General features: G+C 39.7%; 5 protein-coding genes and 1 long non-coding RNA gene across 10 annotated transcripts; 3 read left to right on the top strand and 3 right to left on the bottom strand.

Moving 5' to 3' along the window:
• Positions 1-59,014: 59,014 nt before the first annotated feature.
• Positions 59,015-193,604, top strand: RFX3 (regulatory factor X3). 2 transcript variants are annotated; one of them, XM_074812181.1, is made up of 17 exons: positions 59,015-59,432; positions 129,064-129,188; positions 134,677-134,774; positions 146,368-146,626; positions 158,911-158,985; positions 163,730-163,911; positions 164,479-164,598; positions 172,381-172,502; positions 173,726-173,838; positions 174,619-174,734; positions 175,214-175,368; positions 180,487-180,584; positions 180,891-181,040; positions 182,525-182,733; positions 183,713-183,866; positions 185,772-185,814; positions 186,747-193,604. In XM_074812181.1, exons 2-17 carry the CDS (start codon positions 129,072-129,074, stop codon positions 186,983-186,985), a joined length of 2,250 nt encoding a protein of 749 aa, XP_074668282.1. In that variant the 5' UTR covers positions 59,015-59,432; positions 129,064-129,071; the 3' UTR covers positions 186,986-193,604. The 2 variants fall into 2 exon arrangements, with proteins under 2 accessions (XP_074668282.1, XP_074668283.1); XM_074812182.1 differs by lacking the exon at positions 158,911-158,985.
• Positions 193,605-200,029: 6,425 nt separating this feature from the next.
• On the top strand, positions 200,030-269,789 carry LOC141918775 (histone-arginine methyltransferase CARM1-like). Its single transcript, XM_074813640.1, has 13 exons — positions 200,030-200,198; positions 225,335-225,460; positions 239,133-239,236; positions 239,434-239,538; positions 249,313-249,423; positions 252,734-252,911; positions 255,298-255,388; positions 261,266-261,347; positions 262,289-262,374; positions 263,759-263,848; positions 265,380-265,517; positions 267,347-267,436; positions 269,780-269,789. The coding sequence occupies exons 1-13, from the start codon at positions 200,030-200,032 to the stop codon at positions 269,787-269,789; spliced, it is 1,380 nt and encodes a 459-aa protein (XP_074669741.1).
• Positions 269,790-274,388: 4,599 nt separating this feature from the next.
• Positions 274,389-281,453, bottom strand: LOC141918689 (uncharacterized). Its single transcript, XR_012621773.1, has 2 exons — positions 279,765-281,453; positions 274,389-274,608 (listed from the first exon to the last, which is right to left on the bottom strand). It is a non-coding gene; the product is annotated as an uncharacterized LOC141918689 (long non-coding RNA).
• PUM3 (pumilio RNA binding family member 3) lies at positions 280,592-306,933 on the top strand. Of its 2 annotated transcripts, none has more exons than XM_074813482.1 (18): positions 280,592-280,674; positions 281,209-281,315; positions 283,211-283,387; positions 285,146-285,281; positions 286,023-286,098; positions 286,894-286,987; positions 287,206-287,272; positions 287,821-287,995; positions 289,746-289,849; positions 290,340-290,418; positions 291,991-292,089; positions 293,192-293,245; positions 294,810-294,890; positions 297,780-297,922; positions 298,691-298,913; positions 299,970-300,057; positions 301,993-302,083; positions 306,681-306,933. In XM_074813482.1, the coding sequence occupies exons 2-18, from the start codon at positions 281,219-281,221 to the stop codon at positions 306,808-306,810; spliced, it is 1,914 nt and encodes a 637-aa protein (XP_074669583.1). In that variant the 5' UTR covers positions 280,592-280,674; positions 281,209-281,218; the 3' UTR covers positions 306,811-306,933. The 2 variants fall into 2 exon arrangements, with proteins under 2 accessions (XP_074669583.1, XP_074669582.1); XM_074813481.1 differs by lacking the exon at positions 280,592-280,674 and adding an exon at positions 280,727-280,803.
• A 7,958-nt stretch (positions 306,934-314,891) lies between these two features.
• On the bottom strand, positions 314,892-325,600 carry KCNV2 (potassium voltage-gated channel modifier subfamily V member 2). Its single transcript, XM_074812777.1, has 2 exons — positions 323,984-325,600; positions 314,892-319,572 (listed from the first exon to the last, which is right to left on the bottom strand). Exons 1-2 carry the CDS (start codon positions 325,421-325,423, stop codon positions 319,297-319,299), a joined length of 1,716 nt encoding a protein of 571 aa, XP_074668878.1. The 5' UTR covers positions 325,424-325,600; the 3' UTR covers positions 314,892-319,296.
• A 43,665-nt stretch (positions 325,601-369,265) lies between these two features.
• On the bottom strand, positions 369,266-384,308 carry VLDLR (very low density lipoprotein receptor). 3 transcript variants are annotated; one of them, XM_074812889.1, is made up of 19 exons: positions 383,859-384,307; positions 379,567-379,686; positions 378,483-378,605; positions 377,514-377,636; positions 375,802-376,173; positions 375,573-375,695; positions 375,367-375,489; positions 374,815-374,934; positions 374,617-374,742; positions 374,094-374,265; positions 373,537-373,761; positions 373,265-373,383; positions 372,744-372,883; positions 372,485-372,626; positions 372,046-372,192; positions 371,029-371,118; positions 370,551-370,628; positions 370,268-370,437; positions 369,266-369,919 (listed from the first exon to the last, which is right to left on the bottom strand). In XM_074812889.1, the coding sequence occupies exons 1-19, from the start codon at positions 383,992-383,994 to the stop codon at positions 369,884-369,886; spliced, it is 2,685 nt and encodes an 894-aa protein (XP_074668990.1). In that variant the 5' UTR covers positions 383,995-384,307; the 3' UTR covers positions 369,266-369,883. The 3 variants fall into 3 exon arrangements, with proteins under 3 accessions (XP_074668990.1, XP_074668991.1, XP_074668992.1); XM_074812890.1 differs by lacking the exon at positions 383,859-384,307 and adding an exon at positions 382,231-382,317; XM_074812891.1 differs by lacking the exon at positions 371,029-371,118 and having other exon boundaries at positions 383,859-384,308.
• Between the last annotated feature and the right edge of the window lie 124,987 nt (positions 384,309-509,295).

The raw sequence follows: 509,295 nt of genomic DNA, 5'->3' as shown, positions 1-509,295 counted from the left end.
CTTGGTGGTTTTGATTTTTCTACTCCATGTCAGGCTTTGGACCTCGAATTTAGTCCAGAATGCAAGCAAATGAGGTTGCTTTTCATGAAAGGTACAAGGGTATGAGTTAAAAACAGTATTTTGCAGTGGAGATGTGTCATCACTGTGGTCCTGTATACCTTGGGAGCAACTCTTACATTATGGAAGACTGAGTTTTTAAGTTACTAATCCCTGTTCATACATTTTTGGACTTCTTAGTGTGTATCTTAATATTCTCATGTCCTGATTTAATAAGGACAAAATCCAAAGTTCATTCCTACAGGCTAGACCATAACTATGCTTCTGAAATCACTCGTCTAGAAAGATGAGTTTTAAAAAATGTTTATACAAACATTTTTTTATCCTGAGAAGCTTTTGAGAGTTGTTGAATGCAGTTTGGGTCAAATTCATAATTTAATTTGCCATTATGTTGCATAGATGAATTTATGTCCAGATGTTTATAAACATTGGCAATCTTTTGAAGTTTATATTCATGAAGTATATTCTTATATACAGGCCTATGTGCTTATATATTTATTGGGGAGATTTTCATTGAATAAATGCAAAGAACATATGAATCATAGAATCATAGAATCATTCAGGTTGGAAAAGACCCTTTGGATCATTGAGTCCAACCATCAGCCCTACTCTACAAAGTTCTCCCCTACACCAAATCCCCCAGCATCTCATCTAAACAACCCTTAAACACATCCAGGGATGGTGACTCCACCACCTCCCTGGGCAGCCTATTCCACTGTCCAACCACTCTTTCTGTGAAAAATTTTTTCCTAATGTCCAGTTGAATAAACCATGCACACAAATGATGTACAGTAATATGGCTTAAATACAGATAATTCTGTACTAAATTCTTCCCTCATTTATTTTGCTTCTCACATCACAAGTGAATGTGTCCCTCTTCTTCAGCTTGCAATAATACGTCTAGTTGCTACTACATGTGGTTTGCATTGGCTTAAATGACATCAGGCTTCCTTACACAGCTATACATACACAGGCAAAAACACAGTCCTTTTGCATTAATGTATGATCTGGCCCAGTGCATTGACAGCAAGTTTCGCTTTTTAATAAAGCTTTAATTTTGTGCTATCTTAAAGCCCATTCCGTGGTCACTGCACATGCATAACTTGGTTCAGCAGGAGTAATTAGGCATGCTGAATATTTCATTTTCAAATGTGTAGGACTATGTTTTGTTCCACTGAAGTCAGTAAGGGCAGGATCAGGCCATTGTGTGTGTACATTGTGTATATGTACATCCATACTTTTGTATATATAAATCCTTCAAGGTTCTTTTAACCACATGGTTGTTGGGAATTTTTCAGTTGCTGTGTACAAAACTGAAATACTGATGCTGACTTCAGATCTATAACACCTTGACTTTTAAATCTTTTGAAATATTTTTCCTAGTATGTGTGAGCTGTCTGGTAGAGAGAGGGCTTATGCATCATGAAAGATCTTGACCAAAGGGAAAGTGGGAATACAGAATTCAAAAGGGTATTTGTAATTTGAATGTTCATCAGTTACATTTAAAAAAGGAAACTTTTGCAAGACATTCATTCTTTTATATATATATAAAATATATATATTTACAGCTTTCTGTGAGCCTCAGTCTTAAAAAGAAGAAGCTAGAATACAGTTAAATTAAGCACATGAGAGTGGGCTACCAGTCTGTAAAAAGGTATGCCTTTGTTTACCTCTGTATCAAAGACAAAGGATTCTTCATGATTATTTCATCATAATCTTTGCAGTCAGACTGACTTTGGGGGATCAGCTTATATCACTGAGGGCAATTGTATTAAAAAGAACTATTTTATCTCATGCATTTTGGATATTTAAATAGGGAATTGTGTTTGTCACATGTTACAGTGAAAAATGGTGCTTGTGAAAATACATAGCATAATGCCAGTTACTAACTTATGTGCAAATACTTGTGCCTCAGTGATTTTTGTGTTGTTATTCTACTTGCTGGATTGTTAACTTTCTAAAGGGATTCATATCTAAGAGATGAAGTTATTTTAGACTGTGGACATTAAACAATATTCTAATGAAATTATTTACAATCGTTCTTTTATACAATTCTCTTGTTTTCAGACTCAAATGGTCTATTTATATCTGCCTTAGAAATGCATCTACACTGGAGTTTAAAATATAGTTTCAAAATGCATGTGTACATATGTGAGTGTATGAGAGTGCATGTGTGTATTTGGATCACCCTTTCTATGTATATATATATGAATATATACATGCATACATATAGTCTTTATGGTTTACTAATACTAAATGCTGAAGTATTGCAGTGCTAAGGCCATCTGTCACATTGCATTTTGTTTTCAACTTTCTTTGAAAAGGTGTGAAAGAGTATAAAAACTACATTTTAACTGTTTATTCCCTGTTTTCCCTGTGTAATTTTATAGCAGATCTTTTTAAACAGCACTTTTTTGTTGTTTGTGTGAAATTTTGTTGGTTTTTTTAATATATATTTCCTAGGAACAGATAAAGAAGATGACCACAATTTAAAATTAGCTGAGGGTTATATTTAAGAAAAAAATCCATTTATTCTGTACAGAAAGCAGCATCTTGTGTAATATTTTTTACACAAAGCACTTTTGTGAGAAGAGAAAGTGGGAGCATGTTTTTCCTGAACATTACAGAATGTTCTATGTATTTATACATGCTTACATATACACAAGTGAACTCCATTTGCCACACTGTATATCTGGCTGACATTTGCTCTAAATACATATCTTTTGCATACCATGAAATAAAATTTTCAAAAGAATGTTACACTTTTTTCTCTACTAGTATGTATAATTTTGTGATTTGTTACAGTTATTTTCATATAATCATAAGGGGGTTTTGTCCTGTTTCATAAAATTCTTTTTTATGTAAAAGGTAAAATTGAAAGGTGTATGTTCATGGTACAAAATAAATCTGGAAAATTATAACTCAATAACATGACCAGTAGAACGTCGTATTGTGAGATGCCTTTAAAGAAGACTGCTCCAGCCGTTGTCCTTCACTATAAAACTACTAGTATTTGTATGGATTAGTATAATTAGAAGCAGAAATAGAAAAAAAAATCTCAGAGATTTCTTCTAAGAAACATTTGGGTCAGGGTTCTAAGTCTGGATTTAATTATTGTTTTAGTGAGGCTGGAGATTTGTAGAGATAAATGAATGCCTCAGTATGTGTTTACACCCTGGGTGGAGACACAAATAAAAGAAGAACATTTAATTACATTTTTGTGCTGTGATAATTTTTATTGGTTTCTTTGTTCTTGTGGATCTACAACATGTAAAGGGATTTTGCTTTTCTGTCTGGTTATTGTTTCTAACATACTCAAGCAATTAAGATATGTCGGAACTTTTAATGTGAGGAAAAGAACATCTATTTTTACTGTGCACGAAGCAAAATGATAACAAAAGATAGAGACAGAAGTTGATGCATGCTAATGTCCATATTGTCCAAAACACATCCTAAGAATCCATCATGCTTGGGAAATAAGAGGTTACCTTTTACCACACCCATAAATTAGACTAGAAATCTAAAGACAAAATGCAAACTAATAAATTAAAAAGTGTAAAAAAATCCTGTTATATGTTTGCAAAGAGACCTTTGAAAATAATGGTCCAAGCTGATTTTACTATGAAATTATTAGCAAGATTGTCTCTGAGTCAACCACGAGCAGAATAAAAACTAATAAGCTGAAATTCACTGACTGATATACATATGATCTTAGTAGAGCTTTACTGAAAATGAACTTTGCCCAGTGCATTCTTATTTACACTGCATCTTAATTTAATGTGGGAAATTTGCCCCATGGTTTGGCAAATATTGTTAGTGAATCCTGCAAGCTACCATGAAGAAATAAGAGCTGCTGAATTCAAGTGTTTCAGAATTCAATTTTTCTTTTTGATGAAGAGAGAGCATTTAAAATGAGAAGTATACAAGTTCCCTATTGCAGTGGGGAGTAACATGACTTGAAATACCTCAAAACCATGTGCTTTTGTGTGGGTGCCTTGCGCTAGGTAAGTTTTTCATGATGCCCTACAAACCCTCCTATAGCAAAATGGTGAAGTATAGTAAAGAAATTATGTGACTATATTCCTCCAGAGAACATAATTTCTGAATGAAAGTTGCCTGAGCTTTTTATTCTATAAAGTGTTGGTGTTCAATTTTTTCCTATTTCAGAACAAAAGATCAGAATTTCTCACAAGATGGAAATTCAGGGGCAGGGAGGCTGGTTATTATTTTGTTGCTTGCATGTCATTATAGGAATTCTCCCATGCACCTGTGCCATAGCCAGTCTATTCCTGAATTTATACCAACTCTGTCCTGGTAGAAAATAGTTCAATAAAGCTCTGTTTGCTATACAACTACGTCCTTCAATAAGAGGGGAAAAAAACAAATCAAATTCTTCCATTCTGAATATCAATCTATTCGGATTTACTGCACCTCATTACAGCTTAGCTTGTATTTGAAGTTAGAGTGACTGTGTCTGTATGGAAACACAGCTGTCCCTTTTCCTAGGCCATGATCCTCAGGAAAATGCTTCTTCACATTCAGCCTTGGTGTTTCCTACCTTGGATTGCTTTATCACCCCAAATAACATCAAATGCATTTTGAATTACCTGATTTTTAAACTCTGTCTGTAAACTGCTGTAAATAAGACTCCTTAAGAAGCCACTTAAAAAAGCTTCTCCCATAATGGACAGTCTTAAAGTGGAAAACTTCTGCATGACTGTGTATACTCACTCCCTGCAATATATAGCTACAGGAAACAGAATGGTAAAATTAGTATTACTGAACAAAAAAATGCTAGCTTTTTAAGACTGCTGTGTCTCCTTCCAAAATGTTAATTTATATTTTTCCTCTACCTTCCCTGAAATGACAATGTTCTCATTTAAAAAGCTAAGTATGAAAAATCATTCTACCACATCTTCCCATGCCATTTATAGATTTACAACCAAAATAAATTTACCCAGCAGTCAGTATCATTAATGATTCACAAGTGAGATGGGCTAGTTCAGTGAACTGTAACAAAGAACACCTTTCTATGGGTCTAGTTAAAAGTTCCAACAGACCTTTGTTATACCTAGAAAATGCAAACCTCATGCATGGTCACAACTAGGTACACAGGATAAAGCATTACAAGTACATGTAGGTAGACAGAAGGAAATACAACCACTTCCTCAATATCATGCATTTTTCCCTTTTGACCGAAAATGTACCTGAACCTGCCAATCAGTGGGCACACTGCAGGCTTGGCTACATATGTAAATCACCCAACTTCAGCTATTCTAGGAATGGACACGGTGAGGTTGGTTAAGCTCCTGAAAACCAGGGTGACTTGGCCTCCTCATTCCCTGAAAATGCTCTAAAATTTCCAGCATGAATCTGTTGGATAAACACAAACCAAAGTTGCTGCTGGAACTGTGACTGACATATTTACAATCACAATAACAAGACTGACAGCATTGTGATTTCACTTAGCCCATTGGTTTGCATAGCACACAGTTGTACTTATGCTGTATCTATCTTTGGTTGGAGAAGAGGAAGGATGCTTTGCTTTAATGGCAGTTAAATTACTAGTGCTTGAGTGATGATCCTAGGCAAAAGTTAAAATAGTAATACTGGACCAGTTTATCCATCAAGGAATTGGGAATAGTGTTAGATGGCACCATTATTGCGCTAAACGTTTCATCATGACTAATGTGACTTTTACCCAATGAGAAGTCAAAACATTTCTGCAAAATGGAGACTTTTTTTTACCCTGGAAGCTTAAAATCTGTGAAAACTGCATTCTATCATACACATTTTTTTCAATTCTTCTTTAGAAGCCAAAGAATGCTGGGTAAGCATTATCTAGTTTCAATGACAATTTTCTCTTTTTGAGTTTGTTAAGATAGCCCACAAAGCATTAAACATGGTAGTAATTTTGTGATCCAGATACATATTGAATAGAAACTGTATTAAAATTATTAAACTAATTTTAGGGAACCTGCTGAAACAGAATCTGCACAATACTAGTAATTTCTATTCTATTTACTCAAACCAAAGCTGAACCAACATTTACAATAAAGTGAGGTTACCTAACTAATGGAAATAATGCTTAAAGGTTGAACCAGAAAGAGAAGAGTGGCACTCAAATCCGCTGTGGTACTCTTACTTGTTGCTACACTTTTTCTACTACTTGCTGTTGTGTGTCTCAATTACTGAAGAGTCCTGTTTCACTCTATGGATGGTAGATGCAGAATTTGTCCCGAGTTGAGCTTTTTAGCTTGGTGGGTCTTCTTCATGGAAACTGCATGCTATATACATTGCTGAGCAAATCTTTGAATAAAGATGGGGGCAGTTTTTTGGTTTTAGCTAAAAGGGACTTATGTAGTAGTAGCTTCATTGCATTTACTTTATACTTTCTTCTTCGATCCCCAACATGACAGTCAATGAGGCTATGCTCAAAGGACAAAAAGAATTGAACTTGCCAATCCTACTGTTCCTCATTTTACATTCACATCACTGTGCAACCTCCAAGAGGACATTTAACATACAGGAACAAGCTGAAGGCAAATTGCTTGGTCTGACCAGATTTTCATGCCTTACTGATGGAGTTGTTTCACCGTATGAATTATGGCTTTATGCAAGGCTATTGTTCAAGTCACCACACACATTGAAGGCTGTTAGCAGAGAAACAAGGGCCTTAAGGGAAATTATGACTAAAAGTGATCTTCATGCTCTTTTGGACCAAGGGATTGATGGTGCTGCGTCTGCTGTTCATGCAGACTGGAGCACTCTTAACAGCAAAAGGTTTTCTGAAGCATCTGGAGACCAGTGTGGTCTAGGGCTGACCGCAACCTGTGCCTCTCCCAAACATGCTCTCTGCACAGATCAGTGGCTTTGGTGACTCTGTGTCATCTAAGAATCCCACCACAGAAAGGATCCTCAGGAATCTGACCAGCTGGGTTTTATACTGGACTTCAGAGGATCATGGTTATTGAGCAAAGCCAAAGCTGCTGGATATAATTCTGACCACCTGTACTAGCAAAACACTGTAAGAGAAGCCTAGTACCTGTTTTTTGACCAATGAATGCAACAGATTGCATCAAATTAATTCCCACTGGACAGTCTAATATTTATTATTATTACTGTTGTTTCTTTGTGTTTAATGGCTTTAGGATATTCTTTTAAACTAAAATCAATACTAAGAAAGGAGAGAAAAAAATCTTTTCCTATAGTATCTTTTTGTTCCTGAAAAAGCACACTAAACATTTTACTCATTTTGGGGCTGCACAAATGTGAATGAGGGTAAATTTACCTCTCTCTGTTTGCATAGAAACAGAAGTAGGAAAACTGATGTTGCCCTAAGTTTTATGTGCTGCTTGAGAATCATACTCAAGTTTAAATTTGAGTTGAAGTTTGGATTAAACCTAAAATCAAAAAGAAGTCACCGACATGTTCAGATGCTTTTTGCCAATTTCCTCAAAACATACAACTAAATCACCTGAAGGCGGACATTGAATTTCTATCCAATTACTTCGTACAGCTTAAGCTAATCATGGAAGCAAGCTCAGAGTGCTGTTAGAAAACCCGAAACACAATGAGTAGTGTTATGCTGCTCTTCCTAAGATCTACTGGGAAACAGTGGTCCTGTGAAAGGAGAAACTACATCTCCTTGCTTATTTAGTATGTGAAGTGTGGCCTGCTGTGTCACCGAAGGAATCATTGCTCTGGGGAGGGAGGTGTGTTGTAAACACATAGGTCTTTAAAGAATGAAAGGGCAAAGGAGATGATAGATACAAAACCTAGCCCTCCACTTAAAAGCAGTAACAAACATTTAGTCTGCAATGAAAGGATCCTAATAACCTGGTTTCAATGGCAAATGGAAGTATCATTATAGCAAGCTAGTGGTAGCAGGGAACTGATCACAGGCAACTGAAACTCATTTTAAATGTTGAGTCAAGAGGCTCATGAGCATTAATTTTTCAGGAAAAAATGGTGAAGGAAAAAATAAAAACAGTTATAGTTTGTATATATATTGTATATATTTGTATATGTATTGTATATACCTATAAGCTCTATATGTAAAGAGACAAAGGAAGGACATGCAGGAATCGATAAAAACTTTTTCCTTTCAAAGCTCTCGAGGCTCTTTCCTAGAACAAGAGAATACATCATTAACCTTAATTTGGAATTGTAATTATCAGTAACATTTATAAAACTATCAGTTATATAGTTTCGGTGCAGGTCAAGCCATTGCAAACATCATCAAAATGAGAAATTACCACTTATTGGAAGATATAGGTTGCTTATAATCTGGAAGACCTTCCAGTGGTGGTTTGCTGCCTTCTAAATTTGTCTTACTTACCTTGATTTTATGCTTACAGCACTTGAGAGCCTTGTTCCAATTCCATGTAAACCCTTGAGCAGATTCTCAATGGCATGGTACCATATGTATGTGTTAATACAGGTTGCCATGGTCACGAAGTACTACCATTTTGGCATGGCAGACTTGTACATCGATTCTTCCCTGGCATGACTGACTGTATAAACTATACAGCAAAGGAGAATTTTGCATTCACCGGTTCACTTTTATTCCTCTCTAATCTTTGTCTCACAGTTTTTGAGACAGAAATGATACCAGGTACACAGTCTTCCTTGGTATTGCCGTGGCAGTTTCTGAATACCCTAAGATTCACTGTCAAGCTCACCCTACACAGGAAGTAGGGAAAATCTCACCCCAAAATCAGGAAGAACATCTGTCATCATCTCTTCCAATTCTTTTCTGGAGTGGGGGCTAATAGAAAAGTCTATAAAAGAGTGACATAGACATGTTACCTTTAATTCAGGCCCTGTTTGCACTGAAGTGAACAAGGAATGATTCTGCTAAATTCTAGAGAGAGAGAGCATGTCATGAGCATGAATACCGAATCAGGCCAGTAAGTGCTACAGTAAAAGCTCATCTAAATTTCATGTACTTGGGTTTGGTGGAAAGGAGAGAAAAAGTGAGCAATATACTTTTTTTTGCCTCTCTAGACTGTTCCCTGCTAGACTATGTGAGGGTCTGTAAAATGTTGTAATTAATCCTATAGCCTTACCTCATCTTGCAGGCATTTAACAAAGGCAGTATTCTTGAATGCTGAGTTTCAACTAATTATCACAAATGAGTGAGAGAAAAAGGGGACAAAGAGCGCCTGACATGATGCCATGTTAATAATTTACCCAGACATATAGGATAACATAAGCTTTCTCTGAGACAACATTCCATGAGCTCCTGAAATAGGCTTTTCTCAGCAAAGGAGATGAAGCACTTGATGAAAAATGGCAGCTAACAAGTGTGTTAGAAGAGTTTCACCTGTTTGTACATCATTTAACCTGGGTAAGTGTGTAAAGCCCTGTTGCTGCAGGGTTGTATTTTACATGCAAGAGATCTTCGTTGCTTTGCTGAGTCTCCTTACAGCCTCCAGTGATTAATCCTGGAAATTGTACCTGGGAATTCCAAACATGCATCTTTGCACAGTGACAAAATGTAATGGGGTGCAAGGGTACTCTAGAAACAACAGAGTAAAAAAGGATGCGAGATCACACTTCTCCAAGAGGTCATATTCTTAATAAATTCTTTGCGTAGCATAAATGTGATGGGTCCCCAAAATATATGCATGCCTTAGCTTGAAAAAAAATTGAAAAGCAAAATCAAGTTATGCTCCAGACCTGATTCAGTGCAAAGATGACTCTCATTTGTGAGTCTGCATTTACTAAGTGAGGATACATTGGAAAAACACATTGCCTAGGTTATTTTCTGGACTCAGTGTCTTTATACAAGGTCATCACCATCAAGCAGTTCTAAAAATAAAGCCATCTTTTATGAGCTACTCATGTTACTACAAGGTTAGAAGCTGAGGAAAACTTGGGATATTGGTGAGCATATCAACTATTGTTCAGTGAAAGTAAATATGTTCTGTTACAGAATCACATCTTAAAACAGTAAGACCTGCTGTCTAAAATGCAGGAGTTCAGTGAAACAACCTTGAGGCTTTATCCTCTCCATCTGGCTGCAGCAAGAAGAGACCACTGAAAAAAGTAACAGCAGGTTCTGCCTAGGCTTTGCATTTGCTGAGGAGGGATCCAGGCCCCCCACCTGCCTGTTCACTTGGGGTCATGTGTTTCTAGAATACTCTTGGGAATGCCAGGAAAAGCTCTTCACAGCTTTTTGAACTCCAGGGACTCTCTTTGTTCTGTAAAACAACTTAAAAAGCATCCACAACAAAGAGAAGGAAAGCCCCCTCTGAGCTGATATTGGCCACTGAGTCACTTCAATATCTGCTGAAAACAAAAAGTGAAATTGTTTCTAACAGCAGATCAACTGCTAGCATTTGTTTGTTCTACTATTCAAGGGATTTTATTACTTCACATAAAAACAAGAAAAAAGATGTACACATCAACAAAACAGGGGACAGGATCCCTATCCGTTCAGAGCAACAGCCCTGATAACACATGTGGCAGTTGCTCAAGATATGTCAAAATATACAAATTCTTAAAAGAATTCAATCTTATGCCAACCCAAATAACCTTGCTGAGTCATAGGATTCTAAGAAATTGTGCCATCACTCCTGAAACTGTTGATGTGCATCGTCTAATTGGTATGTGATCTTTCTAAATTTGCTGACCCTCTCAGTCCTGACTACTGCTCAGCAATGCTGATTTTGTTTGCTGACTTCCTCTCTTCATGTTTGTTGGTCCTGGTTTTGAGCTAGGTTACCCTAATTTTGAAGTGGTGTCACTCTATCCGTTTCCATGGAATTAATTCTATGCTTACACTGGACAGACATCGACTGCTTGTATTTAGCAGAAACATGCTGTGTGCTTCATTGATGTTTGGAACATTGCACTGATAAAAAGATTTGGAAAATTAATATGGTACCTATGTATATTGATAGGCTGAAAGATCAGTTTTGGTTTTCCTCAGAAATAAAAATAAATTGGAGCAGTACAAGGAAAAGTACAGTCAAACTTTAGGAGATATCTTAAAATGAGTTCACAGTATATTTTTTCCTTTCCGTGTTAAGCTGGTATTGATCATGTATGTACTTGCTTAATGAGGGCAGTTATCATCCCACAGCAGCTTCTCTGAAGTCCCTGGAACTAGGTTGATATAAACCAGTATTAACAGAGTCAGAATCAGGCATTCAGCCTCAGAAGGTGACTGTGCTGGAAAGTGTGTGCAGATCCACTCCCTTGGAGCACTGACTCTAAGGACTTAAAGATTAAAGAACACTCTTCCTACTGTAAAAATATGTAGATTAATTCTGGTCTTTAAGATGGCTTTAAGATGGTAGCAGTTATACTTTGCTTTGAGAATCTTCTCTGTGATGTTATGTATAACAAGATAGAGAGAGAATAAAGAAACTTCAAACTATCTGCAAGCAGATGCATAGAAATTTGTCACCGATGTCGTTTTCTTTACTTTCCAAAAGCAAACCTGCCACAGAACACGTGGCAGTGTAAGGTGACCTAAAAGTGAATGAAGTGAGAAATTTATTGCTTAGCAGTCTCAAAAAGTGAGATGAAGTGGCGATAAAATGGCTTATTTCCACAGTGAAATTGTGTTTCTAAATTCAGTTGAGAAAGAGAGCACATAGCAAAACTGTTAGCAATTTCTTAGGGATATGGTAATTGCTTAGGGATATGGTGTAGTTGGGAACTGTCAGTGTTAGGTTAGTGGTTGGACTAGATGATCTTCAGGGTCTTTTCCAACCTAGATGATTCTGTGATTCTTCTCAGAGACAAAGACCTCTCTTACTGGTCCTTTTTTTTTTTTTTTTTTTTTTTTCCCTTAAATTAGATCCTTAGATAGAGATTCCTTACCTTATATTTCTTCTCATATGTTACACCAATGGAAAACAGCCTCTGAAGTAAGCACCAGAAGAAAGTCTTGTGACTCATATACTTCATGGCTAATCATTAATCCCATTTTTGAGATCACTGTATGATAATAATGCTGTCTAAGTAATTCTCTTGGAAATGCTGAGAGAAACTATTTGCATTGGGCGTCTTTCATCTCTGTCAACTATCCATTAACTGTAAGCTAAAAGGATTTGAAAATGCAGATGTCATATCTGATGAGTTCTTTTTGTGCTAAAATCACTGTAAGGAAGATTCATAGATGCTGATGAATATTAGAGTCACGCATCTTGGAGCAAAATTTTACACAATTATTTTTCTAGGAGTTGTTTAGATTTAATTCCAGGCATATTCTTGTACAGTTTGTACTGTACAGGAGTACAAACTGGCTGCATGTATTTGTAGGATTGCTGCAATTGGAAGAGAATGCAGAGATAAAAATCTTCAATATGACAAGTGATGGGAAAATTATAATTTTTTTCCTGAAATTTCTGGCTGATTTGAGTCATGATCAGCTGTAGTAAAACTGGGCCCAGATTTCACAGTTCTTTCATTATGCATTCTGATCCCACTCCAAAACTTCCAAGAAATGTTGGAGTTTTATTTTATCCTATTATCAAAACAATAAAGCCTATTATTTTTCTTCTCTGTTGTAGTTTTTGAACAGTTGTAACTATTCCTGAGCACATTTTTGCAAATGTTGACCAAGCACAATTAATTTATTTTTCTCAACCATAAAGGATATCATTCAAGTTATAATGAAACATTTTTATTTTTCACTGGCAAAAGCCTCACAGAAACTTCTGAGGTACTTTACTACCATTGGTCTGTAAGCATAACTCATGCTGGCTAAGCTCCAAGACTAAATCCTACCCTAAACTTGTTCTAGTTTAATTGCAATGGCCTTTCCCTAATGATAGTTGCTTTCTATTCTGTTTCCTCCACCATTTATGATTTTTTAATGTTTAGTCATTTAAACCACTTGAATGTAATTGCATCAGTTCACTATTTCTCTTAAGTAATTTTTCTTGGTGCAAAACCCAAATCTTAATTCTTTCCCGTATTTACAGTTTCCAACAGAAGAACAAGACTATTGAAATCACCAAGAGTTTGTGGAATAATGGATCTTTGGATCAAACTTTTATACTCTGTTCTTTCACTCTTCTCTTAAACCTTTTAACACCTGCTCTTTGTGATCTGTTCTTATTACACCAGACTGCTCAATTTCCTTGTGAGAAGAGGACAACATTTTTATTTGGGAAAGAAGAGATTTAAAAAGAAACAAACTCCCCCACTTTTGAGGAAACATCACAAAGGAAAAAAAAAACCCAACACCACCACCCCCCACCCCCCCACCCCCCCAAATTATTAATGCTGAGATTTAAAATCCCTAAACAATTTAGTACTGGAATGCATTTAAATATTAACTAAAAATTCTGTCCAGTTTTTGATGTTCAGAATCTTTTACCTCATGCCAGAAGATTGCAGCACATCAATGGTTGCTCAAGAAGCTATTTATTAATACACGTACTGTCATTTTTTGGTGGTGGTTGACTTTACACAAAGGAGAAAAATATGAGAAAGCAATAAAATTTCATCTTTTCATGTAAGACTTATTTATTGATATATTTTTCTGGTATAATTTATGCCTTCCAGAATGGCAACACCCTATGGTTTGATTTATGGTTAAGATGCCAAAACTCACTGGTACAGATTGGACTGGTACAGTTTAGTGTGTGAAGAGCTTCAGAAGGAATTCAAGGTGCCTTAAAGCTGTGTAGGCTGGAGGTGTTTATACCATTTTGTTGTAAGTGGAAAACGTCTAGTTTTTCCTTTAAAAAATAAAACAAACCATCAGCTCACTTAGTATAGCTCTGCTCTAATATCGTTGCAACCAAAATAGGCCCAAACAGCCTTCCAAACATGCTGCTTCCTGCTAATGTGTTCTTCCAGCTGCTGTAGAGCACCTTGGAGAGTGGCTTTGGACAACTTCTTCAGAGCAGAGCCCAGGGTGGACCTACTTTCTGTCACTGAAACTCTGTGCTTGGACCACTTGTCAACCCCATGATATCAAGTGACCAGTGGCAGGCAGATACCACATCTCAAGGTCTTTCCTGGACAATCTCTGAAATGCATGACCCGTGGCAGATAGGTTTTGTCAGGATGCCCCAGTCAGACCATATTCAAGCTGCATCAGTATTCAGAATTATTAATTATAATTCTGTATCCTAAAAATATAATGCTATTAAAATATGGACTAAAACCTGAGAAGTGCCCTGGGCTTCAGGACATGCTCAAAAGAAGGCAGGGTAGATCCAGTGCAGTCAGAAGCAGATGTCAAAGTAAGGACTTTTCTGGTTGGGTAAACTGGAAGCAGGCAGCAGTGACAGAAAACACAAGTACAACTTCTGGATGGAGAGGCAAACGATGTGGCTAGCACACTCTGATAAAGGTACAAAGACCTGTTTTTTTTCTGTGACTTATAACTCAGCATGCTGGGATGCTCCTTCCCCTTCCATGAAATAAAACTCGATGACAGTTTTCAGGCAAGCAGGCAGCTTTCTCCTACTGAACAACTTTACAAGTTTGACTCCTGATTGTGACCCGGTGACTCCAGCTACAAAGTGTTCATCTTTAATCTCATTCTCCAGAAGCTCAAGTTTATCACATTTTTCCTCCATTTTATCAATCAGGGAAACATCTTTTAACTTTTTCTTAACTTTAGTTTTCTCTTTGTTTGCTGAATGGAACATCTGGAGGCACATTTCTGTATCAGAGACCAATAAATCATATTCCCAGGGTGTAGAAGAGATTACTGAAAATTTTAGCTGTGAAACTCTAAAATCTTTCTCAGCAAGTTTTTAATGGGTAAGCTTGCCCTGTGTACCACAATACGGAAGTCTGGAAAGACCTTAAACAAGAAAGCAACAGACAGATTTTTCAAGTACTAGCAAATGCGCAATGTAAAAAAACCAAAACACCCTAACACCCCGTGATCCTTCTGTAAAAGATTTTGAACATCCAGAAGAAAGAAGCGCATTGTTTCAAGTCACAAGGAAGTAAAAATAGGATTAGAAAGTTAAAATCTGGGAAAGCTGAAGGTGAAGACCAAGATAAAAAATTGGGAAGCATTGAGAGATTTGACAATAAGAACAGGAAAATCACTCATTTCTTATAAGTATAGCACCAGGAAAACTCTTTAAAGCAGAATAAAGGAAGTACCTGAGGTGGAGAGTGGGCTAGATTTTTGACCCAGAACATCTTCATACTAGCAATATTAATAACAGAGAGCACTAAATAGCAAAGATCTCTCACCATAGACATTTTAGTTTGAAGAAAGCATTTGAGAACCTTTATCAAATTTCTGAAGATCATATCCCTGGAACAACTTGAAATGTTATTAGATGCTAGCAAAACCAATTAACAATGTCAAGGCTTTACATACAGGTACAGCAAGTACTTTTAAAGTAAACACAATGAGCTTCAGTGTAGCGTTTGGTATCAAACTTCCAGTCTCTCACTTCTCACTTTTGCCATTGGTTTTATTACGAAAAACTTGCTCAGACAGAGTTAACACAAACAGTGCTTGGCATAATAACAACAAATTAGGAAAGACATTTTGAGTTTCCTGATTAATGTTTTTTTAAAATACAGACTCTGTCAGCTCGTAAGCAAATAACAAAAAATCCTGCAGTGTTGTAAACAGCAGAACTAATAATTGCTTATGAAAAAAAAGTAAATCTAATGGAAACTCCAGCAGATTCTAACTGAAGCACTATTTAAAAGCAAAGCAATACATTTGCCATACCTTAACAGTAAACTATCAGTCAAACAGGACATTTGGGAGGGAACAACATCACAAGCTGGAAAGGTACCAGCTGCACTGACTATCTTAAATTACAACTTAATGAATAAACTGCTAATCTTCAATTCTAAATGCATTTCTGCCTTGGAAGTCAACTCAAGAAGCAGATAGGAGCCTAGATGCTTTTGAAAGCAAATGCCTCACAAAATTGCTTTTGAACACATTATGAAAACCCAAGATTTGTCAGAGTTGAACAAAGTTATCTGGAAAGGAAGGTAAGGATATGTGATGCATGTAAAAATGTGCTGTTGCATGTTTGCCAGGTATTAGCAGTTAGCTGAAGGAATTCCAGTACTGTATAGCACTTAATGAGGGGAATTATATGGCACTTCAAGTAAAAGACATGCAAAAGATAGAGGGCAGAATCCAGTGCTAAAAATCTTCTCACTGTTCCTCTTTCTTTAAAACTTAAGAAGAAACTTTCAAACCAAAGTTATGGATTCTTAATGCATGAAACGAACAGATTTTACAAGTATCTCAGAGAACCTTATAAATTTTTCTACAAATAAAATAGGAAAAAAACAACCAAGCAACAAAAACCTAGAGGGATTTTCTTTAAGGGTCAGCAAAGATTGTGAATGGGAAGTGGTACTATGACTACTCACTGTGTTGTGCTATGATACTTTCTAGTGTTATTGCTTGCTTCTTACGAGTAATTTTATCTGTTTTGTTCTCCTGTAAACTTTAAAAGATTTAGCATTGGTATATTTACCTGTTCCTCATATAATCTATCCATTTACAGGGATAAGAGTCTACTGAGTTAATTACTTTTAAAAAGGAAACTTAGTCTTTTGCTGAATCTGGCTTCTACATTTGTCCAAAGAAAACCCTCCAAATCTTTTTCTACTCCTTTGCATGGAATTACAGCAATGAATTTAGAGACTGCTTTTAGCCTAATTCCTTGCACTTATGGTTACATTGTTTCCCCCAGTTAAAAAAAAAAAAAAAAAAAAGTACTTGTATGAAAGGTAGTTGAATAATTTTAAGCTAGGAGTTTTCTAAAGACAATCAAGGAAAACTGCAATCTTAAAATCAGTATACTAATTGCTTTCCAAATGGAGCTTCACCTCAGAAAGCTGTAAGATCTTTATTAAACAAAACAAATAAAAGCATGTAAACATGTCCTGGTCTCATAGCATTGTTCTTCCTACAGAGCAGTTTCAATTGCAATATTGCTCTTCTGCAAGGCATGGCAAGGTATTGTGAAACACTTGTTTAGTCAGGGAGAGCCATTTCATCATAGCAGGTATTATTCTGTGTTACTATCATAATTTTCTTTCCACTTTTTTTCCTGCTCCATCACAAAAACAGTTTTTACTCTGGGGAGTGCGCAGACAATTACATACTAGTATGCACATTTGTGAAAGGACATAGATGTTCCTCAACTTCTGTAACAGTCTTCTAAATAGATTGAAGAAAGATTTGAATACTGAATCACTACATCCATTCCAAAGAAGGCAAGGGATGGTAAAGCCCGAAACTGAAGCATTCTCATGCCTCAAATTGTCAACTTCAGTATTATTGCGCTCCAGATTTAATGGATAATTCAAAATTTAGGACACATTGTCTGCAACATATCCCATTATTACAATGATATAGGTAACTGAGCCAATAACACTGATAGTGAATCAGTGTGCTACTTTTGACTTTTTTACATTTTCATAAATGAAAGTCAAGTAAAGACAAACTGCCTGTCAGGAAACAAATTTTAAAAAAACAGCAAAAGAAAAGCAAAGTCCCCCCTGTCTCACACACCAAAACCCAAATTACTCGTGTGTTTGTAAATTAGGAAGGTTTTGTAAATGTCTATACGCAGGTTAATGATATTTTGCCTTGAGACCCTCCTAGGTCAGAGATCAAATTTCTTGTTCCAAATTAGCTGTCTCAGAGATGGTTCCAAGGACTAATACAAAATTCTCCCTTTGCTAAAAGAAATTTCTCTTGACTGGTTGTCATTCTTCACTAAATTTGAATATAAAAGGAGGTGAGAAGGGATTATTTCATTGAAAATGACTGTCAAGAATATTGTGCAGCTAGACTTGGAGAAAAAGGATTTTTGGTCATTCATTATGTTTCTGATTCTGAGACATGTTTTTCCACAACATGTATGTGAAAGAATTCAGTATAAGCTTTGTTAAGTCTAATGGAAGCAGCCAGACAGTGTAACCAAAGTTTGACAGACTTATCTGTTAAATGATGCAATACAGCTTTGGTTTTGCTGGAGACTGACACTATGGTAAACTCAGTGAGCCTGATTTTGCATCCTGGCACACATGTATATCCTTGTCTGTTGAAGTTCTTCAGGTATGAAATGAGGCAAGCTGAGATCTGAGCTGAGTGCAGATATACCAATAGCTTGTGGTCTTCTCCCTATCCACAACTTTTGCAACTCAAGGTTGCAAAAAACTAAATTTATAAACAGTGACTTTTCATAGCTGAGTTGAGCAAGGCCTGCCTACAAAAGATTAGACTAGCAGAGTTTTCAGATATCTAATTGCGGCCACTATTCTTCAAGAGGCAAAACTGCTTCACAAGTCTATAAGGAGTACTGACACCACTTGAGCTTTTTCCTTAGTGTTGTCAAGTAACTATTCTGAGATTTGTGAGATAAACCGAGGTAAAAAACTGCTGGCAAAACATTTTTTTCTGGGTGCAGTTTTGGAGTATTCCAGTGGTCTTCTCTCAGGGTTACTGTGGAAAACACTTAACCTTACAAAGACGCCATTGTCTATCAACAGCATCAAAGAAGGTGACTACAAATGCTACACCACTGAAGGCATTAAAAGTACTTTAATTAGTGTTTTCCTGTTTGGGATCAAAAGACTGTATTGCTACCTTTTGTAGATATAAATATAGATACAGATATAAAGCACAAGAGGGGGATTCTGAGCAGGTAAAGATCAGAGCAGATGGGAAAAACTGACAGGAAATTCTTAGGGGTTTCTTACGCACATTCAGTGTATTTCATGACATCTACTCAGTCACAGAGACTGTATTTGCTGAACTGTTTCTTGCTTATTTCATACTAAGACAAATCAAATTAGAATCAGGCAATCTCTAAAATTTTATTTAAATTATCTTTCATTACCTTTCCAAGAAAGTGGATTATCTGTTGGAAAATGCATTGAAATTAGTCTCAAAAGAGAGGTGTAACAGTATATCAGTGCTGGTATCTCACTCACTGCTGTATCCAGCTTCAGTTTTCTTACTCTTTGTCTAGCTCATTAAATAAATGCTTTTCTCTTGAAAACTACTAACACACTGTCCAGAAGCAAGCAGTTAATATTAATTAAACAGACCTAAGAATCCTTTACTTATTTAGGAATGGTTAATCAGCTGGACTAAATCAATGCTGCTGCACTGATCTCAGACACTGTTTGTAAGTTTTCTGTCTGGCTACCTTGAGCCTGTTGTGATCATCTTGGTAAATCAGATATAAGAGTATGTCATCTTTTAGAGTCTTTAAAAAAAGCCATACGGTAACTTATGGAACATACAGAACATAAGAAAACTGTGTTCAACAGGAAGATTTTAGTTGTTTTTTCATTATTTTATTTTTCTCTCCTATCAACTTCTCATAAAAGCATTTGAAAATTTTAGTGACATATGTACAGAAAAGTATATATAAAAAGCTAGATAAGGACAGAAAGCTAAAGTGATGGATAGTATTTATACAGTAATTGTCATGAATGTGTTATAAATGAGATAACAAAAGTGCAAAACAGATGAGCATAAAAATTCCCTCTCAGGTAATGGCGTAACTGAGTTTGATGTCTCTTTCTTAAGGCTTCTTTCTGGGAGTAATGGCAACATTAAGTTTTCCTTTTCTAACTTAGCTATCTGTATTTTCCTTTTCTAACTTAGCTGTCTGTAAATGTTTCTGTCAGTTCCTGAACATTTCTGAACTCCTCTGGTCAATTTCAAACAAATGTGACATAGGTGACAATGATAAAAGCTCTTGCAGATACACTTAAAATAGGGCAAAGAAGAGAAAGCATACCAGTGCTCCAGTTCTGACATAAACCCAGTTTGTCTTTAGAAACTAAATATCTACAAAGGAGAGAAAAATTCTCCTTATAGGGCAAGTTTTAATGTGAGTGCATCTCTTTCAAGATACATGATAATGCAAGCATGAAACTTAAGCCATAGGAAATAATGATTTACTGCTCATGGAACTGGAAAACATGCGGAAATTTTGAAAGTGGCTGATGTCTCAGGAGGAAGGTAAGATTTACAGATTCACAGGTCCTGTGAAAAGAGACTAATCCATGTGACACAGGTTAGGTATTTAGTCTAATAGAAGTGAGGTGATCAGTAAATATAATGGGAAACACTGAGAAAGTTTAGAGCAGCCAGTAGATTAACTCAGACTTTTAGCCACGACAGAGTAATGGCAGGACATTTATTACCCTCTGAACAATGGTCTGACAAGATTATTGAATATTCAACATGGTTTATCTACCTGATATCTTAATATGCATCCTTTAATTACACTACCTGACTATCTCAGTCTTTTAGAAATAATTTTCTCTACAATAGACTCTGAGGTACGCAGTTGCCGTTATTCACTGGCAGAAACAAGGAGAGAAAAGCACCTTAGAATCAGTGGCTGAAGTTGCTTTTGCTGTTGCTGCCCAGCACTAACTTCTCACTGACTCCCTTGTCTGGCTCAGATTTCGGAAGCAGATCCTGAAGTCCCTGGCAAAGTAAGATAAACTGGTTTTAGTTCATGTCCAAAAGTCTTTGAAGTTGATGGAAAGCATACTTGACCTGGTATTTCAGCATCAATAAGTTTTGTCCAGGACAATATGCACTTCTGATAGTGTTTTAGTGAGTTATACACGTTATACTGCATCTTCTATCCCCAGCAGTATGCATTCTAACCAATGCTGAAAAAATAGTTACTAGAAGTGCTTTATTAGGAAAATTCATACCTGCTCTCTTCACTGTTGCTGCCTTTGTGAGAGGCTATAATGTAGGCAGGTCTGAAAAGTCTGATTTCTCTGCTGTCTACATAGTCCAGAACTCATAGGAAAACCAGATTTGTACGTAATGGAAGTTTTGTCACTTTCTCCTGTATTTGTTTTTACAAAGATCTGCAAGGAAAAAATAGCTGTTATTGCTCCTGCATTTGCTAATATTTTCATATAAATATCACACAAGGGAAATTTAAACTGACAGAAAAATAATACTGTGTAAAAAAGTGACTCTAAGTTGTCTGCCAAAACAACCACTGTGGTCTTAAGTATTTGAAATAAGTCTTCAGAGTGCATGTAAGAGGGTACACGACCATTTCCAAATGCCAGGTCCTGGAGAAAGCTGTGAAATGTCATCATTCAGTTCATCTCAGTAGACAAAGAAAATCCAGACCTTTGATGACCCCTGGTGAATAAACTAAGCACTGCAGTGAAATGATAACTGAAGATGTACTTGGAAGAATACTCAGGTCAATTCTCACTATAACCAAAAAACAAAGAAAAATTATTCCCGTAAAAAGCAGAAAGAAAAGGACAAAGCTCTTTTATGGCATGTCAAAGAAAACAGCTCTTCTGCAGCTGGACTATCACCAGACCTGAGAGATGTACATATTAGGCTATCTTAAGCAGATCTAAAGCTAATGAACTACATTCCTGCATCCCTATTAAAAAAATGGGTCAACTTATCAGATGAAAATTTACTGTACAAATACCCTATTTGTTTTACAACACACAGAAGGGGAAGCTTTAAATGGTACAGCAATCACAAGGAGTTTTGTGAATCCAGACACTTCCTGCCCTGTTGAACATTGCTTAGGGCACTGAGAACGCTCCCCATCTATCCCAGCTCTTTCTGTGTACGCTCTGTGCTAAGCCTGTGTTAAATTCACCTTTTTTGAGTAGTGTGTTAGTGATGGGAAGTCCTTCACCAGGCAGACTCGGTGACTGTAAATAAGTCTGTGCATTAGTCTGCAGAATCGTTAAGTGAAATGTAGAGTTACAGAATTATTTATGTCTCATTTTTCCTTAAATATACCAATTTCTACAATGACTAAAATAACACAGAATATAAACTCCTCTTTAAAAGGACAGCATCATGTAGGTTCTTGCCTCACATAGGCTGTAGTAAACAAAGGCATTCCCATTTGGAATTTTTTTACACTATGAATGAAAAGTTAATTTTTTTTTTTTAAGAAAGAAGCTGAAATTTGAGAATTAATAGCATGCAGGAGTAATTTTATCAGTAAATGCATATAAAGTAGAAAGTGTTCAACCTACACCTACTCATAAAAATCAAAATTATGTCTGTCTTATAACTAAGATAAATAATTTATTATGTGTAAGCAATATATTTCATTTCTGACAAGTCCCAGACTCAAGTAGTTGATGTACAATACAGACCAGACATAGACATTTTTCATCCATTCATGGTCTTTTGGCAATGAAATCTAGCACATGTGTAGAAGACACAAGATTAACTTCTAACTTAAAGCTGAAGTGGAAGACTACTTTTGCACCAGAATAAAAGGAGAAGCACTAAAACACCAGAGTTTAGACATAACAGTTCTATTTACCAGTTGTATGATATATCAACAACATTCAAACAATTTGCAGGCAATTCTGAGTTTTCCACATGGTTTTCAATTCCCCCTCTATCTCTTCTCCATCATCTTAGGCTCCAGTTTAACAAAGCCAGGCAAATTTTTTTCTGACCAGGACTTTCAGAAGTCTTAAAGGAATCTAAGGAACAAGCCACGGGATTAATCAATTTATTTAGGAAGGCAGGAACTGGTAAAGGTGAAGGATTGCTGCAACTCCAGCAAATGTTGTGAAAAGCATGGAAGATCCTGTTACCTTCTGCTCAGCAGCTCCTTTCAGGAGAAGGTATGCAAGTGAATCTGGGAAAGAAAGCATCCCTGAAATGGCAGGGGAAAAGCATATTCCCTTTTGGTTCTGCTGAACTGTGGAAAGGAGTGTCAGGGCATGAGTTTCCCACGTTTCTTGAGGAAGCTAGGCTTGCCTTGCACCTTTCTTCTAGGTGAGCACCAATTCAGAAAGAACACCTCTAGAGAACATTTAGATTAGATAAGCATTGCAGCCCAATGCCATGAAATAAGGCCCTAAAGACTGGGTAATCTTCAACAATAAAAACTTACATGTTTTTTAGATTTGTATCTGTCCACGCATAAATTTTCTTTCATGCATCAAACACATCGTGATTTTATATTTATACACACTGTTTTATATTTATAAACACCAAACACTGATTTCAGTTACTCTGATAAACAATTTGATGCTTCTAGCAATAGGAATTAATATTATCTGATTGGTCAATAAGGCAGTCATTACCCTGCCTCTCTAACAGCTAGAAAGAGTTTTTCTGTTGTAATTTGACAGTAAGTTTATTGAATTAAGCATGTCTAAGATACAAGCTATTTGTATGACTTCTATATGACTTGTGTAGATCAGTTTTACTTTTTGTCTTTACAGCCCACTGTGAAAAGAACAACAGCGGTCTCTCTCAATTACTTTTATAGTGCACTCTACTTGGTGAAGAAAAGTAAAGTGTACTATTTCAATCATTAGACAATTCCTTTCTCTGAAACTTCAGTGGAAGTGGAAAAAACATTATTTTTGCAAATGGAAATCTACCTATCTCACCAATTGCCATCCTTCAGAGCAGTGTAATTTGTGCTGATACTTATAAGGATGTGTAGATGTAAGAAGTTTTTTTGCCTGATCTCACACACTGAAAAGGACACTGTTAGACTAAAACCTCTATTTTAAAAAAATCCTTTGCAAAAACTTCCATAATAAAAATACCTTTTATTTGCACTACTTTTGCTGGCTCTCTCTTTTTCTTTTTCATTCAATTTGAACAATAAAAGCAGACCAGGCAGCCTCATTTTTGTGTGTATTCATTTTAACATGCTGTCTTATATGTGGTAATACAATACTGTCGTATTTGAGCTGAAATCCCCTGCAGGAATATGTTTACTTTCAATACGCTGTAGTGTTACAAATTGGTTTTTGAACATTTTAAAACTTTAAATACAAATTGTAATTAATCCTCAAATGCTAATGCATTTCTGTTGCAAGTATCATTGAATATCCTTTAAACTAGCAAAGTATGAAAGACCCTTTTTCACTATTGTGATATATTTTATCCTACATTATTTCCTTGTTTCCCTCATTATTGATTTCAGTTTCCCCCGTTGATTGTATGGAATTTGTACAGAGTACTTAAAAAGGATCAGATATTGTTATTGTAAAGCTACAAGAATTAGTGGTGTGTTTCAGTAGCTGCTTGGAGTACCCAAAAATACCTCATGGTTTTTCCCCTTTTTTCCCCCTCTTTTAAAAGCTATCTCTCTCATGTCCTTCTTAATGTATCATCTGGAATGTTTTTACATACTACTTAAGCAACAGGAAGTTTTTGACAAGACGGACAACCAATGCTATTTAACAAATTTTGAGATACAGTAATAAAGTGATGATAAATTTTTTATTCGAATGTCAGCTGCAACATTCTACTTGCAGCTCCAGGACAAAATGAAAAGTCATTTGTAAGTCATTCCACAGTGATCAGTACACTTGCAATTGCCAAGCTATATGGTCTCCTATTATGAGGCCATTGTTCATACAGAAGGCACCTTAATACTCACCCACAATATTCCTGGAATACAGATAATAAATGGTCTTGTAGCTCTCTGGGACATTGTTATTATATACCCTCAGGAAGAGAACATCAAATATGTGTTTTCATGTGATGCATGCCGAATTCCAAGGCAGGATTTCTATGTGTTATCTCATGTATTTCAGCAATCAACTTCAAAATTCGAAGGGATTTTTTCCTGAAGCAAGAACATTCCAGAGATGCAGAACACTGTTCCAGATAGATGTTTACTATTTAGAAAAAAGATCTGGGTTCAACCTTAAACCTGCATAAATCTTCCAATATGTATAACAATACTTTTAAAAGCTTTGCTTTTTCCCTATCAGTTTCTATCGTTCAGTTCTGTTTTCATGATGTTTAACCTCAAAATATATGGCAGACTGTATGCCTAGTTTGAGAATTCAGCACGGGCTACATACTGCAGAATGACTCAGGTGCTATAAGTATAATCTACCGGTGTCACTGATGTACATTGCATTTAACAGTATTAATTTGCATAAAGTGTAACTGTAAAAGGATCATGCCATGATAACAGACCGGGAGGATCTGAAGACTGAAGGTACATCTGATGGGTGGGGCTAAACCTATTATTTGAACTACTGGGAAATTCTGCCCCATATCAAAAATCTTTATTAATGAAAAATTAACATGTCTTAGATTCTAGAGGGGAAAAAACCCCAAAACCAAACCAAACCAGAAAACAAGGCACCCACCCCCAAACCCCAGATTTCAGATTATGATGAAAAATTTAAATTTCTGTGGAAAAAAAAGATCCCTTCCCTTCCCTTCCCTTCCCTTCCCTTCCCTTCCCTTCCCTTCCCTTCCCTTCCCTTCCCTTCCCTTCCCTTCCCTTCCCTTCCCTTCCCTTCCCTTCCCTTCCCTTCCCTTCCCTTCCCTTCCCTTCCCTTCCCTTCCCTTCCCTTCCCTTCCCTTCCCTTCCCTTCCCTTCCCTTCCCTTCCCTTCCCTTCCCTTCCCTTCCCTTCCCTTCCCTTCCCTTCCCTTCCCTTCCCTTCTGTCAAATCTCTTTTTATCAGATTTGGTTGTTGGAATCCCCTCATCCTGAGTTTCTATCATAAAGCTTTTATGAAAATTTTTTAAATCATCCAGACTACTAACTGTCATCAAGCTACTGTTGTTCTGTGTGCTACGTGGAGTTTTATCATCTTTAACATTAAATCTTTATTTCAAAAGATGTACTTTAATTTTAAGTGAGCTAAGACAAATTAGCTGCCTCAATGTAAACTCCTGCAGGAAACTTAACACAGGCCGCCTTTATCACAGTTTAGATAGTAGGTTAAAAATGCTTTGTCTCAAGCAGGATTTACATTTAGATGGTCAACTTGTGGTGCTTCTTTTTTACACAAAATGCACCCTTTTTTCAGTGAAGACAGTCTCACTCATCAGAGATTGCACTACCAAACTTGTATATATGTTTTATATATATTTTTATATATACAAAATATATCAGTTGATAATTTACTGTTATGAGAGGTGACAGACTGTACTCTGAAAGCTGAAATATTTCTGTCTTCAATCTTAACAGCTTTCCTACACACAGCCTTTCCTGTGTGCATCAGCCCTGACTTGGATGGGTTGATCCTCACTACAAGACAACTTAACTGTTGTTTGTCTGGACTGCTAGCTCTTAGATATAGGACCCAGAGCAAAACTGGGTTTGTTTACTGAAAAGATTGATACTACTGGATTTAAACCAAATGTCACCTAAACTGCAGGTGTTAGATTTAGGATCAGCAGCTGGTTCAACACATGTGTTGCAACTGACTGAGATCGCATCCCTGCCTGTTATTTCTAAAACAGTGTAGAGGTAAGTGAGTTTCTGTCATCCTGTAACAAAAGACTCAATGGCATCTAGACGATAATCAACTGTTCTCCTGTTTCAGGTCAACAGAATAAAGACGGAGAGGTCTAAGGAAGACACTTACACAGGAGGTCCAGTGTCTAATTTAGTGAGGTCTGTGTCTTCTGAAGTAAAGTGAGCAATGAAATAATAGTACAATTGCTTTATTTCACCCTACAGAGAATATGTCCAGATTCCAAACCCCTCCACCATTTTGCCTATGAAAAGAATGAAAAATAAATTCTACATACTTGTTCCTCTTTCCTCTGGTGTCCCTTGAAGGAAAAGATAGTATTTCCTACTTTATCATACCTTTAAATCTAGACATTCTTATAATTGCCTTTTCGCTTGTATTTTCCAAAACAACTGTTTAACAGTTTTATTTAAATGGCTGGAGCAATGGGCCAAAAGGAACCTCATGCAGTTTAGCAAAGGGAAATGTCAAATGCCAAACCTAGGAAGGAATAACCCCATGTGCCAACATGTGGGCCAATTGGACAGAGAGCAGCTTGGCAGAGAAGGCCCTGGGGTTCCTGGGGAACACCAAAATGCCAAAAGAACCAGCAGTGTGCCCCTTTGCCTGTGGCAAAGAAGGCCAACAGTGTCCCAGTCTGCATTAGAAGGAATGCTGTGAGCAAGTTGAGGAAGATGATCCTTGCCCTCTCCTCAGCACTGGTGAGGCCACACCTGGAGTGCTGTGTTCAGTTCTGGACTCCCTAGTACAAGAGAGACATGGCCGTACTGGATAGAGACCAGCCGAGGGCCAGTAAAATGCTGAAGGGACTGGAGCACTCCTATGAGGAAAGTCTGAGAGAGCTGGAACTGCTCAGCCTAGGGAGAAGGCACAGGGCCACCAGCCTCTCACCTCAGGACTTCACAAGATTGTAGTTAAACTGAGGGGGTTTAAGGCCACCAAAAGATGGCCAACATTCCATGAAGCAGGGGCCTTCCCCCTTTGGGGTGTTTGCCATCCTTGCTAGGCAGCAGTTGGGGCGCAGCCCCAGAGACTCCTGTGATGCCACCGGGAGACATTTGTGATGGCCCCAACCTCACCGCTCTTCAGTAACCACAGGCTCTGTCCCACCACATTTGCTCCAGACTTCCTGCAAGTGCACACACACGGCGTGCAACCTCCAGCAGGACTGCGGAACTCCACTTGGAGCACTGCCTTTGTGCAGAGACTTGGCTGGAGGGCGTGCTGTGGGTCCCACATGGTGGCTGTCCCAGATCAGAGAGCTTGAGGAGGGTGAAGGGGCCATTGGCACCACTGAAGGCTCCCAGACACTTCCTATGCCTTCCCTGACCACCTCCTGCGGGTACCCTGTGCTAGCTCGAGTCATGCTGGCTGTCTGGGGGGGGATTGCAGAGGGTAGGGGGTCCTAGACTGTAGGGCATCATGCTGTGGGAGACAAGGAGGGCAGGCACATGTGAGAGGGCAGCCTGTGGGGCTGGCTGGCCACTTCCCAGCCTGCAAAGAGACCCTTTGGGAGGCCCTTACCTCCCCTCTCTCACCACTTTCTGGGGCTTTCTTTGCTGTTCAGTTCCTTGGTGCCAGAAAAGCTCAGGCACTTTGCATGTCTCTTGGCAGGACATGGCGTCGGGTGCCGAGGAAGCTCTGCAGGACAGTGGCTCTGCCACGACAGCCAGCACAAGCCAGCTGCAGCAGGCAGGGCAGTGGGAGGCAGAGGCAGATGGCCTGTGCCCCATCTGCCTGAAGGGCATGTACAATGCAGCCTACATCAACACCTGCTTCCACACCTTCTGCTTTGGCTGCATCCGACGGTGGGCTGCCATGACAGCTGTGTGCCCACTCTGCAGGCAGCCTTTCAGCCGCATCCTGCACACGGTGAGGGCGGACGACAACTACCAGGAGTACATGGTCACCTCATCCACCCACCGGCAGATGACTGCAGCCAGGCAGAGGGTGCGCAGCAGATCCCCGCAGCAGCGCTACCACCTGCGCCCAAGGCCCACCAACAATCAACCCACTGCTGGGAGCAGCGGACCTGCAGGGAGCAACCAAGTAGTGTTGGGGGACCCAGCTCCAAGGACCTCTGACACCTCCACCCAACAGTCTTCAGGGGAGCGCCTGAACAGCCCTGCCACTGATGGACCTGTTCTCCGCTTGCATGTACTGTCACTGCAAGGTCAGATTATTGACTTTGTGGACGTTGAATAAAGATCCAGAAGCTTTTTAAACTGTGTTTCTTTCAAAATAAAAGCACAAGCCACTGCAGGCAATGCTGTCTAGCAGGGTCTCAGCGGTGTAGGAAAGCAAAAGGGGAGAATGTCTTGGAATGTGCCATGAACTTCTTCAATGTAAATGCTGCATCAGAGTCCCTTCCACCCACACCCTCCTAGCATCCCCCTTCCAAGCACCAGAGCAAGTCTGTCCTAGCCCCTTGGCCATCAGCTGGGCCTCCTGTACTGAAGCAAAGATGGGTGTCATGGACGGAGGCTGTGTTGACAGCCCTCTCCCCACTGGTACCTCTGCACCCAAATGGCTCCTGTAATCCTCCAGTCACAGCCCTCTGAGCCTTTCTCCGACACTTCTCTACAGCAGCAGCCTGACTTCTGCAGCCCCAAACTCTGTGGCCATGCCTGGGAGGCAGAAGGAGTTTACTATTCTCTTCTGGGGACAGGCTGCCTGTTTCACAGAAGACATCACAGGTGAATGAGGCCCATCTGTTCATCTGCACCCCTTGGCTTGGTCTCTGTCAGGACAGCAAAGCTCTAAACCCCAAGCATTCCGGGATTTCAGAAGTAATCCAGAAGCAGACTGACATTCAATCAAAGCACATTTGTGCCATGGGCTGAAATGTGCTGCTTTCATCGTCATCTTGCCAGACCCATGCCAGTCTCCCACTTTTAAGCCTTTCCCCAGGCAGTGCACCAGCCTTGCACAATTCCACAAGCCCCTCAACAACATCCTCTCGTAACATCTGGGCAGCCCCATACACTCTTGCCTCACATCCTGCAAGGACTGCTACCAGAGACCTCCTGCTGCCTGCAAGGCCCCTGTGCAGCATTTCTTCAGGTGATTCATATCAGCTTTGCAGAAAAGGACATGGGGGTTTCTGGGGGACACCAAAATGCAAAATGCACCAGCAGCGTGCCCCTGTGGCAAAGGTGGCCAACAGTCTCCTGGCCTGCATTAGAAGAAGTGCTGCCCGCAGGTTGAGGGAGGTGATCCTTATCCTCTCCTCAGCACTGGTGAGGGCACAGGTGCAGTCCAGCTCTGGGGTCCCCAGTACAAGAGGCAAAAGGAGATACTGGAGAGAGTCCAGCACAGGACCAGTAAGATGTTGAAGGGACTGGAGCATCTCTCCTATGAGGAAAGGCTGAAAGAGCTGAGACTGTTCAGCCTGAACAAGAGAAGGTTTAGGGGGATTTCATCACTGTTTGTAAATACCAGATGCAGGAAGTAAAGAAGAGGGAACTGAACTCCTCTCAATGGTGACCAGTAACAGAACAGGAAAAAATGGGGACACATTTGTGCAGTGTAATGCACAAAATTCCATTTAAGCATAAGACGAAACATTTTGACTGTGAGGGTGGTCTTGGACTGGGAAATTGTTGAATAAACTTCTATACATTTAATCATCATATCTAGCCTTCAGTATCATGGAAGAAAATGGCAAGCAGAAGGCAATCTTCTTCCCTCTACCATCTCACTACGTACACGGTTGTGAAAAGTTTGCCTGTCAAAATAAGCCAGGAACCAAGTATTGGGCCCCTTATGCTTCTAACAACAGCGTTGATGAAGTTATCACTGATTACACATTACTATTATAAAATATGAGGGAAAAATGCACTAAAACATAGAATGAAGCCAATTTACAGTTCTTGGATGGTGTGTTGGCTCTAAGCCAATGTTGCTGAACCAATGCATCTAATACTGTGTGCGACTCAGCACCAGTTCATGTCTTCACTCCTCAGATACATTTAGAGAATCACCCATACAAAACTATCTTCCAAAGTCAGTTTAATGATGCTATGTCTTGGCAGAAAACCTATGTATACAACTTAACACAGGAAAGTAATAGAATTACCATTTTGTACTTTGGGCAAGTTGAAAAATATTTTTGCTTTGAATTCAGGAACTCTTATGCAATGACATAATTAGGTACTATTTTCAAGTTTAAAATAGCCAGTGATCTTCTCTGTATGAAGATTCAAAACTAATTTTCTTCAAGAGAATTTTATGAAGCTTCAGAAGAGAAATGAAACTTCAAAAGTGCCCAGAATTTGTTTGAAGAGATATGTTTTTTAAAAATGGCAAGGCCCCCCCTATAGTTACAAGATCAGGAGAAAGCATGAAAGATTAAGCTGCAGATGAGATAATAGACAAGATAATTACAGAGCATTAAAGCCTCAGATTTATTTTTAAGACATTCAAGCTCTATTTAGAAAAGCCCTTTGCTAACTTCTATGAATCTAAAAAGAATTATCCTCACATATTGAACAATAATGTGACTAATGGTGTTAAAGCTTCATCATTCCCTATTCTAAACCAGTCCATACAATAACTGGCCACAGAGTGTTTCTGCAGCACAAGATAACAAGACTAGAGTGGTCGTAGTGTAGCAAAACATCAATATAACACAAAAAAAGATTTGTTGTGCTCTGTGCTCTCAGTGTGGGAAGTGACAAGGGAGTCCTGAATTTTCTCAGTGAGTTAGCATGCACAAGCAAGTTAACCACACTTCCCCTCACAAGCTGCTCACAAGCCACCATTTTGGTGCTGTGGCACAAGAGACGTAAGGACGAGAGACGCGGATATGAAAGCCAGGTAGTCAGTTTTCTGAAATGGAGCTGCACCAGTCTGATAACACATATAAATGTGTGTTGATCGGTTTGGAGGCAAGCAAAGCATGTCGCTTAGCAAAGAGACAGAGAACTGGCTTCTGTATAGGTTTGGTTTTGAGTCTGAAGAGCTGTCTTGAGACTTCACCTTTCTGAGACAATGAATAAAGAAAAAACTGTTGCCTATTGTCAAAGCCATCTGCACACCTTCTGGTGCTAGTACACTACTGCAATTATCACCTCTTTTCAACAAACTTCTAGGCTCTTCTGTTTAAGAATCCTGCTCTATTCTTTGTATTTTTACAGAAAAAGATAAGAAAAATAACACCTTTCTCCTATATTTTTCCTCCCTTTAGATAAAAAAATTTAAATGTATACTTAAAAAAATTAAAAATAAACATATAGAGATACATTTTAGATATATACTTATATACACGTATATCAGTAGATACATATATGTGTGTGTATACGTTATGCAGAGCTAGAATGCTTGTGCTTGACTAACCACAATAGATTGCAAAGTGTGGACACAGCACAACACATGAGATGTTCTGTTTTCCTTCTGTTATTTGATGCCTGAAAGAATACCAAAACAAAAACATTCACATTTAATTGCATGTTTGAAACCATGAATGACAAAGGACAATTCTACAGAGGTTTTTGCCAAGATGTCCTTAGTTTTATCATTACATTTGCATTGAAAATTAGCCTTCAATGTTTACTGAAAGTTCTTTCCAAGCATAACTAAGTATTTGAAAATGTTTATTTGTATGTGTAAATAACAGACAACAACGTCTACTACTATGGGCAGATTAGAGGAAGGAGCTGAATTTGTGAGGGTGAAGAAGTAAACATGGGAGGTAAGACTGGAAGGAGCCATAAAAGTGAAAATTGGTATTTTATGGTTGGTGAAAGAGAGAGAAATTTCCAGGGCACAGGTAGGTGGTTAGAACCGCAAGTTAGGAAAAGTGTGTTTGCATTAGCATGCTGAAGAGATATTAGTAGAAGCAACATTTGCTTTGCTCAGAGAGAAAAGAGTGTTGACATAAGTACAGTTGAAAATGAGGATGGCTCTGAGTCCCCAAAAGACACTTCTTACCTGTGTGGATAGATAAGAAAGACCTTACCTCAGAGATTATTCAGGAAGTATATGCAGGGCTTAGTTGCAACAAGAATTTGGGGATCTAGAGAAAAGACTATGTTGAAGATGGTGCCACATTATGGACCTGAATAGCAGTCGGTATGATCATTTGTTCTACAGTAATTAAAATGGGTATAAAGAAGGGCTTCTCTTCTGAAAGACTGCAAAAATGGTAAAAAGAAATCAGTTAGAATTACCATGGCAACAACCAACAATCTTATGTGCAAAAATGGAAAAAAATAGGGAAACAAAACAGAAAGTCAAATGAGAATTTAAACAACGATAGAGTACACACTTTAGAGTGTGTATACGCTTTAGAGTGTGATTCTCACCTATTTCAAATATGATTTCAGATTAAACAAACTATTTGCATGTTGTTGGTAGTTTAAAGATTCTTAAGAAACTGAGACCTGGCAAAGTAGGAGTATAAAATAAAACCATAAAATCTTATGTCTTTTGGGGGGCTGAAAGGAAGAGAGAATAGAAGTAATGGATTTTTACAAACCTATGTAGAAATAATTTTTACACCTTCATTTTCTTGACATGTCATACAATAACCCACAGAAAGTAAATTTACTTAAGAGTTTTAGTTTTTATTATTTCTCTGCATCGAATTCCCACCAACTTCAGGAATTCTTCAATAGCTAATGATGTAATGGTGTACTTTCCTGAGCCTTTCTGAAATTGTTAAATCAAATTCCAGTGGACAGTAGAATACTGTCCTCATTTTCATTACAGTCCCTAGCAATGTCTCCAAACTTTCTTCTGGGTCAGTATCATCTGGGGCTCAGTGGACCTGCAGTAACTAAGCTATCTCACACTGTGACTTAACAATAACAGAACATGAGCCAGCAGCAAAATTCAGGTTCTTGGCTCTCTTACTAAGACAGAAGAGGAAATAACATTGCACAAGAGAGGAAAAGGATAAAGAACTGGAAGAGATATAAGAGACAGAAACTGAATGAGAAATATGAGGGCATTCATTACATCTGATTTTTCTAAAGTTAGTACGTCTCAAAAAGCATTTGCTAATATTCATATCCTTTATTCACGTAGAGATCTGCAGGAGAGTTTTCTGGTTTGATCAAAAACTAGTGACACAGTTTGGTAAGCCTTGGTGGAAAATATTAATAAAACATACAAAAATCCTATTTTGTTAAGCAGTGGTGTTAGCAGACTACACAGATGACTCCTCTAGGGGGGAGTCAATTTTTTTTTTTACCTCTAGCTCTATGTTTTTACATCATTTTGCATAATCTGCCTGTCTATTATCAAGCTCTGACTTCCTTTTTAGCACCCGCATTTAATCTCTTGTTTCCTGACTTGGATCCATTCTGAAATTATTCTGAACATTATCCTTGCTTCTGTGAAACTGCTTTAAAAAGCGGAAAAAAAGCCAATGCTGCCTTATCCCTCTGAAAATGAAAGGTTTAACTCAGTTAATCAATTGAATGCATTTATTGCACCATGACACAACTTCATTACAGAGGAGTTGCAACATGGTTGTGTTCAATCACCTAACAAACAGCGGACAAAGTTGTTTTGCCTTTGGGAGCTCACATACATATCTCCCAAAGCTTTAAACTTGCATCATGTGTAATCTGTGTCCTAGAAAAGAGATGGAACCACATCTGCATAACAAATTGTAACAGTAAATTGCTAAGTGTTAATTTTCTGTTGTTGCAATGCTTCTGACCTTGGACTACAATGATCTTATGCAGTAAATTGTATTCCAGTGCAATGATGAACTAATGTAAATAAAGATACTCAGCAAACAAACATCAGCCCTGGTGAATTGGAGTCCTATGTCTCTGAGGCACAGAAACAGGAGGTCTCTTCCAAACTTTGCTTTCAACAGCAGCATAGTTGGACCATGTGCACACTAACCCTACAACAGTTGTGATATCCCTCTGGTAAAAGCGCTGGCACATTTACCTTTTCAGTGTTAAAATTAGCACTTCTTCAACTGCCACTGAAATGCTACTAAATGTAGCCAACACAGGCAGTGGCAGTGGCCTGGCTCATGCAGGAGCTGTGCATAGCTAGTCATCCTGCAGTGCTACCCTGGCAGGGCTGGGTACCTATGACCCTGTTTCCAGGAGGGTGAGACAGACAGAAACAGCCCCCTAGAGCCTGCTGCTCACCCAGCATCTGCCATACTCTTCCACTGTTGCCCTTCTCCTCCCCTCTCCCTCTCCCACAGTGGGAGCAGCCAGGACCTTGTCATCCCATCCTTAGGATGACAAGATTCAGCTGTGCTGGTGGTGGTGCCAATCTCGTGCCAGCTCTGTCAGGTGGCATTCCCTCTGCTCACTGGCTTAGGTCACCAGCAGCATTTTCAGTGAAAATGAAGGAAGAGCCCCTTCCTCCCTCCAGTGGGTTTGTACTCAGCATAGAGTCCTCACTAGATTACTGATAGCTGTAACCTGTTCTCTTAAACAGTTTTATTTCTGTTTAGTGAGTTATTACCTTTAACCTGTTTCCCTGAATTCACTCACAGTTGCTCTAAATCTGGAATGCCAGATTAGTTCCCTAGATCTAGCCTCCCGTTACTTTATTACTCTTTATCCCTTCTTTTTTCCCAACCTCTCCTCACCTGTGACTGGCAGCACCATTTTCTTTCTCCCTCTGAAAATTCTGCAACTTTCAGTAACTGCAACTTCAGATATCCCCAGCTAGACATGTACTGCTCTGTCATTTCTCAGATAGTGGTGCTTCTGTAGTAAAATTTTGCGCTGCTAGTGAAGTTCTCAGGCACCTGCCCTCAATCTATAGAACTGTTTGCAGTCTTGATCTTTATATCTAGATTCAATCTGAGAACTTTGTTTCTGCATGGACAATATCCTAATGGAAAGCACACTCACAGCTCCAGATCATTTTTTATGGTCTGTCAGGCACTATTGTTTTTCCAGCTAATACTTCCAACACCATATTTGGCACTAGGATACTCTCTTGTTTTTGCCTTTGCAGCTCTTTATCATAGCAAGCAAGGTTCTAACTCTTGCAAATTGTGATCAATATGTCACCACTAATTGCCTCATGTAGCTGAATAGCCATCTACCTGATATTTTATGGGACTGACCACTAATGCTGGATAAACTAATTTTCACCTTTGTAAGTGTGAATCAGACTCTGAAAAAGACTGAATTAATGAAAGGGAGTGCAGAGGGAACAAAAATCAACAAGGCAAGCTTGTTTTGACTTAGAAGTTATTTTTTTCAAAGTGAGTGATCTAAGCCAAACTATTCAAAATTCTGTGAAATCTGGGGGCATGGTGTGTCATATAGAATTTTAAAAATTAATTTATTTTTTTTTAAGAATCAGATATTTGTGTGTATTTGATATCTTCCCCACCCTCCCACAGAAAAAGGAGAGTAAAGGCTGTGTAAGTGCATTTCCTATCCACTCAGTCAGTAGAAATCAGGTCAACGCTACTTACGGCTACATTAGCATTCAGATCAAGCTCAGTTAACTCTCATTCCAACCCAAACATCTTATTACAGCAGTCAGTCTAGGCTCTTCACAGCACAACAGATTTTCTCATCCTTTCCACATTGGGCCACTTGAAAGGTGTGCTTTCAGTTCCTCTGACTCACAGTACAGCAGCCAGAAGCAGTCCTCATGAGGTCGTGGACCAAGTTTTGCTCAGAAGTTGTGAGTCTTCCACATCCAAATCCTGATTCCAACCAAGTAGAGTGTTATTTGCCTCAATGGGGTTGAGCATGCATTAGGTATCATCTCAAAAAAATACCCAATGAACCAAGTGCAGTTATGTTGCATCGGAAACAAATGTGACAAATTTAGCAGATTCTAGAAAAATCTTTTGAAAGACACAATGCAGATTCTGGAAAACTCTTCTGAAAGACACAATATGCTTCAGGTTACAAAGATAAATATTTGAGCACCTGCATCACAGAAAAATATGGCTTGATTAAAAGTGAACAGATAGACATACTATTTCAGGACACAGCAAGGCTAAAATCAAATCAATAGCTCATTTTAAATGTACTAAGGTACTGGTTTTTCATGTTTTAAGAAATTGTGAATCTACAGAATGACTGAGATTCTAAGACAGAAAATACACCCTAATGTGGACCTCTAGCTTTAAAGCTTAGGAATACCTTCTCAGTGTTTCTGGGATCAGCATTTCCACTGGGAAATGAGACTAGGTACCACTTCTGAGTAACTCCTCCACCCTTTAAAGAGCAGACAGACAGAAATGTTAGTAGGTGGAGCTGCCTTTCCTGCAGCTGATAGAGAAGTTTCTGCAGAAGAAAGTTGCATTTGCAGGCACTCAGTCAGCTCTTCCAGCTACCTGGCAGATGGTCCTCGAACAAAACATGAACATGCAAGAATGCGTCTTTTACATCATGTTACCAAAGTGCACAAGGCAGAAGAAGACAGAATACGGAATTGACAGTGTTTGTCAGCACAAGCTGTTTGTTTCTTCTCCCCCCACTTCCCCCCCTACCCCCAGTCGTGAGGAACAGTATCATTTAAAGTGATATGCTTAGCTCCAGAGAATCTTGTACTCAATAGTAAAGCACCCTGTTATTCATGCTGGACTGAAGGTGGTGCTAATGTAAATATGTCTATTTTCATCATCTTCAGTGCTGAGATACATGAAGTACATCTTTGCAGATGACAACCAGGCTGACAGTTTTTTCTTTCATTATTGTTCTGGTGAAATAAATATGCAGATCATCTATTTATTACTAAAGAGTACTTCTGCTTTGTCTCTCAACTTGAAGTTGTACAGCATATAAGGGTTGTGATCAATCTATTGTCTTTATTTTAAAAGGGACATTCATGAATTAGATTAACTGAAAGAATCCATGTGGTATGAAAGATTCTGAGAATCACTCATGTCAGGTGAAGAATAATCATGGCAAGAATTTATGACACTTGTCTGAACAGCAGTTTATTTCGTATGAAGAATTTCATGTCTGTTTTATTTCTGAGGCCTTGAATAAGAACTCCAAGGAAGCTTCTCTGACTGCCATCTTCAAGTCTGACTGTGGCTGAGTGACTACAGTTCAGTATTTTTCATATAGCAGGCCACACCCCAAAGCTTTAATATTAAAATGAGAAATTCTGACTATGAGTCAAGAGCTGATCCTGCCCTGGGAGTCATGGATATCACAGTAAAATCAGCTCCTCTGCGTGTTTACAAGGCACATAGAACATACATCACCTTCTGATTTTATGTATCTCCATATGGCTTTCTCCAGCATCCTAATTTCTACAATATCCCTAAAAAACTCAGAGAGGCTTATTACCACGTATATGTCCATCTGATATGGAACTAACAAAGTTAGCCAGTCAAAATCTCTGAAGACTTTTTATTGTTCCATGGAAAGGGCAGAATGCAAAGAAGTGTTTAATTTGTGGCTATGTTGAGCAAAAATATGCACAGAATGCTACTTGATTTCACTATGGTGGCTACATGTGCAGTTCCTTTGCTCTCAAGTTGTCAGATACCTCTTTCATTCCATCATTTCTAAAATAACCAAGAAAGACACTTTTAATGAGGACCTGGCATACACATCCCTGTGACAACAGGTGGTGTTTGAAAGCAGCTCTGAGCAGTAAGGCACTGCAGCGTTCAATAGACTGTGGAGGTGCAGGGTTGATGTATCCTCAGAGTGCCATTCAGCCATTCATCTGCTCGGGCATAGGAAATGTGGTAAGCCACCTTCCATTTGTTTCGCTGAAATGAACATTAATGTGCAGCACTCCACAGAGGACAGGAAATAGGAGGTGCCTGTGCCAGTCACTGCAGGACAAAACTGAAAAGCACAACAGGCAGCGAGAGCCCATAGGTCCAGCAACGCAGTGCATGACTGCAAGACCTTCGGGTAATACAACTCCCCATCCTCAAACTCTGGTCTTGTTAAGATCAGAAGGTGGGGACAACAACGAAAAATATGCAGCTTCATTATTTTTTCCTATAGCTAGCCTCAGTGAAAGGAAAATTCATGGTCCTGAGCTGCAGTTCCAGATATCTTATCACAGCTACCGAGCACTGTTTTTAGACTGTCTTCACTGTCTCTTTTAATCATACCAGGTTTTGGCTTCTCTTACGAATGCCTCAGAGCTGAGGCACCTGATTCTATCAGCAAAGAGTCTCTAGCCAGCAATGATTTCACTAAACATCAAGATCAGTAGTTATAAGGCTAAATCATTCCTTCCAGTCCAGGATATAAAATTTTATTATTGTTTTGGTGAATACACCAAGAGTTACACACTTTTGGGAAGTAACTTCTATTCCACATTTAACTTTGATCCAACTAGTAGTTACTAGAAAAGAATCAAGAGGACAAGGTTACTGGTCAAGACTACTCTTTGAGGCTACTGGTTTACCACCTTCAGTTTGTTTAGTTGGTTATTTAATTTACATGGATAACCTGTAAGTAATACTTATTTTCAGTTCCAGATGTTGCTTGGCTATTGGTTAAGTGTACCCCTGTGAACTGAGTATCCTTCAGTAAGGTCCTTGCAGCTACTATCCAAACTTTGGCAGCAATTTAGGAGTAAAACACAGAGGATATTTTTCTGCATCTCTCTGTTTCTTCTTCTGCCAGGAAGAAGCTGGATCTGGCACCACATCTCAGCAGCTGACATCAGGATCTTTGTGGCACATGGCCCAATCACCTCCATTATGCCGTGATAATAGAAAGGCACAGGCCTTGTTTAAGCTTGTGTCAAACAGTACCGCTATTGATGCTCTACTGGTCTAATCAAGACCAATCTCAAGAGAATAAAGTTTGCAGGATGGCATCAGCACTGAGGGAGATTTCTGATAAAGAAATTTTAACTTAATGATTCCAAAAACATTTGTTGCAAGGACCAATGTTATGTAAAATAATATTTTCATTCCCATTCAGATTTGTTATTTTTATTTTAACAATTGCAAAATTAGATGGGGAAATGTGTGGAGCTCTTTATTCTTTACTGCTCAATAGCCAAGTTTCCTTTGTAGAACTGCTGCCTTGCCAAAAATCAATTTTAAATGTGTAAATGAAATGCTTCAGTTTTGTAATGACAAATAGGGTGATATTCCTCAATACTTATTTGGTTTCCTTTTATGAGAGTTTTAGGTATGATAGGAATGCAAGATCAAAATCAGTATACCATCATACCAGAAAACTTCAGAGAAATTTTATGTTGAGATCAGATATTTTGAGCAGCAAGGATGGCCAGAAGACAATAGTCCCATGGGGTTTCCATTTTAGTTGGCTAGGTTAACTACATTAACATAGAAACCTAATTTCTTAACTTATTGTTATCTAATTATGTCCCAGTTTATATCAAAAGCTCTACTACTACTACTATTTCTTAACATAAAAGGAACAGAGTTTCCAGCTCTACTGAATGCTTTTATTCTGAACATATCCATTGGGGTTTCTTACCCCAGTATGATATATGATACGAGATATGGCAGATAGGAAAAATAACATTTACTCTTAATGAATAATCCTTTACCTTAAAGTCCTAAAAAACATTGTGTTTCCAACCATAGCCATACTTTACCTTTTTTTTTTTTTTTTTACCCCCAATTCATTCATTAACTTGTGTCAGGAATTTACTTTGTTCTAATGTGGTTTTACCTTCATTTTCTAAATCTTAATGTCCCATGTAGAAGATAGATACAAATGTGCATTTCCTCCTCCACTTGTGAGCATGATCTGTGAAAGGTCTGAATGATTTCAGCTGGTATGTGTGATACAGTAATTTTCATGAAGGTGTAAGCAGATTTCATCTAGTCCTTTTGTGTAGTTAAGGAATAATTTGCACTAATGACAAAGCTACTAGTTAATTTCTCAAAACAGTTTTAGACTGCAGTTTGGTATATATACATCCTTCAAAATGCTAAGGAAATTCCTTAAAGTCTTGTTATCTATGGATATGTTCTGAGATAGCTTCTTTATTTACTGCAGAGTATCTTTGGTAACTTTACCATTAGAAAAGTGTAATATGTTTCAATAACCTCATCACCGGTCTTCAAAGAGGTGAGAATAAAGCATGATAAACAGAAATGACAGCATAGATTTTACCTAAACAGCCAAATTCCCAGTAGAGTCAGATTTAACTATTCCTTGTTCTACAGACTACACTTTAGAAATTATACCTGTCTCTGTACATTAAATGCACAAGAGACTATCACTTTATCTTTACGTCCTTTGTAATTAAGCTCAGAAGTATTACAATGTCTTACATGCAAACCTAATCCACGTAAATTTGGTTGGTTTTTAAATTTCAGTTGTCTAGATTTCTACTGAGGATTTTTGCACTTTATAATACTATCTTTTTTCAGACATGCCTGTGTCTAGTGTGGGTTACTGTAACAGGTAACTCCCATATTTAGACTTGTTTGTGGATGGGTGCATGAAGTAGGAATAACAGCTCTAATGGTATGCTGTGCTGTGAACACTTTTGATAAATATGACACTATAAATTTAGAGTAGAATTAAAATTATAAATATTTTAAGGATAATTCTAGAATCAATTACAGATGTCCACCAACGAAAGGAATTGTACTAGGTATATTTAATGACTGAGACTGAAATACAGTCTAATTTAGCTTTTTTACACAGGAGAGATGCATCTTTGTGTTACAAATAAACAAGAAATCCCATGAGAAGGTGAAGGTGCTGTCAGGACAAACAAGAAGATTAGTAAAGGTTAAAGGAGGTATTCCTTCACTTAAACTGGTGAAGATCCCACTGACTTGAAAAGGGGAAACATAACTCCCATTTTTAAAAAGGGAAAAAAGGAAGACCAAGGGAACTACAGGCCAGTCAGTCTCACCTCTGTGTCCAGCAAGATCATGGAGCAGATCCTCCTGGAAACTATGCTAGGGCACATGGGGAATAAGGAGGTGATTAGTGACAGCCAAAATGGCTTCACTAAGGGCTAATTGTGCCTGACAAATTGGGTGGCCTTCTATGACGGAATTACAGCGTTGGTAGATACGGGAAGAGTGACTGATGTCATGTACCTGGATTTACGCAAAGCATTTGACACTGTCCCACATGACATTCTTGTCTCTAAATTGGAGAGACATGGATTTGACTGGTGGACCACTCAGTGGATAGGGAATTGGCTGGATGGTCTTACTCAAAGAGTTGCAGTCAATGGCTTAACATCTGAGTGGAGACCAGTGATGAGTGGCATTCCTCAGGGGTCAGTATTGAGACCAGCATTATTAACATCTCTGTTGATGACATGGAGAGTGGCATTGAGTGCACCCTTGGCAAGTTCGGCAATGACACCAAGCTGTGTGGTGCAGTCGACACGCTGGAGGGAAGGGATGTGCCATCCAGAGGGACCTGGACAGGCTTAAGAGGTGGGCCTGTGAGAACCTCATGAAGTTCAACAAGGCCAAGTGCAAGGTCCTGCACATGGGTCAGGGCAATCCCAAGCATGGTTGCAGGGCAAAGAGTGGATTGAGAGCAGCCCTGTGGAGGACTTGGAGGTAGTGGATGGAAAACTGACTATGAGCCAGCAACATGTGCTTGCAGCCCAGAAAGCCAACTGTGTCCTGGGTTGCATCAAGAGAAGTGTTGCCAGTGGGTAGAGGGAGGTAATTCTCCCCCTCTACTCAGCTCTCATGAGACCCCACCTGCAGTGCTGTGTTCAGCTCTGGGGCCCCCAACATAAAAAGGACGTGGACCTGCTCGAGCGGGTCCAGAGGAGGCCACGAAGATGATCAGGGGGCTGGAGCACCTCCCCTGTGAGGACAGGCTCAGAGAGTTGGGGTTGTCCAGCCTAGAGAAGAGAAGGCTCCAGGGAGACCTTATAGCGGCCTTCTAGTACTTAAAGGGGGCTACAGGAAAGATGTGGAGGGACTCTATCAGGGAGTGTCATGGTAGGTTGAGGGGTAATGATTTTAAACTGAAAGAGGGTAGATTTAGATTAGGTATTAGGAAGAAATTCTTTCCTCTGAGGATGATGAGACACTGGAACAGGTTGCCCAGAGAAGTTGTGACTGCCCTCTCCCTGGCAGTGTTCAAGACCAGGTTGGACGGGGCTTTGAGCAACCTGATCCAGTGGAAGGTGTCCCTACCTACAGCAGGAGGGTCGGAGCTAGATGATCTTTATGGTCCCTTCCAACCCAAACCATTTCATGATTCTCTAAGTGTTGAAAGAAAATTTTATTTTATTTTATTTTATTTTATTTTATTTTATTTTATTTTATTTTATTTTTTACTCTAAATACAAATATCATTCTACTGGGTTTAGTTGAACTATTCTTTTTCTTTAAAATATGCATGTCTGAAGTTTTGCAGAATTAATGACAGTTTTGTCATGAAGCTCTTCTGCCATGTGAGCTCACTAGGTGTGATGCTCACTAGTTCACAGGTCTCCATATAAGACTGCAGAGGTCAGGCTCCTGGTGACAGCTAGTGCTTAATTCAACTAGTTTGCCACTCTCCATTTTAATATCAAAGCATGGCCTTTACTCTCAAACACTGAACTAACATTAATTTTAATACTGTGAAGAAAATGTAATCATGTCTCTGCTAATTATTTCATTATTAATTTCACATCTGTGGTCAAAGAGTTTCCTAGCACAATAAATTCAATATTAACTGTAACACAGAAGTAATTGGAAAAGATCAGACTTGGGCTGCAGGGACTAAACAAGAGCACCAGGGCTCAAGGCCTCTTGCCTCAGGTGCCCCACAGGAAACAGCAGGAGCTACTTGAAAAGAGGTCTTTTGGCTGCCCTGGGAAGATTCTCAGCTCGTTTTGGGCACTCAGGCCCAGTGCAGACAGACCGCAAACGCTGTAAATTATAGCTTCAGCTGCCCCCTCCTCCCTGTTCTCCAACACCTCCACCAGAGTCCCTTGCTATAAAAAATTGACACTTTGAGTTTTCCTGATTGTACTAAGATCTCAACTACCTTTCTCCACCCTTCTTCGCTCCTTCAGTCATTTCATATCACTATCTCCTCTATTGCCACAGAAGGAGAAAAATAAACATGCTTAAATTAAAATTTAAAGGAAAAAAAGCCTAATTATATTTGTGTATCGGAAGGGTAATAAAATGACAGTATTCCCACTGTTATCTGATTTTTCTTTGGCTATTTCTCCTCTCATTTTTTGGTCATGATTTTGCTTTTTTAGATCTTTGTGCCAAAGGGACTCTTCTAAGTGCTACGGAAGAACTGTGGTTGAGTATTACTGCAGTAACAGTAATAAACCTGGTAGATGGTTTTGTTCCACTGAATCCAAATACTCTTATTCATTTCTTGGGAGCTAGTGGCATTTAAACTAGTTAGAAGTGAACAGCATGCTCCAAAGCAACTTGTCAGGCCACAAGTCAGGCTCAGCTGATGAACCATTCCCTTTACACATTACAGCTGGTAATGGATGACATAAATCAAGTGCTAAGGTAACCACTTAAACCATAGTGAGTCCTAGCAGGACCTCCTCCAATGTCAATTTGTATAGTCTTTTAATATGTAGAAAATGCTTTGTAATTTTTTTCTGCTCTGAACTATTTTAACTATTTCAGTGCTGTCCTTAGGCCTATGCTCTCATTTGTCTCATCCTTCAGCCAATTTACATAATCCTCTTTGAGGAGAAGTGGTTAAATGCTTCTTAGTTCCACCTTGGCTTGAATTTAAAGTTCTATTATGATGATGATGATGCACAAGATTTGTTCCTGGACAGGCTCTAGCTTTTCCCAGGGCATTCTAGCTCTTTACCTCCATTTGTTCATATATTTATTTTAATGCTAATGGCAAACCTTGGCGTGTGCATTTTGCAATGCAACAGATAATGCTCGGCAGTCTCCTTTTTTCCCCAAAAATGTCTATGCATTGCCATTACTTTCTGCAGGGCTGAAGTCAACTGGAGGGACACTATTTCTACACGTTTCTATAAAACTGGTGCTTGTTTTCTGTTTAAGTCATGTAATCTAGTAAAGCTCAGCTGAAAATTCAGACAGCAAAAAAGCATGTAGGTTACATATATAAATTGAACTGAAAACTATCCCAAGTCCAACTGCTGCACTACGTCAGCAACCTTTGAGCTTTGATGTCCTGATATTGCTCTGCTAGCTTAAAAGCAAAGCATTGCTCACCCTGAGCCAGAGAATTTTCATATGGACACTTATGTGTGCTAAATCAGTGCAGAGTTGAATTTGCAGTAAACAGGTATTCTTAGAAGTTAAGTTCTAAATCTTAAGATGCTCGCTACAGGTTTTTGTTTTTAATGAAATGAGGACTGTAATTACCAGCACTGACTGTCATTCTGTGCATGGGGGAGAATAGGGAATATAAACAGGGGGCTGTGAAATGCTGCTGAGAGATATGAAGTGTGAGGAGCAAAAAAGATGTTGGAAAATGTACAGTGGGAGCCTAAAGTGAGAAGAGGGGGTGAGTAAATGAGGTACAGGAGAAAGAGACACACAAAGAAGACTCCAAAGTTATTAGAAGCAAGACCAAGTAAAATGTTGCAAGAAACTAACCATGTTAGGAGGATGGAAAGGCAGCTCCTTTGTCTTGAAAAGGCTGGGGATTAGAAGAGTTGTCCTTCAGCAACAATAGGAAATATCTCACATGTATTAAAGGCTGTATTTTGACCTTTAAAAGTTACTTCATTTTAGGGAGCATGTGGTTCAGGAATAATATCTGCAAAGGTAAACTGAAGCTGCACAAGCATAGCCTCTATAATCTATAGATTTCAAAACCAGTCTTTTTCGGGAATGCTGACTAGTTTTTTTCACTTGGCTAGGTTGGTAATATTATTTTTTTGAAATCTGCACCCATGAATTCCATTATAGGGACAAGTAGCGTGTAAAAGATCTGAAAAAGCATTTTCTTATCATCTGTTTCTTTCATTTAACTTTTTCTCTGTGGTTTGTGCCATGTTGTTACTCCTGTGAAAGTGGAAATATTACTACTAAATTAATGTACTCCTATAGCACACACCTTCTAGCTGATAAACCTGTTAAGACAAACATGATGATATGCTGCTAAATATTTTTTCCTACCTTAGCTTTCCAAAGACAAAAATAGATAAAATTGTTCTAGCGGCATCAGGACTGCTGAAGTTTATGTAGTTTTGTATGTAGTTTCCTACATAGTTTTGCTGGAAGTCTCTTAAACACTCTGCCACTAGTAATTTTCACCCCACAAGGCTGGCATATATTTTTTTTTTTTTACTCTAGCTTCTGTAAATGCTGCTATTAGGTGCAACCAGGGGGCTGGCGGGCTATACGAACACTGACCTGCCAGGCAGCTGGTGCCTCATGGCTGGTGGCCTTGCCAAATGGGAAGGAACAGGACTGAGTTTCCCCCAGTTTTTCCCAGCAGGGGACACACTAGAATCTGTACATCCATTTTCAGAGGCTCTAAGAACCATTGGCAACCTACTTGTTTTGATTTGTTCCCTACTCTGTCATTTGATGGTGCTGATCCTGGATACTGTGGCAGTAATTTTTGTCCAGCCATAAAACTGGTGTTGATTACATCTCATATAAATTCCTGGTAGCTTTTTGCATGAAACTGACACCTTGGCAAAACTGCAACTACAGTAACTCAAAATGCTTCCTTACACCCTCCCTGCATTTTCGGCACTAGCTGGTGTTCAGCACTGCCATTTCCTTAATGTCTGTATAGTATTGATACTTGCTAGTTATATACACATAAGTATACCTTTAGGTATTTTAAAATACCAGAAAATGAGATGCATTATTTCCTTCTTAACCTGCACAGAGAAGTTACAAGATGAGTTTTAAGGGGGGTGAAAAAAGGCTTTTCAATGTTTTAGACACAGCAGAAGCAGGACTGGCAGAAACCACCTGTGTCCTTAAGGGTGGTTTTCCATTATTAAAATTTCACATGCTATGGAAGCTTGGTGCAAAAGGCTTGACAGTTTTATGCTTAGTTTGCTTTGGACTAATCTAAGACCTCCAATTTTCTTATATTTGCAAATCCACTCTCAGATCTCAGAATGACTTTGAGACAATATTGAAGTCCTCTGGGGAGGCTTCCTGAAAGTGCAGAGCTGACTTCCCTGTTCTCCCTTTACTATTCTAACAACTACTGATTAGAAAAGGATTTGTGTGCCAGGTTGCAGTCACTGTCTGTAGAGATTTACTCACACAAGCACACCTTACAGAAGAATAATATTCAGGTTACTTGCAGCATTATGCATTCAAGATTTCAGTGAAACTTTTTTATTGTCAGGCACTGCTAAGCAGACTTACTGGGGCAATAGACAGGGCTAACAGGATGGTGCCTTCCCTAATACAGCAATCTGCAATGATAGCAGCATGCTACCATCCACAGTGCACCTGCTCAGCCCTACAGCATCACACAGGTACTTTCCTCTTCTGCTTTTAATTATTTCTGATAGCTCTTTAGTTATTTCTGATTATACTCAGCCTCTGCCTTCCTACCACTGCAGTCACTCATGCTTTAGTTGTCATTGTCAAAATGTTTCCTAAGAAGGCATAAACACATGCCAGTAAGGACAGAAAGCCAAGGAGCACTGGAGAAAGTCAGTGCTGGCACGGTATTTTCTGCAATGGCTAAATACACCCAGAGCTGGCCCCAAGCCATTTGCTTCCTCTTGAAGCATAAAAACAAGCTAACTGCAAAACCTCAGGCTCTCTAATCCTTTTCTCTTTTGGGGCAACAACTGCTAGGCTCTTCTCTCAGTAAAAGGATGGGAACTCCTGCAGTGCTTACATGCACCTGTGAAGGCTAGTTTTTCCTCCTCTCTCATATAGTTCTTTCCCTGTCTCTTATACTGCTTATGAGATCTCCAGAGTTCACACTGCATCTGTGTCTTGTCAGTACACACAGAGTCCTCTTCTAATAAAAAAGGTGCCATATTATGTAGTCACTTTTCAGATAGGGTTGTACTTTAATTATTAGTACAAACTGGAATTTTATTTGGAGTACAGTGAAAAGATCATACTTTGAAATTAACTATGGTGCTAAGTAAACTAATAACTTCATAGATTTCCTACGAATGAAGCCTAGAAACTTAATCAAAAGGATCAACACCAGAGAAATTACTTTTTACATTTTGATTCCAGACAAGGAAAATACAATATATATTGAGGGAAGAATCCAATAGAATAACATTGATTTTGCATCATATATTAAAATAAAAAATAGAAAATATGGAAAAATATATTTTCAGCTGAAATTGGATGAAGAGCAATAATCCTGAGATCTCCAAGGAATTCATCCCCCACACACCCAAAAAAGATAGGAAAAAAGAGAGAAGGTAAAAAAAGCAAAGTAATTATAAAAGAAGCATTATTGTGTGAGAACATGTAAAAAGAAAGCCTTCTAAGTACTGAAAACATGATGCCTTATATTCATAAGAAAGTACATAATAGAATTAATATATATTTTTACAGTAGTTACATTCTAGAATCCCATTTTTAAGTATTTCTCTCAACTACTGAGAAAGTACATAAACATGTAAACTAAATTTTTCTGAAACTATCCTCCTGGCTCTTTGGGTTTGCAGACAGAGAAGTACATATAATCATATGTGAGTAATCTAAAAGTCAAAGAGAGCCTAATGGTCTATGAATATACATGACAACAAAATTATCTCTAATGCTTATTCTTCTGACATTCCCTACAAAAAACAGATTGAAATAATATTGTTTGTGAAGTTATGCTTGCAACTCCCAAAATTCCAGAATCAAACTTTATTTTTAAATGTAGAGCTGCCTCAGTAGCTCATCTACTATGCCAAAATCTTTACATACAAAAGGTGGGGCTAGGAATAGAGGGACACCCCCGCACCCCATTATTTATAGTCACCATAAAATCTTCGCTGTTGACATCAACAGCAACATGCAGTGTCAGCATCCTGCAACTAAGGGTAACACACAGCAAAATAGTACCGTGTACCAAAATTTGATATTTCTCTTCTTTTACTATCCCTGACATTACACCTGCTACAAAATTGTTTGCCAAGATCCTGACTCTCATTAGACCTGCTGCTGCTGAGACAATTTATTTCTTCTTGTCTGCTTTTAGGCTTTGCTTTAGGACATATTCTCCCCCTCCTCTTACAGGCCTCTTCATTTTGATTTGCAGAAACTGGTATCTTCATGCTGCTTTTTCTCCCCTTTGCAGGATTTTGTTCTCAAATACCCAGTGAGTAATGGTGAGCAGGGGGAATCAGTCAAACGCCTCATGGCTCTGCTACGTTGTTGCGTTACCAGGATGAAAGGCTTAAGTGCACAGCACTGTGAACCGTGCGTAGGTTGAGAGCTGTGTAGGTTTCAGCCTTGAGGAGGGACAGTGAATCCCTCCTGTGGCAACTAAATCTTCCTGTGAGCTGCATGGTCACCCCCCAATATGCAAGCCAGGACTGTAGCTTCTGCTTTTGGTAGATATTGCATACTTGTTTTTGTAACACTTATGTTCCTGTGTGGATCTAACTGAAAATGTCTTTCCTTCCACCACGAATCCCTTTCCATTGCCTGGACAAGGGCTACCCACAATTTCAGCCAAATTCCTTCCCTTCTGTCCACAGTGAGACTCTGTATGTATATACTTGTAAAAGTTGTGGGCTTCTGAACTGCATGCTAAAATTGTGTCTTGTCTCTCTGCAGCCACTGAACACAACTTTCAAGTTGTGCTCTGTGATTTGGCATAGAGATAATAGCAGCACCTGATCCTTGATATTGTGAAACTCAGAGAGGAACTTTGCCATGAGATTTCTGCTTTTAAGTAGTGCCTTATAAATTTGTGTAATAATTATCCAGTTACAGATGAACTTAAATATTCTTACCAAGGTGCAGAAAATGAGGATCCAAATTTCTTGATCTTCTGTCAGCTCAGTGTGTGATCCTGGAAAAATCATTACACTTCCTCATGCTTCTGTTCTCCTGTCTTCAAAAACTGTGTTCATTCTCCTTTGGATGGTAACATTGTATTTGAATAGACACTGAAGTTGGCAGTGAGCAACTTGCACAATGTAGATCTTACTGTTCCCCCTACATCTTGCCAAAAATAAAAGATAAAACATGCTACAGTTACTTGAAATAACTTCTAATTTATGATACCTCCACTTAATCACGGTCATTTTAAAATGTGTTCATCTAAAACCTTACATGAAATACTGTAGAAGGGATGTCTAAATTCAGAAATTATATCCCTGTTTTTCTTAAAAATGATGGAAAGTAAGACTACATTCTTATCACATATATTGCATTTAATATCTTGTGAAATATGGTCCAAGTACTGAAGTACAATAGGATTTCTGCAATTCACAGATTAAGAAAATACCTCAGTCATCATGAGACTGCCAGTTACTTCATGTTCAAAAGCACCAATATGCAATAAATATAAGGCCTGAAACAACAATTGGTGATCAGAGAGAATGTTGGGGTAGCTCACACAACTGGAGTGCTGCAATGAGCAAATGCAGGGCCTGTAGGAAGGACAGGCTGGGAAGGTGAGGAAGGGACATCATCATTTATGTGAAAGAGCGATGGGGATGCATGGATCCCTGCCTTGGGATGGATGAGGTGGCTGGGAGCTGATGGGTAAGGGCTAGTGGGAAGACCCTAGTGTTAGGAAAAGTATTTACGAGGGGTTAGGAAAGTTTACTCTGATGCAGGGAGAAAAATAAAGATTTCTACAGGTACATCTGCAGAAAAAGGAAGACTAGGGAAAATGGGGGCTGACATTGACCCATTGGTCAGGGATCTAGAAGTAAAGGACAAGGGAAAGGCCAAGGTAGTCAATGTCTTCTTCACCTCAGTCACCTCAGAGGTAAAGCAATCCCAGGTCACTAAGGCCAGCTGGAAAGACCAGGGCAAGGAATACTTATCCTTGTGGAGGAGGATCAGATTAGAGAACAGAGACTGGATATGCATACATCCACGGGACCTGACAAGATGCACCCATGAGTGCTGAGGGAGCTGGCCCATGTCAATGCGAGGTCACTCTCACTGCAACTGAGAGAGGTTCCTGAAGACTGGGAAAAAGCAAATGTCAGCCCTATCTTCAAGAAGGGCCCGAAGGAGGATCCAGAAAACTACAGACTGATTATCCTCACCTCAATCCTGGAGAAGGTGACTGGGAGCACATAATCCAGGACACCATTTCCAGACATTTTGAGGAAAAGAAGGTGACTAGTAGTCAGCATGGATTTATGAAGGGTAAATCATTTGTGACCAACCTGATAACCTTCTATAATGAAATGACTGCCTTGGTGGATGAGTGGGAAGTAGTGGTTGTGTTTATCTCAACTTCAGAAAAGGTTTTGACACTGTAATCTGTAACATTCTCAGACAAACAGATGAAGCATGGACTACAAAAATGGAGGTGGACTGAAAACTGGCTGAACTGCCAGGCCCAAAGGGTTGTGGTCACTGACACAAAGTCCAGCTGGTGTGGAGTGGTCACTACTGGTATGCTACAGGGATTGAGACTGAGTCCAGTACAGTTAAACAATTTCATTAATGGCCAAGAGATGGTGGGACAAGACTGCAACCTTAGCAAATGTGCACATGATACAAAACTGAGATGAGTGCTGCTATTCAGAGGGACCTGGACAGGCTGGAGAAATGGGCCACCAGAAACATCATGACATTCAAGAAAAGAAAATACCAAGTCCTGCACTCAGGGAGAAATAACCTCCCACACCAGCACAGGTTGACCTCCAACCAGCTGGAAATCAGCTTTAACAAAAGAAGCCTGGAGGTCCTGGAGGATGACTAGACCATGAGTCAGCAATGTGCCCTTGAAGCAAAAGCCAACAGCCTCCTGGGTTGCATTACAGAGTGTTGCCAGTAAGTGGGGGAATGTCATCCTTCCTCTTTGCTCAGCCCTGTGAGAGATATCTGGAGTACTGTGTGCAGTCCTGGGCTCTCCAGTGCAAGAGAGACATGGACATACTGGAGTGAGTCAAGCAAAGAACCACAAAGATGGTTAAGAGACTGAAGCATCTCTCATACAAGGAAAGGCTGAGAGAGCTGGGAGTCTTTAGCCTGGATAAAAGAAGGCTCAGGGAGATCTTCTCACTGCATATAAATACCTGATGGGCAGAGTAAAGAAGACAGACCCAAACTCCTGTCAGTGGTCCCCAATGATAGGAGAAGCAGAAATGGGCACAAATCAAAATACATAAAATTCCATCTAAACAGATTAAGAAAGTTTTTTTACTGTGAGGATGGTTGAACACTGGAACAGGCTGCTCAGAGAAGCTGTGAAGTCTCCATCCCTGGAAATACTTAAACTTGACTGGACACAGCCTTGAGCAACCTGCTGTGGCTGATCTGTCCTGCACAGGGGTGAGACTGGGCACTCTCCAGAGGTGCCAGCCAGCCTTGATGCTTCTGCCATTCTTGTGCTTGGAACTTCAGTGAGACCCAATAGTAGCAGAGTACAGTTTCAGGAACAAGAATTAGCCAAACTGTGCTGCTGCCAATATGGTCTCAGCAAAGAGGAACAGGATCTGAAATTTGTATTTAGAAAATATCAGAAGCATGTGGAATACAGATCTGTAGTCTTTCATTTTATTCGTCATGTGCTTTGAGCAAACTCAGATAGCACTTGGGGGAAAAAAAGGGTTTAGCCTGAAGAGGAGTGAGACCAAAATTTATTTCTGCCTCTGTTTTCTAATGACAGTCTGAGCCACTTTTCTTGACTGTTCAATTTTTGCCTTGAGTTTTGGCCTTTGCCTTTCCTACTTGCTGTGGCAGTGGACATAGTGCCCAGGCCTCCCCTGTGCTGGCTTGCCTTCTGTGTTGCCACTTCATGCTCCTGTCCGGCATTCCCATGGCCAGCAGCCTGGTGAGGGGGCTTTGCACACCCAGGATGTCCCTACTTACCTTGGCCCACAGGTACCCACATGGCTGGTCCCACACTGCTGGGGTCCCTTGCTGAAGATGCTCACGCAATGCTCTCAGCAGGAAAGGAGCTCATACCCATGTTTGTGAAAGCACTGGAGCCTGCTTCACCCCTAGGGTGATGAGCCAAGGTTACAGAGCAGGCTGCTGGCAACACTGCATTTGCCCTGTTATCAAACTCTTGGAAATATCACTTCTGCTCTTCCTGCCTCCTCCTGCTTTAAACAAGCACCAGGTTTGTCACAGTCCATCAGCCCAAGTACCCCAGTCAGCCTCCTGGGACAGCCCTTTAGGGCAGTCACAGCCCACCTTGCTTGATCACTGCTGCTGGTACAGACACATCTGCCTCTAATTCACAGCCCTGCAGCTACTACCAATGAGAACAGTCAGCATCTTCACCTACCTGCTCCCCACCTACACAAGCAAACCCATGCCTGTCTTGGTGGGGTGCAGCTCAGAGCCAGCAAGGAGCAGCAAGGGCTCCTGCAAAGACTGATGTGCCCAAAGCCACCCCCATCTCAGGCAGGGTGTTGTAACCTACGTATTTGCAAGGCAGCCCACAAGCCTGTGATTTGGACACAAAACAGTCCTGCTAGCTCTGAGTACCACGTAGCATCAGCCTCCAGGAGAGGTATCATAGGACAGTGAAAATGAGCTGAGGAACCCCTCAGAACCACAGTCAAGTAAGTGGGACTCTGCCTGCATGGAAGGGGCCATGCACTTTTGAGCCTTTTTGCATGCTTGTAATTTTGGATGCTACCAAAAAGAAAAATTAAATCTCAAAATAGCAACAGATTTTAAGCTTTAGTATGTAACAGGTTTTCAGTTTGACAGATTTGATTGTACAAATTAGGAAAGAAATGAAAATACACATAAGAGGCTTGAATAAATGTTTTCTCTAGGCTTGCTGCAATGGGGGGGAAAAGTGTCATGCAGAACGTACATATTTATACCAAAAGCAGGCCACAACACCCTTGATTGTATACCACAACTCCCACTGCAAATTTGTATTTTCATAACATTGTATGTGTTTGGCTAACTGACTCAATATACAAAGCATTATATTACAAACAAAGGCTGTTGTTTACAAATGCGAAGCCTACCAAAAGACCCTAGACTGGTCTACTCTAGCCCAGCCTAATGATGAAGTATCCCCATTTGACTTCACTAAAGAAGCCAAGTCTATGTAAACAAGTGGATGATTTGATTTATAATTGTATGCTGAATTTAAATTAAGATCTATTAGGCATATGTTCTTGAGGCTGGATAGTTGTATTAGAGAAGTTCTCTATTAGATTTTTAAAATTCATCTGCAAATTTACTCACTTATGGAGTAGGTAGTACCGTTCTCACAAGGAGTACTGTGTGTTGCATTCTCAAGAAACATTAATTTACTACTTCAGCTATCTGAACTTTCTTTTCTAGAAAGGGCAATGCTCACTTGGTTTTCACAGCAGTTACGAAGTCCAGATGCAGTCTGGTGAAGGCAAGGACTTGTACTAACTCTGTGGGACAACAGAGTGCAGAAAGTGACAGTTAGTTACTTTATCCTGTATCACTGTCTGGAGTGGATTGATTTAATCACTACAGATCAAGGGATAATTCCATCCAACCCACAGACTTTTCTGCCATGGTCTTTGAGCATAAGAGAGAAATTTTAAAGCCTAATGTGTGGCCACACAGCTGAACACCTTCTCTGGTGTCTGTAGAAAAGCCAATGCCTAGACTCAGGAACCTATGGCATTGCCACATGTACAAAGGTCATCAATTTGGCAGCATTCCCTGATAACAGGAAGTTGGAGCAAAATGATTTTTGTTGAAATTGTTTAAATGACTATTCAAACTCCGGTTAAACAACTACAAACCCTGCATTCAATAATCCAAATAATTTCTTTCAGGATTTGGGCTGGAGATTTTAGTCATTTTCCTAAAGAAATGTGGATTCTCAGTGTCTGGTATAATCTCAGATTTCACCAACCAAACAAATCTGTATTTGTCTATTTAAAATACAGTGTGGCTTAACATATGCCTACTTGGTGTTTTTTACATTTGTTACATCAGATACTGGGAATGATGAATCCCTGTTATACGGGATTATTTTTACTCATTATACAGGTAAAGCTGCTCTAGCCTTATTTTAAAAATTGTTACTGATACTTCTGTGTGTGTTACTGGTTTACTACAAACTCAGTGTAACCAAACTATAAGAGACTTAAATAGTGTCAAGCTTCTAAACTAACTACGGATATGCCTACTACAGCATTTTAGTTCATATCAACAGTGCATTGTCAAGGCAAATCTTTTATCACCGCCACTTACGTGCTTTCTCTTCATGATACAGTCTTGGTGCCTGCAAACTCTGTGTGCCTTTTCAAGGCACCTTTTCAATGCAACCAAATTGCAATTCCAATTGCAATGCAATTCCATGAGTGTCCATAATGTTTCAGTTGCTTATGTGGATGCAAGAGCCTCAACTCAGTGAGTGGGCCACACCCCTTAAGTCCTCCAGTGTATAGTAAACTCAGATGTAGCAGCAAAAAGCTCTCAGTATGTACAGCTTATGGCAACATCCTGGAGTGCTTTTCATGTCAGGTGTCACCAGCTTTACATTTGCTCTTTACATTCAGTTGTTGCCATCTTATTCCTTCCTCATCCCTGCAAATGATGGTATTGTCCATGTCTTCTATGTCTTGGAATTGTCAACAGCGTGCCACATGGGAAACTACAAGGAGTCCAGGAAAGTGTGTTTCTTGTAAAACTGTGTGAACAGCAAGCTCGCAGTATCAGGAGGATACCAAACTGATGGTCTGCCAGTGATCACCTCATCAACCACTGATGAGAGGACCTGCACCTAGGGTAAAATATAATTTAGGAAGATTAAGTAATTTCTTTGTGGAAGATACATCAGAACCCAGGACTTCCAGAGCAGCGTGGCAGTACTGTCCACATAACAGAGGGCATAGGCAAATGTGAGTTGGGCACCCTACTGAGCCTCCTGCCCAGAAAAGCAGTGTGGCCATGTGTTCCCACCCCCAAGGTAAAACATGCAAGCTGCACTGGTAGCTGAGTCAGTAGAGAAAAAGGAGTCTCAGTTCCTCAACTATCTGGTACAGACTGATAAGAGGAATTTGGGTGTTCCTGAATGAACAGCCAGGACACATAGCCAGCAGGTTGAGTGAGGTGATTCTCCCCCTCTACTCTGCTCTAGTGAGACCCCACCTGGAGTACTGTGTTCTGCTCTGGAGTCCTCAGTACAGAAAAGACATGGACCTGCTGGAGCAGAGGAGGGCCACAAAAATGATCAGAGGGATGGAACAGCTCTCCTATGAGGCCAGGCTGAGAGAGTTGGGGCTCTTCAGCCAGGAGAAGAGAAGGCTCTGGGGAACCCTTATTGCAGGCTTTCAATGCTTACAAGGGGGCTTATAAGAAAGATGTGGGCAGAGATTTTAGTAGGACCTGTAGTGATAGGACAAGGGGTAATGGGAACATTCAAGTTCAGGCTGGACTGGGCTCTGAGCAACCTGATCTAGTTGAACATGTCTGTGCCTATTGCAGGGGGGTCCCTTCCAACCCAAAACATTCTATGATTCTGTGATACTATGACACTCCAGGATGCTAACTGAAGAAGAAAAGCCAGCATAAAAAATCACTTACTGTTCATGCAAACAGCAAGGGATCGACCCTATGGTCCAAGCCAACCTCACCTAACCCTATCAAAAATCAACATATTAGTAGGCATTTGGAGGAACATTCATCACACATAACTGGACTACAGGTATGCAGATCGCCATGCAAGAGTAATATATACTAACTGTGTATTACATTAACTGTGCCAATAAGACTTCTGGATTAGATGTACCCATGGTCTGAATCAGTTTGATTGCTCTTACACACTTTACTTTAGTATTTTGTATTGTCTTTATATTGTTTCATAAGATACATAGATAATGTGTTCTGCACAACATGGCTGATAGGAGTGCCTTATAGTACAAATGACTGTATCTGAAAACCATTTGGAAACGTATGAAGTGGACTTAATAAAAAAAGGGTTATGTGGTATGAGATTACTAGACAGGTTAATTATGACCCTATAAGAAATATTCAAACTCTATAAAATTCTGTATTTTTGAAAGTCCTGAGGGATGGCAGTGTAATTCTGTTGAAGATCAAAAACTTAAAGCATTACAAATCTAGTATCAGAAAAAAAGCAGTTAATAGGAATAGCCTTTCTTCCATTATCATTCTCAGCAAAAGAAATTGCAGTATAAATTCCTGCATATGAAACTAATTCTTTTTCAGAGCTGTTAAAGTTTTGATTCTGAGAACAGTAAGTGATACTTTTCAAAGTACATGAGCAACTTCTGTCCAACCCTGTGTAACTTCACTGGTGAAAAACTTTGATTATATTCTGTTTAATCCTTATCCACATAAGAAGGCATAAAATTATTCTGAGATATAGAGTATATTCTGCGTCCAAATGTAAAACACAAGGCTTTTAACGATACACTTTTAATCAATAGTGCTCTCATATTTCAGTTTGGCAGGTTGTTTAATACTGTCATTAGTTACAGAAGTTCTATGAAGTGATTGAATGTTTTTATTGATTATCTTGCAATGAGTAACTGTTGACAAGTTCAAAAAAAAGAGATCATCTCTTCAAAAATTAAGATGTGTTCTTTGATAAAGATAAAATTGATGAAATTTCAAGATAAAAATTTGTAGAAATACATTTGAAATTATTTGAAACAGAACTTCAGCTTCCGTTAGGCCCTGACTGATCCAAGTAGGTATCTCTGCAAATTAATTTTATAGATGGAAGCATCAAAACATTGAAGTGATTAAATAATTTCCCTGTAACAAAAGTAGCTGCTACTCTCTCTCTGACACCACAAATGATCATGTATTTATAGACTGAAATGCTGGTATAGATTAAAATATTCTGCAAATACACTGGCTCAAGGAAAGAAGTGTAGTGATATTTATATGTGTATATTGTAAATTTCTGCCAAGGCCTGAATTAGGTTTGATTTATTCTTTCCACACAGACAGACACATAAAATTCTATGATTTGAGAACGCAAATCAACAGCCCAGTGCTTTTATCCTTCAACTTTAAAACATTTACCACAGCTCACCCTGTTCATCTTGCAAGCAAATAAGCATGCAAATGACAACACAATAGAAAACACAGTACAGTACCAAGAAGTAAAAACTTAACGGCACCACTTTCTTTAGCAACAAGGATGAGATGAATGTTGCTAAAGCTTTACCATGGAATTGAGTCACATTGCTCTGGCAACAATTTTCTCATAAAACTACTCAGTGTCCAACACCTCTTTTTGTCCTTTACATTGTTCACATGAAATCTAAAATTCAATGACAACACAAATCCTCACACCTTTCAATGTACTACCAGCTAAATAAAACTACCTGTATTTGCTGGATAGGTAGAGTGTAAGATGCTTATCAAAATATCTTTTACCTTCAAATGAATTGACTGCTTAAACGCATTGCTATATATTCTTATTAAATTAGATTGCTTATGGTTGTGTCTCATCTTAGTGTTTCTGATTGACAAGGCTACTGTTGCAAGCGAGCGAGTGTGAGTTTTTAACACACCCAGACATCCACTGAGGTTGAAGATCTCAACAGAGCAGTTACTAGTTTAGCATCTCAGGAAGGTAAGGTTCCACAGAAGGAAGTAGCTTCAGCTGTAAAAGTGCAGTTTTATCAATTCAAGACTCTTCTGTTATAGACTTAAAGCTCTGTCAGTTAAAGTTTTATTTTTATATACTTATGGATTTTTCAGTATTTTTTTGTAAACAGTTGTTAGGGCTATGACAGTTACATGGAGCCCTGAAAATCGCAGTAAATCTTTCAGAATGCTTCTGCGGTATGTAAGAGCAATTTCAATCTGTTCCTGTAGGGACAGGTGTAGTGAAGTGATTGTAGGGTATGTGAGGCAAATGTCAAGTGCTTATAGCAACAGGTATGAGAAAGATGTCAAGATTGTTAAACCATGTGTTGGTAACAGAACATGTGAGCGTGCAAGGCAGTACATAGGAAACCGTCATGAGAGAATTATGTGGTTTACATAGACTACGGACAAGCATTACTGGCTACACAGGCAGTAGCAGCTGTGTATAGAGCTGCAGACGTACTTTGCAGAGCTGCACATAGTGATGCACTGGGACTACACACACACCATAGCGGCCATTAAATGTGTGGGTATCGTGTGGGTATCGTACATAGCCAGAGAACACCTACACCTCCATGTCACCCGTCCCCCAAGTACACACCTAGAATGAACGGAGACACACACTGTCAGGAAACCAGCCGGTTTTCACAGCTGTGCGTCAGCACCACAGCTGTGGCCTCCACATCCCCACCGCCTGCAAAGGGGCGGAGGCCCGCCGGCGCGCCAAGGCTAAGTAGACCCGGGGCGGCCACCGGGCGCCCCAGGGCCTTGTTTCGGCCACGGCGCGGCCTTGTGCCTCCCCGCTGGAGGAGCCCAGGGTGGGCAGGGCCACCGCCGAGCCACAGCGCTGCGGGCCCTGCCGCCGCCGACCCTCCCGCCTTAAAATGGCGGCAGCCAGACGGCTCCCCCACGACCATCGGCTCCTCGCTGCCATTTTCCGAGGGAAGGAGGCGTGGGGCGCCTCTGACAGGCGGCCGTAGGAGGGGAGGCGCAGCCGCCACCGGGCCTGACTTCCTGCCCGTCCCGCCTGGCGGCAGCTCCCGCACCCACCGGCGGACGTTGGGCGACCCCCGCGGCGGGCAGCGCGCCGCAGCCCGGCCCGCTCCTCCCCGCCCGCCGGAAGTGGCGTCAGGCGGCCGCGGGCCCGGCCCAGGCAACACCGGCGCGGCCACGCCCCTCGCCGCGGGCCCCTCGCCGCCACCCGCCGCCGCCGTCGCCGCTCCGCTGCCTCTCCGCGCGCCCGCTCGTGCTGGCGGCCCTGACGCGGCACACCAGCCGAGGCGGTGTCCGGTCTGCGCTGAGGGAGCGGTCCCTGCCCGCCCCGGCGCCGTCCGTTAGGGCAGGCCCCGCCTCTTCCGGGCCTCTCCGGCTGGGCCGCCGCCTCCTCCTCCTTCGCTCGCTCTCCCTTTTGTGAGTTATAGCAACCGTTGCCTTGTGAATCAAGCGCCATAGTCACCGTAGTCCTGGCGACTGTTACCCATCAACAACAACCGCTCCGCTCCTGCTCCTCCTCCTCCTCCTGCTGCTGCTCCTCACCCCCTTCCTCATCGTCACCCACAACAACAACAACAACAACAGCTTCCAGCAGCAACGACAGCGGGAACCCCACCACAGCCCGCCTCAGCTCAGGTGAATATGCTTGTCGGGCGCACGCCGGCCCTCCCTCCGCTCTCCCTCCCCCAGCCGCTGCCTCCCCCCTCCTCGCAGCATCCGGGCTGGGGCTGCTCCCTTGGGCTGCGCGGTTGGATGCGGTGCAGCGAGGGGGACGTGGGTCGCCCTCTCGGCTCCCCCGCTTTCTCCCGCCGCCTCCCCCTCTCCGTCCCTTTTCCTTATCCTTCTCCCTTCGCTGCGCCCCCCGCCCCGGTCCCTCTCCCCCTGGGTGTACTTTGCGGTTGGGTGGGGAGCGCGAGAGGAGAGGTTGGGATGGGGGTGTCAGTTGGGTGGGGAGGGCAGCTGGCCGTGGTGCGAAGTGAGGAAGAAGAGAGGCTTGACGATGATGGGGACGGAGGCACGCTTCTGGGACCTCCAGGATAATTGTTTGGATGCGGTGCGTACGCATATTACTTGGTCTTTCGTTTGCACGGGTGAGGGAACGTAGAAATCGGGGAACGAGGCTCCGGCCACAGTCTGAGGTTACTTACTTTAAACCCGAAAAAAAACCATGGGGAGGGCAGGAAAGATGCAGCCAGGGACAGATCCTGTAGCACACCGAGAGCAGGGGCTGTTTTTCCCCTTTCACTTATAGGGGCCTTGTTCTGATTTGATGCGACTGATAAATGTTGCAGGTTTTTGTGAACTTGGTATATCTTTTAATGATGCTCTCGTGCTGTCGATCATATCAATCACTTTTCTATGCTTTATGTAGCCATATATTTTTTCTTTTATTCATAATTAATGTTGTTGCTTATTTTAGTGCAAGCTGTATTTTCTTTGTATTGTTTTGTTTTTTTTTTATTCAGTACCCCCACCCATAAATACACAGAGTAACAGGGTTTTTTTTCTTCTTGCACTCCTTCTGCAGGGGATTATTTTTTAAATGGTGTTTTCATGCTGCTAGTGTAGTATGGAACAGTACATGTGTAGATCTAGTTTATGCACAGTGAGTTATGCTCATGTGGAGAGAATCCATTTCAGTTTCCTTAAACTCTCCACAATGAAGGAGATTCAAGATACTGAGTGCAAATTTGTGTGCTGAGCTGCAAAGAAAGGAGAGAACAAGAAATAGTATTAAAAAAAAGCCCTTGTGATTCTGTCATTACTATTGTATTTCAAGAGTACATTTGGGAAAGAGGGAAGAGGCAGCTTTTTTCTCTGAAGGAGCTGTAGTAGAAACTGTGTTACTAACGGGGATGTTTTGCCTTTTATTTTCATTCCAAAATGCTTGTTTTCTTCATCCTCTTTGTGATTGCTTGCTAAAGATCTATGTTGTCGGTGGTATCAAATCATACTTTATTTTTTTTAATTCTTTCAGATAAAGTGAATTTTTGGCATCTATTATGGCAATGAAGTTCTCTTTTTAACATCTCCATATCCAGTTGCACTTTCCACTTTGACTTGTCAAATTATGTGTCGTTGTGGCAAGCCTTTTTCTTTTTGAAGTGAAAACTTACTTATGTCCTTACTGATTTATTCAGTAAAATATTTAGGAAAAAGGATGTTCTTGGTTTTAATCTAGAACATACATTTTAATTGTATATAGACTTTTTCTGTTTTTATGTCTGTAGAACCCTGTGTAAAATGCAGGGTTTCTTCTTTCAATAACAACATACTCGTTTGTCTCACATTGGAACTACCAATGACTGTGACAGGCAGTTTTTCCAAGCGGCTATCAACTACAAAACGTGCTAAGTAGTTAGTGCATTGTTGATATTAATATTTCTTGAGCTAAGACATATTGAATCTGTCTTTTAATGGGCCAGCAAAAACGTAGAAAATACATTATTTTGAGTAGTGACCAAAGGTCTCTATGTTGTCATCTTTTTTTATGATTTTACTCAAGATGAAACCACTGAGTGCCAGTTTTCTAGGTCCTGCTGTCAAATAAGTTCTAAAGACATCAAGAATTTTCAGTGTGAGTTATAGTACTGTATCAGTTATATAGCACATTTAAATCTGAATGTATTAGTTTTATCGGGTAGTTTGTGTGATTCATAGGTTGTGAAATCATTCCTGGCATCTACTCTTGTTGAAAAGGGAAGATGTCAGTTCTGCACCATGCCTTTCTTGAGTAGCCCTCTTCCAGTGGGACAGAGTACTACTTGGGATGGAATTCTTCCTGGATGTTGAAATCTGTCTTTGCAGAACATGTATCTAGACGCCTTGTAGCGAAGAAAAGTAGGCTACAAGACAGACTTTCTGTTTTAACTCTGTGAGCAGACATAGAGATGCTTCTTAAAAATCAGATTAAAAGTACATGAATTTGTCTAAAATCAAAGACCTTTTTAGTACTATTTAGCCACATTTTCTTTAGGCAGTGACTGCAATTTGTAAGATAATAATGAAGCCATAATCACCTCTTAATATTATGGACTTTACTGAGAAAAGTATTGACTCTTTATTCTTTCTGAAATACTGTAATGATCATAGATGAGATCTTCATTGTGCATTCTGATTCCCTAATGTCTGCAGCTATCAAAATAGTTGGTGTTTGTGATACTAACCAATGTTTGAAAATGAGATGGCCTGTGATTTTTTTTTTTTAATTTTTTTTTTATTCATTGGTTTTCATGACTTAGAATGTATAGCTATCTAATGTGTTTCAGCATATCCTAATGAGCCTATCTGGATCATATGCTCTGTTGTGTTGTTAGTGAGCTAACCTATATTGTGCTACTGTGGAGAAACCCTTTCAGTCATCGTTCAGGGAATCAAAGGTACAATGCTGTTAAAGAGTTTCAAGGCAGGGTGCTTTATTTGATGATTAGGTTTGACTTTGCTAGCACTACCCCATTTCTTGTTCCTGCCTGATACTGTAGTTTGTTAATTACAAAACTCTACAAAAATAAATATCGCTGTAACATAAATAAAAATTTTCATTTACTAAACTTTACATTGAGAGGGAAGGCTGTTACAGTTTTCCTCTCGTACTTGAAACGTAAGCAAGTATCTAAAATGCAATAATCTTTTATCATTGCAGTTTCTTTTAGTGTTCTAGATAGTGTTTCTGGTTTCCATGCTTTATTTGCCCACTTATGAAAGGCTTTCTTCCATCTTAAAATATTCCGTATTAGTTGTATTTTTACCTGCAGTCTCCAAAAGCTTACCAGCTGCAGGTGTTGTCATGTGGAATACTTAAGTCATGAATAAGCTTTTAAAAATATCAGATATATGACTCTTAAAGTCCTTTTTAAAAATTATTTTCAGTTGAAATGACATATTGTGAATGCATCACAAATATAGGCAGAGGAAAAAATAAGCTTTCAGTGGTCCTGTAGTGTCCTTGTAGTTGGAGTTCTATTTCAAAATCAAACTCTCTGTCAAATGAATGTATTCGAATAGCAGAAGTAGTATGTTTTTAAATTATGAATGAAACTACTTATTTTTTACTAAGAATGAGGCTGAAAAATTAATGAAGCTTTTAAAATGAATAGGCTTATGTTTTTCTGTTAACCACAAGTTTATTATTTGTGTATTTCTGGTAAAGTTGGTTGTCAATCATAACAATACTTCTCTTTTCTCACAGATTATATGTATACCTGTATTTTTGAAATTTAAGAACCAGTACATATACTGATTTGGCTAAATCTGGTTTGTTAGGGACAGATGGCTGATTTGAACAGGTGTCACTTTCATTTCTTGTGCATTGGGTTGAGACTTCCAGAGGTTTACAAAAGAGATGCCTAAAGCAGGTGGTGATCTCTGCTTTGGTAACTAGCAAAATGTACTTTTGTGGGGTATTATTTTCCCAGTGACTAGGTGTGTTTTAATAGTTAACATGTCATATCAGAGTTTGAAGTGTTCCATATAGTATGATCATGTTATTTTTAATTCTTTTCTCATTGGACTTTTAAAGGAGATATGTCTATTTGGGTGTGGAATTTAGCAGTTTATGACTGTGTAGGACTAGCTGTAGTGCTAATAGTTTTCATTCTTGCAAGACCAAGAGCAGATATATTGCTTGATGCAACATTTTGTTTCACTAGATTTCTTACCTTTGCATTTTTTCTTAAAGAATATTTCACTTAAGAATATTTTCATAGAAATGGCATATTATTAAGAACACAGGATTAATTTCAAACTTTTGTCTTTCTTTTTCTGGTAAACTTCTATATTAGCACACCTGCAGTTTTCTTTTTAAAATTTATCTTTCAATAATTACAATTTCCTCAGTTATAAAAGATTTTAATACAAAAGAATGAAATTGAAATTTGATTTCTAACAATTCTTAGGCATTTTTTGTTTCTAAGGGTTCCTTTTTTATATAACAATGACTGGTATTTATTAGTAGTTATTTTCTTTCTAGTAGATGCACCAGAGGGTGCTATGCTATTTGAAATACAAGAAGGAAAGAAAATAATAAAAATTCTTTAATTGAAATACACTGATAATGTATATGGGATTTGAATTAATCTTACAGAAATTTTTCTACTTTTTTCTGTGTATTGCAATATATAACAAATTTACTGGTTTGGCGATATTATGCTAAAAGTTATTGAAGAAATTGGCTGTTGCATATCTAAGTACATCTATGTGTGTGTCTATGTGTGTACATAGACACACACTTAAAATACAATCACTGTTCACTGAAAGAGAACAAATATTTATATGTAAATTATGTCTGTAAAAGGTATAGCTGGAACCGTTTATACTTACTGAAGTAAATTATTGCTCATCTGAAAAGCTAAGTGAACTTACCCTGAGAGACATGTGCATTTTAGTGGCACTTATTGTATGTTATATTTTTCATTTATAAGTCTATATTCACGTTTTATGTAACTTACTCATTTATAGCTGTATTATTTTTAAAAAATGCATTTCTGTATATAGTGGCTTTTTTTTTTCTTTCTTTCTTGCTGCAACTCTTCCTAGATGAAACTGAGTTTGAATCTTACCTGTTTATTTCTGAATTGCAAAAGAGACAGGAGCTTTAGTTGATTAGGATAGGTATCCTTCTCCATCAATCATTAGTTTTGAGAAACGAAAAAAACCCACCCCTGAAGAAGAAAAAAAACCTAAACTGCGCAAAACAAAAAAACCCCATATAAAAGTAGCATCGTCTACATATTTGTGAGTACCACTATCTTTCATTTCAAAAACTTCTCTATGGATATATGAACCTGACAGATTAGAATTTCATTGTTGTAACTTCTGTAGTTTAATAATATCTATATTGTATCTGTACTGTAAGATTAATAAGGCAGTGCTTTTTTATGTATGTGAATGGGTAATGGTGTCTAGTTCAGTGTAATTTCCCTTTTGAAATGTGAAAAAGTGCAGGCTGGAGCTGGGATACTACATCTCAGATTGATTGGTTTTGCACACTACCTTTTAGTTGTTTTTCCTGTTCCACCATGGTAAGTTGTTTGTCTTTGGTCTCCTAACTTCGGATTTAGTGGCCCAAAATTGAGAGGTGGTGGATGGACTATATTATAAGTTGTATTTAATAAAGGAATTTCCTGTTCTACAACACAGATTTTAATGAGGCTTGGAAACTTACATTTTAGCAATTCAGACTTCCTCTGTAGATTCCTTCTAATCTGTTTCAGTTGTTTAAATTCTTACATGACATCCACAACACTATGGGAACACCAAGGATTGTATATTAATCACTAAATTTGAGTGTACTTGTAACATCTGTGACTCTTATTCATGCATTAATGAGAGGAAAAAATTACGTAGCACTATTTTTAAGGGTCATTTCATCCACCCATGGACCCAGTACATTGAGTATATCCCAGCTTCTTAGACCTTCTCTAAGTAAACAATTCCTTTAGTTATTTCATTTTCTTCTTATTGAAGTCTTATTTCAAATAAGTTTATAAGGTCTTTAAGGAAGGAACTGTGTCTTTAGATTTTGTTCAGGCTTTGGATGCTGCCACTACAACGACTCAAAGCTGTGTTTACTGTTAAGCTGCCAAGTAAATGGCTTCTCTCTTCTGTTTTATTACCTCATAATAATTAATCTAACTGTGTTTTCTCTTACGTAACACCTCAGGGATGTTTTCTAAACACTTAAAGTGTAGTTAAATCATGCAGCATTGCAAAGGAGAAACAGAAACAAGCAAATCTGTTAAAAGGTGCAGTATGTCACTTTGCAGGTGCCATTGAGTCAGTTTATTCTACCTCAGTTAGGTGTTCTGTGTCCTTGTCTGATTACTTCTTTTTTCTGTATTGTTTACTTTACTTCCCTTACAAAGAATTGAAAAAGTTTAAGTAGTTCTGGTTCAGAATCCTATTACAATGCAGTTACTAAGGTTATAGATAGCTATTTATTATGCTTCTGTGGAGCTAAAATTTGAAAATACATTTTTCATTCCAGTGAGCTAGTTCATGTCTGCTGAATTTTCAGGTGATGCGTTGTATATTGTTTCTGGAGTGCCTTTGGTCTGATTTTCTCCTCCCACCAAAGTACCTAAATCTGAGGAGGGGGAGAATGGAGAGCAGTCTTGCTTATCTAGCTCCCTTAATCTGACAACAACATTAAATGTTTACAGGCTATCTGAAGGGTTTAGTTGCTAGTGGATTAGGTGACCGGGATTGTGAATCTGCGCTCATGTCTTTCAGTGTGACCTGTTGCACATTATCCACAAAGCATTTGGAAAAGTTGCTCTTGGTCTGTGTAGCCTCATCTAAACAAAAAGACACTGTCACCTGAGCTGTTTCTTTCTTATCTCTTGGTAGTGTTCTGCACTGCGAATGGCTGAGAGTGGAGTTTGACAGTGCAAGTCTTAGATGGGTTAAACTACAAAAAGTAAATAGTGTTTACTCAAGAGGACTAAGTCTACTCATTATAGGTAGGTGAAAGCAAAAGTAAAAAAAATTGTAGTTCTCTTGCTGTTGGAATGAGTGGTGAATGTCAGGATTTCTGTCTTAGGTTAAATGTCTGATAAATATGAAGGTTCACCTTCTATATAACTGCTGCAAAAAGTTTTCAGAATTCTCCATCTAGAGCCCTAACTTATTTTTTTTTCTAATAAGATGTGTGCTGTATTCTTACCTCTTTGTTGTTCTGTAGCTTAACATAAGGGGGAGAGACAATAGAGTTACAGATTCAGTGAAGGAAGAATATTTCTCGCTCCACATTCCTGTTGATGAGATACATTGTCATTTTTCTGTTAGGAAGGATGTGTGGCTTTACACAAAGGATTGTTAATTTGTATTACCAGTTAAGTTTTTACATAGTATGTTTATTATTGGGATTCAATGTTAATTGCTTTGGGCCTCTTGCAGAATTTGAAAAGATGCAGTAAAGAAAAAAACCTTGCCTTCAATCTACTTGCCTTAATTAAAAATCCATGCTTGCTTATCGAAGTGTTTTTTAGGAAAAGAGTTGTTCTATAATCACCATTTTTAAACTAAGTTCACTCAAAATTTCTGATTAAAAAGTCTGAAATAATTTAATGAGCAGATCATACACATTTTAGAGTTGGTTAAGTTATAGAAAGTTAATGTTTAAATATCTGTAGCTCTACAGACTGTTACACCCATTTATAAAACTAATATATGATTTATGAAAACTATTCTGCAGAAAGGTCTGGCTGTATTCAAAGTTACATTTGCCTTGACTAGTGAGGAGCAGTTGAACTACCTGCGTACCTGACTTATCAAATTAACTGTTAGTCAGGAGGTGAAATTGACATGCTAGCTTTTGAGCATGTGGTAGTTTAGGTCATGTCAACATGATGGTTTCTGTTTAGTATTCAGTTCACTCCTATTTTATTTGGTCCACTCTGTGTTAAACCACTTCAGCTGAGTTGCAATTTGCAAAAAAGTTGATAAATAACTCTTCCATACTCATTTTATTGTTTTCTATCAGATTTAGTAAATGGAGAAACATAGAATCCTGTATGTTTTTAACTCCTCAGAGTTGATTCTGTGTAATAAATAGCAATTCCCTGTAACTTCTAGGAAGACTTATTTGGACTTTATGAAAGGCATGAAAGCTCTTCTGTGAGCTATACCATCCTTACGGTTGTTTTAGGGAGTAAAACATGTTTAACTTTAGAATGGAGATATGTAGCACAGAAATATGGCTCCATTCCCTTATTTTGTAGAAAGCCTTTTGTGCTCAGGTTCTGGGTTTTGAAGTGAGGCAAGTGTGATTAAGCTAAGATGAAAGCACAACTCTTCATGGTATTGTCTCTTTCCAGGTGCTTTCTGACTAAAGGTTGTCCCGAGTTGCTCTGTTTTTCTGCAAGGCTCTGAAACTCCTTTGTACTATAAGAAGCATAGTCCTGACAGGATATTTCAAGGAACAGTGGTGGGCAGGTAAATTTGTAGAGGTTTTGGTGCACTGGTCTGTAGTTATGTGGAGATGAGAGAAGCTTACAGTTTCCCAAACCTCATGCTGGTTCACGGAATTTGGGTTTTGTGACTAAAACTCACTTCACTAGCAAACTTATGTCAAACCAAGGAAAGGTTTGTTTGCAATGGACTGAGAATTAGGGTTCATCCTACAAAGCAATAGCATAATTTACCATGCGAGTAGTGATTCTGGTTTATGGAACAGAGCTTCTCCTAGTATTTTAAAGGTTGTGTTTTATGCTGGTTCAATTGCAGCTGTTTGGTGTGGGTTTTTTTAATGCTGTTGTTTCAAGTCATCCAGATAGTCAGTAGTCAAACAGTATAACCTTATGAACTTGTGCGGTCTAGGATATTCAGATTTCAGTTATCATCTTATATCAATAGTTTGGGGAGGCAGGTCCTACTAAGATTTAGACTTCAGATACTAAAATTACCTCCCATGATCCTGATACAAGCCACTAAGTCAAGTTTCCTATCCTTTAATGGGGCTTGAAGGTGTTTAGTCTATTCACTGCTTGTCCTTCTTTAGTATTTTCTCCTGATTGAATTCTGAAGAAACTGACATTTCTTGACTTAAGGGAAGAGCTAGACACAGGATCATGATTTCACTGCAGTGACCAACTTTCATGCCCTAATGAAGATATATTCTTCATGTGGCCTCGAGTCACAAGTTGTGTATCACAAGCATATTTCAGGCAACTGAGATGAAGGAGTTTTAGGATTACTTCACATGTAGAAGACTGCCTTCTAAGGGTTCCCACTGCTTGATTTCAGGATGACATACTAGGTTATATGGTTGGGACCTGGAACAGCTCAGTGCTGTAAATCTCAGCAGCTCTTAATGGCTTGTGTCGTCAGCGTAGTCATTAGTTTGAGATACTGAAAAGTTTTTGTGCCAGCATAGTTGTGGTTTTGGTTGCATATGGTGATCCAGAAATGGTAACTCTTCAGACACAGTTGAATTTCTTGAGAGCTCAACACCAACAGGTTGATTAACTGTAACCTTCTGAAACAAGCTTAAGCTGGAGCCAGCAGCTCATAATTTTTTTTTTTCCTGTACTGAAAATAAGTAATATTTTCAGTAAAGTATAATAGTCTCGCATTTTATTATATGAGAAAAGGTATAATGTCCAAGGCAGAAAACCAGGTGTATCTGGCAGATAGAAAACTGGAAGTTATGTTTTGGTCATCTATAATAAAGGAAGATTTGTGTAGGAAGGTTTGATCAGAAATGCTAAAATATTTGTTCCAGAGTTTGTTGTATAGGAAGGGCAGCATAGCAGGGTTTGGCCGTTAAAAATGGCTTGAACGTGTAATTGGGTGTTAATAGTGGGGATTGAGATGTTGATTGATATGTTAAATCCTCTAATAAAATTAACTGTCATCTCCATAAACCAAGCTGCCTGGTCACAAGTGTAACTTTGTTTTATAGCTATGCTTCTGAACTCCCAATGATCTGCTCTCATTGGCTAATAAATTTTGTTTTTAAAAATGTATTTATTCTACATGAAGTACTTATGTCTTTCATGTACTGATTCAAAAGCTTTTTACATACTCTGGTTACAGCATTTAATCTGCTAGTATGGAAATGGTTAAGTTTGCCACAAAGCCAGAGGAACAGAAGACGCTTAGGGCACTTAGTGCTGTGTGGTGTCCTTGCTGTGTGGTGTCTGGGGTTTTTTTTGTTGCTTTTTCTTCCCCTTGAAGAGTTAAAGAAATGTGGCAGATAATTTCATAGGAATAAGAATCATCTAGCAGGACATCACTTTAATCTAAGTGGTCCAGCCTTGTCAAATGGAGTTACTTGCGTTTACGGCAATGAATAAAACTGGTGGTTTTTGCATCACTGACTGTTAGCATACCGTTTCTGTATTAAGTGTATTCTCTCAAATACTCTGTTAACTGTCCTTCACAGGGTGTTAGAAAGTGCATCTTTTCTTACAACAAACATAGATTATCTGTTATGAACATGGTATTTTTGTTACTTAGGAAAATCTAGTACAAAAGTGGTCACTGAAAAAAAGGACTCTCTTTTAACCTACTTCTACAGTAATATACTGGCCAAAAGGGAGAGCAATACCAATCCTATGCAGCTGTCTAGGTCTTCACAGACCCTCACCCAATAGTCTGTAGACTGTGGGCTGGGGACAGAGTCTCTGGGAAGCAGTGATGTGGTGGAGGCCCTGGGGTGCCTGGTTGACAAGTGAGCTGAACATGAGCCAGCAGTGTGCCTTGGCAGTAGGAAAGATCAACAGTATCTTTTGGGCTCTATGAAGCAGGGTATAGGCAGGAAATCGAGGGAAATGGTTATCCCACCCCTCTCTGCACACAGTAGGCAACATCTACATCCATGTCTAGTTTTGCCCTCACCCTCCCACTGTTAGGGGAAAGGTGTTGGTAAACTGGAGTAAGTTCAGCAAAGGGCCACCAAGACAGTCAGGAGCTGGAGGACACATGTCTGTGAGGAGATGCTGAGGGACCTGAGCTTGTTCAGTCTGGAGAAGAGGATAATTTCAGGGGTCCTAACAGCAGCCTTCCCTAATACCTACAAGGAGGTAATCAAGAAGGTGGAGCCAGGCTTTTCACAGCAGGGCATGGGGAAAGGATGAGAGACAATGTTCATCAGTTGAAACAAGAGAGGTTTAGATTGGATATAAGGAAAATATTTTTCCCCGTGAAGACCAGCAATGCATCTGGGGCGAAGCAAGGTTTTGCCATCTCTGTCCTTTGAGATTTTTCAAGTCCTGACTGGATAAAGCCTTGAGAAGCTGGTCTGATATGAAGTCTGAGCCTGCTTTTGGTAGGAAGTTGGACTTGAGAGCTCCTGAAAATCATGGCAGCCTGAACTACACCTGGTTTTACTTGTGATTCTTACTCTACAGTGGAAGTTCCTAGACTGTGGTCTAGTTTGTGTTCTTGTTAGCCAGTTCCATTTATTTGGACTTCAACTGAATCTTCACTTCTGGAGCTAAAGAGGAGGGATAGTGTCTAGAGCTAAAATAACAAAATAGTTGTCTTGAGATATATCACAAAGATAAAGGGTGCCCAAGAGACAATCTCCTAACAACACAGAACTCTTCTGTTACTTTTTCTTTTATTGCATTACTACAGTTATGTTATTTTGGTCCAATACTTTATTCTCTGGATTTCCCAAATTTAGGACTGTGCATAGACTAGATTCTGTGAATTTATTTATAAAATATTTTGCAATGAAACCTTGAGAATTTTCACTGGAGCCCTGCAGAGGCAAAAATAATAGCAGTATAGAAATCTGCAATAAAAGAAAACAAATTTGTTAGTTCTCTTCAGGAGAACTATGAACAAAGGGATTTAAAAAACAAGAAGGAAAGACCTTGGTTAAACATCTGGCGAAAACCAAACCCCAGTGGTTGATTCCTGCAGAATTTTATTTGTGTGTATTTATTAGGGTCTTAACTTATAGCTCTTAATTCTTTTGTTGCAGTGAAAGAGGAAAATAAAGAAAAAGTGGAAAACCAGCAAACTTAAAATTTTTATTGAAAATTATTTAAAATTTTAAAATAATCTGGATAACTTCCTTGCTTTGTTGAGACCCATTGGTGAAACATTCTATATTTGGCTAACTGCCTGATGATTTATAAGTGATATTCAACAAATATAATGGCCAGGAATCTGAAGAGGGTTGTGATTTATTTTTTCTGTGATGAGGATATCTAAAATATTTTCTTATAACTTGTCTGTATTCCTGTTAATTTTGAGAAGAACTGGATTGTGTCCAAAAAAGGATTTGGGAAGCAAGGGTGATCATTTGAGTGTCTGTAAAGAGGTGTTTGTTTTAAAAAAATGTTTGCTTTATCATTTAGCTGCAAATATAAAATGAATAGCAATGATGAAGAGCAGTAGTCTAAGGAAGTGTGTATAGCAGTAACTACTACTGGTGAAATCAGAAAAATAGTTTCAGAATCAATGCTTCTATTGATTGAAGTGGTTCTGTTTGGTGTTTTGTTTGTTTGTTTTGGCTGGGGTTTGATCATTGTGGGGCATTCAGATGCTGAAGTCCATAGCAGAATTAATGTATCTCTTATTCTTGTTCAACACTGCTTGAGGGATAATCAAAGACATATGTACATATTACTAATTGTGATAAATATAGTCTCGATAATCAAGGCAGTATTAGAAAGTAATACCTTTATTTAAAGGCAGATGGTTCATTGTTAGCTGAATCGAATTTGGTGATTAAGGCATAAACAAGCAGATACATTATTCAGAACCTGCATTTTGATTTTAGTCATAACTTGTTAAACTTACCTCCTTCAAACTCAAGAATTTCAGTGGAAGAGGGACATAAGCATTCCATGAAGTGTTTGCAGTGCATTTTTTCCTGGGAAAAATATTTTTTCTGATTGAACTAACTAACTGAATGCACAGTAAAACTTGAAATGTCCTAAAAGATTGAACACCATAACATAGTCAGTACTTTTTTCAAGTACTTCTGTTCTACTGTGCTTGTCTTTAAGAACATTCCTATCAAGTAAGGCTACATGTCGGGCTTTTACAAGTCAGTGATTAAAACAAATACCAAGAAAATCAAAGTGATATAAATCTTGCTGAGCTAAACAAAGAGCTTCAATAAGAAAAACAAATCAAATAATCTTTAGCATATCTCAGAAATTACCTAAGTAGTATTCAGTGTTGATGTTGTATGTGTCATAGTTTAGATTTTTATGTTCCCATATTATAAATGAGATAGCTAATGGTATCTATTTGATAATGTTACTTTGCTGTAGTTTGGTAATTATGAAAAACAGCGAAATGATACGTTACATAGTCTTATGTCTTAAAATAAAGACTTAGAAGTCAAATTCAATTTCTGCTGTTCATGACATATACCTTTAATAAACATTGTCACTGAATGTTCTTTATACTTGAATTGTGTTCTGATACATGTGCAGTAGGATGAAGCCTAATGAAACAAATCTTACTAAACAATTGTAAAAATCAGTTAACATTGCCTTTCATTAAATCATCTTTTGAAAGCATAGTATTTACATTACCTGAGCATCAAGCTTTTTGTGGGATAATATGAAAATTTCTTTTATGAATGTTCTGTAAACTCAGAAGCCAGAACACAAACATACATGCATGCTTTGGAACCAAATGTGCAATTCTTGATATTCTATTTGTATGGTAAGTACAACTACTGTAAACATAGAGATTTGTTAGCTATTTGCTGTTGTACAGTACTAGCTTGATTAATAACATTCTTTTCTATATTTAATGGGTTTTCCCCTGTTTTTTTAATTTAATTTTATTTTTTTATTTCTGTGTGCCAGTATATTGTTCAGTATTCATTACTTCATTTGGGTTTTACGCTGTACTTCCTATTTTTTTTCTCAGTGGTTTTTCTTTTGAGGGGAGAAAAGGCATGCTAGTTAATTCTAGCTATAAGAACCATTATGCATGTGTTTTCCACAATTTCATGTTTTCATATGCTTTCTAGAGTCAATCTTGGCTAAGAGCTTAGAGAACTGTTTCTCTGAGAGAAGTGCAGTGATAAGTAAGGAGGATTTAATCATTTTAGAATATTGTTTATAAATATATGCCTGTAATCTAAAAACAAACATCGAAGTGGTTGGTTTTCAGTCCCACATGGAACAAAAATAAAAATACTGATATCTATCCAGGAAATAGAAGCTGAGACTTGTCCAAATCACTGTCTTTTAAGGTGCTGACTACTGTTAGGTTGGAAAACCAGAACAGAATGCAGTTTGGAACTGAGTGTCTTTTACTGCAAGGTTGACAAAAAGCCATGTGGGAGTTTTTTGACGTGTTTGGTTTATGGAGATTTTTGGCTTATTTCTGTGTGCATGAATTTCTGTATATTTTTACCTTAAAAATATTTCATCATTTCATGAGACACCAAAATCAAGCTTTTTTTGAAACATTTATGGCAATAACAGTGTCTTGTGAATAAATACATGCTTATGAAAGCTAACATTGCGAAAAGTCACATGAGAAAGTAAACAAGGTTGAAATTAGTATCTTAAATAATGTCCTGTGTGATACTGAATTTCAAGCATGATTGGTAAAATAATATTCTTAAAGTGAGAGTATTGTTTTGTCATTGATTCCAACGTAATACATTTTTTGTGTATTTCCTGTAGAATTGCTGTCGCTGGATTTGCTCTTAACTTGAATATATATTTCTTAAAGTAAAAGAAAGAACATGATAAACATGGTGAAATATTAGTCGCCTCATACAACTATACTCAGATGGCAAAGGACATGGATATGATCGGTTACCATCTGTCTCTGTTTTTTTCATATTCTTTTACCAAGTCAGAATGAAATTGTTTGATTTCCTTTTGAGCTAACTTTAATACATTATTAGGAAAATGATAATTTAGTTTTACAATTACTGTACTCTAAATGTATGGATACGGAACAAAGTGATAGATTTTTAAATAGATACTTAAAATTCAGATGATGGGGCAGGGTGAAAGATATCTTCAGGACATAAAGCAGTATTTTAAAATAAGGTAGCTTTTTCTAAATGTGTACCCAATTTTGTAATTTGTCTGTAAATACTTGTTTAAAAGTTTTCTTTGTACATATACTTAAAGATTAATTGTTAATTTTATTTTCTTTCTTCTTCTTTTTTCCTAGACAGGAAATTAAAGTATATACCACTCTTTAAATCTTCCCTTATGTCAGTATTTTTTTCTTCCTCTGCAGTTTATGATTTAGTCCTTTTTTGCTGCTTTAATATATTGTCATTGATGGCAGTGATATCTGTTTATTTTGTAATTACAATTATATTTTCAGTATTTTTTTGGTACTCATTTTTATTTATTAAGCTCTGTAGTTCAGTAGCCACTGTTTTTTCCTATTCCTTCTTGGATGCCTGGCTTGCATGTGGTTTAATATTTAACAGTTTACCTGAGATAGTGGGGTGTGACAAGGCTGCTAAGCATCATATGTTGCTGACATATATCCGGCTGGGTTGTAGGGATAGCCTACAGCTACTGATCTCTGCTTCCAGGGACTGCATGATTCTTTCTTTGCCAGCAGCCACTTCTCTTTCTTGTTTGCTAATCTGTAGCTTTCTCTCAGGGTGCTTTAGCCTGCTTCATGTCAATGTACACAAAATTGACACTTAAAAAGTAGATTCTGAGGAACATTCTTTTAGCCAATTTTATATAATAGGGAAGTATTGAGAAGTTCACAATCTGTTTCTTTTACCAGCAACCTGACAATAGGTAAATACCCAGACTTTGAGGAAAAAAATAATATTGAGGAGTGGGAAGCTCAGAGGATATCTTAAAATAAGATCTTGAGTTGTTTGGGTGGTTTGTTGTTTTTTTTCTTTGTTTGTTTATTTTGTTTAGTTTTTGTTCTTTTTAAATCACTTTGAATTTATGGAAATGTGCTTACTTGATACCTATGAAGATTTTCTGCAGAGCCTAATGATACCTGCCACCATTGTGGAATGACAAAGTCAATCTAACTTTTGAAAAATTTGTGTGACTAATCCCAAGGTATTATTGTTTATTATACTCTTCACAGCCATACTTTTCTACCCTTCTTTCCACACATAGTTGTTTCTTGGTCAAAGTTTTGACAGTTCATCCACAGTAGTTTTTAAATATTTAAGTAAGTCTAACCATATTGATCAGCTTTAAGATGTTGCTTAGTTCAGGAAAAATGGAGCTTTAGGATTTAAAATGTTCAGATTGGCTAATTCTGTTTGTTTGGAACTCTTTTATAATGGGATGAGAAGTTATGAGTGTTTAGAGATCCAGGTTTGTTTAAGAGTTGTTCCAGATTTTCCCAGTCCTTTATATTCCTGTAGTCATATACATATTCATTATCCTTTATATGTGATAAATTCTAACCTATGTTTTCGTATTTGAGTGCATTTTCCGTACACAGAGGTATAGAGATTTTTTTTTATGATTTACAATCATTTTCATTTCACATCAGAGTATATTATTTTGATAACGTTATGTTGATAATTTAGACTATGACTTTCATTACTGGAGTGACAAATTCAACTTTTCAGTGGAACTATAACAGATCAAAATTAGCTTTCTTTGTTATTGATCATTTATAGAGTATGCAAGTCTTATTTAAGGCCATCCTTTTATGTTTGGAGATGTGAAAATAATACCGTCTCCTTTCATATAGTTGATTATAATATTGAAAAACCTTTGTAATTCAAATTTTGCCAAAATTTTTAGTTACAGATATATTGTTTTTCCAGCTCCATGTATGTACAAGGTGAAAAGGGCATAGTTTTTACTTCACTGTGGCCACTGTTCCTGTAGCACTTGGTTTTGTGTCCTCCCAAGTCTGTTATTTCCGAATATGAAATTTTTATGTCTGAAAAATTTTTTTTAGTCCTGAAAATTTAATATCTGTTGCAAATGGTACGTGATGTGATTGAACACAGTAATGTAGTTTTGATAAATGAAGATACTAAGAATGTATTACACTCCAGTGAGCATTATAAACAGTTTACTGAAACGTATCTAGTCTTGTTTATTTTTAAGTGAAATATCATTTTATTATTGTAAATTTTGTTCACTTCTGACCTCTCTGTATGGTCATTGTATCCTCTATAGTAGGGATAATCAAACTTGTGCTTTCAATGTGTCTGCTTTTTTTTCTGGGTACAGTACACCAATTTTACAATCATTCTGAGGGTACATAGACAGTGTCTTTTAAAGTGTTTTTGCTTCCTTTTAACTTTAAAGCAGGAAAGGTGAGATTTTCAGAAAGCTGAGAGTCATTGATTTATATGCATTAATTCCAACTATATTCTCTGCTTTTCACTACTAGCTTTCACTCATGTCTCAGCTAATGGCTGTTCCCCTACATATACTTTACATCTCTTCCCCTGATCAGTCTCTTAGGTGCTTGGCATTTTACAATTACTCATCCTGTCTTTGTTCTTTGTCTTCGACTTCTCCTTCATGCTGCTTCTGTATTAGCTGTGGGAGTGTTGGGGGTACAGGAGCAACAATGTCTTAATCATTGACTTTAGGGCTAAACACCTTAATAAATTTGTAGGGAAGCAGTTTGGGAGAAGATCATAGCTTCAGCTAGTGGCTTGTTCACTGATATGAGGGTATGGGTCAGTAGTCTGTATGTGGAAGATGATTATGTGAGCAATTTGTGCATTGTTAAACGGTGTCTCCAGAGAAATTTAGCAGTTTAGTTGAGTCACAGCTAAAAGCCTCACATTGCCAGTTTCTGGTAATGAAGTTTCATGGCTAAATTACTATTGGAGTGTGTGCATTTGCTAAAACGTAGTGTGCAGTAGCAGGGTTTTACGTATTATAAAATATGTATGTATTTAAATACATACACGCAAATAAGTTTCTTCCTTGTACTTTGTTCTCAGTATTGCTAAGAACTTTAATCTTCTGAAGCTACTTATGTATGATTTTTTTTTTTTAAAGATACAATGAAATGGAAACAATAGTAAAATGGTTAATGTTCAAAAACATGAAGTATGGGTAACAGCGTATGTGCCACTTAGCTTGGATGACTGGGTGTATGTGTATTATACGCATGAAGCAGCTGGTTTTTATGTATAGATATGTGTATGTTTATATATATTTGCACATATGCGGAGTGACAGTGTATATGTATATATCTCTTGTTTATGTATATAGACAGTATGTAGAACCAAATGTCCATCTACATTAAGTGATTTGACATGTAGAAGAAACTACTGGAAAAGACTTTCTGCAGGATCACTACCCCCACGCACTATCTCTGAAGGCTGAAACAACTTCTCCAAGCACCTTAAATGATTGTTTTTTTTCTTGTAGCAGTAGCCACAGCTTATCAATATCATGCTATTCATTAATTTTTTTTCCTTCTGAACAGGAAACATAGGGGAGCAGTTCTGTGTGCAGTTTCTGTGGTATAATTGTGGTGGTAGTGAATTATATCCTAAGAATAGGGGTTCCAGAGTTATGGGAAACAACATTAACTTCTTAAATCAGCTTGGTAATGTGGAACTGTCTCCTAGACCTAATTTGCTACATGCCGAGGGAACATTCAGCTTGCACAGCTTCTTTGAATGGCCAGTCCTACAGGTGAGATATCTTCTATAATAAGGGATGAAGGAAGGCTAGACCTTAAGCTCATTATGGCCAGATTCTGGTCAAATTTCTTCTACTGAGCTGTCAGTGAGGATGACCAGGGTGTCTCACCAGATTTAATAAATTAATGTGTATCATATTCTCTTCTGTGTAAACAAAACCTTGATGTTTGCGAGCTTCATTTGTTTCAGTGACATTGAAGGAAGTATCATACTTATGAAAGGTCATTAAAGGAAAAAATGGTAGATGGACATAGCTTTGGATCTCTACTCTCTTTATCAATGTCCTTCCTGTCTGTAATAAATCTTTGGGCAACACAGAAGTGCTTAATATGTTGACTGTAAAACTTAGTTGGGATATCAATATCTACTTTTTAATTACAAACCAGTAGGTAGTTTTATACCATAACATGCTTAGATTCTTCTAGCTACACCTCTGTTGATGTTTTCAAAGTTGCCTGTCATCTTTGAGGTCATGACCACTAGGATAACTTAACATTACAGCGATTGTTTCTTTATAAAATTATGAAAAGTAAACTAGCAACGGTGATCATACCCAGTAAGTCTTTAGATTTATGGTTTTGGCTGTAGAAATTGATCGAATGTGTTTGATTTTGGTATTTGGTTGTGGACTCTTGTAGAGTAGTCCCTGTCAACTTTACTAGGCTAAATCCCCCAAATATAGGGGATAGGACAACTTGCTTGTGGTTTGGGTCTTATCCTAACATAGAAGTTTGGCTTTACTTTAGCAAAAGATTCTACAAGCTTACAATTTCTAGAGAAGTAACGTTCTGGTTGCAAGAGTTGTATTCATTAATGCATTCTGATTATGTTTGCTGTCTTACCCCCAACCCTCTGAGATTTTTATCTTCAGAACAGTCTTCATATTTGCTACTGTTTTCAAGGTTCCTCTAGAAAACCTCAACCAATAAGTAGTATGAAGCATTTCTGGAAGGGCAAATCCTAGCATTTCCTCATCTGACTTCTGGAATCCATTTTGTGGAGCTAACTGTTAAGGCTATTGTATAGACAATTAATATTAGCATTTCCAATAACTTTTGTGACAGTGTGTATGTTTCTTAGCTTTGTACTCTCAAGGAAATGAGTTTTTTTCTGATGTGGCTGTCCATCTTATTCAAAAGAGGGATAGAAATTCCAGAGAAAGAGATAACAGCAGAATAATTAGTTTGAGAGTGTAAGCAAAAGTCTATGCTACCACTGAAGAAGAGGCAGTTACAACTCATGTTATGCTCCCAGCATCCTGTTGGGTCAGTCAGCAGACACAACCTGTGCTAGCATGTTGGTCGTATGGATCCATTTAAAGGACCAAACTGCTTAATTCTGGTGCTGAAGAACAACTGTTGTTTGGTGCAGGCTGGAACAACTTCAGGTTATTAGAAAGAGTGGAGAAAATCATAATATTTAGCTCTTCTGCATGTCACTTCTTTAGCCATTCTTCAGCAGATTTGCAAAAATATTGCCAAAAGAAATGCATCTGCAGAGATGTACACAGATGTCTAATTTGGCTTGCATAATCTATAAAGGTGACAAAGACACACAAAGGCAGAATTCAGTTTGACTGTAAAGTCTTAAAACCAATTTACAGGACTGTTGGACATCTTTTGATATAGAAGATAAATACTAAGTATTATTTTGAAGTAATTTTTAAGGCTTTATTTTTTTTAAAGTCCCACTTTGTGATACAGAGTATGAAACTTAATGTATTGCTTGGTTGAAGTTTATTATAAAATATCTGTGCAGAGCATGTTGTGCAACTCCATTCAACTAGTTGTTGAAAGTTAAACTTTCAAGGGTTTTGAAGTTTATGGATTTTAACTTCCCTAACTTAAATGATGAATTAGAGGAAATATTGCTGTTTAATTAGCTGTAGCATGCAGCAGAGATCAGATACTGCTTTTGTGTAATTTTTCTGCTTTTGTTTGTTTACATTGTTAAAATCTGTCATTGTAACTTGTTATTAAGGACATGCCTGAAGTTGGGGGTTGACTGGGGAGAGTGCTAATCTATTTAAATAAACTGGTTAGAGCCATAGGAGGAGGCCTGTGGTGTTTTCAACGGTTCTCAGCCTGAAAGTGCTGCATAACCCTTTTAGGTTGCATAGCAACAGGCTCCTAGCAACAATAATAGATTGAATTTCCAATAGTGACCAGGCCGGATGTAATAATAAAGCAAGAGTACAAACAGTTGTCATGGTTTTCTTTTCATAATAAACTAGTCTAAATTTAGGGAGATTCTGTTTCTCAAAGTGGCGAACCTCTTTGCAAAATGAAGGTACTTTTGAAAAGTTGTGGTACAGAAACCCTGACAAAGCTGATTAGACTTCAAAGCCACTCATTCTAGTAGTTTGAAACATAGGAGAAAACAAAGAAACATTGAATGAGTTATCAAGGAAAGAGGGTATTTAATACCCACTTTAAATGGCTTGTAAATCTCAACTTCTTTTATAAATTGGTCTGTACCAGAACTTCATAGAAGTCCCTAGACGTATACTATGGAAGGAATATGGTCAGTCACACTTGAATTAATGAAGTTGGAAAGAGACTTCCCCGAAGGAGGTTATTCTGTAACTGCCTACTATTTGGATTTCACAGTGTCTATCTTTGGAGCATGTTGTATCAGATACCACTGGAGAGTAGTTGCTATTCATAGTCAGGCTTTTCTGAAGTTAGTATTTGCTTTGTCATCTTCTTTTGATTCAGCTATCAGATACTATGCAGCAGTTCTCATTTTTTGGGACACATGTTGATATAAAAGTCCATATACAAATACTTTGTTTTGTAAGATACACAGTAAAATAGGTTATTTTAAATCATTAGAACTCTAACGTTGTTTAGAAAAGTTTGGAAATGTTTTGTGAAGATACTGTAAAAAGGCATAGTGAATAAAACTGAGTAACTGCCACAGAAATTTATTTTATGTCGTACCAATCTGTCAGTATTTCATGTTTTCAAGATCTATTGTGTGTGAAAAGTAGAAATATGTGGGCAAGCAGGTGATTTGGGATGAGACAGAAATTGTTTCACAAAATAGTAATAGATGTAATTCTGGATGATTACATTTGAGTTTAAATGTTTTGACCTGGCCAACTGAGTTGAAGATGGAAACACTGGTTGTTGAGTAAAGGTGTAGATCTACACTAGATAAACATCCATCTTCAGTTTCTGTGTCTGCTTTTCAGAATTGTAGTTGAAGTGTCACTATGGTAAAGGCCAGTTAATTTACTAGAAAGCCCAAATTAGTTATTTGTAACCTGTTCTATTCCATTAAAATGGCACCATTTTCTTCTGTACAGGTGAAAGCTGTTCTAAGAGCGTAAAACTTCTTTAGTTACTGATAAAAGGGGCAACTCTAGGGTCTACACAGTGTAGAAGAAGAAAATTATAGAATGTAAACTGCTAGATGTTGCAGACTTGACTTGGGATGTTTCACTGGGTTCTGCTGTTTCAATAGATTCAGATGTTGATCCATAGTGTTTTCTTTTATCACAGGAATTTAAAAAACTGAATTCTGAAGAAAGCTTTTCTTTTTTATATATGTATATAGTTTTTCTTTTATATATAGTCAGACCTCTTAGGTCTGACTGTGTAGATAGTATCCTCCAGCTTATCTGTTCATCTCAGAATGTTTTTTTTTCTCTACATCATTTAACACTAGAACCCTCAGTGCAAAGGGTATTAGTCTGGTGACAGAGATATATTTTGGATATATTCAATGAAACAAGATGGTTTTATATGATTGTATTTAAAAATATATTAAAATGTGGCATATAAAAATCCAAATCTAGAAAAATATCTTAAAAAGGTAGTCTTTAGGCCAAACTGCTTAGCTGGTGCTAATTTTCAGGTATATGAGTTCTATTAGTTTAAATGTGAGTTAGGTGTTAGTTGGAACAACATTCAGAATTTGTATGATGTCTTGATTTAGAGTATCAATCATATAAACTCCGGAATGTTAAGATTTTAAAAAACTGATTTAGCAGTGTGATCTAGTTTGACTATAATGTCTACTTAAAAGCATTTGAGTAACATTTGTGGATTGCTGACTAATTTTGTGCATTCCAGAGGTATTTATGTGGTCAAATAATTACTTCTGCCACAGCTGGAGAACTAGGAGAGTTTGAAAGGTTTAGGAAAACTAGAGGTTTATAATTTAGAAAGAGGTTAAAATCTGATGAAATTTTAGCTGGTATATAAAAAGCAGAAATTAAAAAAAAGAGAACATACGTTTCACAGTGTTCAGATTCATAGATAATACCCTTCTAAAGGTGTTTTCACTAAGAGTTGTTTTATATAGTACAGCTGTGATGTTTTCAGAGGAACCTGAAGTGTTTTAACCTTACATTATAAGAAATAGTATCTAGTATTTATTATGGCAAATACATATTCCCAAATCATGTAGTTTCAGAATTTCTGTAAGGATTGAATTTATTTTACAGAACTGCAGTGATTATCTTTCTTCAACTCCCTATGCCCCTTCTCCCAAATAGCTGGATTTCTATACCTTTTATTGGTTCTTATTTCTAGACCAGAAGATGTTGCTTAGAATAGCTACTTCCTAATATTTTTCTTATTGGACAAACCTGAATAACTGGATTTGCAGGTTAATGCTTTCATTGCATCCAGACCTAACCTATGGGGCTGCTTGCTTCATGATTTAAAAAGAAAACAAAACCACAAAACAACCAAACAACAAAAACCTTCCCATTCAGAACAAAAAAGCAGAGGTTAGGTAATGCGCTGTGCCAGGTAGGATAGTAATGAGTGTTTCATTGCTTCCTGTGTTTTCAGTGGAGTTTAAGAGAAAATTGCATCTGAAAGGCTACTTCACATTTCTAAGAACTTCACCATTTTGATAAAAGTAAAATTAATAGCTCAGTATTTAAGATAATAACTAAAAATTGAGAGGTCAGAAAAAGTTGTATGTAGAATATTGTAGCATGTGACAGTGGAAAATCTTGGGGACTGAGGAACAAAAAGGAACATAGGCAAAAGAGAAAATAGGCTTATTCCTGGTTTTATTTACTTGTTTTTAAATATAATAATATTAAGTCTAGGAAATTAAATGTTTGGAAATGTATAAAAACAGGCTGGGGGCAAGTAGACTACTGAAGTTCAAAGGACAACAGAAAACAACAGAAGGATTTTTTTTGCAAAAAAATCTCTATAGTCTGTTTGCCTGTGCATCTATTTCTCCAACTAAATTTCCATGCAGTTTAATGTGTTCTGCCATCATCTTATGTGCTTACTCCTAACTTATATTTTAATTACTGCTGGTGATATGCAAATTTATTTCCAGAATTTTCCATTTCATGTAAACATGTTTTATTCTCATATTGATTTAGTATGAGAACAGTTGTATTGAAATTATTATTTATCTTTTGTATTTAATGTCTATATGTTGAAAAGCATAGCTTGAAATAATCAGACACCAGTTCTGAAAAGAACTTTTGATCTGCTTTCTGTTTAATTTTTGTAGTTATATCTTCCTTTGTTCAATACACTAACCATGACTAAAATAACAAATAAAACCAATAATGTTAGTTTATCTAGTGTTAGTGAAATGCGTGTAAAATTACAAGATGTTTAAAAAGACAGGGGTTTTTTAATGGGTAAAGAAAGAGTTTTAAATAGTTACTGTTTTCAAGCAAAAACCTATATTGGCATTAAATGTACTACTTGTATAAATGACTACAAGATGTAATTAATTTTCTGGGATCTAACTACTATTTATATGCTACTGGAACATGTATGATATTCTTCTTGAATGAATTTACCAATATATAATATTCACTGTGGGATCATATACTGTATTTATGACACAATTATCTGCCAAGAAGAGTGAAGAACATCAATGAGCTGTTTTTCTGCTTAATTAAATACTTAAAAACCAACTTAATGGGCCTACATCACATAAACATAGCATTTAATCAGGTATAAGTACAGAGCGGTGTTTCTGTATTGAAACTATATTTGTGTATGTCAGTATCTCTCTTCTTGATGTGCCCTTGAAGATTTTAAAGTCTGGAGAACAAGGTTTCTAGCTTCTCAATTGCTAAGAGGTGACCACATATTTCAAAGACTAATGGAGCCAAAAAGTTCTGTTGGATTATGATATACATAAAAAAGTATAAAGAATCTTCAAGTATTTAACATTGTGTATTTATAGTACTGACCTTGGAAGGGATCTGGCAGTTTTGTATGTCACTTGTATTATCTGAAATAGCAATTATAACAGTGGCCTCACAAGGATTTGACTATGTGTACAAGTAGAAATTAGAATAGAGATGGGTAAGAGTTCAAAGGCATGAGTGCAGATTGACATGTACCCAAAGGTTGTAGGCTTTCATTTGACTTTCCTTTAGGTTGAGAAACTTATGTTCAACTTTGAGTAAGCATTGTAAAGTTTGATTGTGAATGGTATTTATTCAGATATTTAAACTCTTTTTGCAAACAGTGTTTGGTGTGTATGTTGTACTGGAAACAACAAAAACTTAACAATTCTTGGCAAGCTTTTTCTGGGCACTAAAAATGGTGTGGTCTATTGTGTAGTGCCTCATTGGATATACTGACCTCCATGGAGTGCATTGCAATTACTGGAAGGGATTGTGGCTTCTGTCAGATGAATAGTCCTCCTTTGGGCCTTTGGCAGTGTAAATCTAAAGTAGATGAGAGCAGATGTTTTAAAGGAGTAGTTGCTATCTTAATCCAACTGTTTCCTTGAGTTTTTGTGCTGAGGATGGGTATCTGTGTTTATGTGCACATGTGCTTGTGTTCATTCTTTCCTGCTCTCTGCTCACTCATCATTCAGGTACTTTGGCAGTGCTCCCCAGTGAGCTAGTGTAAGATCTACTGCTCATATTACATTATTGTTGTTGGATTTACTTCCTTTAAATTCCTGTGTTTTGAAAGGCATCACAGTGGAATTTCTGGAAACCAACTCTTCAGAATGTGCATGTTTAATTACATGGGTTCTCAGTACTGGAAAATTCTGAGGTGCCCAAGCTGTACAGATTTTCTTTGGTGTTTTCCCACATTTCTGGCAATTGAGAATCTCTCAGATTTCCTTGGGATTCAAAGAAGGAAAATATTAAAGGATTTTGGAAGCAAAATAGCAAAAGAAACTGTAATAGATAGGAGGATATCTAAATACAGTGCTAAATATTTCATATAGCTTCACGTGCATACTTTCTTGTACTAATTGTGTTTAATTTTGATTATTTTTTTTTTAATGGAATTTTTGACTATTCTGAAAGTGATGACTATGGTGACACAATGTTAAATGTAACTCTCAGGACAAAATATTTTTTGCTGCTATGTGTTTGTATTAGTTTATTGATGAGAAAGTTGGTGTTAAGGAGTTATGTTTCAAGAATTTTCTAGATATAGTGTGTGAATTGCTGTCTTGCAGGATTTGATTTTTGAAGCATACTAGAACAAAAAGTGCTGTGTTTGGAACTTGAGTAATTAGTATATCTTTTTAGAAGCATGGAAATTTCCTGTTACAGTGATTGAAGGTGCTGACGTATAAGGCAAACTTTATTTAAATTTTCTCTTAGTTGATCATAGAATGTAACTACCAAGCCAAAGCCATGGTCAGTAACACAAGGTTATTCATGCCTTCAGAAAATATGCCATTCAATTCTTATATGTGCATGAGAAATAGCAGTGATACTGCCTTACAGTCATTTGCATGGTTGAAATAAATAAAGAAAAGCAACCTGAAATCATTAGATAAATAATACTGTAATTAATTGAAGTGTCAGTAGCTAGGGCTGTTTTTTCCTTTTCTATAGAAGACACAGTCTCTTGAACTTGAAGGTTGCATTGCCATGACAAATGTGACATTACAATCAGTGTAGTTCCTTTGAATAAGTTGGCATGACAGTGTTCTTATAAAAGGTGGTGAACATAGGAAGTATATGCTGTTATTATTTCAAAATAATGTTATTTTATAACTGCAGTAATGCTCAGTTAAAAAAAAAAAAAAATCACTGTTGTAGGTTCAGACATATACCAGTCCTTTTAAACTGCTTCTGCTTTCTTAAATTGTTTAGCTAAGTTACTGTATCAAAATTTATTAACATGTCAATTGTACCTCAATTGTACCATGTGTTTGGGGTTTTTTTTCCAAAGAATTTCCACTACTGTTTCAGCTTTCTTTGTTATTGCTATTCTTAATTTCTGAAATGAAAGCATTGTAGTGTTGAAAAAGTATCTTTTACTGGGTAACAATGCCCTAAATGTTTAGTGTTTGGCTCCCAAATTGTACTGTTAGTCACTTCTGGCTACACACTACAGTTCTTTACCACACTTGTCACTTTCATTCTGTATTTTTTCTTCAGTATGTGATACAAATGTATAATGGGTAAAGTTATTTGTTTAACTTTGAGTTGAATAAGCAAAATATCATTCAAACTGTAGCTGTATAACTAGAACAATGGTGATGTCCCAATCCTACATACCCTGCAATGAGTTTGATCACAAGGGAACAGCAGATCATTATAAGAAATAAGTTGCTTTAAACACCCTATTTAGGGACTACTTCAATACTGAAATGTCCAGACAGTTATTGAAGATAAGATCAGTGGGTACAATTTAAGGCAGATCTGATGGAAAAGCACATGGAAAAAGCCAAGCTACCCAATGCATTCCTCACCTTGGTCTTTATTGGTAAGACCTGCCTTCAGGAGTTGCAGGTACAGGAGACTAGTGGGAAAGCATGGATGAAGGAAGGTTTGCCCTCTGTGGAGGAAGTTCAAATTACAACCATTTAAACAAACAAGACATACACAAGTCCATTGGACCTGATAGAATGCACACACGAATGCTGAGGGAGCTGGCCAATGTCACTGGGAGGTCACTTTTGATTGTGTTTGAAAGGTTGTGGTGATCAGGAGAGCTTCCTGAGGATTGGATGAAAACAAAGGTCTCCCATCTGCAAGAGGAAGATCCAGGGAACTACAGACAGAGCTTCCTTACCTTAATCACAGAGAAGGTGATGGAGCAAATAGTCCTGGAAGCAATTTCCGAACAGTATAAAGGAAAAGGTCGCTGGGAAGTAGTCATATCTAACCAACCTGATAGACACCTACAGTGGGATTACTGACGTGGTGGATTAGGGGAGAGCAGAGGATCTTGTTTGTTTTGACTTTAGCAAGGCTTTTGACACTGTCCCATATATCCTCATAGACAAGCTGATGAAGTAGAGTTAGGTAAGTGGACACTGAGGAGAACTGGAAACTGGCTGAACTGCCAGGCTCAAAGAGTTGGCCAGCTTTGAAGCCAGTCACCAACAGTGTGCCACAGGGATTGATACTTGGTCCAGTATTCTTAAACATCTTCATTAATAACCTAGAGATGGTGGGACGGAGTGCATGCTCAGCAAATTTTTGGGCAATACAGAACTGAGAGAAGGGGTTGATAGATGAGATGGGTACATTGCCATTCACAGGGACCTTGGCAGGCTGGAGAAATGGGCTGACAGGAATGTTACGAAGTTCAACAAAAAGAAATGCCAAGTCCAGCACCTGGGAAGGAATAACCCTATGTAGAGGGATGTGCTGGGGACTGATGGGCTGGAAAGCAACATTGCCAAAAGGACCTGGCAGTCCTAGTGCACAATGAGTTGACCACAAGCCAGCAATGTGCTTTTGTAGCAAAGAAGTCCAGCAGCCTTCTAGACTGCGTTAGGAAAAGCATTGCCACTGGGTGGAAGGAGGTGATCCTTCCTTTTTCCTTAGATCTGGTGAGAGACATACATTGTGCCCAGTGCAGTTCTTGGCTCTCCAGTACAAGAGACACATGGACATACTGGAGTGAGTCTAGCAAAGGGCCATGAAGATGGTGAAGGGACTGGAGCATCTCTACTACAAAAGACTGAAAGAGCTGGTACTGCTCAGCCTGGGGAAGAGAAGGCTCAGGACTGCGCATAAATACTTGATGGGAGTGAGTAAAGAAGAGGAAGCCAGACTCTTTTCAGTGGTGTACAGTGACACAGAATTTGCCATGAAAATTTGAAATGCAGGAATTCAAATACAGGAAATCCCATCTGAACATAAGAAAAAACAGTTTTCTTACTGCAAAGGTGATAGAATGCTGGAACAGGTTGTGCAGAGAGATTGTAAAGTCTCTATCCTTGGAGATGTATTCAAAACCTGCCTGAATGTGGTCACAGGCAATCTGCTCTAGTTGACTCTGCTATTTGCAGAGGGCTTGGACTGGGTGAACTCCAGAGGCTTGTGATTCTCTGAGTTGCTCTTTTGAAGAGAGAGGAAAGAGTACATGGAGATTGAAATCTGCTGGTAGCTCTTGTATTTTCTCCCGTGATGTAATTTTCTGACATTATTCAGAGACAGCATATCCAGAGCTGGTGTTTGTATCAGCCATTTTCTTTTTGGACTGTTGTCTTCCCATAGGTAGTCTGGTTTTGGCTGTTTCCATATATGACAGGGGTGGAATGAGATGGAGAGAGCGAAAGAAGGAGAGAGGGGGAGGGAGAGAGAGAGAGAGAAATAATAACTTAGAATAGGATAGCCAACTGTCCCTTTCCTTGCATTTCACTCTAGCCAGAAATGAAGGAATATATATAACCTTAAGCTAGATGTGACCATTCTTTTGAAAATGGATCTTTCCTGTAGTTAGTTACTGACATAGTTCATTGTTGTGTAAGGATAAATAAATTTTTTTCTATTTTAAAATTAGAAAATTTTGAGGAATTTTAGGCCTTCTTATGCAGAAAGCTATTATTTATGTCTGTGTCCATTTGTAATACATATGGAAAGTAATTTGTCTTTAAAATATTTTCATTTCCTCAGTTTGTTTCCTCTGAAGGTGTGCTAGGCTCTACAGGTCCACTGTCATTTGGCAGACAGTACTGACTCCTGGACCTGCAAAAAGTCTTACTGCTCCATGAAAGAGAGTGAAAGCTTTTTTTTTTCTTTTTTTTTTTTTTTTTTTTTTGGTAGTAAATCGAGAATAGAATAATTCATTTTTCTTGAAACTGTACTGAGTTTTCTAGTAAAGTTTCCTGAAGCTAATACACATATTAATATTCTCATGAATGAACACTTTGTGATACCAAGATTGTGGTATGCTCTCCAAAATTTGTATTTGTTGTCTTCATCAGTACAGTCTGTTACCAGCAGTGTCAGTGTTGAGTTACTCAGCCCAGAGACACTTTGTATTTTAACTTCATTCCAATCCAGAATGTTTTTCAGCAGTGGTGTCTCTTAACAGTTTTTTAGCATTTTCATGCTTGTCAGGATCTTTTAGCAAGGCAGTAATGTTTAATATTTTTACTTACTTTGAAGGTTTTTAGCAGTTTTTGCCTCGTGACACAAACTCTGTATTAGTTTCTTATGGATTATTTAGTATCTTCCTGCAAATACTTCTGTGTTTGTAGCTGTAACTTCTTAATTGGAGATGACCTGATGTTCTAATGGAAGGGTAATACTGTATTTTTTTCAGAGGTAAATGTCTTTCAGACAGTTTTGAATGTATATGGGTTGTATAAGGAAAGAATTAAAGGGAAAACTTGGTTGAATCTTGTCAGGCTGTGGTTCCAGAAGACTTGGAGGCCTCTTAGAAATGTAACAGTCTGGAAGATGTGTAGATCTGCTACTTAACTTTCAGGCTTTTGTCCATAAACAGCACTCTATAGACAAAATTCTAGACCAGATGCTGTCCTTGAATTTTCAGTGATTTGAGACTTCATGTTGATCTTTTCAGTAGAAGCACTTTTGAGGCTTGTGAATGAGTAAAATACAGTGATCTGAAGAAAAAAACCTACTTACTTTCCAGTAAGTTGTTCTTGGGGATGTGTTGTTTATATAATTCCATAATCTTATCAGTCTCCACTACAGTCTTGAAGTACTTGAATTTCAGTTGGCAAAAGGATGGAGGGGACTCTTGGTTCATTATGTGAAATGCATAGGGTTGCACGTGAGGGTATTTACAGTAATCAAAAGGCATAATTTACTCATCCGTTACAGTTAAGTTAATGCTACAGTTTGGAGATTGGCTCCTTGAGATGTAGGTGTCATGTTGTTCTTCTGTTTCTACTACTTCTACAGATCTCCAGACAGTCCTTGCCCATTGGTGAAAATACATTGTAACAAACTATTAATCTTTGGTTATTTTTAGTAGTTTCTTTTAGATACTGTTTCCCCTCTAGATGTTCTCCTGGTAGCTTCTACCTTGGATGTATTGTTGCAGCTAGCTCAGTATATTCTGCCTTTTGTATACAACAGAAAATGAGAATTTCTAGTAAATTCTATTGCCTGTTCTGACTGATTCTTGAATCAGTCAAGATCAGCAAAAATTTATGCTTTTTGTTTACCTGCTTCCTGACAGTAAGTTTGAATATAGTGGTTTTCTTGCAGTCTGGACTTCCCTAATGTCTGGGCAGTTGAACAGCACAGCACATCCCATCACCACCCCGTGGGAAAGCATAAGGCATTTGGAAGAAATCTTGGTATGGCCTGAAGACTGGGGAGTGAGCTGGGGAGTGAAGACAAGCATATAGTCACAGCAAAATGATAAATTCATCTGGGAAACTGTTGAACTGGATGCTAACATTTCAAATCTCTGTCAAACTCTGCATGTCATCTCTGATTAATTTCCAGTTTTTCACATTGCAAAATTACCTTAATAATGTTGAAAACGAGAAGATACTTTTATGTGCTGTCTTTGTGTTTGAGGCAGGGGATTTTGGTAACAGGGGAGGGGGCTCCCTGTGAGAAGCTTCCCAAGGCTCCCCCAGCTCTAAGTTGGACCCACCTTTGCACCAAGGCCAAGACAATTAGCGATGGTGGCTGCACCTCTGTGATAACGTATTTAAGAAGGGGAACCTGGGAGGAGGAGTTGTGAGGAGGACATCTGTGTGAACACCGCAGTCAGTGGAAGGTAGGAGGAAGAAGTGGGGGGAGTTGTGCCAGTGCAGAGACTCGCCTCAATCTGTGTGAGAGGGCAGGGCCGCCTGCTGCCCACCACCCATGGAGGTCCACAGTGGAGCAGATGCCCACTTGCAACCTGTGGAGGACCCCACACCAGAGCAGATGACTGTGCCTGAAGAAGGCTGGGACTTTGTGGGAAGAAGCCCCCGCTGTTGTAGTTCGGTGCTAGGAGGACTGCAGCACGTGGGGGGGACCCACACTGGAACATCTCAGGAAGAATGCATCCTGTGGGAAGGACTTGGGCCAGAGAAAGTTCATGGAGGACTGTCTCCTATGAGAGGGACACCATGCTGAAGCAGGGGAGAATGCAAGGAGTCCTCTCCCCTGAGGAGGAAGAAGCGGTGGACTGACCATAACCCCCATTCCCTCCCACCCTGCACCTCTAGGGGGCAGGAAGTAGAGAAATTGGGAGCAAAACTAAGCCCTGGAAGAAGGGAGGGGTCGAATGAAGGTGTCTTTAAGACGTGGTAATGCTTCTCATTGTCCTACTCTGTTTGTTAAGTGACAGTGGTGGTGGCGTTTGAATTAAATTGATGTTCTTCCCCAACAGTCAGTCTTTTGCCCATGACTATAATGGTTGAGTCATCCCTCTCTGTCCTTACCTTGTTTCCCAAGCCTTTTTGCTTTATTTTCTCATTCCCATTCCTGAGGGGGAAGGAGTGAGAGAGGGCCTGCATGGTGCTCAGTTTCACTCTGGGCTCAAACCCCCCACATTTTATAAATGAAAACTATAGTTTTGGAGCATACTCAGTACTGAATTTAAGAGTTCTGCCTAAGTGATTGATTTAGGTATGTGATGTCAGACAGCTGCAGCTAGTATGAAACACTAACTTGCCATTTTGCCTGCATCTTCAGGTTGGTCAGTTCACAAAACGTGCAATGTGGGGATGGGGATATATGTGTTAACTACATTTTTGATCTGTGCTGCTGTTCGTATTCAGTTATCACAGACATAGGTGTGTATATTCTCATTTAAAATAATTACACCTTCAAGTCTTACTCCATTTTATTATATTTTTTTCCTGTATTAATAGATATCTATCTAGTGTTCACTTTTGCTTAGGATCATATTTACTTTTCTGGTACCATACTGACTGAAGGGAGGTATTGGTAATCTTGGCTGTTTCTCTGTTTCATTTTCTTCCATGCTGTTCTAGCATTGGATAATTGACCTGTTCAGTTATCAGAGTTTCAGAAAATTGAGGTTCATTTTGAATGCAACGTGATATGATTTAGTTAGAATGCTTTCAAAGCTGTTTTACTATTTGATTCTGGTTTATTAAAGCTGCTTTATGGGAGTTTAGACTCTGCTAGTAAAAGTAATATAAGGAAGTAAACAAAGCAACACATTTGTCCACAGTGGGTTGGATTTCATTAATTTAGTCAGTTAAATGACTAAATCAATTTTAAAACCTATTGTGCTAAATCTGGTTAAAAGCCAGAGTCAAAGCAGAGCACAGTAATAGTCTAGATAAAACTTGTATAGAACAATGTCTTGCTTTTTATTTGTACTGTTTTGATGAAAAAGATAGCTAAACTTGTCAACATACTTTGAGTCTTTGTCACTGCATATCTTACTAAGTGATCTACTGTTCAGCAATGAGCTTATTCCTGTTACTGATTTGCTTTTAAATTGGAAATCAAAGTTTTACAGATTGTATAATTGCTAACAGTGTCTTGTATCCATCTGGGGCTATTTGAATTTAAATGACATGGTACTTAGGAATTGATTTACTGGTCATAAGCATTAACCAGAGCATATTTTGATAGGAAATATCTGTCAGGACTCAATTGGTCCAGTAAACAGTTTCAGTCCTAGAAATCTGAGAATAATCTACTTTGTGCTGTATACTTCCTTTTCTTTACTACTGGATCTCAGTGGATCAGAGATGTCAGTGTATTTCTTATTCTGTCATGTCTGTAAGACAGCAAAATAGAGCTCTACATTTCAGAGGTGGGAAGGTTGAAACTTGGGCAGGCAAAGTGACATGCCGAAGATCATGAAGGGGAATGTGGTAAGGCAGGATACTGAATTTAAAGATGCCAACTCTTGGGCAAGGATCCTCACTGCATGGACTGAGTGTCTCCTGAGAGTTATTTTCGTCTTTCTAGCCTAGAGGCTACATAGAGAATGAAATATGTTGTCTATTGGATATATTTAGAATTCCTTTTTACACTTAAATCAGTGAAATATATAACATTATGTAAACCATTAAATGAGTTATGGAGATAGATGGTCATTGTTGTCTGTATTATTAGAGTCTAGAGCTGAAGAGACTCCCTTCTGCACTTAGTTCAGAATTCAACCCTCTAATAACATGAATATATTCTCTTTTGTATCACCTATTAAAGGCTGAATTCTACACTGTCTAAAAAGTGATGAGGAATGCAGGTGGGTTAGTACAACAGTTACATTCTAAAGAAAATGGTTAAAATAATATAAATTTTAATGATTTAGGTATTTGTTTTTATCATGTTGCATGGTGCACCCCTTCTGAAATAATCTTGCAGTTGTCTAAAGCAGTGAATCTACTGAAACAGCATAATAAACCACCACAGCTTGTCCTAAATTGAAATCAGTAAGCAGGCAAAATACAGTTTCCATGAACTAGAATTTTCAGGATTAGCTGCAGCTTAGCTACATTCTCAGTGTATTTAGGTCTGTGTAATTCACATGTTCATAATTAAATTTCAGAAGCTAACATAATTAATGAAATTTTTGAAATGTATCTTTGTCCATGATCATGACATAATATAGGAAGAGCTAAATCAGTTTATCAGCTTGTCTTCAGTAATACTATTGGAGTTGACCTATTAACATTTTCATTAACCAGATTTTAAGAAGTAAGTTTCACATGCTTAGTCACCGTAGGGGAACATTTAATGTAATTGTTTTTCTTGATGGCCAGATAACTGATTTATCAGTGTGATCTCATCTGAGAGAGATACCTACTCAAAAACGTTTAAAATGACATGTAGATAAGAAAAAGCATAAAAATTATTATTATCCTTTTTAATTAGTCTTCCATCATATTTCATTAATATAAAATGTTTCATGTTTTAAAGAAATTTCTACATACTGCCACAAGACAAATCAATAAAACAATGAAAAAAAAAATTTGTTGTATGGCTTCAAATTCTGTATAGGTATCAATCTGTCTCAGTAATCATGAGCAGGTGGGAAAGAAATTAGTTGTTTGGTAGCTTTCATACAGGCATTCGTTTGGAATTAAAAACTACTAGGTGTGTGTGGTATTTCTTAACAGATGCTAGCCTTAGAAATAAGGATTGCTGTATCATGTTATTCTCAAGTGAAATATCTCTCCACTAGCCTATTGTATTTTTATTCACTTGGTGTTTAAGGTTTCAGGGAGTTTAAAGACTTCTTTTGTGCTATTATGCTGTAAACTGTTTAGGGATGCTTGTTTGAATAACTGTTTTGCGTTCTTTGTGCTGCTTCTGTAGTTATATCATTTAGATACTATGAGGATAGTGGTGATGGGCATTTTATTTAGGAAATGTTAAGTTCTATCTTGGTTTTTTGTTTGGATTTGTTTTTTTTTTTTTGACTTTGCTTGCAAATGTTTAGATCCCAGTCCTGATAATTTTTTCTAGGCTGAACTGGAATACAGCTATACCAGTGCTAAAACTAGAACTAAAAGTATACAGCCTCATTGTAAAGAAGATTTATTAGAAACACTGGCATTTAGGAATGAGTGTTTTTATTTTATGGGCAAGACAGAACACACTTCTGGAAACACTTGTGCTTACTAAACTGCATGTACTACTCTGTGTAGAAACTGTGTAGGAAGTATTCTTAAATTGTGTGGTTGCTGTGTTATAATATAGTACCCTATATAGTTTTCCACACTAGAATGAATGTGTAAGTAAGCCATATGAATAAATTGTTACCTTACCTACTCTTTATCCCTAATCATCTTTTTTGTCAGACTACTAGATGAAGTGCTACTAAAGCTAGGTATTTTTCTTGAAATACAATTCAGGAATTTTTCTTGGATTTTTTTTGTGTGTGTGTGTCTCTTCTGCCACCCTGTGGGCCAATTTATTTTATTTCTAGAAAAGATCCTTCATCTGTTTCCTGGAAAAGAATTTTTTTTTTTCTTGCATGGATTTTCCTGCAGTTGTTTTCTACTCATTTCTGTTTTCAGAACTAAGTTTAACATAAAACCCCCTAGTATTTAACATAAAACCCCCTGGTATTTTAAATCTTGCATTAACTGTCTGGGGAAGCTGATCAATTCAATTTCTGTTAATGGCCTTATCTCTATCCTTTTTTTTTTTTTCTGAAATTTTTTGTAAGCAGTGCAACGAGAGGAAAAGACATAATTTGTACTTACTGTTCTTACATTCTGCTGTCTTGAAGTATATATTCTATGTAGTTCAATTAATAATAATAAAGTTAGTTTAGCTTCTTCTCATAAAGCAAACAAAGCAGAAATCTTTGAACAAGGTATACAAGTTTCACCAGAAGAATGTGTAGACATAATACAGGAATTAATTTTGACTTCTGACTGGAAATATTCTATAGTCATAAAATTCTTGCGTAAGAAAAAAAACAGAGTTTGTTCATACCATTTGCCTCTATTTCATTCCATGTAGAATTAAATATTTTAGTATGGGTTCCTCTTGATTCCCATGAAGACTTGAGTGTTCCAGCAGGAATTAACTACTACCCTCTCTTGTTTTTTCAGGTAGGTACCGACAATATTACCAGGAGAAGTCCTAAATCGATGAAGAGAGATTTCAGGGCCTTGGGGAAACTGGTTAAGTGGTCGGGGGCACAAATTGTGTTCTCCTTCATCCCTTCAGTTGGGGGATGGATGAAGATGATTACAGGAAAACTCAACAGATGAACTTGTGGCTCCAAGACTGGTGTTACCGTCAGGGCTTTGGATTGTTCAGTCATGGATTGGTATACAGGACACCAGGCCTTTTGGCATCAGATGGGATGCACCTGTCCCAGAGGGTAAAAAGGATCTTGGGGCAGGAATTAGATGGTCTTATTGAGAGAACTTTAAACTAGATTTGAAGGGGGAAGGGAACAAAACTGGAACTACCAGACATAAGCCCCAGGGTAGATCATCAGAGTTTGTGGGCTGTTGTGCCAGCGACGACCCCCGCCCTGCTATCCCAGTGGAGGCAAGGGATGGAGACATGCAGCACAACAAAGATACAAGGGATATTGGTGGATCAGTAACCATGGCAACACCTGTGAAAGCTCAGGCCAGACTTAGGACCTCTAAATGCAAAAAAGGTGCTGGGGACATCAGCCCATCTGAAGTGCATGTATACCAATGCACACAACATGGGTAACAAACAGGAGGAGCTTGAAGCCATGATGCAGCAGGAAAATCATGATGTAGTGGCTATTACAGAAACATGGTGGGATGTCTCCCATGACTGGAGTGCACCAATTGATAGCTACAAGCTCTTTAGGAGGGACAGACAAGGAAGGAGAGATGGTGGGGTGGTGCTGTATGTTAGGGACTGTTATGATTGCTTTGAGCACAACTGTAGTGAAGACAGGGTGGAGTGTCTTTGCATTAGAACCAGGGGGAAGGCCAACAGGGTAGATGTCGTAGTGGGAGTCTACTATAGGCCACCAACCCAGGACAGAGAGGTGGATGAAATATTCTGTAGGTACTTAGGAGAAATCTCACAATCACTTGCCCTTGTTCTTGTGGGAGACTTTAACTTCACAGAAATCTGCTGGAAATACAACACAGCAGAGCGGGACCAGTCCTGGAGATTCCTGGATTGTGTGGGAGATAACTTCCTAACACAGCTGGTGAGTGAACCGACCAGAGAAGGTGCCCTGCTGGATCTCCTCTTTGTGGACAGAGAAGGACTGGTGGATGACTGGTGGTTGGAGGCAGACTAGGGCACAGGGATCATGAAATAATAGAGTTCTCTATTCTTAGAGAGGCCAGGAGAGGGGGCAGCAGAACTGACATCCTGCACTTCCAGAGGGCTGACTTTGTCTTGTTTAGGCACCTGTTTGACAGGATCCCTTGGGATATGATCCTGAAGGGTTTAGGGGTCCAGGAAGGCTGGGCACTCTTTAAGAAGAAAGTCTTAATGGCACAGGAGCAGGTGACCCCCAGGTGCTGTAAGAGAAGCTGTTGGCAGAGAAGACCACCGTGGCTAAACAGGGAGTTTTGGCTGCAACTCAGGGAGGAAAGGAGAGTTTACAGCCTTTGGAAGAAGGGGCTAGCCACTCACAGTGATTACAAAGATGCTGTAAGGCTGTGCAGGGTGGAAATCAGGAGCTCTAAAGCCCAGCTAGAAATTACTCTGGCTTCAACCCTCAAGGATAACAAGAAATGTTTCTATAAGTATGTCAACAGCAAAAGAAAGACCAGGGAGAGCCTCCATCCCCTGCTAGATGCAGGAGGAAATGAGGATGAGTGATGAGGAAAAGGCTGAGGTGCTTAATGCCTTCTTTGCCTCAGTCTTTAATAACAAGACTAGTTGTGCTGAGGGAATCCAGCCTCCTCAGCCAGAAGACAGAAACTGGGAGAATGACCCCCCCCCACATTCCGGGAGGAGATAGTCAGTGACCTGCTGCATCACATAGATGTACACCAGTCTATGGGACCGGATGGGATACACCCGAGGGTGCTGAAGGATCTGGCTGGGGTGCTGGGCAAGCCACGTTCCATCATTTACCAGCAGTCCTGGCTGACCGGGGAGGTCCCGATGGATTGGAAACTGGCCAATGTGACGCCCATAAATAAGAAGGGTCAGAAGGATGATCTGGGAAATTACAGGCCTGTCAGCTTGACTTTGGTGCCCGGGAAGCTGATGGAGCAGCTCATCCAGAGTACCATCACACAACACGTGCAGGACAACCAGATGATCAGGCCCAGTCAGCATGGGTTTATGAAAGGCTGGTCCTACTTGACAAACCTGGTCTCCTTCTACGACAGGGCGACCTGCTTATTGGATGAGGGAGAGGCTGTGGATGTTGTCTACCTTGACTTTAGTAAGGCCTTTGACACCGTTTCCCACAGCATTCTCCTGGTGAAACAGGCTGCTCATGGCTTGGATGGGCACACGCTTTGCTGGATAAAAAACTGTCCGGATGGCCAGGCCCAAAGAGTTGTGGTGAATGGAGTTAAATGCGGTTGGTGGCCGGTCACGAGTGGTGTCTCCCAGGGCTCGGTTTTGGGGCCACTCCTGTTTAACGTCTTTATTGATGATCTGGACGAGGGGATCGAGTGCACCCTCAGTAAGTTTGCAGATGACACCAAGTTGAGTGGGAGTGTTGGTCTGCTCGAGGGTAGGGAGGCTCTGCAGAGAGATCTGGACAGAGAGATCTGAAGTGATGGGCTAAGGCCAACTGTAGGAGTTTCAATAAGGCCAAATGCCAGGTGCTGCACTTGGGCCACAACAACACCCAGCAGTGCTACAGGCTTGGGGAGGAGTGTCTGGAGAGCTGCCAGTCAGAGAGGGACCTAGGGGTGTTGATTGACAGCCGGCTGAACAAGAGCCAGCAGTGTGCCCAAGAGGCCAAGAAGGCCAATGGCATCCTGGCTTGTATCAGCAATAGCGTGGCCATCAGGGACAGGGAAGTGATCTTACCCCTGTACTGGGCACTGGTGAGGCCACACCTCGATTCCTGTGTTCAGTTTTGGGCCCCTCACTACAAAAAGGACATTGAATTACTCGAGCGTGTCCAGAGAAGGGCAACGAAGCTGGTGCAGGGTCTGGAGCACAGGTCGTACGAGGAGCGGAGGGAACTGGGGGTTGTTTAGTCTGGAGAAGAGGAGGCTGAGGGGAGACCTCATCGCCCTCTACAACTCCCTGAAAGGAGGTTGCAGAGAGCTGGGGATGAGTCTCTTTAACCAAGTAATAAGCGATAGGACAGAAGTAATGGCCTCAAATTGCACCAGGGAAGGTTTAGACTGGATATTAGGAAGCATTTCTTTCCAGAAGGGGTTGTTAGGCATTGGAATGGGCTGTCCAGGGCTGTGGTGGAGTCCCCATCCCTGGAGGTGTTTTAAGAGTTGGGTTGACATAACGCTGAGGGATATGGTGTAGTTGGGAACTGTCAGTGTTAGGTTAATGGTTGGACTGGATGATCTTCAAGGTCTTCCCAACCTAGATGATTCTGTAATCCAGTCAGTTTAAATTATGTATGTAATTTTAGAAGGTGAAAAAGCATGTGTGTTTATTTTCAGCTATCTGTTCTGGAATCAAGTTACTGTCCTGTGGAAGCATTGATGTTTTATTCCAGCGGGACTCCTGAGTATTACGTTTGCATTTGATGCAAGTTGACCTGCTCTCTATCTACTAACATAAGCTGATGTACAAGATATATACTAACCATCTAGTTAATTTTTGGTCCTCTTAATTTCTTTTTTTCTCTGGATACATCAGGATTTTAATTAACTTTCTCCATTTATGAAATTCAGAAGTTTAAGAATGCTTCACATACTCAGTGTTTAAAATAGCTTTGAATTTGATGTCTAAATGTGTATACCATTGGAAGGACTGTTCCCTGTAATCTAACTGTGAGGTTTCTGGACTGTGTTGCTGATGAGCTGCAGAAAAAATGTCTAGAAGTAAATTATGACTATTTTAGCACAGAAGTGCCAAACGAAAGACCTTTAGGAAACATTCTTTGACTGTGGTAAGACACACGATTGCCAGAAGGGGTCGTTTTAAAGATGGAATTGAGGAAGATTGCTGTGTTTTTTTTATTCATCCCATGGTTGTCTACTTCTGAAATAATATGAAAGAATGAATACCTGGAATTTCAAAGGATTCTAGCAATATGTTTCTTTTTCAGCTAATTTAGTGGCAAATGGTGTCAATTTAAGAACAAAGGTTTAAAAGGGGCCAAGTGTTTGAATTTTCAGAAGATTACCTGACAAAGTGGTTCATTCAATTTGTTGTCCTGTACTTGGACAACTTCCTCTCTAGATGGCTGACTGACTGTGACAGCTGTTTGAAAAGGGAAGATCTTGTTGGAAAATCAAGTTTTGTACAGGGGAAACAGTGGGTTTGTGGAAGCAGACGTGAGGGAAAGCAAGGCTGATCAGACTTCAAATACAGTTTGGAGAATTGAGAAATCTCATTTTGATGAGTACATGCTATAGATGAAAGTGGGAAAGGATCAAGATATTCAGTATAACAGTAGGGAAGGAAAAGTTTAAGAACTGTTATAGCATAGATGGATTCTTACAAAACATAGTAATTCTTTAGTTTTGACAAAGATGTAGGAAAAAATAAGATTTCCTGAAAGCTCTAGGTGCAGCAACTTCTGTAATATAACCAGTTAGAAAAGTGAGAAGAAAAAGTATACTTTTCCCCCCTTCCTTTCTCCCCTTTCCTGCTTTTTTCCCCTTCTTTGCTTTGACAAGAAACTGTGATAGAAGACAGTAAAACAAAAGAGTTTTAAAAGTTCACGCTTTGGGTGACTGTCCTTAAAACTTTGTAAAGAAAGTATTCTACATATATTTCATAGTTTAACAAGACTTTAGGTTTTTCTTTGAAGTTTGAATTGAAATATACATAGTAATATTTTCCATTTTTGTGAGTTACCCAACCTTTCTAGTCTAAGAATTGAACAGTGCCATGGAAAGTTTAAATTTGCAACCTTGAATCTTTCTGTGATTTTTAGATTAATTTTTTTTATACATGGAGATTCTTTGCAACTGTCAAAATTTGAGGTGTGATAATGAAAAAATGAGTATTCTCATTCTATATGGCATATGCCTCTTCAAAATAATATACGAACTTGTTCATGAAAAAATAAATCCTTATAGTTTTTATGCCTGATCTGTCTTTGTTCACTCTTGTGTAGATACTTATAGTTTTATAATAAAATCCTGCTTTCCACAAGGAGGGGGAAAAATGGAGTTCAAATGTGAAAATTATTTTAGCTTGTCCAAGGCTTATGTTGACTTAAATAGGTCTAGGTCTTCATGGTTGACAGCTGCAAATAATGAGCTTTTTCTTCCTTAACAAAGAAAGCAAATGGAGCTGCAAGACATTCATTGCCTTTTCTGTCATCATAATACTAATTTATGTATTTAACTTCTACAGTTTCTTAAATTGTTTTAGTGCTAAGCTGCCTACATTGCATGTAATGGGAGTGACAAGTAAAAGCTGCAAAGCATATTTGTGTTGCAAGAGAAGGAATGATTGACAGCTACCTTCCTCTCTAGAAGAAAAAGCTGTGTTGCAGAACCTAAAAAATGTCCTAAATGTATTATCCTTAACACTTCAGACTTCAGAAGTTAATTTTGAAAAGTGATTACCACTTTGGTTCCTTTTAGCATTGAAACAACAATGGTTAAAATGTTACTTTGAAAATGAATTCTTTCTAGGAATCTGTCAGCACTACCAGTAATGGAAATTACAGAGAAAAAAATACTTTTTTTATACTCTGAAATTACATTTTTGCCCCATTTAAAACAAACCAAATAAAAATGTCAGAACTAATCCAAATATATGCTCTGGAAGTCACAAGGACATAAATTGATACACTGAAAACGTACCATTTTGATATGAAATAATTTAGGACTTGTGGTTTTATTTTGTGAGAGATGGTTATGAATTACATTAATGTATCTTTGTAAATTGTAAACTTAGCTCTAGTATGTGTCATGTTTTGTTGAAGACAAAGAAGATCTAGAAATAGGGATGTTAGTCTAGAAACTTGCAGTCTGTTCCCTGTGTTGCTGATGTTCTCTGTTGTTGAGAACAAATTGTTTAGACCTACGTACCCAAAGGTATTAAGGAATCTTAATTCCTTTTAGCTAATCCTTAGTCAGAGTTTTTAAGTATTAGGGATTTTTTTTTTCCCAAAAAGTGTGGGGTTTTTTTAATTTGTCAATACACTTGCTAAATCACAATATGAAATTATGTCATCTTGCATATGTTGCTGAATTTAGAAGGAAATGGATAGGATTTAACAGATATGAGTCTTGGCTCACCATCTTTTCTTTCTTTACTATTTATCCCATGGGTTTTTTTCCAATCAGATTGAAGAGCTTCTATTTGGGGAAGATAATATATTGGTACAAATTGACAGTGTCCTAATCAACAGAGAAGAAATGAGGCTAAACTGAAGGTTAAAATTGTTTAGCATATATCAGTCTCCAAAAATGTTTTGGAACTTGAGTATCCATATTCTTTTTTTTTTTTTTAAATCTTAACCATTTATTTCATGAAGATTGAGCATTAGCATTGTTTGTCAATGCAAGAGTGTAGATTTTAAAAGTTATTCAAAAGCAGATTGATTGTATCATGGGTTTTTAGTCACTATCAACCCCTATCTATAAACCAGTCCTCACAGTTTTGTATCATCTGCAAGCTTTCTGAGGTGTGCTCTGTTCCATCATCTAGATCATTAATGAAGATGTTAAACAGTACTCTATCCAGTAACAATCCTTGCAGGTACCTAACTAATGACTGGCCTCCAGCTGGACTTGGTACCACCAGTGATAACCCTCTCTTGTTGTTAAAATCCATTCAGAGCTCTTCTGAAATATGTGTGCCACCAAATACATCTTTCAGAACTTTGCAGGCTTGAAGATGCACCCTTTCTAGTTGTAAGAGGTCATTAGCGGTGCAGGATTCTCTCTCTGGCCTTACTGTTGCACCTGTATGCTTACACAAAATGCCTGTCACTCACAGGAGATACTTGAAGGTGTGTATACCCTGGTTCAGTGACTGGTTCGTAGGGATTGTATGACAGGCATCTCTATCAAATTCATACAACATATTTTTGGCTGACTCTGGTAACGAAATCCTTTTAGTCTCCAGTGGCATAAAACAGTATACTGCACCACCATTAGGGATTGTAGCAAGAGATGCTTCTAGCAGATTTAGGACTACTTAGTAAAGAAATGTGACAGTTATGATATCCCTGAATATCTGAACCTTACCTGTAATTTGTAAGGAAAGTTTGAACTACAATTCAAAAATTAGTCTCCTCTTCCCATAATCTTCTCCAGTAATACTGTCTCTCTTAAATGCTGCAGATTTGTTTATTCATACCAATTCTTAACCTGTCGTGCTTTTGATCCAAACGCAATTTTTTTGGTCTATGCAACACAGTTGTTGAAACAGCTTTATAACCTTCATTGCTCTCTTTTAGCAAATCTCATATTGTAGCACTTGGGTTTTTTTCTTTTCCTGAAATGATGGCTATGCTATTGTGTTTCTGATGACATGGTTGTATCAAGTTTCAGGTGTTGCACCAAATTAACTCTATTTCCTTTTGGGACAGGAAAGGACGGGAGGGTCTTAAATCTTTGAATTTTTGGCACAAAGGATTGTAATTATTCAAATCCATTTCCTAATCAGATTAGATACAAGACTTTCACTAACTTTCACTTTCCTTGCTTATGCTCTCAATAGTAGAAGTATTTTCCCTTTGCTTTTTATTGTTTTATTAATTAGCTAACTTTCTCATTTACTTAAAAATCACAGTGGAATTATATAAATCTTTCTCAACCATCTTTTTTCTTAATTTGAAGCTCTGCATCATGTTGGAGTGAATCACAAATTCAGATGGGATCTAAGCTTTGAGGCCACCCTTGTCTCCCCTAGGCACACTGCCCCCTGGTCCAAGACCCCCTACCCTCTGCACTCCCCCCCCAGACAGCCAGCATGACTCGAGCTAGCACAGGGTACCCGCAGGAGGTGGTCAGGGAAGGCATAGGAAGTGTCTGGGAGCCTTCAGTGGTGCCAATGGCCCCTTCACCCTCCTCAAGCTCTCTGATCTGGGACAGCCACCATGTGGGACCCACAGCACGCCCTCCAGCCAAGTCTCTGCACAAAGGCAGTGCTCCAAGTGGAGTTCCGCAGTCCTGCTGGAGGTTGCACGCCGTGTGTGTGCACTCGCAGGAAGTCTGGAGCAAATGTGGTGGGACAGAGCCTGTGGTTACTGAAGAGCGGTGAGGTTGGGGCCGTCACAAATGTCTCCCGGTGGCATCACAGGAGTCTCTGGGGCTGCGCTCCAACTGCTGCCTAGCGAGGATGGTGAACACCCCAAAGGGGGAAGGCTCCTGCTTCATGGAATGTTGGCCATCTTTTGGTGACCTTTTGGGCAGGGATTAACCTCAGGCTCATTAGATCCTGTGATGAGAGGCTGGTGTCCCTGAGCACAGGGGCCCAACATTGGGCAGCACAGCAATGCAGGCAAGGAATTCTGGTGACCTCCTTGGTGTCACTGGAGCACCCTGACTTGGCTCCTCCAAGAGCTGTCAGAGGAGAATGACTTGCCCTTGTCTGGGGTGGAAAAACCCCAGAGGTGGGAAGGGACCTCTAGAGGCCATCTCTTTCAAGCCCCTTGCTCAAACAGGGCCACCTAGAGTCAGTTGCCCAGGACCATGTCCAGATAGCTTTTAAAGCATCTCCAAGGATGGGGATGCCACAAGGCGTGCCAGTGGTTTTTCACCTTCGCAGTAGAAAAATTGTTTCCTCATGTTCAATGAGAACCTCCGTTGTTTCAGTCGTGGGCTTCAGAATGGATATCTGCTCCACTGTGGACCGCCATGAGCTTTGGGGGGACAGTCTGCATCACCATGGTCTTTACCACAGACTGCAGAGGAATCTGTGCTCTGGCACCTATAGCACCTTCTCCCTCTCCTTCTTCACTGGTCTTGGTGTCTGCAGTTGTTTTTCTCACAGTTTTTCACTCCTTTCTCTCATCTGCTGTTGCATAGCTTTGTTCACCCTTTCTCGTGTATGTTATCACAGAGGTGCTGCCACCATTGCTGATTAACTCAGCTTTGGCCAGTGGTGGATCTATCTTGCAGCCAACTGGAAGTGACTCTGACATGGGGGGGGCAGCTTGTGGCATCTTCCCACAAAAGCCACCCTGTAGCTACTCCAGTACCAAAACCTTGCCATGTAAATCCAATACAGGAGCCCAGGACTGAACACAGCACAGCAAGCATGGCCTCACCAGTGCTGAGTAGAGGGCAAGGATTGCCTCCTTTGACCTGTCTTCAATACCTATGTAATGCAGCCGAGGATTATGTTACAAGATACAAGCTGGTTTCTTTCGAGAGAGCTTGCACTGGGGATGTTTCATAAATTTAGGGTGGAATCTGCGGTGTGTATACACATGCATGTCAATACTTTAAACAAGGAAGTGTTTCCTTTGCACAGTAAGAGCCCAGGTTATGTGGTGTCCAAGTCTACCAATGTTAAGTTTATTCAGTGTTCTATAGATGGAGATAGTTCTATTGGGAATATCTGGATTATGTGAGAATTTGTTTTAAGTTAGTTGGAGGAGGCAACTTCTAATTTATAAAAATAATAAATAGTAACTTCTAATTTATAAAAATAATTTATAAAAAATTATAATTTTTTATAATTTTTTTTAGGTTATATGCTAACATGTGTGTATATATGTTCCTATTTTTTTTTCTGTCCTATAATTCAGGAACACAGAACTTCCGGTTGTTTTTAAATATTTTAGCATTCTGTGGAACTAATTGTATTTATGATATGTAAAATAGATGCAATTTATTTATATTTTAAAGCAAGTTTCTGGTCCTACAGCAAAGCCTGAGAGAAAGGTTTTAACTTTGTCACATACACCTTGCACTGAGTACTTCAGACACCTTCTTTCATCTTGATGTGCTGTATCTGGTTAGGTATTAATTGTATAATAGTTTCTTTTGTGTGTTCATTTTTCTAGGCATGATGTAGTCAGTGTGCTACCTGTCAATTGATCTCAGATATTAAAATGTAAATATAATAGCTGCATTGGTGTGTATGCTGTGAGCAGTAACACTTCAGCAAACTTCTTTAAAACGCATAGCTAATTTTGTGAGGTCTGACAGTTAGGCAAGTTTTTGTTTGCAGTCAAGGAACTCCCCATATAATGATTTTGCATGTTTTTTTGAACTTTAGTAGAACTGCCTGTAGTGTTTATCTCTCTGTAGGCTAAATGAATGAACAGTTGAGAGCAGTTGGGACTTTCAGCTCTTCATGTTACAGTTGTTCTCCTAAAGTTACAAAAAAAATTTCCATGTTGATTTGTGTTGCAGGTAAAGTAAGAACTATTTGGTATTTCTAGGAGAGGAAAGTTGTTTGCTCTCTGAAATAGAGGTGTAATTGGAGAGTTGGAATATTAGCTCTATAACAATAAAACTGTTTTTGTACTGAAAGTCCATACATATTCATTTTATACAGTGCAAGTGCCAAATGTTGGCATAAGGCTGTTTGCTTCCTTTCTGTGTGAAATCAGTGTAATAGCGTCAGTGTCATTTTTGGAAAGTAAGGACGACTCAAAATAAGGGATAAAGCCTTCTTGTGGAACAAAAGCTCTGAGAAAAATTGCAGTAGGAATCAAACAGTTGTTTTCAGCAAGGACAACAGGCCTGCTGCTGTAGTGCTGCAAGGTTCTGAGCAATGAAAGAACAAATAATTCTTGGGTCTCTTTTAGCTAGAGACAGGAAGGTATCATCTTATAACACAAGCAAGGTGAATGAAAATGTAGTGGATGTTGAACTTTATTATTAATAAGGCAAAGTTACATGAACTGGGAAGTATGCTGTTATTTCTTACCCCTTACCAACTGTTTTTGAAGTAGCTCTTAGTATTTCAACCTGTCAGATGGTGGAGAAATTTGAGACATCTTTCTGTTTTTAAGAGCTTTCTTTTAATCCATTTTTGAAGATGATGTACAGATCCAAACTCACTTTTTATTGGAAATTTTCTTACCTTAAAAATTTACATCTTTTTCTTATGTGTTTCAAACTTGACCCTTCAGTCTACTTGCATCATTTTTGTGTTCCGCTATTCTTTTGTGTATGACCACAGTGCATCAGATGCAGACAAACTGTTTTCATTCTTAAAGCCCAGTAAAATCTGGAACCAAACTCTCAGTAACTTCTGTTAGTTTGATCTTTTTGAGTGCATTCTCTCCTTATCCAATTTTGTCAGCTGCTGCAGCCAGTCAGTATGTTTCTTCACTTCCTGTGTACAGAGTTCTTAAATGTAAATGAAGCTATGTATAACAAACTAAAACATTCCAGATTTTCTGATAAAATTTCTACTCTTTTGATGCCTAGAAAATAGCAATGGCTAAGCATCAGAGTGGCTAGTTAACCTGAATATAGGCTAATGTATTATTCAGTAGCTACTGATTTACTTGGTATTTTTCCCCAAGTTGTTAGATGAATTGAGAGCTGAGTGAGTTATGGAAAGAATGTTAGCATTTTTTAGGTTGGATTAAGAAATCTAGGCACTCTGCTTAAGTGTCTCTAGCTTTATTCAATCAAGGTCTAGGTTGTTTTAGCAAAACTACTGGATTACTGCTGTATTTGAGAATTGGACTCACTGTGCTACAGCATAAGCATCGTCTTTAGAGTTTAGAAAACATGTCATCTAGAAATTGGTAACTTTTAAGACTGAACATATGGGGAGTCTATCTCGGAGAAACTGATAACTAGAAAATAGTCTTATTTACCACTAAAAGGACTTTGCGCCTTTTCTGAAGTTGTAAAGACATGTCCTCAAACTTAGGAGGCAAGCAATTTGTCTGTGCATCTTTTCTTCTGGAAATTGTATATATGTAGACTTCTTTTCTCAAGGCTAAACAAATCCAGGTTGGTCAGCCTTTCCTCTCACATCAAATATTCTTGGTCCTTGACCATCTTGGTGACCCTTGGCTAGACTTAATTGCATATTTTATTTTATTTTCTTTACTGGGGAGTACAAAACTTGACAGATCATTCCAGATGTGGTCTCAGCTGTGCAACTGAGGCACTTGCTGGCTGCACCCTTCCTAATATAGTCAAGGCTGCTGGTGGTGGTCTTTGCTGTAAGGGTATATCTATCTTTTAACTTCCCATTTTCTTTACAGAGTGTCAGTTGTGTCTAAATACTTAGCAGTTTTTAACATGTCAACACTTAATACATGCAATGAAGTTGTTTAGGGAGATCAGAAGGACTTCAATGTGTATGTGTTTCAGTGAAGCAAGTTAATGTCATGCATAATTACAACTACCAGCACAAATAAAGCATATGAGAATCTTTTTTTTATGATTTTTGTTAGAATAGGCATCACATAATATGCTGAGATTTGTACCTTTTTAAATTTCACAGAAGTAAATTAATAGATATTCCACTGTCAATCCATTAAGCAGTTCAGTCCTTGCAAATTGTCTTTGCAATATAAAATAAAGTGTTCAAAATATCTTGAGACAGAAATGTTATACTATAATAAATGCTCTCAAGCCGGGGACAAATGGTCTAGTTCTACTATAGGAAATGCTGTCAAGTCAGGGACAGGCTTAAATAGTCTTAAGAAGAGAGGGGGACACTGTCCATTGATACATAAAGTATATCAGGTTATGGCTTAAAAACACAAGCCTCCTCTAAGTAAGAAGTCCTAAGCCACCAATTTGTGGTTGGTTTAGAACATGAAGACATTCAAAATACTAATTTTTTAAAATTATTCCATTGTAAGTTTCATACTTTCAAGTTCCACACCTTCATATGAATTATCTCGTCAGCTGTGTACACCAGAAAGTTTTAGTTTCCTTGAAATAGTTCTAAAAAAGCTTTTCAGTTAACGGTCATTCAGGATACATCTACATGATACAGCGCAGACAGAGATGAGCAAGCTGTGCCAGTGTTCAGAGCTGACTGAAGCCAAGACTGACTTAATTATTCTAGTGTCAAGGAGGAGTTCATGTGCCCTGCCCAGAGCATTCCAGATAATTCATGTCTGAATGTGATCAGTAACGAAGCTTTGCACTGAAGTGATTTCAATTCACAAAACTTCACGTCATTCTGTACCTTATCCAAGGTAATTTCTACCTTGTTTCTGGTGCTTTCTATTATTTCTAGTCAGTGCTTCTGAGCAGAATGCACTTCTACCCTTTGGAATATTTTTTTATTTTAAGTATTGCATAACTTTAGCTGCTGCTTCTTTTTTTTCATATGCTGTTTCAGCACAAACATAAGCAAGGGTAAGTTAGGATGTAAGGGTAAGTTAGGAGGAAGGCATAAGGATAAGTAAGGTTTGTTTGGCTAGACAGCTGCCAGGTACAGAATGACAGAAGATGTAGATAAGTATGATAAAGTTGTGTCTGGACACAACTATGTGTCCTTGTCCCCTTCCACATTCCCTGCCTGTTGACATCTTAAGTCTGTTTTAGTTGCATAGTAGTTTCAGAATTATCTTGTGTTCCCAGTGCTTTCCTCTCTGTTTTGCAGTGAGTTTGCACCATACCAAGCAGATTTCCAGATGCAGCTATGGTTTGAATTTTACAGCTGTTATTGCTGGGTAATTGGGGGCCTGTAATGAGAATATTCTGAGAGACACCAGTCAAATCTCCGTTATTTCAGGCAAGCATTTATTTATGCTCAACTACTGCCAATTAGTCTGGTAAAAGCTAAGAATCAAGTATTAATCAAATATATTAGTTAAGCCATAGATTTACAGTACCATAAGTCTGATGGTTATTTTTGGCTCCGATGGCCGTAGGTTTTGATGGTTCTTAGTCTCTTAGGTCAAGATGACCAGGCTTGTGAGCTCTTTGACATGGAAAGCTAGAATAAAACTGAGCACTTTTTTCTCAGGTAGCCTCATAGGTGTTGGTCTATTCTGGTTTCTTCCGAGGGATATTGCCTATTTGCAGACTGCTTTCCAGTCATCTGTTTCCTTCAAATAGTTGCAGACTATGCCAAGCAAGGAAATATCACAAAATGCTGTACTTCCACTTCTAATTCAGCCTTTTTAGGTGTCTGGGTATAAAGCAAAGATTTTTTTCATTTTTCTGTTTTAAAGCAAGCTGTGTTACATCTGGGAGCAAGAATAAAAGAATATGTTTCCCAAATAGGCCTTCACACTACAAGGAAGGAAATCTCCAGTGAAAGATATATCCAGTCACTCCATCTTTAGCAGGGTACAGTAATCACTAACTCATCTGATGACCCACATCACATATATCCTTCTCTTGCAAAATAACATTGCAGATTGAGAAAGATAGGAAACGGAAAAACTGGTGAGATTTTAACCAGTCCATTCATTGCTTAAGCAGATTACATATAGTTATCCCTGCAGTAAGACTACAGATACCCCAGTTGTAAGCCTATTTGCATGTCTCCTACCCCAACAGAGAAAGGATTTGCTTTAGCTGTCTTGTTTGTTTTAAGCCAATATTTGTATTTATTGGTGTCAGAGTTACTGCATTCTTGTTGAAATCTCGCTTCTTGATATTCCATAGATAAAGACAACTGTAACTTCTGTATTCAGTAACTGAATGAATTTTGCATAATTCTTCATATTTTCTGTTACATGTTTTCCAGACCCTAACCCTGATGTGTTTAGAACGTTTTTCTCCAAATAACTATCAGTGTGTTAACAGTGTTTTAAACTAAGATTCTCAAATCTCAGAGCAGTATTCTATATCTTGGTAAGTCAGGAAGAGAGTATCATGTAGTAGAAAAAAGAGCAGTGAAGAGTAAGTGTCCGAAAGCTAGCATAAAACTGTCAGAAGATGTGATACTTTTTTTTAAGCACTCCTATTTCACATAGACATACTAGTATAATTTTCTAGCATAGACTTAGTTTTGTTGGTTGCTATTAACTACTGAAACACGTAATTTTTTTAAGAATATAAAATTTTCATTGTACTGTAATGCAATTCTTCCAGCAAAGATGGCAAAAATGGCATATAGAATTTACTTTGAAGGTATTGCATACATAGGGTGCCATCACATAGTTCTCCAGTTGCTGAAGTACATACACTAGGTAGTCCAATTAAATGTTGTATGGATTAGGATTATAATATCAATGCTGTTTGCACAAAAATCATGAGAACTATGTGTGAGCCTGTAACACTAATTCCAATCTTTTTAACTGCTTTAACTTCTCAGAAAATTAAGAAGTATTGAGATTTATGCATCCCTAATTAAAACAACTCAAAGCTTTAGCCATTTGGAATCTGATAATTTTATGATGGATGGACTTTGAAGTAATCTTTACGTAGTTCAGAACAAAGGGAAAGGTGTCTCTCTTCCTTTTGTTTTCCCCTCAGATGCAGAATTTCATATTAGGACTGTTCTCTAATTTGGTGTAGCATAGCAGGAACATGATGTTTTTTACTTTTAGCTGTTTAGCCTTTCATTCTGTAGATGTTCCTAAATTTAAAGGAAATGTTTTTGTATTAGACCACTTTTAGTCTTTCAAGCTCTAAATAGCTGTACTTAGAGCCCGTTAAGGGCTTTCATCAGTTTTTATCCTTCTAAGCCCTCTTTACTATCCAGTGATTATAAATTCTAGTTTAGCAAATGGTATCGATGAAAGCCTGAATCTGGTAGGGTGAGGTCATTAGTGGGTGAAACCTATGTTTCTCTCTATACTGGTACCATTCTGATTTCTTTATTTTGACTTCCCCCATCCCTACTCATAGGGGAACCCTGGATTGTCACCTGTCCCATCATCTGGTTTTTTTACTAACTGTTGAAGTGATGGGCAAAGGAAAAAAGTTAGCAACACAGTCACTGGGGCAATAATCCAAGAATGAAGTGTTTCCTTCTCTAAGTGAAGCATTGGGAGAATGTCACAGTGTATTAGTAATTTCATAACTTAAAAGCGTGAAGTATTAGGTGGTCTTTGGGGGTAATCACAAGATAAGTAATCAATAAGAATAATGGCAGTTTATTTAATAACTGTCATAGTGTATCTGCGGTTAGTTAGGACTAAAGCTGAGCTGACTGTATTCAGTGGTGCCCAGTGACAGGACAAGAGGCAACAAGAAGCACAGGAGGTTACCTCTGAATATGAGAAAAAAATAGTTTTACTGTGAGGGTGACCGAGGATGGGCACAGATTGTCCAGAGGTGTTGTGGAGTCCCAGTTCTTGGCTATATTCAAAAGCCATCTAAACATGGTCCTGGGCAGAAAGCTGTAGGTAGCCTTGCTGGAGCAAGTTGCTTCCAACCTCTGGGGCCATACTGTGATTCAGTGAAAGTAACACAGGAAGCATCACAAACAGAAAATTTGTAACATGGAGGTAACACACAGAGAACAGAATCCATTTCTTATAAATATTGCTTATTTTGTTAATAAAGTAGATGTCTTGAGCGATAATGTTTTGACTTTTTCATTTTATGTTTTGATCTATTGAGTGACGAAAACCAATAACACCTCCATTTCACATCAATTTTTCTCCCTTTGTTTCATTAGTATCAGGTTCACGCTCACTCCTATGATGAAAGGACTGCAGCACAATATCATATTAGAGGGAAAAAAAACCCTAAAAACCAGAACTCACTTCTGAAGCAAAATCTAAATCTACTTTCAGAATCATATAATTGATGCAGATGTGACAAACTGTTTTGTACAGTTGGTGCTTCTGCTTTCACATTCTTCCTCAGAAAGCACTGGCTGTTGAGCAAAGAGCCTTGGGTGGTGATCGTCAGTGCTTGAAGTATCACATCATGTCCTGTTCCCACCCTGCCGAGGACCAACAAACAAAAACAAGGGTGAAATTTCATAAAACTTATTTTGTTGCCAAGTAGTTTGAAAGGTGTGAAGAAGTAGCATTATACATATTAGACTCTATAATTAATTCTGCTGATGTCAGTGGTGCAGCAGAGTAAGATCTTGGCTTAAGCTAGAAATTCCATTGATATTGTAACTATCATTCTTCATAGAAGCTTTTTTTGGGAGATGGTTAACATGCTTATCCTAGCCCATCAAAGTTATGTTAGTATATTAAAGACAGGTGCCTCGGTATATGAAAAGTACCCGAATACTATAACTGTGACTTAAAAGCCATTCCTGAAATGTGTGGGAGATAACTTCCTAACACAGCTGGTGAGTGAACCAACCAGAGAAGGTGCCCTGCTGGATCTTCTCTTTGTGGACAGAGAAGGACTGGTGGATGACTGGTGGTTGGAGGCAGACTAGGGCACAGGGATCATGAAATAATAGAGTTCTCTATTCTTAGAGGGGACAGCAGAACTGACATCCTGCACTTCCAGAGGGCTGACTTTGTCTTGTTTAGGCACCTGTTTGACAGGATCCCTTGGGATATGATCCTGAAGGGTTTAGGGGTCCAGGAAGGCTGGGCACTCTTTAAGAAGAAAGTCTTAATGGCACAGGAGCAGGTGACCCCCAGGTGCTGTAAGAGAAGCTGTTGGCAGAGAAGACCACCCTGGCTAAACAGGGAGTTTTGGCTGCAACTCAGGGAGGAAAGGAGAGTTTACAGCCTTTGGAAGAAGGGGCTAGCCACTCACAGTGATTACAAAGATGCTGTAAGGCTGTGCAGGGTGGAAATCAGGAGCACTAAAGCCCAGCTAGAAATTACTCTGGCTTCAACCCTCAAGGATAACAAGAAATGTTTCTATAAGTATGTCAACAGCAAAAGAAAGACCAGGGAGAGCCTCCATCCCCTGCTAGATGCAGGAGGAAATGAGGATGAGTGATGAGGAAAAGGCTGAGGTGCTTAATGCCTTCTTTGCCTCAGTCTTTAATAACAAGACTAGTTGTACTGAGGGAATCCAGCCTCCTCAGCCAGAAGACAGAAACTGGGAGAATGACCCCCCCACACATTCCGGGAGGAGATAGTCAGTGACCTGCTGCATCACATAGATGTACACCAGTCTATGGGACCTGATGGAATACACCCGAGGGTGCTGAAGGATCTGGCTGGGGTGCTGGGCAAGCCGCTTTCCATCATTTACCAGCAGTCCTGGCTGACCGGGGAGGTCCCGACGGATTGGAAACTGGCCAGTGTGACGCCCATAAATAAGAAGGGTCAGAAGGATGATCTGGGAAATTACAGGCCTGTCAGCTTGACTTTGGTGCCCGGGAAGCTGATGGAGCAGCTCATCCTGAGTACCATCACACAACACGTGCAGGACAACCAGATGATCAGGCCCAGTCAGCATGGGTTTATGAAAGGCAGGTCCTACTTGACAAACCTGGTCTCCTTCTATGACAGGGCGACCTGCTTATTGGATGAGGGAGAGGCTGTGGATGTTGTCTACCTTGACTTTAGTAAGGCCTTTGACACCGTTTCCCACAGCATTCTCCAGGTGAAACAGGCTGCTCATGGCTTGGATGGGCACACGCTTTGCTGGATAAAAATCTGTCCGGATGGCCAGGCCCAAAGAGTTGTGGTGAATGGAGTTAAATGCGGTTGGTGGCCGGTCACGAGTGGTGTCCCCCAGGGCTCGGTTTTGGGGCCACTCCTGTTTAACGTCTTTATTGATGATCTGGACGAGGGGATCGAGTGCACCCTCAGTAAGTTTGCAGATGACACCAAGTTGGGTGGGAGTGTTGATCTGCTCGAGGGTAGGGAGGCTCTGCAGAGAGATCTGGACAGGCTGGAGCGATGGGCTAAGGCCAACTGTAGGAGTTTCAATAAGGCCAAATGCCGGGTGCTGCACTTGGGCCACAACAACCCCCAGCAGTGCTACAGGCTTGGGGAGGAGTGTCTGGAGAGCTGCCAGTCAGAGAGGGACCTGGGGGTGTTGATTGACAGCCGGCTGAACAGGAGCCAGCAGTGTGCCCAGGTGGCCAAGGCGGCCAATGGCATCCTGGCTTGTGTCAGCAATAGCGTGGCCATCAGGGACAGGGAAGTGATCTTACCCCTGTACTGGGCACTGGTGAGGCCACACCTCGATTCCTGTGTTCAGTTTTGGGCCCCTCACTACAAAAAGGACATTGAATTACTCGAGCGTGTCCAGAGAAGGGCAACGAAGCTGGTGCAGGGTCTGGAGCACATGTCGTACGAGGAGCGGCTGAGGGAACTGGGGTTGTTTAGTTTGGAGAAGAGGAGGCTGAGGGGAGACCTCATCGCCCTCTACAACTCCCTGAAAGGAGGTTGCAGAGAACTGGGGATGAGTCTCTTTAACCAAGTAACAAGCGATAGGACAAGAGGTAATGGCCTCAAGTTGCACCAGGGAAGGTTTAGACTGGATATTAGGAAGCATTTCTTTCCAGAAGGGGTTGTTAGGCGTTGGAATGGGCTGCCCAGGGCAGTGGTGGAGTCCCCATCCCTGGAGGTGTTTTAAGAGTTGGGTTGACATAACGCTGAGGGATATGGTGTAGTTGGGAACTGTCAGTGTTAGGTTAATGGTTGGACTGGATGATCTTCAAGGTCTCTTCCAACCTAGATGATTCTGTGATTCCGCATACTGATTTCCCAGAGAGCGTCCAGATCACTTCCTTACAAAGATGCCTTGTAGCCACTTCCTCGCTTACTGAGGTGACCCTGCTTAAGCCTCACTTTGTTAATTATGTGTTCCCTTACATTCACATCACCTGAGGTCCTTTGCTTGTCAGTCCTGTCCACCACTCTTTCATACGGCTGCTGGTAACTCTTTCCCTCCCAATATCATTCCTCATTTAAGTCCCTTCTTACCAGGTCAGCCATGCTACTGGCAAAGATACCTCTGCCCCACTTAATGATGTGGATCCCATATCTCCTAAGCCGATGTATTCAAAGAGGCTCCTATGGTCTTAGAAACCAAAGCCCTGTTGCCAGTGCCAATTCCACAACCGATTGTTGACAAGCAGTGTCAGTGCCCTCCTCCTCACACCCTTTCATCCAGGATGAAGGAGAACATCACCTGGAGTTTTCCACTCACAGAATCTCCAGTGGACAAACTAGTGCTATAGAATACCATAAATGTAATTGTTTGATGATTTGCTAGTTTTGTTACTTATAACAGTGTTCCTGCTAGTCTTGTGACAACAAAAACTCTTCAGAAGTTTTGTTTTGTCCTGTTGTTTGTGAATGTAGTCTTGTTGCTGATGTGTATTGATATATATAGGGTTGATGTGTAATATTGCTGTATTGTCTACCAAGAGTAAATAAAATTCTGAAGTTCTTGTGGGTAAAATTAGTAGGTAGATTAAAGTGAGAGAGTCATGAAGTAGTCACTCAGCCTAAGTATCCATGTGATCTGTCTGTGATCTGCTAGAAATATGGAATTTCATTGTGACAATTATTGACTAGTACTGTTCTTGGGTACTTAATAATCTGACTGTCAAGACAGTGCTTTTTGATTTTACGAACTTTCTTTGTAGGGGTTACCAGGAGTTACGACTTGCATTGGTTGCTTCCAGTGCGTATCCCTCCGTACTTCCCTCTTTTGTTATTCTGCTACTGGAAATTATATGGGAATTCAGAGAATCCGCTTATATACTTTATTCTGTGCCATTCAGTTAACTATTATTCTTCCCATAAATCTGTGAAAAGCTGAAAAAAGAGTAATGAAATTCACGTTGCTAACTGAAATATTTAGCAACTAGTCCTTATATCAGCAGAGTCCACCTGCCTACTTTGTTATCCCTAAGAACCCTGGGACAGGGCAAACAATCAAATAGTGTTTAATAAGAAACTGGTGTTCTAACATTAGTATACATTAGATACATTAGTATCTAAAAATTACTTAGAGTACTCTCTAGGTATAGATGGGTATAGACTCTTAAGAAAAGATAGACAGGGAAGCAGAGCAGGGGGTGTTGCCCCTTTATGTTAATGACCAGCTGGAATTCATGGAGCTTGGCCTGGGGATGAATGAGGAACAAACTGAGAGCTTATGGGTCAAGTTTAAAGGAAAGGGCGGGGAAGGTGATATCATAGTGGGGGTCTGCTACAGGCCACCCTACCAGAATGACTGAGCAGATGAGGCCCTCTATAGATAGGTAGGAGAGGCTTCACATTCACAAGCCCTGGTCCTTATGGGAGACTTCAGTCACCCGGATATCTGTTGGAAGGACAGCACAGCAGGGCGCCAGCAGTCCAGGAGGTTCCTGGAATGCATTGATGACAACTTCCTTCTCTGGGTGGTAGAGGAGCCGAAGAGAAGGGGTGCCATGCTGGACCTTGTTCTCACCAACAAGGAGGGGCTGATGGATAATGTGAAGCTGAAGGGAAGGCTTGGCTGCAGTGACCATGAAATGTTAGAATTCATGATCCTCAGGGCATCAAGGAGAGTGCGTAGTAAGCTCACCACCCTGGACTTCAAGAGAGCAGACTTTGACCTTTTCAGGGATCTGCTTAGTGAAGCCCTGAAGGGGAGAGGGGCCTGAGAATGCTGGTCCGTATTCAAGGACGACCACCTCCAAGCCCAGGAACAACACATTCCAAAAAGAGGAAGGCAGGTAAGAATGCTAGGAGACCTGCGTGGATGGACAGTAAGCTCCTGGACAAGCTTAGAGATAAAAAGAAAATTTACAGAAAGTGGAAGGATGAGCAGTCAGATTGGGAAGAATATAAAGAAGTTGTCCAAGTAGCTAGGCATCAGGTTAGGAAAGCAAAAGCCCAGATAGAATTCAATCTAGCCCGGGACATCAAGGGGAGTAAGAAACTTTTTTAGGCATGTAAATGATAAAAGGAAGGCTAGGGAAGATGTGGGCCCTCTCGGGAAGGGAACAGGAGAACTGGTCATGGAGGATATGGAGAAGGCTGAAGTTCTCAATGAATTCTTTGCCCCAGTCTTTACTGGCAAGGGCTTCAGCCACACTGCCCAAGATGTAGAAGGTGAAGGTGGGGAGGACTGGGAGAAGGATAATCCGCCCACTGTCAGTGAAGATCAGGTTCAAGAACATCTAAAGAACCTGAAGGTGTACAAGTCTATGGGGCCTGATGAGATCCATCCACAGATCCTGAAGGAACTGGCAGATGAAGTTTCTAGGCCACTCTCCATCATATTTGATAGGTCATGGCAGTCTAGTGGAATGCCCACTGACTGGAAAAGGGGAAACATTGCCCCCATTTTTAAAAAAGGAAAAAAGGAAGATTTGGGCAACTACAGGCCAGTCAGTCTTATCTCCGTGCCTGGCAAGATCATGGAGCAGATCCTCCTGAAGGCTCTCTAGGGCACATGGATAATATGGAGGTGATTGGTGGCAACCAACATGGCCACACCAAGGGAAAACCCTGCCTGACAAATTTGGTGACCTTTTATGATGGAGTGACACCATCAATAGATAAGGGGAGAGCAACTGATGTCATTTACCTGGACTTGTGCAAGGCCTTTGACACTGTCCCACATGACATCCTGGTCTCCAAGTTGGAAAGACATAGATTTGATGGATGGACCACTCGGTGGATGAGGACTTGGTTGGAAGGCTGCACTCAAAGGGTTGCGGTCAATGGTTCAATGTCCAAAACCGATGGAGACTGGTGACAAGTGGTGTCCCTCAAGGATCGGTACTGGGACTGGTACTGTTTAATATCTTTGTTGGCGATATGGATGGTGGGGTGGAGTGCACCCTCAGCAAGTTCATTGATGACACCAAGCTGTGTGGTATGGTTGACATGCTGGAGGGAAGGGATGACATCCAGAGGGACCTGGACAGGCTGGAGAGGTGGGCCTAGGCCAACCTCGTGAAGTTCAACAAGGCCAAGTGTAAGGTTCTGCAACTGGGCTGGGGCAATCCCAAGCACAGATACAGGCTGGGTAATGATGAGTGGATTGAAAACAGTCCTGGGGAGAAGGACTTGGGCGTGTTGGTGGATGATAAGATCAACATGAGCCAACAGTGTGTGTTTGCAGCCCAAAAAGCCAACCAGATTCTGGGCTGTATCAGAAGAATTGCAGTCAGTAGGTTGAGGGAGGTGATTCTGCCCCTCTGCTCTGCCCTTGTGAGACCCCACCTGGAATACTGTGTCCAGCTCTGGAGTCCCCAACACAAGAAAGATATCAAACTGTTAGAACGAGTCTGGAGGAGGGCTACCAAGATGATCAGAGGGCTGGAACACCTCTCCTATGAGGACAGGCTGGAAAAGAGAAGGCTTTGGGGAGACCTCATAGTGGCCTTCCAGTACTTGAAGGGTGTCTACAAGAAGGCTGGGGAGGGACTTTTTACAAGGGACTGTAATGACAGGATGAAGGGTAATGGGTGGAAGCTGAGAGAGGGGAGGTTTAGACTAAATATAAGGAAGAAATTTTTTATTGTGAGGGTGGTGAGACACTGGAACAGGTTGCCCAAGGAGGTTGTGGATGCTCCATCCCTGGAAGTGTTCAGAGCCAGGTCAGATGGAGCCTTGAGCAATCTGATCTAGTGGGAGGTGTCCCTGCCATAGCAGGGGGGTTGGAACTACATGATCTTTGAGGTCCCTTCCAACCCAAACCATTCTATGATTCTTTTTTTTTTTTCCTGTGACTAGCACGTATAAACTGCCTTCTGCTTTACTGCTAACACATATAAATGGCTCCTTCAAACTCATAACACTGCTTGTTTGAAGGCAATTATTCATAAAATTTTTGTTTATACAAAAATTGGAAAAGAATGCTTATCTAAAATTCTAGTGTATTATTGAAACTTGTTTCCATTTATTCTGGAACCAAGCATTCTGTGTTGTTGAAACTTGATGTTCTGAGATATTTCCCTTTATTGTGAAACATTATGTTGCCAGAAATTCTTAATGAGTATATTGGTGATTTATCATTATAAATAGATAAGATCTTAAGATTAGCCTTTTATTCTGACCATTAAAAGCCTGCCATTACTGGATGTGATTACGAGATCTAGTTCACTTTTTACCTTCTGTGATGTTTTATTTAGACTTCTAGAAGAGAAAAAAGGAATTTCCTGCCACACTTGAAAGTAAATTACAGGCTTTAATTTTCTGCATTGAATTAAAGCCTGCTACATTATTTGATCTAGACAATAAAGCATATGTAGCTGAACAAAACTTTGCAAACTCTGGTAGTTTAAAAAAAGTAAATTAGTTCAGGGTGCAGAAGTCCAGGAACAAAATAAACTAATCATTAATCTGACACATTTTAACAGTTTCATTTGATAAGTAATTGATCAAGTTAGACTCTTAAACCACTCAGTCTTGATATTTCAAGTCTAGAAAACAGAAGGATTCCAACTGATAATTTGAGTATATTAAAAAATCTTTAGGAAACTTAACAGAAAACATGAAATTGAACAGAATATTCAGGAAAGGAGTAGTTTTCAGCATAGTAGCTTTGCCTGAGTTCTGCCTATTGGACTGAAGAAATACTAATCTTGTCACATTTAGCAGCTGGGCTTGGCAAGACCTTTTTCCCCACTTGGAGGGATTAATTAGCCTTCTTTCGGAATGTCGCCCCTTTAGTTTACCTTCACATGATGTAACAAGCACTGGCTATACAGAGCAAAACCATTAACGGATGGGTGTGTCTAACTGCTTAATTAGCCAGAATAAAAAGGATCTTTGTCATTCATTCATCTGCTGCTTGTGATCTGACAATCCTGTTAGGGGAAGATGACATCTTTTCTGCTGTAATATGCAGTTCTTTTACTTATATGCAGTATCAGTGAAAAATTGAGAGACTTCATTTAGATCATAAAAATGTGTTCATGTAAGTGCTCAATATTGATGCAATGTGAAAGAATTACACTGACTGCCTCACTAACACAGTGCTAGAAAAACTTCCAGTGAATAGGAAGATGATAAAGGTTAACTGTCAAACATTGTATGGCATCTACAAAGAAAATTCTATGCTGTGTAGTGAACTATAGTAAAGAATTGCATTTAGGATAGAGACTTAGAGCAGAATAATGGAAGCAACCTAAACACTTTTGAATAAATTGATATTAAGTCATTAGGTTTATTTCTGCTTAGGCAAAAGTGATGTCAAGGTTTATATTCCATGATCATGCTTTAGCTATCCTAGTTTACCTACTGATAGATCAGTCTCTAGAGCAACCAGTTAACTTGTATATCAGATTATCTAAAAAACTGTGTTTCAGTTCTGAGGTAGAGAAGCACATCAGATTGTATGCTTAAATATAGGACTGTCACCAAATTGATAGTGTGGAGATAAAACGTTGTCCTGGTTTAAAGCCCAGAGGGCAATTGAGCACCACACAGCATCTCACTCCTTGCCCCTCAGGAATGGAAAGGAGAGGCAAAGGACTAGGACATCAAGGTAAGGACAAGGAGGGATGACTCACCCATTATGGTCATGGGCAAAAGACAGACTCGGGGAATTAAAAAAACCCCATCAATTTAATTCAAACACCACCACTGACATCAACAAACAGAATAAAACACTGAGAAGTATAACCACATCTTAAAAACACCTTCCCCCACCTCTTCCTTATTCCAGGGCTCAGCTTTGCTCCTGATTCTCTACCTCCTCCCCACCAGCAGCACAAGAGGGGGCAGGGGATGGGGGTTGCAGTCAGTCCCTCCACTCCTTCCCCCTCAGGGGGAGGATGACTCGCACTATTTCCCTGCTCCAGCATGGAATTCCTTTCATGGGAGACAGTCCTCCATGAATTTTCTAGGAAATGAATCATTCCTACAGGCTGCAGCTCTTCAGGAACTGCTTAAGTGTGGGTCCCTCTCGCGTGTTGCTGTTGTCCCAACACCGAACTGCAACAGCAGGGGCTTCCCTCAGAGTCCTGTCCTTCTTCAGGCACCACCGCCTGCTCCGGCATGGGGTCCTCCACAGGCTGCAGGTGGGCATCTGCTCCACTGGTGACCTCCATGGGCTGCAGGGGCACAGCCTGCCCTCTCACCATGGGCTGCAGCGGGGTCTCTGCTCTGGCATACCACCCCCCTCCCCTCCTTCACCTTTCTTCCCCTGACCTTGGTGTTTGCATAGGTGTGTCCCTCACAATGCTTCCTCACAATTCCTGCTCCTTCTCCTGGGATCCACTTCTTAACGGCCACCGTTGCTAATTGGCTCAGCCTTGGCCAGAGGTGGGTCTGACTGGGAGCCAGGGGAGCTTGGAGAAGCTTCTTACACGGTCCACTGCTGTAGCCCCCTCCCCCAATACCAAAAACCCCCGCCACATACACAAATCTAACACAAATGGACTCAGTCACCAAAACACTTCAATCAAAAATATCAACGGGGTTCACAAATTACACAGCTTCCCTGTCCTGTGGATGGAAGAAGTGTGGTAGGTCAGTGTAGGCAGTGCCAGCTGTATGGTGTCTGTCCTAGACTGGGCCAAGGGGCCCTCTGGGGTGTCTCCAGTTCTATATGGAGGTTCTTTCCCACCTAACCCTGGATTCTCTCTCATGTCTCCCGATACATCTCTGGACATGGTCACTTCCAGAACTGAGCAGAGAATACCCAATTCCTGACTATTACTGTACGGCTTCCCTCAGTGCCTAACAGCAGACTGTCAGCTGTCACTGGTGCTTGTAGTCTGCCCATCTCAAAGCTTCTTAGTGGTGACTGACAGCTGCTTTACAACCAGAGTATCCTATGTTCTTAAAATGAAGCTGTTCCCTTTTCCTAAATGATTAACTCTTATTTCAGGCACAGTCCACAACAAGTGCTGCAAGGAAATGAACACATTATGTTCCTCACTTAGATGAGAGTACCTGGCTCTGATTTCTTGAGCATCTTGAATTGCAGCTGCAATGATCAAGTACTGCACGAGATGTGACATATCAATTAACAGATATACGGTGGTATGGAACAGTCTCTCACCAGTCAAAACTGATTTGACTATAGTAGCATTCCTTCTCCCTTGCAATGATTGACATGTTTGTATACTATAACCATGAAAACAACATATAGTCAAGTAAAGCTAAGGGCTGGTATAAAACAATGTCTTCTTTTTAACTGTTCACTTTTACTTCCCATTGGAGCTGCAGTATCTTAAATGATTGTTTCTTGGAACTGGTGGCTTGAACTGACCCATTTAATTGTGATTTGAAACTGACTAGAAATGCTTTTATAGAACAGAGGTGGTTTAGGAAGTTACTCAGTGTTTAGCTTTTGATTCCCACTATTCTGCCAGCTTGTCGATGTTCTGGTCTGGGTTACGTATAAGAGTGGATACAGGCTTAGTTAGATAAGCTGGCTCTTTTTTCAGTTCAATTTCAAAGGAATTTTCCAAGTTATAGGTAATGGGCTGAGAAAAAAGTACAGATGATTAATGAGTGAAGATACATTCCTAAGTGAGTAGACATATTCATAGGATTATTCTGATGCTTTTGAAAAATTTTAAATTCTTAATTGACAGAACTTTTTTTTTGACCAAATAGCACTGTGTTTATACTACACTTTTTTTTTCAATATTTATGCATAAAACATTGCCCAGTGACTTTTATGTATGACTGTGCAAAACAGCAATTGCAAAAAGACATTGTTATCTAAATAATTTCAATATAAAGAAATTAGGCTTGTTAAATGGTTTTTTGGTTGGACTAGATGATCTTCAAGGTCTTTTCCAACCTAGATGATTCTGTGATTTTGTGAAATAAGTTGTCTTTACTTTCTGAGTAGAATATTTATTTATTAAAAACACTGACTTCATTAAGTGAAATATAATTTACAAGTCAGTTAAATGTAGTTTGAAGTTTCCCTTAAAAGCCAGCTTCATTGCATTTCTTCCTTTAAGAATGTTGATCTTATTACAACTTAGGTTCTTTTATGTTAGTGGTGACTTTGTGCTGCACAAGGACTGAGTAAAACATGAGTTACTCAATTTTAGGAAAAGGTTATAGTGTATCATAGAATCCATTGTGTTGGAAGGGACCTTAAAGATCATCTAGATCAACCCCTCTGCCATGGACAGGGACACCTTCCACTAGACCAGGTTGCTCAAAGCCCCGTCCAACCTGGCCTTGAACACTGCCAGGGAGGGGGCAGCCACAGCTTCTCTGGGCAACCTGTTCCAGTGTCTCACCCCCTTCACAGGAAGGAATTTCTTCCTTATATCTAATCTAAATCTACCCCCTTTCAGTTTAAAACCATTAGCCCTCATCCTATCACTACACTCCCTGATAAAGAGTCCCTCCCGATCTTTCCTGTAGGCCCCCTTTAAGTACTGGAAGGCTGCTATAGGGGCTTCCTGGGGCCTTCTCTTCTCTAGGCTGGACAACCCCAACTCCCTCAGCCTGTCCTCACAGGGGATGTGTTCCAGCCCCCTGATCATCTATGTGGCCTCCTCTGGACCCACTCAAGTTTAAGTATAAAACTAACATACTCTACTCACTAGTATTCCGTTGGGAATGTTGCCATTGTCTATGTCATTTGTTATGTTCTGGAAGCCCCAGGAAGTACTTGGTATCCTGTTCTGCTGTGCTGTGCCTGTTTTCTAAAGGTATAATAATTACTGCTGTGGTTATTATTTCCATATATGTGTTTATACATATGTATATATAGCATATGTATATAAAACATAAGTTCTCTTTTTGCCTTTGCAGAAAATAGTTTCCTAAATCTCTGACTGAGTTTATTTAAGCTTTTATGTTTACATTGTGGATGAGATTGGTCTAGTGCATGTAGGGATGTCTTATATGGCACAATATCTTGTTAATTTATCTGCAAAAACTTTAAGATTATTGCATGTTGGAAAGTAAAGAAAATGTTCTTTCTGGATGTTATTACTGGAAATTGAATGTTCTAATTAATATTGGAATTAAGAGAAAAACTATTGATTTTCAGTTAGGGTGGACTGATACTGGAGCTGTGGCACTGATTTTAGCATTAAGTAACGTTATTCTGGATCCAATACAGCATTTTCTTTGGCAAAGAAAGATGAAATTTACTATTTTACAGTAAACATAAAATCACAAAATAGTTTGGGTTGGAAGGGACCTTTAAAGGTCATGTAGTCCAACCCCCCTGCAATGAGCAGGGACATCAACTAGATCAAGTTGCTCAGAGCCCTGTCCAGCCTGAACTTGAATGTTTCCAGGGAGGGGGCATCTACCACCTCTCAGGGCAACCTGTTCCAGAATTTCACCACCCTCACCGTAAAAAATGTCTTCCTTATATCTAGAGTCTGCACCTACCCTCTTTTAGTTTAAAACCATTACCCCTCTTCCTATGACTACAGGCCCTACTAAATAATCTGTCCCTATCTTTCTTGTAAGCCTTCTTGAAGTATTGAAAGGCTGCAATAAGGTCTTCCCAGAGCCTTCTCTTCTCCTAGCTGAAGAGCCCCAGCTCTCTCAGCCTGTCCTCATATGACAGGTGTTCCATCTTCTGATCATTTTTGTGATCCTCCTCTGGACCCGCTCCAACAGGTCCATGTCTTTTCTGTACTAATGACTTCAGAGCTGGACACAGTACTCCAGGTGGGGTCTTACCAGAGTGGCGTGGAATCACCTCCCTTGACCTGCTGACCATGTTTCTTTCTATGCAACTCAGAATAAGGTTGGCTTTGTGGTCTGTGAGTGCACACTACTGGCTCATGTCCAGGTCTTCATCCACCAGGACCCTCAAGTCCATCTCCACGGGACTTCTCTCAATGCCTTCATCCTCCAGCTTTTATTGGTACCGGGGGTTGCCCCAACCCTGGTGCAGGACCTTGCACTTGGCCTCGTGGAACCTCATGAGTTTCACATCGGTCTACTTTTCAAGCTTGTCCAGGTCCCTCTGGATGGCATGCCGTCCCTCAGGTGTGTCAACCACATCACTCAGGTTGGTGTCATCTGCAAACTTGCTGAGGGTGCACTCGATCCCACTGTCTCTGTTGTTGATGAAGATATTAAACAGTACTGGTCCCAGTACGGGCCCTGAGGGACACCACTTGTCACTGATCTCCATTCGGACATTGAGCCATTGACCATTACTCACTGGGTGCATCCATGTAGCCAATGCCTTATCCACTGAATGGGCCGTCCATGAAATCATCTCTCTTCAGTTTAGAGAGAAGGATGTTGTGGGGGACCGTGTCAAGGCCTTACAGAAATCCAGATAGATGACTTCCATAGCTCTTCCCTTGTCCACTGATGTAGTCACTCTATCATAGAAGGCTACTATATTGTTCAGGCAAGACTTGCCCTTGATGAAGCCATGCTGGCTGTCTTGAATCACCTCCCTGTCTTCCATGTACCTTAGCATAGCTTCTAGGATGATCTGTTCCATCATCTTCCCAGGCACAGAGGTGAGGCTGACAGGTCAGTAGTTCCCAGGGTCCTCCTTCCTACCCTTTTAAAAAATGGGTGCAATGTTTCCCTTTTTCCAGTCTCCAGGGACTTCACCTGACTGCCATGACTTTTCAAATATGATGGAGAGTGGCTTGGCAACTACATCAGCCAGTTCCCTCAGGACGCTGGGATGCATCTCGTCAGGTCCCATAGACTTATGTACGTTTGGGTTCCTCGGGTGGTCTCAAACATGTTCTTCTCTTACAGTGGGAGGGACTTTGCTCCCCCAGTTCCTACCCTGTGGTCCATCCACTCGAGAGGTGTGGGAAGAGGGGTTGCCAGTGAAGACTGAGGCAAAAAGGTTGCTGAGTACCTCAGCCTTCTCCTCATCCGTTGTTACCAGTTTGCCAGTCACGTTCATTGGGGTGGGTACGCTTTCTTTGCCCTTCCTTTTCTGGCTGACAGAGCTATAGAAGCCTTTGTTATGATTCTTTGAGTCCCTTGCGAAGTTCAGCTCCAGCCGCACCCTGGCCTTCCTGATCTCATCCCCAGACAACTAGGCAGCATCCCTATACTCTTCCCAGGACACCTGTCCCTGCTTTCACTGCCTGTGCATTTCCTTCTTGCCCTTCAGTTTGACCAGCAGGTCTTGCTGACTCAGCCACGCCTATCTCTTGCCTTCCTTTCTTGATTTCTTACACTTGGGGATCAAGAGATCTGGGGCTCTGTGGAAAGCATCATTGCCAGCTCTGCTCTGCTCTGCTCTGCTCCCTTGTCCCTGAGGGCAGTTTTCCAGGGGGTCCCATTGACTAACTCCTTGAACAGTTGGAATTTTGCTTTCCTAAAATTCAGGGTCCTGACTTCACTCTTCACCTGGCCCATATCCCTCAGGACTGTGAACTCCACCAGTGCATGATCACGGCAGCCCAGGCTACCCCTAATCTTGACATCACCGATTAGCTCACTTGCGTTGGTGATCAACAGGTCCAGTAATGCATCCCCTCTGGTAGGGCTGTCTATTACCTGGCTTAAGAAGTTATCCTCAATACACTCCAGGAATCTCCCAGATTGTCTACAGCTCGCCGTGCTACTTTTCCAGCAGATGTCGAGGTGGTTGAAGTCCCCCAGCAGTGTGACAGCCTGCGAGCACAATGCATCCTGTAGCTGGAGTAAGAATGCTTCATGAATAGGCTCCCCTTGATCAGGTGGCTTGTAGTGAACACCAACCACAAGGTTCCCTTTGTTGTCTTGGTCTCTAATTCTTACCCATAAGCTTTCAACCTGCTCATAGGTATTCTTTAGAGACAGCTCTTCACAGTCAGTCTATTACTTGATGTAGAGGGCAAACCCTTTACCCCTCCTTCCTCACCTGTTCCTTCTGAACAGCTGGTAGCCATTGGTACCCATGCTCCAGTCATGGGATTCATCCCACCAACTTTCTGTAATGGCAACTAGGTTTTTAGCAGCACAGTGGCTTCCAACTTCTCTGTATTTATCCTGTGGACATCCATTTTCACTCTTAGGATTTTTAACATTGCTATAGTCATCTTTGAAGTTTTATTCCTTTTTTATTTTCATTTTTTATCCTGATTTTTGTCAAGCATGCTGGAAAGAAGTAGAGGGTTCAATCAACACTGTAAGTCTGAGAATCTATTGATTAATCTCAAATAGGTTTGATCAACAATCTTTCTGAATCTTTCTGAATACTTTAGAAGGAGTTAAACCGACAATCAAAAAAAATTGAAAAGGGGGATTGGGAAGGTTGTGGAGGCATGGTTCCATGGAGTTTAAGCCAATGATGGTCATGGTCCCAGTTGGCAAGGTCCTGCCCCTATCCACTGCTGCCATCTGAAATTTTTATGCCTGTTTCCTGCTTTGCACTGACTACATTTGAAGGCAAAGTGAATCATAGGTAGTTGGAGGGCGGGACTGCAGAAACCCAACTTTAAATCAGGTTAAACTGCTGTGGGTCCCAGCCTTGAAAGGAAGGTCTCTTCTTGCAGCTTGGTTCAGTTGTCAAGTGAAGAGAACGCTAATTTTCTGAGAGGCTCTGAGGTCTCTTGGTACAGTAATTAATTTCTCCAACTATATATTGCTATGCACCTGAATAGACACATTTTTTATTATGTTTTTCTCTCAAAAAATTTTGTAGGTTTTTTTGAGGGGAGGTTGTTACTTGGGGGGAAGGGGTTGTTTCTTCCTAGTTTCTTCCCTGTTAGCCATCTGGGTCTGTTCAGTTAATCTAAAAAATCACCTGTATAGGGCATTCTAAATATTTGTAGACTTTTTCATATAAAACTCTTTTATTATGCATGATAATGCTACTCATTTTTAGTGACATTGGCCTTCAGGTTGCCAAAGTATTCTGTAGCTAATATAGATTAATAGAGATTAAGGGCAGTAAAATTTTTAGATGACAGGACATTTGGTTTGCAGATTAGTAATTTGTATTTGTTTACTGCAGTTCTTCACAGTAGCGTACAGTCTTCTCTTTTGAAGGTACCAGGTGAAGAACAACCTGCCTTATCTGATTATTATTTTCACAAGTTAATCATGCACTGCTTAAAAGGAATTAAAAAAAAAAAAGTCTAATTCCTGAGTTTGAATTAATTTTGGTTTGTCACCCAATCACAATTGTATTGTCATTTCTGCTGTGCAAAATTGAGGAATCCTGTGGTTCCCAGTCTGTTTCCTATGAAGGCATAAGTCATCCTCAGTTGTCTTTCTGTAAGTTTTCTTTATAAGGCATTTTCCTTGATTCTCAAACCATTTCTGTATTCTATCCAAATTTCCCTTTAAATGTCAGGGCCACAATCTTAGGCAGTTCTCTGCCATGTATGTATTTCTATATGGTTTTATTGTCAAAAAGTATCTTCTTGGATTTTAACTATGGTGGTTGCTTTAATGCTTTCTGCTGAAGAAGCTTATTTGTGTTGCTTTTTCACTGTGACTCATTAAATGCTCTTCAGTGTATACTTTCCAGATTACAGCCCTTCATTGTGTGGCCAGCAAGAAGTTTGACTTTGATTTTGAATGTATAGAGGTTTTAGTGTAATTCAGTAAACCAGAGAAGAAAACAATTTTGAATGATGACCAGTTGTTTATAAGCTGAGAGAAGATTTGCTGCTGATTTTTCTGACTTATTCCTAAATTGACGAAACTCAGAGAAGTGATATATGTTTCTGCACGTGTAAATAAAAGATATTTTGGATATAAATAAGATAAAAGTAAGATAAAAGTCCATTTGTATTAACTCATATGCTAGTAGGGGGAAGAACCTTTTGGCTCATACCAAGATTGGTATTAGCTAATTTTAAGATCCAAATAGAGATAAGCAATAAATTAGTGTGCTAATATAAGTGACAAAATAAAAAAATTAATGCACTAACCTTTAATTTTACATCTTAATTTTATTCAGACATCACGATGCAGACATCAGAGACTGGGTCGGATACAGGTTCAACTGTGACTTTACAGACATCTGTGGCTGGCCAGGCAGCAGTGCCTACACAGGTAGTACAGCAAGTACCAGTTCAGCAACAGGTAGGTGGCTGTTAGTTTTGGGAAGAAATAAAAAAAAATAAATTCAGGAAGGATAATTCTTCACAGTGTAGTGAAGAACTTGATTTTGTACAAGGCTGCTAAATGAACTCTTTTGCTCTGCTTTTACCAATTTTATTTTGCTGGAATCAAAATAACCAGGGAAGGGCAAGATTTTTTCAGGATCTGTTCCTTTAACTAGAGCATCTGGCAAGCACCGGTAATACACTTACATGATTCTAACTGTAAGTTATTGTGGAGTTCATGTAATAGCTCATAGAAATTTACTTTAATTTATGTTACTGAATATTTAGATTTTTTCCTTTAAATAATGAATATGTTTCTGATATTATTGCCTATGTAATTTCTTTTTTCATTTGCATGTCCAAGTAAGTGCAGTACAGATGTAAAAATGAAAAGGACTGTCCTTTGCATTGCTAGGCTTGACTCTCTGCAGATCTTCACACAATGTCATGAAAGTATTTGTGTATGACAATAGGTAGTTCATGATGTGCATTTGGCAGAGAAGTAAGAAGGCTTACGTAGCAGCCAGCACAGTGCACACACAGTGCATTGTCACTCACCTATGCAGCACCCACAGGCTTTGGAAGGAGTGGTGGCAGAAGAAAATGGGGAGGAAAAAGGGAAACGTATGGAGGTAGAAAACAGGGACTGAATGTAAAAGCCATGACAGCTGTCCAAGACTTTTCTGGAATACAGAAATTAGCTGTATGTGACGGGTTCTCTAGGTGACATCTGATGGTTCTTTTGCATCAACAACTGACTTCACAGTTTCAGAATCAATAGTATGAGAACTGGATGTAGTTTATTAAATAGTGTAATTTTTTTCTGTGCCAGTGAAGCACTTTTCCCTAAATTCTTCAGCATTTGTTTAGTTCTAAAATTTCAGGTGTTACATTTTTATGCATATGTTCCATAGTCTCCTACATTTCACTAACAATTTTTTCCTGATGTACAGACTCAATTTATAATGACTCATAGTTCCCTTACTGTAGTTTCTACTTATATATTCATGTATCTTTCAGGATGCAAGCTTGTTTTTAAAAAAACTGATTCAGAAAAGCATTGAATACAGACTTATAAAATTTAAATGATTGTCTTTGTGTATTTGCTCAGAATTCACCACTAGTGAATCAAGAACTGCTTGAAATATTTTCTCCGTAGTTCAGACTGTTAAATAGCTCACTCACTCTAACTTGAATATTGATTAGGATAGAGGCTTTTGAATACTGTTAGGTTTTAATTGAAACTTCCATGATGCTTGAACTTAGCTAACCTTTGTGGAAGATTTTGTCTGGTTAACTCTTCTGTAAGGTTTTTGAAGTGCAAGACTTTTTTTATTTATGAAATACAATCTGGATAATTCGTCCAATTTTAATGTTCTTTCATGATGATAGATGTATAATAGATGTAGTTTATGTGATTTATTCTTTGTTATTCCTGTATTTCATCTTTTCAGATAAAAGTCGGCAATTTGATTAGCGGTACAAAGTTGCTTGTTTTAAACGCATAGGGTAGACATATGATGGTCCAATATTTTATACTGAATTTTATCTGTGTGAAGTACTGATCAGTGTGAAGGATTGAAGACTGGTGACCAGATAGTGGCATATAGGATACTTATTGTATTGTAGTTCTAATAATTGGATTAATTGAACTATAAGGATAGGAACATCTACGCATTTCTGTTCTGTTTTTGTCACAAGCAAATAAAGAATGGGCAGGGCTTTGGTGTTTATAAACTTTGCGCAAAATTTCCACCTTTCTGAAAACTTCTGTGATAGAATTGGTTCCTTATTTTCCCACATAAATAATGCATTAATTTTTGTCAGTGACTGTCTGTATCTTTTCTGAAGTTATGCTAGTTGTCCTTTATTAGTTTAATACTCATGTCAAAACACAGAAGCCCAGGAGTAGATTGTTTTTTTCCTGCTTGATTATAATTTAATGAGAACAGGAAACTGATTTTTTTTATTGTTGCATTATCTGAGTATGTAAACTGTCCCTGCTCAACCTTACGTACATCTCCTTTAGTATTGCTGCTTCTGAGTATTCCCTTTCATTGAATACTCCATCATTACTCTGAATTATTTTTCCCTGTGGGGATATTAGATTATATTTTTCCAGTTGACTCTTAACACTGACCATAGGAATCAGCATAATGTTTCAAAAAAGAAATTGAGGGGATCAAACCAGCCAAGGAGGAGAAGTTTCTTCAAAATTTTGCAGGGATTGAAGATGCAAGAATGTTGGGAGATCCAATGCAGACAGTACTGCAGTGATTAAAACACAGTATGTATGGGAGATGCATGGAGAGAGAGAAGATAGATTACGGAAGTGGATGTGTGGTGAGGAGAAGAGTGGAAATGTGAATGTGGTATGCCCACAGGAAATGGTATGAAGAATGTAGGTGGGATAGGTAATTTCAGTTGTGGCATTAAAAAAAAAAAAGGAATATCAAACATTGAAACAATCAGTGTTGAGGAAATTGTACGTGTGTTCTTCCCTGAGGAATTATCTGTATATAGGTGTCATACTTTCATTACACAAGACAATATTCAGAAACTTCAGTTACATCAGCACAAAACCAAAAAAGAAAACAAAAATCTTCCACACACTAAAATAAAAATAACGTAGTCACAATACTGAAACACTATCCGCACAATCTGCCCCTTGTCCCTCCACACAATTACAACAGAAATTCCCATGATTATTCCACTAATAGGGGTCAGTCCATGTTTTACCTGTTGCCTCTCCCACTTACTATCCTTATCTTGCATTCCTCTGTCTCACTTTGGGTGCCAAAAAGGATTGTCGTGGTTTGAGCCCAGAGGGGAGCTGAGCACCACTGACCAACTGAGCAGCCAGTCTCTCACCCCTTCCCCCTCAGGAGTGGGGAGGAGAAAATAATGCAAAAGGCTTGGACATCAAGGTAAGGACAGAGAGGGATGATTCACCCATTATGGTCACGGGCAAAAGACTGACTCCTTAGGGGAAGAAAAACAACATCAGTTTAATTCGAACACCACCACCACTTAACAGAGTAGGACAGTGAGAATTATAAACACATTTTAGGAACACCTTTGCCCCACACCTCCTTTATTCCTGGGCTCAGTTTTGCTCCTAATTTCTCTACCTCCTCCCGCCAGTGGTGCAGAGGATGGGGGTTGTGGTCAGTCCCGTCACTCCTTCCACTTCAGGGGGAGGATGCCTTACACTCTTGCCCTTATTCAGCATGGGGTCTCTTGGGAAGCAGTCCTCCACAAACTGTCTCTGACATGAATCCCTCCCATGGGCTGCAGTTCTTTGGGAACTGCTCCAGCATGGGTCCCTGCTGCAGGCTGCAGCTGTTCGCAAACTGCTGCAGTGTGGGTCCCTCCCACGGGTTGCAGTTGTCTCAACGCCGAATTGCAACAGCAGGGACTTCCCACAGAGTGCTGGCTTTCGGGTGCAACCACCTGCTCCAGCGTGGGGTCCTCCACAGGCTGCAGGTGGGCATCTGCTCCACTGGTGACCTCCATGGGCTGCAGGGGCACAGCCTGCCCTCTCGCCGTGGGCTGCAGCGGGGTCTCTGCTCTGGCACACCTCCCCCTCCCCTCCTCCTCCTTTCTTCCCCTGACCTTGGTGTTTGCATAGGTCTGTCCCTCACAACTCCCACTACTCCTAACAGGTTCTGCTTCTTAAATATGTCATTGCAGAGGCACGGCCACCGTTGCCAATTGGCTCAGCCTTGGCCAGAGGCGGGTCTGACTGGGAGCCAGGGGAGCTTGGAGAAGCTTCTGACAGGGGCCACCGCTGTAGCCCCCTCCCCCAATACCAAAAACCCCCGCCACACACACACAAATCCAACACATGTGCGTAATTGGATCACATCTTTTTGTGTTGACTTTGAGAACTGAATCTTTCTGTTAAATAACTATTATTAGGATAGGAAATATACACAACTGTACCTTACTTTTATAACTGGAAAACATCTTTAAAGTGTATTCTTTGAAGTGAGAAATTGTATTTGAGGTATATTTGTCAATTTATGTAATGATTCTTGTGGGAAATGAGAAAAATTTGGATTTTAAGAAATATTTTAACTTTTATGTTGTGTCTCATTGCTGTTAATGGGCAGAAACATCCGGTTTTCTATCATGCTAGTACAGCTGTGTTCAAAACCTTGGGTGTTTTGTTTTTTTCAGAATTCAGGTTTTAATGTCAACCTAAGGGAAGGTTTCTGTGAAAATCCGGATTTTCCTTTCACAGTCTGAGTTAATACTATAAAAGATGAGGAAAAATATGCTTATTTACAGAACTTCTTAGAGTACAGCAGAGTTAAATATATTAAACTAGGGATCATAAAAACAAAGAGTTCTTGGAGACAATCCGTCAAATGCATGAAACCTAGATTCTTGTGGGGTTATGGTGTTTGCAATCCTTAGGACCAACTGGATCAGGCTGAAGTAGCGTCATAACAAAATGTCTGAGAAAACAGTCACTTAAAAGTAGTTTATGTTAAATCTGTTTACTAAATATGTGCATTGTCATTTTCTTGATACAATTCCTTGGGTAAAATTGTGCCAGTCTATGAAGTCTCTAAGTCTTTTTGCATCTTTTAGATTCTGAACTGCTTTTGAACCAAAATATGGCTTCTCTAAATGATGGCAGGTATAAAATATGGCATTCTTAATCTTTACTGTGGCAGAGGAGGAAAAATTAAGACTAAAGAAGAAATTTACATAACCTGGAGCTTCCCTACATAGTATATGAATCAAAGAAATTGATTGGTGACTATGTGTGCTTTTACAAAACAGTCATGCCATCTGAGCAATATATGTGAAGATAATCCATGCCTTACTGCCTTTTGTTGTTTATCTCATTGATGAAAAAACAGGTTTTATCTGAGTTTGTTATAACTGATGGTATTCTGGGAAAGAGGTTGCTCAGATTGGGGGTTTGATCTATAATTGTACTTTGGGTCAAAGTGTTTCTGGGAAATCAGCATGTGTCACTGTACTTCAACTCCAGTTAAACAAGAGCTAAACCATTTAATGTGAAACTTTATTTCTAAACACTGTGACATGTTTGAGCTGTGATTTTAGGGCTTGTACTACGGAGGACTGAAATGGAGTAAGAAAAGGCATATGTGGCTAAATGATACTTTTTTCCATAGTAAATGTAATTCTTCAGCTTGGTACAAAGCATAGTTACACTTAATTTCATCCTTGTTATGCTTTCCAGTTCTGTCTTTGGCACTGAAGGTACGTATATGCTCCATGAGCATGCATCTTCAATGTTAGGACTCCATTTACCAGACTACAGCACAAATATTGTGTAAGAACAGTAACTTTCTTTGCTATTGCTGTGACATACCTTTAATAATTATGAGAACAGAGATATTCCATATTGTTTAGAAATCATTAGGTGCACTGAAGCATTGGTCCTTCTTTACAGTAATCCAAACTTCTGGTGTTCTCATTTTCAGGTACAGCAAGTGCAGACTGTGCAACAGGTACAGCATGTGTACCCAGCGCAAGTTCAGTATGTGGAGGGAAGTGACACAGTCTACACTAACGGAGCTATGTAAGTTGGCAAATGATGAGAATTTAAATGTTTATTAAAATGTGAAGTTAAATACGTATATTTAGTTAGATTCTACCAACTAGTATATTTTAAATTGGAAAGAAAAATGATTCAATCAAAGCTTTTTTATTGTGAAAATACTTTTTTGAATGAAAAGCTGAATTCATGCTGTTTGTTTTAATAATTTTTTTGCCTAAGTAGAATTCTTGTGGTTATTTTAGGTGGACTTACATGAAATTTCATATACAGCGTAGTGTTGTTTGAAAAAGTACCTTTCAGTTTATGGGTAGGTCCTGTCCATAGGATGTACTGTGCAACTTCTGTCCCTAGGACAGAAGGCAGGGCCTTCCGTCTTCCTGGCTGCAATCCTAATGGTAAATGCATAAAAAGGTGCAGCAGCTGTAGTTATTATTTAAAGAAAGTAGTAATGTAATTTTAGTCTTCTGTTTAATAAGTTTTCTCCCAAAGAGATGAGGAGAGGCAGAGGAAGGTGAATAACATTGTCTCCTTTTGTTGCTTCATTAGCCTCTTTTCTGCACATTATTGTGCATTTCCTTCTTCCCTGAACATGCTTTTCCATCATCCTTTCTCCAATAGACAAGTTTAGAAACTTAGAACAATCTAGGGTTGATGGGACTTCTGGAGTTTACCTAGTCTAATCCCTGATTTGGAGCAGCACCAGCTTTGAAGTTGGTAACAAACATCAAAGTAGGATTGTGTTGCTTGGGAAGGCGCTTTTCTACCTCTTTGTTTCATTTACCTACCTTTTGCTATTTTTGCTGTGTTATGGGCTTTAAGAAGAAATATGATTTAGGAAGCTGCTTTATGGTCTGCAGGTAGTTATTGATGGTAATCCAAAAGTGATTCAAAGAGCAGCATTATTTGCATCAGAAACTTCTGAAGTTAACACTGGTAGCATTCTTGGGCGATTTCTACTAGCATATTTTGCTTAATTAATTTTTCGCGTACTATCTTGTTTGTTTTCTTCTCATTTGTAAATCCTAAACAATGTATCTTAAATATGCATTAGATTTCCCTATTGTACTGGTTTTGGCTGGAATAGAGTTCATTTTCTTCTTAGTACCTGGTCTGGTGCTATGTGTTGGACTTGTGCTTCAAACAGTGTTGATAACACAGGGATGTTTTGGTTCTTGCTGAGCAGTGCTTACACAGCGTCAAGGCCTTTTCTGCTTCTCACACCACCCCACCAGTGAGTAGGCTGGAGGTGCACAGGAAATTGGGAGGGAACACAGCTGGGACAGCTGACCCCAACTGACCAAAGGGATATCTGAGACCATATGACATTATGCTCAGCAATGAAAGCTCAGGGAAGAATAAGGAAGAGGGGGGTACGTTTGGAGGTAGGGCGTATGTCTTCCCGAGTAGCCATTGTGCATGATGAAGCCCTGCTGTCCTGGAGATGGGTGAACACCTGCCTGCCGATGGGAGGTGGTGTATGAATTCCTTATTTTGCTTTGCTTGCATGCACAGCTTTTGTTTACTTACTAAACTGTCTTTATTTCAACACACGTGTTTGCTCACTTTTACCCTTCTGATTCTTCCTCCAATCCCACCGAGTGGAGCAAGCATGCGGCTGTGAGGGGCTTAGTTGCCGTCTGGGGTTAAACCACAACAGTACTTTTTGGCACCCAGCATGGGATTATGGTTCCTGGCTGTGGTGTAAAACATATTTTTTAACATCTTGTCCTCTTCAGACTGGCCCAAGTGCAATGGCACGAGCTATCTCCCATGGGGCTGATGTGCCAGGCCATCAAACCCATGCAGTCCAGTAAACCCCATTGTCCCTTTCCTCCACCTGGCCAGAGGCAGGGCCCCTTTGTTCCTCGTCAGAGTATTCATTACTTGATTTTTGTACCTGCAAAAGCTAAAACTGATCTTTAATGTGTACAGCAAAAAAGGGGGCATATTAGGGATAGGAGCAATATTAGGGATGTGTTTCCACCCCTGGAGCAGTTGATTCCAGGTGTACTGAATACTACTTCAAGTGAAAGCAAACTGTGGCTCAAGTGAAAGCAAACTGTGGCTGGACTCTACTGCCAAAGGGGTCAAGAAGAATGCATTAGGGCTATCAATTGTAGCATACCACTTGGCTGCCTTTGACTCCCAACTTCACACTGGAGTTCTAGCGTGTCCGGTACAGCAGCACTCAGTGGCAGCGTGACTTCATTGCAACCGTGATAGTCAATGTTAACCTTCAAAAGAGGTCATTCTTAAATAGCCTATTATACAAGTTTATCTTTTCATTTATCACTTGTAAGTTCTTATGTGAGCTGTTGACACATGTACTTTTGGCAGCGTATGAGATGTGTACTACATGACTGCTTACAGTCCTTGGAAAAAACAGAACCAGATGTTGTTGTCATGAAACCTTCAGGTTTCCATGATTTTATTGTGTTTGTCTATCTGAATCCCTTTGTCAGTTTCTGCTAAATCAGTCAGTGGGATATAAAAGACTTCCTTAACACAGTAAGAAAGCTGTCCTTAGCAGGTGAGCCTGTTCCAGATTGTCTTTCCCTCCTATAGAAGAAGAATTTACCCATGTTTTTGTGAACAACATTGTGAACAGCCGGTTTGCTGTTCAATACTTTTAGGAATATTAACCTTTCTAAAGATTATGATTTCATTTATGGAGAATGAGACCAGCCTGTGTTTCTACTCAGAATTTTTAAAGACTATATATCGTGAAACACATTTTCCCATATACTTCTATACTCCATATTAAGAATGGAAAAATGTCATTTATGTAAATTAAAGTTATTGAATATATGTATTTTATATTTTATATTTATTTGATAAGTGAAGGGGAATGAGGCTCCAGGTTGCTGATGGCTGGCTTCCTTCAGAGAATAAAGAATTGTTTCTCTCTTTGCTGTTTTTATTGTTGTCTGAGTTCTGTGGTTTAAAAATAATTGTATTTGTTACTCCTCTTCTTGTTTTGCCACTGGATTACCTTGTTCAGAGCTATCTCAATGAGGGAATGACATTTTAGAATTTTTGGAAGTGAATAAAAAGCTTAACCATATCCCTAAACAAAGCTAGCACAGACTGTGTCAAGTTCTGCTGTGACAGAAAACACAGAAGCAAGCCACTCTTGTGCTGAAATATTTAGGCAAGTCTTCAGATTGCAGTTCATCTTTTTTTCTATTCTTCATACTGAAATCTGTGAAAGATGAGCCTTGTGGATCCTGACAGATTCACAAAGTGTGTTACAGACAGTTTGTCCAGTTACTCCCACTCTAGAAATTGTTTCACTTTCAGAAAATAGGATTAGGTGTGTAAATTATGCAATTGACTGGAGTGATCAGTGGTTTATCTTTTGGGTTGTCTTCCTATGATTATATGCCTGATTTATTTTATAACCATGCTAAATCAAAATCTTAATTCTAACTCAAAATCAGATATAGGATGCTTCCGTAATCTATCAAGTGACAGTACTGCTCTAGCAATGGAATAAGAAATCTCCAACCCATAGTTAGGGTAAAGACATTAATTCAGTGTACAAGCATCTCTGGAGTAAATGTTACACCATATCTGATGAAAGAATTAGTTTTTATTTCAAAATAAAGCACTTGCAGACTAGCACTGATTTAAGTTCATATATGATAGCAGCAACAGATACAGTTAGAATATATATGATGAGTTACCTGATTCTTTTGATTTTAAAAGTGAGAAGTTTGTCAGTTTTCACAGTCTTTGGCAAGTGTAGCTGTTGTATTCTTATAACACAGTTCTTCCCACACATTTTACATCCTGATTTGTCTATGCTTAAAAGTTATTTGGTATCACTATAATTGGAGACATAATGATAATAGAAGGGGTGTAACCTACAACTTGTCACATACATTGTATAATATGAGAATATTAGAATTATGTTCTCTCCATTTGTGTCTGGTTAGTAACAATTTTGCTTGTCAAGCATGTCACTCTATCCTGAAACAAAAATGCATTGTTGTTGCAATGACATGTACAGTCTTACCTGGCAGTTTAAAATAAAGAATATTATGGCTGCACCTATATTAAGAAGCTAAGTGAATCCTCTACACTAGACACAAACTTTCTTCTTACAAAAACGGTAATGTATTAATCAAATGAGCCATTTACCTGATAATTCTGGTGTGGCAAAAAGGTTTTTAAATGCTGGAATTGTCCAAGAATTGCTATTGCTGTTGCCTCCAAACTGCATTCTTCACCAATTTGTTGTACCACAATTTGTATGGTTTATGTGAGCAAAACACACCTTGTATGCAAAACCAAGAATTTACTATTACTCTAATTGAAATCTTACCTGTCAAATCAAAGAAGAATTATCAATACAGTTAAAGTTGTTATCTTCCTAGTACTTCCTAGTGTTACCGAAAATCCGGAATAAAGAACTTATCAACACCAATTTGATGCAGATAAGCAGACACTTCTTCATTGACGGCCGGACGCACAGGGGAGTGTTCTCACCAACAGCGCGTACCAAGCACTAAAATCATACATCTTATATAGAACTTATTCATACATATTCATTAAGTGTTCATACACAAATATACAATTTCCAAAAAATCATTAACATACTATCCGCCTACTTCCGATTCTGCGCAGTAAAGATTAGAAATGTCTAGAAATGAGTCTGGGGTGTAATGTGAGTAGGTGGTCCATGGGTCGGTGGTCGCAATCTTCCCCTGCCAGAATTATCCTTTGCTTAAGGACACAGTTTTCTTGGCAGGTACTTGTAAGCTGTTAAGGTTGTTTCCCCCAGTTCCCATTAATCCTAGACTTTGACAACTACTTGCATTCTCCTGGTCCTGTATATGTATTATAAATCAACTTACAAATCAGTTTGTGTTTGGTTACCTAGGTTCCAAACATTCCTACTAGATAATTATAACCAATCTCTTCGGCCTTGGTATGGAGCTGTATAGGGGATTTTAAAGTAGCAGTCGGTTGCTGGTATAAATGACAACAAATAAAATTTTTACTAAATATTTCTTATGATTCTATATTTCTATTAAATCAAACACAATTACTTCTACTTATTGGTAAATCAATAACACTAGTATCCATCCCTTTTTCTATGGCATTATGCTTACCCTTTTACTACCCTTCTGCATACTAAGTCAATGCCTTCCATCTGAGAAAAGTTCACAGCAAGCTACCACCATCACGGGTGTTATGCCTGAAGAAGTATGATGGGTGGTGGGGGGCTCTCTACTCACACTGGATCCACTTGCAGCTATTTTTAATATGTTTTCTAGCACAATCTACACGTTATTCATTCTTTATTGGTTTCCATTTCTGTATTACATCTGAATTTACTGTATATGGTGTGTTTTACATTTGCTGGATACTTCTTGAATACTGTCATCCCACACTCATGATCCTCTTTGCTACGTTTTTAATCTGGAGCCATGGATTGTTTATTCTACACAGAATAGCTCTTTGATACTACTGTCTCATTAGCATTTTAACAATAGGTTTTATACCACACAATCGTAGAAAGCTAAGCTAAAATGGAAACAGATTAAGTAACATTTATCTGATTGACAATTACTGTTACAGCTAAGCTAGAACAAAGTTTTAGGCTAGCACAGACAAGTCTAGACAAATGAAGCCTGACAAGTCCAAGCCTTGAGGTCTTGCAGATTTAGTACAAACCCTGTGACATGTTCCTAACAGTGACAATACTATGTTTCTTGGACTATAGGTCTGCAATACTTCATCAGAATTTTTAGAGGTCTGTAACTAAGGTTCCTTTCTCTGTCTAAGTTACAGGTCTTGAGAATATAAGATTTCTCCTCTGTTTTCATTTCCTTTGTTCCGTGGTTTACAGGGTTTTACTGCAGTTGTGCATTGTGTATGCTTTTACTGCTTTATTTCCGATTAGAAAAAGATGTTGAACTGAGTGTTGAAGATCTCAGATTCTTTTTTAATGATAATGAATGCCTATCAGTAACATATTTGCTTGAATTTTTGAATGTGATAAATAAGAATTTCTTTATATGGAATAATGCAACTCTGTTTTAGATAAATTTTATAAAGCTTTATCTGCCTGATCTATTTTAAGATGGTGTAGAGAAAATGTATGTGCATAAAGCGGGTCAACTATTTACTCTTACAGAGGAAAATTCTTTGAATTTTTCTTCTCTGGTTATAGATGCATTAATTGCCCTTAGTGTAGGTTTTGATCTTTGTTTTTAGCAGTTTTGTTTGATAAAGGGGGATTGGTGAAAGGAGTCTTATCAGTTTTTCCATCTCTGTCTTTAGATCAGTTGAGAAAGCTTTTGTGGAAGAAGGTTACTGCTTCATTGGGATTCGATCTGTTATTAAAAAGCCTTGAATCAATATTCTGGTTAGAGGAGTAGATTTCTTTGTGGGGAAGCAGGAGGTGTATGAGACAGATGATTTAGCCCTCTTCATTATCATTCAACTACTATATCATGTTCAATTGTGTCAGTGTTAAGAGTATATAGTACTTCCCCTTCTGCCCAGTGCTTATGATACACCACCCCACAGGCTGCAGCAATGCATTGGCTGTGATAAGGCCTTCCCTCAGTGTTAGACAAAGGATGCTGTTCTCTCTAGTTTCTGTGAAACTCACTATCAGCTTTAGGACGACAGGATTATACTAAAATCTTAAAGGAATTTGAGGATATTATTCTGTCATAAAAGACTTTCTTGGCTTTTATGCATGGAGTTTTTCTACAATATTGCAATACCATAGCATTACCATGCACATTAGCTGCTCTGCATATAAAGAATAGTGTATCTTGAAATATTTATTTTCATCTAGTGTTTATCATATTTATATCCCAGGAAATAATACCTTAGTTAATTAAGTACCATAAAAGGCCAGCTTTCATTACAGAGATGACAGTGAAAAAATACTTACATGCTTACCTGTTAAGTTACGTAGGTAATCCATACCAAAACCTGCGAGGGTAATTCTGAGGTTATTACTTGATGAATAAGATAATTATTATGTTACTTGTTTGTCTGAATTGGAATTACAGCAAAATAAAAAAATTGACACTGAATGGTTTTCTTGTTTGAATTAAGATGCTGTTCTTGTACAACCACTGTGAAGGTAGGCTGGTATTTCAAGTCATAGTATAACAGGTATACATCTTCAAGTAAAAAAAAAAAAAATTATGTGCATTTTACCCAAGACTTGAATTTTCCAAATTGGTGTCTACAGCTAGTGATAAGTATTCAGTAGTTAATTACTTATTTTTCAAGACACAGAAGTTACTGGAATATATTTTCAAGTCAAAACCTAATTTGAAACAAACACCAACTGCACTTGAGTTAACTTGTCTGGACGTCTAACCTGATTTGAGAATTTTTATTTAAAGGCACTCTGCATTTCTCAGTCCCTGGTAAAGAAAATGAATCTGTTTGGTTTTTTTACTAAAACACAGAGTGATGGAAAAACCTTTCAACAAGACAGACATTTCTAAGACATGGGTAAAACCAACATAAGTCTGTAGGTGATGTTTTCTAGGCAAATAAGGGAAAGGTAAGTCTGTCCCATCAACTACTTGCTCAGAGAAAATATGGGGACGTGATCAGCCTATGTAAATTACTGAGACATGGTGGGATGGCAGGAACACTGATTTGTAGTAGTCAATAGATCAAATTCTTGACATTTACATAGAACCAAATCATAGGTGCAGCAAGGAGCAAATGATTTCCCGTATATGTGTGTGCACACTGAAAAGTAAGGGAGGACAATAGCAAGGTTTACTCTTTCTGTGCCATTGTTTTTATTTGTCTCCTTTCTTCAGAGTGTCAGTGTCTTTGAAGAGACGAAAGTGCCTCTAAAAGTTAAGCTCAGTATCATTATGTTAGTGTCCGTAATACAGCACAAGACATTGCACTTAATTTGTGTGGTAATGTTGGGGCTTACTGAACTTAGAAATCAGTTATCTTCTGTTTTCATGTGCCAAAAATATAATTTTATTAACAACTTTATACCACAACTCTATGTGTTTTATTTCTAGCATATTTTGCAAATCATTATAAAATGAATGGAAACAATGAGGCATAATAGGTGATGCCTTGAACTATTGTACCTTGCAATCCTAGTTCGACTCATGCTGGTCTCAGTAATTTCCAGTGTGGAATCTTAACGTTGGTCACATGTTCTAGGCTTGCTTAATCTAAATTGAATTCACGCAGTGTCTGACTTTGTGTGACTTGCTCTCAGGGTAAACGTCTAGTTTGCACAGCCTTCTGGAAACTAGGATTCTGCAGCCTAACTGCTTAAGATGTCAAACTTCTTAGTAACCGTGATGAACTTTATAATTTTACATTCTAGTAAACACTGAATTTCACAGTGTTTTGATAGGAGGAACTATTAGATTCTGTTGCGTACCTTGTATCTGAAGCCACAGTGTATCACCAAGGTGTTCTCATAAAGAGCCAGAAGACTATAGTTACAGTGAGGTTAGTCCCTAGATGATCTTGATATGCAGCTGTTGAAGAAAAGAAGAGCTAGGAGTGCTTTTGCAATGGGAAAGAACTGACTGTGTGATATATGTCAGATTGAGAAAATATTGCACGTTTGTGCTACAAGGGCTATGGAGAAGTAGAAGATCACTTCCTTATTTCAGGTTATCCCTCCTGTGTGTCTAAAGGATGTAACAACATATTTTGCTGTTTGCTGCAGTTTTATATAGAGGGATTGTGTTATCTAATGCAGTGACCTTAAAACCTTTGAGTCACTGCTTTCCAAAATATCATCTCATCCAACTGCATTTTTAATTTGCAGGTGAATTAGTTTGTGTTTTGGTTAAGTTAAAAGGCTCTTTGCTAAGTTGCAGTTATTATTGCATGTAATAATAACAGATTTATCTCACTTTTAATGACTCTGTTGATCTCTACTGCTAAAGGTTTACTTAATCATTTCCAGTAATCAGGTGTTCTAGAAGTACCTGCTGGTTGTTGGAACAAAGGAAAGAGTGTGTTTATCATGGACTGTGACTCATTGGTGTACCCCAATGATTGCTCTTGATCCATTGATACGGAGTACTGCTATAAGGTGATATAGATGTTCTGATACAATCAGTCCTTAGAGACTATATATCATATCTCAACAAGGTAAAAGCAAACAAGCACTTCCTTTTCTCTCCCTGTTCCAGACTAGTCCATGACTTAATTTTCTTGTAAAAGTTTGAGCGTTCTCTAGGGTTTGCATGGCTTCAAAGAACTGCCTCTTTAATTCCACTTCTGCAAGGTAGATTTGTTCTACTCGCATCTTTTGGACAGTCTTTTTCCTCTAGTCATGTCTACATTTTATTGTCAGCAATGGCCTTATCCTTTCATTCCTTTCCTTAGAGATACCTGATACTGATACCAAGTTTTTCTTGCCTCTGTGGGAGAAATTACAGAGGTCAGGCCCTCGATCATTTGCATGAACTGTTTTCTGTGAGCTTCCATCATTACGTTTTCCTAAATTGTCCTCTGCTCCATAGAACTCTTCACATTCTGTTAATATTCTGAGACAGGTGTCAGCTCTGCTAGTGGTTATCTTGGTTATCACAATGGTATCACAGCGTATCACAATGATACCTTGGCCTGATAAAACAGATTAATGGGGATCTACATGGTACCTAAACACATACATAGGTTATTACAAGGCAAAAATCAACTGATTTTAACTCTCCAAAAGAAATGTTAATAGATTAACTGTTTGCTTGAGCATTAATCCCTAAAAGAACTATTTTGCTTTGTTTTCAGTAGACTGCAAGGCATTTCTTTTAGATTAACTTCAAGTTTCTTGCAGCTGATCTTGAAGGTTTTGGAATACTCAAAATAAAAAGGAAAATGTTTAGGTAGCTTAAGGAGGGGTGAGCGCAAATAATGTAGTATGAGGCTTATGAAACATTTAGGATTTTAAAACTGAAGTTCTGAAGTTTCTGAAAGTCTCTGAACATAAACAGAGCAACTGTTGTGGCATAGTTAATACAACAAAAGTTCTGACTGGTTGTTGATAAGGTGTTGTATGTTCTTCAGTTATTTAAAAATAATGATTTTCTGAAGCTAAAGAAGGAATCATTATCTCTTAGTCCGTTCTTTACTAATTAATTAATCTTGTGTAAGTTTTCATAATTAAAAAAACATAGCAACAAACAGTAAATTGCTATGACCTTTTCTAGGTACTGATAAGAAGCTAATCTCTGTCTAGATAAAGGGGAATAGATGTATTAATCACCAGTTTACTTCGTAAAACGTGAATGCTGCTTACTCTTGTGTTTTTGGACAAAAGTGAATTTTTTTGTTGAATTTGTTTAGTTGCATGGTGGTGCATGATAATAGTGTTTTGTTTGAAATTTCTAAACGAGTTGGAGACATGCAGAGATTGACCATCTCTGTTTCTCTGAATCATAATACTCTACAATTTACTTGGACTAAGTGCACTTCAGCATATGCAACTCCAAGTTAATAGAAAACTTTGGATTTCAAAATGGTGTTGCGTGTTGATTACAAACAATACTAAATATTTTTATGCTTAAATAAGAAAATTAATGGTTGAGTAAAATGACTGGTTTTTACCTTTTGACCTTTCTGTCATGATGCTTGCCAAGATACAAAACTTAGCAGTCATGAAACAGGATAAAATTTCCAAATAGACTTTTCCAAAATGAGGAATCTGGCCTTTGAAATAATGAATGCTATTTACTTAACAATTTTTAAGTACATTGATTTGAAGATCATGGGAACAAATGCATTCAAAAACTATAAATAGATTATAACCTATGAAGAATAAAGATTTGAGATGAGTGACTAAAAACATGAAACATATGATGGGTTTCAGTAGCTGAACAGTTTGTTAGGGTAAACTGGTTAATGAGGCATGAATGTTTCATAATTGAAAGTGATTTTAAAAATGTTACTGTTGCATACCTTTAACTTCTTTCATCTTTGTGACCTTTTTACAAGTCATAGCTCTGTTTTGGCCTGTTTCTTAAATGCAGTTTTTTATCACAACATGAATGCATGTCCAATTTTTAATTTTCCATGTAAAAATAACTGCATTTCCCAAAATACAGTGAACTCAGAGTTTCAAGCTTCAGCTAAGAGCCTTAATGAATTTAAAAACAATAGGTAGCACAGGATTCTTGAACATTGGACTCACTTGGCTGACATTTGTATGAATTGTTTGTAGTTTTGGAATGTGCACAGTATGCACAATATATAACATCTGACTAACATTCAAAATTTTATTGTCAGATTGAAAAAAAACAGATGGAGTTTTATAAATTGCTTTGCAATATATTAATAATTGGATGAGCTCTTTCTGCCTGTCTCCTCAATTTTTGTCATACTTTCGTTCTCTCCTCTTCAGGTAAGAATGGCAAATTTTTCTGTAAGGTTTGGTGGATAATTGATTTAACATTGTCACTGAATTAGTTATTTAGTGCTTTGACTTGATTAAATGTTACTCTCAGAGGAGGTAAGAATTGTTTGCCAATCTTACTTAATTTTTTTATAGCTATTGTACATACATTTCTAGAATTATAACATTTCCCTCTGCTAAATGAGTAATACAAATAATTTCTTCTCTTTTTGTTTTGTTTTCTTGAAGCCGATCAACATCTTATCCTTACACAGAAACCCAGATGTACAGTCAAAACACTGGAGGAAATTATTTTGATACTCAAGGAAGTTCTGCACAGGTGACAACAGTGGTCTCGTCCCATAGCATGGTGGGCACTGGAGGGATTCAGATGGGTGTCACAGGAGGACAACTCATTAGCAGCTCAGGAGGGACCTATCTGATTGGCAACTCAATGGAAAATTCTGGTCATTCAGTGACTCATACAACGCGGGCCTCCCCAGCAACAGTAAGTATTTCAGACTGATGAAAAATCTTTGAGACTTCTTTCTTAGTCACTCAGATGTTCTTGCAGACTGACACGGTTGTGACAATGTATAGCAATATTAGGTTATCGGAATAAGTACTACATAGTACTTTTTGTAAAATAAGTAATATATATATAAGTAAGATACAGGAGTGAGAATACTGTGAGAACTTAAACATGAGGGCAGACTACATTAGATGTAAATGTTAAATAATGTAACTTACAGATAGGTATCTTTAACTTCCCTGCATTTGCAATTTGTTTGCTCAATATTTGTGTAGGTTTGGTGGCTTATTTCAAAGTATTTCCAATTGTTCAGAACACTGAGATACTACCTTTTGACACTGTCCTTATTTATCTCTGGTATGTCTCCAAAGTCTGTTCCAGATTAAAAGCTGATTGTGGAAGTGTCTCGCAATGCTATGAGAAGACACATTCTGTTACAACTGTGATAGATGATATTGTGGACACTTAAACAGAGATCTTTCCCTTAAGAGCTTACTCAATCAGCCCTTACTTCAATTATGAAAATAGGTTTATATTTAGTCTAGCTTTGAAGCATAGTCCTAATGAATACTTTTACCTAATTCATCTGGGTATTCTGGTTTGGATGTAGAGATTTGGAAGTAATGGGGAAGAGAACTCTAGGAAGATGTGTTGTTTAAAGCCCAGAGGGCAGCTGAATACCATGCAGCAGCTTGCTCACTCCTTCTCCCCATGAATGGGAAGGATAAATAAATAAAAAGGCTCAGGAATCAAGACAAGCACAGGGAGGGATTGACTCACCTGTTATGGTCACAGGCAAAAGACAGACTCAGTTGGGGAAGAAAGAGAACATCAATTTAATTCAAACACTACCACCACTTAACAAACAGAGTAGGACAGTGAGAAGTATAAACACATTTTAGGAACCCGTTCACCCTACCCCTCCCTTCTGGGCTCAGCATTGCTCCCAGTTTCTCTACTTCCTTCCTGCCAGTGGTGCAGTGGGGCAGGGGATGGGGGTTGCAGTCGGTCCTGCCATTCCTGCCTCCTCAGGTGGAGCACTCCTCACACTCTTTCCCCTGCTCCAGCATGGGGTCCCTCTCATGGGAGACAGTCCTCCACAAACTTTCTCCAACATGAGTTCTTCCCATGGAAGCTCTTCAGGAACTGCTCCCTCCCATGGGCTGCAGCTATTTACAAACTGCTCCAGCATGTCCCTCCTGCACGTGATAGTCCTCCCAGCAACAGACTGCTCCAGCACCGACTTTCCTCAGAGTGCTGGCCTTCAGGTGCAGCCAGCTGCTCCAGCGTGGGGTGCTTCACAGGCTACAGGTGGGCATCTGCTCCACTGGTGACCCTCATGGGCTGCAGGGGGACAGCCTGCCCTCTCACCATGGGCTGCAGGGGGGTCTATGCTCAGGTGAACCTCTCCCTCCCCTCTTCCTCCTTTCTTCCACTAACCTGGAAGTGTTTGTGTAGATGTGTCCCATCTCCCCAACTCTTCCTCACAACTCATGCTTCTCCTCCCAGGTTCCCCTTCTTAAATTGTCTCAGCCTTGGCCAGAGGCAGGTCTGACTTGGAGCCAGGGGAGCTTGGAGAAGCTTCTCACAGGTCCACTGCTGTAGCCCCTTTTCCCGCTACCAAAAAAACCCACCACACACACAAACCCAGCACAGAAGAGTTGAAAATTATGGTAAAGAAGATAACGCATCATTAATAATACAGAATCATCAGTACTCAAAAGGGCAATGAAATTAGGGGGCTTTATTTTAGGAACCAATGTAATGAGTAAAAATCTAATACTCTTCTATTTAGAATTATGATGAAAGATTAGGATAGCATTGGATAATTCAGATGATATGATAAAATCTATTTTGATTCTTAAGGTGGTTGGTATGGATAAATATAACATTTTTGTACAATATAAAGAATTATTTAATTCAAAAACTGTGTAGTAGTATTTTCCAAGAATAAAAATTGTAGAGTCATAATTCATGAATAGTATAGGTATCAGTAACATAGTGGGAGCTTTCAACTAGCAACAGAGAATTTTATATTTGAGTTACAAAATAAAAAAGAGTGTATATTAACATTTGCCTGTATTTTATGTGACTTTAATAGAAAAACAGTTTCTGAAAAAAAAGAAGCAGTCCTCTTTTGGATTCATTTCATTAAAATCAAGACTTTAACTTGACATAGCGCTGAGAGATATGGTGTAGTTCAGAACTGTCAGTGTTAGGTTAATGGTTGGACTGGGTGATCTTCAAGGTCTTTTCCAACCTAGATGATTCTGTGATTCTGTGAACTTGACTGTTCTCTTTTTTCCTTTAAAATACTCTCTCATTTTACTTATTTGGAAGATATTTCATAGAGTTTTTCACCTGACTTTATGATTCCTAAGCACAGTCAAAACACAGTTTTCTGTAGGCCTATTATGTAAGGAATAGAATGTCTAGATGGAATGAAATTTGAAAGTGATATTTCTTTAAATACTTAAATGTCAATGATATTCCTGTGTTCTCTTTGTTGTTTTAAATTGTTCTACAGTTGAAGACAAATATTGCCTCTTTTAGAGATCATGCTAGTCTTCTCCTTAATCAAATAAGAACAAATGCATTTTTGTATTTTGCATATCATGCTGTAAGCTTTATTTTATTCACTGACAACAGAATTCAGTCAGTGGAAATGCTTAACTGAATGTGAAATCAAGTGAGGCTTTAATGCATCCAGTAAGCACAAATGAGTAGTAGACTTACTCTGAAGTTGGTTATCCTAGAATTATTTGAATAATATCAAAACTCAATGCATATTTTGCAAATTAAAAACGGTTCTAATGTTTTGCCAAAGTTAGAAGTAAAATTTGCCAAAATTGAACAAAATCTAAGGTTTGTACCTTCAGCAACATCTTTCTCTTGCTTTGTATGTCAATAAAACAGCCTGTTTTAGTTGCTCCGAGTAACTCCTATACTGTTATATCAACTTGCCTTTAAGAATAGAAAAATATACTGCTAATTAAATTACAATTACTAAATTGCACTTTTAACACTAAAATTGTTTCCTCTGGTTTTTAAGGTGCTGTTTATTTTTTCTAATGTAGTTCTGCAAGTATGAGACATCAGAATATATTAGAAGTAAGTTTATTGCTAAGGTAGTGGGACAGAACATGATTTTAGATTTTTAAGTTTTAGGCTCTTGGTGTGTATGGTTCAACTGAAATATTCAAGAGTCAATTGAAACACAAAAGTTTCAGCTTAAACTGTAATTTTAAAGCACCGTTTGTTTTAATTTTACTAGAGGGCATAATTAAACTATGCAAAATAGAGCATTGTAATATTTCATTTGGATTGCACCTTAGATAGGTAGAGCTTGTTTCACTTGTGGTCCTCATCTGATCTTTACCATCATAACTTTTTAATTCTTGTATAGAGAATTTATTGGAGTCATCAAAATAACATGTATCCAGGCTGGTTTGCTAGTATAATACTGAGAAAATACTTCCAAATGTTGAATTAGTTTGGATAATTTTCATATGGAGACAAAGGATGTAGAAATTAGTAAGAATTTACTTACACATGTGGTCATCACAAGCTCTCTTTACTTTTACCAGAGTTACTAGTTCTGTTCACTCTTTTCATCTGATAACTTCATTTGTTTTGTTGTTATTCACCCTCACTAATCAAATCATTACCTTCTGTAACAAGCAAATTAACTGTATCATTGATGTTATCTATTTCAGATACATCTAGCTTAAGTTAAAAGAAACAAAACTGTTTCAGGTTAAAATTCAAATGTATAAAACAAGTCCATCTTGTTAACTGTGTCTTAGATAAATAAAATTTAAAAATCTAATTTGCTTTTCACCAGGTATGCTATTTAGTTTATACAGAATTCAATAAAAGAGACTCAGAGCCTTCTTACTTTAAGTCTGCCTTCACTTTATTTTCTTGATGGTTTAATGTAATTCTGAGATCTACTTCAGGTTTAATAAAGAGCTAATATTTTGTTTGTAACATTTAATTTGTTTTAATTTCTGTCAAACATAGATACAAGAAAGCTGTCCTACTTAAGCTATATCAGGCAATAGCAGTGATTTTGTTGCCAAAGTATTAAGAATTGTGCACTACTAAAACTATTCCAACATATATACAGTAGTGGTTTATGTTAGTATGCATGAAAAACATTTGTTAGCATTTTCTTTACTCATTTCATTTCCATTGATTTCATTGCTTCTTCCCATTATACCCTTTGCTGGCCTATTAAACAACTTATCTGCTTACTAAAAAGGGTTTTTTCACTAAAACAGAAAGGCATTCAGATTATAAGACCTTCTATATAAGATATTAAGTAGATAAATAGCTTTCCAAAATGACCATTTTCACATGAATATATGTGGATTGGGCAAGAATAAATTGCATTGAACAAGAAGGGATTTACCCTAGCTGGATGTCTATTTGAAGTAAATTTGCATGTTGAAACCTGTGTGAAAGAGTCGTCTGTTTGGTTTGTTGGCAGCTATCATTAAAGAAGGGGCAGCTATTTTTAAGAGACTGACTAGAAAATTGGATTGTCTTGTTAATAATGAAATCTAAATCACCTTACAATTTTTTTTTCCATATGTAAATGTCTAAAGACTGTTCTTGTGATAAAACAGGATGATCTAATCAACATATTTCATAATATCACAAGGTTAAAAATTCATGTAGTTTCTAGTAATAAATGTGTTGTTATGCTTGTCAGCCAGTGAGAGGCTCACATCTATCAGTTTTGTTTTCTAACAAGCTTTATGACTGATCTGCAGTTACAGTTGTCATTCTTCAGTCATCATCAACCATAGGAGGTATCCACTCATGCTGTTGCAGAAATTTATCCTATTTCAGTGCAAATCTAAATGGCATGGAAATGAAAGCAAAATTAGTATGGATATGATGTATCACTACAAATTATTATTTCTGGTAGTAAGCACAGCATGCAAAATTTGATCTTAAGTTTAAAGGAGGGATGGTGCCTACCCAAAATATGTTGTAATTAATGGAGGGAATAGAATGACAGGAAAGAAGAAGGCCCAGTGTAAATGTCATATCCTGATAATATCATTTTAGTGGAAGTATTATAATTATTTCAAGAACAAAAAGTAACAAATGTTTAAATGTTGAGGAGTTATAATTTGGAAAACAGTTTGAGATGAGATATTATTTATTAATCTCTTTCTTGGTACAGGAACTTTTTGCTCCTCCATTCCCCAGCTTTTCTGGTAATTTTTATTTTAGCTGGATCCATCTTAGCATAAAACTAACCATTTCTGATCAACTTCAAGATTTTTATGCTACAAAGGATTGTTAGATCATTTGGTCTGACCTCTTATACTGGCAAGACATTCACTTATGACTTCCTGAACTGAGCACAGTGACATCTTTTGTGAAAAATGGCATCCATTTCCAGCTACAGGAAGGCAGATAGTCTTTTTTTTTTTTTGTCTTTTAAATGAGTCATAAGAATGATTAATCACTACTACTGCTAAAAAAACATTTATGTGGTATGAATTAACTGGAGGGGTGGGAAGTTTAGAGGATTTGTGGCTCTTGTGCCTTTATAAACCTCTAGCTACAAGACTTTTCCTCCTGCTTTGGTTTCTTCTTCAGAGCTGTAGAGCATCATGGCTTCTCCGTCTCTCTTCCAGAGGTTTAAGTCTAGCAATGTGGCCAAACTAACTTATGTCTTTCTCTGCCCCTTTGAGTCCCTTGCTGCTCCACTGTAATGTCTTCAGTTGAGACTGTGCCCTTTTCACAAGACAAGGAATGTTGGGGAAAAGGGATAATGACCCTACTAAGGTCAGCCACACCTACCCTGTCTGCGTTCTGACAGCACCTGCCTATGCTCCTTGTTTCTTTTCCAATACAGTCTGGCTCTAGCTTTCAGTCATTGGCTTTCGGTGTGTTTTCTGCATAAAAGCCCTGTAGCACCTCCATAGGTTGTTTCTAGTTTTGGCAATTGAATATTTATTCTGGTATTTGTGTATCAAAAATCAAAATGTAGTGCTGTTGGAAACCCAGTTTATTCCAATGTAGCATTTCAATTACTGATTAAAAAATGTTGCAAGAAACACAATTTTTTAAAAATCAAGGTATCTTTGAATCAGTGAGAAGAATTTCTGTTAATTCCTTTTATTTGAAAATGCATAAACTGGATGCAAGATGAGTGCCACTGATGTTCTCATAACAATCTGATTATCAGTGACATGGAGACATCACCTTTCTAAAGAACTGAATTTTTAAATTTCTGATTAAATACACGTTTGTTCTAAAAAGGCCATTCTACCTCTCTCTAAAGCTCTCTTGCCATAAATGTTTGCAGATTTGGTTCTAATAATAATCAGAACTAAACTTTCCTTTTAGTTTCTCAATTCTGATTTTCTGGTGCGAGTAATTCCAGTGTGCTTACATGTGTTTTTCAGTGTTAGGTGGAATGTATATGTTCTAGAAGTCCTTATAATCAGCTTGACAAGGAATTTTTTTTTTCCTTTAAGTGTTTGTGCTAAGTTTGAGGAAAATGACCACAAAGAAAAAAGTTTAGAATCTCTTTGAAGATGTATATAGTGGGTATGAGGTATACGAATAACTGGATGATCCAGGGGAGAGAGGGTGAATTGTTCAGTTTGACCATATGTTTGAGAACTTTCATCAAGGAATATAAACATGGGCAGCAATGTTTCATTTGAAAATTTGGGGAGGAGAAAGTAATCTGACATAAATTCCAAACATCTCATTTTTCCAGTCTATGGCTGTTGGGTGTTCTTTTCACCCTACCTTGACTCCATATATTCTTTTGTAATCACTAGAGAACATATTATATTCATTAGTCAGTATGCATGCCTTATGTAGACTACTGGAGGTGTGCATTTGCAGCAGGTATTTTAACCAGTATCTGTTATGTATGTTAAACTTGGATGTTATATTTATACATTAATCAATTTTAGGGAAAAAAAGCTTTTTTCTAAGTTTTTAAGGTCTATCAGCATTCTTTTAAGGTCAGCATCTGTAAAATACCATGCTTATTTTACATCTTTTTGTGTTCTTCTCTTTCTGCATATTTACATTTCTCTCATTCCAGCAGACTTTAAAAAGTATCTTTCTATCTTCCTAGTACTGTTTCATTTTTTAGGCAAAATTTCTTAGAACCTATTTACAGGCGCTCCTAAAGCTTTGTGTATTGTGAGGAATGCAAATCTTTTAGATTTAATTCTTCCAACTGTAAAGGCTATGCCTGAGTTCTCTTAATGTGGTCAATACTATTTCATTTTCAAGCTTCTTTTCCCTGGACAGGATTGTCTGCCTAACACAACCCTCTAGCATAAGTTTCAGAAAATAGTATGGCATACATAAATACTGTATCCTGAAACAGAATTGAAAGCCGCCTTAAATAATGCATGTTTGTGGCATCCTAAAAAAGCGTCACATTTTCAAAAGCCCTGTGTCCCTTTATTCTGTAGCTTCAGGTTAGTTCATGATGTGTATACACCTTATTTAGGTAAGCACAGTTGACACAAGTACCCAGGACTTGGCTAGCTGTACCAAATTTATCTTTCTTGTACATGTATGATAAATTGGTGATTTGTTTATAATGGAGAACGTGATAAAAGCACCTTTAGAATTTCACTTCCTTTAAAACCTAAGTGGGCAAACGATTGGAAGTGGTTAAAAGACATTGTGAATGCGAGGTGCCTGTGGAGATAGAGACAGAAGCTATCTCTTTTGAACATGATGCAACAATGTATTGAATTTTAATACCACCTAAAGTTGCCTGCTTTGCTGCTGGTGGAGTGTGGTTTGCAGATTCAAGCAGATACAGAAAATAAATTATAGGATATCCAGATTAATTACAAAACCTCAGATCTTAAACTTCTGCAAATTGTTTTATTTATGTCCTGACCTCCTCAGAACAACTTACTCTAAATACTTTGTGTTAATTAGTTGAATTGTTAATTAGTTGAATCATGAAAAAGTACTATTTCTTTCTTCTTCCTAAGAGGAAGACAGTTTTTTTCAAAGTAGGTTTTGGATAGGTATTTGCTATGTCTATGCTATACACATCTGAGACTATTATGTATAATTTATCTGGTAATATATTAATGAATGCTAAGACATAAACTAACAAGAACAGTTAATAACTTCCAAATCAGTAGATCACATAAAAACTGAACATTGTAGGATTCTGGATGCATATGCTGGGAACAAACTGTTGAATTTTTTAACCCTGCAGAAATACCCTTAATCATTAACAACTGTGTCAGAGTATAAGGCAGGAATTTAGTTGGCAAACAAAGGACAAGACTACAATCATAGTTTTCATAGCTATCATGCTGTAATTTAGTGTCCACCCTTGTTTATGTTATTATAAAAACTGATTATCTTTCCTACCAGTAGTGTAATATTTAACATGGTTTAGTTGGAGTTGCAGTGGAAGTGATAGTGTACATTTCAGTTATCAGGCAGAACATTTTAATAAATAATGGTTTTAGTCTTGTTAACAGAAGAATAGGAGAAGTATATGACTGATCACATATTCAAATAAATGAATGTGTAATTCTTGTTGTCATTTAGTATTTCAGATGTATATGTAATTAGTTGTGCCTGGAATATCTCACTGCTTATTATTAAAAATGCAAGGATATTAGTCTTCCTTTTGTATTTATGCAGAACATAATTTTAAATCTTTAAATTATTTTTATATTCTATCCACAAAACATCATAGTAAAACTCACTTCATTACCTATGTAATTAATGTGTGTATGTACTTAAATACTGTTTTGAATAGAGATGAAATGATGTTCAGTTTTTCTGGAACCTAAATAAAAGTCCCTGTCTAAAACATAGAACTTAAGAGCTTGAAGGAACAGATCCTTCATATAACTTTTTACTCATGTAGCTATTACTCCCTATATGCACTCTGTGTCACATAGATCATCCTGAAAACCCAAAAGCTTGGAATAAGAGAATAGAATAAAACAGAGTATTTCATTTGGAAGGGACCTACAATGATGACTTAGCCTAATTGCCTGACCACTTCAGGGCTGACCACAAGTTAAAGCATGTTGTTAAGGACCTTGTCCAAATGCCTCTTAAACACTGACAGGCTTGAGTCATCGACCACCTCTCCGGTGGTCCGTTCCAGGGTTTGACCACCCTCTCAGTAAAGAAATGTTTCCTAACGTCAAGTCTGAACCTCCCCTGGTGCACCGTTGAACCATTCCCACATGTCTTATCACTGGATCCCAGAAGAGATCAGCACCTCCCGCTCCACTTCCCCTCCTCAGGAAGCTGCAGAGAGCAATGAGGTGACCCCTCAGCCTCCTTTTCTCCAAACTAGACAAACCCAGAGTCCTCAGCCACTCCTCACAGGACATTCCTTCCAGCCCTTTCACGAGCTCTGTTGCCCTCCTCCAGATGCATTCAAGGAGCTTCACATCCTTCTTAAGTTGTGGAGCCCAGAGCTGCACACAGAACTCAAGGTGAGGCCACACCAACGCTGAATGCAGCGGGATAATCCCCTCCTTTGACTGGCTGGTTATGCTGTGTTTGATGCACCCCAGGATGCAGTTTGCCCTCTTGTCTGCCAAGGCACACTGCTGGCTCACATTGAGCCTGCTGTCAGCCAGCACCCCCAGATCCCTTCCTGCAGAGCGGCTCTACAGCCATTCCTCTCCTAATTTATACTTGTGCCCAGCATTACTATTTCCCAGGTGCAGAATCTGGCATTTTGACTTGTCGCTTTCATTGTCACTGATGATTGTCCAATGCTCCAGTCTATCCAGATCCCTCTGTGAAGCTTCTCATCCCTCAAGAGAGTCAACAGCACCTCCCTGTTTGCTATCATCAGTGAACTTGATAGTGGTGCATTCAACTCCTGCATCCAGATCACTGATAAATACATTGAACAGAACTGGCCCTAGAATTGAGCTCTGAGGAACACCAATAGAGGGAAACACAAAGTAGCTGGAAATTTTCAGAAAGGGCAAGATGAATGATTTAGTGTCTGGAATATCTGTCTTCAAATCAAAGATATTTTATGGTCAAAAATAGTTACGTGATTGTATGGCCTACATAGGAGGGTTTCTGTGATTAAAGAGATACGTATGTCAGGAAAAGCTGAAAGCTCATTGTATCAAAATTTGAACTAGAAATAATGAACAAAATAATTAGTAGTGAGAACAATTTCTCATAAAGCTTGCCCTAGTAGAATATGATGAAGACTCATTTTAAATATAGATCACATATCTTTCTGAGCCTGATTAAGTAATTAACATTTTAGTGGTGACCAACACTGCTTGGCTTATGCTATGCAGTAAACATGAACACAATTCATTGTCTTCAGTGGCTATACTGGTGAAATCTACTTCTAAAAGAAACTCCAGAAAAAAACCCCAAACAATTAAAAAATAAACCGTTTCTTTATTTGGCTCATTGCATAGCACCAAAAGGCATTGAAGCAATATGGCAGTGAGGAATGAGTCATCTGTAATACCACTTTTGTTTTTAAGTGCAATTGCTACTACTTTTTAACAGATTAGTTCTCTGAACTAACAAGGCCACAAGTTGCAGCAACAAAATGAGAGTAGTGCAGTAGTAGGAATGAGCAGCAGGAGGTGTAACTTCAGTGCTGTAGCACTGCTGTGGACTAACCATTGTGGAACAAGAAACCTAAGGTTCAGAATTAGGATTTAAATGTGTATACGGTCTTCATTGTTTGGTTGCATTATGTTAAGAAGGGAAATTCTGTGGCTATGGTATGTAGTAAGTTGACCTTACTATGATGATGTTTCAAGCTTGTAGTTTTTATCATGTGGCATGCTATTAAAATTTGATCTTTCCTGTGTGATTGAATACTTTGACCTCATAGTATTTTCCACTGAGGAAGAAAACGGAATATTAAAAAAAGGCCACATTATTACCATGTAAGAGTATGTTTTCTTACGAAGTAGTTGCATATTTTTAATAATGTACTTTATATGAAAAGGCTTGTATAGCTAATATTAAACAGTTGTAAGAGAGAAACAAATTATTCCTCACAGTTATTACAATAAAATACTTGTCAGTTGTCCTTTAAAGAAAGGGAGAAGCTAATTTATATGTGCAGTAAATTCAAATGTAGTATTTTTCAGTTTCTGTTAACACAGAGAGTGAATTCCACCAATATTGGTAAATCATGCTGCTGAAATTGTAGATAGTACTGTGATACTTGAAGTAGGATAGTGAGGGCTTATATAAAATATCTACATGGAAAATTGTAAGTGTTATTAAAAGTGCAAGTGATGGTTTCCATTGCTTTCATTTTGGTCATTTAATGTAGCTAATTAATTGCATGCCTTTTCTTACTGCGCATCCCGTTGTCTCTGTCATTTTCATTGTTGGTTTTGCTCTTCCAGTTCCCCAGTTAAATTACAGTTAGGTTCTAATTTTTTTATTTAATGCTGCTGTTATCGAACTGATCGAAATATCCGTTGATACTAAAATAGAAAAGAATGGGAATAGATGTGAGAGTATTTGAACATTTGCATTTGAAGAAATACTACTTTGTATTTTAGTAGTGCTGTGTTTTCTTTTCTTTTTAAAAGTCAAAATTATTGTGAACAAATCTGCATTTCTAAAGGCTGGATCCTTCAGTCTGTATAACTCCTGACTTTCCATTTACTTTGGCAGCTGGGGATATTGAAAGGGTGCTGGCAGAAGTAAGGGTGATGTCTTGTCCCGGTGAACCTAATGGTGGAAAACCGTTTGAATTATTTGGGTTTGGGATTTGATTCTGCGATTCCAGAAAGCTGAAGTTTTGTTTCTAATTCAGTTCTTATTGCAAGCTGTGCATGTCTCTTTCTGATATAGTTAGAGGGAAAACATATGGAGGCCTTTCTTAAAATTCTGTTTAGGGATTTTTTTTTTATTTTTTTATTTTTTAATTTAAGACATTTTTGTTCAATCAGGGTTATTTTTTATTTCAGTGCAGCTCACCAGTAAATCTACTAATTTAATTTCCTGAGCATGTTGGAAGGTAAAATGGACTTCGAGGCTGTGATCCTGAAGTATATATGCAAGCGAAATGCCTTTCTGACCTCACTGGGGAGGTTTGTGTTCACTGGGACTCTGGAATGAGGCCTTTTAGTAGAACATATGCCCTAGCCAGGAATAAAACAGACATTTCTATTGATCTGTAAGCATCTGTCAAAACTTCTCTGATCAGGCTTTTTTACTATCTCGTCTTGAGTCCTTTTTTTAATGACATCTATTATCAGATTGAAATGGCGATTGAGACACTGCAAAAGTCTGATGGTCTGTCCACTCACAGAAGCTCTCTTCTCAACAGCCATGTAAGTTGTCTCTTCTTCACATACACTCTCTCTTGCTTGTTCTGCATGCTTAGCCTGCTTCTAAATGTTTGTTTTATTTTATTACTACTTTTGCTCTTAATCTTTTCATCTTAGTTGCTTGTAATCTTCTACTACATCTCCCATGGCTTTATATTGTCAGATGAAATGTCTTTATGGTATATTGCAGAGTGTTATCTGTTTCTTATGCTCTACACCTGTGTTAAGACAAGTTAATACATTTGACAGTTTTGGGGATTAAAGTGTAAATGTCAAGATAAAGTTCAAATAATTCTACATTAGCTGGCTTTTGACATTTTAAATAAAGTCATCTACAAAGCAAAGTCTGTGTTCCCTATATAAATTTCAGGGCATGTGAAGATGAAGAAAAGAAACAAACAGTATGCCTAAATAATATCTTTAGGTTATTTTTAGGTGTTTTTTCGTTTATTCTGAATAGAGAGTTTATTATGAAATGACTTATCTAAGAATCCTAAAGATTCTTATGATGACCTGGAAAAAAAGTGAAAGCATTATCTTAATTTGAAGTACACAAAAATGTCTTACTCAGCTGCCTTTTGCATAGTTCTTACTCTGCAAATCTTACAGTTAAGAACTTTCCATATATAAAACTAAAAGATATGTGGGTGAAAACATGATGTCTAAATATAGTGATAAATCCATTCTATGTAACTTTAAAATAAAGGAAGACAGCCCAAAGTTAATTTTAAACTTATTATATAAATAATAATGCTTTGTAAGTTGCTAGTCTTTCTTGAATTTTTTTTTCTGTTGGTGTTTGTGGTTTTGTATTTTGTATTTTTGCCATGTTGATTACTTTGTATTCATCTTACCTCTTTTTCCTTCTCAGCTTTACTGATTATATAAATTCAAATTCCTTTATTGTTTTACAGAGGAAAGTTAAATTTGGTTTGTGGTCTCAATATAGGAATATGGTGGTAGAGGCTGTCCCTCAGAAATCAAATTTAAAAAGTATGTTTTGGCAGGTTTGGGTTTGGGTTTTGGATTTTTTCTGCATGGGTCTGGTTGTGTCAAAGTCAAAACTAGAATTGTTTTATGGAAATTTTAAGCAAACTTTTTTTCTTTAGAAAATGCCAAAATTGAAAGAGGAAAATTGTATTACAAAAAGTTATACAGAAGGACTTTTAGATTCCACCTTGGATATTTACAAAATAACTGTTTTGAAGATAAGACAATACCAAAATTATTACGTAAATAATAATAGATAGTATTAGACAGATAATATCAAAATTACTATATAAATGTAACTTTTTAAAGGGACCATAACTTTTCTTGGAGAAGTGTCAGAAGTTTATGTTAAGGCATGGAACACTTGAACTGTTAATAAGTTTGTGTTTAATCCTGTTATGAAGTCTGGAATCTTGGTATAAAACCAAGAAGAATTACAAGACAAGCCCCAGCTTACTTTGTGCCCCAGCAAACTCTGTTCCACTCGTTCCTGGAACTATGCACAATGTGTTCCAAATAATCAGAGTCACATCCAACTGTGAGGTCTTATCATGGTATTTCTTTCTGACTGTTAAGGCTTTTTCAAAATTATTCTGGTAGTGATATATCTTTGACGCTGTGAAAAAAAAATAAATCCCTGTATATATTTTTCTTTCCTAAGCTTGGTCATTTTGGAAGAAGTTAACCGTCTAGATAAAACTTACTGGATGTTTTGCCTATTTTTAAAGCAATGCTTATTGTCTTTAAACTCAAGTAAGGAAGGTATGGAGGAAGTTTAAGTAAGGTTTAGTTTTTGTCTATTTAACTTGTTCTTGATTTTGACTGCTAATGGTTTGTTTTGGCATTTATTAAATTAATTGAGTTTAATAGGTTTTAAAATAGAATTCTAAATTGTGTGTTTAATTAACTTTCACTTTGCAGGTGATATATTAATTTGTGGTAAAATACTAGGTTTGGGATTTGGATTTTTGCCTTATGATTCATTTATGAGGTTTTCTAGGATTTTTTTTTTTTTCCTAAATTCATGTGTGCTCATTTTAAGGACTTTGTAATTTCTCCTCTGTTTTCTTTTCTTCCTTGATTTATTTCTGCATGAGTTTGACTTAATTGGTAGTTGAATGTTTTATTAACAGCTTAATTGGAGTCACAGTCAATTTAACAGGTTTGACTCTGTAAATATTTCATACCTTTACCCATCTTACCCATACAATATGGTCAGTATTAAAAATTCAAGTCAGAATTAAAAAGTCAGGATTCAAACCTGAACAGCTCAGTTTTAGAAGTATATTTCTTCTTGGTAGAAAAAAGGTTTTTTAAAAGTTGTTTACAATAGTTTTATAATGTTTGGAGATTTCCTTGTAGAATAATACATTAACTGCACTTTTTCCTCCAGCCTATAGTCTAGCAAGTAATGACTTCAAGTTTTTGCTACTAAGTAACTCCACCCAGGAGCAAAGTTCTTATCATGCACTTATATTTTTGGGTTTTATGGTGTTGAATAATAAAAGTTATGGTTGAAGTAACATGTTAGAAATCCTTACCATTAATGAAGTGCACTTAAAGTGATCCATAATAGGTTAGAAGCCATCTGGAGGAAAATATCTTTAATGCTACATACAGAACTTAATTGGAAAATAATTTTTTGTTTGTTTGTTAGTCTTTTGGGATTGACAGAGTTTTTCCCTTTGGGGAAAACAAAAATACTCCACCTTCCATATCTCTCCTAATTAAATTATAGATTTAGTAATGTATGATAAATGTTATATAAATAAAGGTAGATGTAATAATAGATTTTAAATATAGGTAAAATACAACAGTTGAAAGATATAATTAATTACCTTTGTTTCTAAGCCCAGACAGGCTTATGTCAGGGCATTAGTGAAATATGTTTAATACATTCAGGTGAAATTTAATGATTATGATTATGCTTTTTCTTCAGCTTTATTTCAAAATGACTGATGCTCAATTTAGAAGCACTTGTGAATATCAAGACTTTTAAAATTATTATATGATAACTGATACAAAGATGATGAACTGTACTTTTTCATTTTGTGTATTTGAAATGCAAAATTAACTGCAAACTGAGCTAAAAATTTTATGTCTTGGAAGCATTTACATCTTCTGTATATTTTTCTAGAGCTTATGTTTAAGAAGCATGGAAGAGTTATGGGCATGTTTTCAATAAAAAGCAAATAAGGAAATGGTGTTTGAATGGTCTAGAGTAAATTTTGTAGTAATGTTTTTGCATTTATATTGGTGAATTTCTCACTGTGACTAAAACATAGCTATAAATTCAATATATTTTTTACCACCTGTACTTCAGTACATAACAGTGTTGTGATAAAAGTTTAAGACTGAAACATTTCATGGCTATTGCACGCTAAAATATTAATGTTCTTTGAATGATAAGTTACTGTGAACATTGATGGAACAGAATTTGTGCACTGCTCTAACAGAAGATAATTCTGCAAAGGAATAAATAACACATAAACCATGTATATCTTTTATTGTTGCTTAATAATTTGTGATTTGTTTATACTAGCTTTGCTGGACTAAATTGAAAATTATTACACATTTATGTGAATATCTAGCTCATCAGAGTAATAGTTTGTAGCAAGTCTTGAAGACATAATGTCCTCAGTTTGCATTTTCACTGGATGATCAAGTTAAATCCAGAGTTTTGGTAAGATCTCTAATCCTAGCAAGTTTGAATAGTCACACTATATTATTTTGGTAGAAATACTTAGGAAAACAGAGAAGTAAAATTCAAACAGAAAATGACATTTGTGACCCATTCAAGCTAGATCTAAAGGAAAATTTCAGGGAACTGAAACCATAGCAAATTCTGGGGAAAGATAAGGAAAATATTAGCATATCAAAAAACTAAAACCATGGAATTTAAATGCGTCCTCAACCTGTATTATTTTTGATCTATTTTGTCATTCCTCTATAATGTTAAATGTAGGAGTATTAAATTGTCCTTTTTGCTTTTTTGTATGTTAGTGACAGCTAGAGGTGTTTCATGAGTGTGCACTGCTTTGAAAGTCCAATGATGTTATGTAAAAGGCCTTTTCTTGCATGTGGCTAAAATTACCTACCACAGTTACATGAAAAGATTAATATTTTTCCAAGAATCTCATTCTGTTCCTCCTGGAAGTCAAAGGCAAACAAGCTACAGCTGGAAGGGATTGTACCCCTAATGCTTTATAGATGTATCAGTTATTGTCAATGTTATCTAGGTTGCTCTTTGAATTATACGCAATAGCTTTTTTCATATATGTATCTGAGAGTAAAAACATCCTATTCAGTTAAGTGTTGTAATGTTTTTTAACATCAGGCAGATTAAAACACTGTAATATTTCAGCTTTATAAATACATTAACCATTGTTAGTCCAAGGAGTTTGTTTTCTGCAATTTATGTGAATCACATTCATGATTATTTCTTTGCAATACTAACAGTTTTTCTCCAAAGCATAGATACCTTTATCAAGTATTGGTGTGGTACTGAATCAAAAATATTTTAAGAAGTGGACACTTACCTGAGGTCACAAGTGCAATGAGTTTTGCTATTGCCTGGTAATTCTGAAGATCCTAAAGCACTATGGTATATCTAGCATTTAAAGAGTCTCTGAAGAAGGAAGTAATTATTTAATAGACCTGAAGAGTGGTTTCAAAACTGTCATAAGTAATGTTGTATGGCTAAGATATTTTTAATAAAGTAATAATGATTTTTTTTTCTATTTTGTATGTGATATAGCTTCAGTGGCTTTTAGACAACTATGAAACTGCAGAAGGAGTGAGCCTTCCAAGAAGTACCCTTTACAACCATTACTTACGACATTGTCAGGAACACAAGTTGGATCCAGTCAATGCTGCCTCCTTTGGAAAACTCATACGGTCAATCTTCATGGGATTAAGGACCAGAAGACTTGGAACTAGGTTTGTGTTAATGAAATCCTGAACTGTATAATAGAAAACACAAATAAAAATTATGAGTAAAAAACTTGTCTGCCAGTCAAAAAATAAATAAAACTTGTATTTAAATATTATGGTGGGTTTCTGTCAGTTCTGTCTCTTAATGTTAAACAGTTTTATGCTTTTCCAGATGTTATTATACTTTTACTTCTCCTGGTTTTGACTGTTTATATGTTTACATTTTGATAAATACACTGCAGATTTTTATTAGTGCAAATAAAATGTATCCTGTTGTTTGGAAATTACTAAGAATTATGTTTCTTCCTAACTGGATATGTTATATTTATTTGCATTTTGGTTTTCTTACTCAAGTTTAATACAAGTTAAAGTGCTGGATAATATTTGCTTAAGAGAATGAATTAATTTCCCAAAGGTGGTAAAATGATACCCAGGCAAAACTGGTATGACAGTAAATCAGTCAGGCCTGATTTGTGGGTATTATTTTCCAGTCAGTGTAAATTGTAAAGTAAATGTAATGTAGATGCACAGAACTAGTGTTACTGTTCTTTTAATTCTTGCTCTTTCATGAAGGGGGAATTCCAAATATCATTACTATGGAATTCGTGTCAAGCCAGACTCTCCTCTTAATCGACTACAGGAGGACATGCAATATATGGCTATGAGACAACAGCCCATGCAGCAGAAACAGAGGTAAAGTGTGAAGTTAACATAGGTACTTATTAATATTGTTAGTTCATAAAGCCTTACTTTTCCTTACATGAAAAAGTTGAAATTCTAACATAACTTTTGTTCATCTTCTCTGCTGTGAAAAATAAAAGTTTGCTGAATATCCAATTGACGTCACTGTAGTTAGGTATCAGTCAACATGAAAGAATATCTACCTAGAAATTGTGATCAATTTGCAAAAAGTAATAATAATAAAGCAAAACATGATATGAACAGTCTTCTTAACTATCTTGAGTTCTTATTCCACAAGCTGAATCAAAGCAGTAAGAGCTTGAATTTAGAATTTTGATGTTTGTTTTCATTACTATATCATTTTATGTATAAGCTGCTTATAAAAGAGCTTATGATTAAGTTCAGTTTGGTGTTTATTTCCTCTCCGTGCAAAGAATTAATGTGTCCATAATGGTTTGCCTGTAAGTTGATCTAAGTATTTTCCCTCAGCATCTGCTGTTGCTGAGGAACCTTGTGTAAGCTCAGAAGTACTTGAAAGCAGTGTCACAGTGACCACAAAGAGCTATGTTGGTGGTGAAAGAATGTGTGAATATGCATATGAAAAACTATCTTGAACAGAAAATTTTAGGAAAAAAAATGGAAGTCAGTAAATATCTTTGAAATCAGTTTTTATTTGACTGATGTCACTAGTCCCCCATGTTACCTTAAAGTGAAATATCTAAAATGTGTAATGTCATGAAACTCATATGTAGAACAGCAGCATGTCAAGTAAGACATCTCTAGAGCTATTACCTCCCAAAAAATGTAATTGAATGAACAGTTTGGTATAGTGTGCTAAGCCTATTTTGTGGCCTTGGACACAAATGGAGTATGGAAAACACAACTTCAAACTTTAATTCAAACACAGATAAATTCTTCTTACAAAACTCATTGCAGGATTATATGGTAAGAAAAGGTTATAGATATTTACAAAATCTCCAAGTAGGCTTATTTTATCACTCAAGCTCATTCACTTAGATATTTCATTCACTCGCACTCAAAATCACATGTATGCAGCAAGACATACACCACAATGATCTAACTAGAATTGTTTCTATGAAATTGTTCCTGGAGAAATTGTGCCAGTTACATAATCATCGTCACCTCTCTCTTATTCTTGTTTCACAATGACAAAGTGACTTTGAACTTGCATTATTTAACTGTTAGGAGTTATTTACTTTTTTAATCATTTGTTTTATTATTTCGTTTAACACCACCATATATCTTATGTAGTTCCCTTATTTTCCTTACCTACGTATGTTTGGTGGCATTTTCTTAACGTGATCTTTATGTCAATTCGTTCCCTGATTATATTTGAATGAAATCACACGTATAGCATTGTGTAGCAGTTAGTGCATACCTTTCCTTTAACCCATGTTTTGCGTGTGCACACATATACATGGACAAGCATGCTCCCATTCATGCTCAATTCATAACAATCTTAAGCTCTGCTGTGAGAATCTGTAAAGATGTTGATGAAGGATGGAAACTACAAGGCACTGGATAATTATACTGAATAGGTAGCTGTTACATGAAAAATACTGTGCGGTAGTAGAAAAGTTGGTTATGCATTATCTTCAGTTGAGGCTAGCAACAAGACGGAGGAGAACAGGAAAAGGAGAGAAGTGGAAGCCTCTATCACCTATCTGCAATACTGACTGCAGAAAAGAACACCATGTTATAACTTAACAACAATGGCTTTGTTATTAAATCCTTAAAAGCAGCTATCCCAATGTACCTTCTTACATGAAGCTTCATCTCTTTGCTCAGGAGTTTGCAATACTTCTTGTCTTTTAAGACAGAAGACAGGCTGATCTCTTTAGGCTTGAAATCTTGTCATGTCCAGTTAGGTACCCTAGAAATAGAAGCATTGTTCACATAGTCCTACCGGTGTACTATTCATACAAAGTAGTTCTGAGGGTCTTTGTTCATCCCTCAGTTCAGGGTGCATAGATCTCAGTAAAATGTTTTCTGCTTTTCAAAAATCCCAGCGTCCTAAATAAATAAAATGTAGAGATCAAGGAGCTAGCCAGACTTTGACAGCTGCACTGTGAAAAATTTACATTGTTTCTGCTCTGCATACTAGCATCAAACATACTAGCAATACTGAATAGGATATAGACTTTTTAAGGTGAAGATTTTTATCCACAAAATATAGGAAGTTTTCATTGAAAAATGGAAACTCATGAGCCATTATAATTTATTCATACTTATCTAAACCAGAAAACTGCAAATGTTTCTAATAGAAACAGGGATTTTTAAAGCCAAGTGTGATGAATCCAGAACATTTTTTTCTGATTGGAATGTGCTGATTATAATAGTAATTTTAGAAAAAAAAATAACAATTAAATTATTCAACAATCTTCATTACAGCCACTCTCTAGCATGCAGCAATCATGAGCTTTGGTTCATTCTTCTCTCTTTGCAACCTTACTTCTTAATTTTAGGGTAGTCTTTGGTCATACACTGTCAAGCTTTATTTCACATTCTTGAAATAAAAATGTATATTTTGCTTGATTAATTTTAATGGTGTCCTGGTTTTGACTGGGGTAGAGTTAATTTTCTTCCCAGTAGCTGGTACAGTGCTGTGTTTTGGATTCAGCGTGAGAATAATGTTGATAACACGCTGATGTTTTAGGTGTTGCTAAGTAGCGCTTATCCTAAGTTAAGGATCTGGCAGTGTTCTGCCAGCGAGCAGGTGCACAAGAAGCTGGGAGGGAGCGTGGCCAGGACAGGTGACCCGAACTAGCCAGAGGGCTATTCCATACCATAGGACGTCATGCTCAGTACATAAACTGGGGGGAGTTGGCCGGGAGGTGTTGATCTCTGCTCCGGGACTGGCTGAGCATCAGTCAGTGGGTGGTGAGCAATTGCATTGTGCATCACTTGTCTTTTCCTGGGTTTTATTTCTCTCTCTTTTTGTTATATTCCTTTTCATTATAATTGTTATTATATTTTATTGATGTTATTATTTAATTTTATTTTAGTTAGTAAACTAAACTATTAACAACTAATATTGGCTGGAACATAATAACTAACACCCTGCCTTTCAGCTGGACCTGCTGTATGGCTCAGACTTGCAAGGGAAGGCACTGGCTTGCCTCTGTCATCCTGCTTCTGGATGTTTTCCAGGGTAGGAAAAACCAGGATATTTAAATGGTTATATTATCCATCAGCCCTGGATCAAACACTGGCCTGACTAACAGTGGATGGACATCAGACAAAAATTGTTAGGAAGAAGTAAAGTAATATCCAAACCAAGTATTATGCCAAATTTATTTGTACAGTTTTAAGTCTAAAACTTTAAAGTACAATCTTACTATGAAATCTCTTTCCCAGAAGCATTTCTTGCCAGATCATTTAAGGGAAATGTATCATGAGATACAATTCCTAAAGTCAAGTTCCATTTTTAGTCTGTTTTAGAAGCTTGTGGCTCAGAAGCTGAATTATCTTTATGGCTTAGTCTAGGGAAATTGATACAGGTATGCTTGTCTTTTCTTCAGGGCAGTCATAACAATGTATGTTTTAAATTCTATTTCCAGAAGTAAACCTCCAACTTTCCAAGTTCATTGCAAATATATCTTTCAGTTCTTGCACTATTATACCTTTTTGCTTTCATTTATGGGAGCTGAACATTCAGCTAAGATATTTTGTAATAAATAAAATAGCCGTATTGTTATTTACTGTATATTACAATATTCAGGTAACACATATATTATTGTTCTAACCAGAAATCATTAATCACTACTGCCTATAGATGTTGTTTACCCTATGTATTTATTTTAGGTAGAAACTAATCTGTATTTTTCTACTGTTTTCTTCCCTGTATTCTCATGTTTCCTGGATATACTATTCAGTCAAACATTACCTTTAAACTAAGCCTCCGGGGGTCCAAAGCATCAAGTATTTATAGATCTTTTTAAAAGGGGCATGGTTTTATGGACAACAGAGGAATTACGCATTTTTATAGTGGTATTCTTTTTGAAGATAGAGAGCAAGGTATCATAGTCCAACAAATAATGATATCTGTGAGACTGGGCTACAAGTTTGTTAAGACACAATATCCTAAAATTATAATAGGAGAATTTATATAATAAACTGCTAATCAACTTCCTAATGGAGCAGTTCAGAAAAAAATCAGTCTTTCTCCTGAACAAGCACAAATACTTTTTGTATAGTATGGTTCCAATGCTGAGGTGATTGTGACTTAAAAACTTAGGAAGTTCTACTTAGGCTTCTAGATTAGATGTATCTCAACAATGCTTATTGGACCAAGGAGAGATGTTTTAAAAGCATACAGATAAAATTTGCATTCCTTAAATTTCTTTACAGTTTTACCATATTTGATTTCAGATAACCATGCTTTTATTGGAAAGCCTCTGCATTATTTTTGAGGCTTTATGATACAAACACAACACTATACTTGGAAGTGTTTTTATTTTCTTCAAACACTAGGAGGCAACTAGTAAAACTTGATCTATACATCAGAACTTTCTGATAGCATCCAAATGCTGCTCAGATATTTCTTTGTTACTTGCAGGTTTTGCATCTTCAATAATATTTTTAATTATTTGAGTTTCTTTGATTTTCCTATAGTTAGCAGCTTTACTGTGTGCTCTTGGTGTTGCAAGCCCTTTGAATCTCAACTTTTGCTTTCTGCTAATTTTAAAAGCTGATTTTTTTCCCCTAGTAGCATCAATAGCAACATTTTATTTGCATACAGTAATAAAATATTTTAACATACTTTACACATTGTTATGCATAAGATCACCATCTTGTCACATAGTTTGGTACTTTAACTCACTTCTCACAGATGTCAGTAAACCCCTAGTGATAAATCACAATAGTAGATTTAAAATAAAAATAAAAATTAAAAATAAAAATAGAAGTGAATCCTTAGAGCTTAGTTCTGTTTCTTTCTAGAATCCCTATGGTTTGTTTTTAGTAAGCCAGAAGGATAGAAACCTTAGTTTTTAAGAAAAATAGAGAATATTATAAATTGCATAGCAGCATGCATTGGATTTTTCAGAAAAATACTAAATTTTAAGACAGAGTAAAATCCAAATAGTGGCAGCATGGCAACAGTACAAGCAAACAACAAAATATGCAGAAAATTTAACTGAAAAAGCTAGTATCTGTTTTTTGTCTGTCTTGTGACTTAGTCAATCCGTTTTGGCTTCTCATGGTTCTGATAGTTTTGACCTTGTTTATTTTCCCTACCAATTTCATATGTGCATTTCAAACCAAGCAGGGATTTTATTATACTTCCACTTTCTGCTTTACCTTATTAATGAATATGGATTGTTCGCTGCACATAAATTTTAGACAGGAAGTTATTAATCTGTTCTGCAGTGAGAGAGTAAGTTTCTATTAATGAAGTTATGTCACAGTTAGACTATGGAAGTCAATGAAGTTGTATTCTAAATTAACTGCTAAGTGAGACCAGTGTATCATGCAGTGTCATTTCTGAATTACCTGATTCCATGTTCCAATTTCAGTGGTTTAGGGGCTTTTTTATTTTTATAGCTTTGCACAAACTGAAAAAATGTCTGTTTTTAACTAAAGACTTTGCAAAGTTTTACCGTGTTTATGCTAGCAAATATAAAATTCACATGGTGTCCTTTCTGGGTCAAGTATCATTAGAAAGCTATAATATTCGTATAAGTTTAGTTATTATTTTAGTTATTATTTGCTACTCCCAGTCTTCTGGCACCTAGTAATTCAAAAGAAAAGAAGAGGGTAGAAGATGAAATAAGGTATAGGTTTGTGGTGAGTAAAATAGGGAAACAGAGTAAAAGTCTGGATAATTTTAGAAAATGTAGCTTTTACTAGTTAGGAAATTGTAACTATTTTTTCCACACATCAAAAAATGGCCTGAATTAAACTAAAGAATTCTGGAGAGCTGTTTGATGTCTGAACTGCCAAAGCTCCACTTGTATGTAAAAGACAGCAGATCTAAAATTGTTAACCACTGTCTGCTTATGTTTCATCTGAAGCTCCTGAAAAAGATTTTTTTGTTGTTCTTTGGTTTCAAGTTACAAGTGATTTTCTAATGCTGTTGAAACTGGTTAACTCCTGTGACAAGTTATCTGTCACAGTGCCAGAATTAAGAATTTTGCCCAGAGTATTTTAAAGCACAGGGGAGTAAGTAGGTGGATAATTCTGATTCCTAACACCAAAGAATTAAGTTGGCTTTTATACTTTAATTAAAAGTTTTTTTGCATAACTGAAAAACTTAGAGGAGTGTTATTTTTATGTATTCAAAACACTTTAAATCCTATTTCAGGAGCTGAAGGGTCAGTAAAATAATAATATTTTGCAGAAAGTAATGGAACTATCTTAAAGTATATATTTAGATTTACAAATGTTTCCAGAAGTTGATCTTTTGCCTGGTATTTGTAATTATAATGTATAATGAGAGAGAAGTTAAGAATTCTTCCCAGATGAACTGCCTGGATTTCAGGTGGATTTATCAAGTAGTAACAAGCTCATCCAGAAGAGTTCAGTGGTACTGTGATGCCAGAGATGAAATTTTATTCTTTATTACAGTTGATTAGTTTTACTGTTGTCTTTAACAGGCATAGTATTTTACACTAAGCCATTACAGAAAGTAAAACTTGATATAAATGTCCTAGAGACAGGATAGGTATAGGTGTCTTTTTTTTCCCCAAACACTGAAATCCCTAAAGTTATAAAACTATTTGTTATTCAGGCCAAGAGTCTTTCTGTTGAAAAGTGCACTTTCTGTCTGTCTTTTGTTATTGTATATTTATATTCATGTCATGAATGCCTAGAATATTGAACGGATGTTTTTTATGGGATCTTCCTTCTAAAGTAAAATCTCAGTAATTACATGAGGCAATGCTGGTTTAAGTTTACTGGAAACAAAATTAAATATTCACAACTGATTAAACTGCTTCTCAAAGTAATGCATCAAGTGGAATTTTTTGTTACATTTCTGAAGTTAACATAGAGTTTTACAGTCTGCACAACAATTCCAATTTGAGTGATAGTTAAACCACACTTTATTTAGCTTTGGGGTTTCTCTTTCCTGTTCTAGTGGCTACAATTCTTTTTCAAAAGTGCAAAGCAACCAAGATGTTGCCATTAAGACCTAGGACAGAGTAAACTCTCAGTTGTGTTGGAAGTGACAGGCATGATCTTCAACCTGTCAGACTGATTGTTGAGACAACACTTGACCATCCAAACCAGCATTCCCATTTTTATCATTATGGTTTTTGTCCTTCTATAAAGATTCTGAGAATTGACTAGTGAAGAGTTTAGGTTTCCAAGCAGCTTTCTCAGGCCTTCTATGCTTATGAGAGAAGTTTGTTGGATTTGAAAAGTCTTTCACTATCCTCAAACAGTAATGTTGTTTTTTCTTAAGGTAATGAAACATTATTTTTTAATTACATAATTATTGGGAAGTCAAGCTATTTAGAAACGGAAGGATTTGGTTCTTTTGGTGTAAATTAGCTGATCTTATGGTATGCTGTTCCTAAGCTAAATTCCACAAGAAATGGGTAGTGTGCTGTAATACCACCTTTATGAATTCTGTAATGAATTGTTAATCCTCTAGCTTCCCTTAGTAATTGTTTCTTCTGTTATTTACAAAATAAAAATGTGTAAGTTCTTTTGTTACTTTTCATCAAAATTTTGTTTTGAGATGGAGAAATCGGAGTGAACATAGATTGTATGATCTTATTTACGAAGAATTGAACAGAAAGGATAATTTTGTACTTGCTATTTTTGTAGGTATAAGCCTATGCAGAAAGTGGATGGAGTTGCAGATGGCTTCACAGGAAGTGGCCAACAGACAGGCACGTCTGTTGAACAAACTGTAATTGCCCAAAGTCAACATCATCAACAGTTTTTAGGTATATACTGCTGTATAAATAAGTACAATGAACTTCATTGTCACTGTGAATATCAAGTCACACAAGTACAGTAGTTGCTTCTGAAGTTATCGTGCCCTCTTTAAAATTCTTACAACAGAACAAAAAAGCACTTAAATTACATGTTCTGTGTTGTGAGCTTTATGTAATATTTAGTATGCATGATGTAAGTATAAAAGGAAAAAATATGCAAATTCTGTATTTGTGTGATACATTACATAAATCACAATCCAGTTGCTGTGCAACGTTATATTAGACATGCATATTGAAATTCTTGCGATGAAACTTGTTTCCTGCATGTGCATTAGAGTGCATTTTATTCATAAAAGTGAGGGCAGTGGCTTTGCATTATTATTGCAGGTTAGCCATCCAGTTTTGAAAGTGTGCTGCAGTTTTAAAAGTGGAAAGAGCCAAATAGTTTCAACTATAACCCCAAAGTTCATGTTTAAAAATGTCCAGGTTGTGGATTCATTGATCCAATTAAGCATGTATTCTCAGTAATGGAAACAAATGGTGATTTAGTTATCTGTTTAAGTAGGAAGACTTTTTGGCTGTGTTACTGCAGAAGGCGTAGGCTTATTTGATCGAGATTTTCAAGCATCAAATCCTTTGGCCTAATTTTGCTGGTTTTGAAATCAATGGGAACATAAGCGTAGCATTAAAATTTTTTGAATCATCCTTTTCAGGTACCTTTCAATCCAGCATTTTTCTCTTACATCAGCTGGTCTCTTGAAAACGTTTGTGACAAATAGTAAAAGCATACATTGGCTCTAATTGAAAGTCTAGTAAACTTCAAATATATATGTATATTGAGTCTACTAAGCCCCATCATATTTGGCTACATAGAAACACTTCAGTTGAACAAGAAAAAAACTATTCAAGGGTTAATCTTTCATAGACTGACATAGATATTTTCCTTCATCCTGTAATATTCTGAAAACGTGTGTGTTCGCTTTTCTATATAGGTGTAGTATGTACTTGACATTTTTTTGATGCCTTCAAGAATATATTTTTATTTAAATTAAAAAATGCTGGCTGAATTTGTTTACAATTCTAATATAAAACAGGTATGAAAAACTTTTCTGTTTGAACATTATGACCTTTTGGAATTTATTTCTTTGTATCATCCTTAAATTTTTTCTTAATCATACCGTAACTGACACTGTTCACAATAGCACTCTGTCATTATGTTGTCATGGAAACAGATGCCTCTCGAGTACTTCCAGAGTTTGGAGAAGTTGAAATCAGTTCTCTACCAGATGGTACTACCTTTGAGGACATCAAATCACTGCAGAGTCTTTATCGAGAGCACTGTGAGGTATTTCCTATAAACCGTATCTTTTTTAAGTTCATGACTTCTAGTGAAGCTCAGTACAAGCCAGTAATGCCAAATACATTCCAGCCATGTTAGTGGTATGTGACTTTCCCCCAGGATATCTTGCTTATTTCATTGGAAAAGACATTAGTAAAAAGGTTTTACTTGGAGGGGCCCCTTTACAGGGGAAAAAAGTAATACATAGTAGACGCTGGGAGTGCAATGTTTTCAGAATGTTAGAGAAACTAGACTTCAGATTGTACATGCAGATATTTGGTTTAGTCAATAGGAAATGTAAATAAGGTTAAATTATAATTTCTTTTTTTCACATTAAAAGCGGTAATATTTTTCTCATTTTAAAGAAACATTGAGATGTTTAAACCACATTTGATATTGAACAGTATGTCTTTTATTTTTGAAGGTGCTTTCAAACTGAGTTATGAAAATGAATAAAATGGCAGGTTTCCCTTGTGTTTGCAGTAGCATTAAATATTTTCTTTGGGTGAATTCCTCTGATGTATTTACATAGGCCATGCTCTTTTCTGGAGGCTTCCGTGGATGTGCACTTGGCCTTACTCAAGTCTCCGTGCACACCAGTTTATAGTGCTGGATAATTTATGGATATCAAAGGTATAAAGCCAGATATTATTTATAACTTGAGAAATGTACAGTTTGCCTTTGCTCCACTATGTGATGAAGGAAACAAACTATAATTCTAGTTGAAGTTGGGAGTAGGGGGAAGCTGGGTGGAAGACAATCTGTACTTGTGTTTTATTTTCTCAGGCAATACTGGATGTGGTTGTGAATCTTCAATTCAGCCTGATAGAAAAATTGTGGCAAACTTTCTGGCGCTATTCTCCCTCTGCTCCACCTGATGGCACTACTATTACTGAACCAAGGTCAGTAAATATTTCTCTTCATTACTGCTTCTCATAATAATATAATACGAGTGGCAAATTGATTTTACCTGCAGTGTAATAATTTCTTTTTATATGCTAATTTTTTCAAATTAAATTTATGTTGTCTGGCATTTTTGTGTAGGCTAGGTATATGCTAAAGTGCAGTCTTGAAATGATTGTCATCTATTTTTTAATTTGCTTGGACAATTGCAGTAAATGTGTCTTTTCCCAGTACTCTATCCAGTTCTTTTAAGCCAAAGGGATCATTTATACATCTGCATAATTTATGAACTGTAGCAGAGCTATGGAGGCATTTTTAAAATTCATTTCCATGTGACATAACGTGTTAAGAAGTGCTGTTGGGTGTAGTTGAGACATCTATGACATATTTATAAAATAATATGTTTTAACATCAATTGCAGGTTTTTCTGCTGTAAATGCATTATCATTTATTTGTTTGCTACATTTTTTCACACTAGCAATCTGAGTGAAATAGAAAGTCGACTTCCAAAAGCAAAGCTGATTACTCTGTGCAAGAGTGAGTCTATTCTGAAATGGATGTGTAACTGTGACCATGTGATGTACCAGGCTTTGGTGGAGATTCTCATTCCTGACGTCCTTAGACCTATTCCTAGTAAGTTGAACACCTGAAACATTTTGTAAGGATTTTTGTGCATTCATGTGTGTGGTGGTCTTATGCCTCACAGGGCAGCTTTAGGGATAAGTTTGAAAGTTAGGAAAGTATTGTGTATCATTTATCCATATATTTTTTGTGTAGGAAGTTGTGCTGAGAGTTGATGGATGCTTTGTGTTTTAAAAGTAACTGAGGATTTTAGTGCAGTTGGAAGATGTAGTTTTCAAGATACAGTTTCATATTAAAGGTACTTCTTTCTCTGTGTGTTATATTTTCAGATAAAAACATCTTCCTTTTACGCTGGCTCTAGACTTAGACATAACTCCTGTGGCCCTGAGCCAATGTGCACTAATGCCAGTCAGTTCTTTCACTAAATACAGTAATTTTCAGTTTAAACATTGCATATTAATTTTTGATTAGTCTGAAAAAAATGTGTATGGTCTTTGTGATTCCATTTTTGGACAGTTAATCTTTTGTTCCTTATCAGTGGCTGCTGAAATCAATTTTATTGACTGTTAAGGCAATAAAAAGTTAACTCTGAAATTTTTAGTCCAATTTATTTTAACGTGAGGGTGGTGAGCCACTGGAACAGGTTGCCCAGAGAAGTTGTGGCTGCCTCCTCCCTGGCAGTGTTCAAGACCAGGTTGGACGGGGCTTTGAGCAACCTGGTCTAGTGGAAGATGTCCCTGCCCATGGCAGGGGTGTTGGACTTTAAGGTCCCTCTGACCCAAACCATTATGTGATTATATAGTTATTCCAATCTACTGTTCTTCCTGTCATATATCCTGCATGAAAGAGTCAGTAACTGTCCGGCCAGTCAACCGTTACCGGGAGTGCAGTTTTCTTTTCAAAGTTAATTTTAGTAGACTCCGTCGTTACTTCAGCAGTGTATTTTTATGGCTATTTTTGGTAGAAAATAAATTTATGTGAAGTTGAACTTCTTTATAAAGCATTTATTGTCTCACATATGCTGTGCTAAATATTATAAAGAAAGCATGTCAGCAACCCACTATAAACCTCATAACTCCTACGTACTATATCCTTTACATGAAAAAACAGTAGTCACTTTATAAAGTTGGATTAACATTTTTTTAAAAATTAGGACTTAAGTAGCTTTGAAGCTAACAAATCTATTTTGTCATGCTGTGAACACCTCTTCTGCTATAGTGACTCCAGCAGTAATAAGTACTCCATAAGAATATTTGCAGGTACTGTCTTGCAGAAATGTTTTATTGACTTTTTGCTTGTCAGTGACATAAAACTACGTTTTAGTAATTTGCGTATGATACAAAAAAAATTTTGGAACTGGAAATGTATAAAATCTGAAGGTCACCCATTTACAAAGACAGTTTTACCTTTTTTTTAAATGTAAGAGTAAGTTTGTGGTAGAGATTGATGTAATTTATCTTTTCATCTATGTAGCAGAATAAAAATGTTTTCTCAAAACCATGCAATTATTGACAACCATTACTTGGCTAAATTATTTTGCATTGGTATTTATTTGACGTTTTACTTTTCTATCTAATAACAATGCAAGTAGGTAGGATATTAATTTTAGAATAATATAGTCTGTCACAAGCAAATAGGCAATGATAAAAAGCCCCACAAATTTCATTAGAACATTTAATAAGTTGAATTAAAACTCTCTTCCAAAAACATTACTTTCTGAATAAAAAGGTGGTGCAGACATGGTTTTTCACTAAACCTGCTTTTTGCCTTGCATTTCACTTGCTTCTCCGGCACAGCCTGGCAGTCTCCAAAGAAGTTTTTATATGATAGCTCCTCAGCTTGTGGCATCTTTCTGCCTTGTTTTATAAGATGCATTGGGCATTGCCAGTACAGGGTTTCAAGAAAATGGACACAATCATTTAATATCAATAACTACAGGCATCAGGTCCTTTTCATGCTATTTCTTTCTTTCTAGAATTACCAGTCATATTTGAATAGTTGATACCTACTGTGTTTGACATTCCTGGTTTTGGGATGATTATCGGACTTCTTGATGCAAACACATCATCTGATCCCAGGACAAATTCATCCCAAGAGACTTCTGCCTCTATTTTGTGAACAGTCCAGTGGTTTTCTGCTCAGAAGTCCACCCACTGAGCTACCTTTGGAAGACAGCTAATGTATTTTCTTATTTTATCTTTAGGACCAGCTAACTAAATGGCTTTTTCTAGTCAGCTTTCCTGTAGTGATGGTCCATACAAGTTCCCTTTTCACTGTTAAATATTTAAAATATTATTAGTTTTTTAACTTCTGCATTTGAATTAAAGTATCTCCAGCCATTAGGAGAGACCAAGAGGAAGGCTTAAGGTTGTACTTAATGGTTGACTATGACAATAATGAAGCTGGCTGAAGTAGACAAATTCACCATCTTCTGTGAGAAAATAGCGGTTTATAGGGAAGTTTGGCCTCTGTAGATGAAAGGGGACTGTAAATGCTTCATATAAGGCATGTTTATGATTTTTTTCCTGAATAAATGGAAAGATACAGAGAGCAGCTGCTTAAAATAGTAAAAAATATTAGTTTGGAAAGTGTTTGAAGTAAGCATATGATTTTTTAAGGTTTATCTTTTTTCGTGTCTAGATTTTCATTGTTTTTCTTTTAGAAAAGCCTTACTGTGCTGCTCAGCGGTGTGATACATATTACTGGAGAAGAAAAATTTACCATTGAAGAAAAAATTGCTTATTTTTCAACCTCTATGTTAAATTTGTCAGCTGAAATGTTAAGCACCCACAGAATGAATGAAGAATCACTGTGCATAAAACAGAAAATTCCTTTTCCCAAGAAGAGTGAAATGCTGTCCATTTGAGTCAGGAATAAAGACATAATTGTCTAATGTCTTTGGCAATAGACCAGAGCTATTATGTTTAAAATGGGCATCTTGGACCTTCACAAGTGACAGAAGGGACAGTAACAAACTTGCCTGTGAGTTAGTTTCTATCATAGGTGGAAAATTTATGCTAAACATATTTCCACACCATGTTACACAATTCCAGGTACAGAAAAATTTATAGTACTGGAAAGACCGTAAAGCCTTGTTTTTATGAGATTTGCATGTCAGAGAGTTTTCAGCTGAGAACTCAAGCTTTTTAGGGGCTTATCCAAATCAAATTTTTTATTGGTAACTGCCATTGTAATACCATTTAGTGTGTGTCTAGTAACAGTTAACTCTCAGTCCATTTATTTTGCACCGTACTCATCATGTGATTCTTTGAAAGGGTTTTCTTGTTTTCCTATGGTAGCCAGATGAACTTAAAAGAAGGCTTTGAGGATGTAAGTACTTAAGTTTTTGGTAGTGACTGGATGTGTACTTAAGGATGGAGTATGAGAAGAATTCTGTATTTAATATGATATCTCCAAAGCTCATTAGAAATTCATAGTTGTTCCATACAATACTGATGCCTGATTATCTACTTCATTGATTTTATTTCTTCAGAACTTAGAATTCCTTTCATTTGCTCCTCTTCCTAGTTAAAGGCCTTTCTTAAGGCCTGAGCTGCTTTTCCATATTTATTTTTAAAGGAGATCAGCATCACAGTGATGCAAATAATTTTGTAATATATAGTTTGGTGAAAAAGCAGTAATATTTTCTTTAAATGTCTAAGTTTCACTCATACAGTATTTACATTATTCTTTCCATTTTGCATTTTCTTGTTCTATAGGTAAGAAAATGTGAGTGAATACATAAATACTAAACGCACAGAAATAATTTACAAAGCAGCACAAGTGAGCTAGGTGACTGACAGAATTGAAGAAAAAAGTTTGTTCTTCATGTGGAAACCTCAAGGGGGAAAAAACTCTGTTACAATAGAATGTTCAGCTAATACAGATGCTTTGTAAGATCAAATTGTGTTCAGCTAAACATCCAAATGTGTGGTCAGTTATATAAATTACTGATCTGGATTCTATGCTTATCACTGCAAATTTGAAGATATGTGGAAAATATGTCATGAAGTATATACATTTTTTCTTTTAGTAAATCAACTTTGCTACTAGAAAGCTTTATTACTAAAGGGATCATCAATAATTCAAACAGTGAAAGAACATTTCTCAAAGACAAGTTCTATCAGCATTAATTTCTTACTCTACCAGAGTATTCAACCTTATAAACAGAATCAAGTCAGTCTTTACTTGGACTGTTTCCTGTCACATGTAGCTAAAATAGTTTGCAAATAAATATTATTTCCTCTTTCTAGTTTTTTCCTCTTCACTTCTGTAGTTGCATTCATCCTCTACTAGTCTTTAGAAACCTGTAATTTTTTCTTTTTGTCTCCTTCTTTTTGCAAACGTTTGAGTGGATGCTATTATGTCAATAAGCAAGTGGTAGGTATGGGAGAGCAAGGTTTCTACTACTCAGGAGATACAATTTTCTTTTTTCCAGGTGCAGTTCCTTGGGAAAATGCTTCCTGTCCTCCTCCTTTGAAAAATTAAAACTTGTATTTTGAGTAGTGCAGATTGCTGTAAGGGCTTCTTCAGTTTCTCTGTAAATCTGTCAGTCACTCAGCAGTTCTCTGGGTGCTATAGTAAAGAAACAAAAATGCACACAGATTCTACAGCCATTTGAATAATCTCACTTTCTGTCAGTGAAACACACTCTTCTGTCTTGCTTATTGATGATATCCTTAAGCACTGCATGTTGGATTTTGTTCTTTAAAACTGAAGTAAGCAGCATCATGACATGGCTTAAGGTTACTTTGGGCTTATTTGAGGAAACTGCAGTATTTCAATAACTGGAATTTTTTCCAGAGTTTTTCTCTTTAAAAGAGGTGCTTAGTTGAAGTGAAAAGCTGAAAGCTGTTGGAAATTTCATTCAGCACAGTTGCTGCAATTACTGATGTTCTTCTATAGAAGTGCTCAAAACAATACTGCTGGTCACAAACTTCTTGAAAGGTTGTTAGGTGAGAAAGCTGGAACTGCTTATTAAACCAAAACTAAAATCATTACTGCATACTCTATATCTGAATGAGGCATTTTAAACCTAGACTGGATTTGTCTTTTAGTAAGTAAAAGCAGCGGACCTGAACACTGAGTACGTAAGTACTGAAGATGCAAAACATTTCAAGACAGGTACATTGCTTTCTTTTCATTATGTTTTTATTCTTTAATGCACAGGTGCCTTGACCCAAGCCATCCGCAATTTTGCAAAAAGCCTTGAAGGTTGGCTTTCAAATGCCATGAATAATATTCCACAGAGGATGATACAAACCAAGGTAGACAAGACGGTTGCAGTATTATTCTTGCAATGGCAAGTCAAGTGGGCAGTAGCATCTGAAAGCAGTAGCATTTTAACTTTAATGCTAAATTTCATGTTTAGCATCAAACATCAAATAATGGGAGAGGAAATAACTTAGTTTTGTCAAAAAATTACAAGGAAGACATTATTTGATCTACTGTGTGGACATAATTCACATAAGAGGACTCATTAATATAGAATACCAAAATGAAAGTAAAGACTTAATCTGTGGAATTAACCTACATATAAAGAGTACAATATTTAAAAATAAATTTCTTCATAGGTTGCCGCTGTAAGTGCCTTTGCCCAGACTCTGCGAAGATACACATCTCTTAATCACCTGGCTCAAGCAGCTCGTGCTGTGCTTCAAAATACTTCTCAAATCAACCAGATGCTCAATGATCTTAACCGTGTTGATTTTGCCAATGTTCAGGTAAAATGTATCTTTAAATAACAGGCTTTTTTTTGAAAAAAAAAAGTGTTTTTTCCTCAATGATTTTGAACTTCATTGTTAGCTGTCACTGTTCTATCAAGAAAGTGAAGTGAAAACATTGTGCTGATTCATATATTCAGTGATTCAGTCCAAACGTGACAGCTTGCACTTTAGGAAAGTAAACTCAGAACCATTATATGTTTCCATTTACTGTCTTGAAGTGCAGATACTCTTCCAACTTCTATGCAAATATAGAGCAAATACATTCTTAGAATGGGTACCGTGAATGATGTCTTAGTCACAGCATAAATGATATCTTAGAATTAGATCCCAGATAGTAGCTTAGCTTCTGAATGTTTCTAAAAGTCATTACATGCACATCATTTTTAGTAGAGAGTGTTTCATTATTTCAAAGACAATACCGTTAGTTTATCTAAGTGCCTATGCTTAAATTTGCAAGATCTCCTGAATAAGTAGTTAGATAATACAGATTAGAACTAGTTTCTAGTTAGTTAAAGAATGTAAGTTTATATTGTCACTAAGCTTAATTACTCCACATGTTTCTGCTACTCTGAGGAAAATTATTTTTTTCCTTTTCCCCGGCAAAGTTCCAGATTACTGGTAGTTCTATGCATGTTTCTTTTCCTTGTAAATGAGTATTTTAATGTACTTGTTAATAATCTTGACAGAAGTCAGTCAATAGTACTTGTCCAAAGATACAGTATATTAAGTATTTTAATATATTAACATGGATATAGAGTGTGTGAATGAGGTGTTAGCTTGGCACATGATAGCTAGCGTTTTAAGGACATGGCTTGCAGTTAGTGAGTCTTAATTTTTGTCTCTTAGTTTCTGGACTGACCAGCTAGCCCTATTTAAACTTGGTAACAGTGACTAAATTGCTTGTTATTGTATGTAGAGTGTGTTTCCCTATTTAATGTATGATCTATTACTGCCTGTAGTCAACAAACAGAATGATCTTTGTTTACATACAAAGCTTTTCTTTATAAGATGATATAACAGAAATTGTCTTTAAGCTTAACTTCTTCAGAACAAATGGAACCTTGCACTTGATTTCTTGGTACTTCTTTCATTACTTTAGGCCCCCATTTAACTGTTCTTCCTTCTTGCCCTGCCTATAGTCTCAGAAAAGACTGACAAGTTCTGAATATTTCAGTAGAAAAATTATGAAGAGGAAAGTAGAAGCGTTTTTTGAAAACGAATGTGGAAAACTACAACATACCTGTGTTGTTTCCATTGTTTGTTCTCAATTCTTTATTTGATGTCTGCTCTTATATGTTATGCTTTTTGCACCCATTTGCTTTCAACAAAATTATGATAAACATAAAAACTGCTTCTTAGTTTGTCTAGTAAGTGGGTTTTGTCCTTTTCATTCATTGAGTTGCTTAATCTTTGAGAGAGAATTACAGTCTGTGCTTTGGCTTATGTATTGTTAATTTAAGAGTTGCCATGTGCTGTAACAGGAGCAGGCTTCCTGGGTGTGCCAGTGTGATGACAACATGGTTCAGAGACTAGAAACAGATTTCAAGATGACTCTTCAACAGCAGAGCACTCTGGAGCAGTGGGCTGCCTGGCTTGATAATGTAATGATGCAAGCGTTGAAACCATATGAAGGAAGACCCAGCTTTCCTAAAGCAGCACGGCAGTTTCTGTTAAAATGGTCTTTCTACAGGTAGTATTTAATAAATTCTAACTATTCTATTATTTGCTGAATTGTTCACTGTAGTAAAGTTGACAGTTGTGATATCAAACAGTGGCTCGCTAAGTCATGAAGAACATGTGGGGCTTTTTCAGAAAATTGTTGTTAACCATGAACTCAGGGCTACTTGTAAATTGACAGGGACTTAAATGATCCTTGTTTATTGTTTTAAGTGCCATGTGCAAATGAAGGCAGGTGGAATTTTGTCCTGAGTTAGAAACATAATATGAAATGTTTGGCTTGAATAACTACACAATTAAGTCACTATTTTTAATATTATTTATTAAAACACTGTGGTATCTATCTTTATGAAATAAGGAAGACAAAACCTGTCTTTAGTGTGTGAAAAGAACGTTAAGACATGCATTCCATGTTAGCTGCTTATTGAAACAGTTATCAGAGTAAACCTGGTTCTTTGAAAATTACTGTAGCAGCTACTTGCTGAAGATATCAGAATTTGTCAATATAATATGTACACACAAGCCTATCTTTTTCTGATTTTAAGTTTTTAAATGATGGCAGTTAAAACCTTTGTACTGGGAAGGTGGACAAAACAGACTGTTTAAGCATTAGTTTGTTTAAAATCGAATAGTTTTCTTACCATTTTAGTTGTTTTCAATGAAATTTTCTTTCAAGTCAGTAGTTATGGATATATCAAAATTTTTCTTTCAAGTTGGTAGATATGCATATATCAAAACAAAGAAAAACTGAAAACAAAACAATCTGCTTATTTCTTATGTAATGTGGTGCCCAACAATACCTTCAGAGAAGGGAGAGAAGCAAATGATTGCCTTTCCTGACATCTCTTTCCAAAGACACCATAAGTCAGACATTTGAGGATAACGTTACTTTTGAGAATATTGGTTTTGAGGTGAAATGTCTGCATGGATAAGTGTTGAAATGACTATGACATATAATACATAAATATATATTTTTTTCTATTTTGAAATAGCTCAATGGTGATTCGAGATTTAACCTTGCGCAGTGCTGCTAGCTTTGGCTCATTTCATCTGATCCGCTTGCTTTACGATGAATACATGTTTTACTTAGTAGAACATCGTGTTGCTCAGGCAACAGGAGAGACACCTATTGCAGTTATGGGAGAGGTAAGATAATATATAAGAGACTGGACTGATAGATTTAGTGATGAATTTGGGTATGTATCTTTGCACATTTCTTAAACATTATGTGGAGGATGTTCTGCAATATAACAATAGATTGGGTTTCAGATACATGCAACAGTTTCAAACTTGTTTCATTGGTTGATTGTCAGAGTACGAAAATCACATTGAATTCTAACAACTAATTATTTCCAAATGAGCTTGCTCCTTCACAAATCTGCATAGATTCATGTGCACAGTTTGAAAAATGTTGATCAACATACAACCTTTTTCCAGTTTTTGAACTGAACATTTTATGTGAAAACAAAAAAAAAAGAACAGAGTAATAGGAAATTCTTGCTTACATGGATCTGTTTAGATGTATTTGCACACATTTTGATTTCCCACACAAATGTTAGCACAAGTGAGCTGAGTACCCCCACTGACTTGAGAAAGATGGCTTACATGCAGAATTTTGGCTTGTACAGTACTGTTCACATACAGTAATAAAGCCAGCACAGACACACAACAGCTGAATTTCATAGAAGTGTTTCAAAGATTATTGGTTTAAAAAACAGAACAAGAGTTTCAATTCATATCCATTTTTTTATGCTCATCTATGGCATCTGCAAGGAAAAGTTTCTCTCATCCCTCTTTTTTCCAGTTCATCTAACCTTTTATTTTGGGTGTGGAATGCATTAATTGTCATAAAAGAATTGCACTTCAATTCTTTTCAATGAATAGATGCTTTACTTTCAAGAGAAATTGGAAATGTCTCAGCTTTATTTGTCAAATGATTTTATATCATGTGTGTTTCTGCTTAGTGACCCACCAAGGGTATATTTGTTTAATCTCTGCCTTATATTTGTAGTATGGTCCTACACGAGTATACAGTTACGACATTCTTGTCTTCTTAACAGACATTGTGTATTTTAGACATAAATGTAGTGTAGGGTCTTCTAAAAAGTTTATGTAGATTGACGATGGAGATATTATGAGGAAGTAAGTAACCCAAAACTTTTGGAGGTGAGAGGGGCAGAATAGAAGTAGTAAATAGTGATTAAATTCATGTCTTTATATGTTTCTGTGTATTTGATGACTGTGACTGAAATAAAATGGGGAAGTCTAAGACTATGGTATGACAAACACCATAAGACAGTATCAACTGGTGTTGCAGCTGAGAAAAGCATTCTCATTTTTCTTTCTCTTCTCCCAGCTTTGGACACAGGTATTGGCAAAATTCTTCTGAAAAAGACTGGTATCATTTATGGTTAGAAATATATTTATGTAAATAATGTACTCCTTTGATTTGAGATTCATTGATGGCATTTTGCTCTGCCAATTCTTATTTAAGAGAAACTTAGAGGATTCAGGGAAGAAAGTTGTGAGCGACTTTTTTGAAAAGGTCTCTCTTTGATGTAAGTAAACTGGTTACCAGATTGTAAACCCTTTCTCAGCAGTGCCTTTCATTTACCTTACAAGTAATTTCCAACACTGTGACACGTGTTCATTTTTGTTCCAGCACAATTAAAGTTGTCTCTGGGAAATTTTAAAGAGCTTTTTGTTAAAACACTGGCAGTTCAGAATGGATATCCATTGTAATTTATGGCTTTATACAACACAGAAATAGCTCACTTCAAGCAACAAAGGCCCAGATGAAGTAATCTTAAAAAAGTTTGTACTTGCCATTTTAATTTTTGAGGGTTTACTTAGTGATACTTGTCTTAATAAGCACAAGACTAGGATGGAATGGAAAATGAATTGCTGTACTATGGATGTGGCAGCAGCCAAGGTCATGCATTTGAATGCTAGCCTCAAACTGGTAGAGCACAGGTCTGCTCTATCACAGATACTCTTTAAGTTTGCATTTGCTTAAGACTGTGTCCAGTTTATTTATTGTTTCTTTTGCAGTTTGGTGATTTAAATGCTGTCTCCCCTGGAAATATGGATAAAGGTAAGCATTTTAATATCTCTACTGTGTAACTCTGTATGAAGCTTATATGTCTGAACAAAATAAGTCCTTATGTTTTAAAAATACAGTAAAACAGAATTTAGAGCTGTATCATGCTTTAAAGTGCAGGTATATGTTATGCAGATACATTAATATATAGATACAATAAGCTAGCTCTGTAATATGCAGCATATAATAATGACTAGAATATTATAGGTTTGTTTTAAAATAAGAATACATTTAAAAGATGTTTATTATAGAATAAATATTCCAATTTTTATGCAGAATTTAGGTGTATGTGACAGGACAGAGGAGGGTAACAGCTGTAGGAAGAGACAGGACTATGCTTATGTTGTAATAAATGTTTTGCTAAGTGGAGAAGGCAGAATTACATGCAAGTAGTTGTCAGATAACTTGTCAGTGAAGAGGACAGAAAGAAATTAGTTCCTTATAATCTCTTCATGCCATATTTTGTCATACATTCTTATACTGACTAATTGAGTGATTTGGGGTCACTTGACCCCAAGTGTAAGAATGTATGTCAGAATTTGGGGTGAAGTCACCCCAGATCTCTTCACCTCAGTTTCCCTATCTGTAACTAAAAGTAACCAACTTTTTTGTCAATCATGTCTTAGAGGTGAGAGGCATTTTACAATACAAAGTTAACATTGTTTGTTAGAGATTGTTTTTGAGATTGAAGTTGTTTTTTCCACATACTGTATCAACAGTGTGAACTCAAGTGATCAAAGCTGAGTCTGTTTACCTGTTTGAGATAATAATTGACTTTTTCCATTAAAATTCTAAATTTTCAGTTTGTGCTTTATCAGATAGCTAGTCTTCCCTGTATTTTTGTATTTCAACTATTTGCAAAATAAAGGCCCTTGTATTAGAATTTCTTCCCTTTATGCTAGTTTCATGGTGGTTTGTTTGTGCAGATGAGGGCAGCGAAGTTGAAAGTGAAATAGATGAAGAGCTGGATGAAAATGGAGAGCCACAAGCTAAGAGGGAGAAAACAGAGCTAAACCAGTCATTCCAGGTGGGCTGCATGCAGCCAGTGCTTGAGAGTGGAGTACAGCAGAACCTCCTGAACCCAATTCATAATGAGCACATTGTTGCAACTACTCAGACTATCAGACAATGCAGTGCTACTGGAAATACATATACTGCAGTCTAATATGAAACCTCTACCCCCCAACACACACCCCATTACATTAGCCCTTTGGGTTTAATATGAAAATAAAATAATTAAGTCTGAAGGCTGACTGTTGTCAAATTTTAGCTGTGCTGAACATTATTTTATTGGAGTTGTTAAATGGAATGGGTGTATGTATTTTGCCAGATCTGTTTTAAAAAAAAGATTTTTTTTGTAGACAGAATCATTTTACATTGGCCGCTCAATAGGAAGAGTTTTCTTAGTATCAAATGCAAGGAAGATTTTTGCAAAGCTTAATGTTTTTGTCCTGTTATAATAATTTAAATTTTTCATAGTTTTTTATAAATATTTTAATGTTAATTATTAGTTATGATGATGATTTCATATAGATAGGTTTTTAATTAGATGCACTTCTGTGAAATATCAAAAGAACTATTTTCTTTGATTTACGCTGGAGGCAAACTTATTTGACAGCAGATGTATCAAATTTGTTACAAAAGGTGCTTTTCATTAGACAACGAGAAGACACTATTTTGATAAAATTGTGACCATTCAGGGGGAATTTTTGTAATAATGCTGGAGGGTTGGGAAGATCTCCTAGTTTCTTTCTGTGAGGAAGAAGCAAGTTTAAATGACAGAATTGTAACAGAACGTGGTAACGTCATAAACGTACCTAATTATTTGACCATCATGTAAACAGTGCAAGCTTCCTTTAAAATCAACAGTTCCAGATATTATTTGCATACCAGTTCCTCTGTTTTGAAGACTACTGATTCTATATGTGAGGCCACTGAACACATGCTTTTGGCTGTTGAGTGGTACTGTAGTTGTTAGAAACTGAAGCTAAAAAAGAAGTGACTTGATTATTATTATTAATATTAAGTGTACGTGCTACTTATGCTGAACTGGACATACAGGAAAACATTCCATTTGGATGACTTCCTTCTATTCCAGGTCTTTTCCTACTAGTGGTTCAATCTGCTGCTCTTAGAAAAGATGTTTTATAGAATGCAAGGAATGTAGCAACCTGCATCATTTTCCTTTCAAAAATATTTCCTTGTTGTTAAAGTGGAATTAAATTTTTACAAAAATTAGATAAGGCAGTGTAACTGGCACACCTCACTTGTACTTATTCCCAATTGTGTAGAATTTGAATAGGTGGCTAGATGGACCATTGCCATTTTAAGAATGTACATCAGGGATCATTGTACCTCGGCTATTACATGGTGCCTTAAACAGAACTGAAGCTAAGACTTAGTACTTTTTGTTATTCTTAACTCTTAAATTAATTCAACAAGGTGTGCCTGTCATTTTCAAATTCCCTAAGAAGTAAGGACAGGTTACATAGCCTTCAAAAGAATAAAAGGATTTTTTTATTATTAAATGATGTTAATATCCCTCTTGGAATGACAATAAACCTATTTTTTCTCATTTCTAGCTGGATTTCACTTTATTACAAATAAAATTTGCTTGGGAATTTGGAAAGGAAAACTAGCTTTAATACCAACTTCAAATGTCAAAATAGATTGACCATAGTCCCAAGCATGATTATATATTTTCTAAACCCTTGCCTACTTTTAATTTAAAAACTAAAAAGAAATAAATGAGCAGGTACATAATGCAGTGCATGTTTTCAATTTCTATATTTTGTGGGGTATCAGCCAGATATACATTTTAATGATTAAATAATGACAGTTTATAGAGACCATATTAATTGACATTAAACAACTCAAATTTTTCTTCTTAAGCATTTCATTTTGCAGACACATGAATTTGCTACACTAAAATAGTAGAATTAAATAAGCAAAAAAGCCAAAAACTGAAGGAGAGCACAAAAAGATCAACTTTACAGAAAAGACTGTGTAAGAAAATTAGGGATGCTTTTATTTTGGTTTATCTGGTGTGTCTGAAAATTACTTCAAAGTCATAAATACCAAATGGGAGAAGAGCGTGTAACATGAACAGTGTCTTTATAGCAAACAAGTTGGTTGCTAGAGTTTACATATGCTCCAAATACAGCTGCACATCAACTAAAATGTCCTAACATTATTGCGGTACAAAATTAAATTTTAATTCCTTTGAAGAATTGGGAGGTGAACCCATCCTGCTCATTCTATGTAGGCATAATTCCTACTAATGTCAGTAGATGGCTTTTGCCTCAGTAAAAAGTGGAAGTGAGGTTTATATTCATTATTTCTAAACTCATAAATGCACTGAATCTCATTATAGATTTTCTTCTCCCATATATCACTCAGTGTGACCTGATTTTTCCATAGAAATCAGCACATCTGTACCCTTCACCAAAAATGCTAAAACTAAGCTGTGATATTTACTCCCTTTCATTGTGCATTATAAGATGTTTACAAGTAAAATAAAGTGAAATAATTCAACATTTTTTTCATTTTCAGCTTTTTTCAATACTGTAGTACTTGTTTCAATTTTTGTGTTGACAGACCTATAATGTTTTCTTATTATTGTCCTTTATTGGTTTAATGTTGGATTTGTTGTTGCTGAGAAAAGAGTACGATTGTAATAGGTAAATCTAGATTGCTAAAAAAGGTGGGACCTGAGTATCTTTCATTATTTAGCTCCCTACTCCACTCAGTTGTACACTGTTCACAAAGTGCAAAACAAAACTGAACAAAAATCTGAATGCAAAAATGGAATGTATTTCATAGCTTCTAAAAACAATGAGTTCTCAAAACAAATTGGAACTATCTCAGATTCAGAAAACTGAATGGAGTCTGTATTCCCATGCTTAAATTCTGAAGATTTTACCAGATTTTTTTAGAAGAGATATGTTACTGTAAGCTGTGTTTTATACTTACAGGTTTGGGGGTCTTCTGTTTCGTTTTTACATTTACTGAAATTTTAATCAAACAGCTAGATAAAACATTTTGCACACTCTCGGTATTTGATAGTTGGGTTTTAGTAATCATTAAACTACAGAGATACGAATACCTCAGTCCATATTCTATAATGTGTAGCATGCGGTTGCATTGCCACACCAGCTCTGAAGTCTATTAATGCTCTGGAGAGGTGTAGCATGTATCCACAGGGTAGACATTATGAGAGTAGACATGGTTTATGTGTTTTATCTAATCTTGACATGGCATCCAAAATAATTATTTTAGAGGCATTTCCCCCATTAGCACAAATAGCACAGTGAACAGTGTGGGGGAATGGGTATTGTTGAACTACCTTTTCAAAACACAGGGCCCAATTTTCAAAAGTTTTATATTTATTAAAATTTATTGATACATTTTCATCTTTTTCATGGTAAATCAGTTTTAAAGCTGGGGTTTTTTTTTTCTGTTTTCAAATACTATTTCTGTGTTTTGATCTTGTACTGTAGCATGCTGTAAGCACCTTCTTTTAAGAAAAGTTCTGTAAAAATTTGGAAAATGGATTTTAAATTATTTAACTATAAAAAGATTATTTACAGCATCACTGCCTTTAGTTCAAAAATAAGAAAATAGGTAATGTTCTGTCGTTCAGGAATGTATAGGTCTATATACAAATTTCATTTAAAGCGAGGTATTTTTAAATATCTAAAACACCTTTTTTGTTCAGCTTGTTTTCCCTAGGACAAATGCTCTGATGTCTTTGTCATTCTCATCAATTGACATCTGCACTGTTTAGAAAAAATTTTATATTAGAGATGCACTGCAATCCAATTTAATTCAGAATGTTTTTACAAAATAAAAACAACCATTGATAGCCATAAAAGTGCTGATCAAAAATAGATTTATTAGTAATATAAGTATACACCAATAATTTCAGAGTTTTTTAGACTCGTTCATTTGAGAGAACAGTATGAATTTCTGAAAATTGGGCCCTTGTCTCTCTTAAGAGGACATCCTCTTTGTATATGGTTTAAAACAAATCAATAAATGGAATTCCAGTATCTCTGCTAATTTGTTTGGTGATTTAAAGACAAACAAACAATAAAAACTGGAATAGAAGCATAAACACACAGTGCTTAGTTCTAGTATTAGAAAATTAATTTCATATAATGCCTTGCATTAACCCTTTGAGCATTGTAAGTAACATGATGGGAACAAAGCTTTTTAGATAATTTAATTAGTCCATTGAGCATATCCTTTGAAATAGCTGATAGTGTTGTAGAATTTTTTTAATTATGTCTAAAGTAAATACTTGCATACTACACAAGAGTGGTTTTGTTATAGGTGGCTCAATAGATGTAGGCAAAATATTCACTGCCATTGATGTGTACTGCCTAATAGAAAACAGTACTTCAGCTCCCTTGTTTTCATAATTGCATAAATATATAAAGAAAATCAAACATCCATTTCTTCAGATAATGAAGTTGTCTGCTTTAAAATGCCTTTAGAAGATAAAGGTTTAGAAAATATATTCAGACTATTTTGAAAATCTCCTGAGGTAGGTTAGTATTGGAATACTCTAGTACCGTAAAAGAGACTCTTAAGGATTAAAAGAAGGCTTAGTGAAGAATATTTGGTATGTTTGCATTGAATTTTTTGGCAGTGTTTTTGATAAACAACAAAAAGTGCACAATTATATTGATACTCCTTTTAAACTCAGTCACTGCAATAATGACTAGCTAAAAGATGAAGATATTTTATTCATCGTCATCTAAAGGAGTACAGTTTGGATGGCCCTTATTTGAATGTCAGAATTTTAAAAGCAACCTAGAAATTGCACAAGCCTTTTGCCATTTTAAAAAGCCCCTTTGTTCTTACAAATGCTGCTTACAAGAACAAGGGAACAAGTGTAGTAGCAAGTAGAGATTCTTTGAATTTACAGATAGAAACACCACCTTACTAAGTGGGAGTACAATACATTTTCTACTGGTTTCTTGCAATATCAGTCAGTCAGCAAACACTAAGTGCAGCTGTACTTATTTAAGTCTAGCTGAGGGTAAAAAAAGGGTCTCGTTTTAAGTTATTTAACAGAATTACGTCAGTAGTATAGTGCAAGTAAGTTGTAAACATTTTTAGTCAGTTAATGCAAATTCATGCATAATTAATTAACATAAATGCAATACTCAAAGGGTTTTAATTTAACTTTTTTTATTCATAATTTACTGTAAATGCTTCTGAGTTTGCATGCCTTGATCATTGCTGCTAGTGATTTTATGTGCCAGTAGACCTGAGTTTAATTTACCAGTTTAACTAAGAAATAGTAAAAGCCACTTACAAAGTGACTGCCTAGTGTTTGTTTGAAGTAAAATATGCCTTAGTTTGAAAATTATTTTAACTCTTGTTCCGATTTTTTTTCCTTTTCCTGTTGAAAAAATAAATTAGCATTTTGGGATTGGAAGCCCTGAGTAGTTAAATATTTGGTAAGAATTGTTCTTGTAGATTGCACATTAAGGCTGAAATTCACTGTAGAGAAGAAGGCCCAGAACAAGCCTATGAGCATCAAATGAGCCTCACTTCAATCTAAATCAGGAAAATGTTCTTTGTATGTTCTTAAGCACTTTCTTGATTATGGTGCAAACATCTTACAGGAGTTTTCAGTTCTGGATTAACTTTACTCTGAAATAGCAAATGTCTTTGTAAGAGGAATTTAGACTTTGGAGGAACAACCTCACATGGATTGGTATTTACCAGGAACTCAGTTCAATTCTCTTTGACTCACTGATACCAGCAAGAAGTTTTAACACAAAGAATACTTAAAGGGTTCCCCAAGTAAAGTTTCCTTCAATACAACATTAAAGTGATTGCCTTGTATTTAAACATTAAATATCCATCTCAAAGTAACCCAATTAAGCAATTTAATGCTAGGAAAATATCACTTTGTACCAAAGCAAGTTGCCCATCTCCACTCATCTTCACTGAAAATTTGGATTTACAGTTAATAACCAATGAGGCTGTTAAAGAAACTTTTGAGTGCCTTTCAAAACCTTGGAAAATTGTGCCTGAGGTGGTAAACTTTAATTAGGTTAATTCTAGAGCTACCAATCAGTAATTTTATCATCACTCAGGGCTTTCTTACCTTCTAGAAAACTTCCTTTGTTGCATTTATTTTATACTGGGTTTTTTTTTAAGTGCCATCATTTAAATTTCACTTAGTAAGTGGCAGATTACATTATTCAGTCCCACAGCACAGAAACATCATAACACTAGGACATAGTCCAACTTTATTTTCCAGTTGACTGAATATATTATGTAAATGAGGTAAGCAACTTTTTGTAGATTGTATGTGTGAGATAATGTAATGTTCTTTTCCAGTTTTTGGACTACAGTTGAATATACTTTTTAATTATTTAAAGAAGACATCTTTACAGAATAATGTGATGTTTTTTTTTGTATAATGTATTTGATTTTGTAAATACGTATTTCCTGATGTGATTTTTGTGAGAAATGCTAAATCTTTTAGTATATCATGTCCTCTCAAAACTGGCAGGAGCTAAATAATAGTTTGTGGGCAATTTGTATTGTGTACTGTACAATAACTGGGGAACTTTTATAATTATAAAAATATATATTAACTTTTAGTGTGTTGTTTAAAAAAATGACTGGAACATACTAAAGACAGTAGGATTTTTCTGAATATTTCAGACTTGAACTCAGGCTAGCTTTCTTGTGTTTTTTCAAAACGAAATTGTGTCTTGTCTTTTAAAATCAATAAATTTGTTTTCTTGTTACAAACATACCAGAATTGCTTCAGTTTTTATATAGCCAGATATTTCGGATTGTGGTACTATTGATTTTGAGAGAAAAATTACTTCAACTTACACCTTTTAAATGAGACAGCAGTTTTTTATTTAGCAGCAACAGGACTAAGTAGTGAGTGTGTCTCAGACTGCAAAAGGAACAAATATTTTGAAGTGTCAGTTCAGTTAAGTAGCTGTCACATTCCCAGTAAATACAGATAGTAATTTACTTACTAATTTCAATATTAACAATAATTTCCCATTACAGATTTAGCTAGTTAACAGCTGTCAGTGAGGGGGTGTGCAGACTTTGGCCTCCAGGAATTAGTGGTGTCAATTCATTGCCAGCAATTCATTGTGCAAGTTTTGCTCTAAATGTTCTGCAGTATGCTAATGCATTGGATGTTCTGACAGTTTCACAAAACATAGACAAAGGCCTAGTCTTGTCAGGTCGTATATCTTACGTGTCTCTGGTACGTGTTTGCAGGCCCTGTTTCATATAAAGAAATGTTATTTTAACTGGAGAGGACCCACTGAGTAATAGATGCTAGAATATCAAAATGACTATTGGATACCAAGATTAGAACAGGTATTTCACACAAAACTGTGGTAAAGATAGAAAAGCTGCATACTAAAGCTTATTTTTCTCAGGAAGTTCAGCTGTAGGTTATGGTCCAGTCATTGCCTATTTTTTAATTTCAAATAAAGGCCAAAAACCTGTAGAGTACAGTACTGGTTCCTACAATGCATCCTACCAAACAGGACTATAAATTTTCTACACCAGTGACTATCCACACCTATGTTTACAGAATACTCCTAATTGGTTTGCTAATCAAGACTAAGACATTAATTCCTAGCTGGTGCCTTGCTGAGACGAAAACACCTCTTGCTCCAGCACACATGCACAAGAAAATCTGTAGAGGGACGTCTCCCTCTAGAGGGATCTCTCATCAACTACAGTTGATAGAGCCAACAGGTGACATTACTCAGTATCAAGTTACTTTAAATGTATTTAATTTCATTTATCTGAAGCGTTCACTTCAATTATGAAAAATGTCATACAACCTGAAGCAATCCAACGTGCATCAGTTGTTTAGTTCCATATCAAGGTCTATCCCAAAAGCCACCTGAAGGATAAGACAGTTATTTTTCCACAAAGGTGTCTGACCAAGGCAAGGAAGAAACCTTGATCCATTTTTGACACTGTTAACAGTATGCTAGAGAGAGTTTTTATTGACTTCATTCTGCAGATCTCATTCCAAATTTTGTTAAATCCCCTTGTATATGTTCTTCCCCAATACCTGAATTAACCTAACCAGTAGGACTTTTCTATTCAAAAAACAAAACAACCCCTCCTTGACCACAATGTACTGCTGATGACAGTTTATTCTGAGCAGAACCATTCTATTAAGAATCACTCTGCATATAGACATTTTTCACTGGCACACTGCACACAAAATCTGCTGCTGCTTTCATTATCAGAGTTTAAGGCATTGTCAGTCAGTGCTTATTTAGTAACTAGTAGTTAATAAATCAAGACATACTTTTGGAGATCTAGCTGGAAGTGATATCAAAAAATTGCTGCCTCAAGCTGTTCTCTCTTTGCAGCTGGATGTTATCTTTCCCCACAATGGAGTCACACTAACAGATGGTGTCCTGGCACAGTTCTGGTTTAGCCACCTTTGCTCAAACTGTTGCCAGAAGTGGTCTGTGCTAATGTCTCTGCTGCTGGAGACACTTATTGGTTAGAAAGTCCTGACAACTTGCTGAAAGCACAAGGGTGCTCAGATTCTTCTTTCATAAAGTATTACTGGCAGAAGCATATTTACAATACACGAGTTGTTAAAGCACACTGGGAGAATACCGTTTAGTATGCACTTTAGAAGAAGAGTTCATGAACTGGTCCTTTGCAGAAGCTGTAATCTGAGGTTGTATTGTCTTCCACCAATACTGAAAGACTGCAGAAACAACTGAAGAAGCTGCTATAACAACACATTGATTTAAGTTAGGGTCACAAAGAACTGTGTAGTTGCAACACAGGCATTGAATTTACTGGCCCGTGTGAGTGACAAGGTGACTTTTGCTTCGGACAGTAGCAATCACTTTATCCTTTTACTTCCCTGGTTTTCAAAAATTTCTGATGCCTAAGAAAAGTTTAGACTCCTCTTCTTCCTCCAGTTTCACCCAAGAAAGGCAACCAGCCAAAATCAAAAGCTGTGGTAAGTAACATAGCAAGGAAACAGGACGGCCCTAGCCTGGAAAGCCCACTTTCACCAACAAAGGGAGGCTTGCAGCTGAAGCAGCATGGCGTGCTCCCCAGGTTCTTGATGGATCTTTCCACTGGCTTCAGGGTCACAAAAGCAAGATTTCTGTCTGTGATCCACCAGTGACCAACATGATATCAAAGTCATTTCAGGTTGATAGCATGAGATAGTAAGTAGGAAAGCTGTCACTTTGACGTTGCTCAACTGTTAGAATAATGCTCCCACCTAACTCGTGGATCTCATGTCTGCATGAAAGAGAAATCCCCAAACACTGCTAGTTTTAGAGCTCAGACAGAACTGTCTGATGCTTTCTCTCACATTTGTTAGGTGCAGCTGTCTCCTTGCTATGGGGTCAAGGCAGACTGCTCTGAAAGGATTTTGAAAGTGTGTAACTGTTGTGGTCACAGATGTGACACACAATAGCTTTTGCAACCATACTTACCCTCAGAGCTTTCAAATGTGCATTTTTTCCAAAGGAAGCAAACACTGAAGAGTTCTGAAGTTACTTTGGCTGTATGTGTGAAATACAAAAATGTTTTATCCATAAATATGGCTAATCATCACCACATAAAAGTTATCATTCCCTCCCTGTGGACTTCTGGTAGAGGGTCCATTTTGAGTGTCTTTGGAAACCATGATCCTTCTATCTGTACACTTTACCTCCATCCACTTATTTTGGGAAATCCAAATCAAATTCATGCTTCTACTGCACCAACTGCATTACAGGTAGGCAAGAAAATGTCTTGTAGGATGTTTCTGCTGACAAAATTGCCAAAATACCTAGCAATATCTATGCTGGATAATGTACCACAGCTAAGCTTTTTTATCCTTTTCCTATTAAGGGGAATTTAGTTGATTTAAAATTCCTGAAAGTTTGGGTGGACTTTTTAAAAAAAATTAAAAAGTGGTCAAGTAGCAAATTCATTATAGACAAAACTTACTGCTATGTCTGGAAGAGAAAGAACTTTTCTCATTTAACACCACCAGATCCTGTATCTTTAAACCCACTAAGCAGGATCATAATTGTAGTTGCTCTTTACTTTAAAAGCAATGGGGCTCTGCAGACCCAGCAGTCCAACTGGAAATTCAAACCTAGTTCTGTGTTACAGCACTTGTCCCATTCTGAGGGGTTTTTTGTAATGAGCAGTTCATGTAGCTGGCAAATGGACAGGACATGCCAGTGGAACGAATGCTCGTTGATCTGTTAGATCTAGCCTTCAATGTCAAAGGAGAAGCTTAACAATATTATTTAATAGAATATATTGGTGCACCACTAGACTTAAATTTGGTTCACATTTCTAAATATAAAATACTTGGTTTAGCAAGAGATACTGAAAACTTAGTGTTTATACTATTAGTGAAGAACTAGTTGGTAGCATTAATTTCATGTGTTCTGATATGGCTGCCTTTGCTGATAGACAATGAAAGAAAAAACTGGATTAAAAATTATTTTCCTATTACTTCCACAGATCAATTTTGAAACAAAAATGGTGCATTCTACACAATAAAGCATTTGCAGTGAGGTGAGGAACATTGTGAATAGCATTTCCAGTCAAATTTTGGTGGAATTCACTATATGAGGGATACAGTAGTACAGAGTTTGAGCAATAACCCTTGAAGTTATTTCCTCAGATTCTTGAATAATACCATAGTTTGAAGAGACTGATGGAAATCTGGATAGGAAAATAATCAGAAAGTACAAAAGCAGAACATAAATAGATAGTCAGTTGAAAGTTTTTTCTTTGCTGGTGCATGTAACAATTTAAGATGTACATTAAAGGCTAAAAGGCATAGTCAAAATTCCCTATCTTCTGTAATCCCAGCTCACACTAGTTGTTATTACTCAAACTTCTAGGAATATGGATTTTTTTTTCCAGATACATTGTCCTCTTGTTGGACTTGATAATTAAATTACTTTATTTGCCCTGTATATGAGCAAATACAGCAAAGGGCTGTAAAGCAGAAATTATCTCAGACCTCTTCCACCCATGCCCCCCACCCCACCCCCTCCCACCCCTGAAAAAAAAAGCACATGTATTTGGTTCAGGAAGCAACCTTGCTACATCACTCTCACTGTTTCAGACAAGAACTACTGTACTGGAGCCACAGCCATGTAGCAGTTTAATGGTTTAGTGGTGGTGCCTGAAGCCAAACAGGGAGCAAGGCTGGAAGTTGAAACTCAGGTGGTAAAAGCAGCAATAACTATTGCCTGAAGTGGACAGGCCTCTTCTGTGGGACACTGTTTACCCTTTATGGGTGTGAGAAGTAGTATTGCTGCTGAGGACTAGGTGATCAGTGGCACACTTCTACTGAGGTGAGGTAGTCATCCAGTAAAGATACTAGTCTAAAATGATACTCTACTGTCTGCTTGTACGTATGAAAAAAATTCACCTCTCCAAACTACCCTTGCCACCTTTTTCAGGGCATTGTGAACAACAGCAACCTCCTGCCAGTTGCTCCATTTTGGCTGGTATGTTATCAGGCTCTCATATCTAGGAGAGGCAGAATCCATCTGCATGACTTATCCACTGAACTTCTACAACTCTTACTCCAGCATTTGCCCTGTATTCAGCTACCTATAAATACTTTATTCTGGGCTCAACAGATGCAGTCTTGCCTTACTTATATTTATTCAACCTTTCACTGCAGTGATGAATTTGACAGCACAGAAATCCCCATTCTTTGCCGTAGAGGTTAGTTAAGTGATTGTGGAATTGGGTTTGGGTATAAGCAATCCAGCTGGGCACCAAAGCACGCACTGTGTGCGGTAAGCTACGCACGAACACCAGATGGCATATGCAGACTGCCTTATTCCTCCTTCATACAGGGGTAAATAACATCAAAGTTCTTCACAGAAGAATCAAGAGGTGATACCTCATTTTCATTCTCAGAAGGGGGAATTAAATCCAGGCAGAAAACAGTCCTATTGCAGAATTGTGTTGTCTTTGCAGACAAGCCATCCCAGTCATTAGTGTGTATACAGGCTCAATAACATGTGTGCCACTTCGGTACGTTTTGTGGGTTAAGTGGCTCAGAGGAACAAGTCTCTGTGTAGTTGGGAGATCATCTTGTACAACAGGATAGTCCTTTTAACTCTGTCGGGGTGGGTACATTTGCTTCCTTTCCAGCCAGCTAGACAGGATAGCCCAAGTCACCATTTGGATCCAAAGACCATTACTGACGTAGCTAAGACAATAAAGCCTGGAAACTCAATGAGATGAGGCCCGTTTAAACTTCATACAGTACTTTTAAGCTCAGAGCTCTTCTCAGATATTCATTAATTTACCTTCACGGTGTCTCTTTCACACTGGGGCATACAAACAGAAGTAACCGGCAGGGCTTTTTTTCCTTTTACGAGGACGAGGCAGGGATGGACACACACACACACACACACACACACACACTGACACAGACACCAACAAAAAATCAACCAACCAACCAACCAAACTCAACAGCGAAAACTTCTATAGCAAAATAGCGTCACCTACTGCAATATTACCATTACACCCTTACACTCTTCAAAAACAGGTCCGAAGGGGAAACACCAGGGAGGGAAAAGCCAAATTATCTGGGGTTCAGTGAACCTTCTCCTCAAGTCACTGCTACGGGCTTCTAGTGACGATGCTAACACGGCAGCTCCTGCAAAAACGGGCGCAGGCCTCTCCCCACCAGCTGTGTCAGGGCTGCGGGCGCTGACCAGGAGCCGCCGCCCGCCCGGGCCGCTGCCGACACCGGCGGGAGGGTGTCACGGCGGTGTCTGTCACGGCGGTGTCACCGCCTCACGCCACTCGCGCCCGGCAGCGGGGCTGCGCCGCGGCCACCGCCAGGGAGGCGCCGCTGCCCGCCGGCAGGTGTCGCTGCTCGCCGGCAGGTGTCGCTGCCCGCGGGCAGGTGTCGCTGCCCGCCGGTAGGTGTCGCTGCCCGCCCGGCGCTCAGGCGCGTTAAGCGGCCGGGGCGCGCTCCGGGGGCGGGAGTGATGCCCTGGGAGGTGTCTGAGGCGTGGAAGCCGTCTGCCGGCGAAGCCTCCGCAGCGGGTTTCCCTCCGCCGCATCCGCCTTGCCCTGGGCTGGCAGGAGGACGTGGGAGCGGCAGTCGCGCCGCCGGAGCCTGTGACTCGCCGGGCGGCAGCCGCCGTTGGCAGAAGGGGTCGGCGGGATCATGGCCGCTCCGTCTCCGCACGCACAGCAGCCGCTGCGGTGCAGCGTGGAGCTGTTCTTCGCCAGGGAGGAGCTGCCGGCGGGGCTGCAGCTCGCCAGCCCCAGCCGTAAAGCCCTGCAGCTGGAGGTCCGGCCGGGAGAGGAGGACGCGGACGTGACTGTGATAGACGGTTAAGTACCGAGCCGCGCCGCTGCCGGCCGGCCGGCAGCGCCCCTCGGCTTCCCCCTCGCGGGGGGGGGGCTCCGGCTTCGCCGCCCAGGGCGGCCCCCGCTCTCCCTCTCCGCCGACTGGCCCCGGAGGGGGCCGGGCACTTACGCTCGCTGACGGCTCCGGGAGGGGGAAGAGGCCCCGTGGCCCGCCGGGCTGTCAGCGCCGAAAGCGACCCCGGCGCGGTGCGGGGGGGGCTGCCGCCGCCTTCCCTCAGCACCGCCGGCGCCCTCGGGCCAGGTGCCGGTAGCGGCCGGGCGGCGCGTCCCGGGCTGTCAGCGGCCGGTAGCGGCCGAGCTGCGGTGCGGCCGCTGTGCGGGCTGGGGGCGGCGGCGCTGCGTCTCTCCCGGTGCGGGTCGGCGGGGGGGCTCGGCGCCCGCGCCCCTGGGCGCTGGTCTCGGTAGCGGGAGCCCTGGCCCCGCCGGGGTCAGTTCGGCTCTCAGCGCAGGTGGCCATTCCAGACGCTTTCCTGGGGCTTGCCGGGCCCTGGGGTGGACGTGGGCATGGAATAGTAGTAAAGTCATGGTGGGGAGCCAGCCCGAGCTCCAGACGAGCGGCACGCACGCAGCTGGCGAGAACTGGTCTCGTCTGCACGGACCCGCAAAGCGCTGCCCCGAGGAACGGCTTTCCCTGCTGGTACAACCTTGTCGGTGGCAAACTGCCTCTCGGCAAGAAATTGCTTTATCGGGGAAAGGTACAGACTCGCACGTCAGGGTCGTTTTTCTTCTCCGTTCTTGAGCGTTGTTGAGTCTGTAACTTTGACCAAGGATGGTCAGAAGAGGTCCTTCCCCCTTATCTCAAGGGCAGGGTCTTGATATCTTTCTATGGCGCCAAGTGGAAAAGGCAAAATAACGGAACTAGAAAGGGAAGGAGGTAAAGAAGCCACTCATAGTTTTACGAACAGTAGTACTATGTTTGTTTCTCTGCTGCTGCTGCCGATTGGGCAGCTGTGCTGAGAGGGCAGCAGAACATAGCAAGAGTCTCGGGATGCGCTGTGCAGTGTGGGGAATCCAAACCGCTCCAGCAGGGCAGCGCTTGGCCCTCACATAATCCTCTCTGACTCTGCTGCTTGTAGATAGGCTGTTTTAAGATGCACAGATGATGTCTGCATGCACGCGCTTTACTGACTTTCTCAAAGCAATCATTTTTTCGGATTTGTGTCTTTACAGCATAGTAGTAGAGCTGACATTTTAAAATAAAACAAACTTCTTGAATCTGGGCGGTGGGAAGACTAGGAAAAAACTGAAATCGCTGTATATGTAGAAAGTAGTTAGAAATACTGTCAGTGAGGTGTGTGAATATGAGACCAATCCTGAGCAGGTCTAGACATGTGATACCTGTTGTGGCTTTGATTTTTTTCAAAAGTGATCTCGGTAACTTCTGAAAGGATGCTGGAATAGATGGATTACAGTCATGTTTGGTTTTCGGTCAGCAGTGTAAATAAATCAGTCCATATGTCAGTTGATACTGGATATTTGCTTGTGCAGTCAGTCATTTAACATGTCATTTAAGAAAGCATGAGTGACAAAAACTGACCAGTAATCACAATTGAGACGTGCTTCTGTCTTGCATTGTATTAATTTGAAGGCTGGTCTGTAGTTACTGTTCTCTTGGTCTTTCATTTTATACTCCCTCATTCTTGCATGCATGTGAATGAAAGACACGCTGGAAGTAGAATGAAGTTCAAAGTTACCAAGTTGGTTTTTTTTTTATTGGAAGGGCTCACATGGTCACAACTGAGAACTTCAAAGATATAGAGGGGATGTATATATATATATTTTTTTTTTTTTTTTTTTTATGCCCAACAACACTGGAGTGTAGTTCACTAAAGACTTGTTTGGTAAGTTTTGGATGAGGGTGCATTAGTGTATTGTTGTTGCTAAGAGCGGGGAACTTTGCAAAACTGTTTTGAGGTGCAAGCTGCTTCTTTCATCTTTTTCCTTTCATAGGAAGATGTTCAAGCTGTGCCCTGTCAGACCCTATGAGTAACACAAATCTTCTTAGTGCTATCTGGGAGTTCAGTAACTTGATGCTTGAATAGTTTGTGTGTTAGACGAGGGAAAAAGTCTGCAAACAGCTAGATGACATACCCTATTATTAGTACTGCCAATGTAGTATGTTTTTATGCTCATTAGAATGATCTTCCTGTTATTTATGTCTTCTCATCTAGGGTGGACAATTTTGCTGTGAAAAGACAAACTGTTTTCTTGCAAATCTTGAATAGATTTGGATAGAATTGATCATACTGTGGTGCCTTGTGGTGGAGAGACATGTTATGTAAGCAATAAAGGAAATTGGCATAATTTGAAATGTTAATTTTTTTTTCCTCCATACTTCACATTAAAGTGATAAACATTACTTTCTTTTCAAAGTTTCTACCTGAATATGTCTCCCAAAGCTATGTATTGGCTATGTTTGGAAAAAATAATTTGGTTGTAGTTACTGTGATTCTTTAAACACATCTTTTCTGATTCTTTAAAAAAACCCAAAACCCAAACACCAAAACAAACAAAAAAAAAAACCCAGTAAACAACCAACCAACAGTTCTAGTTTAAGATACCATCTACTGTTTTTGGCAGTAAGGGAGTGTTTGTCCAGAAGTATATTTGTGGAGAACAGAACGTGCAATTTTTATGTGTATTTTAAAGTGGTAACATACCCCTGGTCAAACTCTCTGGTCAAAAATGACTCTGACTGCAGATCTGTGATTAGACTGTCCATCAGGACTGCGTTCTTATCCTTGTTATAGCATTCAGTGTATCTGTAGTTTTTATGCTTCACCTATCGCTGCTGTATTTGTCTGAAGCTGTTCTGTTATTGTCTGTAATAATGGTAATTGAGTTTAGAGCTAAGCAAGAATGTAGCTACATTGCATAGTATATAGTATACTGCTGGTACTCAGACTGATTTTTAAAGGCAAATGTGTGAGCCGGTTCTTCTGTGGTGATCAGCTGCTGCAATTTGCACTCCTTACTGTCAGTGACAGTAAGAATTGCACCAGTTCAAGACTTATCATTTCCCTTTCATGTGGATGCACATTGGGGCAATACAGTGTCTAAAGTCAAGGGATATCAATATAACGACTCTGTTCCCCAGAAAGGAGCCTGAAGCAGTAGAATTTCCCCGTAAGTAGAACAACTGGTTATGATCCTGAGAGATGCAGAATCTGATGAATAAATACAGGATGTTAAAACAAGGAATAATGAAGGATTATGCTTTATCAGGCAGTAGGTTGGTTTCAGCTGTGAGACAGGAGAAATCAAGAATCTTCACAATGCAATATTAATGTATGTAGAGAGGGAAGAAACACTGGACTTTAAAGTACAGGGACCAAAGGCAGAAGGTGGGTATACTTCTGAGTGCTTTGCCATTTGAGAGAAGTGTCCGTCAGGGAGACAGTGGTTTCTGGTGAGCTGTGAACCTGAGGAGAGCTGGAGACTAATGCCTCTTGTGGAGCAAAGGTTTTGTCAAGGAAATATTGACAACAAAGGTGTTGTCAATAAAATAGATCATCACCTGGTCCTACTCATTTTCTGTGACAGTTCTTCACCACTGATTTGGTACTGAAGATGTAGTCTGCAAAACTGCTCTTAAAAGGTAGCCTGCTGCTGCTGAGAGAACTCTGACCTTGGATCAAAATATTTTTGAGGGTGCTGAGCAGAAATCCTGTTGGCTGACATACTGCATTGCTTTGGGAAGATGGGATATTTAAAATGTAATTTATAGCTGTTTTATGGAATGATCATCACAGAATTGCACAAGTTCTGGTATAAATAGTGAGAACTTCTGAAAAGAAAGAAAATTGGTATCTGGGAAGTGTTCCCAGAAGACCCAAAAGAAAATCCAGGGCTGCAAACTACTTGGATCAAAGGAGGTTTTAGAGCAGATGGCGGAATCTTATAGGATGCAAATGTAGCAGTGTGGTGGCTTCCCCAGGGCTGGGAGACCTTTTGGATTCCATTTCCAGTGATAACTGGTATGTAAGCAGGTGGTGATCTTAAACAGAGGCCAGTGAAGTTCTAATTGAAGGCTTCAAAATTTGCAATGTCTGGAGGTTTCTCCTAGCCACAGCAACTCTGCTTTAATTCTGTTGAGTTGCTCTGAAAGACTATTAGCTACTGTTTCTCTGGAGTATTTTATCCTCACTTTGTGGACTTTAGACAATCAAAAGAAGCTTCCTTGAATACTTTTAAAAACATACTGTAAAATCCTTGGAATCTTGTACTGATTCGGGTTCTTTCTGTTCATGTATTACTGTATTTTTTTGTCCCTTGCAAGTATCAAGGATATAAACAGAGACATGATTTAAGCTTCCAAAGAACAAAATACATCCAACTCCTCCTTACCTAACAGAAGTACATAACATTGTTTCATATTAAACGCACCATAACAGAGCACAAGGTTCAGAGTTCTTGAAGCTGAGAGCAAGAAACTGACAGGTAGCAGCTGCAGCATCCATGGATTTCTGCATTAAAGTGCAAGTTCCATAGAAGAGGATATTACACCAGCTCTTCACTAATTAATTTGTTTTGCCTGAGGTTACCAGGAAAAACAAAATCCCAGTATCATTTAGGAAAGAGTTATTGGGTGTACCTTATAGTTTGGAGCAAGTGAGGGAGAGAGAGAGGAGTATTTTTTTTCTGATTCAGTGGATACTTTGACAAAATTCAACAGCAGCTTAGCAAATATGTAATTTTTCTCTCCAGTTATATGCAGAATAAACTCAGTGATATCTAAGTAGGCTGTCTTGCAAGCTGTCTTTTTATTCAAAGGACCTGGATAGGAGCTCGATGAAACTGGAAGAGTAGTGCTTTTTTTTTGTTTTGAAAAATGAATAAAGTTTTTTTTAAAAAAATTCTGATTTATTTCCCTCCCTCACCCCTCACCTTCCATGTTCCAGTAGCCACAATAACCTTGTTAGTTTAAATGACAGACATAAAAATTGTGAGGCTGGCAGGTTATTTTCTCTCTATCTATTTACAGTTGAAAGAAGAATAGTAAATCTGTAACAAATTTGTGTTTTGTTCTTTACATGTGTTAGGTCAAGTCAAAAAAGAAGCAAAACTTGGGAATTACATGTACAGGAAAGACTACTGGACAAATGCTATCCTTTAGGTTGTTGTTACAGTGTCTTCAGTAATGCTTAATTTTTTTAAATACTGTTTAATTATTGCTGTTCAGAAAGTATGAGCTTCTATGGATGGCCATGAATTTTGGAAGAATTAGTACAATAAGAGAAAGCCCCAAGGAAAGTCTACTGTATTTTACCACGTTTTTACATCATTACTTTTGCTTAAGGTCCTTCACATCTTCCTTAAGAATTGCCTCTCAGTTCTAACTTTTGAACTCTAGGAGAAATGATACCCAATGTTTCAATAAGTTTATTAGTAATGTTATATTTTTTTGTTTAAAGATGTCACTTACTCTTCAGGAGGTAGTTCTGTGCCCCTAGAAGCAGATGGAAAATTCATATTGACTTCAGATAATGCTGATTGTGTTCCAGCTGTGGCAGAAGACAAACTGCAGGCAAGTTGGATGGGCATCAGGGAGTACTGACCCTCACAGAGTAGCTGTAGAGAAGCCCTGCTGCCTTTGTCTTAATAAGCACTGTTATTATAGGCCATATATTTAGCTTTTTAAAAATTACATAAAAGGGAAAGTATGCAGCATTGTTTGACTTAAGGAGAATGTGTTCTATTTGTGCTCTAGAACAAGGGTGCTAACTAAAACTTCACAGCTTGGAAAATTCATCACTGCTAGTCCAGTTCCATCAACTTAGTGGTAACAAAAGATTCATGGTAGTGAGCTTCAGACCCTGTTGAACTGAACTGAATACAAACCATTAACCACAAGAAAGAAACTCCACATTTTTTTTTACTTGTTCCTTGCTTAGATCTCCCCTTTTAGTATCTTGCAATCAAATATATTGCATAATTTTTTTTCTATTCCATACTGAAGCAGTTTTAAATCCTAAAACATTAGGAGATTAAAAAGTAAAATAAGTCATGTACTAGCTGAAATTCAGAAGTATCAAGTTTGGATATGGTGGAAAATGTATTAATAGTATGAATTCTTATGTTCTAATACTATACATTCACGTGCATTGCATGGATTGCAGCTGCGGCGTGCTGGTAGAGGGCAATCACTGCCAGTAGTTCTAAAGAGAAGAACTGATGTCATTTGCTGTTGCCTTTTCCACTGTGAAAATCTTCATTTTGCTAATGGGGAAAAATAAGTTGCTAGAGGAAGTCTGACCAGACAACATAGTTAATATTATATATAATTTTAATTAATGTAGCCTCTGACATGCAGGTCACATGCAGGCTTTTAATTGTCCTTTCCCACTTCTCTCTACATCTTTAGGGCAGCACAGAGGATTTCAGGGGGGAATAAATTAAGCACTTAAAATTTCTTTTTCTTATTTTATTCTGAGGGGAAATTGCAGGTCAGATAATACTTAAAGCAGAATAGTTTGTGTGAAGGAATAGTAATGTGGTTGCAGGAGGTACGATTGGAAACAGTAATCCCGAAATGTTCTGTTAACTGTTTCATATCATAGTACTAAGTATTCCAGTGGTTAGTAGAGTAGATAAATTCTTAAACTTATGTTTCACAAGGGTCTCTTTTTATTTTGTCTCAAGTGCTAGTTTTTTTCTTCCATGCAAAACTTTTGCAATATGTAAGTAGTTTGCTAATCAGTCGTGGCCCTGTTTTTTGTCCTGGAAGAGCAAGCAAGTAAAGCAAGAAGTGGAAGTTTTGCAGGAGGAGTATGCCTCACCCTTACTGTTTGGCAATTAGAATTCATTTTTTAATTATATTGATATAGATGTTTAAATATATATACACACAGGTGTGCTTATATAGGCAGGTAGATTAATATAGAGAGAGATAGTAAATTAAAGACTGAATCAGGTAGTTCAGCAACTGACCTGAAAGACTGCAGTGTATACTAGATAGCTTGGTTTTGGTGGCAGTGGTGGTGGTTTAGAGGTTTTGCTTATGGTTTCTTGTATGCTATCTAACTCTCCTTGTGCTCTTATCTTCTACCATCCGATTGCACGTACTGCGTAACAAATGTGGTGCTCTAGCTATGGATACAGGTATGGGATTTGAGAGACCTGGACTCAGTTCTGTGTTCTCCAATGAAGTGTCTGCATCAATAATACAGCTAATCCTTCTGTAAAATGCAGTGATACCACTTCTCGGCTCATCAGCCATACAGTAAAGCTAAATATTTTAAAGTTGTGAGGTGCTTGGTACCTATGATGACACCATTTATAGATGTAGTGAAGTAACTTTATAGTGACTGGTGTTAGTATTTGAAGCATTAGAGCTGAGTTTACAGTAAATAGTGTTGCCTATAATGCATTCTGCTGAGAAGCCACTGTATATTCAACCACCCTGACATCACGGGAAAAATAGCACGGCGAGCTGTAGACAATCTGGGAGATTCCTGGAGTGCATTGAGGATAACTTCTTAAGCCAGGTAATAGACAGCCCTACCAGAGGGGATGCATTACTGGACCTGTTGATCACCAACGCAAGTGAGCTAATCGGTGATGTCAAGATTAGGGGTAGCCTGGGCTGCCGTGATCATGCACTGGTGGAGTTCACAGTCCTGAGGGATATGGGCCAGGTGAAGAGTGAAGTCAGGACCCTGAATTTTAGGAAAGCAAAATTCCAACTGTTCAAGGAGTTAGTCAATGGGACCCCCTGGAAAACTGCCCTCAGGGACAAGGGAGCAGAGCAGAGCAGAGCAGAGCTGGCAATGATGCTTTCCACAGAGCCCCAGATCTCTTGATCCCCAAGTGTAAGAAATCAAGAAAGGAAGGCAAGAGATAGGCGTGGCTGAGTCAGCAAGACCTGCTGGTCAAACTGAAGGGCAAGAAGGAAATGCACAGGCAGTGAAAGCAGGGACAGGTGTCCTGGGAAGAGTATAGGGATGCTGCCTAGTTGTCTGGGGATGAGATCAGGAAGGCCAGGGTGCGGCTGGAGCTGAACTTCGCAAGGGACTCAAAGAATCATAACAAAGGCTTCTATAGCTCTGTCAGCCAGAAAAGGAAGGGCAAAGAAAGCGTACCCACCCCAATGAACGTGACTGGCAAACTGGTAACAACGGATGAGGAGAAGGCTGAGGTACTCAGCAACCTTTTTGCCTCAGTCTTCACTGGCAACCCCTCTTCCCACACCTCTCGAGTGGATGGACCACAGGGTAGGAACTGGGGGAGCAAAGTCCCTCCCACTGTAAGAGAAGATCATGTTTGAGACCACCCGAGGAACCCAAACGTACATAAGTCTATGGGACCTGACGAGATGCATCCCAGCGTCCTGAGGGAACTGGCTGATGTAGTTGCCAAGCCACTCTCCATCATATTTGAAAAGTCATGGCAGTCAGGTGAAGTCCCTGGAGACTGGAAAAAGGGAAACATTGCACCCATTTTTTAAAAGGGTAGGAAGGAGGACCCTGGGAACTACTGACCTGTCAGCCTCACCTCTGTGCCTGGGAAGATGATGGAACAGATCATCCTAGAAGCTATGCTAAGGTACATGGAAGACAGGGAGGTGATTCAAGACAGCCAGCATGGCTTCATCAAGGTTGCAGAGGGTCTTAAAATAAACAAGCAATAGTTAAAATAAAATTTATTTTAGATACAATCAACTGGCACTTTAGCAATTATTCGTTTATGGCAGATCTGAATGTCCATGTTAGGAAAAAAACTATTGCTGTACAAAATTCAATAAATTCCTGGGATCTAATGATAATCCAAAACACTTATTCAGTCACCTAAAATGTGAGGGCTGTCAACCTCAAGGAGTTTCCTTGGGAATCATCCCAACCCAAGGGGAGAACCTCATTGAGTTTCCTTGGGTGGCATCCCAACCCAAGGGGAGAGTCCCCAACAACAGCATGCTGCTCCAGGGGAGACTCGCTCAAAATGGCTCCCCCAGAGGACTCCATTTATACCCAGATGAATCTGATCTGTGGTCAATATCAGCCCTTATTGGCTGAGGGCCCCAATTACCGTAAAAACCTGAGCACAAAAAAAACCTCAGCAGCTAGGAAGCCCTATCTTCATCAGGGTGGGTGCACCTGCCACAGCAAGTCTTGCCTGACCAACCTATTGGCCTTCTATGATGGAATGAGTGGACATCAGTGGACAAGGCAAGAGCTACAGATGTCATCTATCTGGACTGCTGTAAGGCGTTTGACATGGTCCCCCACAACATCCTTCTCTCTAACTGGAGAGATATGGATTTGATGGATGGCCTATTCGATGGATAAGAAATTGGCTGGATGGTCACATACAGTGAGTAATGGCCAATGGCTCAATGTCCAGGTGGAGACCAGTGATGAGTGGTGTTCCTCAGGGAACTGTTTTGTATTTTGTACTGGGACCAGTACTGTTTAATATCTTCATCAATGACAGACAGATGGGATTGAGTGCACCCTCAGCAAGTTTGCACATGACACCAACCTGAGTGATGTGGTTGACACGCCTGAGGGTTGGGATGCCATCCAGAGGGACCTGGACAAGCTTGAGAAGTGGACCCATGTGAACCTCATGAGGTTCAACAAGGTCAGGTGCAAGGTCCCTGCATCAGGGTTGGGCCAACCCCTGGTATCAGTACAGGATGGGGGAATGAATGGATTGAGAGCAGCCCTGTGGAGAAGGACTTGAGGGTCCTGGTGGATGAAGAGCTGGACATGAGCCAGTAGTGTGCACTCACAGACCAGAAAGCCAACCTTATTCTGAGCTGCATAGAAAGAAGCATGGCCAGCAGGTCAAGGGAGTTGATTCTGCTCAGCTCTGGTGAGACCCCACCTAGAATAGTGTATCCAGTTCTGGAGTCCTCAGTACAGGAAAGACATGGACATGTTGGAGCGGGTCCAGAGGAGGATCACAAATGTTCAGAGGGATGGAACACCTCTCCTCGGAGGAAAGGCTGAGAGTGTTGGGGTGATAGAGCAGGAAGAGAAGACTCCAGGGAGACAGTCTGTCAGTGCTTAAAGGCGTCTTATAAGAAAGATGGGGACAGAATTTTTAGTAGGACCTGTAGTGATAGGACAAGGGGTAATAGTTTTAAACTAGAGGAGGATAGATTCAGACTAGGTATAAGGAAGAAATTTTTTATGAGGGTGGTGGGACACTGGAACAGTTTGCCCTGAGAGGTGGTAGATGCCCCCTCTGGAAATATTCAAGGTCAGGCTGGACAGGGCTCTGAGCAACCTGATCTAGTTGAAGATGTCCCTGCTCATTGCAGGGGGGTTGGAACTAGATGATCTTTTAAGGTCCCTTCCAACCCAAAATGTTTTATGATTCTATGATTTGCCTGGGCTTATCATACTTTCCCTGTGCTTGTCCTGTGAACCAATTCCTTCTCTTGTACTAATTAACTTGCAGTTCTAAGGTGCAGTTTGATGCCCCTTAAACTATTACTGATAATACAGCTTTCTTGGAAGAATTTCAGACAATTTTCTTTGGCTGATTTGCAAAAGTTTAAAGATTACTTGAGTGAATTTCTGAGATGACTCCAGCTCTTTCTGAACTTAAACTTTGAATAAGGACCTTGAAGAAAGAGTGTAAAAATTCTCAAGCCTAAGTATGTGCTAGTAAAATTAAACTGCTGGAAATTTCCTTTTCACAGCAATAAACTAAGAATCCTAAATGAACCAGAAGATATGAAATGCCTTGCTGAATAACAGTACTTTGGGATTTTGTTACTTCTGCTGCAGCTTGATCTGAACTAAATGAGGACTTTAAACATTCAGTGCTTATGTCAAGAAAAGATAGTGTTTATGGAAATAGGTATGATGGAAAACTATTCGTGATATTCCATCTTTGTATGCTTTTTCCTTTTTTTTTTCCCCCGTACTTTCTAGGTGGGCAACACACATCAATGAAAATACCTGCTTAAGCTTGTACGTGTTGGCTTTTAAATGTTGTGTGGTGTTGTCCATATATTTTTAATAAAAGCAGTTGTTTCTTAAGGAGTTCCCAGTCTAACTGGAGCATTAAGATGAATGAGAGAAGAAAGAAGGAAGAACCATCTTTGGTTTTTAGATCACGAAGCTAAGGAAGAGGATACTACCAGACAGTTTTTTAAATCTAGGAGTCAGCAAGGAAGTGCCACAGTAAATATTTAGATTGAGTTTAGGATATGTTTTTAATTGAAGGAGGAGAAAGTACTGCCCTATGAAATAGGTTTACTTTTCTGGGTTTGTTTTGGGGGAGAGGAGAAAGGTTATTCAGGTTTGTAGGGACATGGATTTATTTTGCCAAATTACCCAAATTGTATGCGCAGAGAAAATGACTGGATAGATGCCAAGAGCATTTCATTTAATGGCCACTGATATTAGTGGAAAGGTTCTTACTGACTTCAAGGGAGCCTGGATCAGTGCCTGCCTGTCTCTTTTCTCCAACCAAAGCCAATTAAAGGGATCAGTGTATTCTAACAGCAACAAAATGGCAACTGAAAACTTCACTGAGATGTTTTCATAGCTGACAGAAGTAATGCAGCAATACATTTAGTGCAGTGGACCTGTATTTCTATCTCATGTATCTCCAAAGCCACTACTGTTTTGTTCTGTGTATTACAGATGAGTGAATTATATTTTTTTAAACATGGAAGGATTTCTATATAGTAGTATTGTTATAATCCTACTCTCACAGGACACTTGCACATGTTTGTGTTGGTATAGTAAGAGTCCCATTGCTAGCTCTGTTGGTTTTATGATCTTTTCCTGTTCTATCTTGAATCTGCTGTGGTGAATTTTAATTTATTTAATCTGCAGGGAAACTGAAGCTGTGTGTAAATATATTTGGATCTTGAGATAAGTAAATCTAAATGTAAATTATTTTCTCCTTTCAATAATCTCACGTTATCTATAAATTAATTAAGGTGACCGCATCTGAAAGTGTAACTTTGAAAATCTTGCATCCATTTGTGTTTAGCTATATAGTTTTCAGTGAGTCAGGCACAAATCCTTAACCTGCAAAAATGTGTACTAGTAATTTGGCCTCTGTGGTTTATTACCACTGAATTCAGTTGGCAGTATTCCTGGAAGTAGCATGGGTGGCATTACGTCTGCATGTGTGTGTAGGATCAGGTTCTTTTTATCCAGAAAACAAATTGCAACTGTTTAATAATAGACATCTGGAAAGCAAACCATCTGCACTGAGGTCATGATGACCTGATCATTTCAGTGCCAGCTGCTTGTATGCCAGGTTCTTCTGGCAGCTAAATAGTGTGCACTAGAGAGAGGCTTTCCATTCATTTCACACTGTCACATGTACAGAATGTTCCAAATATGCTCTGGATCCTACAATGGCTTCCAAAACTGTGTCAGAAATGCTTTTATTAAGAACTTAGTTTTCCTGAAGGCAGGTCTGCTAATTTGATTTCCAAAGTAGCATGATATAAAATGAGTGCAAGGCAGTGTTGGTGCAGACAGAGTGATGGTAGGTTCAAACATATGCAGGGAATATTTAATGGGAAGATATTCCCAATTTTTTTTGTCCAGATCTAGAATTCTTTAATCTTTATTATTAGTTACTGTGTTCTGGTTTGGCACTTAACCATGCACAGTGGCTGTGTAATTCTGAGTAGAAAGGAAGTAAGACTCTAATGTTTAACAAAGAATATGCCTTTTTTGCTTCACAAATGTTTTTAACATTCCTGAAGCAGGAAAATGACTTCAAATGTATCTGATAAAATATAATAAAGCAGTAAAAGAAGATATTTCTGTTGTTTTGGAAGCAGCAAGATGGCTGAAAATTACAGGCTGTTTGGCTAACTATAGGGCAGTGAGGTAAGGCAGTAAAGATTAGGGATGACTGAAGATTTGTCTGCATCTTTTGTTTCTTTCTTCCCTGCTCCCTCTGACCACCGCTTAAAAAGGTAAAATACATCTGGGTTGTTGATTAAAATGTAACAAATCTTATATATGTATTGGACAGTGACTACAATTTCTTAATTTCCCTATTTTAAAATTGTCACTCATAAATAGAAGGCCAGTTTCTTTAGATATCCATGGATAAGACATTCTTAATTTACTGCTCTCTTTTTCTTTCTCATTATTAAAAAAAATGAAGTTTTCGGGAAGCAAACTTTATTTTTTAAATTTACATTTGATGATGCTTTGCATTAGCTGCTAAATATTTAGACATGAGATTTAACTCGTTAGTTTAGTCCTCAGTGCAAAATGAAAAAAGCATGTATCTCAAAGTGATACAAATTAGTTGCTGCTAGCATTTTTTGCTGTGTGGCACCCACCAATTCTTTAAAAAAATACTGGTGCTGAGTATATTGGGCTTTTCGATTCAAAGGATATAGTGGTTTTCAGTCCATGTTTTTTTGTTATAATTTCAATACAAATGGTCAAAGGTAATGTATCATCACAACTTTTTCTTGATAGTTTTATGATAGCTTATTCTTTTTAAGATTTATTTATGTAAAACTATATTTGAAATACAATGATGCTTTCAGAAATGTGTGGACATAAAATTAGCAAAAATAAGGTAAAAGTAAATATATACTGTAACTAGAAAAGAAAAGGAGTTGCAAAGTGAGAATACAGATGTCGCTGCCTCTTTCTGCAGATCTGGTAACTTTACACCAGGCCCTTCCCCTCCAAGATGTTTTTGTATAAAGAAGGAGATGCACTGACTCATTAAATGTCAAGCTGAGTAGACACCAGCAGTGTGAAATCATTTTATGACTAGCGGTATGAGGTATTATGAAATGCTATTCTTGATTTTCTTACTCTAAGTCCTTTAAAAGTACAAGGAAGTAGCTTATACACCACCATTGTATTCTTTGTATCCGATCTTACTTACGAGCCCAGTGCTTTATTGCTGCAGTGTTCCTAAGCTGCAGTGATTTAGCACAGTAGTCTGAGATTAATACTTGCTGATTTGAAGTTAATAAAACTGCGTGTTTATAGTAAAAAAGAAATTCTTTAATACTTTTAGAGATACTAGTGTATAATTGAGAAATAAAATTCTCAGACTCAAACCACTTCTAGTTTATTATGTATCTAAATAAATACTATTTTTTTTTAAAGTATATGATTTCTCTAATGGTTGCTGTAGCACAATTAAAGTAGGTCTCCTGTGCCTCAAACCACACTCCCACGATAGTTATTTCAGAACATTTGCTTGACCTCTGACTGACTCTCTTCCAAACTGCATCCAAGACAGTCAGGACACCAAGAGGGCAGTTGTCCTAAATCATCATCATTGTGAGTCCATGTCATAGAGATTCTTTACACCTTCTGGGTGCCAGTTTTAGTCACGTATGAAGCTTTAAATGGTGCAGTTAATACTTAGAGAAGGTATCACTAGTGAGATTACAGGCATGGGTGGGTATTTGGATGAGGTGGCTTGCATGTCAGAAAAATATTAGAGCCCATGATTCTAAATACCAACTAGTCCTCCTGTCTCAAGCTTTTTTTATAAACCAAGTTACGCTTTTGAAACCTAGATGCGTCAGCTACACCAGTAAGTAGAAGTACGAACTTGTTATAGTCTCTTGTTATTACAACATGACACTTAAATCTTCTTGAGGCTGACCACATAAATAGGAATACTCTTTTAAAATTGGCACTAATATTTTTGTACCACAGTATTCTTTTTATACTGCTTGCAATCAGTGACTCTTGATCTACTTGTGATTACATGTTTTATTTGTTAAGCTGCGTAAGTGCAGATAAAGGCAGAGCTCTGTTTTGAGGTTGACAGACCAGCACCATGACAGGTGCATGGTAAAAACCAGCTATGCCTTCAAAGGCCAGGTTATGCATTAACTCAAGACCGTAATGCCTGTAGGTAGCTTTAAGACTCAAGTCAGTGTCTTTGGAAGATGTTGTTTGTTTGTGAGTCTACCAGCTTCGGTTAACTGCTACTGAGGAATGTCTACATTGGACTTAGTTGTGTGGGGTAAAAACATTCTTTGTTGTATTTGGTGTTTTAAAGGGTGTAATGAATCAGCTGAACAAACAGGGGGTGTGATATAGATAATTAGTAAGCAGTATTTGAGTCCCACTATTGGTGAGGCAGTATTTCTTTCATTTTCTATTTGCATTAATGGCAAAAGACAAGATGATGTTGAGGAATGAGACTGCTTGGAAATTTGTTTTTGGCATTAGCCTTCTGCATGCAGTAGATGCTGATCTGTTTTTCAAAATGGGATACAGTTGTAGGGAGCAATAAAAAAACCAAGGCATATAGGAGTAGATAACTGCCAGGTTATCTTTGTTCTAAAGCTGATTAGCAGTAATTGTTAAATTAATGTAAACATCTTCCTCTTAACCACAAAGGCCAGGAAAATCTTAAAGGAAAAATATTTTGTCATGGGGGACAGGACAATGAGAACTGGCAGGGAAACACTCACAAACTGTTAAATCTTACATTCCCTGAAGGAGTTTTTACACCTAGAAAAAGTCATTCTGTGAGGCAAATGCCTTTTTTGGTGATGAAAGGTTTTAGCTCAATAACAGTTTCAAGAAGGGTGTACCTGTAAAGTATATAAAAACCACTTTGATGTGTTTTAAATAGTTCTCAATAGTTCACCTAAGGTCTTAAATGGAGAAAGAGCACTACAAAAGTAAATGTTTAGTCCTCAATTCTTTAGAAGGCATCTGTAGGTAGGTACAGGTATCTGCAAGGTAGATTTATTTTCCAACAGCTTAGACATTTTTCCAGCAAGAGGATAAGGGGTTTTCATTTCAGTTGTCACTGAGCACTGAGCTGTGAGAGTGAAATTTTACAGAGCTTGTTCCTTTGTTTTCTTTTTATTTAGGTTCATCCAAGCCCCTCTGCCTCATTTCCAGGTTTTGAGGTATTTCTTAATCTTCTTAAAAGATTACTGCTAACTCTTTTTTGTTGTTGTTGTTGTTATTAATATAATGAATAAGGAAAACATTTTAAATAACTAATAGTTGTTAGTTTTCTGTCTAGAAATCATTTAGCAGGCAGTGATTTTTAAAGGATTATATTTAATCAGATCTGCTAATGATTTGTCTTGTTTGTTGTTTGTGAAGTAGGTAGGGGATAATTCTATGAAATACATAGTTCCCCTTGAAATCTGCACTTATTAAATTTTTTTTTTTAATTGACTGTCGTTGTGGGGTAATTTTCCTCTCCTTTTGCAAGAAAATGGTAGTCATTTGTTACCTAACAGGGCAGGTGTTTATTCTGACCTTGAAAGAGCCTAGACGTCCATGTAGTAACACACCTGTGCTTAAATTACACATTCAGGCTTGTACTCCTCATTGAGGTTGCAGCTAGTTCATATGCTGTTGTCAGTTTTATGCTGTTGCCATCAAAACAGTGTCTTAGGACTTTTTGTCTACGGTGATAGTAATGTTAAAGCTCTGAACAAGAGAAGTGTTAAAGTAATACAATGACTAACTGGGTGAGACTCCAAGGTTAAATCTTAGAAGACTTTTTTCTTTTTCCTTGCTTTATGTGAAAGAGCACATTTTTTGGACATTTTGAGTGTGGTTGTTCTTGATAAAAGACGTACAACACTTCTCTCTTTTTATTAGAAGAGTAGGTATAGTGCGGTATTTGTATTTTAAACTGCCCATTGACTGGTCACATTGTGCTACACTATCATGTTACTACACTACAGTCACTGTGTACAATCATCTAACAACATCAGGGAAAGTTGTGGACTTATGAAGAGATTGTTTCAAATGAGTATGTAAGTTTATCATATGAATCTTTGTTCCTCTTTGTTCCTAATTTAATGTCCTCTTATTTCTGAGCGTTTCTTGCATTTACTCACTATGTTTCATAAATTTAAGAAATTAGTTATAATTTGTATGTAACATTCTTTCAGCTGTTGTAATTTAGTTTAAACAAGCATATGTCTGATTCTTGAAGGATTTTTGCTGTTGAAATAATAGTAGTCTAAGACAAAGAAATTCCACAGTGTGGGTTTTTTTTCCTGATGTGAACCCAATAACTTCTTAAACTTTTAAGCTTTTAATTAGTAGTATTTCAAAGCTTGTAAAGTAAATACCATAAATCACACATGGAAAATAATTTTCTTTCCATGTAGAGGAGAGAAGAAGCTTTGCACACTTTTGTGAGAAAAGATGATCTAATAATGCTCTCTGTCTCTGGTTTTTTACAATATCATTGTTGAGCTTTCTTGGAAATCTAGGTGCCCTGTATTTGTTTTCCACTGTAAAGTCTAGGCTGATAAGAAGAGAGATGCCGGGGAAGGGGAGGATGCACCGAAACAGAGAAAACTCTTGTAATCAAAATCTGGCCTAGTGAAAAGTTTTTGCAGCTTTTGCCCTGCTAGACTGTTTTCTCTTTCTGGAAACAAAGTGGGAAGAGTCTGAGTATGAACATGTCGTTCTGGCAGTGGGTCTTCTGCAGCTAGCCAATCTCCAAGACAGACTTTCCTTGCCTGGGCTTCCTCTCTGCATCCATCATGCACCTGGCTCAGTGGAGAGCGGCTTCCCACCTGGTGCTAAGCCACACAGTGGTGCATAGTGGCATCAAACAACTTAAAACAAAAAAGTCACAAAAACTAAAAATGACTGTGTATGTAGGAGGAATAAAGTGAGAGGGAAAAGCAAAGTCAACTCCCTTAAGTCTGGGTGGGAGTAATGGGCTCTGTCCAGGGTATTCCTTCTAGTTCCCTTTAGTATTTGAGAGACTCCTGCTTATGTCACCTTTATACCATGTAAGTTTTATGTGTCCTTTAAAAGAAAAAGACATGCTGTTCTGAAATGCTGAATTTTCCCCCTGAAGCTTAACTTTAAGTTGCTGTGCTATTCTGTAGATGTTCCAGTACCTAGGATGTGTGGGGTTTTCTTCAATGGTTTTGTTTCTCCTATTTATAATAAAATTATAAATCCTTTTACAAACTGTTTTTTTAATATAGTGGTGTATCCTAAGAGTATTCTGAAATGTATGTAACAAGAGAGTGAACATAGGGCCCATGGGGGAAGTAGGTCTAATATTTTCAGTGGTGCATAGACCTTGGGGATGTGCTCCACCCAAAATGGATATGAAATTATTTTAAAGGTCAGGCTGAGGAAATGGAGGTTATCACAGAGAATCTCTGCCATCTGCAAGTAGAAAAGCAGTGCTATCAGCATTGTCCTTGTCCACCTCAATGCAGTAACAACCTACTAGTCCTATTGAAGTCTTCTGTAGTTGTTGACTGTTGCACCTGTGCAGTGAGCTGTCGTATTCAGTGTGATGCAAAAGCAACAAATTGAAACGGTATTGATTTTGTGTACTGAGTTTGAAGTATGTTATTTTCTTTTTCCATTTTAACTGAGGAGGGGAAAGAAAAGTATTTCCTTCTCCTTTGAAATACTTCTGCAGGGTATGACATTGGCCACCATCTTTATTACTTTGAGTCTTGATACCAAAATACAGAATCTGGTGCTTTTCTGTCTTTCGTTGTTGTTCTGAAATAACACAGCATTATGCTGCCTGTCTGTCAAGGCGAAGAAAGATCTGTGCAGATCTGTACATGGCAAGTATGTTTTTACTGATGCTGTGTACTGTATAGTTTACAGGCTGGTAGGATGAAAGATCCCAGCATCTGAGTGTTTGCCCTCTGGTCCCTGCAGATCGGAAAATATGGTGAACATCTCCAGGAGCTCCAATGAACATGTAGAATATTGCAAGTTAGCAGGCAATTGATTTCACTGTACTTAGGGCTTAATCATGATATATTATTTGTAATTGGCAACTGATACATGGCAGAAGACACGATGAGCGAGACACTTTGGAATCAACTGTTCATTGAGTTGATTCCAAAATGGCCATTAGCTCAGTCAGTGTGAATGTGGGTTGTAGGAATATTTGACAGCTGGAAGTGAAAATTTGAGTGCCATATTCCATTATCTTAACGTGCCCTTAAAACTGGAGTAAAACTTCTTTTTTTGCCTAATACTTCTATGAGTAGTACTTCAATATTAATCACTGTTAAAAGTACAGGCATGTTTTTGTAACTACTTTGAGATACGCTTAGGTTTGAACTTTAGACCAATACTATTATAGTCTTTCCACAACAGTCACTTATTAGTCAGGATTTGAACTCTCCTTATCTAGTTACCCTCACATTGCTGCATTTGAGAAAAATATAAATGTTTATCCCAAAATTTGATCTGGAAAAATAATATTTTAAGCAACTTTTTGAGAAAATGTCTGCTGAATTACAGCCCTCAGTAAATTCTGTTGCAGAATTTCTGTGGGGGACCAGGAAGGTTTTGGGCTCTCTTCATGGCATAACATCACCTGACATAATGAATGCAGAGGAGCATCATGAGACTTAGTTCACACATTATTATAAAGCCTGTTGAGAGCCTCACTTGGCTAGCATCTCTAAATAAAACAAATTAATCAATGAATGGCAGAACTAATGAAGCTTGGTTTTCCTTCAACTGATTTACTTTGTTCATATCTACCCTAGTGTCTTCCTCACCCTTTCCCACTGTCACTTCAGAGCTTCCTCCTTCTCTTTGTCCCAATCCTTTCTGAGATTGCTTCAAGTTACTCCACTGCTATGCATGATTATGAATCCTCCATTTCCTGCTCATGTAGCACCATCAGTGGTTCACTCTGGAGTTGACTCATGAATGAGCTGAGAACTAAATGTAGCTAATAAGCATGTCTTATCATTTCCTTCAGTAAGAATGGCACACTGGGCCTCTCATGTTTATTCAGCCACCCTTCTTATGCAACTTGCAGGAACACAATGGTTTTGGCATGTTGGCCAAATTTGATTTTAATCAGCTGATGAACTCAAAAATGAGGAGAGATGGGATTTCTGATCAGCCCAGCTCCATAAACCATGCTTCCCCAGAAATGGGACTCAAGTAGGGGCTGTCTAGGAAAGCCAGGTGTGAATCTATTTAAGTGAATGCTGCTGTATTCTTTGAGAAATGCCATACCATACTGCCTGAGTTTTGTAGTTTTTAAAGCCTTTTCCTTGATTATTGGTTAAACAGAGTATCCATTGGTTAGTAAAATTAAGTGAAAGAAGACAATTTCTGCCCGTCAGGATATGGCTGACCTTTCACTCTCTTGTATTCTTGTTTGTGAATGGATTTCTTGCAAACTTCAGTCATTTAGGTTTGTCATGTTTAGATTTTGATGGAGTCACTTTAGGCTATGTCCACTAAGTCTTGTTCTGCTTAGATGAATAACTTCAAATTTTCTCTTTATTGTTAGTATCTATCAGATGAAATGTTAGCCATGTGCTTAGTTTTCTTCTGAGCAACTATTCTTGATTTTTGTAAAGTGCTTTGTAGTTCCACAGGAGAGCTGCTGTATGCAGTAGACCATGACATAGTTAGGACAAGACATTCCTGCTTGATCTTTAGATGTGGTAACCTTGTTTTTCATTGAGAGGAATTGTTCAGAAACGTTTCTCCCCATGAGCACTAGGTAGTCAAAATTGCAAAAGCTGTGATGGGTTTATTATCTGGTTTTGAATATTTGTTATTATGAGAACTTTTTTAAAAAAAAAAACAACCACAACCCAACCCAAAACATGCCAAGAGGCTTTTAGTTTTTTCTGAATGCAATGCAGTTTTTCTTTTTCCATTTCATTTTCTTAAATTCTCTCTTAAACCCTGCAAAAACAACCTGTATGATTCCATGGATTTTGAAAGTACATATGTTTGTGACATACTTCTCAAAAATCCATTTCAGTTGTAAGGTTATATCTATATACATGACAGCATAGTAGGAAGAAGCAAAAGGAGAGTCCTTGTAGTAAACTCTGGTAAAATCTGTTTCACATATTGAATAAAGACTAATGGAAAGGAACTCATTCTCTCACCAATAGAGAAGGTACTCTATGTGACCTGTTCCTATAGGCTTAGTAGAGAATAATTTTTATTTTTTTTTAAATTCTGATTTTTGGAACAAGGGTAAAGGAGATCCTTGGGACCCTGCAGTAGTAGCCTGTTTGTATTGTAAATAAAATAAAATAAACACTGGGCCATGGAATTCATGGTCTGGGGTCTTATTTTGAGGAGCTGAATTGAAGAATAGAGTGTTACTGCCTTATGTTTGAGGCCACTGTACCACTGTCCTGGGTATAAACAATGCATATTGTAGTTTATTAATTTCATCTTTGTTTATAAATTGAAATCTTTTGGCTTACCCCCAGCTCTCTTACAAAATAGTTGTTTGGGTTTTTTGTAAAGATAATGTAGTAGCAGAAGCTCTTCTTGTTGTCCTTGGCATTCCTTCCTAGTTTCAAGGCTGTCTAGCTTTTCAAATACCAGCCCTTCATGGCTGGATAGATAGATTTGTTATTCATGTTTTTGCTTCTTTGGCAATAAATATGAAATGAGTGCACAAGATGTCTGTAGAGATTCTGAATTGTATATGATGGCTGTGGCTTTAGGGGTGTCAAGCAAGCAGCAAAACTTGAAGTACTTAATACTCGTATGATATGACCCATTTGGTATGATATTAGTGTGATCACTGTAACTGTACATTGGGAAATTAAAGTAGAAGAAATTTATAATTACAACCCATACAGGTAGTAAAAATTGTGTGTATATATAATATTTTATGTATATGCACAATAGATACACATTTCTAGAAGGTCATAAGTAGAAATAAAAGTTAAAGAATTTTAGTATGTCTATCTGCATGTTTAAGAACAACTCCCAATTGTTTTGGTTTTTTCCCCTCTAAGATATTCCCAGTTACTCATTTCTCAAGAAACTTCCCAATGATACATCTGATGTCCTTCAGCAAACTCTGTGTACCTAGGTTTCTTTACCAGTGAAGGAGCCAAACTCAGATTGCATGTTTCTTTTAATACAGGCATCCATTTTTAGGATTCTGTTTAACTTCAGATCAACCTCATCTCCAGAAGTTAGTGATCATTCACTTAAAGAAGAAGCAACCTTGAGGCTCTTGCTAGACTTTTAACTACTTTACATCTCTTTGGAAGTGCTGCTTTTCCTGGGCTTGGCTGGGTGCCATTATCTTTGCCCTTTATTAAATGTAACCTGTGAACGTCTACCCTACGGTTTGACTGTCCTGAGAACAAATTAATATCCATTGTGAGATAAAGTTTTACATGCTCTGCAGGATGGTATTTGACTCTCATGTGGTGATAATCAGTTTGCTTTAGGACAGCCAGCTTTAACATAGCTATTGAGCAATACTGTGCTAACTGTTGAAGGATTTGTTTAGTCTGAGATAATCACCATAAAGATAACACGTATTTTTGTTGAGTTCAGAGGAGATTAATCTTCATTCTTCTAATGCAGCAAACTTTTGAAACTTCTTTTAATGAATACCTTTATAATGGGGATTTATCAATGTTCTGTAAATGTGTAATCTTATTAAAATGTTGGACTGTTTAATGGGTGGAAAAAAAAACCCACTCTAAATTAAGACCTGAGTAGGAAAAAAGAAAAGATCAACATACTTTTATCCTGCTCTATACAGACTTCTTTCATGTTATGTATTCTGAGTGTAAAATGTAATCTGAAGATGAATATACAGATATTTTTGAAGATTTTATTATATCTGTGTTGAATTTTGTCAGGCAGGACTCATTCCAACACTGTCTTCTGTGCAGTTTTCTGAATAACAATCATGGTGTTTGGACCTCACATGTGAAATGAGGCAAAAATTCAAACAAAATGTCAAATATTTAAAAATAATTCCCATGTGTGTGTATGTGTATATATATATGACAAAAAGCCTTGCACAGTCTGCATTAGGCCTGTAGCCTGTTCCTGCCAAAGGCAATACTGTTTTTTACAGGACCACTGCATACAAAAATGCTTATATGCTATATCAACGTGCTTACGTCCAGGTTCAAAACAAGTCTGTATCTGTTTAGTGTGCTTCTGCTTTAATGGGATAATAGGCCCTACCTTAGCTACACGTACACTGTCTCACATTCTCCTACTGGCTGCCTCAGGAAAGAGACCTGGATCTATCTTCTCAAAGAACTCTCCACATAGATGTTATGTCCCCCCCAAAGCCATCTCCAGGCTGAATGAGCATACCATTTTGGGCCTCCAGTACAATAAAAAGCACTGATACAGTCACAGAATCACAGAATGGTTTGGGTTGGAAGGGACCTTAAAGACCACCTAGTTCCAACCCCCCTGCCATGGGCAGGGACACCTTCCACTAGCCCAGGTTGCTCAAAGCCCCGTCCAACCTGGCCTTGAACACTGCCAGGGAGGGGGCAGCCACAGCTTCTCTGGGCAACCTGTTCCAGTGTCTCAGCACCCTCACAGGAAAGAATTTCTTCCTAATACCTAATTTAAATCTACCCTCTTTCAGTTTAAAACCATTACCCCTCATCCTATCACTGCATTCCCCGGTAAACAGTCCCTCCCCATCTTTCCCATATGCCCCCTTTAAGGACTGGAAGGACAGTATAAGGTCTCCCTGGAGCCTTCTTCAGGCTGAACAACCCCAACTCTCTCAGCCTGTCCTCACAGGAGAGGTGCTCCAGCCCCCCAGTCGTCTTCATGGCCTCCTCTGAACCTGCTTTAACAGGTCCATGTCTGTCTTGTCCTGGGGGTCCCAGAGCTGGACACAGCACTGCAGGTGGGGTCTCACGAGAGCAGAGTAGAGCGGGAGAATCCCCTCCCTCGACCTGCTCGCCACACTTGTCTTGATGCATCCCAGGATACGGTTGGCTTTCTGGGCTGCAAGTGCACATTGCTGGGTCATATCCAGTTTTTCATCCACCAGTACCCTAAAGTCCTCCTCCACAGGGCTCAATCCACTCATTGCTCTCAATTCATTCATTGCCCAGCTTGGATCCATGTTTAGGATTGCCCCAATCCAGGTGCAGATCAGTATGAATAAACCGAGACACAAGTGAAAAGACAATTTCATGTATGTGCTGAGAGACAGTATGAGCTAGAAATGGGTTGATACACTCCTGTATTGCTGTACATTGAGAGTATTTTGCTTTTACAAGTAGCTTAAGTGGTTTTTTAGTACTGATTAGTAGCTGATGCAGTATATATACATTTTTTAAAGTTCATGTGGAAGATGGCATTGATGATTATGGGTGGAAGAAAAGCTTGCCTTTCAGTTTTTCTGGTTCTGGTGGGGTTTTTGTTTTGTTTTATCATTTATCTCCAGAAGGATAAAATGTGCGTGAATAACATAGAAGCATAATAAACACTTCTTGTCAGCAAAGTAGAATAAAATGCATGGAAGAATGGCCCAGGGATATTAAGTCCTGGAGTTTTGCTGCTTGAGTGATGAAGATATATATAACACAAAACCCCCATAATTTAAAAGCTTTACTTACTGTCCCCCATGTCCATAGCTGCCATTTGCATGAAGTTCCCTTTTAGACCTCTTTCAGGTTTCTGAAGGTGAGAATGTGCATCTCGCTTGATATGCTCACACAGCTGCCTCCTGACAGCTGCGAGGCTGATAGTGACTGCATATTGATGTACTGCATCACTTAAGCCTCTGATATTGGATCCCCCTCCCCAAGGAGCACAGTACACAGACTTGCCCACTGCTGCTCCTTTTCTTAACTCTGAAGTACTTACATGTTCTTCATTGTCTGAAAAATTGCATTATTTTTTCTCACGTGGTATGTTTATTGATAGTTGTCATACATGGTGTGGTACGTAGTATGTGTTTACTGGAAAAAGCTAGTTTACTTCTCGTTTAGTCAATGTAATTGGTCCCTGACTCTTCACCCTGCCATTTCATCTGCCAGAGCAGCATCTCTAGAGGTTATCAGGGCATCAGTGCATAGGATTACGGAAGCAAAAGAAGTAGAAAAAATGTTAATTTAAGACCTTGTTAGGATCCAGGTAAAAATTAATCTAGTCAGCTCTCTTTCTTTCTTCTGAGGCCAGGGCAGCTTCAAGAAACTGTGGATAATAGGTGGGATGGAAACTGTAGGTCACTGGAAAATTGGAGGTCACTGGAAAATTGGGTTAAGAAACAACACGTTAGAGAAAGTGTATTTTTGCCAAGTAGTATACTTAAGATATATGCTTATGTGTATTGTTAATCAAAAGATACATATAGTTCTTTATATGTTTTTGTTGTTAACTGCTATAAGTCTTCTAAAGTATTTTTTTCCCTTCAGCTGATGGAGTCTGTGTGTTTAAATGCTTGGTTAACAGAGACACTGAATACTGTCGTGTGGGAAAACAGTCTGTATTAATTACACTGGGGTACAACAGTGCCTTGCTTCAGTTCAAGTCACAAGTTGGTAAGTACACCTTGCATTTGTGAGTATCTTCTCCTTCCTGTCATGCTACTATATTGGTAAAGTTCTCTCTAAAATATGCAGTCTTCTACTTCTGTTTCATGTTGGCTATTTAAATATTACACTTTGTTATGATGATTGTTCAACTTCCTTTGCCTCTAACCTGTGCCAGCTGCCTTTTGTGGTGTATGGACCATTTGCATAAGTGGACATAACATTTTTGCAAATCAACTGCAGATTAATTTTCTGAAGAAAGCAAATGCAGATAATACATTCATATGACTTCGTAACTCTAGTAACTGGTAAATGTATTGATTTGTGTGGGCAATCTGCCACTTGTTGATCCCCATTCAGAAATGTCTTGCAGATCGGTTTGTCTGTATAGTTAATTCTGGTAGTTTAACATACACCTGCAGTTCTTAGATATTTCACATGGAGTGATGCTGAAAAAGAAACACCCTCTGTTGTAGAAACATGACTCTATTTTTGTAGAATGTTGCAATCTGTATTTTTATACTTCCACCTGACTTGTGTTTTTGTAAACCTAACAGCTGAAACTTGTGCTATCCTCATGTCCTCACATTGGCTTTTGGAAAAGCATTCTTAGGTTTTAGGCAGGGAAATTCAAAAGACTGCCTATTTATTCTGAGTAGTGTGCAGCATGGCCACAACTCATTTTAAAATTGCATAACTATAGGTAATATACAGCTTCCTCTTTAGCAATAACCAGGAGTTCTTATACAGCAGCCTACATCAGTAGGCCTGGTGATTTCCAGGAGGCCATTATAGTTATTTCCATTTTATATTGTGTGGAAACTGAGGCACAGAGCAATTAGATTTGATTTTTGGCAGCTTACTTAAAGACACATACATGTTCCAAAGCATCAAGGGCTGAAAATTTAGATGTTGATGGGTTGGGTTGTGCAATGAGTTGCTAGTCCTGTGTCACGTAGACACAGTATGTGAACTCTTGAGTCCCACTCTACTAGAAAACACAGATTTATTTACTAACCTTATTTTTTCAGCAGGGTGCCAAATCTTGGTGGCCTTTGAAGTACTGTCTGGTTACAGCCTTTCATCTGTATCCATCAAGAAAAAATATTCACATTTTCAACCTCTTACCTTACTAAAACACTGTGAATGTAAGCTAAGAATGACTGCGAGTGTCTGTTGGTTTTTTTAAATCTTTGTATCTAATTCAGTATTGTGCTTCCATTAAGTTATTTCTCTTGAGACTGCAAGACAGTATTGTCTTTTACAGAGACCCACATCATAACTGAAATGATAATTGAGATCAGGTTGTTCAGTGATTTATTAGCTCACTGCTGAGATAATTAGTAACTAATAATTAAGGAGTCAGGCAAGTTTTTCTGTAGTCTCTGGGCTGAAATCTCACCATGTCTTGCCTATCTAGGAAGGTTCTGATTCCAAAAGGTACTGATAGTTTGGGATCCCAAGGCAAAAGAAGTTTCTTTTAGCTCTCTTGCACACATTTACAAACAAATATTTGAAAAAAAATCCAGCTAACTTCAGTACAATTTCTTCTAAGAGGAGTGCCTTGAAGATTAAGTGGTAAATTCAGTTCCCTCTATCTATATTCCTTGGTGATTAGTTTATTTATATAGCTCTGTTTATTTATATAGCTACATATTGTGAAATAGGTAAGAACAGTACAGAAAATTCTCTTATTACTTCTGCTTGCTTGTTAACATGACAAATTAGAGTGTTTTCTATGTTTCTTCCATCTTTAAAACTCAAGGGGAAAAAAATTGAAATGACCTGTTAGTCCATGCAACAACTCATTGATAAAATGACAGGAATGTAATGAATTGGTCAAAGTCAAGTCTGTTCAGATTAAATGACAGATTAAATGTTGATATCAAATGGAATGTGTTGGGTACTACATTAAGCTGGAAGTTACTTGTAGGATATTATTTGCCCATGCCATAGGAATAGCTTGCTAGTACCTTCTTCTACATGTTGAGTATATCAAATAGCACCTAGTCTTGAGGAAGTTATATGTTTCTACGAAGAAGTCAAGGCTATAAAGCAGAAGCTAAGCTTTTGTTGTTTGCTTTGTACAAGTGTAGTAGGTATTACTCTGTTGTAATGTGTATGTGTGTATAATAGGTAAAAATAATGCTGTTACTAAAAAATGGATTGAAAACTCTTTTTTCCTGCATTTAAAGTGTTAGTTATGAAAATGCAGGTTTTTTTAAGACATCTGTCTTTTAGGAAGGTAGAGGAAGATGAGGAATGGGGGGAGAGGGAAATTCATGCCCTGCTTGTGCCCACACAGAGAATTGCTGTTCTGGTTCCAGCATTTAGACAGTCATAAATCACAGACTGTATTTTTTATTTCCTGCTGAACATATGTTAAACATCTGAGTAGGATCAAACAGGCAATCAAAATGAAAGTTAGTAGCCTACAGGCTTTTCTTTCAAAAACAAAGATCATTTATCTGTAACAGACCAACCAACCAGTCTGTAACTCATCTGTGGCAGACTTGGTATGTAGTCCTCTACTCCTTGGTGGAAACAGCCTGCTTAATTTAGCACAGAATTAGTTTGTGAGCATAGGATGAATTGTTCTTTTGGGGTTGTGGTAGAATGCAGGTTCCTTTCTTCTCTTGCAAACCTCATAACCCTGGTCTCCAGCTACTTTCACAGTGCATCCGGGCATTGGACATGCCAATAGTTAGTGTCTGTAGATGGTGTTTTACTAGGACAACTCACCTTGAAAGTTGTCTGCCAGCTCTAATAGCTGTGCCACTTACATAGGAGCACAATACAGGTGGAAAAAGAAGGTGTTATTTACAGTTTTCAGTGATTTATAGTATATAGTACTTGTAGTAGATCTCCAAATAGAAGACTGAGCTAGAGACATATGAGTGTGTGTGTCTGTGTATATATATATATATATGTGAAATATATTAAAGGCATACATTGAATTTTATATGTGTAAACATACCTACTGTTACTGCTGTATAATTCAAGCAGAGGAACATAGTATGTCTTATTATGATATTTTTTCCCAAAAATTATTATTTCATGTAATGGCATATGGATCTAATGAGCTATGATTCTCTGAGCAAGTCATACAGTCCAGAAAGAACAAGTTTGTAGAACAGAATAATTGGTGCTAGGGCCTTGGTATGCAAACTATACTCATTTGGGAAGGAGGCAAGAATGGAGGGTGTGTTTACTTTGAACTAGATCTACTCTGGTGACAGACTAAAGGACCATTGAAGCTTGTTCCCGGAGTGCATATTTTGGTTTAATTTCATCCAGAAGGATTTCATTTAGTGTGTATGAGACCACTTAATCATGCAATCCAAAGCACTGTAAGTGGGGACAACTAATCGGTATGCCTCAAGACCCACAAGTTGCAAAGAAGCTGTTCAGTTTAAACTGAAGAACTGGTGTCAAGTAATAAATTCTATGAAGAAAAAGGGCCAAATGATTCTGTGGTTGCTTGCTAGTTTTTGTTTAAAGTAGTGATTCTGCTTTTCAGAAAAGCATAAAAGGAGGTGTTTGGTTACCTGAATGCTGTTTTATTAGAGTTAATTTATAAAGCAGTTAAATTCACCAGTGTATTTAATCTTGCAGCTTGAAACACTTGTGGAGTTTTATTGCATAAACAATGAGGTGGAACTTGTTGAGAACTTACTCAATGCATTGACTGTAGTTGCACCTCTGCAATTCACAGTGATTGGGAAGTCCAGCGTTTGCGGGTCTCAGAAGAGTGGTGGGAGGTTCTACTACTGGAATGACTTAAAAAATAGAAAGGTTTTGACTTTTAAGCCATACTACATGAACAATCATAATCCCCGATTTCTCATCTCTGGGACGGAAACTTTGGTTGTGTATCATACTCCAGTTTCTAAATTACTCCGCTGTCACTAAGTGGTTCTAAGCTTTGTAGGTGATTTCCCTGGTTATTTCATTTATGTAACTGTCCCAAACACTGGGTGGGCTTTGGGAGTATGCAGCAATCAGTTTGATGTGTTCAGCTTGCACGGAATTAAGTGTCTGATAATAATTTTCCAGGTTGTATTTGGAACTGGGGACTGTGGTGTACAAGAACAAATACCCATGAAGTGATTGTTTAGACTGCTGGTCTATTTGCGAATCTTAACAGAGAAGGCTGCCACCGACCATGCCTTCTGCTGTGTCTGTATCCATTAGTCTTGCAGTTCAAACCTCTGGGTTTGCCATCGTCTCACTCTGTGTTTATCTATGCCATTGCTTTTCCTGATCCAGTTAGAAGCAGCCATTCACAAGTTTTGTGGTGTTTTGAGCTGACTCACTGAGCGTGTTCAAGGTGGTAGGATCTAAAGGGAAGTTCAAGACCTATCACTTATGGCACTATTTTCCATACCTTTTGTTTCTCCAGGCTTTGAACATTTCTATGAGAATGATTTTAACATTAGCATTTTAAAGTATTGATTGATTCTGATTCCTGGGAGGACAAAATAAAGGGATTGGAAGAAAGTCTGTTGCTTCTGCCTGGTTTTTGAGTAACTCATACCGTTCCGCTTTTTTCATTGCAATTATTCTGGGCTGTTTTCTTGCTAGTTAATATTAGTGTTTGGCTTTGCAGATATGATCTGATGTTTTTTTCCCTTTTATAGACAAGTAATTTAGCATAATTTTCCCACAGTTTTAGAAAAAATTACAGTATGAGGATTTTAAATGCCTAGATTTTTTTACTCCTGTTTGCTAGATCTGAGTACTGCTAGATCTGCCTGCCTGTAAGTTACAATATTGCAGTACCAATTCTGTGTTGAAGATGGCAATGTGCTTGTATTGGGAATTTGTTCAATCATTTAGAGAGTTTAAAAAACCATTTAGTTCTAATGTCTTGTGTTCTGGTAGGAGTGGAAGAGGTTGTGGGTAGGTGGATAATTAGACAGTACTTCATTCCAGTGAGGCAAAGTATGTCTTAGAAAATGTTGACAGTATTTTGAAAATTAATAGCAACTAGTTCAAGTGCTACCAGGTAGAGCTTTCATGTGAGGCGTGTCTGTGGCCACCAGTTCAGAAGAGGCTCTCGCTAAGCACTGCTGGACTTTTTATGTACCGAGACTTTCAGCATTCTTGCTATTTAAAACTAGAAGACACAGTGAACCCCCTGCATCAACCATATCTCTCTCAATATTTCCATTTCATCCAATTATACTGTACTGAGCCAAATCTTCCTTCATTAAAATGTAATTTGTATTCTGAAGAAGCTTGTTTACATAAATATCATCCATTCTTTTAAGGAAGAAAAAAAGAAAGGATCTAATGCTTCTTAGTTTAATAGTTCCCAAAGTATAGTTTAACTTCAAAAGTTTTGCAAAATCACAATAATTTTATACAACCTTTATGTAAATTTGACTACAACTTGAAAACCCATTTCTCTCTCTGTTAACTAATACAGCTAGAATGACTGTTCTAAAGAAAGTGAAACATTTATATTTAGATACTTTGTAATGCCATTCTACAAATCAGGATTATTTTGGTAACATTTTCAGTGGGAGGTTGACACAGTGGAGGAAGTTTTCACATCTGCTAGTTTATGTTGCTTTGGAGTGTGGTTGCAGCTTGAAATTAAAGGTACTCCTTTAATATTCTTCTTGATGATAACCGACTTTTATCAATTTGGCTTTATTTTTGTTTTATATCAATGCGAATCACTTACTAATGGGTGGAATGTTCTATTAGAAGAAAATCAATTTTAGTTAGGATGTTTAGTTTCAAAGTGGTTCAGTATTTTGCTTTCTGCTTACCAAAGAAAGCATATCATACTGCTAAAAATAGAAAGGGTTTTTGATTTGGGAGAAGTATGACTTAAGAAATTTAATAATGAGATTTGGAACATGTGGCATCCAGTTCCTGATGTGGGATGACACAAGGCCATCAGTTATGTTTCCTGTAAAAATGCGCAACTGACTGAGTCCCGTGTGTGCTGCTGAAGTGCTTACTGACTGAATTTCTAAGCAACTAGTTCTCCTGTGCTGACACTTGAAATGATTCGCTTACCTAGTGTGTTTGGCACAAAGTCATTCCCGTTGCACAAATCCAGACTCATAAAAAAGGTTTGAAAGAAGGCTGCAGAAATCCACGTACAAAGTAACATTGTGGTAAGTGACCTAGTCTGCAAATTGTGATTTAATATTCAGTAAAGGTCACAACAAAATGATCTAGTGCTGATTGAAATATTAACAAGTGAGTTGTTAAAATGAACAGAATCCCATTAGTCCAATCTGCTGTGTTTGTGGTAATGAAAAGCTGTATAATTGGTTGGAAGTTATAGAAAGAGAAATATTTTGGATAAATACTGTCAAACTGATGTAAACTCAAGGATTTCTGGGAACTTTTTCTTTTGAGTCTGTGTGGCGAATGCTGTTGGAGTTTTACTAGTGTACTTGTAGTAAGTGTCACTGTGAATTTCTGAAGTCTAATACTTACATCTAAATGGAAGCAAAAAGATTTCTTCCTCATTTGGAAATCATACTCTAACCTCAGACACCTTGAATAGTAATCTGCCCTTGATAAGCATACTATATTTTTAGTGCATATTTCACTTTTCTGCAAAGCAGGCATTTTGTTTTTAGGGTATTCTGCAGTTCTGTTGTTCCAAGTGGAAGACTGTGTCCCACTTGTTAACAGGAAACAGCCTGACCTGTCTGATTATTTGATATTGTCTTGTGGTAAGTTGCAGACTTACTTCCATTCATTTTTTCAAACATGGTCAAAGTTAAGACTGTACACCTCTCATCAGTTAGAGGCCAAATTTACCTCCTTAATGTAGGTACTGCATTTTAATAGTAGCCTGCAGCAGATAGTGCAAAATAAGGTGGGATTAGTGCTTTTCCATGGCGATTACGCTAATCTCCTTAGATCAGAAGATCTAACAGCTGTTGGTAAAATATGTTTATTTAATGATTTATTGCAAGTAGCATTATTTTGGACTGCTGCTGCATGGAGTTTGTGCGGGTTTATTCCCCATTGAGTTTTCTTTCCTTTATTCTGCGTATGTTTGGGGTTTTTTTCTCCTTTTCCCCCAACAATCAACCAGGTTTTGGGTTTTTTGGTTTTGTTTTTGGTTTTTTTTGTTCCTTCTCCACCCTCTTTCTCTTTGGAGTAGTGAGAGACTCCATCTGTTTTGAGCAGATGGGTGAGGTGCACTATGTTCATAGCTTGTGTCTGTGTCTTCTGCTGTGAGGATAAGCATTTTGTGAAGAGAAATCAGTCCAGCAGTTCTGCTTATGCAGAGTGCAGCCATTTGAGTGACAGTTTACCAGGAAAGGAGTATGAATGTGCCTATGAGAAGTGATACAGGGTCCTGGGGCTTCCGCTCTCCTTTTTGGGAAGGGAGTAGTACAAAAGAGACATAGCAGAAGCACAGCTCTTTGAAAGGATGTTCCTGTTATCTTTGATCACGGGAATCAGTTTTAGCTGGCCTTTATTCCATTTCTACACAGTTCAGTTTTTCAGCTATCAGTAGAGTAATATCTGCAGAGTATCTTTGTCAAGTTATCAAACTGTCAAATTAAACAGCAAATGTTTGATAATAAAATATCAAACAGCAAATGTTAGTTAGCTGAGGTGCATAGCTAGTCAAAACTTTACAGCCGAATGCCTCAATTTTTCAGCAAGATACAGCTTTCTGTGAAGGTAAAAGTTTTCAAATTAATTTCTGTTTTGTGATTTTAATTGAGGGGGAAAAGGGAGAAATAAATAAAAATCCTAAAAAGCTTGGCTTTCAAATAAAATATAACTCTCAGACTTTTTTTTTTTCTTTGAAATTATTTGCAGGGAAATTTTTTAATTTCCTCAAGATCCTTGTGAAAACACTTCAGCCCACAGGAGTGGGAGTTTTCCTTGTCTTCTCAATGGCTAAGAAAAAAGGAGAAACTGACACTTCTCTTATGAAAGTGAATAATTCATTCTGTAAGATGAGTTTTGCTCCAAAGAAGCATTTATTATGAGGTACACTAGAATATGAACCTGGCTTTTTTTCCTGTTTCCTCATACCTGCCTGCATTAATGTTTTTGTTGCATGATATGCAATAAATGTGAGAAAGTGTACCCCTTACTGGAAGGAGATTTAGCTGTTGTGAAGTAAGAGCTTGCACATAGGCAGTTACAGAAGCGTGTTTAATGAATTTAAATAATTTTCCAAGTTTCTTTTTGAGTTTTAAAATAGACACAGTTTGACTTGCTGGATTTAATTTTTTTCTGTGTTAACGGACCATAGGATACAGGCTTCAATTCACATCGGAGAGTTTAAGGAGGACTTTTAATCCAGTTAAAAATACAGGTTTGTTAAAAAATTTATTTCAGCAGGTAAAATGCACAGATTTAAGTGCTGTGTTGTACTTACTGCAGTGACTGCAGGTTTTTCAGATGCACCCAGCACTTGGGCAAGTTTTGCAGCCTGTTCCACTGTGCTGAAATAAATGAGTGTCTGGATTAGCTAATACAAACTAGATCAAGCTGTGATAGTGGTCTTTGTTCCGATATTTTCCATTATTTTCAGAACAACATCCGGATGAGGGTCCCTGAAAGAGAAACATCTGTGGGTTTAGGGGGAGTTTTGAGTTGGGTGGGGGTTTGAGATACTGAAAATGTATAGATGAAAAGGCAATAAATATGTCAGTTTACCTCTATCTTCAAGAACATGAGGTCATTCTTGTTGGAGTAGTTATTGGAGGTCTTACAATGCATGGGAAAGAGTAAATGCACTGTAAGAGCTACACTTTAATGCCTTGATTCATTACTTTGTCACTCCTGGAATGTGGCTATAACACTTGCAAAGTTTTGAAGGTTTTTTCAACCTGCTAGTGGAAAACTTTAGATTGATTTAAGTGGTTGGGGTGGTAGGAACACAAGGACTTGTTTTTCAGTCAGTGAAAATTGTAAGTTATTTCTCTGAAGACAGCCAAAACCGTTCAAGAAGAGTCACGGCTATCTTCCCAATTTGCAATTTTTTCAGAGAATAAAGCAAAAGAAAGAGTTTTAAAGGTGAAAAAAGATGGCGTGCATAGCATAAAAAAGCACTTCATCAAGAAGCACTTGTGCCCTTCCTCCCTCCCAAGCACATTAATTTTGAATTTTACAGGATAGATTAACTTTTGTTTAAGTATAACCCCTGATAACCCAGAAAGTTTTGTAAGCAAGCAGGACCTTTTTCTTTATAGATGAACAGACAGGCAAAAAATCTGTATGATTTGTTTGAGATAATAGAAGGAATCTCTCAGGACTGGATAGAAGACTCTTGAAGGGGTGACATTTGGAACACTACATTCAGATTACTAGGTAACACCTTTCAGTAAAAAAGCATTATACTTGAGTTTGCTTTTAAAAAGGTAATAGAAGATCTGAAGAGCCTACCTGAGATGAGAAAATCAATTCCTTACAGCATCAAAGGAAAAGATATATAGAGTGCTAGAACCTTGATGAAGAATATGAACAAAAATATTTTTTGGCTGGTCTTGAAAAATGCTTTACTGACTTTCAGTTCTGTATGGCTGACTCCTGGTTGCAAAATAAAGAGTTCCAAAATATGTGACCAACCAGTATTCTAGCCTGTCAGTGAGCCAACCTGGTTTTGGTGTAGATCCTTTTCTGGTCCCCTTACTTTAAATAAAGAAGAAAATCCAGTTTTCATAAAAGCCAAGATCAGTTATGGATATATTTCTACATATGACAGATTAAGTTCCCAGATTCTTAGGAAGATCAGAACTAAATTTAATTTAAAGGACCTTCACCAGTATGCAGGTAAAGCCATATTTCATATCACAAGCAGCATGGGTTATTGGCTAATAAGAAGTTCCTTTACAGGAAATATAGGAAGAAAACTGCATTTGCATGAAGAAGCAAATGGAGAGAAGACAGGCTATAGCAAATTGTTGTTGGGTATAGAAAATAGACTTGTCGGATATAGAAAATAGACTTGAGATAAATTCCTTTCTTCTGGGACAGTCCACAAAAGAAAGAAACATGTTGTTCCTTGTTCATACTAAAGAAGGAAAACCTCTTTCTCTTCTCTATAATATGGGGTCTTTATCTGGGTGAATTTCTTAAAGCTTCAACATGTCTTATTTAGAATTAATTTCTTGCATCTGTACATGTACAGCGTGTTCACAATAATTCCAGATTTCTATATTACATGCTAAAGGTTTATTATTTGGCATTTTGCCTTGTCATATAAATGAATGTGTATCTGAACTCTCAGACAGTATTTGAAACAGGTTGCAATTGTTATGAATAATTCCTAGGCAATTTGTGTTCCCAAAGAGATTTCCCTTGAGAATCCTTTGACTGCATTCAAAAGAAAAACAAAATCCCAAATTCACATGTGCAACAGTTCTTCCTTCCTTACAACCTGATCTTTAGTTTGTAGCTATTAGCTATAATTTCCCTCAAATAGTAAGTAGAAGCAACTAAAAGATTTTGGGTGAACATTTTATTTGTAATGCAGCAACTAAATATGTATTTCTATTTTTATGCTCCGATGTTTTTTTCTCACAGTATTAGCCACTGATGAATGTGTAAAATGTGGAGTTGGGGTTTCAAGTTTGTGAAAGCATTGAGATGTATTAGATCTAATGCTGTTCCTATTTTTATTGCTGAATCTTTACTGCCACCTAATAGAAAAGATATTAACTCTGTGTTTTTTCTTGAGGTTGATGAATGAAATGAGACAATTTTCTCCTCTATAGTGTGCCATAGCCTCTTGTGATCTTGCAGGTACTCTTAGGAAAACTTTAAGAACATCTGAGGTCCATTATGAAAGATTGTGGAGAAACTCCATGAACTTCTTGTTCTTTCTTTCTATTTTGATGTACCCTTCAACTCAGTGAGTACTAGTTTTGTAATTTGCCAGCACTCTGGAGAGTTCTGGCAACAAATGTCTTTCTTGTATATAAAGAAGTACTGTATCACAAGGAAATCATACTTTTTTTTTTTTTTTCACAGAATCAAAGAATAATTCAGTTGGAAGAGAACTCATGGTCATTTGGTTAAATCTCCTTTGCAAAGCAGATTCAGTCCCAGGTTGCTCAGAGCTTTTGAAAACTTCCAAGGATAGAAACTTCTATGGCATAACCTCTCTAGGCTAGCTTTTCCAGTTTTTCCTACAGTATTGTGGTTTTGAAGTCCATTCTCATTCCTGGATGTCAAAGACACCAAAGATATTGTTCTGAGCTAACAAAAAGCCTCTGCAGAGGTGTGAAAATATTGTGTGAAAGGTGACTAGAAAAGAGAGGATTCAAGCATGTCACTGAATCTGTAGCATCATCTCTTACCTTCACATAGAAAAAAAAAAAAGAAAAACAAATGGGAGAAGCTTAAGACAGTGGGTGATTGCCTGGAAAAAAATCCTCACTGTCCAGTGTCAGACTTTTTTCTGGTGTTGTCTCTTCATGCAGAGAAAGAACAGATGGACTAATCTGTTTTAAGCTGATTTCTGCATCTTCCAGCAGAAAATAGGCATTCTCTGTAATTTGGGCCACTCTTCATTGTCATGATCCAGTCACTTACTGTTTCATTCTGACTGTCATCCCTGTGTGAGTGTGAAAAGGGCATGTTGATGGCATTTGTACATTTTCATGGTAATTTCCAATTACTTCTGGAACAATTTAATTTTGAGACCCTCATATCACCCCAAATTCAGATGTTGAACGTAACATCTTCCCACTGGAGCTGACAGGCCAGAAGTAACAAATAGGACTTTCTCCCACCTGGAAATTACATGGGAATATTCTGCAGAGTGGCAACAGATCAGCTCTCTAGCAGATTTCCTCAGCAGGTGAAGTGCATTTGAATAAGCTGGTGAGTTGTTTTTTACAATTTCTGCCACCCTTACAGCCTTCTACTAGAGTGAGGTTAAACTGATGTGTTTGTTCACAGCAAACTAATGCTGATGATTCTTAGAACTATTGTTCCAGATTTTCAACAAAATTATTTCATTGCATACATTAGACTGTTCATAATTTCAGCTGAGAGAAATGGCTTGAACACTGGACATGTACAAGTGAACTTTGTTATGTGGGGTCGCCCAGAGGTTCGAGGACCCTTAATTGATTTGGACTTCTCTGAGGAAGTATGGCTGGCTGTCACATTTTTGGTGTGAAATTATTATGGTGAAACAATATATGGCTGCCCCAAAGATGGAGCTTTTCCATGCAGTTTTCCAGTTTTAGTGATTTCTAACTGTAAAAAGACTGAAAAGCTTGGATAACAATAATAGCAATTTGTGATGCTCTTGCTGAATTCTGTGCTGTCTTTATTACACACTTTTTCCTAGAACTTAAAATTTTCTAGTAAGGGTCTCTATCTGAAGACCCTACTCAAAAATGCTTTCTTGGCCCTTAAAGATAACTTTACAGCAACCACGCTTTTATTAGGTTGTATAAACATGGGTCGTTCCCAAACAGCCTGACATTGAGCTTGTCCTGATTTTGAAAGCTAAAGGGAAAGTCACTTGCTCTTTTATGTCTCTTCCCTTTTGGATATGCCAGCTTTCTGCAGTGGAAAAGGATCAGTGCAACCAAATCTCTGTTTTGAGGATTTCAAAATTTCCTGAAATGATGAGGGAAATTCTCCTTGGTTACTGTATTGAGAAGTTTATTAATTATTTGTTTATATTATCCTCAGACCTTTTGTTTCAAAGGCCGTTCAAAGTATTGAATTATCTCCAAATGATTAGAGCACTTAGCATGTACTTCTAAGTGCACAGTGACATGTTTCAGGCAATTGCTATTTTTATTTGAAAATCTATGAACTGTTTTAGGAATTTCCTGTCTCTCTGGATTAGCAAATTATGAATGTAGTGTGGTCTGATTTCTCTATCATCTCTTGTCTTTGTATGAGCAGAAGATGCAAGACTTCCATCCCTGATTTTATTGTTGTCATCCATGTTTCTCCCCTTACAACTTTCCCTTACAGTGCTTTTTCTAGATAGTTTCTCCACTTACTGGCATGTGCCTTTCTTTTGGACATCAGGGAATTACTTTATGTTTGAGGGGTTGGTTTGATCTCAAAGATGGAGACAAAAGCCCTTGTGTGAACTGGTTATTTGTTTTTTAGGTCCACATGATCTTTTGCTGTTACCTAATGTCAGAAGTGATCTTGTCCACAGAAGCCAAAGGGCTATAACTCTGAAGCTTTTTAGCTACATTGCTTCTAAAAGAAGAGATATGGTCCTCAGCCTGGCTTTTTAGGCCAATTAAATTTGACTGGTTTATTCTAGGTTGTAAACCTCCTCACTCAAATCCATGCATTTCACAATAACTCACAATGGCTCTGTGTGGAGCCTGGGTTAGCGTAGGTTAACCTGAAATAGTAGTTGAGGCTTACGTTCAGCCACTCCTTTGTTAGAGTTCACGATCACAGATACTTACAGGAGTTAGCAAACCTGAATGGTGAATCCTTGACAACAATGCTGCATGCAGCCAGGTGCTTCTTAAAACCTTTCAATGCTGACCAGATATTTGCAACACCCCTTGTGTGTTTAATGACATTTGAAACTGTTTAATGTGTATTTATGAACACCAGAAGCCAAATGAAGCATTCCTCTCAAGAGTGACGGAATGTGTTCTTACCTTGTCATTGGATGTTTATCTTAATTTGCTATCCTTTTGGTTTTTGCTATGTTTGTGTCTTTTCTGTTTTTTTCCAGAATGTAACACATTTTCAAATGCATTGAAGAGATGCCGTAGCCAAAAGAAGAACTCTGTGTTCAGTGAGAGAACAGATGAAGCATCTGCTGCTCAGTATTTTCAGGTAATGACACTTCGGTGACAGTTTGTGAAATCTGAGTTACTGTTGTTTTCTTGACCTTAGTCACCAGGTCAGTTAGAAAGATAACTTAGGTTGAGGGTGGTCAGGACCTTGGTAATTTAAGTACCAAGTAATCTGAGGTAAGATTGATAGAAGAAGGGCTTTATCTTTTTTCTGTTTTTCCTCTCTTTTCCTTTTAGTTTTATGGCTGTCTGTCTCAGCAACAGAATATGATGCAGGATTTTGTGAGAACAGCTACTTATCACAGAGCTATCCTACAGAATCACGTAGATTTTACAGACAAGGTAAGCTCTGTTAAGTGTCTTAAATGTTCCAGTATGCTGCTTAGGCTTTAAACTTCAACTTGTCCTGTAGAGCAACACTGATCAGACTGGAGCCTTTTCCTACCTGGGACTTTGTGCATGAATATACTAATTGTCATGGTGTAAACCCAGCCAGCAGCCAAACACCACATAGCCGCTTGCTCACCCTCACCTGCCTGGGGGCTAGGGGACAGAATTGGAGGAGTAAAAGTAGGGAGAGTCATAGGTTGAGATAAAACCAGTTTAATAATTGAAATTGAATAAAACAATAACAATAATAGAAAGTACAAACGGGTAATGCCCAACGCGATTGCTCACCACCCTGCTGACTGATACCTGGCCTGTTCCTGGCTAGCAGTCCCAGAGAAGCCATGATCCTGAAACCACAATCCCGGAAGCAAGAGAGAGCCTCCCTTTCCCAGCCAACCCTCCTCTATGTACTGAACATGACATTACATGATATTTAATATTCCATTGACCAATTTGGGTCAGGTGCCATGCTCCCTCCCAGTGTCTTGCACACCTGCACACTGGCAGGACATGGGAAGTTGGGAAGTCCTTGGTTTTTAGCAACAACTGAAAACATCAGTGTATTATCAACATTTTTCTTATACCACAGTTCATCCTGAATCTAAATCACTGCATTGTTCTAGCTACTAGGAAGAAAACTCAGCTCTGTCCCAGCTGAAACCAGGACAGTATCTACCCCTTATTCCATGCCATTTGTGTTACACTCAGGTTCCACATTGCCCAATATATTCCAAGTAATCACCATCCCTTTTCCTGGTTTTTGATGTATACACACAGATATCATTCCCTTAGTCTTAGTCTGTGGGCCATCCCTCCAAAATTTATAGGGAGTTTATTTAGTCCATAACTTTGGGTTCCATCTGTCATGACAGTCTTTTAAGGCAGAAAAGGTGTGGTGGAGTTGGCTCAGTCGGTGGAGCAGATGACCTTGGATGCAGCTGGGAAATGGCATGTAGTCTCTGCTACATTTGGAGCTCATAGCTGATGTATTCGGCATGGTCCATGCTCAAGGTCTGCAGCCTGAAGATGTCAACCTCGAGGATGTTGCTGGGCACCGATTGCTGAAATCAGTCCTGACTCTATCAAAGTTCATTTTTTATTAATGTGATGCCATTAGTATAATACATATCAACCATAGCAATGATGATATGCAATAACAGGGTTATTTAGTAATTAACGTCATACAGTTACGTTCATGGGCTATTTTCCCCCCAAATCAAATCCCATTGAGGTAGACATCAGACTTCCCTGTCCTTCTGCATTACCTGCCAAGTGCACCCAAGTCCTTGGGCAAAAGTAATCCCACACAAGGGTTTAGCTTTACTTGAGGCAGGAATAACCCCAGCATATTTTTAATGCACCCTACAGGGACTTTGTCCCCATCTACAGTACGTAGAAGGTTTGACTGAGCAGGGCCAGCCTGGTTGGCAGATCCTCTAATATAAACTAACCAGGTGGCTTTTACTAAATGCATATCCCAGTGTTTGAAATTTCCACCACTTATTGCTCTCAGTGTAGTTTTTAACAAGCTGTTGTATCGCTTAGTTTCCTAGAGGCTGATGCGTGATAGCAGATGGGATACACCCAGTCAATGCCATGTTCTTTGGCCCAGGTATCTATGAGATTATTTCAGAAATGAGTCCCATTATCTGACCCAAGTCTTTCTGTGCTACCATGCTGCCACAAGACTTGCTTTTCAAGGCCCAGGATAGTGTTCCGTGCAGTGGCATGGGGCACAGCATATGTTTCCAACCATCCAGTGGCTGCTTACACCATTCTGAGAATGGTGCATTTGCTGTGCTGAGTTTGTGGGAGCATAATATAATCAATCTGCCAGGCCTCAGCATATCTGTACTTTAGCCATTATCCTGCATACCACAGAGGTTTTAACTCACCCTTATGTTGCCAGTCCAGATCCACTCAAGCCACCTTAATCTCAGCATAGCGATTTGATCCACCTGTTGATTGTTCTGATGTTCTTCAGTGGCCCGGCTCTTGGGTACATGAGCATCTACATGAGATACTTTCACAACCAGGTTCTCTACCTGAGCAGCAATATCTTGCCATAATTCAGCAGCCCAGACGGGTTTGACTCTGCACTGCCAGTTGCTCTGTTTCCACTGCTGTAACCACCCCCACAGAGCATTTGCCACCATCCATGAGTCAGTGTAGAGACAGAGCACTGGCCACCTTTCTCGCTCAGCGATATCCAAGGCCAGCTGGATGGCTTTCACCTCTGTAAACTGATTCCATTCACCTTATTCTTCAGCAGCTTCTGTGACCCGTCATGTGGGGCTCCACACAGCCGCCTCCCACCTTTGATGTTTCCCTACAGTGCGACAGGACCCATCGGTAAACAGGACATATCGCTTCTCATTATCCAGTAGTTTATTATATGGTGGGGCCTCTTCAGCATGCATCAACTCTTCCTCTGGTGGCATTCCAAAATCTTTGCTTTCTGGCCAAGTTGTGATCACTTACAGTATTCTTGGGTGACTTGGGCTCCCTATTTGAGCTTGCTGTGTGATTGGTGCGACCCACTTAACTCCGCATGGTGTCAGTTGCATGATGTGTAGAGGGGACACTCCCTTTGAACACCCAGCCCAGCACTGGCAGACAGGAAGAGCTGTGCTTCACTACCAATCGCTTCCGAAGCAGCTCGAACCCCTTCATGCGCTGCCAATATCTCTTTTTCAGGTGGAATATAGGAGACTTCAGATCCTCTATATCCCCGACTACAAAACCTCAGGGTTTGACCCCAAGTCTCCCCTGGTGCTCTCTGCCAGAGACTCCAGGTAGGGCCATTCTTCCTGGCTGCAGTGTAAAGCACATTTTTAACATCTTGTCCTGCCCGGACTGACCCAAGGGCTACTGCATGAACTATTTCCTGTTTAATTTGTTCAAAAGTTTGTCGTTGCTAAGGGCCCCAATAAAATCATTCTTCTTCCAGGGCACTTGATAGAGAGGGCTGACAATCTGACTGTAACTTGGAATGTGCGATATCCAGAAACCCACAACACCCAAGAAAGCTTGTGTTTCCTTTCTGTTAGTCGGTGGGGACATAGCTGTTATTTTATTGATGACCTCCATCGGAATCTGACCACGTCCGTCTTGCCATTTTATTCCTAAAAACTGAATCTCCTATGTGGGTCCCTTGACTTCATCTTATGGCAAAACCGGCCTTCAGAAGGATTTGGATTATTTTCTCCCCTTTCTCAAAAATTTCTTCTGCTGTATTACCCCATATGATGATGTCATCAATGTATTGCAGGTGTTCCAGGGCTTCACCCTGTTCCAGTGCAGTCTGGATCAGTCCATGGCAAATGGTGGGGCTGTGTTTCCATCCCTGGGGCAGTTGATTCCAGGTGTATTGTATTGGACACACCTCCAGGTGAAAACAAACTGTGGCCTGCACTCTGTTGCCAAAGCAATTGAGAATAATGCATTAGCAATACAACCGTGGCGTACCACTTGATTGCCTCTGACTCCAGTTCATATTGAAGCTCTAGCATGTGTGGCACAGAGGCACTCAGCAGTGGGGTGATTTCATTCAGGCCACAATAGTCTACTGTCAATCTCCATTCTTCATTAGACTTTCACACTGGCCATATGGAGCTGTTAAAGGGTGAGCGAGTCTTGCTGATCATTCCTTTGGTCTCTAGTTGACGAATCAGTTTATGGATAGGAATTATGGAGTCTCGGTGCAATATTGCTATCATTGCACTGTTGAGGTAGCAATTGGCATGCATTGTTCTTCAACCCTCAGCAACCCCATAACAGAAGGGTCCTCTGGGAGACTGGGCAGTGCAGACAGCTGTTTGATTTCCTCTGTCTCCAAGTTGGCTGTACTGAAAGCCCACTGGTACCCTTTTGGGTCCTTGAAATACCCCCTCCTGAGATTATACCATGGAGACTGCATGGAGCTTCTGGGCCAGTCACAATGTGGTGCTTTTACCACTCATTCCCAGTTAGGCTCATCTCAGCCTCCAACAGAGTCAGCTGTTGAGAACCTGCTGTCACTCCTGAAATGCAAATGAAATGCACTGGGCACCAGTGTCCACTAGAGCCTTATACTCCCAGGGGTCCAATGGTAAACTTGGTTGTCCCTGTCCTCCACCTGGCTGGAGGCAGGGTCCCTCTGATGTTCATTATAGTATCTGCTATTGATGAATGGGTTAGTGTGGTATGTGTGGGTATCAGTCTCATCTTGGTTATACACTTTTTGTGAATATGAATCAAAAGTTATGCTCCTAAGATCAGGAGCAAAGTCAACCCTTCTGCTCTGTTTGGGCAAGTGGTTACTGGAAACTGGAGCAGCAGTATTACTCCTGAAGGAACCCCTAGTTCCTTCTTTAAAACTCACGTACCTGTTCTTCTAAGTGGTAGGTAGGTTTTCCATCCCATTTTCTCATGTCTTTTCCATGGTCATGCAGGCAATACCACAGCTTCCCCTGTGGTGTATACCGGTTCTCCTGAGTAGGAGAATGCTTGCTTCTAATAGCTGAGATATTAGTCTGTACAGGTGGGGGACAAAATTTACCCTCAAATCGCTGGAACTCTGGGAACAGTTTCTCCATGTGTTTCTCTAGGATGTCAGTTAGTTTCTCCACAGCTGAGATGCAGGCCCATAGGAAGGAAGAGAGATTCTCTTCACACTGTGGAGTTGGGTAGCCACTTCTTTCACGGTTGGTGCCTCATTGTCTCCTCCTAAATCTAGTACTGCCAGTGAGTTGGCATATGATGACGGCATGCCCTGTACAACGTTCTGCCACATGTCCCATCCACACTGGACATTATCTGGGTATTCAGGTATTCAGGTAACTGCATGTCACCTCCTGCACAGCTAGTTCCCTCAGGTACTGGATACCTCTCTCTATATTGTCCCTCTTGACTAGATTACGTGCAATCTCTTCGTTGTAGGGATACCTTTCCTTCACACTTGACAAGAGCTGCCTCCAGAGGCTGTAGGTGTTTTCCGCTTTTCCAGTTGCTTTATCAATGCCCCCTTCCCTATCAAGGGACCCCTGTTGCCTGGCTTCTTTACCCTCTAAATGCAAGCTACTGGCCCCATTATCCTAATATCTGAGCAGCCAAGTGACAATGTGCTTACCTGAATGACAGCTGAAATCTTTTCATATGTCTGGCATCTTGCTCAGGGATAGAGATGGGGTGGAGGTTGTCTTCTCCTCCCCCCTCCTCCTCCTCCTCCTCCTTTTCCTCCTTAGGAGGAGTGTCTTCATCCTTCTCTAAACATGATGACTTTTGTGTCCATTTCCTCTTCCATATTGGGGTGACTGGTCCTTTGGTTCAGCTGCAGCGCCTGTCGCAGGGGTTGGAGTGGCTGCAGCACCTGTCATTTTATTATGATCCAGAGACCTTCTGTTCCCCTGGAGGGTACTGAATAGTGTTGAACAGGGCTCAGTTATGCATGAGCCCTAGCACATTGCAGTGATTTGTGTCTCTCTGGAATTGCCAAGGTGACAGCATACTTTTTCCAAATATTTTACTAGTTTTTCAGGATTCTGCACTTGTTCAGAGGTGGAGTTCCAAAACTCTGGAGGTGCCCGCTGTCTTAGAGTTGCTCATGGTGTCCTACACTCCCTGCTACACTGGTAACTCTCCAGCCTTGGTGTAGATCTCCGGGTGATACTCTACTTGCTTAACCCTGAACAAAACCCGAACCACATGCAGGGACACACTGGCTCCCAGCAATAAGACGATCATGTCAGTGTCAACATTCCAAGGATATTCAAAATTCTCGAAATTCTCAAACGCTATTTTAAGTAGCCTGGAAGAGAAGGGGGAGGTGAAGGAAGGTGTTTCCCCCGTGGATTCGCTCTCGGAGGAGAAAATGTTAAGGGTGTAATTGTTAATCCTTTCCGCTAGATGGCTCCCCAGGTACAACGATGACGACAGTGCTTAGTACAGGTACCAGACTAGTCTCAGAACCGATAACTTTATCGTGCCATAAACCAGTGTTACATAGTACAGCAAAGCGAAAATTTTAATCCACCTCCCATGGGTGACGAGCAGCAGCATAGGGACTATATATGGCAAGTGATCTTTTTGATCAAATGGTCTATAACAGATGCTCTACCTCAGTAATATCTGTATCCCTACCCTTTGTCTTATCTCTCTCTACCCATAAGATCTCAGCTAGCTCATTGTCTAGTCCCAAAGCTCCATGCACTTGAGTCATTATTGAGTACAACCCCTTCTCCTGACCTTCCCAGCCTATCTTTTCTGACAGCCTGTAGCCATCCGTTGCAGCCTTAGATGTGCAAGCTATCCCACCATATCTCTGTAATCTCTATGAGATGAAAGCTGTGCATTTGTGCATGGACTTCAGATTCCTGATGTTTGTTTTCCATGCCACATGTGCTTGTGTACATGCATCTCAGGTGGCTCCCCTGTCATGCTGCTTTTACAAAGGGTGCATGAGGACCCTTGATTGTGCTTTCTCCTGACATTTCCCCTCATGCCTTCACTTCTCTCCAGGCTATGATGACCTCCAACAACATGTACCTAGTTTTTCAGCCCTCCTTGTTAGGTTGGCAAAGATACTCTCACCCCGCTTTTTTAGATGGTCATGTCTCTCCTCGTCAGTCTTCATTCCTCAGGAAGGTACTGTGCTCATAAAAGCTGAATTTCTGTCTGTGATACCAGCTGCACAACCATGTGTTGATGCTCAGAGCTTTTGCTTCTAAAAAGCAGGATCATACCTCCTGTTCAACCTCCCCAGTGGTTCACAGTCTGCTCCTCTCCAGCCATTGCTTCATACCAGCTCACCAGCCAGTGCCCACCTCCCCCACAGGTCACCATGGATCCCAGCCTCTGGGAGAGCCATCAGCCATTCCATGCAGCCCAGCACCCACATCTTCCCTCACAAATTCTGTCCTGGGTCAAGGTCTCTGGTGTGCCAAGGGCTGTTGATCTAGCAAATCTTACAGGGTATGCCTATACCTTCTTGTGCAGCCTCCAGCAGTTCCCAAACTGTGTCACACATGATTTCTGGGCCCCTTTTCCCCTTGCTTCACTAATTGCTGGACAAATGCTACATCTGTGTCAGCTGCTTCAGTCTGCTGTGCTCATTTGTGTCTTCATTAGTCTTAATATGGGTCAGGAGTGAGCTTCTGAAGTGAATTTCTATCATGGCCACTCAGGGTGCCTCAAATCACATTGTGAAGTGGTCTCAGAGTAAGCAAGCTGGATTAATTTTAGTTGAAACTGAACTGGACTGAGCTAGAAGAAAATCAGACTAGAGTTAGTCTTTGTAAATAATCCAGAAAAAAAAGTGTTCCAATACAGCTGTACCACCTGCTGATGGTGGCATAGGTATAGGGTATGAAAATTAGGTCTGGTGTAAAAAGCCATTGGATTTTTTATGTTGAATTTCTACAATTTACTCTTCCTTTTATTTTCCACATACGCAGAGAGAAATAGTTACTGTATTTGTGGTTCCCATGGAGTATTGAGAAATAGCCTATCAAACCTTCTGTCAGACCTAGGGTTCAATGTAATTGGCCTTGACTTGTCATTGTCTCCCTCCCTATGTAGGTAACTGATACTTACTGTCACTTGCTGTACTGAAGTGGTTCTGGGTATAGGAGCATATTCTAACACCTGCCAAAGCATAGAAACAAAACTGGATCTGTAACAACCTGGCACCTGTGACATAAAAATGAGTTTAATAAAATTATTCACTAGGAAAGAAAATTATTAAAGACAAGGTTCTGGCTTCTACACTTGAGACTATGTGCAGTATCAGAAGAACTGTTAATTTATTTTGCAGTGGAGTACTTCTGTAACACAGATTCATATTATCTACAATAGATTAGGCCATGTGTGTTAGACTCATTCTTTAATACATAACGTAAATGTCATGTAGAGTAACTTTTGGGGAGTGGAATGTGCCCTTTATTCTAAGAGGTTATTTCTCTGTCAAAACTATTCTGTTTGAATACAAAAAAATTTCTCTTTCTGTTTTTAAAGGCTGGTAAGCAATGTGCATCGTATGGGAAGTTGAGGCAAAGAAGCAATAAAGAACAGGGGTAGCTGATGGTATACTAAGCTGCAGTATTACTCTGAATCTGTATTATATTTGAGCTTCTCTGCTCTTGACTCTTGAGATTGGATCAGGGCTGTAACTCAGTTTCATGGTTGAAGTGCTTTGAAATCTTAGGAGGTTCCACTTCTAGATGCCTTGAATCACCTAACAGGCTTGTGAATTTAGTATCTTGGCTTAAAATTTAATGAGAATTTCAGCCACAGGGACAGGAAAACTGTTGCTCCTTGTTTTCAGTCAAGCACAAACCCATAGGAGGAAACTGAATGGTGAGCTGTTATGTGAGATTTTTCTCAAAGCTGGTATTAAAATTTTGGAGAAGCAAGGTACTGGTGTTAGCCTAATTCTGTTGGGCTTTGCATCAAAGATCAAATCAGTCTCATCATCTTAACCATTTCTCCAGCAATTAGCTTCTCATTCCATGTAGTTATGCCTCTGCAGCAGTGTTGAGTGACCTGTTGTCCTGGTTTGAACTTGGCTGGCAGCCAAACACCATGCAGATGGTTGCTCACCCTTCCCCTGCCTGGAAAATGGGTGAGGAAACTGTAGGGGCAAATGGAAACTCCTAGGTTGAGATAAAATAAACAGTTTAGTGATTGTAATAAAACAATAACAATAATAGAAAGTACAAACGGATAATGCACAATGCGATTACTCACCACCTGCCGAACAATACCCAGCCTGCTCCCAGCCAGTGATCCCGAAAGAACAAAGATCTCGCCATCGCAAAACCCAGAAGCGAGAGAGAACCCGCCCCATTTATATACATAATGTCACGTGATATGGAATACTCCAAGGGCCAGTCCAGGTCCAGCACTCCAGCTGTGCCCCCTCCCAGCCTAAGAAAAGTTAACTATATCCCCGCTCAAATCTGGGTCCAGCGCTCCAGCTATGCCCCCTCTTATCTCCGGAAAAATGAACTCTATTCCAGCTGAAACCAGGCTACCTGTACAACAGAACAAAGCTAGGAACAAGAGGCTTGTGTGGACTGTTGTGGCAGTAGCTGGCTTTGCATTACACTATACATTGAAACAAAAATTTTCACCCTTCACATTTCAGTCATTTTGGCTTGCAACAAGTGAGCCACCTGACTGATGGAGAAAATGAGGCTTTGGGATTTATGTTTAACTGAGGGCCTTTGAGAGACACCTCATAAAGCAGTGCAGTTGAAGGTCTATTAGTAACGTCAGCAAGCAGAACCAATATTTGAACATTACGTAATTTGGTTTTGTCCAAGATACTTCCACATCACATAGTGATTTTTCATGCAGAAAGACATGATTTTGTAGTCCTTCAAAGAATTATCATTGTCATGGCTTCCTTCCCTCCCCAGTGTATTCAGACTATACTTGTTTTTTGAATTTTTTTCCTAAAGAAACTAAAAAAGGTCTATTTCCTCCAAACCATAACTATGTATTTACACATGAAAACAATCCACAGGCTTTTAAAAATATGCTTTTGCTGCTGAAATAAAAATTAAGGTCATTAAAACTCTTCATTAACAAGTCTTTTTACTTTTTCAAGTGAAATTAGTAATATTTTTGCATAATGCCAGGCTTACTAAATGCAGGGTACAGCAATGAAAATTAGTTACTTAAAAGAGGTATCAGAAGTGACTTTTTAATTATTTTGTTTCTTTTGATCTGCCTTTTCTTTTCAAGGTGGTCCTAGATGTTGGCTGTGGATCAGGAATCCTTTCATTTTTTGCAGTGCAGGTTGGAGCTAGAAAAGTCTATGCAGTCGAAGCCAGTTCAATGGCAAAATATGCGGAGGTAAGTGTTTTTCACATGAGCCAAGTGTTAGAGTGGTGTAGAGTGAAAATGTTAAAAGATTAAAACTTGCCTCAAAAAGGCTTATGCTGTTAAACTTATGTTAAACTGTGCCTCGAAAAGGCTGATGCTGAAGGCATCAGTGTCATTTTTCTAAAAAGTCAGGTCTCTAAAGGCCGTGCTTTTTGGAAGGTAATTTTTGAAGGTGTTCTAAATGTTCTAATGTATCATAGAAATAAACCACATGATTGTTGTTTCTGTGAGAAACAGTGAACAGTTATAACTGTGATTTAACTTCTTACTTGTAGAAGGGAAAAAAAAAATTAAACCCGATGTTGTTTTCAGGGGTTCAGTGCAGGAGCATTGGGCTGTTTTTTTCCTAAGACTCTTGGACAACTGTGTGATCAGACAGCTGAGTTAGTTTCCTGCTAAATGTGATTGGTTAGGTCTTTCAACCTTATGAAACTGTGTTCCTAGGGTTTACAAAGGACATGTCCAAAAATGCACTTAGTTTTAAAATATATTTTTCAGGCTAATCCTAAACAGCAGCAACAGCAAAAAACTCCATGTTTCTTCTCAGTCTCTGCTTGTTTAGGTGAACATCAGAATGTGTGGGGAGAAGTGTGAGAATTATCATTACAAATTTTGTCAACACTGATCACCTCTAGCTGAGTTTTAAAAATAGTTTTAACATGGAAGAAGGTAAAAAGTGGTGAGTGGAGGATTTTTCATCCCATACCTAGAAAAATTTTGTAGTATCTAGATGTTAATTTTTCTTTTTGCTTTGCTGATCTGGAATATAAATGTTCATGAGCAACATTAGGAGTCCATAGTTGCTCTAAGTCCACACAGTGAGCATCTGGTTGTTCAGTGGAAGTTCCTCCTGTATGTCCTGATGCAGCCAGCCAGCCTTGCTCTTGATGAAGGCTGGTGAACACAGGTTGTCAGCTGTAACACTGTGAAGGAGATGCATTGCTACTGGAAATTGAGATAATCTGTTTAGGTCTTAAAGAAGAAAATGTAGATATTAGACATTTATATTTCTCTCCAGATAGAAGTAGTTATTAATGAATAAGTTCTTTGTATTTTTCATTCCAGCTTAAATACAGGACTCCGTATCTCCCCATATATATTTTGTATTAATTTATATGTTGAAGAAAAGTGTTGTTTCATACAATCATTTTCTACTTCTGCCTTATTTGTGTTGCTATTGACAAATGCTTTCTTATTATGTGTGTGTTACTTTTGGAATTGGTGAGGATGTACTATCCTAACGTAGCATATCTGTACTGAAAGAACATTTCTATTTTGTTGTTATAATTTGAATAATTAGAAAGACTCTTCATAATTAAAGGAATTAATTAGGATTAGTACTGACAGTGTTTCTTTGAATTTTGTTTGTGCTGTATCTAAGTGTAGGAAAGCAAATAAACATTGATGAATTTTTTTTAAGTTGTATAATAATTATAATATGGAATAGCAATGAAAAAGCCTTTTTTATTTGTCTCTGTGCTACTATTTCCAGTAAAAGTAAAAATTGTCATAATATGAACATCTCCACTGCATGTGATAAAGATATTGTAATATTCTGCTGCCCTCTAACCAACTATGTGAGTTGTGTCACAGTCTGTAGATTCTGAAATGATTTAGGTTTCTTGCTTTTGTACATTCATGCTGCTTGCTGAGCTGTTACCTGACAGTTATTTTTAGATTCAGAATTCACCTGTGAGCAAAATGGTAATTTCATTCCAAAGTGAAATCACATCATATGTCTGCTCACGTAGTCTCTGGTCTAAAGAACTTTTCAAATCTGTCAACCTGTTCTTAGAAATCAATACAAACACTTGCCAGTAAAAGAAGCAGTCATGTTATTTACCTAGTTGATAGCATGTTAGTGTACAATGATTTTTGTTTTGTTTACTAGTTTTATTATCATATTGGCATGTAGTTTATATTAGCAGGTTATGGCTGAAAGTCATTAATTGTGTCATTCAAGTGACACAATCCTTCACACAGATGTTGTATTTATTAGGTTAGCTATAAGCAAACAAGGCGCTATAATTCCACTGATGAGTGTTGAGAAGGTATTTAATAGCTGGCATTTCACTTCATTTGAAGGAAGCTAAATAATCAGAATATTTGATATAGGGCCATAAAATTATTAGGACTTTATGAAGTATTCTGCTCTGTTCTGTAAATTGTTCTGGATTGGGTTTTTTACTAACTGCTTCTGCATATTCACATTTCAGTGAATCAGCTAATAACAACATTAGTCTCTCTAGCTAGAATGCATCGTAAGTTTCATTGCTGTTACCTAATGCCCAGTCTGTTTTGGAAGAGGTTTGCTGAAGTAATTATGCACTCCTGTTGATGTTACAATTACACCAGTGCAAGTACATCTGTGAGGAAGTGTTTTCTATTACTTACTGGATTGTGTGTATTTGTTTTTCCTGATATCTCTGAACATCAATACAAATATCCTACCGTGCTGTTGCAAAGGATGCTCCATTTTATACAATCTCCCAGCAGATGCCCCAGATTAGTGTGAAATAATTGCTTCTTCATAAGTTTGTGCCAGATTCTACTCATTATTTAAACATAAGAGGTTTAGATACTTCCCAGTATGTCTGAGTACAGTATCCTAAATAGGATATACCTCTGTGTAGAGATACAGAGACTTTGAAAAGGTTGTTTTTACCTTAATAACTTGCTGTATCAAGCATAAAATGTTATGTCTGTTTCTTCTGTTCATTAAACGTTTTGCTCTGACATTCACTATGCACATAGAAGTGGATAAATCTCCCGTATCCTCGCTCTTGAGTACTGGCCCATAGGTTTATGTGACTATAGTGCTATGCTTAGAAATTATTCACCATCAACTTTTCAGCTCTTGAGTTTCTTCATCCTTTATGGCTATTTAACTACTCAAGAACAGTATTTTTAAAAATTTGGAGAATTATGAAGATCCTTTCTTTGTAATCTTCTACATTGATTTAAAATATCCACCTTTTTCTGGTAGGTGTTTTTTCTTGTAGATAATAATTACAGTTATCTCTTAGAGCACAACAGTACTTGTATTGTCACATGGTGATTCCACACAATGCATTTCTTTGAGTTTGTTCCAGTGAGCCCCTGTCTTTAGAAATTTTAGTTTAGCAAGGAAAAATATATTACCTTTGTATTTTATTCTGATTAACAGACTGAGGTAGTTGGTTTACACTATAGGGGATTTAATGCTAATTAAAGGTCTCTGATATAAATTTTGCTAATCAAAGGAGTCAACACTTTCTGTGTGCTTTTGTTTTTCTTCCAGCTCCTGGTGAGAAGCAACAACCTTTCTGACAAGATCACAGTTCTGTTTGGAAAAATTGAGGAGATCTCCCTGCCTGAGAGTGTTGATGTGGTAATTTCTGAACCAATGGGTTATATGCTGTTCAATGAAAGGATGTTGGAAAGTTACCTCCATTCCAAAAAATGGTTGAAGTCAAATGGTGAGTGTGTCACCACAGTTACTCCTTGCATAGAGGAAGGAAGATAAAAAGCTTCTGAAAGAAGAAAAAAAAGACTTGAATTGGTAGTTCAGGATTGTCTGGTTTTATACCCTCATTCTAGCTGTACCACCAACATCTAGGGGGCCCAGGGGAGTTAATATAATGATGCAGCCACTATTGCTATTGTACTGTGCTGTGGCTTGTTGCTGTTTCACAGTGGAAATAGCTTTTGAGTAAGTATGCTGCTGTTGCACTGCTGAGCTCTGCTTGCTTTTTAATCTTAACCTGCTGCTGCATACACTATGATTGCATCTCTGTTGCAACATAACATAATAGATGATGGCACACTAGCCTCAACTGCCAAACAGTGGAATGTAGATGACAGCAGAATAGTCAAATAGGATGAGCTTTTTTTAATGGAAAAACTCTAATATATTGTCTTTGGGAAAACTGTGAAGTTAAATTGTTTTGACATCCTTTCATTGGGCTTTGTCCAAATACCTTATTCTAATACTTGGATGTTGCCTTTTGAGTGATGTGAGATATTCATAGGGTTCAGTGCTCTGTACTTCATCCCTCCTATGTTCGGAGGAGTTTTGAAGGCAATCTGTAAGTTCCAGGGCCTCATGGGAATCTTCTTTGAGAGGCAAATCTCAGCATCCAATTGCTGAATGATAAATCTTTCTACATGAACTGCTGAAAATGAACTATAAAGTCTCTCCTTAAAAGACTTCTTTAAAAGAGACCTTTCTCAAGTAAAATTACTGCAGCGTGGAAGTTTTTGAAGCATGGGCTGAATCTGTGCCTCAATGCAGGGAGCTAATGACTTTGCTGTTGTTTCAAACTTGCCAAGCACATTTGGGTACTATTTTTCAGGTCAGCCACTGGTCTTGAGTCTCCCATTTAGATTCTTATGGCCCAGTTTCAGAGGAGGGCTTCTGAAAACTGATCAGTAGGCAGCTCATTTTCAGTCTTAAATGAGAGAATCCTTTTAAAGATACGTGCTTAACTTTCTGATTGCTTACTTGTACAGTGGGGATGAATCACCCTACCTGGTGATTATTGAACTTAATGATTGTCTAAGAAGTGAGCTGAAATTGTGACATTTTGAGTAAGTTGCTAATTTAGTACCAGTTAGGTTTGGAAACTTTCTGTCTCAAATACTTTGCAAACTTGTTAATATTCTCCCCATGGCCAGTTTTAAAAAGCATGTATATTTTGTGAGTGGGTGATGTTCTTTATTTAAATTCCTGTGGACTCTTCCTACATGATGTGCTTTAAAAAGTAAAGCTGTTTCCTTTTCCGTCTCCTCCTTTACCTGTCCTCCCTTTCAATTACGCATTGTATTTTATACAAGATTAAAAAAGGGTGAAGAAGTGTAGTTCAAAAATGACCAGGCTTTATTTCCTGCTTTCATTGACACGTGCACAGTAGAATAAAGGACTTTCATTTTAGCTGCTAGGCAGTCTGATGCACTGTCCATAGAAAATAATGGAAGGTAATTCCTCTGGTTTCCCAAGCCATTAGAGTACAAGATCCTAATGAGAATGCATTCTTGCAAACTAGTAGATCAGAATTTCATTCCCTGCTCTGTCACTGATTTGCCACTTCATGCAAATAAAATTATGTTTCTCAACTTCAGCATCTGTTAAATTAAAAAAAAAAAAAAGGTATAATAGTAAATTTTTGTGTTTTTCAGTTTTCAGTATTTACTCTGAAGTGCTGTGAGTTTCTTGGATAAAAGTCTTAAGAGTGAAGTGCATATAACTACTTCATTCATTAACAGCAGTTCTTCCAAATTCGACCAAAACCATACCCAGCAGTTTAATTCAAGATCAAGTCTGAGCTTTAATACAAATCATTCACACAGATGTTATACTTATTAGGTTAGTTATAAGCAAAGAAGGTTCTATAATTCCACTGAAGAGTGTTGAGAAGGTATTTAATAGCTAGCATTTCACTTTATTTGAAGGAACCTAAATCATTCAGATATTTGATATATGACCACAAAATTATTAGGACTTTGTGAAGTATTCTGGTATGTTCTGTAAGTTGTTCTGGGTTGGGTTTTTTACTAACTGCTTTAGCATATTCACATTTCAGTAAACACCTATATTAATGAAACTAAATGTTAAGATATCTGAAGTGTATAACAGTTGCTTCTTCTGAACTGGTGGTTTCTCACTAGTGAAGACATTCCCGTAGAGATGTCTGTGGGACTATAGAATCACAGAATATCCTGAGTTGGAAGGGACTCACAGGGATTGAGTCCAACTCCTTACTCCACACAGGGCAACCTTAACATTAAATCATGTATTTTAAGAGCATTGTCCAAAAGCTTCTTGAGCACTTACCTTACTACTTTATATTGTCTTTTGTTTACTAGGAATGATGTTTCCAACATACAGTGACATTCATTTGGCTCCTTTTTCTGATGAGCAGCTCTACATGGAACACTACTCCAGAGCCAGTTTTTGGTAATGATTATTTATGTTATTTTATATTTATCAAAGATTCAGTAGAGGTTAAAGATTAAATCAGTTCTTTAATTCAGCATAAACTATCTGTCAACACAGGAAGAGAATGCTTTTATGGTTTTGATGTTCACTTCTGCTCTGGCCTACAGTTATACTTTTTATTGTGCAAGTCTGAAGGATCTCTCAGGAAGTGCTAGACCTGAGTGGGTCTCTTTTTGAAAGAGAAATTGACTCCATGGAGCATTCATTGTGAGAAAAAGAGTTGACTGTGAATCAGGCGCTAGTGTTCCCTTTGCTACACCAAAGCATAGTATGCTGCGGATGGTGATCACTGTATTGCCTGATGTCCTGGGTGCTTAAGCACACGAAAGATTCCTTGGTAGTCTTCACAGAGAATAAGTATTAATTCCCATGTCCTGAACAATTTCCAATTTGCTAGTTATTTTCTGTCCACTAAAATTTTTCATGCAGTTTTAATTAGAAGTTGTACTCCTTTTGCCTTGGAGCATCCTACTGATACTGTCCACTGTTAGGCTGTTGCTGTGCTGTATCTAAGAGGAAATATTTACAGTGATATTCTAATGAGGAGAAGTTGAGATGATTCTGTTTTGGCAAAGGGCAGGTTTATTTTTAAACATCTTCAGTCCTTCATGTGATACAGGTCAGTTAATTTATAAATTAGCCATCTACATTTAAAGGTTTTGGATAAAAGGTACTGTGGAACTCATGGGTTAACTATTTTTAAATCTTCTGGAAGATTATAAATGCAGTATTTCAACTGCTCTTTCAGCTTGCAGTGTGGAATGTGAACATTAAGTGGTCCTCATCAATCCTATTTGTTGGTTTCTTAGATTAAAGACAAAGTTTTCTTCCATGCCCAGGTTACAGTATAACTGCTTATACATAGAAGGTTTCTTCTGGCTGTCTCTGAAGTAGAACTATGACAAAATCTTACTATTTCTACAGCTATTAAAGGAGTGAGAGAAATTTGAGTGATTTACATGTGGAATCCTTTGCTGGCGATGTTAACTCTATTCAGCCAGTGCGTCTTCTTTTGTCTCACTGTGTAGGCTGAGGCAGTTATGAAATGTTTGCATTGTGTGTTTAGAATCACAAAAACTGCAACAATATTCTTCTATGTTCAGAGACTGAAAAAAGAAGGTAGAAGTAACTTCTGATAAGTTTTTGCATCTCAGCTGTCATTCTGGTCCCTGTTCCAGAAGGTCCTGTTATTTTTGCTTATATACATGACATGTCAATGATATATATTAGACTACAAATTACAAGACCGAAGCACAATGTTGTACCACGATGCATATTATACATACATACTATACAGATTATAGATAAAATAGATACATACTTTTAGATACATACTACAGTTTGAAGCAGAAATACAGCTTTTTTTTCCAGGTCTATACAGGATTGACTGTTACTGCCAGTATGAAAGCATTTCATTTCAGACTGCTTGGGATGCTTCACCTTCATTTGCAATAAATATAAGGCCTCTGTGGAATACCTGTGGGGTAGATACATTGTATGTCCATTAACACTGATGTATGTGGTAATGTTATTGGTGGTGGAAAGAAATCTGCTGCCTTTTGTTGTTTAAGAATTATACAGTTGGGACTGAATAGTCCAGCTTGATTAGTTTCTTATCGTTTGTTAACAGAAACACAGCATCTGCATTCTAAAAAAAAAAAAAAAAGACAACTTCATCTGTATCTGGGTGTCATGATTTGATTCCAGATATTCTACATGCATGCATTTAATAAGCTGAATTACCTGTCAATCACTGTAAGACTTTCAGAGAACTATGTAAAAGGGATAAGCAGATTTTTCAAGTCTGCTTTAGTAACTAATTTCTCTTTGCACCAAGAGTGTTTTTGTCACTGACATTATTATCACAGACTGTAGTAATACTTTGTAATTATGATAGTGGTCAGGTTGTTACCTAAATTGCAAGATACTGCAGTTTTTCTTCCACTCATCTTTGCAAAAGGATGTCTCCCATTTTTGACATCTTTTTATTGCCTGCTTTTAATTTTTTTTATGAGAATGTTTCAACCAAACTAACCACAGGAAAGTTCTGAGTGAGAGTGCAGTAGTTCTGCTTCTGCATCACTCTAGGTCTGGATATCCTTGATAGATTCAGAGCTATAAAAGTCCTGTTTCAGACAAAGCACTTTCTCAGGGCTTTCTTGGATGTTTCGACTAAACCATGAGGAACTAGTTGGTGACAGCCTGTGATTTGCTAAGCTTCAAACTCCAGGCCTCAAGAAACAGCTTTTATTCATTGTCCAGCTCTGTTGGAACAGAAGATGTGTTTTACGTGTAGTAAATCCTTTCCTATTTAGCTAAATCTATGTCCTCTGTCTTAGAGATTGGATACGGTTTTGGATCCAGTTGGATGATAGTACTTGAGCAAAAGACTGGAACAAATACATAGATTTGCAATTTGAATTTTCATCTGATAAAGGAACAGCATTTTAAAAAAACCTTCAAAATCCTATGAAAAAATCATGCTGTGTGTTCTAACATTAGATGCAGCAGTTAGCATAGCCTGTTTACTATACAAAGGAAAGACTACAAGTTTCTCATACACTTAGAATTATTGTCTTGGATCTGTACAGTAATAATAATTATGGGATTGTGTAAGTTTTGTTTCTCTTCAGGCCTATAGATTGGCTTACTGTTGTGCTTCAGTTGTGTATTAATTTGTATTTACCAGTAATCATTCAGAAGTGTGATAATTATAGTCTACCACAGAAGAGCAGACTGCTCTCTTTGTTGGTGAAAATCTTGCAAAGATAGAAAGATACAAAACATAAACATATGGCAAGTGGTTAAAAATAGTGTGCATTTTGTCTGTGTTTCTCATCAGTGATAAATAAGCAATTCAATTATACAGTACAGCAAACATATGGAAAAGGGTAAAAAATCACTTGCAGTTAGTTACTGGTGTCAGCTGATTTCCTCTGTTGTGCTTATTTGAGTTCTTTCCTTAAAAATATCTTTTAAGATATCTTTTAAGACATCTTTGAGGCATACAGTCACCTAGGCATCTTCCCTTTATGCAATTAGCCCAGAACTAGTAGTACAGAATTTATCAGTATTAAAGGGATATTCCCATATTGGTTGAGTTAGTCTAAACTCATCCTCTTCAAAAAAAGTTATGATAGTTTAGGAGTTGTATGATGTAACAATGAGAACAAGCATTTAAATTTTCCCCTTTTAAATGCTCCTGAAGACTTGGAAGGTCATGGTTTTATACCTAGGTGACACTTCCATCAGAAGGATTTGAGCTTCCTTACTGTTTCCCTCTTCCATCCCCTTTTGTTGATGTTATCTGAAAGTAAAGATACTTATTGAACTTCTCAATGAGTTGATAAGTTATACACAGGTGTTGCAGATGAAAGTATTAACACGGTATGATTTAGCAGCAAATCGGGGTTTATTAATGACTAGCAGCACTTAATCATTAACCAATTTAAATATTTACAAAATAATTCAGTAAAAATGTTATAATTAAAATAGTGATTTAACTACAGATTCGAAGATGACAAGATTCACACTAACTTACTATACGGTACCTTAAATCAATACATATATACATGCATATTCACAAACACAAGATGTACAAACACACAGACAGAAAAAAGTATTTGGATCCAGTGTATAAGTGTATACCCACACTCGTGAAAATAGTTGTGTATACCCAAACACATCGGTAAGCAGAGAGAGTGGGTGAAAGAGAATCTAGCTCAAAGTTAAAATTGCCCTCTTCTGGAGTTTAGGGTAAATATTCACCATGCATCAACGTTCCTCAGTGGACAGTAATTGAGACTCACAGAATCACAGAATCATCTAGGTTGGAAAAGACCTTGAAGATCATCTAGTCCAACCATTAACCTAACATTGACAGTTCCCAACTACACCATATCCCTCAGCGCTATGTCAACCCGACTCTTAAACACCTCCAGGGATGGGGACTCCACCACCTCCCTGGGCAGCCCATTCCAACGCCTAACAACCCCTTCTGGAAAGAAATGCTTCCTAATATCTAGTCTAAACCTTCCCTGGTGCAACTTGAGGCCATTCCCTCTTGTCCTGTCACTTACTACTTGGTTAAAGAGACTCATCCCCAGCTCTCTGCAACCTCCTTTCAGGGAGTTGTAGAGGGCGATGAGGTCTCCCCTCAGCCTCCTCTTCTCCAGACTAAACAACCCCAGTTCCCTCAGCCACTCCTCGTACGACATGTGCTCCAGACCCTTCACCAGCTTCGTTGCCCTTCTCTGGACACGCTCAAGTAATTCAATGACCTTTTTGTAGTGAGGGGCCCAAAACTGAACACACTAATTGAGGTGCAGCCTCACCAGTGCCGAGTACAGGGGTAAGATCACTTCCCTGTCCCTGCTGGCCACGCTATTTCTGATACAAGCCAGGATGCCATTGGCCTTCTTGGCCACCTGGGCACACTGCTGGCTCCTGTTCAGCCGGCTGTCAATCAACACCTCCAGGTCCCTCTCTGACTGGCAGCTCTCCAGACACTCCTCCCCAAGCCTGTAGCACTGCTGGGGGTTGTTGTGGCCCAAGTGCAGCACCCGGCATTTGGCCTCATTGAAACTCCTACAGTTGGCCTTAGCCCATCGCTCCAGCCTGTCCAGATCTCTCTGCAGAGCCTCCCTACTCTCAAGCAGATCAACACTCCCACCCAACTTGGTGTCATCTGCAAACTTACTGAGGGTGCACTCGATCCCCTCGTCTAGGTCATCAATAAAGACATTAAACAGGTCTCAACTCGAGCAGGTCAACTTCAGCCTGGCCTTCTGACAGCTCTAACAGACCATACCTTAAGGTTTTTGGTACCTGAGAGACGTCCCAGCTCAGGGGAGATGCTGGTCACAGGCCGACTGCAGCCCAGGAGGGTTCAAAGGGTCTCACTTGGGGGCTCCAAGATAATTGACTTTCGTCAGCTAATTTTCACTCTGGCCCAGCTCAAACAATGAACTATTCTAGTGTCTTACACCAGTTGCACAAGAACTTGATGGATGTGCAATTCTGTTACTGTTCTCCCTGGACCACATCCCAGGTACAAGTGTACCAGGCTGTCAGGAGATGATGGGCTGTTATAACCGTTCCCAAGCCAGGCTCGTCAAAGGGGCACCTTAATGCTCTGTTTACTGCTATTAGTAGTACTTAACTCCCCAGGTTGGTATGTGACCCAGGAGGGTGGTTGGAATCACACGAAGCACCAAGCAGCCCAGCAAGGAGAGGGAGGGGGCAGAATTGCACCACCACAGCAGGAGGAAGATTACTGCAAGCATGTATATTTTCATTTAAAATTTCACACTGGAAATAATCTGAATATACATTATATGCACATTTGCATAAATTGGTAAGATAAAAATACTACTTTTTTCCCCTTTCTGTTGGTATAGAATGACCTTTATTTCCTGTTTAACATCAATAAAAAGGAACAGATCTGTAATGCAAGTGTCCTCATCACTGTTTTGATTTTATACACGATCCATCCCCAGTTCTGGAATAGTTTAAGATTACAAAAGCAGCTTAAGAGTGCCTCAGCCCTTCTCTCTATTCTCTGCTTGCTGTGTAGATTCTTTCAGAACCATAGTGTGAAATGTCTCTGTATGTCCATTTGAGGGGATCATGTAACATCAATGCTGTATAGGATGTCTGTGGGGAAGGTAAAGTAAGCTAAGGAGAGCTGCAATTTGGCCTCTCGGCAGACAGGAAAAAGGGAAAGAGGTGCTTAGCCACACTTCACCTGCCATTTACAATTATATTGTGCCTGTGTCTAGTTGGAACCCAGAAAAAACATTTTTCCCTAAACATTTTATGTGTTACTGTTTCTAGGTACCAAGAATTCTTTTATGGGGTCAGCCTGTCCAATCTGCACAGTGCAGCCGTGGATGAGTATTTCAGACAACCTGTTGTGGTAGGTTTGTATGTCTGGGGGTTATTTTTTGTGGTTTTCCCTCTCGCTATCTTGTCCCTTCCACAAAATCCTACAGGTACAGTAGCCTCCTTGTTTAACAGAGCTCTGAGACTGTTGAGTAGAGAGCCAGGAACTAGCCCTGTCAGTGTGAATAGAGCTGCTGTCAAAGGTTAACTGCTATAATATTTCTGGTAATATTTCTGGTTTTGCTCTGAATAACAGATGTCTAGAGATATGCACACGTCAGGAAGCCACAGCTTGTGAACAACTATCTTATGAACATGAAACTAGCTTCCCTCAGTCTTTCCACTTGTTGGATGTGATACACTTGTTGGATGTGATACACTTGTTGGATGTGATACAAGCCTTTATATTGTTTGCTTCACTTATGAAAGAGTTTGTGAACAGTGATAGATTAGGATTAGTACATGTGATTAAAGAAAGAAAAATGAAGGGAAAAGTTTTAATTTGCTCACTGACTACTACTTTTTTTCTAGGCAGCAACCTGTATTAAGTAGTTTTGCTCCCTATACTTCATAATTTAATTTTCAATTATTTGCATGCTGTCTTAGTTTGGCTTTCCCAACTGTGCAGTGCAGAAGAGCACATTAGAATGTGTGTAGTTTAAAAAAAAAACCAAAAACCCAAACATTTTTTCACAAGTGATCAATTTCTGGACGAATTTTATTGTTTCTAGGTTGAATAAAACAGGTTTTGATACGTATATAAGCTATCAAATATATTAAAACCTGATAATATTTTAAAATCTAATAGTGTTTTAAGGGATGCTAACAAAATGAAACATTTAAAATAAGTTTTTTGGGGTGAAGATTGATTTTTGTCTTTTTTCCCATTTTTTTAACAGAAAACAAGTTTATATGCTGACAAGGCAGAATGATAACACTTGCAACTCTTTTTGTTGTTGTTGTTTACCCCCACAGGATACTTTTGATGCGAGAATTCTGGTGGCCCGGACAGTGAAGTACACTGTTAACTTCCTGGAAGCCGCTGAGGAAGATTTGCATAGGTCAGCAGACACCAGCAACCTACTCTCAATCTATCATTTTTGTAACTGGCTCTAGATTGGTGCTCAGAGATGGAGGAAGCTTTGTGGTGGATGCGGAAGAGGGAAGGTGGCATGCCAGAATGACTAGTACACCACTTGTAATGGACTGGAGTATTCACCTGCATGACAATTTCTCTAGTATGAGCAGAGAAGCCTGTTGGTGAGCCTGTGAAACACCAGAGACCAGTTCACAAAATTTTCCTACTGAAAGGGATAAAATGGACTCTGGAGGACAGTGTTTACTTCTTAGCATTATATGTGGGGACACATTTAAATCTAGTTACACAGCAATTTTTGTTTTTCTCTGTAGACATCCTAAAAGACCTTGTCACATGGTGTCATCACAAGCTGCCTTGCTGAACTCTTGTGTATCTTTTTTGTTTTTAAACATTTTCCAGTCTAACAGGAGTCAGCTGTACCTCTTTACTTCCCTCCTGAACTCCTTCAAATCATTAGTTGGAAAGTCTTCTATATAACCCAGCCTGCATCCCTGGTGTCCCAGCATGACAGCAGAGAAGCCTTCTCAGTACATCTGTGAAATAAAATGTACCATATGGGAGAATTTGAGGGAGTACTTCAAGTCCTTGCAAGACCCTGTCATGAGGGGAAAGTATCACAGACTGTCTGAAACTCTGAACCCTTGTTTCAACATGACTCACAACTAATTGTATAAATGACATGGTCTAGTGAGAAAGAATTTCTCTCAGAGAGGGGGAAACAGCTGGAGAATTGCTTTTCAGTTTCAGCTGGCTAGAGTTTACTTCCTTCAGTGGTTCTCAGAACTAATATGTTCATACGTGAATGATAATTTTAGGATATGTTTCTGCAGGAGTGGGTGAGATTTGGGTTCAACTACATATCCAGTAATAGTTCTTTTGGAAGGGAAAATATTTCAGCTCTTGCTCAAGCAGTTCAAGTTTTCCTTCTGGTTCTGTTAGTAGTTCTATTTGTCAAATCTATAGTGGATCATTTTCCTGTTCAAAATAGTATTTAAACTAAATCCAAGTCCTTCACTAGGAATGGGAAATTTTCCACTGGAAACACTGAACCCCTGTATTTATAACAGTCTGCTGTGTTGCCACAAATGATGCACTTGTGTGCACTAACACTTGTGTAGTGGTGTATTTGATTCTACTATCGAATAAGGCACACAAAAAACTAACATCTAAATCAGTGCCACTGGTTAATTCTATTGACACAGAGAAAAAGAGCATATACTTTTAAATATATGGAAAATTGATGAATAAGAATGGAAATATATAAATTAGTAGAAGATAAGTTTCTAGTGGAATTTCCAGTACTTTTGGGAAATTACTTTGGCAGCGTATTATTTTTTCTCTTGCAGAGTGGAAATCCCTTTTGTTTTCCACATTATGCAGTCTGGACTAATCCACGGCCTGGCCTTCTGGTTTGATGTGGCATTTGTAGGATCACTGTAAGTACTTTTTCCTTCTTCCTATGAAATACTAACTACACGGGGAAAAAAATGCATCTTTCATGAAAAGTGTGCCAGAATTAGACCTTTATCTGGTGCTGACCTTGTTTGTAATGAAATTCCTTCATATTAAAGAAATTATGCCTTCTAGGTGTAAGAAGAAGTGTGATAACCTAGTGCTAGCAATGTGACTAGATGGTGGTGATCTTGCTTCCCATTGATTGGGGTGCACGTTATCTATGGTAGACCACATCCAGTAGTTGTTGAGGGTCTAAATGCACTGTTGCACACAATACCGATTCTTTGTAATATTATATACCTTTCTGTTTTCATTGTAACTAAAGCAGCAGCATTTGAACATAAGCTGGATTTTCCCATTTGGGCTGGCCTTGTTTGTGGGCAAAAAGGAGAGCAGGTTGCATGTTCCAGCTAACAACATGGAAATGAAGAAATTTTCACCAGACTTGGGAAATTTTTTTCACTGCAGCACCAGGCATTTATTTCAAAAGGGGGATATTCATTTGGTATAGTAAGTAGGTGAAAATTAGATAAACTAGCTCAGGTAGTCAATACATAGATTTCAACTGTCTGTATTTAGCTCTTAGATAAGATTTGTTGATTTCACAGTTAAATTGATTTAGTTTTAGATGAGGTGATTTTTTTCAATAAATTGTAAAATGCAATTCTATTTATTTGTGTTGATAAATGCCTTTTATTAGCCTTTGAAATGAGGATTGTCAAGAATTCAGAATAGTATATCCATTAAAAGAAAATGGACATATGTGCATTTGTATTTATGTTAACAGCTGATAGTAAAATTTTTAATCTTAAAAAAGGAACCAGAAACTCCACATCAGTTAAAAAAGCAGAGAAAATTGCAGACTTGTAGAAACCAACTGAAATCCTCTGCTGAGAAAGCCTCCATTTTGGAGTAGGCAATTGCTTAATCAGCAGCTCTTTCATGCTTCTACAACTCTGGAAGTTCTTTGTCTTAGCACTTGAAATCTCAGTGGATCAGGCTCATGGTATTACCTTTGTTATCCCTTTCTTTGCACCTACAGTTCGTTTCAATATATTATTGAAATATCTCTTGCAACTGAAAACTAGGTATGGGACCTTTTGGGGATGCAACTACCATTGTGAAGAATCGCATTGCCACATTCAGGACAAACTTTCATTTTCTGTAATTTGTTGAAATTGTCTGAGTGGTAAGAAGAGCTAAATTAGTATTTGTTGTCCTGGCAGTGTGGAAAGAAGAGAAAACATTTTCTGAAGAGTCTCTTTTTTCAGTCTCCGTAATTGGCTTAGGCACACAGATCTGGTGGTCACAGGCACAGTATAAAGAAAGAAAATGAGGTATAATGTATTGGTTTCCCAGCATAAGGTAGAATCACTCTCCCAGTTTAAGGAAGGCAGTTTAAAGTTTATTATAAGCAGCTGAGGCCTCACATATATAAAAGTCTTAACAAAATTTTTTCTGAAAGCAGAAGACAGGAGAGAAAGTCTAGATAGTTTTTCTTGTTTGTTTTAGGGTAACTGTTTGGTTGTCCACTGCACCAACAGAACCTCTTACTCATTGGTATCAAGTACGCTGCCTTCTTCAGACACCCCTCTTTGCTAAAGAGGGGGAAACTCTCTCAGGGAAAGTCCTACTTGTTGCCAATAAGCGGTAAGTGTAAAAGCTTCCCAAGCAGATTTTGTAGTGCGGCTTTTCTTGTTAGAGGTACCCAAAAGACACCAGTTAATTATGGGTATGCCTGTACCCACATTTTATTTCTGGTACCACTAGCAATTTATATGGTATCACTGGTACAGTTACGTAGGCAGTGTTGACCTTGTGATCTCTGCTCACCAAAAGGTCTCCATGTTCCACTCCAGCTACCTATGATGTTCCTTCTCACATATCTTCTCTTTCACCTGTCACATCCTGCCTTCCCTCACAGTGCTACTTGCAGCTTTTGTTGGCTTTCCACTCCACTTTCACACACAGCAATTTTCGCAGGTCATGTCCAGTCATTTTCCACACCTTGTTCTGGTAGTGTAACCTCTGGCCATGTCTTCAGCAGCAGCCTAGTTGTTTGCCTGAAGCCCCAACATCCCATGTCTCTCAGCAAGTCCTGTGCAGAGACAAGGAGAAGTGGGGTTGATCCCAGATACATTACATTTTTGATTCTGAAAAAAATTCCTTATGGACATGCTCCCCTGTTTAAGAATAGCACTTTTCATGTGTTGTTTGTCCTTCCACCAAGGCTAATGAAGATGGCTGCTTTTGGAAGGGCATATTTCCTCACCAGACTTCTTTGCTGTTCCTGCTGTCAGTCAAATGTTTGGTAAATCTACTCCTATGCTTTGCTTTGAAAACAATCCTCCAGTGACTGGGTCACACAAGTTGCAGCCTGGTTTGCTTACGTGTATGTATAGTTTTAACAGAAAACAAAGCCTCCTCTGTGTAGGAAGGTGAATTTTTTTTTTTTTTTTTGGGGGGGGGGGGGTGGGGGTGGGGCCGGGGGAACATGCTGACCAATCATGTGATTCCAGTGACGTCAAAGCTGTCAGTAAGATTTCCAGGGCTTTTTAATCACATCAGGAACAAATACTTCATTTGGGACTTAACAGATTTCTAGATCTTCTGCTGAGAAACTCATCATGGAGAAAATAAATAATACAGATCTTGATATGTCTCTTTCAAACGTAAAATGTATTCATATTTTAATATATAAAAGAAACACTATATGCCACAATGTGATCACACAGCCACTGTTGTAAATATGTCAATACATAAGGCATATCTACAATGGAGCATGGCTCAGAGATGCCTGAGCTGGTGACCTTGCCAGACAGAATGAGAAGCGCTTTAACCATGTGTTAGCACTGAGCTAACAAGCGCTGCCGCAAAGCTAATCTGCTTTTGGGATCAACGTAGTACCTCTGTGTAACTCTGCAGTTGCTGTTACTTGTGGGAGGACCAGCTTTGGTCAGCTTCAGCATTTTGGTTTTACTCTCAGTTGCTCAGTTCGTCCTCTTTACTTTTCTGTGTGTAAACTCATTTTCTTGCAAAAAGTCCTGTGAAAAATATCCTTCCTGGTGAAATCTAGGATTATGACAAGAGTGAACCTAATGCTCTTTGGCCAGTCAGGTTATTTTTGATCATGAAATAATACTCTGATTGTACTTGCTAATGCTGAAATTTAAATTATTTCTGCCAGAGAGGGGGAAAAAAGACCTTTCACTGTTGAATACTATCAGTGCAAAATTATGTTTTTCAGATCCAAACTCTTAAAATCACTTAAGCATCTTGTAAATTTTACTTCTTTAGAGCTGATTAAATAATCACGCCCTTGCACTGATACCACTGATACCACTGCAAATAAATTTATTTTGCTTGTTATACTAAGTGGTTATTATTCAGACAGTAACTACACTGGTATTTTTTCATACAAGATGTTATAGTTGTTTTAGTTCCATTACTTCTTTTTTATACTTCTCTTTCTGATGCAGACAAAGTTATGATATTCAGATTGTGGCTATGGTGGACCAGACAGGATTTAAATCTGGTAACGTTCTTGATTTAAAGAATCCATTTTTTAGGTAAGAAATGTTTTTGACTAAAGTACACCATTGTAGAGTGGTAACATCATGTATGACAGGAAGCAAAGGACACCTGTGGAAGAACAAGTTTCTGACCTCTTACAGTTTATTTCTACAGGTATGAGGGCACCATTGTTTAGTATTGGCAGTAGTTACTTATATAAGCCAATACTCTATTTAGGCTGTGTGATAAAGAGCAAAAAAGCTTTATTTAAGATCTGTAATGATTTAGTGCTGTGACAAAATCATAGACGTTTACTTACTTGAACTCATGTATACATAAAATCTTTTGCTCTTTCCTGTTTTGTGATGTGAATCATTGTGACTTGAGGAATCGGCAATATGCCAAGATGCACTCTGCCTAGTACATCAATTAATACTGCTATTTGACATGAAGGACCTGTCCTTTCTGTATGAAACATGAGGGGAGGAAAAAATCTACCTGCTGCAGTCCTTTCCAACCAAGCAGGGGCCTTGATTAGGTGTTGTTACAGCCCTGTATTTTGGGAAAAGCTATCAATTACAGATCAAAACAAGCAGGAGGAAGGAGCCATCAATTATTCCAAGAGAAAAAAAGATTTTTGAGAAAAACAGGCTGGCTGTGTTTTGTTCTCATTCTTATGCTGTATTTGGCATTAAAATAGGCAAATACAGCTGGTGGAATTAATTTTTTCCCAGAGGTACACATGGAAAATGCTTCCTTCATTCATTATGTGTTTCCCATTTCCTATTTTTTGACTCAGACCTATATGACAATTCCACACTAATCCTTTAAAACAAAATACCCATTGTGTCTGATGAAAATTAATTAATTTTCATCTGTACATTAAACGTGCAGCACATCGGTCATTTTGGCTTTAGAGTGGGGCCCTTTTGATTCAATTCATAAAGATGCCTTTGTAATAAAGACTGTTCATGGAAGACTTGCAATAACTATAAATAAAATCACGTACTGGAAAAGATTAATTCCTTGGATTTGACTTGTGTCATGGACAGTGTCTAGCTTATGGTTTTGGTTTGGCTAATAACATATTCAAATCTAAAAGCTTTTTGTGAGGATGACTACAAGTAAGTTTACTGGTCTTCTAAAATCTCCATACTTACTCTCAGCACCCATTGTGTAAGTGTGAGTGACTTTTCAAAGATGATACAAGTCTACTCATTTAGAAGCAAAATAAGCTTTTGTTAAAAGTTTTTAACTTACATAAAATGTAGAAATCACTTTCAGAATACTATCACTCATTTGCAAGAAAGCAGGGGAGAAAATGTCAAGTTATATGTTACATATAGAAATACTTTTAAGTTATATGAAGTGGTATTCTAGTTTGAAAATTGGATGTAAAAATATCACTGTATGATTTCATGGTTGCTAGCCAATTAACTATATTGAGTAATTCAGACTGCTGTTCTTTTATACATTGATTCTTAGAGTGCTTGGTTGTGAAATCCTGCCATAACACGCTAACGGTCACTCCCCTGTGAGGCTCCATTCAGTTTTTTTGTTGATTGATCCTTCTCCATTCTGCCCCTGCCCTCCCATAGCAATTACCAGAACTCTGAAAGAGTTGAATAAACAAAGGCAAAGAAGACTTGCCAAAAGAAAAAGCTTATTTATAAACATGAGGTAACCTTCAAAGCATTTGTAAGGTTTTTAAAAATTAAAATATAATCCAGATTTTGAACTAGGACCTGCAAATTACTGTGCATGGTGGGACATTATGCCAACGCATACAGCCTAGCTCTCTTCTACGTCACTGCTTCATAGTGTCCCTGATACAAATATTTCTCTCTGTACCACAGGTATGGATAGTAGGGTAGGGGCAATTCTGGACATTTTTCACTCATTTAAAACAACTCCATACTAATTCTATAGTATAAGGTAAAAATAAAAGACTGGACTGGGAAGCCTTTCATTTCTGTGAAGGCAATGGCCTGAGCTGCTATACATAAGACCAAAAGAAAGCCTACACCTTTGTAAAATAAGCTACAGTGGATCTGGTAGCATTTCACACTTGCTTGCACAGCTGAAAATCTAGATAAAAAGACTTAAAATTTAAATTTGAAATCACACTGCATTTAATAAATCCAGTGAGGGCATAGGGGACTAATTTTCTAGCTTTATTCCCAAGACTTACCTGACATACATTGGCTGAATATTGTGCTCACAACACTTTCAATTTCATGAAAGTCCTTATTAATTATGAAAAAGCTGTCAATAGTTTTTACTAGAGAGCAAAATAAAAGCTAATTAGAATTTAAGTTTGCTTAGTTTAGCTAGTGCTGTAAGTGATCAAAGAATTGTATATTTTATTATAACTATTTTATTCTTTCATCCATTTTTAGGTATGCATAGAATATATCGTAATATGGCATCTGAAAACAGAAGTGAGATTCTCACCAAGCTGAGTAACCAGTGAGACTGAAATCAGTTCAGTTCTTAGTAGGCCTGCTGATGCTTGTGTAAAATCAGTTTGTAACTGTAGATATCTGTAATTGTATGCAAGTCACATGAGAAGGGAATATTGTGGTTCCATCCCTTTTTTTGTTTAATTGAAATTTAGCCTGCTTTCATATTTACAGACTTGAATTGCAGCAGACTCAATTTTATTCCAGAAAGTTCATTTGGTATAGAACAAGAACTATCTCTCTGTGTTTATTTCTGTTTTACAGTAAGCTCACATAGGTCTTTTTTTTTTTCTTTAAATATTCTTACAAGTATTCTAGGTTATTGAAGAAAACCTACCTCATGTTTATATATCTCTAACACATCAAAAGATCTTTGAGCAGTATGTAGTGTCCATGCTTTAAACATTCAGCACTTATTTCCACATATTTCAACATTTGGTGTTAATCTTCTAGCTTACCAGGGCAATGTGTTAAATACTTCAATTTTCTCTCAATTTGCTTCATTTTTGAGACATGAACCTGAAGTCATCATGCATATATACTTTGTAAGTATTCTGAGTTTTCCTTATGCCTACACAAGTGTAACAGGACACACTTGTAAACTACCCCCAGCATAGTGTGATACAAAGTGGTATGACAGGATATGTGTGACTTTCACTTTTTCCGTAGCTCTGGGAGAAGTATTGATGGTCGAAGCTATACCAAGATGTATTTTTGGCTGGTGTACCTAGCAAATCATAGAATCATAGAATGGTTTGGGTTGGAAGGGACCTTAAAGATCATCTAGTCCCAACCCCCCTGCTATAGGCAGGGACACCTTCCACTGGATCAGGTTGCTCAAAGCCCCGTCCAACCTGGCCTTGAACACTGCCAGGGAGGGGGCAGCCACAGCTTCTCTGGGCAACCTGTTCCAGTGTCTCACCACCCTCACAGGAAAGAATTTCTGCCTTGTATCTAATGTAAATCTACCCTCTTTCAGTTTAAACCATTACTGCTCCTCCTACCACTACACTCCCCTGATAAAGAGTCCCTCCCCACCTTTCCCATAGGCCCCCTTTAAGTACTGGAAGGCCTCTATAAGGTCTCCCCAGAGCCTTCTCTTCTCCAGGCTGAACAACCCCAACTCTCTGAGCCTGTCCTCATAGGCGAGGTGCTCCAGCCCCTGATCATCTTCGTGGCCTCCTCTGGACCCACTCTAGCAAGTCCACATCCTTCTTATGTTGAGGGCCCCATAGCTGGACACAGTACTGCAGGTGGGGTCTCATGAGAGCTGAGTAGAGGAGAAGAATCACCTCCCTTGACCTGCTGGCCACACTTCTCTTGATGCAACCCAGGACACAGTTGGCTTTCTGGGCTGCAAGCACACATTTCTGGCTCATGTTCAGTTTTCCATCCATCCTTCTCTGCAGGGCTGCTCTCAATCCACTCATTGCCCAGCCTGTATTTGTGCTTGGAATTGCCCTGACCCATGTGCAGGACCTTGCACTTGGCCTTGTTGAAGTCCATGAGGTTTGCACGGGCCCACCTCTCCAGCCTGTCCAGGTCCCTCTGGATGGCACATCCCTTCCCTCCAGCGTGTCGACCGCACCACACAGCTTGGTGTCATTGTTGAACTTGCTGAGGGTGCACTCAATGCCACTGTCCATGTCACCAGCAAAGATGTTAAACAGGGCCGGTCCCAATACCAACCCCTGAGGAAGATCACTCGTCACTGCTCTCCACTCGGGTATCAAGACGTTGACTGCAACTCTTTGAGTGTGACCACCCAGCCAATTCTTATCCAGCAAGTGGTCCATCTGGCAAATACATTTAGAGACAAAGATTTTGTGTGGGACAGTGTCAAATGCTTTGCACAAGTCCAGGTAGATGACTTCAGTTGCTCTTTCCTTACCCACTGTGATGGTTTAGGCCCTGCCGGGACCTGAGACCACACTGCTGCTGCCCCTCCCCCACCCTCAGACCGGACAGGGCAGGGAGTGAAATACAAACCCCGGGGTTGAGATAAAGAGAGGTTTAATACAGCAGTGTAACAGCAACAAACCGAACAACAACAATAACAGTAATAACAATGAACAGAACAAGGGATATACCGCACGGATACAGCAGTGAGGGGACCGACCCAGAAAAAAGCTGTCCCTGCTCTTCCTGCACTTGGGTGCCCGGACCTGAAGTCAGCATGGTATCGAATAACCCGGCTAGAGCTCCCTCCCCACTGCTGAGGAAACTTAACCCTATCCTAGCTGAACCAGGACACCTACCAACACTGTAACCCCATTGTAGAAAGCCACCCAATTTGTCAGGCACGATTTGCCCTTAGTGAAGCCATTTTGGCTGCCACCAATCACCTCCTTGTTTTCCATGTGCCCTAGCTCCAAGAGGATCTGTTCCATGATCTTGCCAGGCACAGAGGTGAGACTGACTGGCCTGTAGTTCCCTGGGTCGTCCTTGTTTTCCCTTTTGCAGTCTGGGAACTTCACTGGACTGCCACAACTTCTCAAATATGATAGATAGTGGCTTAGCCAGTTCATCCACCTGTTCCCTCAGGACCCACAGATGCATCTCATCAGGTCCCATGGACTTGCGCACCTTCAGGTTCTTTACATGGTCTCAAATCTGATCTTCTCCTAGTGGGTGGTTCTTCGTTCTCCCAGTCCCCACCTTCGCCTTCTGCATCTTGGGCAGTGTGGCTAGAGCACTTGCTGGTGAAGACTGAGGCAAAAAAGTCATTGAGTACCTCAGCCTTCTCCATATCCTGGGTAACCAGGTCTCCCATGTCTTTCCAGAGTGCCCACATTCTCTCTAGTCTTCCTTTTATCACCAGTGCACGTATAGAAGCTTTTCTTGTTGCCCTTGATGTTCCTGGCCTGATTTAATTCTGTCAGGGCTTTGGTCTTCCTAACCCGATCCCTGGCTGCTCAGACAGTTTCTCTGTACTCCTCCCAGGCTATCTGTCCTTGCTTCCACCCTCTGTGGGTTTCCTTTTTGTGTCTAGCTTATCCAGGAGCTCCTTGTTCATCCCTGCAGGCCTCCTGGCAGTCTTACCTGAATTCCTCTTTGTCAGGATGCATCACTCCTGAGCTGGGAGGAGATGATCCTTGAATATTAACCAGCTTTCTTGGGGCCCTCTTCCCTCCAGGACTTTATCCCATGCTACTCTGCCAAGCAGATCCCTGAAGAGGTCAAAGCCTGCTCTCCTGAAGTCCAGGGTCGTGAGCTTGCTGTGCACCCTCCTCACTGCCCTAAGGATCCTGAACTCCACCATTTCATTGTCACTGCAGCCAAGGCTGTCCTTGAGCTTCACGTTCCCCAGCAGCCCCTCCTTGTTGGTGAGAACAAGGTCCAGCATAGCACCTCTCCTCATTGGCTCCTCTATGACTTGGAGAAGGAAGTTATCATCAACACATTCCAGGAGAACTATATAATACAGATTTTAATGATATCTCCCTCCAGACAATGTTATCCATAAAAAGCACATAGTGACTTTTATAGAATGTGTTTCTGTTGTTCAAAGTATATGCCTTAGGCAGAATTAATGAGCTGGAGTCAAATCAGAAATGTGTATGTTATTTTACTACCAAAAACATAACTGCAGTGATACCTCTAGCAAGATGCAATCAGCCTTTAGCCTTCCATGCACTGTTGGAAAGCTAGTTTGAATGAAAAGGCCCACAAAAACTCACAAAAACTGACCCTTCTCTCAGGAAGTTACCTGCCGCATTTGATCAAAAGACCAGCTGAAGACGCCTGCTGGGAGTAACTATGAAACAGCTGTAGTTTCAGAGGTTTTTCTCCACATCAACAGCCATTTGCAGCTATTTAAGGATAGTTTATGAGATTATGGAAAGTAGTCCCTGGAACTGTGAAACTTGTGAAAGTAACATGAACTTCATGGCTGAGGCCATAAAACCATTGAAGTTAGTGTCAGAAAATGATTGCCTTGTTATTTCCAGTAGCATTTAATACAGCAAGTGAGAGACTTCTAGTACGAAAATGTAGTTTGCACAATAAAAGACTCTCTTGCTACACAAATATATTTCATATGTTTTAAAAAATAGTATTTAATGTGGGTTGCTGCCTCAGAATGCTACAGGTTAGAAAGAAAATTTCTGTTACAAGCAGTGTAATGAGATTTCTGATGCAATGTCTGATGGCTGGGTATCTACCCTTCCTAAATTTAGTCTGTACAGTGGTTGGTGGTTTTATGCTTATACGAGAGAAGGAAATAAATACAGGAATGTCCAAATCCAAATACAAGGCAGCTGTCGTTCAGTTTTCTAGAGTATGGCAGTTTTTCCTCAGCAATTATGAAAGGAATATATGAAATTTGAATCTGAATTCAGATTTGTAATGTCTCGTATTGATCAGCATGTCTGTCTGGATCTCACATTTCAGTCTCAAACCTCTTCTAAAAAGTATCTGTATATCAAAGACTTCTGTTTTCTATAAGGAAGAACCTTACATTGTGAATTTCATGTGGCGACTTCAATTCTTTTTAAGGAAGAAAGTAAATAAAGGGGAGTAAAAGCAACAGCAGCAGACAGCAATGTCAGGCAGTGTATCTTTATTTAATTTCAGAGCAAAAGGTTTATGTATCTAATAACTGCATCTTCAATATGTAGAGAAAATATTGTTTGCTTACACACTTAACAATTACAAAGAATATTTCACAGTGATTCCTACTTTGAAGTGATTTGGATAATCCAGGACTGGTGTTTGTATTTCTCTCTACTTCATGGATTCACTTTATTCCAGATTGTATGCTAAAACTGAAGATAAGATTGACATCAGATACTGTACCATTTGCAGTTTGAAATAACATCCTGTGGCTGTCTTTGTTTCCTTATCATTTAACATTTTCTTCCTTCCTGCTCTGAAGTGTTGGCGATTTTGAAGTATATGGAAGCCTACCTTCAAGGACTACAATGTACTGTTTTCACCTTACAGGACTTTCTGGGTATAAACATGAGAATATATTTGTAAACTATTTTTGAAGCAACACATTAATGAAAACATTTCATTGATACAAATTATGGTGTTCTGTTTTGATATTTATAAGGGCAACATTAACGAATGCTAGAGAATGTAGGGAAACCAAAGCAGAACTATGGGGACACTGGAGCAGACAGTGATGATGTAGTTCTACAACAGATTTGACCACATTGTGAAATACAGTGTTTCCTCATTGAAACAGTCTATATTAATCCTGTTGAAAAATGACGTATTATCTTGCATCCCATAGACTCAAAAAGCACAAAAGGAAAGACACTGAATATCATATTAAGGAGCTATAAATTTTCATGCTCTGTTGGATCCATGACCATCTAGAAGGTTCATCTTCAAGAAATTACAGCAGTAAGAAGTGCTTTTAAAAGCTTATTTTTCAACAATTGCATATGGTTATTTTCTCTTACCTTCAGCCCAGAGAGATACATTTAAAGTTTTGTAAACAGTCATACACACATAGCAATTCATGATAAATTGCATTTTCAGTAGTCATGACTTTCATTTTGAATGTCTATCTATATGAGTTGTCTCATCTGAACTGATGATTAGAATATTCTGTCCTTAGGAATAGTATAGGAATCCAACGTGGTTACCATTATTATAGGTTGCTAACAGAAGTAGTGATTTACTGCATATTGTGTGCACCAGACCCACAGAAGTCTTTGTGATAATATTCTTTATAATAATTATGACAACTATGATGTCCAAAAGCAGTCTTGATGCATCTGGATCTAAGTGCAGTGAAACACAATGGAATTGGTGTTAATTTGCTTAGCTAAGTTTCTATGAGTTGTGCTTTTTTCTCAAGATGCAAAAAAGAAAAAAAGAGTCAGGGGTGGGAGGAAGACATTTAGAGGTTGGAAAACAAATCTCCAGACAGCATGCATTTTGTTCTTCCTTAAGTCCTGGCATGAGGTATACAGATTTTCACTCTTCTTGATTAGACAACACACATACTTATTGCTCTGCACTGATCCAAGTTGAGAGCTAAAACTGGGAAAAGATACCCTGTCAAGATGCAGCTAGAGTCAGCAGAATGGACGACAGCAGTTCAACAGGAGACTTCATGCAGAAAAATTAATTTCTTCCTGGAAGCACCCAAGAGGGTATCAAATACCTGACATTAACTATTCAGGTTCAGCTCAGCAGGTTTGACCTGCACTGATTTTAGTGATATTCAGATGCACATATTTACAGAAGAAAAAAAACCCACCTAACATAAAGTAAAGAAGACCAAAGACAAACGAGTGGGAAGTATAAAAATGTCTTTCTTGAAGTGGCTGCCCCTCCCTAGGTTGGCCAGTTATCAGGCATGACATCTTGCAACACAGAACTGAGACTTCAGCCTGATTTTGCTGGGACTTCAGGCTAATTACAGGAATCTTTAGATGTCCCTTAGCTAACCGGTCAGTCCGTAATCAGATATCCAGTGGATCATGATTCAAAACTACTGTGAACAAAGCATTGCTCAACAGTACTGGAACTTACCACAATAATTCTTATGCTTAAAGGCCTATGAACAACAGCCAGTGTTCAATTTTCACTGAACACTGAATCACTCACTGCCTTTCATTTGAATTTGGTCTACAATAAACATTTCTGAGTATCTGTGAAGAAATCCCAAGCAATCTTCACTCTAGCACTTCTTCACTAACACACACTTCTTCAGTGGTGGAAGGGGAAGCAGAAACTGGTTTTCAGTTTTATGGGTGGTTTTCTGTGCTGAGGTGCCACAGCTAACGTGACAGAGATCCTCAAATATACATCCAGTAACACTCATATAAGCAGTAATGAAAGAGGATGGTACTACAGAATATGAAACACACTTGAGTTCAGGAAATAGCACAATTCAGGAAATAGCACAGAACTGAACATGGTACTTCCTTTAAAATAAATCACCACCATCCAAAATCCCGACAGAACAGGTTTTCCTTTTCCAATATATGAGATAATTGGTAAGTGCATACTGAGAGCAGGAACATGGATCCAGTTTTGCTCGAATTCAGGTGGAACATTCAAAGAATCTGAAGTGAATAGTGTCTTCCCAAGATCTGTTAGGAATGCATGGCTTGGTCTGGCAAACCTTGCAGATTAAAGAGCATTCATGGTCTTTACATGGAAAACAGTACAAGAGAAAAAGGCCAGCCTTCACTTGGAACATTCAACTATAATGCTGATTTCAGAGGATCTCAGAAATTCTCCCAGGAACACTGATGCCAGGACATGCATATTAAGAATCTTGTTCTTTGCCACTTGCCATCTGCCCTCGAAATAGTGAGCTGAGAAATAAGAACAAATGACTCTGCAGCTGAGTGTACTGAGCGAACTTGGGGGAAAAGGGAAATATAATTCACTTAAGTTGTCATGTGGATGAAACTCTTAGCTGGTATATTTAATTAGAAACAACAGCAAGTGCTCAAGATGCGCAGGACGTGCAGGAAGCCTGCCCTCTACTGTTCTGAATAGGTGACTAAATCAATTTCACTTCTACCAGGTCTCCATAGTCTGGGAAATGATCAAAAGTTGAGTCCTCTCTCACACAGTCTAAGTGAGGAAATGAAACAAGGAAACTGCAAATTCATTTGTGATTCTCAATGTAACCAGGTATCTCACAGTAAGATGCTGCAGTGAATTCACCATTTCTTTACAGTTGTATCTCATCTTTTCCAACACAGCTGCCTTTTAACAAACATTGCACTGAACTCTAAGTCACTCATAAGGTTAAACATCATGATCCAAGAAGCTTACAGGCAGCTATAAGCAAAAACAAATGGGGAACAGACAGTAGGGGAAAGTGAAACACCTGTGGCTCTGCTGCCTCCTTGGCTATGGTGTAGTCCAGGAAATGGATGGTCACTCATAAAAACATTGCATGCTGTCACTACCCTTTCCAACTTCAGCATGGCATCAGGAGTAACTGTCCTCTCCTCTGCTCATCACTCAGGAGTGACCAGTTCCAAGGCTGTCTTTAGATCTGGATCTTCGGGGATCCTTTCGGGCAGCAAAGTTCAGTTATGTCTACGTATCAACTGATGGTAAAAAAAGGATTTTTTTTTTTTTTTTTTGCATTATGAAAGGGTTGGATATACTTAGTCAGAGCAAAGTATACCCAGTGTGGCTGGCTAACTTAATGACCATCTTTCCTGCACTACCTGAAACGTGATACAGAGAAGAGGTTTTTGGCACACTGCAACTGGAGCAGCAGAGACACAAATGGTTTGGGCTGTGTCTGTAGGTCAGAGGTCTGCACTGTGATGACAAGAAAGATTAAAAAATTAAGTTTTCTATTCTACTAGGAACTGTAGAGGGAGATACTGACTTGAAAGGCTGTGCAAGAATGGTGCTTTCTCCAGAGAGGATACCAGCTGAAAGGCATGGTCATCAATCCCTTTACAATGACAGCAGAACTGTCTGCTTCCCCACAAATAATGTCTTAGACAAGGTGCATGTAGCTGTCTTCAGAAACCAAGAAAGTATCTGCAGTTTTACCTGACTTCTGTGGTAGTTATTCTCCTGCTACCTTGGTAGTGGGAACAGTCAGGTTATGGCTGTGGTTACACTCCATTTTCTTACAGGTTTGCATTTTGAGATGTTTTGTCGAAGGAGGCTCACTGAAGCGAGCAGGCAGTAGACAGCACTCCATTGTTGCAGTCTTCACTACAATTGCCTTAATACAAAGTCCAGATATTGTCTCACAGAGCTAAAATATTTTTTTAGATGTGAAAAGGGTCAGATAAATGTGCTATTAAATGCACAAATAAAAACCAGCCTTTTTTTAAAAAAGAAATTTCATTGACTACTACAGACACTACAAGGATTCTTGTTTTGGCTAGCACAAATAAGCAGACATACTGTCACACTTTTGTGAATCTCTATGTAAAATGTGGGACATGCCATTTTTAAACTTCCTGTTTTATTTACCACAGCTCTTATTTCTTCAAAGTCTGCTAAGAAATGAACACTACTGAATTCACCATAGCTCTCCTTGAGCTGGAAGCCAGTGCCAGAAAAGTGCCTCATGCGGGACTGGCCCTAAATGCAAGTATGCTAGCACTGCTTCTGGTACTTCTGTAACAAATCTACTTCACAGACAAATCAGAATGGATGTGGATGCACTGTGTGAAAGAACAAAAGGCTGTAGACACTTCATGATGATCTTATCCAGCCTATGACTATTCAGTGAAACATACTTCTTGTTCTTGGAATTATTACTGCTCATTTTTGCTGTCCAAAGAGCATGATCCTTCTTTCTGTTTAAAAAGCCTGTTGTCAGAACCACATTTTCAAGGGTATCCAAAAACATGCTTGGGATATCAAGCTGGAAACCTCATGAGGAAGGAGTAATGCACAATTATGTGCGTTAAACACAATTTTAGAAGAATCTGAATGTAAACCTGGATCTTGAGATGAGGCTTTCGATAGAGAGACAGACTGGTAATACCAAATTTCAACATTACAGATCCTGCTCACAAGCTACAGATTCACTTTTCTTAATTTTTATCTTTTGATTTCTTTAATAATTTTCATCTCCAGAGAATCAAAACAGCGTCCAGAAGAGATAAAATAGACATAAAATACAGACATTAAAACAACTGTGCTGATACATGACTCTGACCACACTTGGGAATATCCATGATTAAGTCAAGAGCTATCTTCTACAATTACAGCCTGTGTTAAGGTACCTGAAGATCTTTAAGGAACCCTTAATTATTTTTTATGAAAGACAGATGCTTGAACCTGTAAGCTGGTTGACTTGAAATCTCTGGCTGACATTCAGAAATTTCATTGGTTTATTCTCTGGGAGATGTTTGTATTATAGCAACATGTTTTCTAATGTCTTAATTGATCATGATCTTAATTCTTGAAAAGAAACTACTAAAAAACTGGAAAATGTAATTAGTGTGGAGAAGAGACTTACCTCAAATATCTACAGAGGTTGTTCCAAACACTGAAGCAAAGCATCTGGGCTGTGGGAGCCTGCAAACTTGTGATCGTATGCCCCTTGACTTAAGCCAAGCTTCAAAACACACTCTTTCCCCCCTGCCCCCTTTAAAACACACAGGCATTATGTTAACAATTCAAGGAGTGGGAAAATTAAACACCATAATCCTGCCTATGCCCATTTCATTTTGCAAGCCACTGCCAAGTGCTTCCCAGGAGACAAATAAAAGAAAAATAGTACTACCACCAACTGTACTGAAGAGGCTTTACACCACGAAATAATTTCTCTCTACATCACTTCTTTAGTCAAATGTACTATGGGTGGTATTACAGAAGTATTTACTATGCTCTGACTTCCTGTCATAGCTATCGTAATCACGCAAGTGTAATAGTTACCTCATTTATGTATACAGATCCCCTTTCCATTCGGAAGCGATGACTTTACTGAACACCCGAATATAAAAAAACCACAGTGACGTTTCACGCGACTAGTCACATCTGCATCGTTTTGAAGTAACAGCTCCACCTCGTGTTCTCCAACATCATCGCTACTTAATCTGTACTGTGGCAACATGACCTAATTTTTAAATCAGGATCTTATCTATGCCGGGCACTGGCCAAGCTCTGCCCCAGAAGATGGCGGCACGCCCGCTGGCCTAGCTGCAGGGCCGACGGAGGGCCAGGCAGAAGACAAAGACAAGAGCGCAGGGAAGGGGACAGGGCCTTTCCTCACAGCGGCCCACCCTCTCCAGGGTGAGTCTACACAAACGGAAACTGCTACTGAGAATGCCGAGGTGGACAGAGGCGACTTCGACACGACACGCCACATCACACGCCTCCAAGGGCCGGCGACAGGACGCTGCGATAAAAGCGCGTAGCGCTTTACGGTACGCTGTTTCGGCATTGTCGCGCGGCAGCGGCCAGGCGGACCAATGGGGAGCCGCGCCGGCGGAGGGGGCCGCAAGGCGCGGGTGGGGCGGCACGTGTGAGGCGAGCGGCAGGGCCGGCGGCGCGAGGTGGGAGTCGCAGGGCGGCGGTGGCGGCAGGGGAGGGGGGGCTTTCCCGCGGAGCACTCCTGCCTCACGGCCCCCCGCTGCGGGCCGGCAGCGTGCCGCGTCCTCCCGGGCGCGGTCACTGGGCCTGGTCTGGGAATAATCCCTGGGGAGCGGGGCTGGGGCCGCGGCCGCCCAGGTCCGGTGAAATGCGGTCTTTCCTAGCTGAGCCTTCGTGCTGACCGGCCTGTGGGCGACCTCTTCTGGTCCTGCATTGCCCACCTAGGGACGGGCGACCGCCGCTGGGAAGGGTTTAACTCCGTCAAGTGTGTTAGCCGGTGCTGAGGGAAGCGCAGGCTGTCTTTTCCTTACATCGTTGGCGAGGGAGCCACGGTGGTCCGGTAATGCTGTCTCTTGCTCCCTTTGCAGTGTTGTCACAATGGAAACTAAGGGTAAAAAGAAGTTCATGGGGAAGAGTGGAAAAGCACCTCGAGGAAAAGTGCCACACGGGAAAAGGAAGTTTAAAAAAGATAATGGTAAGAAGACAAAGGCTCCCTAATAGGAGCCCTGGCTGAGTGATTATTTTTGTGCACAGGCATGCTTGAACTTCACTATCTTGGCAAACTTATGTTATGAAATGACTAGCTTGGTAGATGAGTGAGGAGGTGGATGTTGTCTGCCTGGACTTCAGTAAGGCTTTTGACAGTGTCTCCCATAAGATTCTGGCAGAGGTGCTGATGAATTACAGGCTGGATGAGCAGATGGTAAAATAGTTTGAAAACTGGCTGAATGGCTGGGCCCAGTGTGTTAATCAGTGACACAAAATCTAGTTGGAGATCAGTAACTAGCAGTGTACCCCAGGAGTCAATACTGTGCCCAGTCCTGTTTAGCAGCTTCATTAATGATTGGGATGATGGGGCAGAGTGTACATCAGCATGTTTACCAGTGACATAGAACTGGGAGAATCGGCTGATGCACCAGAGGTTGTGCTGCTCTCCAGAGGGATCTCAGCTTGCTGAAGAAATGGACTGATAGGAACCTTATGAAGTAGAGCGAGGAGTAAAGTGCAGAGTCCTGCCCCTGGCAGGGAACAACGCCATGCACCACTACATGCTGGGGGAAAGTAGCTTTGCAGAAAAGGCCCTGGGGCTCCTAGTGATCACAAAATGGAACATGAGCCAGCAATGTGCCCTTGTGGCAAAGGCAGCTAATTGGATCCTGGTCTGTATTAGGAGTGCTGCCAGCAGGTTGAGGGAGATGATCCTTACGCTCTTCTCGGCACTGGTGAGAGCGCAGTTGGAGTGCTGTGACCAGTTCTGGGCTCCCCAGTACAAGAGAGACATGGCCATACTGGAGAGAGCCCAGCAAAGGGTCAAAAATGATGAAGGGTCTGGAGCATCTCTCCTGTGACAAAAGACCAAGAGAGCTGGGACAGTTCGGCCTGGAATAGAGAGGGCCAAGGTGGGTCTTGTCAATGTATACAAATAGCTGAAGAGGGAGTTGCAAAGACAGAGCCAGACTGTTTCCAGTAATGCCCAGTGACAGGACCAGAGGCGATGGGCACAAACTGAAACACGGGAGGTGCCCTCTGAACACCAGGAAAGATTTCTTTACTGTGAGGGTGACTGAGCACTGGCACAGGTTGCCCAGGGAGATGGTGGAGTCTCCCACCTTGGAGACAGTCAAAAGCTGCCCGAACACAGTCCTGGGCAACCAGCTTTGGATGGCCCTGCGGGAGCAGGAGGGTTGGACCAGATGACCTCCAGAAGTCCCTTCCAACCTCAGTCAGTTTATGATTCTATCTTGCATTCAAAACTATACTGACTGTATGATGAAATAACCTGGAAAAAGTAAACCTGAAATGCTTTAGATTGCATTGCAAGCCCTTCAACTCTATTTGATCAACCCAAAGTACTCTTTAATTAAAGATTTGAAGATGATAACATTGATTCTAGACTTTTCTTTCTCACATGAAGAAAAAGTTTTATTTGAGAGTTGAAGCTAGGGTGTGTGAGTGCTGTGGGTTAGGATTGAGAACATACCTTTCAGTGTTTGCCTGCTTCTGCTTAAAACAGATGATGTCGAAACAGCTCTGACAATGAACTGTGAAGTGATAATGATTTGGGGATTGATGACTGATGTCAAGGGTGGTGAAATTCTTGATTTAGAATAATCCTTTTTATGCCTGGGCTATTATACTGCTGCCTGGAAAATAATGCCTGGGCAAAACTTCCCTAGGGAAGACTGGGACACCCAGGGACTGCAGTGAAAACATCAGCTTTGAGAAGCAAGTAAGAATTACTGTTATGTATATAATTTTTACTTCAAAGTAGTTTAATTCTTCTTACAGTGTAAATCTGTTTTGAAGCAACATCAGCATTTATCTCTAGGATAACATTTTAGTTTCTGTTTTGTTGCTTAATACATTCAGGTCCACCAAAGAAACTTACTAACAAAGGAGATGAGGAGGGAAAGCCTAAATCCGTTTCCAAGAAATTTGTGAAAGGACAGTTAAGACCTGGAAGAGCTAGTGTCAAACAATTCAAGAATAAACAACAATCAGGAAAGCTTGCAAACAAGAGGAAGCTCCAGGATGGTGAAGAGGGAGGTGAGCAGATTTTTAAGCCTGGATATCAATGGAAACTAGGTTTTGGGAAACACTTTGTTCACCTAGGTCTTCCTCTTTCCCCAAGTTTACTTCATGTTTAATTTTTGCTGTGGAAACAATTACTTCACCTAACTAAGCTTGAGACCAAAGTCATGAGAATCAACAGTTAGGAATTTTCTTGGAAGTCAAAAATAAAGATGCAGTAGCAAATTTAAATAATTGGTGTGCCATCATAAAGTTGTGATTATTTTAATAACGGTATTAAGTGGATAGCTTGAAACTAGATGTTTTCACGCAAATTCGGAAAACAGATTTTTTCGTAGACCATTTTAGAAATTTAATTCTCTGTTCTAAAGGTATCGACTATAGAATTTGGAACACAAAAATTCATGAAACAAAGTTGATTATCCCTTATATTATTTTTTTCTGTGGTCCAAACTATCTTGTCACTTCTTTAAAAAAAAAAAAAGACATTATTGGTGTTATCACTGCTTTTTACAATTTACAGCTTATGTTTATACAGAGAAGCTAAATAAATGTCTGGTTTTATCACTGTTTAAATGGATTTCTTTTTTAACTTTGTTTCTGGTCATGAGAACTTCATGTTGTTTCTTCCTTTCCTGTGAAGCAAAGCTCTACTGGGACAATTAAACAGCACTGTAAAATGAGAAGTGGAATTTTATGTGAGGGATTCTGAAGTTCTGCAGAAAAATGTTAGTTGTTTGAAGGACAGTAGGAGGTGTTGAGTATTTTATTGTTGCTGTTGTTGCATGTTTGCAGAATGGCTTCACATGGAATATGCACTAGATGTGTGAAAACTAATAGCAACAGAACGTTCATATTAAGTTGCTTTCAAAAAAAACCCACAACCACAAACAAACCTTTAAAAATTGTTTTTAAGAATAACTGAAATCTGTTGTGTATTGCACAGTGGCACTGCTCTCAAAGCGAAGTGTTACCATTTTTGCTTGTCGCTATTACTTTAGCAGAATGATAGAAAAAGTTGATAATATGTTTCGTGAAAAGAGAACATGGTTTTTATATGGATAAGACAGTTAAGTGCATGCTGCTAAATACCAACAAGTGGTGCTTTAAGGTCTTCAAATTTAAAGCTGTGTCTTTAATGTTTCATCTAGCAGTAATAGCATGACTTGCTTCTGTGAAACTATGTAATACAAGATGATGATCTTCGTCAATATGTGACTAAAACTAAAATGGTATACTTGAAGTTTTTCCAAAACTCATTTGTGGCTGTTTCTATAGTTACCTTAACTGAGTTTGTTGTGTGGCAGTGTATAGCTGTTGTCCCGTGCTTAAGGAATTTGACTGAATAAAAAGATTAAGCATGTAAAAAGGCTTTAATTTTTCATTTCTCTGAGATTTCAGATATGTATCTTTGAGTTAGTATTCTTCTTCTGTGGGGGGGAAAGGTGTGAGTACAGAATGAACTAAAAAGGGAGAATTACCTGAGGCAGTCATAGGCTGCTAGGTGCATTTTAAATCAGTTTTCAAGCTATTATAAGGTTTGTGATGCATCCTTTGACAGAGCTTTGCCTTGTTCTTCCAGTATTCTAGAAGTGAAAATTACTATCTTAGCATGCTTATTAAATATTTCACTTTCATATTAGCTAGCTGGGTAACTGCAGGCAAAGCTCCTGAAGTGATTCAAGTCACAGAGCTGCCACAATTTATACTGATAAAGTATTCCATTGCTCCTCTTTTATTGACTCTAGAAAATGTCTTTACTTTTGTCTTCAGGGTCAGAGTCTAAGAAGCCAAAGTGGAATGACTTCAAAAAGAAAAGGAAGGAGTTAAAGCAAACCAGACAACTTAATGATAAAAGTAATTATGACATAATTGTAAAATCAAAGCAAATATGGGAAAGTATGAGAAGGTAATAATAATTTTTTTTTTCATTCATTTGACTTTCAGTCATAAGTTGCAAGAAGACCTTCTTTCTCCTCTTGTAAATCTATGAAACTATATTTCCACAGTGAAACTCCATGGGTGATTGATAACATTATAGGCAATTCTGTAGATGGTTCAGACAGAGTGTGGTGACCCATGGTGCTAGAAATGTCTGGATTGAGCTTACTTGTATTTTAGGCTAAAATTTATGAATAAATGCTTAAGGAGTTGTCTTCTTTTTTGAATCATGAAGCACAGGGCATGTACTGATTTGGCCTGATCTTGCAGTGGGATCACTGCATGAGTTTTTTGTGGAGGCTTTATGCTCTCTCTGGACAGCAGTAATTCCAGGACCGGGGCACCACTTCAGGAGGAGTTAATTTTACTTGCTCTAAGTGTCTGTCCTTTGCAGTTTTGACTGTAAGATGCTTCCTGATCTTTGGATCTGTAAGCAACTCTGGCTGCAGATTTGAGTTTATGTTATTTTTAATAGTAATTGTTACTCAGAAAAAAATAATTTTCGAGTGTGGAAATCTGGTTTTGTTTCTAGGAATTGAAACTGCTTAATTTCATCTATACAGTTTTAATGAATGACAATGCAAATTTGGGTTAGCGTAAGCTAACTTTATTTTGTACTGTCTTGCTTCTTAATTTATAGAGATAAATGAAATATACTACAAAAGGCTGCTTCCTGTGTTAATACTGTTTTACTGGTTTTCGCTTGTAGGAAGAAATGCGATAAAGAGAAGCGAGAAAAGCTAATGAATGAACTACAGAAGCTTCTTCATGGAAAAATTAAAAGTGTAAGAAAAACTAATGCCATAGTTCACAAATTCACAAAAACTTCTTTAAGGAGTGGTGAAATATAAATGAACTTTTAATAATATACTATTAACCTGTTCTTCCAAAAGCTATAGGGAATTTTTTTAAACTGTGAGTAAAAAAGAACAAAACCAGAGTTGAAAGACTGTGTTTGGTACCTAGATTTCAGGGGAGAGCTTTGTCTATCAGCTGGCTATTATAAGGCTGTCTGTTTTGCCAAGCAGCTTCAGTCCAGTGAAATTCTGTGTTATCTGAAGTTCAAAAACAGCCATTTAGAGTTTTGATTAATTACAATTGTTGCTTTGCCACATTCTTTTAGAGGAGTCCTGATAATGTCCTGATACTTAATGATACTAAACAGTCTTTCCGCTTAATTCTTGAAATATATAAATTTACAGTGAAGTACATGTTGCATTTTAAAGTGATTCTTGGTATTCCGTGCCAAAGTGGAACTATATCGCTCTCTCTCTGAAATTACAAAGAATGAGAGAAAATGAGATACCATTTAATAATTCTCTTCCAGTATTAAAACCCTGATGCATTGTCTTAATTGTCAGCAACTGCAAGTGTTGTCTATGTTTTGTTCAATGAAGTACTTATAGAGCAGTAAAAAAACCTTAAAACTTAATTTGTTATAAACAGGTAACTACTTTTAAAGTTGCCATTACATACTGCATGTGGCATAAAACTATATCAGAGGGCAAGTACATTAAAATAAATTTGGTGTATAATGTTGTTTGAATGGTCTAGAATAATGAAATATGTCTGTCATGTAGCTGGCATTTGCACATGATTCAACCCGAGTGATCCAGTGCTTTATTCAGTATGGCAATGAGAAGCAAAGGCAGGAGACATTTGAAGAACTGAAAGGTATTTTCTTCCCATTTATGTTTCAACTATGTGCTTCTGTATTGTTGTTAGGATGCATTAAAACAATACATATTGTTTTCTCTGGAATTTTTTTAACTTTCTGCTGAACTGATGCATCATTCTTATTGAGCTCTTAACACTTATTTAAATAATGGCATCTTGTTTTGTAGAGTTAATGGAGTGAAAAATCAAACTGGCTGAATGTTTTTCCCTTCTAGATAGCCTAGTAGAGTTGAGCAAGTCAAAATATTCCAGAAATATTGTGAAGAAGTTTCTTATGTATGGGTGAGTTTGAAGTGAATTTGTTTAGCTGTGTTGCACTGTTTCATTACCAGTGTGAATGTTGCTCTTCTTCTATAGTGCATTGATTATGAATAAAAAATGTATCTCTGGAAACATCTTTATAATACTGACAAGACAGGAGTGTCTGGTATTGCTAACAACAGTTTTCCTTTTGCAAAAAATAAAGCTAAAGCTGTACGCATTGAGGAGAACACACACCTAAAAAAGCTCAAATATATGCTCAAAGTTGATCTTTGCCTTATACAAAAAACTGGCTTTTAAAAATTTTCTCTGCTTAGTGTCTCAGGAAGGCATCATTTATTCTGTAGAATTTATCCGCTGATGTCTTTCCCTCAAAATGCCTCATGATTTCTCCAAATTCCTGTTATTCTCGCCATATTTCCATAAATGCCATGAGGCTGATCCAGATGTATATATTTCCTGGTTTCTGTGCTAAAACTTATCACCTAAATGTGCTTCCAAAAATAAAACGTAGGTCAGTTTATCCCTAAAGCTTTAACTCTTGCTATCTATCTTTTCCTGTGAAACAGGACAAAACCACAAGTTGCAGAAATAATAAAAAGTTTTAAAGGCCATGTGAAAAAAATGCTCCGTCATGCCGAAGCATCTGCTGTAGTGGAATATGCATATAATGACAAAGCCATTCTGGAGCAGAGGAATATGCTGACAGAAGAACTGTATGGGAACACTTTCCAGGTTTACAAGGTGACGTTTCAGTACTTCCTAGTCTAAGGTGGTTTAGCATCTAAGGTATTACGTTAGTAACACTTTATCTATCTTACTATTTCTTTTGATTACATTTTTTTCTGGTAGCTGTCCAAATGTAGTCTAGTTTAGCCTGTTTAAATGTTATGTTTACTTGCACGTTTCTATTCCAGGTTAAATTGTTGCATTTCTTCAGTTTGAACTATGTGAAGTGTTGTGTTCATGTATGAGCTTGCTCTGCTCATCAAAGTCAGTCTCATATCATATAGTTGCAGTTATCGTAGTGCCATAGTGTCTAGCCTGAAGTGCTCATCCTTGCTGAGATAAGATTTAGGCTTAATTCCCCATTAATGCTGTAGATGGCTTTTGTGTCGGAACTGCCTTATGTCTGCAAGAACTGGGTGTGAGCAGAACATGTCTGTATCTATATACAGTGTGTAATTTCAGCTTAATTTCTGCCTTTGTTTTCTTTTCCCATGGAGACTATAGGACTTGAGTCCAAACACTCTTGAAACGATTTAGGTGTAGATCCTCACCAGGCAGTGGGAACGTTTTAAAAAAGTACAACCTCCTTCCATTTTTTCTTTCTTGCTAACTTGGAATGCTGGTTGCCATTGAGGCACAGATAGTTTTATTTGCTACAAAGTACAAAACTGTTTTATGCAATTACTAAATACACTAAGGTGACTTTTGCAATCCGGTGTACAACATAACATACTTTTACCCAAGTTCTCTGTTAAAGTTCTATAAGAAATTAACAGCTCATTTCTGAACCATATTGCTAATTTATCTTTACAGGTTATTATAAGTTTTAGTAAAGCATTTTGCAATGCAGTAGAAAGGCATGTTTGCTGTATTTATGGGCTATGATTTGTACTGGGAGTAAAACCGCCTCTGACATCTAGTGCAGTGTTAACGTCCATCATTCTAGTATTCCTGGCATGAGTGCTTCAAGTAGTCTTCCATTGCAATGCAAGCCTGAGACTCAACATGTGAGTTTGTAAGAAACTACGATGTAATCCTTAACAAGACCTGGAATTTCTTGGAGTTTTGAAATGTGTGGTTTGCTTTCCCCCCGCTGCCTCCAACTCTCCACCCTCCTCTCCCCCCACCAGCCCAACAAGGATGGTTAGAAATACATTTCTTCTAATTTTCTATCTAGTCAGACTGTTCTTCTAACAACAGATTCTTTTACAAGAGTTACCAGTGTCATTGTTTAGATGAGATACCAGGAAGTACTTCTGTATTTAGGTTACATGGTATATATTCTTCCTCTCTGCTGTTCTTGAACTGGAATTTCCTGGGCCTTGGTTACTTCTCAGTCCACTTATTGCTGTGTTGCCCTCTAACATATGCATACTGTCATGCAAGCTTTTTGCTTAGCTCAGGAGTCCCTTCTTAGCTCAGGAATCTCTTAAGACGATGTCATTTTGTTGTATTTTACCTTGTATCTGACAGTTTCATGAAGAACTGACCATAATTGGCAAAAAATAGTTCCGACCACAAAAGTAGCTTTTGTTTGCTAATGAAGAATATTCAGTTTGTAGAAACTTAAGTATACAGCTTCTGACATACTCAAAGTAGATAAACTTTTTATTTTTAAAACTGTAAAAACTGTTAGTTTTGCAGAAAATTAATTTAGTTTGTGATATTATTCATGAATTTTGATTGAAAATGGACTAAAGATTGTAATTTTCTGTGAACTCTTACACTTACTGGGAACAATTGAACCTCTGTGCATTCATTTCAGACACCAGTTTCCCCAACACTGGATAAAGTGTTAGAAGCTCAGCCTGAAAAGAGAGAGGCCATCTTGGATGAAATGAAACAGATTCTTACACCAATGGCACAAAAGTAAGGACAAAAATTGATTTAAGGTGTGACAGTATGGCGTGAACCGGTTTGTTTCTGACATACAAACAGACAGTGATATTGATACTCCTTTAAGCTGTAATATTGCTGTGTTCTATAGTAAGTAACTGGTTTTGTCCAAAGTGTCATAATGCATATCTTCTCTTAATTTTGAACTCCACTTTGATAAATGAAAGTGTTCCTGACCCAGTCAAACAATTGTTCGAAATACCACAGTGTGGTGTGCTTCCAGAATGCATTATTAGATAAGCTTCTCCAGTGGTCTTTAGGAGAAAACATTTTGCTAGGTTTTAGAATTTGTGAGTTTTGGTAGAATCTTCCACTTATTGTAAATGCTAAACATCTAATCCAGAATGACTTATGTGTTTTCTGCACACCACACTGCCTAACTTTTTTAAATACAAATGAAATATTGCTTGTTTACCATTACTTGTGGGGGACTTCTTGCTTATTTTCCTCTTCCCAAATACAGAGAGGCTGTGATAAAGCACTCACTGGTACATAAAGTATTTTTGGACTTTTTCACTTACTCTGTTCCGAAACAAAGATCCGTAAGTATGTTTTGTTTGGTTTTTGTCTTCTTTTTCCTTTCGGTGGGAATGTTTTTAATCTTGTCATGAAAGTGTTGTAAGGTAACTAGACACAAATACACATCTTACATTTATAAAGTTATACACATCTAACGATTCCAGATGGATGATTGGGAAGTAGTGTTGTATGGAGATTTACAGTAATAGTGAACTTTCTCATTAAAGCAGTAGTGTGTGATATTTGAAATAAAAAAAAAAATCTGATGGAATGACTTTGGTATTTTGTCTCTCCCTGCTAAATGGTCCTTCCTAATAGTTGTGGAATAGTTAAAGCCAGGGGTGTTGCTTCCAGTAGTTTAGTTTTCCAGTGTGTAGTTTCTTAACCACTTGTAGCCATTGTCCAAAAAATTATTGACCAAAATACAATCAGAACTTTGTATTCTGCCTCCTCCTGACCAAGCATATGGCTTTTACACCGTGTCTGTATTAAATTCCAGTTTTAAGCATACCTCAGCCATTTTTGCAAAAACTAGGCCTACATCCATCTGTGTGATGTGACATTGTATAAGCTGGTGTCCTGGTTGACTTCACCTGTCTTCAAGCTGTGTCCATCAGCCTCACCCAGGTTCTGCAGTTCAGCACCATCTCGCTCCATGCCAAGTGGAGCCTTCTAGACTTGCTCTGTCTTACCTACTTCTGCTGGACTGAACTCCTGAACTCTTTTCTTTGTTACTGTTAACAAACCCAGCACTAAGGGTAGTCAGGTAGGCTATTTGTGGCCTGTTCTGAGTCCAGATCTTACCTAATTAAATGTTTCTGTGCATGGTTTCATGTAATGCTTTGTCAGGGAGTGCTTGTAGATTCAGAGTCTTGTGTGAATCAGGGGAATGAAGGCATATCTTTTCCTCCTTGACTGGCTTTTTCTGCAGACATGGTAGCATATGGATATACTCTTCGGGGTTTGGAAGCTGCAATTGTAGATCTGTTCCTGCCTGTGCATATAGCTAGTGACTACAGAAGTGGTATCTAGTAACATGGGAGGAGGTTTTTTGGTTTGGTTTTATTTTTATTTTTTGGCTGATGGTATTATTTGTCAGATGGCTTCAGAACCTCATTCTTTTCATATGAAGACTAACTTTTGGCTCAGTGTTCTCATAGCTGATTTATAACATCACCTGGTGCTTAAATGACCTTTTAGTTCTTGCCTGTATGTATAAATAAATTGCATCGCCTTCAGAGATTTTCTTCCTAAACAAATGGTTGTCCTTGTCTCCTCTAATGCCTGTCTTAGTTCTGAGTACCCTTCCCTGAATTTTCTGTAATCGGACAACTTCAGTACAGTTCTGTTTTCATAGGATGATTGTGATGAACAGTGTCATTTTGAAGGGAGAAAGCTTATGTAATTTACAGTCTTTTGGACTCCTTTTGAGGCCTCTGTTTCATAGATCAAGGTAACGAGAGGGGGTTCTGTAGAGCCAGTGATGCTCTCTATAGTGTTGCGGGCAGACAAAAAATCCTTTCATGCCCTTGCTCACCCGCCTTGAGATATCTCAGGCCTTTCACCTTTTTGATTTATCACCTTTTCTTCCCCAGGAAATGATAGAAGCTATCAGAGAGGCTGTCATCTACCTGGCACACACTCATGATGGAGCCCGAGTAGCAATGCACTGCTTATGGCATGGTACTCCCAAGGTATTGTTTGGTTTCTGTCTACCCAGTCATCTTTAATAATAGTCTGATCTGAGACTGAGTATGATTGCTCACATGGGTCCTTCTGCCAGTGCACCTTTTGATGCAGTTAATTACTTGAGAGCAAGGTTAAAAAGGTCCCACTTTACCTGTTGGCAAATATAAGCAGAAGTTTTTCATGGATCAAATGCTTTCACTAGAACTTTTATAGTGAAAGCATCTCCTTTTATTTTTAGCAGAGTTCTTGGAGATGACACATAAAGGTTTTCTATTGTAAGATTATTGGCCATTCATTCATCCTCTAGATATGTTAATGCAGGTGAAATTGGCGGTAGGGAGAGGACAGTAAAAAAGTCATAATGTGGAATGATGGTTGGCTTTGGAATACCAAAACGTAGAAGATGTTATAGGAGCTGTGTTTTAGTTTCTTCTGCTGATACAGTATCCTGAAATACTTGAAGTGTAACATGTGCCATCACCTCTCAGAAATATTATAATGCCTCCCATCGTTTTCTGTATTACAAAAAAAGACAACTTTGAAAAATAATCTGCTTGATAAAGAGTGCAGAAAAAATATGAAGTTGCTGGGATCTAGGGGCAGTAATGGGTCTAAAGAAGACTGAGCAGTGATTGCAAGAGCCAAAAGTGCAAGCACTGAGGAAATGTTTTGCCAAAAAAATCCTGCTAGTAAAGAGGTTTTGCAGCAGACTAGAGTCCTTGCTACTTTAAAGTTTCAAGTCCTGTCGAATACATTTCTTTCCAAATGGAGAACATTCTTCTGTAAGTAATAAACAAGATATAGGTGAAGATGTGTGGGTGGTTTGGTTGTTTTTTTTTCAAGTTGCCCTTTTTGGCATCTACTGTTGGTGGGCTGGACTTGAAGACATATCACAGAACCTCCCTGGGATTCTTTCAGAGTTCAGGTTTAATTCTTCACACTGTTTCTAGGGGTTGACTAATAGTGCAAATGTGAGATGTTGGTAAATAGCCTTTGCTTTAGTAAGCAAATTGAAGGTTATATTTTTTAAGATGTAAGTAACAACTTAGTTATTAAGAGTCATTGGCGTTATAGGCTCATTCAAGTTTCTTGTTTCTTTTTGGATAGGACAGAAAAGTCATTGTGAAAACTATGAAGACATATATTGAAAAAATAGCAATGGTGAGTGTTCATTAACCATTTATTTCATAGTCTCTGAAACAGAAGTGATTTGATAGTGGCTAATTTGAATGTGCTTTGGTACAGGAAACAACTGCAAGATCTTAATGAAACGAGGTTTAGAATAATGGTGATGCATTAGATAATACGAAATGTATTGAACTTTATGGAATATTTAGAGGCATACTGAGAAGCTTCATTGTAGGCACTACATGTAGTACTATCCTCCTTTAAAGTAGCTGAGTTAATTATAAGTCCTAAATTTTATGTCTACAATTTTTTTTTTGAGCCTGACTTTATATTGCATCTTCATATGGCTCATTGTTTAATTCTCCTTGGTTGGGAGCAAAATAACATGTATACAGAAGAGGAACAAAAATTAAGATGTGTTGAGGATGTCATTGGAAAGGCCATTTGAATGTGCATATTTCTTAGAAGATGCTTAATAAATTTTAAGTCAGGAAGCTTCAAGACAAATTAATGCTGAAGTGACATACAGTGTAAGAAGTCTGTATTTACCTTTTTTCCAAGTAACATATATGTTTGGAGGCTGCAGCACCAATAGAGTAACAGTTGCAACCAGATTTTGTAGTGCTGGGCAAAACTGCAACTGTGAAGAAGAGCTCTTTAAACTTCTTCCCTTCCTGGTTGCTGTATTGTTCTGTTTACTAATAGTTGAGTGGTCTCAATCAGTGGTCTCCAAAAGTTTTTGATCACACAATCATGAGTGTGCACCCCTAATATACGTATATTTATGTACAAATTATGTACATGTACTACTGTGCTAGTATATAAAACAAACACATAAATAGAAGTTGAAAAAGGATGAGATGAAGGTAACCAGTAATTATATATTTATTAATGGTACAAAAAAAATTTTCTTCATACACCACAATGGACTGTCTTGAGAATCCCATTTTGGAGGCCACTGGTCTTATGTTTCTCTCCATAATTTTCTAGTACCAAAATAAGTTGTTATATTTTATAAAATACATATTTTATAGAAATGTGAGACAGTGGGTAAATAATAGCTAAAACAACACTGGAGCACTGAAGGTCTAACTTTAACATAGAGTCTCGTTGACATGAATTGGGTTGTGCCATGTGAGTATGCTAGAGACTTGCTCTCCAACAGTGCAGTAGAGACTGCATGGCTCATTGCAGAGACGTGATCTCCAAAAACACTGTGATTTATCTCAGCTTTAAGCAGATCCACCATAGAAATAAAGTCTGTATGTAATGTTCCTGCAAGGCAAATCCTACAATTTCAAATGATGATTATACAATGGGATTAGGTTAATAGCTTGGATGTGATAAAGCCATGTATCAACTTATAATGGCTGATCAATTTAATCTAACTTTGTTTTAACAACCTATTTCTTTTAACAAGCCTTGCTTTCAGGGAGAGCCTAAATGTTGGGCTTCTCTCATTCTATGACAGTGGGCAGAATTTGCTTGTGGTTCATGTTGTGTCATGTTTGAGAAAACTCAGAAATGTTGATTCTAAGTCAACTAGTATATTCATAGAACTTGACTGCATGTGGTTTGGGATGTCTCATCTTTACAGGGTGAATTTTCTCATCTGGTCTTGCTGGCAGCATTTGATTGCATCGATGACACTAAACTTGTGAAACAGTTAATTATATCAGTAAGTAATGGGATTTTTCCTAAAATAGTATGCTAAATTGTGTCAGTGTGTTTGTCAGTGTATAAGAGGATGAGAGTAGGAATCCATCTGCTTTTTTCAAACAACTTAATTTCTTTCCACCCTTTCTGTTTTGTTATGTGTCATGATTATTTTTTTCTTTTCATAGAAGACCTCAGTACTTTCATATGTTCTCTTTAGTTATTTATTGGAATTAGTTTTTAAGCTGGATTCAGTACTTGCTGAAAATTACCCTTTTTGTACATGTTCATTCTGGCAAATGGATGACTGGAATCTCTTTGAAGTCAGTGCCTTTGTGATACAGTGTTTCAGGAGATTAAATTGGTGGAAAACTTTAGAATGAGGATGTTACCTTATCCATTTTACAGGCAAGCCTAAAATGTCAAGAATGTCTGTGCCTAGATTGTACTTACTGTGCAAACTTGTAAAAAAGGTTGTTCAGCACATTTAGCTCTTTTCTTTCGCAGAAGTAGTGTCTTGGAAAGTGATACTTCAAGAGAAACTGTAGTAAACTTTCAGGAACATAGCAACAGGCCTGAATATAGTATACCATGACTTCAAACAAGAAAAAGTACTTGCGTACTTTTGGCTGGATGCTGAAACCATTAACTCACATTAATTATCAAAACTTGAAATTTTAATTAACATGTTGATAGTTAAGTGACAACTAACATTCTGGATAAAATCCATGTAATATTTTTATCTTGTTTCAGACATTTGTCTGTATCCATTTTGGAAGCATGAGAGCACTCTAACTGTTCTGCTTCACCTACATGGAATTGCAGAATGAACAGTAAGGATAGTATGATCTAGTCTGCATCTGCTTCGTCTTGGAATGCCTCATTTCCCCACCTTTCTACCAGAAATTACTTAATAGGGTTTCATAAAGTATTTATACTTAAGATTATGTTTACATGCAAATTTTATCACTTTTAAGATATTTTAATCTGTAAATTACCATGAAGTTATGTTTTCACACCAACAAAAGAGACTTCATAGTGCACAACTAGTTTTCATGCAGGCAGGATTATTAACGTGCAGGTTGTAATGTGCTTATAGCAGAGCTCAGCTTTTAGGACTGACAGGTAGAGAGGCAGTGGCAGGGAGGTAAAGATGAGGCAAATACGCTGCACGTGGAGGAGGAATATGAGGAGAAAGTGGTTATGATGAGGCTTGCTTTAAAAAATATGAGCAGTTCTTCCATTGAGCAACTTTGTATAGGAAAGAATTGGTTTTCTGTACCCTAGCATGGAGATTTGGCCCTAAGTCTGTGCCTCTGATGGGTGTGGAGAGATGAAAGCATCCCAGCGTGGAGATGCCTTTTGTTTCTCAGGTATATTAGCTGTAATCACAGCTGGGTTTTGTTTCCAGAGTCCAGTCTGCAATGTAACAACTTCTGGGCAAGTTCCAAGCAAATAAGCCCTGACAGATCAGAGCTGACTTGTTATGAGATCATTGAGGCGTTCCTGTAGTATGTTACAAGCACTGTGCTTTCTGGAGGATTTCTTAGTTCTGATACTGTGTTTGGCTTTAACTGAGCTTCCAAGGTGTCATCTAATTCCTGAATCATTGTGTTTTTCCACCATCTGAGATCAAAGATAATGGAGTGTTTACTGTTTGGTCATCCTATCACATCAATCTGGACGGAAGAGTAAAGGAGAATAATGAGGAGTGGCCTTTACACATACAGAATTGGCCCATCTGGGTTTATATGAGGTCAGAAACAGGGAAAGGATGTCAGGGAAAAGGAAAAAAAAAATCAGATAAGATCTAAACCAGTTCTTCAGATGGTAAATGAAAACTAGTAACAGAGGATGATGTGGAAGCATCTAGAAATCAAGCATTGAAGCATATTCTAATAGAAGAATCCAACCCTTAAAATTATCTTAAAGAGTAGTTAGACTTCTAAAACACCTTATGCCAATTATCATTCTGTCCATACTAAAATTTAGCTTAAGGAATGTCAGGAAAGTAATAAAGATTGGGTGGAAGAAAAAGCAGTGTTTGTGCAAGTCTCTTTTTTTTTTTTTTTTTTTTTTCTTTCAAGTATTATAAAACTTATCACTTATGTGCATAGGCAGAATGGCTGGGAATTTGTTTTAAACTCTAAATCCTTTGAGGAAAGTCTCCCCTTCTCATCATCTCTCAGCTCCGTGGAGTCTTAATTCAGGACCAAAGAACATGTGTGCTGCTTTAAACCTTCATATGTGATTGGAACTATACATTGTGAGCTTGGCATGTGTCAAGATTCAGGCAGATTTTAGTGGGAAATCCATCTCTTTCATGAGGATTCCAAGCAGGCAGTGCTAGGGAGACATTACCAACAAGAGACAGCATGCCTGTGTTATTTTGAGTTTCTTCTGGTAGTTTTTCACAGTTCTGTCACTGAAAGTGACCAAATCCTGTAATTCATTGGAATCAGTGGGGGAAATAAACTTTTGGAGGGTTTACAGAAAAATGTGTTTATTATCCTGTATGCAAAATGGCTATGTTAGAGGTTGATTTTGAAGTGCAGATGATTTTTGTGGTTTTCTCCTAAACTAAGTATATTCTTTACCTGTTTTAAGTTTTGAAATATTTCAGCACTTTTGTCATCCATTTAATTGATAAATGAACTTCACGTACGTCTGAATCTGAATGCACATGCCAAGAAGACAGAATGTGGTTTTGGTTTTTCTATTACTGAAATTTAATTTTTCTTGGTGAATGTTCTGTGATCAGTTTAAGATGGACTTTTCCTTCACATGGACTGTCGTTGCTATATGCAGTTTTCCTTTCCTAAGCTTTGCATTTGAAAGGTAATCAGTAATTACTGATGCCTCAAAACTATTATTTCGTTAATGTTTTGTTGCTGTTTCTTTACTTTTACAGGAAATAAATGCTTCTTTGCCTGATATAATAAACAACAAATATGGAAAGAAGGTCTTGTTGTACTTGCTAAGTCCTAGAGACCCTGCACATTTTGTTCCAGAAATCATCACACTTCTGCAACAGGGAGATGGAAATGCCTATAGGTAACTCTGATATGAAGACTGTTTTCCCTAGAGTCCAGAAGAGTTCATACAACTTTGTCATAATTGATTAAATTTCAACTTTTTGTCGTAATATATCTAAGTAGTGTAAATATATATAAATAATACATATTATTAGATATGTTAATCTGTAGTCCTTATTTTTGCATTTTTGGTTTAAAGTTTGTATATGATGATTGGTGACCAGCAGTATTGATGATCAGCAGTTTACCAGCTTCGTAAAGGGCAAAAATTATGATGTGTTCTTTGTTTAAACTCATGTCTCACATTTGGTGTAGCAGAAATTTTTTAATATGCATTAATGGTGTTTTGAATTGCGTAAAATTGTATCTCAAAATCTAACGATAAAATTGGAAATTCTAAATTTGAATTCAGTCTCTGGTATTGACATTGATGCTTATCAGCTTTTGAAGAAGGAGCAATATTAGATTAGTGAGTTGTTTAAAATACATGTCAGTAGTTGAGATAACAAAATGAATAGAAAATAAACAGGTTACATTATTGTTAAAAAACTATGAGGTTTACTGGCAGTAAGCTTTAAACACTATAAACTTTCTCACTCTCTATGTTCTTAAAATGTGTGTGCAGCATGTGTTTAATTGTAAGTGAAACAGAGGGAAGAGTAGTGCTTTATTTTGATCTTCCAATAATTTATAGCTGTCTCAAATAGCATACATGTTCTGAATTTTTTGTTGCTTGATGTGCACACAGATCAAGTCTTCTACAGTAATGTGTTGTCTCTTTCATCAGTAAGAAGAATACTGAACTCCGACGCCGTGAACTTCTGGAAGCCATTTCCTCACCTTTGCTAGAATATTTGCAAGAACATACCCAAGAAGTAGTGATAGACAAAGCTACCTTTGTCTTGGTTGCTGACATCTTAAGAACAGCTCTTGGTGACATCCAGCCTGCACTAGATGCAATTGCTAACTTAGCAGCAGAAGAGTTGGTTCCAGGTGGCCGTGATGGGCAGGTAATGTAACAGAGGACAAAGTGCTGAGATCTTGCAGAGCGTTTGCTTATTTTGTATTACTAAAATGAAGCCTGCCTACTTTTTCCTTTATGTAAGACATCAGTGTACTGCCCTGGTAGCACTCGTACATTAGACATGAACTCTGTTTTCTGACACCTTCCTTTCATATTTTATTATTATTGCAACTGGAGTGATGAAGGTTTGAGCCAGCATTTCATCTGAGTTGTAGAGCAAAATACTTCATGATCTTGAATCTTCAGAACTGCTTTAAACACTTTGTGGGAAGATAGCTGACAATCATGTTACACAGTCCCTCTTTTAATGTTAGCACTCTGCAATCAAGCAGTAAGTAAATTTTTATAGTTCCTTTGACTGTTTACACTGAGAATGATAGGGTCTCTTAACTTTCAGGTATGCATATCTCCATGCAGGGAAAGATCTTAGATAATAGCTGCTTGTCTTTACAGTATGACCTTCTCTTCAAAGTGTGCCCCTCCCTTATTTTGTTGAGTTAAGCTCAGTCACATGTGTCCATAGACACTGTATTTAAGATAGATGCCCTCCAGATCTTCATAGTTGTGCTGAATTTGCTTTCTTTCCCCTTCTTGAAGAAAAGCATTTTACAGAATTTTACATGAACTACTCGTGTTTTGTGCCATTTTCTGTGAACCATACTATAGTGAATTTTCAAGTCTGAAAATGTGGGAAGTCTGGAAGTTCTTGTAGAGGCAGCCAGACCAAGAGATTCCGCTCAGTAAGCATGAATTCCTTGGAGGGATGGATGAAACACTGGTTGATACAGTTTATATTACTGAAAGTCAGATGTTGCAGGGAAGGTGGTAAAAAATAAACTGTTCAATTTAAGTGAGTATTCAGATACTTGCATCAAACTTGTTGATATTTGCATAGGTGATGACTAAATGGATCTGTGTGATGTGGTGTCTGAGAGCAGAGTGGATAAAGCAAGGAATATTTATGGACAGATATGTTACTGCATTTTGAAACATCATCATTAAATAATTTGGTTTTGGTTTGGTTTGTTTTTTCCCATTAAAGCTTCACATTGCAGAGCATCCAGCAGGCCATCTAGTTTTGAAGTGGTTAATAGAGCAAGATGAAAAAATGAGAGAGAGTGGAAAAGAAGGTATGTTGGAAATTCAGCTTTGTTTGATCAAATTATGACTTCAGAGTAATCAGTTATCTGACCTAAAATAGGATTGCTGCATTTATTTCTTGAAATGTAGTAATATATGGAAAATTTAACATACCCTCTAAGATTATTGCTTCTGTCTTTTTGCTGTTGTGACCTGTTGTATGAACAGAATGTGAAGGATGTGTTTGCTTTTTCTGCAAAGCAAGTACAGGTCTGGTTTTTTTCTCAGGGATTTACTGTGGTTTTGAGACAGGGTTCATTTCTGTGCTTAAAATGTCTTGATAGCTTTGCTAAATTACACAGCAATTTAAAGGATAATAATAGAAAAAGTAAAGTCTTTCTAACAGGAAGACTTGTTTCATTGGTGCTTGTGAGCCAAACTGTAATCTTTACTGTCTTCAGTAGTGCTGCTGGGTTAGTGCTTTATAACTGTTATTACAATAATTTATGCACAAAAATATCTTTGCTAGTTTATATCCCAGAAGGCAGAGGTTGGACACAGAAGTTCTCATGTTAATTTTGATTTTAAACTTACTTTATTACATAACTGTAAAATATTGTTGTGTGACTCACTATATCCTAATAGATGCTACCTTTTTCTCATTAAAAAAAAGGCAAAAAATGAAAGGAGATGGGCGTGGCATAGTACAATCTGGAGGGAACTTTTCTATGTATAGGGGGCTTTTTTCTTTGTAGAATTATCAGACCTTGTTAAACTTTTTTTTTTCTTTTTCTTTCTTTTCTTCTTACTACGTTCAGGTATCCACTGTTTACTTTTAAAATAAGAGTTAGTTGGGCTTTATTAAATGTTTCTGAAAGGAGGCTGTTTTGCTACTTCTCAAGTAGATGATTAAAAATGTTCGATGGGAAAGTTTTATATGAGTGTCTTTCAGAGACTAGCCTAACTGAGATGATGATAGTTATTTGGATTTATTTCTGCTAACATTGTGCAATTTCCATTTTAAACACAAGTTGTTCCTTTTGATTTCTTCGTTTTCCTCCAAAGAGTGCACCATTCAGAATTGTTGCTCTGAATTTATGGAATTGGCATTAAAAAAACAACCAAACCGTTATCTTATAGGGAACAAGTTGAATAAAAGCTGTTCTTCAGATGGAATTCTGATCTGAAGTGACAGTGAAAAATAGCTTCAGTGTTTGTTTGGAGGTTGGAGTTTGTAGGCTTTGGGTGGGTTTTTTTAGGTTGCTTACTGATAAGTTTGCTCAGCATACAAGTTGTAAGAGCAGCTTTCCTGAAGTTCAGTTCTTCACATTCAGCTGGGGACTTGAGGTCAGCTTAGGTTCTTTCTTTTGCATATGTCATTAGAATAATGAATCTGCAAGTCAACTTGGGCTTTCAAAGCTACTGAGGAAAGAGAGCCCTATAGAATCAGTACAGCTGAAACAGACAAGGTTCCTAGTGGTTTTCATGCATCAATAAAGGATTAGCTCTAAAGTTTTAAGTAACTTCATCTGTGCAAATTCTGTTTCTTCAGTAGTAGAGTCAGATGCTTAAAAACTAATATTTTTCAGCAGAGATGTGTATGTATTAGTATATTGGATATAATTATCTCTTGTGTTGGTGTCATTCTTACCAAGTTCTTTCTTTGGAGTGGGTGCCTTCTTCAAGACATGAATAGTCTTTGACACCCTTTTTAAAAAAGAAACAACAAGTTTGCCTTTTTAATACTAGTCACACAGTGCTGATACTGTCTAAATAATTTCAAGCAATGGAAGTAGTCAAACATCTGTAAAGGTATTCATTGCACTGAATAATCAATTATGTTGAGAGAGCAAAACTTTGTGACTACTTGGTGGCTAAAAACTATTTAATTAAAATACAGCTGCAGAGAACTTTTAACAGGCTTCTTTGTATAAAGATACTATTTTTTTTTTTTCTTCTCCCCACCCCTTTCTGACATTTTACAGTTTGCTTTGGAAGAACATTGGTGGAACGTGTTGGTATTGAGAATATGAAGACCTGGGCAGAAGTAAATCGAGGTGCCATTATTCTTTGTTGGTATGTAAGGCATATGACTATTTCTGATTAGATTCCAGTGTTAATTTCTTCAACAGCTAAGAGAACATCAGTTGAAATTTCTACCAGCAAAATGACCCTTTTGCACAATGTGTGTGGACTTTCATGCCACTGATAAGACTGCAAGGGAACAGGGTACTGGAAAAATTCTAACCAGAGTTTCCATAGATTGTTCCTTGAGATCAGGCTTTTGAAGTACTAGGAAGTAGCTCAATCTTGGAAAATCTTAAGATTAAAAATTAAATTTATTTTAAAAATTGTGCCTACCATATCTTGCTTTACAAGCACAATATTCTCAAAAGAGCAGTCCGCAAATACCTACATTAAAATAATTAGCTCTGAAATACCTGTGACTGGCGACAGCATAGAAGAATCCAGATTTTTTTTTTTTTTGTAATTTACTGCTTTGTGTTGATATCTTAATTATGGAGCCTAAGTGTGTCTCATACTAAAGCAGAAAAGTGTTTCAAGTAGACCGTGCAAAAGAATAGACGATGCAGAGGCTTATGATGAGCTAACTGGCTCACAACTTCAAAGCAATGACCCATGCAACTAGTGAGATAAAGACCCCACAGGAATCAGACTAAGTTTAACATTTTGTTTTAACAAATGCGAACAGCTGTGCTAATCATCATTGTTTTCACTTTGTAACAATCTGTCAGTGTCAGGTCATAGAAACCCAAGGTTTTGTCTTTAGCCCAAAGTGTGTGGTCTGTGTTCTGGAACTGCTGGGTCAGCATTGCATTGCTGCTGAGCCAAAATCAACAAACAATTCAAACGGACAATATGAGTTTGAAAAGTAAAAACCTTTTTTCCACCCCACTTCTCCCTCTCTTAAAGTTACTTTTGACTCCTTGCTCTTTGCTTTCCATCTCTGCTTTCTATGACTAGAGTGAGACTATTTTGACGTTCATGCTCTTTTGCAAGGTGAATGAAAAGCTGTTTTCCCTAATAGGACTTCAGTTAGTTAATCCAAGTGTAATTCTAACTTTGTTTAGTCATTATCATTCAGATCACTAGTGAGAAGAATTGGTACTAGAACAGTAGTTTCAATCCAGTACAAAACCAGTTTACACAACATGATAATAGTCATATGGATCTGGCTGTTAAGATTGTTCAGCTGCTAAAATGGTAATACCTTTTCTTTGCCTCTCATAACAGCCCTTTAGAATTCAGTAAATGCATCTAATGCGTCTAAGTTATCTGATCTTGTACACAGATGTTCAGTAGAGATTTATTAGAAAGTCTTGTTCACTGACAGTGTATTAATGCTTTGACTGTTTTCCCCTAACTAACTCAAGCCTGAGGAGTTTCATTTAAGATGTGGTGTTGCTGGTTTATGTACTAAGCTATTTCAATTGTCCAAATAAAGTTGCAAAGTAAATTAGTGGAATTTTTTCCATGTGTAACACTTTAATAACTATTTGGCTGTAGCCATGACAACAGTCTCTTAATAGGTTTTGAAGACTTACAAAAAAACCAGGAAACTAGTAATTGCTTATTAGCAAAAAACAGCACAGGAGTGGTGTATTTTATGGAAAAGTCTGTGAGGAATGTCAGTCTTTCCCTTTCTCTGCTATTACTCATGGCACTACAGGGTGGGGCTTCATCAAGTGTACAGGGGAGCTTATCTTCCAGATTGGCAGACAAACATTTTTTACCAATACTGAAACTCATATAACAGGAAAGACAAATAAAAGTACGGTGGAGGAGTGTGTGTTTGCTTGCTGGAATTTTGTTTTTAGTTTTTTTTTTTTTTAATTTTAATTAAATCTGAATCCTCTGTAGTTTGAACTTCCCTGGATGACTCTTTAGGCATGACGACCTTTAGTTTAGGCAACTGAGAACACACTAACATAACCAGCTGTTTTTGTTCCATTTCATGTGACACCAGTTTACTTTGCTAACACATAGTAATTAATCTCATCTTTGTCTTAACTGCATGCATTGAAGTGGAAAGGTTACCTAAATCATAGAACAATGATAAATTTGGTCTGGTATAGACAATAACTGCAACATTTTTTTTTGATAAAACAATTGTTGAGTTTTAAAAAGCCTTCTCATTTAAAAAAAATAAAATTCAGATAGTTCTTTTGTTATAAAGAAGCTCAGATCCCTCAGACAGAGGTAATTTTCAGGTGCTGCCATTTGTCCCTGAAGCTGTAATAGATTTTTGTTTTGTTGTTGGCTTTTGGAAGCCATCTGTCACTTATGTGCAGATATGAAACTCAGAGTTACCCAGTCAGTCCACTTGAAGATTTTTGGCTTTCTAGTCCTTCACCAGTTACGAGCAGTTCACTGCATGTGCTTGATTGGCTTAGTTACCTGGTATCCTCTCGACCCTCTCCTTTCATTGCCCCACTTGCTTTTAATTTGATTCTTAGAAAAAAATCTGGGGCCTGGTTCTGATCTAGTACAAGCATGAAGAGTCATCAGGTAATGAGAGGACTTTTTGCAGACATTACAATTCAGCTTAGTGTAAATAAAAGTGCTGTAAGTACTTGAATGTCATGGATGCTGGTCTGTTTGTGTTTCTACATCTGACCTCTCTGTATTTTTTAATTTGTCAGTGATGTGTTACATCAGCGTCGAAAATGGATAAAAACATTCTTCACCAAATGACTGATTTCCATGTAATTTCTGTAACCTGTAAAAGTTATATTTTATATCAACAAAATACATAGGTGCCTGCTTACCAGATCTTAGAATACTTTCAGAATAACAATTTTTAAAAAACCCAAACTACTATGTTGGTGTTTTGGCTGCATTATCAGACATACAATTGTTCTTTATTAAAAATATGGTGTCTTGAAATATCTGTGGATACCAAGAATTTGAAAGCAGCTTTACATGTATAGCTGTTGATGAATGAAGTTCATTTTTAGCAATATATAAAATGCAGTCCAGAGTGATTTGCTGCCTTGTATGCTCTTTGTTCCTGGTGGTGAACCATGTGAATCTGTCAATTTAAGTATGAATGTGTTCAGCACATCCTTTGTCAGTACTCTTGACTTTCTCACTGTTATCGGGGTACATGACTCACAGAAAAGCTGAAAAAGTATCACCCTCACCTGGCTGAGTTCAGTTTTAAAGAAGGTCTCTTGATGAATTAGTACTGTCATAGCTAAAAGTGTAACAGAATTTGCTAGTCATAGTCACAGAAATAAATCTTAGGAATAAAGTAGATGAAAATAGTGTTGTTGTCAGATGGGCATCCCATGCTTTACTACCTATAGTGTTGCCATCCTGCACAGAATTCAGAGTCCTAAGGAGACAAAATTTAAATCTTACCTTAAGCTACATTAATTACTTTTGTGTTTTACTCAGTTCAGCTTGCCATGTCTAATCCTTGTTTAAAAAGTAGGCAAGAAACAAGCTTTTAGGTATCTGCAAATTTGGGAGACATTTGAAAGAATCCTAGGGATTGTAAAGGCTTGTATTATCATGCAGCCTGTTGGGTACCATTACATAGGTGTTACAGTTTCTTTCCAATCTTAGTTTATTTGTATGCTAGTGCAACTTGTAATTCTGTTCTGTATTGCTCACATTGGTCATAGAAGACTAAATTTTTTAGACAGTGTTCACTTATCGTTTTGAAGTAGCAAATTAGGTGGGCCATTACCTCTACTGATTTTGTAATACAATTCAAGAACATTTCACTATTACCTGAAAGAAGGTGGGAAGGACAATCACTGTCTAGGTTAATCTGAATAGTGCAGAAGCTTCTTGTTTTCTTATATTATTTAAAGCTGATGATGAATTTCCTTGTTTCTGAGGAAGAAAAGTTACCTGGGAAGCTGGTTTGTTTTTCAAAAGTAGTATCTGAAACAGAACAGAACTGGTAAGGCTCTGTAGTCTTGCACTAAACAAAGCATGGAAGTACAATAGTGAAAGTACTTGATGTGTATTAGATGTACTTCATTGTATCCAGTTTTAGGACCCCTGTTACAAGACAGGTATCAACAACTGGAGCGAGTTTGACCAACATAGTTGTGGGCTGGATCCCTTAGCCTGGGAGGAGAGGCTGTGGGACCAGGGCTGGTCAGTTGGGAGAAGGAATGGCTTTGGGCGCATTCAGCGTCATCCCTGGCATCAACAGGAGGGAATGGAGGAGAGCTGGACTCTTCACAGCAGTGCGTGCATGGCTGGAGGGCGAGAGGCAGCAGCACAAGCTGAAACAAGAAGCTCAGGCTGGAGATAAGGAGAAGCCTTCTCCCCATGAGGACAGCCCAGCGGTGGGGCTGGGGCCCAGGGAGGTTGGGCTGTCTCCTGCATTGGGGGGTTTCAAGCCCGGACTGGGTGAAGCTCTGAGCAGCCTGATCTGACCTAATGTTTGAACCTGCTTTGAGTAGGGATCTGTAGTTCCTTCCAGTCTGATCTGTCCTGTGTTGGTTGTGTTCTCACTTGGTGTGTTATGCTTTCTGGAAAGTTCTTCATCTTTTTCTAATAGGAGGTGACAGAATCTGCCCTGAACTGTATTCTTCCTAAATAGTTATTGTTTCTTTACATGGACAGCTTCTTTTCCTATGACCTACATGCTGACCTTTCACATCCTTGTTTTGTTCACTGTTTCTTGTAGCCTTCTTCGGAGTGCCGATCAAAAAGTGGCAAATACAGTCAAAAAAGGACTGAAAAAGCTTGTCCCAAAGTTGAAGCTGAATAAAAATGTAAAAGGAATAGAAGCATTACTGGAGAAATTGACTTCTTAGTGTAAATGAAACTAAAAAGACAGTTTACATCAATGAAGCCAACTGAGAGTTGATACGATTTTGCACCATGATTGTTTCAAGAAGCAGTGTATGCATTTGTAAATTAAATGATTTCTAAAACAACTTGTCTGTTGTACTCATTCTGTTGCGTGCGGTAAATAGTTCTTTCAGAGATTTAAATCTCAAGAAGGTTTAAGAGCTAATGGAAACTTCTGAACGTGTAATCAAGAAGTTAAATCTTTCCTGATAACTTCCACAGAAATGTTTTGTGTCCTGTTAGAATTTGCGTGCATTTTCTCATAGTTACCATAGAAACAAGCATCTGTTCTGGAGATACTGTGTACTGGGCAAATACACTTGTTCTTAATCCCATTGCCTCCTGGTTTCCTCAAAAAACAAAGCAGAAAAACAATTCAAGTCCCATTCTTACCCTGTGAAGGAGTGATGAAGGCTTCAGGAACTAATAAGAATAGAATGAAAATAATGCCTAACTTTTTTCAAAGAAGGTTCTGAAGGAGAGGCTGACTATTTCAATGGACCACAGTTTGGTTTTGTTTTAAGTCTTCCAAAAAGTACAGACTTTTAAGCCCTAATAAACGAGAGGGATTTGGGGTTTCTTTGGTGTCTTCCTTGTAATAGGGGAGGGATGAATTTACTTCTGCATGATATCAAATAAGTGTCCTATTGATTTCTACTGTACTCTATTTTGATATAGAAAAACCAAGCCAATATTTTATTTTCTCATCTTAAGCAAAGAAGAAAAAATCCCCAAACTTTCTTGGTAAGGCATTCATACAACAGACTGGTGGTATTTAATGCCATGCTGATAGACTGATCCAGATGACCAAATTAATTAAATCTTCATCTGTATGAGTCACTTTTTACTCTTACTTAGCCTGATAGGATGTGGCTCTGTTTTTAATAGCAGTTAGCCAGCCATTATTTCTCCTAAGATACAGCTTCAACATAAAGTACAATGTAACTGTTTGGAAGTTGCCAGTAGTTAAGTAAACTGACTTAAGTTTCCATATTTTACATACTTTGAATCAAAAGTAAAATACTCTGGTTCTTTAGGGAGCACCTGTATGTATACAAGTGCTGGAATTGTTAAGTACATTTTCTAGATGTGTATGTTTAAGTATAAACAGTTTATCTAAAGCGATGAAATACCTTTTTTCATCTTAATAAGTAATCTCTTGCTTCTCACTGGTCCTGTCTAGGGGGAACATTTTTTAGTATAAAAAAATGACAAGATACCTGGATGGGCAAATTTTTAAAAAATCCTAAACCTAATTGTAATTACTTAGGTTAATTTAAGCAGTACATGAATGTTATAGTTGGAAGTGTTTTTAACATTGTTTGCGTCTGTTGATTTACTGATACTTTGCTGACTGTGCTTCCCTCTAATTCCATTTAAGTTTATGAGTAGTAGTAAATACTTAAAGGTTAATCCCAAACAGACCTGATTGGCACTGGCATTAAGTGTTCACACTTGCAAACATATCCGCTGAGATACTGAAGGTTGCAGCTCATTACTTTCTGTAACAGGATTTTCTTTTGTAACAATAAAACAGATCATTTTAATTAGCAACAGATAATGAACTTGAACTTTAGTGAACTGTTTCTAAACAAGTCTCAGTTACTGCCAAAAATCCCAACCTAAATGAAATATGCAAGAGATTTGTGACTGAATAATAAGTGGTAGAGTAAAACAGTAGAGGAAAAATTTTCAGGTTGTTGAGGGGAATAAACTAATGCTTAGAATCTGGCACTTCTCAATTTTCAGGTTATTGAGGGGAATAAACTAATGCTTAGAATCTGGCACAGGCATATTTCCAATCAAGAGAATTAAAGAGGACAGTGAAAGTAAGTCATAGCTAAAGATAGATGTTGTTAAACTGAATAGCAAAAAGCTGCTTACATGAATCTGATTTGATGCTTTGATTGTGTGCTTTAATTCCAGTTGCTTTAACTGAATGTCTAGCAGACAGTTTGCATTTTTGAGACTGTGTATAGGATTTACTTTAAATTATGTGTAGTAATTTGGAGTGACAGACTACTGATTTTCCTTACCACAATTTGAGAAATGCCGCTCTTGATTAAGTAAATTTCAGTTAAGGTTATACGAAAGGTGCCACTATTTTCCTACCAGGGATAGAACATAAATTTTACTGTCAAGGTATCAGTTGAAACTAAGTTCTGAAATAGCCTGATGGAAGGAGAGGAAAAGGAGGTTATGCGGGGATACTAAAAACTGTTTCAGTGACTTAAGGTACTTTCAGAGTGGACTCATTTTTCCCACTGAAGTAGCTGGTCAGATGCAGTGCCATTTCTGTCCCAGTCTACTGCAGGTCTCTCTGTGACTGTGTGAAGGCTGAGATAAATTGTTTGAAAGACTCTGAAGCAAAAGTATTTTTTTCAGTGTGTCCTTTTAATTTTGTTTGAAATGTACTTGGCAAGGGATTCTGCCTACTTTAGATTATCCAAACTGCTCAAATTATTGCCAGCATCTTAATATAGCTAGCTGTATTTTTTTTATTGCCAAATAGACAATGGAAGTATATGTGCAGCAAATAAGTGTCTGTGCTACTCACCCCATGAATTATGGGGCTCTTGTTTTAAAGCCATTGTCCAGACATGAAGTGACTGTTTCCTTGGCCATCCAGAGCCCACACCTGTCTCTTTCACTTTATGTAGCAGAAGTTGGAGGGTGAACTGCCAATGTTTAGTCATTGTAAATGCTAGGGCAGTCTAGGACAGGAAAGGTGGTAATGATTATTTTAATTTTGATTCTTAGCAGACAGAGGACCCCTTACCTTAGTAATGGTGTATATTAGTATGTAATAGTGTATTTCCCATTACCTTGGAAATAGGGGTATACGGATAGTTACTGTTGCATCTTAATACCTCTTGGTTTAAGGTACAAAAGGACTGGCTTTCCCCTTTGCTGCTGACAGCAGGATCTACCAAGAACAAGCAGTGTTTCACTTTTCCACTGACTCTACACCAACTTACTTTGCTTCAAAAGCAGAAAATGTACACAGTGACTGAGTTTGTTTCTGAGTGCAGAACTGAGGACAAAGTGGGGTTGACAGAAAATGCAGAATGATTGAAGTAGCTGGGAAAAAAGGGGGAGTGTTCAGGCACGATATACACATTGCAGGCAGACTGTGACCCATAAGCTGTGAGATTTTCTTTCTTACTCCTGTCCATCTCGGCTAGCTGGATTTTAGACTTGTCAGAATGGACACAAGGTCATATGCACACATATATGCAGACCTCTCAGTACTTAAGGGTTTCTACATAAATGTTCTCACTGCTCCTGTGGTATGTCTAAAAAAATTCAAAATGGTACTAATCAAATATTAAAAGTAATTTTTTTCATTTCTTACATCTTTAAAACACACTAATGTAAATGTTCATTGCATTAATCAAGGCACATTTCCTTCTGACTTCTTGGAAGAAACATGTAGTGTCCATTAGATGGGTTGCATTATCAAGTTCAAGGTTGTTGTCAAAACCCATCCCTTTTGCCTCACTAGTGTGCAGCATTCCTCAGCTACTTTGTGAAAACACAAAAGTTCATTTACTCTAACCGTATTATTTCAACACTTTTCCCCTGTTTTCTGCTTGGGGTTTAAAGCTCTTGTGTGGCACTTTTTTTCACTGTTAATAGTCTTGTTATTTAAAGCCCCTTGCTGTGTTTTCTGTGTCTTGCTTTGAGACCCTGGACTTTTAGGATATATAACATTTTTCAAGTTCCATTAATGGTAGATACCATTGTACTAACCATCTAATAAAGAGAAACAGGCATTACTGAGAAGGGTTGCTGTTTAAGAAATATGAACCTATTCTCCACCTTTTATCCACATTGCAAATTTCAGCAGTACTAGCTTTCCTTGACATGATTTTTTCTTTTAAGTGTATGCAAAGGCCCTAAACCAGTTTGCTGTAGCATCCAAAGTAGCAAGTATCATTCACAAGCTGTACTAGGGGGAGGGACTGAGAGAAGAGAAAGCCACTGATGGCTGAAAAACTGGAAAATATGCCAGGTAACTCAATCTTAGTTTTCAGCAGTAATTCCTTACACGTGCCCAATTTAACATTATATATCTTTGTGATTTTCTCTTGCAATAGCCATGTATTTAAAGTTTTTTCAAGGGCCATACTAGTTGAAGTGAGTTTAGTCATCTTGTCATCTGCTGTCATGGAAAATGGTTTTGAGTGTTGAATTTTTATGCTCTTTTCAATCAGAATGTGTCTTACACTTACGTTTTACAAAATATAAGAATCTTACAGTTTCTCTAATTTGCTTCGTCTTCCCTACAGCTACCTCTGCCTGTCATTGCTATAGCCTGTCGATCTGTGCTAACTAGAGTGTGTCTACATGGATTATGTCTTTTATTAGAATAGTGGGACAGTCATAAGAAGCATACAGGAGGGAGCTGACAGGAGCTCTGGATATACAGGCATATATGAACAGGTGCTAGAAGCATGGAACTAAGAATTTATCGGAAGGTTTTTCTCTGTTTGTAAAACAGATGCAAACAAGATACTCATGGGACAAAAAAAAATACCAGGGGTTTTAATTTTAAAGATGCACTGATTTATAAGCATTCCTGATAAAACATTTTTTGTGGAAAAAGGTAATAAAGGAATATGAGAATTGGTTCAATATGTTACATTGGTTAAAGTTTCTGCTCCCAGTGGGTGGTTAGATGAAGATTGGATGCCCCAACATGACGTGTTGATAGCACCAGTTTTCATGACAGTCAAAATCATTCTTGTGATTGAAATGCTTTCAGAGGCTGTTTTACAAATCGGTTTCACCAGTTTTTCAACTGATGCATTTTTTTTCTGTTTTTTCTCTGTTTATCTGAAAAGGTAAAATATTTAGAGCCTGTTTCAAATTCCAAGTCTTTTGATAGTGGGCAGTGAAAGGAACAGGCAGTACCAATTTAAAGACATGTTTGAGAAATGTCTGAATGATTTATCTTCAAAAGAATTAAAAATTATTGAACTTTCAATTTAACATGTCAGATTTCATGGTATTTTATCAGCCAAGGCCCAGGCACAGTGAGCTACTGGGGTCTGCCTTCTAGAATCGGTGCTGCTCAGCAGCCTCCATGCAGCTCCAGTGATTTCCCTTTAAAATGTCCTCATCAATGACAGATGCCAAACATGATGTTGTAATTCCTATTTTACACAACAGCATGTGCAAGTTGGAGGACTTTTGCTTTCACAGATGATGATTCAACTTTGCACTCTGTAGGCATTTACCTCTTTAGTTTGCTGCTTGGGCGTTACAAAGTGCACGTTGGAACCAGCCCTTGAGATGAGCAGAGTTACTGTTGATCAGCCCCTCAGCTGATCTAATAAATGTGATCTTGGATCCTGCAGCTTGCCTGCTGCAATGTGAGTCAGTGGTGTTTTTTCATCTGTCCTTGAACAGAAGATGCCGTATCCCTCTCCTTACAGCAGCTCTGGCATTTGTCAGGCTATTCACTAAGCTGATTCAGTTCACAAACCAGTTAAGAGATTTGTGTGTGGTGGTGTTGAATTATTTTCTGTTAGTGAGCTGGTAAGATTCACTAAACAAAGAGGAATGTGTTTGTACACCAGAGCACAAGCTAAGCAGCAGCACTGCATGGTAAGACAGTGAGAAGTCTGACATTATCGAGGAGCAGACCTTCCCTTTGCAGGGGATCAAATTGATCTTTTAGGTTGGCTAAACTGCATGATCAAATTTGTGCTTCAGATTTGTGTATAAAATGGCACCATTCTCTCTTCAGTGCATGGAGATTTAGAAGAACATGTACTTCAGAAGAACATTGTACTTCATCGAAAAATACACCCAGAAAACCAGCATTATTTTTAAGGCCGTCATGCCTCAAAGGGGAATGACAATTGGTTGAGACCTGCGTTTTGATTGCTTATGTTAAATCTGGTCAATAAAAGCCTGGACAATACTTCCTATTGATCTAAACCAATCTATTCAACCTACAGTTAAGGTAACTTTATCTTGAACATTTATGTTCCCTGACTAATTTTCTGGTGTTAAGTGACGATACTTTTTTTTGCTTAAAGTGTTCTAGAAATATGCAGACTGAGTGTTAAACATACCCTGACATCATTCATATCTGCCTGGAATCACTTCTTCGTTTTTGTCATGACTTTTGGGGAACATTTTAGACGTTGGAGCCATCTTTTAGAAACAAAAGGAATGGGGAAATTAATCGCCAGTGTAATTAATGCAGAATTAGATTGAATATTCATTTAGTCCATAAGTGATGATAATACAGATTTTGCAGTCAGATTAAATTTTACGTTATTGTAAACACCCTTGCTGACATGACTGCAAGCTTTTGGTACACTCTGCCCGAAGAAGATGCAGCAGAGATAGCTAAAATAGCGGGTAGCAGGCACTAGATATTTTTCAGGAAAAGGGGAATCTGGCAGCCTGTAACCTCTGGGCGGCAGCAGTGAAGAATTTTCCGTGCAAGGGATTGTACTTTCCACAGGGAGACCGGGCTGCCTTGGCCTCATTCTTAGAGGGCGTTGCGCCCCCCATCACAGCCGGACGTGCTGTCGCAACCTGTGTGTAATTTCCTGAATTTTTCTGAATTTCTGGAACTTGTCAGTTTGTTGTTTTTTTTTTTTTTTTCCTGTTTGTTTACCCAAATGAAGTATTTGGATGTTAATATACTGGAAAGTCAGACCAGCCTGACCCTCAAGACTTGGCTGGAGCAGACTTGAGAAGCATGAAGTCCCTCCCTTTGATGTCAGTGTGGATCCGATTTATGCCAGGACTTGATCACAACGACTCGACCTCAGAGCCCAGCCTTTCTGTTGTGGGTGGGCTGTTGCACTCATCTGCAGTCCATGCCTTCGCCTCCATACATAGTTTTTGGTAAGGAAAAAAAAAGTGTCCTACTGAGTAAGGCTGTTCTTATATGGGTTTTGAAAAGTTCCTCTGCAGACAGACATTTTCAGTGGCAGTGCTAGCTGGTTTTAGCCATGTAGAGCTATGTTAGCTCTGCAGCTGAAGCAGGTTCTGCCTTCTCTTTGCCAGCTGGTAGTAGAAGTGCTTTTCAGGCAGTTTCCTCTGCCAGAACTGGCGAAGGGGATGATAGTGTTGCATGGGTACATGGTGGCCTGACAAACAGTTATTAGTAGTAGTGAAAGACTGACTTTAAGTATGGTACTTGTTTATCTGGTTATTAATAGAGGGAAAATGCTTTTGCTTATAAATGGAGGAAATCTGCTTCAGAAGTTAGAATGACAGTACGGAGTCATTTTATAGAGTAGAATTGCTCTGACAAGTTTTATTTAAAAATCTTGATAATCTCTATCTCAGAAGCTACCTGTAGAATGCTTTAATTTTTCTCAGCAAATTTCCATTAAATTACCTAAGTACATAAAAAGCTAGTACCTCTGACCTTTCCCTTTTTTAATCCAAGATAAAGAGCTGGATTACAGTCAAATGCCATGTAATTTCTCTACTACTGAATAAAGACATTAATAAAGGTTTTGTAAATATCAGATATACATGAATCAAATATTTTTACATAACATAAAACCATAATGTTCTAAACAGTTGAAGCTGTTTTTTAAGCCACGTGGCAATTTCTCCTTCCTAGGTTTATTGATAGCCATTATTTTTCTCCAAAAACTTTGATGTATGCCTAGTTTATAATCTTTAAAATTACACATATTTAAAGACTGAATATTACTATTTGCCTTAGAAGCATGGGAATAGCACCAGATGCCTATTAATCTGTGACTTACTGTAGCTACCCCTTTAAGTGCTATCTTTCTGAATGAGAAAAGCAAACAGCTGCTGAATTGCATTAAAAATGTTACGTTCTTCTAAGACAAGGATTTGTGCAAAAGTATATTCTAATTGGAATTCTTTCCACTGTTTCATGTAGGGAGACTCTAGATTTCTACCACCCCCACCCCTGGTTTTCTTTTTGTTTTTTCCTTTATTTTTCCTTTTTTCCTTCTTTTTTATTTTCTTCTTTTATTTTTTTCTTCCCCCCCCCCCCCCCCCCCTCCATTTTTCTAAAGTAATTCCCAGGCCTAAAATGAATAGAAGAAGCAACACTTAGTTGTCCTAAAATGAAGCCAGGCCATCCAGATAAACAGACTGTTTCTTTGCGTACCAGAGACACCATGTTTGCTAAATCTGTAGTGAAACATAATGATAGAACATTTTTTCCTTCTCGCTCTGGGGCTCATTGATATCTGCAATTAGTTAAAACAGAAGACTTTAGCATGGCCACATTCAGAGAGGTTTCTAATTTCTCAGTGGTTTGGAATCCTTTACCCTGTTTCCCCAAACCCTTACCTGTGCCAAAATTACATCTCATGAAACAAACCCTATCTACTTTAACTTTATTAGTATTGCCCATCTTCTTTGTGTTTAAGCATATTTTCCCTTGATGTGGTTATTCTGAAATCTTTTGATTGTTGAAGCCCCATGGCATTCAAGTAACTAAGACAATCATGTCTCTCGCATTGTTTTTAGATCTCATCATGTGTACGATTTGACTGTTTCATTTGAGTAAACGAGGGACAGTGATGATACCACCAAAAGTCTTAGTGGATGTGGCAAAATAAATCAACTGAGAGTCCTTCTCAGAAGGAACCATTGTGTCAACAAAGAAATGTTAATAGTGCTGCATCCTATTTCAAAACCAGCTGATACAGTTTTTGGCCAGCCTTCTGCAGGTTGTCAGAAGTGTGCTCTGTGGGAATATGAACTCTTTCCTTCCTCTGAGATGGGTAGAGGTCCTCTTTGTATGGTATGAGACTCAGACAGGCTCTTGCAGGGGGAGAGGACCTTGTGGGAGGACCTTGCTAGTAGCCATCCACAGAACATGCTGGTACTGGCAGAGCTTTGGGCATGCAGGACAGTGTCTGGCTGTATAGTGGTGCCTCAACTTTAGGCATACACTTTCCTATTGAAATGCACAGACCTATGCTTCTCACCCCTAAAATAAGATTAGTTAAGACACAAGGCAGAAAGCTGCATAATGTATTCCAGAGAAGCAAATGATGGGTCTTTAATTGAAAAAAAAAAAACCTAAACACTAACTTCCAGTTTGCTGGAAAATGCCCTACTCCACTAAGAACCCATTCACCTGCTGGATGCAACAGGGAATGTGAGCCAGATACTACAAAACAGAAAAACAGAAACTTTGTGTATTCTTCCGCTTAATATTTCATGTGGCAATTGCCAGAGGTCTGTCCTCCAGATTGCACAATTCTACCATATGTCTTGTGTTGGCTCTAACATTAGTCAGAGCTCTCTAAACTGAGCTAGGTCATGAATCAATCAAGGATCTAAACCTGCTCCCCCAGACTGTCACATCTGTGTGCTGAGTCAGTGCATAGAGGAATCAAAAAAGTGCCAAAGCTGCCATCAGTGAGATGGTGGGATGGGGTGGCAGAGGGATGAGGGGGCAAAGTGCATTAAGTGAGTGAGGCAGTCACTAGGTAAGCTGAGCTGCCCAAGGTGTGATGGCCTTGGTGTTCAGAGCACCCAGATGGGACTTGGTGGTACTGCTTTTAATGTCATCTTCTCCTGAGGGCACAAAAACTGATCTTCTCCATGTCAAGAAGTGTTTTGACCCATGGCCAGTAGCTTGTTGGGTAGTCTGAGTAAGAGTTTTACTTTTGGCTGGCTGCAGTGTGCAGGAACTGATTCTGGAGTCCTTCTGGACTAAATCCTTCAACCAAAGATTTCTTGAACCAGAGGACAGTGAGTGAGTGGGAGAATTTTAGTGCTTGGTCAGGGTACTTTCACAGCTCTTTATTGAAGCAGGGCCTGTGACCCACACCTTTCCACCCAGCCAAGTGCTGCAAACATCAAGCTGTACAGTCTTACTTTTACTATCACCCAGTGGGTCAATATTTACTCAGTGCAAAGTGGAGCAGCTTCAGCTAGAGGGGTGGGAGACGCCCACTCCAAGCTGTTAGAGAAGTAGTATGGGGCTTGTGTATTAAAATCTTGTTGGACAGATAAGAAAGCACTCACTGAGGACATTCGATTTTGACTCTTGATTAACAGAAAACAGTCCTTTTTCTCCTGCCCATGTTTTATGTGGAAAGCCTATTCCCTTATATGTCTTGAAGAACATCTACTTGAATGATGGTGAGGTGAGGCAAGTGAGGTGGAAAATGAGGCTGGTGGTTTGTACCAAGTCTGAGACTATGAGGAAGTCCCGCCTCAGCAGAGTAAGTGCTCAGGCTCTGGATTTCTCTAGGTGGTAAGAAGCTGCTGAGCTTGCCATGCAAGCCTGGGCATCTGCATCACATCTGCATGGTAAGTGCAAGTACTGATTCCCTCAGACAAGGAAATTAATTTAGGGTCTCCCATATCTTGGAAAGTTGGCTAATCACCAATATTGATGTCCTTTTAATGGATCTAACCCAAGCTGCATGTTGAAAAGAAAGCCCAGTTGTGTTTTTGCATGCTTGTAACCTGCCACCTCACTGAACTGTAATGGAGCTCTAAGAGAGAAGCTTCCTGTGGTTTCAGGAAGGTCCTCATCCTGTTGCTGTGCAGAAGGACCATGCAAATTTGTGCCATCCCTAGAGCCAAAGTAAAGCAGCTATTCTTCTCAGTGAGTGCCAGGATTGTGTCTGCTGCATTGTGTGCAGTCCAGAACAGTAAACATCTATCACATTCATCTCCCAGGACTCAGCTGTGCCTTAAAGACATGGTTGAGCTTTTAACAGAGCTGATCAGCACACAATGTGCTGACTGTCATTCCTAAAGAACAAAATGACAGATGGGCCTATGATACGTTTGTCTGGAGGTAGAGAATGAGAAGAGCAACTTGGTTACTAATTACCTTCTCACCATTGAAAGGAGAAATGTCCCTACGCTTGACACAATTTGCATGGATGTGGCAAAATTAATGAACTTTTTCACCCTCAGCTGTCCCAAGAGTGAGCTTCACATCATTGTCTCAAGTGTGGCTCTGAGATTTGAATGCGGCCATTTGTATTCAGCAGAGTAGCACAGACACAACGTGAGAGTTCAAGAATTTTAAAATGCACCTCTACTATTAGGCTGGTTTGCAGCGAGAGTGCTGCTGAATAACAGCCATGGGCCCTATCAGTGACTGTTACTATTGTTTCTTTTTTTTAAATGTTTTTGTATCTAGGTACCGATAAAGTAACTATTTTTTCAGATCTGTTTTTCAGGTTACTATTTCTAAACTGGTATGACTGCTCTTACCTGAAAAGAATACTTCTGATATGCTGTGAACTAATTCATGAAACTCTGATTTCATTTAATTGCCGTTGTTGTGGTTGTTATTTGTTTCATAGGTTTTGGGGTGAGTTTCTGATGCATGAAAAATTGCATCCAGCTGTGCAAAAAGGCTTGGTAATCTTAGGAAGCAAGGTACTACTGGGAGTGAGCTAAGGTGTCAGAATTGTGTCCTTAATGACTGTATGTACCAAAGTATCTTGATGCTAAATTAAATTTAAAATTGGTTACAGATAAGTGTTGATAAGATCCTTTGTATGAAAAGTCTTTATGAGGTATTATCCATTACATGTTTCATTTGATAATTTTTTTAAAATGCTGCTTTAACACTTATGTCCCATGACAGGCCTATTATTCTAACAATTCAATAAGTAGATACATTAAATCCTGTGAAATAAATTTAGTTTATCACTTAATCCTATATCTAAAGAAGGTTTTGGTTTGGAAATGTTTTCAAAATTGATCAATGACATTTATCAACTTAGACTCCAGACTTCTTCACTAGTTCTTGGCATAGTGAAAGATTAATGTGGAGGTGGTGGTGGTGAGGAATACTAAAAGCAGTGTGTTGCTTGCCTAGGTATGAAAATGGGAATCATGTGCAGGACTGCATTTGAAAAATAAATTGAAACAATGAAGCATAGCTATCTGACAGTGGAAATAACAGATGAAATCTTAAGCAGTATAAATGCAGGTAACCACTTCAGGCTGTTTTCCTGGTTTTGAAAGCTGGTGCAAAACCAATTTCAGCAATGCAGTCAGTATATTGGGCATTCTATTTGTTTAATTTTTGAGACTGCCTTGACAACAGTGTGGTGGCTGACCCTTAATGGCAGCAATTTGTTTTCTTTTAGTTTGATTATGATGGGTCTTTATTGTGGGTCTAATCAGTAGCAGGGCATTACATCTTCATGTGGGTCTAATTCAGAATTTCTGGGTGGTTAATCTGAAGAATGTGATTCAAGATAGTTGATGAGCACATAAAAGTGCTGCTCACAGCCTACCAAAGCCCCCCCCAAAATCTGTTGCTGTAATCTGAACCTTTTTTCTTTTCAAAGCAACTCCCTTCAAAACTGATTTCATCATCTACTTTTGTTACTTTTGGCCTTTTCACTTTATCTTCAGTTAGCTTGGCTGATCTGTTTTTCTTCTTTCTCCTTCAGCTTCTCTGTTCCCTCCCAATATCCAAAGCACAAACTGTATCAGTGCTGTGACAAAGGGTGGGTTGCACCTTCTCCACAGCATTCAGATATTTTCTTCATGGCCCTCCGTGTGAAGTCCACCTTCCCCCTTTCTTTCTTGAGAGCTGTGTACTCATAGGCCTTCAGCTTGCTGTAATAGTCTGAGAATTTGTTGTAGAGAATGGAGATGGGCATGCCATTCAGAATTATTCCAAACGCAATGCAAAGAAAAGCAAACAGGCGGCCAAGGTGAGTTTCTGGATACATGTCTCCGTATCCCACTGTAGAGATGCTGACCTATAGGCAAACCAACATTCAGCTTATTAGCTGAGAAGAAACATGCAAACAGATATGTTCAGGGATCAGGGACAATTTTAAAGGTGGTGTTTTTGCACTTGGCATCATATATCTGATGCCTTTTTTTCTGTACCCTCCATTTTATGCAAAAATCCCTAATTAAAAAAAAATTCCTCTCATGCAGTAAAGAAAGACAACAGTGCAGTTTGACACCATTCAGGAGAGTTTTTAAAAGCTTTGTCCTTCAGAAGAGATTTCCAAACAATTTTCACACCAGCCTGTCCAGCAGGCTGTAGTGAGCGGATAGAAATGAATCCCTGACCACACAAATCCAGCGCTAACTGTAGCCCGGCTCCCTCATCGTGTCACTTGGAACAGATGCCCTATGTCTAAATCCAGTGTGCTTATAAAGCCCAGTATTTTGGGACTTATTCTGTGGGCTGCATTTTGAGTACTACCTTTGTTTACCATATATATTTTAGGAACTAATGAAAAACACATGAAAAGCTTCAGCTAATTGTGAAATATATTTTTATAATGTTGCACTATAGGAGGAAGTGACCCAGGGTTTGAAGTTTCTAGATAAAATCCGCTTTAATGGTTACATACCTACAAGGAGCTCTGGAAAAAACACAGATCTTTCTCTGTTGCCTGAAAGTTTTTGCTCACAGTCTATGCTCACAACATCTATATTTATAGTGCTAAATTGTTTGATCTTCTTGCTCAGCTGTATGTCAGAGATTACAAAAGTAAGGTCTATGTGTGCCTTCAGTAGGGAATATTCCTGTTTGTTTTAGCTGACAGGTACACAGGTGGGAAATTTTTGCTGAATACCCTTTGAAGAAGAGTTTGGGGGTTGGTTAAACTGTTCTGGATTTTTTTTTGTGGGAGTGATAGTATTTAGTATATTCGCTTTATATGAATAGGTATATTTTGCCACCACTGTCTACATAGTTTCACAGACGTTTTTATTCTCAGCCATCAGCACTTCTTCTTTTTAGCCTATGAATGTATTAAGGAACTGTGTTTTATGTGGACCTGGTATTATATCAAGTACTGCAACATTTTTTTTGTAAAACTGAGTTTCAAAAATTCATGTATGTTTGCTTGTGGGGATGTTACATATGAATGTTGTACTCCCAAACAGTGAGCATAAATCCTAATTTATATACTTGCACTGCACATATCTTGATTTTTTATAATTTTTGTATTTAGTAAATATAACTTATTTTTGTCTGGCAGGTAAAACTTGCAGGCTTCTGCCTTCTGGCACTTCCTAGTCTGTGCAAGGGGTCTTTTTCAGCCAATTAATTTTAGTTAATTTTTTTCACAGTATCTCAACACACTGTGTGTATCTATGAAATAGTAATCTAAAACTTTGTCAGAAATAAACCACAGGCAGTAGGACTTTCAATGTAATGCCCTTGTGGCTTTAGCACTGAAATAAGTCTTTGGAAGGTCACAGGGTGCAACCTGCCATCCCCTAACATGCTAAATAAAATGTTATTTCAAATGAAGAAAGCATTAGGGTACATGAGACAGCACTGCATAAGCACGTTTGTAGGATGCACCTGGTGTTTCCTGTGGAATAAAAAGGATTAGCCACTTGGTTTAGTGGAAATTAAGTCACTGGATTTGAATGATAATACAGGATAAATATCTCTAAAAATAAATACTGAGATGAAGGCAAGATGTTTATCTCTACCAGCCAGGACAAAACCATTATCCTGTGATAAGGTTCTGTTCCACTGGCATAGTCTTTTACATTGCCTGTTACAGTTTGGGAGCGATACTTTTGTGTGTGTGAGACTGTGAATGCTGTTGGATTTTAAGGAAATCTGAGTGATTCAGATATCTTAATTTTCACTCTTAAAAAATGAATAGACTTTTAAAAGAGTTTTGTGCCTTGGAATAGCAATATGTATGCTACAGCTTCTCTTTTGGAGACACTTGCTCAACTAAATAGGCCTTTTTCATGTACTCATAGTCATATAGGTTTCTTAGCAGTATCTAAATGATTATGGTGTCACCAGCTTGCAAAAATGAGCTCTAAAGATTTTACATATATCCTGCACATTCAGAAAACAGAATATAAGGGTAATGTCCTTATTCTAGTAATGTATGAAGCCTGAATTTTTTGTTAATCTGTGTATACCACTTAAAGATTACCTGTGAAGGTCATGTTACAGGACCCTTTCCTTTATTCGCTGATTTTTTCCTCCTTCCCATGTCCCAGCTTAGAGGATATATGGAGGTACATACATAAATATCTATGTGTGTCTGTAGGGCCTGTTTTTCTGCCATGCACTGAATCACTACAAACATATGTGTGGGAAAACACCACATCTCATCAGCTATCACTGAACTAGAAGTGCAGGCCATGGGCTCCCAGGGCTGCTGTCCAGGAGAAATAACCTTGGATGGGTTGGGGTTGCTGTCCTGTGGGCCCCATATGCAGCTGGGTGCATTCAGTGCCTATGCTGATCAACCAGCGTGAGATCTCCCGATTCCTTTCCAGTCCATTTGCATGGGCTTCCTTCCTTGGGGAAGCTACTGGGACATAGCCAACCCTATAGCCAGGACCAGGAGTCAGAAGTGTTCCCGGGGCCTTACCATAAAAACGGATTATGGAGGCCAGCATCAGCTGCTGCAAAACGGAATGTACTTGATGCCAGATTAGAACAAGCCTTAGAGTTATGGGCAGCCAAGGTATGGGCCCTTTCCCTTCTCTCAACATCTGCAACATCTAGCTACCCTCTGATTTGGTCCAAGCTGCTATAGATACATACAACTTCTGCAGCATAACAGAGCTGTTGTTTTCTGGCTCTGAAATGCTGCAGGCAGCAGCACAGGCAGGGATCAACTTCCCCCTCTCCCCAAAGCCCTTGATAAAATCACCCTTCCCCCTGCCAAAACATTGCTGTAAAAATGATAACTCTGAAACTGCCATACTTGCACATGAAGATTACCTGTTAGGCATTTACTTATAGCTTGCACCTCCCTCTCCATTGATGTTAGTCTTGATAAACCCAGAAGAGTTTCTTTTGTCTTCACAGCTCACCTTGAAGGATATAACTATAAGTTTGATCTCACAACAGTTTGAGAAGTATTGGTTAGCATCCTGTAAGTGAATGTATGTCCAACCTCGTGTGTTAATATAATTCAAGTCTGGAGTTGAATGGCTTCCCGAACCCTTTAGATGTGAATTCTGAGTTTGGGTTGATGTGATATTTCTATCAGGACATTGCCTGAGCCAGAAGGCATTTAAGCAAGGTGGAGGACTTTAAACTCTGGCAACATTGTATTCCCAGCTAAATCTTCATGCCCCTCAAAGATATGAACACAACATCCTGGAAAATGCTGCCTCAAAAACATCCCTCCACATAACACAGTATAGTACAGGTCAGTGATAGTTCAGACCTCTCAAGGAGACAAGCCCAAATGCCTTAGAGCACTAATCCAGTGGCAGTCTCTAGAAACTAGGTCATTCTCTTCATTTCTGAGGCTTGTCAGCTGAAACTCAGCCAGTTACCCTCACTCCAAGTGCTTGGGATGGGACTAAAATCACACTCTTTCTGGCAGAGGTTGCAAAAAAAGATTCAAGGTGACATGAACCAGCTCCCAGTACTGACTGATGTGGGATTCAAACCAGTGACCTAGATGTAGAAGGCAGTTTATCCCCTTATCAACCCCTTGAGCCATTCTACTTTTTGTATTTATTCCTCTGCAAGTCTGTCACAGTATAAATAACTGCCAATGTTTTGTGTGTGTGTGCAAACATGGCGCCTTAGATGTGCCACCTAAGAGGCACATTTTTTTGTGATTTTACACAATCTCTTGTGTAAAACAACTGTTCATCCTAATTCATTTTTAATGGCCAGAGCTCTGGGACAGCTTCAGCTTTGCAGGTTTTAGTGACCAGACTATAGTTAATAAACTATGTTTTATCATCTTGCAGTTGTATGATGAGTCACAGTAGATCTGCAAAAAGAACAAAAATGAAAATCCTGTGTCCACCTGCAACCAGCTAGTCTGATGAAAGCTGTGGGGTTTTTGACTGGTTTTTTTTTTTTTTTTTTTTGGCAACACTGATAATGGGATTAGATGGGGAAATGTTTTTCCTTCCTGTCTTTTTGCCCACTTCTTCTTTAAAAGTGCAAGTACTATCTGCATTTGGTTGGATGGAAATTTCAGCACTGCCTGATTAAGCCTTGATTCAAGCTTACAACAGAGGTGAATGAGAGTGTGTGTGTGTGCGTGAGTGAGTGCATATGTCCTGTAAGCTCAGGATTCAGAGCAGATGTTCACTGATCTGAGCCTGCTATTTTCAAGACTGTCAGCAATTCTAGTAAGGAAGGGGAGGGGAGGGAGGGTCTATGGCTACTCAGTAAGGTGAGACGTGTTTACTTACGGCAGCCCACCACCAAGCATGGGGGATGCTGGTGAAGTTGGTACTGGAGACATCGTGCTCCACTGTGTAGACCATGGCAGAGAAGGCGAAGATGCCCATGGCAATGAAGAGCAAAAGGCAGCCCACCTGCTGGTAGCATTGGCGCAACGTAAAGCCGAAGGCACGCAGCCCAGTGGAATGGCGGGCCAGCTTGAGTATGCGGAAGATGCGCATGAGGCGCATGATGCGAAGCACTTGTCCCACCTTGCCCACTCGTCCCACCTTCTCGATATCATGTTCGTGCTGAGAGCCCCGACCTCGGGGCTGGTCGTCATCAGCAAAGCATTCGAGCAGCAGCTGCAGGTAGAGGGGCAGGATGGCAATGAGGTCTACTGCATTGAGGACGCTGCTGGCAAAGCGGCGCAGATCTGGGGTAGAGACCAAGCGCAGCAGGTACTCCAGTGTGAAGAATGCGATGCACAGGGTCTCAAGGTGCTCCAAGACAGGTCGGCTCTCCCCACTCTTCCGGTCTACCTGCTGCATCTCCTCCACTGTATTGAGTGCCAGGGCCACCACGGAGATGAGCACAAAGAAGCTGGAGGCAACTGCCATCACCTTGGCAGTGACAGAGGAGAAGGGCTTCTCCATAAGGTTCCAGAGGCGCCAGCGCTGGGGACCATAGTAGCGCATGTGGTGGAAGAGCTGCTCATTCTCCTGAGCCTCTGCCTGGGAGCGCAGCTCACGCTGGACCTTCAGCTGCTCGCTCAGCTCGTCACGGCGCTCCTCAAAGCAGATGCGGCAACAGCGAGGGGTGTATTTAAGCCGCACACCCCAGTAGCTCAACTCCTCCAAGAAGCTACGGGGGCACAGCTCGTCCCGCACACGCAGCACCCCTGAGGCATAGAAGTTGTACACCAGCTGGAAGACAGCCGGGTCCCTGTCAAAGAAATACTCATCTACCTGGGCAGTGTAGTCATCACACAGGCCCAGCTGGCAGCGACGGTCAGTGGAGGTAGCCAGGCGGCCCAGGCGGGTCTTGGGATAGATGGCCACTGCCTGATAGGTGAGGCGGTAGCTTTGGCCGCCGACGTTGATGTTCAGCACGGATGAAGTGGAAGCTGTGGTCGGGGCTCCAGAGGAAAAGGCAGGGGAGCAAGGAATGGATGATGAGGGCTTGTTTTCTCCCTCAAATGGGTCTCCACTTGGCCATTTTCCTTGTTCTTTCTCTTCCTCTTCCTCATCTTCATCATCCACATAATAGTTGTAATTCCCCTCAGGTCCCAGGAGCAGTAGAGGCTGGGAGTTCAATGGAGCGGTAGCAGAAAAGTCACTCTGTTTGTCTACATGCATGCCTTCATTATCCTTCCCCTTGTCAGGCTGCTGGAGGACATTTGGTGTTTCTGTCTCTTTGTCTTTATGTTTTAGGAAAGGAAACTGTCGCTGCATGTTAAACTGCAACATACTATTTTTCCTTACTCCTCTCCCCTCTTTGCATTCACCTAATCAAGGAATTAACAGCAGTCCTTTCCAACACTACAAAGTCTGACAATCCTGTTTTCTCCTCTCTTTATCTCAGTAGTATCATGCACAATAGCGATTCTGCATTTTTCTCCCTGCCAGCCACCACTCCTGTGGTTGTGAAAGCTCCGTGTGGGATATAGACACATGAAGACTGCTGGTTGACTGTTTTAATCTTGCTGACAGGGAAGATCTGAGTGCTTAGAGAAGGGGATTTAGGGGCTATTATCCTGTTCCAGCCTCAGGTCCCTCAGGCTGTGACGTGAATGATTATGGATCCATAAATCTATGAAAAAATCTGTAGGGGAAAAAAATTTTTATTGCTAATAAAAAAATCTACATTTTCCTAATTCAAAGATACATGGATTAAGAATAATCTCAAAATGAAAATGTATGAGGGGCAGAGGGGACAAGAGAGAGGGGGAGAGAGAGAGAACATTACAGATTTTTTTCATCTACGTGAGTATAGCATGTCTTGGTTTTCATTAGTGAAAATAATGAATAATTTATACACAGATAATTGGTAGGAATTCACTACAGGAGCTCTTAAAATGTTCGAGCAAATAAAAATTGTACCTTTTTATTCCCAGTTAGAATACCTCTATCTGGTTAACGGCTGAGGAAAGTAGCAGTCTGTGCCTGAAGCTTTGGCTGTGCTCTAGAAGCACAGGTCTCATGCTTCTCTGGACACAGTGGAAGTGAAGGGCAGGGCTGTGAAGGGGTTTCCAGCATGCTACTTAGCTTCAAACTCTTCATTAACTGCTGAGAAACAGAATAAAGCCACTCTTGTTTCTCTTGCAGGGCATGTTTAATAGCATAAAGCCACACAAGGCACCTAGCAGGACAGGAGAGATGTTTTCTCTTTGTTTTGATGGAGGTTTCATCCTCAGCTTTGGTTGAGGTGGTGCAAGCATCTCCAGTAACAATGAGCATCCTGAAAGCCGGCTTACTTCCCTTTGTCACTGGGAACACTTCATCTGAGCTAGAGCTCCTGTAAAGCAGAGGATACACACAATAAAGGGATGGCTCCTTTGGCATGCTCTTAGTCCCTGAGTTACAGCTTCTTAACACCAGCTTGTTATTCCACCTGTATCCAGGCTGGTGCAGGAAGGAACAAGGCACTAGAAAAGTGCTAGCTTTGGCAACGCTTTTGCTGGTCTGGAGGACTTTACATCTGCAATCCTGTAGCATGCCTTCCACTTGCAGCTCCCTACCCCTTCAGACAAGCTGTTCGGGCAGTGTATCCCAGATCCTCTGCAGCAGTATTTTTCCTTTTTTGTCCTCAACAAAGGAAATGTTCTTCTATCATTAATCTCATGGTCTTGCATCTGCAGACCCCAATACTTTTGTTTTGGTGGTGTCCCATGTGAAGCGATTGCCATTGTTATGAGAATAACCCTTCTTTTTCCTTTTTTTCCCTATCCCCAGCTTTTATATTTACTAGGTCTTGACAAACAGGATGACATCATAGCTGAGCATTTTGCAATATTTTTTTTCTCAGGCTGCATCCTAATGGGTGTGTCACATTGAATAGCTCAAAGTTTCTTCAGGTCACACTGTGACCAGGCCTGGATTATTGGCAATAGGTATCTAGCTGTGCTTGAAAGTGGTTTGCTTCATGAATTTGTCTCCACTGCCCATTCTCTTTCTTGATGCAAAAAAGGCAAGGCCCCTATTAATAAGGATTATCTGTGCCTTACTACAGATATCAATCTGCTTTGAAGTTTACTTTGAACATCAAACCATGCCATGGTGAGTCCTTTGTTAGCAACCTTAATGCAAATTAATGTCCAAGGCTGTTTCTTTCTTCTAAGCAAACTAATTCAGACATAATAAAAAAAGTCTGCAATGCCATCATTTTACTAAAAATTCTTGAATGTTTCTTAATCAAGAGTCAGGCTAGACTATAACCATATTCCTCTTGTCAGCCTCCACTGTAGCATTTCATTTTGCTTTTTGTCAGGCTCCCTGGTCTCACTTTTGAGGAATATCCAGTAAGGCATATTGCTCACTACTCAGAAGATCATTTCTCATACCATACTGCAGTAACAAGAGCTTCTACAGGGTGAAGTTCATGACTGTCAGATGCCAGCACCTCATGCACCTGGACTAAGGTCTTGGACATCACTACTAAGCAAAGCAAGAAAGATCGTTAGCTTCACTTCTCCTCAAACTAATCTCTTTGACCCAGATATTCTCGGGAACATAACTCTTAGGCACCTGGTATACTCTGCTCAAACTTGCCTCTAACTGACAAAACAGGTAAAATAAAATTGCTTTATTTATGTTCTTCATTGTGAGACTTGGTTCTGTGCTGCTAGACTCTCAACCTAGATAGATAAGAAAATGAAATGACCAGAAAATACTTTCCCCACTGCCTTTTTTTTTTTTCCTTAGCTACCTTATTAAGTGTGCTGCTTATCTTCATAAATGTCTTTAATAAGAATTGCATAACATCTTGTATGGGTAAGAGCAGATTTCAGGCTGCTGAAGGAGCTAGTTAGTAAGGTCCCCTCGGAATCTGCTTTTGAAGGTATTGGGGTCCATGAATGTTCACTTTTAAGAGCCATCTCTTAAGAGTACAGGAGCAGGCAATTCCAAAGTGTCAGAAGTCAAGCAAGTGGGGCAGAAGGCCATATTGGCTGAGCAGGGACTTCCTCTAGAACTCAGGCAGAAAATGAAAATGTATGGATATTGGAAGCAAGGACAGGTGACATGAGAGGACAACAGAGATGTTGTTCACCGCTGTATGGAGAAAATTCGTGTGGCCAAAGCTCGGTTAGAGTTCAAGATGGCTAGCACTGTGAAGGACAATAAAAAGGGCTTTTTAAAATTCGTTAACAGCAAAAGGAGGATCAGAGATAACATTGGTCCATTACTTGATGAGGTCGGTCACCTCACAAATAGGTACGTAGAAAAAGCAGAGAATTTTAATGCCTTCTTTGACTCTGTTTTCAACATTGATGATGGGCCCTGGGATCCCTGGAGCCCTGTGTTGGAAGATCATCACTGGGGAGTGATAAACTGCCAGCTGACCCTGAACTTGTTCAAGGCTTGCTGTTCCAGATGAATGCACGTAAGTCTATGGAGCCTGATGGAATTCATCTCAGGGTGCTGAAAGAGCTAGCTGATGCTATTGTGGGAACTCTTTCCATTATTTTCCAATGGTCTTGGAAGTCTGGAGAGGTCCCAGTTGACTGGAAGCTGGCAAATGTCCCAATTTTCAAGAAGGGGAAGAAGGAAGGCCCTGGTAATTACAGACCTGTCAGTCTCATTTCAGTGCCTGTTAAAATTATGGAGAAGGTTATTCTGGGAGTTACTGAAAAACACTTGAGACACCATGCAGTCACTGGTCACAGCCAGCATGGGTTCATGAGGGGAAAGTCCTGCTTAACCAAATTAATTTCCTTTTATGACAAGGTCACCCATCTAGTTGACTGAAGAAAGCCAGTAGATGTGGGGATTTTTTATTTTAGCAAAGCTTTTGATACTGTCTCCCACAGTATCTTTCTGGACAAAATGTCCAGCACACAGCTAGACAAGTCCATAATATATTGGGTGAGCAACTGGCTGATGGGTCAAGCTCAAAGAATTTTAGTAAATGGGGTTACATGAGCCTGGGGGCCAATCACCAGTGAGGTTTTCCAGGACTCGATTCTAGGGTCAGTGCTCTTTAATGTTTTTATAAATGATCTGGACACAGGAATCAAATGTATGTTAAGTAAGTTTGCTGATGATGCGAAACTAGGGAGAGCTGTGGAATCCCTCAAGGGTAGAGAAGCCTTACAGAGAAATCTGAATAGACCAGAAATCTGGGCAGTCACCAACCATGTGAAATTTAACAAAAGCAAGTTCAGGATTTTCCTGGGATGGATTAATCCTGGTTGTATGTACAAACTTGGGGACAAGAGGCTGGAGAGCAGCCCCATGGAAACAGATCTGGGCTTTAGGTTGATGGCAAGTTGAATATGAGTCAGCAGTGTGCCCTGGCAGCCAAAAGGGCCAACGGTGTCCTGGGGTGCATTAAGCACAGCATAGCCAGCTGGTCAAGGGAGGTGACTGTCCCCCTCTACACTGCACTGGTGAGGCCCAGCCTCAAGTACTGCATTCAGTTGTGGGTGCCTCAATATAAGAAGGACATCAAACTGTTAGAGTGTGTCCAGAGGAGGGTAACCAAGATGGTGAAAGACCTCAAAGGCAAGACTTATAAGGAGTGGATGAGGTCACTTGTTTTGCTCAGCTTGGAGAAGGCTGAGGGGTGACTTCATCTTAGTCTACAAGTTCCTCAAGGGGGGCAGTGGAGGGAGAGGTGTTGCTCTCCTCTCTCTGGTGGCCAGCAATAGGACACAAGGAAATGGAATGAAGCTGCATCAGGTGGAGTTCAGAGTGGACATCAGGAAAAGGTTCTTCACTGAGAGGGTGATTGGTCACTGAAACAGGTTCCCCAGGGAAGTCGTCACAGCAGCAAGCCTGTCAGAGTTCAAGGATCATCTGGACAATGCTCTTAGTCATATAGTTTAGTTTTAGGTAGTCCTGAGAGAGCAGAGAGTTGGACTCAATGATCTTTATGGGCTCCTTCTAACTTGAGATATTCTATGATTCTATGGGTAGAATAAGAAACATGAAAACCTGGCAGTCAGTAACAGTGGAGAATGCTGTCCAGTCAATCAGACAGTGCTCTGGATACCGGCTTCCTGAGAACCGTATTTTCACAAGAGAAAACTGTAGTTAAAATGGAAGAGGGTTATGAGAAGATGAGTCTTTGCAAGTCTTCATCTTAAGGAGCGCTGCCTTTTCCCAGGATAGGGGACCATATAACTGCAATGCTTTTTCACTGAGCAAATCAGCCTCAGAGTTGAGTTTGCTTGTTTTGTTTTGGTTAAAAAAATGAGAGCTTTTTAATTAAAACTACCTTAAAGAATTTATATGGCTCTGTAAGGCCTCAGGGGATTAGTTCCCACCTCACTAGAGGAACTGTTCATAGATTAGTAGTTTTTTAAGGTCAAGAAAGGCCTGTAAGATCATCTATTCTGACCTACTTGAAAAATGACCCTAGAACTTCGCTCAGTAATTCTGCCATTGTGCTAAAAAGTGGGGCTTAAACTGTTTTAACATCTTGGAGACCTGAAATAACATGCCTAGCGATCCATAGGGAATTGCACCGAAAAATTACATGGGGGTTTGTTTCAAGGATACAGCCAGGCTCTTTCATTAACTTCCAGTGACCTCTCAACCTATGTTGACAATGTGGAAAATACTGCTAATGGTGATCATTAATAACATAATAATTACTAATATCCTGGTTATCATATTAGGGCACTCAAAAGGCATAATAGGGCTGAAGGTAGACTGACTGGCTGCAGTGTCTGCTAAAACTGTGAGGGGTGACTCAGGGAGTAGGAAAATTAGGATTCTCTTCTGTATGCCTCTGTACGCATCAATTCTTTATAAAGAGTGACCATCAAAAAAAAAGAAAATGAAAAAAAAAAACCCAAACCCAAACACCCCAGAGTTAGAGCTTTGCCAAAATACCAGATCTGCTCAGAGCTGAAGCAACCTTCACTCTACCTTTCATCTTCACCCAGCTCAGTTAGTTAGACTCAAATGCAAACATCAGTGATCAAGAGGATCCTTCCTGCTCTGTGATTTCAGGCATCTTTGTAACCTACCACCCTGGCAGATTTTCTCAGCCCTCAGAGTGCCATGCTGCTTCTGAACAAATGTTTCCCTGCTTGTTGCTTTCTCTATTTCTGTTGGTTTTTTTTTTTTTTTTTTCCACCTGCAAATCCCGCTGCTGCAGCTACCCAGAGGATGCTTAGAAAGGGCAGGCAGTAGGAGGAGAGGATGGCTGAAGGGTGGACTAATCAGCATCACTCAGCCACTCATGTCTCTTTCTATTCACATGTTGTGGTGGAGCTCATGTGCCTGTGCAATCCCCTGCCTCCATGCATCAGTTTTGCCTGCACCTACAAGGAAAGAGAACACAGAGAGAAACAACTCCAGATGTAGGCAAGAGGCAGAGGGACAGGCTGCAAAACCTGACTGGGGTTAAGTTGGCAGCTTGGTACCTGAGCAGCTAGGCTGTGTCAACCAGGGCAACAGCAGTGATGTATGTCCAAAGGGTGTACCTGATGGCTGCAGCAATGTACCTGAGCCCAGGGACCTAGGACAATCTACATGAGCTACCCTTGCTGACTGTGTGTCAGCATGTCCTTGTCAGTACCTCTTTCCACCTCTGCCACTCCATGTTATCTCTTCCCTCTCCCAGTGAACTTCTACTGATTGTTGTAAATTGCACCTTTTTAAACAGATAAACCCACAATGTTTACTGTAGCTGGTCCCTAGATGTTTTTGCATTTTTGCATATTTATCCCTGTCATGATGTCACCTAAAAGCATACACAGACCGAATTACCCCCAAAGAACACAGCAGGGGCTATTCAGACAAAGTCCAGAGCATCTTATCCCAGCTCTTAAACCTACGTCATGTGAAGTGCATTGGCATCTGTGTATGTGCCAGCTCTTACCAGGCACTAGTCATGTTCAAGGTATGATTCTGGCTACAAAGCTGAAAACTCTTGGAATTCTGCCCTAAACTGCACATCTGAAAACATCAGAAGACTGCAAGGAGTATACAGATGTGTTATAGAATACCAGAATAAAACAGTTCTTTTGATAAATAGGGAAGTATTGTAACTAGCAGGGGCTAGGAAGAGCCCAAATCTCTGGGCAGCAAACAATAAATGATACTGTAATGGATTGATGCCTGTTCCATAAAATCTTGAGCCCAACCATTTGTTGTTTGAGGGGTATGGTTTGGCTGAGATCTTGCAATGAACTGAGAGAGGAAAAGCCAACAAATATTGATTCACCATTTTGAAGAAGCCATGCTGTAACAAGAGATGAAGTGAAGCATAGGAGACGTGTGGAGAATCAGACAGAGAAAGCAAGCCCGTTTTCCCTGTGTTTTGACTCTATGTGTAATCCAAGGAGTTTAGCCCATACAGTCCCTGGGAGGTGAAAAGGGACCAAGACCCAGGATTCTGGATTGTTTTGTCTTAATTTGGATCTGCTTCAGGCAATTGCTATACAGCAGCCACTACATGAAAGAAGAAAGAGAAGGGTCTTCAGAAGAAGACATGCACATGCAAACTAGCTTTTCTCTGGAATCACAGCAAGCAGCAAGCCAGCCTTTGCATAGGCATGGACAGCAATAAGAGAGCATCATGAGTATCTGTGCAAGCAACGGGTCACCTCACACACATATACAGACACCAACACAATGAGGAGAGAGATACCATAATCAGAGGCTGCCCGTGACAGGACATAGGGGCATAAAGCACGCTTAAACTTAGGAAAAGAAAGCAGGAATTGCCTCTCTGCATACCAGGTATCTCCCAACACATGCAAGAGCTGGGTAGCCCCACAGTGGACAGGTCAGAGCTAATATAGAAAACAGGATAGCATAGACACTAAATAGGATGAAATCATATTGCAAAGACACTCTCCAAACAGTCTTGGATGTACTTTTTATGATCTGAAGGCACATGAGCCTGAGGGTGCACACACAGCCAATGTTACTAAGGTATATGAGACCAATGGGCACCAGCTGAGCCATGAAGGCTGTCTGTACACAAGCTCTGAACCCACAGCTAAGGCAAAATAATGCAAATTTCACTTATCCTTCTTGCATTGTAAACTTAAATAAATTGAATGCCTTGTGTTTGCTACATGCTATGGGGATGGACAAAGATACCACAGCTCTGCTTACGTGGCATGACTTGCTAAACTGGAGGGATCTGCCTATGAGCCTGAGTCTTAACATGGTCAACAGTGATAGCTGTGATATTCAGCAGGCTACATATCCAGAAATAGCTATGTGTCAGGTGGCTCATGTGAGTAGAAAAACTGTGGGAAAATAGATATGTCTAGTACGTGTTTCAGGAAGTGAATGCAGTAAGGCAACAAACACATATGAAAAAAAAAACACATAAAAAAAGAACAGTACCATATTCCTCTAGCTTAATGTGTTCATAACCCTTTTTTACAGGTGCAATGATGAAGAACAAAGTGATTTAACCTGGAAACAAGCCACAGAAGAACCAACCAGTATTTTCTGTATTGTGTATTGCTGCGCTTTCCACTTGGCCTTGCCTATTGTATGCAGGGGCTCATTCATAAACGTTAGCTCTTCAGACACAGGCAGCTGGTCCCAGCCCTGCAGTGAACACAAACAAATATTAAAAAGCACACACAAGCAGCAGCAAGAGCAAATTTTACTTAATGAGTGGGAATGAATATCAGCTGTATGTAGAGAGGCTGGAAATATGCTGGAAACAGAGACCCAGCCATGATAGTAACATACCTCTAAGGGTGTGGGAGGGATGGCCTGCGGAACTGACAGTCATTATGTTTTCTGAGCATTACAACTTTATGGGAATAAGCACTTTTCTTGCTGACAGAGTTCGGCTGCCGGTGTTGCTTTGAGAATTTGTTTTGTACTGCCAAAAGAGAGAAAGTATGGACATGCTTATACAAAATGTTTGCACTTCCTTTTTCTCCCAGGAATTTACTTTTGTGTTTTTTTCATGTTTTACTATTTTCTTAAGTATGAAAAAGGCACTTCTGACTGGCAGCATGCAGTGCTTTTTTTTTAATGTGGAAGGACACTGCACAAACAATAATTGCTACTACACCTAGTGAAAACCATCTAAACCTCAGCAGTGATAAAGTCACAAAGTGGAAGCCATAGATAAAAGTCTGTCCTGAAGAACAGCAGTCCCTCAGTCTACACGGCCATTCCTGGCCTGCTGAGTAGGCCTTTTCAGACTTCAGGATCCTGCAGTGGGCTGGACACCAACATGTCCCATGAAACACAAAGAGCCTCCTGAGTCTGTAAGCTGCATCATCCTGGTACCGTTCCAGTCAACACTTCTTCCCTTTTCCCAGTGTGCATCCCATCCCTAGCAAGGACCAGCCAGCCAGGTCACAAATCTCAACTTGAACATAGTTTATGATGATCCATATGTCAGGATCTTGAAAAAATAGATAGTGACAAAGAGCTACATTCAACCTTGGATTCCTTTTGGTGGTGTAATGGTGAGTTGTGGTGGACTCAGTTACACGGCAATCTGATAGATAGATGTGCTATGGCCTCTGGATAGACATTTCTTCTGATTTATGCATTCTGTTACACACTGTGCTGAGAACTGCTGAGTCATTATGTAGACTTTGTTGAAACCAGCTAACAACATGAAAAAAGACAACTCATTCATGCACATTGCATGCACAGGGCCACACAGACTTGGAAAGGGCTTAACACGAGGCATGTATCCAGGAATATTTTTCAAGACTACTGACAGTCTTCTCCAAGTTCTGTCCCTTGACAAACACATCCATTGTAGTAACTTTTTTCCATAATTCCTTCTTCTTATTTCCTTGGGTGTGACTGCCCCTCTTGCGCCTTTCCTATTCCAGCACTCCAAGGAATAGTAAATTAGCACAGCTCACCTGTCTTCTGAACCCTTGCTTTCTGCTTTGCAGCTGAATTACGCTCATGTGCAGGTCTCATGCTATGCTACATCCCGAATCTGAAAGAACAGCCTGGCATCTGCCAGGTCCATAGGGAATAAGATGTACCTCCTCCACCTCAGTGTACTTGCAGGCATATCCAGATTCACACCAGAGCCTGAGTATTACCTTTGAGGAGGGAAGAAGGGGTGCCACGCTCCTTGAAGTGAATTTTCTGACCCCATACTTCTAAATCCGTAATCCATGGTGGATTTTCTAATGCTGTGCTGTTGTGAAATTTTGTTTGCTTCATGCATATGCATATCACACCTCTCCCTGTCAGTTTGCGACTGCAGCTACATGACCTCTGCTTTTCTGATGTTTATTTCTAGATCTGGTTCTTGCTTCCCATATTGTATCTGCATTGTATTCCCTTGGTCCTGTCTGTCTGCCTGCTTCACAGCAGCAGCTCTATAAAATCAGTGACACCAGCACTCTTCAGCTTTGAGTCAGGTGTATATATACCTCATGAAGACTCTTATATCCATGTTATGCTGGAGAGCTCCTCTCAATTTCATTATGAGAGCTTAATATGCTCTGTCACTGTGAATTCCACAGCGTTCCAGTGTTAGCACACAAATTGAAATATTTAGCTGCAAAATTATCAGTTTCCTTACACACAGGAAAGATTGGTTAGAAATAAATAAACTACTCCTTGGACTTTTCAGAGAAAATTAAATAACATTGTGTTTGGAAAATATCTCCTGGAATTTAAAATCACAACTGGGTCTGAATGAAACATCTTAGTAAGGAGTGAAATATTTTCTACTGCACAAACACAGATTTATAATAAAGCTTTCTATCTACAAAGTTGCACACCAAAGAACACATCAGTTCAGGGGCAGAAAAAACTTTTGCACCCTGGATTTTAGCCACATTTTGTGTGTGTTTATGAGTTTCTACACACACATATTTATGCATATGCATGAAAATCTGCCAGCAAGATTGCTATCCTTATCCCAACTATGTGCCATTTGTAAATCACTTTAATACAGTGAGCTGGTCAGGTATTTCATGAATATAGAGTTGAGTGGTTTTAACAGGTTATCTTTTATTCTCCCACTCTCATGACACACTGCACAGTACTAGCTTGATTTAGAGGCTAAACTTTCCTAGAGGAGAAGAATTCCATTTCTGACTCTGTACTCCTCTGCTCAATGCAATGCAATACCCCAAACATCTTTTTCTTTAGTGTTCTCAGAAATTGTCATTGTTTGGAGAATAAACAAGACACAGAAAAGATCTTTTGCTGATATTGCCTCTGAAAAAATAATGAATATACCTTTGAAAATCTTCTTTTGAATTTGACTTCTAGCAAAAAAGAAGTTGTTTCCTTCTGCTCCCCTACCCTTTAATGCTGGCAAGAGAAATAAACAGGTAGAGCTGCTTGACTACAAAAGGTTTTTGAATGTGACAGAGTACCAAGTGACTGTTTAACCTAATCACTACCTTTGTCAAATACTATTTAGAAAATCATCCTGAAAATTGGTTCTTTGAGAAAACACACAGTGTTCTGCTGTTATGAAAACAGGTCACAAATCCATGTTTAGCAACTATGAATGCTAATTTTGCTATAATAACAGGTTAAGCACATGATGCAGTATGTCAAACTGAAGTTGCCGTGTGATCTAAGACCTCTGCACACAAGAAGATTGTTTTCAGATTTGCTTGGAAGACGGTATTTAGCAAATATTCTGCAGAAACATGATGTCTTTGCTATTGTAGATAACCATGGATTAGATCACTGAATCCACAGGTAGGGGAAAAACAAAACTTGGTGTAGCTACTTGAGGAGAGTTCTCCATCTTTTTTTCATCAAAGACTGATGTTTGTCCCCATTGCTCTTTGTGCCTGTTTAGAGACAGAAACCCTGATGAGAACCATGCTGCAGTGGTTTCTCTCCACCTGCTCCATGGGCAGCATCCCCAAAGGACTGCTTTTACAGCTACATGCAAAAGTCCATGTGGTGCCTTACTGTACCAAAACAGACTTCTGCTGAATGATAGTGTCTCAGCCTGCTCCTCTCTTACTTGTCTGAGCTTGGTTTCCTACATATCCCTATGCACTGTTTGTGTCAGGTGAGATATTGGTATTGCAATGGCATTGCAGCAGCTTACTTCAGTCTATAATCATGCCTAATGCTTCTGAAGCCCTAAAGTCTCATTCCCACAAGGCAGTGTAGTAGCTCAAACATGATGTTAATATTAAGGTTCAGGAAAATGTTCAGGGGAGAGAGAAGAGATCCTTGGGATGTTTTATTCTTCACTGTGATTTTGCTTCTCTCTTGTTTCCACTGAAAATCAGTCCATACTGATATCAGGATGGCATAATATCTAAAAAATGCAGCAGCTACCTGTGAAACTGAAGTTCTATGAGAGTTCTTCAGAGTCACCATATTAGCCTGATGTATACTGCTTCACTGTGACAGGGGATTGCAGAAATAAAGGATCTAGATAGCTTAAAAAGCACTGTCAACAGACTTGCAGTTTACCTCTGTAAGTAGCCTTAGAAGAGTAAAAGATAGTAAAGAAAGGTGATTCACTGTAACATCAATATGATCAGGAGTGAACTAACTAACTGATAATAGCTAATGTAGGATCTTGGCAGTGTAGCAAACAGTGATTTGCCTGAGCTGTCAGCACCCCTGTTTGAAATCTACTTGAGAAGCTGGAAGGCAAAGAAAAAGTGTAATTATGCTGCATGTTAAATTTCTTGGTGTGGATTTTGGTGATGCTTACAGGATCAAGGGCCTGGAGTTAATGGCCAGGAGGTCTCTTCCAGCACAATACTTGGCTTATGATTATTCAGTCATGTGTGATGGGTCAGGCACTTTCCAGAACACATGCCTGTGATATTTTCCTGCCTCAGAGACCATATGGTCCAATAGACATTTTCATGTCCTGTTGCTCAGTGATTTCCATAATACGTACAAACCAGATTTCTTTCTCAGTAACTTGCTAAAATCCTCTGCTACAACAAGTGGATCCTAAAGGACAGTTCTCTGTCACCATTCTGCTTTACCAACTGTGTTATATTATGTCTTACTTCATTAACTGTCCTCCATCCAACATTTTACTTTGTTACCAACTTAATTCTCCACTGGTTTATCAGTGTAGTCATCAGTGTAGTTCCTATATGTGTGTATGGCTCATCACCACAAAACTTGGCTCTGTGAGGGTCAAGGAGTTCAGTAATCTTCCAGGCATAATTTAGCTATGAAAAGTGTGGGATGTCAAGCTTTAGGTAATTTCAGAGGGAGTTAAGTGTGGAGAAATTATAGGGAACAGTGGCTGCAGATCAGAAGGGCCAGAGAAGCAGGGAAAGAGAAGACCTGAGGTAAGCCAGCACACATTGTTACATAGGTGTATTCATCTTTAATCATTTAGTGGGGAGACAGGCAGGCAAGGCAACAGGGGGAGATCATGCTGAATTGCTCTAAGACTCAGGAGAGTGATAAAGAGGGTGTTTAAGCACAGCACTCTCTTTCTTATACTTTTCTTCATTTGCTGAAAGAGGAAATGATCCATTCTGTGATTCTTTACTGTTCTATGATATAAAGACAACTTGTAGGCAGGATTTTAGCTACTCTGGGGGACAGCATAAGCAAGCATGTCACCACTAACACAAACACATCACCATGAATGGCAGCCTTAATATTTTTGATGTAGAGGAAAAAACCAGGGAAGCCTTCTTGGGTTGCTCTCTTTCCTGGTTGAAAGCAGTAAGGAAGCCTAGACCTGGTGAAGCTGCTCAGACTGTGCCCTGGGGGCGCAGCAGTGGAAGGCAGCAGGCAGCACAGGAGTGATAATTTTCAGCCAAGGGATACTGATGGACTGAAAACTGAAGAACAGGGAAGGTGATGAAGAAGCACCGAAATCCATCCTCACAGAACCACAGGAAATACAAAAAGCAACGTGGTTCATCCAAAATTAATTAAGATTGATTGGAGTTTACAGCAAGAGATGAGGTAAATAATGCACACATGTGGGAGTGAAATGCTTGTGATCCCTATGATAAGCAGTAGTCACAGCTCATCAGTTACCTCACATTTGCTGGGACTGTGACGGGTTTTGTAGGCCTTGGGAAGAAAATTTTATTTTAAAAGCATGGGAGATGTTTAAAGAGAAAGTTGCTCTCTGAACTGTTTTCCTAGACTTTTTTTTCTGAACTTTCACACAGGTGACTTCCAGAGCTATTATTCTGTCCTGACTCTTCCTCCACATCTCCCCATTGAGATGAACTAGCATGTTCACACAGAGTCTGCTGGAGGCAAAACAACACATGGTAGTCATAAAGCATCACAAGGCAGCTCTAAACTTGCTGCACACACACTGCACCAACATGCTTGACTTCAAATAAAGTATTTTTCTTAGAATTAGATCATTGTTTGGCACTGGTGGTTGAGGCTGTGGCAGTTCAAATGTACCCACTACTTTGCCACATTCTCATCTTCTTGCTCTTGTCTGTCACTGGTGTCCACAGCCTCTACTGAAGCCTGTGCTGCTCCATTACAAACAGCGACTTGCATACTGCTTGTCTAATCTGGAGAATAAGAGGGGACCTGGGCATACATTACAGTGTCCTGGCTTGCCATTTTCCTTGTGCTCAGAGTTATAAACTGCAGTTTGTTTTGTTTTCCTGCTTGACAAAGCTGATCTCCTTCTATGACAGGACGACCTGCTTATTGGATGGGGGAAAGGCTGTGGATGTTGTCTACCTTGACTTTAGTAAGGCCTTTGACACCATTTCCCACAGCATTCTCCTGGTGAAACTGACTGCTTGTGGCTTGGATGGGCACACGCTTTGGTGGGTAAAAAACTGTCTGCCTGGCCGGGCCCAAAGAGTTGTGGTGAACGGAGTTAAATCCCGTTGGTGGCCAGTCACGAGTGGTGTCCCACAGGGCTCGGTTTTGGGGCCACTCCTGTTTAACATCTTTACTGATGATCTGGATGAGGGGATCGAGTGCACCCTCAGTAAGTTTGCAGATGACACCAAGTTGGGTGGGAGTGTTGATCTGCTCGAGGGTAGGGAGGCTCTGCAGAGAGATCTGGGCAGGCTGGAGCAATGGGCTAAGGCCAACTGTAGGAGTTTCAATAAGGCCAAATACCAGGTGCTGCACTTGGGCCACAACAACCCCCAGCAGTGCTACAGGCTTGGGGAGGAGTGGCTGGAGAGCTGCCAGTCAGAGAGGGACCTGGGGGTGTTGATTGACAGCTGGCTGAACAGGAGCCAGCAGTGTGCCCAGGTGGCCAAAAAGGCCAATGGCATCCTGGCTTGTATCAGCAATAGTGTGGCCATCAGGGGCAGGGAAGTGATCTTACCCCTGTACTCAGCACTGGTGAGGCCGCACCTTGATTACTGTGTTCAGTTTTGGGCCCCTCACTACAAAAAGGACATTGAATTACTCGAGCGTGTCCAGAGAAGGGCAACGAAGCTGGTGCAGGGTCTGGAGCACATGTTGTACGAGGAGCGGCTGAGGGAACTGGGGTTGTTTAGTTTGGAGAAGAGGAGGCTGAGGGGAGACCTCATCGCCCTCTACAGCTACCTGAAAGGAGGTTGCAGAGAACTGGGGATGAGTCTTTTTAACCAAGTAATAAGTGATAGGACAAGAGGGAATGGCCTCAAGTTGCGCCAGGGAAGGTTTAGACTGGATATTAGGAAGTATTTCTTTCCAGAAGGGGTTGTTGGGCATTGGAATGGGCTGCCCAGGGCAGTGGTGGAGTCCCCATCCCTGGAGGTGTTTAAGAGTCAGGTTGACATAGCACTGAGGGATATGGTGTAGTTGGGAACTGTCAATGTTAGGTTAATGGTTGGACTAGATGATCTTCAAGGTCCTTTCCAACCTGGATGATTCTGTGTTCTGTGATTCTGTGACTATGAACTATGCTATAAGCTAAACCTTGATCTTAAATTAACCCAGCAATACATGTTTAGCTCAGGGATTTTTTGCTTAATCAGTCTCCTTAATTTAAGTGTCCAAGTTACAAGGCACTAGGGAGGGAGTTTAGGTGCCAGGGGCTACAGAGTGAGCACAGGGGGACCTGCCTCATCAGCTGCACCACCACCACCATGTCCCTCTAGCAGCAACAGTGCAGGACCCACAGCCTACTGTTCCCCAGGGACCAGCACCATTGTGGCCCCAACACACATCCTGCGCAGATGGCCGCTCTCAGGTGTCTCTGGGAGGCTGTCACCAAGTTTGGATGGCTGTTCCTGTATCACTGAGTACCCCCCAGGCAGGGAGTAGCTCAGTCCCTAACCCAGGGTGCAAGGAGAGGACCAGCAACATGAGTCAGGTTAACATGGGGGGAATCAGCTAATAATTTAGGTACTGTGTTAGGTAGTAATGGAAAAGGGATGGGTTAGACTGCTTCCTGAGTCTCAGCTGAATTTTAAGCACACAGAGTACATCCTTGATTTGATTTAGGCAAGCTAAAGCTACCTGCCCTACTCAGCTGTCATAGCAGAAGCAAGCCTTCTGCAAACTTGATCATCTATCCAAATAAATCAATGTAAATCAATATGGTATGTGCATACTAGAAGGGAATGCAGCTTTAGCTGCAGCTCTAACAAGTTATACTGATGGAGAATCTGGGATGATGGATTTTTAGTTCATTTAAGATTAATTGAAGCATTGATACTCAGACAGTGTAAGATATGTAGTAATATTTGTTAATGGGTCACTTAAAGACAACCCCTTTTTAGCCTTTCGCCTATACAAGTTCCCAGTGGAGCTCTACCTTAAAAACCAATGATAAAAAAAAAAATGCAGTGGAGGAAGGATTTAAAGATTCAGCATTGCATGTTGTCTCTAGTTTGAAGTGAGTACTACACATTCAGACTACAGATTCAGCACCCTGGGAGTTGTAGAGGTTACTTGCATGAGCAATGCAAACAGGATCTGATGGCTCATACATACTGATAATGATGTGTTTTTTTTGCTGTTGTTGTGACTGGATGCCATGGTGACTGGAGGTATAAATAGGCAGATGGTTTAGATTGATAGAAACATTGGCTCTTTATGGCATAAAATGTCAGTTTAGCTGAAGAATTCTCTGCATTTCAGCATAATGTTTGCACAGCACATTTATCTAACCACAAGATCAAAATTTTATTTTTAATGAACCAGAATTGGTCTCCTGAGGAAGAGCAATACCTTGTGGGTTTTAGAGCATTTTCAGGGACAACCCTATAATGTCAGAACCCCAATATATTTTAGGGGGAAAGGAGTTTCAAGCTCTCTTGAAAATCTCCCTCAGAGTACTTTGGAACTGCACAGTTTGGGGGTTTGCTGACAGAATCTCAGCAAAGTGCTAGATAGAAATATTACACTTGTCATTTTTCATCAGTAATGCCCTAAAGGGAAATTCCATTTATCAGGCCTGCTCACAAGAGAGTTTATGTCCTGTCTAATGAACTGAAAAAATGGATTTGTCTCTGTATTTTAATTTGCTGTGTTAGCTGTAGAGTTAAATTATATTAATTGTTTACTGTGTTTTCTGAGAGCTGGAGTACCTTAGGTAATTAATCACCCTGGAGTTATTGCTGCTCTCTGTGCGATAAGTGTAATACTTAGTATGATGATGAGACCAGACACAGCCTCATTCCCTGCCTTAGTGAATTCAGTGAGATGGTTAAAAAGCAAGACCTTGCATTTTCCCCAGCTGTGAGCAGGACATGAAAACAAGAGTGTACATGTGGATAGATGGGAAACAGTCAGCTTTGGACATGACTTGGCATGGCTGAGTTGTGGGGCAAGTCTTTGTCTTGGCAACGTGACTGAGCAAAGACTGAGTCGGGTCGTTGGGTGCGAGGCTGAGGGTGTCCTGGCACACCAAGCTGAGAAATTCAAATTGCTTTGTTGCTAATCCCCTTCTCTCAGCTTCTCTGGAGAAATTCACTTCAGTGCCAGACTCCACTAAAAGCCTTGTTCACATCTGACCCCAAACCCCTGTTGTCCACCGAGTGCCGATGCAGCTCTGGATTGTGCTGTCAGTCATCATGGATGAGCTTCATGGGCATGGTCTTGCCTCTGCCCACAGTTGCTGTAACCCACCCCGTGTGTTATTCCTGGGGGATAATCTGCTCTGAGTGCAAGGTCCAGCATGCTGCAGTCTTTGTGGAGTAGCTCCTTCACACATGCATGCAACAGCATCTACATGTGTGCGTGTGTGTGGAATGGATGGGAACAGACAGAGCCAAGGGTTCACACCTGCCCCAGCTGATGTAGTAAATCAGCCCAGATGATGAAGTAAATCAGCCTAATATTTCCCAGGCAGTCTAAACTTGGAGTGAGGCAGCTGATGTGCTCTTATGTGGACCATATTCCACATGAAGGAATTATGCATTTCTTGTTCCTTAGGAGTGGCTAAATCAGCAACAGCTCTCAGCCTGGGGAGGAGATGGCTGAGGTGGTGGGGTGATGACAAGATCGTGCACATATTAAGTGTGGGATGCTCAGAGATTTTTCCAAAGTTATGGGCAACAAATGAAACTGCAGAGGTTCTCCTTTGCACAACAGTTTGTAAGGCTGTTGTTGTGGTTTAACCCCAGCCAGCAACTAAGCACCACACAACCACTTGCTCACTCCCTGCCCCTAGCAGGATGAGGGGAAGAGAACTGGAAGGGTAAAAGTGAGAAAACTTGTGAGTTGAGACAAGATCAGTTTAATAATTGAAATAAAATAGAATAATAATAACAGCAACAATAATAAATCATAATGAAAGTGATGCAAATGAAAACAATTGCTCATCACCAACCAACCAATGCCCAGCCAATCCCTGAGCAGCAGCACCCCCCCCCCTGCTGCCAACCTTCCCCCTAGTTTTATTGCTGAGCATGATGTCATATGGTCTCGGACATCCCTTTGGTCACTTAGGGTCAGCTGTCCCATCTGTGTCCCCTCACAACTTCTTGTGCACCCCCAGCCTACTCACTGGTGGGGTGGTGTGAGAAGCAGAAAAGGCCTTGATGCTGTGTAAGCACTGCTCAGCAATAACAAATCCATCCCTGTATTATCAACACTGTTTTCAGCACAAATCCAAAACACAGCCCCGTATCAGCTGCTACAAAGAAAATTAACTACCTCAGCCAAAACCAACACAGCTGTGAAGCCCCTCAACCAAAGCCACTGTCGATGCTAAAATTTTCATGATCCACAAATGAGAGGAGATGAATTCTTAGAATAAAACATGAAGGAGAGTTATAAAGGAAGACACTACATTTAAGTGAGAAAGTCCTTGACCTAGTAATCAGTAACGATTGGTTGAGTATTCTGGCAAAGTATTGCTATATGATGGCCTTAAATTCTCCCTAGACACCCAGAGATGATCACTGCCAGGGACCACACAGAGGGTTAGATGGATCTCTGATGTGCCCTGGCATCTCCTCACGTGATGATCTTGTCCATCTACTATACCTGTGGTCTGTAATCTGCCCATAGAAAGGATGCTATGAGGGCAGAAACAGTCTTGCTGTCCTGTATTTATAAAATAAAGGGGATTTGGGTAAAAGTTTGGGGTTCCTTGGTATGACACAATACAAATATCAATGTTGAGAGAAATGATAAGTAGCTAAGTGTTGCAATTCACATGTTCTTCTGTAGTTGGTAGTCATGAAGTGGTGTCAACTCCATTTCTGTCCTAATGAGTTCTGAATATATAGTATGCTGCAATCCCATACTTAGCAACAGTGTCATGTGAAGGGTTATAAAGTTAGTTTAAACAGAAAGCAGAGCATATTCCTCTGTTAAGCAAACATTTTATAGCCTGCACAACTTAAAATTGTCCTAAGGCTACCAGCCTACAGCTGCTACTGATTGAGAAATGGGAAGGTAAGGGAACTCCTTTGCCTTTGCCTTTGCCTTTGCCTTTGCCTTTGCCTTTGCCTTTGCCTTTGCCTTTGCCTTTGCCTTTGCCTTTGCTTTTGCCTTTGCCTTTGCCTTTGCCTTTGCCTTTGCCTTTGCCTGGTAAAGTTGATTTATGCCTGAGGGTTTCTCTGTGGGTCAGAGGGGATGTTTTAGAGGCATGTCTGGAATAACAACTACAGAATGTAATTGTGAGAACGCAACTTGTCTTTGTTATGGCATATTTCACTTGTTGCACTGAGAACACAGTTCTCCCAAATGGTTTTAAAACACATGATTAGGTAAAACATCTGCAGGTGTGTAAAACCTAAGCCATGCAGCAGTCCAGAAAAATGAAGCACAATGTCTTACATTATCCTAGTGTGCCATCTTGTCATTTACTATGTGTACCAACGATTCAACAGCCAAGATGAAGTACTCTCATAGGAGCTGGCTATCATGAGACTCCAGATGGCCCTTCCGCCTTCTTGCAGCACATAACCTAAATATGTAACAATTCATTCACCATCACACTGAGAATCTGTTACTAGAATGACACAACGAAATGAACTGCTGGAGAAACAAAAGACAGTTTGGGGACTTTTGCATAATGTTCCCCTCTGAATTTCAGGCTTTTTTTAAAAAAAAGTGTTTTATTTCAGCATGCCTCATGGTATGAAATAAATAATTCACAGGAGAATGTGCCTTCATCGCTCTACACCTGAAAAATAACAGAGGCCAGTGCCCAGGAATAAAATTTGCTCTCAAGCAAAGAGCCAGTTTATCAGCCCACACTCCCACCATAAAGTCATCTTTATCCACCTAACTCTATTCAGATTATGGCTTAAAGAGCAAAACAAACTTCAGATTTTTTGACTGATGAGATATGGGAGAAAAGGCAGAAGATATTTCAAAAAGCAAAACTGAAAAAAGTAGAGCACTAAGTGTCTCCCATCGCAGGTGCACACTTGTCATTTGTGTGCCTCAGGGTAAGAGGGAATCAGAAGTGTTTTCGATTTACTGTATTTGATTTCACTTCTGAGAGTAACAATCTGTTCAGGGACTGAAACTGTGACAGTGGATGTATGTCTGATTTTGGTTTTACATTCATGAAGGAGTTGGAGAAGAGAACAATACAGTACTCACCCTAGCAGTCTATTCACAATATCTTGCTACAATTATCTGCTTGACACAGGATTGCAAGTGCAGTAATTCTTGAGGTAAAATGTTTCCCAATCATAACTCATGTCTGCTTGGGCCAAAATGTGAAATTCCTCAATGTAATTTGAAATCAGGAGAGTGAATACTGACAGGGCATGTTGGGCATAAGATAACCTGAAGAACCTTTACGGCTCATATAGCACTGAGCAATCTTTGGGTAAATCATCAAAAATGAGTAATAAACTGGATGAAGAGAATAAGGATTCCATTAAATGTTGATGTATCAGCCAGAGAAGCTCAGCTGACATCTTTTCGTCAACTGTCCTGTCCTCTGAGAAAGGAGTTTTTTGACTGTGAATAGTGTAGTGGAGAGTCTTTGAATGTGTGTACAATTTTTTTAGCTACCTTGAGAACTGGATGGATGTACAAAATTTGACATTACCAGGCTTTCTTCACTTGCAGTACCAAAGTCTGAATCAACAGTTCCATAGATGAGAGGTTAGTACAGGAATTACAGCACGTTTTATAGCCCTTTTTCTCTCAGGGCAGCTAAATGACTGTGAGTCGTTCGAATCTGGTTTCTGTGAGGTACAAAAATATGATGCCATTAGACCTCATTAATGAACTGCTGAGAGCCACACTCCACAGTAACCAACATCTCCATTTTTCCAGGGAGTAAATCAGCACTACTCCGTTAAGTTTAATGGGCTTACACTAATTTACACCAGCTGAGGATATCATCCAGTAAATTCAGGCTCCCACAGTGTATGGATTGTTTCATTCATCACAGAATCACAGCTGTCTCCAGCTGGCAGAGAGCATCTATTCAGCTCCTTAACACTGCCCAATAAAGCAGAGTAAAGCAGGAAATGAATAAGAATATGAGGCCCTTGTGGGACTGTATGGTGCATGTACATTTTCTGAACATCATATGGAGTTTGGCCGGGGTGCTCATGATTCAGCCATTGCTCTTGGGGATGGGGGAAAACAGTTTAAAATCTCTGTAGTACCTAAAGCTATATATAATGCAATGGTATATCTAACACAATTATAGGACAATGTAGCAATGGGGTTAGTCCATTTGTGCAGTCTTTGAAATCTGACACAAATTTAGCATAGATCATAAGAGATTTTTAAATGCAGTATTGCAACTTTTCTGTCAGTTACAAACCTGAAATGAAGGCTAAAGATAAAACTCCAGCTGAATGAGGCAGGCAATTCTCATTGGGCTTTTTGTTCTCTTGTAGCTTTTTCACAGTTTTCTTAGTGGTGACTCTAATTTAGAAATACTCAGAAGAGAAACAAGGAGAAATATAAAATTTTTATAAGCAGTAATTATTTCTACTGAATTAGGGTATTTCTACCTTAGCTAGCAAATATTTCTACTTCTAGCCCTGTAGTGGGACTCCTGCTTTAAATATCAGCAGCACTAACCTGAAGGAGAAAGTCTTAATAGAATTCAGAGGCCTTTGTATAGACCATCTAAACATTTGTGAAAAAAATACAAATATAAACATTGGTCAACCAAAAATTTGCCTTATTCTTCCACTCTGCATAAATTCCAGAAACCAGATCCTAACAGAGCTGTCAATACTTCTGTACCCAATCTCACCTTTCCAGGACAGCTGATACCCACTGCTTTGCATATCTGCGGTAACAGGAAGATATTACCTGGTGTGTTGGCACCCTCAGCGGGCAAAAATGGGCAAACTTAGTCTCCTCAGCCATGTCCTTAGTATTGATTTCGTAGAATACATATGAGCTAACACTTGGGAAGTTAATGTAAGAGAATAATGAAAGGCTCAGGATATGGGGAGGAAAGAACTGGTTTTTCTTTCCCTCAGTTAAAAAAAAAAAAAAAAAAAAAAAAAAAAGTCTAATGTTGGAAGAGTTTTGAAGGCTGAGATTTTCGAGTAGAAAAAAAGGGTGAAAGGGGTGGGGTGGACATAAGACATGTCCATCTGCAGAGTTTCCTACTAGGCGGTTCTTGGGACAAAGAGTGAAGAGTTGGAGCAGTTGGTACCTATAAAATCAAGCTTGTCAAAGGAGGATCTAAAGGAACTTTACAGATGGAAGTAGCAGGGGAGACAGAAAATGTACAAGGAATAATGCAATAAAAATAATCCATTAAGAAAATACTATGTGGTATGCAGCATCTGTGACCTTAGTATATCCCCAGAAAGCTTAACAACTAATCTTATGTTCTTAAGTCTAAGTAACACCAGTAGGCGGCCAGTCCTCAAGGGGCAAATCCATTCTAAGCTCCAGAGACTCCATCACAAACGGCAAGAGAGGATTTTGCTGCACCTGCAGGTAGGATTCTCAGCTTGAACAGCAGATGATTGTGAGACGTATTCTCAAACAAGTAACCATCTTATTACCAGTTCTGTTCATTAAAATACAGCTGCATCAATCCAAATATGGCAAATCCATTATATGATTGTGCTCTGGACTTATCTGGCCTGGAGCTAAAAAATGTTTTTCCAAGTTTTGTTTCTTCTGCCTCCTTCTATGCCATGTATGCTTCGGTTCCCATTTTCCCTGTTACATTTTACCAAACATATGTTAGCTTATGCCTATGGACTCTAAAAATTACCAGGAATCTCCAAAACATCAGGGGCACTATAGTCATCACCATGTTTTTACTGGGTGAAGGCAGGTTGGGGAAATCCTAACACAGATACCCATTTTTCTCCCTCTCCCCTGTTCTGAGAGGAAGTCTTGTAGTACTGCTCAGGGCTCTGTTTTTTGGAATTATGTCTGAAAGTTTAGCTTAGTGGGTCTAAGGATTGTGATATGCAGTCCAGTTATTAGATCTAGTCCTGAGTATGGAAAGCATGGCTCTTATGATAATAAAACAAGCATTTTTTTCAAGAGTGTTATGATTGTACATGTTGCCTGAATGTTATTTATTGAATTACACTCTGTTCCCAATGGACTGGAAATTCTTTAGGGTAGAATAATTTTTCCTGTTCCTATCCATTACTTAGTACAATGCAGGCCTTACTTTTATGGCAGCTTTGGCCTATGCTAAAATATCAATAACATCAAAATAAAAATGACATTCTTGTATTGACTTTCCCTGCTAATGTGCAATAGGTACTATGTTGTCAACCTGTCCTAACTACCTAATTGTTCTGCCTTGGAGAGAGCCACTTCAAATTTACAGACTTCAGACATGCCCCATATAAAATCATACAATGGCCACACAGGCCACACAGCAGCATTAAAGAGACAGGATGTGACTACAGCCAATTAAATACGAATAATTTTTATCAAGGAGGATTGTAATGATAAATGTTGAATTGGATAGCAAAAGCATCTGTGCCATGCTACAAAGTGCCCAGGGATATAACTTCATTTTCTATTAACAGGAATTTCAATGTGATTTCTCAGCTCAGACTGAAATTTCCTCTACTTGCTGTGGGTGTAAAAGTTGAATTCTGACCCTGGTCGCTGGGATGGAAATTCCTTGCTGTCTTACCTTCTACATGCCTTTCTCAAATGTGAATTTCTCATGTGAGCTCTCCCATTCAGGGGCTGTTTGGACATATTATTGAAACTAATTAAAACATAAAAGGACTGGCAAGACAGGGAAATAAAAGATTGGAAAAAGTGCATGCTGTATTTTCCAGTTCTCTGTTAGATGTTAGTGGGAATGGAAATCCACCAGTTGCTCAGTGATTAGACAGTACCCCAGTCAGACAGATTTTACAACCCACAAGTTCTGGTTTAGGTTGCATCACTAAAGCAGATCTAGACTGGACTCATGACAGCCTTGCAGACAGCCACCAGTGTGTGAAGACACTGGGCCTTGCCTCGCCAAGGCTACATGTGCTGGAGATGTGACAGATTTCCAATCATTATTTATTATTATTTTTACACAGCAGCAAAAGGCTGAACACGCAATGCTACACAAAAAGTCTAATAGATATATAGATAAGTTGGATTGATAGATTGATTCTGGCAAGAAAGATAGGTATTGACTTTAGTGGCTATATAAATATGTAGTAAGCAATACTGCACAGTAACTTTAAAAATAGATCTATATAATTACTCTATAGTATTTCTTTGCTTTCTTTGGCAGCCACAGACTGTGAGCTTATACTAAGAGTCAACCATAATCATTCATTGGGTCCCTAGATGATCTTGCAGGTGATGCATCCATAAAACTATGTTTCAAGATCGGAACAGTTGTTATTCATCAGCTTTTATACCATGGTAGCACCTAAAAGAAACTCAGCTAAAGAATAGGGGCTCACTGCTTTCTTAACATCGATGAAACTTTAACTAGGGATTTCAATTCTCTATGCAAATAGCTGTAAAACTATGATCTGCAGAGGAGGATGAACAGTTTAGAGGACTCATTATAAGCTTTGGAAATCTCTGTTCCATTTTTCTGATCCAGTTTTCAATATGGTCAAACAAAAAATATTATTATTGTTACTATTGTGGTTTGGCCGTCTTTGTGAAAATAAGTTAGAGGTCTCATTTCTTTTATTTGTGAATGTGCTTCAACACTCCAGCATTCATCAGAAGGCACACTAATGGGCACTCACACAGACACCCCAAAGGTCTGCCTTCAAAATCACATCATTGGAGCAATGAGATTAAGTTCATAACAGAGGTAGTTTTTATAGCTACCACTTGACTTTTGATCAGCCTTAAATTCTCTTCTAAGGAAAATGTCTTTTTAGACAAGAAATTATAGCCTGCAGAAAGCATCTGCTAGTAAGTTGATTAATCAAAGACTACATTTTCTGAAAGCAACTGTTTTGTCGGTCAGACTGGAAATGAGAGACTATGGAAAGTATGGCTGAAAGGCTGGGTGAGAGTAGAAGTAATTAATGGTAGTAAAAGTTTTTGAGAGGTCTGGACTTACATGGACAAGCCATGGTTTAGCAATAGGCTGAAAAATTCAGAGGCTCATCATTGTTAGTAACCTGAAGAAGTTTAGTTCATTAAGACACAAACACCTTAAAAGCTGTCCTAGGTGTATAAGCATGTCAGACTTGGTGTAATTTTCCTCAGTCAATTACCTGACAGACAGCAAGACAGAAGGCCAAACAGCCACTGAGGGTAGGTTTATTACCTGCCCACTAAGTGTAATTTTCCTTGGGTCTAATTGAAAGAGCCATGGCAAAGGTTTTAAATCTCACCCCTTGCACTGGGCTTTCTCAGGTAACCCCTGGGAACAGCTGGTTTCCCCTGTGCAGCTGTGGGTAACAGAAGTGCCTCTCCCAGGTCCCCTGCCTGCAGAAGGAAACAGCATGGAGAGCCCTAAGTCCTGCAGCTGCACCCGCAGGGGAGTCACCCAGGTGTTGACATTTCTTGCCTCTGCGTAGTGGTGTGCCAAGCTCCAAGCCCTTCACTGCTCTCTGTGACTTTCCAGGGTTGTTTTAAAGGAACCTAATGAAGTCACCTGAAATTACACTTGTTGTGTGGAGTCAGTCATGGAAATCTGTATTTCATACCCTCTTGGGTGCCACATCATTGAGTGTGATGTTAACACAACCAACACTGCCATCATGTTTGTGTTTTCAGTGGCATGCTTGTCTGGTTGTTCAGGAATTGGTCTTTTTCACCAGGTATCTTAGTAATTGAAAAATAATCATGCTGGAAGATCTGTGGCTCATAAGGTCGATAACAGTTGTAATCACTGGTTCAGACATTTCTCAGACTGGTGCTGACAGGCTGAGGGCCACTGAAGCCCCAAAGATGAGGTTGTGTGTAGCCATACTGTGATGAGCCAAAGATCTATGTTCTCTCTAACATTGCCCTCGTGATGGGTTTATTTAGTTCTTTCTGTCTGTAGTGTAATTAGGTGGATCAATCAATCTGGACATATGTATTTCAGGTTTAAATTAGGCTTATTTTGGTTGAACATATTTATTAGTTCAGCCAGTTCGGGGCAGGTTTAAACACAACTAAAATAAATAGCAACACCAGGGACCACAAAGAGTTTTGTACCAGTTTAGCTGAACTGGCATGATTTGGTATGTGTAATCACATTTACCCACCTGTCAGAGGACACTTACCCTGCTCCATGAGGAGGAGAAGACAGCCACAGCCTACCTGAGGGATTCAGCTTTGCAGTAGCAAAAGTTCATCGACTTTCTGCTTCAATGTTCTATTTGCAATCTTTGAATTATTTGAGCAAGTAACTGCCTGAAGAGGCTGTTTTTTATTCAACCTTGTGGCACAATGCTTGCCCTCAGTCATTACCAGTTACAGGACTCAAAAACTTTCTGCTAAACAAGTAAAATCTCAGTTTTGTGACATGATCCCCTTTCAGATTGTCTAAGAAAGACATATAATCACAGGAGAATTGTGCGGGCACAGAACAAGCACTCAGATAAAAATCTACAAGTATAGGAACAGTGGTCCTATTCTAATTAGATAAAACAATCATTTAATGCCTTTAAAACATATTCTATAATTAAACCAGTAGAAAGTGAAATAAGATTGCCTCCTTATTGCAATTAGCTGTTGGGATTCCTATGCCATAGAAACAGAAATGTTTATTTCAGTCACAGGAAAGAAACCCTATATATTAATTTCTATATAGATAAAATATTTTTGAAACTATGGTCAAAAAAGAGTTGAAAATAGCCTAATAAGGATCTATCATCTGATGCAGACTTAGGTCTACAGCTTAATATTCAAGCATAAGAGCTAGTTGTTCAGAGGGATTATTATAGGTTGCCCTGTAGCATAAGGTGCAACCATGAGCCTGGGAAAAGACATTAACATGAAAGACAATGGAAATGCTAAACTGAGAACTTATTATCTCCTGATTTTCTTTCCTCTCTTTCTTAAGGAGGAAAAGAGGACATTAATGCAATATAAAAGAACAAATTAAAAAGGGCCAGACTGAGAAAAACCTAGTTCCAACTGATCTAGCAACACTAATTCATTCACTTGTATATTTGGCTCCCCTTAAATGGAAAACTCAGCATTATTTCTGAGCGTGACATAATCACTCTGTGTGTGTGCGCACATGGAGAGGCCACATAGTTAACGTTTTGGAAGAAGCATCAAACTGCAATTTCTTGATTTTTTGGGCAGCTGGAACATAACATTGCCTTTTAAGTACATTTTCTTGCATTTAATTTGTTGGATTAACATAACTAAAATGGTGGTCACAGGCCAGAAAAACATTGTCTCTCTGTCTTTATTTCTTTATTGACTTTCTCTCTGACCATATTATATTTCATTGTCTGACAGCTGGGTGACAGACTGCCTGATTGAGCTTTATCATGTTGCCTGCTGTGGTGGACACAACGACCCGTCATAAGCAAAGCATCCATGATGTCATAGTTTTAGCCTCTGGTGGATGTACAGTACAGAAAATAAAAGCTGTAAAACAGCTGTTTGTCAGTGCAAATTTCCTTGCTCCTACTGGTGGCTTATGTTCTTATATTTATTATTTTTCTTCCATTAAATATTTGTATTGTGTTACATAACAAAAATTAAATCATATCCTTTCTTTAAACCAATCACATGATCTTCTGTTTCTCAGGTCTTAGTATTCAGGTATAGGGTTTTTTTGGAAGCCTTGAACTAACATGATTCTTTCTGCTTATTTAGCTGACATATCCTGAAAATCAGCTCATGTCTCACAACAATACTGAATGGACAACAGTGTGTCTGAATACGTCAGAAAATAAAATGTTGCTTCCAATGACTTTTTGATTTTTAAAAATTTTTTAAAGTAACATGGATAATTCTACACAAATATTTCAAACAATGAAGATGTCCTCTTTCATTCAAGGCAGGTTGAATTTTAGAATGTCACTATTTAAGTATGTCATATGTGTTTTCTTTGCATAATTTCAGGTAAGAGAATCGTTTCTGGCATTCAACACTGTGTGCTAACAATAGATTGCTCAGCCCAAAAAAGAGGAAAACTGTTTTTCGTTTCTTAAAGACAGGTGGAAATTTCCCTCAAAGCTGAGGGATATTCTAAACTCAGAGTGTGACCTTAAAGTTTCACTGGTTTCTTAAACTGATACAACCATGGCAAAGACCATCAAAACAAGAAGATTAAATGAATATGCAATAAATATACACCCCAGACCTTTACAGCGTCATAGACATTTCCCACTTGTGCAAAGACAAAGTTGTATCCTGCAGAGAGTACTCAACAAGCTACACGGAAATTGAGTAAGATAAAAAATATTTGCTGTAAAATTTAATCAATCTTAATAATCTCCTCATAACCATTTAGACTATTCTGACCCTGGAGACTTGAATTCTGTAAAATGTGTCCTGTTGAATTTCGTTGACTGTTCTTTCAGGCTATTACTGCGGCTGTAAAGCTGCTACTTTAAGGAAAACAGCTTCCAGCCCCAGAGTTCCAGGTTTTCTGCTATGTTTGAGGCTGTGCTCCAGACTTCAGGCAAACATATCACACGTGTAGGGTCTCACACATGGGAAATGATATTCTTATGCTGTTATGTCAGTATAATGGAAATGACATCTGATTCTGAAGTAGGATCCACAAAAAAATCCATTTTCCTAATACATCATATTTCTTTTTGTAATCTGTGACATTCCATTTTCCCCTTTATCCAAAGCAAATAACTTTGCTTTAATTTTGTTGAAAACAGTGCAAACTTTCATGAACATTCAGAAAAAAAATTTTTTGTTCCACCTAAAATGTACACAATGCTACACAGAAAGTTGATGGTTATGCCTGGGTATAATCATGCATATACATTAGTATGTGCCTCTCCTTTTTGAGTTGCCAGAAGTGAATTTTAATTAATTGTAGCTAGGAAGGAAATGACAATAATATGGCAAAATCTGCAGCTTGTTTTACATCAAGCAAGCTATTCTGTTTTGCCTCTTGTTCACAAAAGTGTCTGTACACAAAAGATAGAAAAAGTTGGTCAGGGTTTAGTGCTGTTTGACTACCATTTGGCATGCCCATTAAATTACCGCACAAAGCAGACAACAATGCAGATTCAAGCCCTGAGTCCTGTGTTAACTTGAATGCATAAATGAGTCTCTGAGTTGAACAAAAGAGCCACCATGGAGTGATTAAGATTTATTTGGGTGCTAGAGTGCACAGCTGCTGCAGGGAGGAGGGATGGAGACAGCACACATCCTCAGGGCTTGCCTGTGCTGGGCATGGATCCCAGCTGTGAGGGAAGCAACTGAGCAACTGTACAATCTTTGTGCGTCTCCACTTCCTCAGGGCTGGCCTAATCTCCCCAGCACACACCGGATCAGCCCCACACTCAGCACAGAGTTTGCCAGGCTGCAGCAGTGCTCTGGTTAAGTGCTGTCTCCTGCCACACCACCCTCCAAATTTGTTCACTTCTCCTGCAGGCAGATTTGTGGTCCTTTTGCATTACTGCAGCAGGACAAAGGGGTAGAAGGTAGGTGAGGAGTGGACTCCCAGCTTTCCGGTGAGTTTTATTTCTTCAGCACAACTTGAATGCTCAGCCCTGTTTTCCAAAGTGAAAAAAAGCCTTTGATGGCTTTGCAGTCAACAATTTGACCTAGCCTCCAGCAGAAGGTTGATTATCCCAGACTGCTCATGTTTGCTAATGACCTAAGAAGCCTGTTGAGAAGGCAGAGTAACACTGGAGAAATTAAAAATGAAAGCATCGTGAGGGCAATATTGACATAGAAGCAAAACACTTCATTGTGACTGTTTTAAAAATGACCAACTGTGGTGGGGATGTGCCTAATTTCAGGGAGTAGGCAGTGCAGGATTTGAATTAAGATAGGCAGAATGAAAATAATTACCTTCCAAGTCAGGGAGCCATTCACATGTTCAGCAGTATAGCTTTAGCAAAGAGCTAGCAAATTGCTGATTTATTTTTCTTTTTTAACACCATCAGTTTTTTGATAGCAGATTTTATTCAATTGTCCACTTTTAACTCAGCAACAGATGGGCAGGCAAGTACAGTACATCCAGCTTCTACACAGGTGTTCTTTGTCCTTAAGACACAATGGCATAATGATACAAGTTGCATTAATTTGAGTTTTACTTTTTGTCTTTGGGTTGAATAACCTAATCAGCCTGAGACAATTTCTTTTTTTTTCCTTCAACTTACACTTTTGATAAAATCTCTAATCCATTTGGACAAAGATGGTTAGAACTATAATAATGTAAAGGTCATGATCACAGCAATATATCATGATTTTTTTAAATTTAAGAGGAATCTTTATTTTTCAAAATGTTCTTAGTGGCGTAGTCCTATAAAACTGAACAGAAACCTCTGAAGGTCGGCAATGTTGCATCGTTAAGGCCTTTGCTCACACTATTAGCTTGCAACTTTTGAAAATGTACTTACGCTGAGTACGTTAATCCATGACAAATACAGGAGGCATGTATATGAGACTTCCAAACAACTTAAGAAAATCCAGACTATTCTTGAATTTCCCATGTAACCTGAACAGATTAACAGATCAGTCTTGGAGCTACTGACTGAGACTGTGAATTAACAGAAAACTTAAGTTTTAAGCATGTAAACATATACACAGAAGCCTTACTGAAGCAGGTCCTGAAGTACATTTACTTTCATTAAAAACATTATGTTAGTTGTGCCAAAGAATAACACTTTCTTACTCACTTTTGTGGCTGACATCTGCATTTGGGTCCATTATTGTTTTCAAAGAGCAATGCCTTGTTTTGTGGCCCTGTACCAGAAAGCCTTATGGACTCATTGCTAAAAGAAGCTAACATCTTAATGATACGTTGATCAAGAACTGAGTAATAAAGTCTGATCTAAGTTGCAAACAATAAGATATATAAAAAAATCTTCAAAATTCTTGAGGGTGTGAGTGATGAGAGGTGGTGGGGTGGCGCTGTATGTTAGGGACTGTTATGATTGCTTTGAGCACAAGTATAGTGAAAACAGGGTGGCGTGTCTTTGCGTTAGAATCAGGGGGAAGGCCAACAGGGCAGATCTTGTAGTAGGAGTCTACTATAGACCACCCACCCAGGACAGAGAGGTGGATGAAATATTCTATAGGCATTTAGGAGAAATCTCATGATCACTTGCCCTTGTTCTTGTGGGAGACTTCAACTTCCCAGACATCTGCTGGGAATATAACACAGCAGAGCAGGACCAGTCCCAGAGATTCCTGGAATGTGTGGGAGACAACTTCCTGATGCAGCTGGTGAGTGAACCAACCAGAGAAGGTGCCCTGCTGGATCTCCTCTTTGTGAACAGAGAAGGACTGGTGGATGATGTGGCAGTTGGAGGCCAACTAGGGCACAGCGATCATGAAATAATAGAGTTCTCTATTCTTAGAGAGGCCAGGAGAGGGGGCAGCAGAACTGACATCCTGCACTTCCAGAGGGCTGACTCTGTCTTGTTTAGGCACCTGCTTGAAAGGATCCCTTGGGAGATGATCCTGAAGGGTATAGGGGTCCAGGAAGGCTGGACACTCTTTAAGAAGGAAGTCTTAATGGCTCAGGAGCAGGCGGTCCCCGGGTGCTGTAAGAGAAGCTGGTGAGAGAGAAGACCACCCTGGCTGAACAGGGAGCTTTGACTGCAACTCAGGGAGAAAAGGAGAGTTTACAGCCTTTGGAAGAAGGGGCTAGCCACTCATAGAAAGAAGTTGTGAGGCTGTGAAGGGTGGAAATCGGGAGGTCTAAAGTCCAGCTAGAAATTACTCTGGCTTCGGCAATCAAGGATAACAAGAAATGTTTCTATAAGTATGTCAACAGCAAAAGAAAGACCAGGGAGATTATACATCCCCTGCTAGATGCAAGAGGAAACATGGTAACAAGTGATGAGGAGAAGGCTGAAGTGCTTAATGCCTTCTTTGCCTCAGTCTTTCATAACAAGACTGGTTGCGCTGAGGGAATCCAGCCTCCTCAGCCAGAAGACAGAGACTGGGAGAACGACCCCCCCACAATCCAGGAGGAGACAGTCAATGACCTACTGCATCACATAGATGTACACCAGTCTATGGGACCTGATGGAATACACCCGAGGGTGCTGAAGGAGCTGGCTGGGGTGCTCGCCAAGCCGCTTTCCATCATTTACCAGCAGTCCTGGCTGACCGGGGAGGTGCCAACAGATTGAAAACTGGCCAGTGTGATGCCCATCTATAAGAAGGGTTGGAAGGATGATCCAGGAAATTACAGGCCTGTCAGCTTGACGTCGGTGCCCAGGAAGCTGATGGAGCAGCTCATCCTGAGTACCATCACACAGCACATGCGGGACAACCAGATGATCAGGCCTAGTCAGCATGGGTTTATGAAAGGCAGGTCCTGCTTGACAAACCTGATCTCTTTCTACGACTTATTAGATGAGGGAAAGGCTGTGGATGTAGTTTACCTTGACTTGAGTAAGGCCTTTGACACCATTTCCCACAGCATTCTCCTGGTGAAACTGGCTGCTCGAGGATTGGATGGGCACACGCTTCACTGGGTAAAAAACTGTCTGACTGACCGGGCCCAAAGAGTTGTGGTGAATGGAGTCAAATCCGGTTGGTGGCCGGTCACGAGTGGTGTCTCCCAGGGCTCGGTTTTGGCGCCACTCCTGTTTAATGTCTTTATTGAGGATCTAGACAAGGGGATCGAGTGCACCCTCAGTAAGTTTGCAGACGACACCAAGTTGGGTGGGAGTGTTGATCGGCTCGAGGGTAGGGAGGCTCTGCAGAGAGATCTGGACAGGCTGGAGCGATGGGCTAAGGCCAACTGTAGGAGTTTCAATATGGCCAAATGCCGGGTGCTGCACTTGGGCCACAACAACCCCCAGCAGTGCTACAGGCTTGGAGAGGAGTGTCTGGAGAGCTGCCAGTCAGAGAGGGACCTGAGGGTGTTGATTGACAGCCAGCTGAACAGGAGCCAGCAGTGTGCCCAGGTGGCCAAGAAGGCCAATGGCATCCTGGCTTGTATCAGCAATAGCGTGGCCAGCAGGGACAGGGAAGTGATCTTACCCCTGTACTCGGCACTGGTGAGGCCGCACCTTGATTACTGTGTTCAGTTTTAGGCCCCTCACTACAAAAAGGACATTGAATTACTCGAGCGTGTCCAGAGAAGGGCAACGAAGCTGGTGCAGGGTCTGGAGCACATGTCGTACGAGGAGCGGCTGAGGGAACTGGGGTTGTTTAGTTTGGAGAATAGGAGGCTGAGGGGAGACCTCATTGCCCTCTACAACTCCCTGAAAGGAGGTTGCAGAGAGCTGGGGATGAGCCTCCTTAACCAATTAATAAGCGACAGGACAAGAGGGAATGGCCTCAAGTTGCACCAGGGAAGGTTTAGACTAGATATTAGGAAGTATTTCTTTCCAGAATGGTTGTTAGGCGTTGGAATGGGCTGCCCAGGGAGGTGGTGGAGACCCCATCCCTGGAGGTGTTTAAGAGTCGGGTTGACATAGCGCTGAGGGATCTGGTGTAGTTGGGAACTGTCAGTGTAAGGTCAATGGTTGGACTAGATGATCTTCAAGGTCCTTTCCAACCTGGATGATTCTGTGATTCTATGCAGCCTGGCAGCAGACTACCCTGAGGTCATGGCAGCTCCATCCTCTAGATCTTCAAAACTTGCCTAAAAAATGGCCTGAGCAACCTGATCTAGCTTTGAAACAAACCCTGATCTGAGCAGGAGGCTGTACTAGGTGACCTCCAAGAATTTTACTGTGCTTCTGTATTTGAAATCCAGTAAATGACACAATATTTTCCGTTTACTCTTCTTGTTACTTTCGGACTTGCTGCTTGGATCTCAGACTAGTATAGTACATCATGTGGAAAGAACATATACACAATTTACGTGGTTGGATTAAACTTCATATCTATGTAGTTTCTGTTTTCTCTCTCTTTAAGCACAATGTGCTTACTGCAAAAATCTTACAAATAAGAGTGAAGTAAATGTCCTCATGGTGCATGTCACCTACACTGCCTGGTGGAAAAACCACAGCAGCCAAACACTAGAACTCCTCACCTCAGATCTGTGCTAAAATTTGATTAAATGATGGCATTGGACATCTTTAGGTGAAATCTGATTATACATGTGTGCTTGTGTGTATGAGTGCATATAAGTGCATGCACCCACACTCCCCTAGAGCTTTACAAGCTCTAGTTAATATTCACAATGGCCCTGTGACTTGTTTTATGTAGAAAAACTGAGGCATAGAAAAGAGATTTGCCCTAAATGAAACATGAAACAAATAGGAGAATGAGTCGAATATGTTTTCCACTTAATACAGGATTATTTAATAGTCTTCCATACATACCTAATCTGAAGGCAGCTGTGACTCCTTACGAAGCACGGGACTGTATTGTCTAGTCATACCTCTAAAGTCCATGAAGTTTAAACATTCAGACATGATGGACTGGAGCACAGAAACTGTGGAGTGCCAGGGGATCCTGTGACAATATCTCTTTGTAGCTAACTGTGTCAGCTTGTGCGCTTAAAAAGATAAATTGCTGAGCAAGGTATTTTCCTCAGCCTGTGACAGGCTGAGGATTTCTGTGACTTTTGCACATTTGTTTCCTCTCTCAGGAACATTGTACAGAGCAAATTGGACTGTTTATGGGTATGCTTGTCTATGTACTTCTTTTGAAAGCAAACTGTAAATTCCAAGCAAGTCAAGCTATAAATTTGTCAAGCTGAAAACAGACATTGATTTGGTTTCCTGCTTATTTGTACCAAATAAAAAGCATCAAAATTAATTAAAGCATTGGTAATGTATATGCCCTGCTGCTGACTGGTTATGGCCATCTTAATCCTCATCATTTTAGTAGCTGAGTTGTGCCTAGCTTGTCTTCTGGACGTTCATTCATAGTCAAACTAGAGAACAGCAATCCTTTGTTCCTCTCTATGTACTTAATTCATAAGTACTCATAAAGTAACAGCCTATACTGAGAAGGATCCCCTGCAAGACAAGTTAATGTGGCAACTTCACCTTGCACTTAAACAGATTTTATGCTCTAGTCTGTAATGTAATGGTCCATTTTTAATATTAATTTCTGAAAATCTTAAATAATACAGGATGTCTTTCTGCCTGCTTACTACTCCTTGTTCCTTTGTTTCAACAGATGGATGAGGCATCATATGCTGCCCTCAGAAGAGGGCTGGAGCCTTTCCATAAGCCCCAGAATCTCTGGCAGGGACTCATACTCAAAGAGCATCTAAGGATGCTGCTGTAGGCCTTATGGAGGCCTCCCAGACTTTTTGTGCTTTTTTTGGTTGCCCTACCTTTTGCAACATGAGCAGTGGGATTTTTGCATGTCTTGCTTGTGTTTAGCCATGAAATTGCTTCTGATCACTACGGATTTGGGTCAGGTTCCTTCCTGTGATCTATGGTCAACACAAAAGAGATTGAAAGTTTATCTAAGGGATGACAAAACCAAAACTGGGATATAGTCCAGACTACCCCCTCACAGTGCATTCACCACTCTGTGGATACTGCCTACAACAGGCTCTTCAACACTGGGGCACTCAGGGCTGCTCATCCTGCTTTGGTTACCCACCTCGTACTCCTTTGTCCTACAGACCTTATTTCACAGCATCAAGAGTCTTCCAAAAAACCTAACAGGGGTAGTGCAGGAAAAAAGGGAAGGTGTCATGTGTCTAGGTGCACCAGAGGCACTAGAATATTCTCTACTGATGATTAACTTCCCCATGCCAGACCCATGGCTCAGCCCTGTCTCCTGAGGCAAAGCGCAAAGCTTCACTTCCTCCCTACAGGGAGAACAGAACTGGCTCACTGAAAAGAATTAATTGACTTACACAAGTTGTGGTTATTTCAATTCTTCACCAATTTATTTATATGATCGTTAAGCTCTAAATGATGAGGCTGTCTGCTTGACTTCCTCCCATTCTAAAATAATTTAAAGGCAGATTCATTTTCTTGGTTGTCCCTACAGTACCATGTAAAAAAGTGCCACATAGTGTTTCTTAAATTAACTAACTGCTACTCAAGTGTCAGACAATGAGGAGAACAAAATAAATGTCAGGTCTAATAATTAATGCTGATTTATTTCACAACCACTTGCAGAGGCCATACTCTGAAGTGGATCCTTTCAAGTGCTGAATGCTAAAATGAAAGTGTTGGGGTAGCTCCTAGTGAAAGTCATGTCAGAGTAAACTATGTTTATACATGGAACACTAAACGGTCTCCTGCTAGAGATTCTTGCTGGTCAACAAGAGACCTTCAGGTGGTGTCATATAACTGGGAATGCCTGTTGCTCACATATGACCTTTGAATTACTGAAGACAGCTGACAAAATGTTAGTCTTCAGCAGCTCATGACTATTTGTATCTGGCACCTAAGATGGTGAAAAATGTCTTTTTTGAATGTTTTTTCTTTCTCAAGTGGATGCACTGTATCAAATATTGAAATGCAGTTCTCATAACACCATTTGAATTATGCTCTCTGTAAGAAGCTTTACAGCTTTTCCTTCTCTGTGTTCACTTACAGAAGTTACAGCAGCAGTAGAGGCTGCCAAAGAAGAAAAAGGGCTAGGAAGAGCTAGCTATTTCTCTGTGTGTAGGTCTGTTATAATGTGTCAGCTATCCACTTCCATCCAAGCAATTGTTCAAACTCTGTTTCTGAGGCAAGATAGTAAGTATATTATAATTACAAAATGACTAGGTTTTACCTGGTAGCAGGAACTTTATAATGTGAAGGGATCACAACCTACAACTTAGAGATAAATTCTGTGGACACCACCTCACCCCCTCCAATTACTTTGTCCTATTCTTCAATGAAAAAAAGTTGAGGGGAGTGGGTTAAATGTTATTTAAGTAAAGAATAACCAGTGTGTCTTCTTGGAAAACCAGAATGACCAAGTTGTCTCTGCATCAACAATTGCACATTTAATTTGAATTTTTGTACTGAGGCTTTATTAAGTGTCATTATTTGAAAAAGGTTTATGGGGTGAACTTCTTTTACTACTAGAGGCACAAGCTGAACGTTAGAAACTCACAGTATTTGTCACTTACACAGTGGAAATGCTTTCACCAGGGAGTAAACAAGTTTCAAGTTTCATTTAACTTGCAGACTGCAAGAGCCTGAAGCAGAACTACATGCTGAAATACAAAGTTCTTGAGCTATTCATTTCAGCTAGAATTGGAGAAAAATGTTTTGCTATTCATCTGATTCTTCTAATCCTCTACAGAGATTATACTTTCAAGTGACACTGCACTGGGCAACATCATTGCCACCTTAGGATGACAAACCAAGTTCCTCGAGCATCAGGTCTTTTAGCCATTGAAAAGCCATGCTTCCACCTTGGTAAAGTTTTCTTTACCTGGCCACTTAGAGTTGAAAAAATAGAATTGAAGGATCACAAGGAAAACCCCACTGACACAAGTGGTCTAGTGTCAACCAAATAGATAACCAAGAGGTGGAAAACTGCATCATGTAATAGGCATGAACTTAAACTTGCTTCTAATGCTTGGGGTGCTCAAATGACTGGGCCTAGACCGTTCCCTGGAAAGGTCGTATGAATGTTTGCTACTGCCTGCCCTCCCTTTTACCCACCACAGGAACTCTCATCTACAGGGATAATATTTACCTCCATTCTGAGAAAAAAGTATATTTATCATCAAAAGAGCAATATTTTGCAAGGTTGATCAATTCCTTTTTTTCCTCAATATTCAAACAAATCACAGAATCATAGGATCCTGTTCAGACTGGTGGGGACCTGAGGAGGTCTCCAGTCACAGCCCCTGTCCAGCCAGAGCAGGCTCAGCCATGGGCTCAGACCCAGGCTGCTCAGGGCTTCACCCAGTTAGGGCTTGAAAATCCCCAGGCTGGAGAAGGCCCAACCTCCCTGGGTCCCCTCCCCACTGCTGGGCTGTCCTTGTGGGGAAAAGGCTTCTCCTTATCTCTAAACTGAGCTTCTCGTGTTTCAACTTGTGTCACTGCCTCTCACCCTTGCAGCACGCACTGCTGTGAAAAGTCCAGCTGCGTCTCCTCCATCCCCTCCTGTTGATGCCAGGGATGCTGGTGAGTGCCCCCAAAGCTGTGTCTCCTCCCAGCTGAACTAGCCCTGGTTCCACAGCCTTTCCTCTCAGGCCAAGCACTCCAGCCCAGGACTGTTTTGCTGGCTGTTTGTTGAACTTGGCCATGTTTATCAACATCCTTCCTCTGTTGGAGGCCCAAAACTAGATGCAGTGCCCAGATGTAGTCTGATGACCATTGAGCAGAGGGGACAGTCCCTGCTGTCCTCTGTCTTTCAGGGCCATGTCCTGCTCAACCACTACCACAGGCACTGCTGACCGTTCTTGCTGCCTGGCCTCAGCCTCTATCCCTGCAAGGTTCTGCTTTACCAGGGCAGAGCTTGGCCTTTGTCCTTGCTGAATTTCACTGGGTTCCTGCCAGCCCCTTCCTCGCACCTGTGCAAGTCCCCCCAAGGCAGCAGCTCTGTCTGAGTGTATTTGGTGGTTCTGCCCCCACCACCTATTTGGTGTCCTCTACAAACTTCATCACCATGTTCTCTATCTGCTTCTCAGGGTTCCTGATAAAGATGTTGAACAGAACTCATCCCAGGATAGACCCTGTGGTACCCCACTTGCTACCCACTTCCAGGTAGAGCACAACCCCTTGACCACAACTCTCAGACTCCAAGTATCTGACCAGCTTTTACCCATCTAGCTGTCATCCCATGCAGGCTGTAATGTTCCAATTTGGACAGAAGAATATTGTGAAAGACACTGTTGAAAGTCTAAAGGCAAGCAGGTTAGTAGAGCATGATCAACCCCTGGTAACTCTATACAGACTGTTTCTAATGTGTCCATCAGTGTGCGTGGAGTTCCTTCATATGAGTGAATACATCCATCAGATTTTAACACAGTACTATCAGTACCTTGGCATAGGGGGATAAGTAGCTAAAGTCCAAATTAAGAACACCAAAACTTTTCCTTAACGACCCCTTCACCAACTACCACAATACATTATGTAACTACCAAATCACAGATTAACTTTCTTGAATTAGAAAGTCTAAGTCCTAATTTAAATGGACAGGTGTTTTTGTATATTTAAGGACCAGTAAAAGGAATAAGCATTAAGTTGTCCAAACAAAACCACCACTTCTCGCTTGCACACATCCACAAAAGGGACTTTATAGCAGGCAGCACTGCTTCTAGATTGTAATGGCATTTGCTGTATTCAATGATCAGCCTTTCCAAGAGACCTTTCAACAACAAATACTTTCCACTGGAGGGAAACAACTGCCCTGAATATTAAATTAATCCTTTCACATTGCTATTCAACTCTTTGAGCTTTAATTCTATGCACTGACAGTACAGTAAAACATTTCCATGTATTTTAAAGTTTGACTCCAAGAACACATGTGTAGGGAAAGTAGGGAAAAAAGACCTGAAAACTGTTTAGTTTTTCTATAGAGAACTCCACAGGGAAAAAAAAAAAAAAAAAAAGTATTTCTACTAAATATTTGTTTTACCAGTCATTTGTCTTGATTTCATGCTTACTGTTTCCTATGTTCAAGCAGTTCATTATAGACCAAAGAGTGTGTTAGTTAAGTTAGCCTTTAGTAGTCTGTTCAGGTTGTGGTGCTTGGTTTTTTCCATGTATGATATGAAGCATTTTCCACTGCTTGACAGAGATGTGTTAGTGTCCTGACCAGGGCTGTGCAAGGGAGAATTAAGACCATCATCCCTTCCACAATCAGTCTTTATTCTGATGTTCAATGGCCTAGATATTCAGCAACATAACTGATTTCAGTCTCTCTGTCCCTCCCCTGCTCTTAGGGCTTTTTCATTTGATATGGGGCAAATTGTGAAGCTTTTTCAGGAAGAAAAAAGTGAAAACCAGAAAGCCAGGAATGTGTTAAGTTGGCTTCTGCACTTCAACAGAGCAGACCTCTTCAAGTACTTTCTTCCAGTAAGTGACAATAGCAACCATTGTTGTGAGCCAGCTCTAAGGATGAATAGGAGCATGTTTCTTCACAGACATGCTGTGACATATCTACATAAAGTACTGACACTTGCATCCAGGGTTAGGGAGTGAAGAGTACTTCTGTAGCTGTAAGATTTTTCCTTTATTTGAGGTCTCCCATCCTGTTTCTTCCAGCCTGAGTCCTTGGCTCTGTTCCTTTTCCCTAGTCTAGCAAGATTCAGCACTTACATAAAAATAGATAAATGGATCTTCACTGTTTCAGCAAAGACATGATGGGCCAAAAAAAAGGTATGTACATTAAAAATGTAAGCAAATAGAAGTTGGATTGGGAAGAGGCACACTACAGCTATCTGTAGAGGAATGAGGTGCAGAAGGGGAAGAAGTGAATCATTTTAATACCTTCAACTCCCTTTATATTTATTTTCCTCTGTTTTTGCTGGCATAGTAGATATTTTACATTATTGCTCAAAGGCAGATCAAATAGGAGGCAGACAGTATTAAGAGAAATTTTAATAGTTGTAGGGGAGAGAAAAAGCCAGTTTCAAAACTAGGTTTGCACTCACACTGGCTAGCAGACACTACATAGAAATAGGCAGTATTTAGAACCAGAGGGCTTTGCCTTCAGCTGGGAAACAAAAATTATGGCATTACGTTGACTACTATTTCAATAACAACTAAAGCTGTATTTATGTATCTATTAGCAGCAAGTTCAAGACAAATACAAATCCAACTTAACAGTGAAACCTGACCAAACGGGTTATTAATGTCACATTGCTCTGCGAGACCATGAGAATGCAGCAGAGAAGCTGAGAAAAGGATGATGTCTTAGAATTCTTTTAGTGGCCACCAGCACAACCACAAGCTGCTGCTGCAGGAGTGCTTAGTACAGCTGTACCACCTTCATTAGATGCCAAGAGTCACATGACAGAGCAATAAAACAAAGTCAAACACTTGCAGATGGCAGGGGAAAAAAATTGTTCAAAGATAGTAAGGCATTTGTCTATGCAAGTTGGATCTGTTTTTACAGAAGTAATCCCTGACTACTCTTCAAGACTGCTGTGGAAGTAAACAACGATTTCATAACACAAGAATGAGAGGGGTAGGACAGAATAAACCTAGTGAGATTAAAGAGTCAGACAACATCTGCAACTAAGTATAGGCCATTTTACATTATCTCCTGCTACTGCCTGATATTCCTCACTCCTCCTCCCTCCTGCTATTTGAAGGCATAGAAGTTTTATCTGGTAAAGTGTTAAGTCTCCTATAGACTACGGAAACTACTTTTGTGTGTCAAGGTACTTTTCTGACAACTTTGTTCAGCACATTGGGCTAAAGTCAGAAAACAAGTTTCCAGAGTCCACAGTTTCTGTAAGAACTAACTTAGGTTCCCAAAATAGATTTAAGTTGCTACTTCAACTGAGTGTTAACCTCAGGAAGAAGTATCTTTATTGGTCCTATTCAATATGCCATTTGGTATGATACTGGTGACAGCAAGGAACTTTAGAAAAAAAAAAGAGTAGAGCTGTTCATCTTCTGTATGAAGATTAAAAAGGCAGAGCATTGTGCCTGTATTTAGCTGCCATGCAAATGTATAACTAACAAGCTGACTGAGAATTTTGGTTTAGATTTTGTCACATTTCAACACAAATGCTTTGTAGTACCCCAAGTTAGACATCTAACTAAAAGAGCTGAATTCTATCCAATAACTAATAATCTTTACATATTAGGCTGATATGAAAGGCATTTTACTCCAAAAAGTACTCAGCAGAATAGCTGTAGTATTCTTGGCCAGAAACTTCAGAGGTCTCCTTACATCCTAATCGTTGCAAGCCATTTTAGTCCACGTGCATTCCAGATACTGAAAATGTCTACAGACAAGAGTTGCCAGGGATAGCTGGCTAGAAGTTTCAACTCTCCAAAGAGTAGTGAGCTTGCTAGAAACAACTTATTTTAAATCTGCAGAAGTTGGCAGCTGTCCTCATCTGTCAGGAAAGGAGTCCACAGTACACAGAAGACCATTAAGAGAGCAGACCCCAGCTGTAACTGCAATGAGAACAGGCACTAGAACCAAGCCCAGGAACTGATCCAAGTTCTGACTCAATGATTTTTATTGTTACTATTTTGGAGACATGATTGATTGAGAACGATTTAACAAGTCATCACTAAAGCACAGCCAGGATATTTTTGCTTCTTCTAAACTATATCTTAGCCTTGAACCTGCATCCAATCAGAAGTAATTTCTTCAACTTGAAGAGGAAAGGATTAGCAACAGTGAAGTAGCACCTCCTGCTACAGTAGTTGGAGTGGCATTTCAAGGCCAAGATCCTGCAGTGTCAGGGGAGAAACCCTGACTTTATCCCAGAAAAATAATTTGGCATTAAGAAAACTACTAGTGGCTAAGGAAGCTACCTCTTACTCAGTTGGAGACTACCAAGTAGTTATGCCATAAAGATCAAAAGCTGCTTCTTTTACTCCAAACTTGATCAGAGCAAAATGGCTGAAGACCACAGAACCTACAAGTTATTTCAGTCTTACTTGCATGAACTACACATGTACAGTGGATAAGGAATATACCTGGTGCTACTAAAATTAGCACTCAAGTAGTATGGTACTACACAGTTAAAGACAAGTATCACCTTTCTGGATGCAGAACAGTTGTACAATTTATTTTTCACTCCTATGGTCACCCAAGAGAAAGGCTCCAGCACTTCAAATGATCAGTATCTTAGAGCCATTTCAATGAATTGAATTCCCACAGGGAAGGGGACACTAGCTCACTGATGCTCACTGCAGTGGACTTCTGTCATTACACATGTAGCAACAGGGGCTTTTCAGCACCAAGACTCCAGGAGCAGGCTGCCATGATTAGCTGCCAAGTCACAGCTCTGCTATTCCTTTGTACAGGTGTAGGAGCCACCAAGATCCAACTTGCAGCGGCATTGCCATGAGGACTAACTGCTAATAACTTGACACCACTGTGAGTTTGTACGTAACATTGTTTGCAAGAACCTTAAACTTACCTGGTAGACAATGCTTTGACCTGTCTCCACACAGCATCTCTGTCAATGCTACCTCTTAAAAGCTTGCAAAAGTAGTTGAGTATTTTTAGCCACTGTCAATCCTAACCAGATTCCACCTGGACTCCTACAAAAGGAGACTCATTCAGCCCAGTACCCTGTAGAGTATTAGTCTCAAGTACGAACGACAGTCACATAGCAGGTCAGTACTGTCTTAGCAGTCTGAGGTACTGCTGAAATAACCTAAGAAATACTTCATGTTCTGGCTGGTAGTAGTAGTGTAGCCCACTAAAGCTTGCAACTTAGAAGATACTCTATTTTACTTTAGTGCTAACATAATAATGGAGAACAACGCCTTAAATGCTTTATTTTTTTATTATTTTTTCCCCTTTCTCTGCATTTAAGATTTACAGTCGTTTCTTAAAGAGCATTCATACCTGTATACCTGTAAGAGGTAACAGACAAGATTGTTTCAATCATACATATAAAATTACTTATGTTTACAAATTTTTGGCAATCACAGTAACCCGTTTTTTCCTATTGCCATTGCCCCAATCATTGAAAAAGACAGTGTACAGTAATTTACATTTGAAGTATTTCAAAGTGCTTGATAGTGATTTTCCAAGAATAATATTTACAAGTGGCCTATACACATATGTACAGGTGTTACAAGTTGTGGCTGGAACATGGCTTTCTATGGAAAGTGCTTTATATTCGGTCAGTGGTGTTACTGACTGACCAATCCAAGGGTTACTGATAAAACAGTAACCACTAAAAGCTGAATTGTTGTGGACAGGTATTTACAGAGTTTGTTGTTAAGCTGTATAAAATAGCTATTTACATAAGTGTTCCATACATACAGAAAGTAACTTCTTTCTTCCAAGAATGGAGGAACTCTTTCAGCCACAAACCTGGTTACTATCCCCAAAGAGTGTAAAACACAAGTAAACCGGAAGTGATTGCTGCTCCAGCGCTCACACCGTATCATCATCTGTGCTTACAACAGATATCTGTACAAAATAAGTACAAGTTAGCTACAATTGTACTAATAAAAAGATGAAAAACAATGCATATCATCACTACACAGCAATCTGAAATAGGGGCTAATTCTGCAGGCTAGTGACCACATTCAGCACTGATTACTCCATCCCAGGTATAGGATGGTAGTTGCCTACTACAACTTTAACATTGATAAAAGGAACAAGTTGTCAGCTGATTCAGCCCAGTGGTTTTGCTAGAGTCAGAAGCTTTCAAGAGTAGAGAGCTCTCCTAAACTCAAGTCAGGTATCATTTGGCCATCTCTATGTCTACTCTGAGGATTAATCTAGAGCCTTAGACATGTCAGGAGGTTTACTTACCGCAGGGTAGGTGTGTCCTACTGAACCGCTGTGTCTTCCAATATCAATTGTGAGTTCTTCTTCTGTAGTTTTCAGGTAGACAGGATTATCAAAATTCATGCTTTTCATGTTCCTTTGCTGCCAGTTATGCCACATTAAGCAGCCCACCACTGCTGCCATCACCAGCAATACTTAAGGGAAAGAAAGAGATTGCAAGGATGGAGTAGGGTCAAGTCAAGCTTGTGACTAAGAGTGGCTTGTCCCAGTACAAGGGGTTACAAAGGCTAGTGAATACTTTACTCACAGGCAGGAAGAATAGTCCAAGCTGCTGATGTTCCTCCAGCTGTAGCTACTTCAGATGTTGTACCACTGATGTTGAATCCTGCATGAGAATTTGAAGTAGTGAGCTTGCTTACTGACAGGCTGGCAGACTTGGTCAGATGCAAGCACGTCCCAAGCCCAGAAGGTGCTGTCATATATTAGCTTCTCTGTAACACGCTACAAGAACAGCCTAACAGGCTTTATTCTATATTAGTAGAAAGTTTTTTATTGCTTGCCTTCTCTGAGAACTCCTGGGATTTCATGGAACCTGTAGGTTCCACACTGTCATAACTGAACTAACTCTGTTTATCACATGCTCCAGCTGTTGTACTTGTACAACACACTTGACCTGGCCTGTGTTCTCTACTTGCATGCAGAGGAAAAAACTTCAGGTAGGTTAGTGGGTGAGTTTGCATTTAATTTCTCTAATGTTCAGCAGTCTGAGTTAGTTGGACCAGTACCTCCAGGAACAAGTCCAACAGTTGGAGATTTTTCTGTTGTGCTGGTATCTTTAGCCTCAGTGTAAGCCACAGTTGTTCCAGTACCTGAAACTAATTATAGATCAAGAACCCAGTTAATCCTAAAGTTCTGCAATGGCTTAGTTACAAGAGCCATGGTAGTGAATGTTTAGCAGATGGCAGAATGATCATGCAGCTTGTAAGCTTTATTGGAAACACCAACATTAGCTGTTTCACTAGCACACCCTCAGCTAAGGATTTCTGATAAAAAGTAATTCCAAGAACAAGGCTAGACAGTTAATCTGTCATGGATTACAGGTATTGAGAGTCACAACAACAGTAAGCCACCTCATCCCTGACTTTAGGTTTCCCAAGTGAGACTTCAGTTCCACAAATTTACTGGTTAGGCACAGTCGTTGACACCTATATCAACCCTTTAGAGCTGCCAATTGAGGACAGCGTAACTGCATTCAGTGCTCCAAGTGAATCAACATGCAATATAGTAAGTGGCACCTTGGAGTTTCTAGTTCCACTCCACTGGACAAACAAGTCTGCCATATAGTCAATGCTCAGCACGTTTGTTTGGACCACAAAAGAAGTCCAAACAAACCTCCTTGACCAGCAAGATTAGCTTGTCAGCTTTTCAACACTGCCTATTTATACACTGTAGAGCCATGTTAGTTTATACCTCTTGTTTTGTGAGAAAGGGTCTCACTATGTTTCATGCATGTGCTCGCTGTCTGCAAAAGCCATGGAGGTACAAGGTCTTGTTGCAAGTGATGATGATGCAAAAGCCAAGCATGGACTTTGAACACTGTACTGTTCAAAGTACTGTTCAAAGCTAGCAGACTTTGAGGGCTATCTTTATGCATGCTAGAAGACCACCCCCTCCAAGATGAATTACATCAGATTAACTCATGCAAAGCTGTCGGATTCTACTGCCATATTTGCCTCCAATGGGTTCAGTACCCCTTCTCCTTTCCCATCCATCCTGGAAAAGATTCAGTCATGTTACCATACCTGCACATCTCAGACCATCCTCCTGCAAGAAGTATCCAACAGGACATGCACACGTGTACTTTGGAGAGTGTTCATTTATCTGAGGAGCAGGCAGGCACAGGTAGCTACAGCCTCCATTTGCCATGTTCTCTTCACACCAGTTTCTGCCTGTTGGTACAACAACTGACAGGAATGAGCCTTCATACTCCAGGTGTATAGCATAATTACTCGAGTAGAGTTACTTGTTTCTGCAGGTTATTGATTTGTACCTGCTCAGCCTAAGAAAGAGCAATTGCAACTAGATCTTCTCTCAACCCCAGTGCAGGTGCCTATGTTAGAAACTCTAAGTAGAAGTGAAGCAGACAGCTATAGAGGGGCGGGATACCATTTGTCACCACCCAAGCAGGGCAGGCTTCTTACAAGTATACACTGACATAACTATAAACTTTATTAGAGTTACCTGAAGGCTGAACAAGTTCATGATACACAATGATGTCCTGTGCATCATTGAGGTTGTTCACTAGGGTAACCAATTCAGCTCCAGTAAATTTGTTGGCACCATAGACTGCCTCATTCTCTCCGTCAATCCAGTACACACGGTCCTAGAAGACAGAGTCATTACATCCCATTACCTCTGTGTTGCTATCAGCATCATAATTGCTAGCCACATACTAGCAAGAAGATGATCTTTGGCAGTTACTACAGGAAGTCATTCTTACCTCAAATATTGTTAGAGCAAGAGGATGAGGAAGGAACATATGAGACTTCAACACAATTCTGCGGTCCTGGCCATTCAAGTCCACACTTGACAGCATATGTAGTTTAGAATCAAGCCAGTACAGGCGGCTTTTTACAAGATCTAAGAGGGAAAAATACCCAGACATATTTACTATCTACATGGAGAAAAACCTTCAAAGCCTCCTGCAAGAGCTAGAACACCCACAGGTTCAAGAATAGTTGCAGTGTTGCCCTGGTTTCTTACTTCACTGGGATGCAGAAGGGTGCTGCATTGTTGCCTAAGCATCCTGTGCCTCAACTATAATATAGAGCAGTGCAAGAGAAGTTACCATTTCAGTATCTGAGAAGTGTTATCTGTGCATCCTGCAGCATCTCCACACATGCAGGAACTTCCCATTCTTAGAAGTTGAAAATAGTTCTCTGAAGGATGAGCTTGGCTTTTGCAGCAAACAAACTGCTCGAGCTCCAGAACAGCTCTGGCACAAAGACAAGTTCAACATACCTAGAGCAATTCCATTAGGCCATTGGATTTCTGTTGTCACAAGCTGCTGTCTGTCAAATCCATTCATTCCTGCTTTTTCAATTTTTGCTGGCTCACCCCAGTCTGACCAGTACATAAAGCTGTGAAGCAGAATTTATGTTGTATGATGTACTACAGTACTGTGTAGTATCACTATTATGACCAATAACTAACAAAGGCTACCTAAGTCAGTTATCAGGACATGAAGTAGCTGTTAGGTCCACACTTTTAAGAGAGCCAGGACAAATACTCACCCAGAGAGAGGATCTACAGCAATAGAAGCTGGCTCTCTCAGCTCAGAACGAAACAAAACCTTTCTTTTTGTGCCATCCAGGCTAGCCACTGAAATGGTCTTCGCAGTTGAGTCAGACCAGTAGATGTTCTTATAAACCCAGTCAACAGCAATTCCTGCAGGGCTGTGTATGTTGTCCAGAATTCTGACATGTGTCCCAACTTTATCACGGGTATCAATAGAGGCACTGGAAGACAAGAATTACTTCCTTTCAACCCGTTCCTCCACAGATACTATCACTGGGCATGCCTCAACAAATACTGCACACAGATCTCAGGCAGACAATATAGAAAATGCACTTGTAACTTTCCAGAGCACCTTTTGTACAATTGTAGCAGCAGTTACTAGGAAGTGGAACAGGCATACACACTGCTAATTGTGGGGACTTGCATCTGCTGTACTTTGTCCTTAGGACATCAGGAATCTAGTTCTCATCATCAGAGCCTAAAGAAGTATCTTGGGTAAAACACGAGATGGTTTAGGGGAGCACACTAGGGTTCATAAGCTAAGTCCATTTACCTGAAGATTGCTTTTTGGCCGAAGTCAGCCCAGTAAAGCTTTTGCTCAGCAATATCAGCATCTAGAGCTACAGTGTTTCTTAGCTGCTCTACTAGCTGAATGTATTCTTTCCTCTCAAGGCCGATCTTCCTAATATCCCGGCGGTTGGTGAAAATTAGACATGGCTCTTTCCCTGTGAAAAGAATGTGTTATCTGTACATCTAGACACATAGTCACATACTATTCTTATGTCAAATTTTAAGAGGCATCATATTTGGTATATGCCATTCCACACTTGCTGACAAAGGTCTTGGCTGTACCATACCTCATCCTTTTCCCAGGTAGCAGACACAAGCAGTTTACATCAGGCAGCTTTAATCACTGTTTAAATGGCACCATTCAAAGTGTTAGGAGTGTTCAGGTCTGTACAAGTTATATTGATAGCAGCACAGCAACTCGTGCCAAAACTACAACAGCATAAACAGTACAACACTTGCTACCTCATTTTAAAATGGGAATATAGAAGTCTTATGCCAATACTCACCCACTGCCTTGCACACCCCAGTGGCAAGATCCATCTGATAGCCACGGCTACATTCACATTTGTAGCCCCCTTTCAGGTTGATACAGATTTGACTACAGATACCAGGGTTCTGGCATTCATCGATATCTGTAAAGACAACAATGTAATTTGTTCTCTAATACCATCAGTAGTATCCATGTTAACCTACTTGATACTTGCCTCCACAGGTTCTCCTGTCTATAAGCTCAAACCCAGCTGGACAGTCACATTCATAGCCAATAACGAGATCTCTGCAGATATGAGAGCATCCACCATTGTTCACCAGACATTCATTTATGTCTAGAAGAGAAGAATCATCCACTTATGAGACAGTACATAGATTTAGTCTTAAACATCTTAGTCATGGAGTGCTTCACCAGATAGCCATCCATTCTCTAATGATGCCTGCTACATTTGATAAACCACTCCGGCACTTAAGTCACATGCAAGAGACCCTTCTCAAATTCTTATTTGCTCCTCTATCAGCATGTTACTTGTGCTACAAGTTGGCAGCAGCAGAGAAATTCCCTCAACTGTCTTCTGGCCATGAAGAAGTCATCCCAATAGCCAGTTTGGCTAGGATAAAACTAGCTTATTGACTAGGTTGCTCTTGGTTGGTTGTTTGCCACCAAGGAAGTACAGGTGGGCATTCCAGACTGACATCTGACAGCTCAGAGGCTGTAGCCAAGTATGTCTAGTGGTCAGCATTGTGTAATGAGTTTGTTCACTTACTACATTCCTTGAGGGGCTCATCACTCCAGTCCTTGCAGTCTCTCTGCTGGTTGCACACTTTATTGATGTCTATGCATTCTCCACTTCTGCACTTGAATTTGCCAGGTCCAGAGCACTGAATAACTGAGATAATGAAGATTGTGAGGGCAATTACCAGCTTGAACACATATTCTTCAAAGACGTGATTCTTGCTTAGTTCCACTTACCACTGTTACAACTTGCTTCATCAGAGCCATCCAGACAGTCTCTCACACCATTGCACTGCCTACTCCCATGGATGCAGTTCCCATCTTCACATCTGAACTGGTCTGGTCTGCAGGTCCGAGAAGCTGAGGACACAGCCATTACAGACTTAAACTCCTGAGGTCTGCTGAAGGAAAGAAAATAAAACAGGAGCCAACCAGCACCTCCTAAAGACAGAGCAAGTTAACTTACGGCAGTTGACTTCATCACTTCCATCCTTGCAGTCAGGATCTCCATCACAGCGCCACTTTTTGTGGATACATTCACCTGAGCTGCATTGCACCTCACTGGTAGAGCACTTCACAGGAGGTGCAGGCTGTCGGCCACATTGCTCTAGAGATTCATCTGAGTAGTCAGAGCAGTCAGCATCATCATCACACACCCAGCTGATGGGGATGCAAGTGGAGGTCTTGCACTGGAACTCATGAACTCCACAGGTAGGAGGTGCACACTCCAGTTCATCACTGCCATCACTGCAGTCATCTTGACCGTTGCAGAAAAAGCTCCTGGAAATACACTGCCCACTGCTGCATGTGTACTCTGCTGGACTACAAGTCACATTGCCTGGAGTAACAGGAGTAAGAGAGATTAGCAGATTATCACAAGAAGGCAGACTTTTGTATGAAGGTGTTCTGCTTTGCACATTCTTCATCAGCTGTTAGCTGACATAAGATCAGCATCTCCTATATAAGGCTCTAGGAGAGCCTAACTGACCACCTACAGGACACATTGAGTTAAGTGAGAGGCAACAGTTTTGAGCTACTGAGTGAAAACAATCTCATTCTGAAGCAGCTAGGCTGTTCTGCTTCAGAGTGCAAGCCTTTTGGAAAACAGGCTCAAACTCTGTGAACCAGGGACAGAAGGTAAGAGAATTGCTAAATCTAGAGTACAGACTAAGTTTAAGGCAGCCAGATGGTCAGCATGCACTGTAGTTTGAAATTGAAGTGTTTTGTGCTGGTCCCCAGGACAGCAGCAGCCCATTTGCCTGGACCACTGGGGATAACAGATCAAGATCTTGCACCAGTCGATCCTGTGGTATTAAGTACACCCACACAACTTACACCAGTACAAATTATGCTGGTTTAATAGCAGTGTAGCTAGCAGCTCAGTATGCCTAGGCTGATAGTTTTATCAGCTTCATTAGAAATGCTGTCTGTAGATTTACTTGTCAGATTAAGGCATTTGCTTGCTGAGTATGACAGCAACTCCACAGACACATAGCAGAATTCTGAAGATCTATGTCTCATTAGCCCATCCAGGAAGGTAGCTCTGATGGAAGCCAGCCCTGTGGCTTTGGTTACAGCAAATTTGTCTCAGGTCACCTCAGACAACTCATATGTACACAAGTTCATTAGGACAAGACAGGAATGCTGCACTCTAATGCTGGCAGCAGCATCTTCACTTGCGTACCAGTCTGAAGTTGTCCCCCTGAACACCTGAAACAGCTTCCCTAGCCTGCACTTTCAGACAAGCACACAGAATACTCCAGGGTATGACTATAAAGCAGATCAGCTGTGCCCCTGGCTACAAGTCACTACTACATTTTTAGGAGATTATTTGTTAATGTAAGCAGCAACTAGAGTTACCTGTTGAGAAACTCTGCAGAGAACAAGTTCTGATGGTTTGCCTGACACGTGACTAAGCCTATGGCTATTGCCAAAGTTAGCCAGAGACCAAAGACAGATGTTGAATAGCTTATATTGCTGTAGTTCTTAACTTAGCAGGATAGAGGAGTGTAGGAACAAGTCCACTTTGTTAAGCAGGCTGCAATACAAGATGAATGTAGGTTTAAGGAGATATAGATACTATGGGAAATTTATCTTCCCAGGTATACTGCCCAGCTAGCTCCTTTCCAGACAAGTCAATTTCAAATAGAGTTATGCAGCCACTGTTTCTTCCCTTACCACAATTCTCTTCATCTTCTCCACTGTCACAGTCTTTTTCACCATCACATTTCCAGGACACTGGGATACACTGGGTTGACTGAGGACCACAGCTGATTTCATTTACCCGGCATGTTCTCATATCTATTGAAAAAAGTTTAAGTTCAATTTAGGAGTTCTGAAATTTAAGAGCTACTGATCTTGGGTTCTAGCAGTTGTCCTGAAAGTTGAGACTGAAAGGCTTCAGCTCTGGACAAAGTTGCAGTTAATTAGATGCCAGCATCCATCTAAGTTGATGGCTTCATCATGGACGAGGTTACACTAGTCTGTAGTGTTCAGTAAAAAAAGATGCTTCCAGCTCCTAATAGATTAGTATTTTAAGAGTATCTTTGTAGTGGTAGTTTTGTGATTGCACACCAGTTACACTGTAGAAGCTTGAGCTATAACACGTAGTAGTAGGCAGGAGTAATGCCAAAGTGCAGTAGGAGTTGGGGCTGAAGTATTCCTCAGTGTGGATCCTATTGATACAGAGAAATGAAGCTTCATATTCCTTGATTAGTTACCACACTTAAGACTGGGGTTGCTAAATGCAAGACCTCACAGTCAAGCCTCTCTATTTCTAATTTCCACCCCCCAACATGTAGTCAGTCACTCAGTTTCTATACTAGCTCTGGTTATCTTGCAAAGTAGTTGTCTTGGAGGACAGTGATCACTTGGTGAACAAGCCACAATAATGGTCAGGCCTGCTGTGCTGTGCTTGCTGCTTCTGACTAGATACAAGTGCAAAGTCCCCACTCAGTTCTGCATCTTTTTAAGTAGTAAAAAGTCAAGACCCCGATGTGGCCAAAGCCAAGCTAGCACTTAAGAAGATGCTCTCCGAGACAACAAGTTCATCCTTCCTTTAGGAGAAGAGCTGGGCTGCAAGCAGGCAAGAAGTCAAAACGCTACTCCCCTCAGGCTTGTCTGCATCAATAAGCCAGGCTCACTTACGGCACAGTTCAGCACTCTCGTCAGACCCATCCTCGCAGTCCGGATCCCCATCACACTGCCATCTGTTAGGCACACACTGACCACTGATGCACACAAAATCAGATTCAGCACACGTCTTCTTCACTGCAGGGGAGAAGGACAGCCACTTGTTTAGAGACCAGAGCTTACCCTGTTTGTTGCAGCTAGAGATAAGCTGCCTTGCCCTAGGAAAGTGACACAATATCCTTAGTTCTTGGGTGTCTCGTGTCATCCTTCCCAGTCTAATGACAACACTGCTTAACACTTCCTAGAGAGTTACACTGTGCACAGAGAATCATTTATCTTCTTGTAAGCAGGCACTGAAGAACTGTTACTGGTAAGGGAGACTATGCTGCTAGATAGCTGCTACTTTGAACACACTTGAGTTAAAGTAAGGTCTACTGATATTAATATTCAGATTTTGAACTCTGTGTTTATTATCAAGGTGTGTGATTTGTTATTACAGAAGCATGGTACTACATAACCCTAAGGTAACAGTTTAGGTCTGCTTTAGCAGACTGACAGTTCAACCACACCAGTGTTGGATATGGAGTCCATTTTGCCTCATTCATCTCTAAGTATATCTAGTCATCCATCTCGGCCTCTGTGTCTGCTTAAAGCAAGTGTTGGCAGCCAGAGCTAGACTTAAGTGTTCAGAGGAGACTTGGCAGAATCACTTTCACACATAAAACAGGGCATTTAACCATGGAATAGTTAAGTGCTAATAGCAAACAGTTTCTACTGTGTCTTCAAGGAAGAACTGAGAACAGACTTACATTCTGTTCTTGACAGTCACCACCCTCACAAATAAAGAGTTTTGGTCACAAGCTATTCTCTCAGTCACCAATTCCAGGAGACTTCCATAGCACTCAGCAAAATTCTACTGTCTCAGATGGATACAAGGCATCAAGATAGTCCCCCAGTTGTTCTAGGGAATTTGTCCTTTACTCTGTATTCTGTCAGAAGTGCTGGATGGGATAAGGGTCTCTGCAGCTGTCCACTATTAAGCCCTCACTGCCAACTAGCAAGTACTACTACAGATATATTACTTATTTTGATTACTTACCACAAGCACTCTCATCACTGCCATCTGAACAGTCTTCATCACCATCACATTTCCAGAGTAAAGGAATACAGCGTCCATTACTACATGGGAACTGGGATTCCTCACATTTTGCTCTTGCACCTTCAATGAAAAAAGGAACCTAAGGCCCAACACTGTTTAGCAATAGTTTCTTGCTTCCCCCCCGCTGCTGATCTAGAAGTTATCCAGCTTAATAAGCTGCATACTATCAGCATGAAACCAGATGTGAGCTCAAAATCTTGGTAGTCAGTTTATTCAATCATGAAAGTAGAGCTAGAATCTTTCCTTCACAGTACAAGTGCAGAGTTTAAGCACTATGACAGTCTGCACATCAGACAACAGTAAACCAGCCTCAGTGTTGTTCTTACTGAGTTTTCCTTTCCAAACAGGGTCAAGTTTGCAGGGCAGAAGGACGCATGCACACAACTTCTGCTGTCTAGCACCTAGCATTGCATTCTCAAAACTCTTCACCCTTTAAGCAAACTGGGTTTAAATTTGACCAATGTCAAACTGGATTAGCATTTCATTACTCTGCTGCTAACACATTACAGCAGAACTCCCTGAGATGTCTGTAGTTGATCAAGTTTTCATGATTTAAGACACTCCTCAAATAAGGGCACCCAGAGATATTCCTTAGCATACACAAAAAGAAGTGTGATTACTTATCTGAGTCTTGCTTATTAAAGCTAGATCAAGTGTGATGCTAATAGAGGAAGATAATTTATCACTTCCTTCTGGAATCAAGTCTGTTGTCTCCCAACTGATAACAGCTTGATTTGTTAGTATGCTTGCATAAGATACTGCTTTCTGCATGGTGCTTAGAGTTAGAGCACATCTTCCTGAGTATCTTTAGCTCTAAAACTGTAGTACCCTGTCTCTCAAGGGAACCTACTTTGTCTTGAAGCCATGTTATAACTGTCACTGAAAGCAGCAGTCTGCTTCTTCAGCAGCTGAGCCAGAGCTGTTCCATGTAATGCATGCAGGCAGCTGTGTAAGCTTATGCATTAGTATTGGCTGCAAATGTCTATGGCATGATGCAAGACTCCTGCTCCTCCTTGGTTTATTGCATCATTTAGTGGAGGTGCTTTGTCTTGGCATTCCAGGGCTCACAAAGAGCATCAAATTTTCACAGAACATTGCTTGTTATTTTATATCTTCTGTGTATGACATGGAAAATGCAAGACAGTTTCCAAGTGCAAGGAAGCTATTCAGCTATTTCACATTATATTGACCAGTCATCAGGCACTAAGCAATGTCAGATCCTGGAAGGAGTATAAGCAAGAACAACATTGGCAATTTTACCTGCTGAGTGTCTCATTCGTGCTAGAAGGATTTGAAACAGCAGCTTATTGAGCTCTGCTAATGTTCTAGAAGTCTTACTGGTTAAGTAAAACACTTGTCAGAGTAAAGCCATAACAACTTGTTTCATGGGAACTATGTTCAGAGCACCAAAAAACTGAACATCAGCTCTTGTGCTCTGTATTTCCATCCCTCCTTTCCTTTTCAGATGGGAGTTACACCAGCATGCACTTTCCAATAGCATGGTTTTGTAAAGCTACTACTATTTGGTCAAGAGCTGTCAAACAAGCAGGTTGGCTTGTGCTAGACAGCACACTCCAGTCAGAGAAGGTGCAGAAGCCACAGCTATCAGCTTGCTCTAAGCCTGACATCACCTTGTTGTCCAGTAACCTCTAACAGAAGTAACCTTCTGCTTGCAAGCCCTGGTCACTCGTTATTCCAGTTACTACTGTACTACCACCTACAATATGCAACAGCTGACTTCTGCTAGTTGAGATATTCCCATCCAGGCTTTCAGAGGGAGAACAGTCAACCCTTCCCAAAATAGCATACTAGAGATATTAAACTAAGCCTGCCGCTCAGGAGATCCCAAAATAACTCCACAGTCCTTAGTTACTCTATTTCAAGCTATAATAACCAGAAAAGACTTGCTAAGATTGGCTAAGTACATTGCAACATACACATGTAATATCACTGTGACCAAATGCTACAGGGAAGCTACACACAAGGCTAAATGAAACAGTAACTGAGCTTGGAGTAACAGCTATAATTTTACAATCACAACCCTTACAACAAGCCATTCCAAGAAGGTATCATCTCTTCTGCAGCTGATACCAAGTGAAATGTCAGAGCAACTACTTTTGCTACTCCACAAATAAGAACTGACAGCACCTAACACCCACACAGGTGCACAAAGGTAAAATTCATCATCTGTTGCTACTCCCGAAGATGTCTGTCAAACTCTAAAGGCCACTTGGCATGAGCTCCAGTGAAGACGAAGGTTATTTCCAGCCAGTAACTAACCGCTGTCCCCTGCCTTACACCAAGCACAGTTCTACAATGTCAGGTAACCATTTAGTCATGACACTACCGGTCTAATCCACCGCTATTTGAAGCAACAGTGTCATAGCTCAGTCGCAGCTTCAGTCACTAGACACTTAGATTTTTAGATCAGCATCAACTAGCCACTAATTCAAAAGCTGCTCTTCATGTGCTACTCATACACCAGAAGCATCTTCACACCCTTTCTCCTTGGGACAAGTCTTAGGCAAAAGAGGTAGAGAACCAGTAACTTCACAGCCTGTGATTGCTACTACCTATTTTACTGTTCCCCAGATAACTACTTACTAGAAGTTGTCTCATAAGCAGCAATGTCTGCAGGGTGAAGGCGCACAGTTACAATGACTATCCAAGTCAAACTAGCTTTCTCCATACTTCTGCTGTCACTGTTTGTCTCAGCCCCTTAAGCAAATTGTCAGATTACTTCTCCGGGCAGCCTCAAACATGTGACACTTGTGTGCTGTCATCTGACACCAAGACAGAAAAGCTTGCAACAGTGATTGGGAAACCTTAGTGAGAGCTCATCCAGGAACTGTTTAGACTCCCCCCAGACCCTGACAGCTGCAACTACTAGCGGAAGAGAGCTAGTGAAGCCACTAACTCAGATCGAGGGAAGAATCAGGCTAACTTGGTGGACTAGAGTTGCCCTCCACTGTACATCTCCTGTTATGATTTCTGACTACAGTGCACTAGCAGTTTCAGTGCCAGCCAGCTTGGCCCTTCATACTACAGCTGTTTAATCATGTCTATTGTAGGCGAGATATGGGAGCTATCCACATGACTGGGAATTGAGGAGTGACTAGGCAGACATCTCCCCTCTTCCTCCTTGTATGAGGGCTGATGCAACAATCCCCTGGTTGGGGCCCACCTGGCAGACCCAGCGTCTGAACTACTGCACACAGTTAGGACTCTAAGATCCAGCTACCTTTAAGCATACTTAACCAACACAGCCAAGGTCTGACACTTAAGCCTACTTTAGGGCACTAGTCAGGAGACTAAGAGCCATACAACAATGCAGACATCAATTGCCCACCTCCCACCTAGTACTCCCAAGAGTAGCCTGGGCCTCGGTTCCTGAAGTCAGTCAGTTGATTGTTACCTCCACTCAAGAGGAAAGTATTTTTAATTGACCATCCAGTTGGTTCAATGTGCAGGTCCCCCAGACACAGGGGTAACGGCTTCTACGCTGCGAAGCAACGCTGGAGCTCGCCACGAGCAGCGCTACTGCGGAGAGCCCAGCCCGCAAGAAGGGATCCGGCGTCGGCAGGACTCAGCCTTGCCACCAGGTGGAGATCCCTCATGGCGGTTACCACCATGAACTAGAGCCATGCCAATGCTGCTGGATGCCACAAAGCCAAAGTTGCACAGTAGTTTGACAGCACCTTTAACACCGCAGGCTTTCCAAGGGATCCTCTTCTTTCCTCCACGACCAAGAGCCCATCCTCTCACACACACACACACCCCTCCCCCCCCCCCCCCCCCGGTAAGCCCCTGGCACGCCGACCATCTCCTCGGCACCAGGCATCGCGCAGGAAATCAAACCCTCCCGTGGCACCCGGCTCGTTCCCGGGGAGGACTCGCCGGGGTGGGGAGAGCCGGCCGGGCAGGGGCTCAGGCCGCTGGTCCTGCGCACCGCCTGGGGCCCGGCGGCGAAGGCGGCGCCTCCCCCGACAAAAGAGACGGCGGGGCAGACCCCGGCGGCAGCGCCCCCGGGACCCCCGGAAGGCCGGGCTCCCCCGACGGCCCCTCCTCGGAGCCCCGCTCTCCCGGGCGCAGCGGGCAGGCAGCCCGAGAGACAAGAGCGAAAAAGAAAAAAGAAGGGGGGGAAGGGTGGTGGGAGAAGACATTATTACGGGGGGCGGCGGCGAGAGCAGCCCCGGCGGTGCGCGTCCCAGCCCCCCGGGCCCCGCACTCACCGTCGGCGCGCAGGCAGCTGAAGGCGAGCAGCAGGCACAGCACCCAGCAGCGCGGGGCCGCCCGCCGCCCCGCACCGCGCCCGGGGCCGCTGCCTGCCGCGGCGCTCGGGTCTCCGCGCTGCCGGTCCGACCGCATCGCCGGGGACGGAGAGAGGGAGCGCGGAGAGGGCGGGCGGCCGGGCGAGCGCGGCGGTCGGAGAAGCGAGAAAGAGAAGAGGGAGAACGAGACATACACGGAGGGAGGGTGTCCCCGCGGCGCTCTTATATCAGCCGCCCGGCCGCCCTGCGCGGCCGCTGGTGACTCACGGCGCCGCGCCGGGCCCCGGTTGGCTCGCCAGCGCCGCCCGCCCCCGCTTCCTCCTCCGCGGCACCTGCGGCCGCCGCGGCGCGCCCGCACACCGGCGCGGCACGGCGCGGCACGGCGCGGTGAGGTGAGTGTCGCTGCAGCGGGGCGACGCGCCGCGGTGCCGCGGGCAGAGCCCCCCACGCTCTCCGCTGCCGGCCTGCGTTCCGCGGGGCGGGGGCGGGGCGGCCCCGCCGGCAGCCCCCGCGCCCGGGGCGGCGGCGTGGGGCAGCCCCGGCGGGAGGGAGCACGCGGCGGCGGCGGGAGGAGGCTTTGTTTCTCCTGCCTCCCCAAAACGCCGATGCTACCGTCCGCGCCCCGCCGCGGGGAGCGGGGCGGTGCGGGGCCCCCCGTCCAGGGTGGCACAGCAAGGCGTGCCGAAATCCGCGTTGCGGGATGGTTTTGTCCAAAGAAGCGTTTCTCCCGTTTGGTGACAGCCCCCCGCCCTGCCCGCCGCCCCACGCACACACGCTTGCGTGCCTGTGGGCTTTTTCCTCCCTCCGTAGGAGAACTTGACTTAAAACGAAGCTGGCGCAGCTCTGGAGAAAGAAAATCACTACTTCTGCATTCTCCGATCAGGGATCATAGTTAATTAGTAATTGCACAAAACGATATGCCGGAGTCGTATAATCACAAGCTTAACCTTTTATTTTAAGGAGGAGAATTGGTAGTTTTATTCCACATCTGTAGCGTTTTGAACAGCCAATTATGTCTTGGTGAAATAAAGAAAGAAAAGCGTTGGTAAAATGCAAATTTGGTTTTGTTCACGGCGCGCTTAGGATTTGCAATTGAGGTTCACTGATCATTGCTTTTTTTCATTTATTTTCATAGACTCGCTATTTTATGGTAATGTTGTGTGCTGTGCTATTAATATTGTAGTGGAGACGTAAACCTTAGCAAGCTGCTGCATCTGAAAAGGATGAAAAACTGGTTGCTGTTTCTTTCCTTGGAAATAAAGTCTTGAATTATTACCCTAGTATTTTAAGTCTCTTTCAGTAATGCCAATGATTCCTCCAATGAAGCAAGTATCTTTCAGACTCTGTATTTCCTAAATGTCATAACATATTTCTTTATATGTTATTTGCAGAGTGAAGCCCTTTTTGAATCACATCCAGTTGTATCATGACTCCACTAAAGACAAATCATACCACTGCATGAATAACCTGAGTGGATTATCTCTTGCAGTTCATGTAACGAATGAGTGTCCAGGTCATCTAAATGTGGAAATAGTTGATGTATCAGAGAGTTGTAAAAGAAGTCAAGATTTGATTTCATGTAACTGAAATGCATCTGGGAATGATATTTCAGATACGTGTGTAAGTGTGAAGAGAAGAGTTCGTAGTGTTTGCCTCCCTACAGCCTCTCTACCTCATGGCCTCAGGGGCAGTGGGAGGAAGACTCTGCTTTGCCAGCCTGCCTGGTGTGTGGGATTAGATGCTACAGCATTGTTCTTGCAAACATATGCAGCTTCAAGCAAGAAAAATCTATTGTGTACAAGGGGGTTGACTGGGGTCCTCAGGAAGATGGCTTAGTATAAGTGGTACGCTGAAAGCATCATTCTCCTTGCAGATCTTCAGCATGACATATTGCCTTCAGTTGGGTGCTCATTGTTGCATGGTCTGCTGTGCTTTGGGCTGAACAGCATTTTCACAAATGTACTGTTATCATTACAGAAATATTTTATAAGCCATACACTGAGTGCAGCAATACACAAGAAGACTCCAGTCATGCAGAAATACAGGGATGGACATAACTTAGTGTATGCTGGTAGTTGACAGTCTTCCTTGTTTGTCTATGGAAGATACAGATTTACTGGAAGGAGGAAAAGTAGTCTTTGTCCCTGCATTATCACTGCTCTGTGAGCACCTGTACCTGGCTTTGTGATGGAGAAGCAAATTTCTATCTCGGATGTACCTAGCTTTTGCATACCTGAGGGTTTGGACTCCAAAGCAGAACCTGCTGTAAAACAATTTGGGGCATTTCCACTAAGTTAAAATACATGAGTAAGTAAGCGCATGAATCTGATCATCTGCCAGCTCTGGTGGAATCTTCAGAAAAGGATCTCAGACAGGAAAGGTCTTTCCCTTCCCTAGCACAATCCTTACAGGAACTCTGTTTAAAGGCAGATAGCCTGCCAGCCCTTACGGGGAAATACATGGGAGCCCGTAGCTATCTGCACTGAGGTTTCATGCATTTCCAGCAGCCATAGTCTTGCAAAGGCTTGCTTCATGTGGAAACAGGAAGGTGTCTGGGCAGATCTGTAGTGTGTGTAATGAACTGTAGTGTCGCATCGTTCGTATACCTAAGGGCACAAGCCAGAATAGATCTATACAGGAGAACTAGAATAAAATTGTGTGTGTCTTTTGGAAATATGCACACTTAGGAGAATAGCAGTCCTGCTATGCTAGCGACAACATAGAAGCAAAGCGCCCAGGAAGGTCTGAGGTTCAGGAAGGGTGCTGAATTTTGTAGGGGATGTGAGCTGACTTTTGTAACTAAGTCTTTTCGTTGTCAGTCTGGGAAATACATTAACATTTGCTTTGGTTCCATGTATGACCCGTAGTGTCCTTTGGTTTTTGCCATGTCTGTCTGAGTTAAACTTCTTCAGCTGTTGGGAAGTTGGGAAGCTGCAGATAGCGGGTGGATGAGAAAGTGGGCAACCTCAGGGAGCGCAGAGTGAGTGAGAAGGGAAAGCTGGCATTGCCACCTCAGTGAAGCAAGTTCCTGTAGTCAAGACAATTTCAAAGGGTACTCTACTCCCGTACTGCTCTCAGAACGTGTCTAGGTCTGTCTTCTCTTATTTGCTTAATATATATTTGTAGTAATGTTATTAAATATGCACTATAAATATATAGGATGTGCAGAGTACAGGGCTAATGTTTCCACACCCACTTAGGCATTATGCAGGAGTAGTTTTTAACAGTGGCTTCTTCTGTTGTACTGAGCAGACATTTGGATTCAGTGGAGTTTCACCAGATACGAAGGTTTGTTGCAGATTTCTCATTTGTGATAATAGGATATGCCACCTTTGTGAGGATATTGTATAGAACAAACCGTGTGTGCACAAAGACCTGTAAAATGTCAAGTGGTATATGGTATTAAATATTATGCATAGTAGTTTTACTACTGATAATTGTTTTTAGACAAGTCTCCAAGTCATCATCCTGTTTTCTGAATATAACTAGTGAATATTCTGAAATGTCTAGTGCTGTTCCCTTGAAAAAAGCTGGAAAAGACTGTCAAGAAGCTAAGTGAACCAGTCAGGCATTGCTTTTGCCTTAAAAAATGACCCAAGTAACAAGAAATGGCATCGTATTACCTTTCCTTTTGGGAAATTGTGGTGGATATTGGGCCTCAGAGGCTTTCCAACATCAATTCACCTGATAATGCATTTGGACTTATAATATGTTTGGATCCTTTGGGATAATTAAATTACCCTGTTGGTTACAGAGTGTAAAGTCAACTTACAAGAGAAAATAAAGAACAGAAAGGACCTTCTGGAGTACAAGTAATATGAATTCAGTGTGTTTTGTGTTCCTTTCTCTTTTTACCTTAAAGACCCTATAGCCTCCATTTCTAAATGAGTTCCTGAAGCACTGGGATTACTAATTCACCCTCAGGTCTTAAATCCAGGATTTTTGCCTCCAGCTCCTCTGGTGAAGGACATGAAGTGAGGATATGTCTACAGGATGCAACCTAATCTGATAAAGAAAAGGAAAGCCTCACACGTAGAAAAGGCAGCACCTACATATCATGGGATAGCATCCAGCCTTAGGATCACTTGCAAAAATATTTTCTTCATTGTGTGCTGTCATCAAAGACATTTGATCTTTGATCTTATCTGCTCATAAGATCATTGCATGCATGAACTGACAGTAATCGAAGGAGGTGTATTCATGGCTGTGTTTTGGAAATGCAGAGCCAGGATCTGTATTACTGACTTCAGAGGAGTTGTACAGAACATAAGGGAGACAGAATGCATCCTTTGGGAATAATTAAAATAGGTATGTGCGTGAATCCTTCTGATCCATGTGATTGCATGGTTCTAAGGGACAAATTGGCCTTTTTTTTTTTTTTTTTTTGGAAGGGTTTTCTGCTGTGAAGGTTTATACTGTTGTTAAAAGTGCTAGTCACGTCCATGTTCTGTGTTTTGTCTGCAGCTTTATGGAAAAAAAGGAGAAAAACCAAACAACTTTGCACTTATAAAGCACCTTTCCTGTGTTCTTAGGGTACCTAACAAACAGAAAATTAATACTCACAAAAAAGTCCCCCTTACCCTTCTCATAATCATCATGAGTTATAAAAATGAGGCAGAGAGAACTGATGTATCACTGGTGATTTTAGTACAAGTTTTTCTTTTATCATTAGTGGTACAAGAAACATGGATAGTTCATCTCTGAAAGGAGGTTAGAAAACACTTTGCTCTTTTAGTTGTATTCGCCACGATGGAAAAAAACTTTGGATATAATTCTTTACCTGCCAACATCAATTTGAATTTGCTGCTGGTTTCTGTGAGGACAGGATTTCCTCCTCTGTGCTACAAATGAGTCAATTTTCTTTTTATAGTAACTTACATGACTTTCCCCTGTTCATGAGGATCTAGCATGTGTGTTATGAGCATGAATGCATTTTATGGAGTGTTACCTTATTGGAAGACATCACAATAGTTAAAGTCATGTTAGGATCAGAACCTGGAAGTATTTATTTTCAAAACCCAAATCCATGTTTCATTGGTGCTACTGTGCTGTGCATGTAGTACATACACTTGCAAACGAGAGAGTGTTAAGTCATGCATTGGAACCAAAACTTCCACTATGCTTTTTTTTCTTCTCAGTAATACATGATAAAACTTTAGTTGTGGTGGAAAAAGAGCTTCCATTTCTGACAGATGTGGGACAGAACGTGGCTTCAAAATACAGCCTTGCCCAGTTTGGAACTGTGCAGCTACTTCCACTTTTCTATGTTTATATTTAGAAATGAGATATTTTTTAGAATATCATACCCTCATGTGACATCAATTCTACATGCTTAGTAATAAACCAAATATAAATTGATCTTGCTGATACCACAAGATTTATTTTCAATATGCAGAGGCTGGAGTACATTCCAATGAGTTTTTCCTTTTAGACTTACATCTGTTAATACAAACATTCATTACAATTCCTCCAGAAGTACATGTTTGTAAAGTTTTCCAGTGGAAAAAGAGGAACTTGAAGTTTGTTTGCTTTTTTTTAATGTACACTCATGATTAACAGTACACAGGCATATTGGGAAATCAGACATTTGTGTTCCAAAAACTATATTAAGTGGAGGAGGCTATTAATATTTGTGTTCTTCTCTGCAAAGCATGAAAAATGACAGTGTGTGTTAAAAATAAGGAATATGATCAATCAAACATGTTAAAACTTCAGATTGTGGTGTTGTGCCTGTAGAGCATAGGAAATAGGATGAAGAACAAAAAGAAATGTTACTGGAAAGCTTGGAGTGGGACATAATGCTCTTGCATGCTAGCAGAGAAGTTTTTAATCAGATATTGAAATGATGAGGGTGCCACTGCAGATGTGTAAAAAGAAATACTACTTTCACATGAACATGTGAGCAGATTATGTGAAATGTTTTGGGAATGTTCAGATTTGGAGGATAATACAGAAACAGAATACAGTGTATTAGCCTGAATATAGAAATTTCTGAATATGTTATTGATTTGCCAAGAAGGTAACAAATATGGCAGAAGAGTGTACCTCTGTAGAAGGGTAAGCAGCAGAAAAACATACCTGGGGAGTTCTCCCTATTCCGGTCAGAGAGACTGTGATGCTTAGTGGTCAAAAAGAGAATAAACTAAGGACATGGTGAGAGAGCTGCCCTGGGCTCATCAGTTATTTGAAATAACAGTGGGTTGTATTTTCCGTGTCCCATAGTTGCTGCAAAAATCATTGGTTGTTACACTCTGCATTGCCTACTCATATTTTAAATGCAAATTTCATTTTTCATCCCTAAGGGTGTTGTAAACTCTTGCTATTTTCATTAACGAGCCCTTCTTCTTCCCCATATGTTTGAATTTCACAATCTTTTTTTGGATACTGTTGTTTGGGAGGAGGTGGAATATTTGACAGGCAAATGGTCAAGCTCTTCTCTGGTGCTGGTGGTGTTTCACAAGAAGCGGTAGACAGATTTACAAACTGAGGAAATGCAGTACAACAGCACTTCCTTTAGATTTTAAATTATGTTGAAACTGATCAGTACTCATGTCTGCATTTTTATGCAAGATAATATTGTTCTGCATGCTGAAATATTATTAGATTTTGCTTACAAGGAAATCACTTCTGTGAGATGAAATGAGACCATGAAATAGTTTCTGTATCTATTTCAAAATATGATATAAATGTGTCTGTCTATAATAATACATAGACCCTAACTTTCACTATACTGATTGAAAATCAGCTTTCTTAGGCCTGGGCTATCTTAGGACATAACCTGGATAGGATAGATATAAACGTGTTTTATTCTTGCAAGGTCAATTATTTCCTTGTTACAACTGTTTTCAAGAGGAAACGTATCTTTTTATAATAATAAACAGAAGACTGGAAAGGAAGGCTAAGTCCAGTCTAGTCTTGGTGCTGTGGAAAGCTAAGTCATAAGTAAACCATAAATTGATTTTGTATTGTGTTGCAACCCTTTAGAGGGTTGTTTGTGGAGGGTTTATTGACTATTTTTTTTCCTTTTTCACAATGACATCTACTGTAAACTTTACCAAGAGTACCCTGATGTGTTCCTAGGATACCTAGTTATATTCTAATTGCTACACCAAATTTATTTCTGATCATTTTGTTTCTATTTCTTTGGAGACTGACGTTCACCTTCAGTGGCTGTGCCTGACATTCTTCCCTGTCCTCTCTCAGCCCCCTTTTTTCAAAGCTAAACTAGCCAAATTCTTTTGGGCACTTCACTGGTGATAGACCATCCCTCTAACCATTGTGCTTGGGATCATCAGCCCCTCTCCCAGCTTGAATCCAGCTTTCCTGGGCTTGACTGAACAGAAAGGTAGGTGGTGCTCCAGGGTGCAAAGAGCTCCACAGGAGGTCTCATCCCAGCCTCCTATGCTGACATTAATATTTTCCTTGCTAGAAATACCTTGGCTGACACTTTGTGTGCCCTTTTTCCAGCTGCATCAGATGGTGTCATGGTCTCTGTTGTAACTATCCACCTACCTTAAGTATTTAACTTGAGATGCAAGATTACCTGTATAATCAATGGAGAGAGATGGACATTTCTGCATGGCCATTCACCGACATTTAGACAATTTCTGTTGTTTAATTCAATGTCAGTTGTCTATTAAGTGTGCTGTCCAACTTCATGTCCTTAATTTTGTTAACTGCTTCGTAATTTCTGTGGCCAGATTGTTGGTGATGATATTAAATGAGATTGGTGATGATATTAAATAAGATCTGTCCCATGGCTGATCACAGATCTCTCTTAGTAACCTCCCTTATCCTAATGTTTTCTTTTCAACATTATTTCTCATGTTCCCTTTAAGGTATCTGCTACACATCTGGCAACTCTTGTACACATTGCCAGTACTCGTGGCTTAACTAATAGTTTCCTGTGCTGGACTCAGTCAGATGCTTTACTGAGTCCCATGTGGACCTGGTCTAGATAGTTTGTCAAAAAATTCTGATGACTTATGGAAAGAAGGACTCAAGTTAGCTGGTCACAATCTATTTCTGGTAACTCCACATGGTGTTTTCTCCCATTTTCAAACATATTGAAGTTTATGGTGTCTTCTCTCTGTATTTGTCCTAAAACTTTGTATAGTATTTAAGTCAGACTAGAGGTCTGACTTCTCCCATTTTCTTCCTTAAACACAATGTTCATTCTGTTCTGCTATGTCATGTGTCCTAGGATAGAGACTGTCTACTCCACTGCAAGGTCTTTGGAGTTTCACCTCTATTTCATTTTCACAATTCTTGTTCAGTATCCTGTTTTCCTTTAATCATCCTACCCTTGACTGTATAGTCATTGTTTCTGTTGAAAAGTGTATCAAATATTAATTTAGTTATAGAATTATACTTTATAGAGATCTTTAATATTAGTATCATATGCAATGCACTTTCTTTTTTCTTTATTAATATATTTGATGAGCATTTGAAGAACCTCCAAACTCTTAAACTGTCTAGTTCTCTGAATTTTTAAAAAAATTATCTTTTACAATAGAGAGCTTAATTCTCTGTATGATTTAATTTGATTTAAAGTGAGTCGACACGTGTTCATTCAGATCAGATCTTACCAGATCTGGTGTGGAAAACAAACTTAAAACTCAACTGCAGCAGTATGGGTTCATTGGCTACTTAGTGAAGATAATACGCCCATCACTCATGTCTGGAAGTAACCGAAACCGACAGCTGTCAGTAGTATTTGTTCTCTGTGTTTGGGAAGTTCAAGTCTTCTCTAATAACGTACTGTCCTGACACATCTTTCTCCCTTGCAACACTGTAGAGCTCTGCCTGTTGGGTGGCCCACAGCAGACTCCAACCCTATCCCATTAGAGCCTTCCTTTTCCAGACTGATTTTGATGTCTTTTTTTTCCTGAAGTCTGTCACATCATTAATATGCAAAACTACTACACTGTCATAACCATTATTTCAGTTTACCTGAATGCTTTAAAATATAGGCAAGTACCTGTTCAGAGCTGTGTTTTTGCCATGATTGCTATGCTATCATGTCTCTGTTATTCCTTGGAGATCCATTTTATCATGACCTCTGTAGTTAGCATTAGTCATTTCAGCACCGATACGGCATAGCATCTCCTGATACAAGAAGATAAATCTTATTTGCATAGAATGAGCGACTCCTTAGGCTTTTCAACTTCAGCAATCTTGTCCTTTTTTTCTTAAGAATGTTGCTATGAAGATACTGAACAGCAGCTCAGAAAATCTATGTTCAATTTCTGGCTTGGCTTTGTCAAAATTTTTTCAAATATTCTTGTGCAGCTCAGTTTTTCTATGTCTCTTTGCCCAGTAAAATGGAGATTAAAATGTTTCCCTGTGTCAGAAGGCATTTCCAGGAGGTGTACTTATTAATGATTGCAAGTGCTCAAGTAATTTAGTGGTAAATACTGTGGAAATAGAGACAGCCTATGGCCTGCAACACAGCCTCAAATGACTGGATGGTTGAATCTTCAGAGCAGCAGTTAATAGATTGTCAGATTTTTTTAAAAATTAAAATTTAGAAGCATTTTAAAATATGCCAACAGTTTTGTACAATAAACTGTATCCACACCTTTCCTAATACATATTATTATTGGCACTTTTGGCCTTTCTTCAGGGAAATATGCTCCATTATTTAAATTTTAAATTCATATTGATTTATGTAAAAGAAAATCATGGTCACCTGTAGTAAAGGTTTTGTTAATAGTTTCTAATATGATATCCTGCTTTCAGACTGATGTTCTCATTATTACTTATTCATTCAACAAGCATTGCTTACTCTTGTGTTTCTCAGCACATGTTGGATAAAACTGCAATGTTTTGGACATGCTGAGAATGCTCAGAGCTTTGCTCCTGTACTTCCAAGTTCGGGATGTGTGATTTACCATTTGAGAATTAGGTTGCCCGTGCCTTTTGAATCTATCTTTCACTGTCATATAAAACACACCCACCTTTCCCCAGGTGATAGTATTAAAATACTGAGACTCTGGTTCATATAGCTGTGATTTTGCTACATTTGGAATGGTGAATGCAATTGGGCTCCCATAATGTAAAAATTATTTTAAAAATAGAGAAGATGCAAAGTCAGTAATGGATGATGATAGGAAAGTAAGACATACTGCAGAAAAAGGCACTGAAAGAACTGTGTTAAATGGAGGACTCAGGAGATTTACAGTTACAGACTATAAATAATTGCCAAGATAATAGTATAAATGAAAGAAGGGAATTATCCACATTCTCAGAAGAAGGAAAGACAAGGTGCAATGGCCTGAAGCTGAAAAAGGAAAATCTCAAATCGTTAAGAAAGTGTTTCTTACAATGGGAGTAATAGGGCGGTGAATGGGAAGGCAGCACAGCATCACTGCAGATGGGCTACCAAGGCCAGGGGATTCCTGCAAAGTGGAGCTGGACAGATTAGGTGACGTAGATGAGCTTCTCCAGCTGCTAGTCATTTCAAGAGCTTACAAAAGTCAGTCTGTTTCTCTACATCATCTTCATAAAATCCCACATGCTTCTTCAGCTGCCAGTCACATTCTTCCAATGGGATATCATACTGAAATTCGTCCTTGCAGGCAGAATCGTGAGTCCCAGTGACTTCAGTGAGATGAGGGTCAGTCTCGTTGCATTTTCGATTGAAATGAAGTGTGTTTTCTGCTCCAGTTTTCCCAACATGTTCTGTCTCTCTCTGACTGCTGTTTACTCAGCCGTTTGCAAGTAGGCTCTAATTATCCTCTTTATTGTTGTGTTCAAGTGCGCTACTTATCTGTAGCCTCACTGGTGCTGGTGGGAAGTTGTCAAAGGACCCTCTTCAGTTAAGAAAGAGATGAAGTAAAAGGTATGTCTTGTTCTGATATTTGAACTATAGGCAGCAGCTGAAGCCAGCAAGAAGGGTCTAGTATGACCCTATCCTGTTTCCTCTTCCTGCGTGTGTCACTGTCACTGTTAGTGACACCATCATTTTCTGACTAATTCCAGCAGGTGTATAGAGCCATGGAGTTTATCTAGGCTTTACTTGGGTTATTCGGAGAAAAAAAAAATCAAGGTCACGGCCTGCTTGCATTTGACTCAGATATGGCAGAAGCCCCTGTGGTGTTATAACATTCCAGGGAAAACCCCCCCAAAAAACCCCATGGGAAAATTCCTGTATCCTTTGTCTTCTTATATTAGGAATTAGAAAAGTACAACAGCTTTTCTAGGTCCTCATTAGTGCAAATAACCAAGAAAAACCACCCCTATTTTATCTTTGGTGATTTTGCTAGGTAGTTATTCCTGTTATGGGAAAAAGCCAGGAAATGCATGTTTCAGTGTGTGTGAGTTCCCAGGGTCTTGTATGTCACACACTGGTCTCCATGCTGTCCATTGGTGTCACCAAGAGACTGGTACTTGGTAGTTTGTTCTCATTTTCTGTGATTGTTGCACTGCTCTGAACAAGTAACAAGCAGTGAGACTTCTTGCTTTTAACCTGAAAGTTAGCTCAGAGATAGTGTAAGGGTCCAGATAAGTAGCCCCAGTGAAAAGCTACAACCTGGGGACATGACCATTTAACTACCAAATGGGAATGTGACCAGCTTTGGTGCTGCATGCTGCTCTACAGCTGGAGCTGGAAAGCCCATCTGCAGGGTTAAGGTCAGAGCAAGATTCAGTCCTTTGTCAGCAGGCTGTTAGCGGCTGTGGGGTCTGCTCTGTTTCTTATTTGTTTTGCAGGGAGAGAATTCTTTGGGACCTGCTGACATGCTGTGCTCCACAGATATCAATAATTCAAGCTTTGCGACAGTTCTGTGAAGCAGCTTGGTGCAGATGAGCCTGAGGGACAGCCACAGGACTGGTTCAGCAGGAAGGCAATTGCCATGTTAAGTTGTCCTGATTGTTTACTCACTTCTTCCTGCCTCACTGAGCCATGGAGTCCCTAGTGCTCTTTTATTTGTTTCCACTTCTGAATGCAGTTATTGTCTCAGAAGGTGGTTCTGGACCAGTGATCCCCAGGAGCTGTGCATCTGAGGGAGAAGGCCCTGGGGCTAAAGAAGAAGTGGGCTTTAGTGTAATCTCACAAATCTTCCCAGATACCCTGAGGCTTCTCAAACTGGAGCTCTGTGTTTCAGGGACCAACCCAACGCTGGCCAGTGAAGGGAAGAGTGGTGAATTTCTCCTTTGTCAACTGGAATGACATTTTCTAACTGAGCTTCTGTCTAAGCTTTGCCTGGATCCGAGTTTCAACCTTTTTAAGGAAGTGTTGATATGAGTATTTTTTATGCAGTTTCTGGTGTGCTTTTGCCCATTTGTTCAACTTGAATCCAAATTCTTTAATAAAGTCAATATTTTTATACATCTGTGCTTAATGTCAGGGTCCAGATTCTATATTTGGACCTTAAGTAGAAGCATCTAGCTGCTCACTCTGAAAGTCAAGGAGTTTTATGCGTCTAACTGCAGGCCTCTTGTTCAGTAAATATGTCTGGTTTTTTGCTTTCCACCCCTGTGTAACTGTGAGCAGTAACAATTCTCAGAGCAGCATCTTGCCAAAGGCACGCCTGGCAGCTGCTGGGGTATAGCTAGTTGCTGTGGTTCTGCTTTTAGTATGGATATAAATGAAGCAACAGACTTTCTTCCCGGGCTTCAATTTTGGCCAAGGATATTATATTCTTTAGCTTTGTGGTAGCGGCTGGGGAAGAACTTATATGGTTACTTTGCTAATTAGTTTCACTCTTATTTTGTAAGAGTTTACTAATATTTCAGTCCACTACTTTAAGAAAAAGCGTTTATAATATTCATGAATTGAAACATTCGGTGCTGCTAACCTATGCTGCTAAATAACTATATATCTGCCTGTGTAGAGGAAGTATGTAACACTCTGTATGTGTTGTATTATCCGGAGACGGATCATCCCAAATGAAAAGAAAGCTTCAAAAAAGAAGCATTTGTAAAGGTACAGTGTAGATACTTCTTAGAGAGCTAAAGTATAATGATGTAAATGGGCAGAGAATTGTCTTACCACTGTGGCAGAGTTAACTTTTATCATAGAATCATAGAGTGGTTTGGGTTGGAAGGGACCTTAAGGATCATCTAGTTCCAACCCCCCTGCCATGGGCAGGAACACCTTCCACTGGATCAGGTTGCTCAAAGCCCCGTCCAACCTGGCCTTGAACACTGCCAGGGAGGGGGCAGCCACAACTTCTCTGGGCAACCTCTTCCAGAGTCTCAGCACCATCACAGGAAAGAATTTCTTCCTTATATCTGATCTGAATCTACCCTCTTTCAGTTTAAAACCATTACCCCTTGTCCTGTCACTACATGCCCTTGTAAAAATTCCCTCTCCAGCTTTCTTATAGGACCCCGTTAGGAAGGAGTTGCTATAAGGTCTCCCCGAAGCCTTCTCTTCTCCAGGCTGAACAACCTCAAGCCTCTCAGCCTGTCCTCACAGGGGAGGTGCTCTAGTCCCCTGATCATCTTCATGGCCTCTGGACCCACTTGAGCAGGTCTATGTCCTTCTTATATTGGAGGGCCCAGAGCTGGACACAGCTGGACGCAGGTGGGGTCTCACGAGAGCGAAGTAGAGGGGGAGAATCACCTCCCTCAGAATCACAGAATCACAGAATCATCTAGGTTGGAAAGGACCTTGAAGATCATCTAGTCCAACCGTTAACCTAGCACTGACAGTTTCCAACTACACCAGATCCCTCAGCGCTATGTCAACCCGACTCTTAAACACCTCCAGGGATGGGGACCCCACCACCTCCCTGGGCAGCCCATTCCAACACCTAACAACCCCTTCTGGAAAGAAATACTTCCTAATATCCAGTCTAAACCTTCCCTGGTGCAACTTGAGGCCATTCCCTCTTGTCCTGTCACTTATTACTTGGTTGAGGAGGCTCATCCCCAGCTCTCTGCAACCTCCTTTCAGGGAGTTGTAGAGGGCAATGAGGTCTCCCCTCAGCCTCCTCTTCTCCAAACTAAACAACCCCAGTTCCCTCAGCCGCTCCTCATACAACATGTGCTCCAGACTCTTCACCAGCTTCGTTGCCCTTCTCTGGACATGTTCGAGTAATTCAATGTCCTTTTTGTAGTGAGGGGCCCAAAACTGAACACAGTAATCGAGTTGTGGCCTCACCAGTGCCGAGTACAGGGGTAAAATCGCTTCCCTGTCCCTGATGGCCACACTATTGCTGATACAAGCCAGGATGCCATTGGCCTTCTTGACCACCTGGGCACACTGCTGGCTCCTGTTCAGCCAGCTGTCAATCAACACCCCCAGGTCCCTCTCTGACTGGCAGCTCTCCAGCCACTCCTCCCCAAGCCTGTAGTGCTGCTGGGGGTTGTTGTGGCCCAAGTGCAGCACCCGGCATTTGGCCTCATTGAAACTCCTACAGTTGGCCTTAGCCCATCGCTCCAGCCTGTCCAGGTCTCTCTGCAGAGCCTCCCTACCCTCGAGCAGATCAACACTCCCACCCAACTTGGTGTCATCTGCAAACTTACTGAGGGTGCACTCGATCCCCTCGTCCAGATCATCAGTAAAGATGTTAAACAGGAGTGGCCCCAAAACCGAGCCCTGTGGGACACCACTCGTGACTGGCCGGCAACTAGATTTAACTCCGTTCACCACAACTCTCTGGCCCCGGCCATCCAGCCAGTTTTTTACCCAGTGAAGCGTGTGCCCATCCAATCCTCGAGCAGCCAGTTTCACCAGGAGAATGCTGTGGGAAATGGTGTCAAAGGCCTTACTCAAGTCAAGGTAAACTACATCCACAGCCTTTCCCTCATCTAATAAGCAGGTCACCCTGTCGTAGAAGGAGATCAGGTTTGTCAAGCAGGACCTGCCTTTCATAAACCCATGCTGACTAGGCCTGATCATCTGGTTGTCCTGCATGTGCTGTGTGATGGTACTCAGGATGAGCTGCTCCATCAGCTTCCCAGGCACCGACGTCAAGCTGACAGGCCTGTAATTTCCTGGATCATCCTTCCAACCCTTCTTATAGATGGGCGTCACATTGGCCAGTTTCCAATCCATCGGCACCTCCCCGGTCAGCCAGGACTGCTGGTAAATGATGGAAAGCGGCTTGCCCAGCACCCCAGCCAGCTCCTTCAGCACCCTCGGGTGTATCCCATCCGGTCCCATAGACTGGTGTATGTCTATGTGATGCAGCAGGTCACTGACTATCTCCTCCTGGAATGTGGGGGGGTCATTCTCCCAGTCTCTGTCTTCTGGCTGAGGAGGCTGGATTCCCTCAGCACAGCTAGTCTTGTTATGAAAGACTGAGGCAAACAAGGCATTAAGGACTTCAGCCTTCTCCTCATCACTTGTTACCATGTTTCCTCCCGCATCCAGTAGGGGATGGATACTCTCCCTGGTCTTTCTTTTGCTGTTGACATACTTATAGAAACATTTCTTGTTATCCTTGATTGCTGAAGCCAGGGTAATTTCCAGCTGGGCTTTAGACCTCCTCATTTCTGCCCTGCATAGCCTCACAGCCTCTTTGTAATTACTGTGAGTGGCTAGCCCCTTCTTCCTCGACTTGCTGGCCACACTTCTCTTGATGCAACCCAGGATATGTTTGGCTTTCTGGGCAGCAAGTGCACATTGCTGGCTCATGTTCAGTTTTCCATCCACTGATATCCCCAAGTCCATGTCTGCAGGGCTGCTCTCAATCCACTCATCATTGCCCAGCCTGTATTTGTGCTTGGGATTGGCCCAACCCATGTGCAGGACCTTGCACTTGGCCTTGTTGAACTTCATGAGGTTTGCATGGGCCCACCTCTCCAGCCTGTCCAGGTCCCTGTGGATGGCACATCCCTTCCCTCCAGCATGTCGACCGCACCACACAGCTTGGTGTCATTGTTGAACTTGCTGAGGGTGCACTCAATGCCACTGTCCATGTCACTAGCAAAGATGTTAAACAGGGCCGGTCCCAATACCAACCCCTGAGGAAGATCACTCGTCACTGCTCTCCACTCAGATATCAAGACGTTGACTGCAACTCTTTGAGTGTGACCACCCAGCCAATTCCTTATCTACCAAGAAGTCCATCCATCATATCTATGTCTCTCCAATTTAGAGACAAGGATGTCGTATGGGACAGTGTCAAAAGCTTTGCACAAGTCCAGGTAGATGACTTCAGTTGCTCTTCCCTTACTCACCAATGCAGTAACCCCATCATAGAAGGCCACCCAATTTGTCAGCACAATTTGTCCTTAGTCAAGCCATGTTGGCTGTCACTAATCATCTCCTTATTTTCCATGTGTTATTTGTTATTATTTTATAGCTGTTTTCATCATTATTAATTATTATTAATCATCAATACTGATGATAGTAGTAAATAAAATCATAAAGTCTTCACCTAATTTTTTTATGGGTTCCAGTGAGACTCTCATCAGACTTGGGGGTGAGCAAAACTGACATTAGCATTTGCCTTTGTAAGTTGGCATCTGGCTAAATGCAGCTGAAGGTAAGTAGTTTAAGGCAGACCTACAGAAAAACTGGGGAAGGGCCCCTCCAGAGTCATCTGATCCAGCTTCTGCCTCTAGGGAAGGCTCAGATATTCCTATGCTGCTCTTGACACATGTTTGTCCAGTGTGTTTTTAAAGCCCTCTGACAATGGAGACTTCAGGCCTTTTTCTGTAACAGCAAGACATTGTTGACTCTTCAGTTTGTTATCTACAGTTTTCCTCCTGATATTTAAGATGCATTAAGGGTTATTGGGAGGAGGTTAACGGTATGCTAAGGATACTATATTTGTCTTACGATTTGGACAAGAATGAGAGGCTGTGGGTGTATCTTTGCAAATTTAGATTATATAGGTTTATTCTTGGTTAAATAGCCAGATGCTTAGAGCATGCTTATCTAATGTATGAAGGAATTTTCAAGGACACTTAGCAGAGGTGGAGACTTCAGTAAAGCTGTTCCATGAGGCAGAAGCAGTGCTAGGATTATGCACAAATTCACCTTCTGAATTAATCTGAATGTGACTGCAGAAAAACATCACACCAGAAGTTAAAGGATCTGAGTCCTGTGAATAAAATACCCAGCATACACACTGCTGACTGGGCTCCCTGCATGTAAAAAGTCACGGTGCAGGTGGGTGATGAAATTGATTGTCTGCTAGCCAGAGGGCACAAGGCAGAGAGGGGGATGGCAGCCAGCAGCTTGCTCCCTTTACCATGTGCTTGGGTGGTGCGGTCCGTCTCCATGCTTGCTCCACTCCAGCCTCTGACTGGGCTGCAGGGGAATGAGCTGGACCCTTCCCAGGCTCCTGCCCCTGCCCTATCTCTGTTTCCAAGGCAGAGTTTTCCATGAATGATACTTCTGCACTTTGGATTACAGAGTAATAACAAAGTCAAATGACAGCTACCCCTGTACTAGGGAACTCTGCAAGCTCTAGATGATTATTTTCAAGCGTTTGATCCATATGGTAGCAGGCACAGTCCTGTACTGCAATTGCCCACTGCACCAGTTCACAGGGAGTTGGCATGGTATACGAACATCTCTTTTCCTTCTCAGTCCCACCCTTTCCAGGTAGTAGCTCCAGCAAGTTCACATGGGAAGGCGAGGTTTCTGTCATTGACATGTGAGCATCCCAAACTGTGTGCAGGGACAATGTGGTAATGCTGCGTTCACGGCCAAATTCACTTCTGCCTGAAAGTCTCCCCTCTTCTCTTTTCCAGTGGTGAGGCTTACACTTCCGATTGGAAAGGCTAGACTGTGTAGGTTTTTATAGAGTTTGCCTCACCAGAAAGATGCCTGAGATTGTTGTCATCAGTGTTAATGTAAGAAGGAAATACTTATCTGAGTGCTTGGTGTTTTAAAGTTTATAATTTCTTTACTCACATTCATTAGATGGCTTGACATGAAAAGGTATAGCATTTTCCTTCCACCTAAATTCCCTGATTTGAATTGTTATCAGCAGTAGAATTGCACAAGTAGGTACATGGTAGAAGAACAATAGTTCCATTATGACCTACTAACATTGTAATCTAGTTTGAGTTTAAAAAAAGACCTACATATTAACATCCAGCACAGTAGGATAGCTGAACGTGTTTTTATAGTACAGAAACAGTGATCTGTGACAGATTTTAAAGGAATTTGTGTTTTAGTATTATTTAGATTGCCATCTATAACTGGTACAGCATTTCATATAACTGGTACAGCATACAGAGAAACATTAATATGTTTCTCACCTGTATTGCTTAGCCAATTTTTGGTTTATTTTGGGTTTTTTTGTTGTTATTTAAATGTTAAAAAGTTTGAAAAGCATATGATGTTGAAAACATCTTGTAATTAAGGAATAGTTCCCGACTCTTGTTTCTTGAAACACTGAAGACACAGAAGAGCCTTAATTTATTCATAATGGCCTAGATTAAGGATAGTGTTGTAACTGCATAGTCATGGCCTATATCACAAGCTGAGCAGCTCACAGTCTCTAATCTATTTCCCATCTGGGCAGCTATGGGAGGTGGGATGTTCTGTTACCTCAGCTTTACAGGCTGAGGGATCTCAAGGCAGAAGAGATTAAACAACCTTCCCCATGTCATGGCAGAACCTGTGCGACAGAGCAAAGGGTTTGGGTACCAGCAGCTAAGATCCTTTCTCTCTGAATTAAACAGCTAGAACCCTATAAAAAGCTGCTACACATTCCCATATGGACCAGATTAACTGTACTGCGTATTAAAAACGTGGCCACAAGCTATTTTTTGCTAAAGCAGTATGCCACACTAGTATAACCAAAGTTACATTAGCATGAATTTCTTACCATCAAATGCAGCAAAACTGTGCAAATCTTGCAAAAACAATAAAGGTGGCTTATGTGTATGTTTAGGCACAGCTCTTGCCCTCCTTGGAGGTGGTGGGAATCCCTCCATTTATATAGTGGGCTCTTCATTGTTCTCAGTTTTCACTTTGTTCCAATTGAAGACAACTCCTATGGGCATATTTAAGTCAGTTAGGGTAAAGGTACCCAGGGGGAGTTTAAAGGATCAAGTTTAGGTTGCTTGTTTAACGCTCACTGCAGGCACTTATGTTCCTGAGTCACACAGGCAGTTTAAAACCACTCCTTGCTCATTCTAATGGAAATCTGAATACTGGTCCTTGAGACAGATCTCAGTTATATATACAGTGTGGCAGCTGGTACTTGCTTCCATTCCCAGAGGGGGAAAATATTGTTCCTTTTTTGTTACTGGAGTTTGGGTAACTGAGCTGTTTCCTTTACTGCAGGCAAACTGCATTCAGCCATTAACTTCAGTTGCTTGATTAAATAATTTGGAAGTTTCTAATTTCACTGTACCAGTCGATATGCTTAAACACATTTTTTTTGTGTCAGTAGAGTTTTTCCGCTGTTTAAAGACACATCAATACTGGTACCTTTTAATAGAGATTTGCTTTCACAGTGTCCAGCTTATGAATCACGCTTCCTAATTCAATTTTAAATAAGCTATTATGAATACTGAGAAGGCTGCAAGATACATAATGACAAACAATATAGGCAATTTCAAAAAGAAAGAAGCAACTGCTTGTGACCAAGTATGTATGAAATTAAGTAGGTCCTAGCATCATATATCAAAGCTGATCTCTCTTAACATTAGGTAGATGTTACAGAGTAAAGGCACAGAATTATTTTATAACTTAGTCAGACAAGTCTTTGAATTTCTTTTTGCATGTGTTAGTTGTACATGCTTACATCTCAAAGGAAAATTCAACATTCATCTAGCATGCAGATATATTTGCCAGACACACCTAAGTTGTCAGAATACCTGCCTAACGTACATGCTGTGCCTATACCCCACTTGAAATACCGCTTTTTTTTTTCTACCTGACTTACACAATAGTGGGCCTAATTCTCCCTCCCTGTCCTGTGATGATTTTTAGATTTCTCTTTCCTGCTATAAGTACCCTCTAACATCTAATAACAGCTGTCATTTTCTGCTCTGGACTTTATATAGTCCATTATTCTTATGTATGGACAGAGCATGGTCTTGCTTTTCAATTTGTTTTTTGACACTTTTTTTTCTTTCTGTTTGCACAGCTTTACCTGTTTTCAGAGATATGGAGCGTTAGGGCATCTGGCTTTGTCAATAGTCTTAGGGGGGAGAGAAAAAGAGGGGGAGAGAGAGTGAAAGAGCAAAGTTAAGTTCCAATTGTAAAATAATAAATATAAATATAAAATAATGCAAGTAATAAAAATACTTGCTTTCATGTCAGTGGTGGTGTGGTAAATAATTGCAACAGCACAGCTAAGAACTGGGCAAAACCAATGACGGCCAGGTTAGAAAATATGTTAACCTTTTTTTGTGCTGAACTGAGATTGAAGTAATGTGAACTAAAACACTTGCTAACTATGTTATGTGGTCAAAATATTTATAGGTTTATTGATGTCTTAAAAAGACAAGCTTAACTGAACAGGACTTCTGTAACGCGTAGGTTTCTTGAACAAGAAATATAGTCAAACTTTAGCTTTGTGAGACATGGGAGTTACAAAACTGGAAGACACGTGATGGTGTCTCATATGCCTTGCAAAACCGAGGTAATTACAGGAATATTCCTCAAACTATGTGGAAATGGGTGGTTCCTGCAACAAGGGATAGACAAATTGATCCAAAGATTTACTATGAATAAACAATACCAGAAGATGACTGGATAGATTATATAATGCAAACAGTTTCCATTGGCTCAAAAAGGGAAGGTTAAGGAAAATACAGTGCATGTGCACTGAAAACTAGAATAGAGGCTCTGCAGATTTTCAGATCTTCTGGAGGGAAGCTGTAGCCTTCAGTCTAATGATGCTGTGAATATGTCTACACAGTTGGTTGCACTCATGCATGAATTCTCTCTGCATGTGCGTTCAGCTGTCTGGGCACAAGCCAGCTCCAGTTCAAAAGCATGTTTGTGAAGCCCAGCTCAGATCGCTTTGCCTCCGAGCACGGCTTATTAGCTCAAGCACAGTGTCACCCTAACAAGGTCACAAGGGTTTTCAGTTTGGAACTCGCTGGAGGCCCATTAGATTGGTGTGAAGTCAGTGGGAGTTCATTATCTGCTTGTCGTAGCTTGTTTGTGTGCATCCCATAAGAGCTTACCAGGATCCCGGAACTGGTTAAACATCTGCTGTAACACTGAAGTTAAGAAAAGGGAGTAGCATGCTCTGGAGTTAGTTTGAAAATTGCTTGTGGACTGGGTCATTCAAATAGTTTTCAAGGCCACGAAAAGGAAGTTTAAAGTCTTTTACTTAAAAGCAGGTTAAAGCATCCTTAAGGTACTGCTATGCCAGCCTTGTCCAATGTAGGGCTTGCAAGCACACCTGACCTGCAAGACAGTTTTACCCGCTTGGAGCTCTCCTGCTGCTTAATCAGCTGCAGTCCAGGCTGCTCCAAAAGGGATGGCACTGTCCTTGGCCACTCATCCCCATGGCTTCCCACTGCAAGTATGAGTTTTGTGCAGCCACATGGAAAACTGGACTGGTGGTCCAACCTGGCTAAAACCCAGTCATTTCACTGTTGCTAGCTTTCAGCTTCACAGCTCTGCAGATCCAGCCCACTGTGTGGCCATATGAGTGATGGCGTTGACACAAGAGAGCAAGTGGCTGTGGGCAGGGAGAAGGGGGAGAGACCACTCCTTTCAGGGCAGCACCAGTTTTCACCATGCTGCTTCTACAGCCATCCCTGCACACCGTCTACCACCCTTTGAGTATGCCTCTGTGGCTCAGCATCAAATTACTAAGTCCTGCCTGAGGCACATCACAGCTCAGGTGTTATGGACACTGCTTCTGCTTCCCAGTCTGGCTCTCACTGGATCCAGGTATTGATTTGCAACAGATAAGCATAACTGAAATCTCAGCTTAAGTACCACCACAATTTATCTTGACAATATCTGTGTGTTACTTCTTTTTTAATAGATATACTTAATTTTATGAAACAGATGTGGTTTGGGTTTTTTTCACTCATGTTACATTTCCTGTGCTGAAGTCCTGAAAACTGTATTAGCCCCATTATAGAAACTGAACCTTGAGTAATGTGGTATCAGAAAGTGAAATCTTTTGAATGGAAATGACCTTGATATTTCCCAGATGTGTTAGCAGGAAAGGTTTTTTTCTCAGATCACCTTGAAAAATAAAAAGTGGAGTGTATCAAAGAATCGACTTTTAACATCTGACATTGCAGAAAAGGATGGAAAACTGACTAATGGGAAGCAGCTCCACATTTTCCAGCCTTCATGCCTAATCAGTGCCTTTTCTGATAGCCTTAAACTTTGACGAATACTGATTGGTGGAAGTCAAAGATGAAGAAGTATAAAATAATTTGATTTTATTTTGAGGGATGGTCTGTCAAAACCAGGCAGAGCCTTAATGACGAACTGTGATTATGGTATCTTAGTAGCTAGGAAAAAAAAAATCTGTTCTCCAGTGTAGGATAATCTGCTAAACGTGCTATGACAGTCATTTTAGACACAATGTATGGTTGCTTTCACAGTTACTACTGTGGAATAGCATTTAGTTCTTCAGTAAGAAGTATCCCTTGAGGAGTAGAAGGTGAAGCAAGACTAGAGTTACACATTTTTCTATAAATAGAGTGCCTATTAAAATGAAAAAAATAGAGCACCTATTAAATCTGCCATGGATTTCAGTGGGAACAGAACTGGGTCATAGGTCTGCATAGAAACTCAAAAAAATAATGAAATTTTATGCATGGCAGTGCCAGCACAATGCCCCAGATTCTCCATCAGGTTTTGTGCTGTTCTTTTTCCACATAGATTTGAGTTCCTGCAGTGACTCTTGATCTAGCAGTGTTCGCATTTGTAACGTGTTTCAACAAAAAGGCATGATTAGCCTTGTGTTCTGGATATTGGCTTGTCTCTGTGGGCAGCTTTTTTCAGCTCTTATTATTTATGCTTTACCCACAAGTATAGAAGTTGCATAGTAACCAACCCTCACTGACAAGAAGGTTATCTTATATCACTGCGACATAGTAAAGGTGACAAAAGATGCATTTAAGTTCTGTCAAATTACATTTACAGCTTTTACATTATCAAGGTCCTTTATGTTGCCAGCTCAGTGTAGAAGGGCCTTGGAGAGATGGAGGACTCATGTCTACACCTGCATCAGTGGAGGAGGAACAGGATTAGCAGCTGACCTCGTAACTAAGATATTGAATAAACGAAGAGCCAGATGTTCAACTGACACACATCAGCTCCAGACAATGTCTATCCGACAGTGAGACAGTCTTCCAACATTTTCACACAACATACGATGGACAACCAGATGATCAAGCCCAGTCAGAACGGGTTTATGAAAGACAGGTCCTGCTTGACAAACCTAGTCTCCTTCTATGACAGGGTGACCTTCTTATTAGATGAGGGAGAGGCTGTGGATGTTGTCTGCCTTGACTTCAGTAAGGCCTTTGACACCGTTTCCCACAGCATTCTCCTGGCAAAACTGGCTGCTCATGGTTTGGATGGGCACATGCTTTGGGGAGTAAAAAACTGGCTGGCTGGCCGGGCCCAAAGAGTTGTGGTGAATGGAATTAAATCCGGTTGGCGGCCGGTCACGAATGGTGTCCCACAGGGCTCGGTTTTGGGGCCACCCCTGCTCAATATCTTTATTGACAACCTAGACGAGGGGATCGAATGCACCCTCAGTAAGTTTGCAGATGACGCCAAGTTGGGTGGGAGTGTTGATCTGCTCGAGGGTAGGGAGGCTCTGCAGAGAGACCTGGACAGGCTGGAGCGATGGGCTAAGGCCAACTGTAGGAGCTTCAATAAGGCCAAATGCCGGGTGCTGCACTTGGGCCACAACAACCCCCAGCAGCGCTACAGGCTTGGGGAGGAGTGGCTGGAGAGCTGCCAGTCAGAGAGGGACCTGGGGGTGTTGATTGACAGCCGGCTGAACAGGAGCCAGCAGTGTGCCCAGGTGGCCAAGAAGGCCAATGGCATCCTGGCTTGTATCAGCAATAGCAGGTCAGCAGGGACAGGGAAGTGATCTTACCCCTGTACTCAGCACTGGTGAGGCCGCACCTCGATTCCTGTGTTCAGTTTTGGGCCCCTCACTACAAAAAGGACATTGAATTACTCGAGCGTGTCCAGAGAAGGGCAACGAAGCTGGTGCAGGGTCTGGAGCACAGGTCTTATGAGGAGCAGCTGAGGGAACTGGGTTTGTTTAGTTTGGAGAAGAGGAGGCTGAGGGGAGACCTCATCGCCCTCTACAACTGCCTGAAAGGAGGTTGCAGAGAGCTGGGGATGAGTCTCTTGAACCAAGTAATAAGTGATAGGACAAGAGGGAATGGCCTCAAGTTGCACCAGGGAAGGTTTAGACTGGATATTAAGAAGTATTTCTTTCCAGAAGGGGTTGTTAGGCATTGGAATGGGCTGCCCAGGGAGGTGGTGGAGTCCCCATCCCTGGAGGTCGACATAGCGCTTAGGTATATGGTATTGTCGGAAACTGTCAGTGCTAGGTTAACGGTTGGACTAGATGATCTTCAAGGTCCTTTCCAACCTGCATGATTCTGTGATTCTGTGATTTTCCATGTGCTATACTCTGGCAGAGACATCTTTAATAAAGCAAAACTCAATGCCCAGTTCTGCACAGAGTCTAGTTTTGCTCCTTACTTAGGTGATGCTTTAGCATTATATCTGGATCAATAAATCATCAATAAATATTTTGTGTTGCAACCAGAAGCACAGGTTCTATTTTTTGTACATATATCCCACAAACAAAATAAAATGGATTAAGAGCTGAAGCAATAGACATATTCTCCACTAAGAATGTTCAGTTTTGATTAAGACTGTTGGAAGTCATGAAAGCCTATTATGAAATCTGAAGATATTCTAGTTTCTATAGAATTTTTTAAATTTATACAGTTCTGGTGATCACATACTGGTGTGACTGCTGTGGTAGCTTGGCAGAAAAGGACTATTTATAATTAAAGTAATATATACCTACAATTTTAGCTTACCAAAAGGCCTCACCAAAAAATATTTATTTCTGAATTAGTACCTAGGATATAATATTGTAAACATAAAGATGTGAGTGGTGTTAAAAGGTAGTGTTGCCTTGGAAACATAAAACCATATGGCTTGGCATTCCAGATCAGATTATTGATTCCAGTCATCATTAGCAGTTACAATCAATATTTTAGTTTTAAAAGACAGCTGCTGTTGTCTGGATCTAACCATTTGTGCAACAGGAGTACATCACAGAGGAAATTCCTTCCATGAGTGATTGATCCATTTATACCAATAAATGAGATTTTATTATCCTTATCTTGTTGCTTGTGTGAACAGTCTGAAGTTTTCAATTTTCTTTTATCTTTTCTGAATAGGAGAGACATGCTGACTGAAATGCATCGGTAGGAGAAAAATAAGTTAAATGTAAACCAACCTATCTTGAGTGCTCTTGTTTAATATCTAGATATGAATAGAAGCACCTCCTGACAAATGTGTGAGGCCTATTTCAGTTATATCTAATGCCACTGGAAGACTTTTCAACTGGAAGACTTTTCATCCATATGTGAAATCTCCCATCCAGCTCCTGAGCATTAGGCTTTAGCCTAGAGCAGAGGAGCCAAGATTAACAGAAAATTTACCCTCTCCCCAACCCTTGTAAGCATTCATGAACATAAGAATTTAAAATATTTTCTCATTTAGATTTTTAAGTTCACAATTCTTTTGTGTTTCCTTTGCTGTAGTCAATTTCCTAGTGATTTATAATGGTTCAGAAGATGTGGGTATTTTAGCAAAGTTAATCTACAGGCCAGTTGTACCAGATGTTCCAGTTGGTTTCTCTAACCACAGAAATGTAGTAGACTAGGAAAAATTGTGGAAAAGTAGTGATGGAAATGAGGGAATGGAAACTCTCCTTTGTGTCTGAAAATGCAATGTGCTACCTGCTTGGCAGCATGTAGCCTGTTATTTGATGGTTTAACTTAATTAAACTCTGAAATGCTTCCATCTCCTGTATCCCATATTTCAATTCTCTGTGATTTTTAATTTTGCTAAGTTCTGTCAGGCAGAATTTTGCAGAGTTCACTGCAATGTAGGTTGTCCCTTTGCCCACACAGTTTGTTGATGTCTTGCTGTGCACTGTTTCAGTGAAGAACCTTCTGCCTGCTCTTGCAGAGTCCAGTGCTGGCATGACTCCTCTGCTAGAAGCAAAATAATGACAGTCTCCAAAAAACTCATGTTTCAGAGGAGGTAAAAGTGTTTACCATCCTTGTTCATGTTCCCATCATTCCCAGGATCCCATTTGTCATCAAGTAAGGGGCTTCTCTGTTGTACTGTAGGATCTAGGATATGCTCTCATGGCAGTCATATAATTTCTATTGATCTAGCAACATTATCCATGTGTATTGTCACTTCAGTAGCTGATAACCTGGTGTACTGTTGTGCTGGGTCTGACCGGGATGGAGCTCCTGGCAGCCCATATAGTGCTGTGCTTTGCTTTTGTGGCTAGTCAGGCTTGATAGCACACCAGTGATAACACTCCAGTGTTTTGACTATTGCTGAGCAGTGCTTGCACAGTGTCAAGGCTTTCTCTCCAAACCACCCCTCCACCGGCAAGGCTGGGGATGGGCAAGAGGTTGGAAGGGGACCCAGCTGGGACAGCTGACACAAACTGACCAAAAGGACATTCCATACCATATGACATCATGCTTAGCAACAAAAGCTGCAGGAAAAGAGGAGGATGCAGGGACATTCCTTGTTATGGCGTTTGTCTGCCCAAGCAATCATTACGGGTGCTGAGGCTCTGCTTTCCAGGAAGTGACTGGATATCTGCCTGCAATGGCAAGTAGTGAGTAAATTCCTCTTCTTGATTTGCTTGCATGTGCAGCTCTTGCTTTTCTTATTAAACTGTCTTTATCTCAATCCAGGAATTTTCCATCTTGTTTTTTCCCTCTGTCTTGTTGAGGAGGGGGAGTGAGAGAGCAACTGGATAGGTGTCTGGCAGCCAGTCGAGGTCAACCCACCACAATTGTCTTACACAGACTGTATTTTAAATTGGAACCAATGTGGCCAATCTCAATGAGCATATTTGGCATATTTAGTTGTACAAAGTTCAGATCATCCTCCTGATTTAGGTATTCACACATTAGAGTAGCTTTTGTTTACTCAGATAATCAGCACAGGACTAGGATTAGCTCAATGTGAATCCCATCTGCATAGAACACATTTACAAAGAAATGCTACTCTTTCAATAAATGATAATCTATGGTTTGCAAAATAAAAAATTAAGGATTTGACATATATTTAAGACAGTATCATTATTTGGACTTTCCATTTTTTCTCTTTCACAGATACATGTCTTCACAGTTGCTAATCAGGAGGGTTGCTCACTCCACTACCAGCAGATGAGATTACGTCAATATGAAACTCAGTTTCAGATTGTATTTCCTGGAAAGGATTAGAATCAGGAAACTGTGAAAGTCCACATGAGTACCCTTCTCATGGGATGTGGGGAACCATACAGAAGGAAAAATTAATTTGAGGTAAGAACAGTTTATCTCATTTGTTTCAGGGAGGACAATGCATGAGAAAGCAAGGTAAAATACTGGTGGATGTTACGAATGAATGCAACTCTCTAGACAGCTCTTTCTTGAACAGTACAGTCCTGATTCACTCAACCATATAAAATTATAATTAGTCATGTCCCAAACTCAGCACAGATTTACTGAATAGGCTGTTTATATAAGATCCTTGTAGCAGATTTAGGAGTCATGGCATAGGAAATGAATGCTAGTATAAAAAATCAGTTTCTTCCATAAGAAGCTGTAGCACAGCTAAAGTCTTGAAGCCAAAACCAGCTGTATGTAGAGGCAAGAGTCATACACTATTTCAAGCTAGAACTTCGATAATTTCTGAAGGTGAATATGGCATCGGTGTACCCTGTACAAAAGCTACTGCACTGACCAAAAGATGTAGCATGAAATCCCAACCTCACAGAAATGAGTGGAAGCCTGGTCATGCGTTTGTCAGGATCGTAACTTTATTAATCACTATGGCTATCAGAAGGAACAAGGGAGTGAGATCACTTTGAGATCAGACTACAGGGTGTGAGTACACACCCAGAGATCTTTTGCAGGGTGCCACAAACTGTGGTGTGCAGTTGCTACTTATAAAAATGACAGCAAGCAACCTCTTGCTTTACGATGAACAGGTGGTAAGATTTTGTAGCTCAATGTTTGTGAGTCTCTAAATCGGAGCATAAAAACTTTGCCTGTAAAAAGCTCATTTTGGAATTTTTTCCCAGAGTCTGGTAAGTATCAGAGTTGATATTTAGCTGGAAACAGACTTCTTGCTTAGAAGCATTCTTTGATATTTCTTGATGAAATTTGTTAGGGACATTTAAAGCATTCAAGCGAGCAGCTTAACTTTTTTCCTGACTGAATGAGTAATTCAAGCATACAAAGCCATGCTTCTGTCTACAGTCACGAATCTTCCTGTACTGCTTTTATAGAGCACCTTACACTGGGAACCGTGTACAGGACTAGAACTGTGTTATGATAATACAAATGGTAAATACAGGAATAATCAGCAGCAGCTGGGATCCTCACACAACTTTTGCTGAGGAGTCTGTAGGAACATCACCCCAGTGCAGCAGACCACACAACAAGGGACGAGGGAGCAGTCAGGATTCTTAAAACTGAAATTAACTGTGTGTTGTTTCAATTAATTGTTCCAATTAGTCTCTATTTCTTTTCAGTTATGCCTTTCTGTAACAGTGTCATCTGGGATGCTATGAGAAATTGAAAATGCCCTAATGGTCAGATGCTCATCAATTAAAGAACTTTATATTTCTAATTAGCTCCCTGAGAAGAATTCATTGCAAGAATGATAAATTTTATAGGTGGAATGAGTGAGGACTTGTTTTTAGTACAAGACTAATTTTTCTGTCAGTGATAGCATTATTTCTGTTGCCCAAAATAATTTTTAAAAAACCTTAATAGAAATAAAAAGAAACAGCTGGTTTGTTTCTGTCTAGCAAGACTTCCTTGTTCTTGTGAGCTATCTTTTACAATGATTTTGTAGCTAGGGTGCAAGCAACACAACAGCTTTAAATGACTTTTAAAAAAAAATCCGAAATAATCATCCAAATTAAAACTACTGAAGCTATTCTCTATGAAATCAGATCAAGAGGTACTGTTTCAGTTTTTTAGTCAATAAGACATTTCCTGACAAAGACTGAGAAAAAAAATGGTCAGATTCTAGAACTGGTTGAAATGTTTCTCAGCTTATATTGTTGGGTTTTTTTAAGATGGAAAACTGACATCTAAAATTTAAGGAAATGCACCATCTTATATATCAGCTATATTATGTGGTACAAACAGATGGCACATGATGCTTTCAACAGTTACTTTCATCTTCATCAAAGATCTTTTAGCAACATGACCTAACTCAAATCCTTAGTCTTCCTGTCTCATTTCTGGTCTTTTCCTAAGAGAATAACTTTACAGTAATCACCACAGATTTGAGCACAGGATTAATTTCTTTCTCTCTCTCAGCATATTTGTGTGTATATGTGTATATGTACCTATACACACACATATATATATGCACATCTATGTATTTTAACTAACTTATAAGACAACTTCCATTGCATCCTTTGCTTATGATTTCCATGTAAAAAAATCTGCAGTTAACCAAAATGCTGAATGAAGTGAGGCTCATAACTTCTCCATCCTAAACCTTGTTTGACAGAAGTTTCTGATACTTTTGGAACCTCTTAGTTAAAATAGATTAAACAGCACCTGAAATAGTCTATCTTTGCATCTAACTAAATTCACCACCTTTGCCACAGCATTTAAATGGTCATAAACTTAGTCTCTTGCATGCCTATGTACTGACAATATGATTCATTTATTAACCTCTAACATTGATACAGCAGGAACATCAATATCACCTTTCTGGTAGATTATCCACTAAACAAAATGTTTTTATAGGTAGCTTTTGTATTTCTGACATAAGTGTTGTTCAACCACTTGTACCTTCTTACTCATTCATGTGAAAAGAACAGAGCAGAGCACCTTATTTGCAAAATGCTCAAAAACTGTAATACAAATTTCATCCAAGTCCTGTCCTAACTGTGAAGAGATTTATGTAACTGATAATGATTTATACAGAAAGGAACCCCATCTCCTTTTCTTACGATTTATGCCACTTTCATGTGTTCTTGGGGGAGCAAGGAGGAAGATTACATTAGAACAAAGCAACGTTTGGCAAACACGAAATTATGGCTTCTCAAAAGCCAGTTATGCTTTCTCTGTTTACATAGTATTCCTGGAGTGACAGTACAATGGCCCTGTCGGTAAGCAGTGTGCAAGTTCACAATAGTCTTAACTCCCAGACCATACATTCTGCCGCCTCTTTTGTGCTGGCATTAGCAATTGCGTGGCTGTGTTGTGAAAATGAAGCTTTTCTCTTTTTTTGTGGGATAAATGTTCTGCAGCATTAGTGAGCATTCCACATTGCTTTGGCTTATACTGATTGTGAAACCCACCATTAGCTGGGAGGGTAAGGAAAAGAAGTGTTTATCAGTACAGTAAGCCCATATTTACAATGTCCTTCACACTCTGTTCTGCATGGGAAAAGAGGACCAGTCAACAGTAAATAAGCCAGAAAGGTACATAAATTGCCTAGGTTATCAGGGCATGCTGTTCCTCTTTGCTCCTTCTCCATTTCCAACACCACCTCACTGGATTGAATTGCCCAGTGATATGTGTGTTTCCTGCTAGCACTTCTTAAGTGTCCCTTCTCCATGATCATTCTCTGTTTAATGGCTATTTCTTCCTTCTTTTTCTTAATACTGAGGTCTTTAAATTCCTACTCTGTCTGTAGCTTCCATTTCTAGGTGATTCTACTGCATAAAATAGTATTTCACAGCAGCCCTTTCAGGGATGAAGGAACTCCACCATTTGCTTTTATCAGTCAGCATGCCCTGGTAAAGAGTTTCTGATACTGTGTAATACTGAACTTCAAAATCTTTGACACACTGGGTTTTGCAGGTGGATGACTAGACTGCATGGTGGTAGTAAAAAGAAAGAAGTTACATCCTTCACTGTAATTAATTGTAGCAGTAAGCTTCTGGATATTGTTCCTAGATACCTTGGTATATTTATTTAATATTGGGGTAATTTTTGCTTTTATTATGCTCCTCTTTCTTATACAGAGAGGATTAAGAGCTAGAAAACATGATGTCTCTCAAGTAAACCGGTTTACTCTGTTTTTACATAAGGTCAGACAAGCTCACTGTCCTGTTTTGAATGAATTGTGAAGTGCCTGCAATATATTTTTTTTTACAGAAAAATGTGCCCAGGGCATGCCAAGCAGGGTATATTCTGGACCAAATATCCATGGACTGAGATATCAAAAACCCCTCCCACAGGTGCACACCAAATGGTTCACTGCATGCAAAATGTTGATTTGTGTACATATGGCAGTTTTTTAAGCATGCTGCTGCAGAGCTCTTCATCCCAGATGGTTAGTGATTTGGGCATTCTTTGGTTCAAGCTATTGTTTCAAGATTATCTATTGCCCCTTTCTGCAAAGGTGCATTCCTAGCCTGAAAAGTCTCATGGCCAGAAGTACCTCTCTCCCCCAGTACATCCAAAGGCTGTATTGGAGTCAAAAATCTCAGCTCAACAAGAAAGGCTGGAGCCAGCCCAGGAGCTAAGGAGCCACTTCAGGGATCAACAGAGCAGGAAAAGATGGGTCCTTAGGCACAAGGACTGAATTGGGCGATGTCACAAGGATCTTCCTTTTTGGGGCAAGTACACTGGAGAGCCTGGAGGCAGGGATGAGAGGGTGGACTTCTAACTGTTCTGCTGAGGAAAAGGCTGTGCTCCTTACCTGGAGGAGTCTTTTGCCCAATGGGGACACACCTAGTTGAGGTGACCCTCCATGCAGGTCCCTGATGGGACTGTAGTCTGAGTGATTGCAGGGTCTGAATCCCCTTCCCTGCAAGGTGTTTTGACAAACTTTATAACTATGGTCCCCATCTTTTGTGTGAGAACATACCTTAGATTAAAAAGGTGACTTTTGGCTAAAATTACCAAATACAGTATTAGATATTATAAAATTATTTTGCTGGAAATGAAGCAGTCAGAATTACAGGTTGCTTCATTTCTCCTTTTTCCTTAGGATCCTGGGGATCAAATTCTGATCTCGGGTAGTTCAAATCCTAGTTTCCCTTACAGACAATGCACAGGGAACAGGATACCTTGGGACCACCAGGCTGGACTAATTAGCCAACTATATGCATACTTCTTGACTGAGTTTTCTGCAGGTTTTTTGTGGAAGAGCTCTTGTCCAAAACAGAGGACACCGGTGAGCACACTTGTCATCCATCCACTGCTGTGGGTATTGTCTCATGCAATTCCAGAAACCTGTCCATGACAGGTTATAAAATTTGGCAAGTGATGGTAATATGCTTTAATAGCCTCTAATAGCTCAAAGGGAAGCAGAAGCCAAGATTTAAAATATGTTATTTAACCCATAGTCTCAAGACATTCATCATTACCACAAATGTCTAATACTATATTGCCAGTCTTATCTAAAAATGGAGGTGAGTTGACTTCACAACCTTTATATAGCAGATCTTTTGTAAAGTCTCTTTCTCTTGACTCAAACCTTGCCTATCTCACAGCAACTATTGTTGTTATTACTGCCACCATCATCATCATCACTTGTAAACAAAATTCCATCATGGAGATATGCTATTTATAGCTATTTTCTTGAGGATTTTGAGACAGATATTATGTGCAGTGTGCTGCAGACTTCGTTTATCTCAAATTGCTGTGTCAAATGTTCTTTTTTTGAGGACCACTTATTGGGGATACCAATGGTAGCTGAACAAAAATCAAAGGCTACCTCTTTGTTTTATAGGAGAGGTAGCTGCACTAGCACTGGAGACCCTCTGACAGGCCGTAGTCCAATGTAAGCCTGTAAAACACCTATGCTAATGGCACACATCACTTTTAGAACTGTAGGAAAATGTGACATGCATTAGGTGATGATATAACTTGCGTGTTTCTGAGTGTGGTAAGCTATAAAATAGCAGTGTCATCATGCAACTCCAGACTGTTCACTCCTAGCTTCTCAAACCAGATCCTGGACTTCCTTGACCTGAGGCAAGAGGAGACTCCACAAGGAGAGCAACCATTGTTTTTGTACTTAACAGCTGCTGACGAGGTGTGAGAACCCTCGATCCAAATAGCCCTCAAAGAACAGCAGAGGGCTAAGGACAGAGTCTAAAACCAATTTAAAACAGTTTAGGCTTTATTACAACCTTCACCAAATTTTTGAAGTGTAGATTACAGAGTCCTTCTATGGCACTATACTAACTTAATTAAACCCACCACAGATTCCTCAGTTCTACTGTTAGCCATAGTTGTAGAGAATTGACCAGGAACTGATTATGAAAATACCTTTATCCTCCTCATTTGTCTATAAAATTTTCATCTTCTCAGATGATGCACTGTAAGCCTTCAGCATTAGGAGCTATAAATCATTAACTTCTGGGGAAATGATTTAAAATGTATGGTGGAAAAGGACAATACTGAGATAGAGCTTAAACAGGTCACTAGTCAGAGGCAGAGCTTTATTTCTTAGGTGTCTTTCATACCACTGTTTATCAAACAGACTCTTTTGGGTCAATTTCTCAGACCTGGCTTCTTTTTTGTGCTTTCTTTTGTGATCAAGCTATTTCAAAAGAAATAGCATTATCAGGACCAAAGAACCTTGAACAAGAGTGTACCTGGGTGTACAGAGCTGGCAGATGATGCTACCAAAACTGAAAAAGCATTAGGGCTTCTCTCACCTTTACCAAGAGCTAAAGAGAACTTCACCAGCAGTCTGGATGGAAAAGGAGTAAAACAGAGAAAGGAATATATCCTGCTTCTCCACTGCCCTCCTGGGTACACCAAGGAAACCACAGCTGCATTTGAGGCTTTTCTGCTTAAGTGTACCAACCATTAGGTCACAGAGCAACAGATTAGTGTAATTGAGAGGAGAATTAGACAGCAAATAAGTTTATTGAAATGCTTTGAAAAGACACCCTGTATCTTCAGATCTTTATCTGGGGCTTTTTTACTGTGATATACAATCTGTTTTGTGATGGCCAGCCAGTTAAAGCAGTTACAATGATTAATGCTAGGGTGAGCCAAAATACGGTGATTCAGTTTCCATTTTTTAAGGTTTACGTTACATAGATAGCTTATAATATAATTCTAACAGATAGAAAAAATTAATTAATTAATTACCTCTTAGGAACAAATGGACCTACAGGTACTCCCCAAATATATGGTTCAAATTAGTGCTGATCAGGTCATAGTGTCTGCATTTGCTTCATGTACCGGCATGTCTAATCAACCAGAGCATGGCTCAGTGCCTATACTATACAGCTTTTCCTGCTAGGTATCTTCAATGGATACCCAAAAATCAGCTAAGAATACTGTCGAGAATGATTGATGAACCTTACTGATTCCTTGCATTTTTAGGGACTCTGTGTTCAATTCTCTAGCCACAGACATTAGGGATCCAATGGAGAAAGCAATTTTTCTGGATCTGAGTTAGACATGCTTCAAGGCCCGTATTGATAGGAGGTGCTACTCAGTGAATACTTTGGTCTTTAGATTTAATTTTTCTTCCTCTAATGTTGCAAAGGGAAGTGGTGTTTCCAGTACTTTAAGCAGCCAGGATCCTCACCCCACTAGTTGATATCAGCCACTTGAGACCTCTTCAGTCCAAGGATTTAAAGTGTGTCTGACTGGTGAGGCATCTTTGCTTAACACTAGTGACAACAGTGGTAGCCTGTGTAGCGTGGTTTGATTCTCCATAGGAAAGATCCTTTCTGATTTCATTAACAGAAAGGGATATAGACAGAGACAGTGTCAAAATAAGCAGAAATCTAGGAACAGCCTTTGCTATTAATAAGCTTTTTACTTCTGGAAAGAAAGAGAGGTGGTGCTTACAGCTTACTGAAGGATGTCTCCCTGCAGCTGAATGAAGCTGCAGTTACAGAGTTGTGCTGGTTTATCCATGCCAGATAGTTTAAGATAGCATAGATAAAAAAAACCAATGCACATCCAGTGGCACACACTCTCCTGTGTGCCAGCAACCTGAAGGTAAGCTGTTCAGGGAACTGGGCTGTTCATTCTCTTCAAGCTATAGCCCATTAAGTTGCTTCCTAACTGCGTAAGTAATAGCACTGGTTAGCTGTAAATGTTCTTAATTTCCTTTGGGGATGGGATAACAACATATCTGAGGTTTGAATGTCCTTGTAGAGGGACTCAGCTACATCTAGCAGGATCTGCTTTGCTTCTGGTTTAGCTAAATTTGTTTGTTAGGCAGACAGAGAAGTGGAGAATTTTGGCACAACCTGCATCCATCCTTTAATTCACTTTGATAGAGTGAATTAAAGTAATCCAGCTCAGAAGTGATCATGTGTAGGTCATTGTGACCGTTGCTTATCTGGGGAGAAGGGATGACTCCTGCTCAGCTGGAGGTGATAAAAGGCCTTCTTCCAGGCTTAGTACAAATATCCCAAGGGCTTAACTTGATGCACTTTGAGAGATGCTGTATGTAGGATAAGGCCAGTCATTCCTCTAGCTCTTCAAAGGATTTCTACTCCCTAATCAGGAGCAACTCAGCCATACTGGCTCCTCTCGAGATTCACCTCAGAGACATGCTGATGCCCTGAGGGACATCACTGGTGTTGAACAGACTTTTTAGTGTTTGCTGGCAGTAGCCGTGGGTCCTGTTGAGCTCCATTATTGAAAGGCCTGAAGCAATCCTGGCTGTGCTCCCTCTGAGATTTATCTTTTGGTCTTTGCACACAAGGACAGTATCTGCTTACATGACAGTTACACTGCTCAAAATCTGGGTTCTGTTCCCAGACAAGCTGTTGGTCATCTGCACAGAGCTGAGAAGATAGTCACAGCCAGCAGCAAATTGATGTTCCCCCAAGCAGAGGAGAACTAAGGCTATTAGCACCTGACTCACTCCTGCTGCAACTGCTCTAGGGGCTGAGCATCTCTATTGCTCCCTGACAGAGCCTGTGGAAAACCACTAGTAAATCCAGTATTACAGGCTGTAAGATAATTTTCCATGCCATCGAGTGTGTGCAGTCTCTCTCCCATCTCCTCTAAAGCATCTTCTTCCATAAGTGCTTGTCATTCACCATTCATCTTTCAGTCCCCTGATAGCTGCTGTCCTTGGTCAGACTGTGGAGGGCCAGAGGGAGTCCTGTGTATATCCAGACCCGTGTTATGCTGCTACTGTTGCAATGTGTATTATGTTTATTGCTATCAGCCCCTATCACATTGTGTTGTTTTTTATCATGTATTTACTGTATTTTCTCTGCTCCAAGAAGCACCATTTTCTGTCCTTAATTGAAGCCCAAGGAAGGAAAACAGCAACTCTGTCATGTACTGCTTCCTCTTTTCCTGTAGAGGGTTTGGGAGCATAGAAGCAGAAGTGGCTTAGCTCGTTTCTGAGCAGTAACAGCTTTGTTAGCCAGCCTTAGCAGCTGGACAAAGAAGAGGGTGGTACACACGGGTTTAACCATAGAAATTAAGCTATTGCTGTAACAAAATTGGGTTTCTGAAGGTTTGCACAAAAAAATTCTCATAAACTCATGCAGCAAACAGGTATAATAAGGGCAATGTCATTTCAATTAAATACATAAAAATCTTTTCTCAAACATTTAACAAACCAATCAGTGCATTTTGAAGAAACACTGTCTATTCTTCTTACTGAGAGTGTGGCATTTGTTCATCTTCTTCTAGCTGCAAACAGTGAACTAAAGATATGAAATAAATCTGATGATTTTAACACAGTAAATTGATTTGTGCAGTTCCAGTATGATTGGAAAGGGGGCATTGTTTTATGATGCATATAGATGCTTCTTATAGCAGGCAGCAGAAGCAGCCTAAGTGCAGCGTGATTTTCCTGCAGAAAAATCTCTCAGGGTCCTAAAAACAGGGTTTGCATTTTGCAAATATGGAAAAAATAACCAAGGTCAATTCTAACCTTAAAATTATTAGGAGGAGAAGAGGAGGAAATTAGACAAAATGTTTTCCCTTTGATGCTATAGTCAGGTGCATATGTATACTTTAGATAGTATTTTTCCAGTTAAGTTCCATAAAAACTGTATGGGATCTTTCTGTATAGAAGATAACGCATGCTCCATAAGAATTATTGTGTGTACAAAGGAAAATAATGTCAGCATAAAACAATTGGAATGACAGATGGGTACATATGACAAACGGTTAGGTTTTTGACATTCTTCCTTTAGTTCCACTTGCTTTATTTTGTAGAGATGAGCTATTTTTAATTCTCCATAATATCTAACACAGCAATGACAGTCAACAGAAGATAATCAATACAATGGATAACTAAGAAATAGAAAAGTTAATGCAAATGCTGCAACATCTGTTAAAGGCTATGGCATTTATTTTAAGCATCTTGAATGGCTCTGAGTATGTTCAGTAGGACGTGTTTGTCAACCCACAACATGGTCTGGCTGGACTCCTGCGGAAATCAGTTAAGGGACAGTTTGTTTTTTTCTTTTGTAAGATACTCACTGGCTGGAAATCTTTGTTAAACATTAGTAAGCATAACTAAAACCCTAATTCATGACAGTCTTTGCATTTGCTCAGTCCTTGAGACAGAGACAGGCATAAATGGGCATTTTCACCATTACAATTCAAGGAATGGATTGTCTTTCTTCAGTATGGTTGAATGAATTTTGCATATAACCAATGTGCTCGTGAATTACACTAGTTTGAAGAGAAAGAAGTGTACAAATGCATTAGTTATTTTTATCCCATTCAGAGTCTGATTGCTCTTAATAACCCTGAGATTATAAAGGGGTTTTTGGACTGATAATCAAAGCAACATGGCATGCTTCCTAAACTGGAAAGGGGGAAGTGGAAGAAAAACATATGGGACTGGGAAGGATTTGGAAAGATGTAGAAAAGGACACCTCCTTTCAGAGAGAAAGAAGGTCTGCCAGTTGTTCTTGACAAGGTTGTTTTCTGTTCAGAGTGTTTATGTAAGTGTATATTTACACCTGGCAAGGTAGGACATGGCAAGATTCTTTGGGAGCAAAACCCTGTAAAGTATGTGAAGCTGATGATATGCTACCGAATGACATTTTTTGGGCTGAGTGAACTTTCTGCACTGAATAAGCAGATTTCTTATTTCAGTTCTTTTGTGTGTTAATTTTTTTCTTTCTTGGTTGACAACATGGTTTCAAAGTGGAATCTTCAGTGATTTTTGAAGTCATTCTTAAAAGACTGATAAGGTAGAATGATTAATTACTCACAGTGGCTCTTGACACTTTGAGATAAGTCTGGCCTGCTTAACAAGGAAGACGTGATGGAGAAACTAACTATAGACTTGATTAAAGAAAGACTTAGGTCTATCAGGGATGAATAGATCTTTTGGTGATTATGTAAATGTTGCTTACAGAAGTTCTGTGTGAGTAGGATGGTATATCAGAGTGTTGCTTTCTCCCAGAAATCTGGGGTGGAGTAAGGGAGAAAGTGAAGAAGGGTGTCAGCTGCATAAAATAAATGACTACTCTTGAAGAATAGTTGAATGACCAAGGATATAAGCTGAGTGATGTAAGTTTAGTTTCAGCCACCAAAAAAAGGTTTTCAATACAGAGTGGACTGGCCTGGATTTCCCCACTTCTATAAGGGAAAGGAAAATACAGACTGAGTCCTAATGTACTGAGTTTTTAGGGTAATTTCCTCCCATCCTATGTCCCTGTGAAGTCACGAAGCTGTTTTTTTGAAAAAACACACTGTAAAGTGCCACAGATCTCCTCAGGCTTTTAAGGTACTCTGGCTACAGTTCAGCCTGACCTAGTGATCCAAACAGAATCCCCTATCACTGCACCAGCAGTGCTGCTCCCTGAGCCTGCATGGGGATGGACAGGGTGCTCTGTCATGAGATAGCAGACCCCAGGGCATTCATATCTTTTAATGGGGCCTCTCTATGGGGCTGAAGGAAAGCTGCACACCTGCTTGCAGACTCTGTGATCCACTTCTTTTCCTAGCTACTGTCTTTCTTCCCTCCACAGTTATAGGCATATCCTATTTTATCTGGTAAAGCAAGCTAATGCATTGACCAATTCGCTCCATAAAGTAATTTATTTTCAGGAAAGCTAAGGCAAATCAACCGAGGGTGTGAAGATGAAGTGTTGAATTAAACCATGTTAAACTGCTGTGGAAGCTCCCATTCAGGTGTAACATTATTAGAAAGCAGTGGCTTTCTCCTACTCAGGGGAAGGATAATTTACTGTGATCGAAGAACAACTGTAGAGGAGCAAATGGGGGTCCTCACACAGAGTGAAGGGTTAATGATCTTAATTTAAACTCTGAATTGATGTACTTCTACAATCCTTGTGTGGCAAACCCACACTAAATGCCATAAGGAAGTCTGGATGAGTTTTTTGATTATAAATTTGGTAGTGATGCATTTTTAAAAGGCAAACAAGAACACTTGTTTCACCTGCTTAATTTCATAGAATCATAAAAACATAGAATGATTTGGGTTGGAAGGGACCTTAAGGATCATCTAGTTCCAACCCCCCTGCCATGGGCAGGAACACCTTCCACTAGACCAGGTTGCTCAAAGCCCCGTCCAACCTGGCCTTGAACACTACCAGGGAGGGGGCAGCCACAACTTCTCTGGGCAACCTGTTCCAGTGTCTCAGCACCCTCACAGGAAAGAATTTCTTCCTTATATCTGATCTGAATCTACCCTCTTTCAGTTTAAAACCATTACCCCTTGTCCTGTCACTACATGCCCTTGTAAAAATTCCCTCTCCAGCTTTCTTGTAGGACCCCATTAGGAAGGTTGCTATAAGGTCTCCCAAGAGCCTTCTCTTCAGGCTGAACAACCCCAACTCTCTCAGTCTGTCTTCACAGGAGAGGTGCTCCAGAGCTGAATGCAGTACTCCAGGTGAGGTCTCATGAGAGCAGAGTAGGTGGGGAGAATCACCTCCCTGGACTTGCTGGTCACACTTCTTGTGATACAGTCCAGTATACAGTTGGCCATCTGGGCCACAAGCGCACATTGTCGGGTCATGTTGAGCTTCTCGTCAACGAACACACCCAAGACCTTCTCCACAGGGCTGCTCTCAATCTGTTCTCCACACAGCCTGTATTTGTGCTTGGGATTGCCCCAACCCACATTCAGGACCTTGCACTTGGCCTTATTGAACTTCATGAGGTTCTCACAGGCCCACGTCTCAAGCCTGTCAGGGTCCCTCTGGATGCCATCCCTTCCCTCTGGTGTGTCGACAGAACCACACAGCTTGCTGTTGCTGGTGAACTTGCTGAGGGTGCACTCAGTGCCACTGTCCATGTCTTCAACAAAGAAGTTAAACAGCACCAGCCCCAATACCAACCCCTGAGGAACGCCACTTGTCACTGCTCTACACTTGGACATTGAGCTGTTGACCACAACTCTGAGTGTCACCATCCAGCCAATTCCTTATCCACTGAGTGGTCCATCCATCAAATCCATGTCTCTCCAATTTAGAGAAAAGGATGTCATGCGAAACAGCGTCATATGCGTCACACAAGTCCAGGTAGATGATGTCAATTGCTTTTCCCTTATCGACCAATGCTGTAACCCCATCATAGAAGGCCACCCAATTTGTCAGGCACAATTTATCCTTAGTGAAGCCATGCTGACTGTCACCAATCACCTCATTTTCCATGTGCCTTAGCATAATTTCCAGGAAGATCTGCTCCATGATCTTACCAGGCACAGAGGTGGGATTGACTGGTGTGTAGTTCCCTGGGTCTTCATTTTTGGATGCCTGTGTCAGGCACTTGGTTGCATGTCAGTTTTCATTTTAATCCCTGTCCCCACGTCAAATCATTCTGCAGGAGTCTGGGAGTAAATCAGTCCTGAGATGGCACAGGGACTTTTTTGACATGAAAGCACACATTTTGCATGCAAGAGCTTTGTGTCACCTTCTCATCTGGTTCATTTTACAGTTCTGCCTAGCTGCTGTTACATGTCATGTCACAGATTTCCCATTCTCTTCCCAGCAAATTAATGGAGCTATGGCAGTGTGCAGATTGCAGGTCTGCAATTGCATGTTTTTTGCATGGGTGATTATTCTCTATTTTGGTGGAAAACTAGAGGTTTCCCATCTTTTTTTTTTTTTTTTTTTAATGTGTATCCCAGTCCTGTAAGTCTAGAAATTACATCCACATGGTCCACGTAAGGTAGCTAAGTAAAGAGAGCCTGCTGGCTGGAGCATCAGTCTTGCTGTGCAAGGTGTCCAGCTTTCCTGGGAAGCGTTTAGGTATTCACAGATTGAAAACCCCTGCAGAAAACCCAGTGGCACAGTAAATGCCTCAGGATCTCCTTTAGTGCCTGCTTTATTTGATAAGAGGCTTGTTTACATGGTTTAATATCTTTAATTAGTCTTCATTGTTACTGAACTGCTGCTGTAGTTTGCATTACAATTGTTCTTTGAGATTGGTAACTGAATACATTTTCTTCAAGTATTTACTACACTTTATGCTTTGTTTTATGTCCACATTTCACGGGTCCCTGTACAAAAATACTGGGTTTTGATTGGGCTCAGCAGGTATTCCTGTGACCAGTCTGACCAGCTGTCTTCTTTCTCTTTCTTTTGTGTTCACAGATCAAATTTATCTCACAGAAACAAATGCTGCCAAGTGGTTTGTATTAATAATGCATTGAAAGCTGCAACCACATCTGATGTTTTCTCCCACTCTTGAGGAAAAGGGTTATTGTAAACCTTTAATGTTCCTTTCATTCCTCCAGTCAGACTGATCTTGAGGGCTCTTGAGGTACTCGAGGAAGGCTTACAGGAATGTAAGTGGGCTTTTCCAAAAGAAAAAAACATCCTACTTTTTCAGTTAGTTCCAAAGGAGCGTGTCTCCTGCCGGGGAGTAGTTCTGCTCAGATATAAAAGGTGTGGAACGACATGCTACCTAATGGATTAAAAATGGATACCACTTTCAGTTAAATTAACCAGCATTATGCAGTGTTGTTTCCTCTGATCTTGTTTTATTGTTAGTTTTTTTCCCTGGCTCATACTTAAATCAAAGATAGAGGTTTTTCATCTCATCCCCGTAGTGGAGGTCAGCTAGTATCTGAACATGCTTTGTTCCTCTCTAAATTTCATTCCCCCTTTGAACATCTGTGTCATTGAGGCAACCAGATCTAAACTCCTCTACTGGGATCCCAGGGACTTTGGCACTGATCTGAGATCCTGCAGTCTGGGACCAGGAGCAAGGTGCCTGTGCTCTGTGTCCCTGTGTAGGATATTGATGAGTAGTGGTGCACACTCAGCTTGGAGTTGCAGAGACAACAAATAGGACATAGTATGCATGGGTATTTGAAATCCTATCAATCTCTGTTGGACCCAGCTTTACTGGATGGATGGCCTAACAGCCTGCACAGCAAATGAGGCACCGATGCATTTACCCTAGGATCTTTTCTCAGTGTCATAACTTTTTTTCATAACACACCAAGTGACACGGTTAGTTACCACAGGAAATGTTGAGGGTATCTTCTCCCTCACTCATACTAGACCAATCCTGTTAGTGCTCTCTCCTGGCAGCTGGAATATGTGACTGTGAACTGACATCAAGAAGAATTGTGCTCTTAGCTCTATGGAAATGCTGTGATAAGAGGCAATACGTCTCCAAGTTGCACAATATCTTTTTTCCATTCTCTCTGGCAACAAACCCATGCTTAAGCCATCATGGTCAGACTTAAGGAGTTACTCTGAAAGATTCTGAGCTACTTCCTATTCAACACATATTTCTTAACATTCATTTTTTCGAACAAGATCTCATTGTACTTTCTGCTTTAGTTTCTGCCTTTTCTTTCATCATTCTCTATTTCCTTCCCTCTCACTGAATTGATAGATGTGATGAATACTGGTATCAGCTGTGCACATCCTTTCCTTTCTTTTCCAGCCTATAATGCAAATGTTACACCAGCTGCTGGGTCTCACATGCTTCCTGCTACATCTGTCTCTATAGGTCCTCATGAGACAAATGCATGTACATAGGTAATTATCTTGGATTTGCATTTCTTTTTTTCAATGTGCAATCCATTTGACAGTACTCACTTCCAAACCCATGTCTGTGTAGACCACTTTCTGACATAATAAGAATCAAAATCTAAATGAGACCTGTTATGGCCAATGGAAGTCCATCCTAGAAGGCAGACAATGTACAAGGTGGTAGTTAATTGGTTTTGATAGCACTAGATGTTTCAGTAGACTAACACTTTCACACCTGTCATTCCAGGCTGACCCTGTGGAAACTGATAAAGCATTGAAATCCACATCAAAGGAGTGAATGAACCATTTGTGGATTTTGTAAATCAGACATCAGCAACTCAGAAATGTTTACATCTGCGTTCTGGGGAGACCTGCAAACGTAAATTGCACTTTCTATAGAAGATAAAATTGTAATCAGTGACTGAGAGTCAGCAAACTCTTGAAGCTGAAATAAATCTTTATGTTCATTTGGTTACATAGGTACATTTTTATGTTGGTGTTTGGCTAGAACAGTGGTGTGAAGTATGATTTCTTGGGTTTTGAAGTAATGGAATACCAACCAAACACAGTTTGAAACTATAGGTTTAGTGAGATTATTTGTTTTATTGTTTCAATTTTGTCTAACACACCTACAATTCTATTGCACACAGTTTCTCATATATACATTGATGAAAAACTGCTCTTGAGTGTCTCTAGGGTTTTAACTGGAGATACCTGCTGGATCCCAACAGGAAGGTTTCTGAAACAGTCTCAATGTTCCCCATACCTTGTTTTAATCTTTTATAATATATGTCCCCTAGGAATGAGGCCATTCACGACTGTGTGTGTGACTTCTTTTTTTTTTTTGCGCTGCATGTGCATCCTCAGAGTATGTTACAGAAGGGCAAAGGAAACCTGAGGGTGCCAGGTGTAAATGGTGGGTGCAATCCTTGGTCTGAGGACCAGATGCTGGCATGATGGAGTAGCAGGAAGATGAAGGGAATGAAACAAGCTGATGTGCTGATGGAAGGAGAGATTAGCAGTGAGACTGGAGCTTGTGTAGGAAGAATAACAGATATAAGTGGAGACATGGGAAAAGGAAAGGAGATTGCGAGCAGCTTGGGGGGTAGAAAATTAGATGGGAAAGAAGGGAGTGAGTTAGGAGAAGTTAGAAAGCTCTGAGAAAAGGGAATTCTAATGTTGGGAGGAGATGGTTTGGGAAGAGTGAATAAGTTTTGACATGGTGGAGAATAGAGGAATGTATGTGCTGATGTATGTGCACTGTCAAACGACAGGAGTTCTTCAAGTCTAGGAACACCAGCCAAAATCCATTACTGGGGAGTTAAGTGAAAGTACTGTTCTGCCAAGAAATGTTCTGTTAGTTTCTCACTACATCCTGCTTCTGTGATAAAGAAATGTGATTTTTACGCACAATTGTTCAATAGACTATGCATCTGATTGTGTCTCAATACTATTTTCAGTGATCCCAAAACAGTTTGCTGGAGGGAGATAGATTTTAAAGGAAAATGCTGTGAATTTCATAGGAAGATGGAAGAGAGAAGGGAAATCATCAAAGTAACTTTCAGACCATTATTTGTTTAGTGCTTACCATATTCCTCTCTGCAGGGAGAGACTCCACCAGGCCAGGGCTCTTCTCAGATCACTCTGAAGATGTAAGTGGCTTATGAACCTTGTGCTGAGTCTTTGCACACAGGTATATTTTAGCCTTAAGGCATAGGTTGTGCTGGAGTGAGGCATGAATATTAAATCTGGATTTTGGCACAAGGGTGTGTTCTGTCTTCTGATCCAGGTGATAGGGGTTGCCAGGAAGCTGGAGTTGCTGGTGATTACTTGTGCAGAGTTTACTGCTTTGGCCAGGCCTTTGCTTACTAATGAGATCATTTCTGTAGCAAGGTAAGGACGCTTCACTTCTCAGGGAACTAATGCAACCACCAAGCTTTGCAGTTATGCAGTTAAGTATCAAGCCAGTGAATGTCACTTATGCTCCTGTAAATTAATAGAAAAGGTAGGCTTACTAAATCATCTTCAGGAAGGCAAAATATAACGAGGAGAATCAGTTTCTTTTTTCCACTTAGTCTAAAATAGCCATAAAGTAGATTAAACAAATCAGTGCCAAAAATATTGGATAATAAGATGGCATTAGATTTTTATATCTGGTGCCCTTTACTGTCTCTGCTCAAAGATGCTCTAAGGCATTCCAGAGGAGATTTCCCACGAAACAGGGAACTGGATCTGATAAGCAAACTCTTGACTATAAATTATATTAAGACTTATCCCTTTCTATAATCCCCCTTTAAAAAAAGCTGGCCACATTAACAGTAACCAAAGCATTAGAGAGAGAAAAACAAGACCTTGAAAATGGCCCAGGGTGAAAATTTGAGTTAAAGGAAGGAGTAAGAACAATTCATATGTGTTGTGCTTACACTGTGTGATGATGCTTTCCTGTTTAAAGCTGAGGGCAGGTGTAAATACAGTGCCTCATGGAAACATAGTGAAATTACTGAACTCAAATGTGTAGGTCATGGATGTTGAGATAGCCTAGAACTGAATAGCATAGGATATGATTTTTGTCATTTGAAACCGTGCTGGGAGGTCTGCTATTAAAGCCATGTTTACCTGTGAGCAGCTTGACAGAGAAGATAACATTGATTCAGGTGTTTATCATTCAATTTCTCTGTGTTCTAATCCGTAAAAATGGTGCTGGATGCATTTCTGACGCAATTTAGAAGGTTTAACTGGAGCTAGCAAAAGCACACTGCACTTCTTGTGTGCATATTTATCGAGAAATATCAGTTATGTCAAATACCACATTGATTCCTGTAAAAAAAAGGTTGTGATTAATTCGATCAAATGAAACAAGTACTCAAAAATGAATTACTGGCAACTCCCACTGTGCAAGCACCTTGTCAGGTGCTGAATCCAATTCTCCCTGGTAACAGGTATCCAAAGATGCTGGCAGAGTAGGCAATGATGGAAAATATAATTCAAAAGCAACTTTTTTTTTTTCCTTTTCAGTAGGCTTGTCAATGGGTAGTAAATGCATGGAAGAACCTGATCTGTTTCAGCTGCACTGTTGGATCACTTCATCACAGAAAGAAACATCCAAATATACTAAACTGACGACCCATAATTCTATACTGATATGACTGGAAAAAACAAAATATACCTGGACCTAATTCCCAGTGTCTTTGCAGGATTCTTGAATTGTTCCAAGGAGTGTAAGGGCACCTCAGTATTCACAGGTAATTGATCTTGGAAGAGCTGAGAAACACAAAATTGTTTTTCTTAAAAACACTTGTATTACGTATCGCTTTTATACATCTTAAATAAACAGACCAATGACAGCTTTACACCATAGTTTAACTTGAAAAAGGAATAGTTCTTGCAAGTTAAAATGAGAAAATCTTAGCTGGACCAGCTGAATCTTCCCTAAGATAATGTGAATTTAATGAAATGTAGACAAAATTAAACAAGTTTCTATGACAATAACAGTATGGAAACTGCTGTGAATATAGGCCAGCATGACTGAGTTTTCTTCATAAATGTGTTTTTTGCACATTCTTCTATGCAAATATTGTCAACGCATCAACATTATGATTACAAGTTGATAAACAGAGGATTTTGGATACCTGTGTACATGAGGTTAATGCAAAGCCAGCTCTGCATGTGAAACTACATTTGCAAACAAATTTAATTCTCATGTTAGGAATGCATGCACCTTTACAAGTCTGTCATAGCCTCAAGCTGGATATGCTTCCAGATATCTAAAAGAGGATGTGCGATCTGTGTCAATGTTTTTGTGCAATATTCATCACTGTTTCTTAGCATTTGTTTTTTGTATCTACTTGCTCATGCAGATACAATCTAGACTCCCTTCCTGGAAGATTTAGTAAGAGCATGCCAAGCTGTAGAACTTCAGTACAGCTACAGAGAGTCTCCTGCATGAGTCTAAGCTTTTGTGAACAATTCTAAGTAGAAAAAAACCAAGAGTAAGATTCTCCGCATTTACTTCTGACTGCATAAAAGCAGTGTTCTTGTGTTGATGCATTGTAGTAAATACCTAATATGGAGCTATAAATATAATTCAAATTGAGGTAGAGACATTCAACAGCATGATGGGTTGGCGAGTATTCAATTCCCCATTCAAGTGCCTAGTTATGCTCTGCACCTTAAGCACTGTAATTCTGACACTTCTGAATTTTTTTATGGCGATGTTTTGACAGCATAAACCAATATCATTTTATGACATTGACTTTGTGTATTGAGACCTTCTCTGGGTGCTTTGACTCAGCATATTAAATACTTATCCTGGAGCAACCATCTGAGTCAATATTGCAGATGAGGTGCTTGGAATAGCTTTTGCAGGGCCTTGCCCTAATGTGTTGGAATGGTTCACACCTACTGTATCCACATCCATCTCTATAAATAGTTAAAATGATGTCACTTCCTATATCTAGACTTTAAATCGGAGCTGAGCATTGCAGAGGGAATGGACAATAATGCTGAAATACTCCAAGTGGAGAAAAATGCTCAAATGCAGTAAAATTTAAGAAATACGGGGAAGTATTGGAAGTTTTAATATCTTGGCCTACAAAAAAAACCCCCAGTTTTTTCAGTACTTTGCTGTTTTTGTTTGCTGCTCCTTTCTCTGCTTTCTCTCTCCCCTCTACACTTGAACTGTGGGTGAAAACCAGCAAGGTGCAGAAGGTCATCCATCTCTGGTGAGCAGAGTGCTGCTGCCTCTAACTTGTCTGATGGAACTTAGTGACTAAAGGGATTGAACCTAGCATTACCTCAACATTCAGTGGTTCATCTCTAGCCTCTATTGACAGTGGTAGAAAGTCATTGCTGATGACAGCTTTCCAGTAGCCATAGTGAAATAACTAAGTACTGTTAGCCTATTCCTTGTGACTAAATGGCTGGTGAGTAAAACGGCCACCGTAGAGATTAACCCACAGGCAGACTTCAAGGCTCGAGAGTGAAGAACACAAACACTGCATCAATGCTTTGAAGGCTGCTTATTTAGGTCAGGAATGAAATGTTCAGTGAGAAGAATATGGAAGACCTGTCTCTTCTGTTTCAAATGCTCCTTTCAGACACTACATTCAGATAAAAGGGGAGGGGAAAAAAAACACATCCTGCTTCAAATATCCTAGCTTGCATGTACAGTGAGAAATGGCACAAAAAAAGCAAGGAACCACATAAGCTAGTAATTGTTGCTTCTGTACTTAAGAAAAAGTAGTAGGATAACAAGCTGTGTTTGCACAGAAACTGTAATCATGGTTTGCTGATATTTACATACCTAAACATTTATGGTAGAAATAGTCCTTTGAAACAGAATTGTTGAGTCTATGTGGTTTGTGTATCCCCACCCCAAAGGTGTCCCTGCCTACCTGCAAGAGCTCAGTATGTCTGTAACACTGAGACATACCTGCTAAAATCAGGGCCACCTTGTGCCCAGCACCCTATCACACTCTATAATCTGTGTTCCCAAGCATTTACAGTGAATATAGATAGAAGATAAATGGATCATCATCTTTATTTACACAGCAGGGAATTTAAGTCACAATCAAGCTTAAAAATTTTGGAGAGTGCCAAACCCAGGCTCTCAAAATCCTTAAGCAAGTCAAGAGTCTTTTTCTTCCTTCCCATACACCCAGAAGACCACTTTAAGGTTGGTAGCACTACTGAGACAAATCTGTGTGAGTATTGTGATAGAAATGTTAAGACTGACATGAACGGGCATATGTGGTTCTGGGAGCAGCAGCAGGAATGAACAGCAGGAGAAGGGTTATACTAATGGCATATGTTGGCTGATAGAACCTAGATTATCATGTCATTAGGACCCCAGCACCAGTATGTGCAGCTTTTTAGGACACACAGTGTGGGAAGGACAGCCTAAAAGAAGGAAGATGCTACTTCCAGACTAGAATAAAGACTCAAGCCATTTAAATATCATGGCAACAGGCAGAAAACGGAGTAGGAACCTATAAGACAACCAGATAAATAAGAAGAATGGTGAGCAAATCCTAATAGTTCACAGAGGTGGAATGGGTTGGAGAGATGGACTATCAGTTTGCAGTGGGTACAGAAGTGCAGGGCAAAGACTGCACATGGTTTCCAATCTCAGAGGAATCCAGGGCACAGGAGCACTCAATAGCGGGCATCCCTTATCTTCCAGGTCATCTTAAGGAGTTCTTGGCAGACACTGGGATACAGCACTTCAGTGCCTGACTGCTGGGCAGGCCACTCTGCCATGATTGTCTTGCTAATCATAAGTAAATTGATATAAGAGACTGAAATCACTTTTACTTCACTTTTATTTAAAAAAACCCTCACCCTTGCCTGCCTTTAAGGTCTCACACTGAGATATGCTACTTGGCTGCTACAGTATTGCAACACCATTTCTTGCATGCAAAACCTTGATTTTGCCTGTTCAGTGTGGAAGTCTGCATGTAACCTTGCAAAGAGTCTGCTTTTGCCAGAGGTCAGTGAAAACCGGTCTTCCTGGCCATGGACCAGTTAGATGACTGCTAGACTTGGCTCCCTATGTTTTGCAGCAACTCTAGAAAGCCACATGCTGTTTCTGAGTGTGAAGCATTTAAAATCCCTTCATTCCTGGAACTCTTGGAGGCAAATCTGTGGGGTGATCTTTGCTACAAAAGCACGTTGTCTACTCTGGCAGGTTTATTGCAGAGCAATTGACTATTAATTTGAAAAAGCTGGAATTATTTCCTCTCTTCATCTCCCTGGATAGTACTTTAAAGACAAGACAACTTCTCATCAGGATGTTTTGCTCCCTAATTTCAAGGCAGCTGCTTGTTCAGCATGGCTTCTTTTAGTTTTGTGGGGGGAGATACTGTGTTATAAGAACTGGTCAGCTCTCCAAAGCCACAACTGGGCTTCTAGGGGATGGGAATGCTCTTGTAGCCTTGTCCTACAGACAAACCAAACGCTGCACTCCACAGGGGAAAGAATAACGTTTCTCTGCAGTTTGGCCAGCAGCAATCTTTGCTGTAATAACCTTTGCCAAGGCAATAATAATAATGTATAAAACATTATGTCTATGGCAGTTACTCCAGGGTGTTCTTGGGAGTCTGCTGTGGGAGGTAAACTGGAGTAGAAAAACAGAAACAGCACCTTGTCTGTAAAAGGATTTCTAGATAAATGTCTTTTGTTCCTATCTTTACCACCCACTCCCCACACACATACTTTGCATTTATATTGCATCTTTTTATGTTCAGCCTTGTTATTTCAGCTCTGACAAAGGCCCTTGGGTGGGCAAGGAGTTGTATGAACATGCCGAGCTGACCTGTAGATTCACTGACCCGTGTCATTTATGCCCTAAAGCAGAAAGTCTGTGGAAAAGCAGGTATCCACATGCTTTTCCCACGTTCAGACAGGATACTGTTCTGAGTGTGAAAGGATGTAGCTTCAGCTCCAGCTTTGAAAGCCTGTGGCTGATTTTGGTCCCCCTCGCTAATTTATATGTTTGCTTTTTGGAAGTGGGAGGGAGGTCCCCAAATCACATTGCAGCTGCAGGAAATACTCCCTGGGCTGATCCAAATTCAGGCACCCCAACTGAAAAGCCAAATGTGTACTGCCCTTGCTGATTCAGAGATCAGCAGGTAAGGGGAGACCATGGTGTAGGCCTTTGACTTAGATTAAGGGATTTATCATTAGATCCTGTCCCTGATACACTCTCTTCCCTTTGGTTATTTAATCTCCTGGTGATGATTCCTACTTCTGAAAACAGGAATTGTCTCTACCTCAGCTGAAATGTTGCACAGTGCACAAGGCTCTTCTGCTTAATCTGGACCTTTGAAAGCTTCTGTGCAGAGATAAAAACTACTGATATCCTTACCCTCCAGTCCATAGTGTGCACTTCTGTCAAGGTGCAATTTGTCTAACCTTGTTATGAAAACTGTGGTGCTTATATGCTCCTGGCCTTGAAAGACTGCTGCCAGGAGAAAAGCAGATGCCCTCTCTTGCCTGTCTTTATAACCATCAGGACAGTGCTATGCTCAGGGGTAATTTCTAGCATATCATTGTGGACACACTGCTTTACAGGTTGTTTTAGGTGTGGTAATTCTTATTTTTTTGTAGAAGATAGTTTTTCGCCCAAAGTAAAGCCTTGTAGTTCAAATGGGCTTTATTTGTAGATGTATCAACCACTGTCTTTCAGAACAAGCCAGTATTGTTAATGTATTCCCTTTGCTCAGAAACGGCACTAAAATTCACTGGGATTGGTTGTTATGGGTCTTCCCCCCTCTTTTCGTTATAGCTTGTCATATTAAATCTGTTAAGCCAAAGTTTTCAGATCCATCTGTAGGATTATACATGTCCACAGTAAGGGAGAAGCTTGCATGCTTTGCTGCAAAGCATACTAGAGTTTGTTTGTTCAGGTTTTTTTTAAGATAAAAGGAAGATACTATGCTGCATACAAATGCCTTGTTTGTCCTGCAGCACTTCTCTTGCTTTTAAAATAGCATCTTGGGTTCTGAACTCTAAGACTCCCTGCTCTAAGCAAAACCAAGGACTGCTCTTACAGAACTGTCCTCTGGACAGCCTCCTGAGCAAGAGCCAAAAGACAGTTCACAGTCATTAATCTGACAGCAAAAAACCAAATACAAGCAAAAGTCTGCAGAGGTTATAAGGATTGTCTTCTTTTGGTTTGGACTCAACATAGATGTGGTGAAAGGTGGTAAGCTTAAAACCTTCCCTGCCCCAACTCTGCTGCAGTGATGGAGATCTTATAAGGTCCTGCATTTTTCTTGACATATATTTTGTCAGTTGTGTAACAATATATACGGGCCTGTAAGGAGAAAGGTAATGGGAAGGGAAAACTGGACAGTGACTGATCTAAAAACTCTGCAAAAATTGCTGATCTTTTATGAAACTGTAGTCAGTCCTAAAACCAGTTGTGTTCTTCTGCAATGAAGAGAAATGTCCAGTGATAGCTGGTATATCCGTATCTAGCTGCTAAACAGGAACAGGATAGGGTATTTACCTTTACATGATACCTACTCTTAAATGGAACCAAACAATTCCAGGAGATCTCTTCTGAAATCTGGACTGGAAATAAACCATGAGACTTGTAAAGTATCTGATCTGGGAAAGTTACTTTCTTTAACCACAGTTTAAATGTTACAGACTGCACACCTCGGTTATCACCTGTTTTGTAAATGTGTCTCTTACAGGGAACTATGATGGTCCAGAACAATGTGGTTTTCTGAACGTTGAAAATCATGGCAGGTGTACATGTTATCTGCCAGCAGAGTAGACCTTAGTGGTTATACAAACATCTGAGTTAATTACAGATAATTTAATCTTGTTCTATATGCATTCCTAACCATTATATATGTCAGAAATCCATAATCTTAGGGTACCTCTGAGGGATGACATGCTGAACAATTCAGTGGCTTACCGCTTTCTACTTAAACACTTAACCCACCATTCTACTGCAACTGAAATAATTATATCAGGATTCAGTCCTCCATGGACTAAACTCATCTGTGGCGCTTGATAGCTCATGCAACATTAAATATACAAATGATTGCTGGTATAAAGGTTTAGCATGCTCTACCTTTTATATCCAGAGCAGAGATGACACTCAGGGTGCCAGGCTGAAGAGCAGGCATACTGCAAAGTCTTCAATCAACAAAGTGTGGGACATAGCAAGAGTCTGGCTTTGATTTAATCACCAATTTTAAAATGTGCCATTCTCATGCAGTGATTTGCAATTGGAACTCAGATCAAGTTAGCTCTGATAGACTCTGATAGCCACTTTTTTTTTTTAATAACACTGAATCAGGAAGTCTGCTTTCCCTTTGTCTGCCCTACCACAAACAACTGACATCTTAGATAACTGGTTTATGTCTCCAGCTGTGATAAACTTTCCTACAGAGAGGGAAGAAAGAGGATGAGCATACTGTTAGCCCTTCCTTGCACAGTACTCTGAGCTGCAGCTTGACCTTAACTACAAGAGCACTGGGCAGATGAGCAATGTCAATGACATGTTCACTGCTGTCCAAATAATAGCTGTGGAGGTGGTTACTGACAAGAAGGCTGTAAGCGTTTAAAATGAAAGCAGTGAACAAAATAGGTATTTCAAGTCAGGTGGGCAAATGTCAGGTGGGCAAATTGCCTTTCTAATTTTCTGGTTTTAGTTGGATCGCCTTTGAAGCACACAGCCTGTAAGTGCACAGATCATGTTTCTATGAATACTTTGCTAGTACACACCCTGATCCAAAGGAAGGCATTGTCCTAGTGGTTCTTCCTTTCATGGGAAGGAGTCTTGAGGTTATGTGCTGGGCTAGGACCGCTTGAGTGTGAGGTCAGCTTTGGCGCCGTCTGACTGTGTGCTTTGACAAACCACTGTGTCTCTGCCTTGCACACAGAAAGCAGGACCTACTTGTCACTCCCTCCACTTTTGTGTTGGACTGCTTGCTAGGGACTGTACTGTAGAGACAGGAACAGTGAGCTGACTCCTGCGTACAGCTTCTAGCCCTGATGTCATCTTCTTACAGAAGAAAACCTAGCATTACACATCAAATCAAAACCTGTGATGTTTCTGCTCTTGAAGAGTAATGTGGGCAATGAAGCCTTTATCTTGTGCTCCTAAAACATTTCAAGCACACGCTACCACTTTATATAAATATATTAAGGTCCAGTCATGAAATCAATGCATGCTTAGTTTTGAAACCTTCTATTTTCCACCTAGGCTGTTGTATGATGTTTTTATAGTGTCAATGCCTGGAACAAAGCTGACTTTTGTGGAGTAAAAGTGTAACTTCTTTCTTAAAACTTTGGGAATGTTCTGATACTGTCATATTGAAAAGAAAATATGTGACACAGCCCGTGAATACTGCTGAGAAGTTGAGCACAGAATTAAATCAGTGTTCTGCTGGTCTTTGCTTCAGGTTTGCAGAAATAATTTTCTTAGTGTGTTAAAGTCAGAAGGATGCACCCTGCAAATGCAATGCAAAGCAAGACTTATATTCAGATCAGCAACTGCTTTGAAAAGAGCTGTTTGAAGGGAAAGAGGTAAGAAGATCCAAGACAGTGAAGAAAACAGAGATATTAGCACTTAATTTCATTAGAGAGTTTGAATTTTAACTGCGTTCAGAAATGTTAATAATAATCCTGATCATACCTAAACAGTGTGACTCTTCCTTATCAAAACTTGTTTACCAGGACTTGTACTATTCCCCATAAGGTGTGAATTCCTATATTGAAAGATCAGTCCTTTCCAACATATAAAATATAAACCACCAACATAAATAAGTCTACATTTCCTACCCCTCTGGGCTTCATTTTACTGTGGCATACACCAATGGCCTGGCTTCAGAGCAAGCTAGAGCAAGTAATGATTGGATCTAAGGTTGTGGCATGACACCTGAAAACAGAGCAATAGAAGCAGCAGGTTTTTTTGCTGTTAAGTCTCTGACCTGGTTAAGATGTTTTCTCTTGAATGTCTCAGTCTCTGACAAAGATTGGCTCAGATAAACTGTTGTTCAGCTAACCTGAAATAAGAGGGTGATAATGAGGCAGAAGAAACTCTGGTCAGCAGAACAATTCTGCTTTCTGTGCACTTGCCACCAAACTCCTGGGAAAGAATATTATTGCATAGTTCAGATCTTGAGGGTTGCTTCCTTAAATATTAAATCTCCACCTATTAGGACCATATCAGTTTTCATTCTACAGACCTTACTCTGTTCTTGCTCATATACATGGATGTGTATTTTCTAAGCATGTATTTAATTACCAATGTGTTATCTTGTTCACAAACTGGACCCTTTCATATTTTCTCATGCCAAGAGGTTCAGTAGCCATAGATTTACTACATTTGATAATAGAATAGCCTTTCATAACAGAATGCCATCTCCTGAGAGATTGCTGTCTTGTAAAGTCCTGTGTTTTCTCCTCCTGGAGAATCACTCATCCAAGAAGATCAACTTCACTCTGGTTTTGACAATGGATATCGGTGCCTGAAGGGTATACTAATACAGACATTAAACAATAGAAATTATAAATTAGACACTAAAAGCAGCCTGTGGATGTTGTTTAGCATTTTAATGCAATAAATGTTTTCGTAGCAATCAAGCTACATTTACTAACAGTATTTTAATAGCTGAGCATGCCCTTTCTGAAAAAAGTGTTAAAAACTGAGAAGTTCAAACACTTTTTTTTCCCAGATTATATACAAGAATAACAGGTTTGTTACTGAGATGGAGTGAGCTTGTACCAGGAATTAGTGAACAAAAGCTGAAACGAAGTGCCTGGAAACATCTGTTATGATAATGAAACTTATGCATAGCAATAAGGTTTCTAGATTGATATTATAGAGCCACATCTCCTTTACATCTATGCCACTTGCACTGTTGAACAGTGAGCCAAGGACTTTTTTGTGTAAAGGTCAGCAGTCTCATGACAGAATGAGGCAAATTGGTTGTACCACGTGGACAGACTCCCTGTAATGTGCTGTGCTTCTTGCTCATGTCTGTTAGAGAGCAGATAGATTCTCTAGAACTTTCTCATATTTAAACCTTAAAGAGAAACAGATTTCACACTGAAAACTAAAATTAGGCTGAAAGACTCTGGCATGTAAATCTGACTTGAGTGCTTGGAGATGAAGTCCCCTATCCATCAGTACTGATGATTTTCTGTACAAATTTTGCTGGGACCAGACAGCATTGGGCAAACATGCAGGAGGGACCATTGTCAGGTATCACAGAATAGTGCCTAGCAAAAAGCCGTGTGCCAGCATTCCTGATTTCAGGTTGTGTTAAAGCTCGACCTATGACAGAAGTTAGGAATCTGCATGAGGCGTCTTTGGTACAGAAGTTTTCCTTTTGGATACTCTTGTCTGACAAGCAGTCACACGCAGACATACATTTGGCACAGGCCTTCTGTGTTTTCCAGTGATTACAACCACACAATTACCTGACAATAGTCTGACAGAGAGTGGTGTTTGAATTAATGAATTGAACTTTTGGCAGATGCACTGCCAAATACAATTCTGTATTTGGAAACTGCATAAGCCACTGAATTGTTTTCAACTCTCTGTTTATGAAATGGTGTGCAGAACAGTCCTGGCATGGGGAAAAGGAACTGCTCAGCACCCACCAGTGACTCCTACCAGTCAGGGAGGTTTCCCAGGTGGTGTCTACATGTGTTCACAACAGTCAGAGTGGAAGTCCTACCATCAGCTTAAATGGAAGCAGAGAACGGCTCCTTATAACAGCACGACTTCAGAAGACCTTTCTTTTTGTTCTCTAGGATATGGTCATGCTGATTAGTGGATGCTAACTGATGCTTGGTGTGAACAGATGGTGATGAATGGTTGTTCTCCTTCCTTCAGTTAAAATCCTTGAAGTCTGTGAATAAAAGATGCAATTTGGTGTTAAATTGTATTGGACTAAAAGCCTACATTCAAATGCTCATTTTACAGTCAGTTGAGGTACTTTGGTTTCTCCACTAAGCACAGAAGAACTTCTGCCTATGTATCAACTCTGAAATTTGCAGTAGTGATGTTATATTCCCCTCTATCTGAGAGTTACCAGTCTGACCAAGATGATACAAAAAGTGGCACAACTTTCTGTTGATGTAGACCAGCAGCAACCTGCTAGTACTCCTGATGAGTCCTGCTTGGAGGAACAATGTTTGATTTTACAACCATACAGTTTATTTTAATAGGAAGACCTATTGCTACTAGAGAAGAAGATATTTCCCAGAATGCTGACAATTTAAAATATTGTCTTCACATACTTTCTTCCTATTTGCTTGGAGTCCCTAAATGACCTTGAGTTTTCTGGAGGATTTGGGGCAGAGAGGAGGACTATTGCTTTTGCTTTAAGCTATCTAATGGTTGCGAATAGAAACTGGCCAGCTGACTCCCTCCTGAATTGATGTAATCATGGTTGGGTTTGCTACATCATTCCCTAGTGGTTTGTTCCCTTACAAAACTGTCTTGTACATGAGACCAAACAGTGTAGAAGAAAAAGTTCATTTGAAGATAAGTTCAAAGAAGATGAGGTCATAAGCTTTTCCCTCTTTCTTGTTAAACATCACCTTGAAATATCAGTGGTTTTTATTTTCCTATGATATTTATATCAGTTATGTTTAGTTTCAGTACCCCAAAGATGTACTGAAGCTTAGTGTTATACTTGCAACCAACCCAGCTGACTTGTTACTAAGATTTGCTGTGCGAGAGGAAGGGAGAGAGGTGTTTGTAACATACAGTGCCATGGGAAGAGGAAGGTACTTACGGAAGCTGATTCATACTCTTGATGTACTTTGAAGTACCATTTCTGAATCTGAGACAAACAGAAAAGTGAAAGGAATGTGAAACGGGTAAGGTACAGCTGTGGCCTGACAGAAAAACTTGCTCTTGTTAATGTGAACATAACATGTGTGCCTTGCAGGTACTACTGTTCTGGCCTCGTGTTGACTGACTTTATGTCAGATGTGGGTTAGACGAAATTAGGCACAAATTTTTGTAGGATCATCCTCCCTTTTCTGCCATTCATTAGAGTGACAGAGTAAAATGAGGTCAGACAATTTCTAATCCTGGAGAAAAGATATTCCCCCAAATATTTCAAGCTGTCAAGAAATGGTCTATCAGATCTTTGAGTTGGAAATGCTTCTATAGTGTTCAACTGCTCAGCCCCAAGGTGTCTGTGAAGGATAAAGCTGCCACTCCACTCCTATCCCAGTGTTTTGCCTAATGGCAAGTAAGCCATCATAGTAAAGCTACATGAATTCATGAAGTCCATGAATAGTTCCACAGGAAGAATCACTGCATTACAGCTGTGCTTCATACACATTAGATTTGAGATGTAATGAAAGAGTTTTGAGAGCATATTGCCATATTCAGCCAAGTGGAAAATTCATCTTTTGAATACATCTGACTGTTTGGAATATAACAGGCTAGTGAGATAATTTCACTGGTTGCAAATATGCATTTTTTGTAGCATTGTAGCCTCAAGGCCGATGCTTTAGATTATGATTATGTCAGATGTTTTTTCCACACCCATCAGGAAGATACTTAATAGAAAGTATATTTTATGCAGTCTATAGGTTGTTCAACATGGAATATCTCACAGATCAACCCATGTCAAATTAATGAACACAGGAAAAAAAGAGTTTAAGGTTTTGCCAGTGTTGATCTAACTATGCCTTTTGACTTTCCTAGGAGCCTAGTATTAATTTCACATCAGTTTTTCCTTGTCCTAGCTTTGTCTTTTGTATTTTAAGAGATGCAAGTGAATTCTCTGTATTGTTTAGTGAAATATTAATAAACCAAGACAATCATTCTAGTCTGATGCACAGAACCAAAACAGTTTACTGTGATATAATATAGTATTTTAAATGTTTACTTGCATCCTTAAATGAATAGCAGTGTTTTTGGAGGGTGGGGTGGGCTGGGTGCTTCGCTTCCCCCCTGCGTCAGTGTATTGGTACTGGTGGTCAGAGTTGGATTAATACCTCTAGCATAAGAGTTGTTCCTCATCATACATCACCCCTATCACAATTAAGGAGAAAAGGTCTAGAAAAAAAAAATCTTCATTTTTTCAGGTTGAATTATGCCTTGGATAATTAGGGCAGTGACAGCAATTCTTCAGCATCTAATGGAAAAATATTACTCACTGTAATTCAAAAGGCTGAAGGCCATTTCTATTTCATGTCTTCAAACTAGATAGCCATATGCTGCAACATAATCAATGCTCTCTGCATGTGGCAATCCATGTAAGCATTTTGTGCTCCTAAAATATGAGGGTGGGGGGGATCCCTCAGTGAATTTTTTCATGCATAAAACAACGTTTTCCTACAAGCTTGGTATTAGCAGCAGCTCAGCAGAGAGCACAATGATGTATTGAAGCACAATTTGTATTTCTAAACCAGAGACCTTGTTTCCTACAGCTTTTGTTACTCAGTTAGCTGTGTGGCAGGGAACAGTAGTCTTTATGTGTCTTAGAGCCTGCCAAGGCACTGCTCTGCTTCAAATATTTTCTCCAACCAGCCAGGCAGTAGGCTTTATCCTCTGACTTGTGTTATCAGTTTTGTGCTTGACCATAAGATTTACAGGTTTACAACAGAGCTATGCACCAGTCTTTTGGCATATAGCTCTATCGAACTGGCACAAACAAGACCGAGGGTTTTGCAAGTGCCAGTCTTGCTGAAAGCCAAATAACTAGTGCCTTCGTCTCTTTTTTTTTTTTTTTTTTAACAATAGAAAAGAAAGTTGAAGCAAATTTCACTTTAGTATAGAACTGCTCTGTTATATGACCAGTGTAGGCTCAGTAAAATATTTCTCAGAAAACTTCTTTATTAAGGTTGATGGACTATAAAAATTAACATCTAATACTTTGGTTCACTGATAAAAGAAAAATGCAGCAATAATTAACATCTTGTTTGGGTGAGTACAGGTTGAAACCCAGTACTATCTATTCTTCCAGTAACAACAAGGACACTAGTAAGTGAGTAGCTAAGGACCAGGAAGCATCCTCCAAGCTCAAAAGGCAATCACTCTATGTTATCACTGAGTAATTTTGTGGAGGATTCATAGTTGTTGCATGTCTCTTTTAATGCAAATGGGTTTCTATCTGATCCTGCAGACAGAATTATGTGCTGCTGTGACTCCAGCAGGTGCAAGAGATTGCAGACCCTGAAGTCCCAAGGACTTTATCCCTTAAAGCTAAGAAATATACATTGGCAAAAGCACAGGAAACTCTTTCCTAAATCTCTTTGTATGCATAGGGATCATCTGCTGTTTTGTGTAGTAAAAGACACTGTATGGAGAGTCAATCTGAAAATCAGAGGACAATCAGCACTTTGAAGAACTGGGCTTGTAGGGAAAATTTTCTGTGAATGTTTCTTCCCTCATTTCAAGGAGAGCAGTGGGGAGGAAGAGGGAGGAGCAGGAAATCTGAAAAGAATGCACTGCACATTTTTTTGTCTTGATATTTTAGAAAACATACTTTTTCAGATGTTAATACAGATTTCATTGCTTGTAAACTGCTCCTTCATATGGTTTATGATTTTTGTGATAAGGCTTATAAATAACTGATGAAGTAGTTCAAGGAAAACCACAAAAATTACTTAAAAGGTTGCTGTCAAAATGTATGTTTCCGTTAAGGGTTTTTTCTAGCCTTGAATATTTAATGACTTCATTTTCCCTGTTTCTTACTTGAAAAATAGCTCCACCATGCAGCTAAAGTGTTGATCTTTTTAAAAACAGAGCACACTAGAATCTCACTTAGCTTAGTATGTATTTATTTCTGAGGATTTATGAAATTGCATGCAAAAAGTTTTCTTGTGGTTTTTATTAGATACTATAAAACAAAGCCCACCATGCTTTGTGAACTATTCAAATGAGTTTTGAAGATGACCCACATATGGTTTGAATGAGACTTCCAGACTCTGAAAGTACACCAGTGCTAAACACAGGTCGGGAAAATGGAAAGATGTAGAGTCTATTTTTCACAGAACTCCAGAAAGGCACCAATTTCTTTTTCTCCATACCGTTTTTGATTTGGTGAGTTCAAAGTTCAGAACTCCCCATGTCTTTTCCTAGAAGGAGAGGAGGAATCAATGCTGCATGGTGATCAGGTATATCTAATACCATGTTTACCTAAGTGAAAAGTGCTTGCCATTCAAGGTTTTGGAGCACAAGTCATGAAATTACAGTGGACCATTTTCTTGCTTCCAGCCATAAACATCGTTCAACTAGCATTCAGTTCAAAACTTGGCTTTTCCTCAGTCCACATGGCAATCTCCCTTTTGCCCTCTCCCCAATCTTTCCATTGCTTTGCATGTATGATCCAAAGATTCTCAGTCCAATCAGCGCTCTTGTTTATGTATTTATTTGCCATTGCTATTTAGTCTCCAAGGAAACCCTTAATCACATGATTCAATTTTCTTTCAAGCATTGTCAAGTGCCAATAGCTTATATTCTAAAGGACCTTGATATTTTTTTAAAATAATTGTAATTATGCTAAAACTAAACCTAAGATGCTAAGAGTTTAAGACAGACTACAGCAATAATGCTTTCTGCTTTACAAAGTGGTGGCATAAAGGATGTTCACTGGGTGATGAGACAGGCTGATCCAGTGAAAGGACATGATCTAGTATTTACTGCTAAGTTCTCCTGGATCTGCCGGTTTCCTTGCTCTTGCTGCATAACAGAACATAGCATTTACTTTGGTCCTGGAATAAACATAACTTCCTCAAACAGTATTTGATGTGCTGTGAGGTGAATAGAAAGTGGCAGCTTTGTTACAGTCATGTAGAGTGAATGGATCTTCCCACCGTAGAAAGCAAAGCTGAAGTAGTAAGATAAAGGGAAATTTGTGCTGTGGAGGCACTGAATCCTTATTCATTCAGGGATATTAAGGGTAATTGCTTTCTAGTCAAAGGTCTAGCAGTTTGCAGAGATTTATAGCTATACATCTTTTCTCAAAGGTATTTCAACAAACTGTTTTATACAATAATAAGCATTGTACGAAACAGCAATTAGGAAAAGTAGAAATAAAGTAAAATTTATAGAGGAGAAAAGGATAATTATGAAGTTCCCTGGGAATCCTTGGAAAATCTTAGTTTAGGTCTATAGATGAGTTTATTTGCCATCATGATTCTTTATGTTGGTGAGACATCAAATCCTTAATGATGGCTGAGGACAAATCAAGCAGTAATCATAAATTTCCTATTTAGATCTCTTTTAAAAAAATCCTTGCATTATCAAGTTATCATCAGCTTTAGGGAATATACCTTAGTGATCTAGTTTTGAGATGTGCTCAACCTGGCTGGTGACTGGAAAGCAATTAAAAGTTTTAAGATTTCTCATAAAGGTGGAAATCAAACAGCTTTCTCAGATGATGTGCCAGTCTCTACAGCAAAATTTCAGGGTGAATGTGACCAGTCTAGAGCAAGAAGTATCACTGTCATACTTTATCCTCCTAGAATAACATAAATCTCTGGAAAAGTAGACAGCTTTGGGTGCTTCAGTCCAGACTGAGTTGCATTGAAACAATTCAAGCTGTGATCCAAAACCCATTGAGGTCAATGGAGAGATCCCCATTCATTTTCAATAGCTTTTGAATCAGAGCCTTAAAGCTGGTGTTTTGCTGTCAGAATCTGCTTAGGCAGACTGTGAAACGTAAGTATACATTTCTCAGAAGAGCTGGAGAATACTGAAACTGGTCTATTCCCTACAGCTGTATTGAGGATTATGCCTGATTGGCAAAGCTTTCCAGAAGGTTTAATCTTCAAATTAATTTGGTGGTCCTGCTCAGCACAGGGTAAATACAGCAGCAAAATGTTGTGCGGTATTTATTCACATCTTTAAATGGATGGTTGTCAACAGTATTTTCTTTCTCTTTGTTTACCTTTTTGATAAATCATTCTAGCGAACAAGTTTGCTAGCTCAAAGGGATTGCTGATACAGCAAACCTTAAATTGGTTGCACTCTTCAGTCTATTAGCAGTGAAGTCCATACATACTATAGTTAAAGATACAGCTGCAGTTTGAGTAGTTGTGCACAGACTGGTTTTGTACTGTCAGCTGTGCTGAGTGGTCTGTTTATCCAGCAGATCACAATACAGCGTGAAGCCATTGCAGATTGAGCTGTCTCCATATTCTTTTAAACATAAGGCTGGCATAGCTTTGTCTAGTTGAGTGTCTGCCTGGTATAGCTCCCACTATTGGCATCATATAGGAAAATGCATCACTTTTAACATCTACAGGTTGCAGGGAATTTAGGTCTGACAGAGAAAATGCACATCAGCAGGTTTTAAATGTAGTGCCCAATGGCACCTGGGAAAGTATGAAGGTAGACTAGGTGTCTAATTTATTAATACTCACTTTACTTAAAGTAATTTCAGATGACATAACAGTTGATGTCTTAAGTTTCTTTAAAAGTCAAGACCCTGATACATCTATCTCTTTCTTAAGAGTTTTACTTTCTCTAAACAATAAAGCCATGCAATGATAATCCAGAGAATCACACCAATTGTCTGTTGTGACAGGGAACGAAGGATGAGTCTATGATTCATGATCTGGATTAAGATTTTAGAGGTCTGAGCTCTTTCTTTGTCATTGCTTTTCTGAGTGACTTCTAAGAAATTGCTCAATCACCTGCCACAGTTCTCTATGGTGAAACAGGAAGACTATCCTGATTTTAGGGAGGAATCTCAAGATGAATGTGTTACTACCTGCCATGAAATCAGTTGTATTAGAAATGAGCAGATCAAAATCAAAACATTGAAAATGTTGCTAGAATGGGGTTTATTTATACTACAGTGCCATTTTTCGTTTTTCAATTGTTAAGACAACATGGAAGAGACACTTGTACCCAGGTTTATAGACATTTCTGGAAGTCTAGGGAAAGGGCTATCACTCCCAGTAGTTAGTTAACATGTGACCACAGCCTCCATGGGAACTTCTGGTTGTTGATACTTGTAGTCTGAAATCATCTGCAGTCAGAAAGAAGCTGTTCTGGAAGGTCAGTCCTCTTAGTACACCATACAGAGAAATAGGAAAGCAAAGTGGATTTATCGCACCACACACACATTTTCAGCTTTAAAACTTCATCCATGGTGAAGGATGTGATTCTGCATGATTCCCATGGCTAGGATGACAAGACATCAAACAGGGTACAGCTGAAGGTATTAACTCTGTCATCAAGTACATGTCCAGAATGGCTCAAAATGTATGCAAGTGTTAGGTATATATAAATATTTAGTACATAGTAGTTTGTAAAATTTTCAGCAGTCTTCAAGACAAAGCACTACTTACAAAAACTGTAAATTAGACAAGATTGATAAAATCACGGGTTAATGCTACTGCTTGGAGATGTCCCCAGCAGGATATTGTTCCCAGCATACATGCTGACCTGGCTTTTCCTTCATGATACTGCTGGGCAGATGCTCACCTGATGCAATTTTAGCTACATTCTTTAATGCCACCTTTCCATTTAGAGCAGTGAAGTAGGATACTGTGAATGAAACTGCAGACAGTAACTTCTAAATTTTTTTTATGACTATTTACCATTCTTCTACTGGGAGAGGCAAAGAGAGAGATCACTTACCGTGAAGCTAAGCAAACCCCCAGGCCTGAAATCAGGTGTTAGGTATTACATATTAGGTACGTAGCAGTTTGTGTTACCAAATATGAGCAGAAAAGATACTAAAAACCTTCAAATGTACAACTGAAGTTCTGGGAAGGTTTTATTGTTCTCTTTCTTTTTTACAGTTTTCTGTTAGCTGTTGCAGGTTCTTCTGAACATACCACTGAGTATGGAGGAATGGAGGAAAAAGTGGGAAATTTGCCTTTAACCTTAGGCAGGACTTGTACACAGTTTCCTTTTTTTTCTTGGAAAGCAGACACTGAGATGCGTCCCTCATTTTAAATTATCTATCATAGCTGAATATATTTATGTTCTGCTGATGCATTATATCTACATTATGCATTATATCTTCATATAATAATGCATTATGCATTATAAGTTCATATAAACCTTTTTCAGTCCTGTTAAATAAACTCCCTCAAAACACTTCTAACCCAGAAGTGACAAAGTACACATGAAATACTTTCAGAATACATTCTGACGTCTTAAAAAGAAAATTTGAGAGGCTAGAGACATATATTCTAATCTTTATGCTTTGAATAAAAAAATCTGTTGTCTGTGTAATTCCCCAACATTCAGGATGCTTTCTGCTTTCTGTTCTGTTAGCTATTTACAACTTTGTACAGAGCCAGTTCACGATGCTGAATTTATTCTTCTCTGAATAAAATTTTATTCAGGATGGCATGGCCTGATAGTTCAGTAAAGGACAATTGCATCTTGCTCTGAAACTGTGAAGTCCTAGAAAGCACCCCTGTGCCAGAAGTCAGCCTGTTCCCAGGAGCTGCTTATGGCAAATAATGTCTCCTGCAATAAGGCTCATGTCTGAATGCTGTGGTTAGTGTTTCATAAAGGGGCTAGGGGAGGGGGTAGGGAAATGCCACTCCTGTGACCTCTACAAAATTTTTTTTTCTAATAATTTCTGGCAGGCCTCACTATATCAAGCCCTGGTGTCGGCAGCCTTCCCACATGTCGAAGGCTGAAAGCCAGGCTCCCACTGCAGCTGGACTCCCTCCCTCTTCTCAGCACCTTCCTGCAGCCCCAGCTGTAAGGGGTGCCTTGGTCACCACCACCCCAGTGAAGAGCATCCCCCCACACTGGGGCTCCATTCTGCAGAAATCTGGGGCAGTTTTGCCATTTGCTTCAGCTTGGCTTTTGTGTTTGTCCTTAGGCGCTTTGGATTAACCACCGACATGCTGTTCCCTGCAGCTTTTTTTTTTCCTCTCTGTGTTCAGCTTCCCACCTGTGGCTTCAGTGCTGTGTCCCACCTGGTTGCCCCTGGATGTCACCAGCTTCTGGGGAAGTTTGGGCAGCCCCACACCACCCCAACACTGGTAGCACTGGGGGAACCACCGTGGAGCAAGGCAGACCACTCCTGCTTTTCAGAAGAGTTAATGAGACCCTTTGTGCTTGGTTACAACCCCACACATCTTCCCAGCTCAGATGGGTTGTGGCTCTGTGAAAGCTTTTCCAGGACACTGAGCTAACCCTACTCCCAGCACAGTCAGCAGTGAAACTGATCACATCTTTGGTACCTGTAGAGCCAGATCTGCTGTAAAGGAGGATGCAACAGGCAAAGCAGGTTCAAAATGCACAGCAAACTCCTGTAAAGAAGCATCATTCTTTCATAAACTTGGGAGAGGACATAACTGTTACATGAATGTAAGGGTATGGGTCATAAACATGTGGGAGGCAACCAATTCTTATATAGTAGAAATACTTTGAAAATACATGATTTCATTAAGAAGATTAAATTTATCCTGAGTTTCCAGGAGAAGCAATATTTCATTTTGGCCTTACTCATCCACCCTCTGTGGCTTTAAGGGTGTAGCCATGTTAATATATGCTAATTAAAAGCTGTCTCCAAGAAGAGACAAGGACACAAGCAGTAATAAGCCTCTTCTCACTCCTTTTCTCACCCAGTCTGTCTTGGAGTGCTGTGAGTAGCATTGACCAAAACCAGATGAAATTTAACACATCTGCCACTCTCCCCATCCCTAAACCAGCAGAAACAGAAAGAGCTCAGTTATTTAAATACACACAGTGTTTTAGCATTATACAAACACAAACATCTCCCCATCTTTGTTTCTGAGCAAAGAGGGCTGGACTCATCAGGTAATCTAGCAGATGATGTTTTAGTGTGCATTGCATGGCTCTGTGGGATCATGGTGAGAGAGGGAGAGAAAACTTGCTTCCATCACTTCTCTGGCATGTTAAACCAACCTTGTCTGGGATTAATTTGAATCCTGGCTCTAGCTGTCTCTTGTATTAACATCCCCAGCAGACCAAGAAATACTTTAATTCAAAAAAAGGTTCAGGCTAGTGGTTCTGGCTGCCTTCATTGGAACAACTTTCACCAAACAGCAATGGGGCTTGGGGTGGGCCTGACTTTCCAAGAGACAGCAGTCTGGTGCCGACCACATGCTGGCTGTTGCAGAACCTATTTATTACCCCTGGAGCTGCCTGAAAATCAACAGCACTGATTCCTGTGTGTAATCAGACATACACTGCACAGAGCAGTGACTACAAGAAACAGAGTCAAACATCCTGGTCTTCTAGCTACTGCTGGTCAGCTGCTAATAAAAGATATTTTTAAATGCTAACCTTTTGTTGTAACTCATTAACAAGAAAAAGCTGTCAAAGTTGTCCTTTTTATTCCTAAAGATGTGAGTGTTAGTAGAGAGATTATTATGCCTACAGCAGACTCTTAAACTCTTTGAAGCCACAATATTTTATTTTTTGAAAGCCACTGGGTAGCACTGAGTAGCAACTGTTATTCAGAAAAGTTTATTTTCACCAAGGCCTGACCTTGTAATCCATGCCTCTCAGCAAGGTTTTGTTGTGCTTTGATTATTTCTGCAGCATTGTTTGGGTGCAAGTGTAAGGGTGACAGTGCCTCTGGCTTTGATAGTGACTCAGTAGTACCAGCTATCTGTGGAAAAGAAAGTTTTAATTAATTTGGCTCCACCATTTTTATCCTGAACTTTCTAGGTAGATCTACAGGGGCTTTGAGACTTTCAGAGGAAAAAGAGAATTTTGGGATTAAGCTTTAGAAAATCAGTGATAAACTAAAAGAGGTCTGTCTTCAAGTTTTTTCTGCTGTTGAAGTACATACAGTACAGTGAGTAAGTGCTGGTGACACACAAACACACTTGTCTAGAACAACCTGAAATACTACCTGCCAGAAAGCTTATCACTGGTGGTGATGCAGAGTGGCAGTCAGGACTAAACCAGCTCCTAGCTGCTGGGTGGTATCACAGTGTCAGTGCGTCCTGACTGTGGGAAGGGGAAGGCCCAGGGCTGACGAGGTGTAGTCCAAGTGAAGCTTACAAAGTCAGTGATGTGGAGATAGTGACAACCAGAAATATACCTGAGACCGGAAACAGCGATTCCCTCTTTACACTCAGCATGTTAATTGCCAGTATGAACTAACTCCAAAGACGCATCCGAAGAAGAACATGACAATGTGCTAAAAGTCAATGAAATTAAGATGGAGAGTGCTGGCAGCTGACATAGTAGGGACAACTCCTTCATGACCCCTCATCCTTCAAAAGCACAAAAATTGAAGTGACTTTCTAAAGTCTTCTGCTATGCAGAAAGTTTTCCCAAAGCATTTTGATTGCTATGGCTGTTGGTCCGTATTACAGGTGGACAGAGAAACAAATTAGTGCAGTGGAATGAATTGTATGTTTTTTGTAGATGTACATCTCCTATCTCACCTGACCAGCTGCAAAGGCATGTGATGACACAGCTTGTGACAAGAAGCCAGACAGATATGGACTTATTTAGGGCTGAGCCTTTCAGAGAACTAGATATTAGCTCAGTTAAAGAGGCAAGTCCCAAAGAGTGAAGACACTTGCAACAAAGGTTTGTCCCCTTCCCTTCAGCAAAAGGATATGGGGAATCCCAGGTGAGGCAGTTGCCTTCACTTTACACATTCTTGTAACCCTAGGGCAGCTATTTGCAGGTGAGAATATCTTGGTGTGTGGCTTAGAAATGGCTGTGCAAAGCAACGGCAAGAAGCAGCAGTCCAAATACAGCAAGTGAAGGAACTGGAGCTTTGCTGCATTAGCCTGCAGGGTACAGTAACACAGGCACCAGTAGTAACCAGTAGTAACGCAGCCAGAACTCATTCATTCAGTGCCTCATGCTGTGTAGATGCATGTTTAAGAGCCAGTTGTTTTCACAGTCGCTCTAAAGTCCTCACTGTGTGGTTTGTAGAAGATTCTTAAACTGATACATCTTATCGCATATCCTCTGGGAGACATTAAAATGGAAGAACCCTTCCAGTATTGCATGGGTGCTTTAATTACATAAGTTTTAAATATTCAGATAATGTCAGTATTGCTTTTCTTTTCCTTGTTTAGACTTCGTATTTGTTTTCTAAGTCCATCTAGCAGTGGTGAAAAAATCCAGGCTAACTGCGCATTTTCTTTATACAGAACCATAGACATCAGCTTTAATTTACATCTGCAGCAGGATTTAATTTAAGATTTGGGTATTGAAAAGTGAAATGTTTGCCCTCCACAGAGATCAAAACACAGATGTCATCTTGCCAAATATACAGAACCCATAATCAAAACTGTGTAGAATTTATAGCCTACATTGTGCGCCATTGTTGTATCAAAACTGAGTTTTTCAGCCCTTGCACAGTGTAGCATCCTGCCTATGTGATTGAGCAGTGGGTGTGCCTGGAGCTCTGCCTGGGCACAGGCAAAAAGTCACCTGAGAGGTGATGGATTAGAGGGCAGACCAATGTGGGTGATATTGCAGTGGGTGTCTGCTACAGAGACCGCCTGCTCAAGAGTAAGAACTAGATGAGGGACAGCTTCAAACAACTGGAAGAAGCCTCACATTCAGAGGTCCTGACACATCGAAATCCACTGATAATCTGCTGGAAGGGCAACACAGCAGGGCACAAGCAGTCCAAAAAGTTTCTAAAGTGTGTTGACAGCTAATTCTTGACACAGGTAATTGAGGAGACAAGCAGGAAAGGTGCTTTGCTGGACCTCATGTTTACAAACAAGGAAGAACTGGTTGGAGATGTGAACATCGAGGCAGCTTTGGCTACAGTGACCATGAAATAGTAGAGGTCAGGATCTCAAGAAACAGTAGCAGAGCAAATAGCAGGATCACAGCTCAGGACTTCTGCAGAGCAGACTGTAACCCCTTCAGAGATCTGCTCAGAAAAATCCCATGGGAGGCAGCCCTGGCAAGAAGAGGAGTCCAGGAGAGCTGGTTGACTTTCAAGGATCACCTCCTCCAAGCTCAAGAATGGTCCATGCCAACAAGCAGAAACCAAGCAAAGGGGGCAGGAGGCCTGCATGGATGAGCAAGGAGCTCCCTACTAGACTCAGACATGAAAAGGAGGTGTACAGGAGGTAGAAGCAGGGGCAGGTGACCCAGGAGGAATATAGAGATGCTGTCTGACCATGGAAGGATGGGTTCAGGAAAGCCAAAGCTCACCCAGAGTTTAATGTAGCAGGGGATATGAAGGTAAAAAAGAATGTTTTCTACTGGGTCATCAGGGGTAAAGGGCATCCTAGACAAAATATGGGCCTGTGACTACAGGGATTTGATGGCGAAGAATACAGAAAAGACCAAGTTACTCTGTGCCTTATTTGTCTCAACCTTCAGGAATTCCAGGTCCCTGAGACCGAGGGAAAAGTCCAGGACTATGCAGACTTGCCCTTGTTGGAGAATGATCAGGTTAGAAAGCATTAAACAAACGGAACTTACACAAATCTGATGGGATGCACTGAGTGGTGAGGGAGCTGTCTGATGTCGCTGGTTGTGGAGTCTCCACCAGTGGAGGAATGATAAATCCTGCTGGAGACAGCTCTCAGCAACCTGCTTGAGATGACTCTGCTTTGAGCAGAGAGGGTGGACTAGATGCCCTCTAGACAGACTCCCTTCCGTCTTCAACCATTGTGTGATCCTGTAGAGACAGAGTAAACAGGTGCTCCAGCTGCTCAGAGCTCCAGCCCTTCCACAGCTGGCTTAATAGGAGGGAGCTTGTTTCTCTTAGGCAGGGCTGCTGAGCTAGGCTTCTTCCATACCATTTCCATCATGACTGCAGCCAGGGAGGTCTAGTAAAGAAGAAGACAATGAAGAGCATTCAACAAGGTTAAGAAAACAAATTCTCTGAATTTCTGGCACAGCCTGTGGAAGCAGAGATACATCAATAAGCACCTGTTCTTAGGAGTGTAACCCAACTATTAAATGACAGCAGTGAAGAAGAAACTTCCCACTGGGCAGCTTGATCCATAATTACCAATTACGGGAGCTTCTGCACTTTCCTTTGAAACATTCCACAATTGGGTGCTGGCACTCAGCCAGGGAAAGGATGCTGAGATGCTAATCGGCTAATTTATAAAGTGCAGAAAATATTAAATTACCTTTGTTAATTTTAATCCAGGTTTAAAGACTGTTTAAACTGAATGTTTACTGATTGTTCTATAGGTAAGCCCTTAAACGTCATCTGAAAAAAGAAATGTATAAATTGAGCTTGTTTCAAATTTGAAAGTGTTTAAGAAGTTTTCCTATGTTTTCTAATTTTGTTATGAAGTCGGAAGGGGAGATGCTCCCCCCTTCCGTTGACTGCCCCTCCCATTTGATTGTTGAATTTATATGAATATGTCCAATATGCTTCCACCGCTCTATCCCCTTAATCTCCAGACTCTCATCTTCTCATCACCTTCTCCTCTTTTTGGGCAGGGATGGAATTGTGAGCTTCTGGGTCTCCCACAGCACATGGGTTACATGAGCAGGCTCTTCAGACACTGCACCACATAACTGCCATTGATGGCCAATGTCCTGGCTGTTTGGGGTGAAGGCAGAGGGAAGTGCATATTTCTTTCTGTACAAGTCACAGACCTTGACTACTGTAAAGCCAGCAATGACAGAGTTAAACAAGATTGTGAAAGCATTTTTTTCAGAGCCCAGACTACATTTGCAGCTTGAAAGCATACTGTAGCTTTGAGAAAAGTTTTTCGTTGTTGGACAGGATCCAGCATCTCACCATCTATGTTGCTGTTTGCTCAAAGGCAGTCAGATTATGAAGAAATAGCAGCCACATCTGTGGCAGCTACATTTATCCCATCTGCTTTTTATTTTATCAACTGGGAAAGTAAAATCCTAGTCATCCCACAAGACTGTTTTATAAGGATTAGTGGAAATAATTTGGCACTGACAAAACATACACATAAATGATTTTTCTTCTGGATGAGACATTTGAAAATTACATTTCCAGTGGATTTAATTACAGTTAAAAGCTTTCACCATTTGTTTCAAGTCATTATAGTACTTACAAGCTTCATTCAAGTAGTTCTGTACCTCCCTTGCCCAAGTAATTTCTAGATCAGGCTATTAAAAAATGTTACCACACAGTGGTCTTTAATACAGCACGGGTCTGGATGCCCCCATTTTACATTTGCTCAGGTCAGTGTTGTTACTGCCACCAGGGGAAAGTAGGAGGCTGGTGTCGATGTGGGGAATAAGAAGGAATAGAAACCAGAAGCAGGGGAGCAGAAAATACAGCTCCATAACACATTTTCTCTTGTTACAGAGAACCGTATCATCAGTAACCACATCATGCAATACTACTTACAAAGCAACAAGGTGCTTCCCTGTGATCTTGTTATGCTATTAGCCTAAGCACACACCACCTAATTTCTCTGGAATGGAGAAACCTTTCATTTCTGGTTTAGTTTTGTGGGCACTGCCTATTTGTTCCCATGCCAACATTGGTTAATTGATTTCTTCTCCCTCTTTTTTTATTCACCTCTCCTCCTTCTTTCTTGTGTATCTCTCTACAGAACTAATAACCTCTAGCAAAACAAAGGTTTTACTATACTAAGCAAGTCAAAGTTATTTATGTCCCCTCTTCCTAATAATTTTGCCAATACTGTCCTATACCTTTTTCAGTTTAGGTAAATCTTTTCTAAGCATGGGCAACAAGAAACTTGCACAGTGTGCTGAGGAAATGTTGCCAATGCCTTGTATGATGACATTAATATGTTCTTATCTCTACTGGAATTGATTCATGCGTCAGAGAGTATTTGATCTCCCCAGGCACAGAGAAGCTGCATCTTTAGCACTAAAGCACAATGTGTTCAGTTCTTACTTGCTGGGTCCTACATGGACTACATCTGAAAGTCCTTTCAAAAGGATGCTAGTGCCACTGTCCCCATTTTACAAAGACAATTCAGATGCTGAAATAGCTTGCCCAAATGCACGCAGCAGGCTGATAGCCAAAATTATGTGAAGACTATGTGTACCTTGACCAACAAATGCTTTGTCCTCTAGGCCACAGACTGCAAGGACAGATCAGAAAGGCCTTTCTAATCTAAGGGCTATAAAAAAATGTGAAACATTATAACTGAGGAGGATGGAAGACCTTTCCTATGGATAAAACAGAAAGTGACCCCTGTATGAAGTTCTGTTGACATTTTGAACACTTTTGAAAAATACCAGGAAACATGCCACAGCACAGTATTGCTTTGCACTCACATGGGGTCTTTCATCTGTGAGGTACAGGCTATCCTTGCCAGGTCAGAAATCATTTCCAGCTTGCAAGCAGACAAGTAGCTATATTGCAGGCCCAAGTAATATTGCATAGCCCTGATTCTGCAAGAGTTAAATTTTTTGTTCTATCCACTGTGATTAGCAGCAGCTCACAGAATCACAGAATTGTCTAGGTTGGAAAAGACCTTGAAGATCATCCAGTCCATCCATCAACCCAACATTAACTCCTTACATGGCTTTTCATTTAGTACCCAAATGAGTCACTGGGGGCTGGAAAATGAGAAGCCTCTGAATCTGGGACATCTGTCCCAACCCACTGTCCTCCACTAGATTTCTTAAAATGTTGCTATTGACACCTTTCTCTGAGACAAAGACAAAGCTTGCAAGGAAGTAGATATCACATATATTTTATTGCTTGAAGCAAGGTCTGAAAGAATAACTTTCACTGAGATTAGATCTTATCACAAGTTTATAAACATGTTATCCTGAGTAAAGAAACAGAACTGTTGAGATTGGGAGATATCTCTGGAGATCACCCAGTCCAATCCCCTGCTCAGAGCAGGTCAGCCACAGCACGTTGCTCAGAGCTGTGCCAAGGAAGGTCTGAATATCTCCAAGGATGGAGACTCCACAAGCTCTCCAGGCAATGTGTTCCAGTGTCTGACAACACTCATGGGAAAAAGAGTCTTTTCTCATGTTTCAGTAGAGTTTCACATATTTCAGGTTTTGCCCTTTGCCTCTTGTTGTTTCACTGGATACTACCAAGAAGAGTCTGGCTCCATCCTCTTTACCCTCTACCTACCCCAACACCTCCCCGTCAGATATTTATATACATAGTTAAGATTCCCCTGAGCTGTTTCCTCTCCAGGCTGAACATACCCAGCACTCTCCTCATATGACAGATGCTTCAGTCCCTTCATCATCTTTGTGGCCTTCACTGAACTCACTCCAGTATGTCCATGTCTCTTCTTCACTGGGGAGCCCAGGACTGCATGTGGAACCCACATGTGGAACCTCAACAGCGCTAAGTAGAGAGGAAAGAGCACCTCCCTCCACATGTTTGCAATGCTCTAATGCAGTCTTTGCCACAAGGATGACATTGGCATTCTCTGCCACAAGGGCTTGTTGCTGGCTCATGGTCAACTTCTTGTCTATCACAACCCTCAGATCCTTCTCTGCAGAGCTGCTCTCCACCCAGTTGGCCCCATCTTCCTTGTCATTAATGAAGATGGTAAGCAGGGTTGGACCCGTTCCTGCCATGGAGGGCAATCCTCGTGACTGGCCTCCAACTGGGCTTTATGCCACTGATCACAGCCCTTTAGGTCTGCCTATTCAGACAGTTTTCAATCCACCTCACCGTTCGCTTATCGAACCCACACTTCACCACTTTGTCTGTGAGCATGTTATGGGATACAGCATAAGACATCTTGCCAAAATCCACCTCTCTTTCCATGCCCACTGAGCAAGTCACCTCATTGTAGAAAGGCATCAGGTTGTACAGGCATGATTTCCCCTCCATAAATCCATGCCAAGTATTCCCTTGGTCACCTTCTTGTCTGTAAATTGTTTCTAGAATTACTTGCTCCATCATATCATGGGCAAAATGTAGGTCCACTTTTTAAAAATGTTTCCTAAACTGATTGTCCTCCACTGAGTGTGAGTCTACATCACTCTGGACTTTACCACTGGTTTTAGGAGCCTGGAATACCTAAGGGTGTTGTACCTGTAAAGAAAGAGAGGAGGACACCACTGAGAACCTCAGTCTGCTCCACATATATTTTCACCGATGACCCTGCCTTATTTAGCACTGGGGCCATGTTTTCCATAGTCTTTCTTTTGGTGCTGATGACCCAGTAGAAAACATTCTTTTTTACCTTCATATCCCCTGCTACATTAAACTCTGGGTGAGCTTTGGCTTTCCTGAACCCATCCTTCCATGGTCAGACAGCATCTCTATATTCCTCCTGGGTCACCTGCCCCTGCTTCTACCTCCTGTACACCTCCTTTTCATGTGTGAGTCTAGTAGGGAGCTCCTTGCTCATCCATGCAGGCCTCCTGCCCCCTTTGCTTGGTTTCTGCTTGTTGGCATGGACCATTCTTGAGCTTGGAGGAGGTGATCCTTGAAAGTCAACCAGCTCTCCTGGACTCCTCTTCTTGCCAGGGCTGCCTCCCATGGGATTTTTCTGAGCAGATCTCTGAAGGGGTTACAGTCTGCTCTGCAGAAGTCCTGAGCTGTGATCCTGCTATTTGCTCTGCTACTGTTTCTTGGGATCCTGACCTTCATGGTCACTGTAGTCAAGGCTGCCCCAATGTCCTCATATCCCAAACTAGTTTCTCCTGGTTTGTAAGTGTCTGGTCCAACTGAGCACCTCTTTTTTTGGGTCCTTGATCACCTGTGGCAGGAAGATGTTTCCTCTTGCATTGGAAATATTTTGAATATCAAGTCTATTGCTGGAAACAAAAGTTAGTAAAGAACACTTCCTTTTGGAGATAATAGCTTGTAGCTTCATAGTTGTAGGTTTTTGCTAACTGGGTAAATGCTGGCCTAAACCTGAAACACACATCTGTAGTTTTTGCTTACTGCACAAATCAGGAGTATGTAGGCTGGGACACAGGGCTGAGGATTACAGTGACTTATTCCTCAAATGAAATTGGCACAGATGTCAGTTCTTCCACTCCATCAAGCATTGGAATGACAGTTCAGTCTGTCAGCAAGTTGTCTATTTTAGGAGTAAGACATATATTCTGCTGGACTGTGAATTACAGAAAAACATAAATGCAGCTTTGCATTTCTGAAAGATGTTTACTGCACAGATTTCTGCATCTGTACCCAATGACATGGACCCTAAACTTACATTTTTACTATATTAATTTGCCATCTTATTTTATTACATTTAATTGGTTGTTTGCACTAGTTTCATTTGCTTTTTGTGCTAGTAACTGCTGTGAGGAAGACTTTTATAGTGCATCCATGAAAAAAGTTGTTATACAGTGATGGTCTCTGAAATGGAACTAATTCTTGCTCCACTCCCCACTTAATTTTCAACTTACATTAATAGTTGAAGAAATTTGTTTGATTTTGTTTGGAGGGGTTTTGGGAGAGGCAGAAATACTGTTTTGTATATAAACCAAAATGGAGGGATTCTAAAAACATTTTGTCTGCCAATCTGTATTTAATAAACAAGTTTATCTGGGATAGGGGACAAGGTCTTTTTATTTCAGTGAGTGCAGAACCACCATGTGGGATGGGGCATTGCCCTTTTACCATCATTAGCTCTGCTCTCTTGAGTTACTGAAAGATTCACCAGGGCTCTCATGAAATCAATATTTACAGTGCTACTGCTGTAGGCTTAGAGGGTGGTCTTAATGCTGCAAAATAGATCCAGCCCTGTGACACTAGGAACAGCTGCCTGGGGAACAGTCCTTGCTAGTATGGTCTTCTTACAAAAAAATCTTTCATCATGTTGGCTGAAACACCCTGAATCATGAGGGCTGCAGAGGACAATGCTGCTTTTGCTGCCCAGCAAGCCTTCAAGAAGGATTTTGTTCTCCATTTTCACCAGATTTCCCAGTCTTCTTGCGCCTTTGACACGTTGTCAGCTCCTGCTATTAAATACAATCAATTCAGTGCCTGTTCTTGCACAGAAGGTGACACTTGATAAGTTTAAAGAACTGTATAACTGTGAAGTGCTTCTATATTACTACACATGCACAACAAAAGAGTTCAAAATCTAAACCCTTTTCCAAGCAAGTTTTTTAGCATAGAAAAATTAGTCACAATTTCCATTTTCTCAGCTTCAGTTAAGTCCAGTGTATTCAAACTTGGAGCAAAGTGTATGTACTGATACTTGTGCAATAGCTTGACAACTTAAAATTTTTTAGCAACAGATTTTTTTTTATTAATAAATTCTTTGCTTAATAAGTTAAAAATCTAGAATTAGTATCTTATTTATTTAAATAGATGATGTAGTGCCTTCATGAAGAAGAAAGTTAAGTGGAAGGCAGTAAAAAAAAAACAGATGGAAGGTAGGGGTGACCTCTGTGTTAAGTCTTTACTATTCAAGGCTGGTATGGAAATAAAATAAAATTACACTGTTCCTGGAAAAACCTGGGACAGTAAGGAGTGGCTTGTTTATCTGTGTTTACTAGCTGTCTGCCATAGTGTTGAGGCTGAAGCTGTCAGCTATAGGAAATGCTTCATAAGTTGGTTGTACACATAAGATTTTATGCGAATATAATTCAGCCACCACCATGCTGAAGTGGGTCCATTCTCTCCCTATTTAGTCTGCTTTCAGCCAATGCTTGGTAGGCATTACAGAATTTATATGGTGATGGAAAATGCATAGAAATCAAAGCATAGAACCATGTTTTCTGAACTTCTGGAAATTAAAACTAGCTACAGGTCACAATATATACAGTCAAGAACCTGATATTGCTTGGCGCTGGCTAGATGCTGGCTGTGTAAAGGATCAAATCTGTGTTGTCATTCTCTTCAGGACAGAGTTATCCCATGAAAAAGCTGTCCGTCCCCCATGACTTGGTTTCACAGAGCCACAGATTTATCAGTGGTGCCAGAGCTGAGGAAAAGGTGCATTTCTTACGTGCTGTTCTTAACCCGTTATTCAATTTCTTTAAGATCCATCCAGGCTTAGCCTTCTCCTCTGGCATACTAACTTCTATAGCCAAGAACGTGACTGAAAACAGCCACGTAGCTATAGTCGCTACCCTAAATACTTCCCCATACTCTGACAGGAGCTCTGTCCCCTAGCTCTCCTAACTGGTAAGTCCTGCATAGCAACAAGACTCACTATCGTGGAGCATGACAGTGTCTTCAGTAAAATACATTTCATCTCTTTCTCTGGGAGATAGATAGCTTAAATGCTTCACTGCAAGCACTCCTGCCTGTTGACATTTAATATGACCTTGGTGCTGTACTCATTTCTGCAAGAAGAGTTTAAAGGTCAGGGAAAGCAGCAAGAACAGTTGAGCAAGCAGATGAGAACATCTTTACATCAGTAAAAACAGGTATCAGGCAATTTGTAACACAAGGAGTGTAGAATTAGACCTTCTGTGAATAAGGATGGATGTGTCAGTTTCTAGAAGGTATTTACAGACAGAAATAAAGTTTACTAGTTAACAGTTTTTAAAAACAAGGAGTCCCAATACAGTTTTGGTACAAAGTTGTGTACCTGGAGAAGCCCCTTATTTCTCTGTAAAAGACAAACAGAAATAAACCTATTTGCACTGCATCCAATTTAAACAGCGGGCAGAATTGCCTAAGAACTGATAGAGACCTAACAGGTAAAGTCCATTTGATGCCAGATTATACTAGTTTATGGAAAGTGGAGCTGGACTCAAGTTGGACTCAATTATCCTTATGGGTCCCTTCCAACCTGAGATATTTTGTGATTCCATGATTCTAAATTCAAACTAAGGGAAGAAAATGTCACTGTAGAACAACTGCATTCAGGAAATGAGAAGCAGTGCAAAGATTGTTTTGAAGAGTTGCTTTCCTGGTTTCATACTTTATCCAGCTCTGTTCTTGTTTCTAGAGTACTTCTGATCCAAGCCTTTGGAAAAGTTCTTCCTTAGAACATGGAATTTCCTTTTGCAGTGCAGTGGAGCTGGAAACCAGTACACAAGAATTTGCATTTTGGCTTTGCGCTGTCCAGATTTATTTCAAACTGGATGACTGAACTGAAAAGGAATGGCCATTTTATAACTCTTAGCTTGAACTTTACATACAGATAATATGTGGGATGTTTGAGACTGTTCAGTTTGCGTTTACAAAGCCAGGGATTTTCACCTGGGGATACATTAATTTGAACAGATGATCTTATTTCTGTCTTGACCAAAGCACTTCTGTGAATTACAGATGATTGTATGAAATATAGTCAACTGAAGATGCTTTGTAGATGAAAAATTTCTGACCCACTTCTCTGGCCACATTGCACATCTTGTGTTAATATTCCATGAGTGCAGGGGATCTCTGCACTCTCTGCCAAGGTCAGCTGGATGGGTTGTGCAAGCCAATTTAGATGGAGCATTTCTTCTGGTTAGTCTTTCCTTATAACCTCCAATGTGTCAATGTTTCAGAGAAGAAAGGTACGGTTACCCCATGTTTAAGAAAGAGAGAGAAACAGATAGACCAAGGTTATGTTTCAGGTTTTTTTCCATCAAAGTTTCCATCAATAGATAATACAAAAAGCCAAAAATATGAGCATAGTGTATGTAGTCCTAGTATCAACGTGTTCTTGATCCAAGTAATCCTGCTTGCATGTTTTGACATTCATTTTTGTACTCCCAATGAAGCATGAGATCGTTTAATCATTTTGGTACTAGTGTTTTCAGGCATAGTAATAGAAGTAGATGAAATATTTTCAAGATAAAAGAAAAGATAGGTTATTTCTATAACATCGTTTGTCTGATCACAAGCACATACTGCATAGCTTCACGTTACCAGCCCATTTTAACAACTTACCCAGATTTTAACAAAGCTTATCCAGACTTTGTTTTGTCAATTATTATTCCTCCAACTAATTTTCAGCATTTTAAAGTCCAATTTAATCTTCTTTTTGCTGTGTACCAGACAGTCCAGGTGGAGCAGCACTTGTAATATTTCAGGTTGGATGTCCATACCAAACTGGGACATGCTGACCTTTTTCTACTAGGCTCAAAGAACTTCAGGATAAAAATACTGTTTTATTTTAGGTGTAACTGAACTATTGGAGCTAACAGAGCAGTTACACTTTATCAAATATATCTGTGAGGCAAACGCTGAAACAAAATGCTGGTGTTTGTCTGTCATTCTATTCTGAAGAACCACAGTCCCACAGAAGTGGTAGGACTTCATGTCTCCTGCCAGGCATTTTAAATAACAAAAGAGAAGACTAACTCCATGAAAGACATGCCCAGGAAATCAACTTTAACATTCTTATTCCTGAAATTGATTCAGAACCCCTCAAACATAAGGCCAAATTACCAGCATGCTGCTCTGTTGTGACCCCTTGAAGAGAGAATAGGGCAACCCAGCATTTGCACTGATGGAGTTCTGGTGTGGATTTAAATTCTCATGTTAGACATGCTTATCTCCATTTTCAGATTGCTTTGCTAAGTGTGTAAGTACTAAAAGCACTACTTTAACACTACTAAAACCAGCAACTTGCTTATCCATATTTACACTGTAGTATATACTCCAGTTGCATAAAGCTTGCTACTACATACTTTAGCACAAAAGTGATCACAACACACAGTTAGGTTTGTCAGCCATTGTATTAGTTAACGTATTCACATATTGTCTAAGTATCTGGAATGCCTGATGCCTGTAATACTAAACTAAGCAGAACACTTAGTTCAGTCTGAAATATCTTGTTTATTTCTCTTTACATTTCATGGGAATGTTCTTCCTTCCGTTTGGCTTTCACACATTGTCCTTTCCCCCAGCACACATATGTTGAAGTGAGAGTGAACAAAGTCCCATGTTTTAATTTTAAAAGACATTTTTAAGCTACCCCTAGGGAACCTTAAGACCAGGCAGCTGTGTTGTGCAATAGAGGCAGAATCAAGGCAGTATGATTGCTGGTACATTTCGTAGCCCATCTTTACCGCTGTCTGTATTCCAGCATCCTTTTCAATCACTACTAACAGATGACGTCCCCTGTCAGACCCCAACAGCTGTGTGTGCTGTGTCAGCTTTCACAGAATTCCGTCACAGATGAAGCCATCAGGATGATTACCTTAAAATATGTTTTACTATATTCTGATATTACATCTAATGTCTATTGCATTTTTGTGTCAGACTTGCTAGCAAGCTCACTTTAAGCTGTGGAACTCAACTTTAAACCTTGCCATTTGAGCAACAGCAGCCTAGTGCTCGGGACCTTGTTAAAGATAGTAGCAAGTGCCTTTGCAATGACAGTTGCCACTTCTCTCATCACTCTTGGATGCCAGTCCAATAGGCTGTGCCAAGTTTCCGCAAGTGATCCCTTTGCCACCCTCCACCCTTGGATGTTTTCAGGACGCAGCCAGACAAATCCTCAGCTGACCTGATTGGTGCTTCAGTGAGAAGGTTGGAGTGATTGACCTCCAGACCTATTTCTGTGTACTATATCCTAGAAGAAAACTGTCAGAACACAATGGAGATTTTCTGTTAGTTCCTTCTTAGAACAGACAGCACTGATCGTTTAGGTTTTCTATTGCATGGAGTATGAAAAGGCTGGCTGCTCTGGCCTTGTCCTATGAAATTGCCCCCTTGAGCAGAACTAGCACATAGCCGCAGTATGTTGGAGATGTGTTTAAACATGTTCTGCCTGAAAACATGAGGAAAATTATGTTCATTGTGATCATGAAGACATAGACAAAAAATTTAATAGGCTGTTCAGAAAGAGCCTGAGCAAACCGCTGTAAGAGGAATTGCATCAAACAAGAGATGACAAATAAGGATTAAAGTAAGCCATTCTGTACAATTATCTGTTCACTAGAGGGTTTTTGTAGCTCATTACTCCACAGAACCACTGGGGAGAGGAAAAAAAACAACAACCCACCTGTGCAGAAAAAGGTGTGTTCTGCAAAATAAGTTCAGACAACCTTTAAAAATGAATGAGTGAAACTACAGAGAAAGAAGTGATCTGTGATAATTGTATAATATGGGAAGAAGTGGAAGGGAATGCCTTTCAGACCAGTACTAATGCAAACAAAGATCACATAGAGTAGGTCAAATTAGAGTACCTTGATTTACACATTGTAATACTGGGTCTCAGAGAAAAGAGGTTAATAAGTTCTATCAACTTCGTTTGGAAAGAAAAATCATCAACAGTAGCAAAAGAGGAAGGTTTTCTCTAGAGCAACTAGCATACATTAATAAAGTGTGGAGAGCAAGCTATGTCTTGGTTCTAAATTAGCCTTTATTTGGAGAGTCCTTAAGGCCAAATTCTTGTTGCTTAGCAGTAGTGTGTCTCCTTGAAACATTTTGGTAAAGGTAGGAGACAGTCTCTAATGTCCTACTCACTGTAACCTTACTTTAAGTGACCAGACACCTTATTTACTTGATAGATATCTTGTGGTTGCTATGGCTAAGCACTGAAATGTTTCTCAGATCTCTCAGTGATGTCCCTGTGTCAGCAAAGCCTATGTGCTGCAAATTCTGTGAAAGTTATCAGATCCAAGTTGATTACAATTCACTGTTTAACATATCCTGAAATATTTTCCTTTCCTATTAAATGTTCATGCTTCTGTGGAGCTTGTTGTATGTTAACCTTTCTGGAGGTAGTGGCAAAGTTACTAACATTCAGTCTATGCTGTCAGTAGCTTGCAAAATGAATGGCTGATTGCAGTTTAGTAGAAAATTCATGCAAGTATATATTCTTTTCTCCATCTTTGATATCCCACTACCTGCAATTGGATAGAGCTGGACAGCAATGGAAGACCTTTCACATGGATAACTCCAGGTCAGATTTTTTCACAGAACAATCCCGGTAATAATTTTGGTAATGCAATAAGAGGATTATCTACCCCAGCAACCTTCTTTTAGCTTTTTGTGTATACCCTGGACTTCTTTCTAGGGCCCCCTAACTACTTTGAAATATGACATTAACTTGCAGAGTTATTTAATATTTCAAAGATACTTAAACCCAGTTTAATTTAATCCTAATCCGTAATTATACTTCTGATCTTTTCAGTTCTGGCCCACAGAAAGTTCCAAACTTGATATTTTGGATAAAGTTGTATTCATCTTCACAATAACATCCATACAAATTGTTTTTTCTGCTCTGTGAAAAAATCCAGAGAATAAAGCTAGCATCGGAAAAACATGTTCTAGTGAAATTCTTAAATAGAAACAAGCAGCAAGTCCACCTTTAAAAAACTGTGGTTCGTAGCACTGCCAGCCACACATGTCTGTTAGTGTGGGTCTGAGTCCCATTTATAAGATCTCTTTAGCTCTCCAGGGAGAATTTATAACCTCTAAACATGGTGATAGGTCTTGGTCTTACTACTGAAAGAAAGGTATCTTCAGGAGGAATCCAGAAGATCTGAATAAATGCTCAGAGTGGTAAACCACGGAATCAGTCAACAATAATAACATGCACAGAAACTGCTATACATTATAGACAACTAACACCTGATAATTTTGATTAGGATTATGTGACTTTAGGTATTTGAAATTAGCTAATGGTAGCAGAAAACATTTCTATACCATGTCCAAGAAGCAGCAGAACAGTGGCTTTATAAGCTGTTAAAACATATTTCCTCTAAGTAATATTGAGACGCAAAGCCACAGAAAACAGAATTGTCACCCAAAGGGCTTGAGAGACCTTTCTCATGATACCTCCCCCTCCAAAGGCACTGCAGTTGTGTGCACAGACCTTGACAGGTTCAGCCCTTACAGCATCTTCTGCAGCATACTGACCTTTTAACTGTGATTCTCTGCATTCTTTAATACCCTGACTACATAAGTGAACAAGAGTGAGATCTTAGACACAGCTCTATGTGAAACACTGGTACTTACTTCACTGGCACAGAAGTTGTTTAGCATGGACTGAATGCTTTCTGCCAGAAAAAGAAAGAAAATGATATGCTGGTCCTTTTCACGTATGAACCTTAAAAATTTGACTTGGTAGTATGTATGATATTTATGTTTCATGCTACTCTCTGTGAAAGATAGAGCCATTTCCTTATTGACATAGTTTCCAGCTCCAGAGATCAAGTTTAGCCACTCTGCTATAACTTCACTAACTTCAGTAAACTTTTCCTCCATACCTTCTAACCCTTCCCATACAACACTGTGGTCTGGGCATTCATTTAAGTTAGATATACTGCATATGTCCTTTATCGCTCACTTAATGACTAGAGTCATAGATTGACTATTGTCTTATTTTATCATTATTTTTGGTAATTGCTAGGAACAGTGAAAAACCTGGCCATGACCAGTGAGTCCCTCCTGTGAGAAGGCAAAATTGTCTTCCATGTTAATGTTCATCATTAAAATAAATAATCTAGTCCTGTCCTGAGGTGAGTAGCTGAATAAATTGACAGCATAAAATAGCATCAGAAGAGCAGATCCTTCTAGATAGATTTTACCAGGTTTTGCTCTGCACAGGAGGCCCTATTTTTGTTGCCCTGAATGTATTGCATTCTATTCCCAGCCATTCCAGCCATTCATGATGTTAAAAAATAAAAGTCTAATATCTGCTGCCTGCATACATCAATATCTGTATTCATATATTTAAGCAAGGATACTCAGTGGGGATTTATAATACACCAACAAGTAACCACTTGAATTGTAACAAAGAGTTAATCCAACAAAGGGGGAAAAGGGAAGTGGGGACATATGGGAAGACTCATGGATAGGATAAGGAATGCAAAGACCTTGATTAATTGGTTTGTATACTATGTCGTAGAGAAAGTCTACTGCCAAGTGTTATTCGACAGCCATTAAAACGGCCTTCCAGAGTGTTCCATTGCTAAACAATTAGCATGTTTAAGTCAAGCTCTTAGATCCCAGTAGGTAACCAAGGAGGTACAGACAGAAGAAAGGAAGGACTGCATTGTGCAGCCATGGGACTGGGATGCCAGACTCTTAGGTCCCCTTCCCTGATCTCACCCAGATGCACTGGAAGCCTCCTGCAGGGCAGATGGGATTAGCCTGCAGTCTAACTAGGTTCCTAGTTTAACTCTTCGCTGCTGAGTGTCCTGTGTATGGGTTTTAGTCATCAGGAAGAAAAGAAAAAAGTAAGAGATAAACAGAGTTATGGTCCCAGTAAGCCAGCTACCCTAGAGAATGGAATGTAGACCAGCAGGTAGTTACAGAGATGACACCATGAAAGGTCACCTGCAGTGCTGCCTCCTGTGATACTGCCCTGCAGTCAGGCAGCCATGAGCTCCTGTGGGTCCTGCTTCTGAAGCACACAGCCTGGTTAGGAGGTTTTACACTAAGTATAAAGACTTTGGCCAGAACAGGGCAGACTTCTATTTACCAGTATAGAGTCATGGAGCAATATTTAAAATCCACACAACATAGACACACTGCTTGGGATATTTGTGTTTGGCAGAAGTTTTAAATTATGTTGTTTTTTCCTAAACATTGTCAGAACTGGCTGAGGCCCTAAACTCCTCTAAGTGTATGTGTGTTTCACCTCTTCAGGTGGACTGAGACAGCTCTTTCTCTATCTCATAACGCAGGTGGCAGCTAGATTTTTTTTGAATAAAAGTAACTGAGTTGCTCTAGGGTAACATTTTGATTCTGTAATTTCCATTTAGTTAACTAAATTCTCAAGCTTAATCTGTTTAATTTGAAAGCTTCCCTACTTCCAGGGGAAAAAAAAAAAAAAAAGGAAGCAAACCCACAGTTTCCACAGAATCAGCGCTTCTCTTAGAAGAGGGAATTTGCTTGGCAAACTCCACCTGTTAACTTCCTATGAACTTAACCTCCGAAAGGGAAACAGTTGCAGCCCTAAGAAATAGAGTGGGAGGAAAGAGGCATCTTTAAGACAATGAGCCATCCCAAGCACTATTGCTAAATTAATTTTCATCCTGACATATACTAAAGCAATGTAGTGCAGAGTCAATCTCTCCCTGGTGTTAGGCTTCTTCCCTTCTGTAAGGGTGCTCCTATGAAGGCTTTAGTAGGCGTGGGTGAAAGAGAAGGATTTGGACATTGCCTGAGTGCATGTTTTTCTGCCCCCCTTGTGCCCCCTCTTTCACATGAATGTCATAGCCTGATCCTAAGCAGGCAAAAAAGGAGTTTGAAACTCTTGTAAGATTTCAGTAGAACAGTAACACAACAGTAAGTTTTAAAGTATACCAATTCCTCCAACATTTAATTTATAATAAGGAAGAGTGAGCAAACAGAAGGAGAGATCAGCAAGACAATGGAAGAATCAAGAAGAAAATGGAAGATTTTGGCTTCCAGCAAGTATTTCATATTTAATTTCCAAGTGTCTATTAACTATATTGAGAAAAACAAATGACTCTTTTTTTTTTTTTCGTGTCTTGCATCATCTGTCATTTGTTAGTGCTCTTTCAAACTTTATGAACTCATTGGATTGTTAGCATGCATTAGAGTGTTAGTGTGACATTTTCAACAAAACATCCTAGTCATGCAAGATCTAAATAGCTTCCTGGGAATTCAGGCTCTGTGTTAAGATACAAGATGCTTTTCTTTATTTACATCATCAGCAGGAGATGCTATTCAACATGGGGCCCCTCTAACAGAGAAAACAAAGCCAAAAATCCCTCTGCAGATAGAACAAGCAACATTCAAGTTGCTGCTGACATCAATGAGCCAGAGAGGTTTTCTTCTCTGTGAGTGTGCTGCAATTAATTTTTCCTTTGCAACCTAGAGATTAGCACAGGTGCCACATACTTTTACTTCACGCATGGTGCTCAAATCTATGAAGCAGATATAACACATCAAACTGAGGATAATAAATTTCACGACTGACTGAATTTTTCTTCATATGTCCACAGGTGTTTTTCCACAACCCTTAAGGTTTTAGGTGACAGTGTAATATTTCCTTTGCCAAAGCATGGTGCAGGCTAAGCAGAACATATCCTGACAGGCAAGACTGGGCTGTCTTTTCCCTCCACTATATGACACCTTGAACAATCAGGCTGCACTGTTTATGGGAGACATAGCCAGTATATTCTCAGGGAAACATTGACTTCAGCCAAAATACAGATTTTGATGAAGCTTCTTCATTGAGCTAGCCATTGCCTTCAAATATTTGGCAAAACACAAGTTTACTGAAGGTATTTAAAAGAATTTGGGTTAGCTCAAGTCACAGGTGAACTAGTAGACTTCACATCTCCTGCCCAAGGCATAAAGACTAGACAACCACAATGGGCACCATTCTTGGAAGAGACCTAATTGCTTGGTGCTAAAACGATTTCTCTCCTTCAGGGAGAATCAGTTCCAATCTGTGAGTTAACATCATGGGCAGGCTTTGACCTCCCCTCTGCATTGGATTTTTCCAGCTTCTGAAGATGGGACAGTTGTCCCTTGGTACTTGCTGGGAGCAAAGAAATGCCAAGCTTATCTATGCTTTAGTAGCCTATGCCAAGAGCTGGAAAGTCCTTGGCTGTATAATTCATCTGCACAAAGGCAAATCAGACTCCTACACAATACACCTGTATCAAATTGGCAGGCTGTGTTTTGTCATCCTCTACTCATAATGCAAATAAAACTGTTCTCATGCATGGATCTAGCAAGACTCATACAAAAATTACGCACACTCACTAGTATCAACTCAGCTTCCGCCAACAGACAGAAAAGTTGGGGTTTCTCTATTTGGGACTGGACACATGCCAACCTACACACCAAACCATCAGCACCCTAAAACCATGGAGTGATCTGCTTGTGTCAGTGATGAACTTGGTGCTGAAGTCTGAGCAGACATTTCTCAGTGTCTAACTCAGAATTCCCCCTTCAGCCTTTATTATAAAGAGAAAAAAGGTGACAGAAAAGTATATACGTTGCCTACAAAGTAAATATACACCTGACCTTTGTTGAAGTAATGGTTAAGTTGTAGATTTGTACATCACAAACCCTCTTGCTTCCTTGAAACTGCAAGAAATGCAAGAACAGCACATGGGTTTCATTACAGCATAGCTGTATTTTCAGGTTATGTTCTTTTGGAACAAATCCCATTTTTTAGACTGATCAGACAAGCCCAATGTTAAGACTCACTGACATCAATCCCTGAAAAAATAGTCCTCTTCAGTTCCCAGAGGCAACTTCCCCATGATGCTGGAGCAAAGGTGGTTTGGCGTAGGAAACCAAGCTGTACTTCAACTGTGCATTGAGTTGCTGTCCTAGGGGAAGTAGGGTCCCTCCTGCACTCTGTTGAGGCCTTTCATCACACTTCAGTGTTGCAGTTGTAGGTGAAATGCTTTACACAAGCCAGTATCAATTTACAAGACACTTTGTGATAGGGTGCTTTTGAATGACAGCCTCTCCAGTCCACCTTACAGGGCTGTGACAGAGCTCCTCTTTTGCAGATTCTCTATGGGAACCAGTCATTCATTCCAGCCACTGGTACCATGTCCCCATCCTTCAGGCACGTTGCTAGCTTCACACCTTGATGCAGACTGCTGCAACAGTCATATTTCAACCACAGTAATAAAGCAGAACCAAGTCGTGGCTTCTAAAAGAGATTAGGCCATATAAAAATATTAAATTAAACAGACCTTATACTTAGAGGGAAACTGATAAACATGTACCCAGTTTTCTCTGTGCAGTAACACAGTGGAATGGATTTATTACACAGTAGACTTGCTATTTGTTTTCCCTTTCTTCACAGCGTGTGGGATTTTAAGTTAAACAGTTTTATTCATACCCAAATTCACTAGTGTATCCCAAACTGGCTGCTTGACAACTTCGCTGAGATTTCAGATTCATAATGTCTTAATCCAGAGTCATTATAGTGGAGGGAGCCTGAATGTAGGATCACACCCTTTCCTGGAGAGCTGTCTTTGGGATTTTAATGTAAAAAGGCATCCATATTAATTGAAAGCTTCCCTGGAATGGCAATGGTTGTGCAACTGTTAACCTTATTTACATGACCCGTTAAGAATGCACAGGAGTGTCTGGTATTTGCACTTAGCCTCACAGCAACAAGTCAGCCCCAGAAGTCTCGTTTTTGGATCATTTACCTAAGGATTCATGATATTATACATAATTTTTCTGAAAATTGGGCTTGTTTTCTACACAGCAGTGGGACAAAGATTTATAGACAAAGCACTGCACTGTAGATGAGTCAAGATTGCACAAGAAGTTCTGGCAAGTTAGAGTAGAAGGAATCAACTGTTTGATGCTGTAAGAAAGGTCTAAGAACAAAGGGTCTCATTTCCTGAGTTTCCAGTTTCTTAACCTGGAGATTACATATTTTTTTGCCTGGAAACACACACACATGTGCACAGTCTTGTTAAATAAAAATTCATTATGGAATAGAAAAACATTGTGTGTTAATTCATGACCTCAGTGAACTTGTTCCAACAGATATGACAGAGCTGTTAATGTTTATACAGAGTGACGTGATTTTCCATACTCAGCCCTGTCTCTCTAGCCTCACGTGGATCTACAGACCAACATTAGTTATTCAGCTCCCGTTGTTTTTCATTTCAAGCCAAGATGGAGTGTCTTGAGGAATCCAACATCTTTTAACAAAACCTCTTGTTATTTCAAAGCTCAGTGGTCTGAGGGAAGATAGATGATGAACAGTCATTTACTTAGCTCAGCATCAACTAGTCTAGTGGAGAACTGTAGACACCCATGTCAATATTTTGAGGTGTCTTTTTGTGGTTTTGAGGTTAAGCTGGCAAAGGGGCCTGTCTAGCCATGGCAGGCTGCAGGTGGAAAGCAGAGGAGGTATACACAGCAAAATGGTAGATTGAGGTAGATGTGTCACAAACCTACTCTCTGATTCCTGTCTGAGACAAGAAGTTTGATATAGTGGCAGCAAGGGGTGCATATCCAGCATTTATGTCAAAACATTGTTTCCGCAGTGACTGGAAACTGTCTTTTGAACTGGCAAGAGTAAAGACAGCAGGAAAGCAAAGAAGTTACAGGAGGCAAATTTGTTATTGGCAAGAAGAAGAAAGGGGTGACCACCAAGACAACCATGATCAGTGTTTGCTTTTATTTCAGCTTCAGCAGCTTCATATTATCTCCATTTGCATCAGGTCTTTGCGTCCTTCCAGTTTGGGCATTTCAGGTTGAGGCTTTGTTCTGGAAGAAAGCAGGTCAGATAGAGAAAAAACCCAAATCGTATAAAATCAAGTACAGTGTCTCTAATTCTGATGAAGCATAACCAAATAACACTTCCAAGGGAGCACTAAAGGCCAAATAACTTCCAGCTTGTGGATCAGTTAAGTGCTGAAGAAAGAGCAAGAGAAAGAATGGAATTGCTGTAGAGATGGAAACAATAAGATGGTTATGGTCTTTCAGAAATACAGGCATGAAACACAGAGATGCTGAGGGAGCTGCACACAGTATAATTTGTGTTTTAAAAATGGCCTTTCTCCCCATCATCACTGCCTGACCTCCAGCTGTACTCACCACAGATCTCATCACTGCTACTGGACAGAGGCCAAGGTGGACACATTTCTTGTTTTGTTATGGAGGATAAATACCAGCTCTGCAAGCCAAGAGAACAGCTGCCTGTAGAAGGGCAAGACAAGAGGAGATTGTCTGGGCCATGAGCTCTGCTTTGTACCCCTAGGAAATAGGCCACAGGGCAGTGAAATAAGGCAGTAGGGTAGGATTCCCAGGAGGCACCCAGAGGGCAGCACCAGTCTTAGCGGCCTTTTTTGTATGTTCAACATCAAAGACATGTCTGGAAAGAAGGGAACCAGGCAACAGACCTCTTCACCTGGCTTCTCCAAAGACCCTGCTGCCCACAGCTGGCTGGCTCAGAGAAGCAGCTTGTGGCTCAAGCACCCTCAGGGACTGCACTGATGCTTACAATGTCCACACTGGGGACATGACTAGCACTCATTACTACCTTCAACTCTTTTAGCTGTAGACCTCTAAAGCCCTGATCAGCCTGTGATCCAAACCCAAGTACCACCTGAGCCTCTCCCAAACAACTTCCTTTCTCCTGATACTGGTGGCAGGACATCCACCATCCACAATGGGGTCCCACCCTCCTGTTTGGGAAAACCTGGCTCCACAGACCTGTATATACAGCAGAAGGCCTCACATACCCCTGGGCCTACAGGTTTTAAGCACTGTCTTTTCCTTGTCCTTGCTCATATTCCAGAGACTCCTGATCAGAGTTCCACAGCTTCTTCCTGTTGCTCCTGCCAATGCTCTCCAACAGCAGCTGGGCTCTACAGCCTTTTACACCTCACGGGCAGTAATTATTTTTACACTGGTGAGCATGGCCAAGTTTCCCTTTAGAGGTTCGCATCTCTTCAGATATGCCCAGGCAGCTGGATTTCCTCCTTCCCCCACAACTGCTGTATTTCTGAGCCCTGGCCCCAGAATCACACGTATTCACAGCCAACAGGTAAGGAATGATAATTTTGAAAAGCCTAGCTGCTAGAGGAAGCAACAGTGGCTGGCTGAAACACCAGTGAAAGAGCGAATCTTCACAACATGCCAGAAATTCACCATCTGGGATAAAATGGTAGAATAAAATGGTAGAATAAGTCTGACACAATGTGATCAAGTCGAATCAAGAGAAGACATTTCCATACCTCTCCAGGAGTGCTCAGGGCCTAGATCACAGAAGAGGCCCTTCTTTACCAGGCTAAGCTTCACATGAGACATGATAGGAGATGGCTACAAATGGGTGCCCCTCTTGCTCTTGCTTTACATCTGGGTAACTCCACCAACTTCCTTACCAATACTCCCCAAATGCTTCTGTGTGAAACAGAAAAGGATTTTGTCTTTTGGCTCTAAAATCAGCTGAACAAAATTGTAGTTGGGAAAAAAGATGAAAAGATTAAACTAATAACTATGGGAATTTATGATTTTATTAATATGATATACTCATCTGAATTAACTTTACTGATCAGAAATGGGGGAATTTCTCCTTTGATATGGGATGACATAAAACAGAGAGGCTTGGCTGTTTCCTCCTCCCTTATTTTTTATATATAATTTGATTTAGTCCACATGATATGTCTTTCTGATGTAGGAAGCAGGAACTGAAAACACATTTCTCTATTTATTACATCACAAGATATTTATTAGTACAAGGCTGCTTCGTGGCATTTTGCCAGCCTTCCCACGCAAGAATAGGTGAACAATTGGTACAATAATATTGGCAGACCCAGCTGGTCTCTCAGATGTAACATAGATAAATTCATAAAAACATCTTCCCCGTGTGCACATTGTGTACATGCGTGTGCAAACATCTCAGCAAAGCCACTACCAGGGGAGGAAAGTAGGGTCAAGGAAAGTATTAATTACATTAGTGTCTAAATTATTAAAATCTCATAGCTTAAAAGATGGAAATGATAGCATCATAAAACCCTTCTGAAGTTAAGCTTAAGATATTTGCATCTGGAAAATTCTCTTCTATCCCATCATGGAGAACAGGATAAGTAGGAAGGAGAAAAACACATTTGTTCCTGTAGTGCATTCTGAGAGGGTGGCTGGAGAGAGAGAATCTTGTTTCATGCCCGTAACCTGTGCTGGGAGACGTAGTCTGATACTTTTACTGTGAAACTTCGGGAAACATTTTCTTTTTAATCATGTAACTGCCATACTGATGGATAGTAGAGTAATTTTAGCAAACAGCTGTAATATCTGTACAAGAAATTAGTGTGTATAGATGCTAAGCAAATCTTGATTGGGAAGAGGTAAGATGGAAAATATTAGAAGTATGTATATACATATATCTCTCTCTGCAAAGTTTGCTTATTTGTACGTATACATGCATATATTTTTGGTATTTTATGCACACATAAACCCTTACCTGGACTGGCTTTAATTTTTGCTTTGGAAAGGTTTTTATGGTTGGTTGTTTTGCTTTTGTTTTTTTGTATCACTCCTCTCTTCCTATCCACCTCAGAGGAAAATCAGTTACACACTCAAACAGGATATCAGATGACTATTGGACTTAAGTATCATCAGTTAGTTATATTAGATAAAGTAAATCACTTACGTGCCTAATTTTAAATGCACTGAAAATGTCTGTCGGTTCAGACTACACCAAAAATAATTGGTGATGAAAAACTGTCCAACAGTTTGTTGTGCTACAGCTCAGGTGAGACATGGGAGAAAGTTGGCTGGGTTATACCGAAGTCAGAGAAGACAAGAGAGCATTGTGGGCACATCTTTTTTCTTCCACATCTCCTTCCCACAAACCCTCTTCCCATGAGCAGGTGAGCATTAGCGGAGAGGCTGGGGGTTTGGAGGAGAGAGGAGAGATGTGGCTGTGCAGGCAGGGGAGAGTGGTGTGGCCTTGAGGACAAGGGGAAGGAGAAGTTTGAGATACAGTGAGAAAATAAGCAGAGAGAAAGGCACAGGGAGTGCATGGGTTGTGCACATGCACATACTGGGAAGGGGAACTACTGCAATGAGAAGAAGCCACCAGAGAGACTGAACTAAGGGAAAAGATTAAGTTGTGAAATAGACAGCTTTTTAAAAGAACAAAAAAAGGGAAAGAAGACAAACATGATGGAAAAAGGGAAAATAAAGACTTTGAAAGTGAGAACTTGGATAGAAACAAGGTAGAAGGGAGACAGAGACAGTCTAAATGGTATTTTAAACATTAAGTGCCAACGTTACATTGCGATGGTGCCCTCTATATGTGTCCCTCCCCTTCTCAGTCAGACTGTGGGACAGGCTTACATAGGAAAAGTTATGATATGAAACTTACATATAGCAAGAGACAACTGCAGGAATTTCATCTTGGATGTGTGTGGAGGGAAATTACCCACTCTGCTGGCATTGAACCATTACAATGACTAACAGAATCCCTGCAGACTCCTTAAGGATATCAAACTTGTTTGTTTTAAAGTTTGGAAAGGAAAGTTTATACCAAATTAGTCATTTCTGTATACTTAGATCACAATAATCTGTTGGTTTATTACACAGACAGCCTGAGACTGTGCTCTTCTTTGTTTCTTAAGATTTCTAAATTATGTGAATACTTATGGTATTGATGAACAACATAATCTAGTCTTCAGTATTGATTTGTTTGGTTTTAGACATAGGGGCATATTTTTAAATATTTCACATCCACAGACAGAGGTAACATAATTAACCCCAAAAATATATCAGTAACATCTTTTGAATATCTTTATCATTTCACTTTCTTTTTTCTTTTTCTTTTTCTTTTTCTTTTTCTTTTTCTTTTTCTTTTTCTTTTTCTTTTTCTTTTTCTTTTTCTTTTTCTTTTTCTTTTTCTTTTTCTTTTTCTTTTTCTTTTTCTTTTTCTTTTTCTTTTTTCTTTTTCTTTTTCTTTTTATTTTTATTTTTATTTTTATTTTTATTTTTATTTTCTTTTTCTTTTTCTTTTTCTCGTAGTAAGTTCTGTACAGATGTTATGAATATACATTCAGTTAAAGCACCTATACCTATATGGATTTCCCCAGCAAAAACCATTTGGGGGGATACAACAGGTCAAAACCCATGTATCTGACTCACTCAACAATTTTGACCTGAGCCTGAAAATGAAGATAAGACAGATCAAAAAATGCTTTTGTGAGGAAATTAAAAGGGGTCAGCATCTGAACTCTTGTAGAAGTCGTCCCTCTGGCTTTCACAAAAGGGTCACAGAGAAATAATTGTTAGCACTTTCCAACCACTTAGCTTCAGTGTGGGAACATACCATTGTTATTTCAAAGTTGGGAAAATCAGGGCACAGGGAGGTCAACATGATGCCTTCAAGGACAGATAATGAGTCAGGGTGGACCAACACAGAGTGCTGTTGTTCACATTTCCAGACCAGGGTCACAACTACTGGGTGCACCAACTGCCTTGACAGTACCGGATGCTGAACATTTCTAATTATTTACCAGTTGTGGAATTTCTATTTGCACTTCAGATAAAAGCCTCCAAAGACCCAGAGCCAGGCTCAGGCATCTCAATACCCAAGTGGAGTCAAGTGCTAGTGAATTAAAGAGCTGTTTAGACTGAGGTGAGAGTACACAAATGCAGAAACACAGCTCTGTGCATTTAGGCAGCTTTATGGCAAAACCACAGTGCTGTGGAGGTAACAGGCTTCCAGTAGAGGTGGCATTTGTGCTGAAGTGTTAGGAAGGTAGTTGGGAATTTAGAAGCTGAAAGCAGGACTTAAGCAAAGCTTGAGTCCTTAAATCCTTTGTAAAATTCAGCCCTTGAATCTCCATCTGTGCTTCTCTTTCTCTGTAATAAACTTGTGCATCAATCTCTTCTGATTTGAATAGCAAGCTAGCAGCAAAAGGTCCACTCACAGACTTCTTGCTTCTCTGGCTCCAGGAATCTCATCAGAAAGGAGTTTGTTGCATTGGCAGCCTGTACACTCTCCAGTGCCCTAATAACAAATATTTTTCCCTCTGTCCAAGATGTTCAGTTGCTGAGATGGTGGCTTCACAGGTTGAGAGTTGTGTTTGTGCACACAGTGCAGTCAGTGATCCACTTCAAAATGTTATTTCTCTCACTTAAATGTATCTGTTTCCCTGGACACTTCTAGTCTTTGATACATTCATTCCTGGTTTTAAATTGACAGAAATGGAAATTATGAATTACTCAAGGATCATTGATTTTATGGCACTGGTGACAGAAGCACCATATACACACCCCATTGTGCAAAGAAATATGCTTGCTACACTAATAAGGCTTTGGACACATCTTAGAGGGATGCATTTTCTTTTCACATGAGCCAAGTTTAATAAACTGTTCTTTGTTATGGCATAATCTGCACACAGTTTTGTGCATTTGTACAAATGTGAGCAAAAGGCTCATGTGCCTTCCCTTGTACATTCAGGCCAGAATGAAAATTCGTGCCAAAATGAAAATGCATGGTTTTAAACAAATGACTGGATAGTATTTGTTAATTAATTTCCCCTGGCAGTTCCAGCATAAGGGGAAACTTCATCTAATCACTGTGTTGTTGGGTCAGTATTTTAGCAGTGTAAAGGTGGAATGCTGAAGGGTCACAGAGAGGGATTTTGCATGTGTTTGAAGACTTTTTTTTGCAGTCACTAGCACATAGGTCAGTACAGAGGCATTCAGGAGCAGTAATGATGCCATACACCTCAGTCATGGAAAGAAATACATTTTTCCTTGTACTTCAGACCCAGAAGAGAAACCCATGAAATATAGCTTTTGACATTTTTTTCTAATGTAACTGCAAGTGCATGGTCTCATCTTTGGTGCTTTTTCCATTTGCTTGTCCATGCGTCAGCCTTTCCGTTCAGGGCTACTGTGGCATTTCCTTCAGGTGAAAGTTTCACAGTTGCACCTGCAACTCCCCAGTCAGCAAACACTGCAGGTGGGTTGGGGTTTCCAGCAGACACTCAGAGGAGCCAGAAAACAGCCAACCAGGAAAACCCACAGGCTTGTAAATCAGGCTTGACTTTGTTTGTTTTCAGACACATTGGAAGTTTTTCACATCATGTTCTTATCGGTGTTATTGTGGCTTAAACAGGTAGTGGCATACCAGTGAAGATGGGAGGACCTAGTACTTATAGGCAAGGGAGGGTTAGTCGGCAAGGTGAGGGAGTATCCTTACTGGCTCCGGTTGTGAAGAATTTTCAGGGAATGACCTTGGAGTTTTTGCCTCTTGGAAACCATGGCAACCAGCTTTTGTTCTTGTAAAATAATTTCTTGTCTTGCAGTGAGTGATTATATGCCTCCTCCCAACTCTGTGGTAAAATCTCTCCATATAGAAGGAAAAAAAAAAAAAAAAAAGAGAAAGCCTGAGTTGATCGTTCTGTATCCCTATATCCTAAATAATGCACTGCAGTGTAGTTATCTGCTGCCAGCTGAACAACAAGCTGAAGAGCAGCCACTGGATGATCGTCTGTTCCTGTTTCTAGGTTAGCATAACTAAGTCTGAAATAAATACAGATATCTTTGGTGAATGTCAGTTTGTCTCCCTAATTAGCATCTGACAACTATCAGGAAAAAAACATCCCAAGACTATACTGAGGCTTTTGTAGTGCAATTTGGGAATCACTCACACAGTCATTTCCCTGTTCTTAAATTTATTTTAAGGGAGTAAATGTCATTTGCAAGCTATCTGCTCCCAGGTAATCAGTCTGTGCAATTCTGGCTGTAGCACCTTACATATCTTGTGGTCCATGCATGCAAAAACTCCCATCAGCAGGGTATGGGAGGGAAGAGAAATGTCTCTCATACAGCTGAAAAAGGTTTGCAGGGAAAAAAAACACCAAAAAACCTAAAAAGGATAAAACTGTGTTAGCAGCTGAGCTTGTCCTTGCACCACAACATGCACCACTTGTGGCCTGTCAATGGTGAAAAAATTGTGCAAAGAAGACATGGGCAAGCCTCCACACATGCTTTAGGGTCACTCTGAGGTGGTTGGCATTTCATTTCATAAGGAGGCAAGTTGCTGAGGCAATCAACTGTGCTCTACCCATCACAGCTTTATAGCTGCTGCCTTTAATCCAAAACAAAGGTGCAGATGCTGAAAATTGCATATATTAAGACTGGGTCCTAAGGAAATAAGTCCTAAGGAGAATCCAGCCATTTCTGCCTGTCAATAATCCCTCTCCTGCAGTAACTATCAGCCTTCTGGAAGAATTCAAACACATCTGAATGAGGAGATGGAACGTCAAGGACACTGATGCTTTTGCAGGTGTGCTGAGCACTGGGAGCTGGATAGGAAAGAGACACTAGGTTTTCCCCCTTTCCCTGCTGCCTGTGCTCTATCCAATAGCTCTGTGCATCCCAGCAGGACACAAGGTGGTGACCCCAGCTTGCTTCTGAGGATGCTGCAGCTGTCCCTCTGGCCCCACAGGGAGGCCCACAAGTTCAAGTCTAGGGTCTTCTCCTGCCCACTGCAAGAGGCAAGGAGAAGACTCTGGGGACATGGATCCAATCACTGTTGCAGTGGCCATTGAGAGCATTTCATTTCACCTGACCTACCTCTCCTTGCAGCCTGTGAACTCCCTGGGAAAGCTAACCTATGAACAGGTTTGCATGTCCTCCCACTGCCTGCAGTCCCACAGCACCCTGCTCCAAAGGCTGTCCTGGGAGCTGAGGGGGCAGAGCCACTGGATGGGCAAGCAGGCAGGGTGGTCACACCGACAGTGCCAGGGAGGACCCTCCCCTGCCATTTCCCTCCATCGGGTCTCTCCTGGCCCTTCCCTCAGGGCTTGGGACCCCTCCCTGGAGCCTGGGTCACCCCTTGCACCCCTCATCACCTGTACACCAGCCAGACTGCAAAGGCAAGATTTATGTGCACTGTAATATCCCCACAGCTAATACCATTTGTTGCTTTCCTTTATCAGAAGCAAACCTCTCTACAAGAGACATAATTATGATTCATGGCATTATTAGTGACGATTAAATGTTCCTACTTGAAAATGGGCAATATAAACTCCTATTTCATTGTAGACTGCCCTCCTGCTGCTTTGCTACTAAAGTGATTTTCCCTTGCAGCTTCAAATTACCGTGCCAGGGTGTGCAGCTATGCAAGAACTCAAAGCCCTCCTCTTGACACAGGCACTCCCCACTGGCCCACAAATATCCTCCAAGGAAAATAAAGCAAAGGCTCATTTTTAGAAGATCAGAACCCAGGGTGCTCCTGAACTCTGACAGTCACAGTGGCTGGGAGAGGGGCAGGTTACAACAGGACCTGCATGTACCAGTTAAAGGGACGAGCCCAAGAGAGACATGGGCTGCTTGAGGAGGCTTGCTGCAGCATGTGGTGGACAAGCAGCCCAGTGTGGAGCTCTATGGAGGGAAAAAATGGAGCTCTTTGGGAGCTCAGATTGCTGTATGTGCTTTGGACCCTGAGGGGTGCCATCACAGACACTCCTTTAACAGCAACTCTGGTTTTGTCTAGAGAGTGTGACTGCACCAATGCACGCACTTAGACTCAAGGTATGTACCATCCCAGCCCCAAAGCCTGGGAGCCTGGAGACAGGGACATTCCCCAGCCCCAGCCAAAGGGCTTTGGGTGCCCTTTGGGTGCAGCAGTGATGCTGCAGCCAGCTCCACAGGCGCCCTGTGTCTAATAGATCCACAGCCCTCTTGGGCCACAAGTACACAGTGCCCAGATGTCTGTGCTGAAAAGAAATACTTAACAGACATGTACATTAGCTCCCAGATTAACTCTGCAGCCTTTTCCAGCCAGTTACTAAGAAGTGGGGCTTGAGATCTGAAAGCATTGCATGAGATTAGCCATGCATCTGCCATTAAAATCAATCCTCTGCATGCTTTGAAAATCTTAATTTGCAGTTATCTGCCTCTAGGACACAAGGAAAGAAAAGAGAGGAAAAGAGGAATGGGAGGATGAATCCAGAAACTTTTCAGATATATATTGTGACTCCATGGTGTTTGTTAATGATATCCTAGGAGGCTTACCTTATTTTTCATGTCAAGGTCTTCAGATTATTTTAGTTCAGTTCAGTTCAAAATGTCTAAACGAAGAAAAGGATGATATAGTAATTGGGAAAGAAAAAATGAGCTGCTTGTTTTATATAATACTGCTGGACTCAGGTACAAAACTTAAGTCCTAAACAAACACTTTTAAAATTAGATTTTTAAAAAATACAGGTGTCTATTTTCTGTTATTTTAAACTTAGGGGTTTTTTGGTTTTGAGCTTTATCCCAGGTGAGGACTTTAGTGCTTTCCCTGCAGCATGTTTGCCAGAAACTTAATAGTTGCATAAATAAACAAACCAAGCCCCAAAATTATCCCGTGATTGCTCAGTTCTGGGTACTGCCATTTTCAGAACCCAGAAGCTTGGAGGCATGGTGGGGTGATAAGCTGTCAACTGCAGTGCATGGGAGGGTGGTCACAAGTGGTGCATGTTGGGAGAGAAAGAAGCTAGAATGATAAAACCAGTAAAAAATAATGTAAAAAAAAAAGAAAGAAGAAAGGTCAAATCTATGAAGCAGGTGGTTAAATGTTTCTGTGGACACTCCCATTTTTTTTCCAGAAGCATGTTTGACATGCCAGACACAGAAAAGGTGGGGCAACTGTTGGTGTTAGGAAATGAGTCCAAAGAAAAAAAGTCAAATTACAAAGCAAATACTGATCACAAAGCAATCATAAAAAAAAAAAATCACAAAGCAAAAAGGTAATTTCTAGCTTTGGTCTGCAGGTTCACACTTGTTTCTTATGGAGGTAGGAGGGAGTGAGCTGGGTGGGTGACTTTCCCTATATCCCCCATTTTGCTCCCAGAGCTCACCTGCAAGGGCATCCAGCAGTGCACCTTTCTGGGAAGAAAAATGACATCTGAAAGTGAGTTAAGGGTAATAGCGCTGCAAACCAAGAGTCAGAGAACCAGCACAGGGAGAGAGAAGGAAGGATGTTGTGAAATGTCAGCTGATGCTAGCACATTTCCATGAGCTAGGACAACAAGGAAGATGAGTGGCGAGAGGTGGCCACCACAGGCTGGAGAACAACTCCACAGCAGAGTTCAGGGGAGGAGGGAGTGTGAGGAGTCTGACTGCTGAATGGGCACTGCAATTGCTCATCCCTAACTTGGTACCAGTCCCAACGTTTCATTCTTCATTTGATCTTTTATTCTTACCAGCTAAGTGGAAAACTGAAAAATTCCCTTTTGTACCAAAAAAGCTTTTCATTGCAGCCAAACCAAAACATTTGATTTTGCAGCCTGTGTTACAAAAGCAGAGGAAACAGAACTAAGCTCAAGGTTGAGAAGAACAGCAGAGAAGCAAGGTCTCCCTTTTTTCTAACCACTGAGGACAAGGGACCCACGTTCAGTTCCCTGCTTCCTCACACCTCTGCATACTTTTTCGGTTTTGAGGCAGTTCTCTTGCAGGTACAGTGGCGCTGTTCTCTGCTGGGAGTCCTCCCACTTCCTGTGGCGCCTTTAGTAACTTATCCAGCATGAGGGTTCGTGTCCCAGCTCCACCACTATCTTTGTGATTTTATCATAGAATTTCTGTAGCAATCTCCTGGACCAGAGGAAGATGCTGAACATCGGTCTCACACACACTAGGTGGGTGCAGACCTTGATAAGAGAAACTGTTCCATTGGTGACGTGCCTGTTGCCCACCATCCTACATCTGACCCCTTTATGCAAACAGTACTGAGATGTGCAAAAATACATTATTCAATGAGTAAACCATTTCCTCAAATCCCATGGCTCAGGAGAATAACTTTCACAACACAGTTTTTTTAACAGCTATGGAGCAGACAGTGAGAATGCTGTGAAACTAAAATGGAGGGGAAGTTACTCAGTGTTTCTAAGCACTTTAAAAGTGGCCATGCAATAAGAAAGCATGAAAACACAGAATGAGAGTGAGTATGGCAGCCACAGACTAGGGTGTGTGCTGGGGAAAAGTTTGAGAGAGTGGAGATGCCATGGTAAGAGCTGCCTGAAAAAACAGTAAGGGGATAGTGAGCCAGTTTCATTGCACACCACATTACTAACCACTTGTGACCAGGAGAACTTCAAGAAGCACAAATGCCTGGAATAATTAGGTCAGTTGTGTCTAGATGCAGAGACAGCTAGCTCAGGCTTTGCTGTAGCTTTCACCAGGAAACCATGGCCGTCACAATACCAGAGTTCAGGAGAGTATAAAAAATCTGCATCTGAGGGGGTATAAAAACTACCCTATTGCCAACAAACTGAACAGGCTGTAAGCTCTGCCTGCACGTCAACCTCCTCCTGCTCCCTGCAGATTGCTTGCATAAGCAGGTCTTCAGCTTCAGAGGCTAGTGTGAGTAAGCAGGGGAGATCAAACATACCCATCCTGTTTAAACATAAACTTAATTGTCTATACAGCAGAAAACTTAAGTCCATGCAGCATAGTATGTGTTCAAACTGAAGCTCACACTCAAGGATTTCTGTGGGTAGGGAAGGACTGTGGGATAGCAGCCTGAATATTAAGTAGCTTCATCATGTCCACAATGTCAAAACATTATCTTACTCTCAAAGAGGATTCGCTGACTAATGTAATTAACACTATTCGGCCTGGTACGTGAGGTGGCAGGTGTGTCAGGCCTGCATTTTCATTGGCTGCAGCTGGCACACAGAAGAGGAAGGGTGCTTCTGGAAGTGGAGCTACACCAGTCCAAAAGCAGCCAGTGCATGGGGACGACCTCCCTGCCTCACTGGCTGGGAGTCTGCAGTTGCACATGAATCACTGTGTTCGCTCAGCCTTGCAGGGGTCAGTTCTTCAATACCAATAAGAAGCACTGCTAGAGGAAGGCCATAGTGGTTTCTGTAAAGGTTCAAAACCTAACGGTGGCAATTTGTTTTACAATCATATCACCAGGTTTCAGCCAGTCCCATTCGTGTCCTGGCAGCAGAAAAAGCAAGCTGTAACACCTTCCTGTTGTGTTATTCTCTTTTTGTTTTCATGATGTAACAAAGCAACTTAGCTAACAAGAGCAGGGGAAATTAACCTGGTTTGGTTTGGTTTTGAATAGGAGGCTTGCAGGTCCCTGTGGCAGCAAAGAGAAAGCTTCCCTAGGTATAAGCACCAGGCCCAGGATAAATAAATTGTTGAAATCTGCTCCATTCTTATATTGAGTCAAATATTCACTCAAGCAACTTTTCCTTCTTTGGTGTGCATTAGAGGCCACACCATTTATTTTTCATTTTATTTAAAGTAAAATGCAGAGAGACTTCCTAATTAGCAGTAGCTCAAGACTACAGTACAAGTGGAATTTAGATCCCATTTGATAGTTAAAAAAGGACATTTTTTCCACATAAGCATTCAGAGATTTTCATACCTACACATAGGATTTCTTCTAGCCTTTGATGCAAATTATTCTGAAGTGGTAACAGAATTCTGGTCATATCCAAATAATTAGATTTTGTCTTCAGTTGTTGGCCCTCAGCATTTTAAACATTCTCTAGAGGCTGCTGTATTTTCTTTCTTGCCTATCACAACAGTATCAGTAAAGAGCATAGAGCCAAATACAGGGCGCTTATACTACAAGTGGAAATAGATCAATAAAATGGCATAGAAAATAACTCATAAAACAACAGTTACTGAAACAATATTAGTTGATTATCTAAGGTACTCATCAGCTTTCTACATTCAGTGTCTCTGTATGTAGTAATTTATGAAGAAAACTACTGTATTTTAATATACACTATGCTTATTGTAGACTCCACAGAACTTGTAAGACCTCCTAGTAGCTTTCAGCTGTGGTAGCAAAGAGTGTTACCATGCCAAGGACATTATATCATACACTGGCCCTGGTTAGCCAGCAAAACCAGTACCTTACGAGAGCACTGTGGTAAAGATTAGATTTTTATATCATAACTCACAACAGAATACCACCACCTCAGGAAAGAAAACATGACAGCAGTTGACAGAAATATACTGTATCTCTGGACAATAACTGAAGGAGAATATCAGATGGCATCCTGCCAGAAGCAGGATGACAAACTGGGCTTTACACTGTTAAGTGCTGAAAATGCCTTAGAGGCGTTGATTCCACGATCCAGCTTTCACTGTCGTCTAAAAGGCGGCACATACAATGTGCCTATGTGTCCCCTGTCCCACTATTGCTTCAGGAAGAGCCCTTGCTTTATTTCTTTTTATGATAATTAGATGTTTCCTGGGAGAAACCCTGTGGCCCTCAAAGTCTCCTTACCATGCTTGCTGTCTGACATTTAAGAAAGACGCACTGCCTGCAGGCTTTAGCAATTTAGCGTTTAGTTTGTTTCTTCGAGTCCCTGAGCTTGCACTTTGAATGCTCCCCCACTCATAACCGTTATCTTTCCCACTAAAATGCCAGTTATGCTGTTGGGTAGGGTGGGCAGGCCTGAGAGCCACCCAAATGCAATGTTCTTTGGTGCCCTCTTTGGGACTGAGAGCCACAAGCCCTCGGGGACATGGGGTGGGCAACAGACTGGAACGAGTGCAGTGGAGCAGCTGCTCAGCTTGAGAAAGGTGGGTTTATCTGCCAGTTTTAGCCTTGCTTTACATTAACTGTTTGCACATTAAAACTTTGGGAACAGTTCTTAGTCCATCCATACTAGCAAGGGGTTAAACCACAGCACCAGTTGCCCTGAAGAATTGAATTACCTGGGCTCCATTTGCAAGCTGTACCCACCCCTGAGTTCTCCTGTGAGCTTTCCCCTTTCATGAAGTCCAATTGTGTATTTAAATCTCTCCAATTAATTAACTGAATACTTGTGCCTGGAAAGGGGACCTCTGAGAGCTCTAAGAGCAACTGTAGAGGTTATTTGCCAAGATGGAGGGGTTTGCCAAGCTTGCATCACTTCAACATTTCCAGACAATCTAGCCTAATGGGACTGACAGAAGAAATGAAGGCCAAGAAAGAAATCCTGGGAACACTTTACACCACTTGGCCTTGATTTGCTCTGCTGTCAGACCCAGTACAAGGCATCTGTTTGCAGTGCTGTCTTAGGGGTAGGATCGAGCTATGGGGACCGGCTTTAGGCATTTAGGAAAACCGCTGTAAAGTCCTCATGTCATTTGCAGCATCTTTCTTTCTAGAGAATCCCTTAGAAAGGGCACTGTCTCCAAGCCCGTTCATAGACAGGCATCCAAAAAGCAGTATCTTGACTTCAAACAAAAATTTCATTCATGTGTTGGAAGATAGGACAGGATCCTCAAATAGTGCATCCCGCTTTGTCATAATAGCAATTAGCAATATGTGTCAGGGCTTAGCTCTTATATGAACATTTAGCTTCTTAAGCAGAATTGCTGTGAGAAAAGCAAGGAATGGATCTGTTTGCTTATTTTGGGCTTACAGTAAGACGGCCAAAATTGAGAGTGAATTCTTCACAAAAGATGGTAGCACTTCAGAATTTGTCTGTGGAAGACATCGTGCAAATCAGTCTTTTTACTCAGATTGCAGTGTTGAAACATCTGTGAGTGAGATATTCGAAGTTACAACCCACAGCTTATTTAATGTTTTTCTAATTTAATTATTAAGTCCGTATCACAGAATCATCTAGGTTGGAAAAGACCTTGAAGATCATCTAGTCCAACCATTAACCTAACATTGACAGTTCCCAACTACACCATATCCCTCAGCGCTATGTCAACGCGACTCTTAAACACCTCCAGGGATGGGGACTCCACCACTGCCCTGGGCAGCCCATTCCAACGCCCAAAAACCCCTTCTGGAAAGAAATGCTTCCGAATATCTAGCCCAAACCTTCACTGGTGCAACTTGAGGCCATTCCTTCTTGTCCTATCACTTATTACTTGGTTAAAGAGACTCATCCCCAGTTCTCTGCAACCTCCTTTCAGGGAGTTGTAGAGGGCAATGAGGTCTCCCCTCAGCCTCCTCTTCTCCAGACTAAACAACCCCAGTTCCCTCAGCCACTCCTCGTACGACATGTGCTCCAGACCCTTCACCAGATTCGTTGCCCTTCTCTGGACACGCTCGAGTAATTCAATGTCCTTTTTGTAGTGAGGGGCCCAAAACTGAACACAGGAATCGAGGTGCGGCCTCACCAGTGCCGAGTACAGGGGTAAGATCACTTCCCTGTCCCTGATGGCCACGCTATTGCTGATACAAGCCAGGATGCCATTGGCCTTCTTGGCCACCTGGGCACACTGCTGGCTCCTGTTCAGCCGGCTGTCAATCAACACCCCCAGGTCCCTCTCTGACTGGCAGCTCTCCAGCCACTCCTCCCCAAGCCTGTAGCGCTGCTGGGGGTTGTTGTGGCCCAAGTGCAGCACCCGGCATTTGGCCTTATTGAAGCTCATACAGTTGGCCTTAGCCCATCGCTCCAGCCTGTCCAGATCTCTCTGCAGAGCCTCCCTACCCTCGAGCAGATCAACACTCCCACCCAACTTGGTGTCATCTGCAAACTTACTGAGGGTGCACTCGATCCCCTTGTCTAGATCATCAATAAAGATGTTAAACAGGAGTGGCCCCAAAACCGAGCCCTGGGGGACACCACTCATGACCAGCTGCCAACTGGATTTAACTCCATTCTGGCCATCCAGCCAGTTTTTTACCCAGTGAAGCGTGTGCCCATCCAAACCACGAGCAGCCAGTTTCACCAGGAGAATGCTGTGGGAAACGATGTCAAAGGCCTTACTCAAGTCAAGGTAAACTACATCCACAGCCTTTCCCTCATCCAATAAGCAGGTCGCCCTGTCGTAGAAGGAGATCAGGTTTGTCAAGCAGGACCTGCCTTTCATAAACCCATGCTGACTAGGCCTGATCATCTGGTTGTCCTGCATGTGTTGTGTGATGGCACTCAGGATGAGCTGCTCCATCAGCTTCCCGGGCACCAAAGTCAAGCTGACAGGCCTGTAATTTCCTGGATCATCCTTCCGACCCTTCTTATAGATGGGCGTCACATTGGCCAGTTTCCAATCTGTCAGCACCTCCCCGGTCAGCCAGGACTGCTGGTAAATGATGGAAAGCGGCTTGCCCAGCACCCCAGCCAGCTCCTTCAGCACCCTCGGGTGTATCCCATCCGGTCCCATAGACTGGTGTACGTCTATGTGATGCAGCAGGTCACTATCTCCTCCTGGATTGTGGGGATTCGTTCTCCCAGTCTCTGTCTTCTGGCTGAGGAGGCTGGATTCCCTCAGCGCAACCAGTCTTGTTATGAAAGACTGAGGCAAAGAAGGCATTAAGTACCTCAGCCTTTTCCCCATCACTCGTTGCCATGTTTCCTCCTGCATCTAGCAGGGGATGGGTAATCTCCCTGGTCTTTCTTTTGCTGTTGACGTACTTATAGAAATATTCCTTGTTATCCTTGACTGCTGAAGGCAGATTAATTTCCAGCTGGACTTTCGACTTCCTGATTTCTGCCCTGCACAGCCTCACAGCATCTTTGTAATCACTGTGAGAGGCTAGCCCCTTCTTCCAAAGGCTGTAAACTCTCCTTTTCTCCCTGAGTTGCAGCCAAAGCTCCCTGTTCATCCACGGTGGCCTTCTCTGTCTCCGGCTTCTCTTACAGCACCTGGGGCCACCTGCTCCTGAGCCATTAAGACTTCCTTCTTAAAGAGTGTCCAGCCTTTCTGGACCCCTATACCCTTCAGGACCATCTCCCAAGGGATTCTGTCAAGCAGGTGCCTAAACAAGACAAAGTCAGCCCTTTGGAAGTCCAGGGTGGCAGTTCTGCTGCCCCCTCTCCTGGCCTCTCTAAGAATAGAGAACTCTATTATTTCATGATCCTAGGTGTTAGTACTGGCTTGCCAGGTAATGCACAACAACAAAAGCATCACATATCATCCACACAGCAAACTGTTCAGTGAAGCACATGCACTTAAAGGGGGCATCTGATCAGTGCATATAAATACTTGACAGGAGCAAAGCTGTCTGAACATGATCCTGGGCAGCCAGCTCCTGGTGGCCCTGCTTGAACAGAGAGGTTGAACCAGATGACCTCCAGAGGTCCCTCACAGCCTCAGTGAATCTGTGACTCTGTGACAAGCTGTACTGCTTTCAACAAAATTAATCCTATATAAAAAAAGCACACAGTTTGTTATCTGTAAGGACATCAATGCTTATTCTTCTGTACTGCAACATACCTCACAGCCTGTATCCTCACCTGAAGAATATTGTGCTACAACAGTTTCTTGGAAGTTATCAGTTTTATGCCTATTACATAAGCAGAGGTTGTGGTCCAGGATCTTTTCATGCGTTATCAAACAATGTTATAAAGGATGTTTATGAAATCAAACCAGAATGTGGATGTGCATAATTTTCTCTCTATAGTGACAAGTGTGTTATAACCTACTTCTATTCATACATGCAGTGCACAGACTGGCAGGAGAGAGCAAGAGCCTTACTTTGTCACCATTTTTTATGTTAGATTTCATGTTCCATGGAAGTCCAGTGCTACTTTCTTTGAAACCAATATTTAAATTATCATTATGTTTAATGAGAGCAGGACTGGTCTACCTGCCTTAATTTGAAAAGTGATTCTAACACTAAATATCTGACATGAAGTCAAAATATTGTACAAGCCTTTTCTGTATTTGGCGTGTTGTTGCAAGTGTCAATGGACATAACTGGGAGAGAATGTTAACACAACAGGCTGCTAGCACAGAATAATGGTTCCCTATTATTAGATTAGTGCAAAAGGAAAGGTATAATGTTTATCTGCAATGCACAAGATATGAGGCCTGTGATAATGCTGAGTGTTGTTTAATTTTCTTTCTCCACAATTGTTTTTGTACATGTTAATCATTTTTCTGAGGGACATTAATACTATTACCCTTTCTTCCCCTCCCCACCTCCATGCTTCAGAAGGGAAAAACTTAGTTTTCAACCAGTACAGACGCATCATCAGATCGATTTTCTGAAGACAAAATCACTAGATGATTACATTGGGTATGTGCTAACACAAACTGGGATTTTAATCAACAAGGTTATGCTGCAGAAACAGAGTAAATGACAGTCTGATTGACAGGGCAACAGCTAAGGACTATTGCACAGCTGTGCCAAACTTAAACTGGTTCAGTGTGAATTAAAGTCTTAGGTATACCTTGTTCTGACAAGAGATGAGGCAGTGTGTGTCCGTGAGGTTATTACACTACCAGTATTGCTCAGTGGGGTTCAGCAGAGCTATAGTCCAAGAGTGAATCCAGCCTAATGCTTTCAGATCACACATTTACTCTGGAATGGTGTTGATTAAAGTTTCATGCAAAATGGAATTTATAAGCTCATTGACATGGGATTCCTTTTGCTTGTTTTCTGAAGGTAAAACTGCTGCAATTAGTGTAAAGGTTAACTACCAGAATCAACTAGTAAGAAATAATGGGTTCCTTATTTCCTGCTCTCTCCTGATCAAGACTGCACTTTTTATTTTCTGGAGGCAATGCTTTCATTAGACACAAATTGCAAGACTATGCAGAGTAGCAGGGCAGAACTGTATGATGTGCATCAAGCAAGAACTCAATGCAAGTGACCTAGTAGTGCTTTCTGAGCTTAAGATCTAATAAAAGTCTGTAACAAAATCCAGCTGCATTACATGGCGTAGGATGAAATCCCTTTGGACTGTCATTTCACCTAAATTTAAAAAAAAAAAAAACAAACAAAAAACAAAAACAAAACAAAGCAAGCCAAAACCTAAAACTAAATACTGTTTTGTGCACTTGATCGACAAAACAAAAGATTCCAACAGGAATCTGTGTCTAAGATGATCATGACTTAAACACAGTGCATGAGATAAATTCCCAAGAAAGGAAGTAGTCTATGAGACAAAGCTGTAAATAAAGATACATTTGGTAATGACTTTCATTTATTTTATTCTGGCCTTTACCCCACTATTTGTTTGACAGTATTGCAGCCAGAAGTTAATCTAATTCTTATCAGACACTGCATAAACTACCTGCACTGCCTAACTGTTTGTTCTTTTACTGCTCTGCTATCTCTTTCTTAACACTTACAATGACACCATACAGTGCATAACTTTCTAATCCTGGAACACTGTGCTGCTGTTAGCTCCTCATTAGATTATCATCATCAGAGCAAACAGAGCGTCACTCATATCAGACAGGACAGGGGCGTCTCAAGTAGCACACACAAAGGAGGTCCTTCCCAGTAGCCTTCTGTTTCTTTAGCTTGTAGCCTGAGCAACATGGCATATCCTCATTAAAAAAGCATAGATCATAAAAATGGTTGTAACAAGGTCATGCCCTCAGATGTTTACTGAAATTCATGTCTTTCATAGCTGCGGTCCTCTGTCTGCCAAATGTCTTTTCTACCACCGCACTGCATAAGAGGAGAGAAAAGAGTTATATGGAAAAATCCCAGAAAGATTTCCTTAGGCCATCCTGTGAATTTTATCTGTGTCTGTTTTGAAGACTTCAAGCTAGTCACAGCAGAAACAGTGTTTTATTGGTGTTCAGTTAAGGCCACCCATGTTGTTAACTGCTTGACTAGATAGTGTTAGGTAAGCATGTAATGGCTAAAGTGTCACCTCAGGACCAGGGTAAAGAAATAGACAAGTATATTAGTTTCCTTGTCCTACTTAGGTTGCCTGGATGTGTCACAAAGATAAATGCATTCACCAGAATCTGAATTAACCTACTTTGTTAATTGAACTGAAACCACCTACAAAGACAAAACATGTCAAGCTATCATCTTTTTCCAGTGCAAGGTGTCCTTCATCATGAAAACATAGGTGAGAGAAAGATGAGTGCCAGTCATCTGGGACTTTGGTATGAACAAGGAACATGTTTCTACTGCTTCACAAAGGCAACATCATGCAAAGAAAAACAACTCCCGAGAACACCTTTTAACAGCACATTTCCAGGCAAAGGCTACTGGTTCCTCGATTCCTCTGTTTCCTGTGCCCTGTCTTGGAAAAGCTGCAGCATGACTTTCCAAAGCATGAGGTACCTGTGGCTCTCAGAGCGCTACCAGCATTTGCGCCTTTGGTGTTGCCCACTGGCAAGCCAGAAATGCCACAGATTACCTTGGACATCTGTAGTGAAGTCCCCTACCTACTGAGATTTGCCAGAAACACCTGACCTTGCTGGGTTTCTGCACAGGCTAAACTTTCAAAAGGAATCACAGAAAGTGCCCCTCTGCACCATTAGGTGTGTATAAAGTTAAAACCTCAGAAATCCACTGAAAATCAAAGGCTGCACTTGAAAATACTAGTCTTTTTAGACACTTCTTAATTTATCTCACCTGTTGGTCTATCTTTTTTTTCTTCCCACTCAGGCACAGTCAGTTTTTTCTATTTCAAGCAAATAATACAGTTAACCATGGTGATGGTATGGTCTGTAAAAAACATTTGATTTTGCTCACTGTAGCTCAAGACAGATATAGCAGGAATACAAGAACAAAAGGAGTGACAGAGCAGTGGGATGTAAGCAAAGTTTATTTCCAAGCAGGAAGTCAGTAGCTTAAGAACTGAGGGAAAAGTATATGTGGTTTTGGCCCAAAGAAGTCACTGTGGTAATTCTCCCTAGGCAGGATTTCACCTGTGACAAACAAGAGAGATCCACACAAAGGTAAAATATTAATGATAATCCTGGTGAAAGCTCCCTATTTATTTGTCCTTTGTAACAGTACAACAGGGACAAACTGAAAGGAAAAACATTTCAGATCAATACCAGGAAACAATTTAATACAGCTAACAAGTCCATATGGAACCCATTGCCACAAATTAAAAGTGAAACCAGTAATTTAGGAGGATTATAGAATGACTGAATAATAGATATTGGCAGCATGGCATCCTGCTACAGGAGGCTGGTGAAGACTAATTACTGCCCAAAAAATCATTGTGCCATCACCATGAGAATGATAAAAATATTAAAAGGCTTCCCCTTTGGTCTGAGTAGTAAGTGACAGCCTTCCTTGCATGTTCTTCTAATACATCTTATACTAACTTCTGCCAGAAACAGAGACAGAAGCAGGACAGGTCCAATGCACTCGGGTTGTTTGTGGCTAGTTTAGTAGGTTTTACTCACGTTTTTGCCTTTCTTTGTTAGGCAGGAACAGTGACAAAAAGGAAAAGGAGCTGGACAAAGGTGAGGAGTGTTTCCTCAACTCTTACAGCAAAAGGCACCTCAGTAACTGAAAACAGTCCACTCATAAAAAAGATGTCACTTGGTGGCAATCAGCTCCATTATGATTCTTCCTAAAAATAAAGCAGATTTGCTTGTAGTGGTGGGTGTTTGAAGACGCAGACACTGACAAAACAGCACCTCCTTTATCTTCACATTTTCCTCTTGATGTCTCGGTAACACTTCCATGTCAAATATTTAAAAGAAAGCCATCTTTTCCCAATCAACGTATTTACTCCTCCAGAAATGCTAATGGAGACTCAGTACCAGAACAGGAAAGAAACACAAAGAGGGCAGCAATGCTGTACTGCTGTACTTTCATCTGCTACAGCAAGCAGCTGTCAGCACCACTATAAAAATTACACAACAGACAGGCATCTGAATTTATGCTAAGTAAACATTTCTTGAATCTATTACATACACCAGGAGCTTAGTTTTTGTCTGGTCATTGGTTTGAGTAATTATTTCCCAGTCTTTCTTTCCCCTTGTACATACATACACCAAGCCAGTCACCTCATTGTGGAAGGCCATCAGGTTGGTCAGGCATGGTTTCTTATTCATAAGTCCATGCTAACTACTTGCAGTCACCTTCTTGTCCTGCATGATGACTGGAAATGGTTTCCAGGATTAGCTACTCCACCACCTTCCCAGGGATCATAGCTGAGGCTGAGCAGCCCGTAGTTTGTTGGATTCTCCTTCTCCTTCAGAGCACCTCTGCTCCTTGGCTCCTTGATCACCTGTGTTGGGAAGCTGTTGTTTATTCTTGCATTGGAAATTACTTGAACATCAAGTCTACTCCTGCAAAAACACAGTAGGTAAAGCACACTTCCTTTTGGAGGAATAGCTTGTTACTTCATAGGTGCAGGCTCATGTCAGTGTCCCTGCAGTTGTGGTGACACACCTATACTGTTCTGAAAAAAGCTCTTGGACCATCTTGTGCACTCTGCACAAACGGCTGCTCTCTGTTGGCTCCCTCTGTTAGTTGCATTTGTCATCATTCATGCTCTTCATCAGCTGTAGGATGACATGCAGTCATCCATTTTCTCTAAAAGTCAGTCTCTTCATGCCATTCTTGTAACACTCACAGCAGTTACTATTTTGAACCTCTTTGTCACCCATGTTGCAAGCAACAACTCTAGGATACATTTGTCTTAACTTTGCTTAACTTTGCTTCACTAGTGTAGGGTTCTCTTCAGAGTATATTCCACAACAAATTCAGCTTTTTTATTCAATCTGGTTGGCTGTGAACTAGATGAACCAATAGATTTGATACAAAAATGCATTACAGATGTGGAGTAGTCAAAAGAATTAAGGCATCCATACGGCATACGGACTGGACTGCAGGACAGAGGCACCTAATTAAAAAAAAAAAAAACAAAACAACAAAAAAAACCAAAAAAACCCCAAAAGAATGGTAGCTTTAACAAATGAGTCAGCAAAGCTGAGGACAAATTTTAGAACGGCTAGGAGGTATGGGAATAAAAGAGAATTTGGTCAGTTCTTCTCAGTGCAAACAATAGTGGGACTGAAGTCTGGAAGTTAATGTCAGAATTTGTGGAAACAGTAACAAAAGGTAAACATCAGTTGTCACAATGTGCATACAATGCATGACATCTGATCAGTCTGACACTGACACAGGGGATAAATCTTAGCTTTACTTTTTTCAACTGACCAAAAATGCTACTGAACTTAAAGATGGAATTTCTTTAACAGTTATCCTTCCTCTAACTTGCATGACTTCAGCAGCAGAAAAGAGCTGCCACTTCTTAGAGAAAGCCTTATCGGACATAGAAAACAGAAGCTCAACAGGATGCTGTAGGTTACTTAACCATCATATGCAGTTCTAGTGGGAAAGTAACTCTTTATTAAATTGAATAGGTACAGAAAAACTGGGTGAAAGGCCAGGAAGGAAGTATGGGCTGGACAGTCCTGCCGTTTCATTCTTTAACTGCTAAAAAACACTCTTTCAGGCACTGCCAATTCCTCTATACAGCAAAGAAAGAAAATTGTAAGATCTGTGCTATGAATAAAAATGCCTAAACACAGGAATATGGCAAAAGCAAGGCTGTCTGATCATTTGCTGCATTAGAGGTATAATTCCCTCTTGCAGGACCAACAAGGGGCCTGTATGCAATGGTGACTTTCAATGGGTCACAGTCTGGTGGTGATGTTTAGCGTATGCTCCAAGGACTTAGCACTAAGTCTGCTTGGCCCCAGGCTGTGATGATGACTAAAGATGCCAAACTAAATGAGTTAATTCCCAAAGCCACTTCATGGGAAATGGGGAGAAGAGGTCAGAGCAGGAGAAATGGTAGGCTGAAAGAAAGCATAAGGGGGAAAAAAGGAGACAGAAAGACACCTGCTTATAATGCCTGATTAAACAACCCAGCTGAACTCTTACAAAAGAGAAAACCAAGCCCTCTGACCAAACTTGGGCAGAAACACATAGTAAAAATTCAGGGCTATTGTGGCTCCTAACAGAAATGGTTTGTATGGACTTAATTTATTTTCTTAATTAGTTTATATATACAGCTCTAAACATAAATATTCAAGAAAGCCAGCTTTATACAGGAGAAAACTTACGGACCTCCCAAAAAGGTTTTAGTTGGCACTAAGGGACAAAAAAACTGACATGAACAAAAGCACTTTATTTCAGTGACTTGCTGCATCCAAAAAAGAAAAAGGAAACAGCAGATCTACTTCTTTCCAGACTCAAGGTCAATTGGACAGGAAGGAACTTCTTTCAGCCTGAGCAGGCTCCTCCAAGATCTGAATGTCAGCTAACTTTATTATGCCAATTAATTAAGACACAGACAGAATGAAACTTTCTTCAAGCAGTGGGATCCCATCACAGATTTCAACAGACTGTACCAAGTCACACAGGGTGAGACTCCAGGGCTGGTGGTGACCCACAACCACATGCAGGTTTCTGGTCCGGGGCAGGGATGTCCTTGGGAATTTTATTTTCTTACATTCTGTAGAGAATGTAAGCAGAAAAAGCAGAAGCAGAAAAAGATTGCCTTTCCCTTTCTTGTCTGAGATTTCAGATTTCTGTACCATTAAAAGGTTCAAAAGCTCTGTAGGTTACAATCAATCACCAGCTGCAGTTCTGTCATGGAAGGAATATTTCAGCTTGTTTTGACCTAGAAGTAAGGAAGAAATTACTTTTTATTTCTTTGGGTTGATATAGTGAAGTGGTTTTGAGTTTCTTGGAAATGAAGTCGAGGTTTACATTTTGTATGCTACGAGTTAAAAGGAAGAAGTCTGCCCCAATGAGAAGTCACAGTCATCTTAAGTTACTATCTTAGTTAGGAAATAAATATATTTCATAAGCTGGCTTTTTCATTATGTGCCCTGCTAGTGAAAAAGAAGACCACAGTGAGAAAAACCCTCTCCCTCCAGACCTGAGGACAAGCAACAGAGAGAAGAGGGAAAGTAACCAGGAACAGCCCAAGACTAACACCAGCTGAAAAGTTTGCCAATAAGAGCCCCTAAATTTGATTTCTAGCCATACAGTGACCTTAGGGACTTGTGCACTTCCCTGCTGATTAGGTTTTTCATACTTTTGGCTTTCACTCTCTGCTAAAGGTTTATTTCCATGGAAACAGACACTGTATTCATGGAAACAAAGTAGAAGGTTCTAAAAATTGACATTTAAAGAAATCACACCTCTTTGTACCTGTTTATGCAAAAAGGTATTAGTCAAACAGCAAACTGCATCTACACAGTCCACCTGCCCAGAGATGTAAAATTTGGATTGCAGCACTCAGCCTGGTTTTACACACATCTGCCACCCACAGAAAGGTTTGTTTCCAAAAGGCTATTCTCAGTTGGTTATTAAGGACATTTTACTGTCTGACCAGCCAATGGGGGTTTGTTCAGAGAATGCATGATTGCATCTCACTTCACTGCTTCATCAGTATAAATTATTGACATTGGCTGGGTTTGCAGGGTAGAGCTCTTCAGAAATCCAGATTATTCCCCTGCAGCTTCAGTGGTACCATTTAATTTATTAAACTCCATTGTTTTCCTTCACTTCAGGCTTCTAATTACAGCCATCCTAAACAGACTAGGATGGGACTGTGACTGGGAGAGTTCAAGGGGAGACATTATGAAAGGTTTTGGACCAGCAAAATATCTTAATAGTGACAAAGCATGGAAGGTGAAAACAGAGAAGACAACCTTGCAGTTGATTTCTCCCTTCTATCTGGCATTAGAAGCAAATCATGATCTTTTGACCGCAGCTTGGGTTCCCTCTGAGCCCTGGAAAACCAGTGCCACCCTCCTTGGCTCACAGTAGCTAGGAGCCCGAGCATTCTGCGCACCCTCAGACCACTTCACGCTGTGCCAGAACAGCAGCAAGGCGTCACTGTGGGTGCAGAGGGGACCTGTGAGTGCTCTCTCATGGTTTGTTCTTCACACGGTGAAGCCCTGCTGGCATCTTCTCACATCCTCTGAACAAGGTGAAAGAACATGAGCAATTATTTCTTTTCTATTTGCAAAGGGTAAAAAAAAGAAACCCAAAGGTTTGGCAAACTGGAAGACCCTGAGCTGTCAAAGTCTCAGCAAAGGACATCTCCCCACCTGCCCTGGGAGCCACTCTTAAGCTGGGCTCTTGTTTTTGGTCCCTGCTTGAGCTGTGTCACCAGTGGGCCCTGCCTGGCCAGGGGCCCCACTCAACTAGGGTAACATGTGGGCTGATGTCTGAGTATGACCTTGGCCATGTCCCCAACACCATGGTCAGGCCCTGGTCACTGCAACAGGCCTGCTCTGCTGCCACCTGCCTCTCTGCACTTGCCCCGCTCTTTGTTTTCCCTTCCTGAAAGGCCAGTTCTTGTGCTCCATGAACATTGCCTGCCCCGGAGACTTCAAATTATACCTTAATTTCTACCTGTAATATGTTACAGTTGCCTTAATTTACAGTGAGAAAAAAATAATTAGAGACCCTGAAGTACATGGTGATTAGTCAAATGCCTTCCTCGTGCAGTAGTCATTGTTTTATATAACCTTCTTTTAAGTCAGCTAATGTTTTCAGTTGTTGCAACGTACCAAAGCCTGGGCTATGTTTCCAACATACATGCTGAGATGACATGAAAATACTCCATTGCTACATATGTGTTTAAACTCAGGATCACCTCTGTCATAAAACCAAGAAGTTGATGGATTTCTTAAGGAATTATTACTGCAAAGCATATTTCTCCCACTGAAATCCAAGAAAGCTAAGTACTTACATCCCTAAAGGTTTTTTTGTTTGTTTGCTTAAATCAGTTTTCTTTGGTAGTGTTTGCATTTTGATATAATCCAAAGATTTCCATCAAGCTTGAGATACACCAGTGTTGTACAGATATTCTTGGAGAAATCTTTCCTCTTCCTTGGTCTGTTTAAGTCTAGAGAAGAAATAGACGCATTTCTTTACTGAGAGGGTGGTCAAATACTGGAACAGGCTTCCTAGAGAGGTGGGCGATGCCCCAAGCCTGTCAGTGTTGAGGAGGGCATTTGGACAATATCCTTAACAACATACTTCAGCTTTTGGTCAGCCCTGAAGTGGTCAGGCGGTTGGACTAGATGATCATTGGAGGTCTCTTCCAATTGAAATATATTCTATTCTATTCTATTCTATTCTATTCTATTCTATTCTATTCTATTCTATTCTATTCTATTCTATTCTATTCTATTCTATTCTATTCTATTCTATTCTATTCTATTCCATTCCATTCCATTCCATTCCATTCCAGTGGAAAGCAATGAAACACAAGCAAAACATTGAAGCTAACAACTGAGAAAACAGGCTTTTTAACTACTTTTTTAAACTTTAAATTGAATGCTTTTAAATCAAAAGGTAAGTACATTTTCTAGCATCTAACAATGCCACCTGTGTCTTAGTTTGCATGTCCTCATGTGCATTGTCTTCATGTTTTTGGCAGTTCTGCTATAATTCTTCCATTTGGTTAATTTTGTTTGTTTTTGTTGGATTGGTTAGGTTTTTTGGTTGTTTTAGCTTTTTGTTTTCTTTTGTTTTGTTTTTCACCAGCATGTATATCACAGAATAAGTCAACTCCACAGCTTTATTTCTTTTTCAGTGAAAAACATGGCAGTCTGTGTTGTGTCAGAATATCTGGAGTTGGAGCAGGAAAGGATTTCTGGCCACTTAGGAAAGCCTGACATATTGAACCAGCACCATGCTACAACTGCTTTCTGATGCTTTGGGAGGTAAGGAGGTCAATGAGTAGGATCAGTCAAGATTCTGAGGTCTGTAAAAGTTTATAGAAGCCTGAGAAGGAAATTAAATCACATGGCATTTAACAAAAAAAGGCTGGACATACTTCAGGAGAGAAGTCTTAAAGGCACAGGAGCAGGCTGTTCCTGCATGCTGAAAAACAAGGAGGCAGGGAAGGAGACCAGCCTGGCTAAACAGGGACCTTTGGCTGGATCTCAAGAACAAAAGGAGAATCTATTGCCTTTGGAAGAGGGTCCAGGTCTCTCATGAAGACTATAAAGATGTAGTGAAGCTATGCAGGGAGAACATTAGGAGAGCCAAAGCGCAGCTAGAGCTCATCCTGGCTACAGCTGTTAAGGATAATAAAAAATGATTCTATAAATTCATTAACAACAAAAGGAGGATTAGGGAAAATCTCCCTCCTTTATTGGATGCAGAGGGAAACATGGTAACTAAGGATGAGGAAAAGGCTGAGGTGCTCAACGCCTACTTTGCCTCAGTCTTTAGCAGTGGAACTGGCTGTTCCCTGGACACCCAGCCTCATGAGCTGGGAGATGGGGAAGGGAAGCAGATTGAGATCAGCACAGTTGAAGAGGAGGTGGTCAGAGACCTGCTACACCTCTTGGGTGCACACAAGTCTGTGGGACTGGATGGGTTACACCCAAGGGTGCTGAAAGAGTTGGCAGATGTGCTCACCAAGCTGCTTTCCATGATTTCCCTGAAATCATGGCTAACTGGGGAGGTCCCATTGGACTGGAGGGTAGCAACTGTAACACCCATCTACAAGAGAGGCAGAAAGGAGGATCCAGGAAACTATAGACCTGTCAGTCTGACCTCAGTGCCAGGGAAGGTCATGGAGCAGGTCATCTCAAGTGCCATTAAAAGTCATATAATGGACAACCAGGGGATCAGGCCTAGTCAGCATGGGTTTATGAAAGGCAGGTCCTGCCTGACAAACCTGATCTCCTTCTATGAGAAGATGACCCAACTATTGGACAAGGGAAAAGCTGTGGATATTGTCTACCTGGATTTTCAAAAAGCATTCGACACAGTTCCCCATAGGATTCTCATAGAAAAGCTGGCTGCCCATGGCCTGGATGAGCGAACGGGCTGCTGGGTCAAGCACTGGCTGGATGGACGGTCCCAGAGAGTGGTGGTCAATGGAGATAAATCCAGCTGGCGGCCGGTCACAAGTGGTGTTCCTCAGGGCTCGGTGTTGGGACCATTTCTGTTCAACATCTTTATTGATGATCTTGATAAGGACATAGAGTGTATCATCAGTAAGTTCGCAGATGACACCAAGTTAAGCAGGAGTGTGGCTCTGCATGAAGATAGGGAGGCACTACAGAGAGACTTGGATAGATTGGATCGGTGGGCCAATGTTAACGGGATGAGCTTCAACAAGGCCAAGTGCCAGGTCCTGCACTTGGGCCGCAACAACCCCCTGCATGGCTACAGGCTTGGGGAGGTGTGGCTGGAGACCTGTCTAGAAGAGAAGGATCTGGGGGTTCTCATTGACAAACAACTGAACATGAGCCGGCAGTGTGCCCAGGTGGCCAAGAAAGCCAATGGCATCCTGGCTTGTATTAGAAATAGTGTGACCAGCAGAAGTAGGGAGGTGATAGTCCCCCTGTACTCTGCCCTGGTGAGGCCACACCTGGAGTATTGTGTCCAGTTTTGGGCACCTCAATATAAGAGAGATATCGAGGTGCTGGAGCGAGTGCAGAGGAGGGCAACGAAACTGGTGAAGGGCCTGGAGAACAGATCCTATGAGGAGAGATTGAAGGAGCTGGGACTGTTTAGTTTGAGGAAGAGAAGGCTGAGGGGACACCTCATCACTCTCTAGAGCTACCTGAAAGGACATTGTAGAGAGGTTGGTGCTGGTCTCTTCTCACAGGTAATTAGTGACAGAACAAGGGGAAACGGCTTTAAACTCCAACAGCGGAGGTTCAGACTGGACATTAGGAAAAAATTTTTCACAGAAAGAGTGGTCAGACAGTGGAATAAGCTGCCCAGGGATGTGGTGGAGTCACCATCCCTGGATGTGTTTAAGGGTCTTTTAGATGAGATGCTGGGGGATATGGTGTAGGGGAGAACTTTGTAGAGTAGGGCTGATGGTTGGACTTGATGATCCCAAGGGTCTTTTCCAACCTGAATGATTCTATGATTCTGTGAAAAACAAACAGAGGGAAGGAAAGGGATGTAAATCTGGTATCCAGGTTGGAGCAGGATGATTCTGTAATAGGGTTTATACATGCATGTAATTATTTCTATTTCCAATTGTAGCAACATGTATTTTCCATGTCCTTCAGTAAAGATTCTAAGGGATTGCTTTTTCTAGTATTTTTCAAATGGACTATCTTTTTTCCCCGTATCTGCTGTATCTTTGACATGTTAATTTTCAAACCTCAGGATACTCTGGACAGGAATTTTGGGATATAGTGGAACTCTGCTGAAAATAAACACTAGCAAGAGCACAGTGCTCATCTGCCTTAGGACGGCATATGCCACAAGCCCAAACCAAACTTAAACCCTCACTATAGACAGTTGCCTTCCAAAGTTGTCGTAGGAGTACACAAATGACACAGAAGAAAGACAAAAGTGAAGAATGGTATACATATTATCAGCATCTCTTCAAGTTAGCTGTAATTCACTCCTCTTCTACATCAGGATTTCAGTGAGTTCCAGGTTGTGGGATGGCTTTGCTGAGGTGTTTGTCAATGACCACTGTGAATCCTCATCTGCAGGTTCAGAGGTTTAATAGAAAACTTCAAGTCAGAGATACAAACATACAAATGCAGAGGGCTACAGGAATATTTCTATTCCTCTCATACATTATACTTTGTATTCTTTATAATGGAAGCCTATCACAGTGGGCTTTTACAGAAGAACATGAATTTCAGACAAAATCTCAGTGAGTTTGACTTTCCTCTGGAGCAGTAAAGCAGTCTTCTCTCCATTCACTGTACACTTGCAGATCCTATCACTGCTGGTACTCCGAAAGTATTTCCTGTTGTGATGTTGAAATATAGACTCTGTTTATGCTACAATGCTATTCACACGAAAGTAGGAGCAGTCATGCAGATCTGAATTAGGAGAAAGTATTGTTCATTAAAAATAAAACCAGGCTACTACATAGCTCAAAGGATCAATAGTAAGATCTGAAACCCGGCAGCTTAATTTTGGTTCAGGTTGGAGGAAATAAAAGTTGAGCTTGAATTTATTCAGACAAAACCTGCTATTTGTCATTTGCTTGCTGGTTTACATGAAATATTGACAGCATAATTCAAATTTCTATTGGACAGGTATCCTCAGTGCAAACCTGGCAGTGACTGAGATGCACCTGACGTCTAAAAAGACTCATGACTGAAGGACATAAAGAGAAAGATATCTCTTTCTGTAACAGTGGTTTCTCCCATTCAGACTTGGAAATACTTTCATGGGTATGACCATTTACAAGCGAAAGAAGAAAATTCAGCTGTGTATCTCCTACAAAAAACGTTTTGTTGCCGATCTGTAATAATCTATGAAAGCATTAATACACAAACAGGACCAGGGCTTTTATTTAGTATTAATTCTACCTGTCTGTCTCCCAACCTGGAGTCCCCCAGGCATAGGCTGCTCAACCTGCATGTTTGAGGTCTGTTGCTTGAGAAAGCATATCTCCCTGTGCTCTCCTCCCCTTCCTCTCCTGCGCAGCAATGAAGAAGCTCCTTGCTGGAATGTAGAGACCACATGACCAGAGATGACCTTCAGGGACTCCACGGACTAACAGTTCCTCACAGCTCTCTGAAGGCATGTCTGCAAGACCTGTCATCAGGCTGAAATTCATTTTTGTGTTACAGAGCAAGAGATATTTCAGTAGAGATCTCAAAAATTACTTTCTTGATCATGAAAGTAGGTATTTTTTAAACTTCCCACTCATTCCTCACTGAATTTCATTTCCATTTAAAAGTCTCCCAGGATTTGTCCTTAGGAAAGTCAGACTGACCCTGCTATCTAAAATCTTAAAAGCAAACTACAATCCTCTGCAAAGAAGGATCATTTAATACACAGACGATGGGTTACTGCCTTTGACATGATTGAGTCCAGTGTAAACCTTGACACTGACTACTGGGTGTAAAGGTTATCAGAAGACAGCTCATACATTTATGTGAGACAGAGAGTATTTTCTGGCAAAACTAGAGGGGAAAATAGGCCCCACCAGTGAACATGCAAAAAGAGAATATGTGTGTGACCTTCCTGAAAATGTTTACGCCTGTAGTGAGTGCAGCCTTCACAGAAGAGTATCTTCTGTATCTCTAATTACTAAGGTTAGAAAAGGTGTATTGAAATGTCATGTTTATCTTTCCAGCATTTTTGACTGAATGCTGTAGTCAAGCCAAATAGTGACATCACATGGCATACTGTCAGATGCTGTGCTCACTGAAGAGCATGCACCCTGTGTTGCAGTTTAACCCGGACAGATGAATAAAGGCTGGCCTTACTCAAACAGGGATGTCATTTGATGGGTCCCAGTGCTTATTACCAAAGTACACAGTAAGGCTGAGGTAGGGGATGATGAAAAGGATGACAGAAGGTTAGGAGGCATGATATATTGGAGACAGTCTACTGGCAAGTCTTCAGGGGACCTTTTGCTCTCTTTTTGAGCAGCAAAGTGTGAAGTCTTATATGAAGAATCTCTTTTTTTTGAAAATATAATTTTGTGAATTCTCTAAAGTAGGTATATTTCAAAGTTTAAAATTATGATCTTTTTTGTGAAGCTGTCACTGTCTGGCACTGTATTTGTTTATCCTGTGTCTGGACAGAAACAATTCTGGGATAAGTTAAATATTTTGGTGGGCAAGCTCATTTAGCTTAAAAATAACTAGACATCACTTTTTGCTCAGTGACCCCAAAGGCTGAACAGCCCCAGGGAGACCACTCAATGGGCCTCAGGCAGGTGAGATGTCTCAAGGTGAAAGACACCATTATGCAGTGTAGAAGATGTCTTTATTATTTTCTAGGATTAGTGTCTGTGATTCCTTACCTGTTACTCTGGTTGATCCCATAAAGTTACATTAAAGGAAGCTACAGCACCAAGCAGGTAGAAAGGAAAGCAGTGATGTGGACATCTCCAGGGAAAAAAACCATGAACTCTTGGAACATCATGAGAAACCCAGCCATGACTGCTTGTTACCAGAGCCGTAATGGGACTGTTCCCCAAGGCCAGAAATCTCTTACCAGACAGATGTTAGGCCATTAAAACAAGCAATATCAAGGAAGCAAGCAGTGCTCTGTGGTCAGAGGAACAGTGACACAGGCAGAACAGGCATCAAGGCTACTTGTGGAATTCATCAGGGATGTCACAGGTGGGAATAAGATGGTTGTGCTCACCTGAGTTCTAAGAGGTGATGAGCTGCCCATGAACACAATTGGGTCTACCAACAGTTTGCCTCCATTATTAATCCCTGTGCATCATCCAGGGAAACATGTTCACCCGGAGGAGCTGCTTTGAATTAGTTTCTATTCCAGGCACTGTAGCAGCAAAGTCTCTCAGGTGCTAACTTGCAATAGGACCCAGTGCAGTTGGAAAGGCAGAGAGCGCCAGCCACAGACATAGTCAGAATGACAGAATAACCGCATGGCACCTCCTAAGAAAAAATGTATCACTCGAGTGCTTATGAAGAATAAACTCAAGTTCTCCCTTTAACCTACAGCTTGGTGGCTGGGTCTCAAGTGGGCTGAACCTGGCATTTATGTTCTGGGAACAAGGAAGAGGCTTTGAAGTGAGTCTAAGTGACACAGGAAAAAGAGATAGTAATATCCTTTTCAATTTGTTTACCCCTAAGAAGAAATAATCAACTTGCCAGATACAGAATGAGGGGTTTTCTGCTTTTTTTTTTTTTTCCTAACCTGTCCATCTCAGGGAAATCATTATTGTAATATACCTAGATTCTGGTATGGGCTCTGCTACACAGCATTTCTGTATCTCCCGGATTCCCAAGAAGTAGTGAAAACTTTGATTAATGATGCAAGGTGAATGATTTTCCTATAAGCACTCAAGATGACCAGGATTTAAATCTTAACTGTCACACAGAAACAGTAGGATATAAGGACAGCATGAAGGAATGGCACAAAAGTTACATCCAGTGATGTAGCAATAGAAGTTGGTCTAATAACGGTTTCCAAAGCAGAAATAAAATGCTCTTATCTTGGTAAGATTGCTCCTTATGTAGCTTAAATGAATTGTGAAGTTTTAAATACCTATTTCAATACTGATTCTAAGCGCTTAAGTATACTGACATGGAATACTTACTGTCTTTTGTGCATCTGCAGAATGTCAGACCTGCTCAGCTTCACTGCTTTGTTCCTTGACCTTAAGAACTGTTAAGAGAAACTTCAAGAACTGCATGAGCACTGAAGTATCCCTAGGGTTGCACCAGCACACAACAGCATTAATAGCAACAGGGTGCCCTGGTCTCAGAAAATGAGAAGCCCTAAGTGCACGGTCAGACAGTGTCTTTTTCCTCCTCTCTCTCATTTCATGTTAGAAGGACAAAGGAGATGGGAAGTAATGCTGCACAACGAAGCAGTAACTGCTTCAAGTCTAAGGCATCCAAGCACATATAAAATTGATTTCAGTGGAAAGTGATGGACAGAAGAGCAACTATGTTGGAAGCCCAAAGGGAGAATGCACGTAATACATACTACTACAGTAAAATGGGATATAAACCATAATACAAATAACGCAAGTGGATAAAAATTCACCTCCACCAGAAACTATGGCTGTTTCAGAGAAAGAAAATGGCATTTGGCATATAGATAGTTCTTTTTCATTTGCAGTGAATTCACGCCTTATATTGGGGTCTTCTCTTTATTTTTATTTCTATGTCCTGATGTGAGAAAAGTCTATGTAATGGTTGTATTCACAGGTAGCAGATGGTGCAATACATAGTTTAAAAGCATTGATCTCATCAAAAGTGGTAAATGTAATGAGTTATCAGCATATGTCACCACAGCATGAAAATGTGCATGAAAATATGACACCGAATACCAAGCACAAACTCAGGAAGCAGCTTCCCAAGCTGGAAGTTGTCATGAAAATGGTCTTTGTCTCAGGTATGATTTCCAATACAAGTCTTCCAGTCACTTTGAAAATGCAAGTTATTTGTTGTGATTCAGCCTTTGATGGCAACTTGGCATACATGGGAAGAAAACACAACCTGTCATCATCTAATTGGAGTAGAATTTTATTCTTACCTATGTCTGCTGTGGTCATGCAAATAAAGGAGAAGTAAAAATACCATATGGATTGAAATAGAAGCTCCTTATAATAGTGGCAGGGGAATAGAAGTATTTTACCTCATAACAGAATCAGATCAAGGCAAAGAGATCAGCATGTTCTTCAGCACACCCATCTTTCTGTGTGAACGTAGAGTCAAAGCTATGGTAAATATTGCCACATTCACAACCCTCACAAGTAAAGCAAAGGCAGAGACAAGGACGAGTGTCTGGAAAGCACATGTGACCTCCACATGAGAAAAGGCGTAGAGATACACTTGCTCCAACCTTCTCTCATTTGAGGAGTGAGCTCTTGGTTGTTAAGGGGAAATAAGAGACCGGTGCTGCAACCTCCAGTTAACTTTTGGTTTATGTCACATTTAAATAATTGTTGGATAAAATCTGACTTTCTGACTTTCCTCACAGTGAATAAGCAGGCTCTGCATCTGGATAATCCTTTATGGCATTTTTGGTTTTCATTGTAATTAACAAAGTTACCCCATGCATAAACATGGCCTTTGATGTTTAAACACTTAAAATGTGGGACTCTGCAGTCCCAAAGTATGAAGTTCTGTCCCCACCGAATGGGATGTTCAGTTTCCATAAAACATAACTAGGTAAATGCTGACTAGCAACTTGTTTCACGTCCTCTGCTTATTTTCTGTCTCATCTACCCTCTATCCCTTGTTCAGCACAGCAAGAGTAGGGGAGAGGGATTCCTAAAGGATACATAGTTCTACCACAAGAGTCAACACTGTTTATCATTCACCTCTTTGCCTGCCCTTAACCTATTTCTCTTTCTTCCTTATGGTCAACACACACACATAAACAACATTTGCTAACTCCTTTTGTGAACCTACAGAACTTGATTACGGTCATGTTTCAGCTTACAGTTCAAGCCCCCATTCAAAATTGAAAATGGATATTTTGCAGGAATTTTAAAATATTTCAGAGGTTTTTCAGAGGGTGAGCAGAGGGGAAAGGAAGAAGACTAGTCTAAAAATCCCTTTATAAAAACTTCTTGGTTTTAGCATGTTGTGACCTGTTTCCTAGCCTAGACAATGTGTTCAGTAAACCCTATTGTCCAAGCGTTTTTAATGAAAAAGTGACAGTAGATTGTGCATTATTAATAAAGCTATTAATGCCCTCCA

Source organism: Strix aluco, chromosome Z (genome assembly GCF_031877795.1).
Source record: "Strix aluco isolate bStrAlu1 chromosome Z, bStrAlu1.hap1, whole genome shotgun sequence".
In the NCBI taxonomy this organism is placed as follows: Eukaryota; Metazoa; Chordata; class Aves; order Strigiformes; family Strigidae; genus Strix; species Strix aluco.
This window is presented reverse-complemented; position numbering and strand designations above follow the sequence as displayed.

Coding starts and splice junctions, on each gene's coding strand:
- PUM3 (XM_074813482.1), top strand. CDS start 281,219: ATGGAAACTAAGGGTAAAAAGAAGTTCATGGGGAAGAGTGGAAAAGCA. Junction 286,099..286,893: donor TTCATGGAAAAATTAAAAGT/GTAAGAAAAACT, acceptor TCTGTCATGTAG/CTGGCATTTGCACATGATTC. Junction 292,090..293,191: donor TATGGCATGGTACTCCCAAG/GTATTGTTTGGT, acceptor CTTTTTGGATAG/GACAGAAAAGTCATTGTGAA.
- LOC141918775 (XM_074813640.1), top strand. CDS start 200,030: ATGGCCGCTCCGTCTCCGCACGCACAGCAGCCGCTGCGGTGCAGCGTG. Junction 262,375..263,758: donor GCTGAGGAAGATTTGCATAG/GTCAGCAGACAC, acceptor TTTCTCTTGCAG/AGTGGAAATCCCTTTTGTTT. Junction 265,518..267,346: donor CTACTTGTTGCCAATAAGCG/GTAAGTGTAAAA, acceptor TTTCTGATGCAG/ACAAAGTTATGATATTCAGA.
- KCNV2 (XM_074812777.1), bottom strand. CDS start 325,423: ATGTTGCAGTTTAACATGCAGCGACAGTTTCCTTTCCTAAAACATAAA. Junction 319,573..323,983: donor ATGCTTGGTGGTGGGCTGCC/GTAAGTAAACAC, acceptor GTTTGCCTATAG/GTCAGCATCTCTACAGTGGG.
- VLDLR (XM_074812889.1), bottom strand. CDS start 383,994: ATGCGGTCGGACCGGCAGCGCGGAGACCCGAGCGCCGCGGCAGGCAGC. Junction 375,696..375,801: donor AAGTGATGAAGTCAACTGCC/GTAAGTTAACTT, acceptor CTGTGTCCTCAG/CTTCTCGGACCTGCAGACCA. Junction 375,490..375,572: donor TGAAGCAAGTTGTAACAGTG/GTAAGTGGAACT, acceptor TCATTATCTCAG/TTATTCAGTGCTCTGGACCT.
- RFX3 (XM_074812181.1), top strand. CDS start 129,072: ATGCAGACATCAGAGACTGGGTCGGATACAGGTTCAACTGTGACTTTA. Junction 129,189..134,676: donor AAGTACCAGTTCAGCAACAG/GTAGGTGGCTGT, acceptor TCTCATTTTCAG/GTACAGCAAGTGCAGACTGT. Junction 158,986..163,729: donor GCTCTCTTCTCAACAGCCAT/GTAAGTTGTCTC, acceptor TATGTGATATAG/CTTCAGTGGCTTTTAGACAA.